Consider the following 455,734-nt stretch of genomic DNA (forward strand, 5'->3'; position numbering starts at 1 on the left):
GTTAAAAGCAAATAACTATATAAACTAAAGAAACCAGGCCAGCTGGGACCACCAGTGGAGGGCAGCCTACAGGGAAGGAGTGTCCCGGTGTGTTGCCACCTCTTACCTTATGAATACAACCACACTTCACTGCAAACTATAACTGTGGAGCCCTCCTATGCCCAGTGCATCAAACAAACCAAACCAAGCATGAGGGTCCCCAACCACAAGTGCCTAGCCCATCCACCAAATGGTTCCCAGCTGCCTAAAGGAAACAATTCAAACAAAAGAAAACCAAGTCAACTTACAAAACTAAAGCAAAAGAAGCAAAACTGATTAAAAGAAACACTACAATAAAATTATGCCAATAAAACAGCAGCAGGTGGATATATAAAAAAAAAAAACAGAAAACACAATTAGTAAAACTACAACATTAGTTTTTCATTTCAAGTTCCTGTTTCTACTGACCACCCTGAAAGTAAAACCAATCCCGGAGGGGGAATACAGAGGGCAGCCAGTCACCACCACCAACGCAGAATCAACCAGCAGACAAAAGAAAATCGGCAGGTGTCTTTTATAGGTACCTGCTGATTAGCAGGGAGGGGCCAACCTGAGCCACATGACACTCATGTGCGCTCACCACCACAATAACATCATCGTCTAATTTGCTTAAGTAACACAGTACATATATTCGTAATAGATGATGCAGTGGAAAAGCAAAAATGACATTGCAGCATCCTAAATATGGAACAGAAAAAAATCTCATCAGTTCTTTGTTTCTAGGGTTAGTTTTAATAGTTTTTAATTAGGAGTGAACAACATTTTATAGCAGTTCTAGGTTTTTAAAATGTCTCCATTCAGACTCTTCATTAATAGACATTATTATCTGATGGTAAGACAGGGTGGGATCAGTTAGAGGCAACTTTGCACATTTCATCTTAAGTCTGCACCTGGAGCAGAGGTGATCATTTTGTGCTCTAAATGTAGCTATAGGAGCTAGACCTGCTAGACAAGACCGGTGTTTTCGGATGGGAGACGGACACGTGCAGCACTGCTGTTCATTGAGAATTTGTCAAAAGTTATGTGCTTTTACGTCAGTCTCTGAAATATTTTAATTACACCAAAACACTTACCAGATTAGTCATTAGTAACTTTTAAAAATGAAATAGTCAGTGAGGGGTCTAAATACTCATTAAATATAGTGACACAATCTCTAAGGTGGCACTGAACTGAAAGAAACTGTGATCACATTAAGGAAATAAAAGCTTCCCAATAAAATAAGGGGCATTACAGAAAAATTAATAAATGTCCGTAAATAATTAATAAATACATTAATAAACAAATAAATAATAAATAACATGATTCATTCATTCATGAAAAAACTAAAGCAAAAACAGAATAGAGTATTTTAGTTTTAGTACTTTAGTACTTTAGCACAACTCCTACATGCGTTTCAGAGTCATATAAGCTAAACTTGACAGTGTACAATGTATCTATTCAAGTGTGCTGGAGAGGAGGGTCTGTTGGATCGCTGAATCTCGGATTGATGAGGAGCAGTGTGGTTTTCGTCCCGGTTGAGTAACAGTGGACTAGTTCTATACCCTCTTTGGGGATGACATGGACGTTTATTACCCAACCAGTCTGCATGTGCTTTGTGGACTTGGAGAAGGTGTTTGACAGTTTCCCCTGGGAACTCTTGTGGGGGGTACTACAAGATTATGGGATACCAGACCTCCTTGTACGGGCAGTCTGGTCCCTGTACGACAGGTGTCAGAGCTTGGTCCACGTTGCCAGCAGTGAGTCGAAGTAGTTTCCAGTGAGGGTTGGACTAAGACAAGGCTTCCATTTATCACCGATTCTTTTCATAACTTTTTTTGACAAAATTTCTAGGTGCAGCCGTGGTTTTGAGGGGATCCGGTTTGGTGACCTCAGGACTGGGTCCTGATTATACCCCAGATAAGGGGCAGAAAATGGATGGATGGATGGATGGGACTTTGTATTATTGTTCGGTTACTATCCCAATATTAATTTGAAATCTGTAGTCTAAGAGAATCTTAGACAAAAACAAATCTAACACATTTAATGCACAGTGTGCGTTAACATTTCTTGTACAATTCTTATGCTATTATAACTGTTGGTGTGACAGATACAGAATACTGTAAAGAACATTTTAAAGGCAATATTGTAGCGATGTTAATGGGATGAAGTTGAATGCAGACAAGAGTTCTCTCTTATGTGCTGTACCCTTTATTAACATTCACAGAACCACCTACATGCATTGAAGAACAGAGTCTCATTAACGACATTAGCAGTCTCACTCACGGTACAACCTGAACAAAGTCAGCAAGGCATGCTGGGAAAACTCCACCCACCAATGCTCAACATGCTACATAGCCCCCCCCCCCCCCCCCCCCCCCCCCCCCCCCCCCCGGAAGGCTCCAAGTGCTGGGAAAGATCCTGTGGCTGGTCCTCTGGCTTGGGTACACTGTCAGATGGGGCTCGGGGTTGGTAAGGGGCCAGTCTGTCTCGGTGGAGAACCACCATCCGGTTCCTTTTTATTAACTGAACTCTATACACCACATCCGACAGCCTCTCAACAACAGTGCATGGTCCAACCCAGTGGCTCATCAGTTTAGGAGACAGGCCTCTTTTCCTCTCTGGACAGTAGACCCAGACATGTTCCCCTGGAGCAAAATCCTCTCCTCTACAGCGAGTGTCATAGGCTCGTTTCTGTTTCAATCCAGCCTCAGCAAGTGCCTGCCTGGTTAGATCATGTACTTTTTTGAGTCGTCCTTGGAGCTGATAAAGGTAGTCCAAACCAGGTTTGTCTACCACCTCTGGTTCTGGAGGTGCACCAAACACTAAATCCACAGGGGTACGAAGCTCACGTCCAAACATAAGGACTGCTGGGGTGCACTTTGTAGACTCCTGGACAGCCGTCCTATATGCCCACAGGACCAGAGGCAGGTGCAGGTCCCAGTCTTGTTGATTTTGGCTGGTCAGAATGGCAAGTTGGGTGGTTAGAGTGCGATTAAACCGCTCAACCAGTCCATCACTTTGGGGATGTAATGGTGTTGTACGGGTTTTCTTGATGCCCAGGCGTTGACAAACCTCACTGAAAACCTGGGCCTCAAAGTTCCGTCCCTGGTCACTGTGCAGTTCCTCTGGAACACCAAAGCGACAGAACATTTCATTCACCAGGTATTCAGCGGTAGTGATGGCACTCTGATCAGGGACAGCGTAGGCCTCAGGCCACTTGGTAAAATAGTCCATGGCTACCAATATGTAGCGGTTACCCCGCTCTGTGGCTGGAAAGGGCCCTAGAACATCAACAGCCATTGGGGCCCCCACCTGATACTGCTGCAATGGGGCGTGTGAGCGCCTAGTTGGGCCCTTCCGGGCAGAGCAGATGTCACAACAATGTACATAACGCTCCACATCTTGATGGCATCCTGGCCAGTGAAATCGGGATCGAAGGCGCTGAAGAGTTTTGGTAACTCCAAAATGGCCAGCCCCTACGGCGCCATGGACAAGTTGGAGAAATCCTGGCCTGAGACTGCATGGCACCAAAAGCTGGAAGACTTCTCTGTGTCCCTCAGGTGTCTCCCAGCGGTGATAGAGTAAGCCACCAAGGCTGACAAGGCTCGACCACTGTGAGTATAGAGCCTTGGTTTCTGTGTCCAACATTGAAACTGCTGGCCATGCAGGTTGTTGGCCTCTTTCCATCTACCCTTGGATGCGGCTGAGGACAGAGTCATCACTCTGGTACTGCTGTAGCTGCACTGAACCAATGTCCTAAAAAATGTGGGTAACCGATGGTGCCGAGCAACCACCTATATCACTTTTCTGAGGGTTGTCATTCTCCGTTGTGTTGTCACGCAGGGCTGCCGCCACTGGAGTCACTGTGTCCCGCTCTTCTGCATACTGGCAGTGTCGACACTCCGCCTCACAGGGTCGTCGAGACAATGCATCTGCATTGAGATGATGGCGACCAGCTCGGTGGTGGATTTCAAAATCATAGTCCTGAAGTGTCTCAAGCCACTGAGCCAGCTGCACTTCAGGTTCTTTAAAGTTGAGAAGCCAGGTGAGAGAAGCATGGTCAGTGCGTAAGAGGAACTTTTTTCCATAGATGTAAGGGCGGAAGTGACGAAGGGCTAGGACAACAGCCAGCAGCTCCCGACGGGTGACACAATAGTTCCTCTCTGGGCGGCTGAGGGCACGACTGAAGTATGCAATGACCTTCTCTCCCAGTTCCCCCTTCTGTGACAGTACTGCTCCGACAGCCACACTGCTGGCATCTGTGTCTATGATGAAAGGCTGCTGGAAGTCAGGGTAGGCCAAGACAGGAGCCTGAATAAGTGCCAACCGGAGCTTGGAGAAAGCTTGGGCACAGTCTGCACTCCACTTGAACACCTTTCCTTTCTGGGTCAGTTGATGAAGGGGACTGGCAATGTTTGCAAAGTCTCTGATGAACCGCCGGTAGTAGGATGCTAATCCTAGGAAGCTCTGCAGTTCACTGACACTGCGAGGAACTGGCCAGTCTCTAACAGCAGCTACTTTTGCCGGGTCAGTGACCACCCCTGCTGCACTGACAACATGACCAAGAAAAGATGTCTCTCGACGGAACAGATGACACTTCTTGGGGTTGAGACGGAGACCAGCTTGGCGGATGGCAAGGAAAACATCTCGCAAGTTGCCCAGTGCATGCTGGAAGTCAGTAGCATGGACAAGAAGGTCGTCTAAGTAGACCACACAGTGGCTACGTGGAATGTCAGCCAAGACCCTTTACATGAGACGTTCAAATGTGGCTGGGGAATTGCAAAGTCCGAAAGGCATCACTTTGCATTGCCATAATCCTTGGCCAAAGGAAAAGGCGGTCTTGGGGCGCGCATCTGGTGCAAGCTCCACTTGCCAGTAGCCACTCCTTTGGTCAAGGGAACTGAACCAGCAGGAACCAGCAATGTAGTCAAGGGCATCATCAACCCGGGGCAAGGGGTAAGAGTCTTTGCTTGTGACTTGGTTTAGGAGACGATAGTCAACACAAAACCGCCAGGTTCCGTCCTTCTTCCTGATCAGGACCACTGGGGCTGCCCAGGGGCTCGTCGAAGACTCATTAATTCCTGCTTCCAGCATCTCTTTGATTTTCTGCTCTGCTGCAGCCCGTTTGGCAAATGGCAGACGACGGGGGTGGAGGAGAATGGGATGGGCCTTACCCGTGTCAATTTCATGTTGGACAAAACTGGTGTGGGCGCAGTCTTCATCTCTTGCAGCAAAGATGTCAGAAAACAGGTCCAGCAGCTCTCGTAGCTGGTATTTCTGATCTGTCTCCAGACCCTCACAGCTTCGTTGGTATAGGTCATTGATGGCTTGCCTAGTTTCAGCAGAAGGGAATTTAGATGGTTGTAATGGTGCAGAGAACTCACCCTCTTTGGCAGAATGTGTCGGCATGGAGGGCCCTTCGGTTGACTGAAGCACTGTAGAACCCCGGGCGGCTACTGATTGGGAAGGTGAGGGATTCTCATCAATAGGGGGCATCAATGTGGTGAACACCTCAGTCGCTGGTGAAGGAGTGGAGGAGCCCTGAGCAGGTAATGAAGTGAGTCGTAGTGCATCTTCTCCTGAAGGGTATAGGGCAATGATGTCTGAACCGAGACAGAGTGTAGCCCCAGGTACATCAACTACTGCTCTCAACCTGACTAATAAATCCAGCCCAATAATGCAGGGATCTTGTATGTTGGCCAGCCAGAATTTGTGGTCAACGCTGTGGCCAGCAACAGTCACTGGGATGGTCCTTTCTGCAAGCAGTTTTGCTCGTGCCCCAGTAACAGTGATGATGCGCAGTTTGGTGTACCCCCAACCTTGGGGCTTTGGGCCAGTGGTTTCAGGCAGAGTACCAGGGCGGATTAATGAGATGGTGGACCCAGTGTCCACCAAGGCTTTGCATTGCGTACCATTGATGTTGCAGTCCACATACAGTCCATATGCTTGGCCCAGTCGGCCGAGCCTTAATGGTAAGGATTGGGAGGTGGGTGCAGTCATGGGTAGCAGTTCTCCCACTGTACTACCCCAGTCTAGTTTAAAGGGGCCTGTGGAACTGGGTTTCTTGGAGCTGGTGCTGGGCAGTAACGTGCAATGTGGCCCAGTTCTCCACACCGATAGCACCCCTCCCTGGACCACCGTCCACCTCTCCTTGCTCCCCATCGTGATGACTTCAGAGGTGTTTGCATAACTTGATGAATTATTTCTTCATCGTCACCATCTTCATAACCCGCTTGTCGAACTCTATGCCTGTCATTGGGAGTGTGCTCAGTTGCACCCAAAACATGTTCAACACGTTTAGCTTCACTCAAGGCATCAGTCAAAGTCTTTGGAGCACAGAGGCAAATATCCTCTTGGAGCCTGTCTGGGTGGAGGCCCTGGATAAAAGCTTGGAGGGCCAGTTCTTCTTGAGCAGCAGCACTGAAGGTGGGGTACCCCTGTCGTGCATGAAGCCGAAGATCTGCAGTGAACGCACCGAGGCTCTCACCTCCGAGGCTCTATGCCTGTCATTGGGAGTGTGCTCAGTTTCACCCAAAACATGTTCAACACGTTTAGCTTCACTCAAGGCATCAGTCAAAGTCTTTGGAGCACAGAGGCGAATATCCTCTTGGAGCCTGTCCGGGTGGAGGCCCTGGATAAAAGCTTGGAGGGCCAGCTCTTCTTGAGCAGAAGCACTGAAGGTGGGGTACCCCTGTCGTGCATGAAGCCGAAGATCTGCAGTGAATGCACTGAGGCTCTCACCTCCTCTCCTCCGACAGTTAAACAGCTTACTCCGGACATCATCAGCATAAGTCTGGCGGCCAAAACGTTGTTGTAGTTCTCTCTCTACAGCCTGCCAATTGAGCCGTTCCTGTGGCTGGAGGTCAACAAGAATCTGCAGGGCTTTACCTTCCAGGGCAAGGGCAACATGAACCGCTGTCTCTTCTGCAGACCAGTTGTTTAACTGTGCTACCAGCTGCACTTGGATGAGATAGGTTTCCAGGGGCTCCTCTCCATTATAATGAGGCAGCTTCATTGTTTTCTGTCCAGTGGCATTGAAAGGGGTGTGGCCACATGCTGAGGCCATGGGTGGGGTCATGCTCAGTGCTGACTGAAAGGAAGAAGCAGGACCGTGCATGACATTGGACATGCAGGGTCTACTACCCACTGTTTCCACGTACTTATCGGTTCCTTCAGCTGGACTTCCTCCCAGGGGTGTCTTCATCGTCGGCCTGTCTTTATTCTTCTTGGGTCCTTCTGCTGGACTTCCTCCCAGGGGAGTCTTCTTCATCATCCTGTCCATTTTCTTGGGACGAGCCCCCTCCAGAGAATGCAGCCGTGTGATCAGGTCTTCAACTTGTCCCAAAATGGATGCCTTCTTTATCCCATTTCTGACACCAATGTAGCAATGCTAATGGGATGAAGTTGAATGCAGACAAGATTTCTCTATACGTGCTGTACCATTTAATAACATTCACAGAACCACCTACATGCATTGAAGAACAGAGTCTCATAAGCAGTTTCACTCACGGTACAACCTGAACAAAGTTAGCAAGGCATGCTGGGAAAACTCCACCCACCAATGCTCAACATGCTACAATATAAAGGATGACTGAACAGGTCCTTTCTGAGTGGATGGGAACAGTAATGTGAAAAAAAGTACACTCTGATTCACTGATGAGGTTTTATCTACCAGAACATAACAGAGAATTATCTGTTCATCATGATGTTTTAACTTGGTAAACTACAACCACATATAAAAAAAATGACAAAATACAGAATTATCATTTATGTGACAAAACCTAAACTAAAGTGACGAAGCAGTTTGTGAAACAATGACAGCATTTTATGATTCAATAGTAGAATCACATTTAGCTCCTATAACTTTGATTTACTTTCTTTTGTTTAACAGTCTCTCATACATCCCTGTGAAAGAAACTGGCCCAGTTTTTACAGCATCTCTTCTATTTTTTAAGGTTTGCTGAGTTTCTTTCATGAACTGCAGCTCTTTAAGGACCCACCACATAATTAGATTGAAAGCTGAACTTTGCTGGGGCATGGTTGTGCCTTGACTCTTCTTTTTCAGCCTTCTTTTTCAGTTGATTTGCAAATGTGCTTGAGATCATTGACCTGATGCTCTGCACACATTTTAGCTTTTGGAGAGACAACCTTGCATTTTACTCAAAAATAATTTAGGAGAAGAGCTCATATTTGAGTCATTGACAACAAGTACCCATCCTGAGGCAGCAAAACAAGCCCAAATTATCACTCATCCATCACTGTGCATGACAGTCGACAGTTGATGAGTGTAAACACTGTTAAGATTTCTGCAAGATGCGGTGTTGTGCATTGTATTTCCACTTTGTGTTAAAAACACCTGAATGTCCTAGACAGGCAAACTACCTTAAATTCTGATTAGTTGATTAAATGCCTATAAATAGCACCATTTTGCTATTAACCTAGTAATGTCAAGGTTTGTGGAGGTGTGGGGACCCAAATGCAAGACAGAAAGGCAGGAGGCAGACCCGATGCAAGAACAAGGTTTAATTCTCAAACTAACTAAACAGAAGATAGGATGGAAAACTAAACATGTGGTGACAGACAAACAAAACACAATGAACCAGCACTGAGAACAGAAACCAGGGGCTATAAATGCAGACAGAACAGAACACAGGTATGTTGAATGGAATGAGTTCAAGTGAACTTAATGAACAGGAAACAAGGCTAAGCAGAAATCACAACTTCAAATTAAAACAGGAAATAAGAACCAAAGACACACAAAGTCCAAACCACGGCACACCTTATATCAAAGATGACAGATCCAAGAGATGAGAAAGCAGTGTGAACCCATTCTTTGTCTCCTATTGTGGAGGGATTTCATTATCACTTGTTGCTCTAGTTTGCAGTGAACAGTGTAGCCCCTCATAAATCACTGTCTTTGCAAATACAATTGTAGAAGCAATGTGTCACTGGGGTTATTGTTGTAAAAAGTGTAGTTTACATTTTGCATTAATTTCTTTGATATGATCAAGTCAAAGAACAAATGCTTCCATCATCATTTATCATCTTTTAGTTTAATAATGTAATATGGTCAAATTAGAATGTATGTATCGGCTGTGAATTAAACATGAGCTGTAATTTGAGCAGGAAATGGAGCCTGATTTGCCAAGGTATGTGGTGACATCCAAATGTACGACTAAATGACTCACCAAAGCAGGTTTGAGAAATAGCTGTAAAAACACATTAAATATGCATAGTAGAGGGGATATTATTAGATCGCAGATGTTCTATTCAGTCTACACAAAGGTAACCTGCTGTATCCACCAGAGAACCAACGCTCATACCAACCCTGCACAGTCAGAGTTGCTTTGCAAACTGCCCGAGGAAAAGCTGCAGAAATACGAGCACTGATGGGATGTGAAGGCGTCTTTCTGAAAATTATTTATGGGTCCTTCAGCTTCAGTATGTTTGATCCAACAATTCCCTGAGAGATTTATTCAGTTATAGATTCTCTTTTTTGTTGGGAGAGAAGACAAACTATTGATAATCAATCATGATGAGCACAACTTGCTTTTAACAGATATTTTGGATCATCAAGACAATTGTAAGAAAATTACTAATGATAATAATTAGGCATGCAGTTTTACCCAAAGTTTAGACTGCAACCATCCAGTGTATTACAGATGTGAATACTTTTCCTCTCCTCACAGCAGATGTTGCACTTACACAGTAGAATACCTTTAATTCAATCCAAATCCAGCACACAATTTGACACATTGTACAGGTGTAAAAGATAAATTAGAAACTTGAGTATTACTCGGATTATGTGAAAAAAGCAGTTTATAACTCAAGTAGAAAAAAACTGTGTGACTTTGAATTTCTAATCTCATTCCCTGAATTTTAATAGCAGTAGAGATTAAAGGTTTGGAAGTAATTATTCTTCTTTATTTTGCCTGTAATAAGTGCCATTCAACATTTCAGTGACTAATATCCATTTAGAATGTGTTATATCATGAGTGTCTTAATCGGTAAATGGATGGTAATAATTGTAATCTAATTCAGTTTCACAATGGGTTATGAAACCTAATCTAATGCATCTTTGACTTGGGATATCACTGATTCAGTGTAAGCAGATGTGAAAATATGACCACATAGAAAAACAAACATTAAATTAGTGAAACTGCCAGAAGATTTGTGATTATCTGTAAAACAGACAAAAAACATAAATGTACGAAGACTGGGTGGATGTGATGGAGCAGCACAGAAACTTGCTTCTTCAGTTCTTCGGTGCTCATTTAACTTTTTACCCTTTTAACTATTGTTAAAGCATCATATTCCTTGTTCCACCTGAATGAACCTTGCAGCAAACCCCGCTGAGTAGCAGTGTGGATATGAGTCAGACATGACTCTAAATGTAAGAAAAAAACAAGTTTCCAAAGTAACAAATGGTGCCACTGCTTGTCAGCCATGTCTGAAAAGGTTGCGTGAAGCTTCATGAACAACTGTTTAAAACAGTTTGTGATCGCTGAATAAAAGAAAAACAAAACTGAAGTTAACTCAAGAAAAATAAAAACAAACTTTTCAGATGAAAAAACAGTATAAAAGACTGTTTCTGTTGTGTTTTAGCAAAGGATTATACTGTAATATAAAGGAGATAAGAAGAGTTTGACAAAAGGTACAGAACCTTGTGACGACTGACAGAGAAAGTAGAGAAAACAGCATTGTTCTGCTTGAGGTCAAAGTAGATGAAATTTCTTCATCTTCTATCACCCCCTAGAGCACATATCAACTCAGCTACAGTACTTTATTTTGTCACATAGAGTATCTGCTCCCTGTTATGTAGGGGATTCAGTGGAATGAAACTTCCTTCCTGAATTTATTTTATGGGATATGAAGGGCAGCAACACACAAGCCACCAATTTCACTCTGATAGATCCTAGTTCATTTCCCACCTCAACTACATCTATCCTACTATCCCCACTCTGGTCTGAAGCACCTTCAAAAAAACTTCTACCAATCAGAACAAGCAGCTTTGTATCAGTAATAAGTTTTTAAAGAGAAGTGACTCCAGTGATCTTCTGCAATAAGATCACAAACACAATTTGCCAGATAAAGATCTGATTACCAGCTACTGTGCAAGCAAATAAGTTAGGCAACATCTCTGTATTTGCCATCTCATGAACAGCCGTTAGAGAGCTAATCTTGTGTTAGCTCAGTACTTGGCACCCAGATTCACAAGCCTGACTAATGTGAACATCCTCAGCTGCAGAGTGTCCACTGTTAAAACACAATGTGACAGCTCAAATGTTAACATCTTACAAATAAACAGCATGAAAGTGGCTGAAACCCTGATATACCTGTCAGATCTAGTAACTCTGCACCTGCAACAGAACCATGCCCTTAAAGCCGCAACTAAATACTCCTTTTATGTGTTGACCCTTCCCTTCAATGGGGGAATAACAGAGAGGTGTTACTGATGTAGTTAACAGGTGGTGACGCAACTATTGAATGTCAGCTATCTTATCATCAAGGAAGATCAGCAGTTCTTTTCAGCATATACCACATTCACAGGGGAAACAAGCCCATGACACAGCTGCACTGATCCCAAAAGCCGTCACGAGTAAAACTGTGAAATGAAAAAGAGGGGTTGTCTAATTAAATAAAGGTTTTGCCTGACAAGCAAGGGCAGAAACGAGCCAAATGGCTTGAGGTTGTTAGGCACCTTTGTTGACTGTGTTGGCAGGTGGTTTGGGTCTCCTACTCCCTGACCAATGAGCCGGGCCAGCGAAAATGAAAAGCTAACAGCAGTGGAGGGAAATTCATGACAAAAAAAAATCGCTTCTCTTAATACAGATTACATCAATGCTGTTAGTTATTGGAGCCCCAATATAAAAAATGTCAGCCAGACTCCTGTCTCACACCTTGTCACTGACAGATAGACCTACTCTTTATATCTGAGGTGATGAAGGTGGATAAGAACTGGCAGCAGTTTCAATGAGATACTCTCCAGACAGCTGGGCTCATTTTGAAAAGCTGAGAGGAATCACAGCTTTGGAGAAGAGTTTGAATGTTTTCAGTGGAGATGAAACCTCAAAGCAGAAGGAGTCCAGCACGCTGTGCGCTTGCAACACATTGCCCTTCAAAATTCAGCACCAAGATGTTCATAGCATCGCTCACAGGAATTGACAACGGTGATAAGACCACGTCACATCAAAAATGCACTCTTGGACACATTTTGTACAGTGAAGTATGATGCATGGAAATGAAGTGAGAAGTATCTGCTGGCAGTAATTAAATGTAATTAAAACAGCCACATGCTGAATACTAAAATACTTCTTGGCTTCAACCAAAAAGTGCTTGATTATCTTTGCATGTATTTGTGCATGGAATACAAATACTCATGGCATGAGCAGATGTTAGACATCACCAGTGTAACCAGAGGAATCATGCACAATAATGCACTTTGTTTAATGAGATTGATTAAAGATGCAAGTACAAAATGTAATCACGTTGGAAAAGCCAAATGTTGGAAAATGTGAATGCTTTTATACACAGATCAAATTTACTGTGTTGTGATTTGTAGACTGTTGGAAATCTCATTTTATAAAGCCATTTCTTGTGGATCATACTGGTTCAGTAGAGAATTCTCTATCTTTTTTATTTCTTTTAAGTTTTGTGCTGAACTCATAAGCATGCAGTATTTATCACTTGCGTTCAGTAGCAGTAGTGTCACAACTCCTGCCTTTGAAAGTAGAAGAATATTATCCTACCGTGTGCATGCTGAATCCCTTTTTCATTTATTGACATGCATTTTTTCTTTTGTTCGTAAACAGTCACAGATTTATTACTACATTCTGAGTGCAATTTTCAGTTTTTATTTGTAGACAACAATGACTATGCCATACCACCGACACAAGCCATCTGTTATCCTGTTGCTAAATGGAAGTTAATGAACATTTGGCGCAGACTGGATCTGAGCCCATTCAGTGATGTGGGTTCATACGGGGAACATGTGGAAAGTCAGTGTAACATGTACCTGCAGTAGTTCTCTGTGTAATGGAGTCATGATCATTGCTATTCTTCTCATAAATCTTAATCAGGTAACTAAGACACAATTACCTAGTCTAACAAGTACAGAATGTATGCAGGTGTGTGTACAATGGAATAATGATTCATGGAGAAGTGTTAATGTTGATGAGATGACGGTGAAGGCAATGATGATTATGACTATAGCACATGTTTAGTGTATGAATCAAAAACTAGCACATTGAAAACTGAAACAGCTTGTTGCACAATGTTCACTTTGACTTGTTATTGAAAGTGGGAGCTATTAGTATGGCAGGAAAATTCCATCTCCTAAATTTTAGGAACCCCCTAAAAACTTTTATTTAAATTTGAAGAAGTAAAAAGATTTTCCCTGCACCTGGGACGAATACATAAATGAAATGACAGACATATTTTTTGTTTTGGACTTAACTTTCCAAAAAACAAACAGTTATAGTGCATGACACACACGAAGCCAAATTGAAACAGACTATTTGTTACTTTACCAAGAAAATGGTCAAAGATTTAAATTTGGGATTTTAAGCTTGATATTTGACCAGACTCAACAATTCAAAAACAGCTGGTGCTCTATAAAAAAATATTTAAAAAAGGAATCAGAAAAAAGAAAACCTGTTACAGGTTAGCTACTGAAATACTATCATATATTTAAAAAAATGTAGTAACATTTAGTTTTTCATAATGTGCAGTTTTTTAAAATACATACAGTTTAGTGTGACAGGATGATGTTCTACATGACTCCCCACACACAATCTCAAATTTAACACTACCAATTATGTTTTTATGACTGTTTATTGAGTAAGTTTTTTAGAGAATTGTTTTATTTTTATGTAATTTCCGTGTTGAAGCAATGAAGCAATGAAAGTGTGTTTTAGCAGAGGCAAGGTAAGATAAATGAAACAGTAAAAGAAAAGTTAGCCAAGCTCAACATCTCAGTTATGTTTGCTTCTCAGTTTGGATTTATGTTATGTTTGCAGACTGTCATCCAACAGGCTTTGGCCAAAGACAATATTCTCACAAAACAGGCATCAAGTGAAACAAAATAAGAATGGCCACAGGACACACATCTGATCGATCCTTTCGGGACAGAACTTCCATTTTACTACATAAAATTGTGTTCCTACTACAATCTAAAATCTACACAAGTTAACATATTTTCAGCAAAATACACCTTTAAAATAAATGACACATTATGATAAATCCATAATACAAAATAGAAAATACGAAGCAAACACAATGTAGGCAGTTAAAGTATAATAAACACAGACAGGAAATTCAATTTCAAATCACTGCCTGAGCCTTCTGCAAGACCTTTGTCAATAAAATAAACCATTTCAGCTCATCAGCTGTGATTGTATTGACCCTTTTATCCAAACAAAAATGACTCTTACTGCTGCTTAACCTCAGAGGCAAAGTGCCTCCTACGAGATGAAAAGCAGCTGCCATCCCACATACACTAGAGCAAAAAATTACACTCTCACAAATATATGCGGAAGCAGTGATATGCAGCAGCATTGGCTCTGTTCTGCAGATAACACTCAGTGGCTTTGTATTCATTAGTACTTCTCCACATTATTTTTGACCTGCTGTAACATCAGGGTTTGAGTGAACAGGCATGGCCTCTGATCCTTCGGGTACTTGATTGTAACTCCAACTTCAACTGCTGTGCTGCTGCTATAGTATGCTGTACAAGCCGCAACTCGGACTGAGAGCATGTGAGTAGGCAGCTGTGGTTACATAAATTTCTTTAGCAGGCACCCACCATTTACTTTATTTTTTGTATCTATAATGCGCAGAAGACATAACGTTTTAGACTTATGCTTTGTACTATAGTAGACTCTCAGGACATTGTGTTTTATATCTATTGGTTCAATCCAGTTGATGGGAAATATGCCAAATTTGTCATAAACATGGCTACATTAGTCATGCTAACCAAGCACATGAATCACTAGGATTCAGGGAAATGTGAAGAAACAATATAATAAATCATGGTCAGCAGCATTATCCTGCTAGACTTTCTATCCAACTAATGGATTTTTGGTGGATTATCCTTTTGTGCATTTAGCTTTTCAACTCTATGGAAACTCCCTCTCTAAAAGCACAGGGAATTCCAGTGGTGCTGGCTGGTATGGATGTGCCTTTGTAATCTCCCCAGGGTGCACCGCAACAACTTCTGTGCTTCACACCTCACAAGCACAAAGTGATTTGCCTCATCTCATCATTCTGTCCTTGGCAGCAATAATAAGCTGTCTAAATGTATTTTTATGAGACCATGGACAAAAGGCAGTCATTATTCATGAGTTGTTGTCAGAAACAAAACCGTATTTTTTACAGTGCTTGTGTCTGCATCTCCAGCAACGTGCAGCTGATTCCAAAAAAGATCATTTTCAGGTTTCACATACACGACCAGTCAAACGTTTGGACACACTTTCTCATTGGATTTAATGGGAAAGTGGGTCCAAACTTTTGACACGGACTGTACGTTGAATAAATAATATTCAATTCATCTCTCCATTTCCATGTTGTAAAGTATTGTAAGAGGAGTGAATTGTGGCCATAATGCATCCCTCTAAGGCACTTCAACATTTGCAATTATGCAAATCCGTCATTATGTTAATGACCTTGAAAACAGAGTACCACTCAGTTTTACTCCTCCACCCTAAAAGTGTGTTAAATTTTCAACCACTGCCTTTGTGATCAGCTCCAATGCTGCTGCAGAAGCTCCTGTAGCCTGGTCTTGTGACAGAAAGAAGCAACCTGATCTACTGTATGAAAAGGAGTCAAAAATAAGCAACTGAGTTCTGAAAATAAATTGCCCAAAGTCAGCTCAATCCAAACAATTTGATTAACCTCAGGCATTAATATTGAACTGATGTGATTGGGTTTGGTATTAAGAATTAATTGGTATTTTTAAAATATATTGTTAAGGTTAGGAAAACATTGTCACTGTCTTCGCCAAAACTGATCCTATAGGATAAACACATTAAACATGCTGAAAACACAAACCGCATCTCCTAGTCACAACACAAAATGTTGTGCTGAATAGAATGAACATTTTGTTCTCATAGATGCAACTGCATACTTATTCTTCTACATGAAAATGTCATTATTTTCAAAGACCAAGCTGTTATTTCTCATCTTATTCATTATCATAACAGACAGCATGTGCCAATATGGCTTGGAAGGGCACAGATTTAGTGTGTTTTGTGTTGTTTTTTTTTTTGGTTTTGTTTTTGATGGTTTCTTATTTGTATTTTTTTTTTATTTTTGTTTATTTCTACCAATAATGTCCTTTTTTAGGTTGCATGTAGCATTTTTAGTATATTCAGTACACCTTTTCTCACCAGTAGTATGTGTTTGAATCTACTCTCCAGCACCATTCTCTGGTTTTTCACTCATAATGATTTTTTTGTTTGTTTTTGCGAGGACAAACCATTGCATTATTGAATGTCTTCTGGTCCCTGATCCCCTAATTTTCATCTCTCCCTGTAATGCATGCTTTTCATTCTGACAGCTGTATACGTTTGCCCCCTGATGTGGTTGAACAACATCTCACATGAATTGGTTCTTTTCTGGCATAGTCAGGCCCTTAGGCTGAACTGAGTTTCATTCTTGTAAGACTTTTGTTTGCTCTTTCAAGGCCTTTCATTGCAGCTCTCTTCCTTCAAAGAAGGAGAAGGAAGAAAGAAAAAAAGAATAAGAATCAGAGTCCATTTTCTCCATGTTATTTTCCCAGTCTCAGACCTCCTCCGCAAAGTCATTCTTTTTGGGTCAATTCTTTTCTCGTGGTTGACAGTATCGGGCCACATGAATGTTGTGAGACCTGGAACAGGCTGCATCATGACAGATAGGACTCCCACTTCCCTAATATCCAACCACGGGCAACACCATCTCTGTCTGTGCTTAATGGAAAACCTGTGTTTTGTTAGCAAACTGACCGTCATGGTCCTGAAAAACAATGAACGCTCCTCACTACACTCTGCAATCATGTGCGCATGATATGGTTTTGATGCAGGCTGCCCTTTGGCAACGGTCAACACAACTGTTCACTCACTTACTCCCGATGTTTACATTAAAGTAAAATAATATTAAACTTGAAACTGATCACTCCCTTGGGAATAGCAATTCCACTCAAGCTGCAGTAGAGCTGCGACCCACACAGGGAATAAATTATGTAGAACAGTATATCCAATTTTGCTGAGAATTGTCTGTGTGAGACTGCCTGACATGAAGGGGTTTGGAAAGCCCTCAAGCTCTTATTGGTCTGGTAATACAAAGCAATATGTTTGAACTGTTTTAAGATAATTTGATATTTGCTTGGGTTGCAGAATGTTCACTTGATGACTCTATTTCATTCAGCTACATTGTTAAAACAGGCATATTTTGTTTCAAGAGGGTCCCAAATTAAGTGTAGCTCTCAAAGAAGATTTTGATGAGGCAGATCCCAAGAGTGGGACTCAAGAGTCCTTGATCAAAGCTGCATAGACCCACCCACACATTCACGTTAGACTTTCAGAATTCCTTTTTTAAACTGGAGAATCGTACACACCACACACAGACTACATTAGAGGGTCCTGTGAAGGAATAAAATATCCAGTCTTCAAAAAGAATCAGGTATTATGATCCCTGCTGAACTAATCTGCAGCTGATTCTTGTGCTTTGATTTGAACATGTGGTTCGACATAGAGATGCTTGTTAATTCATTTTGACTTTCTGTAATAATGTTCTCTTAATTAAGCTTGAATTTTTGTGTTGTTTCGCATTTGATGTTGTTGTTTTCTTTTCTGGCTTTACTTTAAAAAAAAAAAAAAAAAAAAGCCAATGGCAGTCAGTTATGAAGATGAGCCTACTGCACAGGTTACAGAAGAACGATCTGTGATTTCCAGCTGCAGACGACATCTGAAAGTCTCTGAGGACCATCGGCTATGCTTTAAACTGTGCATGCTTTTGGATTGGAGCTTTGGGATTTGTGACTATGGATTATTTTCACCCTTTTCCTCCATATGCCACAGTCACAGGCGGAGCTAGACTTTTATTAATGTGGTGCCCAGAGGGTCGGTCATGTCTGACCACAATGACTTGTGTGGCCAGCTCTTTGCTGGGTGCTGGTGGGTTGCTGAAAGTGGGGCTGGTGTCGGTCTAAGCCTGATTTGTGTCCTTCCCTTTTACAAAAAAAAGTTTATAGAGTTTAATAAAGTTTAATCCCAGCTTGAATGTGAAACTCTTGATTATTTGGATGGATGTCTGAAAATGAAAAATGAAAACGATTCTGGTGCTACAGTACAACTAGATCAGCACTGCTACTTAGACAAAATCTCTTCTAGAAATATGCAGCCAAATGTCTTTCAAAATTTGTAAATGGTGAATAGCAGGCAAACCAGTTTAAAATTAACCTCAAATGGGTGTAAAGGCCCTGTTTTATCCATATATGGAAAAACATGTTCCCTTATCTTCCAGTGACCTGTCAATCACCCGAGGAGGCTCCTTGGGGGTTTAATCAAATTTTAGAAGTGGTCAGCGGCGCTCTGGCCACCCAGCTACTATACTGGCCGTGGGATTAACAAGCAAACTTCAAATGTTAAATTTTTCTTCAACTGAGGATGTTTTGTGGAAACATAACCACAGTCAGTAAAACTATGTGAAGAGACTCGAGTGGACCGGTAAGTCTGTGTAGAGTGATTTTTTTAAAACTTTTAAATTATGAGCAATAAGTGAGTTGATACAATAGCTCAATATTATGGTGGTGAATTTTAAGGTAGAGTTATGAACTTCATTTAATGGTTTGGGTATAAAACTGACAGCAGAGCCATTAATAATATCCCCATCCTAAGTTACAGAGGGCTGCTTCTACAATTCTTTTTATGTTGAATAGTAAAACTCCAGATTTATTTCTAAAAAGAAAGAGAATGTGGCTTTGAACACAACAAAAATATAGACACTCAAAGCTTTGCATGTTTGGAATCAATTTGTATTTGAGAGTTTGAGAAGGATGTTAAAATGTTCATTATAACTTTGGTTTCAAGCCAGAAAACAGAACATTGAGCAGCAAGTCATGTTTTGCTACCATCTTTTTAATGTCTCATGCACAGCAATCACAGTTTGTTTTTTTTTCCCAAAATTGTAAAAGCTAGCTCATGATTATGGAGTTTAAATGTCAGATATCTGACATGAATTAATCTCATATAAAGTTTTTTTTATTTATTTATGAGAAATGTGTCTGATTTAATTTTCATCTGTTCCACATTTTAAGTGCAAATAATCAGTTCAGATTGAGACTGGCAAGTATAATTACCTCATGATTAATCAATAGAGGAAGCAACCCAATTCTCAACAGCTATTCGGAGACAGAAGTGGACATAAATTACTGACACTAAGGTACAATATCCCACATCAACATTTTAAGAGATTAAATTAAAATATTCAGGAAGTCAGCCCAGTGAGACTTTTTACAATAACTTTCAAAAGCAGAATTAGACATTTTTTTAACACAAGCAAGCGACTGGTAACAAAGTATATTAAATTTTACCATTAAAGCCTCTATCAGTGTTAAAGCTGAGCTCAACTTCAACATTGTTTTGCTCCTACTTGTCACTCTAATTGCCATTTTATCTAAATGGATCTCTTGACAGACTTGGAAAATGTCAGTTACCCCCCACAATTAATTAGGCTTTACAAGAATACCAAGGGGAATTTAGTTTAATTAACTCACACAAATTATTCAAATGTTTAGAGTTAATTTATTTTTGACATATCTACATTATTTGATGTTACTTTGTTTACTATAAGTTAACTTATAAATTGTGTTTATTGTTGTCATTTTAAAGCTGATTGAAGCTGACATTTCAGCATTCTGCTTTAAATTCCCATGGATTATCAAGTGATTAGGCGTAAAGACCACACACAACACCATTAATGTATAATTACACAGCATGATTATAATCATCTGCTTATTTATGGAGTGCTTGAGTTTAATGGAAAAGTGACTTGCCATAATCCAGTTAAATCTGAGAAGCTTTCTGAATATCTCATCTGATATTATGTAGTGGAGGGGCTTTGCAATTAAATAAATTTAAGCTACAGCAAAAAAAGAAAAAAAAAAAAACTCATGAAACATCTTGCTTATAATTGTAGAGAAGGACCGCATTTATCTAATTATTAACTGTCCTGTCTTCTTAAAGCAGAATCAGGTGTGCTTGTAATATTTGAACTCCTTTTTCAGTCTTTATTTCAATTTGAATAATAATAATAACAATAAAAAGGATTCAGAATAAAAACAAAAACAACATTTTTTACATTTCAGATCATTGTAGCTCATATCTTCCACATTGTAAGCACATGCATGTAAATGCACATGTAGCATAGCTCTTGGTGTTCAGTTTACAGAGGTGTCACTCACATGAGCTTGCTCCAGATGTTTTTCCGTAGGCCATGATGTATATGTGTATGTGGTGTGTGTCCTCTCTTGAGAGTGTCACAGTGGGAACACTAGTAGGGCAGAGGTTCATGGTGTGATGGAGTGTGACGTAAGAGCACGATGCTTTCAAGGACCTGAAGCAATGCACTGTATTAGAAAAGGTCGCATGTGTGTGTGTTTCCTCAAAGGTCTTACTTTCTTTTTAGAAATATTGACTTATTTATGGTCAAAAGATACATAGCAAAAGATGTAAAAAAATAAAAGAAAAAAAAAAGAAACATATTACTGTTGGCAAGTCAATACACAACAATACACCCCCTGGCAATATTATAATATAAAACGTTTACATAATGATTTACAGTTATGTAAGTAGATAATGCACCAGAAATTGTATACAATATATTTATTATGTAGTGCATTAACCTAAAGAGTGAATTGCCATTTTTAGCTTTTATTAAACATACCACAAGAGGTACATAAAAGAGTGGTTTTGAATACATCTCAGATATACTACAGTTTTCATCCATGTGTCTTTGTTTTCTTTCTTTCTTTTTGGAAGTAGGTTTCATGAATCATGTCACACACTGCAGCATTTTAACCAATGCTAATTCTTAATGTCTGTTCTTAGTTAGACTTTCACACTTAATAGAGATGACAGATGAATTATACACAATACATTATAATGCAAAAATGAAGTAAAAAAAACTATGTGGCTCATCATGGTACAGTATCTTTATAGTTAATTATTAGAACCCGGTGTCTCTGCTATCCCAGGACTAACCACATGTTAAACAGACTTTGCCTTATGGTGGCATCTGAGCGAGAGAGCCAGACAGAGAACTATACTTTCCCGAAGGAGCTAAAAATAAACCTGTCAGATGAAAGCTGATGTTTTAGTCAGCACAAGGATTACAGTTTAAAACCAAATTTCAGTAGCTTCTTTCAGACATACATTTCTTTACTTTTCCACGGAAAAGCATCATGCATAAGCTCTCTGTTATTTTTTGGACACCAACAACACTTTCAGGTTAGGGGAATACATACAGAAAAATAAATGACATGCCTATTTGCTCTCAGACATAAGCCCTTAAAGGTCTGACTTAACTCTTGAACAACAGCTATTTTAACTGTGGATGTTTGCATAGACGAGGGGTGTCCAGTTCAAGTCCTGAAGGCCCAAAATCCCTCAGGTTTTCAACGTATCCCTGCTCAAACACGCCTGATTCAAATTAATGAGTCACTGTGCAGAGTTTAATTGGCTGTTGCATCCACATAATTTAAGTCGGATACGTTTAAGCCGGGAAACACTGAAAATCTGCAGCACAACAGCTCTTATAGATCGACTTTGGCAAACACATTAGAAAGTTAAAGTCCAGTACAACCACCAGGCACCGGCTCAGAAACATCTGTTACTTCAACAGATTCCCATTCAAGTAACACCCAGTTTTCCATCAGTCATTTTGTCATTAGCTGGATTAACTTCTTCTGATGAGACTCTGATGGTCCTTCTGGGATTTCTGTTAACTGAAACATATTTGTCCTCAAAAATGCATCGTTTTTGTGTAATTACAATTCAAAGAACACACTCCAGCTCCACCCTTAAATTTTGTTACTTCTGGCTCCGTGCCAGACTCATCGCGATAAATGGCAGTTTGCAAATCAACAGCTGACATTGTGATATTTGCTTTTTTACTTAATCATTTTCAGACCCATTGGCATCTGTTGTCTGCAACATTTTTCACTTAATTTGGTACATAATCAGTGGTACTTATAGAAAGGCATATTATGTGCAGATGTTTGTAAATGGGCAGAAAAGGATTTGCATTTATAGGAAAAAAAGAAATTTTCTTTTTCAAATATTCTGTCCAGGAATGCAAAGCACAAATCTGCATCCGATTTGTTGCAGATGCAAATTTTGTGCTTTTCTTTATACATCTATTAGATTGGATGGTGACGAATCAAATTGTCCAAAAAGACAGGAGACAGCTTCTTGTTCTCCCACGCTGCTGCAAGATTTAAATGAGCTGGAAATAAGAAGCGGCTGGAAAAATGGAAAGTCTGCTGCCTCTGCAACTCAAACCCATGTAAGCAAAAGAAAATGGATGGATGGATGGAGACTATTTGGTGAATTTACACACAAACACATATAATGTAATTATTAGAGAGCAAAACTTTTATAATTTGAATATAGTTGAATAGTAAATGCAAGAAATCCTAATCTTTAACAAATACAAACAATCAGAAACAGAGATTGGTATATAAAAGATTGGAAAGTAAGGAATCAAATGAACTTTTTAAAAATCTTCATGTGTGCAGAACTACAAAGTGGAGTCAGTGGACTAAATTGTCTGATGTTCTTTAATCTCCTTGTCTTTGTCATCGGAGCTTGTGGTGAAATGCAAAATGTGAAACGTAGTTTTGTTGCGAGATATCAAACATCAACCTTGTGATGGACGTATGATTACATCAAACATTAATGTGATCACATAGCCAGACCCTATATTGAAAATTATCATTGCAGCAAAACATAATGTAAGATGCATGAAAGAAACAAACTCATTACACAAAATTGATTTCTAAGTTCTTTTTGAGTTTGTATTATTAGGTTGCTTTTTTTTTTTTTTTTTTTTTTTTTTTTTTTTTTGCACCACTGCAATAATTTGATGAGATGTTTTATTGTTTTTATTTCTGTTCAAAGAAAACCATTAAGAAAAACTATCCATGACCAGTGGTTTTTTATTCTTTTTTTTTTTTTTTTTTTCTTGGAGAGGGAGTGTTTTTGTTTGTTTACAAAACTGTATCAGTTTTGACTGGCAAATGTGAATGTTGATGACGGCAAGTTTTTGGAAAATTTTGACACTTTGTATTATCAGCAACAGTACACTTCAGTGTAACGCCACAGTTCCAGTCTGGTGTGAAAGGCAACACAGCATGTCTGTCATGGGTCTCCATCACTGTCAGTAAGTCTGAATGATGGTGCACGGAGCATTTATGTAATGTGTGAATAAATGAAAGCTGTCAGTTTAACAGAGTGATAAAATCCTTAATAATTTATATTAATTCCATCTCAGGGCTGAAAAGAGCTTTCCTGTATGCAGAGGCACAGCTTTGAAAATGTAGCTAATGTTACCAATTACCAGTTCTATGAATATTTTGACAAAGTGGACATTTATGTGCAGTTTTCTTTTCTAATAAATTTGAAAATAGGGAAGGGGTGGAGGTTCTAGATACTTCTGAAAGTATTATTATTCCACCTTGTCTTGGGGTTATTTTTAAAACAGTTTTGTTATTGAAACCAGACTTCATTCATTCAAGCTCATCTCCTGTGTGAGATTCCTCTTGCATCTACTATCTCTCCTCATGTTACCATGCCCTTGTCTGACTCAGGCAGCTATTTGCTTCATATCATGACAATCGTCATACAAGAGCAGTGTTTCTCAATTCCGGTCCTCAGGCCTCCCTGCCCTGTTTGTTTTAGACATGATCCTCCTCCAAAGCACCTGAGTCAGATTATTGAACTTCCTCATCAAGTTCTTTGTAGCCTGTTAATGAGCCCTTTGTGTCATTCAGGTGTTTTAAAGTAGGGTTGCCTATAAAACATGCAGCGTTGGGGGTCCTGAGGATTGGAAAAGAGAAACACTGCACTAGTGAGTGAGAACATAGAGCCAAACAATCTGGATAAATTTCAACTGGGGAAGTGGGCAAGAAAATAAATTAGTTGAGTTAGACACTGAAACCTTGGGAGGGAATTAACAAATATATTTTAATTCATAAGTCTAAACCAAATGTAATCTTGTTATAAACCTTAAATAAAATGGACCTAATTTAAATGGATAGACTTATGGGAAACATTGAACTTTTAAGCCTTTAATCTTTTCTAAATCCGCTTCATTACAGTGGTGTACACAGTTTTCTGGGCTTTATTTGTAACAATAAAGGACCAGGTTGCGCTGTCTTTGACTTTAAAAACTTCTCTCTGTCCTCCCCCCATCCACCCTACCCTTTGCTAAACTGGGATTAGTTTAGTCGTCTTTGGACCTTGAGACAAAACTTTATTACAGTTGAAATTGTGACTATGAGCTCCATCCAGTAAAGCTATTTGTCAGCCAAGGATGATGTGGCTTTCTCAGGGGACACCGCAGACAGTATGAGGCCTCAGACAGTGAGCTGTAACTAGCTGAAACCAAGAGAGGTGTGTGTGTTGGGGGGGGGGGGGGGGGGGGGGGGGGGGGGGGGGGGGTTGGATATGGTAATGAGAAAATCTCCTGGGTAGGATGCAGTTTCCAAATGACGGACCACTTTAGTGTATGAGCCACTAAAACTGACACCAAGGCATGAAGTGTGCTCAGATGGAAAACATGTCTTCTGTATCAAGAATTGACAAAAGAGGACAGACTAGAAACTTTCCTTCCATAAATGATACTTTTCTGCCACAGTTACATCCTGATAAGCACATAAAGATGCTTTATGTTGCTGTAAAGCATAATGTACAGCACACAGCATTTAATGAATACCATATTTTGACATTCATTTCAAGGTACCAGAGGGTAAATAAATTTAAAAGTGTCCAAGTTTGTTGCCTGCAATCCTCCTCCTGATTAAATTTGCCGACTCAACGCTATTTTGGTTTCTGTGTAAGCATTCAACTGTGGAGATCCTCAATCACATCAAAATATATTTTGTAGAGCACCTTTGATACAAGAAGCAGCAGAAAATGCTTTACATAGACAGTATTAAAACAAGAAATACATACGGACACACATAATCATTAACACAAACATACTGAACACACTCCACTCCCCAATCCTATGTTGCTTGGCAAAACTCTGGAGTAATCTTCTGTTTCTTTAACCAACAAAAAAAAAAGGAAAAAAAGAAAAAAAAGAATCAACATCTTGCATGGCACACAATTGATAGACTGTGTTAAAGTTTGTTTGTTTTTTTTTTAGCTTTGATTATGTTGCTTTTTCCTACTGTATCTTATTCAAACAGTTGTTTACCCCCCTAAAATTTCCCAAGACTCCAGAATCTCTTCAGCATTGTTATGCTCTGTATAGTTAAAAACTTTGTTTACAAGTAAGCACTTTTCAATCTACAATTTTGCATAAATTGGGTTTTTTATGCCCAATTCTGGCACCTTCACCTATTGCCAACTTTCTGTTGGTTACAGAAGTTTCCAGATTTGTATGTATTTACTTTTCTGTGAACTTTTTTGTTCTTACTTATTTCTGCCTTTCTTGTCTACTTGTGTATTCTACAGTATAATGTACACTCAAGTAAATGATACAAATGGTACTTTCCCTAACACAATTGATCGAAATAAATTTTATGACCAGGCAGCTCCAGATAATGCACAGGGTGTGCAAATGTTGCATTCTTTGACAGTATTGTGTAACGTAGTCCTTCAAGACATTCATTAATTCATTATCCTAACCGCTTAGTCCGATGAAGGGTCACGGGGAAAATAGAGCCTATCCCAGCTGTCTTTGGACAAAAGACAGGGTACACCCTGGGCAGCTCGCGAGTGCATTGCAGGGCTTCTTCAAGACATACTATGTCTATATAGTTCCTGACAGCACTGGCCAATGGAATTCTTTTATATTTTCTTCATCAATGAAGGTTCACTTGATATAGAACACTACCATGGAAAACCAAAGGAATTTCTGTGATAAGTCATGAATATTTCATTGTGATTAGCCATTTAGATTGAATATCTAATTAAATCTTTGTGTCCTTGGGGAATATACACAATGATTTTGCAATTAATTTGATACTTGAAGGCAATGAGCTGATAAGCTTGGCGCGAACCCACAGAAACAACTTGTGATCAACACTCATTTTTGTATATCTACTTTGGGAGTCCAGGGAAGAACATTTGCTTGAAAGAGAAATGTGCAGCCACAGTAGAGGCCTCCATAAAACACTTATGAGACAGCAGACATGAATAAAACATACAGGAATGATTCAAGGGTCAAGCAACTAGTAAATGTGGGTGTAGCTATGTGTCATGAGATGTAAATATTGTCACACATTTTACAGTTCAGAGCGGCTAAGATAGTTGGACTACGGCAGGCTGGATATGATTTAACCTGCCAATCATATATTAAAGATGTAGAGCTTTAAAAAGAAAAACAAGATGGACATGTAAGAAATGATGAAGCCCTTCGTTGAATATCTTTTAATTGTGGAACAACTTTCTTCGTGAAAGAAGAGGGTACCAGGCCAAACAACATTATTTAACTTAGCTATCTGCTCCTTTTGTAGATATAAGCATCTTTGTCATGCGATTTGAAAATAAGTTTTCTTCAATTTGTTTTGAACATTTGTGTGAAGGTTTTTTCTGAGTGATGAACCAAATATTTACCATGACTTTGTCCCAGCTAGTAATGAATTAGAAACATTGAGGATTTCATGTTAATCAACACAGGTGACAAGTCATGTGTGCATAATGTAAAAGGTATTTTTATTTAATCATGTTTGTGCAAATGCATAGTGAATTCTCATGCTTGTCTAAATCTTTAAAAGTAGTTTGTATCCAGTAGAAGAGAACTGAATGCAAAACAAGAACTGTGCATTGACCTCACCTGAGCCTTAGAACAGCTGGACTCTCACAAACAAAGAAGACAACCAGTCAAACAAGAAGATGGCCATCATCAAACTGGCTTTGGGTGAATGATTCCTCTGCTTTGTAACTTGTCCTGCTTGTTCACTTGTGATCGACCCTTTAAATACCCCAGGAAGCTTATGAACAGTCACTCAGAGATTGTGTGACTGCTCTATCTAAATGCAAGTTGTAATGACGCTTAGTCTGATTTCAACTCATCTAGACTCTTGGTAAATAAATTAATCTACAATACCGATGATTTAATTTTCTTTTGTAAAGATGTTAAAAAAAAGACCAATCAGCTCTCAAAAGACATTTAAAAGCAGATGATTATTAGAGTAACACTACAAACGTTTCTGACCCTAAACCTCTATGCCTCTGACACATTTTGATGGCACACTGACATTTATTATGCAAATTCCTGGGGTCATCATTTATCTGCAGTGTCATAAGGCAGAAAAGAGCCACTTCACAACTTCTTTACCCAGCATGGGGCATCAACTGTCAGTGATGTCTTGCTTTATGACACTGTGTGACAAGCCAGCAACTGCATATCAGTATTCTGGCTGTTTTGAATCCACATCCTGGCTGACTCAGCAAAAAAGCAGGATATCATTGGAAGTAGCAAGGACAGGAAAGGGATATTGTGAAAGGGCAAGAGTCAACATTATAATGTTTTAACTGACAAGACAATGCTCAGACAAACCATATAATCAAAAACAAATGCTGTAGTCAAGGGGTTTTAACGTGTGAAAAATGGCGGTCATTCAGTCATGTGCCTTTAAATGTCCATAGTCATTTCATTCAGACTTGCATCGACATATATAATAATCATCATCTTCTGACCTTTTGAGTTAACTAGTCATCATTTACAGGTGTATTTACTGCATCGATATGTGGCTGATGGCATAAAAATTCACATTTAGAGTAGTTGGGGCCATAGGATAAAATGACTTCCTCATTTCTGTCTCATTCCAGTTGTTTTTCTATAATTTCCTCAATGGACCAGTCCTACAAGAACACATTTAATACTTTTGTCTGTGCACATGTCCAGATAAAGCCCTAAATCGCAAGCTAGAGATCATAGTCATCCATAAATAATAACAGATGTAACTCTGAACCACATATATCTTTTAAACTTAAGCATGTATTTTAAGTCTTAACTGTAACCATTTGTTCATGAGAGTGGCATAGGAAATGAAGATATTTTAATTAAAAGCCAAACAAAAAAAATGATCAAGACCTTAGTGACTGGAATAGGAGTCAGTAGTGTAACACTGCCCTCCACTTCTCCGCCCCATAAGCCACCAAATCAACAGTGTTTAAAGTTTGCATTGTCATGAGACATGTAGATAGCGAGACCATTTCTTCTTCACACAATATTTTCCTGATAAGATGTGTGTCCATTTAAAATCTATAGGAGGAGACTCCTTGCTGCTGATTCTGCCCGATGATTCCACGTCGTACTTTCATCACTATTACTGGGCTTTCCTCTTGCAGGGCTGAACAGTACATGATATTACTTAGGTTTGAGTGAAACTGATTGATAGTAGCTGCTTACCAGACAGGAAAACAACTCATTTGTCCTTATGTGAGAGAGGATCATGTCAGCGTACACACACACACACAATTCGGTTTTCCTGCTGCTCAGTGAAGAGGTTGTGTGTTCTTTTAGGCTGCTGTCTGTAGCTCTGGGAGAGGAAGACAAGCATGTTGATACAACTGCAAACTGATCTCTAATTTTATACTAATTTATAGTGCCAATTAGTATCTAAGTACTGACTCTTTTTTTTTTTAACAGATCAAAATAATCTTTCACCTCATAGTCAAAAACATAATCAATAAGACTGAAGAAATTTATGTTTTTTCTCCTCTTGAGGTATCCTGCATGAGTTGCATCCTTATCTTTGCCAACATCCTGCACCATTTATGTGCAGTTTGTTTGGAATGGAACAGTGGAAACATTAAAGAAATTAATGAATGAATACAATTTTTACCCCAGAAACCCGAGATTGATATATGTTGCATTATCCCAGAGAGAACACTGCTATTTTAGGTCATGAGAGAGAAAATCACACAGTGAACCAAAAACTCGACAGCGCCTGAGGCACAACGTACTCAATAAGGGTTTAAAAACAGCTGTTTAGAGTTGTGTTTTATGTTTGCAGCTTGAACTTTGGCTCAATTATCTGTCAACCGTGGAAAGTGTTGCCATTTGACCCAAACCAGCACTTTCTCTGTGTTTCGATCCTTTTATTTACACATTAAGCACAGAAAGATGTGGAAAAACATCAATCAGAAAACTAGACAGTATCATGCAAACATAAGATAAAAACAGGAAAAGCAATAGCTTATTGCATTTAGTTTCTGATATTATATACAATTCAATGAAAAAAAGGTGTGTGACATAAAAATAATATACCGGTAATATTTGAGACACTAAAACAGCCAAGCTTCTCTTACTGCAAATGTTGGCAATGAGTTAAACAACAATCTAAAGTGTTGGTTGTAAGCATGTAATAACACCTTAATCAGTTGAAACATCCCAACTCATTTTAAAATAGGTAAACTAATTCATTTTAACATGAATGCAATTAAATAAAAAAAACAAAAACAAATGAACTGTGTTCAGTGCACCCAGTATGATAAGATATTCTCAAAGTTAGCATGATTTTTGTTTACGCTGTCATTTAATCAGATAATTAGATTTTTTTTTTAACAATGTGAAAAAAAATTAAAGATTATTAAAATAATTATTGATAATGATTACAATCAGAGGGATCACTACAGTTCTAGAGAAGTATTAAAAAACAGTCTTTAAGAGCCCCAAATGAAACCAAAAACTGCCAACCAAAAATTATTGGCACTTGAGGAAGAGCTTAGTTACTCAGAAAAAGATATACAAGCGTGTGTCCAGCTTATGCACTACTTAACAGAAAGTGTAACCTATACAAAAATGTGTGATACACATAAGGAAAGCTGCTTGTTGCTTGCTGCTTTTTAAGGTTATACTATATCATGCATTGGGACTTTAAAGGGGTGCTATTATGGTATTTCGAGTTTTCTGAGCTTTCTACAGTGTTACAGTGTTGAATCCTCATCAGACATGTGAACAGCACTGTTTTTTATCACCTAAACACATGTTTGAGTTTGAGTTTGAGTTCCAGCACTCTCTCCGTTCGGTTTCCAAAAAAAAAACAAAAAAAAACAAAAAACAAACGTATCGTTTTAGAGAGTTTTTTCTATTATCCGGGGGATACGGATTGGTGATTGGTTACCTTCTACTGGTTAACAAGGGCATGTACAAATACATCAGGCGGGTGGAAAACGTGGGATAAAGTTATTTCCAACGATGGCTGATGAGTTTACCAAAGAGACATCCTGCTGCATTCGTTGCTGTGGGTTGCTGTTTTCCACTTTGTTTTCAGGGTCTGATTCAGGTTCCAACATGTAGGGCTGTATGCTATGTGTTGACATTGTATTTTGTTTTTTTTTATTGAGTTCATATGAGCCTGACCCTTCTGTTTATGAGATGTTACAATGACGGCGAAAGCAGGTGCAGTGCGCGCTCCCGATGTAGTGCGGTGGCGGGAGGCGGGGCTTAATGCGGAAGAGTCTCAATCCACTCGTTTTGCCCGCAGGCTGATCTGACAGCCTACAGAGAGGGTCGGTCTGAAGTAAATAAAGCGATTTGTGACAATAACTCGATCAATCCCAGCCCTTCTGGTCTCAGAAATAAAAAATAAATTAGCCCGAAATGCACATAATAGTTCCACTTTAATATTAGGAATTTTGTTGAATAATTATGTTTTGATACGTCAACTGGGCGTACTGCTATATTCTGATGATAACCACAAGTCTCTCATTGCATACTTCTGAAGCTTTTTGCCTCTTTCTCTCTGTCTAATGCTCAATATTTATTGTAGCAAATCACTCAGCAGCAATCTTCATCCTCTCTTACTCACTCCTCCTCTATTAATATTTACTTCCATAAGTAAAGTCCACATGAATATTATCTTTGTCACACACATGGCGAAGCACAATGGAACGCTCTACTGTATTTGAGTGCTGTCTTTCTATGGGTTTAGAGGAGTCTCTGCAACTGTGAGTAACTAAGTTCAGCGAGAGCCTGCTAGTGAAGTTATGAGACCACTGGAAAGGCTTTGGAAATGACCTACATGTGATTATAAAACACTAAATCCAGAGAGAGCTGCATTAATTATGAAGCAGGTTGTGTGAAAAGTCAAACACTGATACATGAGCAAGAATTCTATTGGAGCACGAAGCCGACCCTTCTGTTATCTTTTACACATTTTCTTCTCTCAGTTTTAAGCTTTATATTAGATTTATTGAACCACTTGGGGATAGGAGTAAAATTGTCTCTCAAACTGGCTACTTGCAAGATTTCCAATGAATTGCTCTATTTTCAGCAAAGACAGTCTATAAAAGAGACACAGAACCCAGGCTAGAAGAGTAAAGCCAAAGTGGAAGTGTGTTACTTTTGCAATCTTTGCCGCAGCCAGAAGAAGGTTATTTTTGTTTGTTTAGTATATTAGATTACCATAATGAGTAGATTTGAATACATGGATATGGTGATACTGTCATGTTGGCATGCCAAGTGTTCTCAAATGATAATTATGTAAAAGTTTAGGTATGGTATGAAACAAACCAGTGGGGGATATTACAGTGGTTATATCCATAGTTTACACATAAAGATTTTCAGTTGAACCACTGACATCCACCCCCCCAGTCTGCAGGGATTGCTGCCTGCAACTGCACTGAAAGTACTGAATGTTTGCTAAGATCATTGTGTAATTTCCCTGTGAATAGAATTGGAAAGAAAGGCTGTGTTTGCTATGAGAACAGACAAGGTAATGATAGCTAAGCTTTCTGAAATATAGAAAAACAGGAAAAAGTGCAGCACAGCCAAAGAGTTCCAAACAATCCCTCAGCTGGAGAAGGATTTTCACAACTTATAAGTCGACACAGGAGTATGCATTTAAATTTAACAACTGTGTTATGAATAAAATCCAAAACAGTCTATAAATGGATGTGGATTATACTTCTGCAACCATAAAGCATCCTAATGTCTTTAGGTCTGTGCATGAAGACATTGAAATGCCTGCTCCCCTCTTCTCATTGTTGCTTTGTGTGAGCACTCAGTAAAAAGATGGATGAATCACAAATGAGACATTCATTAGAAATTTGCCTTTACGACAACAGTCCATCATGAAGATAGGAGGGAATGCATCACTGATTTATTACAGGCTTTGTTAGGAAAATAAACATTTGGGGATAAATTCAGTTAAAGTATTTCCCTAATGCAGAGAGTTCCTGTGGTGCAGGAAGAGTAAATGTAATAAGCTGCTTTGGTAAGGATGGCATAGAGGAAAAATTGCCACAAAAAAAATTAAGTTGTTAAATTTGAAAACATGAAATCATGAAAGTGGTGGGTCTTCAGAGTTACAGGAACTGGTATGACTAGTGTTGATGCTGCCCATTAATAAGAAATTAGGCCCAAACGTCCAGTGGGTAGCTGCGCACTACCCCACAGAGCAGCCCAGGTCTGAGCCCAAGGGAGGGTTGTCTCATTCATCATTAACTGCAGCTTAAGGTGAATGAAGACACAGACACCAGAGAGATGAAGGGCTGTGGAAACGATGTGGGAGAGGAAAGGTGACAGATGAAAGCAGGAATGGAGGAAGATTACTGGGGGGGGTTGAAAGCAGCTCAAGCTGAGAGAACATGATGATGAGAAGGATAAAGAAAAAAAATCAGGGTCTAGGGAGAAGACTGAAAGGAAACCATGAATTAAACCAGGGTTAAGGCTGGGAAGGTGGTGGGTGAAGGAGAAAATAAAAATATTCCTGAACGCACAATTGCACATACAGTAACATGATATCAGCTTTTCCAAATGATAAGGATTATGATGACATGCTTTCCTCTCATCACTGTGATTGCTGTGTGCTGTGTGATTAAAAATGTAAAGCCCTTCATGAACAGGTCAGTGTTAATAGTAGTAACGGTAACGCCATATCAGCAGGAGGAGCAAAGATGTCACATTTATTAGCTGATGGCAGATTTGTGGTGAAGTGAGGAGAAGCTCATCAGGCCGTTTTGTGTCGAGCAGAACAATACTTCAAGCTTTATACAGTGTTAAATGGTGTATACTGTGTTATATAGTATATACTGTTGTTAAAAGCAGAGTTGAGCCATCAGAAGAACAACTGTGGATGGCTATACCTGGTATAATCTTTTAATCCAGAAAACTGCCAATATTACTCCCAGTGAGCTGTCAGCAGTCACCGGCTGTGGTCGTACATATTTTGTCAGTCGGGGTTCAGATGTAGTTTGTGTTGCTAGTAAACTTCCTCCTCCTCTTGTTTTGTCTCTTTCCAAGTCTTTGTCTCACTCCTTCTCTGTCTCCCTCTCTGTTTTAATGCATAAGTTGACAAAATCGACAAACTGCAGCAGCTGCAGTGAAGTAAGCCTCAGAGTAAATGGTGTATTCCACTTAAATGGGCTGCCTGTTATTGATTTCCACTGAAATGTGAATTCAGAGCATATACTGTATAAACTGTATGCTTTTAGAGGGCCTAATTAATTCCCTTTTTCCCTGATCCCATTTTGATGAGTTTCCCATAATGCAGTGCTGTTTGGCAAACAGGTGTCTAGGGGAGGGACCAGACCAAGCACGGCTCATAGACCCCTATGATGACGACTAACCTGGGCATGAATGTTCCCTTGCCCGGACGCGGGTTACCGGGACCCCCCTCTGGAGCCAGGCCTGGAGGCGGGGTACGAGAGCGAGCGTCTGGTGGCCGGGCCTTCGCCCATGGGGCCCGGTCGGGCTCAGCCCGAAAGGGTTACATGGGCCCCACCTCCCGTGGGCTCACCATCTGCGGGAGGAGCCGTAGGGGTCGGGTGCAATGTGAGCTGGGCGGCAGCAAGGGGCAGGGACCCTGGCGGTCCGATCCCCGGCTGCAGAAGCTGGCTCTAGGGACGTGGAACGTCACCTTTCTGGTGGGGAAGGAGCCTGAGCTTGTGCGCGAGGTTGAGCGGTTCCGACTAGATATAGTTGGACTCACCTCGACGCATGGCTTGGGCTCTGGAACCAGTACCCTCGAGAGGGGCTGGACCTTCTTCCACTCTGGAGTTGCTCATGGTGAGAGGCGCTGAGCAGGTGTGGGCATTCTCATCAGCCCCCAGCTTGGTGCCTGCACGTTGGGGTTTACCCCGGTGGATGAAAGGGTAGTTTCCCTCCGCCTCCGGGTGGGGGGGACGGGTCCTGACTGTTGTCTGTGCTTATGCACCGAACGGCAGTTCAGAGTACCCACCCTTTCTGGAGTCCTTGGAGGGAGTGCTGGAGGGTGCTCCTTCTGGGGACTCCATTGTTCTGCTGAGAGACTTCAATGCTCACGTGGGCAATGACAGTAAGACCTGGAGGGGAGTGATTGGGAGGCATGGTCCCCCCCCCTTTGAACCCAAATGGTGTTTTGTTATTGGACTTCTGTGCTCGTCATGGATTGTCTATAACGAACACCATGTTCCAGCATAAGAGTGTCCATATGTACACCTGGCATCAGGATTCCCTGGGCCGCAGTTCAATGATCGACTTTGTAGTCGTATCGTCGGACCTGCGGCCACATGCCTTGGACACTCGGGTGAAGAGGGGGGCGGAGCTGTCAACTGATCACCACCTGGTGGTGAGTTGGCTCAGATGGTGGGGGAGGAAGCCGGTCAGAGCTGGCAGGCCCAACCGTGTTGTGAGGGTCTGCTGGGAACGTCTGGCTGAGTCCCCTGTCAGAGCGAGCTTCAACTCCCACCTTCAGCAGAGCTTCGAATATGTCCCGAGTGAGGCGGGGGACATTGAGTCCGAATGGGCTGTGTTCCGTGCCTCTATTGCCGAGGCGGCCAGCCGGAGCTGTGGCTGTAAGGTAGTTGGTGCCTGTCGTGGCGGTAATCCCAGGACTCGTTGGTGGACACCAGCAGTGAGGGATGCCGTCAAGCTGAAGAAGGAGTCCTATCGAGCCTTCTTGGCCTGTGGGACTCTGGAGGCAGCTGATGGGTACCGACGGGCTAAGCGGCATGCGGCTTCGGCTGTTGCCGAGGCAAAAATTCGGGCATGGGAGGAGTTTGGCGAGGCCATGGAGAAAGACTTCCGGACGGCTTCGAGGAGATTCTGGTCCACCATCCGGCGGCTCAGGAGGGGGAAGCAGTGCTCCATCAATACTGTGTACAGTGGAGGTGGGGAGCTGCTGACCTCAACTCGGGACGTTGTGGGTCGGTGGAGGGAATACTTCGAAGACCTCCTCAATCCTACCAACACGTCTTCCCATGAGGGAGCAGAGCTGGTGGACTCAGGGGTGGACTCTCCTATCTCTGGGGCTGAAGTCGCTGAGGTGGTCAAAAAGCTCCTTGGCGGCAAGGCCCCGGGGGTGGATGAGATCCGCCCGGAGTTCCTTAAGGCTCTGGATGCTGTGGGGCTGTCCTGGCTGACACGCCTCTGCAGCATCGCGTGGACATTGGGGGCAGTACCGCTGGATTGGCAGACTGGGGTGGTGGTCCCCCTTTTTAAGAAGGGGGACCGGAGGGTGTGTTCCAATTACAGGGGAATCACACTCCTCAGCCTCCCTGGTAAGGTCTATTCAGGGGTCCTGGAGAGGAGGGTCCGCCGGATAGTCGAATCCCGGATTGAGGAGGAGCAGTGTGGTTTTCGTCCTGGTCGCGGAACAGTGGACCAGCTCTATACCCTCTCTGGGGTCCTGGAGGGGGCATGGGAGTTTGCCCAACCAGTCTACATGTGCTTTGTGGACCTGGAGAAGGCATTCGACCGTGTCCCCCGGGGGCTCCTGTGGGGGGTACTCCGGGAGTATGGGGTACCGGACCCCCTTGTACGAGCTGTCCGGTCCCTGTACGACAGGTGTCAGAGCTTGGTCCGCATTGCCGGTAGTAAGTCGGATCCGTTTCCGGTGAGGGTTGGACTTCGCCAAGGCTGCCCTTTATCACCGATTCTGTTCATAACTTATATGGACAGAATTTCTAGGCGCAGCCGAGGTATTGAGGGGATCCGACTTGGTGGCCTCAGGATTGGGTCCCTGCTTTTTGAGGATGACGTGGTCCTGTTGGCTTCATCTGGTTGTGATCTCCAGCTCTCGCTTGAGTGATTCGCGGCCGAGTGTGAAGCGGCTGGGATGAGAATCAGCACCTCCAAATCTGAGACCATGGTCCTCAGCTGGAATAGGGTGGATTGCCCTCTCCGGGTCGGGGGTCAGGTCCTGCCTCAAGTGGAGGAGTTTAAATATCTCGGGGTCTTGTTCACGAGTGAGGTAAGGATGGAGCGCGAGATCGACAGACGGATCGGTGCGGCGTCTGCAGTAATGCGGGCTCTGCGCCGGTCTGTCGTGGTGAAGAAGGAGCTGAGCCAGAAGGTGAAGCTCTCGATTTACCAGTCGATCTACGTTCCTACCCTCACCTATGGTCATGAGCTGTGGGTCGTGACCGAAAGAACGAGATCTCGTATACAGGCGGCTGAAATGAGTTTCCTCCGCAGGGTGGCCGGGCTCTCCCTTAGAGATAGGGTGAGGAGCTCGGTCATCCGGGAGGGGGTCAGAGTAGAGCCGCTGCTCCTTCGCATCGAGAGGAACCAGTTGAGGTGGCTCGGGCATCTGGTCAGGATGCCTCCTGGACGCCTCCCTGGTGAGGTGTTCCAGGCACGTCCCTCTGGGAGGAGACCCCGGGGAAGACCCAGGACACGCTGGAGGGATTACATCTCTCGGCTGGCCTGGGAACGCCTCGGGATCCCCCCCGCAGAGTTGGCAAATGTGGCTGGGGAGAGGGAAGTCTGGGCTTCCCTGCTTAGGCTGCTGCCCCCGCGACCCGACCCCGGATAAGCGGCAGAAGATGGATGGATGGATGGATGGATGGCAGTGCTGTTTTGGCAGATAACTTCTGGCACCCTCTCTGTAGGTTTCCATGCGTACCTGCAGGATCAGTACTAATGCCGTGTGCAAAGATGCAGATGGAAATGACATGGAAAAGGTCAGTTATGTACAACAGGTTTGTCAGTTAATGATCTACAAGGTGGTCATACACTTATTTATGCAAGTTTTTTTAATTATCTATCTATTAACATATCTATTGTAGAAAAAGTGCCCCCCTGTGTTTGTGCCTAAGCAAAAGAACTTTTACTCTCTTTGAGTGTGTCTTGTCTTCGTTGTTAAAGAGGAGAAGATTGCATGCACCCTGGTTGAAAACAAATCAACGGATTATTAATCAGCATAGAATGCTTTAATGATTTAGACTGAGATGTTAATCACTAATCATGTACTCTTCTTCAACTTTAGTTTTTCTTTCTTTAAATTTATTTATTTATTTTGTTTTTCTGCTTCGGGAGCACTGAGGAAAGCAGACAGGTTTAGGACCAAACCCGTATAGACTTTTGAAGGGAGAGGATGTTGGTGCTGATGTGTTTCTATGTGTCCAAGTTTTGTTTTTTGTTTCTATCTTTCTTCATGTTGAATTTTAATATATCCTTTGATATTAAATTGGATCAGGTGCCATTTGTAATTACTGTGTGACAGGGGGATAATACATGAACAAACTCATACAGACACATGCAAAAAAAAGAAATGATAAAAGCATCAAGCAGACACACAGATCCGCATGTGTGCACTCACGCACCTGTTTTAGCAGGTCAAGACACAGCTGTTTTATGAGCTGTAGCCCATTGTAGCTTTCAAAATACTACAAATACATCAATGTGTGTTTCAGAGGTTTCTTAGCAAAATGTCTGAACTTTCAAAAAGATCAAAACCCATCACTATTCAGAGTGCATGTCATAGACATCATCAACTCTTCTCCCAGTAACGACTATCTAAGGCTACCTGACACATCTTAATCTTCTGCATAATGAAAAGAGGATAAGTTCATGTGAATATCAGCCTTGGTGTGACAGCGGTGATCAATAACTAAATATTGCACCTTCTCATTACGCACTACCTGGTTTGCTGATGACAAGACATCTTTCTGGAGTGTTTGATGACATTCAAATTTCTTCCCATTAATAACTTCTATAAAGAATGCTTTTATCTGACTTTTGTGGAGAAATGAAACAAGAGAAACACATCGATGAAAGTGAACGTTGGAAAAGCCTTTTAAAAACATCTTCCTGAACTGAACAAATTTTTTGCCAATACTGTATGTCAGATGTCAGCGCTGTCATGAGTTTGAACATGTAAGATAAAGTAAATGCCACTGATATTTATGCCATACCTTGCATCTAAAGAATTGAGGGATTTTTTTTTTCTGCAGCATATAAGCACTGTTGCTGCAGTTTTACTCAAGTGAAGTTTCCCCTGGTAGAGGACTTCTAGTTGAGAGCATCTGTAGTCTCTAGTTAAGAGTCTCTTGTGTCCCTCCATCACACAGTTAATGTAGGGAAGTAATGAATCAGGAAACTATGAATTCAAGGATGCTTGGTTGCAATGTTGAATCATTATTGAGGCCTGTCTGATTAATGGTAATGAGCCTCCTCACAGCAACACTTCTCTCTCTTCTCAGGTTTTGGACAAGAAGTGCATTTTCAGCAAGAAACAATGACAGCCCAGCAACCCAAACCATATGCCACACAGTAAATGAGATTACATCTCATTATAAATAGATTCATCTGCTTTGAATACAGTCCAACTCCCCCTACCCTGGGACTTTCAGTTACCAAATTACTGGGGAGGCAGTGCTATGGAAGTGAAGCTCTTTTCAAACTCTGATGCACATGTTGCCTGTCGTGTTCTGTATTATTTATCTTTTTAGCAGACACGGTATAAAACCTGAAATAAATAAGCAAATCAGCTGTTTACAAACTGAACATCTTTATGACTCTTTTCCTCTGTTGTGCCACGATGGTGGAATGATCTCCCAAACTCTGTCCGATCTGCAGAGTCCCTGTCTACTTTGAAAAGCAAGCTTAAGACTCAGCTCTTCAAGGAACACTTAAACATTTAGTATAGCTATATTTGTTGGAAAATTAGAGAACTTTGCCCAGTTTTTTGCAAGAAACATTATGGTATTAATTCTTTGTATTATAACATAGGTGGTATTATGGGGTGGGAAGGGAGTAAACAACAATAACAACAACAAAAAAAGCCTGTAGCACTTCATGGAAGGACCTGCGTCCAACTGGACAGTCCACTAGCATCTTCCTACGATGTCCTCTACTGTTTGATTTCATGCTTGTGTTGTTCTCACTCATATGTAAGTCGTTTTGGATAAAAGCGTCTGCTAAATGACTGTAGAATAGAATAAAGGCTAGTTCTTTTTCCATTTATAAAAGACCACAGCTTCATGATTAATTACACTATTTCAATTGAATTTTAATAACTTGATATGAAGTTTTGAAATAAGCAATAGATCTAATCAGCGGTAGTTGAGGCTTCCACTCAGTCAGAAAAATAATGAAACAGCTGAATTACAGCTGATTGCTTACGTGCAGGTAAATAATTAAAAATGGTTATTTTGCATGTCTTAATCTACTGTTTCCACGAATGACCTCTGAAATTGGAAAAGCTTTGAATTTATCCAATCTATAATAACAACGTTCCTTTGCATATTGCTTACCTTTCAAGCCAGTTCTACTTTTACAAACATTTAGGCTTTGTTCCATCCTATTGGTATGGTTTATGGACAGGTTCAAGTAAAATTCCCATGTGTTGGGCTGAGAGCAAGTCGTCAAGATACAGGCATAGAGCTGCATGAAGAAAATAAAGAGGAAATTAAAAGATTGCTGGGTCAGTTGATAGAAAACTGGCACATAAAAATGGGGTTCAGGATAACAATAAGATAAGAGGAAATAAAGCAGTGATAAGGAGGGTGAGAAGCAGGAGAAGGAAAATAAGTGTGAAAAGAGGAGAAGAAAGAGGTTAAGTGGAGGAATACTTTTTGTTTTCAACCCCTGAAAATGTGTGATTAAATCCGACACATGAACATGTCTTTTCTGATGTGACTCAGATGTAATGTAATGTCTTTTTTTTCAGGATTCAAAACTAAGACAAAATGTCAACACTGCGATTTGTAGAAATCACACACACCAATGTCTCATTTTCATTTCATTTAATGAATAACAAATATCACCAGCCATGATTAATTTCTTTGTTCCTGGAGCTAATTTAGACGTATCTGGCTCTCTTTTCATCCATTGATTGGATTGGATTGGAATTATCTATAACAGCAATTAATTTATTCTGTTCACGTGGCGCTGCTTTATTGCATATGTTGAAAATAAGCCAGATGAGAGCAGGAACCCTGAGCTCTTATACCAGCAGGGCCAGGGGTAGTTTACTCTGTTTTCTTAATTAGACACTTCCAAATCCTCCACTCTCCTGTCGGCTATGTTTGACACAACCTGCTGATTGCTAACATGCACGGGTGTGATAAAGTATATTTGCTGTAGGATAAGGGGATTAGGATGCACTCCATGCACACATCCAAACCTGAGGGATGTGCAGGGGTAAGGGCAGGAAATATTTATGTGCGTGAGGACAGAAGATAAGGAGTTGTACATGGTACGTTAAGTAATTCTGCATCAATAGGATATTGAACCAGATGTCTCTGATGAGATTGGGGGAACACTCCTATCACTTTGGACACAGACTATTAGCAGAAACTAATTTAAAACAGATAGTTGCCATTCTCCAATATCCTTAATGCCCTTGAATGATGGCTTTACTCTCTGATTAATCACAGTCTAAATTCTGACAGTTTAAAATAGTTAAACACAGTAATTTAAGGTTACTGGAGCGTCCAGCAAGTCTAGCAATGTATGCACTTCCAAACAGCTTGTCCATATTACAGCGAGGAGAAACGTCACATTCAAACCAAGTCAGTATTGCTTTTCCCTCAGGTTTCAGAGATGGCTACAAATAGACCCAGTCCCCACTGAACCACAGTGACCTAGACACACCTGAGACAGCCCTCAGCCAATCAGCAGACAGACTGCAAGTCACAGACGAGGAAAAAATAGGTCACATGCAGCTGTTATGCCCCATCTATCTATCTATCTATCTATCCATCTATCTATCTATCTATCTATCTATCTATCTATCTATCTATCTATCTATCTATCTATCTATCTATCTATCTATACGTAAACTCAACAGTAATGCAGAGTAGATTCATGTCAAAGAGTAAGCTGGAATTTTACCGATGGATTTTGACTTTGACAATGTCCTCTCCATTTCACTCAGAAGCCTAACACTGAAATAGAATCATTCTCCCTGGCCAGTATTCCCACTTGAGTCCCCCATATCGACTGTAATGTATTCATTAGTCCACAGATCATTCGTGGCAGGGTTATGTTCCACCATATTAACTATGTAAAGAAAATAATAAGCAATGCATATGCAGCAGGAGAAAAGCAATCTCAAAGCATAGCTTTAAAAAAATCTAATAAAACAAGTCTGCACATAAAAATTCACATTAGAGCAGCCACATGTGCACACACTTGCATAATTCATTTATCTACACTTTATGCACATAAACACACATGCATGTATCGAGGACTCACACATGTAAACACAATTTAGTCATGTCCACAGTATGCATTGCAATCCTATGTTGCACTCTCAGATGACAGATGCCTGTTTTTTTGTTTTGTTTTGGGTTTTTTTTGTTTGTGTTGCCTTGGTCACTAAATAAGCACTGGCCTATTCTCCATTTCCTGGCCTAAAAGTGACAGTGTGATCAGTGCCAAGCTTCTCACCAGCCACCACCTTAGACCATTATTTTGTCTGCTGCTACCCGTAATAGCCCTTAGGATGTCTCCTCTACTACTAAAGGACAGCCAGCTCTCTCTGAGTTACAGCAGATCTTGTCAAAGTCACTCCCTGCATTACCAAACCAGGTGAGTAGCTATAACCTCAGTGACAGGAAACTGTCTTACATCAGATGGCTTCTTTTTTTTTTTTTAATCTTTGCTGTGTGTGTCTGCGTGCCCTGCATGTGAGAGGCAAGGGATGACTGTATCTCTTTTCATTCCAATTGACCGTCTTAAAAGTGTAACAGAGTTGGTGTCGACAGCACTATTTTTGTCGCTTTCTTTTCTTGTTGCGTCTCACAGACCCTTTTGCTTCATGCCTAGAGCACTGCAGATAGAAGTAAAGACATCTATAAATAACGTAGATGAAAAGTGGAAGGAAGAGACGTGATAACATGTGTTGACCCTCAGATTTTATGCAATGGCAAATGTACAGTAAAAATGAATCATTAATTATGAAAATGTGTAGAAATACAAGTTTCTCTTGTTTTGACAAAGCAATAGAATATAGTAGGTTATACTTTAACTCATCAGCAACAATGCTGAGCTTTAGGTTTATAAATATCCTGATCACAGCTGTAGTTTTGTGTAAATTATCAGCAGTGTCCCTCATAAGATTCTGTTTTGCATTTTGCCTGCAGAATTGGAGTTTTATTCTCCTTTCGTTGATGACTTTGTTAATAAAAGGCTAGGAGGCAACAACTGCCCTGATTAGTGTTGTGCACCCTTATTAACCTTCAGTGATTACTTCTCATCATCACCATTAAGATGCACAGAAGTTCCAAGGACTTGAACAATCATCCAAGAAGATTCCCAACCCCTAACACAACAAAACAAGAAGACACTCAACCTCAAATAAAAGTGAGTTGCCATTTATTAATGCACAAGATTAAAAATCCAAAGCTTGAGTCTTGCTGTGCTTTCCCTGTTTGACTGATTTATGTAGCTGAATATCTGAAATGCTCCAATGCTTTACATGTGTCTTACATAAATATAAGCAATGGTTTTAACCGGAATGGCAACCGAGCTCTCCTAACTAATCTCACTTAGAAGCTTTAGAGAAGAGTCACAAAGATTGGGGAAGGAGACAAATGCAGAAACATGAATCTGTTTTTCCCATCATCGCACTAGAAATTTGTTTTACAAAAATCAGTAAAGTAAGTGAATAACTAAGTAGATTTTTATTTATGCACCTTTCAAGATAAAAGTCACAAAGTGCTTCACCTTTAAAAACATGTGAACAAATTAAACTAAGCAAACACAATATTAAAAAGATGTATTTTTAGCTGCTTTGTAAAAGAGATCACTGGCTCCGAGGATCTCAGGCTGAGAGGAAAGGGAATCCACAGAGAGTGAGCCACTGCTGCGAAGACTCTGCCACCTTTAGTTTTAAGCTCCGTTTGTATAAAAGCCAGCAGACCCTGGTCAGCAGATCTCAGAGACCTGCTGGGAACACAGGGCTGTAAAAGGTCTCTAATACAACCAGGTGTCGGGCTCCAAAAGTCAAAACAAAATTTTTGAATGCATTCAGTGAATGATGGGGAGCCAGTGCAGTTGGATTAGTAGTGGGGAGACAGGAGTGAATTTTGAGAATTTATTAGCATGGCTGAATGCATAAGAGGATGTTTTTATTGAGAATCAAAGAAAATAATCAAATGACTTCAGTTTAGAACAGAGGTCTCCAACCCTAGTCCTTGTGAGCTACCATCTGCAGGTTTTAGTGTTTCCATTGTACAACACATTTGATTCAAATGAAAAGGTTCTCCAAAAACTTGTTGTCACCTTCTGCACTTGCCTGTTAATAAGGCATTGGTTTGGGTCTGGTGTGTCACAGCGGGGATGGTATCATCAGGACCAGAGTTGGAGACCCCTGGTTTAGAGTGATGTGTAATATTTTGAGACCAAAAACATTTATTTAGCCTATATCTTACAAAGAACTGTAGAAACCTTACTTGGAGAAAAATCCTGAATGAACTAAACATACACACAGTTACAGCACACAACAATACCTCATATATCATTTATCTGAGGTTATACAAAGCTCTTGTCCTTTCAAAAGTGAATCATAATAAACTATGGTGTGAATAAACATTCATTTCTCACACAAAAAAATATTCCCTCTGAAACAAATTTATGTAGTAAACTTTATGAAGATCTAAAAGTGTTTGAAACATGGACAATAATTCAAGCTATTGGGCCAATGTGGCCATTTGAACAGGCTCATTGTTAGCATGGCAGATGCAGCTGGTATTTTATAGGCTTACTTGTTGCAGAGCAGAGTCCAAGCTCCAGCTTTGTATGTCTTTATGTGAACTGAACAACAATAAAGATCTCTGTATAATAGAATAATCTGAAGGGAAAAATTGGATTATGACATTCATGTGTACGGCCAATGAGCATAGACTGATGCCAGAAAAATTATTCATTCATTCCTGATCCTGAAATGCAATTTGAGCCTGATAAATCCTAACAATGTCATATTGGAACATGCCCTTGCCATCAGGAAAGAAAAAACCCATTGATGGAATCACCTGCTCATTTGGTATGTTCAGGTAGTAGGCTGACCTCATTCTTTGGACACATGATTTCACCAATAATTTAAGTGATTGCCTATCATTCATGGTTGTTTCCACCCACAATTTTTCCCTGAAGATAATGGGTCCCTGCTGCCCTTCCAGTCATTAATAACATTGGACAGTTCTTGACTCTATTTTAGTAGTTTCTGCACTCTCCTTACATGCTGTCTCTCCTTGATGCATTCCAGTGATATGACCTTTCTTAAACGGAACAACATCTCTTCCACAACTAAAGTGGAAAAGATGTGTTCCTTGACATGGTTGTTATGAGAAGCTATCATTGCATCAGTTGGGGTTAAATAACTTGTTCCAGCTGAAAGATAATCGCCCATGCAGTATTTATCCAATAGTAGGTTCATAACCATTTTCATAGTTAAATCATCAGTTAAATCATTTAAAAGTGGTAACTTTTGTGAAGCCAGGCAGTGTATTTCAGTTCATGTTTTAAATTCATTAAGATGTCCTCATCAAATTCTCAATGCAGTGCATGTAGTACTCCAGGTGTAAAACTACATTTATTGGTTCAAACATTTTAATGCAAAGATTTACAATGAATAGCACTATAATTTTTTCGCAGGAATAAAAGGTCTAGTCTTGTTTGGTGTTTATTATTCTTGTGAAGAGTTTATTGTAATTTTTTATTCTAAGTTATTAAATTAGTTTCTTCAAAATTATGTATTTCCATTCATTCATTCATTTTCCTAACCACTTGATCCAATTCATGGTTGTGGGGAAGCTGGAGCCTATCCCAGCAGTCTTAGTGCTTAAAAAATATTTTATAATATATTATATATAATATATATCATATACAATTTTTTTAAAAAGGCAAACCTCACGGATGACCTCACCCTTGGAAAATGTTCTAAAAGAAACATTACTCTGAGTGATATACTTGATACAGTAGGTGTGTGTTCCTGGCAGATTTTCTCTGAGAGCAAATGTTTAGGACAGCAACAACCTCATCATACTCCTTATTGCTCTACCCCGAGGCACAAAGTGATGGAAGTGAAAATTGGGAGTAGAGCCACAGGTGTGTTTCAGGGCTTTTCTCCCAGCATGCCCAGCAGAGACTGAAAATGATTCACAAGCCTTTTTGCTCCATGGTCTTGGCTCTTATATAATACAAATATGAGCCAAGTGCAATTAAGTCATTACCGTTTCATTCTGTAGATAGATTTTGTTTTGACTTAATCTGTTTCACACCTCCAACTTAGAGTCACCTCACTTGACTGACACGTCCACTTTGCTACCACTTCGCTGCTTCCTGTGTTAACCATGTAATACAGTCAAATTAAAGCTGTATGGAGCCCGTTTAGGGAACAATGTTCTCCCAGTTTTAATTCAAGCATCAGTAAACAAAAGTGTGATATTTTACAGGGTTAGAATGGGTGCAGAATCTGCTGTCGCAGTCTTTTTGTGGGTTGGAAAAGAGCCAAAAGCACATCTATAACCTCCCCTGTTACCTCTGTCTGCCTTCCCGAACTGCAGAGAACACGGCTAGCAAGTCAGTGTTTGACACACCAAAGATAAACTTCACCACAGACAGTAAATAAATCCCCTAAGAAAGATTTCAGTCACCTAATGGGGATTAGGCAAACTAAGAAGGCAGGTTGTTGAGAATTTATGAATAATTGAACTCAAGGAAGACAGCAAACAAACAATTGCTCAACAAGGGAAATGTCAAAACAAAAACCTCTGAGTTACTCATGAAGAAAATACTTACTTGGGGAATGGGGGTTATACATATAAATACACAGTTTGTTTGACTGAATGTTCTCTGAATGTGTGCAACAGTGAGTGTGTGCACATATTGCTGCCTTGAGATGGTCATCACATTTAAGAGTCAGCAAAGGCATAAAGGTAACAACAGTGAATGCCACAGGGAAAGGAGATTAACTGTCACCTTAACCTCAGCTTTTGTAGCAGCAAACTCAGCTCATTAGATTCAGAGCTGTTTACTCTTTGGGGTTCAGGTATTGATCCACACAAACTGTATCAGGTTGGGAAAAGTGTTATCTGCTTCACCGCTTGCTGTATCCCAAAACAGTCTCACTGTGGTTTGTGAAACTGACACAGAATATAATTTTTTTAGTTTAAGTTCTGCAGGTTTTCTGTTTGTTGCCGCATAAACATCTCTTATGGGAGTACAGTGTGACAGTATTAGCTAAAACTGTCATGAAAATAGTGTTTTCATCTGCGTATTTTGTCTAAAATGCAATAGTTTTGATTTTTCTTTCTTTTGAATCTTATTATTATTTTGATGTTTTTAAGTTTAGGCATCTGATCCAAGTGGTTATTGATAGCACAAAGAGCTCGTTGCAAGGTTTTCTCTATATATTTTCAAGCTTATTTGCACTGTTAAAACAACATGTCACCACAATGCTTAAAAGAAGAGGCATACAAATTTAATTTCTATGCCGAAAGAAATATTTCCAATAGCTCTAAAGTTGTATGTCACCAACCTGGCCATTGTTAATGCAAATAGATTTTAGTACAGATATCAAAGTACTTTGTGTACTTTGTGTTTTATATATATATATATATATATATATATATACATACATATATATATATATGTATACATATATACATATATTTATATATATATATATATATATATATATATATATATATATATATATATATATATATATATATATATATATATATATATATATACATATATATACATATATATATATATATACATATACATATATATATATATATATATATATATATATATATATATATATATATACATATATATATACATATATATATATATATATATACATATACATATATGTATATGTATATGTATATATATATATATATATATATATATATATATATATCTGTATGTTGAACACAGCATTGCTGTAGTTGTTTCAAACAGCAATAGTTTGTATTTACCAACCCCCAATGTACTTTAAACATTGACTATAAAGTAAAACTATTAGCAACTCTGCCTCAGGTAACAATAAGGGAGTATGAAAGTACCTTTACCATTGTAGATCTTGAAAGCAGATTTTTTTTCTGCTTCACTTGGTATTTTCCAACAGTTCCCACATCTGCAGAGACACTTGAGTACACAAACTTATATAAGGCCGGGACCTGAAAGAAGACATGACACATATTTTTATATTGTTGATACAATGCCAGCCTACATAAGTACATCTGGATTTGGAGTTTTGCCATACTCAGCAACGTGATGCCAAGTTAGTCGTCTGAGCTTCCAGAGTAGTATAACACAGAAGAGTGCCAGTTCACAAGTCACCAAGATCTCATACCCTGTGACTCATCGAGTCTCCAGGAATTTACCGAATCAGAAAATACTTTAACAACATCCTCTTGTTTTCATGGAAATACTTCCTCAAGAAAAAACAATCTCTTCCTCATTCTGAAATTATTACAAAAGTTATGATGAGAGCGACACTAACTGGGACACACTCCTCCATACATAGCAGGTCTACTTCAGGATTGTGGTTTTCATTTCTTGCATAAAATTGATTGTCTAATAGGCTACTTATGCTTTGCTTGCATGAAACAGATCTCCTTATATAACTTATTAGAAATCTTGTCTTGCTTCCCTTAATAACTAACTTTTAAGTTATTGTGAATTGGAGTTTAGGGTCACAAACAGCATCAGATGCCAGCAATTGTGATATGTGAAGAATTTGTAAGCCATTGGGATTGCACTAGTAGTTATGCGATAAAATAATTACTACAGTGGAGACAAAATGATCTGATTCATTAATTTTTCTCCATTTATTCAAATGGCAACAAAACCAACTGTCAGCCAGCACATGCATGCACCTGTCTATAAACCAACAAACACGGCATTTCAGGGTCAGATCATGACATGAAGACATGTATTTTAGTGTGTTTGCATAAAGTGTATCCAACTATACCAAAACCAAATGCTGTAAAAGATGGACCTTGGTTCAGACAGTGGTGTACACTTTCAGTTATTCTAATTAATGCGGCATCTCTCTGCTTGTAATCATTTTCCTTTGTTGTAATCAATTGCTGCCTTTACAAAACTGTTACGCAAGCCTGTTCACTCCCTTGGTCCTCAACATTGTACTGTTAAAACAAATAGCTTGTTTAACAGTGAGAAGTTTGAATTTAATGTCACAACAGCATTTACAGATAATTACTGAGGGCAGTTGACCATGAAATACAACCCACCTTGTTATCAGGTGACATTTGAATCACTGGAATCTCTCAGAGACTTGTGGTTTGAAAAAGGCCAGTCACTGTGTGTTATGTTCCAGTGAGATTATGTGTTTGAACAAAGAAATGTGTGTATGTGCCTGTTTTCATCACCTCTCCTTGTGACAGCCAGTTTGAGAGCATGGAGTGGATATATTTTTCACAAGGTGAAGCCATTTTGGCCATTTTTTGTTTTACCAAGGGGCCAGTTTACAGTCAGGGACTTGATTGAGTCAAAAAGAAGAAAAAAAGATTCCTCTAAAGATAGCCATACAAGGGCAAAGACGCATAAACAAGTGTGTCAGAGTTTGTGTGGGGGAATGAATGTGTGGAGCTGTACGTCTAAATAATAATGACTTGCAATATGTCATTTTCAAACAAGGGCCTATAAAACCTTACAGGGTGACTTTATGGTGGGTAATATAGTGTGTGAAGAAGTATTAATTTTTCATACTGCACACATGTGTTTCCATGACTAAAATGAGATAACTGGAAGTGTCGAAGCCTGCCTCTGAGCTGTGACCCTATTGATATTCCATTGGATTATGTATCAGAGGGATAGGATCCCTGTTGACTCAATTAGGACTGCATATTGCTCTGCAAAGCATTGACTAATGTGAGGACACAGACATTTACTCTGTTTGAGTCTGAATATAAATTAGCATATACGCAAATAAATTATTCTCCTTCCATTTATTGCATGAGTTTTAGCACTCAAGGCTATGCCACAAACTTCAGGCATGATTAACGCACTGCAGTAAATGGCTGGAAAAAAAAAAAAAAAAAAGGAAAATAGATCAGCTTCCATAAATAACTCAGAGTAATGATAACCAAAGCTTAAGAATGACAATTTTTGTGTATCACTTAGTGGAATTACATAGACTGTACATGAGGCTTACAGTGTATTTAGGTGTAAAATGTAAAGTATGGGGTGACAAAGCAGATGCTTTTTCAGCCTGTTTTCATCACAGCTCATAATGTTGCTGTCTGAGCCACACTTAACTGTTTTTAGAGCTGAAAATGATCCTAGAGCTATTCCACTGGAACCCCACCTCATGTAGAGATGACTACCACACTCTGGTTGGACACTGACCATCTGAAAGTGATTCTTCCAGATAATCTAAAGGGCATAAATATACTGTAGTTCAACAGGCCAATGAAAGACAATATAATTCGATAATGTAATAAAATTTTAAATTTTTTACAGCTTTCTGAGTTATTGTATAAAAACTGTCTCTTCATTTGTGCAGTTTTTTTGTGAAACGTGAAATATTGTAAATCTCGATTATCTAGTGGATTTCTCAGGTGGAAATTGATTTGGGGAAATCAGAGTCAATGAGTCAGCTCAATGAAACCAAGTCATTGATTTAACATGATTGCCCCCTAATTTTGTCTTTGCTTCCCATATATAAAGTCCTTAAAAAAAGTATTACTTTAAGTTCCAGTTGCCAGTAGGAGCATAATGAAAGACATTAACAAGTTCCTAATGGAATAAGTTTCTATGATTCTACATTTAGGCATGTTGTTCAAATTGTTGAGAGGGACACCTGAGCATGAACAGGAAAACAAGGAAATAAACATGCATGTAAATAACCATGAGTCGCACTCAAACCTTGGACAGGTGTTGTAAAAATGACAGTTTATGCAAGCAGAGCTCACCATCACATAAGCTTCTGTGCTTTTCTATCTATCCTCACTTGTTTAGATGAGTTTTGGTAGGTTTTGTATAATCTGTCTTTAATCAGGGCAAACAAGGTCTTACCTGAAATAAAATTCAAATTCAAAATTCACTTACCTACCTTAAATTTTGATATAATTGTTTTTGTTTGTGAAAACAGTCAGATTAATCATCCCCTTTTTGGACATCAACTTTTTTTAGACCCCAACCTCTGCTGCAAACTAATTTTAAGTCAGAAAATAACAATCCTTTTTTGGAGATATTAATAATAAGACAAGAGAAAAACAAACAAATAAATAATATGGAAATGGAGGCTTTTGAACAATGTGTATTGACATGTGCACTGTTTGATTTCCCTTTTCATTTGCTCAGGCAGAGGATGCAGCAGGGGGGTTCATTAAAATAGCTTTCTACACTAATATCACAATTTCTATGCAAAATATAGAAGCGAATGAGAGTGTAGTTGCTGAATGATTGTACTTATATCAGATGAGTTTGCTCACTTCCACATTAAGAGCAGAGGGATATCAGCACAGATTATGACCAAGGGTTGTATAACAAGACAAGTAAATATAAGGAACTCAGCTAATACGTGACAACGTGACAACATGCATGATTAAATGAGAAATAGAAAACTTGATTGCAGTAGATTACATATTTAAAATAAGACATAACCTTCATGAGCAGCTCAGGCAAAAAAGTTTATGTTATTCTATTTGAACAATTACAAACATCACCTATAATTCAAAGTAAATGTATTGCTCTTTATATGCCACTTTTGTTGGCACTGATGTCATTAAAATGTTTCATTAAATATCTGCATCATTGTTTTGCTTTTGATACCCTTCAGTACTGTCTTTATTCTTTGTGGCACAGATTGTGGCAGCTAGCATAGATATACTAGCTGCAAATTGTCAGCAGTATATATATATATATATATATATATATATATATATATATATATATATATATATATATATATATATATATATATATATATATATATATATATATATATATATATATATATATATATAAACACAAAGTACACAAAGTACTTTGATATCTGTACTAAAATCTATTTGCATTAACAATGGCCAGGTTGGTGACATACAACTTTAGAGCTATTGGAAATATTTCTTTCGGCATAGAAATTAAATTTGTATGCCTCTTCTTTTAAGCATTGTGGTGACATGTTGTTTTAACAGTGCAAATAAGCTTGAAAATATATAGAGAAAACCTTGCAACGAGCTCTTTGTGCTATCAATAACCACTTGGATCAGATGCCTAAACTTAAAAACATCAAAATAATAATAAGATTCAAAAGAAAGAAAAATCAAAACTATTGCATTTTAGACAAAATACGCAGATGAAAACACTATTTTCATGACAGTTTTAGCTAATACTGTCACACTGTACTCCCATAAGAGATGTTTATGCGGCAACAAACAGAAAACCTGCAGAACTTAAACTAAAAAAATTATATTCTGTGTCAGTTTCACAAACCACAGTGAGACTGTTTTGGGATACAGCAAGCGGTGAAGCAGATAACACTTTTCCCAACCTGATACAGTTTGTGTGGATCAATACCTGAACCCCAAAGAGTAAACAGCTCTGAATCTAATGAGCTGAGTTTGCTGCTACAAACGTGACAACATGCATGATTAAATGAGAAATAGAAAACTTGATTGCAGTAGATTACATATTTAAAATAAGACATAACCTTCATGAGCAGCTCAGGCAAAAAAGTTTATGTTATTCTATTTGAACAATTACAAACATCACCTATAATTCAAAGTAAATGTATTGCTCTTTATATGCCACTTTTGTTGGCACTGATGTCATTAAAATGTTTCATTAAATATCTGCATCATTGTTTTGCTTTTGATACCCTTCAGTACTGTCTTTGTGGCACAGATTGTGGTAGCTAGCATAGATATACTAGCTGCAAATTGTCAGCAGTATATATATATATATATATATATATATATATATATATATATATATATAATATATATATATATATATATATATATATATATACATATATATATATATACATATATATATATACATATACATATATACACATATACATATATACATATATACACATATACATATATACATATATACACATATACATATATATACACATATATATATATATATATCGCTTGAGCGATTCGCGGCCGAGTGTGAAGCGGCTGGGATGAGAATCAGCACCTCAAAATCTGAGACCATGGTCCTCAGCCGGAATAGGGTGGATTGCCCTCTCCGGGTCGGGAGTCAGGTCCTGACGGATCGGTGCAGCGTCTGCAGTAATGCGGGCTCTGCGCCGGTCTGTCGTGGTGAAGAAGGAGCTGAGCCAGAAGGTGAAGTCGATCTACGTTCCTACCCTCACCTATGGTCATGAGCTGTGGGTCGTGACCGAAAGAACGAGATCTCGTATACAGGCGGCTGAAATGAGTTTCCTCCGCAGGGTGGCCGGGCTCTCCCTTAGAGATAGGGTGAGGAGCTCGGTCATCCGGGAGGGGCTCAGAGTAGAGCCGCTGCTCCTTCGCATCGAGAGGAACCAGTTGAGGTGGCTCGGGCATCTGGTCAGGATGCCTCCTGGACGCCTCCCTGGTGAGGTGTTCCAGGCACGTCCCTCTGGGAGGAGACCCCGGGGAAGACCCAGGACACGCTGGAGGGATTATATCTCTCGGCTGGCCTGGGAACGCCTCGGGATCCCCCCGCAGAGTTGGCAAATGTGGCTGGGGAGAGGGAAGTCTGGGCTTCCCTGCTTAGGCTGCTGCCCCCGCGACCTGACCCCGGATAAGCGGCAGAAGATGGATGGATGGATGGATGGATGGATGGATGGATATACACATATACATATATATATATATATATATATATATATATATATATATATATATATATATATATATATATATATATATATATATATATATATATATATATATATATATATATAGGTAGGGTTAGGGTTACCTATATATATATATAAATATATATATATTTAATCATATATATATATTTATATATATATATATTTATTTATATATATATTTTTAATCATATATATATATTTATATATATATTTATATATATATATATATATATATATATATATATATATATATATATATATATATATATATATATATACATATATATATACATATATACATATATATACATATATATAAATATATATGATTAAAATACCTTTCCACCTCACCCAAAACACACATATTTCTTTGGATTGAAATTAACTGAATATGGTGTCCAGTGTCATGTTCAAGAAACCAGTTAGAGATGATTTGAGTCTCAAAGCATGGTGTACTATTGTGTTGGATGGCGCCAAAAGAGCAACACTGTGGTCAAAAGGGATGGACATGGTTCGTAACGGCACTCGTGTAAACCTGTGGCATTTGGTACTCAGTGCCCCAAAGTATGCCAAAGAAATTTCTCAAATTCTGACATTATTTCATTAATTCATTCATTCATTTATTATCCTAACCGCTTCGTCCAATGAAGAGTCGTGGGGAAGCTGGAGCCGATCCCAGCAGTCTTTGGGCGAAATGCAGACCTTATTATTTATCACAGAAAGTTGTGAGTCAAGACAAGGCTTTTCCAATGTGTTGTTGTCCAATTTAGCTGTTCATGGTAAGTGTAGGTTCAGTTTCCTGTTTTTACTGACATGAGAAGCAACTAGAGTGGACTATTGTAACTGTACCCTGTAGCCCACCTGCTTTAAGGTGCAACATGTGCATTTACAGATGGCATTTGGCACATCATGACTAAAACAACTGGTTTCTTAAATTACCATTGCCTTTCTATCATCTGGAACCAGATCTGTCCATTCTCCTCTGATATGAACTATATTTTCTCTTTATTGGACCATTTTGCGTAAACTCTAAATATAGCTAAACGTAAAATCACAGTAGATCAGCAGTTTTCTGAAATTCTCAAATCAGCTTGTCTGGCACCAACAACCATTCGACGTTTTTTTTTTTTTTTTTTTTTTTTTGTGTGTGTGTCTTGTCCAGCATTTAGGCAAGTAGAATGATCGTCTGGATGCTGTGTTCTGCTAAGCAAATGTACTTTTCCAAGGGAAGCTTTTTAGATATAATGAGCCCTTTGACTTTCTGAATTTTTATTTTATTTCTATATTTATTTTGCGTTATTGTTTGAATTGTAGAGTTTGTACTGCTGGACCGGAGAGGACAGAAGAAAGACAGAAAGAGAAAGAAGAGAAAACACCTCAAAGAAAAGTCAAAGAGATAAAGAGAGAGGGGGAAAAAACCCCTTCCACGTTAAAATGTATTTAAATCTCTTATGGTCTCCATTGTGATGCTCGGTTTGAAATTCAGTAAGTCTTCTTGGCCATGTCTACGTCCTTACATGCATTCAGCTGATGCCACGAGATTAGATGAAACTATTTGTATTAATAAACAAGCTAAACAAAAAAACATTGAGCATACAAAAAAAAAGTGGCCAGTGATTGCCGTATCTTATTTTTCATTCATTCTTACGTTTTGAAGCAAATTAAAACTATTCAGGACATTACGTAACACTGGGTGTAATTTGAAAGGAATTTGATTCCTCAGACATTAGCATTTCAAACCAGTTGTATGCAGAGATGTCAGATACATTTACATCCATATCTGCTGCTGATCAGATTTGCACTTTACAAAAACTTAATCATATAAAATTATCATTAGGATTTGTAATATTTTTTATATTTTATTGCGTATCTGTTGCCCCCAAGTGGACAAAGTTTGTTACATTTATTCACGTTTTGCTGAAGACAAAGGTTTTGGGGTTTTTGTTTTTTTTGTTTTTTTTTCAGGGGGCCATAAATTCTTAGCTGAGCCCCTGTTGCAATGCATTATATGAATGATTCGATTGTCCCTGTTTTAATATAGACATGTGAAATAATTTGGGCATGCCGTGCAGCTCAACAGCTTGTTGGTGAAAAGGAACTAAAGCCGATTGCTTTACTCCGTTTTTCTGCACATTACTCTAAGTCTTTATCCAGGTTCCCATAACTGCAGTTTGGTTAACAATCCATCCACCCTCACGGAGAGAGGGAGGACGAGAGAGAGAGAGAGAAAGAGCGCTCCTCCTCCTCCGTCTCTTCCTACCACTCATCCCGACAAGCGGAGGTAACGCGGTCCTCACAGCGGAGTCCTGCCGTCATTTCTCCATGCGCATCATGGAAACTGAATTTAAACAGCTGTGGTATGTCGCTCACCGGTACTTTTCCACTTTGCCCTCAGCTTTGTTTAATGTTTTTTATTTCACTCGCTAAATAACTACTTTCCTGCTATTTCTTTTCCTTAGACAGGCTTTTTGGAAATAAAAACCAAACCGTCGACTTGAAACTAAACTGCGCTGGAAGACGGTCGTGTCTCTTTGGATGGAGAATTTTGGATCGGTGAGTTCAAATCTAATTCACTGATATTTATCTGTGAAAAGCTCCAAACAACAGCTGTTATTAACCTGTTCCGTGTCGGTTCAGGCGTATTGCGCCTTCAGGCTCAGAAGCCGGTTTGTCATTACAACATTTTGACATGATTTAAGTCTCGGGATCTTGCAGTTTCACTCAGTTCTGTCGTTATTGCTCATATTTATTATGTGGTTGCATTAAGATTTAGCACAGAGGCACTTCTTTTTGTTGTTTGCTTGTTCCTTTTTTTTTCTCTCCTTGTTTGGAACTCAACAGGTTTTAATCTTTGTGTTGGCCTACCTCTTTAGGAGACCCGCAAGAAAGCCAAAGTTTTAAAGCAAGATAAAACAAACAATATAAGCTGTTTGTACTTGTTTGCTTCAGTTTTCCAGCTGTGAGATGCAGTGCTAGCTGTCTCTTTTACTGCAACTCCATCATAACTGAAGTGAGGACTTTAACCTTGGTGTTATTTGGGGGGTGCTTATTGAATTCATTTCTCTTATAGATGCTTTTTCTATCCATGATAGATCATTCCTTTGCAGAGGGATTTCTAAGGTTAATTTAACAATCATTGTTGCATTTGTTCTCCGTTTTCCACTGCCTTACGTTTAGTAAGCTTTTTTTTTTTTAAATCAATATTACCATTAAGCCTAAATGTTGTTAAATGATCATCTTTTTATTCTGCTTTCTCATCAACAGACCTCCTTCTCCTCCACTGTCTTTAGTGAAACAACATATTCCTTTGCAAACTCCCTCCCTCTCTTCCCTTCAGATGGTGAATGAGCTAAAGTCAAGCTGGTTGTGAAGGTGCTGGACTTGTTCCCCCCTACGCCCCGAGCCGGACACAGCATGGCGGCGGGAGTAGCGGCATGGCTTCCCTTTGCCAGGGCAGCCGCCATCGGCTGGATGCCTGTGGCCAATTTGCCCATGCCAGTAGCACCCACTGAAAAGAACAAGAGGCAGGATGAGCTCATCATTCTTAATGTCAGTGGACGGCGCTTCCAGACCTGGCGGAACACACTAGATCGCTATCCAGACACGCTGCTTGGTAGCTCGGAAAAGGAGTTCTTCTACAATGAGGAGACCAAAGAGTACTTCTTTGACCGGGACCCTGATGTGTTCCGTAGCGTCCTCAACTTCTACCGTACAGGCAAGCTCCATTATCCACGATACGAGTGCATCTCCTCTTATGATGAGGAGCTGGCTTTTTTTGGCATTGTCCCAGAGATCATTGGAGACTGCTGCTATGAAGAGTACAAGGACAGGAAGAGGGAGAATGCAGAGCGTCTGATGGATGACCAGGAGGACAATAAAGATGCTAAGCTGCCCAATATGACTTTCAGGGAGACCATGTGGCGGGCTTTTGAAAACCCTCACACTTCTACCATGGCCCTGGTCTTCTACTACGTCACCGGCTTCTTCATTGCTGTCTCTGTCATCACCAATGTGGTAGAGACGGTGCCCTGTGGTTCAGCACCCAACCATAAGGAAGTGCCCTGTGGTGAACGCTACACTGTGGCCTTTTTCTGCATGGACACAGCCTGTGTTATGATCTTCACCGTGGAGTACCTGATGCGCCTGTTTGCAGCACCCAACCGCTACCGCTTCATGAGATCCGTCATGAGCATCATCGATGTAGTGGCCATCTTACCTTACTACATTGGACTTGTGATGACGGACAACGAGGATGTGAGCGGCGCTTTTGTGACACTCCGAGTTTTCCGGGTGTTCCGTATCTTTAAGTTCTCCCGTCACTCGCAGGGCCTGCGCATCCTGGGCTACACCCTGAAGAGCTGTGCCTCGGAACTGGGCTTTCTGCTCTTCTCCCTCACAATGGCCATAATTATCTTTGCTACCGTCATGTTCTACGCAGAGAAGGGTTCAAGCTCCAGCAAATTCACCAGCATCCCAGCCTCCTTCTGGTACACCATCGTTACTATGACAACACTGGGGTAAGAGCAGAGCAGACACATCTTTTATCTGGTTGTGACTTGCACATTGTGAGTGTGTGTTTGTAGAAGGGCACGCCTGCGTATGAGTTTATGATTCTGTAAGTGTGTATTTGTCTATTTGCAGTATAATTTGACTTCAAAAGTGTGACTCTGAGAGCTAAAAACCTGCAATCGCTTCTGAAGTCAGGTCCAACTTCTTCTAAATATCCTCTACAAACTTTACACTTTACAAGTAACTACATAGAAAAAGCATCTTTAAGCACTCTGTGCTTACTGTGTATCTTCTGCCTGTATTCTTTGGGGAAGAGCAGCCATCAAGATGCTCTCTCAGTAATGACAGTCACTGCTCACCCTTCATACATCACTGATAAGAGGTACAGAGAGAAATGTAGAAAAAAAATACAATGTTGAAAGCATTTTAGTGAAGCAAAACATTAGAGGGGAAATAGAGAAACGGATCGTACCTCCTCAACTTGCCATGTTGTTAGCACTAACTTTCAGAATGAACTGCGACTGTATTCTGCATGCAGAGAGCACTGTGTTCCCACTCAACTCACTAACAAAGAGTGAGCTAGGAAAAAAATTTTGCTGCCCTTGACGTACCTTTAGGTACAAAGGCTGTGATGATCGTCAAAATGTTCCTTATTTTCATAGGCAAACAACAGATTCAATTACTTGCCTTTGAGATCAAGATAAAAGATAATTATTGTTATTAAGACAGTTTTTAAAAGCAAACATGTTTCCATGACTCACTGAAATGGCTAATTAACCTGTAGCCTTGGGCTGTTGTTATTGTATCCTGTTGCAAAGCTTTGAATTGGCATTGATTGCATTTTTCAGGGTGAACATTTGGAGCATTTTAAGACATTAATTTTTGTCTGCTACCCTATTTTTCTTAATTTTTATGTCATAGTGTGTTTTTATGATAATGAAAGGAGACCACACATTCTACATTAATATTATCATAAACACACATACACACACACTGACACACAGTTATGTGATGTGGCACTATTAGGCCTAATGGTAATATGTTTTGTGACTGTCCCCTGTTGTGTGTTTGTGTGAGTCAGACTGAGAAGCTGATGAATTGCAGCATCCTGCTAAATGTCAGAGTCATTGAGGCCATAAACGGCTCTGAGCTCATTGCAGTGACATACTTGGCACTCGGTCATCATGCCCTGCCATTCACAACCTGCCCAGAAGATCTGGTGTTGTGCTGATATTTGATTCTGGATCAGTTTTGTGGTGTGCATAGATACACGTAGTCATTGAACTGTGGACATTTTCACCTCTGTTGGTTCATTTGATGAATTTCCAGCACCTCCTTTAACTTTTACATTCCTCTCCCATCGTCTGGCATGGAACCTGTCTCTTCACACTTGAGATATTAAACAGTTTCCTATTGATCATGAAGAAAAATCAGAGTGTGTGCGTGCGTGTGTTAAAGGTAGTTGTTAAGCTTCATCAATAAAGCAGGGGCCAGAAGAGAGTGTCGAAGTGACTAATGATGTGTCCCCCTGCATCTGCTGACTAATGTAAACCTTCCTGACATTCCGGTCTCTGCTCACAGTTTATGTCAGAAACAGACATATAGAAACACACACATACGTTTCTCTTTCTTCATTCAAACTCTTCATGTATAAACTCACATTAACAAATATCAGTGTACATTTTCTCTACAGGCATGTTTTATGGCATCGTTGCCATTTCATGCTTGCATATAACGTTTGCTTTCATATTCAGAAGAATTATCTTTGTATAAAGTTTTGTCATTCTTCTCTTCTTCCTCTTCATTCTGAAATCTGTGAAGACGTATCTCAGCTGTCTTCTATGCAATAATTTAAACGAATTTAACTAAATAAGATGAAAGAAAGTTCCCAGTGACAATGTTTTCCTTGACTTTTTGTCTTCCTGTTTGGATGCCTCTGGGCTCATATTTGTGCTGTTGAGTGTCTTCGCCTTTGTTTTTTTGTCATGGAGACACATTTAATTCACTGCTGACTTCAGTTTTTTAGCATTTACATTTGTGCTGCATTCTGAAAACTACCTTTGTTTGTGTTTTAGTTTTATTGTGCTTACATTAGCGCAGTCACACACCACTCTGCGCTCCATCTCTGTTTTGCCTGCTTTGGCTTTGTGAGTGTTTAGTGTATCTGCCAGTAATCTAACCTCAGTCATGCAGGATCCATAATCCCTCTTGCACAATGAGCAATGAAGTATCAGGTGAATGGCATTTTGAAATGCTGCTCGGCTTTGTTTTTCTGGAAACTAAAGCTTCTTTAATGACATCTGTGTGTCAGAAGAGAAAAGAAATAGGAGAGTGACAAAATTGGGAATGGAGTAAAGAAGTAAAAATTGAATCATTTTTATCCAAACCTGTGTTCAGCCAGACAGTTTGCAGGAATTACAGTTTGATTGGAATCAGCTATGAGTGAATAAAATGGAAGCAAGTCTTTGGGTTTTGAAACCAGAAATCAAAAGGTTTTCTTCATGAGTATTGGACAGAAGGATATTTAACCACCCAAGTGAGTTTGGAAACCACCAAATACCATCCACAGAACACTCATTTGAGAGCAAGACTCAAGTGTTTTGGTTAAATCCTGCAAACACATGGTTTGGATAAAGAGACATTTGAAGTGCAGGACCTGTAAAGTATGTTCTTCTCTGGGTTGTTGAACAAACATTCTAGACCAGGCCTATTCAAATGGCGGCCCGCGGGCCGCCTTTTTGTGGCCCACCCCCACTGACCCTGTATCCGTCCACCCGCAATCTAAAAAAAAAAACGATTAAAAAAAAAAAATCACTTTTTTGTGCGAGTTTCAAAATTCCCACACTGGTACTGCACCTGAACGCACCATTCTGTGTATCCTAGCAACAGCTATCCCAGAATAGTCTGTCACTCAAGGCCGCGAAAAGTAAGATGTCAGGTAACAAACGTAAAATTGATGCTGAAAATAGGCGATTTAATACTACCTGGACAGACAAATATCTGTTTATTTTACCTGAGAGACTTAATGCTAAGCCACTGTGTTTAATATGCCACGAAAGCCTGTCTGTATTGAAAGAATACAATATTCGAAGACACCACACAGAAAAGCATCAAACTTTTGCGGCTCATTTTCCCGAAGGTACACAGGAGAGGGCTAGCAAAGTGCAAGGTCTGCTAGCATCATACAACAGGAGCTGCTCCACCATCGCAAGGGCATGTACTGCACAAGAAAAAGCAACTGTGGCCTCCCTACGCGTGTCATGGATTTTAGCAAGGAAAAAACGGCCCTTCGTTGACTCTGAAACTGTTAAAGACTGCATGCTTGCCGTGATCGAAGAGGTGATCAATGACGAAAAAGTTAAGGCCAGTGTGACTTCTGCAATAAAAAGTGTGCCTCTGTCAGACACCACAAACATACGCAGAATGGAAATACTAGCAACGGATGTGTTTGAATTACTGCTCAAAGATCTGAAAAAGGCCCCTGCCATGTCTATTGCAGTAGATGAGTCCACAGACAGAAGCGATACAGCACAATTATGTGTGTATGTGCGCTTTTTTGATTCTGAGCAAGGATGTTTTAGAGAGGAACTGCTCTGCCTGCTGCCGCTGAAAGGACAAACAACTGGTGAAATATTTTTTGATAAAATCTCTCAATTCTTTCAAGACAATGATTTGGACATGAAACGTGTGTGCATGCTTGTTACTGATGGAGCCTCGTCTATGTCAGGGAGAGTGAATGGACTGGCAGCCTGCTGGTCAGCTGTTGCTCCGGGAATGACATCCTTACACTGCATAGTGCACCAGACAGTACTGTGCGCAAAACTGAGCAGACACTTCAAAACAATAATGGACAATGTCATGGCGACAATAAACTTTATTCGTGCAACGTCAAGCCTCCAACACCGCCTCTTTCGCCAGCTGCTTTCCGATATGTCAGCAGAACATCACGACCTGCTCCTACATAACGATGTGAGGTGGCTCTCCAAAGGTAACTCCCTGGAGCGTTTCTGTGAGCTTGGGAAGGAAATAAAAGTATTCCTATGCGAGAGCAATCAAAAGAAAGCCGAGGCGTACCTGAACCGCATAATGGACAGCAGCTTTATGGCAGATGTGTGTTTTTTATCTGATTTATTCAAACACTTGAACCACCTTAATCTGGGACTACAGGGCAGAGATAAAACTGTCATTGACCTTGTGGAGCAAACGAGAGCATTTCAAGTGAAGCTGAACCTGTTCGCCGCGGACCTCAGTACGGGAAGGATGCTGCATTTTCCTACGCTCCGTAAATGCATCCCAGTTCCAAAAGTGACTGCGGCGATGACAGACTTAATTGCGAAGCTGAATGACAACTTCGCCACTCGTCTGGATGGCCTTGTGCTCCCCACGGAAGCAATGCACTTTACCAAAGACCCATTCTCTGTCACTGTTGAAGAAACTTTGTCCATCAGAGCAAAGCAAGTGGTGTCTTCCATTGACCAAGGACAGTTCCTTCTCTCGCGGACATGCAGTCATCCCTCACAATGCCGCAAGAGCTGCGTACTCATGGCCCTACCAAGTTTTGGAGTCAGGTTAATGTGCACCAATTCCCAAACCTCAAGAACCTAGCCGTGACTGTTCTGAGCATGTTTGGATCTACTTATGTTTGCGAGTCAAGCTTTTCCCATATGAACGCAATAAAAACCAGCCTGCGCGGCTCTCTGACTGACTCCAATCTGCACTACTGCCTGCGCATTGCACTTACCTCTTACGAGCCAAATGTTACAGCTATTGTTCAAAATAAAAAATGCCACTTCTCACACTAAAGGTGTAACGTTGAAATAAAAGTTAAAAAGTAATAGCCAATTAATGTTCACTTGATAAATAAAGGCTATGTACTGTATCTCACTTGGTTAACAGTTCTGCTATTATTCAAAACAAGAAACGCCACTTCTCACACTAAAAGTGTAAGGTTGAAATAAAACGTTAAAAAGTAAATGTTCACTTGGTAAATATGTATCTTACTTAGATACTAGTTCTGCAATTGTTACATTAATGCAGATTAATAAAACAAAATGTTTAATTGTGGTTTGTTATTATTTTTTATTACTAAGACAATTGTTTTTGTTACTGTAGTTGTAAATGTGTATTAAAAAGTGTGCGGTGTAGACTTCGAAATGTCCAGAGCTAGAGCCTCGCATTAGAGGTCTAATTTGACCCATTTATAAGCAAAATATTAAGTAGTTTTAGTCCTATTTTTTTAAATTATTTTTTTGGTTCTTTTAGCTAGGTTCCCGACCCCTGGCCCAGAAGGATCTCATGGTTTTGAAATGTGGCCCAGTAGAAAAAGTAATTGAATAGGCCTGTTCTAGACCTTGTTGGGTGATACTACCTTTCAGCAATTTCTGTACTCAGTGTCACATCTTTGGAAACTGGAAGAGGGATAAAGCTTTTTTAATGAATCCAGGAGAAATGCAGGAATAATGAACCTAATAAATTTTTTATTTAAAATATTAAATAATTTTATAGAATGTACAAGCGTGAAGAAAAGCCTAATTATTATATTGTATAATAGGACAAAATGCGTTCTACTGATGGATTATGTAATGACATAAAAATTTGTCTTAGAGTTTCAGTGACTCACTTATATATAATGTCATCAAAGTTGTCATTGCTATCATGAAGAGCCAAAGGGAAAAGAAAATAGAATATTCTGTGGTAATACTGTATATTGTAGTAACAATATATTTTTTTTCAGTCCTTTGGAGAATCTCAGTCATATGAAGACACTGTATTTGGAATTACCTATTGTGTTTTTTTTTCCCCCCAAAGTACATCATACTCATCAAAATGCTAATTCAGTACATGAGACTGAGAAACTCTCCCAGTACTCATATCTTATCTAACTTTTTCTCTGACTTGTGAAACTAATTTTCTCCACACATAAAATAGAATGTGCATTATCTATTTAATTGACAGACACCCACTGCCCTCTCTCTAATGCCCTTAAACTGTGTTCACTTTGCAAAAAAATGTACCTCCTTTTGAATTAGTATTTTATGCAATTACGGAGGACACCACCTCCCCACAATCTCTGCAGGTTTCCACCATTCCTTATCACCTTAAAAGTGGGAGTGTTTCCCATGCTTATTTTAAACTAATTTAAGTCATATACTGTGCTTTTCTTAGATCCAAGGAATCATCCTTGGATATGTGTTTCCTGAATGCCACACGTCTTATGTCTTGTCAATGGAACGTTATGATATCAAGGATACTTTAAGATCCTCTCTTTTTTTTTAGGTGGATCATTGTCATGGCCTATGTCCAACCGATAAGACTCCTCCCTCCATCATCCTGATTTAAGGATGAGGTCTTTGCTTGCTCAAAATTTCAGAAATTTTTCAGTGTTATGGAAAAGAATTTGTAGCTACTGAGAAGTTTCATACATGGTCAAGTGGAATCTTAGAGAAAGAGCCTCTGATGGCAAGAAAGAGGTAGCTAACCTCACACTAGAGTAGTAAATGCTAGTAGCTGTGGCAGATAATATTATGTTTTTACCCTTTAGAGGCCTGTCATCTTTTTCCAGACAGAAAATTATGCCCGCTGTGAATATGATTGACACAGCTGTATACGTAATTCCACATGAATGACTTCAGCCTCCCAAATAAGTCAAAATTCATTTTAATATCCTGAAAAACTGAAGCTGTTTTCACGTGTCCATGGCGCATGCCGACATCAAATTAAGTCGTTTCAGTCCAAATTAATAAGGATTTTAACTGAATAAATATCATCACTATATTGTAATTTCACATATTACCTTTGTTGACAAAAGACTATTGACAAAAATAGAAATGTGGGCTGTAGCAGAGCTTGAGATATTTTAACGTATTTCCTCATTGAGATAGTCTTCACAGCTTATCCCAGGAAGCTAGCTGAAACTGCACTGCTTTTATTATAAAAGTTGGAATACTGGATATCTCCATTTAATTTGACCATGGACATGTGACAGCTGACTTGACGAAAGTCTGTTCATCAAAAAGTGGAGAGGACAAACGTGTGGAAGCTGACATAGGCATAAGTACAAAAAAGAACAAAGATAAGCGAGGTATTCTGTCCAACTTTCATTCAGTTTTTTTTTTTTTACCCATAAAGGAATGATTATATTATATGTAAATCCTTACCTTTGGATGTTCTTTTTTTTGTCCTTGCAGAAGAACTGTGCCCTGACATCTGGTATTTCTTGGTCAGTAATGTGGATGTGAACAAGTTTTTGTTCAGTCAAATGCAGAGAAGAAAACCAAACATTTCTCTTTTTTGCTGTTAGTTTGTATTTTTAACAACATCATTTACATGTAAACATTTCAAAAGTCATAAGGTGTTTGCTCTCTTATAATTTCCGCAACAACATGGTAGGGAGAACAGTCTGTAAATGTCTGAAAAGAAAAGACATGTTCCATTTGCTGTTGTGGCTGTTTTCTTATAGCAAAACATGTCACCTGCTTTGTGTGTCATCTTTGTGGTCTCATTATGGTTTCCTAATTGATGAACCCTAGACGAGTGCTGGAGTTGTTGGTTATGTTGCAGTCATTAGCATAGCTGTGCCTGAGTGTGATTTAATATGCTTATCAGAAACCTTTTTGATCACTGTGCCTTGAGGATCAATGCGCTCCTGTCTGTCTCCATGACAACCACACACCTCTCACACACATTATTGTTGGGCATGGTGCAAAGGTTCACTGTGCATCATAGATTCAGGGTATGCGTGCCTGCTTTTGTGTCTGTGAATGTAGGTCTATATCCTTGTTTTCATTTTAAAACTGTTTATCCATGGTTTCCAAGTCTTTCCCGCCAAATTTGTGGTTGAAGCTTTGTTTTTAAGCCAACTGCTTGTGCGAACAATTATCAATGCAAACGAGTGAGTATTGATCCAGGCAGCAGACAAACGTGATGGCCGCTGTTAGGGCTACTAATTAGGATGTCTGAGGAGAGTATGACTGAATGTGATGTCATTGACCTGTTATCTTGGAGTTAAGAAGGCAGTTATCTGTTTGCATCTTTTTTCTTTTTAAGGTCAAGATTAGTGGTGACTTGACCTACACTCAAAGATTTATTTGGAGTTTGATTAATGAGGATCATCAGTGCAAAACATGAATACACTATGGGGCTCGGTGTGTGAATGATTTAAGCTTTTATTCCTTTGCTTCTTCCAACCAATATGGAAGAAAAACAAGATGATGGCATTCAGATTTTTGGATTTCTACAAACCAGTTAAAGCATTCCCATATGTACACTGATCCTAATCAACCACCATCCCCTTAATATGTTTAATTCCATCATTTTAATTGAGACTAATTTAAGAATAATACTGTATAATAATTCATTAAAATGAAAAAAGTGATCATCATTTCTTTTTAAGAGATTAATTCATGGAAATGATGTTTGGCGATATTCCAGGCAACATTTGCATTTATAGTGTTAGACAGGCATCTTTGCATCTTTACCGCATGATAACAGAGTTTTAGTTTTAATCCTGAAGCATTCATTCATTCATTCATTCATTTTCCAAACCGCTTATTCCAATTCAGGGTCGCGGGGAAGCTGGAGCCTATCCCAGCTGGCTTTGGGCGACAGGCAGGGTACACCCTGGACAGCCCGCCAGTCCATCGCAGGGCCACACACAGAGAGACGAACAACCACACTCACTCCTAGGGGCAATTTAGAGTGACCAATTAACCTATCATGCATGTCTTTGGATGGTGGGAGGAAGCCGGAGTACCCGGAGAGAACCCACGCATACACGGGGAGAACATGCAAACTCCACACAGAAAGGCCACTGACCAAACCAGCCAAGAATCGAACCAGTGACTTTCTTGCTGTGAGGCCACAGCGCTAACCACTGCGCCAATCATGAAGCAATTATTTAAATTTTAAAGATTTCAGCAGAAAAATCAACAACTTCTCATGATTAGTAAAATAACAAGGTATTTACTATCAGGACAAAATTTAAACCAGGGGTTAATCTGCAGCTACTGTAGTAATGATTAGAGAGAGTCAGTCCTTGAATTTCTCCTCGGGGATAAATAAAGTATCTTTGATTTGATTTGATTTGATTCTGTGGGTCAAAAAAAGACCATGTTATTACTCAGTTTCTTCAGCCAGCAATGTTTTTTTTAATCACAGTACAACACGTCATTGACCAACTGATGCATATTATGAATTATGTAAATAAACATAATAAGTAAATCATTTTCTTCTTGGCATGGTTCAAAGGTTTTGCAGTGCTGCTTTTCTAACATGTCGTGCATTTTTGCTTCCCCGTAGGAAAGCAAGCAGCTGTTATGGAAGAAAAAGCATTTGGCAGGAAGCCAGCCCAGTCTGTAAACTTTAGATAACAGTTAGGCAACTGGAAAAGCTTTATAGCTTAATTTCATACATTTGGTCTTGTCATGAATTACAGATTAATTACTTCTCTTTACCTATACTGGTAAAAGTAGATGGAACACAATGTTGCAACACAACATAAAAACATAATAATTGTGGAATTAAAATTTCATGATTTTATCCTTATTTCCAAAAGGGGAAAAAAAAACATTTCTGCTTAATCTTTGTTCTCTAAAGTTGACTTTAAAGTGAACACTGCCCGTGTATTAAAGGGCTCTAGTTGCACATACACTCATCTCTGGCCTGAAGATGGTTTCTATGACAACAATGACCACTGTTTGATCTCCCTCATATTGCAATAAATCCTTATCTGAGAAATGTACACACACTTATATTCGAACAAAATATCTACAAAATGAATATAAACTTTGACTCCTCCAGCTGTTATTCTGTCTCTGGTTATTTTCAGCTCTCGTTCAGTCTTTTTCTCAGTATAAAAACACAGAGTTTGCTCCATGTTACACCCTCTAACTCAGTCTTCTTAGTTCTTTTACCTTATTCATTGAAATATCACTTATGTTTTACCTCACTAAAATTAAGTTTTTATGTTAGGGCCACACTCCTGATTTAAAAAAATAAATAAATAAATAAAATATATATATATATATATATATATATATATATATATATATATATATATATATATATATATATATATATATATATATATATATGTAATATTAATCCCATAGCCAATGGCCTAAAAGTTTATCCAGTTCCTTGTAGGCTGAGTGTTATTAAGTGCTTTATATTTGAGTTTCAGCAACTTACAAAGATTCTGTGTCCATAGGATTCTTGGCCCTATCCTGGATTATACTTGGAAAAACAAACCTGGTCCGTAATTTCACAATATCTGAAATTTGAACCCCAAAGATAACCTCAAAAATAAATCAGTAGATAACTCTTTCTGAATTACTTAGAACCAAGTCAACCTGTCAAAAGAAGCAATGCACCATTTTGTTCGATATCTACTGTTTGTATCTTCGTGTTTAAGATCGCAGAAATCAATACCAGAACCAAGAGTGCATTAAAAAATTAAATGATCACTTTCAGTTCTGCTAGATCCTTTTTCAGACTCTCCTGTCATGTTGGATTATATTTCATCCTCTTCCCATGCAGAGATCTGGATGGTCGCCCATTTTTTCAACAGTAACATTGAGTGCCAAGCCTTTCAAGCTTTTGAGAAAATATATTTACCTGGCCACCTGTCAACCAAGCATGGAAGGATTGTTGGAGGACTTGGGCCAATGTGACTGTGAAGGGTAATTCACTGGGATGGTCTTTCAGTGAGGTTCTTCAAATATGTCCATTGTTTTCCACACATTATCGTCACTGACGTGCCAGGGATGCAAATGCTGCCCCGTCATAGGACATTGTGTCCCAGCTAACTTAATCTCTACTAACTGGGAATAAGTGATTGGAGTGGTGCTCAAGGTGTGAAGGCAAGAAGACTGTACGTGAGACATGTGAATATTTCATTATAGAAACTGTCTCCTTCCCATCTGTCTCCCTTTTACCGTCTGTCACAGCTGATTGCCTTCAGCCATGGTCCCTCCAAGCCTACTACACTTGTGCAGCAGTCCAATTCAATTACCAGCAGGATCTCAGTAAGGGGCCTCAAAATGAGTTGGTGATTATCAGTTTCCAGGGTGTGTAGTAGCATCCTGAACAGCTGATGACTGCTACCCACACATGCTCCAAAAACGGCATCTAATCTTTTCCTGCAAATATCCTGCAAAGTCACTTTTTAGGTAAACTGGTGATATGACTCTTGTAATGGTCACGGAGTTTGTCCAGAACCTAAATAACTCTTGGATGGATTACTATTCAAAGTTTGTGGTCCTGAGAAGGTTAACTGCAGTCACTTTCATTTTGATTTGTTGATGGACATGGTGATAATTACACATATGATATGCGGTTTATGAAGAAGGTGCTGGTTACAAATGTGGATATTTTGACAATTATTGCAAGAAAAAAAAACACATCAACAAGATTATTTTGTTACTTTGTGTTTTCATTTTATATTTGATAAAATAAAACAATGAGCCTTAAAGTGCATGCGCCAGCTAAATGGGTTTAGATGTGAGTTCACCTCCCGCATTAATAAAGGTTGATCGAAGACAACAGTAACCTTGTCACTCACTCAACCACTGTTGCCACTGGAGAAGCCCCTGATTTAGTTGGCAGTGAGCAAACGCCCAAATCTAAACAATTATGGATTAGACAGTATTGTGTCTACTGCATAGATGTGCTCATTACGTGGCTGGATAATAGGGGCTGAAGGGAATGCGAGGGATATTTCTCTAAATATGTAGGCCAAGTTTTAGAAATAAATGGCATCTAAATTTCCCTGTAGAGAATGTGATAAACTGTGTCTGAATAAAGTAATTTCCCCAGATTTACAGCCACTCTTTTTGAACAGGTAGATGTCATTGTTCCATTTTTATGCCTTCACTCTGTCTTTTGCTGACTTATACGCATTTGTTCTCACTCACGCATCCTCTGTCTAGCTGTGTTTGTATCTTTCTGAGCATAGCGTAATTCATAAACTACTTTGTGCCGATTATCCAGGGTGACAAAAAGCAATTGTTCTGCTACACTAAATCTGTGGGGATTAATGCTTGTCTCTGGAGCTCTTCCCTCTGCTTTAGCATTTATCTGCCTATGTGTGTGAGGGCTGTCCTCTCCACCCAGTCAGACTTGACAGAGGATCATCCTACTGGATTTAATGTCATGACATTTGATTTGAGGCAGTTTATAAAAATAAGTAAATAAGTGAGAAATAAACTCCTCAGTTAATATATGAAAACTGTGTTTGTCCCTTCTAGTCTGTGTTGTCCGTCTTATGTCAGTGTGTGAATACAAGATATGTCCTTCACAAACTAGTCTCTTTTTTTATCCAGATGTCTTTGGGGGATTACCCATGCCGGGGGATTAATCTAGCTGTGTGCCGTCTGACAGCACCAAGCATTGGGAAGAGCACAAAAGTCAAGTCATGCATAAAACCATTAATAGATTTCAGTAAGCCTTTTCCCTTGAAAGGTTGACTGGTGGTTATATTAATTCAATTTCCAAACTCTTCTTCTGAGTAACCCATCATTTACCTCTATTCTCAGTGAAGAGCAAGGCCATGGTCCACTGCTGCTCAGTAAGAACTATCCACACAGGCTTTATTTCACACAAGACACTCTGTATTATGCTTTAATCTTATTAGCGTTGAATTAACACTGCATTAATAACCTGTTCAAAACTTAGAGCTTTGTAAGTCCATCCACTTTCCAGCTGATGTGATAAACAGTCTCAGAAAAGATTACCATGTTAACTTCAGACATTTTCTTCTGAACACACAAGACAGAAAAAACTTGAACTCTTCAGGAAAGATGGTCTGTAACTTTACTATGGAATGTAAGAATAATACTCGTCAAACTTATCAAAAAGGGACATGTGGACATGAGCTCACCTGAGTGAGCCAATTGATTTTGTTTCCCTGCAGAGGCTTGGTTGATAAGACACTACCTCCACATCCAGTGACAAAATATGCAATATACTTGGCTGTCTCTAGAAATAGGATAATGTCATAAGAGACATGTGATTGTAAGCTAAAGGATACCAACTTTAAGTGTCAGCTCCAGAGCACTTTGCGGATACATATTTGTTAATGGTTATATGATGTAATGGTATGAACTAAATCTCCTTGTTTTATTGAGAAGCTGATCTGCAATATGCAAAAGTGTCTCAAGCTCAAAGTTCATCCAGATATTTTTTTCCATTTTAATTCCTGGGGTGCTTCTTCAAATCCAGTTTTTGTTCATTTACATAGGCTAAGAAATATGGTTTTAATGTAAGCCCCATTTAAGTTTATCTTGTTTTGTTGATCAGCTCTTCTACATTTTTCCTTTATAGAAATATAGCTCCCATTTCCTCGCCCCACTTTTTTCTCTCTCTCCCTCAATCCATCATATTTTATTTTCTCTCTACCTACAAAGTGATATAGAAGTTATGAAAACAAATGTGAAAAAGTCTTAAGACTTCAGCTTGTTGTTGTGCAGTGCAGTGCCCTACAGTCCATGAAAAGCCTTTAGATACTCAGCTCTCAGATTTTTTTTCTCTCCCTCCCCCTCTTTTCAACTCTCATACAATGACTTTGAACCTGCTTTGCTGCAGTGCCCAGGCATCTACTCATAGCAGTCTATATTACAATTAATTTATAAGCGTTAGGGCTCTTTGCTTAGTCGCTTCAGGCATGTTCAGGCGCACAGTGGGGGAATCTCATCTCCCAGCATGTTAGTGAGGTGAGAGAAAATTATCTTCTCTTCATTATTGATATTACAAAAGCAAAGAAGGTAGAGGAGATAGATGGAGTAAAAGTATAAATAAAACCTATTTGTCTGATCTTTGCCTCTAAAAAAAAAAAAGATACCTTACACAGAAGTGCAGACGAACAACCTAAACACATTTTTCTCAGATGGTTGTCACCTCCTAAAAAGTACTCTTGGTAATGAGTAAAAAGCACCGAGAGGAGCCTTTACTTAAGTATGGTTAACATAAAAATTTCCTTCTTAGATCAAGAAATTCACTGCTAATTATGTAGTGGGAAATGAGATAGCCATGCATAATAACACTAACCACAAAAGACAAATTTATCATTTTGTTGGCCCCAACAGGATAGGTTTCATGTTTAGTTAGGCATGATAAATGTAGTAAATGTTGACAGGTTACTGAGATCTAACTGTTGCTACTGCTGCTACCAAATGTTAACAGCAGATCCAAATAATGTGGCTGGATAAGAGGCACAGTAACGCATCACCTGGGTCAATTAATCCACATTATGACAGCAAATAGTTTCACTATGTGCTGTTATCCAGAGCTCCACTTATGCTGGCTTAAACAACAAATTTTATCTGACTGACAAACTTAACTAATCGTCAACCAGTCATTGTTGGCTAATTATTCATACTCACAAACCCTCACATGAGCACGTGTTCTTAGTCATTAAGCAACATAAAAATAGGTCAGGCTTTACACATATTTTCCCCAGTGGGTTAAATTTTGCCGCCAAGAAAGTCTCTTTAAATATTTTAAAGGTGAAACAGACATGGTCAAATATGGCTCGATAGATTTTGATTTCCCAAAATAATGTGATTTTACTTATTTATTTCTCTTATTTAAATCTTCTTTGTTCTGGCTAATAGTTAACAAGATGTTTGAACCAGTGAAGCTGCTGAAGGAATTATTGTCTTTCACTTTTACACTTTGGTGCGTTTGAGGCAATAAGTGGCTACTGTACTGCATTTTCTCCAAGTAAGATAATGTTGGCTTGATATTACAATCAGTTTTCATTCATTCATTCATTCATTCATTCATTCATTGTCTTTAACTGTTCTGGGTCACGGGGGCCGAAGCCTATTCCAGCAATTAGCAGACAAGAGGCAGGGTACATCCCAGACAGGTTGCCAGTTCGACGCAGGGCCTACACATTCGTTGCTAGTGAGGATTTAGTGGCCAGTTAACCTAACATGCATGTCTGTGGATGGTGGGAGGAAGTGCCCAACAGAACCCACACATGCACTGGGAGAATGTGAAAACTCCACAGTCTGATGTCTGATGCGATAACCACACCTCTGTGCTCCCCCTTGATTTTACAAATCTCTGAAATTTGAAGAGATGGGCCACCAAGAGTAGATGTGCTGTTCAGAGATGCAATTTTACATACTTTATAATTTGTAAATGTAAGGCCTGAATTCCTTTTGAGGTTACAGGTTTCCATTCTCCTTGCAGCGTTCATTTGGTTTATCAATGACTCCTGGTCCGCTGCTTGAGTAATCAGCTGATCTCACCCCCACCACCCCCAGATCATTTGTACTATGTCCTAAAGAAAGCTGTTAGCTGCTAACTAGGGGCATGTCTTAATAGCTCCCTCATGACTTAATAATATAATTTGGTAATTGTACAATTTTACATGAAGAATATGAAGATAACACTGTATATATGAGGCTAAAGGAAGACTATTTCCTATGATATGAAGGACAAATTGACATTTCTAAGAATAACTCACATTATACCAAGAGCCAATCATACAAGAACATAAAAAATAAAAAGAGGTATTTAAGTTTGCTGACATTTTCTACCTACTGACACTATCTTCAGGATGATTATTTCATCCCAGCAGCATAAGTATTTATTTATACCACAGGATACATTCATTGATTCATTCATTCATTTTCCTAACCGCTTAATCCAATTCAGGGTCGCGGGGAAGCTGGAGCCTATCCCAGCAGTCTTGGGGCAAAAGGCAGGGTATACCCTGGACAGCTTGCCAGTCCATCGCAGGGCCCCACAGGATACATATGTATCTGATATGTATGGCCACAGTTTTCCTGAGACAAAATAATCCATATGAAACTGGTTTCATTTCCACTGGGTCTTATAATGATATATATATAAATAGGAGCATACAGAATGTCTAGAGGCTTTATTTAGTCATTTGGTATATGAACCAAGCTAACAATGCAATACTAAAACAGAAAAAGTAGAAAACATATTTTTTTCCTGTATCTGCATGTAAAAAAAATATTATCCAGTATTCATTTTCTGCAAGATATTTATTTTATTACCCCCTTTATTTACAATGAGACATTACATTGTCTTGTTAACTCAACTAAAACGCATCAGCTGTCATGGAGGAGTAATTGTACAATACAGAGAACACCTTATCAGTGTTGCATTGTGATGATAGCCAGCCTAATGAGCGGATATAGATCAGGGTTGGATGATGGATGTCTTGGTCAGGTGCTTTGGAGTGTAATAAATTATTCTGGGCCAGGTGGGCCAGGTTGGTAGCAGGTGGCTGGGAGAGGAGCATCAGCTTTTCAATGGTTCTCCATAACTATTCACACTGTGACCAGACAGCTCTGGACACACTCCCCACATAGTTTCCATGAGCTATACGAGATTCATGCAAAATATGATGAATATCATATTGTCACTGAACCAAACACTCAGACTTTTCAGGGTAAAGAACAACCTGGGGTTTGACTGATAGACGGGAACACATTACACAGCTGGAGTATTATGGAGACAGTGTTTCAATGACTTGGTATCTGACTCTACCATGTGGAAGCTGTGACTGTCAAACAGATGCAGATTAGGCCTGTGCCACTATAATTAGCAGAGGTTGGACTTTGAATCACACCTGTCTCGTCTTTTATTACCTTTTTTATTTTCACAGCTTTTCAGCCAGAGCAGAATTATTTCTTACATGATTTGTAATCAGTCGTCAGTAGTTATCAGTGCAGCCTAATTGCCTTTCTATTAAAAGTGCTGAAGAACAAATTGCTCCCAAGATAAGGTTAGAGAGGGCAGTTATTTTGATGTTAGATCAAGAAAAGGAGTGTTGTACTAAAGCAAACAGGCAAAAGATAGTTAGCGAGCAAAGTGAAGTTTTAAGGAGGAAGGCGCAGTGATAGAGCAGTATATCGCTGTGTGTTTTTTCTTTCCCTGTAGAGCAACTCTTAGCCGTAAACTTGGCCTATGATCTCGTTTCCAGCTGTGAGGTCATTGATGTGTGTTCTTTACAGAGGCCATGCTGGGAAATGGTAACAGATTTGAGCCAAACCCCCTTGGACAAAAAAATGATGCCAAAAAACCTGGCCAAGTATTTTTTAGATACCACAGATGGCTGATATTGAGCATTCACTGTTCCAAATATGTGCACTGCATGTGTTTTTCTTTTTCTTTTTTTTTCTCTTTTGCATGTGTGTGTGTGCCTTTGTTGGCGTTTGCCTGTATGGTATACAGAGATTGACATGTGTGCATATGGATACAATGCAAATGAACACCACAACTTTTAACCACAGCAGTGCTATGGGAACATTGCTCTACCTGTCAGAAACTGTAACCATTAGAACCAGCATCAGGTCAAGATTCAACAGCTGGTTCTTGACCTGGAACTGCAGATGCAAAGCTAATGACATCCACAGCAGCTCTTGGGAAACTTCATGTTTATTTATGTGGTGTATAAAGCATAGCATGTGTTATACCTGCTAATAATGAGCATGCTAGCCTTGTTAGTGTCCCTGTTTACATTTTGGTCAAAGTTTAGCCTTGAGTCTTGAGTATAGTCTGACAGGACTGGTAGTTTGGCTTGTAGTGTATTCCGTCGCTCAGAGAAGGAATTGTCGACTGGTGATGACGCTGCGTTGAATATTATGGTTGCAATAATACCATAGCTACAATGCAGACTGATACAACACTTGTGTGAATAGTGTAATCCCCCACCAGTCCTGTTTTCCATGACATCTATCAGAGAAAGATTTAGAAAGACGAAGACAAAACTGGACAAGAACTGGTCGCCACTGGAAACAGATGCAATCATAATGAGACCAATGTGAGTGGATGTTTTCAATTCATCAGACCATTTATGAAGGAATCATCAGATAAATGGTTTGGTAAGTGGAGGCCAGTCACAGCACAGGGTGATTGATATGATATCCATACAATTCAGATTTTTTCAATTGATGTAATTTAATCCATTCGTGGTTTGTGTCTGGTTTTTGTCCAAAACCAAATCATTTTGGGATTAACAAGTGAGTCAATGGCTTTATGGATATAATCCTGATTTCATTTCATCATGATATGTTTTTTTTCTGTCTTTCCACACTCAATTCAATTTCAGTACATTCAATTTACTTGGATTTATGGCAGCTTTCAGCACCTTTGCCTCCTGGCAATGAAAAAAAGTATTGGGGGCAACGGTTATCTTAAGTCACTCATCTGAAAAATGGGCAGGGATTGTTATATTAGTTATGGTGATTTTTATCTGCACAGAAATGGAATTTAAGGATACCACGTTTTTTTAGAATTTCATGGTTTAGGTTCAAAAGGAAAAGTATACAGAATCTGTGTATCACAGTCTGCCAAAGTCAGTTATTCACTGGTTTGAACACCTATTGGCATATATCACACATGCAGGCTAAAAATAGAAACAATCCACACTCCCATCATCAACTCCTCCCTCTCCTCTACCTTCCCTCCCTTCTTTTATCTTCTTCTCAACACATCTTTCTCCTTCTGTCCTCTCCTCACACCCTTCACAGTCACACAGCTCACACACCACAGTGAAAAATATACATTTGATGCATATGCAAGCAGCTATGATTCCATGTTTCTTGTAGTTGAAAACCCCACAAATTTGAAACCTGAGCACTTATTTTAGAGGTTGTATTTTTAAGCATGTCATCTTTTGCTCTGCTGTTTGTTTCCGTGGTAACCACAGGCTGTAAATGAGAATCGTGTGTTGAACACATAATTGTAAAACATGCACATGTTCAGAGATGCAGCAACGGAGATTCCCACTAAGAGGATCAGTGATGGTGTTAGATCACTCTCCTCCATTTTCACTGTATCCCAATTCCAAATTTGCTCCTTGAGTGTCTCCATCTGTTTCCACATCACAGTGGTTCGCTCTTTGCTCATTCTCTCCGTAATCACAGCTGCATGTGTTTTACTACAAAGGTGACCGCATACGAAAGTCTTAAGTGTGTAGTTGTGTACTTTATTCCCTTCTTCCTTTCTTTTTTTCTTCAGGAGCAAAGAGAAGTCAATCAAACTATTTCTCATTCTATACAGCAAATTCAGTTAATACACAGTGACTCACTCCGTGTGCGCCTGTCTCCATCAGACACCTGTTGTGACTCTAATTGTATGGTGTGACTGTTTTTTACAATCAGATTGTCATCCACATGGCTGAAACACAAGCAGGGAGCAGCTGTTACCCAAATAACTCTTGGTGATGTTTGTCTGCCAGCTTTGGGTCTGTGTATATGTACAACAAATTTGACTTCTTCTGTGGCCCATTAGTTCTTAGCTCTCAATTCATTTTCTTGATATCTTTCTCTTGTGTCTCGTCTTGTCTCTGTCTTTATAGAGGAGTGTATGTGTACATTTATGTGTGTGATTGCCTCCCTGCTGGCTCCTCTGCTGATGATTGCACCGACCATTTTCCTCTACGGGTCTCCCTGGATGACAAATTCACACATCCGTTATCAGCTTCCTATTTCCACAAAATCAATAATCCCTTCTTAGTTTTCAGTGCATATGTGGGAGAGTGTAGCTGCAGTTTTCTTACTGAACATGCAGTCATTGCTTTGAGCTTCCTGGTTATATACATTTACTGAATATCAGTCAAGCTTAAGACCTATTGGTGCTTGCCGAAGAAGATGTATATGCAGACGACCAGACACTTTTGTCCGTCTCCTGGGTTTTTACCCACATATTTGTTATGTTTTCAAGGAGGTTTTGAAGATCCTAAAGCAGCAAAAACAGCAATACCACAGGAAACCGTAAGAGCAATGTTGGGAGGTACAGCGAACATGTGACTAACAAAGAGATGAACTGAAAGAAGAAGAAAGTGATGGCAGCCTTTGATGAAAGGCTGTGTGTTGGCTGTTTGCAAATAACTTTATAGCTGGGCACTGTCACTTCCAACCAGTGTCTGAAACTTAGACTGTATAAAAGATGGACAGAAACTCTGTGACGTCCACCACACTTTTCTGAAAAGTTGAAGTGAAGCTCATAGGTTAGTTCCCACCGTTACAATCTTGGCAGCAGCGTCACATGTGCCATCTAGCGTAGGGGTGGACATTTATCAAACTCTGACCTGCTTGTAGTCAAGAGCTAACTGAGCTACCTAGAGCTAACCAGCTAGCAAAGGTAGCTGGGTTAAAACTAAGTCACGCTGTTAGCTTGCTGAAAACTGCAGTCGTGCTACACTCTGCCCTCTTCGCAGGCTGTAAACATGTTTATTTCTGCTGTGAATTTGGCCTTTTCGACCTGGGATTCAGTGGGAATTTGTTCTGTTTTGGAGCCAGCCCCTAGCAGATGAGAGGTGAACTCCAATTTTTGGCATTTACACAAAGGCTTCACTTTTACCCACTGCAGGTTGCAACTTGGTCTGAAGCTGATGTCAGAACATAGAAGTAAACTCTGAATTCAGCACTGCCCACTATTTTACACGACACATTGGAAGTATGGAGGGTGGCAATGTGTGACAAAAATTGAAACAAATGCACTTCTAATGTTTGTAAGGGAGCATTAAATGTGCCTTAATGCTGAATGTAAAATTGTAACAGGACTAAGTCAGGAGTAGGGAAGAGCCTTAATGTTAACTAACAGACTTAGCTGAGACAGCCACTGACAAGATTTTATCTAAACATTTTTTTTTTAGCCAGTAAACATAACACTTCAAATATCTGCATAGTTATAAAACGTATGCACAGAAAATATGCACTGGGTGTTTAAAACCAGTAAAAAGCCTAGAGATTGAAATTCTCATAGTACTAATAACAGCGTAACACACTCATCTATCATTGCCCAGTCTTTGATTCTGTGCTGCAACCATCTGTTAATCATTAGCTAAAAGGACAAAGAAACTGAAATGGTGAGTGCACTGGTGGTGAAAAAGGGACACGGTTATGTACAACAATCCTCATAGCCAATGCAACCTTAAAATAGTGTCCGTTTAAGCATACCCTACCACCACTGCTCTCTTGGCTCACTGTGTGATTTAATTGGTGCTGGGGCAAAAGATCCCAAAGATCAGATAATTTAATGATTTCATACATATTTATGAAGTCTCCACCATTTAGAGGATTCACAGAACTTGCTTTTTAGAGCAGTTCTAGTTGGATGAGCTAAAATGTTGTTGGACTCTGGCACCTTGTAAAGCAACTACACAATAATTTACACAACAAAAACTATCTTTAAGAGATCTTTAGTCTGATTTTAAATAACACTGTCTTTAAAGTGGGATCACTGAATTTTGGCAGATTTAGGCCGTTGTTACATCCATCTTGCATCCCATATCTCATCTGTCTTTTTTTTTTTATTTCTCCTTTAGTTGACTGGAATAAATAAATACCAAATTCAGTTTGGAAATCTTATTAAAGAGTGACTTGGCCAAGAATGCAGCACACTGAGAAGTTTATAATATACTACAAAACAAACAAACACAGTGTCACGGTGGCAGTGGAGATGTGGTGTGGACCCAAATGCAGGGATGAGGGAAAACAGGATGCAGGTCAAAGATAGATTTATTCCAAAACAAGATGAGGGCAGAACTAACAAAATGAACCAACAACCACAAACTGAAACAGAGGGGTATAAATACACTGGAAAACCAAACAAGAAACAGGTGAAACAAATCTAGTAAATGAACCCAGGTGAACTACAACAGAAATTCCATGAAGCTAAACAAGAACCAAGAGAACTAAACAGGAAAAACTACAAAATAAAACAGGAAACCAGAAACCAAGGCACAGAACGAAACCACATCATGACACACAGATCAACTATCAAAATGCACAAAGTAAATGGAAAGTAGAAGCCAACATTAGGTAAATGAAATAAAAAGAAATTTAAAATCTGTGACATTGACCGAGGGGATTTTCTTCTCAAGGCGCTAGCATGAACTAAAACTGCCCTAGAGGTTTTGTTCATTTCAAATCAACTTGGAAAGAGCAGCATATTTAAAAACTTTTTCCCCAGGTCTGGTCTCATTCTAGGGACCACAATCTGTAACCAGAATGAGAACAAAGGCTGTATTGAGTCTGGTTTAAAGACATGTAGGTAGAGAGATGCATAAATGAACCAGGCCAGGGATAGTTTTATATATCGTAATCCGCCACTGTATGGATGGGTGGGGCGCAGGGGGTGTTCCACTGGAAACTTTGTGTCATTATTTGTAAGATTGTAAGGCTTTTTTCCATTATCAAAAATGTTTCTAAAAATTACTTTCCGAAAAGAAAAACCACCTGTCATTGTGAAAGTCTGCCTATGAAGGGGGACGGCAGTAGCATATAAAATGCAGTATATGTGCAATGTGTAAAATGTCAGTGTGCCATGAAAACAAGTTAAACTAACAATAACTATGTAAAAAACAAAAAACATTCTTTAGAAGTTATGAATAGACTGAAGTGTCCATCTTTCTGGTATTTGTTTTTTACTTAGTATTCTTAGATTAGGACAGAAACATAATTGGCATCACACATAAAAATGTTGTTTATATACTTCAAATTTAATTTTCAGTTATACTCACTGCTCCCTGAAAGTCTAAGTCACTGTACCTTGAGCTTCATCTTTGCGCTACATGTGAATCCAAACAAAGAAAACACTGAATGTGCCACAAAGTTACAGCAAGCTGTAGTTGGTCCAACCATACTGTTTAAAGTTTTTACATACAAAAAGTTTTTTCAAGACAGTCATCATTAGGTCTGTTTTTTAGGAACATCTTTTTCATGATAGTTCGGGGTCTGTGCTGCTGAAGAAATTTCTCTATCAACTTTGGAGTTTTTTATGATTTATTATGTGTTGCCATGGCAACAGAAGAGTTATTTGCCAGTGGGATCAACTGATTTAAGCTTTCCAAAGGCAAGATAATCAGCGAATTAACACATCAAATCCCAAAGAAATTGAAAATAAAGTGAAGATACAGGGCAGGAACAAGGCAGAATGAAAAACGGAGTCAATTTCAACTTTTTTTGTCCAACTTTTATGATGGGTCACGTGAGATTGCTAGCTAACATAACGGACAAGCTAATGCAAGCAAATGGACATGCCATCCTTTACATGTCACTGTAAACAAGAAAATCTACACAATGGACATCAAACTGTTAGCTCTAAAATAGCAATGCTGGTGATTGTGTCTACATTCATCCCAAAAATATTCACACAAGGGTGAAAAATGCGTTCTCTGTGTCTCCTTGCTTCATTTTGATATCTCCTTGCGACAATAACCGCAGCTATGTGTTTGCGTTTACATGCACAGACTGTGTGCATTTGGTCTCTCTTAGAAATTAGTTAAATGTAGGTTGAGTTTCTATTAGCAAAATTGCTTTTAGGTTTAATAGATCACAAGCAAAATTGGGGCGAATGTCCCATATTGCATATTCATTGTTACAGACATACTAATTGGATGCAGGTCATTATTTTGCACCTCTGAAAAATGCAATCCTTAGTGCACACTTTTAGCAAATCAGTTTGTACTTTTTTTTTTTTTTTTTTTTTTGCATGTGCAGTGACTTTGCACACACTTGTACACACAAACCTTTAGTAGATCTCTTTGCCTGTTCAGTAAGAGCCTTATTCAACTTCCGAGCATAGAGTAAAGGAGATCATTTCTGCCAGCAGTCATCACCCTGCAGGATAATGCAACATCTTCTTCATTATTTCACATAATTTACTATAGTTGTTGTGTTTAGAAAATTAAAATAAAATGAAAACCAATGTGTCCTAAAACATTAATCATTTCCGTCTGGGATAAATAATGTATTTTGTTTATTTTATTTAAATTGTTTTGATTACATTCATCTGTTCATATACAGTGGCACCATTATTTGAGCTGCTACCAGTTAATAAAAGCTTTGTTTGTCATCACTCGCTGTAGCTTCAGGCAATATTTTGGAAAGAATGATATTCAAGGTATAGCTGTAGTGAAACTACAAGGCCAAACATAATAATAAATAATTAACAGATGTCTGCAGTTAAAGCTGTAGCAGGTAATGGCCTCTCACCATTTAAAGGATCCTCGACTAATCTAGAACCAGTTTATTACTGGATCACAATATCCATCTCTTGACTCTCTTAACTCTTGACTGATAAAGTCTTTTTTTTTATTGACAGGTTTAGAGTGAAAGTTTATGAGCAAAACATAAAGTGCAGCTGCAAATCTTTACGACCTCATGTTCAGATCAGATGTTGGGCACTTTGCTTTGTTTAAAAAATTTTGTTCTATTTTTGGTTGGAATGCTCCCGTGTACCGCGTCTTTGTCATGACTTTTGAGCCGGGTCATGACAACAGGAATAATTCACTTCACGACAACAATGTTGAGGAAGACAGGGTGCCAAGGATGACTGGCTCAGGGTGAACATTAGCTTCTCAATGTGGCACCAAAGACTGATTACTACTAATATTTAGAAACTCTTCAGTTGGTATAGTAAGTGAAAGCATCACTGATCCCAGCTGTTTGCTGCTGGGTAAAGTCATTTGCTTTGAAAGCAAATTGATGAAGAGAAAAGTTATTTAAAATGAAAAGAATATTTTTTTTCCTGTATGTGTTATATGTGTAGCGCCATAGTCAGGGATTACAATTTTGACATCAACTTAGTAATACAAAAAAACCGAATAAGGACTAATGAAAAGAGTGCATGAACTGTGCCTGCCCTGTGAACATATTGCATGCTTTGTGAGTGATGCATTAGCACACAGGACATTTTCCCCCCGTTTCTTCCTCTCTTTCCATTTGATTCTTCAATCTTCTGCCCCGTAACCGACCTGTTCTCATTCAAACCTTTTCTGCTGGTTCATTCATGCTAGTTTCATACCAGCTCTGTTAACTTATGCCCCCCTCCTCACACACACACTAACACACATACTTCACTTTCCTCCCATTCTGCCATCACTCTTCTTTTTGAAAGGGCACCTGTGTTATTTACCAAAATGAGATGAGGTTGAAGGCCTCTCTGTCGGGAAAAGGGTGTAAGAAAAAGCAAGGAGGAGAAGGATGAAGGGGCAGACAGGATTAGACAAGGCTGTATAATGACCTAGAGACAGTCTGTGTAATCAGTCTGTCTGTCTCTTTGCTCTGCTGGTACCCCTGGTACCTGGGTCACAAGAACAGTGTTTGATTGGTGCGAGGTTGTCAAGGCACAGTCATTTGGAGGGCCGGCATTGGCAGAGTGGTGGCTGAAAGCAACCTGCTGACAAAACCTACGAGATTGATGAGCGCTGACTTTCACCTCTTTGACTCCTTTCTATGAGTCCTTGTCCTGATGAAGCAATGGGAGGTGGTAACAGCTATTTTTAGATTATGGGTTTTTCTTCAGTGTTGAAAATATGCCGTAAACGAGATAAATTGCAGAGTAAAGAGCAGAATGGAAAAGATAAGATAAAAAAAAAAAAAAAACAGTTTCAGAGCAAACATGTGCTTTTGACTCATAAGGTGGATTACTCATAAGCTACTTGTCACTCATAACGAGCAGACTGTTATATATATTTAATTTTAGAACATTGTAGCTTTGTATCGCTCTTTTCCCTCTCTTGGCTTCATGATTCTTGGACATAAAAGATGCTGACTGTTGTAGGTGGGAGAGTTGTGTAAGTGAGGAGGCGCAGAGAGAGATGATAGGTCAAGTAGCCCTGATTATGTAAAAAGAGTCAGAGAGGGTTGGAAGCACATGCTTCTGTGTCTCCTCTGAGTATTTAAAGGCATCTTTTCTTTTCAAATGTCCTCCAACTCGGCACTTGACCATGCATGCGTTTTTGTGCCTGTACATGTTGCATCATTTAGTTAATCTTTTAGATGAGTTCATGTGAATAAGATGAGCTGTCTGAGCCCTGAGGTGGAAGCAATGCTGAACATCAGCCCTGACAGCAGTTCACCCCCCAGGGACTATAAGATGTCAGACACATACGGACACACTTTTTTTTTTTTTTTACATCTGTCATTGAGATTTTTTGCTTAAACTCACGCAGTTCTCATTCATTTCCAACTGTGTTTATACTAGATATTTTGTATATAGATTCACACACATACACACACACACACACACATTAACGGCACTGTATACTATATACCCATTATATATCATGAATATGTAGAGATAAAATGTTCATCAGCAGTCTTGGGTTCTAATCTTAGCAGCACTAAAGCTTGTGTTTGTATTTCAGGAAGATTAAGTCTTTCTGCCCACAATGGTGTTTTGTTTTTTTTTCTGTGACCCCATATGATGTTTCTACATCTAAGTAGCGAAGTCAGCAGTGTTGAGCAGGTGCGTGTCATAAGGTTGCCTATGACTGCATGGTCAGAGTGATGCAGCACAGTGAAGGTACACTCTGTAAGTTAACACAAACAGAATTAAATATTGTTCTAAATCTTGTTTGGAGTTATTTTGTTCTAAAAAAAAAAAGGTTGGCAAAACTTTAATCAAACTTCATTTCTCTAACCATAAACTGTGTTTTGTTGACCTAAAATACAGTAAAACTTTTTAATTCTTCTCCATTTTCATTTGTCTTACAATCTCAACTTTTTAAATTTGGGGTTGTTGTGTAAGTGTGCGTGTAACGATGAGTACATATGTAAACCCCATTTCTCATTACCCTTTCCACATCTGTGTAAACTTCATTCCCCTGTGGCGTTGTGCCCTGCTGGGAGCACAGATACAGAATGTAAAGGAAGAGAAATTACCTTCTCTAAAATCTGCTGTTTTACTTTCCTCCTACATCAGTGAACACTAGACATCTGGTCTGAGTAGAGAATTAACGCGAATTACCAAAATGGCATTCATATTCACAATATGGTTTCTTTTACATGAATGTTTTCAGATTTCCATTGCTTGCATGGATATGTGGGTGTGAGTCTTAGTCAGACCATGGGTGGGAAGTTGGATATGTTTGTGTGTGTGTGTGTGTGTGTGTGTGTGTGTGTGTGTGTGTGTGTGTGTGTGTGTGTGTGTGTGTGTGTGTGTGTATCTTTTGACAGGTGGCAGTAGGGAAAATATAAGTTGCCAGTTTACATGCCTGTTTATCCACCTTTTCTTGACTTTGAGCCTGTGTTTAAGAGTGCTCCAACAGAGCTTAGTGGAGGAATAAACCCATTTGGTTTTTAAAGAAAGCCAGGAGATAAGCACAAAAAAACAAAAAAGGGAAATGGTATTGAGAGAAAAGAAGGATACATGCACTTGACTGATTGACCATTAAAGAGGAATGTTGATGGATAACTATTTGATCAATTGTGAGTCGTCCAGTCTGTCTCAAAATGATAAGTTGAATGGACAAATAGAGGTCGACAGCTTAAGGTGCAGAAATGTCATGAAAGAAGAGATCAACTATGATTTCCCTGGAGGATGTAGCTGGACGGGTGAAGAAGAGATTATGGATGAGGCAGACAGTAAATGGAAAATGAAAAGATTCAATTAAATGTTTTGTGGTTGAACATGTTTTAGCTGGTTACCCAAGGGGTATAGTTTGTATTTAAAGTATTCAGTGGCAGTTTTTGAGCAACGTATTGACCCTCACTGTCAAATTGTCACCTTGGCAATGTTTCTTTTAATCTTCAAAGTGTCATTGAAGACTGAAAAATAGAAGCTTTTATTCTTAAAAAACAGTTTTACAATTGGTTTTCTAGCCGGACACTATTCTGTTCCAGCCAGGAGAGGTAGCTTAGCATCGTGCAAAGTTTGATCATCTGCTGTTTTATATATTATGTCTTAATTGAAGGGCCAACCATTGTGACTTCCAGGCCGCCTGGTCATCTTTATGCCGACCTGGGATAGCCATCTTCTGCCCAAATGTTTTTTAAAGGGAGTCTATAACAAGAATTAGTAGTCTTTTCTCAGCTGTAAATAAGACAAAAGGCTTATGAACATTGAACTGATTCTATATATGGACCTCCTTGGCAGCAACTGGAACTCTCTGACTCTATATTGTGGACTGTGTGTGTAGCCACTGGCTGGATTGATAGGTCTCTGTAGCTTTCTAACATTCACTCTTCATCTGTTTGTCTTTTTACCCTTCATATCAGAGATAGATGAATGGCATGCCTGAGGTTGAGAGTATAGCAGCAGGGGCATGAAATGATAGACCTTGGTTACCTCAGGAGCACACACATTAGGGGGTCTGAGCAATGTAATAGCAACAGGGAAATAGCTTCATTCATCTGCTAGCACCCTTTAGCAAATCATAAATGGCTTTGAATTATCCATTGTAAATCACCAGATTAACTTTTTTTATAAATGAGTCTCGCAACAAATACATTTTTCTAGTAAAATCATCTAAGCTATATTTATAATAGTACAAAATTCTTATATTTGAATGAAGGCTGAAATATTTACAGTGTAATATTTCTTGTAGGAAGCTTCACAGATTTTTTTTATGAACAAGTGGCATTGTGATTTAGGGCTGGGCGATTACTCAGATTTTAATCTCAATTATGTTCTGGGTTTTCAACAATCATAAAGATAAAAGGGTGCAAATTTTGCAGTTTCCTCTCCTGCTGTCTTCAGCTGCCAATCGAGCATCACTGGCATTGCAGCGCTGTGCAGTAAACTCCTCCCACAGCTGCTTTGGTTTCAGCCACTGTTGCCAATTTGGCGACTTTCCAAACCCCCTTGGCGACTTTTTTTTTTTTTTTTTTTTTTTTGTTCAAAGCGACTAGCGATAAATCTAGCAACTTTTACCGGAATTATTAGAGACTTTTCTGGTGTTTTGGCGACTGACTACTGTAACGAATGAGCAGCGGGAGCCTCTCCCCATCCTAAAGCACCAGGCGGCCAGTCTCAGTGGGCTCCGGCTGCAGGTGCAATGTAGAATAATTGCAGTTGGTTGTGGAAGTTCACTACAACGTAGGTTATACCATGATCAGTGACAACTGGCTGCATTATTTTTGTATAAATACGCACGTATCGGTGAGTTAAATCACTATAATATCCCTCTGTCATGGGGATGTCACCAAAGCAACGCGTTAATCAACTGGTTCAGATCAGCTGTCTTTTTACAGGTGAATCAGAAAAATGTGCTGTAGCCTGACAGCTGTTGTTTAACATAAAAACCACATCCGGGCCAACGTGAAATAATTCATATAATTCAGTATATTTAGAAAATGTAAAAAAGAAATGCAATTTTGTTTTAAAATGTTTACTGTGTGGGACCATGATAAAAGCGGATTAAACAACTCAGAACCGTGCATTAGATGGTTATAATGCCCAACACCGAGCCGAGAACACCACGACGCACAGCATTGTTTAATCCTTACTTAGAATTATCTATTCAGTTTACTTCAGTATTTGCACTTTGTCAGGAGAAAGCTTCATGTTGTTTGTTTGTTTTCTAAAATTTGTGGAATCCTAAAGGCATTGTTTAAAAGCCACGGTTTAATGTTAACAATATCCATGTTGTTAAAGATAATGGATAATCATGTTAAATAATCAAGATCTCAATTTCAGTCAAAATAATTGTGATTATTATTTTTGGCATAATCGAGCAGCCCTATCATGACTTCAGTTTATTTACATTAGAAACATGAGCTCTTACTGGTTTAGTCGAGGGAAATTTTTACAGAAGGTAAATCCAGCTTAGGCACAATGAGTACCAAATGAGTTATGATTTGTAACCCAAAGTTAAAGGAAGTAAGCGGGTGCAGATTTTGAGAGAGATGTGTAAGAAGGGAGGAAGGAACAAGTGTTTTTGATAGATGGGTTTTGAGTCAAGCTTTCCATTTTCTTCCCTGTGGAAAACAGTGAGAATGTGTCCAAAGCTGCTTGATCTTAGATTAGATGACTGTGGTCTCACACTGGGTATCCTGGCACAGCATAGCACTCCACACATGCCTGCAAACCACACATAAAATTTGTGAACACAGATTGTTCCCTATTGTGAAAATAAGCCTGAAATACGAACTGTCAAAACATTAAGTAAAATCTGTAAACAATGAATTGGCACCTTTTTTAAAAAAAATTCTTTTAGTGTGGAGGGCTTTAAAAGTTTAATTCAGAATCTTATTTGTCTGCATTGTCAGTATCTTTACTCAAGTTTGCTTTTACTCCCAGTTATGAATGTACAGCGAAGCTGGTTTTTCATATTTATTTTTAATTTGCAATTTACTTCTTAGCATATTGTTTAGCTCTTTCAGTGACAATTTCAGTGATCATCGCTCTCTACTCAGTAATGGGTATGGCTCTGGCAAGTGTTGCAGAGACAGATGGATAGCAGATCTGACATTGTCCTGGGAGGTCTGAACCACTGACTTTTAGCAGTGGGGTTCATGAGAGGGAGAGGATTGGATCACCCCAGGTGGGAGTCAGAAGAAAACAGGAAAGGCTAGCTTCATGCTAAGACACATAATGAACCACATTGTGGTGCCTGTCTCTTAGGTCACAGGGTGCAAGTATAGTAAGAAAAGATGAGGAGTGGAGGGTAAAAAGAGAGGTTTCGATTGATGAAAAATAAATTAAAGTTAACAACATTTCTGGTATTTTGCCACAAATCCAGTTTAACCAGCTTAACATGCTGTGCTTTTAACTTATTTGTGAACTTTAGAGGGTGTGTCTGTTTTGCCGATGTTTTGACATTAAGGCAAACATTGGAGGAGTCATTGTCAAGCAACCCAAATCAATTTAAATATGTATTTTACGACCTTTTTGCTGCCTGATAGACAAAGAGAACTCTGCATCAGTTTTCTTTGGCAGAGTGTATTCTGCACAATATAACAATTTCCAGTAAATAAATATGTCTTAAATACTGGATTGAGAAACATGCAGAGTCTGCATGAATAAAATGAATTTGCAAAGAACAAGGGAGGGATGATTTGTTGGCAAAAAAAGATGTCATGTGAAAATATTTTGACTGTAGAAAGGATATTGAACAAAAAGTCATCATTTGTTTGCAGCCTGTCATAAATGTTACCACAATGTGAAGTAATGGCACATTTTGGTTTGATCGTTTAAATTGACCAGACATTGCGCTGTATGATTGCACAGTAATGAAGGCTGTGCTGTAAGACGGGACTGATGCAAGGGTATCTGTCATGGTGAGTTGTCTCAACATGCTTCTCAGAAGAGTGGTTGCACCTTTTGAAAACTACAGAGTTTACATTAAAAAATTCAGAGCAAAATGTCTTTTTTTTCTTCTTCTTTTGTTTGTTTTCAACTTCTTCTGGCTGTGGAACAAACCAAATTTATTTAGTCTTTCAGAATATATTGATTTAGGTACTTTTCTTGTTTTCTAGAATTGCTTATTCCAAAAAAAACCGAAAAAAAGAAAACATTGTCGTTGTACCTGATAACACAAAAAATATTGAAAATAAACACTTTAACCTCTAATGTTTAGAGATCCCCACTGTTTTTTACGTTTTAAAATGTTTCTTAGTGATGAAAAGTTAAGTGAGTCAATACCGTTGATGTGAAACAACAATGCTTTTTTAAAGTTTGCGTTCACTTATATTTCCTAACCAACCTGATGTTACATTAACCTGATCTTGGTTTAATAGAATTATAAAACTGTTTTGTTTCCCAAGACAGCCACAAAAGATGAAAAGAGAGAACGAAAGAAGAGCATGATGAAGGGAGGGAGAGGGGAGTTTTGCAGAGCACACACTGTCACAGACTAATGTAGGGCCCAGTGATATGGGGTAATCTGTCAATGCTAACAGATTGTGTGATTGGGTAAATAGGGCTTGTTGTGGTGGCTGGCTGGTTGTCTGCAACCTTTGTTCCCTCTCCGCTCTCTTTATTCATGGCCTGTAGAATAATGAATATGATGAATTATCCAGAATCTGCTGCCCATGGTTGTGCTTCGCAGCGGAGCAGCTGGACACGGTCATCTCTATCACTGGCTTTCTCTTGCACACACCAAAATGCTTACACACACCCACACACATGAACCTGACAAATTAACCCAGTAGCCATAGGGCTCACAGAGAATGCTTCTGACACATGTGGGATTTTTATCTTTTTATTTGTCCAATTGGTATTCAGGGCTTTTGGTTATGCGTGTGTGTGTGTGTGTGTGTGTGTGTGTGTGTGTGTGTGTGTGTGTGTGTGTGTGTGTGTGTGTGTGTGTGCCTGTTTATATGTCTGTCTATGGATTGTTTTTCTCTTTTAATGGCCTTTTACTTTTTACTTCCAGAAATCCCTCTACCTCCTCTCTGTTTCATCAGTTGGACAGATTATGTATAAATGAGGAACATGAATGACTAATAAGTTCATTTGTATGAGTACAGGGAAATAATTTGGAACTGAATACTTTTCATTTGAAACAGGATGGCATAGCTAGGTTTCCAAGCTCTTTTGTACTGCAGTCATTTGTGTTTTAGTTATTGTGGTACAAAGAACATCTCATCCTTTCTTTCATTATTGTATTCACAAAGTGTTTCACTCCTGTAAACAGAAGTCATTTCTATTCCTGAAAGATGGAAATACTGATATGTGAGGGGAAGCACTTTGGTTGCTATATGCAGTGATAATGTGTGAATTACTTGTTTTGTCTCATTACTGGTTGTTGGGTGAATGGGAAGCATGTTAAGTGTCCTTGAAATGTGTGTTTTCATAGACAAAAAAAAAAATCTTTTCTCATAATCAAATCTAGTAGGTCTTTTGGGGAATATGTTTCTTCCATTTTGTCTGTCATTGTCATTAACTTGTATTTGTTTTCTTAAAGAAACATTAGTTGTACATTATAAAATTCAAAAGATGATTTTCTAGCCTTCAATTCCACAAACATGCTTTTTCTAACTTTTCCAGAATGAATTCTTTGGATTAAAAGGAGAAGAATCAATCAGAAAAATATCTAGGGTGACTTTAATAGATCTTCTTTGGAAGTTTTCCTCAAACTTGAGTTTTTGCTAATGGGCTCACAAAGAAACCGACACCAGGGAACCATGTCAGACGAGGCATTATAGGAAATCTAATTTTAGTTTTCACGTGATATTTTGCTAAATACCTCAGGATTCTTCTTCCTTTGCATCTATAAGTGTCATTGCGTAAACTTACTAGACTGATTATTGATTGTACCGCTGAAAATATTTTACTTCAAAGACTTACATAGTCTTATTTTCCTTCATTAAAGTTGTTGAGTTTTCACTGGAAACATCTAATTCTATGATCACGGTTTCTGTTCAGGAACATATATGACAGAAAACCTGAATTACATAATGGCCACATCCTTTTAACTTTACATGTGTCTCATGAAGGTTTCTCAGCAATGGATACTTGTGAACTCAACTTCTCTGAGCAAAATAAGTCCATCCCATCATGATACTGTGCTTTGTGAAAAAAACATCATCACTGACCTGAAAGATTATACTTTACACAAAACCACAATCTTGTGACCAAGCAGTTTTTCCTAAACATAACTGCATGGTTTTACTTTCTAAAGCTAAACACTTTTGTTGCCTACACATTGCCAAAACAAGAACAAAGAGTCAAAATGCATCATCACACAGTCCAGTTGAATACATAAGTGATTTGGGCAAAATTCTGTGAAATTATCATGTAACTGAGTGGTTACTGAGTGTAGCTGGTCTTTTTGCAAACCAGAGTGGTTTTAAAACCAAAAATAATATTTAACTCTAATGAATGGGCTGTGCATTCATGGAATAAATGTTGTTCTAAGCTCATATTGCAATAACCTAATCAGAGACAGTTAATTAAAGTTTTAAATAGAACCTTTATTAGAGCAGCAGATGGAAGATGTTTATATGTTTTTAATGTCAGGTATAACAGTGGACGTAGCGAAATGTTAAACTCTTCAACCAGCAAACAGATACAGTAGTAGATCTTATAATCACAGAGTAACAGTGTTCTTCGCAGCTTTGATCCAGTCATCTGATTTGTTACTTCTTAAAGGTTTCTTGGTCTGTTTTACTTTTTTTGCCTCACTCAGATTTTCCTACTTTTGTTAAAGGACTCACAACTTGCACGTACCACTGTTGACAGACACACAGTCCCACATTATCACTTCCCCCATGACACCCATTTTTATCATATTTAGCAAAGCATCTTTGCTTTCTGACTCTCAGGTTAAACTACAAAATCATAATTGTAAATAATAAAAGCATCTCCTGTTTCGCTTGGTTTTATGACACATGCTCGGACGTTGACAAATGACTTGGGGAATATCAGTTTGTTTAAGTGTTTTTGTTGAATGGATTTATTCTCCGTCTCTGTGCAGATTGCCTTTTTAATTGTGAGTCAGCAGAAGTCCCGATTCAGCACTTTTAACCAGGGAACAACCAGCTTGTGTGGAAGTGTGTCACGTCGGGAGAGCGTTGCAAGAATCGGGAATAGGCATCTCCCGTCATCCCAAGGCAATTTATCACTATGTCTCCTCGTCTAATGTGAGCATAGTTAAACAGGAGGACTTGATGGTGGCTGCGTTTTTAATATCAGAGTCGATCAATAAAAAAGGCTGCTTTACTTAATAGCTTTGGCCCAGGGGGCTGTTTGGCCCTGTTTAGGTTACTTTCCGCTTTCTTGTGTAAACATAAATTAGCTGTAATTGAACAAACAGTCGCATTTGCACGGCTGAACGTGTGCCACGGAGGGCTTTACACCAGCCAGCTCTGACTTGTGATCAACCCACTTTTTTTTTTTCTTGTTACTCACAATCTTACTGTCACTTTCTGTTTTGCTGTCATTATTTCAAACCTCCACCATACTTTTCTGCATTTCTCTTTCATTATAATTAAGTAGGCATTCTAGTTAATTACCTGCCTGCTTTAGCATAATGGCTTTACTCACATGCAGTTGTTTAATGGAAACAGAGACAGCCATTAACCTTCAGTGTCTTCATTTCATTCACTGCATCTTTCTTTAACTAATTCACTTTGTTACATGTGCCTACTTTTACTACTGTGTTGCTGTGCACTCTCACATCAGCTATTTTTATAGCATTTTATGTTTGATTTGACAAATATTTACATTTATGTTTAATTTAACCAAATCCTTCAGCTTTGATCGATTAAAAGGACTGAATCCCTCCATTCTCCAGTCAAACCATTGGGCCAAGTTTTATTTTCATGGTCTTAGAATTAATCATTGTCCTCCTGCTGTGTGTTGATGACTCCTTGTTATTGTGTGTGCCTGTTCTTGTCTGCCTGCGTCGTACTGTATTTGTCTCTCTAAGTGCCCACTGTTGTCAGTATAACACAGGGTCGGCAGTACCCAGGTGTGGATGTGTAATTATCAGTGCAGAGAGCTTGTCCCTATTCATTTTTAATGAGCAATGAGGCTGTGTTGCCTCCATTAATAGAGAATTAGACCGTCCATCAGCTGCCACGGCACATAAAAGACTGCTCTCTGTATTTGGAGTGTAGAACGTGCTGCAAGAGGTGGTTAATGATGTGGTGTGGCTCCCTCTTAGTGCTAACAGTTACTCAGAGCACTGGAGATGAACAGAAAGAAGTAAAGGAGGAAGAGGAGAAGGAAGGGAAAGAAGGATGGGAGGGACAGCACAAGGGAGCCCTTCAGCACTCACAACACTGTCAGTGTGAGGCAATGAGGCTTAACTACAAGTGCTGTGGTTTCAGTGGGATTCATTAGCATGAGACTGCAGTGTAGAACTTGATAGTGTCATAGTAACACATCTGTGCATGCATCTGTGTGTGTATGTGTACTAAAGAAGAACGTTGGATATCACGATCTTTGATTACACCATTCAGTTTAATTGCGCACTGAATAAACTTGGATATTTTGGGTTTTTTTTTCCGTTGTACTGAGGATATCAAGCAAGAAGAATTTCATGTTTCATTCGAACCATTTTTCCCTACAAAAAAGTCTTAATGTGTGCAACATTCGTATCATTTTGGTAGTTTTCCATTAGAAAATTTCTACTCATCCCCTCTTAGAGACATGTCAGGACTACATGTGGTCAAGGTTAGTACCTCTGCTTTCTTCTTCCACACCAGTGTGTGCAAAATATAGTAGTGCACTGTCTTGCTAAAAAATGCATAAACATCCCTGGAAAGATGTTGTCTTGAAGGCAGCATATGTTGCTCTAAAATCTCAATGAACTTTTACCCATTGATGCTGCTATCACAGAAGAACGAAGAAGCTTTGCTAGAGGCACTTAATATCCTAAACTATAATAGAGCCTGACTTTAACAGTCTAAATAGTCCTTTTCTTCTTTGAGCTGAAGTACCCAGGGTCTAATTCTCCCCCAAAAAGAGCTAGAATGATCATTTATGCATGTTTCTACAGTGGCATTGAGCCAAGAGAACAGAGATTTTAACCAAAGAAAACATACAACATTATTCTTAGGTAATAATCATGATTTCGCATTGCAATGTTGGACAAAGTAAATTCTTGCCAATTCCAAGAGGCACAATCATGCAATGATTGCATGGAGATATCCATCAAAGAGCTGTGGCTAGTAATGCAGAATTGAACCTAACTGTGTTTTTGTTACAGAAAAATATGTGTCAAGTTGTGCTATCATTTATCTGATGTTGAAATGAGATGCTGAGACAAATACTGCTTCATTTCATCAATGACATGGACAAACCCAGAGATGTGTTGTTTTTAAAATAAAACTGTAATTGGATTGCTGTTATAATGTTAACTCAATCATAAAGTAGATTTGAAAGTTCTTGAGCGCTGTCTTTTGTCGTGCTATTCTCTCATGAATGTGCATCTGCCACAAAGCAGCTGGCCCCAACTTGCCTCCTTCCTCCCTGTAATGTTGATCTAGAACTGCCACTGAATGAAACATAGAAAATAAATATATAAAAAAAAAAAAAAAAAGACTTATCAGTGATCATACTGATATTTGGCAGCCGTTCTAAACATCACTATGAAATTTGATAAGAGTGAAAAGATAAATGTTCATTGCTCATATCTACAATGCATATTTCTGTGGCCAGTAAACTGCCTGGCCTGTTTGGTGCTGTGTCCTGTCGGAGCTTCTCCCATATCTGGGAATTTTCAGTGAGGTAGCAAGTTATTACTATAATATTGAATTGTGTCTCTTCTTTGGGTCAGTAATGAAAAATGAATAGTTTATCTGCTGAGCTCCTGCAACAGATAGTGTTAATGCAACGCTATTGCCATAGTGCACATGCATTCACATGCATGTTTCCTGTGCAGCGTGGTCATCATGGATTTATAAGAGAATGGCAAACCAAAGCATCCAAATTAGGCAGACTTCTGTCTTTGTGATAATTTAACCTGTATTAACCCAACCACTGGGAATGGTCAATCATCAGTAATGTCACTTTGATGAGGTTGACACCAGACCTTCAACAGGTTTGATCCCTGTGTTGTGACTGTCTGTGATTGGTAGGGAGGAACTAGTGAACCCTCACCTCAATTTCCAGGAAAATGACAATGACAAAGATTGTATACAGTGGCAGGGAGGACAGAAGCTGTATAACACCTTGGTAATCGAATTTAGTCACCACAACAGCAGGTTGTGTGCAGACTGCTCCTGTTGCAGGTTGATGTGATGTATTGTGCATCACTCTTTCTGTCCCTGAAAGAATCAGGATTTATAACGAGCCTGTTGCAAGGCACTGACTTGTACATGGAATGCGTTGACCATGCTGTTGATGAAAAAGCAACGATATATGTGGCAAATGGACTTGTACTTCTATAGCGCTTTTCTAGTCATACAGACCACTCAAGGCACTTTACACATTCACACACATACACACACTCATACCCTGATAGGCACATCAGGGGGCAGTTTGGGGTTCAGTGTCTTGCCCTAGGACACTTTGGCATTTCAGGGGAAGCCTGGAATTGATCCCCCAACTTACCAGTTGAAGAACAACTGCTCTTCCTCCTGAGCTACAGCACCCCCAGCCACTATTTGTCCACCTGTGCTTTTTGACATAAGGTGTCTTATGGTGCATCATCTCTAAACACGTCTACTCTGCCACGTCCAGATTTAACATGTGTCACTGCATGTTCCTTAGCCTTTAAAGAGAACCTCGTGTGTTGCATTGACCCCTATAATGTATGTTAGTGTGTGGCACAAAGGCTGTTGTATTTTTCCAAAGGTTGCTCAGTATGTCATGTACAAGCTTATATCAAATTTCACCAGCTTGGTTCAATTTATGAGACAAACTCAATCATTAATTCATTTTCTATACTAAGTAGTCCATTTCCGGGTTGTGGGGAAGCTGAAGCCTATCCCAGCCATTAGCAGGTGAGATGCAGGGTACACACTGGACAGGTTGCCAGTCCATCACAGACATTACAAACTGCTAACACATATTTATGTTAATAACTTGTGTTTATAAATCATAAGAAGGACATGCATTTTAAACCTGTTGTTTAGTGTATGGTAGCATCCACATGATCAGACAGAAACTTCAACCCATGAACAATTAAATATGATGCCCATGTCAATCTTTATTCCATTTTAAGTATTTTGTAACATCTAAACCAGAGCAAGAACATTGATTCTAACTCTAACCGTGTGTATTTAACTCCTTATAATCCCAATGTATCTGAAGCTGCAGATTAATGCCTACTTTCTCCTAACAAACACTGTTAACCATACCAGCAACGATGAAGCAAGATGTAATGTACTGAACGTCCACATCTTCATGTAGCAGGAAGTCTATTTGTATGAAAATGAGTTTGAGGAGTGTAGTCATTGTCCAGTTTTTCACCCTTTTGGTGTAAAACTGCTAAATATTTTGCTGTGAACCAAGGCACCTATCACAAATTCTATGGTGAGATTGTTCTGAATTGCTCGAAGTTCCTTCAAAATCCTTTTAGCAGTGCACCAGCTGTTGTGTGTCTTGCACTTTTGACCTTGTAAGCTGAACATAAAGTGGTGCAATCTTTTATAAACCTTACTTAAATGAAGAACTATTTCCCCCTCTACTAAAAACACTGAGAGCCTTGATTCTATACCACACTGTGATTTTTGTGTACTGTTACACCTGCTCATATGAAAGTCTAGAGTGTGCCTGTATGGATTCGTTTGTGTGGGAATTTAGAAGTCCTTTGTGCCACTTTGACACTGCCACATAAGTCTCCGTGGATTTGCCATGCCTGTACTCTTTGTGTACATTCTAATTACAGGCAGCTGAGACCACCGAGAACAGCCACAACATGTTGACGCACTAAGATCAAATAACACACCCAAAGACCCACACTTGGATAGACCTTACATAATACTTTGTCTTTTTATGAACTGCATGAAATTCCTGCCCCATAACTGACTCAGTTGGGAGTAGAGAAACTTGTGTTTTTAGGCCTCATTTCTGAAATTAACACTGATTGTTACTTTCCAAAAACAAGGTTAAGGAATTTAAACCAGAACAGACTGTTGTCCCGATTTACCTTTTGCCTTCCCAACTGCTTTTCAAAGAAGATTTGAAGCTTAAATGAGCCCATATAATCTCAAAATGTATTTTTAAGGCACACTTTACTGTCAGTGAAGTCTTTTTTACCATTTTCCCCACATTGCATGTCATAAACATGTGTGATGCAGCCTTATATCTTTAGGCTGTCACACAGACACAACACACTCTCTGAGGTGGCAGACAGACAGATCAATAACGGCTCTTAAAATAGTTCTATACAAGAACAAATCATAAGTGGAAATGTCTCATAGCAGCTTCAGCACCAGCTGAATCTACAACATTCAACCTGAGTTCTAATGTGCATGACATTAAGCTTCAGGGCATGAATACATTAATGTTTTGTGGACTGATGTGGGTTTTTAAGCACTGTGGGAGAATATCATATCAGGACATAGTTGAATTTTTTAAATGTATTTTAAATGTAGTATTGAGAACTGTTTCCCACTTGTAACAGCCAGTGTTCTCATTTACAGCTTTTTCCCTGTCTTGGTAAATTTACTGCATTACATTGCCCCAGAAAGTCAGAAAATCTGTAAACATGTGTATTTGTGTGTGGCCTCTATGCTCCATTGACTCAGAGTCCAGTCTTTTCTGAGAGCCTACATTAATGGACACAAAGAGCAATCAGGCCTGGCAAACGTGCCAGTGGCTAAGCACAACAGGACTGCCTCTTAGAGTGGATTTGCTTTATTGTGTTCTGCCTCATATAAATGGATATTTTGAGAGATTCAGAGAGGAAGAAAATGATTGTCAGTGTAATCATAATTTGCTGGATGACTAAGGAATTTTAGTTATATATGTACCATTAGTTTTACATGTACCATGTAAAAATTTTATTTAGCTGAAGAACACAGGAAATACAATTTATAGGAAAATTGTATGATCAGTAGATTAACTGCTGAAAAGTGAGGGTGTTAAGATTGGGTATAGGAACATCTTACAAATGTTTAGTCTACCTGCTGGGGACTACAGATAAAAAACTAGCTTTTGGCAAATTCTGGCTTATTTAATCATGTGTTTTATGAAATTGCATTGTCGACTTTAAAAAAAAACAAAAACAACATAAGCTTAAACTGAAACTTAAATTGATTAAGGATATTGCATGGCTCTCCGCTTTGTGCCAAGTTTAAAAAAGAATCAATAAAGCAATATAAGACAAACATTTCACAATGCAAAATGAAAAACTTTACTTTTGAATCCTCAGGCTACACACCCTGTAGAGCCATCAAGCCACCAAGATCTGTAAAACCTCATAGGGTAAGAAGTATTTTGAAAAATGATTTTCACTGAACAAAGTCTACACCTGGATTCTAAAATGTAACCTGGAACTGCATTACACAATGAGGAAGTCAAATACAGTATCAACTATGCTCAGAGACAAACAGTTCTCTGGACATCTTGTGGTCATATGGGTACTTTTCGTGACATTATTGCTTGACATTAAGCATCAACATTTGCTTGACTTATGTTCATGCATTTAAGTCTCTTAGTTGAATATGTATGAAGTGGAAAATCCGACAACCACATACTGTTGCTTCTTGTAAACCTCCAAACTTCAATTCTCCCAAAAATTACAAAGTAAAAACTTACATTTTTCTTTACATTTTTTAGCATGTTGCTGGTTTTAAATCTGTAGTTATTCATATTTTCTGATTGCAATGTGTCAGTGAAGACGCTGAAATGTATGCATTAATTTTCATTTTACATATCTGTTACATAAATATTGAATGAAACTAACAAAGACAGGTGTAAGTTGTTGTTTTGAAAACTTTTCAACCATTCTCTCCAAAGCATACTTAAGCAACTGGAGGAACTGGAGATTGACTGTTTCAGGCTTTATACACTTCTGTAGACTTTTAATTTTTAAGCTTGGTGTTCAGACATAGACTTGTGGCCCATAATGATTCAACTGGTTTACCAGACCAATTTATCATAGCACCCTTAACTAAAGATAAATTTCAATTGCTTTCTATTTTTCCCAGTTTAAAAGAAATAATCGCAAGAATTTATTAAATTAATGTAATTGCAAAAAGTGTGTGTGTAAAAGTTGTGAAGTTACTACAAACGTTTTGAAGAACTTGCTGAAGTTTGCAGATCAGACTGTTTTATTGATGTGTATTCCTTTATTTTTATGACCTTTTGACCAATCAGATGCCTTTCTGGTGGTTCTGCACGAGTGACATTTTAAACAACTCAGTTCCTTTGAGCCTTTGAACAGTGAATTATACATGATTTTCCAAGCAAACCTTTCTGGTTTCTTGGTTAATGACTTTGATTTATCCTCAACATGCAAACACATTGGCCACAGCCTGGCAAAGAATTAATTTGCTTCGAGAAACTATGATGAAATTACTGGGCTTGAAATGTCCACAGCACAAAACTGGAAAGATTTTCCATCAACATGTTGTTTCATAGGCTGTGACATGACCTAAGATTAGCTCTGAAGGAATACAGTAAACATATTGATCATGGCTTTCTCATTAAATTGAGAATTATATCCAATGTCTGTCAAAACCAATGTATAAAAAAAACCCATCTGACTGAAAGCATTGTAGATTTCAGAAAGAATGAAAATATAATTCCATGCCAGTAAAGAATTTATTTACCTCTTAACTTACCAGCTTTGTAATGTTATAGTTTGAATCAGACTGAAGTACAAAGCTTTGAACATTTGAATAAAGAGGAAAGCATACATACACACTGGCTGTAGTGATGAAAAAAGTCAAGCAAATTTAGCAACTTTAATCTATTTTATTAAAATGCCCAAATCAGAGATTTCACACTGACACACACCAGTAAATGCGAGCACAATAGGGCTTCTAGAAAGTCAGTAAGCAGCGGATGTGCATCTGCATAAAACAAAGAAATTTTCCAGCCATTCAATAAAGCTATTTTTATTTGCCCAATGTGATTACAAATCTTGTTTTTCAAATGGTCCAATAAGTGTGTATACACTCACAACTGGTAAAATGCACACACTAACAAAGACATACACAATTCTCTCATTCAACTGAGCCATTTCTGAAACCTGGACTAATATTTGAATGGATTATTGGCCTTTGTGCTTATCGTCTGCACCATATTGCCAGACTAAAACCTTATTACCAGCCTACTGAATAGGGAAAAAGGTTTTCTAGAAGCACACAGACTCACAAGCTGGTTTTACTAAGACACACAAGCATTTGTTCAATATACAACAAAAGCAGACATTTTTATGCTAAAATATGCCACTGCATGGTAGTTAAAAGCAGAGTTTACAAAGCTAGCCAAAAGTCTGAGCAGGTTTGCATCATTTTCTCTGAAAGCTACTGTAATGATTCATTTTAATTATATTTTTCCATGTGGGGAAAATATATATAACTGTGGGAAGTGTTGATGATTTTGATGATTTTGAATGGAGGTAATATTGGTTCTTCTGAAATTTTGGAGTGTAAGAGCATTTTGTGAAATGTATATAAAGTAACCTGATAAAGACTTATTTTGGCTGAAAAAGGCCTGTGGCTTTGCTCCATCTTACTGTGATCTCATCTGGTCTCCTCCTAGTGCTCCTCTGTTATTGATCAGCTGTCCCTTGCTCTGTTGTATATCTGTCCATGTGTCTAGGGTCAACTTCAGTCCTTCACCTCTGTGTGTTTTTGGCACTCTGCAAGGTAAACGGTCGAGTATAAGTATAGGGAGAGGGTGGAGGTGTTACCACTGGGCTTCAGTGAGTAATGACTGGTCTTATCGCTGGAAAATCTGGTAGGCTCTGCTGTGACAGAGATGAACAAGCTCTGTGTCCACTCTTTAACTTCAACACCATTCTTCTGTTCATGCCCCTCCCCTCCTCTTCCCTCTTCTTTGTTTTTGATACAGAGATTGAAAACACTTATTCCGCTCCCTTTATTGCTCCTACCTCTTTAGAGCTGTGCTTCAAAGCCTTCCAGTTTAGATTTTGTCCCCATCCCTTGTGTTGCAGCAGTAAGAGTTCCCATAGCAACTTTCCTAGAGATAGAGGACAGCTTTTAAGAGGAGAAGAGGACAGGCAAAATAAGAAAAAGAATAGAAAAAAGTGTAATCATATGCTGAATTTTTTCAAATTTTGAATTTTAAAGTTTTCTAATATGATCAAATGAGCTCAAAAGGCTTTACGACAACAATATGGAATGGACCTGTCACCAGGTTTAGAACAGAGTTAGTGTTTCAGTGTTTTCTAGACTCAGAGATTGGTGTTGGATGTCAAGATCAGCTACAAGTGCCTGTATATTGACACACTGGGTGAAGTACTGAACTATTTTTAATAGAAATTGCAATAAGCAAATTGCAAAGGGTGTAATTATATACATGACATGGGACACCTGGAGCATGTACAGTTTTACAGATTCACTCACTTTAGACGAAGGTCCTGTCATCTTTCTTGTGCAACAGTAAGATCCTCTTTCTGAGTTTAAACAAAATGTCCAGCCAGAATTCTTCTTTATCTGAACCTTAAATTTGTTTACTTCTGATTTGAGCTGTGTTTGATTTTCCATACTCATGTGTTATCCACTCTCACAGAAGGAGAGGAAGAGGAGGCAGCAGAGAAAGCCTGTTACATACTCCACGAGAAGCAAGAACTGAGTTCTTGCTCTCGAGGCTGCAAGAACAAGAAAAAACTTCTTTTTCGTCAGGTCCATACATACTCCACGAGAAGCACGTCTGCAGCGGGGAGGGATCACTGCAGGGGGCGATGTCTGCTTTATGTGCAATGAACCCGGTTGTTACATCCGCCAAGGAGATTGTTTTTCCCGGCGTCTTAGTGCTGAAGAGTAGGGCCCGACCGATATGGATTTTTTGATACAGATACCAATACCGATATAAAGACTTTAGAGCAGGCCGATTGCCGATAAATCCATCCACCCAAAAAAAATTCAAAAATATTACTCAGAGCTAAAACGCTACATTCTAAACTCAATCTTAAATTCATGTCTACCTGTTAGACACCATAAACTATCTGAATTATTCATTGATTTAAAAAAATGTAAATACGGTTTTCTTATTCCAAAGTGCCTACATACCGTCACTGTTTTATCAGCTGATCTCTTACCTTCTTCATCATATTTGACAGATAAACCAAAGTGTTCCCACACAGGGGATTTAAATGAACTGGGGCCTTCAAGTTCCTCCACTCACCATGACCACGCAGCGCTTGTGTGGAACGATTATGCACGCAGCTTTCTTTTTTTTTTTTTTTTTTCATATCAATCCGCGGATCCCGTGTGTGCCGAACCGTAGATACTGATCCGAACAAATCGCGGATCAATGATGATCCATTGCACCACTAATAATAATACGTGTTCAGAAGTTGTGTAAATGGCACGCAGCCACCAACTTTCACACACGTTCACGAGGCTAAATATTAAGCACGGCATTCCTTGCTGCAAAACGTCAAGTTTTCCTCAATCTTATGACTTTCCTGCACAGACGGATCCAGCCGCGTACAAAATCCGTCCTGCCGTAGACGAAGTTGCTCGTTAAATATGAAGCCGTAAAAGCACTCAGAGAGCGAAAACCTCCACCAAGCACAATATTAAAGAGTCCTTTAAAAGACTCCTGGATCGTGGATCCTGGAATGGTGATCCACATCACCACCAAAATGAAATCAGTTCTTCTTTTTTACATTTCCAACAACTCCAGAAAATTTCATGAAAATCCATTTATAATGTTTTTATTTATCTTGAAACAGACAAACAGATAGATGACGGTAAAAACATAACCTCCTTGGCAGAGGAATGAACTGGGTTCATTGCACACAAAAGCAGACATTGCCACCCACAGTGATCCCTCCCTGCTGCAGATGTGCTTCTTGTGGAATATGAATGGCTAAAAAGATTTTTTTTTTCTTGTTCTTGCAGCCTCGAGAACAAGAATACAGTTCTTGCTTCTCGTGGAGTATGTAACAAGCTTCAATTGGCGTTTATGCAAAACTGCAGTAAAAGTTTGAGTTACAGGCCCTCCTGTTATCCTCTGATGGATTGTGCATCTCCTGACAGACTTCAGTCCAGCATCTGAAAATCCTGACGAAGTAAACAATGGTTTAACTGAATGGAGTTGCGGTAAGTGCTCTTTGAGTTCAGGGTTATGATAATGAGTTGACGTTAATAAAAACCAAAGAACATTTGATTCATTTTAAGCCGTGACATGACTCAGGCTGAATCATGGTAGATTCAGCTTTTTCAGCTGTATCTCTGTGAAAACACAAGTGTTTCCATCTTCACCTCCCTGGCAAAGATTAACAAAACCAGGATTCCTTAATTATTCTCAGGTATTTGAAGCCATGTATTTACCGATGTGTTCTCCTGGTAGAGTGTGCCTACCTGCATGTGCATACATGTCAGTGCTACTGCAGAATGAACTGTGTGTGCTAAACAGAAGTCATGTAGGCCTAAAAAGAAATGAGGTGCTGTGGTGTAAATAAGATAAATAACATCATACTGTTTTTTTTAATGCAATGACAAAGTGTAGACCTGTCCAAGGGAAATTCTAAGTTTAAGGCTTTGTGTTTTTTGGCCACAGGTCTCATCTTGCAGTTTGTAAGTGAAGCCACTCACGTCTCAACTTTGCATCCTTGTTAGAATATAAAGCAGATCATATTTTGGTGTTGGGTGACAGTCCTCCATCTTGTATAGAAATTATATTAATGGATGAACACTGCAAAGAATTAAAAAAAATTAAATTGCAAACTAAATTGCAATCAAATCAAATCAAAGATACTTTATTCATCCCCAAGGGGAGATTCAGAGTTCAAGCCAGCTCGTCCAAGGTTTGACATGTAACATTAATGACAAAAGAGTAATACAGAACCAAGCTTAAGCTTAGGCCTTGCAGCCAGTTTACCAGGGCTGCCTTATAACAGATAAGAACAGAGATACATTAGGATCATAGTGGGGTCGAGGAAAAAAGGTCGTGCAACTCGGGGCCGCGCCAGAATGACGCAGTCCGAACATACAAAGAAAAAAAACCTCATACACTGAAGCACAAACTAAAACAAGACATATAAAGTCCAGGGAGGGGGTGAGTCATGTGTGAGGGGACTGGGGAGTGGTTGAGGAGGGGGACAGAGCGTCTATGAACATGTCTTCTTTCGTTCTCGGGGGGGGTTGCGCCGACCCAAGGCCGTTGGGAAGCCAAATATGATTGTTGTTTGGGTTCCAGGCGAGGAAAAAAATTTGCCCTCGGCCTTGAAGTCCATAGCCGATCTCAGGCAGGCAGCTCCAGACAGCCGAATGGAGGGGTCAATTTCCACCGATTCTAGCAGACATCTTCTCCATGTTGTTGTCGATTCTGCAGACCAGCTCCGGGACCCCAGCCAAATGACCAGTATGGACCAGACTGGCATCCTGCTCACGGTCGAGTCCGATCAACGCAAGAGTCTGTGCACTACTAGCCTGGCACATACCGTTACAGAATTCTGGCAGCCTGCCAGTTGTTGCCAGAATCTCACGGGTCTTGAGGTAGATCAGGACTCCACCAGCGCCAATCAGCAGAATCCCGATCACCAATAATCCAAAGATGTAAACGTCCTCAGAGGACACAACCGCCAGACACATCGGTCTCCACCTGGCCCATGAGTCCTGAACGTATCCAGTCAATCACAATGTTAGTAAAAAAAAAAAATAAAAAAAAATCACAATTTGAATTTTTCCTGATACTCCTCAGGACTAACTTGTTTCCAGTTTACCTCTGCCTTCATTCCTCTTCCTGGCAGCTAATGAAAAACCTGTTTGTAATATGTCACATTTGCTCTCTGTGATATACATAGCAGGGATTATATGAGGACATGACTGGCAAGCATGGATATATGTGGGTCCATGTGTCTGCATGTGTGGGAGTGAGACAAGAGAATTGACAAGTGGGTAGGACTGAGAAGGTACACTCATCAGGAAGGATTCAGAAACCAGGGGAAGGACAGGGGCATAAAAATCGGTGGCATGTGTTCAAACATCAGGCACATCTAGCAGAAAACACAGAGAGACATTCAGTGGGTCTTGGTGTTCAAATGTCAGGCCCCAGGTTATTTATAGCCACTCTAATTAAACCATGCACCATGCTTCTCTGGATGTCTCTCTTTCTGTTTCTTTCTTCTTTTATTTTAATTTTCCCATGACCCCCTTTCTTACTCTTTGGTTGTCCCATTTCTTTCCATCTTTCTAAACTCATTTTCACTCACACTTTCCCTCACTCTTCTTATTTCTTCATCTTGAGTTTCCATCACGCTATCCTCCACAGGCCAGTCATTAGTGTGGAAATCCTATAAATCCTGTTTGATTGGGATCCTCCACTGTCTTTTATGGGAGTCTCAGGATAAACATAGACAGACTTAATCTACTGAGATTAAACTGTCTCGCCCCGTCAGCCTGGTGATGGGAACAAACACAAACACAAAGTAGCACTTGCGTAGTTTTTTAAAGACTCGATTGTCAGCTGGCCTGCTTCTGGGAAACTGTTGCCATAGTAACTCCAGATGTAGCATCTGAGGGTCTTGTTGCATTGTGTTTTAAGCTCCATGCCTTCTTCACTTGTCACACATGATGAGGTGATTGTAACTGATTAAATCCCCGTCAGATGGGTCAAAGATTTTCAACCAGACCAATTCTGGTCTTTATGCTGTCACTATATCCACCTTTCTGTCCTGTCTAATCTGAAATCTGCACAGCAAACAGACTTTGATTCTGAAAACTGATAAATTACATCAGCTAGAGCACACAGCAGTGGCATAGCTGGGTTTCCACAGTGTATGAGTGTTTTTTCATTGCTGCATTTGCTTTCCACAATCAGCAAACATAAAAATCTATTATTATGTGGATTACAGAAACTCTTTCTTATCCTGGTTTACTGAAGCTACTGTGAACCACTTTTGAACATCAATCACCAAAGATTTAAACCAAATTTGATCCCAAAAATTGCAGGAGGTATACTGGTAAGCAGCATTAGTCCATTTTGTACTGAATGTCTCACAGCTTAATCCCACCAAGCTCCAGCAATCTGATGACTGCAAGTCATGCAAAAGTATATTGGTTCTTACTGTAAAATACTTTAAATATTAGACACACACCAACCAAAATCTGACTGACTGCTTCTGTGTTCATTGCTCATTTGCCCCTTATACAACCACTGCAGTCTGGAGCATATTAATTACTCATCGCACCTCAGCCACACTGTATACACTGTATTTTCTGATGCAGAAAATTGACCTGTAAACCAGAGATTATAGCTAAACCTACAGCTAATTAAAATGACTGTTTCCTGTGTCACCCAAAGATTTCTATGAGCAAGTGACTGACTTATGAAAAGCTTTGCCATGCTTTCCTTCTTATCACTCATCAATAGACGATTTTTATGCCCTATTTGTCATTTTAATCATCATAACTTAGATGGCATGTATTTATGGGGGCTAGAAGCAGTATTTTGTCAATCAACCTTGTGTTTGTTATGCAAAAATGCTGATATGTACATTTAACTATTGTTGTCAATGTTTTCTCATAACCACACATGCTTTATTCTGTTCACACAGATCAATGTGGAAAGCTGTTATAACAAACCAGGGTGTAAAAATAGAACAGCACTGTGCCATGTCTCCTGCTGTTCAAATGCAAGCATTTGTGTATGCTTTGGTATTGTATGCATACTTGTGTGTGATCCTTCAAACCTTAGTCTGTGTATCTCTCATGTCCATTGTGAGTCTTGTCTCCTCAGACATGTAAAAACCTGTTGCAGTTCCCCTTAGGTGTCTGGCATGGGGATGAAAAGTCAAATGTTCTTGTTGTCCTTTCGTCCCTGTGTAGCTCTGCCTTGTTTACACTGTAATCTGTCGTTGCTTTCCACTCATGCTTTCTTTGTGCTTTGCTACCACATTACAGTAACTTGCGCAGAAATAAAATGCTCTCTAATGGAACTGCTGACAAATACTGCAATTAGCCCAATCCAGAGGGAGTAGTAGCTCTCTATGCATCCCCAATAATACCCGAGTGGAGGCAGGAAATAGTCTGATTTCATTTCTGTTCTCATTTTGCTTTGCATACAAGGCACTCAGTTAATGCTCTCTACAATCTGCTTTATGTCCAAAACTGGCATCTTGTCTTACGCAGCCTCATTACTGGGTTTCATAGGCAGTTGTACTCTGTCACAGAGAAATGCAATTTATACCCTCATGGTCATCAGCACAGCCATCTAGTGCTTAGCTTACAATTGCCGAGGGCAGGGTGCTGTTTCATATGCAGAGCCAGAGTCAATCAAAGGATCGATAAGTTCAGGGTACTAAATTATTCTGGATGTTTTCACAACCATAAACCGGCATGATGTATCAGCAACTTCAATAGACATTTTTTGACAAAGCCATACTTTCTTAGCCTGTGCCAGCTGTGGCTGTTTAGAAAGGGATGAAAGAAAAATGAGAGATGGGAGTGAAAAGGTGACAAGAGATTACTTTTTTTGCTCAGCAGGAACATGTTTTGAACTAATCCTACATGGTCTTCTTTTGCAACGTGGGATTATGTTTATATATGTTAACGCATGGCCTCCTTTTTTTAATGCTCTGACTCACTGGTGTAGCTGCCATAAAAATGATTGGTTAGCGTGCTGATACTTTTTTTTTCTTTATACAAACGATATTGCAAGTTTCCAGTGACACGTTAGTGGCTGTACATTAAAACGCTTAAATTAATCAGCAATGTAAGGCATTAAGTATAGTTATTCTTTAACTGCTGTTTACTTGATGTTGTCCTGTGTTCCTCTCTCAGCTTAGACCCCAGCATCATTACGGCCAACTCTGAAGTCACCACAGTAACCTTTTATTGGCAATTCAGTCTCAGTTGAACAGTTTCCATGCACTTGTTGAAAATAATGACTTATGACTCACATCTGAATCCTCACAGGGCTCACAATGAAGAGAAGTGAGAGAACTGATATAGTTTGTCTCAGTACTTGGGGTCCACAGCTAACAGGAAGGTAGGCGGAGGAGAAAGGCCTCCAAAGGGACAAAATGAGACACTGAATGGGATTCAATCTGTCCTGATAAAGACACTAAGACTCATGGAAACTGAACTGTTTTTAGAGTGGGCAAGGTTGCTGAAGGGGCTGCTAGGGTGACTCATGCAAGACACTAATAATGTGGCTTTAAATACAGTTTGATAAGGCACAAAAAGACATGTTAATGACAGTTACATTCTTATTGTGATGCACCGACAATTCACTTTTTTTTAAACATTAAAGATGCTATCTAAGTTCAATTTATTATTTAAAACAACTTTATTGTAATGATATTTAAAGACATGCTCCTCCCCTGCACCCGTTTCTGTACCACTTTTGACAACATCTGACTGACCCTAGGACCAAGCACAGAACCTGGTGGGCTATGGCCTTTTTTGTCATCGCCCCTGCTCTTTGAACTCTCTTCCATGATACATGGTAGACACCACAGACGCAGACACCTTCACATCCACATCTGTTTTGCTCCACTTTTATCACATGAACAACTTTTAATTAATCTTTTTTTATTGTCTTTTAATTGTTGTAACTCTGCTTTGTTATTAACTGATCTCATTTTAGTCTAAATTTGTATTACTTGTTTGTCTTGTTCCCTTATTTATCTTGTGAAGCGTGTTTGACTTCTAGAACAGCGCTATGTAAATAAAATGGATCATTATTATTACTATTATTAATATACATGTCAAACATGAAGTATTTTAGGTGTCAGCTTAAACTAGTTGAGCTGAGACATCCCTGTATGGAGTTTTTATTTTCATCTGGATGTCCTGTGGGTAATAACAGCCCAAACTCTGTTCCTACAGGGCAGTCATTCTCTGCTTTTGCCATTATTCTGGAACACAGTGAAATCATTTGTTGTTCCTGTGATGTATTTCCAAACTGTACATCATCATCCATCATCTGGCCAACGGCCCAGGGCACCGGCCACAGATTTTGTACCAGTCCTTGACTGCATTGTAGCAGCTGTTGTTTGATTCTTAAACGTTAAGATAATTATAAGACAGAATCTATTCACAAGACACAAGTTATACTGTTTCACTAAAGTATTGCATGTAGAATATGAAGACTCTCTTTTGTCTTATTATGTTATCGCATTCATATTATATTTTGCGAGGGAAAATGAATTTAAAGTATTAGTTTTTTTTACTTACTTTTGTGGCGTTGGGCCGAAACTGGAAATTCATGCTAGCCAGAAAGTGAATTGTTGTGACAAAAATAACATCCTGAAGGCAAGTTCTCTGAACTTCAGATCCAGGTTTTGTTTCAGAGATGTTTTACATCATTTTACCATTTTTTTTTCTACTGTTGTTTTTCCATTTTCACCACAGATATTACTGTGAATCATCACTGTATTGATTTATTGAACAGATTCCATATAAAAGCTCTGGGAGATTGCTTCTGGCTTTGTCAACCTGAAATAGTTTTACCACTGTTTTTTGTTTTTATTTCCTTTTTCTTTTCTTTTTTTTTTTTTGTGGCTTCCACTCAGTTTTTGTTTTGGTGCTTAGTTTCTATGATTGAGGTATTTTTTTTCTTTTTTTCTTCACCAATTCAATCAAATCAGCTCTCACTGTGTTCTATTAAAATAACACTTAAACACTATACCTGGGATAATCTTTTAAATCAGAATGAAAAAGAATAAAGATGCAAGACAAAGAGAAAAGGGAAGTGAAGGGGGGGTTACAGAGAAGTATTTAGATTATACTGCGTTATGTAATCTCCAGAGGAGTGGTTTTGTTTGTGTTAGTTTTGCATGCTTGCAGTGCCATGGATCAAACAGACATGCAGAGCCTAATTGGGTTCGGAAAAGAATTTCATTTATGTGAGTCTGTGCGTGCTGATGCATGCGCGTACATGTGGCGTTTTACACACCCCCATCCTCCCTCTGTTTCATACTTTGTTCAACTGAAATGGTTTCATTGGCTTTACTATTTTTCAGATTAAGTACTGCCACAGAATGAATACAGACAATAATTTACTTTCACAGTCTTCATCCGTTGCGTAATTCATGACGGTTCCTTTCACAATGCAAAACAAGGGCTGATTATTCCTGCTATTGCTGTATAGATCTTAAAAATGAAGCTTGTCCTTACAATATCTACAGAATTATTTTATACTTTTGAACATATTGAACTGATACAGCTACATTGCACTCATAAAAAAAATAAGTTTGATCTTATTCTAAACCGCAAAGCTTTAGAAAAACGAAGGCCAGCAAAACTAATAACATAAATTGAAACACTTTTTATGCTTTTTTCCCCATTTTATTTATTCTAATAAGTAATATATATCTCATGGAGCATGCTGGTAAAAGTAAGTGTAGAGATGTTTAATAACTCAATATTTGTTTGTTGTGTCACATATTATGACACATTTGGAAATGTGTGGAATATTTGGAATAACAGGAGAACATTGTTATCAAATGCTTGTATTGGCCTTGGGATGAAGTCCATTAATAGTCCATTAATAGCTACAAAATCTTTTGGGACTATGAGGAACGTTTCAGACTTGATGGGGCACATCCAAATCAAGCTGGATAGAGATTACTTGGTGCATACTTGCATCATGATGTTGGGATGGCAAGCCCAAACATGGGTGTACCGAGAAGAGTGAAGGACACAGCAGAGAGGTGAACAACCCCCAGCTCTACACCCCACCAGACCCAATGCTCTACATCACCCAAGATCTCCAAAGGATGTCTCTATCCCAGTCCGGACACCAGCAACCACTATCTATCAAGAAACACAGGGCTCCCCCTCTCCTTCCCCTCCTAAGTCCCCTCTTAAATCATCAGTTCTGGCAGAGCAGAGCACAGTAAGATGTGTAGGATGTTAGCAGAGCAGCGGCCAGATTTTAAACAAAGATAACATGTCATGATGTGTTCAGGGTCCTTGTTGTAGTAGACCTACTACTAACAGCTGTTCTGAGAGCAAGCTGGGACTTAGAAATATTCTTCTATTAGTTAGAAAAAGGAAGGAATCAAAAACAGTCACCTTGTGGGATCAGTCAGTCAAATCTTTAGTTTGACTATTGTTAACTCAGAATATTACATATCTGACCAATAAGTCACTTAATGACGTCATCATTTCTAACTGTTTAGATTTTCAACCATATTGGACGGAAAGAAAGTTGAAAGATGACACTTAATGAAAGCGGTGTGAAGCTTTGACACTGATATGTGACAGCACAAATTATTATCTAATGACTTTTTTCCAAGCAGACACACATACAGAAAAAACAAGTTATATGGATTTTGGAATGGCTGCACTATAACTGCACTATTTACTGTCTCTAGTTTACAACTGTTGAAGAAGTTGTGATCACAGAGGTTGATTCATTGTTTTTCACACATAGATTGTTAATGATGACCCAGGGTGTTTAAAAAACAGACAGGAGAAGTGAAACTTTCTAAGAGTCGTTTGTCTTGACTAATTATGTTTAAGGGGAAGGTCAACTCAGAAAGCAAGTAGTTTGTGCAGGTCATGCTTTTTTTTAGCTGTAGCATGTTTTACAGCAAATTTAAAAACTTGTTTTAATTAAATACTTTAAAAACAACAGATTTTTTCTGACAATCAGAGAAATTAGCAATACTTTCTTTTACAGTACTTGCTTCTGGGCACAGTCAATTTAGTTATAGTTGTTATGTTTCCACACACTTGAAGTTTCCCTTGTTTCACCATCCATGGCAAACCTTGAGCCTTTTAATTGGGTTGGTTGTTTTTTACTTATTTTTTCTCCTTAAACAATTTGTGGCTAAATTAACTATTCATCTAATTAAGCGCAGCAGTACACTGTTTACCATACTATGTCAGTCTGACACCAACAGAAAGTAACTTAGCCTCTCCTACAAGCCACAGAAAGTATTCAAGATCTTCTTTTCTTTTTTTATTTTCAGTCATTTTTATTTTTCAGATTTTCTGTTGTGTTGGTAGTGGAGGAGTTTGGTAAAGATTAAAATATGAATAGCCATTAAATGTTAAATTATCATTCTTGTCCCTGAATGAGGCATAAAACAGTGATTCCAGGTTTTGGACTGTAAAAAACTGTTTTTTAAAAAGTTAAATCTGTTGTCACTGTATAATGTACATAAAGTGTATCAAAATATTTCAAGCAGCAAATTTTATCGTGCAAGGATTGTGGCTATATCACCTCTAAAAATGTCGAAATCTCTTTGAAATAGGGTAGAGACTTTTTTTGCAAAAAAATACATCATTAGGAAAAAGAGACATCTTTGGTGGGGTAAAAAAAGAAAAAAAAAAAAGACACTGACTTCAAAATATGACAGTGTATGCTGATTCCCACAAGAAAACATGTCAGTTTGCTCACACAATTGCAGTCCAAGCACAAACTCCTCCTCCACAGAAATCAAGGTCAGATTGCAATGGTCTCTCTTCAGTTAATACAGCTTATGAAAAAAGGCAAAAGAAAAAAAAAATGGAGCTCAAAACTGACTCTGGCTCAGACACACAGACAAAGGGCTGGACAGCAATACGGGACACTGAGCAGAGAAAGCTGTACATGTCCGCAGGCCCTTGCCCTACACTGGGCAGCATGAGTAGAGGATAAAAACATGGTTGCAGTTGTCTCAGGAGGAGAGATGAATGCATTATTAAACAAAACTTTGACAGCAGTGTGGGCTCTAACTTAGAGTATCTGACTAAGGAACATAACACACACTCGGCATCTCTTTTAAATCAATAGATTTCACACATTCAATTAGCCCAGCACAGTTGTTTGCCTAATTAGATCAGGTGATTTAATTTTATGGGGTTGAAGATTTGACTGAATAACAGTGAATGTTTCTGCATTTGTATAGTTTACTGCAGGGATTTATTTTATTGCATTGTCTTCCAAGCATGGCCTGAATGCAACCATTTAAGCAGTTGTATACTTGGGCCTATTTTGAATTTGGTGTTTTTATTGAACATACTATAAAAAATGAGTTTACTATGTTTTTTTAAAAGTTAATTCAGCATGCTACTTCCAAGTGTCAATGTGCAGCGCATATATCAGGCTAGGTGTCACAACTCAACAGATGGTACTGCAAAGTGAAGCAGTGTCTTCATAGTTAATTTTTTTAAATTTGGTATTGCTTGTCCTATGCACATATAAAGTAATTGAATAACATTAATGAAAAATGATAGCTGCCCATTAACCACTCACTACGTGTAAAAAAATTTGAGCAAATCTCTGCTATCTGAAAGTCTTCATGTAACTGTGCAGAAGCTTCCATGTAAAACACTGTAGTTGCATAAGCTTTGTTTCAATGTGTCCTTGTATCTGTAAAGAACGCACACTTTCATAATTCTTACGTTCCCTTTCTTTGCTTTATGCGACATTTTTCATCTGTGCACTTGTATTTACATGTGCTTACACATTTGTCTATGCTGCCTTTGATAATTGCTAATATGGTATCTCACTGGAGATGTCCCACCAGGGGTATATGCTTTGTAAGATGGAAGGGCACTGCGGGTTAATTGTCTGAGGACCAAAAGGCTAAATATAGCTCATTGCACAGAGGTGCGACTCATCGGGCCTGAAAGGAGGTCAGTGTGTTTGCATTTCTTCTGAGGTGGGCATCATGTGCGCACAAAACTGTGTTATGGCCTTTTTAGTGCACCTGTTTGTATTTCTGTGCATGTTCAACAGCCTCCCATGCATCTGTTTTCAGGCTGGCTTTTGTGCAGGACAATTTGTGATACAGGCAGCGTGTTTGACCTTGTAGTTTCCCTAAATCATTGCTCCTTCCCTGTCTTTTTAACGAGAGAAAGGAGTCAGTGGAATTACTAAATTTTAACATTTTTTACCATCAGTCCATTAAATTGAAAAGGCGTTAAACCCTTCAAAGCCCATCCTAAATAAAATCGGACCGAAACTTTTTTTTTTTTTTTTTTTTACTTTAAATCCTTATTTGGCCTTTTTTCAGGATGTTAAAAATACATTTTAAAAAATTATTTTTGTCTGTTTACTGTTTAGTACAATGCAATATATCTAAATTGTTATAGTGTATCCACTAGGGGCAGAAAACAAGGGCCAAATTGGGTAAACAAGGTTTTGAGCAAAGTTTTTACCATAAAGTGACGCAAAAGGGCTCAGAAACTGTAATCATAAAATATATTACATATTGTATTAAAGGGCTGAAAAGGACTGGGTAATTACAGGTCTTTTATTTAGGTGTAGGAAAAAAAGAGTGGCATTGGTAGTGAGATGAGGAGGAATTCTCTTTGTTCCGTACTTCAAAGGGCACTGTAGTCACCCACAGCCTTTCAGTCATGCCTCATTTGAGGCATCGTGTTTGAACATAAAAGCATGACTTTGCTCTGTGAATAAAGGTTCCAGTGAAGAAGTTAAGTTGTGACAGAGGATGTGAGGGGAAGTAACACAGTTTTTCAGGTGATAATGAATTATAACGAAGTGAGAGCAGGAGATGTGAATGACGACAGCACCGCTGCAGTGTTGCACACATCGCTGTCTTGAGAATGACAAATGCAGAAAGTGAGGCTTTCTGTGTAAGCGTCTGTGCACATGTGTGTGTATGGCCACAGGTAGTTGGGAAACTCCAAGCTGTAACCCTCATGGGAACAGAGCCATCTCCTCAGGGGTTTAAACGTTGCTATCTCCAACACAAGAAATGGTCCCTGCAGGTGCAATCCCTGAGGTTCACCTGTTATCTCACTCTCTGCAGGACCCCAGAGCCTTCTCTTGTCTTCTTACGGCATTATGGGTGTCATGCCGGTTTTTTTTTTTTTTTTTGTAGTTTGTTACAGACATGAAATTTGTATTATGGGTTTATCTGCTGGATATCACATGTACTTTTTTAAGGACATGTGAAAAGGAAAAAGTCCAACTCTAACTTTATAAATACATAATATTGCACACATATTTAGCATACTGCTTTAAATAAATGTATTTGTTTTTAATAAAACGTACACAGCTGGCAGGCCATTTAATGATGGTTACATGAATTTGAAAGAGACAGCTTGTAAAGCTGAACCTTATTTGAAACCATTAGCATTAGTTTTCTTGCTGTGATCAACATCTGTGTAGGATAAGGTCTAATATAGATGTGAAGGTATATTGAATACCATTTTAGGTTCACATGAGTCTGTGTAATTTCCTCTGCTTTTCTTTTTGTGTTTATTTCTTCATACTGCTGTGATGGTGTTTGGTATTTGTCCCTCTTGCTTTTTCACCAATTGAATCCCCCTGCATTTTTTAATCTCGCTTTTATTCTCTTGTTTGTACAGTATATAGATGAATGACATAATGGGTTGGCAGTTGTGCAAAAGTTGTGAAACACTTAGGTTTTATTCTGCTTGATTCACATTATTGTCACATTGTTCCCTAATAGCTGTGAGGCAACACATAACTTGAGCTATGGCAACATGATGCAGAGCAAAACCACTCTCTCACTAGCAGGAAAAAAAGCTAGGATGAATTATTCATCGCATTTTATCTTTTCTGTGTCACATCAGGTGCTACAAATTGTGCTGTAAATGTAAGCCAAGCCAAGTGAATCATCTGAGAAGAAGCATGAAGACATTGCAGAAACAAATGAATCTATAAGGAGTATTAACAAGACAAGGAAAAGTCTCTCATCTATTTCATTTCATATAGCTTAGATTTGTATCATTCACTGTTTCCCCTATCCATAGTCCTTGATGGATTTTTTTTTGTTGTTGTTGTTGTTGTTGTTTTACTTTGATGTGTATGTCATGAAAACAGCAGGACAAGTTGCAGTCAAGAGGGAAGTTAAGTCAACTGCTGGTCTTCCTAATATCGTCAGAGCAATAGATTTTACACTTGCTAAAAGCATCTTTGCCAGATCTGTTTCCCTCACGTCAACCTCAAGCAAAATCAATGTCCATGTCAGCTGCAACTATAGGAACCACCAACTAAATGTGTTCTCCTACTTTGCAGGAGGATCACAAAAACATTTAATCAGAGCTGATCTGGGGGCTGCATCTCCACCAACAATCTGCGAATGATGCATGGCTCGTTGATAGATACATATTTTTTAATAATTAACAATTTTTTAGAGTACTTTCTTTGTATTGTTATGATTAGTTTAATTAAGAAATAAAGATTTTTCCCTGCTCTTGGTTAAAAACACTGGATCATTTTCCGACTCACCAGGAGATATAATTTCATCCGATGCATGCACACACTCGCTCTCTTCACCATCTTGTGCAATGCAGACATCTTAAGAGCATGCTAGATGTTAGAACACAGCAAGTGGCATTTGGCTTGACAACCATGGAAGGAATGTAAAGAAAGAATAAAATTTTCTTTATGGTTTATCACTTTGCCTTTACTCACAAGGATATACATCCTGACATGCGCAACTAAGTTCAGGAGCAGTTCATTGCCTTACTGTACATAAAACTCCATTGTTAAGATTTTATTCTTATCATTGGATCATTTATATTCACCTTAATTTATAGGATGAAGAAGTTTTAGTGCAATCACTCTCGTGAATTTTGCATTTTTCTCATCTTTGTATGCACACAGCCATTCAGTCTCATGCCCTTTTATGGTCATTTCCAGCCTTTTTGGGGACAGCTGTCATGTCATTCATCTGTCAGTTCCAAGAGAAGACAGATACAAACAATTTTACTATCCATAAACTAGTTTGGGAATTTCACAGTTTCTGATGGAACTTCTTACAAACAACTTAAGAAAGGATTTTTTTAAGAAGATGGGGGTGAGTGAGGGCCAACATCTTTATCTGTCTTTTCGCCATCACTCATCGATGCACAAAGATAAACAGCAAAGAGATAATGGAAACTAACTGGACTGCAAATTATATTGAAACACACATACAGAATAGCAGAGCAGCAAACCAGGAGATTAGTTATTTTTATTAGACCAATAATAGCTAGTAAATTTCTGAAAAAAGTATATCAACTCAGTTTTTTCAGAGGACATGTGAAAAGAAAAAAATCATAATTAAAAACTTAGACAGACATTTTTTCCTGTCACAGCATTTCTGTTTAACTAGTTATCACATTGCTAGCTCACTATCTATCCCTAGTTAATGCTAGTTAGTGCTAGTGAACATGTCACTGAACTTTGCTGCTCTAGGAGATCTACTTTTTTGTTATTTTGGCACAGTAAAAATGTCACATGATCTAGCCATGTCTGCATGATCACAGATCCAAAGATAACGGTGATGAGACTGCATTAACTAGTTGGTCAACTTTAGCTTTTTAAGTTACCAGATTTTTTTTTAAAAATAAATAAGGTTGTATAGATGATCAGATCATTTTCACACCACCAACAGTTCACTTGGAGGTCTCCAGTCAGCTTCACTGGAACCTTCATATCTAAAACTTCCTTAGATTTTGTTTGATGTTCAAAAACCATATAAAACCAGTTATGTAATGGTTTGATTTTAATAAGATAAAATATTTATCCAATCATAAAACTGGGATGGACAGGTGCTGTGTTTCTTCACTTGACTCTAAGCTTCACGGAGGATATGGGAAATTTTTCTTTTCTTATGCCAAAAAAGGATCATTTGACAGACACTGTTTACACAGCTAGGAGAGTGCAGACAGCCTGTTAAAGCCATTTTGCTGAGTTTTGTTTGGGTGCTTCTGGTCTGCATCAGTCCCTCTCAGCATCAAGCCAACATAACACGCACGTAGAGCAGACATTATGTCCACATTAACAGAGGATGCATGTTGCTTTAATGTCGTGCTTAAAGTAAATGAAAAAAAAGCTATTTTTAAAACTTTTTACTCTAAACTGATTTTATTTTACTAAATCAATTTTGTTATAGTAGTGCATTATTTACAAGCTGCATTACTTCACTGAAATGAGATTTTGAAACTAAAATCTCCTCGCATTGTTTCCATCCATACTTTTTTTTATGGGTTTTGGCACATGACATGAAGTGCAAATGTGTGATTTGTTTACCTTAATGTGGTAATTGCAGATGATGTCATCCTCATTGAGACACTGCTGTTGCTCTCCCACGCACCATCCATGCTGTGTTCAAACAAAAACAAAAAAGAGAGAAAAGAATGGAAATATACTCCCTCGTATGTTAAAGACTTATCTTGCCTGTTTACATTGACATGATTTATTCCAGACCTTATCTTCATACAACCCTAAATAAAGGGTGCTTCCCACTAGTTAAGTCTCTTTGTAGCAGTTTTCATGCTCAAACCCAGTGTTATCTAGATGATGTGTGTTGAGCGCGTTTTTTCATTTTTCTGCTGCAACTGAACCATCCTGCATCTCTGTCCTTTGATGTTATTGTCTTTCCCTCCTCCTTAATTTCCTGCTTTGTCTGTTTGTGCTCTTTCTTTGCCGCAAGCCTACGTACACCCTACACACACCTCCCATCAGCTCCTTGAGCTCCACATGAAACGCCACACTGCTGCTCTGCATCCAGCTGCTGCTTTGGACTCCAAGCAGCAGGCTGACAGTCAGTGAAGCCTTACAAGGCTATTCTCAGCTGCTGCAGTTGTTATTGCTGATGACCCACTAGACCTGTACTGTGGTATACTGATGTAGTTCGATATGCAGCGTGGGCCATGTAGGCGTCACAACACTTGTTTAAACAATCACTCTGGCTCACTGGAACTCACCCTGTGTGCTGAATATAGCTCTCTAGCGCCGTCTTTTACTGCCTTCACACTGCGTAACTACTCCGTCTTGTAACATTGTACATTTCAGTCTTTTTTTGCATTATAGCTTAGATATTACTTGTATTGTACTCTTTCTTTTCAGCACTGCCACTCTGCTGTTCTCTTTTTTTGTTTTGGTTAGTAAATCACAAGGATTCATTCTAATATTAATGTAGAAGAGCTACAGACTTAAATCTCTTGAGTCCCAAACTTCTCTCTTTTCATAGTCTTTTTTTTTTCTCCCAGAAGTCATATTTGTTTCTTCCACTACTCCTCTAAGCAAAAAGGGGCAACAAAAAAAAAGCTTCTTGGAAGCACCACGGAAGTAATGAATATTTAGTTTGTGTCTTCTTATCCTAAGGAAGGTTGAGATGGGGCTTAAATGAATATGACCATCACAGCACCAAGCTTGCTACAGCTTAAAACACACTGGAGGGGTGAGACAGCTTGAAGGCAGAACAGATTAAATGAGCCAAGAGTAACTGGAGCCCTGGAGGCACCACATTTTGCCCCAATTAATTGTGTTTGTCAGTGCATGAAAGTCCAAGGCCGGTACTATGGCTGTAGGATCTGGACAGATTGGTGTGGTCATTCTCTCCCTATTGCCGCCATTCCCTTCCAGGCTTCCGTACTCCCTCACCAACATGTTTCAGCACCTGGCCTAAAGCTTCAGGTACTTTGTGTTTAGTTTTTGGTAGTTTAGGCCTGCACCAGTTGACATTGTGGTAAATTTAAAATAAACTGCTCTCAGTAAGTTGATTACATTTAGGCCCATTACGAGTGTTTTGGAACAAGGCTGTTAATGGAACACAGCTTTTGGCTGTGAGGGACCTGAGGGGCTGGGTTATTGTGAATGTAATTGTGCGGAACTAAACAATGGAACATCATCCACACACACAGCCTGTGGTCAGGTCCGTGCAGCCCTCAGATGTGTTTGTGAGTCTGTGTATTTCTCTGTACCTGTTTGGCAGGTTTTGCATGCATATCTATGGAGCTGGCCGGTGAGAAAATCATTCTCAAGCAGACACAGTGATAAGGTTTCAAGCAGGAAGACCAGGCGGTCTGTTGGCTCAGCCACAGAGGTACCGACTGCCATATTTTGGCTGATGTTAGTGCTTTGGATTGAGGGGGGCTGGACGTATAATTTGGCTAATAGAAAGGTCAGTGCACATGGTTAGATTTCAGACCATACCATTGTTTTAGCCAACCTCAAATGAGCCCATGGAATCACAGCTATAAAAGCAATTTTAATGTGACATGAAAAAATATTTCTGAAAATTTTAACCCAAATCTTCCTTCGAGGAGAAGATGTGAGTTGATGCATGTGTTCATCTTCCTTCACTGTACTGTATCTAAGAATGCTAATTGCAGATCCAAAGCAACTCTCTTGCCCGCAGCCATGTAGCAAAGATGCTAACTTAGCCTGAGTATTTGGCCAAAGGCTGTTTCTGTGCCCCAGGCGTACACACGAACAGCTTTGTGCATATACCAGCCTTGCCTACAATGCACGTGGAAGCACACACTCCTATAAACATTCTCTTAAAAAAATACACAAGGGAAGACTTCAACTTCCATTGCATCAAATTATAAGAAACATTATTATGGAAATGCGATAATAGTCTTCCCCAGTTACAAACTTGGATCTTCTCTCCTGCAGGCCTGCAGGCTTTGAAATGGAAAAGCTTTCAGCTCAACTGCAAGTGTTTACAGAGAGTGAAATGTCCCGCCATGCTTTTTGTTTTGAAGCTGGTGAACAAATGAATGGGTTCCACTGAACATTATTACTCTCTCATGTTTCACGTGTTTCAGGACTGTTCCTTCATGGAGTAAATAACAGTCGCTAATACCTTAAGGTAAATGTTAGGCAAAAGCCTCTACATACAGAAAGGACTGCTTGATCTTCTATTGTTAAGTCAAACCTGTCATAAGCTGTTTAGCCTGTGCCAGAGCGTCTACTAAACAAGAATTTGAATAAAAGTTTTGCTCTCTTTTGACTCCACTGAGTTAGCAGATGATCAAGAGGTGTTAAATAAGAAATAATTATTTTCTAAAGATTAGCCAAAACTCTTAGTGTAACATTTCTGTTATTGTTAGCAAAGATAGTTCTTAATAGCAGCTTAAAGAGGTTTAACTAGTGTATATATGTAAAAGAAAATCAGAACATCTTGTCCAACTCCCTGCTGCTCTCTGTTCTTCCAGCACAAAGATACCAACATATAGGAAAACCAGATTTAATTTTGTCATCAAACAGACATATTTCTAAAGAGACACCACTGATGTGTATCTGAGTTTTTTGCATTTGGCTGGAAGTGCATTTCACGCCGCTGCTTTTCTGCGTGTATCTGTGCAAGCAAGGCTTAGTATTGTATATTCTTTCCCCAGCATTTCTGAATTGTTATGACAGAGCAATTGGACTCAACATACACAGTTCAGTGGAAGGAATGTCTGGATGTGAAACTGCACTGTAGCCAGTGTGTTTCAATCTGCAATTATGTATAAGTAATGGCATCTGTGTTTCTATCTGTGTGGGTTTGGTGTGTGTGCATTTTTCTTTGCCACCATGCATATGCTAAACACAGGGGAACCAGACCTGCTGCGAGCATTAGCAGTACTAAAAATAACATGCTGTTTCTCCTCTGTACTCTGTATTAGTGTTGATGAGGCTTTGGGGAAGGGTGAAAAAAGTGTGTAACAAGCACGCCTGCATAGCATGCGGGGGGGGCATGTTTTTAGAGCTGTTATCTCTGTAGAGGGGTCGAATCTTGGAAATGATTTTTTTTCCTTTTTTTTTTCTGTAAAAAATACACAGTGTGAAACTTGCCACTCATGTTTGCATACTCCATGAATATGAATATTGTATCTTTTATTAACCATCTTTGCTAGATTTGAACAACCTGTAGCTACTTTGACCAGCTCAGAAATACTGTGAAGGATCATTTTATTCTAAATTGATGATATTTCATTATGGTATCTGCTTGAGTGGCATGAAGGATATTTCACATTTCCAGTTACATGTTCCAGTTACATGTTCCAGTTACAGAGGTCAGAACAGCTCAGACCCACATTCCATCCCTCTATGCCACATTGACATTTGGGACCATCCAGTCTTAATTTCATCCAAATCCTTCAAAACACAGAACATTTCTCAGGATTTACTTCATATCAGAATTGTCTTTTTTTTATTTTGTAGGTAGCCTTTCTGTGCTTCACTAGATAATAGTAATAAATGCCCGACATCAACGAGAAATGAATCACTAATTTTCCTATTTCTTTAAATGGATTTTAAGTGGCCTATGATGGTATAAATGTTGTCATCACACTGTACAAATGAAATGGAAAAAAGATCTGTAACAAGTAATATTTATTTATTTACAGTTTTACTGAATTAAAAGTAAGCCAGCTAAGTAAATAACTCTTAAAGAACCTTAAGTAAACTAAATCACCAGACTGCCTCATTTGAGACTGATCCATTTGATCATTAATTATTCGGAATGGACAGATACCCGTTACCAGTATTAGATGTCGGTCTGATACTTTGTGTGTATATTTGTACTTGTAATTTATAAAAGTATTCTGATACTTCTCATCCTGATCCCAACAGGAAAAAGCAAAGCTTGTCAAAATGAAAATGGTAATACAAAGAGATTAATAATCATATTTATGAATGGATTTTATCATTGTCCTGTTATTGAGGCTTCTATGAGTCTGAATTTGGAATTAGAGAAGCTGAGAAGTAAAAGAGATGATTTGGGGCATATAGGTGCCTTCTGACAGCTATGCACCGAATCTGTGAAAAGCCTCTTTATCCTCCTTACAGTTCTCCTTACAGATTCTGACAGTTTTCAAGTCGTACGTTTTGGGGATGGCTGCACAATGACCCATTTGATTTAACACATTTAGTCGTCTCATCTGACATTCTGATACACATTTCTTTCCACTAAACTGTAATAAGATCTATTAGTACTCAAATCAGTAGTCAGTACTGGCATTACCTCAAATCTAAGTACTTGTACTCGGTTTGAAAAAAAGTATTGGCACATCTCTATTAGTTATCATTATTGATTCCATAATTTGTGATTACTTTATTGTTACAATTGGAGTCATTTTCTATACATACATAATTAAAATATGGTATATTATTTAGTAGTTTAATTTATATTTTTTTTAAAAAAGCCATTATTTGGTTTGTATGAATCCTTTTTCTTTTGATTTCTTTAGGAATTATAAGATTTTTTCTCAGCCTACCGTGCTACACTTCTCGTAGATCTCACTTATAATAGCAATTGTGCTTTAGAATATTTATCTAAATCACATCATTTGTATGTATGTCAAATTCACTGGAACTGCAAGTCTTGTTCCTGCTGAATACAGCTTTTGTTCGCTTACAGTCAAATTCGTATTTTCAAACCATTCTCTTTCTGCCTCTCTTTTTTTTATTTTATCTTAGTTTTGCTTTCTCAGTCATCAGCAAGATCAACAAAGTCATTTTTGTGTCTGCCATTCTGAGAAAAAAGAGGGGTGGAAAAAAATGAGATGTCACATATCCTACAACAGACGAAGATACAATACATTTTAATAAAATAAAAGGAAGCCCAAATAATCATCAAATTTTTTTTTCCAAATTTCCAGTAGATTTTTCCTAACAGCAGAAAAAAATTATGAATCCAACCCTTTAAGACAGCAGAGTGAGGCCTTGAAGGTCTCAAAGCAAACAAAGTCTTTGCAGTGCTGACTTTGTGTTTCAACATCCAAATGTTTGATCCAATGCCACAAAACCTATGTTCTAAAACTATAAATAGGTTCATAAAAACATGCATCTAAGGATTTGCCGGCAGGGAGATTTTTCTTTCTTAAAACGATAAAATTTAATATTATAAGTATACAACTGCTTACTTATGACAGCTCGTTTAGTATGGGACGGTGGTTTTAAAGTGATTGTTTTGTTAGATTGTGCCATTTATATCGCCAAAACAAAACCACAAACTGCTTGGACTTTTGTTAGACATTTTAGTTATACTTTTTATCGCAATTAAATCAAATAATATGAGAAATAGTAAAACCTCAGCACTTTTCCTGAGAATAACTAGTTTTAGGTGTTTTGAGGAGTTTGTGTCCCATCTGTTTAATTTTGTGGGTTTTGTAGAGAATAAATTAGGTAGGGCAGAAACTCAATTAATACTAAAAATGGAGAGAAATCATTCAGAAATATGTTCATATTACATTTTTAACAATCTCTTTGTAAATGCTGTTTTATAACTGATTAGTGTAATTGAATATAATGACTATAATCAAATTTTTCATAATTAAATCAACAGAAATTTTAAAGTGTACATCAGTTTAGGAAGTTTATTGTGACCACACAACAGTTTTTCCTGCTGGATGCCATTTAACGTGGAAGATTAAATGAAAAGAGGAGGAGAAGCGCACCAGATGTAAAGTAAGGAAACGTCCATTCTTAACTTGTCAAGGGGAGAATGGGCTGGTAAGAGGCCAGAGATTGGCTGGCACACCACCTGCTTGGGTTGCATATGCTGCAATGATTGGAGCAAAAGGCTAGAACAGCCAGATGGAGAGGGCAGAGAACAGGGCAGAGCAAGCAGAAGAGGGGACCAGGTACGCCGGCTGTCATGCAATCTGTACAAGCCTCAGTTGCAGGTGTTTTGAGAGATTTAAATACTTCTGGGAGGACCTGCATTGGCCTTGGAGAATACAAGACAGTCGTGGATGAGGCAGTGGAAAAAAGCTTGGAATGTGTGCAAGTCTGCCAGCATCTGTTTTGTCCATAGTGTTATTGCAGGTTTGATAGCATATGTTTCCACCTCTTACGTAAACTTATTGTCCATGCTTTTCTTTTAAAAGAAGTGCAAGATGGCAATGTACTTTCAAAATATAAATAAAGAAAGAAAAGTTTCAGCTATCCAAGAAAAGTGTCAGAAAAAGTAGGGTGATATATTGGACAAGAGCATGCTAGACTGTGTCTGGCTTTGGAAGCGTGTGTGTGAATTTGAACAGAGGCCAAACACAAATCCCAGCCAAAGAAGGAAGACTTTAATAGAGAGTACATCTTAAAGCGAGGTGAGAGAGCAGCTCATCTGCCCACAGAGAGTGGAAGAGGTTAATGCAATCCCTTTAAGTGGACATAGAGTCTCTCAAGAGGCAATCAAGAGTGTAAAAGACTAAATAAGCCATCTAGTAAAGCCCACTGTGGGCTTAACCTTGTGTTTATTTCATCATAAACAGACACATTCTGCATGAAATTTTCCTGGATTGGATATCACTTCCTCGATAGTTTAAGTCTTGTAATAATTATGAAAATTGTGATGTTTGAGCATGCACTGTCGACAGAGTTGCCCTTCCTCCTTTTCATCCTCCCAAATAAAATTGCTATGCACATGCAGTCCTCAAACATCCATATTGTCTACCCTGAAAGACATCAGTGTTGTTATGCTACTCACCATTTTTCCAGGTTTGTTGGCGAATAGAGAAATCATAAGAAACCTTAACATGACTGCCTTATTTTAAAGCAGTTTTGTAAATGTAGTATTTATGTTAAACTTATAGGTGTGGAAAAGACAGTCAGCTGCACATGCTGTTTTGTTGTTGTTGTTAGAAATGGCTCTCTGATGGATTAGAATCACCAGCATTATCTCTGATGTGTGATGAGATTTGTGATGCATGGGTTAACACATGTTCCATCCTCTTCAGGTGATCCCATTTGAATACAAAGGATTTAAAACACCCTCATGTCCTGTTGTGTGTCATATTCATGGTTTTGCATGCATGGTGCTTTATCCTTGTGACTAACTTATTTAAACACTACACAGGTAGGTGTAAAGCATATTGAACTCTAATGTAAAAGCTGGTTTCTGTCACAAAGAGCCTGTTTTCTCTTCTTTTATTCATTGCCATGGTAACTAATTGGCTTATGGTGCTTGTTAACAGCCATCCTTTGCATATTGGCCCTTGCTCACACTGTGGAATACAGAACTCTTTCTGTCCTGCGGGTTAATCCTCAGCAGTCCAGCAGCGCTTCGCTCTTTTTCAGCCATGCTTACTTTGAAGATTATTTTCACATGTGACCTTGAAGAAAAACTGACCTTTCTGAAATTAAAATTTTACAGTGCCTGTGTGTAGCCTGCCCTATTTTTTGCTCTTCCAGCCACCCATTACTCTGCTACAGAATCGATATGTGAAATCTAAGTTGTTCAGCTCAAACACCCGCTCCTCGTCCTCATCAGAAGACTTCATCTGATGCTCTGGTCGCTGTTTTGACATTTCAGTGTTTTCATGTGAATTTCTCTAAAATAACTTAGAACCAAGGAATCCTTAGAGTATGGAAAAACTGGATGATATAAGTATGGAAAGAAAATTTGGACTTTCACAGTCTCCTTAATTTTTCCTCTCTAGTTGTTCTTCAAATTTTGAAAATCCAAGATTTCTTAAAAAAAAAAAAAAAAAAAAAAAGATTAACTGGGCAAACAAGCAACAGGATTCTTCATGTTTTCTCATCAGAGCAGTAAAAACATTTTCCACTGTGTGATAGCATGTGGGCTAGAGCAAGCAGGATGGTGTTGAAAGCAAGGTAAAAATTGTGAGATGTGACTGAACACACACTCCTACACAGAGAGGTCTATTTATCCCTTGTTTGTCACATGCTGATAAGCAGATTTGCCCCAAGGTGTCTTATAACTGTACTAAATTTAACATGACTATAATATTAAAAAAAATGTTGACGTGTAAATATAGGCCTCCTCATACTTTGACCAAACTACAAAGTAAGTCAGTAACTAATGGCTTTTAAAATAACATATTTGACTTTTGCAGTAGCGCAATGTTTGCCTGTTAAAGCAAGAGAAAAAGAGTTCCGTTTTTTAAAGACATTTAAAGCATTTAAGCAATACAGTGATACGTCACATACATTGGATGGACAGTGCTGCTGTTTGTGGTTCCTGACAACACAGACAATAGTGTTTGTTGTTAGAGGGCCCAAATACTACAGATTAACCTCCTACTAGAAAAATGTTCCTACAACTTGTGCAGAATCATAAAACAGAGTCATAAAACACCCGTAATGACTAAGAAGTGGTCTGTAGATGTCACTGTATTGTGGCTGCTGTTACTTTGGCATATTTTATTTTATTTTATTGTTTTTATTATTTATTTATTTTCCCAATTAATGCTCATAGAGGAAACTTACAAGGAGGGAATCCTGATATACAGTAAATCAAGGTAGTGGTTATTATATTTTCCTTGGATACAAAATGTTCTTGCTTAACTGTTTCTAAAGTATTTCTTCTTAAATCACATTTCATATGGTGGATTTATCCTGGTTTCATTTTACAGTGAACAGTATATAGTACTTGCATACATTCTTTTAAGAATCATAAAAGGATGTTTATCACTGGCCTGATGAGCTTTTGTTTGTGATCTTATACCAAAAATATTCTCAAAGAGAAAGTCTGAAAATTTGAACCTGGAAGAGAGGGGACTTTGAAAGGAAACAAGTGTAGGAACTGTGTATTTCTCTGTGTCATAGATCTGTCATTATATGTGGAGTTTGTTTTATGTGTATTCATGTGGAATAAACACTCATCAGATGATAACGCTAGCTCCAGTTCTAACATAGCGTTAGTTAGCGCTGTCGTTAGTGTGCTGTATCCACAGGTGCTGTAAAACAAAACCAGTCCTCATTACATCTCAGGATAACATGACCAGCTAATTAACCCATCAAAACCTAATCTGGCAACCCAACACGGCACGCACACCCACATGACTATGTGCTACCAATGGCCAACATGGTTAAAGATCAAATAGCTGTGCACGATTCACACATTAACCTAAATCTCTATTCTGATTTGCTAACAAGGACCAGTCACTGGAGAGTAGAGTTGCAGTGTGGGATGAGCCCTGCCTGGATATAGGCTTACAGCACAAGCTAGGATGTAACTTGGCCCAACACTAAAGGGCCAGCATTTCAGTTCAAACTTAGCATGGGGGAAATTCCAGGAATGAATTAGTGATGTGTTTGAAAACCCCAGACAAGTGGAAAATGGAGACTGGTAGCTCAGCATTGCAACATGGTGAACATTAGGTGAGTACATGAAAGCCTGGTTAGGTAGATTTCACAACAGGTGTGCTGTATAGTGCATATTTGCTAAAATGCACTGCAGATACAGAATATTGCCACTGACGGTCAACAGGTTTTTTTTCACCCACACGGCCAAACAAAAACACCTGCATACTCATTGTCTCCACCTGTCTGTGCTGCCTTGTTCAACTCAGTTATCTGCCCAGCTGGCACATATACACTTAAAGGCAAATGCACATACACACAAGTGACAAATTCCAATAAAGCTCAAAGCAGTTTTCCAGTGTGTGCACAGACAGTCTGACATTTGGTCTATGCCCTGGGGGGTTTCTGCACATCCATTCCACCCCAGCAAAGAAGCATGTCACTGGGCCTCTTTTCTCCCACAGGTAGCCTACCTGGAGTCTGCCTGTTATCTCTCTGCCTCCTGTGCCTGAAGCTTTCCCTTGATTGCCCAGGGTGCTCCCTCTGTTAAATCACACATGCACTCACACATACACACAACAAACACACATGCCAGTCTCGCCCAGCAGTGAAATAGGACAGGAGGCTGGGTTGGAGACACCTCTCCTGAGTCTCAGTGGTGCCCTAGTTTCTCCTGCAACCTACTTTCCTCCACTCACACTGGCATCCAGACATCTACCTTCATCCACAAATACTGATCCATGCAGACAGGCTGACCGTTAACTACTGCCACTGTTGGTTTAGACTCACTCTTCTTCCATGAGATGCACCGAAATGATAGGCCGGTGACTGGAACAGGAGGATTTTTAGCTAGATCAGTCATAACCAGTGACCAACTGTATCTCAGATCTAGTTATGTGCCCGTCAAATTTTGCCTAGCAGCTTTCAATGGATAGTTCACATCATACATACACTAGCACAGCAATATAGAAAGCAATCATATATGCTGTAAGGGATCTCTATCCAACATAAGTTTGAAAGGCACAAAGTTCATGAATTTTATATTTTAGTTCATTTGTGACACTAGATTAGTGGGCCTATACATAGAGCCAGAACTGTATAGTAACTTTTTTGAGCCTGATGTTTATAGTGTGCTGTACATTCTAGACAGTAAGTAAATTATATTAAAACAGTAATTACACCACTGATTCACTGTAGTAGGATTTTACAAAGATGTCTGTGAGGTTAAAAAAGGCCATTACCAGCCATTTTCAATTAGATTTTAATATTAAAACTTCCATTTGAATGAAAGGAGGTCTTGTAATCTGGTGCAGTTCAAACCATTATTTAAGTTGTTTAATAGTTATTCAAAAGTCAAAATTTCCTTTTGAACATAAAGTTGAATCTCCACATAATTGGCACAAAGAAGAAAATAAGCACTCCTGCATTCAAATTATTCCTGTGTCGAAAGCTTTTGAGCAAATGTTTATTTGAGCCATTCTTGATTTTCATGGACCAACATGACAAGTTGGGATTGCATGTTGTTATCTCAGCTCTTCTTACCGAACAGTACATTGACCAGTCTAAAGTGGATTTAGAAGCACCAGGCAGCTGCAGTTAGCTGCATTGACCGTATCTCCATCAGACTTGGTCATAGATCAGTTCAGTCGATGCTGCTGCTGTTGCGCCAGACACTGATGAGAGGAGCCATGTTGGCTATGTTCACAGTCAATAAGTCAGGCGTTGTAAAACAGTGTTTGATAAACTCGGCCTGTTGCCAGCCAATATTGTGGGGAGAGACAGAAAACTTTGATTCACACAAGGATGAGGAGCAAATTGTGTGCATCACCTCCTGTATCCACTTTTGGTGCCAGAGTAAGGTCATCTATTTTTTAAGTCTTCTGTTCTATGAAATATCATTTTACTACATTTTTAACTCTGCAAATATTTTTGAGGTTGAGAGCTGAAGTTGTGGCTCTCCATGCACTGTATGTATTACACTTACATCAAATAGGTTGAATGCTTACCCCTGATAAGTTGATGCTAAACTCTAATAGATCTGCCCCTGCTGCTACAAATGTATTTTGCCACCACATATGGGTAATGTAGCCCCGCTCTAATGTAACCTGCCGCAGATGTTAATGTAACCCTTTTAACTGTGGTGACATGGTGCTCTGTATGCTGCTCAGTATTGCAGCACTAGCAAGGTCCCCATGACAACAGGCTACATCAAAGAACTGGGTGTATGAGCTGGCCTTGGTATTGTAATAAAGGACAGATGAGAAAGTTTGTTTTCAGAGGGAGAGTTCTTAAAATTATTGACAAATACATCAGTATGGTTTAAAGAAAATATTATTTTGACTTCGTTGAAAAAGAATCATCAATGAATACCATTTGCTTTATACAGCTCAGACTAACCTAGTTGATTTGTGTCATTGCTTGGGTAAGCAACAGTTTAGGAAAGGCAAGTTTATTTGTATAGCACAGTTAATGTACAAGATAATTCAAAGTGATTCACATAAAGCATTAAAAGCATTACAGATGGTGCAAAGAAAACCAAAAGGTTGAAAAGAAACAGCAAAAATCACATTAAAGTCATAAAAAAATTAAATTTAAATTATGAAAAGTAAATAAGTTAAAAGCTACCATGCATATGTCTTGCATGGAAAAGGAATGGTTTCACCTGGATTTTCTTCATTTGGTGAAAGTTTAATCGCCACTGACCATTTTTTCCACTCGCCCACCAGAGCCTTTGAATTCAAAAGCTCAGTTCGGGTTTAAATTCTCTGAACATTTTATAGATGTATTCTGGGCCTAAACCATTCTTGGATTTATAAATGATCAGCACGGTTTTAAAAATCTGTTGTGTGACTGACTGAAAACCAGACTAAAGATTTTCAAACTGGTGTGATGTGTTCAGACCTCTTAGTCCTGGTTAGAACTCTAGCAGCAGTGTTTTGGATGAGCTGCAGATGTTTTATGCTCTTTTTAGAAAGCCATGTTAAGACCATTACAGTAATCCATTCTACTGGAGATGAACACAGCAATGAGTTTCTCCTGGTCTTTCAGGGAAACTAAACCCTTAATGCTGTTATTATCCAGAAAAAGTCTGCAAACACTGTATATGTATAGCATGAAGAATTGCTTCAACTGCCTCATGGGAGTAAGGGCACAAACAGTTGACCAGAGCTTGATTAATTTCCATCACCTTTTGAGAAAAAGTTCACTAGTTCAATACCTAAGTCAATTATTCCAGACCTGCAGCTCCATTGGGCATCTTATATTGACTTTGTTGGCACATTTGGCTACCTTTTGACGTCCTGATATTGAATTAGATTGTAAAAATCTGCCAGTAGCTTTGTAGTGGAAAGCTGAGGCAGGGCAAAGGAAAAATAATTGTATCACCATTGAGTTTTAAGTTATTGTGTTGTAGTCACATGCAGTGCAAGTCATGAAAAATAGCAGCACCCACTGACAGTAAGTACTTTTCATGTGGGGCGGAGCAGATACACACAGAAACACTCGTGCAAATGAATGCAAACAAAAACGTAGAGGCACACAACAATGTTGGCCCTCTATGTGCTTCACAAGCACACAAATTACACAAATACACACACTCAGACTCCACAACAGAAGGAAATGATCCTACCAAGTTAAACAAATGCAATCACTGTGACCTGAATGGGAGGCAGAGCAGATCTGACATCTTGAAATATACTTTACAATAATCTCTCTTTCTATCAGTTTATCTCCATTCCCTCCCTCTGTCTCATTTGGTGATTCTTTCTGTGGGGGTCACGCTCCAGTCCCACTTTCCTTTTGTTTCCCCCTCACTGTAGACTCTTTTACACATTTGCATTCCTCTTCACTTCCATTCCTCTAATACATTTTTTATCATCTCTTTCTGATCCATCTTCTCTGGGAAGAATCTGCACTGGGACTAGTCAGTCAGTCACCTTGCTCTCATGACTGGGTTTCATGGGAAGTGAAGATGACCCGTGAACTCCTAGGTTCTGACCTTTCTCTTTCATGCCTTGTAGTTCCAGCCTTATCTCTTCACGCAGCGTTGCTTCTTTTCGTCTATGAATATCAGCACCATCATGGATAAAAACGCAATAAGGCCATAGAAAGACTGCAGTGATCTGGGAACACGTTGAACTGAACGATTTAAAAGAGATGATTGATTCGTTTCTCTTCTAGGCTGTGTTTTGGTAATGTTTTGGCCTGAAAAATCCCTGAATTCTATTTTGTTGCTGTCTAGCAAAGAAATCCGTCTCTAAATTCAAACATTTCTCTTGAGATTCATGTGTCAGCCATGGGTGGTTAGTTCTTGTTTGAAGCTTAATTGAACCACATATCAAGGTAATTGTGCCTCAGCTCCTCAGCCTCCCTCCTCTTCACCTCAGCCACACTGATACACTGTTCAGCATACCCAAGGGCACAGAGATAAAGGGGTTCCACTTTCAATTATCAACAGACATTACTGGTTTTATCCATACGGGCACTTCTGCCATCCCTCTGAGACTTTAAGTATTTTTCCACTCGTAGTGATACGCCTGTTATCAAAAAAGTTTACATAACCACACACACCAAAAATTACCATTTCTCATTAATATGCATGCCTTACACAAACGTGTTAATGGCAGTGCTGTTTTTAGTTGGCAGAATGCAGGCAGTCAGTACAAAGCTTTGGGGACTGTTTCTATCTCTGATGTAATTCATATTTAAAAGTTCTCATGCTCAATTCTTTTCATGAAGGCCTCTGAACTTCCTGTGTTTTCTTGAAAGTGGATTCACTGAAGCGTTCTGTTGATAGCAGTCTGGAATATGCTTATTACAATGACTGGCATACACACTTCTATCACACAAACGAGCAAAACTCGCAGGGCTCAATTGTTTATCACCATCTTGATAAATAAGTGGACTCCCAGTGTTTAATAGGAGTCGCCTAGCAAACAGCATTGTGAAGGATATTTACACACATGGGATTAACTGGCTACTTAAAAGATCAGTTGGGAAAATAAAGAAAGCTGCGTGTTGGTGCACAGATGGAGCTGCAGTGGAGAAAACGTTGACAATCACTAGCTGCTGATTGCTATAATAACCTGTAATCAATGCGAATGACTTCACATCATGTTTATGTTTAACCTTGAATTGTCTCTGAAGGAAAAACAGCTGCAAACATCACACTTGTATTGACTTCTTATTTGCAGAAGGATTTAAGAATTCTTTTCCAGCTGCCTGATACCTGATTTTTGAAAAAAAAAAAAATAAAATAATTTTATTACCACAACTTGTTTATCTATAAGAATTATCTGCGAACAACCTGCCAGTTACCACTGGGAACTGTGTGTAGATTATTTTTTAAAGTGTCCATGATGTTTTCTGGCCTATCTGTTGTGTTAAATTGATGAAGTGCCATCTAAATCATCACTCTCACTCTAGTGGTCTTCTAAGCTACCTGGGCACTAAAACATTTGCACTGCCTAGATTTTCCTGTGTGGTCAAATTCTTCAAGAAGCGCTTGAACACTGGAATTTGTGTCCATGAGAACTACAGCATATGGGCTAAATATTGCCTCAAGAAATGAGGCAAAGCTTTATTACGTGGCAGAGATGTGGCAGAGGCTACATCCTTGCCGGAGGCAGCATTTGTCTGTCTGTCTGTTAGCAAGTTTTCAAAAGGACGACAGAACAAATCTTTGTGATATTTTTGGGTCTTGGTCAAACTTAGATTCCATCCCATTTTTGGAGCGATCCAAATCACCGCCTGGATCCAGGATAATTTTGAACAGGAAAGAAGATAAGAAATTACAAAAAACAAATAAAGATCATATATATATATATATATATATATATATATATATATATATATATATATATATATATATATATATATATATATATATATATATATATACAGCTGTAAGTTTTGCAGCATTAATTTTCACCTTGTTGAAGCAGCCATGTTCACTACTCTTATTCAAACATACCTGCCACATAGGTTTTCACCATAACCACATATTGTATTGACACACACGCTGAAGTACAGTCACAATGTCAAAACATCACCAGCTATGTCACAGGGTCTAAACATATAGTGAAAATAAACCACAAAGTCTACACCATGTCAAGTCAATCCATTCCAAGTCACAATGGTGTATTCCAACTGTGTGTGTGTTAAAGAGAGATGGTGGCCATCCCTCAGTGAGATTCAGTGTGAGATTGGTTGTGAAATGAGTGATGATAATGACCTTTCTTCTGCCTGCAGTGCAGAATGAGACTGATTCCCTTTACTTTATCAATTTATCTGTGTGTTTCTTTCTCCCAGTCCCATCTCACCACTTGATAAATGTAAATGAGAATATAGGCTATATGTCTGCCCCACAGAAAGCCCTGGGAAAAATCAGATTTGCTTCGGTTTGTGTCCTTAGTATGTTCAAAAAAGGAAAATAGAAAAAGAAAACTCACCTTTACAATATGAAGCAATGTTGTATTTAACTTGATCTGATAAAGTCTAAATACCATGAGATGATTTAGTGTTTCTTTTGACATCAAGGCTAAAATATTACATTGTATTGCTGTACATCTTTTACTGTAGGGCACACATGCTTCAATATTAACACCCAAAGCATATTGTGGCCTTTTATATCATTTGATATTGCGGCGAAAGTATTTTAATATCCACAAATAGCAATGTAGATATTTAATTAAAATTTGGTAAAATGTCCTGTAATTCAGGTTGGATGTGAGCTGCTGTAGCTGAAATACTGAAAAAGTGTCCCTATTACATATAATATACGCAGCCATAAGTCTGTCAAATTATCGCAAGACAGTGGTTCATTGTACTATCTTCCACTCCCTGATGACCTACTGAAAGGACAATGAACTCAGTAGATTACTGCAGCTTTTTCTTTCTCCTGAAAAAAACACAGGTGTTTAGAGACTTTATAGAAGTTATCAGGGTATCCATAGCGACAGCTGCCTGCAACTTTTTTTTTCTTGCATTTTCACAGAGTAGGTTTTAGGTTTAGGCTGTTGGCATTGTTCCCACCTTTCACAATACACATGTTTGATTAGTGCAGTTGTAGATAACAAGGTCATGTCTGCAGCTATTCACACAAGGGCTGCTGCTTCCTGTGAGTTTAAGCCTGTAGTTGTTGCTTTAAAAAACTTCACTGTTTGATAGTTTAAAGTGGAACTATTATGTGCATTTCAGGCTAATTTATTTTTATTTCTGAGACCAGAAGGGCTGGGATTGATCGAGTTATTGTCACAAATCGCTTTATTTACTTCAGACCCTCTCCGTAGGCTGTCAGATCAGCCTGTGGGCAAAACGAGTGGATTGAGACTTTTCAGCATTAAGCCCCGCCTCCCGCCACCGCGCTACATCTTGAGCGCGCACCGCAACTGCTTTCGCCGTCATTGTAACATCTCATAAACAGAAGGATTAGGCTAATATGAACTCAATAAAAAAAACTAAATACAATGTCAACACATAGCATACAGCCCTACATGTTAGAACCTGAATCAGACCCTGAAAACAAAGTGGAAAACAGCAACCCACAGCAACGAATGCAGCAGGATGTCTCTCTTTGGTAAACTCACCAGCCATCGTTGGAATTAACTTTATCCGACGTTTTCCACCCGCCTGATGTATTTGTACATGCCCTTGTCAACCAGTAGAAGGTAACCAATCACCGAACCTTATCCCCCGAGACGTCACAAGGATTTCCAAGTAGAAAAAACTCTCTAAAGCGACGCGTTTTTCGTTGCCATGGAAACCGAACGGAGAGCGTACTGGAACTCAAACTCAAACTCAAACATGCGTTTAGGTGATAAAAAAAAAAACAGTGTCGTTCACATGTCTGATGAGGATTCAACACCGTAACACTGTAGAAAGCTCAGAAAACTCAAAATACCATAATAGCACCCCTTTAAGCTACATTCTTTTAGTTATGCTTTGTTGAGGCTCACATTTCAAGATTGCTATCAGACAGGCAGTGAAATCATTACTGCGCCACACTGTCTGATTAAACACTTTGTAACATTTTCCTATGACTAAAAGCTTTGACACAATCTAGTTAGCCATCTTTGTGTCAAATCATTTCTGTCTCAGCATACTCTCATGCTCTCATCTTCTCTGTGTCTAGCCATATGTCTCACTACCTGGTATTCTTCCTCCTCCTTATTTTGGGCTTTCCTTCGGTGACATTTGTGGGGGTGATTATAGATGTTTGGCTCATCCATGAAGAACCATATGTCATCAGAGTTACTTCCATTTGACTGACAGGCCATGAAATGTCATACGGCAGTACAGATGGATGGATGGTAGAGAGTTATTGGCCTGGAGAGACAATCTTTCACTCTGTTGCACTTAAAAGAGCTAAGTTTCATTGTTCAGTGACATCCTTCCCCTGAAAAAATGGAACTGTTTTATCACTATATTTCTATCAGACGTCATTTGTGTCCTTTGTAGGAGGACAAGCATTTGTTTGGAACAAGAAGTTTAATATCAATATATTCTTAATTGATACATAAGTGTTGACTGTTTTAATTGTATGAAAGAAGTAAGATGATGTTATGATACACACAGTACGTGGAACAGCACAGACTCAAACAGAAAGGTATTTGTTTACTTTGGACTGGATTATTGTTTGCTATTGGGTTATTAGACACTAAGTCATCCAGACATCCCAGCTGATGATGTGAATTTGCTATGCCGCATCAGCATAGACTTCTCTGGGTTCAGAAATTAGTTATCGAAATTAACATTTTAAATTTGGACCAGAATAGCAAGACATGTAAACAGAGTTGCAAATCAAGGTCCAGACTGACGCCAGTTTTAATAGCTGTCCATGGTGCTGAAACCTCAAGTAGGCCTCTAACAGGAAAACATGTCTCCCTCCTTTAGCTGTTTATTTCTTCATGAGATTGTTAGTAAACTTTCAGTTGTTTTTCATTTCTCCATCGGAAGTTACAGTATGTTCACAAGATGAAAGAACACAAGTATGATCAGAAAAAAATTAGCTCATTTATGCTCATTCATAAACAGTAGGAATGCTGCTTGTCCACATGTGAAATTCCAGAAAATGAACAAAACCCAAATTCCCAGATGAGATTAGGTGCAGAGAGAAGTGTCAAGCTGCTTTGACGTGCATCAAGATGTTGCCAGTGTGGGCTGGCACTGGAAACAAAAGCTGTGGGCGTGTTGATGCATGTGATAAACTGCCATTAAATGCCTCTCTGCTAAGTAATTGTACAAGAACAACAATATGTTCAAAAAGAGCTTAATTTTATCCTTTTCTATTACCTTTTGTTTTCTTAATGTTCTCTATCAATTATATTTATATGATAAGTTTTATAATTAATTTTACAATCATCTTAATGGATCCCTTTGAAAAAGTCCTGAAATATTGAAAACACTGATTATGATATTACATATATTTTATCATGCTAATTTTGTGTGTAATCATTGATGAGTCTTTCATCTTTGGAGCTTATTTTTGTCAGCTTAATGACTTGTTCTTTAACATCAGATCTAGCAACAATCCCACTCTTGCCTGAGATTATGTCACTCTAGTGAGAAAAGGTGCAACAATCTTAAACTTTAGGACTTCATTGGACAGCTAAGCAATGGAGTTCTAGATTACAAATTAAAAGTGCCATTTTAAGGCTGCGCATCCTCAAGCAGTGTTATGTTTTTTGTTTGGTAGGTTGGTTGTTGGTTTTTTGTTTTTTTTTGGGGGGGGGTGGTTGCTTTTGCAGCAAATTTGCTCTCTCCTTCTCTTTTTGTTTTTTTTAAACCTTGATGACCCTTTGGAAGAAAACTTTTTATTGCTTGGTCGTTACTCCTTAGTGGTTATGTGATTCTACGATGCATCTATCTGGAAAGCAGTTTTAGTTTTTTCAGTTAAGACCTTCATTTTAATTCCTGATTTTCTACATTCCATTATTACTTTTTTTTTCTTTTTTTTTTTGCTGCAAGTATGTGTGATATGGAGTAGTATGATTCTGCCGAGATTAGATTCTAACTGTGAGGTCAGTAGTTCAACTCACAGCATGTCTACATGCCAGATAGTCTTCAGGCAAAACACTGAACCCACATGGTTCTTTATATGGTCATTGGTGTGTGAATGTAGACAAAAAAAAAAAAAAAAAGAAAGAAACCATTCGAAGTTTTTTATGTCATTTTTATCGTGGGTTTTTTTTTTTTTTTTTTTTGTCTTGTCCAGCATTTAAGAATGCAGAATGATGGTCTGGATGCTGTGTTCTGCTGAGCAAATTTTCTTTGCCAAGGGAAGCTTTATAGATATAATGATCCCCTTGACTTTCTGAATTTTTATTTTATTTCTATATTTATTTTGTATTATTGTTTGAATTGTAGAGTTTGTACTGCTGGACCGGAGAGGACAGACAAAAGACAGAAAGAGAAAGAAGAAAAAACACTTCATAAGAAAAGTGAAAGAGATAAAGGGAGAGGAAAGGGAGAAAAAGAAAAAAAAAAGAAAAAAGAAAAAACAACCTACAGATGTATACTTATACACACATACATACACACACATACATATTCATACACATACACACATATATATACACACATATATACACACACCTATATGCACACACACACATAAATACGTACAAACATATACGCACTCGCCAGTATTAAGACATATACTTACACATACTTTAGATCATAGTAACTAAACTTTGAATCTAAAAAGTTAAAGAAATGAGAAACAAACAGAAATGAGAAAACTAGCTGCTGTTAGTGAATAAAACTGCGTGACGACTCGGTGACTGTGTCACATGCAGAACATGCAGAGTGGAACGTGTTCCGGGAAAGGTGATCATGCCAGTGTGACCCCTCCCACACAAAGGCAAGAGGCACGCCAGGAGTACCCCCGAGACCCGGGCCATCGGCAGCCACCCCCAGGCGCAGACCCCAACCGCCCCACCCCGGAGCCAGCCATGCACCGACCCAGGAGGAGGCATAGGGGGGTCCCAGCCAGAGTCCCCCGCAGTCAGGGGGAACAGGCCCAAGCAGGCCCGGACCAGCGAGGACCACCGGCCACCCAGGGCAGACAGAGCGCGGGCCCCACGGCCCCAAGAGCCCGGAAGCAACCCCCCACCCCCGCAGGCAGAGGGCCCAGCCCACACCGACGGAGGGCCGGGATCCCCAGACTGCCACCGAGCGGCAGCCAGGCCGCACCCCAGTGCACCCATGCATGCACACACACACCCACACGCACACGCGCGCACACACACACACACACACACACACGTGCCCACCCACACACGCACACACACACACATGCACACACATGCGCGCACACACACACACACACGTGCCATCACCCACTCACACACACACTCACACATCCACACTTCCTCCTTAAGCACACCCTATCCACCCATTCTCTTGCACACACTCAAACTCACACTCTCCTACCCCGTGCCCCCACTCACATACTCCCCTATACACACATACACACCTCATAACACAACCCACACACAAGCTCCCCCTATATACACCTATATACACCTCAACATGCACCCCCTACTAAGACCCCATTCACATACTCCCTTCTTTATACTCACACACCCCATCACACACACATCCCTGCTCCCTCTATATTCACCCATTCTGCCATACACACATACCCCACTCTACACACACACACACCTCCCTACACCCCTCTATCCACATTCACACTCCTCACTGTACACCCGCCCCATCACTCCCCCGTACCACCAACATACCCTCACATACACACCCCCACCCATCTGCATACACCCCCCCCTCCCCCTATCCCAGTGGCCACCCACTTTCCTAAATTCTTTCACCCTGATTCCTCCCCTTACTCCCTCTACTCTTACATTCCATTCACCACTTCATTCCTTTGCTCATGCACGCCCTCATCTTTCCTTCCCAATGTGTCCCATGTGAGATACCCCTGGGGGAGCAGGGGACAGGAAGGCCCCGATCAGGGCCCCACAACTACCCCCCACCCCTGCCAACGCCCCCCCACCACCCCATTTTTATAGTTTCTATAGATTTTTTTGACTTGTCTTCTTGGGCATTAAAGCAGCAGAATGATGGTCTGGCTACTGTGATGTTTTTTCCTAATTGAAATAAAGAAAAAATGATGAGCCCAAAAGGTTTTGTACATTTTTTCTTTGTTTTTAGTTTAGGAATTGTGAGAATCGCAATTTAAATCAAATCGGTACCCAAAAAATCTGCATCGAATCGGGACAAAAGCATGTTGTCACAGCCCTAATACTGTATATATACCTATGTATACACGGGTGTGACTCAAATGAACATTAAATAATTATAGAGGCTTTCTATGAATTCATTTCAATTAATCTCATTTATTCACAGAGCTATAGTTTCCTCGAAAACTTTTTTTTTTAGTGGACAACTGAATCAAATAATAAGCATAGACAATAATCTTTTAAACTCAAGCTCCAGCAATAGCTGGGAAAATGCCTTTAATTGCATTTACATTCAAACCAGTAGAAAAAGAAATACAACATATTCCTGGCGATAACTGAAAAAAAAAAACTAAAGTTAAAGTGTGGTTGAAGTGTTTTAACTAACAGCTTTGCTGATCTCTAGTTAAGAGTCTACAACATGCTACAGTCATATTAACTTTTTAAATGTTTTCATCCTCTATCCTCATTTATAGGCATTAATATCTGAGCAAGGACAGGATTCTGCATGGAGTATGGTCATGTAGCAGAGGTGGACGTTTCCTGATCTGACTGCTGCTGGGTTCAAAGTGCAACTGAATGTTTCCTAAAGATTTATCTAATTTAGTAATTATTAAATGCAAAACAGTTTATTTTTTGCATTCTCCTTATCGTGACTTACTGTTTAAATAAATCAGATTTTCTTGATGAGTGTTTTTTCTTCCTTTCTCCATTATTACAGCAGTTGTGTTTCTTCTATGTTGCTGGTTTTATCAGTTGATATGTGGACCCTGCCTTCGTGACCTGCCATCATCACAGTGCTCCGTATCTGTTTCTGTTAGGACTAGTCCTTATGCATACCTTCAAAAGAGCACTCTGTCCCACTCAGTAAACCCTTCTAGACTTTGTTAATATAACCTGCAGAGATCTGGCACTCTGATGATGGGATGTGACAACTCTGACCAAGAACTGACCTGCCCACCTGACCTGACTGTGTGCAAGTGGGATTTGCGCATCCACCCAGGAACTATGCATAAAAACCCATCGTTCAGTATTTTTGAGCACATGTATGGCTCCAAGAGAGCAAAACAGAAGCACATGGAGAGAAATAAAACAAAAAAACGTTTTGTCTGTACTAGATCTGCTGTGAAATTCTCACTCTGTCTAGCATACTTCCTCTTATTGTTTATCCATCTTCTTCCTCTGCGAGAGACATTTATCTTCACATCGTCTTGCACAGTAAGGAGCTGCCCCCTGCATTTAAAGGGGAAGAAATAACACACAACCTCTTTTATCACATGCAAACACACACATAGGCATATCTTTTTTCTACTTATTAAAGCTTTTTTTTCTCCTTAATGTCAAGCCAAGCTTCATTCCTATGCCATTTTTAATGACTCAGAGATGGTATCATCAGAGACAGGCCAGCTTGTCTAAATGGGAGTGGCAAATTGACTGTAGTATTAGCAGAGAAGGGGTCTCTGTTGGACCCTCTGATAGGATCCCATTAAAGAAAGCTTGCAGATGAATATGATTAGCTTTTCATTCCTCCTAATGGAAACATCTTCTAAAGAGAGGAGGAGAGGAAACGTTTTCAAGTGATGGAGCCTTGCTTCCACTGATGGGATTGTTATTGCCTAATTTGGGTAGAAAGGCCATTAAAGTTCTTGGAAGCGGCGATGAATGTTCTCTGTAAAGTATGCTCTCATTTATGGCAGTGGACCAGTGGGTCTCTGTGTGTGGGCAGCGCTTCACTTTGTTGACATGAACACCATCCTCCTCTTACATGGCTTCATATTGGGTTTACTTTCGCCGAAATCTGTGACTAATGACCATGCGGTTTCATCTCCTGTTTCATCTCCTCTAAAATAAACTGAGTGTGTGTTTGTTGTTTATGTGTGCAAGTGTGTCACCGTTCAGCATTTTTAGCATCTCCAACAAATGGTAGCAGAAGTGCTTCATTAGATTCTAAAACGACTATCAGGAGCAAACTTCTTAAGCAGATTACTGTTCATTTTTGGAGTGCCTCTTGGGTATTGTTCGCCAAGTCTTCAAATACCAGGCAGCACCATTGTGTGTGATTTGTCATGGTGGACCAATTTGATAAGTGCTGTCTGGCGACATGTTTTGGGATAATAGCACTGGAAGTACTTTCAAAGTATTGGCAGTGCCAATCTTGCTTTTTAATAACATTTCTTCACGGGGAAATCACACCTTCATTTTGTTAAATGCTGCTGTCAAACATGTTGCATAAACAAGGCAGTCGGTAATTCAGACATGGATATCATCAAGCATTCTGTCAAGCTTTTTAATTCCATCTTTTATCATGCCATAACTTGTTATTTTAAGGTTTTCTTGCAGGATTCTTGTGATACGAGTGATTGAAGATGGGCAGCTCCACATGCACACTGGTCTTTGTATGAATGCTGTCCAGCAGCAGTAAGATCTGCCCCCTGCCAACTCTATAGGCGACTTAATATACCAAATGCATCTGGGAACCATTGCCAAACAGAACTCTATCCTTATGTTTTCAGTGACCTTGTGAATATATAAGTAAATTATTATCTCTATGTTTTTCTAAGTAGTAAAGTACAATGCAAAATCATTGATCTGCCCTTCATTTCTTGGTATGATGTCAGGAAAGGAGATATTTGGGCATCAGTTTATTAAAACATGCAAATAAAAATGGAATAACAGCACATAAGCCATGTGACCATCTTTATGCTTCAATACAACCTGAACCTTCTTTTCATCTTTTAATGTCTTGAAGTAGTCTCCAGGAACAGTGTTCCAGGCTTTTTTGAGGGACATTTTAAAGCTTTTCTTTGGAAGTTGACTGCCTTTTGTCCTTTTCTCTGTCAAGATGATCCCACACTGCTTAAGTTATTTTGAGGTCCTGACTCAAAGGGAGGACTCATAAGATCTTTTGCCATTGATTTTCAGTCCAGTTCTCGTTTAATTTGGCATTCCTCATCCTTTTTTTCCTTATTCCCTTTCTTAAGAAAGGTTTTCTTGACAGTCACTTTTCCACAGAGACCATTTCTTCAGTAAATACAGATGGATCAACTGAGGGGTCAAATACATCCCTCGGGTCATGTGTCACATATATGTGGATTTTTTTTTTAAATTTCTGAAGGACATCTCTTTAGAGACTACTTATCTGCTTGCTACCTTTTTCTTCACACCAAACAATTCTTATTTTATCCTATTGTCTGTCTTTTTTTTTTTTTCTCCAAAAAGTGGAATTAAACTATAAATGTTTATAAAATATTCTGTTGGTCCTTTATATTCTTTTTTTTTAACTTTTTCCTCATATGCACAACCTAATTCTCAGCATAAATCCCATCTTAAACAGACAGTATTTAAGTCTATTATACCAAATATGGGTATATTTCCATTACAATATGAAAGCACCTTATTGTGACTTCTCTGTAATGTCGCATTTATTTGATGTATTCACTCTACAGCTGGCTGGAAGCAGCGTATCACTCAGTTTTCTCTGTTTCTGACACCTTGAGTTGCTCTTTTGCTGGGGCTAATGTGACGAGACACAGAAGAGACAGATTCTCGAGCAACATTCTGTTGCTGTCTTTCTGGCTTTGCCTCTGCGACTTCGTCTTTCAGTCTGTCAGCGAAACCAAAGTGCTTCCTTGAATCATTATCTCACTCATCCATGTGAAAAGCTGTAATATGAAGACATCAAAATATGCACCACATTTGCCACTGGCTATGTAGAATCCTTTTCATGATAAAAAAAAAAAAAATTTAAAAAAAAAAACTATATAGGGATAAATTTACAGGAAATGTCATTTGCAACTATGAGGAGAGTTTTTAACTGAATTATAGGCTCATCATACAGCAAACTATGAAACCAAACGATGTCCTTTTCACAGTCAGACTTTGTATCATTTTAGCATATGCAGTGTTATGTTCCAAGTTTAAAGAATATTTGTTCCAGGTTTATTTGTAAGCTAAAGTTGGGTCTAATAAATTCGGTTGGACTTCTTGTTTAGAAGGAAAGCAAGAACAAATTGCCTGCTCTTTCTTTCTCATGAATAAGAAATGAACACCATTAAAAATAAAGGTTGCTTTACCAACTTAACTTGTGCCCTTTTAGCTTTTACATTTCTTTTCCCTCTGTCTCCGGCCTTTTTTCTCTCCCACTGGTACATGCACCCTGGCTTCTTCCTTGGGAATAGAAAAGAATGTAATGTAGTTATTGTAATTGTGTTGTCTGTCTTGAGCTCAGGAAAAATTGCTTTTGACTTGCAAATATTTCAAACATAATTGGGATAAATGACTTTTGGGAAATGTCCCTGGCATTCAGTGTCCTCCTCGTTCTCCTCTGTAAAGGTTAATAGTATCTGCTCTGAGTGAGCGAGTCAGTGGACATAACTGTGTCATTTGGTTACAGAGGAGGCTTGCTTGGAGTCTCCCCATTTTCCTCTTCTGGTGCGGAGGAGGTTACAGTAGGTTAGATATTTTTCTACTGGGTATACGTGCTGCATAGGGAAGTCTAAAAATGAAAATGAAAGTGTGAATGTGCAGCAAATTGAAACCAGTAATGCTGAAGGACAGAGCCTAAGGCTTTGCTAAATCTACTCTCCTTCTCGTCCTCTACAGGTACGGAGACATGGTTCCTAAAACCATTGCAGGGAAGATCTTTGGCTCAATCTGCTCTCTGAGTGGGGTGTTGGTAATTGCCCTTCCTGTCCCTGTCATCGTGTCCAACTTTAGTCGCATTTATCACCAGAACCAGAGAGCAGACAAGCGACGGGCACAGAAAGTACAGGTAAACACATTTTTATTTCCCTCAGATGGGCCTTAGAGGGTTGGACCTACAGATTTGCAGCCCAGAGGGGAGCTGTGAAGTCTCTACCCCAGAAAGAAAGGAACTCCACAGGGTTCAGGTCTTCCCTGAGATTAATGTTTGTAAAATGTGCAGCCTAATGGTCACATTAACTATTAACCTCTAGTAACCACCATTTTCAGTATCACCACCTTAAACATACCATCTCCATTAAGCTGCACAGTAAGACCTTACATTTCTTTTTCTACTTTGTACTGAAACTGTTTCAGAGGTGTACTGACCTGTAAAATATATGTATGTTTGTGTTGAAGTTTTTCAGTGTAGTTAAAGTAGATGATCTCAAGCTTTTTCAAGCCAATGACCTCTAGAGGAAATAACATAACTCAGAAGGAGCATACTGTGAAGCTGAAATATCTTCTATATTAACATATTTATGTCACTGTTTTCATTTTATTATTCTGTAATTTCAACATTTTGTAATTTCACAATAATGTCAGAGGTATACATGCAAATGCACCCTGTGCTTCATCTCTGTAGTTTTGTATGTTGAAGTTTCACTCACACAGATGATTTTCACAGGGATACTCATGTTACAGAAAGAATCCATATTCTTTGTAAGACACCTGCTGGAATCTCACTTACACCCACCCACAGGACAGCTGCTACTCCACCTTATCAGTAAGGCCACTTGAAGCTGCTGCAGCTGAGGAAAGGGGATCACTCACACAGTCCCAGAGTCCCAAGTGCCTTTGTTCTGTTCAGAGAAATATAAGCTGAAGCGCTGGTTCTCTTCATTGTGCTCAGAGGCGTTGACTTCTTTCTCTCCATCCACAGACAGGTTGATGATGAAGAAATCCATTAGCTGGGAGAGACATGCCTGCTACCCCCTGATCCTTTTTTTTTTTTTAGATAAATGCTGGTAGCCTGACTTTCAGGGTTGATCTGAAACTACCTCAGATAGTTGAATATGTCTGCCAGATGGGCTTATTTCAACAGCCTGAGAGGTCTCGCTGCATAGTTTGAACATCCTCTGTAAAACTTTCCCTCAGGACAGCCATTGTGCTTCAAAGTGAAGCAGTGCAAAGAAACGTGACTGTAATGTTCATGACTTTGTAAAACTCACTTTGTTTATAACATACTGAGTTTCTGGCTCTATATTTTTGAGTTGAAGTTCTGCTAGGTGCCTTCCTCACCCTTTGTACCTACTAGCACACTGTGTGTGTATTGTATTAGGGATAATGCCCTTGCTTGGCTAGCCTCATGAGTTGATGGCTGCCAAGTAAAAACCACCAAACTCCCACACAGTATGGTGTCTCTTCACTCTTCTCAATTAAACCAGTCTCAGAAGTGACTGTGGGATTTTTTTTTTATTATTATTCTTATGAATGCCACTCCAGATAGCTTTACTGAGGAGTTGGAATTACTGTGTTATATCTTTTTTTGACCAGCTCAGAAATAGAACATTAGTACCATGGTGCTGTGATATATTTTATAGCTCTTTGTTTCTGAGTAACAGCACTTAACCAGGTGTCATGCACATGCAGAAGTGGGAATGAATTTTGTATCCATCATTAAGCTTTGCCAAACATTGATGGCTGATCTACATTTTTTATGCATATAAAGTCATTGCTTCAACTATCGACAAAGAGAATAATAGATTACAAAACCTCAGATGAGTTTCAACACTCAGGTTGTCACATAAAATATAAAAAAAATTGTGTCACCCAGCTACTCTATACGTCTCTCTCCCCAGCAATGTTTTCCTGCTCATCCTAAGGCTTTCTTAGGCATTCCGATGCTTCATAAGCTGATCCATCTATCAAGTTCTGAGTCTACCTCAGAGCCAGCTCTGAAATGGGTTTACTCTGAACACTTCCAATGGATGGTGTGTTGGAGGAAACAAATAAAATGCCCAAACCACCTCAACTGACTTCTTTCAAAGCAAAGAAGTTCCAACACATGCTCCATGTATCACACCATCTCTAAAGCCAGAGTTATACTCCTACATCATCTGGTACGATAGGGCTTGCATAGCTAATGCAGGTGAAGTGTGCTCTTTCACTCAAGCATAATAATGACAAGTTAAGAGCCCATTTCAGCAGTGTCAACTATGTCAACCCTGTACACCCCTTCAGTGTTAATCCAGCTAAGGTAGAGTCCAAAAACACTGTTGGGAAAACTCATATGTCCGTGTGCCCTTGTTTTTGCTACTTCACAGAACTAATATTTATGAAATCATAAGGTTGGAGCACAAATTGACGTGAAAATTAAGCCTCATGATTATTTATATATGGATTATCTACATTTATTATTTGATGATCGTCAAATGGAAAGGATCAACATTAGCCAAGAGGATTTTTTTACCTGACAACCTAAAGCCCAATGCGTTGGAAGGGGATTTATTTATACTAATGAAGCCAGTAGATACACTTTACAAATAATCACAAACTTACAGCAGATTTAAACATTTGAACAAAATTTGACAGTCAGTGGGTTCTGTGATTCCTTTCAGTCAAATCTGATAAAACCACTCGGAAATACATTTCCAGAGACAGATTAGCAGTTCTGTGTATTTGGGTTGTCAATATTATTACTGGGGGGGGGGGGCTTAAAATAAAAAGTAAGATTTTGAACTCTATCAGAACCTTTTAAGCTAAAGTAATGAGCTTTTGTTCTGCCCTATAGACAACGACCTTCACTTCACAAATTTTTTTGTATGCTTAAGAAAAACGCTTTAAATCCACAAACTAAATGTTTTATTTACTCTATTCTTATCCACAAAGAACAAACCTAAAACCTCTAATAGCCTGTCAAAGAAGTAAATATCAGCAATTTCCCATCCTCACATTGTTTTCTTGTTAATCTATACTTGGGAGATTTTATCAGGAATGAAAATATAAGTGCATATTTTTAATGGGTTTGAATAAACTTTAGTTTAAACAGTGTGAGATTTGTAGTTCCACCTTCCACCGGGTAAATAGCCCAACCTTTGAGCCTTTATTAAAATCGTTTTGCACTGTGTCCGTGAGCCAACTGGGTAGCAGCATCAGCTGGCTCACGTACAAAACTGGGCCGGTAATCATAGTTTGAGGGCAAGCCTGACAGTTTTTGTTCTCTTGAGATAGATAGTGTTTGCTTGGAGCTAGTGGACATGCACACACTGACACATATTTTCAGAGTCCATTCCTCTCTCTCATCACTGTCATTCACACCTCCTCTACCAAGGCTTTTTTCACTCCTTCGGCTTATTTCTTTCACCTCTTTTCTCATCTCTGCTGCTCTGCCTCCACCCATTTACCACAGAACCCCTCCCCACTTTGCTTTCTGTCTCTCCCTCGCTGTGATTAATGCCATCCATCTTGGAGCACATTCTCTGGTTGCAGTTTAAATCTGTTTAAAGTCTTACAACTGTGGCCTGAATGCTGCCCAGTCTTAACTAACCGTAACCTTGTCTGCCGAGCAAGACTCTTTTGTAAAACTGCCAACTGTGCCGGGAGGAGCACAGACTGAGGGATCCGAAGGAGGGTTGGAAAGTTGGAGGAATTGTCTTGATGGAAAACAAGTTCAAATCAGATGAGAGGTGTAGGTGGAAGTAAAAGAGAATTTAAAACGTGGTGACGAAAAAGGCCAGGGGGAAAGAGAGAGCAGAGGAGGAAGGAGAGAGCTAAGAGAGGGGAAAAAAGCTGGAGGCAAAGTGTGTCCTAATGCTGTGCTCTTTCCTTAAATAGCTATCACCCAGATGAGGTGTTGTTTGAAAGGAAGGTGTATGTCTGTCTGCCTGTTGTGTGTATGTATATTTGTTGAGTCAGAATCCCTGTTCGCATCTGTGCTTGTGTTTGACCCTACCATGCTTCCTGTCAGCTCAGTCTTGACCTTGAACTGTCTCATGCTAACATGTCTTATCTGAGATGCAGTGTGGTGCAGTGTCTCTAACACGACTCTGTACCACACCTTCAGAAGTACCCACCAATGGACCAGTGTAGCATGACAGAGCTGTTCTCATTAACCTGCACTAAATGACTCTCATCAAGCAGCTGAATGTGTCTTTGGCTTGCCTGAGGTGAGGTCAGTGATTTGCCTGAAGCACCAGTATATCCAATGGATTGCTTTTCTGCCACTCGCAACAGCATGACTAAAACGCCTTATCATTTCTGTCATGGTAATATCCCTCCTGGATGCCTTGATCCTCAAGAGAGTTATTACGATGGCAAATCAAGGTGTAAGTGCCATGGATGATGATGCATTTGCAAATGTGATACTATAGAGTGTTTAGGAGATGCAATCTGTGCCACCTTAAGCTTTAATTATCCAGCAGAATTAAGTGCTGCTTAATATTTACGCTGTGTTCCTGAGACCAATGGAGTGTGTCCTGTTTTTCATATTACCCCTTGGTGGAAGATGTGAAGGAAATGTTTTCATTTTAGATCTAAATTTTTTTTTCATTTACATCAATAAATTTTTTTAAATCCATAAAAGTGTTTTTGTTGTAAATCCTTAACTGCTTCCCTGTATCCAATATAATACTCAAAGAGAGTGTGTTATTGTGACTGGCACTTAATTGCAGAACAAAAGCTCTAGTATGCAACAATAATATTTTGACTGTATCAAATGAACGCAAATCATTGCTTTGTCAACAGTGCATTATTAGCACAGTTCAAATACTATGTCCTTTTCATATATAATTATTGTCAATAATAAAATACAGTATATAGGGTATGTCCTTAAACCTCTGCCTTCATGATGGCTATATTTGTGATTACAGATCTCAATATTTATGATACTCATACTGGTTAAGTGGTATGATAATCATGTTCTAAATTTGCCATACTGCCCTGCTTTTCATGTTATGACAAAACACACTGCAAAACTAAATGTAGTTTCACATAGTTCAGTGTGTTAGAATTTTTTTTTTCAAAAGATATTAACCCGGTTTTACTGTGTGTTCAGCGCCGATGAGCATGATAAAGCTCAAAAATTAAATGTAACCTGATAAACATAAACCTGCTGATATTTTCATTGGATCCTATCATCATCTGTGTTCTTGATTCTTAATTCTGAAGCAACTGAGATGGATTGTTCTGACCTTTTTAACACATTTGGCTCATTAAATGTTACATCACTTTAATGTGTAAAACTGTATTCTGCTAGATAAGATGGTAACCTCAGCGTATGATAGAGTCATTATCATTGCATGGTCTGCTCTTTCACTCCTAATGACAGCTGTGATTTTTAATGGTGCTGCAGAACTATGAATTACTCAGGCACGCCATATTCTTCAACACCCCATTACTACCGTCTGCAGAACATGTAGTGTTCTTTAATGCTCAATAACCTAAATGACATATGAACTTTTCTGTCATTAAACCAAACATTTGCAAGTGTCACTGGTCATTTACCTTAGCAAAACGTCATTTGCTTAGCATTTACTGCCAGGAAGTGGTTATGTTTCAGAGAAAAATCCATTTTTCTTCAGGTCATTTCTTAGAATAAGGCTATGTTTTTACTGAGAGTATAATAGGAGAGCCATTTTAGATTTGCTAAAATGACAAGAAGAGAGCAGATGGGGTAAAAGGGAGGAGGAATTGTTGAGTAGACAAAGCACAGCAATAGTCCCTCAGCATTTTGCAGCTGCCTCCTTCTCCCTCCCATCTCCTTCTTTTTCTCCCCCCCTCCCCATTTACATCCATCTTCATTCAAGTCTAATTGTTAGCTGTGTGCTGGGCTCCCATTACAATTAGCCATCCATCTGGGTGGTGGTGGAGAGACAACCCCTGATCTATCTCACCACACAAAGGAAAGATACATGAGGTTGCCACCAGTTGCTGTGTGTGACAAGAGGGAGAACACAGCAAAGACAGACACACATTCTCTCCTCTGCTTCTCTGCATTGTGCTGTGAAAGCTTTTGTTTCTTGAGAGATGGATCAATAACTTTTAGTCTGTCTTTGTTGCTATTTGTTAAGTGATCTGAAGCAATGTAAATTGCACTACAGAGATTTTTTGCATAAAGTCAATGAGATTTTGAGGTAAAACCGATATACTTGAAAAGTAAAATTTTTAATGGAGAATCACAAAGAATAAGTGATTGTGGCTGAATAAAAAAGAGAAGAGCAGGAGGTAAACTTTTTACATTTAAAAACTATGGTTCTCACCTGGATCTCTGGCTTTTCAAATAATACTGCATTATTCTATGTACAAGGATTAATGCAAAGCCATTAACCCTTTAACTCACAAGTCCAGAGAAAACTGTTTCTCTGCGTTTTTCTGTTTGTTTTAGAAAAGAATATATATAGAATAAATACTTTTTCGCAAATGGTTCAAGATGTTAAAAAGAAGAAGTTAATAATAATGTAACAACAGTGAAATGGGTGAAATTTGTTACAAAAAAGAATGCTTACTGACTTACAAACATAATAAATGTACCATAACAGGTAATGGTACATTTAGTAACACATCTGTGATTAATCTGTGATTACTCTGGAGTTAACTCAGGAAAGTCATGTAGTTAATCATGATTTGATATTTTGAAAGACTCAAACATGTACATATGTGTCATTTATCTCACATCAATAAAATCCTTTTAGAGTTTGTGACTTCTGTAAGAACATTTTTGTTCCAAAGCATATATCAATCTGGCACAACTGAACAATTTTAGCAACAACTTTATTAAATCAATATTTAAAATCCATAGATTTGTTCAGTGATTTGATACTCTATCCACCACCATATTCCTTAATGAAAAATATTAGCACTAGAAATTATGAATTAAACACTTGTTGAAGTTTTCTTTAACAATTTAGAAAGAATGTAATCTAGAGAACCACAGTATATTTTATATTACACACTATTTGAGTTGTTGCATCTGTGAAAATTTGAGCCAACATCTGTTTTTTTCTGCTCCATCTTTTTTCTCAGTTTGACTGGAAATATGTGTCACCACTAATCATTTCCAAACATATTGAATGCACAAAATTTTCAGTTATGCATTACTTTGGCTTGAAGCTGACATAGCAGAAAAACAAAAACAAGTCCTCCCCCCTTGCTCTCTCACCATCCTCTAAATGCTGTGACTGTAGTTACTCCCAACTCTCAGAGGGTTGAAGGAAAAGTGGAGATGACCTCTGGCTGATAGCGCTTTTCTTTTCCAGACAATCAATAAAGTTGTCTGTGAGTTCCAAGAAGATAGACCAAAAAAAGGACAGAGGGATGTTGATAGGACGCTTCGTTGGGGATGTGGTCAAGAGATACAACTTAATAAATAAAATCTCAGGATCACAGTAACTAGCAGAGAAAGGTGTGCTTTCATCTATAAAGAGCAGGTAATCCAGGCTTAGAAAAGGCTGTTTATCTCTTGAGTGGTGTTAGTCTGAGGTTAAGCTGTCTTTACTACAGATATCTGCTGGCCAAGGGTGTCAGAGGACTTTATTTCCTCTAAATCAATTTTCCTATTGTCCAGAGTTTCCTGCCTTCCCCCAGATGGATTTTCTAACAGTGCCTTTTCCCAAGTTTCTCCTGTATTTTCCCTCTGGCTCTTATGTTGTTTGTGTCCATTTTTTTTTATTTATTATTTAACTTTTTTCTCAAGCCTTTATGTTTGTGTTATCATACCGCAACATACCTTAAAGGAAGTATCTGACTTATTTCCTTGTGGCGGAACTGTCAGCCTGTATAAAAGCAACTCTTAAGATGAGTGGCAGGTGCCAAACAAAATAAGTCTCATCCATGGTTATTTCTGTGTGGGTGTAGGGGGTGTGCTTCCTCATCAGATGGTCTCTTCTTTCACTTGTATGCTTTCAAGGCAGGCCTGAGGCAGAACCTAATCTGGTCTCATAGCTTGATTGCTCTACTTTTCATTCAGCCAGCTTCCATGCAGGCAGCCTTGCACTGCTGTAATTCACAAGGTGCCATGAATTTTTTAACTTTTACTTCAACTAAAACATGAACTTCTAACAAAACTTCCTGGCTGTGCTCAGAGGAATATGGCACCAGAGTTAAGTGAATCTGTAGCCTTTTTTTATCATTTGAGGACATGCCAGGTTAGATCGCTCATCTGGCAGCAAATTCTGTTAAAATGAAGCATTTGTGCTGGCTTGCATCCTGTAACTATAAGCTTTAAACACTGATTGATCCTGAATTGCAGCTCCATGGCAGGAAAAGGGGGAATAAAAAATAAAACATTTGTTTGGATCATGTAATAGTCTGCTGGGTGTGTGGAAACATCTAGACTGTTTCGCTCAGTTATACCGAGCATCACTGTTGTAATTGGCTGGCAGTTGTTAAAGTATTTTTAGTTAACTATTTATTTATTTAGCTACTGCTTTTTTTTCAAACTTGCTTGCTTGCTTGCTTTTCAAAATAAACTGTAATTGAAGTGCATTTTTATCTGGCACACATATCATAAAGCTTGCGTTAGAGAGATGAATGTAGTCTTTCTTGGAACTTCCTGCACTATCAGTAAAAAATGTCTGCAGAGATGAGTCTCATGCTAAGCCTAGCCTTGTTAAATATTGCACCAAACAACCATTCATAGAGGAAAAACTGGCTGCTGAGGTCAGTATTCAGGCTAATTAGCTGGGCAACCGCAGCACAGACAACAGCATGTAAGTATAACTGGTTTGTTTTTAAGCTGACGCTGTTCTTACTCTTAAGTACCACTGTTATCAATACAGCAACACACACTTTGTCCATTGCTTTTAAACTGTAATGCAAGGTTGTTTACTTGGTCCCCAGCTGGTGCACAGCCCACCAGCTGACACCAATTAAACACAGACACTGGCATGACCCTCCAGGCAAAAGGCAAGAAGAAAAGGACATTTCTAATTTTCTCCCAAAAACATTCTGTCTTACATTAATTAACAAAAAAAAGGATACACCTTCATCCTGAATTATTTTTGACAGCATCCTGAAGCATTTTGAGCTATATTGACAAAGTTTCCATGAAAAGTTTAAACATTGCCAGCTGCCCTATGCAGATTTAGAAAGCAGGTTTTCGTGAATTTGTGATGTAAAATAACCTTTTAGTGAGGAAAAAAATCGGATTCAGTTGTAAAATTTCAGTGCTTCAAGACACTGCACAGCCCAGAGTGACTGCAGTTCATGAAGTATATTGGTTGTCTTTCATTTATAGAATGGTTGGTTATTGTGTAGTGTTTATGTGATGTTCAGCAAGATACTGAACCACACATTTCCCCCAGTGTTTCTCACTTTGGTTAAAGCATCAGCTAAGTAAATGTAATTTGTTGGTAAAGTTTCAAGGATATAGACTAAAGAATGCTGGCAGACTGCTTAAAGGGTTGCTATTATGGTATTTGGAGTTTTCTGAGCTTTCTACAGTGTTACAGTGTTGAATCCTCATCAGACATGTGAACGGCACTGTTTTTTATCACCTAAACGCATGTTTGAGTTTGAGTTTGAGTTCCAGTACGCTCTCCGTTCGGTTTCCATGGCAACGAAAAACGCATCGTTTTAGAGAGTTTTTTCTACTTGGAAATCCTTGTGACGTCCCGGGGGATAAGGTTTGGTGATTGGTTACCTTCAACTGGTTAACAAGGGCATGTGCAAATACATCAGGCGGGTGGAAAACGTGAGATAAAGTTATTTCCAACGATGGCTTTACCAAAGAGAGACATCCTGCTGCATTCGTTGCTGTGGGTTGCTGTTTTCCACTTCGTTTTCAGGGTCTGATTCAGGTTCCAACATGTAGGGCTGTATGCTATGTGTTGACATAGTATTTTGTTTTTTTTATTGAGTTCATATGAGCCTAATCCTTCTGTTTATGAGATGTTACAATGACGGCGAAAGCAGTTGCGGTGCGCGCTCCCGATGTAGCGCGGTGGCGGGAGGCGGGGCTTAATGCGGAAGAGTCTCAATCCACTCATTTTGCCCACAGGCTGATCTGACAGCCTACGGAGAAGGTCGGTCTGAAGTAAATAAAGCGATTTGTGACAATAACTCGATCAATCCCAGCCCTTCTGGTCTCAGAAATAAAAATAAATTAGCCTGAAATGCACAAAATAGTTCCACTTTAACAGGAATTAAAGACAAATCTGCAGTTTTTACACGACAATGAAATTATTTTGAGACTGAGCACAAACTGCGCGGATTAAAGTATGAATTTAGGATCCATACCCTTTGTATGTAAGTAATGAAGCAGGTTAAGGTCTTCATGAGGGCGCTACACTCCCTGGTTCTTTTGTGTGTCACATTTGTATAGATGCTATTTCTCCATTTGTGTAATAGCATCGCCTCAAGCTGATGTGCAGAGCTGGGTGGAACTCTTAACATTTAGGTCAGTGAAAGAGAAGCTTTTTTGCAGCTACATTTCCAAGAAACACAAGGATCTACTCATCAAATGACACGGCAAACAGGTCTTTAGAGTATGCCAAGCTGAATTTATGTAAACATAGCATGCAATAATGATGCAAATCGATAAGAAATATGAGAATATTTTTGTCTCCAGCTCACAAATACCCCATCCAGGTCCACAGGTGGTTTAAATAAGGGGTTATAAAATATTGGAATGTCCATTGAACAAATACGTTGCTTAGGGGTGCAGTTAGCACTGTTGCCTCACAGCAGGAGAGTTCTTGGTTAATACCTTGACTGGAGCTTTTCTGTGTTGCGTGTTCTTGTGCTTCATGTATCAATTATCTCTGGACACTGTGGTTTCACCCCCACAGTCCTTAATATATATACTAGTTTAATTAGTGGTTTTGAATAGAACCTTGGTATTGGTGTGAGCATCAGGGGTTCTTTGTCTTGTTCTTTTCTGTGTTGGCCCTGTGGTGGACTGGTGACCTTCCAAGGTATGCCCTGCGTCACAACCAGACCTGGATTCAGCAAGTACAGAAATTGTATTTATTTAGTGTATTTTCTGATAAATTTTTCTAATTAAATATTTGAAAAAAAAATTTATATTGACTTTGCTTACCCATCAATGCAGAACTTGAAAACAGCCAGGTACAGTCATATTTTTTTCATGTCAGAAGCATCAAGGTTTTGCCATGAGGAGTTATTTATTGCTTTTATATGAGGGACATACATATTAAATGATCTTTTATAAAATAGTGCTTCAGGGAATATAAAGTGAAACACTTTTCAAAGTGCTTTATACATTATTTTTTATTTGATTTGATACAATATACATCATGAAGAATTATTTGACAGTTTAAGCCCCAGTATCTTTATGTCTTAAGAGGGGGATCCGTATGATCGCCTGTGCTGCAGTGCACAGCTCACAAGATATTTTTTGTCCATTTAACTAGTGATTGACACTCTGTACATATATAAGTGTTGGTAAAAGCCCTTTGTGCTGTTGATGCTTCAGCAACAATTCAGGCTCAATATGTCATGTTGCAGTTATGCCTCAGTGCACACATGGACCTCAGACACCCTGAAAATCTATCAGAAAAATGCAAAAGAAAGATTTGGACTACCAGGAAATGTTCTTCGCATTGCCTTAACTACATTTTTAGTGCCTGGCAACCCTTGCAAGTCACATGATGTTTGCATTGAGCCAAGGGGGAAAGTCCTGTTGGTTAAGCATTAAGAAGAACTTTCCCAAAGGCTTGCTTGAATGCTGCAGCACAAATGTACATGATTTGTGAGGGCTCAAAGAGAGTGAGAGAGACTTTTCAAGAAGAGCAGTAGAGATGAGATAATGATACTGGAGAATAGGCAACTCCAGTATGCACCATTTCAAGTGAGCTGCTATAAGTGCATTCCTGTTTATCTGTCCTCCCTCACTTCAAATTACCAGAATCAGAGCATGAACTATTTTGCAGGTCAGCAAACATTACCATGTTTTAAATGAAACTCAAGTGAGGGGGGTGTTGCTTGAATTACCATTAATTACCATACTCTTACTGATGCAGGTATTTCATACTTCCACTTTACAGTGTATGGTTTGCACTGTGTTTTGCATGTATATGTATGTAAATTTGCCTATGAAGACAGGGGTGGATGCATAAATACATGGAAATAAGCAAACATACCTCCATATCATCAATTAGCCCACAGTGGTGCAGAAGCCCCTTTATAAACATGCTGTTTCTATCCTCATCTTTTACACAGCTCTACCAGTTTCTCTTCAATGGATCAATGATTCTCTTTAAAATGCAGAAGAGAAAGCAACCAAACACAGACTGGGAGGTTGCACCAAGCTTAACACCTAATTCAACATTGACAGAAAAATGTCTGGCTTTTTAGAGAGTGACTTGGATTATACTATCCTATGAAAGCAGCTACGCAAGTAAACTGAAACGTTTATTGAGTTCAGCTTTTTACAAAAGCCTGTATACACCTGCAAGCATGTATTCATAAAATGCATGCACCTTTGGAAGGCACGGTATGTTTGGCAAAAAACATTCAACTAGTAAAGGATCACATCACTATGTTAAAGCCAACCATGAATATTAAATTCAACCTAAGTTCTTCCATGCATTTCTTTTCTTGCAACTCATCTCTGTTGCTGAATGCTTTGAACAAGAGCTTTGACAACCTGAGAGGAGAAAGTGCACTAGCCATGATATACCGTTCAGACGGTATATCATACATTTAAGCCGACACTGTCACAGTGGAGTTAAGCAGGAGAGCAGCTATGGCAATGGACACCCATATGATTTATTTTTCTAAAGAAAAAAAAACAACAAAGAAGAAGAAGAAGAAAGCTAACATGGCCCCAATAGATTAAATCCAGTGTTTTAAATTATACAAGTTACAGAATGACACTTAGCGCCACCACTCTAAGCTGCCACTCGAACTGATTTTCAACCCAAGGAATGTGTTATTGTGCAGTCTCCATAAATCATTCATAAGTATATCTGGAGATCAGAGTGAATTTATCACAGGAGATCAGAGTGAATGCTTTAGTAGTCCATGTTATGATCCATAAGATCACAACCGAAAATATCAAGAATGCTGGAGCTCAAATCAGTGCAGTGCCAGGATGAGCTCTAATCATCCTATTATATGGATACAGTACTCACTCACTAACAGGTGATTTCTTTGCTTTATTTCTTTTTGCAGAAAGCTCGCTTGGCCAGGATACGAATATCCAAAACCGGAAGCTCCAGTGCCTTCCTCCACAACAAGCGCAACGGCCTGTTCAACGAAGCTCTCGAACTCACAGTAAGCATGGCTTTATTATCCTGCAGAATACCCACGGCACACTTACTTTTGTACAATTTCTTAACTATTAAGACAAGAAGCCTGACCTTTGATATGACAGATCCACTGCATACATGCCTCACTTGTCCATCCATTAATTATCCCAGCATCCCATCAGAGCAGCTAACTGTGATCTCGCTTGGTAAGCGGCACAGTTAATGTGAGCATCTCTGAGCCCCAGCTGAGGAACAGGCTCGAGGCAAGGCAGCAGGAAATGTAAACACAACTCAAGGATGTTCGCTGCTGCCTCACCAAAATGTTGTGGTTCACAAACACCATAGTGGCCCAGGGGCTGACACAACGCAAAAACAAGAGCTTTCTCCACATTCTCACTCTTTTTCTGTGTCTCCATTGCTTTATCTCTCCTCAGCAGCAGTGGGGAGGACACATTCAGAATGGCAACACTGAGATTCAAGCTATGACTGAATAATGCAGGGAATTTACAGCAATGCCTGAAGATGAAAAAAAAAAAAAAAACTTTTCAGAGTTTTATTGTAGTTATTTGTAGTTTTAATGCCCCTTCAGGATTTTATTGATTATGAGCAAGTGGTCATGTACACAGCACAGTTAGTAACAATGGATAAAGCTCCTTTGATGAAGCTTTCCTAAGAATTTTGGGTCATTTTATAACAGTAAGAGAAGCAGAAAGTTTCTAAAGTTATCTACCAACTGGAATTTTACTTTATTAACATTTTTTACAGTCAGAAAATATATACTGTATGGACTTTTTGTTTACAGTAGGCTACTTAATTTGCTAACAGATGTACTTTTATTTAAGTGTGGATACTCTATTACATAAATAATTTAGAGCGAGGAAGCATCACTCCTGGCTATGGGGATTATACCACTTTTCAAGCTAACTTTTTACTTGAACAAAAACAAGCAGAGTTGGAGTCCTGCAGCGACTGACTGCTCATGTTGAGAGTCAGCAGTTTATAAAATGATTTTAGAAAATATACACTCATCACTTGCAACTTGAAAACAACTAACAGGTGAATGGGATAGAATTTATACTATTGTACTATTGATCAGGGGAAACCATGAGCTCTGATATCGTATACATCAGGCGTGTCCAAAGTCGGTTCTCGAGGGCCGCTATCCCACAGGTTTTCTATGTTTTATGTTTCGACACGGCTGACTTACATTAAATATATTGAACAGCCTATAAGGTTCAGCACAATGACTCATTAGTTTAAGTCAAGTGCGTTGGAGCTGGGATACCTGTAAAACCTGCAGGATTGTGGCCCTCGAGGACCGGAGCTGGGCACCCCTAATATAGATGTTACTTTACCATACACTGCTAATCTGAACATAACTCCAAACTAGTCACACCCCATCAGTGTTTGTTAACGGCCACCATTGTTAAGCCTCTGGACCGAGCCCAATCCACAAAGGGCCCGCTCTTTAGCTCACTGAATTTTGAAGATCTGCAGCTAATATCTCAATGGCAGAAGCACAAGAAGCCCTCAGAGGTCTTGAATTTGTATTCATTTCAGATTTTTCTCACCAGTATAAGTATTCTATTAATGAGATCATATCACTGATCATTGTGTACAATTTTAACTAAACATTCATTTCTCCCAAATGTTCAATTGCAAGGAGGGTAATAATAATATGACCGGCACCATGCAGGGCAACAGTGTGTTTTGTTACCGGGCAGATAAAATTGTTTCCACTCTACAGTATGGTGGCCACCTGTGTGGTGAGCCATTGCCGCCTCCAGACAGATTGCTGATACAGGCTTGCAATTGCATGGATAGAGAAAGCCAGAAATATCTCCGTCCTAAACACCTGTGTTCTTCTGCTATTTTAGCAACACATAAGCAGCATGAACACAGCTGAGTAGAGGAAAACTGAGTCATCAGCTCGGGAATGTACCCTCTCAGCAAAGAAGTCTCTGCTTACATCCCCGCCACACACTTAACAAACAGAAAATTGCTACTACAAATCTTCCAAACATGGCATTTTGCTTGCCTCTCGACACTGCTGTGCAGCATACAGGATGAGGGCAGTACTTTTTGGCTTTGTGTATATTTATATAAACTGCTCAACTATGGATTCTTTTGGGGAAGACTGATGCAACCCACTGAAAGTGTTAAAGTTGAAACACAGCTGTAATTCTGACATGAACACTGATGACATTTTGCAAAAGACAAAAGAAGCAGCAAGCCGACAATACTTTTGCAGACTGTTTCGCAAATTTTCTGTTTTTTGTGTCTTTTCTCGATTTTAGGTACATTGAGATTTATGACTTAGACATATATCCCATTTGTTTTATTAGTTCCTGTACGTCAATATTTGATTTTTTTCATCATAAAGCCCTTAACTCTCCCTGAAGGTAGAACCACTTACCTGAAAAAAATAGAAGCAAATGAACTGGAGACATTCATCCACTCACCTGTTTTGTATACTGCTAATTCCAATACAGGGTCACAACAGTTAATTTTGTTGGTTGTTGTTTTTCTATCTATTACTTGTTTCTTTACTTCTCCTCCTCACTTTCTCTAAACTGCTTCCACTGCGGTAAAAATTGAACCACAGCAGAACTAGAAGCTACGCCCACTTGTTTAAGCGAGTTCACACACACAAACACACTAAAGGATACGGAATATGGAAAACAAGTCATTAGCGAGTGGCTTCTTCCAAACCTTAGCAACAGCAAGCAAAGAGGCAAAATGTCACAATGCAAATTTTTATATGAACTGTATATTGAATATCTATTAGGTGTGAGCTGTGCTGAAGTCCCCCTCCCCCTCACAGATCAGTGCACTGGCTCCACTGATGTTAGACGAAATCCCTCTTAGGTTCGGAATAGTAAATGTTCTCCGTGTCTGACTGGCACGGTTGCAGTCCTGACGGCTGTCTGTTCTCTGCTCCGAACTACGAACACGAGTAAAACTCTACCTGTCTGGTTTCCTTTTGTCTCCTTTCAAATCAAGCAGCTTCCAAACAAGATGAACCTTTCAGATACTGAGACAGCAGCTGGCAGCACACTTCCCACATCACATAAGCATCTTCCTGAAAGAGAATGGAGTATTACATTCACTTCATGTGTGTGTATTTGTGTGTTTGTGTGTTTGCTTCAGAGTTCCACTGAGGATGAGCAACGTTTAAACAAGTCTACCTCTCTTTTGGAGAGCCAGCATCACCACCTGCTGCACTGTCTGGAGAAAACCACTGTGAGTTCACACTTCTATGGCTTTTTATCTGTTTCAGCCAATAACCCTGTTTCCACTGAGCGATTCAGTTTGAGGTGGCACAGTTTGAAAGTTTTAGAACGGTTCAGTCAGTTCAGGTGAGCTTCCCACTGCAAGTTGTGCATGCAGAGTTTTTTGTTTTTTGTTTATTTTTCAGAAACACATGAAAAGCCCCAAAAGCATGAGTTCTACAATGGTGACTTAATAGTAGTGTGAAAGTCCAAATTGCACCACCATCCAGGCATTTCTCTGTTGTTGTAGCTCATTCATTCATTCATTTTCCAAACCGCTTATTCCAATTCAGGGTTGCGGGGAAGCTGGAGCCTATCCCAGCTGGCTTTGGGTGACAGGCAGGGTACATCCTGGACAGCTCGCCAGTCCATCGCAGGGCCACACAGAGAGACAAACAACCACTCATGCTCACACTCACTCCTAGGGGCAATTTTAGAGTGACCAATTAACCTATCATGCATGTCTTTGGATGGTGGGAGGAAGCCGGAGTACCTGGAGAGAACCCACACATACACGGGGAGAACATGCAAACTCCACACAGAAAGGCCACCAAACCAGCCAAGGATCAAACCAGCGACCTTCTTGCTGTGAGGCCACAGTGCTAACCACTGCGCCACCGTGCAGCCGTCGTTGTAGCTTATTCGGTGAAAAGAACTGACACTGTAGATGTGTAAAAACCGACAACACAGTGGCCAATGTAAAGGAGCGTCTAGATTTATACAATGAGGTGAACTGTAGTAAACAATTCTCTTCTAAAACAGCTTCATGTTGGTGCCTGTTTAGGAGCGATTTAAGTCCAGTATTTCAATCTACTCAATTTTGTTCTTACAATCTGCTGTCGGGAACAGCTGAGTTAAGAAGTAATTCTCTGTGGGCTCGTCGCCATGAGCAACCGCTTTTCTAGTTTTGTGATTTCTTATTTTATTGAAAAGTATTGACACCAACTGCTTTAAGAAAGTCTTATACTGGGAAACGGTATCTGTTGTATACTCCAACCCACAAGCAAATGGCTGAGCCATTCATCCTAAACCAGTGTTTCTCAATCCAGGTCCACAGGACCCCGTGCCCTGCATGTTGTATGGGTAAACCTACTTTAAAACATCTGAATGATCTAAAGGGCTTGTTAACAGGCTGCAAAGAACTTGGGGCCTCAGGTCAGCTGACCTGCTGCTCCTGGACGTACCGAGGTCCACATGGAAGCTCAGAGGGGACAGCTTTTTCTGTTGCCGGTCCTAAACTGTTGAGTGAGCTTCCCCTCCACATTAGACAAGCTTCCTCACTGTCCGACTTTAAAGCTTATCTTAAGACCCATTTTTATTCCGTGGCTTTTAACCCAGTGTAAGTCTGCTTCTGGTCAGTGTGCTAGGTTTTGGTTTTAATTTTGGTTTTATTGATTTTATTTATTATTTATTCTTTTTTTTATTCCTTGTATGATCTATTGTTTTATTGTGTTATTTATACATCTTATAATTTTTTGGCTGATGTACAGCACTTTGTCCCAACTTTGGTTGTTTTAAAGGGCTTTATAAATAAAGTTGAGTTGAGTTGAGTTGAGTTGAGTTGAGTTGAGTTGGTGAGGAAGTTCAGTAATCTGACTCAAATATTTTGGAGGAGGAACATGTCTAAAATGTGCAGGGCAGGGGAGCTCTGAGGACCTAGATTGGGAAACACTGATCTAAAATTAGTCAAAACATTCTGAGAGCAGTTGTTGACTCACAAAATCAAGTGGAAACTAAAGGCATGCTCAGTACTTGGTCACAAATACAAACATTTAAATCTAAGACCTGAATTGTGATTCTGTCTTTGCTTTGAAGAACCATGAGTTTGTGGACGAGCAGTATTACCAGCAGAGCTACCTGGAGTCAGGGCTGCAGAATTATCCATCTCGAAGCCCCTCCCTCTCCAGCCAAGATGGCGTGACAGGCACATGCTGCACCCGCCGAAGCAAGAAGCACCACACACCTTTACCAAACGCCAGTGCCCCTGCACACATGCAGCCTTTGACACACTCGCACACACACCAACAAGGCTTGCAGGAGCTCAGCACCATCCACATCCAACCCCTCAGCACCAGGTGAGATCAGGATTCCCAAAGTTCTTTTTTCACTTCTTTTTTTTCAGTATCTCAGTTGGAAATGTAATCTTTTAACTTGTCAGCTCTGTCCAGATGTAGGGTAATGGCCAAAATTTTGCAACTCTATCATTTTGTATCATTAACGTAATTGCCCATCACATAACTAATGATGACCAGTGGCTAATTTACTCTCAGATTGCCCTGATAATATTTAGTGATCTGTGATTATGATCAAAGTTGTTTGAATTCACTGTTTTCTCCCACAAAACCACTTCATTAGTAGTAAAAAGCTGCAGAAAAGAACTTTTCCTTAACTGCAGCTGGTCTGGGAAATATCCAGTCCCCTGAAGCTTCAAATCCCTTTTAGCATTTTTTTCTGGCATTATCTTAATCCATGATTGTCTTTAATTTTTCCTGCAGCCGCTCCAGTTTGAATATGCGCGTAGATGAGCCTCTGAATTGCCAGAGCAGCCAGATCACCACAGCAATCATCAGCATCCCCACACCACCGGTGACAACTCCTGAGGGCGACGCTCATCTTCCCGCCGGCCCCATTCATCAAAATGTTGTGAAGGTGTCCGCACTGTGAAGACTATAGTGCAGGGGCATCACATAGAAAGACAGATAAAGACTCTGAGAAAGACTGAGAGATGGAAGAGGACTCAGAATGATGGAAGAGTCCTTAGCAGAGCCTGCCCTCTGCTGGTCGTGTCCTGCAATGGCATGGACTTTGTACAGTTGGAAGATGGCTTCCAGATAACCTGTCGTAATACTAGTGGTTGGCATACACGCGTTTGTATGCAAGTGTGAACGAAAGGGTGGACAAGATTAAAAGCGAGTTATTTAAGATTAGAAAGTGAGTGAGTGTGTGCCTCTAAGTGTTAGAGGTGGGTTCCCAGAGTAAGTTGTGTGTCACTGTGCACAAAGCACCTTTTTTTATTATTTATGCTTCAGTTTCACCTTTTTTTTTTCAAGCTGGAGTTATAAGGGAAAATAAAGAAAATACTCAAAGGGAATGAAAAAAAAATAAAAACACAATCAAAACTTTTCCCCCCAACCGATTCATTCTGCCCTTATATGCAGTTATTTTTATCCACTTACCTGTTGATAGATTGATATGCCACCAGTCCTTTCAAGTTGAATATCATCCCACCTCATTAAAAATTCTTGAATATGAAAAGCCGTAGGTGTCTCCGTGATGCCATTTCCAATGAGTTTGGTATTTGTAAATGAGTGTATGTGAATTTTTGCTATACAGCAAAATTGTGACGTTTATGAAAGGAAGTGTGTGCATGTGTGTGTGGGGATGCGTGTTTCTCGAAGTTGATCTAAAGTTGTGTTTCAGTTCTCATGAAAGGCTCTATGGTTCAGTGTATGGTATATAGCTGCCACTCCGAAAGGTTCATTGCAATATTTCTGTCCAAAATTCTCAGCTGCAAAGAGTTTATACGGTATGTGCCTGTTTTGCCAGAGTGAAAAGAGATGTATATGTTCTCTTTTTTTACTTACTCTTACTTTTTTTCTTAACCTGCCCCCTATTCCCTTTTGGCTCTTTAATCCCAACTGAGCTCAAATAACTTCTAAATTCTTTTCAAAGTAAAATCAAAGTTTATTTTAAATCCATACTTCTATTATTCAAAAGCACAAGGTGTTTGCTGAGAATTTCTGACACAAATCTGCCCTGAGCTTGTGATCCTTGTGAATATTGTTAATAGAATATTTTGTAATATTTGACCATCGTTTGGCAGACCCAGTGAAGCCGTCCTCTCGTTCTCACTCTCCTCTCTACATCCTTCTCTTTCTTGTTGTTGTCCTGTTGTATCCCCACCTTCTGTGTGAACAACAGTATGCTTTCAGTAGTCTTTATAGCTGTTTTTACCTCCCCAAACTCAGCAGGCATTTTTCAGAGTTGTTGAGTATGTGTACTCTGTGTGGTTAGGAAACTTGGTGTTTGTACTTTTTGTCCTCCTTGGTGTTACAAATGACTTCTTTCTTTTTCTTTTCCTATCATTTTTATTTTCAACTTTTTCTTCCAGAGACTAAATTGCAGGGAAGTCTGTTGTAAATGTGACTACAGAGACACAGAGGATACTGTACGAAACATCTACACAGTTCTCTGTTATTAAAACTGCGTTGTTCTGTTTGTTACCTCCCAATACCTGAAGCATTTACTTCCCATCAAAGTCAACCTTTGTAACTATTGATGATGACATTTTATTCCAACCCAAAGCTGCTCTTTTGGCCTTTTTGTTTTTTTTAATCTTGAATGTCATTTTGGCGTGAGCGGGCTAAAGGACAGGTAGGTCTGCCATGGTGTTGGTGAGACCACAACTAGATAGATGTTCACTAGAGCAGAAAGGAGCGCCGACAGTGGAAGCAGACTAACCACAAACTTATGCTCTGTGTAGAAGAAACATATTGGGGAGCAAGAGCACATAGACTAGCCACAGATGCACCAGTGTCTGCCATTTCAAAAGCAATACTGGAATTCGTGTTATATTATGTATGCTTACCTGTAGCTGATGTTATACTGTTTTCTTTTTTTTCATGCACAAATGGACTGTTTGAAATTGTTAAAAAAGCGGCAAATGTATCATGAACTTACAGAAATATGTGTATTGAATTAGCTTAAAATGGAGCCATCTGGAAAGCGTAACTAGTTTTACATATGCATTTGGGAAAAGACATATTATACATTATTTATATATATATATATATATATATATATATATATATATATATATATATATATATATATATATATATATATATATATATATATACACATTATCTGTCAAAACTTAGGTTGCTAGTCCCAAACCCAGAGAAAACTAATTATTCTAAGAGCCAGAGCAGGATGTGTTTTACCTCTAATGTTCCTAGTAGTGGCCTCGTACTATTGCTGGTAACTTAGTACTGTACAAAGTGACAACAACTGCCTAGATCCAGTTTTAGTGTTTAGTCAAATTGTGCGCAAATTAATATGGATTTTATAAAGAAAAATAAGAAAAGCACAGGCAAGCAAAGCTTTTTCAGTGTATTTTTTAAAACTAGTTGAATACATTGACTTCATATTCACAGCATAAAGTCCGACATTTGAAATTTACAGAAATCCACTTGCTTGACATGGTTGGTGTTGGCAGAAGTGAGGCTCCCTGTTTTTCATTGCTAAGGACAATGATGATTAGGTTCCTGCCTCCCTGTTTTACAGCAGGTTGTTTTGTGTCAGCTGCCCTTTCAAGTGACACAGTTTTAAATATTATGTACACATATATTCTGCTCAAAGTGTCAAAGAATTGCATTTTTCTTTACAAACAGCAACAGGTCTGTGATTGTGTTTGTCTCTCTGTTATGAACTTTTTTTTTTTTTTTTTTTTTGACCGTCTTCTCTCTGGGCTCACAGATTTCCTTTCACTCTTTGCTTTGCCCTCTGTGCCACCTGTCGTTGTTGAGACTACTGCTGTGCGTATCTTGTCAGGTGTTGGATATTATTTATGACCTTGTCTTGTGTCCCAACTGTGAAACGCCTGATAAAACATCTATATCTGCCACAAATAGTCTGTGGACTCATCTCTTTGCCTTGAAATGCCTCTATGTAATCAGGTGTGTAAATACAAGGTAGAAGCTTGTTCATACTTAGCTTCTGGGCTGTTTTCGTTTCCAAAAGTGCAGTGTTTGTGGTGACCCAAATGTTCATATCCAAGTAGTGAATCCTCTGGCTAATCCCTTTATGATGAATCCTACGATGCAGGAGAGGGTCTTGCAGAGTTCAAAGCAAAACTTCATGGTGACAAGATATCTCCAGCTCCATTAGCAACTCAAGGAAAAAACAGAACTAAGAATGGTGCAAGCTGTCCTATTTTTTCCAAATACAAATTCATTCTCAGCTACAAATGAATGACAAACCAAATCGCAATTTCTTTTCTATTTTTCAATATTGTGTGAAAAAAAGCTCAGCACATCCTGGCCCGAGATGACAGCATTAGCTGAAATACAACCACGGGTGAAGCATGAACATGGTGTTTATATACCTAAAGTCCAGATTTCTTGTGTTTTTTCCTGCTTCCGAGCATCAAAAGACATTGCTGAGATCGAGTATTCACTTTGGATGCAACCACATAGAAAGGAGGGCGATTGCTTGGAAACACTCCATGCTGATGTTCATCGGTGAGCATCTGGACACAGCTGCACCATACGGTGTTCAACCTGACACTTTGGGTTTCCTCTTGTAATGCAGAAAAGACACGGAGCACATAAAGGTCATTAATGGAAACAGAGCTGTCCAGAAGGCTGTTTTGTTCAAATCTGTAGACAACTGGTTCTGCATCATATGTAACACTCACAAGTTGCTCTACAAGACCTCTAAGGACTCTGCTGCTTAGAATAAGAAAAAAATCCATGAAAATTTCATTGGATCTACAAATTGTAAACTCCCATACTTTCACAAGTCAATCCTTTCATCTATTGCTGCAAATATTGCATCCTAACAAGTCTCCTCACCAGTGTTGTGCTGACTGAGTGCTAAACAGTATTTACCTTTGCTTCATGAGTTTTACTGCCAGCTTAAATCCTACAGTTACCATTTGTCATGTCCAGCACAAACAGGGTGATTGGGTTGATATAGTTTGTAATCAGGAGCATGACCACATCATACTCTACTAAACACGCAGAACAGTCTGTGCTTTATCAGAACAAAAGTTTAAAGTGATGACTGGCAGTATTGTATATAGCCTAATGTGAAATTAACACAAACAAAGCATAGTAATAAATCAAAACATTGCAGAGAGCAGAGTTCTAAACCATTTAAACATGTAAAACAAACCAAAAACATGACCCAAAAAAATGTTTTTTCTGAAGTTTTGTGAATTTTTGGTCATATTCTGCATCTCAAGGACCCTGAACTTATGTCAACAAAAGAAAGCTTTGCAACAAAGTAAACAATAAATGTGAATTTCTAGTAATTTATTAGAAAAAAAATGACACCATACACTGGATTTGTTGAAAACTACTTGTGTATAAGTTCCACATCAGTACAACATGTCAAACCTTTCCCCAAGTGCAAACACTCCCCTGTCCGGCTGCACTTCTTTTCTTTCATGCAGGTTACAATTGGATGGGAACTCTGGTGGAGTGAACATTTTCCTGTAGAAAATACATACAACTGGAAACACTGATTTACATTGTAGACAGATCAATACTTCATCAGCTCTTCCATGTAGACTGCATTCATGCGATAAGCTGCCATCCAGTTGTGAGCAACATTGTAGTAGCTTTGGTACCCACGCTCTTGAAAACTGGACATTGAGGTGTAGTAATCACTCCAGGCTCTGTAATAGTCCCTCCAGTATGTTTCCGAGCTCCAGTCTTCCTCCAGCTCTATGCCAGCCTCCTCATTCCCTTTTCTCTTTGGCCTTCCTTTCGTCTCCTTTTTATCCTCTTTTTTTATCCTTTTGGATGCACCTCTGGAAGTCCACGCTGCAGGGGCCCGATGTGTTGCCCTGCTTGCTTCGGCGCTTGGTTCAGATTCAGTACTTCCATGTTGAGACAAAACCCTTCCATTTGTTGCACTTGTATTCTGGTCATGTATTCTGGGTGCGGAGGGTTTGTGTGAAGTGGGTTTTTCAGTCTGAGGCCCAGTGACTCCTCTGTACTCAGCTCCTGCAGTCTGATTCGATTCTCCGGGAGTCACATCTTCCTCCATATCAGACTGGGAGCTACAAGAACCAGAAACTGACCTCTGAGGGGAAATGTCCAACTTTAACCTTTCATTATATTGAGTTATTGGTTGCACAACATCATCATCATCAAGTATAACAGACTCCCTGTATCTGCTCTGATCACTGGGACCACCATCTTCTTTGCCTGCAAACAACCGGATGACCTCCACTGATCTCCCTAAACCAGTAGTGATGAAGTTTTGGAAGTCCTGCTCAGCCTCCTCTAAAGGAACAAACCTCGACCTGCAAATTTTGAAAGAGCTGAGGGGAGGGATCTTCGGCAGGGCGTCATGCAGCTCTTTTAGAGTCTGTGTTGCTTGAGAAGGACTTTGTGGCAGCACAGCATCCCTTTGGGAAGATGTTTGCCTTGCATTTTCCTCAGCATGCGGTCCTCTCCTCTGTGATTGGCGAGTCTTATCAGGCTTTTTTTGACTGCTGTTCTCTCCAGCTCGATCACAGATGGGATCACACACAGGTACACCAGTCTTTGTTTGCCTCTTCTTTTCAGTTCTGGGTCTGCGCTGGGAAACGGGGTCTGGAGCAGAGGCATCGGCGCAGACATCCCAGTCACATGGCTCATCCATTAGCGAGGGCTCTAAGGTGGCTAAACGACATCAGACAGGGATTATTTTTCTTGATTAACATTAAATCGTAGGCTTGACATGCAAAGACAAATAAACACACACTGCTTGTCGGCAGGACTTACAAGGCAGTGCAGTCAAACTGAGGCCACATTTTTGAGCAATGGCCATCATCTTGTTCTCCTCCTCACCATGGCAACAGTAGGTCACAGCCAGCCCCTGAGTGCCTACAGACAAAATGTAATTGTCACATGGAACTATATGACCACATAAGGGGTGTACAAGTTGTGTGTAACAGGATGGCAGATGTGCGCGCACACACACACACACACACACACACACACACACACACACACACACACACACACACACACACGCGCGCTTAATGACAGTGTCTGCTAGGTTTAACAACCTTCCCACTACAATACAGCTCAGGATAATCATAATTTAATGAGGACTAACAACCTGTTGACCTTGTTTAGTGTTTTAGAAACTACCAGAGCTAATCTGTAAAGTAGTGTTAATGCAGTCAAAACAAATCAGGCATTCCTATTTGGTGAAGCAAATTATATTCAGAGCAACATACTTCAGCAGTCACCTGGAGCGTCTTACTGAGTCGTGCTCACAATAATAAACAAACAACAATAAGAAACCTTTTTTTAATGGCTTTGATTACTGGAGACTTACCAAAACGCCCAGCCCGTCCAATCCTGTGCATGTAGGTTTCCCAGTCCTGCGGCACATCCAAGTTTATCACCAGGTTCACCTTCTCTGCATCTATACCCCTGGAGGTCTGTTACAAAAAGAACCATGGAAAAAATGCTTATGTGCAAAAGGAAATCATTGTTAGTCTGTAGAAAATAGAGTAGATATGAAACCTTCATTTATACAAGTAGCCCCTTCGAGACACGCAGTCTCAAATGGAAAGCAAAAGGAAAGCGATGCAATGGAAGACAAGTCTCACCAGGTCAGTAGAGATGAGCACTCTGCATTGGTACTGCTTAAGTTTTGACATCGCCTCCAGTCTCTGGTCCTGACTCAGACCACCTGTACAGATCACACAGTGCCTCCTTAAATCGGATCTCATCTACTCTCTTAAGGCAGCAAACAATACAAAACCAGTCTGAAAGCTCCTACAAAATAAAAGGCTTTTTTTTCCCCCAATCTTAAAATGTCAGACACTATACGCACACTTTAACAGTCAAGTATCCATGTTACCACTTCTGCTTTCTCGTGCTTTCCCGTATTTATGATAAGCTAACTGGCAGCTGTTCAAATCACACTTTATTTCCAAAGCGTTATTCATGCCAGGGGCAACACAAAGATCTTCACATGATAAAACCAAGTCATGAATATTAAAATAAAGCAAGCATTCACGCTCCAGAATGAGCAATTAACTATTCAACTTAGCATTATACATTTTAATGTTTTAAAGTTACCTGATATGCAAACAGCAGGTAGACTTTTAGAAGACAGGATGTCCGCCAGGTGCTGGGCCCTGTGGGGATAAAACGCATTCATTTCCAAATTTAATAAAATCTTTTATTTTGTTTTTCCACTTATAGGAAGTTAGTCACCAGCAGCTGTGAAGAAGAGAGCAAACATTTAAGCTTGTACCTTGTGTGCATGTTGGAAAACACTAAAGCCTGGTTGAACGGGATTTTACTGAACAGCTCAAGTAAGTGCTGCACCTTCTCCTCAAACACCTTGTGAGGTAGCGGATGGGACTGCACCAGCTTGTAATACTGCTTCAGCCCTGGCATCAGGAACACAAGGGAAACGCGCATGAAATCATGTGGCTGTGTGGTTTAATTACAAGAAGCATCAAGTCAAAGAGTCAGGTGCTTGAGCTGAAGCTTGTAATCCATGAACATGTGTCTTACCTTTCAGGCCCATATCACTCGGATTGAGTCTGACAAAAGTGGGCTCATTCATGTAGCGAGTAAGGTGCTGAGCAAGGGATTCTGGGTAGGTGGCAGAGAGTGCAAGCATCTGTTTGTTGACCGGCAGAGAGGAAAATATCCAGCTGAGGAGGAGCAGGGACATGAGTGAATGTGGGTTTGTAAAAAATGCACAAATATGAAATATTAGAGCACAGTTTTGCCTCCCTTACTTTATCTGTTCCTGGAAGCTGCCCTCCTCTAGTAGCTTGTCTGCTTCATCCAGAACAAACAGTCTGATGCTGTTAGTGGACAACATACCCAGCTCGATGAGCTGCTTGATACGACCTGCACACACAAGCAGGAACAATGGTGCCAAACAAAAACAACAGAGTGATTATCACATGTACAGGCTATGTGTCAATGTCCTCTTCTTACCAGGTGAACCCACAGCTATGTGACACTTCTTCAGATGAGCTTTGTCTTGACTCACAGGCCTGCCCCCGATGAAAACGTGGCACTCCAGGCCTTCCATGGCGCAGCCAATGGCCATCACAACTGAGTGGATTTGCACCGCTATCTCACGTGTGGGAGCCAAAACAAGAACCTACAAGACAAAAAAAAAATTTTTTTAAAGGATTTTTTGTGACCAACATTCAATGGGAGATGATTAAAGAAGGGCAGGTGCTGGATTATGGCTGATCAGTAAGACCTCATAGCTAATAAGATTAAAGCGCATAATAAAAAGAGCAGATGTACTTCGTCTTTGCCTGTATTTCATCTTTAATTTTGACAGTAAGCCGCTTGAACTCATCAGATTAGGAACACCAAAACCAAAGTGATTACTGTTGACTGTCTGTTTGTGGTCAAATAAAACACGGCATTTAATTATTAGATCCATACACAGAAATAAAATCACTGCGATCAAAAGCATTGGGAAAGAAAGTATCAAGCCAGATGTAGAGTCAGAATAAGGAAGTTATTAGTTTTTATTTTGGCATAAATGGTCAGGGGAAGGGTTGGGTTTTGTGCTTGTGTAGGTAACGTGCGTGTTTTGTTTTGTTTTTTTTATGTTGTTAAGTACTTTGACATGCTTTTGTAGGGAAAGTTCTATACAAAAAGTTTGATTTGATATTGAAATTTCACGCTTATGTGAATCTGTTCACCTGAGTAGCCGAATTCTCCAGGATGAGAGAGTCAAGGGCGATGGTGCAGAACACGCACGTCTTTCCTGTGCCAGACTTGGCTTGCACAATCAAATCTGAAACAAGAGATGGACGATGAGAGCTGCACAGGAAGCCAGAACAAAAAACAATCACGGTTTTGTTGCCTAAAATGAAATACTCTTGGGTGCAATCAATCAAAGCTTTATCTCAAGCATGCTGTGATTAAACACTAATTGCTTCACTGCTGCAGACCACACAGGCAACCAACAAGTTGCAAAAACCTTATATCTAGATATTTTCAGATCACAATTTCTACACAAGGACAGTCGAATTATTCTACGCATAAGAATGAGTAACTGGGTTGGTATTAGTGTTGCTTATGCAGACAGTTTTTAGTTTAATTAAAAAGGTTTTGAAAACTCAGGAGCAGGGACACTTCTGCACAAATGTCACTAAATATAGTACTGTGGACAGAAATTATTGCAACTCTTGTCCTGAAAAGTACAGGGTTTTTTTGTTGTTGTTTTGTTTGTTTGTTTGTTGTTTTTTTTATTATTAAAGAAGGTAGCAGAACAAGTGTATGTGAAAGACAGAAAAAAAAGGAAAAGGCATTATTTACACAGGCCTTTACACAGAACTGTCATGTGCTAAAGAGTGGTTGTTAGGAGGATTAACTAAGTAACCCTTATCTTCTTGCAATCAACAATACGTAGTCTGAATCAGGTTCCGGTGTCGTTTATGATGGTCCTCAAGAGTCCAAAGCGTCAATGCTTCCTTCCAGAAGAAGGAAGGGCCATGGTGGCAAAGATTGTCTAAAAGAGGCTGTGTGAGGCTCTGTGTGGTGATGATACTTTCAAGACCTCACTGCCATCACTACAGGAGGCTGGAACAAGAACTTAAGTCGAACTTTCCCTTGCCTGAGAGTCAAACATTGAATAATCACAATTCTGATTCACAAATTAACTAAACTTCCAATGCACTGAGCCTGAAAAGTACAGCTCAAACAAATGAGATCATTTCCGGCTTTTTTTTCCCCCCCACGTTTTTTAACGAGAACTCACACAAACATGAATCTTTGAGTCTGATTTTATCCGTGTTTTGGTCCAGCAAAATGACAACAGCCATGCAACCAGTCAACCAGTCAGAACAATGTACAAATATCTGTAACATCCATCCTTCTTGACCAACACACGTGTCAGCAGACCCACTCAGATCTCAGACCCACCGAGTCCACAGCGGCCCAGCGGGATCGCTTTCAGCTGAATCGGGGACGGTTTCTGGAAACCAGCGGCAGACAGTCCGTCCAACACGACCGGCGACAGCAGCAGCGAGCTGAAGTCGATCCCTTCCGACAAAAGCACATCGTCGGTCCGTTTGCGTGTCTCGATGTTGTGGGCTGCTTTCTTCGTGGAGGCAGCCATGTTTACACGACTGTGTATCGTTGGTATCAAACTACCGGAAACTTGAAGCTTCAAGAACAGAGATAAACCTTTGTCTCTGCTGCCTCCTGGTGGCATGGAGCGGAATTAAGAGGTCTGTTTAAAAATAGATTAAAAGCTATAAAGTATGATATAGTTCTAGTCCACAGTGACAGTCAAGCTGCGGTCTTACACATTTTTTAAATCTGTTTATTCTTTAGACATACATGATAATTTGTAAATAGATCTGTAGAACCACTGATGCTCATTGTCTATACCATCAACCTGGACTGGAGGGAGGTTGGCTACAACTGGAAAGGAGCACCCTTCTGGATGAAGGCCTGCCAGGCCCAAATGGTTACCATTCAAGTCCTAAAAAGTATTAAGTTGTCTATTCTTAACTTGAGGAACTTTAATGAAATGCAAGTTGATACATGAATTTATATTTTACAAGAAAAACATGTCCACTTATATTGCATGCTAATGTGGCCTAGAAAATTCAGATGAACTTTTACATAAATATTAGAAACAAAGTACCTGTATTTTGTATTACAGGTACTTTGTATTATCCTCAACATTTTATTTAATCTGCATATTGGTATACAGTCGCAGAGAATTTTTTAGTTCACCCTGGTCCCAAATAAATGTTCCTTTCGTTTGTTGTACCAGGCATTAACAATGAACATGGAGTGCTGGTAAACAAGGGTGGTCAATAATTTTTTTCTGTGACTGTATTGTGTCCTCACTTATAATTTATTTTATGTAATTAATCCATATTACCAATCTGAAATTATTCTGCAGATCATCTCTATGTTTTTATGCTTTGTACCTCTCAAGAGACATGTGAGCATTAAGTAGTGCTCATTATCTGCTACAGAAAAAAATTTAGCTGAAGATACTGAAAGCCATATCTTACTACTGATTTTTCTGCCCTGTGAGTCATAGTCAGCAGTAAACCCAGCAATCATGGAAAGTGCAGTCTAAGAGGATATAGTTATTGTCCTCTCAATCCGGATCTATGGATTTGATCTGCCTGAATTAAAATTCTGCTTGTTAAAGTGATCCTATTTCCGTTTTCTCTCAAGTTGTTCCAGAGCATCCAACATGCAGCATCATCAGAGAGAAGAAGAGTTTTTAGTTGATATGATTCTTTTCATTCTTATTCTTTTAAATTAAGCACCAGCGTGTTTCCCTTTTTGTGATTGTATCAACCAGTGAACAATTTTAAAGTTGATCTATCAATGGACTACTACTGCATTTTTTGCTGATTTTTTGTTGAATCATCCATCAATCTCTCTGGCTTTCACACACTTAATTTTACCCAACTCGATCAAGGCACAGCAGAATGGATTGTGTTACACTTCGTGAAAATTCCTCTTCTAACAACTCCACCCAGGCAGAGCTCTTGTCTCGGAGGGGTTATACAATACTGGCCATTATCATGGGTGTGTTTTCCGTGGTGGGGATATTTCTTAATGTCCTGGTAATCGTGGTGACGGCCAGAAACAGAAAACTAAGGCAGCCAGTCAGCTATGCCCTGGTGAACCTTGCTGTTTGTGACCTGGGCTGTGCTGTGTTTGGAGGCCTGCCCACCACACTGAACAGCGCTATGGGATACTTCAGCCTAGGACGTTTGGGATGTGTGTTGGGAGGCTTTGCTGTCACCTTTTTTGGTGAGTCTACGTTTTTTGGAGTTGTTTTTTCTTCATATCGTTTTCTTTCCTGTCATCTAAGAAAATAAATTTGATCCATCTCTCATAGCTCACAATCATTATGTTATTTTTATTATAGAAAAACTTTCATCCTTGCTTCCAGTTTATAGTTAACAGAAGACATAGCCAGATGTTGGAAAACAAGAACTCTAAAGCCAAATAACACAACTAAGCGGAAGGCTTTGCAGAAACATTGAAGAAGGGATGAAAACTAATCACAAATACAAAGAATATAAGACAAGCTCACAGATCATATATTCTGCTGTTATAAAATGCTGTTATTAATGAGCATAAATAGTGTCTCACAGAATACTTTATTGAATACTTAATAATGAATATCACACCTTTCATCTCATTTAACTGACAATTTTCTCAGTTTTCTCAACAAAAACAGCTTCTGTTACATTCCTGGTAAAGTCAATTGACTGAACTAATCAGAAATGTTGGCATTATCTGGGAAACATTACTTAATTTTGTAAAATAACATAACCAATCTCCTGGAGATGGTTGACTACTGAAAGATACAGTCATGGAAAAAATATTAGACCACTGGGCAATAAAAATGAACATGAAATTTTGGTAAACAAGGGTAGTCTAGTATTTTTTCATGAATGTATATCAAGATTAGAAGTTTCATATCTCAAGCTAACTGAAATTTGTTCATGCATTCATCTAATCCACATTACAGTTATTTACTGTTTCATAGGATGATTCAAAATATTAGAATAAGTTGGTTTTATTCTGAATGCAGCAGACAAAATTGTTACATGAATTTTGATATAGGCCTTTTACTGCAGAAGTTTCCTGACTGACTTTACACAATCAATTTCCAAATTCTCTGTTAAACGTCATTAAGCTTCCAGTAGTTTGTAGCTTCCTTGTTTACTCCTTGTGTGGATTCTTTTCAGGGAGGTCTTCTAGACCTGCTCAGAACCGGATCCAAGAACTGTAATGGTGCCTTTATTACAGTAGTTTTCCTCCATATTCCTTGGTTCCACTGAACCATCAAGCCCTTTCTTCATCGTTTTATATCAATGAAGTTGAATAAAACAGAATGTATTCTTACCTTTTTCTTTCTTTTTTTCCAGGTATAGCCAGTCTGTGCACAGTAGCCGTCATTTCTGTTGAACGCTACATCGTAGTGTGTTACCCCATGGGTGGTGTCATGTTTCAGACCAGGTGTGATTTCACAAAAACAGTTTTAAAAATTCCTTTATCAGCATGTCTGATAGCACGTTTGCTGTTCTCAGGCATGCCGTTGCAGGAGTGGTTCTGTCCTGGGTCTGGTCATTTGTGTGGAACACCCCCCCTCTGTTTGGATGGGGGAGTTTTGAACAAGAGGGTGTCAAAATATCCTGTGCTCCTCACTGGTACAGCCGTGATATTGGGAACATGTCCTACATCATCATTTACTTCTCCCTTTGCTTTGCTGTGCCCTTCTTCACCATCATAGTGTCCTACTCGCGACTTTTATGGACCCTCCGCCAGGTGAGCAAAGCAGACACCCAATCTTCAGTTTTCACGTATGCATTGATGTTATAATAAAATCTTCTAGCTGGTGTCTTAGGTCACTAAGCTGCAGGTATCTGAAGGCGGAAGCACTTACCGTATGGAGGTGCAGGTTGCACGCATGGTGGTGGTGATGGTATTGGCCTTCCTGGTCACCTGGTTGCCTTATGCTGCAATGGCCCTTGCTGTCATCATGGACCCAAGTCTTTATGTGGACCCTGTAATTGCTACCATACCTGTTTATTTTGCTAAAAGCAGTACTGTCTACAACCCCATCATATATATTTTCATGAACAGACAGGTAATCCCTCAACAAGCACATACATAAAGAAAAAGAATATTAATTCAGACATATTCCCTGTATTTGCAAAGTAACTAATCATAATCATTTGTACATGTTTTCAGTTTCGAGGCTATGCTGTTTCTACTCTTCTGTGTAAATGGAATCATTGGTCCTCAGAGCCACAAATATCTGAGGGTGAGGACACCAGCGTAACATTTAACAAGAGCAAAAAAGTCTCACTGAAAGAACCTTTAAAAGAGTGAATGTGAGTACAAATGCCCGTGGTCTCATTTGTAAGGCAGCTCAAGCTTATCTGATCTACTGTACAACATCAGCCAACCTCTGCAAAGGACAGAAATCTTTTCACAAATCTAAATAAACTGTTTGATCCTGATCTAGATGCCATATGGCATTTTACATTTGGATTAGTGAAACCACAAGACAACATTTAGAAGAACAGGACGGAGAGTTCAGTTCTGTTAAGTTTATTTATTTGTTTATTTGGCAGAGACAGTACAAGAATACATAGACACCTAGGTGGCCAATGGCGTGTACATAAGGCTTATAGCCCCAGGCTAATTTACGGCCCCTGTCCCTGATTAGGCTCTTCTAGGTGCAGTTAAAAAAAACAAAACAAAAGAAAAACACAAGGTTAATGAAAAAATATATCATAAAGTAGTATACATAAAAGGAAAAAAAAATAAGAGAGAGAAAAAAAAAAGGACAACATGACATCTGGCCATTTCACACCCCGAGTCCATACAAAGTTCAGTGTTCACACTTTTGGCTGCTCTTTAACCAGAGCTTCAGCTTTAATGTAAACAGTCTCAGGTCTGATTGAGACTTTAGCTCCATTTTCAGTCTTCTTTCAGGTGTCAGGCCTCGTTGCTCTTCATACTGGGACTTTTCTCGCCGTTTTCTTTTCACAGCAAAGTATTGTGGTCATTACCAATCAGTTGCAGTTGTGGTTTTCAAATATACCCAGCATGACCTAATTCTGTTTAAAAATGTGATACTGTGTTAGTGAAAACAGTGAAACCTGTTCATAAACTTTTAAGAATATAATGTGGCATTTCTGACATTGGTCTTTTTATGATGTGCAACAGAAAGGGAACATGTTCTTAAATATTTTAGTGTGGAACTTTTTTTTTTTCTCTCTTCTGTCTTGTCTTACTATCACATCAATCTACCTTCAAATATGCAGATGCAGGTTTATGGAATTATTTTGTTGTGGAAGATGGATACAACTTTTTTCTTCCTGTGTATTTGTGGAAGTATCTGAATATGCAACAGTGTCTTCACCATGATTAATGATGTTTTGAATGTTTTCAAGTGAAAATGAAGTTGTCTGTAACTATTTTTACATGATTATTCTCATAATGAGATCGCATTGTTTAAATACTTGATACCTGATAATTATTTACTTTTTTGATGGTCAGAGACTACATATAAGATGTAGCCACGTAGATAATCATTTTAATTTGATGCTTTTACAATTAATCTGACAACAGAATGAGTAATAATCAAAATTCTAAAAAACGTTTGCATTTTTCCACCAAAACCCATGTTTGCTTTCATAAAAAGTACTATTTTGATGATATCAAAGTTTCTTATATTATTCTTGATGTTTTTGTACCGTTTTCAATCAAATCAAGGGTTAAATAACTGCAACATAACTCATTTCCATTTGTACTTACTATTTACTTAGCATCTCTACTGTAGAGTGTGATATATTGATTTTCTAGATGACATGTGCAGGCTGAGTGGGTGAATAAACACAAAGGCAATAATCCTATTTGCATGGCTTTTTATTGATTACAGAAATATTGCTATGACTTTCAATAAAGAAAAAAAACAAAAAAACAAAAGCCAGAATGTGAATAGCTGTATCAAACCTGTACACTTTGTATATACAGAGTGAGGAATCATCTATGTACATGCTACATACTGTCACACTCTGGGAAAATAAGTAGTCCTTTGGACAGGCACAGGCACAGGATCAGTTCACTCTCTCTGAATCCTTCTTAGATAAAGATGATGCAGAAATCATCCAATGTCTGTGCCTGAAGTACAGGAAATTCAAACTACACTCGCAGGCCATCTCACAGATACAGTACATGTTGACTTATCAGCTGATTGGTGTGTGAAACAGTTGTGTGCTTAAACCCCTGGTGCTTGGAGGACTGACTTCGACCCTCATGTTTCTGGCAGCCTGTAATTACAACAGCATGAAGGAACAGTTTGTCTGCGTGTTTAAAGATGTCATGGCCCAGTTAGACAAGCCACACATCACAACCTCTGCATTTCTGCTGAAGTCGAGTCAGATTACCTTATATGGTCCCTGTCAGCACATAACACTTAACAGTGTATTTTCATTGTCTGTGTGTTATTTTTGGTACCATCTCTATGTACTAATGAGGTGTAAAATCATGTGATAAGGTCAAGTCCCATGCAAAAAATGAAAGAAGGTAATCCTTTTCCCACAGCAGCTATTTCACATACCAATTAAAAAACTTGTGTTAATACAGAAACATGCTTGAAGACATGACATGAAAGGACACAGGTATGGTAGTCTCTGAACAGCAACATTATGATCAAATAACAGAGAATGGATGATAAGCTGATGCTAAGAAATTCCTCTTCTTTACATAAAATTTAAAGCAGATTTGCAAAGGTTTTACAGCACTTTGCTCTACTGGGGGACACACGGGCATCAATCTGCACCTCAATGAATCCACAAAACGACACAAGCAATAAGTCCTGAGCTCAAGGAATGTGCAACACGTCCCCAGCCACGTTACCCACTATTACGACTGAGAACAGCATCCTGGATTTATCATTGCTTCTGACAAAGTTAAACTTATGATCATATATACAGATTTATTTAAAAAAAAAAAAAAAAGAAGAAAAAGAGTTTTGTTTTGTTTTGTTTTTTTAAAATGCACATAGTTTGACAGAAAATTGTATTTGAAATAATCTACCTATTAAGAGGTAAAATCAGGTGCAAAGAGAAAAGTTCAACATCAACACCTGTACGTCAGAGAAAAAAAAAAAAAAAAAAAAAAAAAAAATCAAGAAAACATCTCAGTCAAGGCAAAAGAGGAGGGAGGTGTCTAAGAATAAGCAGGTGAGGATTTGTACATGTCCTTTACCTCTCCATCCTTCCGTGTTATCCTTCTCACGTACAGACAGACAGCATCTTGCAGTGTTGTGTTCTTTACAGCATAATGGAACAGTAACGAATCTTTTTATTGTTTACTGGTACGAGGACTGCAGAGTTTGTTTCATTTTAATTGCAAAGTAGTGAAGTAGTGCAACATGGTTAGCAAGTAGTTATTTACTTTTGGTTTGTCAATTTGATGCTTCTTCATCAGTGTACTTTATATCCTACTCTGCTGAAGGGAGTGAAGAGGTAATGACAGCCGCCCGACCTCTGCTGGACAATAAGGTGCAAAAGTTTATCTCTGTAAACTCCAATGATAAACACACTCATTAATTTCAAGTGAACCCATCAGTGTGAATGGGCATTTAAGATAGTGATAAAAAAAAGGATAGAGAGTAAGAGAAAAAGATATAGGGAGAGATCATGTAATAAAGGGTCAAGAGGTTAGGCAAAAGTTTCAGGACTGAGGTGCAATACTTGGTTTGGATTCAGGCTGAGGTGTTATGAAAGCAGTCTATGTATGTACAATAGTCTGAAACAGAAAAAGACAAAAGAGAGCAACAAGGTGTACTCCTTTCTCTCTTTGCCTTTGATTTGTGTTCACTTTTACACCATCTTCCATACAGCTCACTGATACAGCAAGTTCAGCTCACATCCCACTGCTGCCCTCATCTGGGCAGCAGTGGTAGCAGCAGCAAGGAGAATTATCTGTTCTCCCACTTTTCTTCCAGCATCACACGTTTTTTTATGTTTTTTTTTTTTTTTTCATTGTTGATCTTTAGGGTTGATCTGAGTCTTTATTTTATACTTTAAATCTTCAGCTTTTAGTTTTGTCGTTTTCCTGTTATGAGTGAGTGCATGTGTTTTTTTTTTGTTTTTTTTTTAAATCACCTCTCTTGAGTGTGTGTCTTTATGTGGCAGGGTTCGCCTCACTCCTTCAGTCTTTTTTGTGTGGCAGGATCAGTGAATGTATGTCTGACAAGACAACTCCATGTCTCGCTTTCGTGTTGTCGCCCCCGCCAGCACTAAAACAACACACTCTGCCTCCTGCTCTTCCCCTGGGCTAAGAGACACAGACAGACAGGCAGACAGACATGGGAGAGAAAAGAGCATGTGAAATAATGATTTTTTTTTTTTTTTTGACAAACAGACTGAGACATACCTCCAAATTTCACTACATGTCAGTTATACAAATCATACACTATAGGGCCAAAAATACTGCAGAAACACTCCTATTAATACACTGATTAAATAAACAGCTGCTAAATAAATGAATCATCTGGTCATTCTTGGAAATATGACAAATCAAGTGGAAAATCCCTTTTGGAATAATTTTGTGCCCATCAAAAGTACTTAGTAATACTTAGGAAATTAGTATTTCCTAAAAAGTTATATACACTTCATTTTAAAACATGGCATTTTTTCTTTTTCTTTTTGTGAATAATAAAAACAATTTTACCGCCAAAGTCACAATCTACTAACAATCAATTACAGTGTTGCATCTTTATTAAAAATAAATTAATTTAAAATTTTTTTTTTAAATTTATTTAACTTTTAATTTATTTTATATTTATTAAATATTTTAAATAATATGTATTTCATTAAATATTTATTTATTTATTTATTTAATAATTTATTTATTTAAAATAAATAAAATTGAGAGTAAACAATTACTGAACATTGTCATAGCAAAACCATGGGTGCTAGTCCTCTTCCATCCTCTTTTAAAGCTTCTCCACAACATAATAAAACTTGGAAGGAGGGATGAGAAGTGAAAAGGTCTTGGATGGATGGATACTTTTGGCCATATAGTGCGTTAGCAAAATGATCACAGCAAAGAAAACACTCGTCAAACATATTCATCTGTGTATTGTAATCAACCGTACCATAAACTTCATCGGAGTAAAAGAGTAGCACGCGTGTATCCATGCTAATAACACAAAAGAAAGCAAACCCACTCTATGTGAAACCCTCACTTACAGATCACTGAAAAGGTTACATCTCTCGCTGAAGAAATCGAAACAGGACTGCAAATGAAAACAGTTGAATGACCTCCTGTTCTCTGATCACTCATCTATTTTTATGATTGTTGTGTTGCCACACTGAACCCTGAGCTGAACTCTGGGAGTGTCTCATTTAGAGAATAACAGGATTAAATAACTGATAGCTGAGATGATCATTTTGGGTACATGGCTTGAACTACAGCACAAGAGTTTTACATCCCATATTTGAAAAAGATGAAAATTTGAACAGGTGCTGAACAATATGTTGTCTTAGTTCAGGGAACACAAAGAGAAATGTGATGGCATTTAATGAACTGTAACCATACGTAGTGTTACATCAAGGTCCTGACAGAGAAGAAGGAAGGGCAAGAAATAAGAACAGAAAGAAAGGCTGGACAAAGGAGTGACAGAGTGAAAGAGACAGTATTTACCAGAATGGTAGGGGCCACTCAGCCAGTGGAAGTGGAGGAGAGATTTTGACTCTGAGCCCTGGGATTGGCTGCCTCTCTCTGGAAGTACTGCGAGGGTGCGGAGCCTAGCTTATGTGCCATCGCTTTTTAGGTAAGGGAAAGGGAAAGGTTGGGAATATTGAGGTGTTACGGAAGAATTGGAGGCAGGTACACAAGAGAGATTCAACAAAGGATTAGGGAGAAGATGAACAGAGCAGAAGAAGAAAGCATGGGTACCAAAGAGAAGGGACAGTTTATCAGAGCATGATAGATGTGGGACAAAAGGCAGGAATAAAAATACACGCATACACAGACTCAGACTATGATACAACACAGAAATGCTGAAGTAAATCGAAGCCAATGTTGGAGGCAGAACAAGTCTGCAGAGTCAATGTATGTAAAGGCAGACAAAGATAAAACTCCACTGGGAACAAAAAAAAGACTAAATTGTTTTTATTAAGTCCTATTCTGACATGAAAAGCTTGTAGTGACCCCATGGCTGCACTTCAAGTTAAGGTAATGCTAATGCTAGAATGACACTGAATAAATATTGTCAACGCTTCCAGTAAATCTTAGTTTCGTATTTAAATATGCAAAAGACTAAATTTAAATCATTCAGTTAAACAGATATCTAGTCCAAAGCACTGAATTTAATTGTAGATAAAAAGCAAAAGAATGAACAAAGTTTTCACAATTCTTTTTAAAGGGGAAACAAATGAGTGAACATTATTATACCGCTTGTCATATAAAAAAAAGTCAGGAAATAAACTAAGTTATCAAATTTTATAAAATGGGTTATAGTTTTCTAGGTTCTTGCTTCTGTGCACAGATAAGCTTTTCTAGTTGCTGGATCAACCATGCGTGGTAAAGCATCAATAAAAACAGTTTAGAATGAAAGAAAACTTCATGTCAGTTGTTTTGGAGCAGGAGCTAAAGTCATGGTCGGGTAAAACAAGCAGACGATGATAGTGGGAGCTACAGCTTTGGTTTTAAATAGTTTCAAAGCGCATGGCTGTATGCTTTGTTAATACCAAGACTGCGAGTTCTGTGTATGTGGAAGAAGAATGATCCTGATGTTAAAGTTGGAAACAGTTTGTGACATGGCCACACTGTGTTAATGAGAAACAACAATTAAAGCCAACACTTACAGAAACAAAGAGAGTGAAAAGAGGAAGACAGGGATCAAGTCCTATCTTATGTTCTTTTTGTATAAAGGATTTCTCCATTTCTCTGTGTTCTCCTTTCTCTGTTTTTTGTCTTCTCTTTTTTAAACTTATCCTGAAAGACTTACTTGACTCGGGATGGACTGATGATCTCTTCCCCGGATCTTTCTGAAGTTGAATGCCTTTTACAGAGAAAATTGATGCAGCTGGAAAAAAAAATCATTAAAGAAAATGCCTGGTAAGACAGAGTTTGTACATTAAACATGAATATTTAATTCATGATATATGTACTCACTGTCAGCCAGTGTTTGAACCTGCTCCCCTAGACTCCTAAAATATGAGTGCCTAAGAGCATCCTCAGCTGAAACGCGTTTCTTTGCTTCAAACTGGAGAATAATAGAGACAAGACTGTTAGTTTTATTACATTAGGTCTGTTTACCTTATATGATCTCAAACTCGTGAATAATCTATGTAATTTACCTGTAAGAGCACTGAGAGCAGGTCATGACCATCGTTGTCTATTCTGTGACATAAAACAACAAAAGTCAGTGAATAAGAAGGGTGCCAGTGAGGTCAAATGCTGATATAAGCTACAGTATAAAAAAAAAAACTCAGTGTTGTTGCTGGCCCTGGCTGTGAGAACACGCCCAGTCTTGACTACCTGGGCGCGTGATTGACAAGAGGCTCTGCGTGGTAGCGGGGAAAATTAAAAGTCTTAAACTCTTCACTCGTGGTGATACCAGGCCAAGTCTCTTCTGTCGGGGTACCTGTTGAAGACACAGGGGATCAGCTAACATACACAGAGTGAAAACAGGGAAAAGCATATAACAAATGCTGATTTGCCAAAGTCCTACCAAGGATTCTGAAAATGAGGTGAAGCTCATCCTCCACAGTCGACCCAGGGAAGAGAGGTCTGCCTGTAATCATTTCATAAAAGATACAGCCTACACCCCTGGACAAAAACAGAAACAAGGGAGGCATGCATTAGCACAGAGAAACAGGCTGATTCTAGCAAAATGACATGATCAACAGAACATTAGGTGAACTAAAACTGCTCAACACATAGCATAGATTAAAATCTTGTAAATAAATGCCTTAGAAACCCCAATATGAGTATATTGCAGTATGCTGGGATTCTCCGACAGAACAATTAAATGTGGTTTATGGAAAACAGTAAACACAAAATTTTTATTGCGTTTGTCGTTGCATCTCAGTAAAGACTATCAGAGTTGTATAATGATCTACTGAAGAGGTTGGATCTAGAGGGAAGTTTGGGCTACTACAAAGAAATCATAAGTGCAGTGGTAGTTATTATGACTTCCACTGTATTTGTTTTGCTCACCACATGTCAATGGGCGTGGAGTACTCAGTGGAGCCAAGCAGCACGTCTGGAGGTCGGTACCATAATGTCACAACTTCATTTGAGTAGGTCTTTGTAGGGACAGATTTGGCACGAGCCAAACCTGAATTTAAAGGGGAAAACAAAAGAATAAATAAATAAAAATCTAATTAAAATGTAGCTTAAGCTATTGTTGGAATAAAATGCGAACAGAGAATATATTTAACATAATTTATTCAAGAACTTGAAAATAAAAGAAATAATCTAGACTAAATTCTTATAACTGAATGGTAACTCGGAAGTGCCATTGTGTCATTCTTAATATTTACCAGAAGGGGGCAGTATTGGGTGGTTGGTTACTTTATACTAGTTTCCTGTTGGGCTTATGGTGCAGCCTGGCCTAAAGGCGTCACTAGCTAGGCTTTCAAACTCTGCCATTTGACAGTACATCTGTAAATTTTAAGAAATTACTTTCACCAACGTATGACATAAACTAAGCAGTAAAACCAAGAGGATTTTATCACTAAATCTACAGCAATTATAAAGGAAAATTGTTGTTCCACAAGAATAAACAACCATAAATATTTTCTTGTTCAAACATGGGAATTGTTCAGTCAGTTGTAATTTACCAAAGTCTGCCAGTTTAAGCTCTCCTTTTTCATTGATGAGCAAGTTCTGGGGCTTAAGGTCTCTGTGGAGAACCTTCCTTCTGTGGCAGTATGCAAGACCTCTTAAGAGCTGGAATAAGAAAATCTGAAAAGGCAAGAAAACAAGTATGGCTCACAAATTCAGAAAAAAGTGACATAAATGCAACATAGTGATTAAAGCATACATGCATCTAACATTTTCAACGGTATTACCTTGACATTGTGAACACTCATTATGCTTCCACAGTCATCCATGTACTGTTTGAGGTCTTTTTCCTGATAAAAGAGAGAAAATAAAGTGTATTTTGTCTTGTCCTGCGTATGCAGACTGCAGTATATCACACACTCTATTCACCTGATAAACATTTAAGTGAGACTTACCAGGTACTCAAACACAAGAGTCAGGCACTTATCAGTGTGGATAATGTCATGGAGAGTGACAATATTGGCGTGTTTCAAGTCTTTTAGGAGAGACACTAAAGGGGGACACATATCAAACACAATCAGCCACACAGAGGTACTTGAAGTCTTACGATTTAAACCTGTGAATAGCAGCTCAGTACCTTCTCGGATGGCTGTGCAGGGCGCACCTTCCTCATGCTCCAGGCGGATCTCTTTCAAAGCTACTAAATTATCTGTTAACTTGCTTCGGCCTTTGAACACCGTGGCATAGGTGCCCTGCGGACATGGTGAAGAGGTGAATATATTTAAAAAAACAAACAAAAAAAACAAAATTAAAAAAAAAAAAACAGAGCAAACTTAATACTGGCTTCCTTCTTTTCTGATCTCACCTCGCCAAGTTTGTCCAGTTTGATGTAAGTCTCAAGTTTCCCAAAGCCAATCTCAGACTACATTTTAAGAGACAGAAAAAAAAGACAGCAAGACGTTAGTAGTGACATCCATGATAACTATCACCAAGGCAGTTTTGGATTTGTTTTCAGTGTGGCCTGTTTGTAGCCAAGGCTGAGACGCTCCATTAGATTTCAGTTTATGACCTCTTGAATCAAATCGTCCAGGTCAGGGTGGTTAAAAAAAGAAGAAAAAAGTCCCACTACACATGTGGCCTTCAACTGCACGAGTATGAGTCAGTAAGGCCTAAATTATCCTGTGTGTTAGTGCTGAAATGTTTGCTTGGCCTCTCCAATATCCAGCATCTGCAGTATTTTACATCGGTTTTCCTTAAACACATTAACTTGAGGTTACTGGAACAATTTATTTCTTCCTTCCACTCCTTAAGGGTTTCATAATATTTAGCATGGCTTCTTTGTCAAGGGAACTACACAACTTTAATATAAATGCACTGAACCTAAGAGGTTTAAAAACAATACATATCACATTTCTACATAATGTGTTGCCTTTGTCAGATATCTCAGGAAGTAAATGTAACAACAGCTTATAGTCCTGGCTATACATATTTATCCCTAAACACTTCTAAATATATCCACAGAACAAGCTTTACATGGATGCACAGGGTAAAGTCTGAATTAATTCTGACTTCAGTTAATACACAGCACAGGCTTTATAATATATGTGGCCTCCGGGTTTCAAAGTCATGAATTATAAATGGATGTAGCTACGTCAAGCTGCGGTGCCCACAGGCCTGTCAGGGTGTATCCCTCTGTCTGTCACTTGTCTTCCTCTGTGTTTCTCTTTCTATGTCAACATTGGTATAACCATGTTTTAAACTGCATTCATCCTTCTTAACCCACCCATCTTTCTCTATCTTGAGTCCTGACACTCATACACGAAAGCCAGGGAGGCGCATGTATATGTGGCTATGAGGCGGATATGAGGGGGAGGGTATCCACTGACCAAGTTAGCTGTTGAAGCATGTGATCTCTTTAAAGGCAAGCCTAAAAACTAACATCAGAGCAGGCTCAGGTCCAAGATGACACGGTAGCACACTGAAACAAATTACCATTTGGAAGGTAATGCAAACATTTCAAAGGAATTATTAACAAAAAATAAACTTATTCATGCATTTTAATAGCTGCATATTGTGAATTTGATGGTGTTGGTCATATTCAAAATCAGTCACAAAAACATAGATGTGTTTGAGCATTTTGCCGAGACTGTGTACATTGATTGGTATTTAACCTGCATATAAATAGGCTACTTAAGCACAACAAAACCTTGTTTTTCTGTATTTGTGACACTGACACAAAGCATTAAAACAAGTTTTAAAGCTTCAACAGCCCTTGATACGAGTGAGATCCAATGATTAGAACCTGGTTGGAGACTACAAATATATCTGGCCCCCAAATTTTCAGACCCCAGAAATATCTGCAACAAGCACACACTAACAAATATGTTGTCAAGAAGCTGTCACATGGTACTGCTGAGCTATGCTGAACTGTGCTGCTCTTTTGGAGTTGGTCTTATGAGCAAAACACACCCACGCAAACAAAAAAAAAACAAAACGCATACATTATTGCCATTTCTTTCACACAAACTTCCTTCCAAAACGAAAAAAAATAAAAATCTAAAATCTTCTTGATTTCTCGAAGCATCTTTAAAAACAAAGGATGGCTAAGGTCTTTGTATCCAAACCACTTTCTGCTCATAGTATACGATCTAACTACCTTGCGGTCCCTTTTTGCTTGTGCGCATTTGTGAGTGTATGCATTTGCGTATGCTTTCGATGGCAATGGGTTCATTTCATTCCCAATGCTCCAGTGAGCTTACTCAGCAGAACTAGGTCAGACTGTGTTAGTGATGAAAATGAAAGAGACGTGAAACTAAATAATAATAGTTTGTGTTTTGTCTGAGTCTGTGCAGGGACAGAAGGGTCGTGTCGTGGTCTACATGTAAACATCTGATCTGCAGTGATTAAAAACATGCAAGCTCATTACTTTGATGACATTGCAGTGCAGTTATATTGTCTTTATGTTCTACCTGAAGGAAAGCTTGACAGAGAGAGAGAGAGAGAGAGAGGGTGAATGCAGAGTATTGCGTAGGTGAGAGAAAATGAAAACCCTCTGCAAAGAGAAGTGGCTGCAAGCAATGAGAGAAGGGAGGAAATAAAAACAACTGTATTAAGACAACGCTGTCCAAAGAGCTGAAATAAAAATCTTGCACTTCTTGTCACCTTTTCATGTAAAATGTTTTTTTTGTTATTTGATTTTATCATTTAAAATGATTTGATAGAATACTTTGAGTGTCGTTACACTCAGTTTCTTAATTCACACTTTGCAAAACAACTCTGACTACTGCAATCAACAAAAATACTCAGATCACTCTGCTGATGTGGAGTGTATCAGTGATGGACAAGAAGCTGAGAACAGGCTACCGGTCAATCATTTTGTGGCATGGTGCAGATGGGACATCGTTGGATCCAAATCTAACATAAGTGAAAGTGCGATGTTGGATAATCTCATAGTTTAACTACACTTTAAATCAATACTAAGACACAAACATGTCTATACATCACGATTAAAGTAACTTCAGTATCCCAGAGGTGCATTTAATCAGAAACAGTAGCAGCTCTTTCGAAATCTGATTCCCTACACACCAACAGTGACTACATTACAGAACAAGTTAGCATTGCATAACATGATCAAGTGTTTGACTTTGAGATAAAATGTCATCTTATTCTAGGGTACCATGGAACACTGAAACTCATTGAACTGCAGTGAATAATTGATTATCAATGGGCAACAGCCATGACAGAAAACTGATACCAACCAGCTTCACTTGCATTACACAAGAGATAACTTTGTGATCAAAATACATGGTCTCAAATACAAGAATCTGCTACGGGACACCAAACACATGTTCAGTGTTACAGTTTCAGCTGACTAACATACCGATCGTCCAAAGATCATTGTACCATTGTGCCCAGGAACATCTTTAAGCTGGAATCATTTTAAACTTTTTCAGATGCAGCTTCGGGAGATAAAACAGACCTACAGGATGAATGAACATGACGCTGCAGGCAAATTAATTCAAACACACAAGCTGGGAGTAAGTTAAAAGCAAGCCTAGAAAACAAATGTGTCTAGTGTAGTGCATTGTTACCTTTAGTCCCCGCGCCATTTATTTTTGCTTACATTTGTTGTTCAATTAGTTTAGTACTTTTTAAGTTGTAACATAAGGCTATTTAAGCCCTGATCCCTTCTGTGTCTCTTTCCTTTCTCTCATCATTGCTCTCCAACTAACTTTACGGTGTTCTGGGGTGTAATCCTAGTCAGAAGAGGAGCTGTGGCAGATGAGTCTGACACTGCTGCTGAATTATTGATAGATCTATTACATCACATACATACAACAACCCCAAAGATACAGACAGGTATGCAGACTCAAGAAAATGTCGACTCTGCTCCCATTTAGACTGCAAACAACTCCAGTGATGATCATCTTCCTCTGCTCCACCTTTTTGTCTCATAAACTTTTTTTTAAATATATTTTCTGCAAAAATCTCCTTTAAAGCTTCTTTCCTTTCATCTGCGTGAAACTCCTGCAGAAAAGCTGCGTCATTAAATAGCTTCAAGCAGAGAGCTTGAGGCAGGGCACCGGCCCTGTTTGATTATTACAGCAAATGTGCTCGTTGGAGGGCAAATCTTGTAGGTTTTCCAATGGAATATTGAGACTTTCTGTGGTTTAGAGAAAAGAGCATTCATGCAGCGAAGGGCATGCATGAAATAAGAAGCAATGCACTCTAGCTTTATTCAGTCAGGCATGAAGGAAAGCTTGGAAATCAAAGTGATGGCAGAAACAAAATACAAACTTGAATACCTGACAATCAACTAAAAGATCAGGAGTGCTTCAGGAGCAAAGAGGCAAACAGTAAAGGGATATCTTGCATATTCATGAACAGTCGCCTATTTTTTCCCAGCATACCCCTCTTTATCCATCCAGCAGGGAGCCCCTCCCCTCTTCAACACCCCTCCCTGTTTACCCATAATGCCCTTGTTCTGGATACATAATACAGAATTTATCATTCATCCCCCTGCTGAGCCATTGTATGTTCTATAGCTTTGCTCAGTGTGTGTTTCATACAGGACTATGTCTCCGTGCCTGCTCTGTATGTTTGTGTCAGATGATATAATGGCCTTAGTCAACCATTTTAGCAGTGTACAATGCCCGTGATGGTTCATCTTACTTTTGTTTCCAAACAAAGAAGCTTCAAATAAAACAGCACACATCCCGATTAACTTGACAAAAAGTATACATACAGATGGTAAGCATGGACCAAAGTTCTCAGTTTTATTTTCCTTGATTATAGTGTATGTACACAGATGGAAATACACATGCATGCGCACACACACACACACACACACACACACACACTCACACCACTGAGTACTGACCAAAGATGCGCGTCGTAACCTGCGGCTCATGGGTTTGTCAAAGGGTGGGCTGTTCATGGCAAACTTCTCCAAGTAGCCCTCGGGGAGCCTGATATCAGCTGGCAAAGACAGACGCTTGTTTATGTCCTGAGAAGGAAGCATACAGAGGGAGCCAGAAGAGATTCATGAGTTGATGAGACTTCAGCTGTAACCTGTGACCCTGTAACAGAGGGAGGGGCTTCCAAAACATTTTCAATGCAACAGTCCGTATACATACATTACACCATGAAGACTAACATATAAGAAGGTGAACGCTTTGGAAAAACCAGGATCTCTAAATTAGTTACTCATGAGATGAGATGTGGCATTATTGTGTTGTACTCTTAGTCAATTAATGTCTATAAAAATGCCTATAAAAAAGTTGATCTCCTTAAAAAAAAAAAAAAATGTCTTTAATGATGGGAGAGTCATGGCCAAAAATTCACCTGCAAAACAATTTTGTAAACCACATTTTCAAATGTTTCACATTATTTTCTACTTTTTTTTTTTTTGCAAATTGTACAACTGTTGTTTCTATAAAAGCTAGAAAATTTCTATTCCAAATTATAAACCAGTGTAACTTTTTCTTTTTTTTTTAAAAAAAAAAAAAGCACAATGAAAGAAAAGTTTTAATAAATAAAACTAAAATATAAATGGCAAAAAGTTTGATTTTTTTTTTTAAATCACTACAAGATCGAAAGAATCCAGTATATCTGAACTCAAAAGAGAAATGCTCAAAATCAACACCAAATGGCTTTTATCTTTGGGCCCTCGGTCAGCATTGCTTTAACAAGAGATGATTCTGTAGGGAAAATCATTGCATTTACACTTCTAAAAGTCATCATCAGTTAAAATAGTTCAGACAGTCATTTGAAGAATATTTACAAAGCTCTATTTTGCTGAATATGGTAAAATTGACTTTTAAACTCAATTCCCTTCAGTTCCTTCATGTTTTATTAATATAATATGGAAGTGCTGAGTGAATTTCTACCCTAGAGCCTACAGGTGGATGCACAGTTGGTGGAGGCACTGAAAAGACAGCGTGTGTTTCATACAGGACTATGCCTCTGTGCCTGCAGTATGTAGCAGATAGCTACAGCTGCAGCAACAGCATGGAAGTGTTAGAAAGTTCAATAGGAATTTTGCAGCTAAACTGAACCACCCAGATTGTAGGGTATTTTTGTTAGAAGGTGTGAGGCAGATTGGGTGTGAAGCACCACAAAAGCAAATAAATGTTCTACCAAAATTAACAAAAAAAAAAAAACAAACAAAAAAAAAAACCAGATATGTGTTTAGAATGCAGAAGAGTATGTATGTAGAAGAGATTATTCAACACGGTAGTGAACATGTATTGATATTTTTTTTAAACATGTTGCTGGCAGAACAAGAACACACCGTATTCTTCCAGAACATTAAATTGCCTTAGTTTTCTGGTGTTAAACTTTTTTTGTAATCAATTCTAACTACTATTATAATTTAAATATCAGCGTCCCTGTAAGATCTCTTAGAAGACACCCCTTTTGTGTGACTTTTGCCTCAGATGATCACTTTCTGGCCATTTTTATTCAATTAAATATCAGGTTATTGGGGTGATGTAGTCATAGGTTCTATCATGTAACTCACTCCTCAATAACTGCTTTAACTCCCTGTTTTCCAAAATGTATTGCTCTCATTTGTTAACTATATGTAGAACATGCTCACTGGCAAGGTGCCAATCACAGTTGGTTACCAACAGCCTCACCGTGCGAGTTCATGATGCAAGTGTGTAAATTGAAATGTATGATCAGAAGTGAGCATTAGTGGCAGGGTAGAATAGTGTTTGTGTGCCTAGAGATGAAAGGTAGAGGGATTTTACGCCAGTGGGTTTTATCTGAGCCGACTGACTAGCAGAGCAACACGCAGCATTACATATAATCATAACCTTTAGTGTAGTCATTCAATATAACGTTCATAAAACACTGACATGTAGTGAATATGTAAGGCAATAACCTCTACAATGCATAGGCGCATGTTAAAAAAAAACATGTAAAAGCCACAGAGTTGACCAAGCACATTACACATTTGTAAGACCCTTTAAGTATTTGCATTATATAAGAGCACAAAAGAGATTGCATTGTAATATGAGAGTAATAACACACTACAGCATGACTCCTGATGATCCAAACAAAAACCTTGTACAAGCATACTATCTGTGTTCTTTTCCAAAAGATTAACAATGGTCACAAGTTCACAAAGATACTGACACTCATGTCCTCTCATTCACTGGTGGAGATTAAAAAAAGACCCACACACAAATACACACGTGCCCCCCCCCGTACTTACAATGCAAAACAGCTCTAGTAGCTCCCTCATTGTCCTCCTTAAATTTTCTATGCACTCACACACACATGTGCTTACAATGGTGCATCTCTCTGACCTGATACATGACTGCACACATGCACACTGATGGAGAGATAAAGAGAGAGAGAGAGGGCTGGCACTGTGGTAGAGTGCCATCCACATGCTCAAAAAGAGGAGGAGAATAGCAGAGGAGGTGGGGGGGGGAGCAGGAGTAGAGGAGAGAGGAATGGACAGATTCCTGAGGGGAAAACGGCAGATGGGGGGAAGGGGTGAACTAAGGGGGGCGGATGAAAGAAAACATTGCTTTTATCTTCATTCCTACCATAATTTCGTCCTTCATCTTCTCCTTCATCCCCTTCCCTAGCACCTCCACAGCTTTTAACTGGATTTCCCATGTCTTTGTCAAACCAAGTCTTATTCCCACATCCATAATTACTCTGTCACCCCAGCATGTTCCTCTCCCACACTGCCCTTCCATCCCCTTCTTTTCCTCCCTCAGTGGTAAACATGCTCTAAATTAGTCCCTTCCACAGCTCACAGCAGACAGAAGCCGTGTATCCAGAGGCATTTCCAGTATTCCTGCTGTGCTCATCACTTTGCAAAAAAGACACACGCAGTCTGGCCGAGACATAAGCACATACTCGGGGATGATTTACAGCAAAAAAAATCATTACACTGCAATATGACATAGCTGTTAACTCATACCAAACAGGTGAGAATGGTAAACATGCTAAACAAGTCTGTTTGCTTAACTGCTTTTTTTTTTATTATAAATTTTAAACCTCAGTCTTATTTCCATGTTTATCAATTTTCAAATTTTCTCATTATATAATAATAGCTGTCATCTTGTAAGTCTGTGAGTGAATATTACAAATATTCAACCAAAATAAAGTGTCTGACTAAATCTCAAACAAATCTATTCAGCATTCAAAGTCTTTGTCAACAACACATCTCCATCCTGTCTGCATCTTGAATGATTAACAATGACTTCATCAGTGAGGACAACTAATATTGCGCTTGTTTTAACAACACCTTTGTTTTTCCATTGACTGCCAAGGAACAGTGCTGGACATCCAAATTTGTACCTCATTGTGACGCTAAGATGTTATAATCATTTATTTTTTTGTGCAAATCTAAAAACCAGAGTACAGTTTGGTTGACTTATTTTAACATTACTTCTACACAGCCACGTGGCTTAGCTCTTCTACTTTATGCTACAGCCTGATGTGCTGTGTCATTATAGGCTACATCAACACACTCCACACTTGTAGCTGGTGTGCATTGTAAGCTGAGCACTGCATGTTGTGTTGCTCAAAGACAATGTTTCTGTGTATAAAAAGGTAAGCATGTTGCTAAAATAAGCAGTATCCCATCTGTGTAGAAAGGACATGTTCTAATTTTTAGAGCAAATTTAAGATTTAGACTCAAGCGGATATATGGTCCATCCCTCTTTTTTCTCTCACTGTAAATTATTGTCAATGTTTGAGCTTCAACTTATTCATAGAACAAGAGGTACAATCAGTAACTTCTATTTTCAGTTGCCATCACATGAAAAAAACTTAGTGACAAAGACACCCACCTATCATCTTCTTATTATGAAGCTACATAAAGAATGGGGTATTTTGCAGAGTGCAGTGGTGTGAAAGTATACTGAATATAGTGCTGTTTATACTTTGCCTTAGGAGTAATTCAGGGGTGTCCAAAGTCGACCCTCAAGGGCCACAGTCCTGCGGGTTTTCTATATACCCCTGCTCTGACACACCTGACTCAAATTGAATGGATCCGGCAGCCTACAAAGCTCTGCACAATGACTCATTAATTTAAGTCAGATGTGCTGGAGCAGGGATATATTAAAAACCTGTGGGATTGTAGCCCTCTAGGACACATTGTCAGTGGACACACAAGGTGTCCACTGACAATGTGTCCTGATGAACTCTTCATAAAAATATTAGAGGCCAACAGCTAATGCTACATTATTTTTGACATTGTACAAATAAGGTGGATGGGGGCACTTAACTGTGTGAAGTCACATTATGGATCCTTGGCACCTCAGTGATTTGGTGCTGGATATCAATTATCTATCAACAAGTTAAAGCTGGGGTAGGTAATCTTGCTCAGGTAATCTTTGTCGTCTTGGTGAAGTGGTTCCTCATCCTTATAGTAGTCTATACATTTTGTAATCATGAACAACAGGAAATCTAGTTAGACCCCCTCAGTTTACTGTAAATCTGTAAAAACTCTGACCAATCAAAACGTTCGGACAAAAATGGAGCTGTTTGTTTCTTATATCTCGTAAGCTTCTTCTCCCCCCTCCTGCAGCGCATACCTGATAGCCAGACCCTGCATATAAATAACATGTCAGGATGAAAATACAAAGTAGTGAAGAAGAAACCGGGAAGGCAAACATGGCTGAGAAAGTGCAGGAAGGATTCCCCCGGCTCAGTTTATTTGCCTCCTCCTACTAAACAGCTGGGAAAGAGAAAATTGTTATTGGAAAAAGGTGCAAATAAAACAGCCTTGGATCATGCAAGGAGCAAAACCAGAAAAAGAAGAGCCAAAACAGGGTGCCACTTTCAAATTTTGCTAGCTCCCTGTTGATTTATAAGCTTATTTCATTTATTAGTCAGACTTTGGCAATCTGATACACTTTCTAGTTGTGTTTACTAAATCTATTTATATTTTGCAGCAGGATGGCAATGAAGTGAATGTTGTTCGGTAGTCCTTGGCATCACTACCAAATCTAGATGAGTAATGGCTCCAGGTGTGCTTTTATCAGAACCTAAACTTGTGTTTGTAACAAGTCTCAGCTTCCAGTACCTCATTCGAGATGCGCCGGTGGTGATTGTTCCTCATGCGGACTCTAACTGGACTCTGGACCTCATCAGAAGACGTCCCAGAAGCTTGATCACTTTCCCCATCTGAACCCATCTTAACATTTTCATGGACGATGCCTGTAACACAAAAAACACAGGAATTACTACGACATACTAGTGGTGAGAAACTGGGATTTCATACGATGTTCACATCCTCTGTTACTGTCTCTATGAGGGGGTCCAAATAGTTAGTCTGACTTAGATTTTATTCATTCCTCTATAAAAGGATGGTCTCAATCTCCAAATGATGGATAGTGCCACCAGCCATGTAAGGGGAGTCAACCAAGTGTGTATAAAATGCCAGTGGTAAGATGAGGAGGTTAGAGATCAATATAACCGCGTGCAATGAGAGCTTTCCCATCTCTGCCTGCCAACCCCCCACCCCCCTCACCCACACACACCTTCATCCGACCCAGAATCCATCTGATTAATGAGTCACGGAGTAGCTGACAGGACTGCCTCCTTCGGTACTCTGTGTTTGTGTGCGTGTGTGCGTGTGTGTGTGTGTGTGTGTGTGTGTGTGTGTATGTAAGTCAGAGGGAAAGGCTGGAATAGTCTCTGGCGTTCAGCTCTTGAGTCCAGGTCATGTTCAGCACAGTACTAGTGTGTTTATATATGTGTGTGTGTGAGGGCATGTCAGCCTTGTGTTTGATTACAAAGCTTTTCTGTTCGTAACGAAGTTGAAACTGAATCTACCACCATCTCCTGTAGTGTTTACATTTTCAACAGCCACCATGTGGAGGACGAGAGGCAGACAGAGGGAAGATTAGGAGATTGTGTAGTGGATGGTTTTGGTGAACAGTGGTGATTAAGCAGAAAGAAAAATAAGTCCCTTGAGTCACTGACACATACATTTTGAAATGTAACAATTGTGGGGCAGATGATGGGTAAAATTATTTCTTATAGAACAATGTGTGTCAGCTGCAGAGCAACTGAGGCTTATTAAAGGGTCCTTTGTTTTAACATCTCATTCATTCAGTAATGGTTAGAGTTGGAGAAAGACCCAATGAGAGAAGGACTTCGACTACGGAAATAAAGATACAGTTAAATAGCTTTAGACAGGTTTTTTTTTTATCATTATTAACATCATCATCATTGTCATCATCACCACCATCATCTTCATTATTATTTCCAGTTTATCTAGTATATTGCCAATGCAAGCTGAAATTCTATGCCTCTACTAAAGAAGTCTTTATTTAGTATGTTAAGTAGATCAGACTTTAAGCTGTATTTATGTTGTTCTAATGGTATTAAAAATAATTTATTTTCAAATAAATCATTAAAAAATGAATCTATAAAAGACATGTATATGTAATGAAACTGCCAAGCGTTTTGTTTACACTTACAGATTAAAATTATTTTACAATGATCACACCACTACTGTGAAGCCAAGCTGAACAACCTCCTGTCAATAAATCTCCTTTTCTTTATTATGGGACAACATGATCTTTCAAAACAAAATTTTAAAAAATGTACCTTTTCATTTGGGGCAAGTCAAAACTGTTATTAACTGTCTTGTAACAACAAGGGTGCTGAATTTGTACATTTACACCTCTTTGATTCTATGCTACAGAAGGAAATATGGAAAATGATTTAAATATGCCAGACTGATGTACATCCAGTGAAATAAAACACAACCACATGAATGTGGGTAATGAAAGTGCCTTGCTAAGAAAACCAAGCAGTTGGTTGTCATATACCAGGAATCGTCCCTCACAACCCAGGTGGTGAAACTTTAAACTGTTGGTAACCGACACCCGAGTCAGTGGAAACTGATCCAGGATATCTACATACCGACAGATGCATACACAAGTCCATACGGTTGTTATAGATAAGTATCCCCTACTACTATTACATCACAAGTCTTTCTCTGTCTCTGAGAGGTCCTGATCTTGTCTGTTTGCGTAAACAGTCAAATAGATGTGGGTAGGTGGTTGAGACAGGACGCCCTTAGCAGGGAAGAAAATTCCATCACCTGCGACCAAAAAGCAGGTTTCTTTAAGCAGGTTTATAAAACACAGGTAAACCCATTAATACAAAACCTTTAGGTCCTTCCCTCCAGCTAATAGTGTGTTTAGCCTTAACCTACTGAGGGCTACTACAAACCCTGAACTGATGTAACTACTACTACCTCCACGGGTGCAAGCCTGTAAGCTATAACACTATAAGGGCATGGCATTACGCGGGGTTACAGGCTATATTATAATACAGCTTCTATTCTGACACTGACAGGCTAGTTTGTGTTTTTAAACAATGGACATTAGCCCCACACAGCTGGACTGAGGATGCTGCCATCTGTCATAAAAGTCTGTAAAACATATTCTGTTTATGCACAAAGTGTTACAGTGACTTATAGAGCCTCAATATGAAATGTTACACATGTTAAATGTGTAATCTTACAGAGAAAGTGAACTGTGTCCTCTCTTGCAGCCTGAAGTGCAGCATCATCGGTGATATTTAGCATGTGTTTCTAATCAATATCAACCGAAGCTGAAGTCAATAAAAACACATGACAAATTCAGACTTGTTTGACAGGGGAATAAGTACCATTTCCTCTCTAAGCAACGCCTTTCCAGAACACTTTTCTCCTCAGAATATACCCACAGTCCCACTCAAAGAGACGTCCTAATAATACAAAACAGGATATTTTAGTCTCCTGCAGGTTTCATCTGTTCCATTTCAATAGATGACAAAGAGCATACAGGAAATGTCACAAGCCACTGCTGCTTCCCTGTATGGAGCCAGGCTGGCCTAGTTAGGGTTGCTGACTCCCTGCTATCAGGGTGGGCTACTTTTAAGACTACACTTACATTGCCAAGCTCTGTGTGTACTCTACTTAGCTAAGGAATAATCTCCAGCATGATAGAGTGGCTTCAAAAATAAGGAACAAGTTAGTAAAAATGATGTTATAAAAAAGAAAAAAGCCCAAGATTTGATTCAAAGAGCAGCAGGAATATTAGGATTTCTTTTTATAAGCCTTCCCTTGCCATGGTCAAGCAGTAAAATTCAGCTGGCTGCTTAAGGTTCCACTAGAAATTTTACCACCAGTCCACATCTGCATTACCCAATGTCATGATCTCAGGCTGAGGTTGTGAACTGAATCTTGGAACTTATCCTGCTTGTTTTAAGGTCACAAGTTCACAAACTTTTAACACAAGACAGCATAATATATCAATTTGACCTGCCAAGTAAAATTGGTTAAAATAAAATAGAAATAAAATTGGTTCAAAAGAAATTCACAGAAAAAATGACTTTCTAGAAGATTTCATGGGAATCCTGTAGGTGTCCACAGACATTGCTCTGGACCAACACAAAGCACCACTCTTCTTTAAATCAACCCCATAAAGGATATCTTTCTTTTATATTCATTTAATGTAGAGTTTGTCATTTTTAACACAAGACAACTTGTTGGGACTTATTTATTCAAATGGAATAAAACCTTATTTAATACAAACATCTGCATTTCATGTCTGGCAGAAAGAAATCAGTGCAAATTATTGCTCATGTTGCTCTAATCAAGCTACACCTATGGCTTTAAGCCGGACAATATCGAACAATGTTTTACCTGAATCTGAACAACATATACATTCTCAGCAAAGTCTTAAATGAAAAAATTGAATATCAGAATGCCGATGAAGACAACAATAAGACTCACCAATCCTGTTTCCCGGAGGACGGCATGAGTCCAGCATTCGAAGCATACGGAAAGGTGACAGCCTGAGCGGGGTGTCTCTCTCCCCCATTCTCATTCCCTCACCCATTCTAGCCTCCCCCACCTTCGAGTCTCCCACCCTGGGAGCACGAGCAGAGCAGCCTTGAGGGTTGTCTGACATATCCATTGTTGTAGAGGCTCGAAAGCACTAATATGTAAAAGTGTAAGAAGAAATAGAAATAACAAAAAACATTCCCGGCCTTCTCAAGAGGTTGAGGTCATTTCAGTTTAGTTTTCAGTCAATTGGTCTGGGTACCACCCAGATTTTAGAAACTGTAGAAAATTAGAGGTCCAAGCTTTCCGTGTGAGAAAAATCCAGTCCAGTGTAGTGCCAGAGGAGTCCCAAGCAGAGGAGAACAGGTCTTACATTGCAAGAACAGTGCAGACAGCATAAGCACACTAATCACAAAGCAACAACTCCCTTGGCTGCTACTCCACTTTAACACTATCTCTCTTTCTGTGTTTTTCTGGAGATACTTCCTCCCTCCACCTCGCCTCCTTTTCTCTCTGCAGTCACTCTGCTTGCTGACTAAGGAAGGTCAAACACCGTGCAGATAGGCAAAATGCTGCAGAGACAGACAAATGCATGGAAACTTGAAGCTCTCAGAATAACAGGTGTCCTGTCTTCATCGGTGGCTTCGGGCACAAGCACGCAAAGACTCACAAAGCCCCTTACTTACAGCTCCCAGCAGGAAAAACTCTTTCATCTCTCAGGTGCTCAACTATCTGACCTCTCTGACTACAAGAATTTTTTGTTTACTTTTCTGCCTATCTGCATTCCAGTTTCCTTATTTTCCTTGATGTTTTTCTCCTTTTCTGTCAAATGTCTTCCTTTGCCCTCCTTGTTGTTCCACTCTTATTCAACGCACCACTCTATTCAGGCTGTTGTGCTGCTTTCTTCCTTCCACTCCCCTCTCTCGACTGCCTCCTTGCCTGTGGCGCCCCTATCAGTGCTTTCAGTGTCGTTAGTCCTCCTGCTCCCTCCCTTCACCTTGCTATTACTCTCCTCCCCTTCTCATGTGATAGCAGTCTTTTTCTCTCCTCCCCCTCCTGTTTCCATCTCTCCCTTCCTTGTTCTGGGTCCAGAGATGGTATTGAATATCAGCGCAGGCTTTCTAGTCATGAGTCGATGGCAACATTTTCTGCATGATCAGCCTCCTTCTCCATGTGTCCATTCGCCTTTTCTCTCATGTTCACTCCCTCATCTCCACCCTCCGCATCCTTGTTCTTATCACTTTCTAAGGCAGAAAATTAAACCCTGAAGCTTCTGATAGATGCCTCTTGCATCCCAGCTCCTATTCCTCTCTCACTGTCCTTCCTCATGGGCATGACACAGGCTGTTATTTATGCTCAGCACGAGCACACCAAACACACATGCACTTCCTTTCACACGTGTCACATCACATTCAAAAACTGTACATCCTTACAATGATGGCAAATATAGATAGCGCTGTCTGACACACCTATAGGGCATGTAGACTATATATTCCATATGCAAATTTCAGACAAGCAGAACGTACGAGTATGAATAGCTAATGACTGTGGTTTTACTATTTTAGGCTGTTTTGTGAAGACCTCAGAAGTTGGACAGCTGTTATATCTATAATACTACAGTGCAGTTACCCAGGCACTGCAGGAAGTAAAGCAAACTTATGCATTTTACGTTACTTTTACAGAACATCTAGAGTATCAGACGATGACTTCTTTACACTTCAGCTTACTCTGCCATTTTTCCAGACAACGTGACTGCAGGACACTAACAAGGAAAACACAGCATAACAATACATCCATCTGATGCAAATATTATTCATATGTGATGATGTAGTACATGTGTGACAGTGGCTATAGAAACTGTGATTGTTTTTTCCCCAAATAGGACACATTTTTATGGATTACACCACTAAAATTGAACAAACTTTAGCTGAATTTAACGCCACTAAAATTTAACAAATTTTAGTGGCGTTAAATTCAGCTCGTCCTCAATCACTACATCTACTGGATAAGACAGTACTTTATGCAAAAAAACAACTGTTGCCTTTAGTTGATCTGATTATAATTGTTTTGTATGTAATTTCTTAAGTCTATATTGTTGTAAGCACTTTGAAGAAAAAAAAATAAAATCATAAGATACTATTAAAGTTCTCCCACAAGACAGAAATAATGTTGTAAGTAGAAGAAATTGTGTCCAACTGAAGTATATTTATTGTCAGTTTTGTGAATACACACAATCGATGAACTGTTGTGGCAAAACCATGAATAAAGTGAGGTTCACTGTGAGCTAAATTTAAGCTTATCTGCCAAATTTATATTTCATAAAATGACAAAGCTCTCCTGTAAGCAGCAAAACATTCATTCCATACAAATACAAGTACGACATCCATGCAGTCTAACAATTAAGAAGCGGTGTTTCAACTGTGACGGACTATCTACAATGTACCTAATATACGAGTTCACCTCCTCATCCACTCATTTAATTGGCATTGAGTCGGCACGTGCACCTTTCAGAGTTATATCACACCCAACACCCAGATCCTGATGCTGTGCATCAACCATACCAGTGTTCCCCGTAGAGACTACTGTAAAAGGGGCTGTGAGAAGTTTGGTTGTGTGTTTGTGTCTTGCAAAGTGTGAAACTTTGGACAGAAATGATTACTATTGGTCAGGATGTCAACATGCTCTTTGACATATTGGCTGGTCTGATTGCACTGCAAAATATGTTTGTTTTTTTTTTTGTTTTTCTAAAGCATAAAATAGCTGTGTATTTTTGGAGAAATGTGCAGCCACTGCCAGAACATTCTGTTCTTATCCATACTGTTGTTTTATGGAACAATGGTACTGGCCCGTGCAGAAACTAATAACTTTTATTTACAGAAATCTGGACAGCCTGGATATATGGAAAGCCATTACATCCAACACATCAAGATGTGAACAAGATAAAGTCATAAATGGCTGCGCCTTTCTCATAATGCCACAGATGTACACTTTAAAGAGTTGATCCATAAATATGTAAAACTACTGGGATATGAATTCAACATCCGTCATAATGTCAAATAGCAGGATGTCTTGTGAATATTAACTAAAAAAAATACACTCATGTAGAAAGGCTCACACACCCTACTTGTCAATAAGGATGAACTTAACTTCAGGGCTACTTATAAAAACATCAATCTATCCATAATCCTGATTTATTTGAACTTTGTCAATACGAGGCGCAAGTGGAATAATGTGTATTTAGTACATCATGAAAGCATCTTTAAGGTGTCTGCATGTGAAAGGTATACTTGAAGAAACACGACAGGACAATAGCCTGCAGAGTTCACTTTTATTAAAAACCTGCATGATATAAATTCAGGATCGTAGCTTTTTTAATCCAAATTGTATCAAAGTGCTGATCATTTGCATTGAACTGTCAAACAGGTTTATGTCAAAAGATGAATCTTTGAGCCTCATGCTGCTAAAACATCCAAGGACAAAAGCTCATCACTCAGCCCTTCACTCGTCACTGTCTCCGTGTCGCTTTATATTCAGAGGCGCAACTCTATACATCAAAGAATTCCCTCTTGCTTTACAGCCATTCCACACAGCTTTTGGCTTACCTCAAGGTCTCATTCACTGTCACTTTTCATTGCCATCTTTTTCTTAAGCATCTCTATCGTCAAATCTGTTTGGCTGAATTTAAGTTTCCAATTGTGGAAACACTGTGTTCTCACATTGAGAAAAACATAGAACAATGCCCCAGTCGTGCCATACACTAATGACACAATAAAAATCAAAGAGCATTTGCCATCCCCAAGGAAAACGCAGGCAAGAAGATACACACTCACATGGCTGAGGGGTGGGGTGGGGATTCAGACTGCAGTAATTACCTCTCAACCTTTTTATCTGCATCTGAGGAATCTTATTATTTAATTATGGGGGCTAAAATGCCTACTGTATCTGTTTATGCCAATCCTCAACATCCCCACAGTCTCACCCTTGGCCAAGAGTTCTGAAAATTACCAGCATTTGTTTGTAACATCTTGCTTAAGCCTCAAGCACAAGCTTGTGAAACAGCAAGCCACCCAGACATACATAAAAAGCTTGCAGGACCAACCACATAAAAGGAGTCCACTCCATTGTTCTTATTAAATCCAATCCATGAGCAAGCAAATGGCAGAATGGATGGGGGTGAGGGAATGGGCTACAGCTATTAATGCAATGTTAATGCATTGCATTAAATCCCTGGCACAGACAAGGTCTCTCATTGTGTACAGTATAGAAGGAGAGAGGAGCTTACCATCTTTTATCTTCACCCCATTCCGGTTTTATCTGGGGGTTAAATTTAGTATTTTTATGTATGTAGAGAGAAAGAGATAAGACAGAGGACAGAAAAAAACTAAAAGAGACATCTGTGGCGGTATCAAAAATAGCAACTTGCAAGGGGTTTTGAGAAGAGACAGCAGTTTTTAGCTGTATTTTGGGGCTTTTTTCCCACCTAATTCTCCAAAGTGTATACTGGCACACAAAAATAAAGGGAGAGGTTTCAGTGTGAAGCAAAAGAGTAAAATGAAGTGCTCATCTCTGTAAGTATAGTGTGGTGGTTGTGGGTGTTGGCCCGGCTAGCAACAGATGAAACACATCCCCTCCAACACATATTACCGAGAGTTTCAGCCTATTAACACAGATTCAAAGTGTTTTAAAGTGAGCACTCATATATGGATAAAGAGAGCAAGGTAGGAAAACACAGAAGGGGGAAAGTGAGAGACAAAAAAAGGGTGGGTAATCTCCTTAGGACAGCAGGAAAGAGAGATTGCATCATGTCGCTCTATTAAAGGGTGCAACGTGCTCTGACTGCCGAGTGGCACACAGTGAGTCAGCGAGACCAACCAGTAAGAAACACACACACACACACACACACAGCATACCTCTTAAGATTTCAAACTACATTTCATCCAGATTTTAATAATAGATTAGCATCTATTTTAGGTTTTGTGACAAGTTATGGGTCTTTTCTGAAATCAGAGGCTGCTTTGGATTTCCAAGATACCAATGGACTAACTGTGTGTTTGCTTAAGATTAATACATTCACATACATTTACCTACTACTTGTATGTCTTCATGACCATAAGATTAGCCAGTTTCAGTTTAAGATAAGATAAGCCTTTATTTGTCCCACAGTGGGGGAAATTCCAGTTTAAATTCCAGTTCAAATCTTTCCTTAGCTCAAATAATAATACTAACCATCAAAAATTAGCTTCTGACTGCATTTCTTAGTGTAAGTACCCAAGGTTTGCAATGGGGATCAAAACTGAAGAATCATATCAGCACGAGTACTGACAGTGTTCACACAATACTCTATTTTTCCACAGGGATCATTGATGTTTTATCCAAACACATGACATAATATTCCCTGCTTGCAGGATTGCAATGAGCGCTAAGCTGCTGATAAATTTTCAACAGTTGCAAGGAATCTCAGTATGGTGTATCTGCAATCCACTTAGGGATGCATTGCAGAAAGTCAATGTGACTGTGGAATACTCTCCTAGAGTTTCACTTTGTCAGTCACTCCCTCCCTTCTTCCATGCTTTTTATGTCTTCCTCTCTTTCACCCAACCCACATAAATCAATCTTTTGCTGTTTTATAAGCTTTATTTCATCCTAAACCCATCTCAGGCACCATCATCTTCAGTTCCTCTACTTCCATCTATCCTTGACTTTCCTATCCCCAGCATATCCTGCCCTACTGCTCCTGATATAAACCATCTTGCAACACTGGGAAATGAGATTACTGGGATCTATGTAGCCACAGACAACATTACATAATGCAGGCAGAAGGAAAAAGTGATTGTGTGAGCATGTGAGTGTTGCTGGGAGCATGTGCTTGTATGTGTGTTTGTGTATGTTGGATTAAGGTCATCAGAGTTTTATCCTTCCACATTTGTAGCAAATGTTGGTTGGGTACTTAAGTTGTGTTCATAAATATGGTTTTAGACTCTGTGAAAAACCTCTTAGATACACAAACAAAAAGCCTTCCTTTTGGGAAGAAAACATTTACATCAATGTGAGTTTTTCACCCACAGGTGGCAGTATTGTTCAGAACCCTCCAAAAGTATCCACATGTAAATAGGTCTAAACATTGTATTCACACACACACACACACACACACACACACACACACACATGCAAAGACACAAGTAAATATTAGAAATAAATAAATATAAGCATATCAAGTTACACATTTATCATACTGAAGACAAAAATAAGATGTGAAAATGGTAACAACACTGGTGACAACTACATCTCTGAATTATAGTGAATAACAGAAATGTGCTGCCGGTGATCAAGCTTTTTTTTAACTCATAAGTGAGCTCAAGGTGAGAAATGCTGAGTAACAAGGTTTTAAAAAAAAACAAAAAACAAAAAAAAACAAACAAAACATACCTATACCATATGATCCTTGTCGTATTCCTAAAAAGCTTTATTTGAAGCCATTCACACCAGATGCAACCACGTAATCCCGATGTTTAGTTTAGGCTTCATGCAGTTTTATTTACAATTTTAAAGCTTTCTAGAAGAGTTTTATGATATTGATTTAAGGCAACATTTTTTTTAGATAATTATTTAATTTCATTCAAATCTCCTGATAGGTCAGCTACAATACTCCATTTTAAATATTTTTCCACATTAGTGGGTTTCACATTAAACACATTACTTCTGCAACAATTAGGCCAAGTTTCTTTTGGTTTGACAGAAGCTACTGATTTCATTACACAATATTTTTTGCCATTACCATTATATAATTTTAGAGAAGTGTGGCAGACAAATGAGTGTGTCAGTTGTCAATCAATTGTCACAGAAAAATGATGCTGCAATTGAATAGGCCAAAAAATTGCAAGACAGAATCTTTTTCATTCCTATGTGAGGGTTACATGATTGTTCATGGACCAGATTCACATGAAAAAGTTTAAGCTGTCTCAGTTGTTATTAACCTCATCTGTTGCGATGCCTTCCAAGGTTCCTTGCGTTGCATCAAAGGTGCCAACAACGGAAATACATGACTGTTTGTCACCAAGTCACTCTAAGAGCATTATGCATCTGGATAAATTAATCTTAACTTTTACCAAACAACATTACAAAGTCAAGTGGGCCTGTCATGGTACACATTAATGTGAAATTAAATATTCAAGTTCTTGATATGCTCATGGGTATACAATAGGTATACAAATGTCTGTGTTTGCTGATATATGTGTGTATAATGTGTGTGTGTGTGTGTGTGTGTGTGTGTGTGTGTGTGTGTGTGTGTGTGTGTGTGTGTGTGTGTGTGTGTGTGTGTGTGTGTGTGTGTGTTATATACCCAGAGATCCAGTCCTGTGCAGGCTCAAGAAGGCTCTGTCTCTTTCCAGCCCCCCACCAGGCTCTCTGCGCAGGGCAGTGCGGCCAAGATGACCGGCATATTGACGCAGGAAGGAGGGAGCACTATGGGAGGCAGGAGGGTGCGCAGAGCACACCACCATGGGCACTGAGATGCACAACGTACACAGACAGCCAGGAAGGAGGGGAAAGAAGACAAAGGGAGAAAAAGAAGACAGAAAGAGAAAAGAGAGTCCAAGAAGGCAAACAGAGAAGAGAGATGAGCAGCAAGTGGATGGAAAGAAAAAGAGGAAAGAATAAAAAAGAAACAAGAGGACAGGTAACAAGGACAAGGGAAGGAAAAAGAGGGTTTAGGCATTAACAAGAAGCAGAGGATAAGGAATAGGGATAAAAATAAAAGATGACAAGAAGAGGAAAAAGATGACACAAAGTTACACAAACACCAGACACAGAGAGGTAGCAGAAAGGTAGGAACACTACAATATAGTATTAATACAAGGCTGGGCATGCATAGTTGTTGTTTTCATGTTAGTAGAAGACACAGCTGAGGTACAGCGATGGAGATTGAAATGGAAAGAGGAAGAGGTATGAGCCAGGCACCGTGAAGAATATATGTTGAGTCATAAGTGATAGAGAGTGTTTGCAGAGAACATGAGAAAGATGGGCATGCACAGAGAAACAACCCCACACTAAAAAAAAAAAACAGGTCACAGAGAGTGATCAGCTGCAAAAGATATTTAGCTGAATCTAGCCTCTGATGAAAGTCATAATCTCCTGCTACACTGATTTTATACATCAGGATCCTACAACTACAATCTTTAAAAATTGAACATATAAGTGATGGTTCATGCAGGCATACAGTGCCACACACTGTATGCCGGCATGAATCATCACTTATATTTTCAATTCACTAACACAAATTAATCTGTTTTTGTAGAATGTAAAAGCTCACAAGACCACACTCCTATCTTTCAAATAATCCCCTATTTACTCAACATTGCACTTTAAATTCCACTGTGATGATGAAGGATTAGGGTTTAGTGTTCTCATAAATTCCTCACATGATTCTCCTCTAGTCTCGCTTTCAGATAAACCAGTTTAAACCCTCCAAGAATTTACTGGAAGAATTTACAGAGAGGAATTCAGTGGTAGCATTTCATTAGCACCGTAAAAATTGAGAGAATTGTTTCTGTGCGATTCAAGAAAGTCGGACAAAATTATGTATGGGTGCTTGTAAGCAGATGAGATGGAGAAGCAATAAGGCAAATGAAGATGGTGATGTAGAGCAGTTGTTAAAGTTTAATGTCCTTGTCCTTATCCTCTACATCACTTCCTTCATCCCACTTCCTCTTTCACTCACTGCCTGTTCTCTCTGGAAATGGCCTGACACAGCATGAGCTACTAAAGACTAAAGACATGGATGTAAAAATAGAAGGAATTGGGAAGGAACAAAATAATCAAATAGAGGTATGGATGCTGGAATAGCAACAAGAAAAATATAACCACTCCTCATATCCAAAACATAATGCTGCAACCCCACAATGATGTGCTATATTTTTTTCTTAGACAAAGCAAGTGTATATGGCAAGTTCAGCAATCGTCACTTCTGATTTGATCACTGTTTACTGCCAAAAAAAAAAAAGTTTCATTGTCATGTTGTGAGGAGTCAGATTTGTCCAAGGTTGGACCTGTAATCCAGGAAGATGACCAGTAGAACTGTTTAGACTTTGCTACTTTGCTCGTTAAACAGTAATGTGAATGAACTACTGGCAAACGGGGAAAACAGACACTCTCTGCAGTCTCTTCATGAGCTGTTTTCCTTCACATGGTTAGAAAAAGTAATGTTTTTAGGAATGATTTATAAGGATTAAGGAAGACGAAAGTGTTGCGATGAAAATCCAGCCACACTAAAACAAAGTTGTGATGTGGATCTGCAGTAGTAAAACTAGATGTTCACAGAATATTTCACATAAAGCCAGTTAAATATTTTGGCAAATATTTTCATAGATATTCAAAGATCAAATATATTCTCATCACATAGTTTGACTGAGGCCATAGTATGTTTTATTAGTATGGTAAGATATAGTATAAAATACTACAAGAGCATCGTGGTAGGTTATATAAAAGAGTGAAGAAGAAAAAAATCACTAATCTAAAAGATGCCACAGGTTGTACACGCTCCCCTTCCTGTTCTCCTATTTTCATGTGAATACAATTAGAGCAAAGAAAAAAAGATGTTGCAGCTGCTGGGAGTCAAGGGATGACATAATCTCTCTTCCTTTAGTAAAGGATGCTCCAGTGGCTCCGAAGCTAAATGAGTTACCAAAAGAAGCATTGAACTTCTCTTATCAGGGCTGCCACTTTCAATGCATCTGGGTCATTTCACCCAGTTAGGAGTCTTTCGACAACTGAGTTTAAGTAACAGGAGTGTTGAGAATAAATTATTATGCATTCAGATGCATTCCCAACTTATTCTGCTTTTTAGTTTAGAGGATGAATGAGAGAAAGAAGGTAAACAGTGATGTTAATTGGGATGAAACTGATGATAAAGTGAATGTGGTGACAGATAAGATGGTTCCAGTGGATTCAAAAGGTTAACTAATTATTTTTAAGTATCGGTTTTGTCTTTGCACATCTGTATGCCTCATGTTATGAAATTTGACATGCACATTTTATGGAAACATAAAATAAAAAAAATAAATAAAAAAAAAAAAACACAAAATGTAAGATTTTTAGGTGCAACTTGCATTCATAAATAAATAATCTATTCCAACACAATACAAATGAAGAAGAAACCAAAGTAAAGTGAGCAGTACAAAAATTTGCTGACATGATTTTGTATGTGTTGAGCATCCTCTTGGTTTCAAGTATATAAGTATATAAAGAAAAGATCATATAAATCAATGCATCTTTTTAAATAAAAAAGTCTCAAAATAAAGCAGTTAGGTCTCAAACCATGCAACCAATTGCTCTTTAATAACTGTATGGTAAGACACTAGCTATAACTAATCACTGAGTAATTCCCAAGATACTTATGGATGTGACATGATTACATTTTATTACAATGGTATCATATGCTTGTTCTAAGCTTCTACTCTTACCCTCTCATATCATTAAATGCTGCAGTATGCTGACATTAAAAGGACTACAAAATCTTTGTCAAAATCTTTATGGGTATAAAATTACAATAAAACAATATTTAAATATTGTAAATATTTTTATTTTAGTTTCCCACCTTTGAGGGTTTCAAACTGAAAAATGGACTGAGGCTTTTTGTTTGGCCAGTACTGCCTTTTCTGTCCAGCTTAGAATCTTTTCAGAGCGATTTTAACAGACTTTTCCTTCTTAAAGGCTTCTACTTCTCTACGATTCTTGGTCTGCCATGTTCTTCTGGCTGTTATGGGTAGTAATGTGTTATTAGTCATAATGCTGCTACTTTTGCAGGTAACTACTACTGTAACGCATTAATCTTTAATAAAATAACTCAGTGTTATTCAATAGTGTTTTTTTTCCATTACTAGCTAAATTAATCAGTTTTGGCCAGCAGATGTGTGAATCTTCCTGCGCGCAGCAGTGATGCAGCATGACTGTGAAGTCCACTTGTTGGGCTTGTATTTCAATGAGGTTTCTCGTAAGTATCGCCGGTCGCAGGTTTCTGGGTTTGTTTTCTCAAGTGTAGTTGCTTACTTGGGCTTCCTCTGCTCCCTTTGTGGAGCAGATTCTCTTATAGCTGTCCACAATAAGGCAACAACACCTGGATGCTGTATGGGAAATGTGAACATAAGTCCTTTTTTTCAGAAACTAATGCCCACAGCCTTGTTTCCTTGGCTGTCCAAACCGGCACGCACCTACCTACACACCCCAACACAACTTCTCTTAACAAAGAGCAGAGTGGGTAGTAATGCCCACAAATAACAAAGGAAATATGTCAATTAAAATATAATAAATTAGCAATTGTTTTAAGTTAAACAATGCCCATAGGATACATTTTTGAGCAGCCTTCATATTAATTTTTATTTTTATGCATTTATTCAAATCATCTGCTGACCTGACTTTAATTGTTTGAGTTAGTATTATTTTTCGTACAACATCCAGCAAGTTTATTTTTTCGTAAACATAATGGGATTCCGAGTTGCTTTTTGGTGAGTTATACAAGTAACTCTTTTGATTATCCAGACTTTAGCTATCTAAAATTGCTTTTGTAGCATTACCTGGCCTTACTTACTAACTGCAGTATGATGTTGCACAAAAAGCTGCTTGAAAGCAAAACGTGTGCAACAAAAATCATGTGAAACTTTTTTTTTCTTAGAATTTTTAATAAAGTATTTAATCTTTTTATTTTATGCTTTCTGGTCAGTTCAAATCAGCTCATCTTTAAATCTGATTTCATTTTATTTGCTCAAACTGTAGCATGCCATTATGTTGTTATAATGAATTTGATATAATATCTACATTAAGTCATATCAACACATATATATTCATGCATTTTTTTCATATGCATTTGTATGCATGTAAAAAGAATTCAGTTGTTGTGTAAAATCAGTCCCTTCACACATCCTGTATGCCTGACATTGCTAAGTGCTAATGTACTTGTGTATACGTATGTGAGTGCACATGTCTCACCGTTGTCTCTGGCTGTGGATGGCTCATCCAAAGCCATCTGTTCTGCTAGTTCGGACAAAGAGTCATCGACGGGCCGAGCGCTGCGTAGAGACATGGACAGCCTCCGTTTGATTATCTTCATCCTGTCCATTTTCTCGACTCCACCACCGGAGCCCACAGGCCTAAGTAGGGGCGACAAGAGGACACAAACAACATTATCATTATAATTAAAAGCACAATGAATACCTTTTATTATTCCTATCAACAACCAAATCCACGCCACCTTGTTAGTGTTTATTGTACAGTGAAACTACTGCACTGCAGCCCCTGCGCATTTTCTAAAGTTCTTTGGGTTCCCGATGATTGTGTTTGCTCACCCAGCGTGTGTTCTCATTGTTATGTATCCCAAGTGCAAACACTGCAGAATAAAATGACAAAGAATGTGAGACTGACAAACCCACAGAGGCAGAGAGAACGAGAGGGAATGAGAACAACAAAACCAAAATACATAGGAAAAAAAAAGGACAAATAAATAAATGACTGACTGTGCAGCTCCGCTGAGAATGTAGACAAGAGCAGCTTTCCTGGATGAGTTGTGATTGACACACAGTGATGCTGACTGTTTCATCAACTATCCGCTAAATCTATGTGATATGAACCATAGTCTGAAGTGATTCTTACCAACAGATGATGTTGATAAAACACTTCATTTAGCTGTAGTTCCTAAACGGACCATTTATTCATGTGCCAACCAAAAAAAAAAAAAACAAACCTATGATTTAAAGTTGGCTTCCAACACTTTACGGTGTACCATACGTGTAGCTGCAAGGCCATCAAAGCGTCCCATGCTTAAAATAAACAGTACAAGTGCTCTGTATGTTCAGTGATGTCCTGACTATGTGATATGCGCTTGTACTTAGCATCTCTAAGCTTTCAAAGTTGTACGCCTCAGCAGTCATCTAATATCTGCTTTTTAAGGATATACAATATACATCTTTGTATTTTCATGTTCGGAAGTCACTTTGTCGTATTCCATTACTCCCCACTTTAAGGCCTGAAGGAAGACACAGCTATGGCATGGAGTATTTCTGTCTTCATTCCACTTTGTGCTCCTTCTATCCAACCCATAAGGGCTCCAGCGCTAACATGCACAAGCACACACATCCAAATATGCACAAATCCACTTTGCACAGGGTGCCCTCCTCTTTGTTTCCATCCTTGGAAGCTTCAACAAAAGCCATTCATCCTTTGGGGCTTTCAGTTTTTTAGGCCTATTAGAGACAACCGAAGAAATGCAAACATGCTCACGCAGGACAACCGGCTTTTCTTCACCAGGGGATGCAAGTATCTATTGCTAACAACACTGCCCCTGCCAGCTTATGCGAGTGTTTTTAGAGCTTCTTTTAATTTCATATCATCCATAACATCCATTATCATGAAACAGACCTTCCTTCCCCCCTTCATTTGCATATTTTCCCAGAGTTCATCAGGACTGGGTTGTCCTCATGCAAACTGGCAGCTATCACCCGCAAATTTTCAGGAATAAATTAGTGACATTATGGAAAACAGCGAGGATATAATTCTCCGCTTATAATCCAGTTCATTCATAGCAGCATTATCATCGGCTCACATACGATCTCCTATCCAGGCATGCACACACGCAGACACTCAGGCACACAATAATCTCTCATTTCACAGTCTTCATCTTATCGAAGTTCAACTAGCACCAGTAATGGGAATTTTATCTCCTGGTGGGCAACAGAAGAAATTATTTTAGAAAATGACAGCATAGTTCATGTACTGTATATAGCTGGTATTTTAATATTATGTATATCATAATATTAAATTATAAATAATATTTCTGGAAATATTTATTCTGCAACTTTATTTATTTTCATACTTTTTTAATGTCATGAATACCAACAAACTTTTTAAATCTTAGAAACAAAGCTGTACTATTACCTCTAAGAGTAATTTTAAGGGCTAAGCAGCAAAATGTGATACTTTCACACTTATGATTTCAGAGACTATCAATGGATCTATGTCAGGGAATCTCATACAAGCTCCGGAAAGAATGAAGCATAATGAATGTGCACTACATATTGAGTCTTGTCTGGTGCAGATGGACGTTGGAGGGAAAAGAACTTGGCAGAGGCACAGCAGTGAGTGGGACAAGAGATGTGGCTCAAGACTGCAACATGTGCAAGCCACACTCACCAGACACCTGGCAAATCAGATGACTATAATACATAGCTCCCACTAAACAGAGGAGAGCACAACAGATGACTGAGGCTGCACTAATTTCCAAAAATGTTAGTGCTGGTTTAACTGCAGTTGGAAGCAAAACAACACACTGGCAATCACAGGCAATATAATATGATCTGTGTGACAAAAACAAAACACACAAGAGCAAAGGTCAATAGGGTTAGTGACACAAAAGAGTAAAGGAATAAAACTTCTTCTGTAGTTGGACAAAGCCGTTCATCTGTGTCTGTTAACATGCGAGTGTGTGTTTGCATATATGCACGTTTGGGGTGGTGGCATGGATGTTTTAGCTTGGCGGTGAGGAGAACGGACACACCCCGGAGAAGGGCAGAGGAGGAGAGCAGTCTCACTTATTCAAGACACACACCATTTGGGTTGCTAGGTTACAGACATAGGCTGGAAGAGCAGATTCAGCTTCCGAGATGAGGAGGAGAAAAAGTGTCAGAGAGCTGAGAAATCCCAATTCACATTTCTCAAAACTTGCCCCTCGTGCAGACACACTCAAAAAGGCTGGGTGTCATCCTTCCAGTTCTGAGGACCCCACAGACAACTGCATCACACATTCCTTGCCAAGCAGCCTCCAGGATGTCTCTGCCAATTATTCCTCTTTAGGACGCAAAAGAATGAATGAACCTTAGGTATGTGTGTGTGCTATACACACTAGCCCTAAAAGACAGTCACATTGCAGACATACTGATATATTTCAAAAGATTGTAAGTCCAAGGTCATATTTTGTTTCAGCCATACTGTCTTACATCTTTCACCTCTGTTTCTTTCCTTTTCATTACAAAGAAGAATTCTTCTGCAATTTACTGACACATGGATCATACGCATGCCTGCACACACATGTAATGTGGCAGAGTGGAACGGGCACTCAGTGGCACTCCAAACTCTGCTTTTGCTAAGCGGCCTGAGGATGCATGAGTAATGCACAAATCTGCCCAACTACAGAATCCCACACACAAATATGCACATACCAAGATAATCCAAACAATAACTCATTCTTTATATTTATTTATAAACCTGATGCTTTATTCTCAGCTTCTCTTCCATCAGTTAACCTACATCTTAAGAGTTAGCATGAATAAGTAAGCAGAAGTGCTGTCGTCCCAACAGATGACATCCAGCATAAAGAATAAGAAAATAAAAAAGCACAGGTGTGAACCTCTGCCGAGCAGCTCATTTCCACACACATTTTGATTTCAACCTTGGGTCCTACGTTGATTTTACATTTAGCCACTATAGACATCATACAAAAAATTCATAAGATATTTGGGGTTTTTTTCTGTTCTGGGTCATAGTATCCAGAATTTTGCTGGGAGACCTATCTTTCATGTCTCATAAAACCTGTCGAGAACTTTTCCTGTATTTTGTGGCCAAGAACACTGACCATTACATGCATATATAGTGAAAATCTATATCTTGATATTATAAAGAATAATCCAGGATCTGAATGGTGATCCAGATTACTCCCTTTTCTTTTCCCTTTTTTCTCCTTCAAAATGTTGGTACCTACCAGTTGATTTTGATTTTTCTTTACCTAGTGTTGACATTTTTTTTTTTTTTGTTTATTTAGCAACGTCATTGGAATACTTCTTAAGAATGTATCAGAAATGGCTGACTTTGCTAATCTGTCCACAGCAGGTCCACAGTAAAAAAAAAACAAAAAAAAAAAACTTTAATAATTACTAGCAAGTCCAGACTTAATCTAAGGTCTAAACAAAGGAAACTAAAGCTTCAATGAAATGAATGAAATAGAAAAAAATACAGAACTGTCATTTTCTTTCTTTTATTTTTTGTTAAAGAGACAAAATATTATTTTAGATGTTGGTCATGCAACATGAGATTACGGGGAGTGTTCAGTGTGTGTGTGTGTGTGTGTGAACGATTAAGTGTGTCCATATGTATTCCTTGTTTTAATATATGTAAAGAACTTTTCACAGCTTCATGTATGAAAGGTACCATACAAATAAATGTTGATTTTATTTGTTTTATTAGATTAGATTTTTTTTTATTTGATTTTATTTTATTATCAATGGTGAAAGTATGAATATAAGAACTTTAAATCTCTGCGATGACCATTTGTGAATAAAAAAAAATGGACCATTCCAAGTTGCATTCATAAGGAAACTGTCACTGCACAAAAACTGCAACCAGAAGTGCAAAGGTCGTGGAATCTTTCATTTTAAAGAACTAGAAAATAAGAAATTGCTGCGAAGACACTGAATTACAGCGTAGGGAAGATTGTTACTGTTTTATTTATTTTGTATTGATCTCTTTGATGCTAGTTGGGCAATGCAATCGTGGTTCATCACAAGGACGAAAGAACTGAGGGATGCGCATGACTTTCAATCTGGCATCCTACAGTGAGATTGGTATAAATAATTTAGCGTTAAATGATACTCCCAATACGCAGCCATGAAATTAAATTCTCCGAGACGTGGCGACTGCATAAATATACCACCTATATATGTTTTTCTGTGGATTGTGCACGAGGTTATCGACAGCACTGCAGCCCTGCAGCAGTGGACTAGCTGTCACATTTTGAGCACAAGTCCTGACGACATCCATGTAGTCCGAGATGACCTGAGGCAGCGCGCACATAAAGTGCAAAAGCAGCCGGATGATGAATCCCACGGGACACAAACCAAACACGCGGCGCCGCACGCACGCCAGGCCGGACTGAGGCAGATTCCTCTACCTTACAGGCCTTTTGCGCTTTCGGTCAGCTCCTCTCTCCGCGTGTTTTCCTGACGCTCGTATCCGGGAAGAAGAGAATCCGGAAGGGGGAGCGAAAAAGTTGCACAGCCGTCCGACCGGTTCAGGAACTCTGTGGTAATAGGTGTGTGTTTGAGGGGGTGGTGGGGATCTGCTGATACACATTTACAAGCGTTGGGACGCGAACATCGTTGTGAAATTACAAGCCGGATTGCTGTGTGGACTTCGATGCAAATCGCCATGTACCGACTCAATCTACCCTGGTGGGACTTTCATTGCGACGGAGATTTTTCCCGAAAAGTGTCAAAGTATTCATATTAGTTCAGCATAAACGCGCGTAGAAGAGACATAGAATACCTTTGTTTCCTCAATACGAAAAAAAAATAAGTACACCTGCAATGTCAAGTGGTAGGACAACACTGATTTCGGTGCTTGTTAGGAAAAATTGTGATTACAGAATCAAAACGAAGAGTGAAAACAGTTCGATCATAAACAAAACATGCCACTACAACCGACCTGCTGGTGTTCCTGCTGCTGGAGACTATTGTTCCACTTGTGTATGGTAATCCGGCCAGCACGCTGGGATGAAGCCACTGCGACAAGTTCTTTCAACAACTTTGCCGTAAAATACAGGAGAATGTCTTTACCTGTCGGGAGAATTCTTATTCCAGTGTTGCACGACGTGTCGCAGTGTCCCGTCGCCTGACAAAGGGCATTGCTGGCCTGTAATAAATCATTTTCTATGTCAACTTTCGCTTATAGACTGCGCCGTCCCGTCCGGTGATGATCAGCCATATCGCTGCTGCTGTGTGGATCCCAAGTGGAAGCTGTGGCGTGATCCCGGAAAACACCGCAAGGGGTGTGTACGTGTGTGTGTGCGCGCGCACGTGAGTGTACGCGTGCATCAGACCCTTTAACATCCACCCCCACTTTCAAAAGCCCCTCTTGGTGTAAAAAGTGAGGTCAGATAGAATATTTCGGGGGAACACCATCGCCAGGGAAATTAGCCTTCATTAACTAAGCTGAATTCCTTTTTAAATAAGCACCTCAGGGAGAACTCCTGTGAATAATGCATGGAGATGATGGAAATTAAGCAGCATGATCAACCATAAACACACACACACACACACACACACACACACACACACACACACACACACACACACACACACACACACACACACACACAATACAATAGTTGCCAAGTTTGTGTAGAAGCAACTTTTGATTCAAAAGTTAGTGTTTTCTCAGGATGACGCTTTACTGGTCAGCAAAGTGTGTGTGTGTGTGTGTGTGTGTGTGTGTGTGTGTGTGTGTGTGTGTGTGTGTGTGTGTGTGTGTGTGGACAAATATAAACTATGGAAGATTGTACCTTTTTTTAACAAGTAACTTGATTTTTACACAAGCAGCTTTATATGTTTTGAGGACAAAAAAGAAAGGGGTGGAGGGGGTGAAATAGAAAGCTGTTGTTATAGGGATTACCTGAATACCTCAATTAATGCGAATCACGGTTGACACAGTTGGAAAGTTCTCTGGTCTCTGCTGATCTTCGCCACCCTGTGGTTGATTTTGGTGGCAGAAGCTTGATTTCACTTTGGCCAAATTAATTGAAGCAAATCCAAGAGAGACTGTCCAATATGCGAGAAAAAAAAAAAAAGATCTTTGGTTGTTGATATTGCACTAAACTGTGATCTGGGTTTTTTAAAAACTGAATAAGTTGATGTTTCAACATCAAACTGGATGATACATCCATTTTTGATAGTCAGCAGATGCAAAGTATGGGCCTTAGAGGGAATACAAAACATGTATGTATAAATAAGAAGGGCACCGAAACAAATAAATCCAGACACATTGAATTCCAGACACTTTGAGTTTTAATGGGCACATTTAAGGGATAATTAAAAGTCAGGGATGATCCCAGTTTTCTTTTTAAAATATACATTTGTAGAATGCACATGCATTTGTAAAGTGCAAAACTATTTTGGTAAGGAGCTTTAATCAGGAAGTGATAAAAGCTTAAATGTCTAATTTAAGTGTGTAAAGTATATGCTACACTGATAAATCATGAATATAGAAGACTACAGTAGAGTCAAGGAATGGCAATTCATTTATCTCAAACAAGTTGAAACAACAGCTAACAAAAGAGGTGATTATACCACATTTCAATAACTTGTGTGACTCAGTCTTATGATGTCAAAATTGTAACAGTATATTCATTTATTTGTTTTTTGTTATGTCTTCTGCAGTTAATCACCTTGTTAAAGTACAGCGTGTTAACATAAAAAAGTTGTACACATGAAGTAAAGACTTGAGAAAAAGTCAAATTAAGCTCACCTGTATAGGCTATAGTGCATTCTGAATGCATTCTAACATCATACAAAAGGGGCAAATATCTATAGGTTTATGTGAATAGTTAGTCCTCTTAATGTTTTCCTTTTTCGATTTCACTGAATTTGAATCTGAGTGACGATTTCTTCTTTTTCACAGTTGCCACAATATATGCTCAATAAAAAAAAGTCCATTTGTAAACTGTTTTGCTTGATTTCACAAATTATGTTTTCCCATTTTACATATGTTTGACCTCCAATATTTTGTCCAAAAAATTTTCTGGTTTTTTTTTAAAAAACAAACAGATTGTGAAAGGAAGGGAAACGTATAAGAGGAATGTTCCAGTTATTCCAGTTTGTTATATCTACAAATTCAAAATAAACCTTTAATATGTTGCACATAACAAGGTAATCATTAACGTTATAATTGGCATTGACCGCTAGAGGCCGCTAGCGGTTTACTGCAGCTCCTTAACAGCACAGCGGCCTCTGTGATCGAGACTCGTCAGCTCGCCTATCTTGTTGTTGGACAGGTTCAGTGCATCAACCAGTTAGCCAATATGAGATTAAGGGACTTTAAGTAATGATGACAAATATATTCATGAAAGAAAACTATTGTAGGTGCATTTGCACAATCGCACAAAGCTACTCCTTTTCTTTGGTTAAAAGCTGCAGAGGCGTCAACGTCGTTTTCTGTCAAAACAACTCCAGGTTAGCGGCGGAGTTTGCTTCGTAGCTAGCTGGATAGCTAAGGTTTGCTAACGCTAAGCTTTCAAATATGATGCTGAATTAATTTGGTGGATTTGTGCACTTACTTTGCTTTTTAACTTTTATTTTTCAACTGATTTATAAGCGTGTGGTGTAACTATGGAAAACGCTCAGGAAGATTTTTTAGAGGAGGAAGAATTCCTCAGCAGCGACAAACCAACAGCATCACCTTACAATTCCCCTTTTCGATCCACTCGACTGCACATCCAGAGAAGCAATGTCTGCTCTCGGGCTTATTTTGTTGTGGTCATGGTATTTTTCCATGTGTACATCTTGAATGTTATCGCCCTGCTCCTTTACGTGCACTACAACAACGGCCCCGGGGATTTAGTCGGTGGGGACGGGGGCTCCTCTTCACCAGTCACCGACCGCAGAAACACTTTACCCCAACCTGCCCCAACGTCAACAGATCTACACGTGGAGGAGCACATCCAAACATTCAGTCTACCTCGCATTGAGGGCATAAGGGTAAGGTAATAGTGTAAAGTTAGCAGGATTAAATGTAACTTGTTTCCCTGTCTGATGAGGGAAAGAGTCCTTAATTGCTGTCAAGTGCTGCATGGCTAATTGTATAGCTACTAGGGCTGCAGGTATAGCTATAGGGCTGAGATTATTTGCTTTTGTCTCGATTCGATTCGTATTAAATTGTGATTACCACCATTCTTCGATATTGCTGATTTTTGTAGATTTAAAAACAAAAAAATGAATAAAACTTTTTTTTTGCTCGTCATTTTTTCCATTTCAGTTAGGAAAAAACAGCACAGTAGCCAGACCATCATTCTGCTGCTATAATGCCCAAGAAGACAAGTAAAAAGAACAAAAAAATGCCCAAAATTTTATAATGGATTATTTTTATTTAATTGGAAAAAAAGATGTTTTAAACAATAAAAATCTATTATAAAATTGTGAAGCAAAAAATCCAAATGTTCAAATTTTCAATTCGATTTTCCCACCCCAAATAGCTACACGTTTAATAATGAAACAGTCACTATCCTAAAGATTATGCTTAGGTATTCTAGTTTTATGCTTGAAGTGTATGCCCAAGAAAGAGACACACATAACCACTTACAATGGCATGCCGAAAAAAATGAACAAAATATACAAAATGACCACAATTAAGACACAAAGCCTGATAGTGCTGTAAAAACGTGTCACCAAAATGGAGAGTGACCAAAACTGTATGCAAACGGGAACAACAAAATGTTTGGACATTTCAGGCAAACACTAATAAAGCCTTCCCTACACTTACAGGTTGGCCATGTTCAGCAGGTGTCCCTTGTACCAGATAAAACACATGAGATGAAGACACTCAGCCTAAAACCTCTGCTATTTGGTAAGTACATGTAATCTTTGTGTAGGAGCTGATTAGTGACAGGGTGGCATTTTATTTGCATGTATGGTAACAGATGTTCCTTATTGATCTCACATATTCAGTCAAATCAGGGCACGTTTATGTCTTAGCCATTTTCAGCCCAAAATTAAAGGCTGTTCCATTGTTTTACTGCACAGCAACAAATGCAGAGATATTTCAAATGTTTGTACACCTCTGACCCCTTTTTTTTTTTAGAAAATAAAAGCAGGGCATCAGATGTTTATAATGCCTGCAAAATGAATGATGCACCTGAAAGGTTCATTGCTTTCATTAATGTGGATGTCCAAGCCATCTAAATTATTTTCAGAATTTTTTAAAAAGTTATAACATTTTTTTTTTTTTTTTTAAGCTTTAAGAGGCAAAGTGTGTCCTGTCATAACCCTGCAACACAAACTGTAAGGGCTATACAAAGTAGCCACCCTCTTTACCTGCTTTTACATTTTCACTAGTGGGACTTTGAACTGGTCCCACCTTTTATCCAAAATGTCAGTGACAGTGACCCATAAAATGGAATTTGTGTGAGTTCCTCTAGACAGCTGTGTTATTTTTGTGGGGGGAAAAAAAGCCTAAATAAAACTAATACGGCACTGTCACAAACTTTGGTAAAAGCTGTGTCAAAATGTTAAATTGGTTTATTTTGTAAAAACAAAACAAGACAAAGGGATTTTATTCAGGAATGAGGTCATACACATTTTTGGTGTGTGTTTTCTTCTGTTTTGTATTTTTTAATTAGTTGTTGACTTAATGAAATGACAAGCAAATCAGCAGATTCATTTAACTAATATGACTTTGTGATTTCAGTTCTACCAAAATAATTAAGAAAATACAAGTTTCATATAAAACATTTGACTAATGAAAATTTGACTGGAACCTTATTTAAAACAGAATTAAAATCATTGTCAAAGCCATACAAATACAAACCAGCAATATTAAGTTAAAATTTGCAAATACCTTATGTACATTTTCTATTAAACAAACTTTATTTCTTTTACCTCAGTGTCCAAAATGGCACATTGATTATTGATGTGCTGTTTTGTGACCAGCTCACAGCATACTATTTCCTACATCATAACTTATTTGGAAATGAATAGGAAAGAAAATGGAACAAGCAATATTTACAGTTGGAGCCCTATAGTTAAGCCCTAGATCCTTTTCTCTAACCGTGTGTTGCACAATGCAGTCACTGAGAACGATCTCACTTAACGCATTAGTTCCTGCATCTGTGACGTTTCCATTTGCGTGCAGCTGCCATTAGATTCTTGTCCTGTCTTTGCCAGATGTAAACCTTGTTGACCACTAGATGCTCCCCCTGCACTGTGCCAGTCACTAGAAAGGTGCCGCCTCGTGGATGTTGCCGTGTCATGTTCCTTACACAGGTTGCATCCCTCTCCAGCCACAGCTCAATGCGGGAACGAATTTGCCCACCTAATAGGGGCCCGTGCTTCAGGACATCCAGTTTGCCAGCCAGTGAGAACTGAGAGAGAGTTATTGGACTGTACTTGAGCCTTGTCAGGCGCACTTTCACGACTGGGAAGACAGTAAAGGAACAAAATTCTTGAGCAGTATGTATTTATGGAACAGTTTACTTTGGTTAGATAATTACAAAGAAGCACAGCTGTAAAAATGGGTCATCAGTGTAGGAATGCTGGTACTAACCAAAATCACTCCTACAAAAGGTATCCAGTGCATCTTTTGAAGAAGAGGCGTCTTCCAGTTCGCAGTCTCGACAGCTTGCCTGAGGTACTAAGCAGTCAAACCACCAATTACTAATTTAGTTTAATGACACCAAATCAGGCATGTGTGTCTGTTGTCTCTCACCTCTGCGCCCCCCTGTGTGAACAGTGGTGTTGGTGATGGAAGAGATGCACATGAGATGATCTGCGGGATACTGGTCACACCTCAGAATTTCAGGCCAGGGGTAGCCATAGCAATTCATGATTGGTGCACAGCGATCCCGTACAGATTCACACAAACTTCTGCAGGGTGATATAAACCTGATGAAGTAATGACGAATGAGAGATATTAGATGCAATGATTGCACAGTGGTGAATAACATTTGGAGTTTGTAAAATCAGGGCCTTTTCACTGAAACTTGCATCACTTTGCAAACCTGTCAAAATGGTGTTATTCCTTGATAACCATATACCTTTGTGACATCATCATTATTCTAAAAAATTTTTTTTAGATTAGTGTTGATAAAACTGGACCATACATCATTCTCTTTTTCAGTAAAACATCTTTTATCGAGACCCTGTCTGCAACAATAGTGCATCATGAAGTGAATTTCTAAAATGACAACTTTTGAAAACCACAATTCCTACAAGAAGTCTATTTGGTTGAGAAGTATTAGGTCGTTTTGTGTAAACTTACCGGTCGAGGCAGATAGGAGCAAAAAGAGAGCAGAGGAAGATGCGGGCGTCTGGGTGGCACTCTCTGGCAAGCAGCGGCAGCCAGCTGGCACTCTGTTGCACAGCTTCAGCTGAAGACTCATGGCCCAACAGGTTGGGCATCCTCATGGTATCATAGCCGATGTTTTGGCACAAGGCCATGCCAGACGGGATAGGCACACAGCGAGAAGCACTGCGGGGCTCCCATAATCCACCATCACTGGTTGAAAGTGTGGACCTGAAGTTAGTTGAAGTACCAAGCTCCCCCCATCCTTCACCACCATCGGATGCTGCAATTCCTAGTTTAGAAATGTGAGTATTTTCCAAACCCATTTCACTGCTGCCCACTGTACTTGTCCTGCCTCGAACCCTACCTTCCGCTCTCAGACGTCCCTCCAACCCTGCCATACCAGGACTTGGCACTGAAGTGTTGCTAGGCCTAGCCAGCAGAAAGAAAAATAGCAAAGCAGCTGAGTGGGGTGACATTCTGATTGTAAAATGAAGAATTGTTGTTTGAGACGGAGGTTGGAAAGTTGGAGAAATCCTGAAGTAAAGATGATCTGTGTGACAGTGGAGGAGAGGATGGAAGATTAGGTGTATTTATAGTGGGCGGTCAACAGACTTGCATAGGAAGGGGAAAGGGGAGGTGTAGAGTGGAAGGGTGAAGGGGTGGGGTACAAATGGTAGTGTTAAGAAATAGGCATTTACATTTGTTTATTTGTAGATTTGGGTTTTTCTTTTACATGGCTTAAGATTTATTATGTGGATGAATTGGTATTTTTAGGATTATGGGCTGTCTGTCATTTTTTCTTTTTGTCCTCAGCTTGAATTGAAGACGATACAAGTCCTCATATAGTAAAACCACCCATCCACCCTTTCCATCCCACATTTTCTCCCAACCCACAGTTAACTGCAGTGTCCTGCTCTGAACTCTTTGCTTTTTCGATTTAATTTTCATCCACCCATGCTGCAAAATTTTCCTTTCAGAATCAGCTCTTGTTGTTGTTGAATAAACCCTTAACTTATGAGACTTCAGTTACTGGTTGTAGCAAAGGCATTTGATTATTTATTAACAGGATAATGTCATTATTGGCGACAGAACCCTAAGTTTCAGAAGAAATTAATCAAAATTAATTTTGAAATAGTGTGTTTGGGGCCTATGTACAGTCTCTGCTTGGGCATTTGTATGTGTGTGAACATGTGCATAGGATACAAACAAAATTTGTGTTGTCCTGCTGGGTAGACATGGCCTGATTCCTGTTCTGACAAGCAGGTCACTTCCTTTCCGGGGGAGAAAGACGGACACTGGTGGGAGGGAGAAGAGGAAGGATCAGTCCCTCTTCATTCATATCAGTTATCCAGATTAATGAGACTTGACTGGACAATGGGGATTAACCAAGGGTACAGTGTAAAAGACACGGGTGACAAACAAGGCCTCTACTGTACAAGCAGCCAACCTCCTGGAGGCCTTTTATTAGAGAGGGAAATGACTGAGAGACATGGATGGATTGCCATAGGATAATAGGGAAATCATGGAGCCGTAATTTGTATTTTCACATTCAGATGGGAAAAAGTTGGATTATCCTAGTGTGTGCAGGAAAGTGCAGATAAATATTGTGGAGGAGATTTTGAGATGCAAAGGTACAGTGGAAGATTGTAAGGTGTATTAGTCCAGCATTACCAGTAGGCTTATAATGATAGCATACGTAACAGATTCTTTTTGCAATGCTTTGAGTTATTTAATATATGCAGTTCTTGACTTGGGCTTCACTGATCCTTTATGGAAGAAGTCCAGTGATGTCAGTCATTACTTCCTAAGGGACAGGCAGTCAATGTGGAGTGAATCAATGTGGAGTGACAGAGAGGAATGGCTTGCACTCATTAGACACACAGTTTATACACAAGCATTTCTGTGCTTGAACAAACAGCAGTGAGTACAGCTATTAAGATAAAATGAACAGTTTTTGCATCAGTTTCTTTCGTTGACAGTTAAGTGATGAATTTTTAAAGCCCTTTTCATTGTTTCTGTTGTGTGCACAAAATGTAGAATTACTATAAGATATATATTCCATTTTCACATTTTTTATAATGTGAAGCTATCATTAAATATTATGATGTAAGTCTTGCTTTTATTAGGATCCTTTGAGCAGACTCTTACAATTACAACTGAGAGGTTTTGTTAAGCATGCCAAATAAATGAGTTAACTCGTCTGACAGATTAAGCCACTTCTGACAGAGATCTGTCTAATCCACTTAATGCTAGTCTGTCAATCTGCAATGCAGATGTGCTGTAAAGCTCCATTTGATTTACATGTCTGCTAAACTTGTGTTACTTCTCAGACATTTTTCTGAAATAAATTTCTGTGAGAATAGACATTAATATTTTATCGCTACCAGTTTGTCATTAAAAAGTATTTTGTATTTGTTTGTTTGCTTTCTGTCACTTCGTAGCTTTGTTGTTAACAGCCATGTGCCATGAAAAGGTGTGGATGTGTGAGACATTATGCAAAACGTCTGTGAACACTCAGAATATCTAGTGCATTTTACATGTTTTTGATCAGCCTTACCTAATCTATAAACAAGCCTTTTTAATCTATAATAAAAGGGTTGACCCTCACTTTCATCGTGTATTGAGTACAGTTGTGACTAAGATGACACATGGAGAAATTGTAAACTCCAACAACCTCTGATTGAATTTGTAATGAAAAAACTGGATTTGAACAGTAGACATCATCTACTGCCCAAATGTGGGTGAGAGTGAGCACATTAACTAAATGTCTCTTCCTTTTAAGTGTTGAGTTGCCAAACTTGTAACGCATCATGCTGTTGTTTCATTCTCTGGACAGAGATCCCTGGTTTCCTGTCAGAAGAGGAATGCCGGGTGGTGGTGCAGCTGGCTCAGCTCAAGGGTTTGATGGATAGCCAGACAACAGCCTCCAGCCGAGGACAAGAGGAGTCAAACCAGCCGTTACTTTCTCTCAGCACAGAAGAAGTCTTCAGTCTGTTAGATCTGAACCAAGATGGGCTGCTTCAGAAGGAAGAGGTGACAGCAAATAAACAATGGGCATCCATCCATAGTCCATATATAGCTGCATGTTTCCATAATGAACCTCATGAACTGTTAGAATGTTGTTTAGTTTCTGGTGAAATGGGAAAAATATTGCTGTCTTTTCTTCAGCTTGTGAGTCATTCACGTTCTCGAGATGGAACTTGGTTGAGTCCAGACAGTCTACGGCAGATACTTGCAGGTCTTGAAGGCTGTCCAACAGGTCTGTCTTCCTGTTCATTTGTGTCTGTACACTTGGGAATGTTCCGTATTATTCCATTCAGTAAGCAACATCATTTAAAAAGCAAAAGCTTAGATTTAAAACTTAATTTTCTGTATCTGTTATTCACAACCAGTAACGCAGAAAAGTCAAAACCTTTCAGTCTGAATGCATGATGTAGTCACAAGATAAATTATTAAGATTAAAATGTTCCCCTGTCAGTTTTCTGTTCTTTTAGTTACATTTCTAACAAATAAATCGACCAGAATAGCGTTCTTCACCATAAATCACCATAAATTGCTGACTGCTGACCGTGGTTGCGTGCAAGTCTTTTTGAGTGGCAAAGCAGGAAGAGGGGTGACACCGTTTTGACCTGATGCCATTGTGCCAGGCGTTCTACACATCCCGATCCGGACGTGCCTTGTCCTATCTCATTAAAACCTGATTATTCTGTAACCCCTTTCCTTAATTTCCCCCCGGATACCCTGTATCCCACAACTCCCTCTTCTATGCTCTTTGGATTACCCACCCCCTCTCCGGCCACTTTGACTGTGGCACCCCAGAGCTATTGTTGCGTCTGGGGCGCGGTCTCCCAGGGGAACTAATGGGGGGCATGGCAATTTTAGCTCAAAGTAACAGCACATGACTGAACAAAGAGGGAAGAAACGGAGGAAGGGAGTGTAGAGAAAGCAGCTGCTGTAGATTAATGTTCACAAAACAAGAATTTGAGATTACATTCTACCATATTAGTATCAGCCTGTTTTTTGTTTTTTTTCCTTCTTCTGTGTGCCTGGCAGGGATGCTGACACTGGGAGACTTTAGGCGTGCTTATGATGTATCCCAACGTCCTGGGCAGCATCACAGTGGGAAGCTTCATAGTCATTTCAAACAGAGAAACAAGCACACATGGCTTTATCAAGGACCGGGATCTCACCATGTGCTGCAAACACTCAGGAACAGGTCACTGCCTGTACAATCCTCATGCTCTTAGTTGCTGCAAAACTTGTATTAAGATAGACAATGTTTTTTTTGTCTTTTGTCTTGAACTCAGGGTGGTCAGTTTGACACGTCTGCCCTCTGCACTGGTTGAAGTAAGTGAACCGTTGCAAGTAATTCGCTATGAGCACGGACACTACAGCAATGCCCATTATGACAGCAGCCCTTCCGACTCAGAGACCATGTGTGCACACACAAGGCTGGCAGGGAACACATCTGCTCTCACAGAAGTCTCTTGCAGGTATGCATGATAGATGTACATATATTGTTTTTACTGCTCTGTGACTGTACTATATTTACTATTCAAATTTGGATAATTACCACATTTTTTTTAACAGACAGGATGAGTTAAATGTGTCCAACTCTTCATTTATCTTCTCAGTTGGCAACTTTGGCTCAGTGATCACAATTTCATAATTCAGGTTCCTTAATGTTTTGTATTGTTTTTATTTTAGTTGTTATATGAAAAGATGTTTAGCATAGTGTATCACATTTTTAAAAAATTATTTATTTTAGCAAACATTTCTTGCAACAATGATAACTGCCAACTTTTAAAAAAGCCACAGTGATACACCCATGCCATCCGATACTTCGTACTTCGTTTTTTAGGCGCGGTACAGCTGGACTAAAAAGTGGTGGAAAGGCTTTATAAGTTTGGATTTCCTGTGACAAAAAGCTGGTATTTACTGCAGCCATGAAAACTATGGAAAACAAATTTTGCCAGTGTAGTAAGCCTGTAGTAATTGTAATAAGTCTCTCTTGCTGATTTTCTCCTCCGGTGTCTTAATCACTGTGCATTGGCTCACTGGACAAACGTGTTCTTATTGGTGAAACTTTGTGCTATTTGTCCCTTATCGGCAGCTGTACTTTCAAGATGGCAGACTGCCATGACCCTTTCCTAACAACTTACCTTTTGTATGTATAAAAATATCTAAAAATTCTTCACTAATGAGAATCTGCAGAGGGCCTAATACACCAATGACAATACCTAAATCAATGCAGACATCAGTTTTGGCCAGTAAATGTCCTTTTGAATGTGATTGTGTTACCATGTAATTGAACATTACACATTGCAGCTTTGTGGATTTGGTGAAACATTTTTGTGATTCATCCCTTATTAATTTCCTGTTGTTTTTTTATTTCAGGTATCTGACTGTCTCATTCTACCTCAACTCTGTCGAGGCTGCTGGTGAAACCACTTTCCCTGTGGCAGATAATCGGACCTATGAAGAGCAGGTGAGTTTACTTTTATAACCCATGATCAAAAAAGTAACAGAACCCCCACAGCCAGTTTTTGTGTGTTTGTGTTTTTAATGCTACGGTTCTGAATAAACATTTTCCATGGGGTGCATTAGAGCCCAGATACAAGTTGTGAACTGTTTTGTGTGTTTTAGGCACTGGTCCAGGATGGGGTTGATTTGACAGACACCCAGCAGACGTGTGGACGAGGGAATCTGAGATTGAAACCAGCTGCTGGGACGGCCCTTCTCTGGTACAACCATCTTTCTGACGGAAGAGGTATAAATAGAAAGTGTTAATTATATCATATGCACATGTAAACAATTCTGTATGAGGATCTGTCTCAAAATTATATAAAGCAATTATATAAAGCAATGTCATATTAATGCTTATACCATGCTTATTAATTGTAACATCAACCATGAACTGTAACACAAAACTGTCTGACCTCCTTATAAGTTGTTTTGGCCGATAGGCCAATTCAAATGATGAAGATGAGGAGTCCAGTTTTATGCTGGTTGACTCCTTTTCCGTTTATTGTTTCATCCTCATTTTCAAGTTTTCCTTAGCTTAAAAAATATCTGGAAATTATTTATTTATTCATTTGGCATCGTAAAAATACTAAAACATACAAAAAATTGTATCAAATTAGACTACCTGTCATTGTAATTGATTATATCGGTTTTGGCATGGTCAGGTAGAACTATTTCAGCTGTCAAAATGCCAAATATTGAAGTACTTGGTAAAGTTTCCTCATCAAGTCTGACTTTAAGTCTGATAAAACCTCAATGGGTCATGGACATTGCAACAGTGCCAACACTGCTCTGTTAGAACTACGATGCTCACCTCACTGTAGCGGCTACAGCAGTCCCTATTCCTCATGTATTAATCTGGTTCTTTTTCTTTCACAGGTTGGATGGGTGAGTTAGATGAGTATTCCCTGCATGGCGACTGCCCAGTCAGGCAAGGTGTGAAGTGGGTGGCCAACAGCTGGGTGAATGTGGACCCAAATCACCAGCAGCAGGCCCGCTATCAGAGACTGGTTGCAAAAAGGCAGCATGTTAAACCTGCCGTGGAGGACTATTATCAGCCTGTTTCACACAGTGACCTCCACCAAGATCTATAGCCAGGCATTTTATTGACTCAACAAAGTAACCCTGCTTTAGCAAATGAGTTCTCTCATTAGTGAATCTAGTGGCTGATATTTCCACAATGTCAGATGTTCTAGATAAAATTAAATTTGCACATAATATAACATATCACCTCCTGTTAACAATAATTTATCAGTTTTGATCTAAACTTGAGGGTGGATGAATCAATTTCTTTTAATATTCATAAATAACAAATGTTTTACAGAATGAATTCCAGTCTTTTGAAAATGCACCTTAAAAATGCATTATGTAACCTTCTGACCATAAAACTCAGTGTTCCGGACTTGTTCGATGACACTGTGACATCTATCATGTGCATTTCTGAAGCTATTGCCTCCCTGCAGCATCCTGAGGCTGAGAAACTGTATTCTACAACTTTTTCATCTGGGACTTTACTGACTGCGTGACTTTACAGCAGAGTTTTGCTTCACACTAGAAAAAGCACTGGCTTTTTTTAAATGCACACATCACTGAACAGCAAAAAAACACAAGAAGATTAAAAGAGAGAAAGGGACTAAACAAAAGACAAGGGGTGCGTGGCGGGGAATATGGCAAAAGTTCTATAGCATGTCTTTAAAAACAGAGAAGTTGAAAGTAATAGACATATGAGAGCTGGATGGTGGCTTGTTAAGGATGCAGTCATATGGAAGGGAAACTATTACATTTACACCTGATTTACAAGCCTTCCATTTAGATTTACCAGGTATTTGTCCCTGTTGCAGGTCACATTTATTTATCAGTATGAAATTAAAGCCTTTTGTTAAAAGCCATCTTACAATAGTCACATGTGAATGTGTTTCTAAGAGAACTTTTTGCGAGACCTTTTTTTTGTCAGCGCTGTCTTGTCAGTCAGTTTTGTTTCCAAAGTAAATAACCATTTATCAATTAAGTGTGAGATATTATGTAACTGCAAATGCGGTCCTTCAGGTGAAATTCATTTAGGTCTTTAGTATTCAAACTTGTGTTTCTTATCCTTACAACATATGTATTTATTGTCTGAGACTATTTATTTAAGTGTTATTTATTGCCACTTGCTGATAATTTAATTTAAAGTTATGTATATTTATAAGAGCCTGACACTGCGCTGAATCTGTTACTGTGTGTTATTGTACTTGCATGTTTTGACATGCTTTGAAATATACTGTATAAAGCTCTGTTTTATTAGTGGCGTTATTTTTATTTGATGCCATTTCTACACTGACCACTAGATGTCGCCCAACACCAATTATAGCGCCACAATCCGATCCTGAAATAAACCTTTTTTCTCATCAAAATTGCATTTATTCACATGCAAACGTAATAAAACCAATTATCCCCAAATCCCTTATTGATGTTTAAGACATGAGTACCAAAACGTTTTAGGTATAAGGTTTCTCTCATTGTGCTTGCAGGTAATTAAAGGCCAGTAATGGGCACATAATTTTAGATTATTATTAATGACATAAAAAACTGACTCGAAAGCACAGTTCAATTGCATTATGTCCAGATATCACTAATTTAACATTTACAAAAGGTTCATTTTGATGGGATTGATTGTGTTTGTGACTGCTGACAAATATTTTATCTGTTATCCATTATAATATGTGGCGGACATGCACAGCAAGACTCATGCCTACATTAACTCCTATCTGCATTGTCGTGACTGTATGTGGCCTACTGCAAGAGAGATAATAAATAGAAACAATAAAATAACTCCCATATCTCTGTCAGAGATTAATCTATAGTTTTCTGATTTGAAGAGCATTGTGTTGTCATCAGGGCTGTCCTCATCTTAAGCTGCTGTACAACTGGAGTGAAATTTTTAGGTGTTTTTTGTAGGGTTTTGTTAAACAAAATGAAATTTCAAGAAGAAATGCTGTTTTTCAACTCAATATTTATCTGGTTTTTGCCATTCGTTACTCTTTCAATGAAGATTTTGCACTGTGGTTCTTAAAATGAAACATGTTGAAAATAAAAACCGTTCTTGTCAACCTTTTTCAGCTTTTACAGTTTTAAAAATATTTATTCGTGTAATGTCAACCTATTTATGGTTAAATTGATCTCATAGCTCATCAAGAATTAAGGGAAGGTAGAAGTTGGAAAAAACAAACTAATTTATCTACTTTTGGTTAAACAAAGCACCCAAGTTCAAATAGCTCCAGCAAACACTTGGAAGATGTAATTTATTACACATTGGTTATTAGTATTGTGATGAAGTGCTGGGATGTTTAGTATTACCAGAATAATTATAATAAGGAGTCACAGTTAACAGCTGCCTTGTGTCTTTTAGTCTTGCATAAGGGATTGTCGTCAGAAGGAACACAGGCACTCTGTGAAGAGCTTTATTCAATAGTGCTTATGAATAGGAAGAGTCTTACTCAATGCACAGTCACAAATATCTACATTTCAGGAAATCAGACTGACGTTACTGTAACTGTTCAGAAGGTCAAGGCATGTTCAGCACACAAGATACAGACAAGTTAGATAGGCTGAATAATAGACAGGAAGCTTCATTTCTCCTATCTACATTTTACATGCAAAGATTAAAAGTTGAGCATAATAAGATACAATTTAAAAAATGTTTTATCTTTACAGTATACTGTTGTCTTTCTGGATGTACCTGTGAAATCCATAACTAATGGACATATAAAAGAACATTTCCAATGCAGATACATCTAAACATATTCATTTGGCCATTGTCTGAAAGTAGAAATAGTAAATAACGTAGATGTAAAAACATGCAATTTCTCCTATAATGTCAGTCATGTTTTAAAAAATGAACTTGAATGAAGAATAGGTTATGACTTCAATCAGAACATTTACATTTTGTAAGACCAGACATACAGTTACCTACATTTTCAAATAGTCTACATTTATCTCTTAGAATTTACATTACAGTGGGGATTTTCATATGGGACTTTATCTTGTTATGGTGTGATATTTACAGTTGCACTGATGGTTAGATTGCCTAGATTATCAGGCACATACTAATAACTCAGTCAGTGACGCATGGATATTTAAAACAAATTAACAGAGCAAATCAGAAGTCTCCAGACACTGCTTTGGGCACCTATCTGCAATGATTTGAGTGATTTCAGGTCAAGGACGTACGCAGTTTTATAAACCCATACTTGTGATTTCTCATTCTGCCTGAGTGGTGCTGCTGATGCTGCGCACGCTGCGCCGAGCTCGTGTCAGCCAATCACGCCAGCCAGCAGCAGGAGGGGGCGGAGGGAGGAGGGGGGAACGTCAGTCACAGCTAACGGACCGTTGAGCAGAGCGGGTCGCATTCTTCGGTCGTCGAACCGCAGCATCTCGTACTGGGTCATGGATTTCTGACTACACTGTCGACTCAAACAAGCCAAAATTACTCTTTCACCTAAGGCGTAGTATCTATTTTTATTTAACGGTTATCCATGAGATTCTTCAGGCTTACCTTCAAGTGCTTCGTCGACTGCTTTTGAATCTCCTCTGTCCACGGCTGAACTGACTGCGGAGCTTTGTGATATTTTCCATCTCTTGGCTGAGCTGAGGGGTTCCGACATACGATATTTAAAAAAGAAAAGAAAAAAACTGCGAATGTTTTTTTTTCACTTGTCAAGGAAGATATATTGATAGAAAAAAAACACAATAACAACTGGAGCAGTTTATATTGTTGCTACATCTCTGCCTCGCTGAGCCCACTGCCCCCTTTAGCCAGACATTCTTCAAAACTTCGGCTGCCCCCCGCCCCCGTGCAAACAAAAACAACCTGCCTGCTCTTTAATATCAACTATTTTTCTTGCGCTACCCACCAGTATGTCACCAGAGTTGGAGGAGAACAGCCAAGGTGAGTCTAACGTAGCACCACAACACATGATTGAAACACACACACACACACAGAGAAACTGGCATGCTGGTGACTGAAGCGTTCCTGTCCACCGTGGATTAAAAAAAGTACCACACCAGCTGCACTCAACCTGCTTGAGCTTTATTGCTTGTTACATCATGCATTCACTCTGAGATACAATATATAATAATTACAAATATAACAATGAATAGCATTACAATAGACTCTGAAAAGCCTTGACTAATTTCCAAGCTATTGTTAAACAGATGTCACTAATTTCTAATACAGAAAATACTTATCCAAACAAATGGTCTGAAGTGTCTTCAGAGCACCTTTATTCAGGTTAAGGTTTATCATTTTTAATAGGGTGACTCTTAACAGCCTTCTAAAGTAGATATAAGGACAAAATATGTAGATACACCCCATTTTTGTTACAGGGCATTTGGTGTCTCATTCATTTTTGAATGCCAAATGAATTATTTTGATGATCAAGAAATAATCACACCTGTCCAGCTGTTCCTCACACATATTAACTGTAACCTCTGATATCCTCTTATTAAGTTGCTCAATACATTCTTACATCCGTTCCTCAGTTTCTTCCCCTTGTCTGCTCACACACTTCCTCAAACTGCACTGATCTGGATTCATCTGCCTCTCTTCACATTTATTAGTGCCTGGCATTGATATTATGGAATGCCTCCAATGAACTTACATGGCATTGCATTTATATTAATGCCAGGCACTAATAAATGTGAAGAGAGGCAGATGAATCCAGATCAGTGCAGTTTGAGGAAGTGTGTGAGCAGACAAGGGGAAGAAACTGAGGAACGGATGTAAGAATGTATTGAGCAACTTAATAAGAGGATATCAGAGGTTACAGTTAATATGTGTGAGGAACAGATTTGTTGAAATGTGAAATGAAGGAAATGAAAGCTTTGTGAGGAAGAAAGGGTCTCTATATAGCTTTAGGCTCTTTGCTGTGTTGTGCTGCAGCACACAAATCACTGTGTCTGTGAGACGGAGACAGAGAGAATGAAAATCGGGGGAGGGCTCAGTGATGATGCTATATTCCAACGCAATGTGGGCAGTTTTCACAGATATGAAGAAAGAAAATCTTTTGAATGTTTACAGTGAGATATATCTCACAGAATAAATGATACCTAATTATGATATCACTATTCTTTGTAGGGAATGTAAGGCACAGTCTCTGTGATAAAAGAGCCTGTTTTTTTCTGTCTTGAGTGCTGACGTATGATGTGTCATGATTTTGTCTGCTGTGTATGTGACAGGAATTTAGAGGATTTACTCGGGCACTCTGACTTATACTTTATGTTTTGTATGTTTGTTTATTTTTTTTATTTATTTACTTTGTTTGTTTATTTCCTCACCTTTTCTCTTCTTCTTTTTCACTCTATACATCACTCTTTCCAGGTGATATCAGTATCTCCCAGTTGGAAGCAGGGATCCTGTCCGAGGAGGAGGGTGGGGGGTCAGCTCGTCCCTTGGTACCCGTGCCTACTGCGGGTCCAGGGTGTGATGAAGGTGGAGGATCTGGCCCACCGCAGATTCAGGACGGGGCTCCAACTTCAACTGGAAATGGTGCTGTTTCAGGTCCATTCGTGGAAAGACAAACCTGGACCAGACAGATGGACTTCATCATGTCCTGCGTGGGTTTCGCTGTTGGTCTAGGCAATGTGTGGCGGTTCCCATACCTTTGCTACAAGAATGGAGGAGGTGAGCCTCACAGGCACTGTGTGTTCACTGCACCTGAGTGTTTTAATTGCTCTAAATTGACATATTTATAAATAAACATATTTATAAACAGATTTTTTAATGTATAAAAAGTCACCATGACAGTACAATTTGGTTTTTCGACTAATATTAAATTTAAATCATATGATACAATATGAAGAACCATGACTCAAGATATTATAGCATGATATATCTTTCTCTAATAGGGAAAATGGTATATGCCTATTGGAAAAAAATATTAGCCATGAAAGGCCAATCTTGCCATCTATGTTGCATTTTTATGACATAATTGTGTCATATGCAGTAACCCTAATTATTCTCTTTTTTAAGTCAAATTATCTTTCTGATTGTAAATATTTAAGCTGTTGTAAAAAAGAAAGAAGCAATTTTTTTTTAATATCTTTAACCCACACACTGTTAATAACTGTTAGCACTGTACTCCAAGCTAGAGGTCTGCATTGGCGTGGGGTCCAGCAGAATCCAACACAAATTGTATTGGACAAGAGCAAGTTTAGAGGAATAAACACTGGGTCCCAAATTTATTTTCATTAAAATGAATAAAAATGGCAAAAATAACTACAAATAGTGTATCTTGTAAATCCACTATACAGCTAAAAAAAAAACATCTCTCCTTGGACGGCAGCTTTCTTTCCTTTTTCATTCAGTCTGTCATTCACAAATTTGTGCCGAGCTCTACAACTGCAGGTAAAATACTAATTTTACCTAAAACAAGACACCATACTCATGTTTATCATATGAATTGGTTATTTTTTTTAGCATCTGTTCGGGATGCATCTTAGAAATGACTTTACAGAGAGAAGAGCACTGTAAATAAAGACAATTATTATTAAAGATTATCATACATTTCCTAATCCATTAAGCCCCTAACTGCCTATGTGGTGTTTATGGAACATGCAGTGCTTCCAGTGAACCTGCTTACTTTGCAGTCACAGCCACCTGTGTTTTCTTAATGAGGATGACTGCCTGATCAGTTCATTGTGTAATTAATAATGACTTTGCTATAAATTATTTTCATTATATTTTTTAGCCACTGAAAGAGACACACCTCTCAGGCATATTTACTAAGATTGTCATCCATATAATTAAAGATGCACAACATTATCAATTTGGGTATCAGAAAGGAATATTGATTATCGGCCATTCCACCAATATAATTAACAGGCACTGGGGAAACATAAGCCATGTCTGCTTTAATACCAGAGTTCCCAGACCTTTGAAAAGTTTCACCAGGCTAAAGTTCTCTGTTAAGAATGTTTTTACTGAGTGCACTGAAGGAAATTATATCTGTCATGAAATATAATCTTGTACGTTATTTGTGTTTTTAGATCTCTGATACTAGAATGATTTCACACAGCAGCTGAGCCTCCAGTAGAGTGAAAAAAAAAAAAAACTTTGACACTAGCAGCATGTGAGTTAAAGCCGTGCCCTGTGCTACAGGAGGAGATGAGACATGATCTGTGCTGGCTGTGACTCTAAATAGTTGTTTTTAGCTTCATAGTAGCTTTACGATGGACTGGCGAGCTGTCCAGGGTGTACCCTGTCTTTCGCCGAAGGCTGCTGGAATAGACTCTAGCTTTCCTGGGACCCTTCCTCGGACTAAGCGGTTAGGATAATGGCTGGCTAGCTTCATAGTAAATAGTGTACATTGTCACGACAGTATAAATATTATGTCTTGTCTCCACTTCCACGTGTGCCTGTGCACATGGTGGCAGCTTGCATGTGGTTGACATGTCAGTGATGCAAAGAGAATTCAATACAGTTTTACTTCTTAAACTCCACTGTGTGCTCCTCTACAGAAAGCCCTTTGAGTCATCTGGGTTGCAGGGCACTTTTAATGATGTGGACATTTTTTCCTGCAAGGTCTACTATGATGTAAAATACAGCATTGATCCATCTCTGCATACTGCCCTTTAAAGAACACTTCCACATAATCTGATCCAGAACGACAAGAGTCTAAAAACAGAACAGCGCAAAATCCTGTGCGGTCAAGATGACCACCTGTAGAGGAGGAAGAGGTGATCATATGTCCTTCTGTGAGGTGCAACTAAAAACCCTAGAATAAGTAACTGGAATCAAGGATTAATTTCGCATTTGTCCAGCTGGACTTCTCTGCGTGGATATTAAGAAGTTGGTGTTCATGGAAGTCTTTAAGCACACTATTCTATTAGGCCTTTTCCCTACAACCTTTCATCACTGTTTTCTTGGATTTTATTGCATTAACAATTGTGTCATATGCAAACAAAATTTTCCAAGTACCTACATATTAGTAGATGCAGCAATTGCTGTGGAGTCATCTGCTTTTCCTGGTTTGTTATCAATCGCATTAACAACTTTGGGAGCTTGCAAATTTTATTATGTAGTTGACTTCTCCTTTTCTCCTGCCAGTGTCTGTTGATGAACAATCCCACTATCTTAGCTGGAATTCAAGCCAGGTCTTAAAGACTTAACTTATCTACAAGAGAAATTAACTCTAATTGTGTTAAAAGCTGACCTTAAATGAGTAAAACAAATGTTAACCTTTGTAGCAATCCTAAGTTATGATAAAACTTTCAAGATTAAAAAAGAGAGCTACTGGTACTTGAAGTATTTACTGCTACTTACACGGTATGCATTTTTAACTAACAGAAGTTCATCTACGTGTGGATTCATTGGAACTTTTTTAGGTTAATATATAACTTAGATAGTGTGTTATGCAACAATTAAGGCAGCATGATGAGGCATGATACTGGAAGAACAGTGTGCGTGGCTATGAACACGTATCCAAAAGCTGTGTCTCCCCACGTGGTGCTTTTTATTTATTATCGTCAGCAGTTGCTTGAGACACAGAGCTCAAGTTGCCTTGCAGCGTTCTTCATGCTCCCATTGGTATAAGAGGTAATTTAAGCAGCATTACAGCTCCTTTTAGTCTATGCCTACTTTTTCTACAGTTACCTCAACGGATGTACCTGACAGCCAAGTTTGGTTCAAACTTTCCTTATCACTGCCCTACCCACTTTTCAGATTTATACAGTGTTCAGCTGAATTGAAACTGTATCTGTGTGGGCTTTACTTCAGCCCTCCCTCTTCCTCTCCCTCATGTGTATGTGTCTTGTGACCAGCAACTCTGATACCCACCTTCTGGTATCATATAACAATGGCCTGCCTCACACAGTCCACCCCCTGTGCGCTTGCCAGGACTCATGAGGCACACAGAGGTGCTCTCTACAACCCTCCTCCTGTCCCGATAAGGAGACATTTGGATATGTCATACAATAACCGTCCTATGACTGCGCCTTTCCCTTCTCGCTCTCAGTGTGAGCATAGTCTCATTGACTACAGTAGTTACGTCCTTGACCAACCCTGGGTACACCTTGTAACTCGGGAAAGGTATCAGATAAGAGCTTGGGCTGTTAAGTAACACCTGTTTGAAATTGGAAGAAGTATGCTCTTCACTGAAAACAGTAACAGATAAACTTACAGTAAAATTGTGGACTTATTGCTCTGCAGAATATCTGTTTTTCTGCAACCCCATTGCTCCCAATATGCCATGTCTGCTTATGATTAAAGGGGATTTAGTTAAGCCTTTTAAGAACAATGTTCCTTGATGATCTGGCCAATATGTTGGGATATGTCAGCACAGGGTTTTTCTCTATTTTCTATCCCTTCCTTTCTTTCTTCTTGCATCTCTCCTGCTCTCCCACCCCTTTCTCCTTCAGACTCACGCGCTCACAAATGTGTCCTTATAAGGCTATAGCCCTCTGCTCTTAGTGAACAACATACAGAATGATGATCAGAGTGAGGCATAAATTGTCAAATAACGGCATTGTCGCACAGCCCATCAGGTTAATGTCATGGTGGGTCTGTTTTTTATTTTGATGTCAAAGCTCTTCTACCACAGTTTTGTCCCATTTTTCTAACTGTGTCTCCTGCCATGTATCTATCTTTCCCTCTTTTCTTCTTGGCCTCTTTCTGCTCTGCGTCATAGCTGGTCATGTGACTCCCTCCCATCTGCGCACTGCGGTGGCATCACTCAGTTATATTATAAATTCCATTTAGTGAGTAATATGCCTCTGATTTTTAGGTAATTTTCCCCTGATTGCTGTAAGCTTTTGTACAATATGAGAATTAAAAGGAATTCATTTATAGACACCTTGACATACAAACAGTGTAAAACTTTGAATATGACAGTCTCTCTTTTTCTATTTGAGTCCATTGTCTTCTACTTGTCTTTGTTTGCTAGTCCTGACTAGGCAGCTTTCAAGTTCAAGGCCTCTACTGCATCACCAAATATGTCCAAATGCTTGCAGGATGGGAGACATTGTTGCTATATTGCAGACAGAATTGCACTATGACTCTTATCTAAAGCCTTGCCTGCCCTCCTGGCTGGGTTCTTCTCTTCTGCCCAGTATTGCTTCACCCACCTTTTGTTTTTGTTTGTTGTGACAAGGGCTTTAGCAAAAACAGCCATGGAGGTGTCCAAGTGGCTTGAGTCCATAAAACCTGCAAATCATCAGCATTATTGTCTGTTCAGTATTACTTTTGTGATGCAGCTTCAGCAAACATATAAAAAGTCTGTCAGTCTCTCTTCTCTCTAATTATTTACGAATGTTTCTAAAGGAATATAGACAAATTAAAGTACGTAATAAATGTATTTAAAATAATTTATAAATGAAGCCTACATGTCTAAGGTTTATCCAGTCATGCTTTAAAATGCTGAGGGAAAGATGTTACTTCTAAGTAACATTTTTTCTAAGAATAAACACCAGGTCCTGAATTTATTTTCATTATAGGTACATTTTAGAAGAAAGACACAGTTGCTGAAAACCACAGATTCTTGGTAAAATATTCTTTCTGCACAGAAATCTTAAGTAAGATTATTTTAAGTAATTCTTGTATGTTGCAGATGTTTGTAAGCTCCTGTTCAAATGTAATATTTCTATATTATTTTCTCTCTTCTTTTTATAGCTGGAGATATTTTGGTATATTTTTGTTAATCAGATTTATATTTAAAACAATGTATTTAAAATATTTGATAAATAAAACCTACATGTCCAAGTTATATGTGGTCACGCTTTTTGCTTGTTGAGGAAAGTATCTTTTTTTCCTCTGAGTTATTACAACTGTGTTAGTGTCTAGATTTGAAATATGGACATGGGCATATTTCCCAGTATGAAACAATGTTTCTACCTGCCTGTCACTTCAGATAGCATGTGGTGAATGCGTGTGTTGGGTGTTACAGGTGTTTTCCTGATTCCTTACTTGCTGATTGTGTTCATCGGGGGTATTCCAGTCTTCTTCCTGGAAATTGCACTGGGCCAATTCATGAAGCAGGGAGGGGTCTCTGCCTGGAACATTGCACCCCTCTTCAAAGGTATTCATTACTCTTGTTATATTAAGAAGATATTAGAGATATTTAAGTTTGTTTCTCGTGTTTAGTTTGTGAACAGCATTTCTAAATTCCTACCTCTCTTTGAAAGGTCTGGGTCTGGCTTCTATGGTGATAGTATTCTTCTGCAACACCTACTACATAATGATCCTGGTGTGGGGCCTCTACTTTCTCTTCCATTCTTTCACTAACCCACTGCCCTGGGCCACCTGTGGGCATCCCTGGAACACTCCCAATTGCACGCAGGACTTCCGACGCATCTGCCACAACCAAAGTGCTGCACAGCCTGTCTTGCCGTCATCTGCTGCCACCCCTTCCAAACTCCTCTCCACCATGTCCCCAATGAACCTGTCCTCATCCCAGCTCCTCCTCAATGGCAGCTGCATAGAGGCTGAGGGCATGCGCTCCCCAGTCATTGAGTTCTGGGAGTAAGTTACCCCTTTACTTGACCCGGGTGTCTGTGCTATTTAAAACACAGTTCATCACCTATAAAGTGTAGAACTATTTACGACTAAACAGAACCCTTTTTTCTTGTGGTGCAACTAGGGTGTGTCCAGGCTTTCAAGTCACAGCTATTAACTTGTTTTACTTTTGTCATGATGCATGGTGCATTGGAAAACATTCAGGTTTTCAAATCTAATTTGTTCACCTATTTATTTCTTCACCTAGACGTAAAGTGCTTCGTCTGTCTGGAGGGCTGCATGAACCTGGTGTCATAAGCTATGAGATGGTGCTGTGTCTTATAGCTACTTGGGTCATTGTTTACTTCTGCATGTGGAAAGGAGTTAAATCTACTGGCAAGGTAAAGTATTAATAGCAGCACAATTCCTAATACATCATATCACATGTCAGTGTTTGGGTTTATGGAGTACAGATAAATATTTAGAATTTACTAGTACACTGTGTCCTCATGCAGTGTTAACTAATATTTACTTAGTTTTATTCAGAGGTTGAAATAATTAAAGCATTCTGCCCTTTGACCCCAAATCAGCTTTACTATAGTCAGGATCATTGTCTAGACTAAAACTATATAAATACAACGTACAGTGAGGACACGTGTTTTCCTAGAATGTCTGCTTATTTCTTTAGCTTTTTTTCAGTCAGGCCATAATCTTTTACTGATCCCTGAATCTTTGTTACATAATACTCTATATAAGCAAATTCTATCTGAAAATACAAGATTTTTTTCCCTCTTAATTTTTTTCCTTAGATCTCTTTGCTCTGATAAAGTTGATACATTGATATGATAAACACATCCTCTTTATGTAGCATGTGGAAATGGCTGTGTTTGCATTCTTTTGTCCCCAGAGTTGCCAAAGCTCATAAGAGTGGAGGGAAAAAATAATGAAAGAGATTGAACCAGCCATTCATAAGCTGATTAGTAACTCTCCTCCATGCAAATGCATGAAATCTGGAAAAGGACCTTTCTGCCCATGTTTCATTTAGATCAAGACAAACACGTGCTTTTTCCACCACTTTTCTCACACTGTATTCATGGAGCTAGAAACTGATGCTTTTACTAGGTACAGTCAGTGGCTTTCTTAGCATAACCTGACAAAGACTATCTTCTGAAATGGTCTGCCATAAACCCCTGCTATTGCAGGAGGTTTACAAATTGTCTGGCTCTCCATTTGCAGGCTACCTTTTCTTCAAAGTAACATGACAGGCCCCATTACACATCAACAGGAAGGACCTAATGGGCTTCTACTTATGACTTGAATATTTACAAAGCAGGTAATTGCTTAATCAAAGTGATAAGAACCATACTTGAAGACTTATAATTAGGTGCTGTATAAATTGATCATAGCCAATAATCACTTAACTTATCCAGCTTGCTTTCATTATATAATCACATATTATAATTGACTTTCTATATGTAATGTTAGGGGTTAAATGCTAGTTGCAGAGTTTTCTTTGTTCATTTAATGCAGTGTGGCACGCTATTCAAAACTTCATATTCCCACCAAAGTGTATCCTATTAATTGGTCCAGTAGTATTTAGAATTTATTTTTATAGCTTTCTTTTTTATCTCTTTGTAGGTTGTGTACTTCACTGCTCTGTTCCCCTACCTGGTCCTGGTTGTTCTCTTGGCTCATGGAGTCACTCTGCCGGGAGCTTTGGATGGCATTGTTTACTATCTTAAACCAGACTGGTCTAAACTTGGAGAAGCACAGGTTTGGCGTTTGCATAAGCTTGTCTCCGGGTGTCTGCATGTTTTTCTTAAGCGGTCTGTTAAGGTGTTGTGACAAGTTTGTACTACAGTGCCCAAGTAACATAGATAAAATGGTGTTAAACAGTACTCACACATTTCTTGTAATGACTAGGTGTGGATTGATGCCGGCACTCAGATTTTTTTCTCCTATGCCATCGGACTGGGCGCCCTTACTGCACTGGGCAGCTACAACCGCTTCAATAACAACTGTTACCAGTGAGTTTATATACACAGCAGCAACACACTGAATACTGCTGCATGTGGAAGTGAATTTAGTTATTATCAAATAAACCAGAAATACTGTCTATATGAATTGTCAAGATTTTAGTCATCTTCCATAACTCACACACTGAAAGAAGAAACAGTCTATTGATCAAGTTATTGATAGAAAATTCTGTTTATTTTATCCTTAATAAAGACTCTCATTTGAGTATTGAATGTCCTGTTCCAAGTTCTCAATTATGCTCTGAATACCTCATTAGACTTAGTGCACTGTATGGTTGTCCAAAGCTAATTTGATCAAAGGCCTAAATGCTTTCTAGCCATTTGTAGTATTTTCTTTTTAGGACAATATCAAAGGCAGTTGGTCTCAGGGACCACCTCGATTTCTGCATCTTATGTTCTTAATCTGTTCTTCTTATTATTGTTTTTCTGTTACATTTGTATGTTTATTTCATTTGTTAACCTCGCCCAAACTGACACATATAAACTGATCAGTACATGTATGAGGAAGTTACCTGATTCCATGGCAGGAGTAAGGATTTTGTTTTAGAGACATTTCAGCACTTGACTCCATATTTGAAATACTCATAATAAAGGGAGGTCTCATAAATATCTTGCTCTCAGGCATCTTCTCTCTCATGACCTAAATTGGAAGTTATATAATATGTTCACAGTCTGAGATATGTCAACTCTTTCTAACACACTAGAGTAGACCAAGACAGATAACAATATGTTGATATAAACTTTTCATAGATTTCAATAGGAAACAAATTTAGGACTTGATTTTGGGAGTCAGATCAATTGTTTATAAACCACATGGCATAATTTATCCATCTTGACTGTGTAGTTTCAGGAATCAAAATACCAGTCTGTTCATTTGTGAATACTTTCATCTAGAGGGAAATATAAAAATTACAGCTCAAAAGGACCATAAAATGTCATGCTAGCGATCTTCACATGACTACTGCTACTGTACTTACCTGTTTTAACATCGAGATTTAGCTTTGGCTAAAATGCTGTAGTGTGTGACATAATTCATGAAACATACTTGTCCCTATCAAATAAATATATTAAACAAGGGCAGCTAGAGTAAAAAAAAGATTTAGCTGGTGATTATAACCTTTTTTTTTTTAACTCTAAATTTATAGTATCTACAATTTATTCTTCATGGCAGACAACTCTTGGCTAGTGTGGCCAGCTTTACATATAGCAGTAATGCTGATGACTGTTGGTTTCAACATACTCTACATGTGAAGCTTTAGTGTAACAACATCTACATTTAAAGCATATTGTGCCAAAATCAGCTTTTGATTAAACGGAATAAAAAAAACAACAACACTTCCACATTGATAACTGCAGAGCAAGAACAGCAAAGCAATCACAAAGTCCAATCAAACTGTTTTTAATTAATGTATTCTTGTATAATGACTCAAGAGTCAACCCAGAGGTTTCAGAGTCTGGAGAAGAAACGTCTTCCTCCATAGACTCTAGAATTAGATCACAAACACCTCCCATTAGTAAAAAAGATACATGCTTACAGGCTGCTCTCTCGTTACCATCCAACTACAAAGACAGCTGCAGCTTTTAGAGAAATTGCTATTGATCCTCAATTTGCCATCCCAGTCCATCTTGTCTGTGCCTTTGTTTTGTCTTGAGTGTATTACAAAGCTCCTGCTAGGTCATATTGTTATGCTTTTTTTTCTTCTAGTTGTGTTTATCTTTATTTTTATTTCTTATTTTTTTATTTATTTGTAGGGATGCATTTGTGCTGGCTCTCATTAACAGTGGAACCAGTTTCTTTGCGGGCTTTGTGGTGTTTTCTGTGCTGGGTTTCATGGCTGCAGAACAAGGAGTTGACATCAGTAAGGTGGCTGAGAGTGGTAAGACAGAATCACTATTTTTTGGCCACCTAACATCCAAATGAAATCACTTAAGTATTAAAGGTGAGACTCATTTGCTCCTGATATTTTGTTCTCTTGTGTGCAGGCCCAGGCCTGGCTTTTATAGCTTACCCCAAGGCTGTGACTCTGATGCCTCTAGCACCGCTCTGGGCAGCGCTGTTCTTCTTTATGTTGCTCATACTGGGCCTGGACAGTCAGGTAATACAAAGATTCACTTTTTGCTTTGGGATAGGACTTTATCCTAAAGGTGTTTGGTGATTTGTGCTAATATCACATATTACTCATCTCTAAATAAGGGTGTCCTATTTATTCTGGATCATTCGTCATTTCTTGAATGCTTAGCTAATTTGCATTCCTTTCTGTTTTTCTGACTCACATCCTTTCACACAAATGTGATACAAACAGCCTAAATACATCACATCCAGTTTTAGCATTGCATTTCTTAGCACCCTGTTTGTTGTGTGTCTGTTTTAACCAGTGCATACATCCATTGTTTAACAGCCCAGGGATTTGTCAATGACCTTCTGTCTGATTCACACAGAGAGCGTCTGTCTACTCTCTAATCCATTCATTTACTCTCACTTTCCGTTCTCTGCCTCATTTCTTTCCCATCTAGCATTCACTTTCCTTGTCTTTTTTTTCTCCTAGCTATAGCCACATTGCCTAACATTATGCTGGCATTTCAGCTAAATGATGTTAACATAGCTCAGTTGTGCAGCTGTTATTCTCGTAACTTAATCTGAAGGCCAAAATATTTTCCTGCATAGATCAACTAAACATTCTTACATAAGCTGAATGAAGAAGGCTTTGGGTAACCACCAAAATCTCAGCTATGCGTCAGGCACTTTTCTGTTAAATGTGTCATGTAGTAGACATGCCGATTATTTGAGAGGGCGGGCTATTGAGTAATCTCTGGATTGATTCGGCAGCCAGCCCTGCACTGAGACAAAGAACTGTGTGTACTGGAACACTAAATAGCTTTTATGAACTTCCTTATTTTAAATTTCTTTACTGTATACAATACTTATGACTTTAAGCTAAACTTTTTCCAAGCACCATTTTCTAAGCAAGTAAAGCACCTATAACATGCATTTTCACATAGAATCAGATTTTTTATTAATGTTATTACACTCCTTTACTTTTGTGTCTTCTTGTTGTTGGTATTTGCATTCATTTGCTGTCTTTTGTTCACTCTCCTGCTCAGTTTGTAGGCGTAGAGGGTTTAATAACAGGAATCATGGACATGTTACCTCCTAAGTCTGCCCTGAGCTCCTTGCGACGAGAGGTAGTTGCTGCAATCTGCTGCGTCATCTGCTTCCTTATTGACATGTCCATGGTCACTGAGGTAAGGTGACAATTTAAGGTGACAATTGGTTTTATACTTCAAACTTTGGTAGGCAGCAGGTATTTGTGTATTATAATTCAGCAACCTTCTTGGCTGACTACATAAAAAACATAATTAAACTTCATTCAAATGTTTGTTTGAAAAAAAAATTGATTTGTTTGCCAAAGATGATTATTTAAACAGTAAACCACTGCTTGAATTGAATTTGGTGATAGCCTTGACAGGCCAGGCTGGAAACAGGTCACACATTAAGTATTAACAGGATAATGTTGATGCTTACTGTTTTCACTGTTTCTGTCAGGGAGGGATGTATGTATTTCAGCTGTTCGACTACTACTCTGCCAGTGGCATCACTCTACTGTGGCAGGCTTTCTGGGAGTGTGTTGTCATTGCATGGGTCTATGGTGAGTTAATGCCTCACAATTATAATGCAGTCAATACAAACCTGCAGATTTAGCTAATTATCACAACATCTTTGTTGCATACATTTCAGGTGCAGACCGTTTCATGGACGATGTGGCGCGTATGATTGGCTATCAGCCCCTACCCTACATGAAGTGGTGCTGGTCTTACATCACACCGTTTATCTGTGTGGTATGTATTGTTTTGTAAGCTTCTCAGTAAGCTTTATCTGGCATGTAGAAAGCTAATTAGATTTGTTTTATGTGTTTAGGGAGTGTTCTTCTTCCATGTGGTGAATTACAAGCCCCTCACCTACAACACAGTGTATACATACCCCATATGGGGAGAAATACTTGGCTGGATCCTGGCTCTGTCTTCTATGCTCTGCATTCCTGTCACCGTTCTCTACAAACTACTTTGTTGCAAAGGATCTTTACGGGAGGTCAGTTTTTCTGAAGTTGTGCACGCCCTTGTGCGGGGTTCTGCTGGTAATTGTTGCTGAATAAGAAGTAATGCGTCTCCTTGGATATTGTTCTATTTCTTATCTATAAATTGGTTTGTTGATTTCATCACTACTAATTAAAAAAGGCTCATTAGTGAAAATAGTGCATTTGGCAATAAAATGTCATTAAGATTTTGTTGTTTCCTTTGCAGCGTTGGCAGCACCTAACCACCCCTGTTTGGGGTAGACATCACCTGGAGTACCTTGCCCCAGAGAGTGAGGCCATTTTGCTGCCCCCTGCAGGAACCAAGAGCACACTTCTCTTTGAGAGTGTCATCTGATGAGATGAACTTTGACATCAACACATGCATACACAAAATCATGCACCCTACATCGGCATAGTAAGACCTATTAGTTACACACCCTAAAATTTGAAAGCTTTGAAAAAGCCCTGGACAAATGGACCAAAGATTACACTGGAGAAGAACTGAAACACACCTGCACCCATTCAGTCATACTCCCTGCTCAGTTTTATGACTCTACCTCGCTCCTTGTCCCATTGCTTTTGATCCCCTCCCTTTGTGCTGTCTGGTCGTGTCTTGTCTAGTGAGTGTAATGTGTCCACTGTCGTTGCCATGTTTTCCCTTTCCGCATTTTTCCGTAAGTATTTTAACAGTCACACCTGTCCCAAGCCATCTTGTTCTGGAAACCTAAAAGATTCTGGTTAAAGTCATTCAAACAGAAGACCTCTTATCTCCTGCTGATATTCCATTGTCTGGGTGTTCATGTGTGTAACCGCACGGATGCCTGTGTGTGCCTATGTATCTGTAGGTGTGTATGGGCATGTGCATGTGTTTAGTGAGAAATGTGGGTTGAACTGTGGCAGTGTTATCTTGATTTACATACGACGCAGCCCTTGGCCTGTGATTTCTGCCAACTGTGCTCTCTGAATTAAGTGTACAAATGTAACTTCCATTGTAAAAACAAGAAATGTTATCACAATGAGACAATGCATTACAACTTCCAGCAGTGTATTATAAACTAACTTAAGTATTCTGTGTATTGTAGGTCTGTGAATTAGTGTTAATATTTGAAGGGAGTGCTGATAAAATTTCCACACCAGGAAAAGGAGAAAAACATCTGTCTGAACTGTGTAGCAAGCAGGAGACTGGGTTCTGGGGAGGGGAAAGAGAAGCAATAAATGACCCAATGAAGAAGTGTTTTTAAGTCTTTATGTACATGGTTTCATTTTCTACAAATGATAAGACAAACAGTGGATGTCTGTAGAAAAAGCTTGCTTCAATCACAAGAGATATCCGCAATGCTTTAATCAATTATCTTGATGGTTCACTCCTGTGGCATGATGTCCCTGATGAGTCATCTTAATCACATTTTGCAGTCATGACATAATTTTTAATGAGGGCACTTCTTTTTACATGTTGTTTGAGGACACATAAATGCACTTTTCAGGCTTTAAAAAAACTCAGAGAAGCTATCATTTGTTAAGCTAGCAAATTGAACACAAAAAACTTTGCCACTACTAAACACTGTTTATCTTCTGAAAGCTAAAACAGCAGATGATGCTGAATCCCAAAAATAGAAGGAAACTCAAGACATCAGGGGACTCTGAATGATGACTATAAATATACCAGCATTTTGTTGAAAGGTGCAATGCTATTTAAATCCAGCCACTGCTACATCTTATCTGCCGTGCAGCTTATTCCTACAGGACTTTGGAGCAAATGAAGAGCAATAAAAACCCTCCTGGAGTGACTGGTGTGGCCTTATAGATGAATATGTTCATATAGGACAGAAATGTGATTTTATTGATTAACTTTGCCCTATATTGGACTGTTGACTTGTCCAGCTTTTACCCTGCCTCTCATCTGATAGCAGCTGGGACAGGCTTCAGCGCCCTTATGACCCTAAATTGGATTATGGGCATATAGAAAGTGAATGACTGACTCACTCAGGGAGACATTTGCATTTTTTTTTTGTCTCCAAGAGGGAAGACTGATGGAACAGATGCATATGGGCCTGAGTGTTCAAAACAAAAAGCTCACACATAAGAATTTCCTCTTGTACCCAGCCTTTCACTTACTCTCTACTGTCTCATGCAGCTATAAATACAGACTCCTGTTAGTCCTGTGCTACATTCTCCCACTCAACCCCCGCCCCTTCCCTGTCTCTCACACACACCACAGAGCGAGATAGCTGCAATGACGTATTTCTGGCCATCTCATTAGACCATATCATAAAAAGCCTGTTGCCACAGCAACGGCTCCCTGTATTCCCATGGCAGTCAGCCGCCATGTTAAGGTGGTGCATTTTCCCTCACTGAAAGAGGAGGAGACATTGGTGACCAATAGTGTGCAATGGTGTAGTCTGCTGGCTGAAAGGAGGAGGAGGGAAGATAGCTTGATTCAAAACATTGTGACCCCTGTTGGTCACATGTGGGTATCACAAGGAACATCCTGGGAAAGGAAAAATAGATTAATGACTTAGTGTATGAAGAATGAATACATCACAGCAGTGATGAGAGAATAGTAGATTTAAGATATGAAGAATGTCAATAATATCCACTTACAAGCTTGACGTCTGTTAGCTTGTGTTTTTGGAGAATGTGAAGTACAGCATCATGAACTGAGACAAACAGCTTGCTTTTCGGGATCGACTCTGAGAAGAAGTTTGCCTTTTCCAGTTGCTCCACCACACAGACTACAAGATGGTCGCACATACAAACACACAAGTGTGTATGATTACAATAAGGAAGGCATTTTGTGGTTTTATTTCATGATTATGTTGTTATCAGCTTCATTTCATTATTTGTGTTTAACCTTAAAGTCAGATTGGAAACAATCTGGCGCCACTGAGGCTGAAACCTTGAAGCATTCATTATCAAACCCTACAGTGATTTCATTCTCTGTCTCTGTTTTGTCTGATGTGTCCCTCACCTTGACAGCCAGATAGATAGATGTCGAGTCCGACATCTCCAAAGTCCCTGAAAATCTGGAACAACAAAAAGAAACTTCATTGTTTTGTGCTCCTCCTTTAAAGAATCCCAGATGACTTAGACAAAAATGGTTCATACTATTTTAATAAATGAGAATTCATTTAATTAAATTCACTGAGACCTACATTTTTTAGGGTCTTCACAGTGACTGTGTCCACAAAGCTGGTTGTAGAAATGTCCAGGATGATGCTGTGGGTGTCTGATCTGCAGGTCATTCCTTTCTCTTTATCGCTGTGATGCGGAGCTTTGGTTACATCTTCATAAAAATGGTCGTCTGAATTTGATTCTGAGTCCGAATTGGCCATGTCAGGCTGGTAAGCCAAGTTTACTTGGCCTTTGCCAGGGCCGAATGTTGCTGTGCCATTTTTGCTGCTCATCTCCCTTGTTGCTGAAGAAACTTTCCCTTCATTCAGCTCTAAATCCTTCATGGTAGTTGTGTCATTTGACAGCTGGATTTTTTTCTGGCAAAAGAAAAAAAAAAAACTTTCAGAAACATAACAGATTATCTTCAGAACAGATCATGACGGTGTCATTTCAGAATTAGCAGAACTTAGTGTCTTTGTAATATCATACTTGTTTCTTTGCCTCGTGTCTGGCTTTCCTCTCTTCTTTCTGTTGTTTACGCTTCTGCTTAGCCTCGCACTTCTTCTTTGCCTTTTGCAGCTTTCCGAGATCAACGCCACTCTGTACAAAAAGGTCAAGCATTTACAATCAAGATAGAGAGGAGAGGAGGTAGTGAGACCAGAAAGTAATTGAGGTGGTTGTAAACAGTGGGCAGGTTTTAGAGACACAAAAATACACACCTTCTCCTGAAGGACATCTAAGAACATCTCAGCATTTGTGTAGTAGATGGTTTCTGATGAGCGAAAGATTTTAATTCCTGGAATTTCTTTAGCCTGTAGGGAGAAATTTACAAACAAAATTGTATATTGTCTCGTTTATCCTTAAACTATAGGGATGGCAGCTTGTCTCATCTTCCTATTTATGCAAACCCCATTCCAATAAAAGTGGGGATGTTGTGTATAACAATTTATAAAACCTTTAAATTAATATTTGATTCATAATAAAACATGGAGACAAAATTGAATCTTTAAATGTGACATTCAGCAACATGTCTCAAAAAAGTGGCAAGCGAGGCGACAAAAAGTGTAAGCAGTAATACTACATGGAAAAGTTGGACAAACAGGTTGTTCCTAATTACGTAATGAGTCAGTAACATGCTTGGAGAAGAAAAAATAACCTTAGGTTGGCAGAGTTTCAGTTAATTATGTTCCTCAACAAAAACTAAATGAAGTCTGAATTTTTAAAAACCAACAGCCCAAAAGATTCAGCAATGGTGACATATATGTTCACAAGGGAAATGCATAAATATCAGCATTTGATTACTTTGATCAGGCAGTGACACATTAAAAGCACATGTAGGTCTGTCATGGAAATGACTTTATGTACTTATGAGCACTTCCACAAATCTGTGAGATTTTAGGGTTAGGGTTTGAGTTATACAGTATGTATTCTTTAAAAAATTAAACATAAGAACAATGTGCAATGCTTCCTTATGTGAAGGCCTTGATTATTTTTGTAAGATTATTGTAAGCCATATTCTACAACTATGTTAGTGATTTATAGTGACAGTAACAGTGATTTGGTGGACAGGCAGGTCCAGTCCAAATCATTTTGAAAAAACTTGGTAGATCTTTAAATACAAAGGCCCAGAAATGTTCAGGAGCTATAGTCCTCTTCCAGAGATGAATGAGACAACATTTCTCTCCCATAGAACTGGCAGCTGGTCTGCTTATTACAAGATATTTAGGAACTGAAAAGGGGATGCTACACCCTGCCATGACTTTTTGAGGTTTCTATTACACTCAACAAATGGGAATGTTCCATGTAGTATTGATAGAAATAAAGAAATCCCACGTATCTGGGACTGATGGGAAAATTCTGGATAGCCTGACTGGCAGCCTGGTTAAGCTTTCTATTTGGTTAATGGTTATCATTATGACAGTACCATGAAGGGTTTTTCTGATATTAACTTTTATACCCCATTGCATTATATACATTAAAAGTGTATTAGCATGCTAGGATTTGGTAAATAACGCCCAAAATAAGCATACAGTTAAAGTAAAGTGAGACAAATGGCTTTAGATAGTCATTTAGTGCTTGAATTCTAAGAAGCCAAATGTGAAAAAAAAATGAAGAAATTACATGACTAAATACAAAAAAAATCTGTTTTTACAGTTGTCGACTTAGCTTTAAAATGGCTTGTGGCTGCATAAGAATTTGAGGGATATTCTTACCTCCTTGTAGATGTCTGTGTCCAAATACAAGTCAGTGCCTGGTACATTGCCCAAGATAGAATAGCGGGGTCTGAAAAGTATCAAAATATCATCATGTCTATAAGAAGTGCCCGGCAGTTCTGTGAAAAGCTAAATACTGAGTGATAATGTCACGTCACTGATTCATAATAAGAGGTGTGTAGTTACAGTTGTGTTCTGAAGATGACTGTAAGCATAGAGAAGCCGACGGCGACAGCCAGACCCAGGTCCAGGTTGAGCAGGATGGTGCTCAGGAACGTTACCACCCACACCAGCTACAGGGCAATAAAGCATTCTGACAGTTAGTGGACAGATGCAGTGAAATGTAAACAATATTCAACTAAACAATGGGAAACTGCTAAAGCAGAATAAGTCTCACCAAGTCAACTTTGTTGGTTTTCCACAGTGCATGCATATCTGTTAATTGCTTAAACATTCCTTTCAAATTCACAAACACTATTGTGGATAAGACGGCCTGTGGAATAAAGACATGGATGAGCTCACACATACTCATACAACTATGAGTTATTGGTAGGAAATGGCTTAAAATTACAGCAAATTACCTTGGGAAGATCCTCAAAGAGGGAACCAATTTTCAAAACTGTGATTAGGACAATGACAGAGGAGATAATACCAGCAACCTGAAAACCACAGAGAAACAGTAAAAACAAAATCCAGTATTAGATTTAATCTATTAAACTTCTGCAAACATTTTAGGGAAAACTGGAATGCTTTCATTCTTATACTTGGCAGTACCTAAATCTTTAGCAGCCCCCGCATTTGTGCTTCAAAATCAGCACAAATGTAGTTGATCACATCCATATTTTTCTTACTTGTGTCTTGCCTCCTGTGCTCTCCTGGACAAGACTCCGAGACAAAGAAGAAGTCACTGAGTAACACTGGAAAATTCCACCAACACTGTTACTTAGACCCAAAGCAACCAGCTCCTGGAAGAAACAGCAAGACAAACACATTATGACTACATGTAAAGATTAGATGTTACTCTTTGAAACTGAAAACATTTCCTGTTACTACTTTCATCAATAAAGCCTTCGATTAGATCTCATTCATACATTGCTTTCATTTTATTTTATTCTATTTTATTTAGTGGTTATCATTGTGACTTGGTCAACACAATGAGTTACAACATACAGAGAGCAGTTGCAGAGCATGTTCAATACACTTGATTGCATAAAGCTTGTTGGGTATTAATGATTCAGTGGGCCTGCTCTCACAGCCTTTGAGTGCTCCCAGTCCAACTCTCTGCATTAAAGGGTCCAAGTTACAAGACTCATACACACTGGAGTGTTGTAATATGTACAATGTTGACAGAGAAAAAATCTGTATGGCTAAACATAAGAGGAAATACAGGTCATTGGACGTAATTTTTATTTGCACAAATCTATTTTCCTGAAATTAATAATTTGTTCAATAGACTAATTACATTATTCAATTTATTCTAAAAAGAAAGGTAGACATTGCACCTTAAGCCCAAGTCATGGGGTTAAGGTGTCTGCTGAGAAATGCAGACACTTATTCTTCCTTGATCCTGTTGTCTTGTTTTAAAAAAATGATTATGATTATTTTATCCTAATTTTCCCAAGTGATCTAATTAGTTTTATCTTATAAATCTTATATTATATATATCTTATATATACTATTTCTAAAATGAGTGTACACACATCTGTAAAAATGGCCACACATTTCATTAGTATTAGTATAAAAATCTGTTATTAGTAATTAGTGTTTCTGTAGTCGAGGTGAGAGTTGATTACAGATAACCTGAGTCACTTTTGCTGTGAAGTGACTGTCGTCACCAGCTGTGAGCAATTAAAGTCTAATTTTATGACTAAATTTGGACTCATCCCTGCTTATTGTGGTTCATTCAAGATGAATATCAACAGTTTAAAACAACCGCATGTTTGAGTGTAAGTGTGTTCTCTCACCTGGTTGCTATCCACCTTGTAGCCATGTTTGAGAGCAAATGTTTTGCCCAGGGAAATGTTGATGGCATATCCGACAATGGCCACAGCAAAGGCATCTCCTATAACATCTAAGAACAAATTGACATCTGGGGCACGAGGGGCCTTGAGCCTGAGACAGGGACAAAAAAAAGAAGAATGATTTAAGTTTTATCACTGACACACAAACACACAACCTGGAGTCTTTGATATTTGGAACTTGTTGACTTGCACCTTCGGGCAAAAAAAAAAAAAAAAAAAGAAAAACTTTTTCAGATAACAATAATCTGTTGGAAAATTAAATAAAACTCCAAACTATTCTGTTCCATCTGTTCAGTAAGATATTTCAACTACATCGTTGTTTCCAAAGATTTTTTGGTCTTAAAACGTCAACATTGTGATTCCATTTGGTTTTGTATGTTTGTCTCTGTGTCTTTTTCATTGTGCTACTACTTCTTATCGAGAGCTCTGTAAATGACATTTTCTTAAACTCACAAAGATGAACTCACCCGCTGGGAATCTCTCCAACCACATCAATGTCGTAAGTACCACGGAGGTCACAAAAGTGGGTGATAATGGTTGCTACTATAATCTGTTTGGATAAAGTCAGTGTTAGTTTGGTACAACCACATGGAGAGAAAAAATGCTTTACACACACACACACACACACACACACACACACACACACACGCACACACACACACACACACACACACACACACTGTACGAAGCCCCCAACCCACCTTTTGTTGTTTTAAAAAGTTTAAACAATAATAATAAAATTTAAAAAAAAAACAACTGCATAAGTGTGCTAACTGCGCCCCCTGCTGGTCTATTTAATGATTACACCTAGAGTCAGAAAAAAGAACTGGGGGAAAGTCAAGTACTTACAACTACAAGCTCTATGGGGATCGGCAAAGGCAGCTTCTTTTTGTAGCACTCATTGAGCTCTTTGACCACAATGAGAACACTAAGTGCCACCAGACTGACCACCAGCTCTGGCACATTAGTCTGAGGCAGCAGTTTGCAGATATTAACCAGAGTCTGAAAAGAAAGAAAAGAAGGAGAAAAGACAGCATCACTGGAAAGAACACTGGGAATGAAATTCATGTTGCAGACTGTGTGTGTATATGCCTTGGCCCCTATAATACAGGTGTCATTTTTGATCCTCTATCTCTTTAGATCAGTTCAAGTTGCCTCCTTTCCACATAACCTGTGCAGCTTTATGTCTTCTGCCAGTGTTTAACTTTCTGTACATTGATCAGTTACTATTGGAGCTACTTAACAAAAAAAAAAAAACACAAGGTTATCAATGTGAGCTGACAAACGCAAACTAATTTAACAGCATAGCAGGCCTTGTTCCTCATTGATTGGCCATGCAGCACCCTGACTAGCTTATTGCCTAGGAGGTACAGCTCTTCAGACAAGTGGTAAATAAAATGTTGTCCATTTAAAAATGAGTCACAGTCTACCGCTAATTGTTGCAACTTAATGTAATATGAATCAGTCTTGTAGCTTTTAACGGCTGTGTGGTAGGAGAGAATTTTAACAGATGGCACAGTTAAAAGTCCATATAATGCAAGCAGTGGTGAAAATTAAAATGAGTCTTGCAAACAACATTTGATTGCTTAGTGCTGTGTATGCTATGGACCATGTAGGCATAATTACTTCTATTGTTTGAAATGATTTTCTTTGAAACTTTAAGAGCATGCACAATGTCCTAATTAGTAAAGGTGAAAATACGCCTTTGCTACAAGTTAGATTAGAACAACTGCCAGTAATCATATTCAGGTTTATAAGACCTTTGAGTGTAAAACAATGTGCTGTCTGTATAATTCTTGGAAGTATTGTTGTTGTTGAACACATTAAGCCAATCAAAAATGTAACTAAACTCAAATCGGACTGTTTAGTTATGCATCATTGAAGAGCTAAATGAAAATATTTAATTCTACTCAACTATATTTATTCACAAATCACTCAAAGATGTGATCGAAATTGCAGCATTTTTGGTCATTCAATTGTGACCAAAATACTTAGTTCTCTTTTTAGAAACAGGAATCTATAATCTTTCATGAATGGAGTTTGTCTGTTTGTTTATAAAGTCATGATCAACTTTTAATCAAGCAGCAACCAAAGTATCCCATATCCCTTTTAAAGAGCATCAGAGGAACCTCAGGCTCAAGTCTGTGCTGGTTAGCTGAGCAGAAAAGTACTTTGTGATAAGGAAATCTGCTAAACAAAGGTCATGGGCTCTTTAATAACAGAGAAGTCTCCATGTGTCTCAACTTGCAAACACTGTGTTTTCAGAGGAAAAAATCTTTTAGAAATATGGTGCAGGTTACAGGATTGATTTAAATTAATCTTTAATGATTGAAGCAAAAACAACACCTGCTCCACTGACCACACTCTTCTACATAAAATAAATAAATCTAAAAATCACTTACTATGAGTACCTGAAGACTGAGTTTAAATGTAGGATGAGGCATGACATACTCACATAAATAAGCGACAGAGGACCAGAGAAACGATCTGGGGTGACTCCAAATAGGTACTTTAGCTGAGAGACACACACGTGACATGCTGATCCTGTCATGTAGCCTCGAACAAGTGGTTCAGAGAGATACGTAACCACAAAACCAAACTTCACTATGCCTAACACGATCTGCAGATAGAAAATTAAAGAGGGAATTACTTAAAAGTGGGAAAAGGTGACTTAAAAAATGAGAAATTCATTGAAAGTTTGCGGTATTTCAAATAACATAAATTAAAAGAAACACACACCTGAAAGATTCCTGTCAGGACTGTGAGGGCGCAAGCTATTTGTACTCTGTATGCATCTCTTTTGTCAATGTCTACAATTCCTGTCCCATTAGTAACATTTCTTAGAAAGTCACTGTCTGGTGCCAGCCTTTCTGTCACACTTCCAACCATGATGCTCACCACGGCAAACGTTCCTGAACACACATAACACAGGCATATGTACACACACTTCCAGGCACAAACACAAAAAGAGGAATAGGTTTATTGCCCATTGGTCACTCACATGTTTTAACTCACCTATAGAGATGTGCTTGGAAGTACCAAAGATGGAGTAGATCAGCACTGGGTAGAGGGAGGTGTAAAGGCCATACACTGGACGTAAGGAAGCCAGTAGAGCATATGCCATACCTGATGAAACAACATAATTGAGACAGTCTGTCTTATTCTATGTCCATACTGTATGTGTGTGTGTGCATGTGTGTGTCCATAGTGTAAATTTACATTTATATATTTATCTATATTTAATTCTTGGTATTATGTTTGGAGAGGTTTTTTTTTTTTTTTTAAATCTATTTTTCTGTCATGTCACTTGCTGCAGCTACATGTCAATTTCCCTGATGGGGACAAGTAGTCATTCTTCTTTTTAATGAGGTATACATTAAAGGATTGATGTCACTGCAACAAATGACAAAGAATAAAGGACTTTATTAATGTCGCTATTTGTATTTCAATATGTGCATCTAGTCTGCCTAAATGCCGAGTTGTACCTTAAAAATGAAACCTTTTCTAAGTTTACATGGTGTGTGAATAAACTCTGGACCACACTTTGTGCAGACATCCATAGATACAAACCCTGTGGCAGATGCATGATGCCCACACTGCATCCAGATATCAGGTCACCTAAAGCATTTTCTCTGAAAGAGTAGCGAGGCAACCATCTGAGAATGGGAATCCAACTAAAAAGTATTTGCTTCAGCCTGGGCACTGAACACCTGCAGCAGAAAAACACAAACAATCAGGCTGCAGGGTTTTATTGTTACTCTTTATTTTTGCTCAAATAAGAGAACGCTGTACATACAGATAATTTTTGTCTTTCACAACATACTTTTTAATGCATTTCATGTGCAAGGAGAAAAAACAAGACATGTGAACTCTATCATCTGTAACTGCTTTATCAGCTGGCCTTGGGAAGCTGCAACAGATAGCACCAGCGTATACACTACTGTTCACTTTTTAAACTTGTCATAATAAACAAATATTTGGAGAATTTTCCCAGAAAGAGTTAAAAGCACATTTCTACAGTACCAGTTCAAAGTTTGAACCCACTTTCCTATTATATTTAATAAGAAATGTGTGTCCAAACTTTGAACTGGTAGTGTCAAAATCCAAGCTGTTATGTTTAGGTCATTTTTAACAAGCTCAGTAAGAAGTTTGAACTAAAACCACAAATACAGACTAGTAAATACTGCTAAAACTGTTCCAAAGCACTAACATCTGAAAATGGTCTTTTTTGGTCAGTGTTTTCTCATTAGCCTCCATCCACTGCATCCTCTAATCTCTGCTTTTACCTCAGTGACTCTTTCACACGTTCGCTCAGAGTTGGTTTGGTGAACCACGTCCCTTTTTGTGCCACTTCATCCAGACGTGTCTCATCAAGAGCCTCCCTATGGACAACATACTCTCCAGATGAAAAGTCCGTGTCCTTCATGTCCTTGTCGTTTTGAACAAATTCAACAAATGCCTGGACAGCTGCTGTCTGTTTAAGCTCCCACTGTCTGCTCGAGGTCCCTGTCAGTAAGAGAGATAGTTAGAGGTGACACCACTGTGTACTTCTGTTCTGGCTGTCTGTCCTTGTTTCTTTTTGAAGTGTGGGAGTGACTGTTCCTTTCCTGTCCTTATAAGAGACACCACCACTCCACACGTTTCTGACCTGCATGCACACACCTAAGGTAACATGTTCGTGTGCGCATGCAAGTGTGTTGGCTTGTATGATTAACCCTCTAAGGGCCAAAGTCATAAAATTGCGACAAGCCCCAGGTCATATCTCCAGAAAGAGAGCTAAAAATCTGTTACCACTTTTCACTGCTAGATGGCAGACATGCAAATCTTAGAAGGAACACAACTGGTGTTCGAGGGTGGGACGGTGGGGGGTCAAATAAAAGTTTATTAGGAAAACGTGTTTGAAAGTCCCAATATGAAGCCAACGAGGAAACGCTCGTAGTCGGTGATGCAGAGTGGAATACAGAGAAAGCAGCAACATATGGAGGAACTGTCCTCCTGAGGATGAGGAGTGGTCATCAAGCAACAGTGAAAGTGATGCTTCTGTTAGAAATCACTGCGAATTGGTCATAAACAACAACAGAAATCCATTTTTGAAGTTTCTGGATGTGGCTGGAGAAGCCAGTGGGGAAAAGGTGACACTGAAATAACTGTTGGAGTTGCTCCAACAGCTTTAAATAGTGATGGTGATGATGACTTGGTGGTGTACTTTGAAAAATTAGGAAGGGCGTCACAGGTGGATCAGAAAACTCAATAAGACTACTAAGCATTTTTGAAAACTGATATATACATAATTACTTAACCTAGTGGATATACAGTACATATCAGGATTGGGATTTGATTAAAGAATAAGTCTAATTAATGAAAGTAATCTATTAATCTTGATTAACCACATTTTAATGGCATAACAATATTTGCCTTCATAAGCAACATCATTAAACCAGTGATTTTATTGGAGTGTCCAGTCGGGCAACAGCTCAAACCTATTTCTATTCCCTTCTCAAAATAGTTGTAACATGAAAGGGTTTTGTATATTGAATAGCCTAATCAGCATCTGTCTATATGTTAATGCCATGCCACTTTGGTCTTATTCACCTGAAGTCATAGTGCAATAAGTTCTTCTGCAGGAACTATTATTATACATGTTATTAGGTTATTATAAATGTTCTTTTCTGTTCTAATCGAACTAGATAAAGACTTTAACCATATTTACACTGCAAGGAACGCTTGTGATGTTTAAACTGATTTGCTGCTAAATACTAAATATGAATTGGATGAAAAGAAATGCAATGTTTTTACTTCAATTTAAATGTAAGAAGTGATTAAGAGCAATAGTTGCATGTCATTTAGCCCAGCTCACCCACCTATACTCACAGATCTATCTATCTATCTATCTATCTATCTATCTATCTATCTATCTATCTATCTATCTATCTATCTATCTATCCATCTATCTATCTATCTATCTATCTATCTATCTATCTATCTATCTATCTATCTATCTATCTATCTATCTATCTATCTATCTATCTATCTATCTATCTATCTATCTATCTATCTATCTATCTTTCTATCTATCTATCTATCTATCTATCTATCTATCTATCTATCTATCTATCTATCTATCTATCTATCTATCTATCTATAAAACAAGCAAAAGTGACATAAAGAAGACACACTGCATCACTATAACTGTACAGCATTTATACCATCTATTTATACTGAATGCACTTATACACATCATGACTTAGTTCTTGTACTTATTGTTCTGGTGCTCTCTTTTAGAAAGTTACACCACAGCGGGATTTTTATTTGTGCAGCTGTTGCTCGACTGAAAAATCTTATCTTTATGGTCTCTTAACATTGCTTCTTCAGGTACACGAAGCAATGATATCTCTATTGTTGGAAAGAAAGTCGAGACTAGTTTGCTACTGCGGAAATCCAGTTTGTTTTTGTAAACTATTTCACGTATGAAATCAACTGTAAACTTTTGCATTTGTGTTGTCTTCTTTTAACTGTGACAAGAGAAGCGTAAGTGGAAACTGTGGAAGAACAAATGAAAGAACCTCAGTTCAACAAAAGGGACAGGCTTTTCAAAACCAGCTGAATTTTTCTGTTCCTGGTTGGTGTGTTTTGTTTAATTACTTCAAGAAAAAGGTAGAAATAATCCACTGATTTCTGATGATAATTTATAGGAATGGATTAGATTTCTACAGCGCTTTTCAAGGCATATATAGGTGAACTGTGTTGCCCACAGACAACATCAAATTGACTGGGGTTTGATAAAGGATTCAAACCATCAACCATCCTGTTACTGATGAACCCTCTCTACCGGAGTCACTGCCGAGAATGAACTCAGCATGTAGTTAAGATTCTGCAAATCACTTCTAGTAGTGCACTGTTGAATTTTAGGGGAATTTAGGATCATTACCTGATTGTCTTAAATGCTCTTCTAGCATCTTTGGTCTTTTGAAAAACACTTTGATGTTTATTTTTTGAATTTTCTCATAAACTCAATAAATGTTTTTTGTTTGTTTGTTTGTTTGTTTGTTTTACTACTGAAATATAACATAATCAACATGATCTTCATAGTGTCTCTTGAAATCTTTGTCTCCGAAAGTATTCTTCTGCTATTATTTCTGGCATTAGCTATTTGAATGTATGACATTAGAGAATAGTAATCACTTGTTGTAGAACATAACTCACTGTTTCTGACTGTTGGGTTTAAGCAGTCAGATTAGTTGTAATGCCCTACAATTTTGCTCAACCGGGAGCTTCTGATTGTGATTCTGAACTTTTTCTTTTACCTTTTTTAAACAATTCAAAGTAAAAACTTAAAAAAATTTTTTTTTTTTGCTTAAGATTACAAAAAACTTTTGGAGATCAGTTCATCTCCCTCTCAGTTAACATTTATAACATTGTTTCCAGTCTGCTGTAATGAAATCTCAGAAACAAGATAAGAGGTGGAACAGGCTCATTAAAATTCTCAAACCTCATTTAAATTTCATGAGAATTCTTATAGAGGAGATACAAATCTCTTCTTTATGTATTTGATACTAAAGGGGTCCAAAGTATAATTAGCATCAGAACTTAGAATACAAAAGCTCATTTACCTTTGGACCATGTGACCATATAACACAAATTCATCAGTCACACTGCTGACACAACTTTTTTTAAATAATCTTTGTGAAATTCGTGTTGAGCTAGTTAACGTTTAATCGGGTCTTTGTCAAAACAGCTTTTCTTATTGATTGGGGTTAGGTACGCCATAAAATTCAAGACAAGCAAGTTTTTGCAGAATGCAAGAATCTTAAGAGACATAACTGTTTAGATAAAGAGAAAAATGTTTTAAAACAATTTAATACATTACCAAACAGCTCCATCAAAACCAGCCAAATAATGGGAAATCTGAGCATTTGTCAATAGTTTTCTGCAACTAATGACAAAATATATATTTTGATAATAGCATAGCAGCATTGTTCATGCTGACCTGTAGGAATTATCAAAAATAAAATAAAGAAAGAAAGAAAAAAATTAATTCAATTCAATTCATTTCAACTGAGAAAACACCTTATTGATCCAACAAGAAGATTTAAACGAACAATTTGTGTGCAGATGATTTATGTTTCAATTTACAAACAAAATAAATACAGGGGGAAAAAAATCAATAATAAAAGGAAAAAGACTGAACTGAAATAAAGTACAATTAAATATTGAATAATAAATAATATAACATAAATATAATTACAGAAATGAGTCTGATTAAAAACAAATAAATAAATACAATAAATAGTTCAACAGAAAATGAACAAACATCATGAAGGCCATAAGTGGTTTGTTGCAAATTTGTAAAAACAGACATCAAAGTGTTAAAAATACAATTTAAAACTTTAAACAAATGAAATAACAATAAAAAAAAAAAAACAGTAAAAGATTAGTATTCATTTGAAAATGCACTTCAGATGTAATTTCATTTTTACATCTTTAGTATCATTCTTTCATCTGATGCAGCAAAGCATATCAGTAACACGTGCTTGACAGAACACACGCTGCACAATAGACTTTCTTTATGGTTTTGCAATGTCATGATTGGTTTCATGTCATCCTCAGAAGTTTAATAATGTTTTTATTGACAAGGATTGTTAAAAGCAGAGGGCAAAATGCCCATAACCTTGACAAAGTTAAATATGAATAAATGGTTTATCAATAAAAGTGAACACAGAATCTGTTTTAAGGATCAGCAGGTATCAGCTGAACATTAATAATTATCTACCTTCTAAATGTGATGTAAGTATATACGTGCATCTGTGTATGGACACATGGATGTATGATACTGGTTGGGAGTTTGGGTACCTTTTCCCCAGTCTGATTGGAGGGTGTGTCCAGGCTTTTGACTGGTGAATAAAAAAAGTTTAGACTTCTTCCCAATCATTTTGGAACATGACATAAAATTACAAGTCTTGGAAAGAAATTTGTTGCGTTATCCTGCACTGGCCAAACAAACCTCTGCCTCAAGTCCATAGCATTCGTGTACACAAACTCACTCGCAGAAGAACAACTCACTTTTGTGACAAAAATAGCTAACAGTAATGGATGAGTGTTGCAGGAAGCCTTCTTCCACATATTAACTTTGGTCCCTGCAACACACATGTTAAATGCTGTTTAAAACTGGAACATTGTGATGACTAAGCAAAGCTGAAAGGATAACTAGTATGAACTGTGTGGATCCAAGCATGTTTGCTGCACGGTTTGATGTTGATCTTTAAACTCATTTAAAGTTTTTGGTCAAGCAGGAGGGAATTTTCCACGATGAGGTTGTGTTCAGAAACTGTAGACAGAAGTCAGTCAGGTTTTCATAGATGTTATTGAAGTTCATGAAATGCTTCTGGTAAATCCTGTTACAAATACAGTTTTTGTTTCTTATTTAATTCAACAAAAAAAAGTGGTTGAACCAACGTTTAATTCTGTTCTCAAAATATTTATTGATCAGAGTCCATCAGTTAATGACAAAGCGGCAACTGCACCACAGAGGTGTTAATAAAGTAACCTACGTATGATTTTTTTGCATAGAATAACACCCAGAATAACTGAGCTGAGAAAGCACAAACAATTGTAAACTAACTCCCCGTTATCTTATGTGCCATTAACTGAGTGTTCAGGCTAGAGGATGCTGCCACACACCTCAGTGCTTTCATTAACTCTTATCACAGAGCAAATAGTAAGATAAGTTGGAATGAAGAGGTGAAGTGTCATTTGTGGTATGTGTTAAATAATAACCTTTTAGGAGTCATAGCTTTTTTTAGAGGTAGCTGAAGTGACTTTGTTTAAAAAAAAAAAAAAAAAGATTTTTTTTTTCTATTAAAAAAAAAACATAAATTAGGTTTGAAACAGTTTCATATTATGTTGACAAAGCAAAAAACAAAACAAACTAACTAAATGGTAATTATTTAACGCACACAAGCGGCTACACCCAAACCATTCAGTTTGTACAATAGAACAGATTTAAAAGGTTTAAGCTACCATTTACAACCATTTACAATACAACTTTCACATTTTTAGTGTCCAGAGACAGCAGCTTTCATTGTTATCAAACAGATGAAGTTTGGAACCACAATCACACTTCCTATCTGCTTACAAATCCTGAGTAATCAGGGACAAAGCATTTTTATTAATGAGATCCAAAGTTCCTTTGTCGAGACTGGAAAACCTCAAAACAGAGTGAGCACTTTATCAATCAGGGTTTTATTGGTGGAGAGTAGACGATCTTAGGCAGAGAAGTCATTCTTCACTGAAAGGCACGTGGCAGCCTGCGTGGCATTTGCCAGGAACCATCTGCACGATTCTCAAATCACAATGTGCAAAATCAGTTTCTCTGATAAAGCTTGTCAGATATATATAGCACTTTGTATTACAGCTCCCATTCGCATGTGGAGGAAAAATAGGACCTTATTGAGACAACACTGAGACAAAAGTTTACATTTCAAGAGGCAGCAATATGCCTCATATGAAAGGAAAGTTGCCTTAAGGATAACTAAAATAAAAAAAAAAGTGCAGTCAGCAGCTGGATATACTATAGATGATCTCTTAGAGGTCTGAAACTGACTGAGAATTGATATTGCCCATCCAACCAAAGTGAACATCAGCACATATGCCAATAAGAAAGGTAGAAACCTGCAATGGACAGCTTTGTTGTTCTTGTAGGAGTCATTTTCAAGAAGATTAGACACGACCGAAGTTGTCAAATGGAGCTTTAACCATGTAATAAGAGACACATTTATACATGTAAACTGAGGTAAACACTTGGTCAAAGGTCCAGATGAAGAGGCAGTCTCCGAGCCGGCAAGTCAATAGCACTTCAACTGATGCAAGTGAGTACATTTTAGCTTTGGAGACCAGTTCATGTACATGCATACTAAACATGTGTCATTGATTAATCTGCACTGCCAATAAACTGCCTATAAACTTTGCTCCTGTGATTGTGCAATATAACATTCTTGACTGTGCACAAAAACATTGTTAGACAGTAATAAGCCTGACAGAACACAATGGAAATTCATGCCACCTCCAATAACCTAACCAATACATGGACACACCTCCTGTCATATTCACGTGTGTGAGCATGAAACAAAAATCAAAGGAATAACATGTCCAGTGAACTGACTTGCCTCATGTTTAGACACACCTGAATGTTCAAGGCATTTTTGTATATTTACTTTCTACCATGTTATTTGAGACATTTGTATATTAAAGAAGTTTAAAACAGCTACACATGCACTGTAATGTCACAATATTAATTTTTGTTTAAATCATTTTGAGGTAAAAGCTTGGTTTGTAGTTATTAATCTAATTATCTATTTAGTTTTTAAAAGACAAATCATTAATGTAAATTTAATCTTTAATATTTATATGATGGCAGGGGAATTAGTAGCTGCAGGTATTATCATAGTAGATTAATGTTCTCTATTCTCTTAAAAATATTCTTACAGAAGAAAAATGCTTGGAAGCGTGATTAAAATCTAACAAAACAGATGGAAATGTGGAAAAAACAGCAGATTGTTCCTGTTTTCCAGCTGACATTTCAATCTGAATCAGATGGCTTTGATACAAATATGACTCTTCTGCTGTCTAATGACATGAGTGGGGAAGTGCCTTTAGCGCTTGATGTTTTCATATTAAATCTACATTGATTTTATCAAAACAAATGTACAGCATAAATAGTACATTTCAAACTAAAATTAAGTGTAACAAGGTTGGATCAAAGGACTGACAGCACATTTACTTCCAGAAACCTGAACAGACCGACAGCTCCACTGGAACTTGCAGATCTATTTTAAACTTATTTGACTTGTGAGCATGCAATAACCTGCAGGTCTTACTAGCAGCAAATAGTACAGAACACAGGACAGATCTGCCAGCACATAAAAATAAACCAGCCTGTCATGTGGCTTAAGATATCAAAAGAAAAGTAATGTAATCATAAACCCCTGGATCTCGCCCTGGGATGACTTTTGGACACCAAAGGTATGGTAACTGCTTCATTTCTTGTGCTTTGCTGAAGTCATGCTAACGTGCTATTTACTGGATTGTCTGTGCATGCCTCTGAGGTGACCGGTGTATGTTTAGCTCATAAAGTGACATTCATTTTCAACTTTACCTCCCAGAAGAGAAATCCCTTTAAGTGCACAATATGCATGTATTTATTTAAAAGGCACAATTTTAGATTTTAATTAATGAACAGAGAAATGTAAATGTGCCAGAATTAGCCAGTGGGTACTTTCCATCTGTAGTCTGTGGCAAATCAAGAAAATATAGAAACTGTATACAAATGATCCAACAAGAGTTGAGAGGTGTAGCAGTGTAGAGAATGTGGATGTAAACCCACTTATATGGAATTTAAAGAGCTCCTGTTTGCTGATTGTTGCTAAACCTGACTGCTACTTTATGCTATGGCATGAATATCAAAAAATAAAAATGGGTAGATCATGATCCTGTGTGTTTACCTACAGCTTCCCACTTATGTAGAAGAAAACAAAGTCTTCAGTGAGTTAAATTGTAATGGGTCGTGCAGGGAAGGACAATCGGCAAATCAACAGAGGAAAACAAAATTAAACAAACTGACCTAACAAGACAAATAAAGGGAAACTTAAATAGTAGCTCATCAGCCAAACTAAAACAGACAAAGGGCATGACACACAAAAATATAACTAAATGAATAAATGAAAAGCCGAAATTCACCCTTTTATTGATGCACATGGTCTGATCCACCTGCTGGTTCACAGCCAAGGGACTGAAACATATATATATATATATATATATATATATATATAAATTTTTATTTATTTATTTATTTATTTTTTATTTATCATGCATTTTTTCCCCCCCTTATTTGTTTGGCATCACCACACAGTGTGTCTTCACAAAGTGACAGCAGTTCTGCAGACATCCGGAAGAAGCTCCATGGAGGCTGAGGTTGAGCTCTCTGCTCAGGGAGAGCATGGCTCACTTTTGCTCAGGCAGTTGGAGAGGATGAGAGCAGCCATGGAGCTCACTGATGTGGTTTTGCTGGCAGAAGGGAATTCCTTCCCTTGCCACAAAGTAGTTTTGTCTGCGTTCAGCCCTTACTTCCAGGTAAAATGACCATGCAGGATGATCCAAAGCTGTGGTTTGCAAAAGTATTAAAAGCAGAGGCGTTGACATTGTTGTGCAAAACTGTTTTTGATAAGTTCTGATGTGCAGGCAATGTTTACATGTGGTCTGAGAGAGACCCGAGGGGGAGAAGTGTCTCTCAGAGACACTACTGCTCAAAGCCTGGAGCTGCTCCTGAACTACATGTACCGTGCTGAACTCCCCCTTTCCAACACCAACATCCAGGGGGTGGCTGCTGCTGCCTTTCTGCTCCATGTAGATGGAGCATTTAGGTGGGAAAGTCATTTTTCCAACAACCAATAAATCTATAGAGGCATTTTTAAGAGGAAATGACTGTTTTCTATCTTGTTGATGATTTAAGATTGTGCCAGAGTCACATGGAAGCTTGTATGGATCCATCAAATTGTGTTGGTCTTTACCACTGGGCCAGAGACCTTGGGGCTACTGATCTGGCTGACTGTGCTTTGCGATATCTCTGTCAACATTTTGCACAGGTGGGATATTTCATGGTGAATATGATATCCTTTTAGCTGGAGCCATTAACAGTCATTCCCACTGAAAAAATAAAAACATTTGCTGCGATAGTAAATAACACTGTTTACCCAGAACTGTGAAGTAGAAAATAAAGACAAGGAAAAACTTTTGCACCTCAGTAATTTCCCCAGTCCAGTGTTTTACATATTTTCACTTGATCCATCTAAGCAACTGCCCTGTGTTAATTCTTCCTATTCTTCCTTCTTCTCTCGCCCAATTTTTTTACTGTGGCTCCTGAATCTCTGAAGGTTTGTGCAGAAGAAGAAATTCTTGAGTTGGATGCCAAAAGCCTTGGGGATCTGCTGGGTTCAGATGACCTGAACATATCACAAGAGGAGGTTGTGCTGGAGCTGGTGTTGCTCTGGGTGGAGAAGCACAGGGATGACCCTCAGAGTGAAGGTCAAGCTGTGGAGCTGCTCAGACGTGTGAGGCTGGAGCTTGTGGACCCTGGATTTCTCCGGAAAGCAAGGAGGAGGAATCCGGTGAGACAGGACAAGAGTCACAAAAATCAAGACTCCTTGGCTCATTTTGTCAATAGATGAGTAGATGGATCTTCTTGCATATGGATTTTCTTTGTAGGTGCTGCTACGGGATGCTGAGTGCTTTGGGATGATTGATGCTGCTCTCCAGGTCTCAGGTCTCTGTGAGACATTGGCTCCGCCTCGCCCACCTCTTCGATATGGCATGGAGACTACTGACTTGCTGCTGTGTTTGGGTGGAGTGAATATGGAGGATGTGCCTTCTCGACGGGGGGGTCTTGCCGATCTAAGTTTCTGCTATGCACCCCGTGGTAGAAAGTCTTACTATATCCCCTCTCCACTGAAAGGATGTGGAGGTATGGGGCAGATCACAGCAGGAGCAGTGACCCGAGACAACAACCTACTGGTGGCTGTAGAGCTAGAGGATCAACACAGGATAAAGAGAGTAGATTTCTATAGGTGTGTATAGATCTTTAAAAAAAATTCTATTTATTTCTAACAATCCTGTTCTAACAATGTGTTGCCTGTTTATGTTTCAGGTACAATCACTCAGAGGAGAATGGCTGGGCAGAGTTGTGCTCAGCCCCTTATAGGGACATGTATGCATTAGGGCTATTAGGGGATGCTCTTTATTTGATAGGTGGTCAAATGAAAGTGCGTAATCACTATGTGATCACTAACAGCGTGGAGAGATGGTCACTGAAGAGAGGAGGCAGCTGGCTCAGCTTCGCTCCTCTACCACTTCCTTTGGCCTGCCACTGTGCTGTGAGCCTGAAGGAGTTTCTGTATGTGCTAGGGGGCTGGACCCCACAGGTACTAAACTGAGTTTTGATTTGTATTTATTTATTTATTTGGGATTTGGGTGGTATTTAAAGCACTGTAGAGAAATGACCTTCACCAAGAGTGTACTGGTTCATTATTTTATTAATCCCTACCAGCAGTTCCTAAATGCTCTACAGTGGCAACAATAGTTTGTGATTCCTGCTGAAATCTATTATGCTGGTGGGCAAGTTCAGGCCAGCCTAAAGCAGATAAATACCATGTTTCTCTGTGGTTCAGCTGTATTATTTGGTGGATTTCATTTGTGGCCCTAAGCAGTCTTGAGAAATAGTAATTCCCTGTCTAAATATATTAATACCATAATTACAAATGTAAACAATCGATAACAATATGAGTGGTCCAAGTGAAATCCCATTGCTGCAATCAAAGCTGCTGCATATTAAATTGATGTGGGTTTAGAGAGACAAAACTTTGGCACCCTTTACAGACAGAATTAAATAGAAAAAACATTTGTAAAAAAATATAAATAAATCCACAAATAACAGTTTATTCTACTGAGGGACCTATAAATATATGATGAAATGGTCCTTGTAGCATATTATGCTTCCTTTAATTTCGTTATTATCTTTTTACTTTCTCATCGTTTTCTTCCCCTACATCTCCCTCATCTGACAGAATCAGCCGGATGATGAGCCTGACAAGCTGAGTAACAGAGTGTTTCAGTTTGATCCTGGCAAAGACAGGTGGACAGAATGTGCCAGGATGAAGTACTCAAGGTACCGCTGTGGTACAGCTGTCCTCAATGGAGAAATCTACATACTAGGTCAGGTTGCCATATTACTAGATACAATATTAGGTTTTCTGCACATGAATATAGAATAACCTTTGTATTTTCCAGGTGGTATAGGATGTGATGGTGAGGACCATGGACAGTCACGTCGCTGTCTGAGCTCTGTTGAGATCTACAATCCAGTAACAGACACCTGGAGGGCTGGACCAACGCTTCCCACATCTATACTCTCCCTTCGAACGAACGCCTCCAACACAGGAGTGGTAGAGGGAAAGCTCTACATCTGTGGATACTATAAGGGGGCCGGTCAGTGTCAATGTTATTCAGCTGCTTTTTGTGCATCAGCAAATATAATTCCACCACATAGGCGTGAAGATGATGTTTGCTGGCTTAAATTCCCTCTGTTGCACAAGTATTTTGTTTGCAGTCGAGACAGGTAAAATAGGTTAACTGATAAGTCAGGGTTTGGGGAAATCAGACATTGGTCAGCAATCAGTGACCCACTATCTTTACAGGTCGACACGAGATCATCACCAAGGAGATTTTGGAGTTGGACCCTGCAGACAATGTGTGGACAGTGGTAGAGCGACGGGCAGCCATGCATGACGGCTATGATATTTGTCTGGTTGCTAACCTCAATCCTAGAGACCTTTTCACACCCTAAAGGACCTTCTTGTTACTTTGAATGGCAGTTCGATATGCGAAGAATGAAAAGTGCATTCTCTAAATGTGACAAAACTTTATCTTAACTTTATCAGCTGGTTTTAAGTTGTCTTAGAAACAAGGTCAATATACGAGTGAAATCTGTTGGATGCAGTTTTGCACTGTGGGCCAGTTCACAGTTTTCTGCAGAAAAAGACTGATTTATCATAAGTACACCGACTAAATGATCATTTTTTGCCAAGATGACAAATTAATTTCCACAAACACTAATCACTGAATTTGATCTTTATATAAGTAATTTGCCTGGGCAATGTTCACAACCTCTCCAAACAGGTTAAGGATCATTATGTCTGGATAATTTCATCAACTTGCTTTTTTTTTTTTTTTTTTTTTTTTTTTATGTAAAGTCATGTAAAAAAGAAAGTACACCTTCTTCAATGTCAAAGTTTTTGTGTCTTTACATCATAAAAACCTAGAAGCTGCTTTTGCCAGGTCATATAATGTGAGGGAAATCTTATTGGTTGCAGTATTGTTCTGTGGATCAGTTTATGGTTTAGCACAGAAAAAGACTTCCTTACCTCAAATAAAACCAACCAAATTATTATTCCTTGCAAACGCGCCTCATCAGTTTCACAACTTCCAGAAGCAGTTTAAGGTTGACTATGTTCGGAAAATTTCATCTGCTTTAATCACCTGATATTTACTGTATATGTTTGCAAGGTCATTGGGAAAAGAAAGTATATCTTCTTTCAAGTCTACTGGTTTATGTATTTTGACATAATAAAAACATAAAATCCGCTCTTATGTTTCACAACAGTGTAATCAAGAATTCAGCACTCTTGGAGGAAAACATAATAAATCTTTGACTTCATGGCATGAAAGAAGACAGCTAATTTCTCAATGTCTTTCAGATTGGGATTTTGTGTTCCTAATGTGAATATATGGGAAGTATGTAAATTTGTCTGAATTTAAGACAACTATAGCAGTTGTGGGAGTGGTGTACCGAAATGTGGGAAACTCTTCACATTTTCAAAAAGGATGCTTCCAGTTTGGCTGCTGCAGGTTCAGATTCAACAATTATGCTGCAAAAAAAAAGAAGAGGAAAAAAAATCACACAGCAGTGGCTGCTTTTTTTTAAAATTATTTTTTAGTTCAGTTATTTGATGAGGCATCATTTAATGTGTGAATATTCTCTGATAGAAGGTTAATGATCCCTGTTTGATACAACAATGCTCTGTAAGATATCCAGGGTTGAGGATGTTTGTTTTACATTTAAGATTTTAGTTGGAAATATTGATCCTTTGATCATTTTTATGCTTTTATTGATTTATGCTTTGAAGGAGATAAAGGTTGCTCTTTTTTGTAAGCTGATACAATTCACAGAGATGTTAATAAAACCGTTCAGTCAAAGAAACAAAGAGAAAGTCCAGCTCCATTTTCTTTGATTATTTAAACATCTATTCAGGTGGATTAATTCTACATTGAATTATTATCAAAACTGCTCAAACCTAATGCCACTCAGATTCATTTCAACTGGTTACGGTTAGTGTATGGAAACATGGCTTTAAAAACAAAAGTAGCAAAACAAACAATAACAAAAACAGCAACAACAAAAAGTAAACTTAAAGGATGTGTTTGGAATTGGATTATTCAAACTCCACCTTCCTGTGGGTTGTAGCAAGTAGCAAGAGGCTACTTAAATAGATTTTTATTTATTTATTTATTTATTTTATTTAGTTATATTGATACGAACAGCTCAGCAACACCAAAACAAGTGAATTTCACCCCCAGGAAATTAGAGTTAGACCCCAGGTTTGAGCAATGCATGGAAAAAGATTGATTTTCATATAAAAATAGATTTTTATTAACAATATTACCTAAAAAAAATGTGTGCTATTCAACCTACAGATAATAATAGTGTCCACATAGCTTTTCAATCACAAACTGATTGAAAATGACATAAAATGACCACAAGATAGCACCATTGTTCAGATCTTGGAGAAGATTTTCCTTTTTTTTTCTTTTTTTTTTTTTTTTTTTTGTTAAATTCTGGGTTCTCAAACTCTTGTCCAGGTGTGGCCAACTCTGGTCCACAAGAACTGCAGTCCTGCAAGTGTTGGAGGTTTCCCTGCTGCAACACACCTAACACACATCAGACCTAATTTGCAGACCTGAGCAGCGCTTGACAAAAATCTGCACAAATCTGTTAATTACTCATTGATCTGAGTCAGGTGTGTTGCAGCGGGGAAACTCCCAGGACCACGGCTCTCGAGGACCAGCATGGACCACCCCGGGACTAGTATGTGAAAGTTGCTGTCTTGCAGTTTAAAGGTGCCTCCCTTTTTCAGCACACTTTATTAATGAAAAAAAAATCCAACAGCTCTCGAGAACGTGAGTTTAAGACGCATGTTTTAACTGGTCTTAAATCATGCAGCAAACCAAGTTTGTGTTGAAACTGGAAGTGTTTTAGCAAAACATTGCAAAACCTAAAGAGCTGCTGAACTAAACTGAAAGCAAAAGAAGAAAAATAAAAGTTTAGCCTCTATAATGACTTTGGCCTAATATAGGAAAAGTAGGATATTCAGAGCATTAACAAACTAACACACCAGTATGTTCAGTTGTATGTCATGAAATACATACCCAAAGCAAGTAGATATATATGGCAAACAAAATCACCTTTCAAACACGTGCTTATATTTAACCTGATCTTCAGTCTCATTTTCTCACTAAACTCATTGTGGTGCACTGAGAAGTCCCACCATGACATGACTGTAATGTAATACTGTGTTTTAAAATGAACACATTTGCTGCAAATATTTCTGTATCATTACATTGCTCATATTTTAACGGAGGACTTTAGACAGAACAATGATGGTGTGACAACTTCTGGTACTGCTTTATGCATGCTCTAAACAAATTCACAGACCTGTGGTCAAAGCAGGAAGCAATAAAAGATTTCCCTACTCTGTTTTCTAACTGCCAGAGCCCAAGTAAGCAGCCTTTAATGAGCTAAATCTGTCTGCTTTGTTCATTCATTGGTATTCATCCACATGTGAGAGAGCACAACAAAAATGCCTCTTGGCCAACAAAACTTCATCATTAACCCCTTCCTGGGTTGGTTTAGTAATTACTACAGAATAGATATTTGGAATACCTCTACATCTCTGGTCTTTGGCCTTAAAGTCAATGACATTTCTTAGTTATCGTTGTGTGACCATTAATCTCTGTTTAGTGTCACAAGCTCCTTAAAACAACTTGGAGCTTTCAGTAAAATGTCTCCTTTTCTGCCCTTTCCACTGAGTTTTTTTTCTTTTGCATAAGTAGCCTGCATGATCTTTAATAAAAACAATGTGTGGGGTTGATACAGTTCACTGTTTATGGAGTGAAAAGTAGCTCAAACGTAGCTTAAGGTCTCAATTCCTTGAGTTCTCCATTTCTATTAATGACAAAGCCCAAAATAGTCTCCTGTGGCTTTTTCTTGTCACTCAGCAAAGAACAGCCAGAAAACATTCAGATTTATATAGTTTATTCCCAGTCTTTAAAAAGTAAGAACTATTTAAACACCATCAACAGTTATTTGCTCACAGTATTGAAATGACTTAAAACAGAAAATATCTACTGTGTACACCACCTTAAAACTACACAGCAGCCCAGGTGTCTCATGACGAAAAGCAGTGCAACTGATATACTATGTTGGTGCAATTGATATGCTATTCACACAGTGTGTGTTAGTGCAAAAGAGCAAACAGAGCACTGTACAACACTGTGAGGCATAAATATACTTAATAACATCTTGTGAAAAAGATAATGTTTGACTTCAGTTCATACTTAAGTTCCTTATTTAGCATTTACAAGTGGTTTATACAAAGGTTTGTCATTTTCTTTGATGTAGTTGGAAACAGATGGGATTATTAATGAATCTGTCAACAACTTTCGTCACTGTTGTGAGAACTTACAATGTGTGAATATTAAGGACTGTGCTGCAAGAGGAAAGTATTTTTTTTAAAAATGCTACTATAAGACCAAATGTCTTCATTTTAAAGTCTCATTTTACAACCGCATGACAGTGTGCTTGCTTGAAACCATTTATTGATGTATAACTATATATAAGGCTCATGAAGAAAGTGATGCTACAAAGTATTACAGAGGTTTAGTTTAGCTGAATTTCTACTGCAACAAAGAAGCTTGTAGTCCTTCACGCCAAACACATCAAATTTAAACTGCAATTCCATATAATCATTAACAGAGCAGTTGAAGTTGAACACATCGACATAAATAATAAACTATGTTAATGCACAACTGCAGAAGACAAGACAATAGTGCAACAATATTGTCTAATATTAAAGCACCAAACTACTATTAAATAATACAAATATAAAAAACATAGCATTTCATTTGAGAATTTGGAATTTTACATAACTCCTGTCATGTTTTCTGCCTGAAAGATGTATTGTAATTCCTTTTAATAAGCCGGTTTCAGTTGCACTTTGTCATTAATCTACACCCAGTGTTGAGCTCTTTTTTTCCCAACTTTCCAAGCTACAGTTGTCTGTTTTTTTTTATCCGAAAAGAATGAGGGGGATGCAACAGTGAGAAATGATGCAAAAAATCATATTTCAGAAGATGACATTTTAGCAGATCACAGCAGTGTGACAAAGATATTCAACGCTTCTCTGAGCAAAGATCTGCTGAATCTGAATAAGAGGATTTATTGTTTAGGTGAAGTTGGAAGGTGTCCACTAAACAGAGTTTTCCGTCATACTGGCAGATGTCTTTAAGTTGCCTTTAGGTTCCTCTTGCCACTCTTTGTATTGGTATGCATTCAGAAAACAGTTAAACAGTCCTAAGCCAGAGTTTAAATTACTAATCAGTACAAACAAATGTGAAGAAATGATGCTTACTATGAATGTTCAGTGAACTTGAAACGAGTCAGTGTTTACCAGATGACAGGCACTGATTATCACATACAAGTGAATTTTAAAAAAAAACTGGCATTTAACCCAGTTTTTTTTGCCAAACTTAATTTTTTGCCAGAGATATTCCTCATACTAGAATTTCCTTATGTCCTTCTGCCTTCTTCCACCCTGTCTGTCTCAGCGTCCTGAGGCTCCAACTGCTCCTCAGAGCTGCAAGTGCCGTGCTGCATCTCCTGGGAGAAAATCCTGCGACGTGACTGGGTGGTGAGATCCAACAGATCAAACGAATCAGAGGAGAAGAGGCTGTCCTCGCTCACCACACTGGAAGGACGGCTGCGACGACCCTCTGTGTCCCCACTGGCCTGTAAGAGCTGCTGCAGAGCATCGGGGAGAATTGCAGGGATGGAAGAGGAGGTCAGAGTAGGGTTATCAGGAAGATCCAGACTGCGAGAGAACTTTCCGTTACGTTTTAGAATACCTTTCCGTCTCCTTACTGCTTCTGTGCACATGGTGGGACTATCATCTGCTGATGGAAGATAAATACGCTGCTTGTGGGAGTCTGACAACCCTGCATCGCCATCTTTTGTTCCTACTCCTGAGCCTCTTCTTTCAGAGGATGATGTATAACTTGACTCCCCCACATAAAAGTTCTTTAATATCCCCTTCTTGGGCATCTTGGATGAAGGCTGCCTGAACATGGAAGGAGGTGTTTGGCTTGTTGATAAGACATCATGATGTGTGTGAGTAAGTGTGCGTGACCTATAAGGCTGTGGAACAGTGGTACACAGTTCAGAGGAAGAGCTCTCCTTAGGAGGGCTGTGGAAGACAGAATCTAAACTCCTCTGGTGTTTTAGGATGCCCTTGGGTTTCCTTCTTTCAGTGGTGGAAGTGGAGGAAATTGCAGCAGAAGATGCAGCTGTTGGAAAAACACTACAAGCTCCCAGTGCAGTCTGGGGAATTGTATTCTCTTTGCGTGACTTCCTGAGGCTTGAAATCCCTCCACGTACTCTTCCTCCTCCTCCTCCTCCTCCACAGTCATTTTTTAGAGGAAAGCTGAAGTTAAAAGAGTCTGAGGTGAGCTGAGAAGAACGGGGGGAGTCTGAAGACAGGCACCCTGGGTCGATGGTCAACTTGCCGGCAGCAGTGACCTGATTCTGCCAATCGATGTAGCGAGCAAGAAGAGGGGAAGGGCATTCATGGTGTGGAGATGAATGACAGTCACACACACTCTCTTCATAGCCCCAGTTTACCCACCAGTGATTGGCTACATCTTCTATGGTGGCCCTCTCGTCCACACGCACTGTTAACAACCAGTCAATGAGAGCACAAGCATCTGGAGGGAACAAAGTCAGCAGTTACTAAAGCAGATAGACTGACAAACACAGTTTAGTTACCACTTCAAGCAATGATGTGTGACTGAAAAAAAACATGAATATTGACATGGACATTGTAAGGATTTACCTGAGGGGGGGTTGGGCCTCCGATAGCGGCCTTGGATGATCTGCTCTGTAAGCTTAGCATGACTAGCCCCATCAAATGGCATGCTGCTGTAAAGCAGCGCATACAGAAGCACGCCTAGAGCCCAGCAGTCAACCTAACATAAAAACACAAACATAATGATAATTGCTTATTAAATACTTTTTATTGTCTGCTATTCTATTTTCCATTTTCAGCATAAAACAAATAAAAATGTAATAACAACAGAATGGAGGTCTTGGTACCGCACATACCAGAAGGAAAATTTTAGGTTAAAATTTCTAATTTCAAGGTATTTCATTGAGTGCCCTATAAAGGGTTAAGATAGTTTTGTATTAAATCACCACTTATTCATCATATTTCATACTGTAAATGCAGATGAATGGACTAAATAACGTTTTATGTTGAACTACCCACCCCCCTCCCTTTTTTTAAAAAAAAAAAAAAAAGAAGGCAAACAAACAAACAAGTAAACATCAAAAAAGGGTTTTAATCTATCATTCACAATAATTAAACACAGATTTCAAGCCTCTGTGTCAACTTACCTCCGGGCCCTGGTATGGAAGCCCCTTTACTATCTCTGGGGCTGCATAGAGTGGACTTCCACAATAGGTCTGCAGCAGAGTACCCATCTGGAAATTATTTGAAAGGCCAAAATCAGCCAGCTGCAGAGAAAAAGAGCATATAAATCAACACACTTTGAAGGCAGATTACATTGAGTTCCTTATTTTTTCTACAATGTACACACAATCTACTCTGGGAAGTCAAGTCCAGTGTGTCCAGAGTGTGTGTATTTGTGAATCACATGTATGTGCAAAGTGAAAAAGTAAGTTTGAGTCACAGATAAACAAATTACCAATCACACCACAGAACACATATCTCACTACATACTGGTGTTTGTATCAAACGAAGACTGATTAAATTACATGACATAACAGACAAATTGGGGGATGATGAACCTTTCATAAAATCCGTTCAGCTATTCTTCTCCACATGCAATCTGGATTCCTTTTCAATGACTTTCTTCTGCAAACTTGCAGTCATGTGGAGAAAACAAAACAACCAAAAGCCATTTCTCTTGCAGGAGCCAAAAATAGGTATAGCCTACTGAGCTATTGCCAGTGTGCGTGTGAGAAAGCAAAGAGGGGGCCAAAATGATCAGGTGGCTAGAGCTTACGTAACGGAACAATCACTCACTCGAGAAGTGAGGAGTCGGACATATTGTGCCTTGTCTTTATCTAAAGAGATTATTAACATGCACACTAGCTCACTATCAGAACCTCTGGTGTTAAAAATATTCAGTATGACAGCTTTATTTCCATGACAAACAGAAACAGAGCTTTCACATGCATGACAGTAGATACACAACCCACCTCAAGCTTCTTGTTTATTCTCTGCTGATAACTATATGTAACATGAACATGTTGCTGTGTGTGCAGCACATTAAACTTCTATTAAATCATTGGGCCAAAAGTTCAATTTTCACTTAACTTTAAGCTTTTGTAACTGCACATGTGTATAACCTATTTTGCGTAGTGTTTCTCCTAATATAGGTTATGTTTAGAATATCAATAGATGTGCTATATAATGCAAATCCCTTTGCATTACTTTGTGCATGACCAAGATTTTACATAACATGTCCCACTGTTTCTGTCAAGATTAGATGTGCAGACATAACACAGAATGCATAACACAGAAATTTGATCATTTCCTGCAGCAGATGATGTAAACAGGCAGTGTGGTGAACCTGTGGTGATGAGGTAGGCAATGAATGAGAAGCTGCTGAGTGATCCACACATAATGTTTTGTTTTGATGGTCACACAGAGCATACATATATAACTTTCCGTCTGGCACCAGTGTTAAGATCCCCTTCAGAATTCCCTGCATTCCCCTTTGGCCATGCACAGCTCCCATATAAGGGCAGTAGTATCCAGACAGGGCAAAAAATATCCCCCAGGTTATTTTATAAGTCCTTGTACTGTGTTTGCTCAGGTTCAGTGTGCATAGTTTAAATAATATTATCATTTCTGCGGGCGGAAAATGCTGCAGTGTGTGTTCTGAACGTGCACTTTGCAGTTTGTTTAAGAGGTGTGAAAGTATTCCAGAGCTCGCTCAGTGGATCTTTATTTCAACAGTGGGAAACAACTGCTTCCTCAAACTAATCAACCACTGTGTCAAAAGTGTGCTTATTTTTGTGTTCAAAAACAAAAGTGTGGGCAAGAATGTAAATATTGATGCTGAATCAGAGCGCATAATGTGTTACATACCTCTCTAGCAATCATGCTTTTGACATTAAACATATGTGTTTAAGCACAGCAGTAAATCGTTTGTGAAAGAAAACTTTTTTTATCTTTCCAAAATATGCAAATGTTCTCATGAGCGGGCATACGACTCTCACCTTTACGTTCAAATCTTGATCCAATAGGATGTTCTCCAGTTTGAGGTCTCGATGCACCACTCCATTCTACAAGATGAATACACACCATGAAGTTTTCCAAGTTATCAGAGAGAGGAAAGTCTTTGTTTGACATAAGTTAGCTTATAATTTGATCCCCTCGTGGTATTAAAGTAACACAACTAAACGTTGGCAGATTTTAGCAAACTGGTGCCCTGTAACACAGGCCAAGTCATCAGCCATCTTGTATCCTGTCTTTTCTTTGGGCTCTCTCCAGACAGTAAAAGTCAAACCAATATTTACTCATGTCTTATCTTTTGTTCTTTCATTTTCTCTCTTTCTTTCTCTCAGTGTCTTAGTGTGTTAATATCCAGTTCCTGGCGTGTGACGCGGTGCTGTGGAGCAGCTGTCACATGATGCCCTGGACTGCTAAAAAAAAAAAAAAAAAAAAAAGTTGCAAAGTGCAGCTTCTCTGCACTGGGACACTGTGTGGCAACAATGGCTCCACAAAAAGGGCATAAGAAAAGTCAGTGTGCAATCCAAACAGGTTAGAAGCACAGACTTTTATAGTCAGAAAATTATGTAGTGTTGCTTTAAGCACCTGGATTTCAATGAAAGGCAGCTGTAGAGCCTGCTGAAGCAGAGCCAGAAAACACTTAACATGCAGCAGGAAGAAAACTATGTTGCCGGATCAAGGGTTTTTCACTGATGCCCAGTGGGCCATAATTCTTAAGGAGAGACAAAGCTCCAATAGATAAGGGCATCTAGGAAGTTCTGAGATCCAGAGAAGCTTTTAACAAGGCTGCCACATAGAGCTTCTTTCAATAACTATATCCTTCTTAGTGCACATTGGTGTAAAGAATGAGGCTGCTGACATCGTTTTCAAGGAACATACATAAACAGATAAATAAATATGTATTTAATCAGTTCATGATGTTTATTCTTTTCTTTTAAAGGGCCTGGCCAAGGCAGGATTTGGACAATAGCAGATCAGTTTATTTCTACTCTTGAAGCTTTGAAAATCTCTCTGCGTGCCTTACATAGCTCTGAGCCACATTCAATAATTCATTCATGCCAGAACATTCATGTCTATTTTTGTACAGCGTTCAAGGGCAGTGGGAGCACAAGACCCCTCCTGCCTGGACACTACAAAGCTGCAAGAGATGAATGATAATCTGAGACCAGTGTGTGGGATTCGTGAAGAATCCAAACAAACAGAATCCTCTGTATCACATCAAACTCAGCCGGCCCAGCTCTTCATTGCTACTGTGTATTAATAGGATTTATGTATTTTCCTGATAATTCCTGTTTGTTGGAACGGGGGTTTATTTTATGTACAAAACAACTATTAAGAAAAAAGAAACAAAGAATAATGAGCTCCTTTGCAAATGTTTACAGTCATTTAGAAGTAGGAAGCTAAATATGTTGGCGTGTGTGACTGTGAAGAACAGTCAGTTTAATGCGCTCTTAACCCAGAAAGATCAGAAAACTAAAGTCAAGTTTTTCAGCAGTATAACGATTAGGATTTAGTGGATTTAGCAGTACAGTATTTGCTTATTCCAAATTCAATGTTCAGCATGTGCTGCCCTAATTTGGACTGAGCTCCTGTGGCATGTGTGAGCTACCTTATGGCAGTAGTGCACGGCAGATGTGATTTTTCTGAAGATGCTTCTGGCTTCCGTCTCTGGCAGTTGTCTCCTCTCCTGTATGTAATCGTACAGCTCTCCTCTGCTGGCATACTCCATCACTATCACAATCTTATCCCGGCTCTCAAACACTGTCAACACAACACACACAGGGAGCAATCACAGTTCAGCCTTATCCAGAAATATGTTTATGTTAGTGAATACCTCAATTCTGCACTAAATAAAACACTAGGGGTGTTATATTGATTGTTAGAGAACATAAAATTTATTCAAGGGACATCATTTTGAATGGTTTGAGTTGAGGTTTTTTTGTTGTTTTTTTTTTTTTGAGCAGGAAAATCAGCTTTTTCCCAAATCTTTGTTTAATCCTGAACGAAAACAGAAATTGCTCACACCATTACTTGCACCATTAGTGTGAACTAATATCAACTCTTGATACCAAGCAACAAACTTTTAGTTGGTAAGTTTCATTACAAACTCATGAAAAGCCTAAACTAAACTACAACTGAGCTAGTATAGTAATAAATGTGCAAATCTTTGAAAATGATTCAAAACATCCACTAGAATTTATTTAGTCTTGTTCATTTCCACAAAAAGTAAATAAAACTTGCTGGAAAAACTTTTTTCTGATACAGATTAGGGGGTGTAAGTATTTTGGTAGTGCCGATAGAGATGACACAAAATAAAGAGTGCTTGGGATCATAGCAGGGAACATGTCGCCCATTTAGAGTCACTTCTATGATTTTAATTATTCAGGGACAAATATCCTGCTTTATGGACCAGAGAAGGACGCAATATCAAGCTTTAGACACATATGGTATGCTTCGATGGATTAAGTCACTGCTGGTCTTCAAATAAGATTAGTAAGCTTTACCATTGTTACTCCTGATCCGTGAGCATTGTTGTATACAGCGCAGTAAGCACTGTGACTTCAGGGGATATGCATCCATATGAATGAAGAATGCATCCCTTTACTCATGAATCTGCTTTTAAATAATTCATCTGCTGATCAGACTGCAGGATAATTCATTATGGCATTTCGGACTTGCTCAAGATTGTTTTGGTTTTGTTCTCTTACCCTCATGGAAGCGTATGATGTTAGGGTGCCTGAGTGAGGAGGTGATCTCAATCTCTCTCTGGATGTGAATTCTGTCCAGGTTGTCCGTGATGCGCTCCTTACGAATTGACTTGATTGCCACCTGGAAGCATGCAGTTGAGCATGAACATGTTAGACAGTTAGCTATCAACTCACACATAAGTTAATCAATCTTGTGATTCAATTTGGATAGTAAACAATAAAAAAAAAACTGTTGATCTCTTTTGAGACAGCTCATCTTGCACAGCTAGAAAATAAAAATTAGGTCATTAGGAGAGAGCTTTGATATAATAAAGCTTTACATGCCCATTATCAGACCAGATACAGTACCAATAGAGACACAGAGTCAACAGCTGATACATTTAACTTTCTCCCACAACCTGATTCATTACAAGGAAAAAATGTCAATTTGATAAACAGGTAAAGTACTGTATTAACTACACACTTAAAGATATTACAGTCACAAACTTATATGCAAATGAAATCTCTGGATATTAGAAGTGATTATGAGGCTTTTAAAGCTGGTCTCCTGTGATGCGAGCAAGCTCAGAGACAGAAGGTTGACAGCTGCACTGTTAACACAGCTTCATTTAATCCCAGGCACTCACTGTACCCAAATGTAACCCCTGACCCCTGAAGACACACACAGGCACGAGCGCCTAAACCTCTTTGCACAGAGAAACTGTCTCACAAATAGCACCATACAAGACAAAAGTAAACAAATATCTAGGTGTTCAGTTTAAAATATGTTGGACTTAAGTGAACAATGGACAATGAGAGAACAAGCGATGTAGTGCGTCAGCTCAGTGCAGAACTTATTAGGGAGGCGGAAATCCAAACATAGAACTGATCAGTCTGCTGCATAATCTTGTCAGGCCCTGAAGGGTTGGGCTGAGTTTTCCTAAAGGTCATAACTGCAGCGTTCTCAGCTGCTGGAAAAACATCTACAAGACACTGAAAGACACAGTTCACACGCTCTGTCAACTGCACTGGTTATGCAACACAACCCAAGAACACCAGTGAACTCCTGGGGCTGGCCTGACCTTATTTAACTGATGGAAATGTTACTGAGTCTATTTTTTTTCTTTTTTAGGTCTGTATCTTTTCTATATTCACATAGCAGCCCTACGTTTTCCCACATCATCAGACACTTTAAGCTAACGTGGCATCTCCTTCAGGCCAAGGTGCAGCAGGAGCTGGGTATTGGTTTGTATCTAATATATTCTGTATTTATCAGGAAAAAGGATATGAAGCTTGAAAAATATTATGAAAAAAAGTCATAGACAAGGCCAATACAGTTAGAATTCTATTGGGGCCATCTGGATCAGCACAATTTCTATTGTTTTGGGGGTTTTTTTCATCTCTGTAAGATGAAATTTAATGAAAATCTTGGCCAGGTCATTTTTGTGTAAACCATCAGATTAATAACCAAACAGCGCTGAACAAACTCTTCTTCCAAAAATTAGCTGTAGGAAAGAGGAGGGGTAATGCCAAAGGAATGTAACAGAACACGTTAAAGGAAGGGATTAGATATGCATAAGTATGTGGTTCTGGGCAAAAAGCTGTGTATTTTGTCATCACGCTAAAAGGATATTCACCCCACCCCCCCAAACTTAAATCATCAGTGCATGAGCAGCAGAGCACAAAGAAGAAAGACACATTCTGGGCAGTACTCACCCTTCAGGGCACTAAGAACATTGTTTTAATGCGGCACATGCATGCAGAGGAATTTTGGCTGTGTGTGTACTTATATGATCTCACTCTGCTGTGCCCAAATATCTAAAGTATTCTTCTTACAAACAATACCTTATTGTTCATCCAAATAATGTGCTGTGTGTGAAATATACTGCTGCTTGTTGAAATATGAGCAGCAATGTGCATGAGTCATGTAAACATAACCAGATATTTTTTAACAGTACTGGAGAACATGTGAAAAAGAGCCTACAGACCACTTTTTTTTTTTATCATAAAGCCAACACAGTTGTACAGTATGTATTGAAAGATGACCAGTCAAACAAAGCAGAAAATTTATATTCTTAATTAATTAATGTGACCATAATTAATTTATTTTGTTTTATATTTATGTTATTTCATATTTATTTTATTACTTCCTGTTCATATTCATTGAAATGTGCAAGGTATTTGATGTGTCTCGCTAATAACTGTTTCCTATTTACATATATCTTTGGTGGCCAGGCTATTCCAAGGTAAGGTCATATATGAAAATTTATGACCTCATGTGGATCAGGAAGTAGTTCTCTATAAAATGTGACTACAATAAAGGTTTATGGTTGCACTGCTCATCTTCTTTGACGTTTGATGAGGAGATTTTTTGCATATCATAGTGTATGTGCTACACGGCATAGGTGAGCAATAGCAGAACAGAATGGACCACTGCCATGGCAGTTTAGTAAAGGAAAAACATGAGCACACTATGCATAAGCAATAAGTTTATTCAGTCAGAACAACTTGGAAATAACATTCCCCTCTTCAGTCCTCACACCTTTTCAGAGTTTGTCTGGGAAATTTTTCAAACAAGACAAGCAAAAAAAGGGATTGAACTAGAAAAAATGCATATTTATCAATGCCACACTGAGCAACCACATCCAGCTGTATGAACTGAACACCAGCCAGGAGGACACTAGTGATTTCTGAAGTCCAGACTCGTGCTGTGAGGCACTTATTTTTCATCCATTAAGGTTGCTGGTTGCCAGACTGTGTTACATCAAAAAGGTTCAGGCAACCTCTCTGCAGCTGCAGTGCAGCTTCACAAACAGAGTAATTCAAGAACAATGTTCACAGTTTGAAAAAAGGTGAATCTTACAGATGAGATTTCCTTCTTAAACTGGATTAATCCCACAGGCATTAAGGACTTTCTTTTAAGGAGCAGAAAAAATATACGTTTTGTCTTAAAGCTGGGGTAGGTAATGCTTGGGAACTAGCAAGATCTGAAAGCGGCACCCTGTTTTGGCTCTCACCCCTCTGGTTTTGCTCCTTACGCGATCCAAGGCTCTTTTTCCTTACCTCTGCCAAGGAAGTTATCGTTTTACCAGCGTTTATCTGTTTGTGTTCAAGATAACTCAAAAAGTTATGGTTGGATTTTAATTAAACTGTTTTGGAGTTGTTGGAAATGTGAAAAGGAAGAACAGATTTAATTTTTGGTGGTGATCCGGATCATCGTTTGGATCCAGGATTTTTTTTTTTTTTTAAAAACCATGGCGGAGGTTTGTGTTCTCCGAGTGCTTTTTTTTTTTAGTTCACCATTTTTTCCACCAATGATTTTCTCCTTCTCGGCTGTTTAGCGGGAGAAGGCAAATAAACTGAGCCGGGTCGGAGAAATCGTCTCTGCATTTTGTCAGCCACAAAGAAGCTTACGAAATATAAGAAATAAACAGCTTCAATTCAGCCCGAAAGTTTTTATTGGTCAGAATTATTACAGATCTACAGTAAACTGAGGGGTCTAGCTATATTTCTTACTGTTCATGATTAAAAAATGTACAGACTACTATCAGGACGAGGAACCACTTCACCAAGAGTAAAAAAAATGTCTCTGAGCAAGATTAACTACCTCAGCTTTCAGAGGTAAAACAGATTTAATAACAAACTGCTGTTTCAAATGTAGCAACACACATTAAAAGATGCATACATCTCCAGAAGTTATGTAATGGTAAAAAAAAAAACAAAAAAAAAAAAAACAACAGCACAATGCACGGAACTTTGTTATTTTTATCAACATGGTTCAGCTTTATAGAAGAATAAAACTTTCAGAGGCAGCACAGTCAGGACCCTGCATTTATCATCCTGTCTTTTCACTTCGTCCAGTGCATTAGTTATGCTCATCTCTTACTCTGGAGCTACTTTAATTTACCTCTTTGCAGTAAAACCAATGCTATTGCTTCCTCTTCCCTTTGCTCTAAAACTCTCTCCTCCTCTTCCTCCTCCCAAACCTCAGACAACAGGCCCCTGAGTGTTGTTTCCAAAAATAATGTCCATTTTGTTTAAAAGAATCCCTGGTATGTGCTGGCTAATGGCTCAAGGAATGCAGCATTTTCCCCTTGTCCTACCAACCCCCCTGACCTTGCACTCAAACATTTAATTCTTAGCTGTCTCTTTTTTCTTTTATCAGTAATGTTACCTGTACTTTTACACTCAATGTCTGATTTAGTTTTTGAACATATTTTAACCTTAAGAGTTTTTTGGATCAACAAATAGAAAAGCAGTGAAAGTCTCACTTGAACAATCTGATTTTCAAAAAGATTATCCCCTTTACCATGTGTTTACTAAAAGATCAAATGTTTAATTCAAGGCTGATGAGGCCTCTCTGTCTTTATATTCAGATGACAGGAGAGGGAGGGATTAAGGCCTGACATAAACCCACGATTATTAAAACTAATCTGTCACCACACTGTTTTTAACCCAGATATTCATATAGGACAGTTTTACTTTTGACTCTTGCACATGCTTGTGTTTGCCTGTATGTCTCACTGGGTTTTTGCTAAAAGGGGTCAGACTCTTGGTGAAGGAGATCCATTGTAATGAATTTATCATTTTCTTTAAGTGCTGAGTGAGTCAGACCAAAGGAATCTCAGCCTGGCAGGAAGCAAGAAATGGGTCTAGGATCTCTCTCTCTCTCTCTCTCTCTCTCACACACACACACACACACACACACACACACACACACACACACACACACACACACACACACACACACACACACACAGACCCTCATGCCACCAAGGAAGACATCTTCACCTTCACATCAGTATTTCATGTAACAGACAGGTTCCTGACAGCTTGCCAGAAAATTAAAAGCAAAAGCAACGTATCGCAATGTCTATAAAACATAAATTGTTGCACGAGGGAGCATATTTAAGGAAATTCAGGAAACTGGGTTTAAACTACCACAAAAAGCAATATTCCTTATCCAACCGATAGACAAGACCACATCAAGACTCACCGTTCTCAGAGTTGCTCTTTCTGCCGCTTTCTTCACTTTCCCGTAGGTTCCTCTCCCCAGAGTCTCCATCACCTCATAACGGTGTTTCAAGTTGTGTTTGTGCTGGTGCTTCTTCACTTCCTCTGGTGCCGCCGTGGAAGACAATGCCCGACCCGTCGCCCCCATGTCGGCGTTTTTCTGTCGCTTGTCTGCGCTACAGGGGTGACGGCCGTCCATCCTCCTCGGTAGCTGCTCACCGCCATGGTGGCTGCTGCACGCCGCGTCCTGCAGACACCCGAGCTCGGAACGCTGACTGGGATTCATTGCGCCTCTGCTGTCTGCCTGACGCCGGCCCATCCTTTGCACTGTGAGCACCTGTCACAAGCAGCCTGCACCAGGGCACAGTCCCCCAATTACCTGGAGTTCTGAGCAAAAAACTACAGCAGGACCTACTAATCACCCATACAAAATGTTTCTTAAAGCGTTTAAATGAACTCCCGGGGGAGATCCATGCATTCATGAGTTGTGCTCTTCGCTCCGTATCTCTTTCTCTTTGCTCTCCACTTCAAAACACAGCAACAGGAGCCTCGAGAACCACATGGTCTGGAGCTTTGGGTGGAGCCTCGTCCAGTTCGCAGCATCCAGGCAAGACATGCCCACTTGGGATCGTTTTACACCGGTCATACTTAGCGGAATGAGAAGCACAAGAGAGGAAAGAATGCATGCTTGGAATGCATGAAGCACCTGATCAGACTAACCCTGTTTCCACCACTTACGTCAAATATGTTTATGGATGCTTTGTCCTAGGGTGGGTTTACTAAAAACAATTCAGTAAAATAGGATTTTAAAGAATATAGTAGGATGGAGAAACTTTGAAGACAAGACTGGTTTTATTTAGAATCTCTTGGGAAAACTACAAATTACCACACAAAATATTCCCTTTAAAAAAATGTGGTAGGCTGCTATGACATAGACCTACACCTCTGCACATGCACAGTGCCTGTTCTGAATTACCTCTCAAAACATCAAGATTCAATTGTTTAGCTGAGATCAAGTTTGCATAAAATGTCCCCCATTTTGAGGTAATGCATGTTGATTTTATCTGTTCAGTTTTTAAGTTAGTCTCCAAACAACTAGCTTGAATGCAAGAAAAAAATATTAGGGTCTTGCTCTGTGCTGTCATACAAAACAAGACTAAAAACAAAGAAAGGTATGAATGTGCGGCGCGTTCTTTATTAGTGCCTTCTTTATGTCTGTAAAGGATCATGTAAGCCGGATAATGCTGTTCAAAAACCACTTTTCCCATCAAAGCAGACCTGTGTCTCACCAGGTGAGTTAAAAGACCATTTATTTTATGGTCCTGGAAGTAGATTAAGCTGTAACAGACCTTGGGGCTTGACCCCTGTGGTGGTCAGGATGTGACGGATTTGTAACAGCACTGAATCCCAAAACTGGTCTAAGTAAGAAACCGGTCTGATTAAATAAACTTCAACAAAACTCTGTATGTCGTCACCTTCAGACCCCTCGGTGGTTTGTGGATATGCATGTTCCTGCAGGAGCAGGTTTTAGTTTAGATGCTCTTTTGGATTTCCAGGGTGTAGGAAAGCATCTTTATGCTTTGTTAGCATTATTTTTCATGTTAGTTTGAATGACATCCATGCCTTCAAGTGTGCAGAAAAATGCTCACAAATTGCTTTTACAATTTTATTTTTCAACAAGAAAACTCAAAACATTCTGTTACACCTCTGCTGGTGTTTAGGTGTTAAAGTCTTGAAACAGAAAAGCAATCAGCGATCTTGAAGCATGAAGCATGATGAATGAATGAATAAATCTCTACAGCTGGTTTTTAGGACAGTGTTTTCATTCACGTAAAATCAGGTTTTCTTTTAAAAACTGCACACCAATAGCAAGGTAGCAGACATTACAGCAGTTAGGCTATACAACATCATACAACAAATTGGAAATAAGATGGTTTAAAAATTTAATATTTTAAACTGAAGCTCTAAAAAAGCCCGCTGCATACTAATAAAGAGCTTAGCAATTCAGTTAGACAAAAGGGAAATGTTAAAGTATGCAATAGGTGACACATTGTGTATATGCTTATAAAAACAAATGAAAACCAAATAACTAGAACCAGATATTATTGAAATAATAGCAAATGTGAATGGCCATTTATTGAACTATGCTGAATGATTGAAAGGAAATTGCATAAGTATAAGTATATAAAAAAAAAAATACTCAGCTGACATTTTTTCCTTATTTGCACACATCAGGATTTGAAACCATAACCTCCTCTTTTGAAGCACACTGACTTTACCTACTACACCACTAGGACTCACACTTGCATCTAGGAAAAAAGCGTTGAAATTTTTTTCAATTATCATGGGAATGTCTTTTTTTTTTTTTTGCAAAAACATGTGCAAGGTTTAACCACAGTCCAGTAAAGATGTGAAAGACTTTGTTCAATGTGAAATTTTTTTTAAATGTGTTTGAGATTTATCAAAGTGTTGAAATGTTGCAGGGAGCATTTTTGGAACAAATCCTTTATATTTAACTGAGACATTTGCAAATAAATTCCTTTGCTTCTTAGAGTGCGCAGCTGAGACCGATAGTTCACTTTGAGCAGCCTGCAGAAGTGCACACCATCACACAAGCAACAGCCAACAACAATGGAGCTATTTGTTAAATGCTGCATTTGAACCAGTGCCTTATATGTGTACCTTCGTACCAGTGCACAAAATGGACCAATCGCTGAGCTGAATTCCGTTTCGTCCAATCACAGGAACGGATTTCAATACATTGACAAAAACTTGAATAACTTAAAAAGTTTGAATGTTACAAAGACCAAAAGTCGTAGAACATATCTCCTGAATGAGCGGAAGAGTTTGATACTTGAATGGTTGAAGTGAGACAAACGGTGTAGGAGGAGTAGCGTTTCAAAAATTTTGCAAGAAAAGACAATGGAGGTCGGGACCAAGACAAACTGGACACGACAAACTGGTTCAGAGCTCCGAATCCCCGTTGAAGCTGTTTTCAGCTCATTATGCCAAAACCAACCAATCGCTGTGCTGAATTTCAAGCCGCATTTGGTTTGAAAGACTTTCATCCAATCACAAGGCTGAATTAGTTTTTTACAAAATGCAAAATATCTCAAAAACTGCAAAGATTTGAAATGACAAAAGTCGTAGCACACATCTTCCGAAGGAGCAGCAGGGTTTGAGATGTGAACGATTGAAGTGACCTGAACAGCACAGGAGGAGTAGCACGGCAAAGTTTGGCGGAATAATAGTAAAAATGGCCGAACAGGATCTCAATAATGTGAATGCCCCCATGGGGCCCCCATGGGCATTCACATTAATTACGGTTAATAAGAAGGTTGAAGAGAAACTAATCTTTCTGCAACACATTGGGCTGTGAGTCGGGCCTCAGCATCACGATCCCAACAGTCTGTCAGGAGCTCCATCAGCACAGATCCCTGAGAAAAATCAACAATCAGTTTCAATGAAGCATTCAGTCAGTACGTTTATATGTTCATAACTGCAAACCAGGCAATACAGAAAGACTAAAGGTCTGGTCCAGGGATGGCCAACTCCAGTCCTCTAAAGCTGCAGTCCTGCAAGTGTTGGGAGTTTTCCTGCTGCAATGCACCTGACTCAAATAAATGGTTGATGAACAGACGTGTGCAGAGCATGACGTCAAGCTCTGCACAAGTCTGATAATTAAGTCTGTTGTGTGTCAGTTGTGTGTGTTGCAGCAACTCTCAACTCGTGCAGGACTGTGGCGATCCCACATGGAATTTTGTCGTCCCACATCTAGTTAGTACCTGTGGTAGCAGATACCAGTAGTGAGGTATGGAGGGTCTTTTGTCCATCTCAGACACATAAAGGATTAGTCTCTCCTGTGTTACATTGCCTTCGAGCTCAAGCTCATAAGGTAACATATGCTGTGGAACAATGCCACCTGCAGATGGAAAAAATTACACAATTTATTAAATAATGTAGATTTTGATTTGTTTGTAAAAATGTTCTTTGTTTGCAGAATTAGAAACAAGCCATAGTGAATATGAAGTGGCACTGCACCCTTTAATACTAGTGCAGTAATACTTTTACAGTCCAACAGGCTGGTCTGCTTCAATCTGCTTTAAACCTTCTGCATTTCAAAGATCCTGAGAACCATAAAAAGCAAGTATCAGGCAGAAGTTTTAAGCTCAGTGATACTACACTAAACAGCATACAGACTTATAATGCATTCTCCATGACATTCAACCACCAGTAAACCACCAACAGTTACTATATTTTTAATATCCACAAATGTGGCTGAACAGATAGATAGATAGATAGATAGATAGATAGATAGATAGATAGATAGATAGGGAATTTAAATTCCTATTCGTGTTTAGACAAGACATTAGATTTACAAAATCCCTTGTGTCATGTTCTGTGAGTATAGGTAGGTGAGCTGGGCTAAATGACATGCAAATGAGGAAATTCAACCATTTGGCTCAAGTGTTTTGGAGAAGGGATGCATTTGGAAGTTGCAGGATGGTCCAGGGCCGGACTTGGGCGCAACTATTGCTCTTAATCACTTCTTACATTTAAATTGAAGTAAAAACATTGCATTTCTTTTCATCCAATTCATATTTAGTATTTAGCAGCAAATCAGCTTAAACATCACAAAGCGTTCCTTGCAGTATAAACATTGTTAAAGTCTTTATCTAGTTTGATTAGAACAGAAAAGAACATTTATAATAATCTAATAACATGTATAATAATAGTTCCTGCAGAAGAACTTATTGCACTATGACTTCATGTGAATAAGACCAAAGTGGCATGGCATTAACATATAGACAGATGCTGATTAGGCTATTCAATATACAAAACCCTTTCATGTTACAACTATTTTAAGAAGAGAATAGAAATAGGTTTGAGCTGTTACTGTGGGTGGCGCTGTTGCTCCATTTGACAACAATCATATTTCCTTTAAAAATGTGTTAATGGTTTTATGGCTTCTAGAAATCTGAAGGAAAAAAAACAGATTTGCATTTTTTAACTAGCACTGAATAGGTAATCATCCTTTGAATTAATTATGTGTATTCCATGTCTTTTACTATATATTACTCTGGCTTCAGCAGCAGATATCATGCCAGATGTGTGGCTTTTTTACTTCCAAGGTGTGAACAACAAAATGAGGTTAGGATCCTTTGTCAAATCTGGCTCTTTGTATGTGGGAGAAAGGATGTCTGGATTGGTAGCCAGTTCTCTTGACCTCTGACTGGTCAAGCTTATTTTCTGTTGAAAACCTGTGGAGAGTCATCACTAATATATATCTTCATGCTAATCCGGGTCGAAGATCAAAATAAATTACCTCTTAAAACTGTTTTTCCTTCACAAGCTTTAGAGAAACAGAAGTAAGAGGGGAATGAGAGAAGTTAAATTCTTTTTAAGGAAGGTGTCTGGTATTTTCCTCTTTGAACAGGACTTCCATGAACCTGCAAATGACCTGCTTCTTATCATGTAATCAGTCCCTTTATACACATGCTCCAGGTTTTTCTTTAGTCAATGGTCATGAAGGATGACAAAGTGGTCCCAGCTACCATACATTACTGGCCACAACCTGAATCATCCAACTTTAAAGTGACCGCCAGCATTCTGTACATAGTAGAATTTTTTTTATAAACCTTTCTGAAAGGCCTAACCACTCTGAAAGTGGTAGCAGTGAGTGTACAATTGCTCTGACAATGAGAGCTCTAACACCACAGTCAGTTACGGTCTGACAGTGGTTGCAGCCACTCTTAGCAGTGGTTGCAACCAAAGCCTCTATAGGACCTTGGCATTCCTCTAAATTATGTTGCCTTTTGTTCATATTACATCATCATAATGTTACAAAAAGAAAAATGCCCACTCCGTTGCACCTCTTTTAGCATGTCTTGAAGACATCAAAGCCCGGTTGGCTCTAAACATCTTACATCTTAACAGGAAAAACTGAAGAGATGGTGTCTGGTTCCCAGTGGAGCTCGTGAACCTCCACCTGTTGATTTGGGCCCTTTGGTAGGCTTTTTAAAGCCAACAGTATCAAACTTGGATTTTAAGATGAACAGTCTGGATCGGCAAATCAGCTCTGTAGTGAAGTCCAGCTTTTTCCACATTAGATAGCTGGTTGAAATCAAACCTTTTCTTGCATAATAACACTTTGAAACAGTAATCCATGCCTTCATTACATCTCGACTGGATTACTGTAGTGCTCTTTATTTTGGGGTGATCCAGTCCTCCCTTGCACATCTCCAGCTGGTAAAAAAACGCAGCTGCACGCCTCCTTACTGGAGTACTTAAGAGGGAGCACATATACCTATTCTGGCCTCCCTCCATTGGCTGCCAGTGCACTACAGAATTTATTTAATTTTTTTTACTTTTTTTTTTAAATATTTCAGTGGTCTGGCCTCTCCTTACCTCTCTGAGCTTCTTGACCCCCACACTCCTGGTTGGTGCCTCAGGTCAACCGACCTGCTGCTCCTGGATGTACCGAGGTGCAAACGGAAGCTCAGAGGGGACGGAGCTTTTTCAGTTGCTGGTCCCAAACTGTGGAATTAGCTCCCCCTTCACATTAGACAAGCTTCCTCACTGTCCACTTTCAAAACTTATCTTAAAACCCCTTTTTATTCCTTGGCCTTTAACCCAGTGTGAGGCTGCTTCGGGTCAACTTTAATTCAATTCAATTTTGTTTGTATAGCGCCACTTACCAACAATGTTGTCACAGGGCACTTTACATACACATAATTTCAAGCCAATTCATACATAGCCTATAATAGAAACCTAGAAACCAACTGATTGCATCGAATCATGACTTTGATGCAATCCCCCATCCTGAGCATTATATCTGAGGTTACTAGGTCAGTGTCCCATAGTTTGGTTTTAGTTATTGGTGTTACTTACAATTTATTCATTTTATTTTATTGTTCTAATTCGTTGTATGACTGATTGTTGTGTTATTTATTTTTCTTTTAATTGTTTAATTCTGTTGTTATTTTGGTTGATTGAGTACAGAACTTTGATTCACCTCTGGTTGTTTTAAAGGACTTTATAAATAAAGTTGAGAAGCCTACTCAGGGATACAACACTATTAAAGAAAAACATGCTACTGCTGACAGTAGAAAAGGATTCAGTCAGGCATTTTCTTAACTGCTTTGTCCAATTAATAAGGGTTGCGAGGAAGCTGGAGCCTTTCCCAGCAATCATTGGGTGAGAAGCAGGGAACACCCTGGACAGGTCGCCAGACCCTCACAGCAGTAAAAGATTTCATTTGCTAATTTTAGCAAGTGTGGCTAATTTTTAAAACCTTCAACACGTGGAGAAAATTTACCCTTTTTTTTTTAAATTCCTCATTGTTTCTACTTGATCCATTCACAATTTAGTTAATAAAAGACACCAAACTATAGTGAACCGTTGTTTGTGCCTCTAAGTATGCAAAAGACCTCTGTAATGAATATACATCTCCTGTAATCTATAAGAGTGAGCTGTTCTCCTGTGTGCAAAGTCCTGATTCAGATCCCGTGTGGATCTTTGTGACAGTGCTCCTGATGCTTAAGTCTTAAAAACTTAAGTTTGAATTTTCTCATCGAGATTTATGATTAACTTCTTTTTTTCCATAATATGACTTCTGTTCTGAATTTATCTGTATACTTATTTGGCTACAACATTTTCTTACAGATTGAAACAGGGCATTAACATTGCAAATGCATAATTTGATTTAATATGTTGTTGTTAGTGAAGCACAAAAAAGCAACATTTCATGGGGTGTGGAGGTAACACCACTGATGTTTGGTTTGATTTGGTTAAAATACAGATGTCAATTGCTGCTCAATGTAAATATTAATTCAGATAAAACCTGTGCATGCAACAAATAAAACAAACCTCCTCTCATTTACATAATAGAAAAGTTTATCGCTTGGCTGAGATTATCTCTGCCTGGGTACACCTTTATGATTCTGACAGCCACACATTGGGTCTTTAAATCAAGACTTTTAATATGATTTCAATAATTTCCCCATGCAGCTCACACCGATTTGTGATAAATAGATTTACTGTGCAAATCTCTTCAAATATGCAAGTGAAACCTTTGAAAGCCAAGGCATTAATTACCAGTAACTTCAACATTCAGAGAGATCTGAAGTGGCTGTATGTGGTTTTAAACATCTCAAAAGTCAACATTTAATGCTGCAATAACTTGATGGCATTGGTGTTGAGAAAGATATTTTTGTTTCTAATCAAGGGTGACTTACCCTCAAATAAATCAGAGCAGCGCTTCCAGATTTCCCACAATACCAGACTTAAAGCATAGATGTCCCCCTGCAAGAGGAAAAAGCTGCTGTTGAGGTTTACAGAGCCTTCCAGGATCTCAGGGGACATGTAGTTCAGAGTGCCAAGCTGCTCTTGACCCTAAGGAAATTTGAATGGGTTTGTTCAGTAAATTAGATTTTTCAGCAATTAAAGTCTCAAACTATTCATGGAGACATATTACTGGCTAAAAAAGAAGTAATTTGTGTTAATGGCATACTGTACACAATCTTTCTCCCTACTGGATTCTCAGTAAATGAAATGGTGCTCCCAAAACATTACCTGCTTTTTGTTCCCTCCAGAATGTCTCACTGTCATGTTTTTACTTTGCTGTTGCCATAAGTCACATCCTGAACAAGATTGGAGGACGGTGGAGCAACCAAAGTCACACAGAGCACATGTGCCATCTCTTCTGACCAGCACATTGGAGCTGCTAAGGTCTCTGTGGGCCACAGGGGGTTTGTATACATCTGTGACAGAGAGACAAACACATGTACAGAGATGTTGATTAGTCAACATATTGTTCACATTATACATGTTATCATCAAATCTGGCCTAAAAAATATTACATAATTATGAATATTTGCATATGTGATGTTTTTATTGTGTTTTTACCACTTATTGAACTTTGGTAATTCAGAGTTTTTTCAGACTAACATGTTGAAATTTTGTTACAATATACACAGAAGCATAACATTTTACTACAATGACCACACACTGTTTAGTGTCTGACCAGTACCATTGCTGTGGAGGTCAGAGTGGAGATAAGAAAGTCCCTGTGATAACGACTGGCACAACTTCAGTGACTGCATCCAGCTGGTGGTGTGTTTACACAGAAAGGAATGGAGAGAACCCTGAAATTAAAGGAACATTGAAAATTGATGTCTAAAGCATTTGACTACACAGAAATCAGTATCTATACTTATACACTATTAGCTCAACTATCACTGGGGGAAAAAAATCATTATGAAAACAACAAACTGAGAACAAATACTACGAATGACGAATGACCAATTAAATCAGATTCTATCCTAATCCGAATTAAGAAAATTTAAGTCAATTAATTAAAAAAAATTTAAAATGTTATTTGTTGGAACAGAAATAAATTCACATTCAACTGTTCCAAAAAGAAAATAAAAATGGTTTCAATTCTTTATAATTCATGGCACTGAAACTGATATTTTTATAAGAATATATACCATAATACTAGAATACAGATAAGAATATTCAATATTATTTGTTCTTTGTGGTTTTGCTACGTTTGATCTCCCAGATAATGGAGAAAAGTTCAATTGTTTATTCTAAAATAGCTAAACATGACCATAGAAGACCACTGAGTGTTGCGCAAGAGCAGCTCAGCCAAAACAGACCCACAGGAAAACTCTGGTAATGTTGACTCTAGTCTTATCTCTCCCTTTGTGGGGGGTATATGTCTAATCATTGGGAAAAAAATGCAAGTTCACTTTCTCCATCCTGCACTGAATCCCCATGAGGCAGAGCCAGCAACCTTTCATCTTTTAATTTCTGTGATTTAACTCATCAAGCAAAGTTCTGTGCTGAAGATGCTGTAATGCAGGATAGTTGACACAGTAAATGGTAGCCTACAACATCTCTTTCACTCAGGCATGGAGGATTTTTTGCAAATAGTCATGCAAGCACTAAGAGAAGTTAGAGGAACCTGACTCTTTCTCATCTATAAGTTATGCATTCATATTCCAATTTTATATAAAATCTTTAAGGAATATTTTCTTCACTCACATATTTAGCATACTCCATTACAATGAACCAGCCATTATCATCTGGTTTCCTCCCAGTGCCCAGGAAGTGAACAATCCCATCATGCTTCATCATCGGTAGTTCATAAATATCCTTCTCTGTGGTAAATTTTTGCTTCCAGTTAGAAGTGTACACTTTCACAGCCACCTCAGATCCTTTGTATTTCCCTTGAAAAACTTTTGCAAAATGTCCTTGGCCTACAACCTGTATTACATAAAGTCATATTTGTGTCAAGAACCACACATGGATTACAATACAGTATGAATAATTTAGATAGTGAGACTTACCTGCTGTAGTTCAACGTCACTAATGTCATTCTCTGAAGTTTTTGCTTTACATGAACATAACGGTTTAATGCTGTAATCATGGCAGGAGGGTGGTGGATTCTCCTCTAAAATAAAGTTAGATCACAATCATTCATATTATTCAGTAAAGGTTTTACTCATATAAAACTAGCCTCACAAAATATCCACTAAAATGTTACAAGATAGTGCAAGAGGTAAAAGGGAGTTGTGTGACAGAGATAAAGAGCAAGGCCAGTGAGGCAGAGAAAATGAAAGCATTTCAAGGTTAAGCAGATATCATGAGAAAGTGGAAACACTTGCTAATAAGTTTTTAAATTAGAAATCTAAAACATGGATTGCATAATATATTTTTTCTATTATAAAATTACAACAATACTATATGAATTGCTTTTGAGTCATAAAGTTTATCAATTTCCACCTGGACAGTAAATACCCAAACTGGGTGAGACTAATCAAAACTATAAACATTAAAAATAACCAAACTATATAGACTGACTGAACTCTATTTAATTAATGATGAAAAACAACACATTATAATCACTAACGTTTTTAAAAAAAATATATATATATAATTTTGATTAATTTTCTGTTGTATGATTGATAAAATCAAAGTACAAAAACACTTGGAGAGTCAATTCTTGTAATATGATATCAATCATCAGTTAAATTGAGAGGACTCTTATCTTTTGCATGCTAAACTCACTAAGTTTATAGAATAAATCCTGAGAGAATTTGTGTAATGTAATGCAAATGTAAATAAACATTCATCAAAAACAAACCTTCATCTTGGTTCTTTGCTTCGACTGGGGAATAAGGAGAAAAAACAATATACAACAACAATGAATGTATAGCAGGTTATTCGTGACATACAGCGCCGAACATCGTGCATTCAGTCAACGCTAACAGGTCTAAAATCTAAGTATTGCTCCTAAGAAATTGTGACAATTGCTCATTAACAATTCTGATTTATAATCTAATAAATCCTTTACAAAATTCCTACAAACCAACTGAATAAAAGGAAAACATGGTGTCGCTAATGCTGCATAGAAAAATGACTTACTTTTGACTTTATGGATAACTCCCCATGTCATAGCAATAATTATGAAGCCAGTGACAAGAAAAATGAACACCACAACCATTTTCAGGGTTTTATCTAAAAGAAATAACACGAATTGTATTTTAATTGGAAAGTAAAATAGAGCTGCTTTGCTTGGGGGAGATGTTGTTTAAAGTGGTCATATTTTCTTGAAAGAAAGACAAAAAGAAAGAAAGAAAGAAAGAAAGAAATGTTCCAAAACAACTTAGTAGACCAATTCCTGTCATTATACCTGTAGAATAGGGGCCAGTCTGTGGAGACTGCTCTGATTCTGCAGTCCTCGTAATGTTACTGTTACAGAGATCTGTGTTGCACAAACACCTAATGAAGACATTTTTGAGATACTGTAGTTTCGTGCAAGTTGCATCTGGGCAAGACATCTGTACCATATGGCAAGCTGCAATTAAAAAGAAAATTAATACCCCGACAGCACCCCAAAGAAAAAATTATATCACATACTGAATATAATCTAACAAAAAAAACAGCTCACTAATCTACATAACAGAAAAAACATGGATATTAACTAACCAAATGTTTTTAACTAACTTTGAATCAAAAGTCCCTTCAAATTTGGTAGTTAATTGAAATACTGCTGTGATATTAAATTTATAATCCAGAGGCCCCCAACCAGACCTGAAGCTTTCTTACCAAGAGTATCAACTTTTGGTTGGCCGTTTTTGATCATGTAAATACCCAAACAGCAGTTGGTATTTTCACAGAGCTGCACAGGTCCACTCACATTGCCAGCAGCAATGTATCTGTTGTTCCTTTTGTGGGTCACTTGGAAAGCACACTTTCTCTTTGGAATTAAAGACTGGTGGGAGAAGCATGTAGAAATGCTTTCTAAGAGGAAGAGGAAGACGATGTGTTAAAGCAGTGCTCATTTGTGATAAAAGACTATGAGTTTAAATTAGCCACATCTTTCTCTGTGAAAACATTAGATTATCTGAAAAAATGATAACACTGTACATAAAACACACATTTCTTGCATGTAAATCAAATCAAAACTGATTAATTATCAGAAAATGTATTTTTGGATAGCAGAGATTGTGTAAAATGAATTTTTTACAGTGATTGAAAATCAATATTGGATGTCTTCTTTCACCACAAAATGTTTCAAAGCGTGGGTTATCTTGCTTCTTCACTTTCTGTCCACAAATTGATCAAGTTGGATCTTGCTATAATCTGCAGGAAGGTGGAATTGGACAGTCTACCACTGCATGCATCCTTTTTGTTTAAGTTGTTGGTTTTTCTTGAAAGCCCTGCCTACATACCTTGACTATTACTAGAAGTGAGTGGAATTAGATTAAGGCAGTCTGATGATTTAACTTAAAATTAATCCACTGAATAGATGTCAGTGTTTTCCCTTCCAATATACTCCCAGCAAGACTCATCGCTCCCACTAGAGGGTTATACAAACAAAGCCTCTCTAACACAATGACTAAAAACAATACAACATTGGAAAATATTAATGACTGTGTTGACTGTGACGAAGAATCACGTGCAGTCATCGCGGTGGACTAATTATTCGTTAATGGACAGCTTTACCGTGACAAGAATACCACCCCCTGGCTCGACTAACCTCAAGTAATATCTATCACTCATGCAGCTAATCCTTGTTAAATTTACATGTTAATCTGCCATAATTATGGTCAACCAGAACTGTATATTTACTGTATACTTACAACAAATTTGCTGTTTTTGCAGTTTCTTTTTTGCCTTTTTTTTTTTCTTCTCTTTTTCCCTCCCTTTTAGGGCTTTTGTTTTTGCTCTTTTGTTGGTGCTATTTCTTTCTTTTTTTATGTGTAGTTATAGTTGTTTGTTTTTCTCACTCCTTTCCTTTCTAGCTGCTCTTTCATTCTATAATGCCATGCTAACAATAATATGTAGGGTACACACGTACATCCACATGACACAGACACAAAATGAAATGCACACAATATACCTACAACACAGAGCACATTTACTCACATCAACGCTCACCCCCAACTCACACACACACTTAAAGCATGTGGAGAGATATATAGGAACATTGTACACACAGATGAACCTATATACACACACAATCTACATGCACCAAATACATATATATATATATACATATATATAAATATATATATATATATATATATATATATATATATATATATATATATATATATATATATATATATATATGTATATATATATATATATATATATATATATATATATATATATATATATATATATATATATATATATATATATATATATATATATATATATATATATGTATATATACATGTGTGTGTGTGTGCATATATACATATGTAGGTGGGTATGTGTGTGTATATACGTGTATGCATTGATCTCTTTCTCTTGTTTTCTCTGTTTTCTTTTCTGTTCTCTTTCTGTCCCTTTTCTATCCTCTCCGGTCTGGTCCAGCAGCATAAACTCTGTAAGACGAACAATTATCCAAAAGAAATAAAAAAATAAAAAAAGAATCCAGAAATACAAGGGGATCATTATATCTATCAAAGCTCCCCTTGGCAAAATAAATTTGCTCGACAGAACACAGCATTCAGAACATCAGTCTGCTTGCTTAAATGAAAGACAAGACAAATAAAAAAAATTTAAAAAAATCCACTGAACAGATGTCAGCGTTTGCCCTTCCATTATACTCCTAGCAAGACTCACCGCTCCCACTAGATGGTTATACAAACAAAGCCTATCTAACACAAAGACTAAAAACAATAAAACAATACAACATTGTAAATTATTAATGACTAAATCAACAACAGAAAACACTGAAAAACTCAAGACTTAGTTAGTTACTCACCTACAGCTAGAACCAGCAGCCACTGCAGCATGATTGCTAAATCTGAACCTAAACAGGCAAGCTGGAAGTATCTTTTCTGGAAATGTGAGGACTTTCCCACATTTCCATACACCACTCCCACACCTGCTCTTATTGTCTTAAATTCAGATAAATTCATAAAGTCCCAGCATTTTCATATTAGGATTAACGTCAATGTATCCCAAAATCCCTATCTGAAAGAAGTGTGGAAATTAGCTGCATTCTTTCCCTCCACAAAGTTAAACATTTGTTATGGTTTAGTTCCAGGAGTGCTGAATACTTGATAACATTACTGTGCAACACAAGTGTAACCGTCCTGAATGTTTCGACTTGTGAATAATCTTTTTCTGTGTGAAAGATGTTCTTTAGATTATTCAGAAATTACTTAATAGACCTTTTTGGGTTGACTGTTACTTCTCTAAAGTGATTGCTGATGTTTTTCCTCCTTAACTCCTTATTGTGTTTACACACACATAAATGCTCCATACTAGCGTACTGTCAAAATTGCTGCTTTAAGACAGGAGCACAAACTTTCTGATAATCATTAAATCAACTTAATTTTTTTAGTTACACGCAGGGCATACAATGAAATTATGGGTTCTATTCATAAACCATCACGGTGAGTCCCTATGTAGACTTTATCAGCAACATCAGCTGCCCAACTATTTCCCTCTACCGGTCAGCTGCTGTCAGCTATATAAAGCTACAGAGATGAAAAATCAGCATCTCAAAATCCAAAACCATGGTCCTCAGCAGGTAAAGGGTGCATATAGTGTCCTCGTCAGGTTGGAAATGAGGTCCTACTTCAAGTGAAAAAGTTCATGTATTGTTTGTGAGTGAGAAAAGGGTGAAGCAGAAGATTAATAAGCGGATCAGTGTGGTGTTGGCAGTGATGTGCATGCTGCGGTGGTCTGTGATAATGAAAAATGAGCTAAACCAAAAGGTAAAGCTATCAATTTACAGGTCAGGTATGTTCCTACACTCACCTATTGCCGTAAGCTTTGGGTAGTTAGATTTTAGATCACAACTAGAAAAGCACTCTTCTTGCATAAGAGCATATGTAAATGCCCTTTTATGCTGCATGATTGCTCTGCAATTGCATAACCATTTGGAGAAGCAGCACAACTATCCAACTTAATTTGTTATGGTAACATATCAGGATTTGAACCCACAAACAGCTTAACAAGAGCTAGTTTCTTTAACCACTACACCAGCACAGCTCTACACTGTACTGTGGCAAAATCATCTAAATTTTAACTTTATTTTTTATTTTTTAAACACTTTCTGCAGTGTGGAATCGGCAAAAGAGCTTAAGATTTAAATGTGTAAAGTTACACACAAGATCTATTATATATAGATCAGCATAAGGAGAAGAAGTACAACCATCTGATATAATTTATGAAGATCAAGCATCTGGATTAGAACGTGTGACCTTCTGAATAAAAAGCAATTCATCTTACCACTATGCCACAACAGATCTTCCTCACACCCTAGCAGGAGGGCTAATATTTTTTTGCCATTGGAATGGGACTGCCTTTGCCACGAGTGTATACTCAGCAGAATTGCAAAAAGATGTGAAAGGTTGAACTGCTGTAAAGAAGCCAAAGATTATTTTAAATAGTTTGTAAATACATACAACTAAGCTGTAAGAACTAAGTTTGTTTTCTTGTTTTTTTTTTACCTTGAAGTAACCCCTCATATTAATTGCACAACTTTTGAGGACAGACATTGCACAGGATGTATCTTATTTGTACGGACAGCCCACACTTTAACTGCACAGTTTGCAGCCAAAACCGAAGCCAAAGTCAAAGCTCTTTAATCAGATCAGTCCACAGCACTCTGTGTGCATACCTGACATACCATCATAGTGTACAATGTTCAAGACTGGATTTGAACCCTTGCCTTGTATACCAATGTGTACCTGTGTATCGGTGCAGAAAATGGAGCAGTCACTGAGCTGAATTCTGTTTCATCCAATCACAGGAACGGATTTGAAAAAAATTCACAAAAACTTGAATCATTTGAAAAGTTTACATGTTACACAGACCAGAAGTCATAGCACATATCTCCCGAATGGGCTGAAGAGTTTGATATTTAAATGGTTGTAGTGAGGCTAAAGGTGTAGGAGGAGTAGCGTTTCAAACATTTTGCAGGAAAGACAACAGATGAAAACTCGATGAACCAGACACTACAAACTGGTGCAGAGCTCTGAAACCCTGTTGAAGCCGTTTTCAGCTCCTTATGCAAAAACTGACAAATTGCTGTGCTGAATTTTTGCAAGGTCCAATCAGCATTTGGTTGGAAGGACTTCCATTCAATCACAAGGCTGAATAATTTTTACAAAATGCTAAATATCTCAAAAACTACAAATGTTTGAAATTACAAAAGTCATAGCACACATCTCCTGAAGGACCTACAGGGTTGAAGATCTGAATGGTTGAAGTGACTTGAACTGTGCAGGAGGAGTACCATGCCAAAAATTGGCAGAATAATGATAACTAGAAACAGCTGTTATTGAAATAATAGCAACTGTGAATGCCCATTCATTGAACTATGCTGAATGAATGAAAAGAAATTGCACAAGTATAAGAAATTGAAAAAAAGCACAACCAACATTTTTTCTAATTGCCCCACATCAGGATAGAACCCATTAACTTCTGTATTGAAGCACACTGACTTACTCACTACACCACTATTACTGTTAGTTGCACCTTGGAAAAAGCGTTGAAATTTTTTTCCACCGTGAAATTTTGGGATGGGAAGGCCTTTTTATGCTCCATGGACATTCACATTAAAGGGGTGCTATTATGGTATTTCGAGCTTTCTGAGCTTTCTACAGTGTTACAGTGTTAAATCCTCATCAGACATGTGAACGGCAGCGTTTTTTATCACCTAAAAGCACGTTTGAGTTTGAGTTTGAGTTCCAGCACGCCCTCCGTTCGGTTTCCATGGCGACGAAAAACTCGTCGTTTTAGAGAGTTTTTTCTTCTTGGAAATCCTTGTGACGTCCCAGGGGATAAGGATCGGTGATTGGTTACCTTCAACTGTTTAACAAGGGCATGTACAAATACATCAGGCGGGTGGAAAATGTCGGATAAAGTTATTTCCAACGATGGCTGGTGAGTTTACCAAAGAGAGACATCCTGCTGCATTCGTTGCTGTGGGTTGCTGTTTTCCACTTTGTTTTCAGGGTCTGATTCAGGTTCCAACATGTAGGGCTGTTTGCTATGTGTTGACATTGTATTTTATTTATTTTTTTATTGAGTTCATATTAGCCTAATCCTTCTGTTAATGAGACGTTATGACGGCGAAAGGGTTAGGGTCAGGTGCGGCGCGCCCTCCCGATGTAGTGCAGTGGCGGGAGGCGGGGCTTAATGCGGAAGAGTCTCAATCCACTCGTTTTGCCCACAGGCTGATCTGACAGCCTACAGAGAGGGTCGGTCTGAAGTAAATAAAGCGATTTGTAACAATGACTCAATCAATCCCAGCCCTTCTGGTCTCAGAAATAAAAATAAAATAGTCTGAAATGCACATAATTGTTCCACTTTAAATATAAGCTCTCCATGGAGCTGGTTCTATTATTCTAGACAGAAAGTCAGTTCACCAGTCTTGTCTTGTAGCGGTCCACCACCAGCTACTCTTTCTGTCTTTTATCATTTTTAGTGTCAGATATAATCTAATGGAAAGCATTAGAAATGTGAAAGAGATATCAGTGACTTACCTGAAATTGTTGTGCTTACATTTTCATTTGTACTGTATTTATTGCAAATTTCAGTGACTGTGTTTTATGATTTATGTTTTATGATTCTTAAAGATGCTTTACATAACTTTACAATCTTAAAACTTTGCATTTCAGACTCATGGTAAGATGACAGCTAATAGGAGCATTTCTGGAGCCGAGCCACCTTCCATGGTTGATAAATCACACTATTGTACTCAGGCCTACTGTATATAGTGCTCATGAAGTGCTTTAACTAAACGGTACATTCACCCAGTTGCACACACTGTTTTACCCCAATAAACACGTAGGGGGCTATGCAGGGTGTTCTGATTCTTTCTACATTAAGTCTGTCTTTCCAAGACAGCTGCATGCATGCAACATCACATTCTACTGCAATAAGCAGGAAGCAAGCAAATAAATTATCCACAAATATTTATTAACTCAGACAAAACATATATTGAGGAAAGTATTGCATACAGAGGGATTATTCCCCCAATTTGATTTTGTGAGTCTCAGAGTGTTCACAGGGGTTTTGTGAGGGATTATGGGTCACAAATCAGGTGTGGTCCGGTGTTCACATAATCTCACTTGCTGTTACAGAGGTCTGTATTGCACAAACACCTGATGAAGACATTTTTGAGATACTGTAGTTTTGTGCAAGTTCCATCTGGGCAAGACTTCTGTACCATATGACAAGCTTGACAAGTTATGACAAGTTCACATAATCTCATCTAGCCACATAGTCCAAAGACATCTCTGTGAATTTGATTTATGTGACTCAGAAAAAAAACAAGGTGTGTGCGTGCGCACTTGTTTAGTGTGGTTCCAACTAAAGCTGAACTTCTTGAAAACCTGTACTTCCCTAACAGCACATCCACGTTCCTCATGTTTAGATTTAGTGTTTTACTCCATTTCATTGAACAGTCTAAAAATATTTGGATCTCTTGATTAAGTGTCAAACTCCCGTCCTCGAGTGCCGGTAACCCGCAGGTTTTTGTTGTCTTCATCCTCCAACACACCCAACCAAAATTCATAAATAGGTTGACGAGAAGCTGCTGGATCCATTTGATTTGAATCAGCTGTGTTGGTAGAGAGAAACAACAAAAACCTGCCGGATGCTGGCCCTCCAGGACTGGAGTTTGACACCCCGGATCTGGACAATAAATACCTAAACTGGGTGAGACTAATCAAAACTATAAACATTAAAAGTAAACAAACTATATAGACTTACTTAACACTTGACTTACTTGCACATTTGTTTAGGGTGGTTCCAACTAAACCTGAACTTCTTGAAAAACCTGTACTTCCCTAACAGCACATCCACGTTCCTCATGTTTAGATTTAGTGTTTTACTCCATTTCATTGAACAGTCTAAAAATATTTGGATCTCTTGATTAAGTGTCAAACTCCCGTCCTCGAGGGCCGGTATCCCGCAGGCTTTTGTTGTCTTCATCCTCCAACACACCCAACCAAAATTCATAAATAGGTTGACGAGAAGCTGCTGGATCCATTTGATTTGAATCAGCTGTGTTGGTAGAGAGAAACAACAAAAACCTGCCGGATGCCGGCCCTCCAGGACTGGAGTTTGACACCCCGGATCTGGACAATAAATACCTAAACTGGGTGAGACTAATCAAAACTATAAACATTAAAAGTAAACAAACTATATAGACTTACTTAACACTTGACTTACTTGCGCATTTGTTTAGGGTGGTTCCAACTAAACCTGAACTTCTTGAAAAACCTGTACTTCCCTAACAGCACATCCACGTTCCTCATGTTTAGATTTAGTGTTTTACTCCATTTCATTGAACAGTCTAAAAATATTTGGATCTCTTGATTAAGTGTCAAACTCCCGTCCTCGAGGGCCGGTATCCCGCAGGCTTTTGTTGTCTTCATCCTCCAACACACCCAACCAAAATTCATAAATAGGTTGACGAGAAGCTGCTGGATCCATTTGATTTGAATCAGCTGTGTTGGTAGAGAGAAACAACAAAAACCTGCCGGATGCTGGCCCTCCAGGACTGGAGTTTGACACCCCGGATCTGGACAATAAATACCTAAACTGGGTGAGACTAATCAAAACTATAAACATTAAAAGTAAACAAACTATATAGACTTACTTAACACTTGACTTACTTGCACATTTGTTTAGGGTGGTTCCAACTAAACCTGAACTTCTACAGAAACCTGTACTCTCCTAACAGCACATCAGTGTTCCTCATTTCATTGAACCGTCTAAAAATATTTGGATCTTAACCAAGTCATTTCTGCGTTCTGCTCTTTGTTATGAAAGAAGTAAATGGACCTACTGGATGATTTATTGTCAAGTCCAGGAATTCCCCAAATGTAACAGTGGGAGTTTTTCTTGTACAATGGCAGACCCACATCGTCTTGTTTACATTACTTTCTCTATAAATTTTCATAATGTCTATGGACGCAATGTCGTGCAATTGACAATTTAAGAGTAGGCTTCCAAATAAGGCATAAGTGGGCGATGTTATATTTGATAGGTGTGTCCTCATTATAAAGTCTGATGTTCTTCCAATCCTGAGCACCTTTTTGCACTTGTCTCCTTTGATGAGCTGTTTTATACAAGGTAAAAGAAAAATTGACGATGCAAATTATTTAATTCATCCTTGCCAAATAAGCACTGAAAATGTTAAATTAGAAGCTGATCTGTGTTTTGACAGTTTTAAAACAACAAAAGCAAGGATATTGCAGTTGGAGAACATCTTATGCAAGTGGATAAAAAACATTAGTTTCAGAGACAAAAAGAGCTTCAAGAAGAGAAAAATAGAGGTTTGTTTTCTTGTTTCTCTTTTCTTTATTCATCATTTTCATTACTTGCAAAAGTATGTTGTGCTGATGGTCATGAAAGATTCTAGAAGTTGAGTTTACTGGTTAAACACCAGTTTGACTCTGAAATACAAAATTTCAGAAAAAAGACTGATTTATTTGTTTTCTTCTTCTCATCAGATTAAAGCAGCACTAGGTTGACCTCAAGAATTGAAGAACAAGTGATTATTTGAAAACGACTATCAAGTAAGTATAACCAAGTTTAATGAAGTTTTCTTTTCCCATCTACTTTATTTATTAATGATCTATGATACTCCTTTTATTTTGTTTGTTTAGGTAACAAAATAACACCATGGAACAGGATAAGGAAGTTGGCAAGGTAATAAAAGATCAATGTAATCATGCAACATTTTGACAGCTGCAGTTATGTGCAATTTAAAACCATACAATAACAAAGATACCGAAGACATTGTTTGTAACTGCACAGTTACAAATACAACATGCCAAGTCACATTTGTTTGTCAAGCTGTTGCTAGACAAGTGAAAGAGACAAATGCATAAAAAGAAAAAGAAAGGAAACTGCAGCACTAAAGTAGAAACATGTGATTAGGCATGTCTAATTTTGTTGTTTATCTTATGCTTCCAGATATTTAATGATTCCATCCATGGCCACATAGAGTTACACCCACTTCTTGTAAAAATCATCGACACACCTCAGTTTCAGAGACTACGAAACATCAAGCAGCTTGGGGGGGCCTATTTTGTCTTCCCTGGAGCATCTCACAACCGCTTTGAACATTCAATTGGGTATGTCCTCGTAATTTCTGAAAGAAATACTAAATGCATCTAATGTGTGTGTGTACGTGTGTTTGTGTTTGTGCATCCTTGTGCGCATGTGCATCCGTGTGTTCATCCATGTGTGCATGCATTTTTTTATATAGGGTGGCGCACTTAGCAGGAGAATTAGTAAAATCTTTGAAGTCGGAGCAGCCAGAACTCAAACTTGATGAGAGAGACATCCTTTGTGTGCAAATTGCAGGTCTTTGCCATGACCTTGGTAAGTTTTACACATTTCCTCCTCTTTTATCTGCTAACTTGGTTGTGTTATTTTTTACATTTTCAACATTCTGGACACTTTTTGATGTAAGATTTTTATCCAGTCTACACTGAATTTAAATTTAAACTTTATTTTCATTTATTTGTATATCCATAAAGCTGTTCTTTTACTTCAGCATACACTTATGACAATTTACATTTTTATGTATTGATGATACAAAAGCTGCAAAATGCAGCATCAGGACATTAACACATATAGAGATGTGTTAGTGTCCTGACATGTGAACCAACTTTCAAAATGTTATCAAATATTATCACAAAGTTTATATCAAAAGCAGGTTTGTTTTAACACTTCAGTTTAACAAACTAATCTGAAGGTCACCCAAATTTACCAGTGTGCTATGTTGTATTTCCTCATATGTAGGACATGGGCCCTTTTCTCATCTGTTTGATATGATGTTCATCCCCGCAGCCAGCACAGGAACAGAGGGTAAAAAGTGGAAGGTAGGGGAAAATTAAAGCACCACTGAGGCAGTTATTAAACCTCAATCCAATCCAAATCAATGTGTTTTTCAGAATATTTTATATTCTGGTAATGATCCAGTAATTGCCAAAACAGAAGAAATAATTGTCAAGTAATCAGAAAATAATGATATATAGAACTAATGGTTATTTATTTCCTCATCACTGGAAATTAATCATTAGTTAATGTATCTAGGTTATGGGTAAATTATCATCTACTGATTAACTATTAATTCTTAACCATTTTCCTTTAAGGGGAAAAGGTTAACATGTCAGATATCTTATATTCATTTGAGTTGTGTCCATAAAAATTCCTCTCATAATATATTGATAAATATGTGTATCTTGCAGCATGAGGATGCCTCTCTTGAAATGTTTGATCACCTGGTGAAAGTCAATCAACTGGAGGATGATATGAGAAATTGTAAGCTGAAGCCGGAAGAAGACCTGGACTTTATCAAGGAATTAATTCTTGGAGAGCCTCTGGGCGATGCTTCAGATTCTGTATGAGGCTGTTGAATTCAAATCAATTTCATTGTAAAAGTTCAATGTCTAATGTTTACATGTGCAGTCATCTTCACAGTGGCCGTACAAAGGTCGAAAAAAGGAGAAGTCTTTCCTATATGAAATTGTGGCCAACAAACAAAATGGAATTGATGTGGACAAGATGGACTACTTTGCCAGGTGCAGCCTAAAATAAAGCACTTACTAGCATAGAAAGAAAAACTACTTCTGTATGTGTTATTGTTATCTGAATAGTTACATAATGCAGCATAATGGTTACATCATACTGACACATTGCATGACTCTGTTTTATCTCAGGGACTGTCATCATCTCGGCATGCAGAACAACTTTGACCATAGGCGATTCTTCATGTTTGCCAGGGTGTGCGAGTATGAAAATCAGAGACACATCTGCTCCAGAGACAAGGTCTTTACTCCTGCTTTTCAATCTATGTATAAACCAATGGATTTATATGAAAAGCACTTGTTTAACAATAGGCAACTCTCTTAATAGGAGGTGGGTAATCTGTATGACATGTTCCACACAAGGAACCTTCTCCACAGAAGAGCCTACCAGCACAAAGTGAACAAGAACATAGAAATAATGTGAGTAGCCTTTTCATGTTGATACTATGCAGAAAAATCTTCCTATAAAAAAAGAAAGGGGAAAAAAAGGATTTTCTTTCTGTATCCAGGATCAAGGATGCCCTCTTAAAAGCAGATCCCTACATTGAGATCCAAGGATCTAAGAAGAAGTTTCATCTCCGTGAAGCCATACATGACATGGAAGCCTACACCAAGCTGACAGGTCAGCAATGTAACTGCAAGATAGAGGCAGCAGGAGGCCCTTAAAAAGTGAAGTCACTGATATTATCATTGGAAAATAAAATTCGGAGGAAATAAGAATGAAAATTTGATAATGTGAAAAACATATTTCTAAAATAACTAGGTTCACAAAGTTCATGATTAAAATATTTGTATCAGAAATACTCCCCTGGTATTACAGCTTCATAATTATCAGAATTTCATGGTATATGACGATCATCATTATTTAACCTTTAACTGCAAATGGTACCGCTGAAACTGAACTGCTCATACTCATAACTATCCACTTACCAACCCAACTAAGAAATTATCGGCTTTCTAATGACTTCAGAAAAATAACTATACTTAATTATACTCTAGCTGCTCTGGCTATCCTTATATGAACATTTGAACAAGACCTGCCAATTCAACCTCAAACAGACTAACAAATAAATGATTTTTCAGATTCAGATTCCATCATTTCACCTTCAGCTGTGCCCTGCTTTGTTTCCTTTAAATATTCACAACCCTGACTTGTTAACCAAGCAAATATACCAGTTTACACCAAACTGATAAAGGAAACAAAAAAGAGCAATGTATAATGTATAAAAATACTCGTGAAATTTGACACCTGATTTATTTTGATTGAACTGACCTATTATATTTCTGTTTGCCTTAAAGATCAAGTGTTAGAAAAAATAATCAACCCAGACTTGCATCAAAAAGAGATGGAGCCAGCAAATGAGATCCTGCAGAGGATCTTCTCTCGAGATCTGTACAAGTTTCTGGGTAAAGCCAAGGTGTGTTGTGACATCTTTACCCGCCAGTATAATGTCTGTGCTCGACTTGTGACAGGCCACCAATTTACAGCTGGGAGCAGCGGAATGATTTTTTTTCTATTTCCAGAAAAACACAGACTATTTTGTATAATTTATTCTGGCACACACCTTTGTGACATCTTTTTTGTGTAACTATTCAGAAGAGAAGAATGGAACCAAAAATGAATCAAAAACCTCAGGATCAGGTATGAGATTTTATTAACAAAGACTGGAGTCTGGGAAGCAGAAGCTGGTTCTTTAGTTGAATGCTATTGATCCTTCCTGAAGATATCCACAAAGAATGCAGCTGAAGATGATAGGGGGGTTAGTAGAGTAGCGCACAAGGTCATTGATTCCAATGAGAAAGGAAGTCCAGAAAGAACAAAAGTAATCTTCTCACTAGAGATGAATCAGGTCCACAATCAAATTCCAAAATGCGATCCAAGATCTAAAACACAGAGAACCATAAGCAGGAGGAATTAGGGAAATGCTAGGGCAGGCAAGTACTCAAAATTAAAGAAAGGGGGAAAGAATCCACAGAGAACGGGAATTTTGATTGATCAGGACTGGAGACAAACAGAGAACTCTTATGATCAACAGTCCTAGGCTTGCTGCTTGAGTAGGGAGTGGCACATGTGGGAGGAAAACAAATCCGGTAAGGTGCTGCGAAAAAACAACAGATGAAAACCATGACATTTTTTAACTTTGACAAAGACATTTAATGTTTTTTCAATATGAAAAAAACATTGTGCATAAACGGTTTAGAAAAGTTCAAATCTCATAAAAAAAAATTTTTTAAAAAAGAATAAAAAAATACATGAGTTTGAACTGGTCATCCTTGTCCACATAGAAATAATAATTACTTGACCAAATTTGAAAAATGACTGTGTGCAATAAAAGATTACATTGTAATTTTATACTGTATGTCCCAGAATATGATCTGAGCCTTTAACATTTTTTCTTAGAAATGCTTTGATTAGGCATTTTCTAAGAAGCAAAACAGAATATATTTTGCACTCTCAACCATTACTATACTCTGGCTGTGTGTTATGTCTGAATAACTAATGTATGCATTCCCCTTGGCAGAAAAGAGATGAACAGCCAGGAGAGCAAATGGGAGCGAAAATAGAACAGGTAAGAAGAACAGATAATGAGGCAAAATAACAATAAAAGCATTGCTTCTGTGTCCTTGTTATGTGTTTTATTAATTGTTTTAACACAAAAGCTGTTGTGTCACTTTTGTTGCACTTGTGCAATGACAACAAAGTTGACTGATTGATTTTTTTTTTTTATGGTCCCCATTTCAAAGGCTATACTTGACAGCTTGAAAAAAGAATTGTCAGAGAAGAAAGACCCAGAGAAGAAAGACAACTTTGAAGTTGTTGTAAGTTTTTAGTCCTATGACTTAAAACACTTTATTTTAAATCTTTGACTTTGTTAATCAGGACAACTTGTTTTTTCTTTTCTTTTTTAATACAGTTTATAAGTATTTAACATATAATTTAGAAATTGACATTTTATTGTATAATCCCAAAGTTAATTACATTTTTAAAATGACCATATATTAAGTTTATTTGGATTTTACAACCCAATGCAAGTCTTTATTAGGTCATAATCTAAACTTTTGCAATAACTCCTCAATGAATACCATTACTAGCCTAATAACATTAAGGAGTGTCAAAAAAGCCAAACATTTTTCCTCAAAATTGGTTGCAGACATGATGCTTGAAACTCCCCCATGTAGTACATATGGTGGTGAAGATTGGATTGTTATTGGTTAAAGTGGATGTGGCTTACTTCAGTTTATCAAAACTTGTGAAGAAAAGGCCACATCCCAGAGAAATAAATACATTTTACTGACGTTCGCTTAATTACAACATATGTCCAGTTTAGAAATATTTCTCTTAAAATATTTTCAAAATATCTAAATCAGTAAAAATCATAATCTCTATAAGTGTTCATCGTCATGCTGCCAAACACACATAAACTGCTACATACATGCCTGGTATATAAGATATGTTTCAGATGTTTAGATGAGTAAAATTATGAGTCTGCAAATACGTTCATTGTTTGAACACCAAAGGAAAACTACAGAATTATGGGATTATTTTTCCTTGATATTTTTACAAATACAGTGATTTCAATATATTTCATTTGTTTAGTAAAATTATATCTACTATTGGCTAACACATTTATTAAATATGAATAAAGGATTTTCTCCAACATGTGCTCTTTAGGTTGTCACTTTCGACTATGGGATGAAAGGCGAGGATCCCATCAACAAAACCTACTTCTACAGCAAGAGTGACCGGGAAAAAGCATTCCCGTTGTCCAGAGCTGAGGTTTGATACTACAGCAAAAATATTATATGAGCTAATATTGGCATTTCTTTGCACGAGCTTTTTGTTACATTTGTGTATTTCTTTGTGAAACAACCTTGACAAGATTATATTTCATATATTTTTATTGCTGTCAATGCTGCCAGGTGTCCAAGCTTCTGCCAGAATGCTTTTATGAGCAGATCATCATGGTCTACTGGAAGACCAATGAAGGGGTTGAAGCAGCTACGAATCGCTATAAAACATGGTGTAGAAACAATGGTTTTGAGGTAATATTTAAGAATGAGATGTTAAATAAAGTTTAAGGTGCAGTATACAGTGTACCAGTCAATAGTTTGGACACACTTTCCCATTAAAACCAATGGGAAAGTGTTTCCAAACTTTTGGCTGGTAGTGTATAATTAATTAAAGTCATTTAGAGAGTTACAAGCACAGCGAGGTTTGACATTGTCAGAGCTAAAATACCACATTACAGTCCTAGTGATGTCAGACCTGATTGTTGGGTGACTGAATGACTATTTTCATTTTGATTAATGTAGTTATTCCCTTGACTAGTTAACCAGTTTCTTGGTCTGCAACTGTAAATGTTTTTAGAAGTGTATTTAAAACTCTGGTGGCATCTTCCCGTATTTTCCCAAATTTCCCCACAATCCAAAATTCCAAAACAGGTCAGTGTCCTGCAGATATTAGATGTTTCTCTTTTGCAACACACTCGATTCAAATGAATGGGTCTTAATGAGGCAAATACAGAACTTGATAAAAAGCTGTTGGACCATTTCATTTGAGTCAGGTGCATTGCAGCAGGGAAGAATGAAAAACCTGTAGGACACTGGTCCAAGAAATGGACTAGTGCTGCACATGATCCCTAATGCAAAATGATGAAACAATCTACCCATGGGTAGCTGTAGCTCAGGAAGAAGAGCAGTTGTTTTCCAACTGGAAAGTTGGGAGAGCAATTCCTGGCTTCCCCTGATTACGTGCCGAAGTGTCCTTGGGAAAGACACTGAACCCTAAGTTGCTCCCCGATGTGTCATCATATAAGTTGCTTTGGATGTAAGCTTCTGCTAAATGACTATGAGAATAGAATAGAATAGAACTCAAATAGATTATGTTTTAATCTGTAGTAAACTCTATCCCCTGCTGGAGACAAAATAGAACTGCATGTCTCACTAAAAGTTTCTCTTGCTCAGTTAATTGTTGGTGCTATCTTTATTTCAGCACACGGCAGACTGAGTAAAGCCAGGAGAATACCAATGAAGGAAAGGATGTCACAGATGAAGAATAAAAAGAGATGCAGCAAACAGCTATGCTTTGGTTCATTATCATGAAGATTGAAAAGTGCCTCACACCTGGTTTTTCCTGAAGGAAGTTCAGATTATTTTGTTCTGACATCCAATGCACATGCTTCTTTATATATTATGTTTTTACTATTATTGCTATTGTTATTAATTATATTATTTAGTCCTGCTTCATACCATGTTTGTACCATAACATCCAATCATGTTAATCTGTTGTGAACTATAAACTTTGCTAATTTATGTCTTATTACTGTTATTGGATATTTTTAAGAGGTTGTAATGGCTTGGGTTCTTTTACTCAATTTTTGCATTCTGTAAGCTATTAATTGTGACTTAGTCGCTGTTTGTGATTATGTTATTGATGGAATATATTTGTGTGTTTTGGAGTAATTCTAACTATTGAATGAGTCTTTTGATTTGCACTTTAAATCAACTTGGAATAGGAATTTAATCTTTTTTTTTTTTTTTTAAATAATCACTTGTATGATTGTATTTGACATCGCAAATTTCTTTGTCGTTATATCTAAAAGCTGATTGTGACTAAGACAAATTTGGTGTATTGCTGTCAGGTGTTGTTGTGTTTAGCTCATTTTTATGTGAAAGTCCACAGTACTTCTGTGGGTATTGGGCTTTGTAGTGGAAATTAGACACATAGCGTATTTTTACTGTTTTAATGTTACTCATTTATTATTCTTTTATGTGGTGCAATATAAATTCTGCATGGTTTAAAGTTGTTTAGAAAGCTTGCATTAGTAAGTTTATTCAAAAACTGAATGTTCTGTTCCAAGGCCTGTTTCAGCTCTGACTTTGTTTATTATCATCTTCTGGCAGTTGTTTTGACTAGTGCTGCCGGTTCAAGGTTGTTTGTGTGTGCCTAAAGAACGCTGTAACACCTTAAGCTGCAGGCAGAGCTCTTGAGACCTCTAGCTTGCAACAACTGTGCATTGTCAATAAACTGGACAGAACACAGTTGATTTCTAGATTTATTTTTCATCAGATAAATTCCATGGCATCTTTTTATGGTGGCCCTCATGGTGATGGCCTGGGTGGTCTTGGTTGGGGGTAGCCCTTTGTGTAGAGGCTCCCTGAGAATATCGTTTCCTTATCTGGTGCACATCTGGCACAAATGCACCTGGCCATTCATCTTCTTTTAACTGTTACAGGGCAAATAGGGCATGGGTGAGGGTGGTTGTGGGTGGGTGAAAGGGGATGTGTGTTAGTGTTTTATCTATTTTGATGTAAATTGTTTTATAATGTAAAGCACTTTGTATTGTTTTTAAGCACGAAAAGTGCTATAGAAAAAAAGTTTGATTTGATTTGATTTGATTTGATTAATAGCAAGCCAGTAAAAGTGCGTGCCTGGTGGTTAAAAAAAAAAATCAAATTGTCCCTTGAAAATAAAGTTATTTTTATCTTTACTTTATGTGCATGTGAAGTTCAGCTCTGCTAAAATGTATGAATGCTGAAAATATAAAATGATCTAGAGTTCATCCACTTAGCATATTTCTACCACATGATGGCCCTGTTGTTCTCTTTTTCACACTATCCATGATCTATTTTGTAGTCTTATCAGGTATAGATGGCACTGTTGTTATTCATTTTGCAGCTGGAGATAGACAGTTGCAGTCAAAATTATTCAACCCTCACTGCAAATTAGTTTTATTGGCAAAATGCACAAAGTAGCTGCTGTTTGCAATGAACAAATCAATGTTTTAAATAGTTCAGTACAACTAATATAAGTTGTTTCTCAAAATTCAACAGAAAATGCCACTTTCAGTAACTATTGCAGATTATACAACCCCTTTATGAAACATGTTTAGAACTTAGTCAAGCATTATTTTGCAAGTGCAAGTGTGTAATGCATATCCAGACACCAGCTTCTGACAGCCTCTCTGTGGAGTCTTAGCCCATTTCTCGTGGGCAAAGGTCTCAAGTTCACAAATGTTCTGGGTTTGTGTGCAGCAACTGCCTTTTCCAAATCCCATCAAATATTTAAATGGGATTCAAGTCAAGCAACTGTGATGGTCATTCTAAAATCTTCCAGGACTTCTTTTGAAACTAAGCCTCCCATCATTGTCCTGTTTGAAGATCCAAGGACACCCAAGCTTCATTTTCCTCACCGACAGGATCACATTTTGTCTCAGGATTTTCTAATACTTGATTGAAGCCATCTTGCCCTCCACACATTGTAGGTTTACTGTGCCAAAGGAAGCAAAGCAGTCACAGAGCATCTCTGATTCACCACCAGACTTCACTGTTGGCAAGTTGTTTTTTCACTTAATGCTTCATTCTTCCTCCACCAGACATAACACTGATCCATACACCCAAAAAGTTCCAGCTTTGTTTCATTGCCTCACAGAACAGCATCCCAAAAGCCTCTTTGCTTATTTATGTAGTGCTTATTGGAGACAACATTTCTTGTGCTTTGGGTCAGTGGTTTTGTGCATGTTGGAGTTTGAGCAGGGAACCTCTCCGTGTGCACCTCACTGTGGAAACTGAAACCTAAGTGCCTGCGACCACCAAGTCTTGCTGCTGGTCTTTTGCAGTCAGTTGGAGGTTTTCCGTCATCTGCCTCCTTGTGAATCTGATACAGCTATTTAAAGTTTAAACACAACATACAATTGTCATTCATTCATTCATTTTCCTAACCGCTTAATCCAATTCAGGGTCACGGGGAAGCTGAAGCCTATCCCAGCAGTTTTAGGGCGAAAGGCGGGGTACATCTTTTCTGTGTGGAGTTTGCACATTCTCCCTGTGTATGCGTGGGTTCTCTCCGGGTACTCCGGCTTCCTCCCAACATACAATTGTCCCTGAAATAAAAGCACCATTGTGTGAATTTGTGGTGCAGAAGAAAAACTGAAATAAATTTATAATACATATTTCCCAATTACTTTTAATTCAATGAATCAGAGACAGCCACATTGTTAAGAGTTCTGTGACAATGCTTTTTAAAAAAAAAAAAAAAGAAAGAAAAAAAAGAAAAAGGCATGGCAACACAAAAGATAAGTTACAAATTCCCCTAATCTTACTTTTAAGTCGGTATTTGATAACATTCCTTCTTGTAATACAATAATTCTATACAATGGAGCGTCCGTCAGTGTTGATATCTTCCTGCACACTAATAATTAACCTGGGGGTGAAAACTAGTATTTCAGAAGTAAATAGTTTCAAAATGCCAAACCTGTGTGATTTAAAGACCTTGACTAACAAATGTGAAGAGTTCTACGTCACCGGGTCACATGATGTCATCCGGGTCATGCTGTCAGAGTTTTTGTTGCATTTGTTGGTGATTGGAAATTTGGATTTTACTAATACTTTCCAGCAAAAAATGAAAAACAGACTGCTGTGTTGACAACTTAGTCTCGGGATTAACTTTCAAGTTTTAAGTAATATCCGAATGGATGACTTACATGTCAAGCACAAACGCTTTTGCAAGTCTTAAGCAACGTTTAAAGTGCCTTTTGCAAAAAAGCCCATTTGTTTTTCCTATAAACAGCATAATAGTTGAACAGTGTTTTTATCAAAGGCATGGCAAGGCATATCTGGAGATAGACGCTTTTTCTATCATTTTAAGGTGCGGACAACGAAAAGAAATATTATAAAAGTCACATTTCCGATGTACAGGGAATGTATCATTATTCTCCACATTTTGCTCCACCCACCACGTCATCCATGTAGTAAAGTACATCAACAACATCGGAAGCAAAGTTTTAAATTTACCAAATTACGTTGCAACAAAGGCTTCTGTAAACAGCTATTTCAAGTGCATTGGAAAAAGATTTTGTACTGACAAAAATATTAGTAGATGGTGAAAATGACCAGAAGTCTGATGGAGGCGTTATGGATCATTTAGTTTAGATATGTACCAAAACACCAAAACACATTAGTGCTTAATCCATAGACGTTTAATCGCAAATATTCATATTAATCTGTTTATCGGACTTTAAAGTGACCATTAAATTTGTATTGTAGAATATTTTAAATGTAGTAAAGCAGAATTTAATTTACAATCAGCAAATTATCTTAAAATCACATTCAGTTGTGCCACCATACTAAAACGGGAGTTGTTGGCTTTTATTTTGAAAAGTACGAATCGGAAATCTTATTTGTTTATATATCCCACGTGATTCACCCGGGGAAAAGACAAAACCCGGGTATTTCTAGCCGCCTGAACCTATTCTGTTCAGGATTCAGTGATCAGCTGTTTTCACTCGACGAGGAAAACACTCTCTACTTTCTGTTTTCGTGTCTTTAATTTGCGAGCTGGCGTCTAACCGACTGCTTGTTAGCTGGATATGTCGAGCCGAAAGCGGTCAAGAGGTGAAGATCTGAGCTCCAGTGACCGCTTCCAAACGCCGGAGAAGAAGGTGTCTGTGGTCCGGCTGCCGGACACGGACTTTACAGGATGGGGAGTGGAAGACACTTGTCAATACCTGCGAAGAGAAGGGCTTTCAGAGTGGGAAAATACATTTAGAGGTGGGTTGTGTGGCTTAAGGGCAGAGCTTATACCCAAACGCTGCTAGCTGCCAACCTGACGTCTTGGTTTGCTTATGATGACATTTTTGCTAACATCAGCTATTTGTTCTGTTTCTGAAGAACAAAACATCACCGGTGTCGGCCTACGGTACCTCAATGATGCAAAATTGGAGAAAATTGGCATAGAGTAAGTGTGTTAATGTGTCCTAAATTTGCTGATCCTTTGGAATATGAAGGGAGAATGGGAAATTTTGATCTTAGAGTACCTGTAAGTGCTCTGTGATATGATGCTTCACACATTAATGTATCATCTTTTCTAAATTTTAGACGTCTCGGTGATCGTCTGCAGATCTTGCACAGTCTCAGGAAGTTGTGGTTGTTAGAAGCTGAGCCCAACAAGGTCAGGACTTCCTCACAGTGCTACATGCTCAAGGCTGTACAGATAGGCTGCAAGTAGTGTGAAATGACCCCACGATTTTTGAAGAAAATACTCTTTGTTCACAGAACAACACCCCCCCAAAAAAGGTCAATGGGCTGTAAAGTATAGATAGACTAGTTCCCACATCCCAGAAAGAATGTTTTAATGAATTTAATAGGAATATTTTAGGAGTATTTTCTGAAACAATATTTATGGTAATATATTTGTTAAGTTTGCTTCCACTTGTTGTTTATTTTTGTCTGTTTGCTTTTCTTATTGTTCATTTCAAGATAATTTTCAATACGTGTTTCGTTTTCAGCCTTTTTATTTGTCCTGTTTACTCCCAGGTGTTCAACGATCCTATCCACGGGCACGTGGAGTTACACCCACTCCTCATCAAAATCATAGACACACCTCAGTTCCAGAGACTGCGAAACATCAAGCAGCTTGGAGGGACATACTTTGTTTTTCCTGGGGCATCCCACAACCGCTTTGAACACAGCATTGGGTTAGATGCACTATGTATTATACAGCACTGTTTAGTGGCTAAATTCATTTCAGACTGTAAGACCTGTCGAAACACATGACTCACAATGATGTTTATTGATGGGGTGTGTATTTATTCGTATTTTGTTTGCAATTTTGCTTTGTGTTGGTAGGGTGGGTTTCTTGGCTGGACAACTTGTTCAAGCTTTGAATCAGAGGCAGCCAGAACTCCTCATCTCTCGCAGAGATATTCTCTGTGTCCAGATTGCTGGACTCTGTCATGACCTGGGTGAGTAATGTCCTGGAAAAAGTGCACTTCATTTGGAGACCAACAGTGTTCTTTGTAGCTGCTGGTGTATTTTTAGTTCTATACCTTGATTTTTTTTTTATTTTTTTTTTAAAGTCCCCTCTAATGTGAAAATTTAGCATGAACATCACTCTCCTCAATGCTGCTAGACTACAAAAATTGTTTGTAGCAGAATATGTGAGTCTCTAGTGTAACACTTTTTTAAACTAACTTTTAGACATTAAGGGGTTGGTTAAGAAAAAAAGAAAATTCACTTAACATAATTTAATATTTACAATACAACAAGCTTATCAACTGAGGCAACAAAATGCCAGCAACATCCATGTTTTGTACATGTTTGTTAAAGCACTCTTGTGTGTTTGAAAACAAAGTGTATAGAATAGTTATTTGGTGGCTAAAATACATTTTAAATATATTTTGTTCCCAACCTTATAGAAATTGTAACCTCACACAATTCTCATGACAAAGAAACCCAACTGTCTTCTCAAAATCTGATAAAACTTTAGCATTAGTACTTAGATTCCTTGCATGTTTAGGGTTTCATACACAAAGTTATTGGGTGTGAAAATGAAATGAAAATGTCATAATGTTCAGAATGAGCACACAGCTGCTATCTTGAAGCAGAGTTCATGCATATTAACAGTGTCCTACCCTTTTCAGGACATGGGCCCTTTTCCCATATGTTTGACGGGATGTTTATTCCCAAAGCACGTCCAGACCATATCTGGAAGGTAAGAAAGTCATTTAGCTTTCAAGGTCGGTTATTGGATGAGTGCCTTTAGGCATTCAACCTATTCTCTTTCTGTTTCTCTTTAAACTGTAATTTTCTGTTCTTTTCCTTATGTTCTTTGGAAGTTACTACTTCTATATACTAGTACTATATGCCAATCAAAACATTAAAAATGTCAAAATGTTCAGCTTTTTTGTTTTTTTTGTAGATTTCTGATGTGGGTTTTTTATTTCGAATTGTTTATGTATTAAGAATCTTGTTAAACTTAAGTATAAAGTGCCCAATTTACACTATAAGTGATGAGACATGCAGTATCTGTGAGCTCAGTACTCACATCCTTTGCAATAACACTCAGTCACTGCAAACGGCACATAAAGGTTTAATGCAAAATGTTTCTTTAGCATCCCAGACCACATTAATTCAGCATAATGCATTCATAAATTTTTTTTCTTATCAACATGCAGTCTCTTCTAGTTTCAATATTTTCCCAGATTGTTTCTTTATTCATAACATGCCCTGCTTTGCAAAGACAAGTCAGTTTTGTTTATTTGGCCAAAGGTCTTTTATTACATTATTTCCAAAGATTGAGATTCCCGCGACCCTGAATTGGATTAAGCGGTTCAGAAAATGAATATATGTAATTTCTCTCATTTCAGTCTTTAGAGAAACTGCTTTAGCAAAACATTTCCTGCTGTGTTTTAAAACCGAGGGAACAAGTGAAAAAATCTGGCTGGCAGATAATAAGTATGTCTGGAAATGAAAATGGCCTTTGGGGGACGGCTGTTTGTGATGAGTAACTGGAAAAAAGTTATTTCGGTATTGTGGAAGTTTGTGACTTATGAGCCCCAACTGAGAACAACCACAAAAATACTGAATGGATGTTAAACTTAAGTGAAAAATTTCCAGCATATTTCTCAGATAAATCTCATAAACATTTACATTTTATTTCTTTTCTGTCTTTGAGATGCATCACAGTTAACACATTTCTTGCTAACAGGAAGCTTTTGTTGACTGTTAAAGTTATCGCATGCCAGAGCTTCAGTACAAAGTAGTTAGTCATTTGGTTTGATAAGACGGTTAAGGCTGACATGGTGGTTGCAGTTTCCAGGATAATAACAATTGATAAGAACCACTAAACACACATTTATAATATAAGTCATGCCAAACTTGAGCAATAAGATTCTCCTTGTCTTTAGCCTGACATGAGCTTTGTTCCTGTTTCATTTACTAATTTAATATCTTTCAGCATGAGAAGGCCTCTTTGGACATGTTTGACTACCTGGTGGATAGCAACGGCCTGAAGCCAGTGATGGAGGAACATGGTCTGGTGCTGCCTCAGGATCTGGAATTTATTAAGGAGCAGATTGCTGGACCACACGATACTAATACACCTCAAGGCCAAAAGGTAGTCATCATTTCTGTCTTGTAAGAAAACTGTCAAAAGCCTCCTGTTTAAGTGGCACACAAAATCCCTTACAAGCTGTAACAGTGGACATTTTAAACAGAATTATTCTTGTCAAAAACAGGAGCACCTCTTGAATTCACTTAATGTACCACTTTCATATTTTTTAATCTTGATTGCATTAATGATAAAAATGATAAGTGATTAAGTATTTTCTAACCAAAACATTTATTGGTAATGTTAAAAGAATTTGTTGTTGTTGTTGTTGAACACAATATAATCTGAACAAAAGAACAACTTGTGTTCAACATAAAAATAATTAATAATAAAAATAACAAAGTGTGTGTCCAAGTTGTGTCTCTTCTGATGAGCTGCATACATTGTATTTTCAGGTTTTCACTTAAATTGGTAAACAATAATGTAGTAGGGACAGATGGTACTATTGGTATCATTACTACAATATTGAAGTTAATTCTAACTGTATGTATCAGTTATCTGTGTGTAGATGATCAACTTTGGCAAGAAGTGAAAGCATTTATGTTTAGTGAACAATAAATTACCAAACTATTATGATGAAACATCCTTTTTGAAAAAAGATAAATGCAGCATACTTCTGTATCTTTATTTGTCATCATATTCCATGATTACTACATTGGAATAATTAAAGTGCAACAATGTTAAAGTGGAATGTCAGAAAACCATCTTCATCAATATGTAACTTTATTCTTACTGTGAAAACACTTGAGAGCAGTTGGAAAGGCAAAGTACAATAATCTAGCATGTATAAACATAATTTATTTGCTAATAAGATTTTATACTCACTGTTTTTTTTTTTATTCATAGTGGCCATATAAGGGCCGTCCTAAAGACAAATCATTCCTCTATGAAATTGTGGCAAACAAAAGGAATGGCATTGATGTGGATAAGTGGGACTACTTTGCAAGGTAGGGATTTGTTTGCATTGTTGTTCTTTTCACAAAATGTTTTTTTTAATTAATTAGCCATATTTCCGCATGTTTCTATTGTCTGTTATTTCAGGGATTGTTACCACTTAGGCATTCAGAACAACTTTGACTACCAACGTTTCCTAAAATTTGCCAGAGTATGTGAGGTGGATGGGCAGAAGCACATTTGCACAAGAGACAAGGTGCCAGTTTTGTTTAATTATACCTATTTTTCTTAAGCAACATTATGTTTAATTGAAAACTAATGACTGGAATTAGTTTATTACTTTAAACAGGAGGTTGGAAATCTTTATGACATGTTCCACACAAGGAACTGTCTGCACAGACGAGCTTACCAGCACAAAGTGGGAAACATCATAGAAACTATGTAAGTAGTTCATCACTGCCAGAGCAGGGTGGCTGTGGTTGCTGTGTTGCATGCAAGGAGACGATCTCAGAAAGGATAAGTGATATAAATGTTTCTCCAGGATTACAGAAGCCTTCTTAAAAGCAGATTCGCACATCCAGATCAGAGGCTCTGGAGAAAAAATGTTCACACTGTCCACAGCCATAGATGACATGGTGGCTTACACCAAGCTGACAGGTTAGTAAATCTGCACTCTGAACTTCTACCTTGTGTATACATAACATGAAGACAGAGATGCAGATCTTTTTACCTTTTTTCATCTCTAAATTCTTGTCTTCATTTTATCAAAGGGAACAAAAACTTTTATTAACGACATTAATATAATATGATAATAATTATAATATATTAATATGACTAGTGAATCACTTTAGCTGCTAGTTCTTTTTTTTTTAAAAAGAAAAGCTCTGCAGAAATATATATTATTGTCAACGTTCTGATGTAAGGAAAACACAAACCTCATTCTAGACTTTTCTGGATATTTACTGTGGAACCACATTGCCATATAGGGAATAAATTCTGCTGTGGTACACACTATGAACACATTTTACAAACGTTTGATTAAAATAGCCTTTTATTTTGTTTGTTTGTCTGTTTGTTTTACCCACTTTACTTAAATGGTAATAATATCTTAGTTTTAATATCAGTTTAGCAATTCATGATAATACTGGTTTCTTAGCTGATTTTTAAAATGTGCTTTTTTTTTTCTTTTCTTTTTTTTTTTTTAACAGATCGTATTGTATTTTTAAGTACTGAAATGCATCATGGCATTTGCATGAAATTTAGCCCAAAAGGAAGACTGCAGAACAGCTTCTTCCCCAGAGCAGCCACAGAAACACAGAAAGCAGGGTCTGGGACAGTGCAATAACAATGCAATGATCACAAAAGCTGCAGATCAGTGCATTTAAAAAAAAAAAAAAAAAAAAAAAAAGTGTTAACACATAGGTAAAAACACATCACAGTTATACAACACTTTTTTTGTTTTTGTTTTTCCAAACATTGAATTTACTCAATACTCACAGAACACAGCACCAGGGATGGAAGTGGAGCTCTCTGACTGACTGTTTTTTGGTTTTTTTTTGTCTTGTCCAGCATTTAAGCAAGCAGATTGATTATCTGGATGCTGTATTCTGCTGAGCAAATTTCCATTGGCATGGGGAAGGGGACTGACTCATAACAGTCTAAACTCAGCCTTGAGCTTCTTAGAATAGATAAAACCACTGTTTAAGGGGCCGTCCACACGGCGCCAAATTGCAGTAAAATCACAAATTTAATTTAGCAATCTGTCCTTTCATCCACACGAAACCGGGGATAAGCCTCCATGAAGCCTTTCCCTGAGTTTTCACCATCATTTTTACACTTGAACTGGCTTTGCTGCTGTGTTGACATAGCCTAAGGTTACAATGACCATATTTGTCTCTGTTCTCTCTTTTAGATCATGTGTTTGAACAAATACTCAACTCCTCCTCTTCAGAGCTTGCTGAGGCGAGGCAAATTCTACACAACATTGTTTGTCGAAACCTCTACAAGTGTTTGGGACAAACCCAGCCAGACAAAGCTGTGAATGTCACCCAAGTATGTTTGTTTTTTAAAGTTTCTGTGTAATTCACACCCTAAGTTGTTTGATTTCGGACATTGTTAAACTGGACTTAAAGAAAGAGGACTGGGTGTTCAGACTAGATATCTTTAAGCAACATGTTTAAATAATGCAAACTTATGTTAAACCCGGGAGATTGTTCTTCATTTCTATGTGAATTTTTGGGCTGTAATAAGACATCAAGTCTTCAAATTAAGCAGAGTGATTTTTTTTTTATTGATAAAATAATTAGGCAATTATCAAAAATGTTGTCACCCAATAATAGGTTGTCCTTTACATCAAACAACTATCACAATGGATCCAGTGTTTTTTGTGGAATACCTTTTGATTTGATAGAGCTACTGAATTAACTTAATGTCGCTTGGATGTGACTTTGCTACTTTTCACTGTCTAATAGGAGACTATTCACAGCTGGGAGGCAGAGTTGGCTCAATCCATCCCTCAGAGTGGCAATCAGGATGTTAGTCTGCAGCCAGAAGACTTTGTTGTCAATGTAAACTTTTTTTTTTTTTACGATATAAAATACAATATATTGATTCATAAAGTTTTGCCTTTTAAATTTATGGCTTATTTAACTTATAAATCAAACTTTTCCACTTTCAGGTCATTGTTATGGATTATGGGATGAAGGAAAAGAACCCCATAAACAATGTGCGTTTCTACTGCAAGAATGACCCAACCAAAGCCATCCAGATACGTAAAAACCAGGTCAGAAGTAAAGCAAAGATTACAGAAATCACATTTTTGTTATTTAACTTTTTCTACAAATAGGAACAGGTTAAAAGTGTTGCACTTTTCTTTCCATAATCTACCAAGTTTTTCCAGTGGTGTTGGAATGACAACATCTACTTGGTAGGCATTATTAGACAATGAAAAATGATGGATAAAGCATAGTTTATAACAAAAAGTTGTTCTCTTTTGGTTTGTCACTCTGAAGAGGTCACCTCAGCAAATCATTGCACAGGGGAATTGGCACAAGTCTTACACCGGATGCCCTTAGCTCATAATAAAATAAATGGGGGAAGAAAGATGGGTATGACAGTTAATGTTGGCAAACAAAAACACTATAATACAGTTTATCTGTCCTGTGTTCACTTCCCTGCTAGTTGAAGAGTTTTGTAGCTAATTTTTGGCCTCTTCCCCTGTCAAATAAATTGTGATATCAACTAGCTTTTGACATTTTCCCATTGGAATTTCAGCTGGTATGTTTTGGAACAGATGTAATCATCTGGGGAACACATTCTTTTTCATTGCTTTTGCCAATTATCATAATCCAGAAACGGGCATTGGATAACTCATTGATTGGCAAATAGTCATTTTTAAAATTTGGGATTTATGGGTGTTAAATTTATATCCTAAAAATAATAATCTGTACAAAAAATACACATTTCCTAAGTTTTTGAGCAATTCTGGTAGGGAAGTAGATGGGTGGCCCAAATTTTTCTAAATATAATCTGCAATGCTATTTTATGTTCTCCATGAGAACATGAATCAAAAGCCAGTAAAAGCCTGATCACTTTTTTGTCTTATCCACAGACTTATATCTTCTATAAACATGGCAAATAGGGGGGTTGTACTGCATGTACAAAGGTTACAGCACCTTACAGTAACCAGCCCAGGTTTTAGTCCCAGCCTGGGACTGTTTGCTGCATGTCATTGCACACTATCCAGTTCCTGTTGATCTACAGTAGATTAAGACCATTAGAGCCCCAAAATTCTTTTAAAAAAAAAAAAAAAGACTTTAACAAATTTCTCATATAATGCGCTTTACCATCCGAATAAAATAATCATAAAACTGGAATTCAATTCAGCTTTATTTTTATAGTGCCACTTCACAACAATGTTGTCTCAGGGCACTTTGCAGACACATCATTTCAAGCCAGTTCATACATAGCCTATAATAGAAACCAACTGATTGCATCGAATCTTGACTTTGATCCAATCCCCCATCCTGAGCATGCATAAGGCGACAATCGGAAGGAAAACTCCCTTTGAACAGGAAGACAAACCTCCAGCAGAACCCGGCTCAGGGAGGGCAGCCATCTGCTTCGACTGGTTTGGGTGGAGAGGACAGGAAAGACAGGAATGTGTTGTGGGAAACCCATACCCAAAAAAAGGGCTCAAGGGTGGGGAGTCTAGATAAAGCAGAAAAGTTTAACACAGTTTAATTAATGTAAGCCAATAAAACTGACCAAAAATTTCAATTGTGATTGGGGAAGCTGTTCAGAAGCCTGATCAGACAGAACTCTGAAGAGGTTCTTTCTGAAAAGGAAATGTGGACTCCTTATAAACCAGAGTCAGACAGATGTCAATGATGGTGGTAAAAGCTGTTCCCTTGAAACACTTGATATATGATTATATCTGAGGCCTGTATCAGACCCTGTCTGGCACCTTTGATCTGAAACAATCCCTCTCCAGATGTATAGCAGACTCAAACCTCTTCAATAAAACAATACCTACCATCATCCTTTACGACACTGTTGTTGTGACCAGGAGGGCATGCAGATGTTTTTACGACATACAGGTGGATAACATAGATAAGATGAAGGAGTCCTGCTAATGAGATAGTCAGCATCAGCTGACCTCAAGGATGACCTGATAGTGAGACTTTTAAGATAAGTATTGACATATACCATCAGAAATTTCAAGCGTAAATGTCTCTAATACCTACGATATAAGGACTAATCAGCTGAGTCGAATGTTTTCTCTGCATTTAACCTTAAAAGAACAGCCTCTAGTTTATATTTGTTGATGTGCTTAATTAAGTATAAACTTTTCCTCATGTTTTCCTGTTTTTGCCTCTGTCTGATGAAGCCTGTTTGACCTGACTGGGAGTGTTGTTTCTTAATGCTTTGCTGGATTAGATGTGAAAATTTGTAATGCTGGTTCAAATTCCATTTTTAATATTAATATGCTGAAGATAATTTTTCTAAATGTGAAGACTTTGCATGTTGGCAGCCTCTCTTTAATTTAAAATTCAAAATCAACTCTTTAATTTATTTTTTGTCTTGTTTATCAGGTGTCTAAACTTCTTCCAGAGCACTTTGCTGAGCAGCTGGTTCGGGTCTACTGCAAGAAGACAGACGAGAAGAGTCTCGAAGCTGCAAAGAAGCACTTTGTTCAGTGGTGCATGAACAAGAACTTCTCAAAACCTCAGGTACTGATTACATGCAAGTATTTAAAGAATTACAACAATTAAGTAGTTTTTTTTAGCTTGGCAAGAGCACAGGCCAGTAAGTGGTACTGATTTGTCAATTAAAACTAATAATGTGTTTATTGTAATGTGTGAAGGAACAATGTGAAAGAGTGCTTCACCTGCCACCATCAAAATACAATATATATTATGTACGATGATGATGATGACACTAGTCTTTCATCTGACATGATTATGTTGCATCATAACTACGTGTTTGAATAAATTACATAGCTAACAAGAAGCCTGTGATAGCATGAACCATTTCAGTTGCATTCACAGTTCTTGCTGACAAAATAAGGACTCAAAGGAATAAAAATAATTGTAACTGAGTTTTAGTTTTTAAATGCATTGCTGTGCAGTAGTGACATTAATCCCCCAATCTTCTTGGTGTTGAGCAAACTAGAAACATTCATTATTAGCTATATGTGAATATTTAAGGCAAATAACAACTGTGGGAAATTAGTTGCTTCCCTGACTATAACTATTCTGGATCGTTGAGTGGAATCCCGCAGCAGGTGATTGATCAGAATCACGCAGATGTCTTGGTCGATGTCTTTATTTGAGGCACAGTTAACATCCACTGGCACAGCCGTCTGGTGACTCAGTTGTTCTGAATGAATGAAATGAACCCACAGAAAATCAGAACTAAAGTAATAAACATACAAAGTTTAAACTATATAGGTATCATAGGTAAACTATATTGGCTAACATGTTACTACTACTATGTTAACCTGAAATGAATCTAAGCTTAAAATAATTACTGACAGAGCAATAAAATGACTGCAACTAAGATTAGAGGCAGAAAGAGACTTAATAAACAAAGAATTCTGGTGTCAGCATTATTAATGAGGCAACACTGTCACCTACTGCTCACAAGGCACATGCAAGATGTCTATTCTGCTTGCCAAGTTGCTGCATCGCATTCATTTCAGCTTTATATAAATTGTCTACCAAAACCTTGGTTATGTTACCATTGCAAGAATGTAGGACACAACATTAATGTTGGAAAGATACATACAAACCAGAAGAGTAATAAGCTTAGCTGCTTTACAAAGGTTCACCAGAAACAGGCTTAATTAGCTTAACAAGTATTTCATTCAAGCAAAATAATAATTTCACTCTAAAGGTAACAAACAGTCTCTCACCCACTTGCACTAGACGCACGTCCACCAGATGACAGCTGCGGTGAAAAAGTAAAGCCTCGAAAAACGGCGACACTACAGAAAAGCAACTTGTTACTGAACAGAACGGTGCACTATTTAAGAGGCATAATGCAGACATGCTCTGATTGGCTAGCTGGTGGGTGCAGCGCACGTGGAGAGAGAGTGTTAGGCTGCCTTTGCAGTCTGATCCTAAAGGGCCTTTTTAACAACAGAAAACCACAAATATCTTAAAATAAGCTGTAAATCATGATTAAGAAGTACATGTCACCTAGTGCAAAGGATTCTCACACTGGAAGTCACCAGATGATTGCAAATAAAATATATAGCATATATTTTGATAAATACATTTAGGATTTTTACCAGGGCTGTAAACCATTAATGCAGAGATAAATCTTTTAAATTAGCAACTGAACATATTAACACATAAACAGCAAGTTAGTACACATAGCATATTAAAAATATGAATTAGGCAGTATCTTTAAGACAGAAGCAGATTTTTGGCACGAAGTAAATTCACCAAAAACCACTTAATCCTTTTAATTGGGGGTGGGGAAAATTGAATTTAAAAATCAAAAATCTGTATTTTTTTGCTTCACAATCTCAAAATTGATTTTTTTTTTTTTTTTGTTGAAAAAGTTTTTTTCAAATAAATTAAAAATAATCCATTATAAATTTTTGGTCATTTTTATTGTTTTAGTTTATCTTTTTATTTGTCTTCTTGGGCATTATAGCAGCAGAATGATGGTTTGCCTACTGTGTTGTTTTTTCCTCATTGAAATCAAGAAAAATGACGAGCAAAAGAAAAGGTTTTATACATTTATTTTGTCTTTAATCTACAAAAATTAGCGATATCGAAGAATTGTGAGAATAGAAATTTAAATCAAATCAGCACCCAAAAAAATTGGAATCGAATCGGGACAAAAGCATATCGTCACAGCCCTACTTTTTATTATGAAAATTCTGATGGTTTTCCAGCCTTACATGCAGAGGAAGGCTGCTGGACTATTTGATATATCATGAAACATCGTGGCTTAAAAAGTGTGAAAACCACTGACCCAGTGTATTGGACTTTCAGGAACTATCGCAGAGCTCCAGTCAAACTTGCAGAGTTAAGAAAACTATTGTGGTGTAATGGTCTCTGTCAGCAAAGACATGTTTGTCTTGGTGTGCGCTTCTCTCTCGATACCAACATCTGTTGTATTTTCATTTACATGTAGGATGGAGACATAATAGCACCTGAGCTGACGCCTCTGAAGCCCAGCTGGTGCAACAACAATGATGGAGAGGATGGCAAAGAGAGCAGTTCCAAAGACAATAACTGTGCTCGTGTGAATGGAGACAACAAGGTCAAAACTCGGCTGTTTTAGTGAAAAGGGGATAGAGAAGCATTCATATCACTTAAAGACAGAAAAGATGAGTGTTAATAGAAAAAACATATTTTTCTACAAGGTGAGTGTGTTGATGAGTAAGTGTATGGTGATTCTTTTCTGGAAAGGTTTGTTTTACAGAAATCAGGTTTTTGTCAACATTATACACATTGACATTTAAATAAGATTTTATTTTAAACCAAATTTTAGGTTTAATTATGCAGGTCAAAACCTTTATTATGTTCCATAGAATATGTCAGACACGATATGCATCGGAAAGCACAAATTTCAGTCTGTTGTGTTTTTAAACACATGCAGCTAATATGTTTCAGCTCTGTTTTTATTCAGCTTTAAAGATATTAAATTACTGTCTGACTATCAAAGAACACCTTCACTCTGCTGCATTTAGAGTGTGAATCTCATTCTGAGTGTTTTACTTCTGGGATTATTTTGAGATTTGGCTAATCTGCGATTGTATTTATTTTCCTTTGGGCTTTTGGTTGAGTGTGTTTTGAAGTGCTTTATGTATTGTTTACTCAGCAGGTTCAGTATTACATTTGTCTTGCAGGTCTGTGCAACATTTAGAATGGTATTTAAGATACCTTTTCAACATGTTTTGTTCCCAAAATATTGAATAACCTCATGAAACCATTGCTTAATATGTCTTGATGGGGAAAAAAAAAATCACATTTCAAAGCATGACATGTGAATGTAAATTCATTAAAAGTTTTGAGTTGGAGATCTCGGCACATTCATTCATTCATTCTTTTATTTTCATCCTGAATTTATAGCAATATATGGAAAACTATTTAAAAGGAAAAATTCTTTGATCCAACCAAGGTTTCCAAAGGATTGAAGATAATGTGGTCAATATTATCAGCAACAGATCTTAAAGAGGATCAAAACTGAACAATCTCTTTCTCCACGCAGCTTTCTCTAGGCTGTTTGGAGTTTGGAGAAATGAGACTGTAAGCTGTTAAATATGATGTTTTCATTAATAAAATTTTATAAACTGTGGAGTAAGTACTTTCTCTGAAGCCTTACATTACAGGGGAGTTTAGGGATTGGTCTCTGGCTGTATTTAATAGAGAGAAAAAAGGGGGGCATTTCGCACTTCCTCAGACTTGTTGCCCTTCCACTAACAACCAAATTTTCTACCTTTTGGTTTCAAATGTGATTGATCATAGTGGCATAATTATGTGTTACTGGTCTTTAATGGGATGATTTAGTGAAAATTGGAGAGGCAATGATCATTACACAATTGCAGTAGTCCCTCTGACCTGCGTGGTGGATGTAGAATTAAAGACATTGCCAAGTTTAATTGTATTGTCAGAATTGATAATGCAAGAGTATCTCTTCGCATAAATAGGAAAAAGGATGATCAACAGTGGCAAAGAGTTAGACTAGAATATGACAAGTTTCATCTATATGAATTTAAAAAATAAGGGTGAGATCATCTTTGAGTTTCTAATGAGGCCTAATAAAGTCGTGGATCTCCCAAGTTTTATCCAGCTGGATGCAGTAGAAGCAGGTACTTCTCAGCAGAAGGATTTCTTTATAGAGTACGGGGCTGGATCTCACCAATTTTACTAGTTTTTATTATTTGCATCAGTCGCAACAAGAATAAGTTTTAATCAGTATGTCACAGTGCAAACCACAACTACAGAGTAAAAAGAAAACACAACAAACTGAAAATGATCATTTAAAAGAATACAATTGCATTTTTTTAAAAACATGGCAAACAATAACAAATTAAAAACATAATTGAAAAAATACAAATTAAAAATGGTTGAAGCCTCGGGGGGGGGGGGATTTCTGTGTAGAGTTTGCATGTTCTTTCTAGGTACTGGGCTTCCTCCCATATTCCAGAGACATGCATGAATGTTATATTAATTGACTACTCTAAATTCTCATTAGGAATGAATGTGAGTGTGAATGCTTGTCAGTCCCATGTTGGCCCAGTGATGGACTGGTGACCAGGCTGTACCCTGCCTCTTGCCCAGTAATTGCCGGGATGGGCTCAAGGTTCCTATGATCCTGAATTGGACTAATGGGTTAAGAGAATAGATGGATGGATGTTCTCTTTGCAACAACAAAGGGGACAGCAATGGATTGCCAAGTTTCAGTAGTGGCTCAGTTGTTGGGAAAAAGCACTGTGCCTTTTATTTACTTTTTACAACAGGATGTGAAGCACTTAAATATCCTTGAAAAGAAACATCTAATCCGCTTTAAAAATTTATTTTTGCATCTCACTTCAACATGAGCCAATGTATCTTTTATCGTACAAGAGATTGAACTGTCTGTGTTCCATGTAGCATTGGATTTTTTCCAGTGTCCTTGAGGCGTGTCCTTTTGTCTTTTTGATCCAGTAGCAATTTTGATAGGGGCCGTTTCTTTGGGTTTTTTGACATATTTGAATGGAAAACAGCAGTCACACACTACACCCAGTTTTACTGTTTGACTCAGTGTAGCTTGACATTCAATTGCTGTCTTTTCAAGCTTTGGCCTCCTCGTGCTCAAGGGTGGTTGGGTTACAGCAGGGTCATTAGATACAAGAATTAGGTCATTCATGATAAAGCCATGCTTAAGAGCATGATTTGGGGTGATCCGTTTTTGTGGGTTTATATGCAGCATCTTCTTGAGAAGATCAATAAAGGCTTTTGTCTCCACAGGGTCATCAGGTACATCGTGCAGTTTTGGCAACTCATCAAGAGAATTTATTGTGTTGTAAATGCCTAAATGCTTTTCATTAAATCCTGCTCTTTTATAGTATTCCTGTGGTGACTTTAGCCTCCACGTGTGGCCATAAAAATCTTTGGTTGAAGTAAAGAAGTCTTCTGCATAAAATCCTTTCTCAATTTGATGCTTCTGGGGCATCCCTTGCAAATGTACAATGGCACGAATGACTTCATATTCACAAAACCCAGAATACAGATTCCGACCAATAAACAATCCAGCTAAAACACAGCCAAGAGACCACATGTCGATACTTTCATCCATTATGTTGCCTAAAATGACTTCTGGAGCCCTATAACCGAGAGGCTGAAACCGAGCTCCCTTTCGCAATTCAGATTTCTTAACAGCTAAACCAAAATCTATCAGTTTTATTTGATAGGGCTGCAACTCGTGGTTCACAAGCATAATGTTGTCTAGCTTTATGTCAGTATGAATAACTCCCTTGTTCTTCAGAGCATCCAAAGCCACCAGCATCTGCTGAGCAATGGGTCTAATCTCAGAGACAGTCAGTGGCCTGATATTCCTCTCACACATAAAATCAAATAAGGTCTGCTCTAGTGATTCAAAAGCAAAGCAAATGCTACCCTTGTATTTGAAACTTTCAATAAACCTGACCAAATTGTTACTGTCCGGGTCGAGCTGTCCAAGTTTCTTTAACATTTGATGCTCTTTTTTCGCTATTTTTCGATATTTGCTCTTCACCATTTTTACTGCCACAACCTCCTGCGTGTCCAACTTTGTACACTTAAACACTTTTCCATAAACGCCTGCATTTAGGGGATTTTCGATCCGATAACCGCTGGATGCGGTGGGGATAACGCAAGTCATGGTGTCCAAAGATTTCCTTGTTTTCTACGCTCGTTTCTTCGTTCGGTTAAAATTGTTGAATGTAGACCAAGTTTCGCATCCCGGGAGATGTCGGAGCCTAAAAGAATCCTGCTGATGGAATTATCCTCTTATCATAAAAGACGCTTTAAATACGTCATCTTCCCTTTGATTCCAAAGGATGACGTGAGAGGGCGTGACGTCATGGATAGCGACGGCGCAACCTGTGCGGCGCGCCTGCGCCTCCCAGCCCCAACCGTGGCATTCTCCTGTCAGATCGAAGTGATTGACAGGACAGGTAGCCATCAATCAAGAGTCAACGATAAATCCTCCTTGTAGGGCTGAAAAACTTAAATGGGGAAGAAGGGGAAAAAACGTAGAAAGAAATATAGTTAAAAGGATAAAAGGGGTTTGTCATCAGTTTTATAATTATTTGTAATCTAATTTAGGAGGTACAATATGTATGCTCAAAAAACAGATTTAGTGTGATTATTAAAAGGTGTCCTAAAATATAATGAATATTTCACATTATCTGTACTATCATGCTTTAGGACTAACTGACTGGAGTAAATGGCAAAAAAAATTACTTGGGGATAATAATGAGGTTGATTTATAAAGTCTACATATTTATAGGTCAATAGATTTATGAATAACAAAAATTATTCAAGTGAAAAACAAATATTCAACCTGATGTTGATTATATGGATCATTTAGGTAGTAGATTATTGCTTTGAATGGATTATTCCTAACTCATCTGACTAATTCTAGTCTCCCTCTTGGCAACAGTAGAATTATCTTATTTAAAAATGTTGATGTCCTTTTTTTAAATCACTCATACTCCAATTAATCTAACATGCATGTCAGACTGCACATGTTGTAGTAGTACCAGCTTGTCAAGCTGGCGTCTCTTGGGCCTGACGGGCGCGTTAACAGTAATTGAAAAAGTGTCCTCACCTGGCCTGGTAGTCTGTTCATGATCCCCAACTTTATTTATAGCAGCTTATACAAAGCCCTCAGCACACTCCAGTTGACTCTTTGGCTTCAAGCAAACTGAGTCCCATGGAAAGGTGAAAAGGTTGGTCTAGGACCCCAAACTGAACTTTTGTTCAGTGGGGCTAATGCAAGAGGTCTTTTTATTTTTTTTTTACCATTACTGTGGGGTTAGTGTTTGTGTGTCTGTGTGAGCAGGTGTATTGGTGTTGTTGTTGCTTTTAGTTGGGCTGGTTCCCCACCAGTAGAGCTGCCCTTTTTTAAATATTTCTTTCAGAGTACCCAGACAAGTTACCAGGTTTGGTGAGGGAAGAAAATTACTTTTTATCTAAATAAAATCACTTATATTTGGATGATACGCCCCTGCTTGTATTTAAATAATCAAATATTACCTCCAGTTACACTCCCATGTTGTTGTTTTTTTTTTTAATTTACGCACGTTTGGAGGCTTCTTTTGCAAAGAAGGTATAGAAAAAATATTCATCCTTTTTTAGTATTCAAATCTCTTAAATTCAGTTTACAAATATTTGTTTTCGTGTGGTTGTATCAAGTGATTTCAGAATTGGTCTTGCAAAGGCAGAGTCAAATCCAGGTCATTTTTCATGCTATGCTCAAGATAAGGTGCTCGTTAGTTGTGCCATTGCCAGTGAGATTATTTCACACACTTGTCAGCCATCTATCTGTATTAATACAGTACATCTGTAAAGTGTTCTGTCAAATCCTGAAAATTCAGAAAGATTTATATTTCATCATAATATTTAGCTCAACTTCTAATACAGCACTTTATTAAATGCATATGAACAATCCTGAAACACTGAAAGTCATGTTGTTAGTGAGGGGATTGCCAGTTCTCGGGAAGCTATAATCACAGCAGCTTTTGATTTCCATCAATGGCTAAATCTTTGCAAATTCACAAAAAAAAACCTGCACTACTAAATCACATACAAAGACTCTGCATGATGACTTTACATTCTGACTGAGTGCTGAAACCTTTAACCTTGTGTGGCATATATTTTCCATGTAGTTTTTAGTACAATACTATTTAGGAAACACAAAGTACCTCCACCGGTAGTACTAGACCAGGTACAGGGGGCACTAATTTAGTCACACTGTCAGGTAGAAACACAACAGAGGTCTTACAGATGGTAATACTTATGAAGAAAGATTTTGCAACAGATTATTTTCCAAAACTTAGTTGTTTTTTTTTAAAGAATATCACTGATTTAGAAAAGAAAATCATCAGATCTGAAAAGGGTCCATCACAGTATTCCCTGGAATGCTTTTTCATTTATGCTTCAAGTGTCTTTTAGAATCTCATCTGTGAGATGAGACATATCCGGTGGACAGGTTTCCAGGAAAGGCTCTCATTCAGGCAGCAGCCTTCTGTTTGTTGTGCCTGGCAAACCACTCATCACTTTTATCTTGAGCCATTGCCTAAAACCAGGTGAAAAGCATTAAGAACATAAGGGAATAACCAACACATAATGTAAATTTACTAAAAACATTTAGTTGAAGAAATGACAACCTTATCAAGCAGTTCATTTCCTTGTGGGTCCACAGTGGATAACTGTCTAAACGCCTCATCTCCCACAAAACAGATCTCATGGTTGTCCTAAAATCAACATTTTACTGTTAGTACAGTAGTTTTCAGCTGGATTTTTCCCCCCCACACAATTAAAGGCTCATTTCAACAATACACTTACTGGATCTGCTAAGATAACAACTTCCACTGTGGCCTTTCCAGGTGTGTCCAGGCTGACTAATGGAGTGAGAATTTTCTGATTTTCCTTCTTCATCAAGGCTTCAAGGTTTGGCAACTAAGAAATTTGAATTATATATGTTCATACATAAAATAATATTTCCTCATATCAAATAACAAGAGACAAGCCACAAAAAAAACAAAAACAAAAACATTTTACTTGTTCTCGTGGACATGAAAATGCAATTCTCCCAAATGCTGTTCCATGGTCGACCACCCCTCCGATTTCCTGTAGCTCTAGTTTACACTACACAGAAACAACAAACTTAATACTTTGGATAAATACAGAATAAAATACATTATTAAAGCACCAGAACGGAACATTACAATTTACCATTAACTAATCTTAATTTTTCAAACTATATTAAAAAAATAAAATAAAATAAAATACTGATCATTTATATTTGTCTAACCTGAGAGTCTGCAAATCCCAACAGTGCTAACTTCTTTTCTTCATTTTTTTCTATCACTCTCATTCCTAAGAGTGTAGCCCAGTAGTGAATTGACTTCTGGAGGTCTGACACCCCAAGGCGAACCATCTGCACGGGGTCTGGGGACAAATAATCACAGCTTATAGGAAGGTCATTATAGTAGAAGAATAATTGTGCGATTAGATTCCACCTGTGTAAATAAGTATGCAAGTCTGTTAAAATTCCACTGCTCAAAAAGTAAAAGGGAACACAAAGATATGACCATGTAACTCCAAGTGTCCATCTTGGTTTTTATTAGCAGTTAACACATTATTTGGTCCATTTCCAGCACCAACTGCAACTAATTGTGAGGGCACTGACATTTTGTCAACACCATCACAACTAGAGGTAATATGAGCTGGTTCATCCAAGGTGGCACATCAATGCTTGCTGTGGCAAAAAGGTTTGCTGTGTCTCCAAGCACAGTCTCGATAGCATGGAGGAGATACCAGGAGACAGGCAAGTGTACCAGGACAAACTAAGAGGGCAGTAGGGGGACAACAACCCAGCTGCAGGATTTTGATATGTTGCTTTGTGGCAGGAGGAGCACTGCTAGAGCCAAACAAAATTACTTCCACCATGTTTCTGCTCAAACTGTCAGAAAAATACTTCATGAGGGTGCTTTGAAAGTCCAATATGCTCACAACACTGTGCAGTCAGACTGGCATGTGACCAGTTTGGCAGCTTGTTGGTGATGATCTGGAGAAGCATATACTTGGAGGGCCACACAGACCTCCAGAGATACCCTGACTGCCATTAGGTACCAGGATGAAATCCATACACCCATTGTCAGGTCATACGCTGCTGCGGTGGGACTTGGGTTTCTCCTTATGCATGACTATGCTTGTCCTCATGTGGCTGCAGTGTTACAGTAGTTCCTGCCTGATAAAGGATGCTATGAACTGGCCTGCTCATTCACCATACTGAATCCAATCAAGCACTTCTGGAACATTCATTCAGACCTCCATTGTTAATGATTTGATCTCCAATGAAACTTATGTTTTGTTCTCAACACATTCCACTGTGTAATAACGATTTTTAGTTATTTTCATTCATCAAGATCTAAGATGTGTTTCCTTTGTTCAGTGTATTACACGACTGTTAAGTTTGAAGCAATGCATATTTCATTTTTAACTAAAGTAAACTGGACAAACTGCCATTAAATATTTACCATGAGGAGGCTGTTCTTTGTCCACCAGGTAGAAAGGATATCCTCCTGGAGCCTGGGTCAGATACAGATCCTCCTCAACCTCAGTTAGAGGCCACCCAAGCCGTTTGGCGTTGTTCACAGCTTGGCTAGACTGCAGGGTGAGACCCTACCAGAAAAGCAGAGGAACTACTGCAACTGTACACTGCATAATAGTGCATAACTGTAAGGACTGTACATTGCCTGTGTATATAATTTTCCTTTGTCCAGTGTCCAGATCGTAGGCTGTATTTGTCCAGATTGACAGTCACTCACCAAGAAATCATTGCCCAGTTTATACTCTCCCACTCCATAATTGTACGTCAGCTCGGCAACAAAATATTCATCCTCTGGACCATAGCCAACCATCGTCTTGCTCCACTTTCCATCGTATGGACTAAAATATACAACATAAAAGAAGGGTTAGCATTAGCATTTGTATTCTAGCAGGTCTGTACACCTAGAGCAAAGTTCAGCTATAATGTGTCTTGATTCATTATCTACCCATTGCAAGTAGCTTTACAGCCTTCCTCGAACTCTTCATGTCGTAAAACCTGAAATGAATTAAATAATCGCTCACTGTAACAATGTATGTGAATAAATTGAAGAATCACACTCATTGAACATGGAAATTAACTACACTTGCATTGCTTATATTTTCTTCATCGCCATCAAAAGTTATCTTTAACAAACACTTAGGTAGGATTATCTTGCCTATTCAGTACCTTCATACCCAGAACATCCCGGTAAAACCTGGCTGTTTTGGCACGGTCACCAACTTTAAAAACAAAGTGCAACGCTCTCCTTAAAGCCATTTTTACTGACAGATAATAAACCTCTGCGTGGATGTGATTGAGAATCCTAGATCGATTTTTCTGTTTTCTTCCTTTACAGCTGGTGTCATTGAGTAGCGTTACCGCCCCCTTTAGGTTTTTCCTGTCCACTGCAACTACAGTCATTATGATGGAAGCCCATTTCTGCCACTTGAAATAGTTGATTTAAAATGTAAGGGTCGCAGGGGAGCTGGAGCCTATCCCAGCAGTGCTTTACCTCATCTCATTAGAAATCCATTTTATGTGCCAACTGTGACATTTGCAAATTAGCAACTATTTTAATGTGATAGTGAGTGATTTTCTCTTAAACTGAAAGTTAGTACAGCCCACCCTGACTGTCAGTTCTAAAAACAGTTCTAGTGTGGACAATAAATGACTCAACCACGTACACTGTTTTCCTTTTACAGAATACACAGTATATTAAAATGACAGTCGTGTCCTGTCATTGTTCTTGTTTAACACCAGAGGGCATCATATACTCAGGTGTCAAATTTGTGACCTCTTGCTGAAGCACTGTGGAAATTTAGAGAAAATTGTTGTCTTTTTATGTTTGTTTGTGAGTACTTGAAAAAGTGTGACTTATTAGCAAATCCTTTAATGACCAAAAATACTTGAAAACAAACAACAACTAACAAGTTTTCATTACCCAGCAAGTTATGCTACTATAATTCACTGAATTATAGTAGCATAACTTATAGCATAACTTATATGAATTATAGTAGATAGTGGATTTTGCTCTGGTCTAGCCAAAGCGCGCGCGCACACACACACACACACTTCCACATTCTGTGGCACTTCAGCAATCAAGGCATATCCACCACACACTTGCACTGTGCACCAGAAGGACCAAGGCCAACTGCCTGCTAGTATTTTTATAATCTTCATCCTCCCTGACCTGTTGCGCCCCTCCTGGCGCCAGTGGTCTCAGAACCCCCCCTCCCACCTCCCAATACACACACTCACACTTGCATACACACATGCTCCTGTACACTCAGCAGTGCCTCCACGGATAATTGAGACCAGCTGTTGCAAGGTGCCTCTTCCTTTGACCCTGCACCCCTCCTTCACCCTGCTGCTGCTAGTGGTGCACTTGCCTCTCTGGCAGAAAGTTAATCCAAAGCCCCCTTTCCCTCCCTTGCTTTTCTCTGTCCTGACTCACACCCACCCCTCTCCCACATGCCTCTTAGTGTGTTCACAATCAGTTGTGCTGATTGATAAATTGGTGCTTTTTCTAGTCCACTCTTGTTGACATCTCACAAGTCTAGGTTTAAACTATTTTATTAGTGAAGTCATGGGAAAATCAGCTCCCTGCTTGTCTTCAGCTACCACATCCTGACCCCTAAATACACTTCAAAGATCTAAACAATGCATGCAATCACTTCCTTGTTGAGTTCTGGATAGGTGGATTGTATTTAAATATGTCATTGACCTCTGAGGTCGTACAAAGCTGCTGTTGTTGAGATCATACTGAGTCATTTTTAAGTTGGCAGGAAGCTCAAAGGTGACAATTCACTTCTCTGCCTTGAACTGTTGCAGTTTGTTCCAAAGTGTATTCCTACATCTTTCTCTACATAGGAAGGCCAGCGTCGACTGTGAGATCCTGCACTGTAGCTGGAATGTGTGGAGTTTGGGAGCGGAATGGAGGAGGTGCAGATGAAGGGGAGGTGGGGAGGGAGGGTAGGGACAGGCATGTCAGACTCTCTTTTCCAGCTGGTCCTGAGGGGTCAAACTTTGTGTGGATGTGTGCATGTCATGGCCTCTCATTAGGGGGTGAGACGCTGCGGCTCCAGACCCCCATGGTAGGATTGGTGGGTGAGTCTGCAGTGATCCAGCCACTTTGATGCCCCTGACCCCCCTACACCCCCACCAAGAGGTTAATGAGCCTCCTGTGAGCTCTGAATACATGCTGGTATTATGTGTGTTGCACAGTAAGATTTGAGATGGCAGAACCCTCCACAGCTCTGATTTGTCTTACTGTTGTTCCCTTGTGTTGGTTGGATCAGATGACCCAACTGTGCATGTTTGGTTGTACAGAACTATGAAACACCTAAAACAGCACCTGCTACGGTGAATTTGTTCATGTCCATGTTCATAAAACACTCATGAAAAATGATACTTCAAGCACAACTTTGAAGTTACTTATATATCAGTAAATTGTATATATAATAATGTCTCAAAGGGTTGTAATATAATTGATGATGACGCAAATTCTGATTCACTGCCTTAATCATCAATAATTTCTCATGATAACTACAGGTCTTTCTCAGACATTTCTCCATTTCTGTGTCTGAGTAACCCCTGAAAACTGACCCTTGCACTCCTTCACATAGCTGAGCACGCACTGAGATGTGTTGTTTAGGACAAGACAGAGCAAGTTTCAGCCTGCAAAGAAGGCCGAAACAGGTGCTTGAGTTTTCTTTCTTTTTATTGTCTACTCTCTTTCCCAATTTTTTTCTTCTCTCCACACCTGTTGAGGTGTGAGCACTCATGCTGGCTCATCAGAGCAGCTCAGCCAAGCCTGAGGTCTGCCTGAACTATGGGGGTCTGATTTACTTAACTTGTGTATTTATCTGCTTTGCTTCCACACCCCTCTGCTTCCCTGAATATCAGGCGTTAACTCTGGGTTGATTGGTTGTGTCTTTTATCTGGCCAAACCAAACATGGTTAGGAAGCAGTGTAGAGTTTGTTGTTGTGTGAAAAAGCTCCTATTATTTAAGTTAAAAGGTTACTCTTGGTGAAAAACTGCATGGAAAACAATCTGTAGCATAACACCTGTGTCATCTGGTCAGAGCTGAATGATGGAGGTTTCTTACAATAGCAACTAAGGAGACCCTAAAATCTCTTGTGATTTGATTCATGTCTAGCTGATGACTCCAGTGGGGTTTGATGGTCTCTGTCCCCTGGTGGCACACCTTACTGGGCCAGCAGTAAGCCCCAAACCCCCTGTATGTTCCCACAATAGGAGGTCAAGATTTACCCAGCTGTTAGGGATCTGTGTGTGCATGTTTGTGTTTGTGTGTAGAGGAAGAGAGAGGGAAAGTTTACTCTACATTCATGGTTTAACAGATGAGGATCACACTCTACTGAAACCTATCATATCAATATGGATTTCCACATCAGTTTGTGATTGAAAAATCAATGACAGTCAGTCAGAATATGAGCCTTAAACAAGCTGGTATGCGCTGGGTTGTCAAAAACACATTTGGTCATTTATCTTTTTTCTTTCAATGTCCACTGAAAGAGACATTGATTGGTTAATCAGTATGACTAGATAGTATGACACAGCTATGTCAGCACTCTCCAGATAATGCTTAGTTAATACCATTGAAGAGGTTATGTGTTGTAGTATTTGTTTTATAATTCCAATTGCAATTACGTTTTTCTATATACTCAAATTATTGGGAGAAGTTGCTGTAATTTCAACAGCTATTCAATCCAGCCTGTCTTAAGATAACTATTTTCTACCTGAAAATTTCTCTGTCTTCCTTCACAGTTGCACCATTTTTTCAACAGCTGTTTTGTGTCATTGGAAAGAAGAAGTCTCAATTAAAAATGCCATAAGCTAATAAGTGAACTAATATATAACACAACAGGTAAATGAAGTAGATGTAGATTTCTTTTATTTCATTGCGGCACTCTTTTGTTTGACATCTATATTCATGTAAGCATTGCTTCATATTATCAAGATGAATTCCTAAAACAGATTTATTGAAAATACTATGAAAAAATATTTTTGTAAACTGATTTTTACTCTTAATTTATAGGATAAAATTAAACTTTAAATGACGCAATGACCCAGATTCACAGATTACAGCAACTTTTTTTTTTTTTATCCCAAACAGCAAATTCATCTGCTACTCACCCACATTCTTTTTGTTTAATGTGATATTTTAAAACAAAACTGTGTCATTGTTTTACTTTATAAACGTTTTTAATGTTCTGTTGTAGCAAATACAGTCGAGGATTTGAAAATGATCTTTTTTTTAGAATAAATTTGCAATCAAATCTGATTCTCAGAAGTAGCATCATTATGTTACAAGTGGTTTTTGGCACACCTGGAAAGGCTTTGTAGGAGGTTTCTAGTTCTATACGGCATTTGTGTGTTTTTGGGGTGGCACTAGGGGGTAGTCATATGGGATTCCTGTCAGCATTCTCCATAGGGGTGATGTTTTCTTTGGCTTTCAAAAACACAGGATCTTTAGTAATGATTTCAGTATGTTGGTGAGTTTTTATTTTGTTTTTTGTTTGAATAAATCTTGCTTTATTCTGTAAAAATGTATCAGATTGTTCTGATATCTTCCATCAGTGTGCAGGAACCAGTGGTGTGACTTAAAGTTTGTCATTTGACTGTGAATGTGGCTTACATTATTGTTGGTGCATGTTTTGGCACTTGCATGCCTCCATGTTTTCCTCTCATCTGTTCAGGCCCTCTAGCTGGTAATCTGAGCATAGAGATTAGAAAGAAAAACAGCAGAGAAGAATGTCTTTGGTTTAGCCAGCTAGGAATTTACAATGGCCTTCAGGCTGCTTTGAACTCTCCCTCCCTTTCGCTCTGACTCTCTCTTGAATAAAGATAAACATACACAAATACACTTAAAGGAAAATTAATTTTTTAGTAACATGGTTCCTATTTATCAAGGCTGTCAATCATTTTTATCAGTTGAAGTAATATTCCCGAGCACAAATCACAAGTTAAGATACACTGCCTGGCCAAAAAAGGTTGCCACCTGGATTTAACTAAGCAAATAGGTATGAGCTTCCTATTGGATAATTACTGAATAGGATAATTATCTTTCAGATGGCAACAAATTATTTAACATCACGTAATTCAAACAAGTAGCTTTTAATTGCTTAAACAACTATATGGAAAGAGACATGTGGAAAAGATGTTAGTCTATTTAAGAGAAGCCAATCATTACCATGTATCAACAGAGAAAACATCCAAGGAGATTGAATGAAATACTAAAAAATAAGTCAAGAACTTCATTGCCACATTAAAAACTGGATAGATGGTGGGAAGCCATCATTTTCCAGTAAGAAATGTGGTTGGAAAAATATCCTGAATAATGATGATCAGCAATCACCTGAAAGTTTGATGAAATCAAATAAAAGAAAAATGGAACTCAGGACTATGTTTAAGAGTGACGGTAATAACATTTCCACTCACACAATGTCAATGGAACTCAAACAGTTTGGTAAGTCGATCACATCTCGGTTCCACAAAATGATGTGCTCAAATCAAAGAGTGAAGTCAGCTGACTACATGAATATTCTGAACAACCAGATTATTCCATCACTGGATTTTTTTCTTAGCTGATATCATGGGCATATTGCAGGATGACAATGCCAGGATCGTGAAAAAGTGGTTCAGGTAGGATGATAAGGTCACAATGAGACATAATTTTTAGACATGTATTGGGCCCCACAGAGTCCAGACCTGCGTGTCATTGAGAATCTTTGGGATGTGCTGGAGAAGGCTTTGCACAGTGGTCAGACTCTCCAATCATCAAGACAAGATCATGTTGAAATATAATACAACTCTGGATGAACATAAATCTTGTGACTTTGCAGAAGCCTTTCAAGACTTCTGCCATGTTCAAAGCAAAAGCTGCTCCAGCAAAATATGAGCATGTGTTCTCGATTGCAAATAAAAACTTTGCCACAGGTCAACTTGGAGTGCTTTAGGTCATAACAACACAGATTCTTTAAATCAGTGTAAGACACAATATAACCTTTCAATGCTTATTAAATGAGTAGAACTGATAAATCAAGAAAATAACATGCTTCAGGTGAAGAATTTTAAGCTATCCTGATTTTTCCTCATGTAACTACTTTGGATAATAAAATAAGGGAAAATAATTTAAGTTGTTAATCACTTATTTCAGGATGTATTTTGTGATATCTGTCTGCACATCTGCATTTAGGTTCATTTAAGTTATTGTTTTTAATGGAAGTGATAATGAAAGCTTTGAAACAAAAGGTATTTTGCTGTTTGCTGAAAATATGTTTTGATTCGTTGCCATCTGTTGTTTCCAGAGACATAAAGGTCTGGAGCAGCTTTCCGACAGCTTGCAGCGATGTCACTGAGCGGGCATAGCTGGATCCTTCAATGGAGTTCTAGTTTCAGAGGGACAGCTGCATCGATTCTCAAGACAAACTGGCACCCCCCCCACCCCACCCACACACACACACACACACACACACACACACACAGTCACAGCTCAGCAACCTGCCGTCCTCCCACACAAACTTCAGCCTGTCTGTTAGGGTGAAGAAAGAGGAGAGGTGCACAGGTCTTTTCACAGACAGGGGACAGGTGTTAAGGACAGGAGGTGCCGTGTGGCCTGGGGGTGTGGTCAGGTGGTGACACACCTGTCCACGGTTGCACAAGAGGGTCCAGTTACACACTCACGCACACTCTTGCACATCAGCCTGGCCATGTGTTCTTACATGCAACATTAGACCATCTACCCTCTCATGCTCTGGAAGTCAAAACAAGGCAAGCATGATTCTCGGTACACCAAAGAAAACAGTTAACTCAGCTCTGCTGCAGAATAAGGTGTTCACAATGCAAATGATGAGAGGGCACATGAACTGATCAGCAGTGCCTGCACAGCTATGGGAGGCACTGATAACTTCCTATGGAAAATTACTCCCAAAGGTTCAACGGCATATCAAAAAATGGCTTCTATTTAGGTTTTCATCAGCATGAAGAAAGCAACTTTTGTATTTGTCTTCAACCAATCAGAATGAAAGATTTTTTGTGCATCCCTGCATAAATTTAGTTGCTGTGCTTCTTTTGATGACAGAGATAGAACAAATAAACTCAGCAAGACCGTTATCATGTTGAGACAATAAAATGTTCATTTGATAATGCAGCAGATTCAGAAATGCCTATTCTATATACAGCCAACAGCTAATGTTGCTTCGAGCAGACATGAACGGGCTACTGAGATCTCATGTCTTTCAATCTCAAAATATTTTTTCAGATTTTTTAAACTAAGTCTCCAGGCTTTTGCTTTCTTTGCAAATAATCATATGTTTTTCAACTCTGGAGTCAAGAAAATGTTTCAGAAATTTTCCATACTGTAAGAGCCAGAGAAATTTTTTTAACTACCAAGTATCTGACAGCTCCAAACTCTTTTGAATACATTTTGAATAATCTCTTATAAAAAAGAAATAACTGAATAAAGTTAACATTACGTTTCCTGATGTATACAACATAACTGTATCCCCCTGTGAGGAGTGTAAGTGGATACCAGTGTGTGTGGCACATGCAGTGTTTCTGTAAAACCATGGAGATGGGGGAGATATGCGTCTGGCCCCGGGTGTGGATTTCAGGCAGGTGCATTTGCTTGCCCTGCAGCTCCTCGAGGGACAGGATAGGATGGGACAAGACGGTGGGAGGAGAGGGAAGGCAATCTGTGCTCTCACAACACAACCTCTAGATCCCCTCTCAAAGCCTGTTCTGCCCCCCCCTCTCCTCCGCAACTCCTCCCTCACTCCTTACCGTATCTTGAGTGGAATGCTTGAGGACAATAGGACTGTCCTGGTCCTTCGGTTGCTGCTCCCCCTAGGCCCACACAGGCCCTGACAAGAGGACAAAAGTGCACCTTGCACTTCTCAGCAGTACCAGCGGCACCCTGGAGGCAAATACCTGAATACCTGTGGTTAAAAAAAAAGTGGGGGGTAGAAAGAATGACACAACATGAGGTGAGAGAAGAGAGGAAAAAATCGAGCAAAAAGCTCTGGAGACTGCCCTCAGCTGCTGCCAAGAGTAATAAGGACTCTTCGAGGAGTCAAACTAAAACTCAGAATCACCTCTCTCATTCTTCCTCTGGTAATTCACCATTATGCTCTAGTTTTTTGTTTTTTTTAAACCTCTTCTAGGTATAAAAGATTGAATGTCTTCTCCATCCTTCACTTTCTGTTAATACTCTATTGTCCCTTGTCACGACTTGCTGGCCTCTGCCAAAACTTTGTTTGTGAATGGTTTATGCAATCAGGCCTGATGCTCCCTGATTTGCACCAGATTTACTCCTAGTTGGTTCAGATCTGAAATAATTAATGGCTTCCCTTGCAATTCTTTTCAACATGTGCAAGAGAGCACTAATCTAACTGATCACCATTAACATATAGTTATGCGGGCTTCCTTCTGAGTGATAAAGTTATAAAGGTGCTTCAACATGCGCTCATCAGTGCTTGAGTAAATCTGAAAATTGGGAAGTGGGAATAAAACTCACACCAAACAGCTTGGAACTCCGATGCCAAAATACTTGTGCTAAAAATTTGTGATGATAAAATAGCTTCATTGATCACGACATAAACCACATTTCCTGAATGTTTCACCCCAGGTAAATAGGTTGTTTTTCTTTTCATTTGCATTGTATACTTTTAGTTGTATAAACAATAACTGTAACAGATGGCAGGACACTGCAGCAACAGAATCTGAGATGTATTCTGATGAATGTTGACATAGATCACCAGCAAATATGTGTCTCCAAATCAGCTCACTGTGTAACAGAACAAAACATAACATAATGTGAAAATCATCTAAATCCTATGCATAACTGGTGACAGTACAATAAAAATGTGTAAGATTTTGAAATTAACCCCTTGTAATAGACCAACAGCTTTTCATTTCACACTGACCTATTTCAGACAATGTCAGACCTACAGAAGGAAACACTTATTTTCTGGGTATTAACTGGTCAATTTAAACTGTGAAGAGAGACAGGAAAACAGGCTGAGAGTTTATTGTTGTTGTTACCCTTTCAGCTTGTCCCTTTGAAGGGGTCGCCACAACGAATCATTGCTCGGATGAATTGGCACATTTTTTACGCTGTTTTACCCTTTCAGATGCAACCCTCTGTATTTAGGCTTAGGACCAGCCATCAGAGAACAATCCTCCTCAGGGCTGCAGCAGAATAGAGGAGCCCGACTCGAACCACTGACCACCAGTTATATATATACATACTGGGCTGAGAAATTATATATATATATATATATATATATATATATATATATATATATATATATATATATATATATTATTTCTCAGCCCAGTGCATGCTTACAGTATGTAGGAAAGTTGGGATCACCATTTCACTGAATCCCAAAGTTGGGATCTGGGATCAACAAATTTAAAAACATCTGCTGCAGACAAAGTCTCTCATTTATTTACCCTCGTGTCCCTTTATGGTTCATCTTCTACCCTCTGACCCTGTGGGACAGAAGCTCTGTGTTTAAGAGAAAAGCACCAGCCACATAACAATGTCACACACATGCACACTATTGATGGGGACAGCAGGAGTGCGGAGGTGGGCAGGAAATGGCGTGTACTCCCTCTCAAAGCCCATATCCTGTCCTTGGGTATAACTGGTTTTTGTGGAGAGATCTGAGCACTTTGTGTGCACGTGCCACACAGTAATGTACATTCCTGGGGGTTTTGATGATGATGAACATTTTTAAAGGGAGCAATCAGCAGTGTTGCAAGCTCCTGTTTTAACAAACAGTATCTCCTTTTTCCTGACACAGTGCCTTGATAAGCAGATGTTTTGCACATTGATTGTTAGTGAAACATCTAGAGTGAGCATATCTCACTGCCCTCACAGCACATGTCATTGATCAAGTCTGCATTGCAACATGTGGCATTCCTCAGTAAATTCAACTCCCTACTGATTTGATTAATGGCCTGCAAACAGAAACACTCATTCTTCTGTAGACACCCACCAAGTCACCCACCCACTTCTTCCTCCAATGTCCAGTCTCTTCTCTCTTGTTTCATTCCTCCTCCCATTATCCTTAATTCACCCTCCCCACCAAACCTCAGTCCACTAGTTTGTCCATATTAGCTTTCTAATGTTTTTTTACTGGAAGGCAGTGGAGGCTGAAGCGAATCTGAAACTTTTTTTTTTTAAAGAACAAAGCTGGAGGAGATTCCACTGAGACAGCTCCACTGGAGGATGTTGGCACTGAGGCTTTGGGCAATTGTGTAAGAGCTCTGCAGCTTGTAAGAGGGTTTGAAACTTTAACCCAGTGACTTAACCCTCCTGGCTTGAATCTGATCCCCCAGTGAATCAACTCTGCAATCCCTGACAGTTTTGATTTCAACAACACACTCTCCTCTCCATAGTTTGGATCACAGTGAACCCCACCAGAGAGATTGCAACCCTTAACACACTCATGCAGCAATGTATGAACAAAAAATTGTAGCTGCACCCAGAGCTTTGTGTCAGTGCCTGTTTGGACGGGTTTGTGTTTGTACAATCCTGATCAGCCGCTTCCTGTGTCTTAAACATTACATTATACATTACATTATATGCACTTTAACTGGAGCAGCAGAGGAAAGAAACTTCGGGTTCAGCTTGCATAATTATTACTTTAATTCATAAGTAAACTGCAGTGACCGCAGACAAAAACAGCCCCCTCTCTGTTAGATGGCGGTATTGTATGTCTGTCACTAATGGCTCAGGAATGTCAAATTAGTCAGGGGGTGCATGCATGACACTGTGAACATTAAAATACTTTGAGGGGACCAATATGATACCAACACAAACTGAAAAAGAAAGGTGACAGGCCGAGTGATCTCATTGCCTCACAGCTATAGAGTGATGGACTGCCTCCTACACACTGTAAACCAGAAAAATGTCCCCTCAGCGAGATGTCAGCGTTGAATTTCAAAATGGCCAAGGCATCTAAGAAATCACACTATTTAGAGGCAAATTGTGAATGCAGAGTTTAAATATCCCAAGGGTGAAAAAATGGATATTATTTACCTTCATAACATTATTTGACATGTTTCATGTCTTTGTGACTACCAAATGTGTCACTGACAGCATTCAAGGGGAGTTCAGGCCTAATGACTCATTACCTGTGTAGGCGTGCAGAAGCTGAAACAACTCATCTCTCATTTAACAAGAGCCTCAAGAAGTAGGCACAAATGAAAAATCCCCCCTGATCAAAGTCAGCTTCTTCATTCAGTAGATCTGTGTTTGCATGTGTGCACCCTGTGGGGTGCTGTTTACATTGGGCAAGCTAAGTCATGCAATCTGATCTCCAGCTTTTTGAGTACCTCCTCAAACCCCCCTCACACACACACATGTGCATTGCCACAGTTCTCAAGACAGAAAGCTATTGGAGGAAACACTATGTTACCTCACTAAGACATGCTGGCGTCAGTGTGTAAGTGTGGGTCAGGGGGACAGTGGGGATTGGAGACATTGCTTCCATATGTGCACCCGAGATGTTGAGCTCATTTGAATGAGAGCTCAAAAATTTAATTGAGTTTCACCATTATGCATGCAGACTGGACAGGCTGGATGCATTATTTGTTGGTCTTGAGAGGAGTTTCCTACCAGTCTGGGGTCACTCCTACTGCAGGAAATGGGTCGGTGGCACTTTCACACTAATTTCACACTCACTTTCCTCTGCAAAACTTGCATTATTGGCCTTTTTCTTGGTCAACATCTTCCTCCCATTTGGTTTCCTGCCTCCATTACCCTCACCTTCACTCCACCCGCGTTTCCTCCCTCCCTTTCCTCTTCGGCATTTATTATCCATGTGTCCTGACACCCTGGCAGGTGTGTGCAGGTGTTCCCCTTATCACTCAACATCATACAAACCTATCCCCACTAACCCTAACACACATCAACCCATACAACAGTGCACAGCTCTATCTTCCCATTCAATAACTGTCATGCCAGTCCTAATGAACTTTGTACATCAATACAATGCCTGTTGAAAGACAACTCAACATTGAAAGCACATGAAAAACAAGCTTCTATTTTTTTTAGCAATGCTTTTATTTACAAATGGCAGGAAAAATACAGTACATCGTTTTGAAAGCATGTTCAACAAAGTGTTTCATAAAAACAGCAGATGCAAACTTTTACAAAAAAAAAAAAAGCATGTTCAAATGTAATTTAGACTCTAAAAAGACAAATATCAGCGAAGGCAATATGTGTTCTTTGGTCAAGCTCAAGTGGACGTTTTATGTCTGAGAACACACGAGTGTCTGTGCCATGAGGAGGGGCAACCAGAGGAGTGTGTGTGTCACCTGTCATCGAGGTCGCAGCTAACACGTCTCTCAGCGCCCTGCCTCCACGGTGCACCATGCACAGACAGCTGTCTCAACACCCACACATCATGTATGTATAGTATAGTGAGGAATGACATCCCCACATACACACAAACACACCCAAGCAGCTGCAAAGTGGCCAGAGTCCCGGACCGGCCGGCACCAATGGGAGTTTCCTGGGAATTAGCTGCATGTCCAGCTGCCATCAAATCACACACACATGCAGTTTACAGGAAGAAGCTGAAAATATCAACGTGACCATCATTTTATCAAACTGAATTAAGAAGTTAAGGCACTTAAAAGATTACTTCGGAAGAGCAGAGCTGCAAATTTAGTGTCATTATCTCCCAAAACTCTGCTCTTATCAGAGGGGATAGAATAAACAAGCAGTTCCAACTGGATCACAAGCAGCAGTCCAGGGAATGTGAGTCTATGAGGCAGGACAGCATGCTGAGGCGGCATGTTTGTGAAGCAGGGACATGCGACTGAAGGTCCGTGAACATGAGCCGCACTGGTACTTCTTCACCTCAGAGTGAGTCTGCAGGTGGGCTCGCAGGTTGGAGCGATCAGCAAAGGCCCGGTTACAGTGTTGACAAGCAAAGGGACGCTCACCTTGTTGGGAAAAAAAAGAAAATTGTCAACACCAGCAAATCACTTAACATATAAAGAGGCCAAAATGTTTGTCTTCTGGTCATTGTTTTTCAAATGATCTACAGATAAGCAACAAAAGAGCAGGAACACCCTAACTTGCAGGCTGTCTTTTTTCATGCAGAGCAACTGTGAGGCTTAGATTAGATTGTGTCCTGCTGAGCAATAACATTTGTTCTAACCCCACATCAATGAATATCAATGAGCACAAGGTGCAAGCAGCTGTTATATTAACGAGCCAAGAGTGTGGAAATCAATACTCTGACATAAGACTGTTAAAATTTACCTGTGTGCGTGCGAATGTGTCCTCTGAGGAGCCACGGCCTGGAGAAAGCCTTGCCGCAAGTGGGGCACACACATGGCAAAGTGTGTGAGCGAATGTGCATCTTGAGGGCTCCTAAGCTGGTGTACTCCTTGGGACAGTGTTTACAGTGAAAGGCTGGACGGGAAGAAACCTCTGAGGGCAGGGAGGTTGTCTGCTGTGCTGGGACATGAGGGGGAATCTGATGGTGGGACAGCTGATGATGGGAGAGAGCTGAGAGGTTTGAGAAACGCTTACTGCAGTGCAGACAATGGTAGATGTGCTGGATTACATCTGGGCTGGGGGGATCTGAGGTACGCCCTCCATCCTCTTCTTCATCACCACTGCTGCTGCTTGAGGGAGAGCTGCTGAGGTCCAGAGGGCCCAGTGGTGAAGGAGGCAGAGACACTGGGGTGACAGGGGAAAGCGGTGCAGGCAGGGTGTCAGTGTTGGTGAAAAATGGGGCAGTGGGTTGGCATGTTAGTGCAGAGCGGATGTTCTGTGTTGGAAGTTCAGCCCGAGGAAAGCTTTCAGGGACAAAAGCTGGCAATAGAGAGGAAATGAAGTCAGGTGGCTTTTCAGTCAAATTAAGAGATAATCTAATGAAGAAGTAAACTTGTTTTCATTCTTGGTATCACGTTACAGCCTGTATTCAATCACACGCCTGGCCATCAAGCTTTCTCATCAACACATTCTCTAAGTGAATAGACACACTTTCTTTATGGAAGCAGCTTTAAAGAAGAGTGTGGTCACATCTGCCACATGGATCTGCAACATGTCTGTGGGTCATTTGATGAAGCAATCCTGACTGGTTCACTATGCATGTAAAATAAAATCACAAATATATCTAAATGTGTTTTTTTTTTTTTTAAATTAAATTAAAAGAAAAAAATAAAAAAACAACAACAACACACACAATCTTACCAGTTTGGCTCTCAAGTTGACTCTCCCTGTAATGAGGTTTCCTACTGGAAAAATACTTTTTGACAAGAAATGATCTCGGCATGATGAGTTCAGATTTCTTTTTTAAAAACACACACACATGCACACAAAAAGAACAAACAAACAAAAAAGAAACAACTTATTTCCAAGACCGACTACGTTCTTATCCAAAACCGTCTGCTAAAACTGCGGGCTTCAATCAGATGGACAAAATACTTTAAAGCGCAAAAAACAACCTACGTTATTGAACCATCCTGTAAAAGTTGTCTCCTCATATAGCGGGGAGAAGAAGCGGGGTGGGTGGGCAGATCTCCGCCCAAAGACACACCCCGCGCCTCAAGCCGCAACCATCCCCTCTCACCACAGGTGCCAAATGTGCCAAAAGCTGTTGCAAAGCGCACACCTAATTGTACATTTCATGGCTCTTATGCCTCTCTTTTCTACAACCACTTTTGAATTTAAGCGGTAAAATATATATTTAATCATGTATTTTATTTATTTTTAAAGTTTTGCTCAAGGCGAGAAGCTGATTGTGTAGCGGCCACACCAAACAGATCTTCACATACTTCAATTACAAACTAAACACCATTAGAACTTGCTTCAATAAGAAGGGGCGTCCTCTGCCGTCTCATGCTGCAAATAAGCTCTGATAGGTGGTGTGTTATCTAACAAAAAAAAGAAAAAGAAAGAAATACAACAAAGAAAATGGCATTAAGAGAGGAAGTCTGAACGATCACTTTTTCTTTTCTCAGCAATAATAGAGTCGGATAAGACTTCACACTGTGCATACTAGTTTAAGTGAATTTTCTACTCAATACAAATATGCGTAAATAGTAGGTCGGGTTTTAAAAGACCCTGATGTGAAGAAGAAGTGGGTTTTCGTGACGAGACAAATGACTTATTCAGCCCCTAAAGAACTAAATTCTCTGTTCATCCTGACTGCATCTCTCCTCTCTGCGGGGAAGAAGTCTAAATAAAAGTGACACTGTTCTCCAACTCGCTCCCAGCATGGAAGGAGGTCAAATCAAATGAGCCGTCTGGAACAAAATAATGATTTAAAAGCCTTAAGGTGACGTGAAATGCAGCCACTCCGACAGGAAATTAGCATGACGTAATGTCTTGTCTGATGTTTAAAAATGGGGCAACTTAGTAGCGACACAAATTCAAATCTGACCACTACAAAATATATAATATAAATAATGCTTTTTAAAATATCCTGTTATTGTTTGTAGCCTACAATGAATCTTGCAATAAATAAAAACCGTACCTTTTCATGTAACCTGCTTCTAAATTAATTATGATGATGCTCAGACCCAGCTGGTGTGAACATCAGGTGCCAGCCATCAGACAGGAATGTCCCAGTCTGCAGTGGTGCTGTTTAGCATGGCAACGTGACTCAGATACTCATCACTGTGAATGCTGCTGGGTGATAGGACTATATGCACCTGTCTAAAGGCGCCATTGTCGCGGAATGCCCAAAAGTTCACACATCGTTAGAGGGCTTGTTGGCGCTGACGCCACGTAGACTAAGGGTCACGAGGGCAAGACAGCAGTAAAAACAAAAGGCAAATAGCAAAGACACACGTGAAAGTAATCTGCTTCTGCTGTTGTGGATGATTCTGAACCTTTTCTGACATGAGAAGAAATGTGTGTTCTATCTGTGTGTGTGTTTCTGTTTCCACCCTTAATATCCCCACACAAAATGCAGAAATGATAACACCCACCTGACATCACTAGGTCTCAACACAGTCAGTAAGAGTGAAAACAGCTGATTACACACTGCTGAATTTGCTCTTCAGGGAAGAGCAGTCTGTCTGTAGCGCAGACTGCAGACAACTTGTGTTACAACAGGTTGGAGTGACCCCATAACACACTGAGGACATGAAGACATTAAGATTTTTCTGCAAAGAACAGATGTTCTCTGTTCTGTGATCCCAGGTACCCAGGTGTTGTTCCCACAGAGGATTGCTTTGTCCACCAACAGTGCCGCACAATACTGCCACTGGGGGATGCTGTCTAACAACTGGTGAATATTTACTGAGACTGGCAACAAATCAGAACAATGTGAATATCTGGAGCAGATCATATAGTCTTTTTTTTTTAACCCATGAATGGATTTTAGTTGGAAAAAAAAAACTGACCACCAATTAAAATGAGCTATTCTGTGAAACTGCATTCATGGTCAGCTAGAAACAAGAAAAACCACAAATGTACACAGAGAAAAAGCACAAACATACATACCAGTATAGCAGGGTTATGTTTTCATTGTATTTCTGAGAATGCTTCTATATTTGGTACCAACAAAAGATGACGGAAATCGTGTCCAGCCCAGGGGCAGCCAAGTTTGGTTCTCCAGAGCCGCAGTTCTGCAGGTTTTAGATATTTCCCTGCTAACACATCTGAAATAAACTGAATGAATCTAACACCTAATCATGTTCTGTTCATTGACTCATTTATTCGAATCAGGTGTGTTGAGACATGAAAAGATCTAAAACTTGCAGTTCTGTGGCTCTTGAGAGCCAAATCTGACATATGTAAAACATTTTACAGAGTCATTCTTGAAAAGACATAATACAGGCAACATTTAAGGAAAATAAACAGATTTGTTTAAAAAAATCTGAACGTTTCTGATCTCTGAATTCCAGGCCTCATTGAAAGAATAGTTGATGCGGCACCTCCTCTCTGTGCTGGACGTAGCATCCATGGTCTTGTCTCTGCTGAAGGAAACATCCACTGAAACCTCCCTATATTCAGTGTTGATGAGGTCACTACACCTTATTCTTTTGCTGGGAGTCTCCTTACTGATTTCCTCCAGTTTGTTGCAGGAGGCATCAGTGGGGGAGCTGAAGTTACAGCTCTCACAAATTCTGTTACTGCCGTGATTCTGCTGAACAAATCTTGTGTTGCTCTCCAAAAACTTTCAAAATTAACTTTCAAAATTAACTATATGAGAAGCAAAAGTATGGGATTGTCTGTCTGTGGCATTTAATTTGAGAATGAAATCAAAATCAGGTGTTTTTCAGTCTGTGAAATGTATTTGGAGTCTTTTTTCCAACACGGACACATGCACTACATATGGAACAAATAAATTTAATTGGATACTTTACTTGTTAATAAATTGTATTTTTTCAATTCCAATAAACACCTATATGTTTAAATGTTAAAAGGGAAGGATAAAGGTAGTTTTATTGCAAATTTGATATCTGTAGTGGGATGATTGGTGGCAAAGTCCTGTCCACTTGCTAATCTGGAAGAGTAGCAGAAGTGTAATGCATCAGTACAAACTGAATTTTAACAGAAAGGCTATATTTTATTTACATTAATTTTCAGTATCAATTAGAACTGCGATTAGAATTTATATTAATTATATAGAAATATCTTTCAGTTTTTGATTGATCATGGCATTTTTCACAGTTTGAACACATAACTCAAGTAGCTCAAGATGTTTTACTCATACTGTCACACAGGTGTCAAAGGTGTCTTTGAAAACTGATGCAGAGTTTTCAAAGAAATAGTATTAAATGCACCTGCAGTGGTTTTCAGCTCCAGTGTCTGGAGTAAGTGCTCTATAAGAGATGCTTTTGCATCAGATTTTGTTTCCAAGATTCAGTGACTGTAGCTACTGAAGAAGTTTGCTGAGCGTGCTGATGACGCCACCTTCACTGGCCTTTATCGCCATAGGGATGAGTCAGCCTGCAGGAGTTTGACAAACCATATGGTGTCCTGATGCAGCATGAACAACCTAGAGCTCAACGCCCTCAGGACAGTGGAGATTATAGTGGGCCCAGTCCATCATCTGCAACATTATGAGTTTCACCTCCCAGTAAAGCTGATGGTGAACGTCTATACAGCCATCATTGAATCCATCTTCACCTTCTCCATACCAGTCTGGTTTACTGCAACCATGGCCAGGGATTACAGCTAATTCCATTCATCTTGGACACAGGACGAGTATCTTTGACAGAAGGTACCGCTCCATCAGGACCAGGACCTCACGCCACCATAACACTTTTTACTTGCAGCTTTCAGCCTGATGAATAATGTCTCAATTCCAGCCAAGTGACTCAGTTATGATAAACTCAGTCAACATTTTCCTCTTTTTTAGAAAACCTGGAGAGACTTGATACTGTATCTAGATTATATAAATACCTTGTAAAGCTTAAAGAACTCCTAACCCTGCTCTGGTTTCCACTTTGGTTTGTTGTATTTTAAATCAGATTTTCTGAACTTCACCTAGAAGACAACTATTACTAACATTATGGTGTTTATAGAGATAATTCATTTTGATAATATTTTGTGAGTTTTTACTCATTCCCCAAGACTAGACAAACCAATTAGGTAATCCACAGAAATAAAATTGATATAACAAATTGTTTGGAAATGTTTACAGTTATGTTCAAGAACTGCAAATGGAGGAGATCACATCAAGCTTTTTGTACCTCCAGAGAAAATTTCCATGAATGGATTTATTCCTACAGTATGTCATGTATGGCAAATGACAGAACAACTAATCTGATGAGAAGTAGCATCCTCACAAACAAACTAGTATTACTGCTCAATTCTGGCAAAGTTTTACATTTTAAAAAGCCACTGATAGCTTTTGAACAGTCAGGTGCATTGTTTTTATTCACTCTATTCATATGGCAGGTAATGGCCACTTGGGTGCATTTACATATAGTGTTTATGCAGGTTGTTACTTCACCCAATTCTGAAGCACAGCAGCACCACCAAGTAGGCTATTCAAGTCCTCTTTGTATTTGTGATGATTCAAAGGTTATAGCAGATCTCCGGAAGTGCTGATCTGAAAGAAAAAGATGCTGGGATTAGTAGCCTTTGACAAATGTGCTCCCTCCAAATTGTAAGTGCAAAGTTAGTGCATGTATTTATTTTCTTACCTCCCTGATGGGCCAGCGTCTTATTTGGGTATAGTGTGGCATTCAACTCATTTAAAAACCAGTTTTAAAAGACTTAGAGGTTATTTGTAACGGAAACCAGGTTTTCAAACATTTTCACTACTGCATGGATGTTTTCTTGTTTTTACATGCAGACTGTGATGTGTTTGTGTGTGAGTGTTGAATTACAGTTCAGAGGTCCACTGGTCCACCAGGAGGAAGATAAGATTATCCCAGAGGAATGCAAAGACAGTCTTATGGACAAAAACACTCCTACACATGCTCTGTAGTTTGTGCACATTCTCTCAAGTCCCTCCACTTTCACAAACACACGTTTTAGTGTGTTCCATTATGAGGACATAGCTCACATGTGAGATTAAGTGAAAGATCATGTTAATAGCAATAAATGACCCCACAGTGTTTTTTATTTTTTATGTTTTTGCAATGCTGAAACATTTGTTTAGATATATATATATATATATATATATATATATATATATATATATATATATATATATATATATATATATTCTAAATGTAAAAAGTTGCTGGCATAAAAGTAAATAGACCAGAGATAACATCCCGTTAAAATGTACATTACTATCTTTCACAGCTGAAACAGCATCAAAGGTTAGGTCACATTTCCTTTTCTTTTACTGTTAAAGGGTAAGAAAGTGTATGAGTAAAGCAACTCACCAAATCTACGTATGGTTTCTACAGATCTATTAGCAAGTGACAATTATCAGCACTCCTTGTTGCACATGTTACAGAATGGCCTCAGCAAACAGTACTGAACAAACACTCTAATAGCTGACAGATAGAAACATCTTCTATTTTAATGTCAGTTGGTGAAATTTAATGTTGGCTCTTAACACTATATGGAAATCTAAGAAAGACTGTGTGTTTGTGCACCTTTTATTTTTGTAAACTCTTATGTCACAGATATACTGCACACGTGCATCCCTACACAGGCAAGCAGGAATGGAGTTTACCCAGATGTGTATAAATGTGTTTGTGTGTCCACTCCACCCTTATCTGGATTGCAGGAAGACACCACAATCCACTCATATAGACAAGCCTTGCTGTAATCAATATGTAATTCATATGTAATGTAATTCAATGACTTAAAATGTCATTGAATTTTTTTTTTTTTTTAAAAACATACTTCAGTTTAAATAAATATTCTCAGTGCAGTTGTTAGCAATAATTATACATAAAATATGCATGTTATACATACATTGAAAATTAAACGGGCTGAATTAATATGACAAAAAACAATATTTTATTCAAATACCATTTATATCTAAAACTCCATTATGTCATAATCGCAGTATCTTTAAGTACTATTATTTTTCTACTGAATCTCCACTCAATAATTTAAATTAGGCTTAATATTTTTTTTAAAAACATTTCCAATATCTCATCAACAATGTGGTCCAAGCACGCCACATTTTTGTTTGACTCAAATAAGTAGAACAAACTGGGAAATAGTGCCACCTACTGTTCACTTTATGAACTGATTTGCAGAAAAAAACTCTGATTGACCAGAAGGGGGCGACAGAAGACCAGTAATGGTTAATGGTTGCTAAGTCAGCGCCAAAGTCTTGTTCCGTGGCTTTCTGACATTAGACTTAGACTTAGACTTAGACAGACTTTATTCATCCACAAGGGAAATTCTGTTGATGAATAAAGTCTGTCTAAAAGTAACATCTGCAGAGTAGATGGTGTCTTTCTCAGAACAGTTGGTGCAAGTCTAGTGGATAACCGGCAAATTACGTCACATACTAAATAATTTGAGGTTATTTCTCAAAGGCAAGTGAAATTGTCAGGGCCATCAAAAGGACAAGTCTTGTCAACATTCAGTGCAAACTAGATTTTCAAATGGCTTAGTCATGTTTTCATTGTGACAGACTAATATGTAAGTGTGTTTGAACACAAAAAAAAGTCAGATCTCGGAGACAGTACCTTAAAATACCCTAGATTGCACTGGTAGTAAATTTTGGATATACAGTCATTTGAAAATCATGGTAAAGTTACACTTTATTGTTGTCCGTGTGGGAAAGTAAGGAAACCGAATACATATTTCTTTCATGTTTTCCGCTCTTTGCCATCTTACATTTACTTGTTGACAGCACGATGAAAAAAAAAAAAAAAAAAAAAAGCTACTAAAACATACTCTGCAGTCACTTATATACAACAAAAATAAGCTAAGTACCAACCCTCAGGTACAAGCTGTAAAAAAAATATGGTACTGTAACAATACATACACATCACTGTACTATAAATACTGATCCCATTAAACACTCCAGTGCATCAAGTCTGAAGTCTGTCTGGCTAGTCACATAGTTATTTCCATCAACATCACTTTCAATATCATTCCTTGTGATGTAGTGAGGATGGTGTCTCCTCGTGTGGCAAGTCTCACTGTATCCTTTGATAAACTCTAACTCTTTTGTCTGTTATGATTCAAACAATTAAACGAGGACTATTGATTTGATAGGAATTGACTATTCTGCTATTGTAATCAATTTTGACTGACAAAAGCAAATGATAATGTCCTGAAATAGCAGAAAATTGTATTAAAGCAAATGCTGCATGTCCAAAAGCATTAAGTTGATCAATACAGTTACAAATGCTTCTCTAATGGACACAAATGACGCATTGTGGAGTTTGAACTAATCATTGTGAGATGTTGTATTAAATCTATTGTGAGAAACGCACAAAAGTGACTGAAAAAAACTGTAAAATCACATTTTACATCAGGTTAAATGTATGTATGTATGTATGTACGTACATACATAAGATAGATAGATAGATAGATAGATAGAGAGAGAGAGCGAGAGAGAGAGAACACATCATATGCTGTGATAAACATGTTATAGATGTTATATATAATGTTATTAATAATAGCAAAATATTTTTAATGTAAGAAGTCAAAACAAGTTCATATAAACAACCTGAATACATATTATCACATGCATTGATTCAGACTTAGCTGTAAAACTAAGAAATACAACCTATTTGGGCAAGAAAGTTTAGGAAGAATGTGCAAAGAGCAAAAATGACACATATGGAAGACGCATTAACAAGAAAAACTGAAAGATATTCATCACTGATTTGGGTGAATTCAGGATGATTCCAGCACACTTGTCCAATTTTTTTAAAATTATTTCTTCCCATTTTATTTTTAAAGAAAAACTTTGTTGTATTTTCAGGGAAATTGTATTTGTTTGTACTTCACTGCAGAGCCTTTCTTGGAAAACCAAGTAAATTTAGCCAAATTCTTTACAATGTCAGCTTTGATCCCTGACATTTAAGCTTTCTGGCTCTTTCAGTGCTGACTGCAGACAACCTGCAGGAATAATTTTTTCATAAATAGGTTTGTTCCCTAAATCCCTTGTTAAGCATTGACATGACTGAATTTAGAGTATTTTTCAGCTAAATGATCCAAAATGGCAGAAGGCATAAAATGTGCTTCATTCCCTCAAAATAAATATAAATAAAAAACACTTTGCACAGAAATGCAACCACATGTTTTAAAAAGTAGCTAACTTTTTTCTAGCTTGAGTGTTACCGTACTCTAAGATTTGAATAATTTATATGACGAAAAGGTTGTTGTTAAAACGCATTTTCACATGTTGGAAATAATTTATTCTTTTGTTTGTTTTGTTGCTGTGTTTGGGGAGGCAAGTTACAAAATTACAAATAGAATGTCCTGCTGGAAAACAGATCTAAACTTAGTTCCTAAAAGCAGATGACATTAATCCACATCAGTCTTATTTTTTTCTGATGCTGGTTTTTATTGAGCTCTTGTGCGTGTGCGTGTGTGCGTGTGTGTGTGTGTGTGTGTGTGGTGTGTGTGTGTGTGTGTGTGTGTGTGTGTGTGTGTGTGTGTGTGTGTGTGTGTGTGTGTGTGTGTGTGTGTGTGTGTGTGTTGCTCTTGATAAGATTTTTGCCTAAATCCAAAACTCCAGGTTTTCTGTCAGTCTTCTCATTGCTTTCTTTTATTTTATTCAAACATCTTTATTGGATTCTTTTCAAAATATTGTTAAGGAGGTTTGTTAAAGACATATCAATACAAATCAAAGAAAAAAAACAAACAAATGTTTACCATTCTGATATTAAGGTTTTGTGTTTTGGGACTCTGGACATTTATTAGATGGATGAAACAATAACAAAAATGTGAAGAGTTCAGAAAGACAGCAAAGTTTAACATAGATTAATGGTTAAAAAAGACCGTCAGTTCTTACCTCAGCGTTTTAATGGAACTTAAATACCATTGTTTGTTTCATCAAGGAGATGTTCTCCTTTATGATTAAAGTAGGAGGTCCAGAATGAATAAATAAAGATATGTTACACACAAACAAAATTGACTAATAAAGATGCATATGAATGAAGAACTGTGAGAATCCAGTGATGTTTCATTTTCACTTTATTTGTTCATTAGAAACTTCACTTGCAAAGAAGACAGACAGTGCTGCAAACACCATAACGTTTTAGAAACTGATCTTTATTTAGTCTTTTAACAAAATTTCACAAAAATATTGACAATTTTTAGGGGGAGATATTTACCATTTATTGCCATGTGATATGTCAAAATTATGAAAGGGCAATATTGTGCTTCCTGCAATCTATTAGGGGGGAGAAGACAAGTGACAGATTGTTTTTAACTGGATTTTGAGCAAAGTTTTTAGCATAAAGTGATTTTTTTTTTTTTAAAGTTTAAAAAGAAAAACTGAATGCTTCATAGGGCTAAAATAGACAAACAAATAATAAAAAAGTAGCCCATGTATGGTTATTTATAAATAAATAAATACATTTTACAAAGCAGAAGAAAAATAATACTTTGTCGTGTCACATTTTGCAGGATATGGTTCTTTCAGGTAGTAAAACAGAACACAGTAACATCCTTACACTGAGATTTTAAGAGATTCTTCATGATAAAACTGCTCGAGTCTCTTCAAGTTGGATGGGTTCTCCTGCTGCACAGCGGTAATGCTTTTGGTTCTCTACTTGTTTGGCGTTTAAAATTGCCATTCCACATTTTGCAAACTAATTTATGTTTTTTCTGTAAGAATAAAACAAACACATGCAAACAAAGTTTCTAAGTACACGTGGAATAAATCTGATCCAGATCAACATATACATTTTTTATACGATGCTCAAATAATTTATCAAGAAAAATAAGTTAGTGTTAAACTATTTTAAAAATAGTTTATTATAGTCTATCTTACATAACACAAAAATAAACAAAATAATATTCACATAATAGGAACAATTGTAAACTGGGTGTCAATGAATTGTCAGGGTTTTTACAAATCTTAAAATAATTATCATATGTGCTTGTTAATGTCTACTTATTGTAGCCATTGAACTTTGAGCATAAATACAAAGTTTTTCTGGATTTCTATTGTAAGGGTAAGACAGAGTATAAATGTAAAGCTTTACTTCTTTTATACCAGAAGCGCTGAAGGGTTTGGACTTGACTGCTTTGCATTTATGCATGTGAAAATTGACCTTTGTGGTGAAGAGTGAAAGGGATTCCTGTTAGGAGCTGACGAATGCGGAAGTGAGACAGTAGCGAGACCAGAAATGTCAGAGAAAAGGACAAGAGTCTTGTGTATTTAACAGCTACTGATACCAAAAAAAATCTTTCGTATTAATTTTATGTAACTTTGCGGACAATCAATTTAATGAAAATTACAAATAAAGCATACACCGCATCACCTGTTTGTCCCAGCTTTGCAACATATACGGTCTACGGTTGCAAATGACGACCTCATGAATATTCAAATGATAACTGCATCATACTATTTGTAATTTCTGCTACATTAAATGACAAACTGTGTTGTCAAAAAGAGGGAATGTTGTCAAAGGAAAAAACTTGGAGATGCCGGGGATTGAACCCGGGGCCTCATACATGCAAAGCATGCGCTCTACCACTGAGCTACATCCCCAACCGATGCGGGTATCAACGAGGGTGTCCTAATGAATGTCTATTTTGGCCTTTCTGAAAGGATATGTAATTAATCTATTTTTGTTCCGACTTGGGGCCAGGTTCTGTAATATTATCTCATAAAGATCACGGACTTTACCTAGTTTCTTTATTCTAGCCAGGCTCCACTTTTTTTCCAGAATGATTGATACACGACATATATTTTAAAATTAGATTTTAAAATAGCTACACGATTTTTAGCCAATTAACTAAACTCCGTATGAGTGGAAAAAACAAGGTAAAGTAAGTGCTTCAGTTTTATTTGTTTTGATCAAAATTCCTTCTTAGTGCTAAAAAGCAAAGCAAAGCAAAGAATAAAATTGATGGGGATGAAAACGGCAGAGGGCTTTAATACATTACTTTGAGCCTGAAACTTATTTCTTTTCACCCAAGGTGCTGTAATCCTCCATGAAATCTAGTTCTTGTTTAGTTCACTTAATGTCCTCGAGGGGGGGCACGAATGAGGGTCTACCGTCCCTTCTGGAAAGCACAGCCTGTCCTCACTTGAGCTGTGTTTATCAGTGCGTGCACCCTTGCCAAGGACACTGCCTCTAGACCCTGTCTGCTCTGGCCTTGTATGGACAGACCCATGGGATGCACACATGGCATGAAGGTTTGAGTAGAGCTGAAGAAAATGTCTGTAGTACCACATATTTGGGCCAAACGTGGGAGAAGAGACTGATATCAGCTCTACTGTTGTGTGAGTTTGGTGACAGACAGCCATCATCATGTCTTTGCTGAGTAATAAGGAATACTAGAGGAGTGTTATGTGTTGGTGGGAGTTATGTGGGAACTGTGTTGCATGCATAGACAAGCCGCATGCAATATGAGACATGGCAATCTAAGGCCTCAGACATCCAAATGGGAAAGTGGACTGTATCAAAAGAGATGGCTCTGACTTTGTTTTAAGGGTTTCAAATATTTCTGTATTTACATTTTAATTTTCTAAAAACTTTGTTTTCTTTTTTATTGTTGTTGTTGTTGGTCTTTGTTTTCTTCTCATTTGACATGCCACCCTTGCATAGACAAAGCGCAAAAGTATAAGGACCCTGATGGAAATGTTCACCCTTTCATTTAGTTTGTTACTAAAAACAGGCAAACAAGTCAAATTTTCCCCAGAATCTCATCCCTCAAATAGACAACTCATTCCTTATAAGGTGTGTGTTATTTTTTTTTTCTTGTAGCATGAGGTAGCTCTACAACAGATGCATCTCATATCTTCAGGGGCTGCTGTCTTATCACTACCAAACAGTCATCAATGCATGGGAAGAGAGGCGTGAGAGAAAAAAAAGATGCACAGACAGTCCATAGAGAGGAGTTGGAGCAGCATTTAAATGATGGTAGTTAATTAAAAGTATAGTGATTTCACAGAATTTATATATATATATATATATATATATATATATATATATATATATATATATATATGCTACAAGAAAAAAAAATAACACACATGATGGCTCAGGGTCACCCAAGCTAGCGCCAACTATAAACTTTCTCAAAAATGGAATGCTTTAAGTCTAATTTAAAAGTAGAAAGGGATAGAGAAGAGGAAGCCGATAGAGGGAGCAGATAGGGAGAGCAGGTGAAAACAAGAAAGGGAGCAGATGAACTTCACCTCTCATTCCGGTTTTAGAAATTGGAAACTGCAAGTACATCTGCAGTCTAGGTGCAAAGCATTCTTGGGAAAATGTGGAACTATGAGATCTCCAAGACATAACAGAACTTGTTAAATATAATTTAAAAAAAACTAGTAAATTTGAAGAAATATAATCTGATCAGAACTCTTGCTGCATCAATGTACATCTCCAGGAGGCTTTTCAGGGAATTGTTGGAAAGCTCAATAGTACGGATCATCCAATCCATCCATCCATCAGTAACATTTATTTCCTGCTGTTCTGTCTAATATATAGATTGATAGGCAACAAGTGAGACCTCTGTTCTGTCAACTTGTCTTCACCTGCAAACAGAATAAGTGTTTTTATAATTGCATGCCTCACTTACTCACATGACTTAGCAGTGTCTGCCACAGCAAGGGCAGGTTCAACAATAGCTGTATGTCTAAGATCATAAACATGAAGAAAAGGAAGACACTGCTTTAACCTTTCACCTAGTTCTCCAACCAGCTTTGGGAAACTGTGGGAATCATTTGAAGTCAGTCAATTTCAGTAAATGCTGCAGCACAGATAAAAGAATTGGGAATAAGAGGAAGACTGAAAACAATAATCCATACTGTGCCTGGGTGGTTTTTTTAAGGTATTGAAACCCCAGTTATTTGTAAAACAGGTTGCGACTATTTTGATATATCTCTTGTATAATATGAGGTACTTACTGAAATGACAGTACAACATGACAGAGCAAGTTCCACCAGTCCTGTTACTTCTCCCGATTAGCTAGATGCCATAAACATTAACAGACACACAAATGAACAAACTGTTCTTGCTAAATGTTTGTGTTGTATGTGCCATTGAGTGTCATCATCACTGTAGGGTGAATGTGTGTACTTGTGTATTGAGTTGCCTAGCACCTGGTAACTGTATAGGCCGAAACCTTATCATCCTGACTTTAGAAAGCTCATAATGGACGCTTGCTATTGACTCCTACAAGTGTGGATAATAACAATGTCACAGTCTATATAGAAAAAATAGACATATTTAGATGTTGTGAATTTGTTTACAGGGGAACTTTCCTTTTATGTACCAAAACCATCATCACTATTGTCATCACGTCCAGATATTCCAGTTTTACCATAAAATACTAAGGAGTATTAAACACTACAGATGGACTTTAAAGTTAAATAGAAGTGTGTTGCAAAACGTCTTTCGATCAAGTGCAACATGCACTCTAAATAGGCAAACATTTGTTTAAGCGAGCCAATAATTAAAACACCCTTTTTTACTCCTGGTATATAATTCATGAACGATTGATATAATCATGATAGTGCCTTTTCAACACAGTTGAACAGGCACCGGACGGTGGCACAGTGTAATATTGTCTACTGACAATAAAGAAAACTCTACCTTCATAGTACAGAGCAATAATTTACACAACCTGTCTGGGTAATATAAACTACTAGATTTTATAACTACTTCACTAAAAATTTCACTCTCTTTATTCCATGGCGGCATGCAGGTGTATACACATATGTGGACATAATCACATTATGCCAGTACAAGGAAGCTGTGAACACTTTGCAGATTATGCAAAATGTTTTATGGATTTTCTAAAGAAAAAAAATAATTATCCTTCACCTTGAAAAACGTCCAAGTACATAAGCTCATGCTTGGTTATGTGAGCAGTCACCAGTTTGCATAATCTGCAACAATAAAAAGCAATGGAAACTCTCAAAGCTTTTCTGACTGTGGGGATCAGAAGTGACCACCAGGGGTTTTAATACCCCTATAAGGCTCATTGGCTACTCAAATGGTGCATTCGGATAGCACAAATATGATTGGCTGGCACAGGTTTAGAAGCACATTTAGGTCCACCCCATCAAGGCAGAATGAAAATGATGATGTTGAAGGGGAGGAGGATGAGATATATTTACATAGAAAATTTAAAGTGACATCACCAACATCATTGGACAGGGAGACCTTGCCTTCTTTCATAAATGTCTAATGATGTATTTGAATATCTAAGACTAGTGTTTGTTTTTGTAAATTACCCCTTTGCTGTCAAAAAAGGAGCATATGCAAAAAAAAAGAAAAAAAAAAGACATGCCTCAGTGTTTTATTCTAGCTGTGTCGTTCAGCACTCAGTAAGAATCGTAAGAATACTATAATTAAAGTTGTACAATCTAATACTGTAGTTCTGCATATCAATAAACATGCATTTTCAAATGTTACTGATGTATTTATTGCATATGTTCTGTCCATGGTTATAACTTGCTTCAGGTTGCTGTACATGTAATGATACATCTTCTGCTTTTTCTGTTTTGAATTAATTTAATCATGCATCATGTTGACAATTTAATATCCCTGCTATCAACAGTTCTTCATCCTGTTTTTTTTGTTTGTTTTTTTTTTTTTTTGTAGATGGAAATATATGAGCAGACTCTGGGTCAGTTTACCAACCCCCATGCACTGCTCTTTTCACAGCAAAGCTGTTGAGTGTAGGAGCTGGTCGGGGATCAGTCACCATTTCCATCTGGGTGCAGGTTGACAGCTCATCCTGCCCAGCCCCCACCCTGTTACCTAGAGGACGAGCCACTGGCAGGGTGTAATATTCTGATTGGTTGGTTTATATGAAGTGGGCGGGTTGAAGGGCGGAGTTTGGGAATGTTGTGATCTCACAATCAGCTGTTTTGTACGTTCTACATACTGATCCGAGGATCAGCTGGAGGCAGCAATAAACACAAGGAAATCTGCAGCGGGGAAAATAGAGGAAAGGAGAAAAAAGCTGCAGATGTTATGATCTGAAAAACATCAGTGTAACATTTTTACACGAAGCCCTTCTTCTAAGAAGAAAGCCTTTTATTTTTGTATAATAGTGTTTTAACTACCTCACCTAAAGGCTATCTAAAGCTATGCTTTAAGAGTTGTCGTTTCTACTGTGTGTAAGATCTCGTTTACAACTTGAATTCTATTTCAAAGGCAGGTAAGTTGCTCTTCATTCGTCTATAAATCTATTTGTTGTTGTTTTTGGTCTAACTGCTTTACAGAGAAATCAAACTACATATTTGACAACGACCCTCCTGCATTCTTCATATGTTTATCCTCTGAAAACTGCCGAATAACCATCCATCACCCTACAGGTTATCATAAACCCAAAGAATATGAACAGGATTACATTGCTTTGTCTGCAAGTGACCTATTACACATCGTAGACTGTCTCTGGTTGTTTGTTTTTTACTGGCTGGTGATGTTCTATTATTAGGACACGAACCGATCTGAAAGCAGTACCGCAGTCCAAATAAAACAGGCTTAAGTAGGCGGATTGGACGTCCTATATTTCGAAAAATGACTTCAGCCTGGATACGCCAACAGCCGTTGTTTTGCAAATTGCACCAAATGCTGATGTGGACTCGATGGCGGATGTTGGTGTTTTGTGAGGCTGCTGAACCTTTCGGGAGACGGTTTTCCCTTTTTCTTTTCAGAATTACGGATGTCACCATGTATATTATCCGTTACAATGTTATTACTATTAAAATATTTCGTCGATGTCTTTCGTGCAGTGTCGTTGAGCCACAACTGTCATTGCTTTGACCCTTCAGCTGCAGAGCTTATACGGATAATTCATGTTTAACCTGGATAACTTACACTGATAGTCGTGTTTCACCCGGGTGTCCACAAGCTGAGGTCGAATTACAGGATTTTGTACAAAAAATCTATTATATCTGTGCGTTTAAAATGTAAACAATGCTGTTGACAGATTAATTGTTTCGAAAGGGTTTTAACAAATCAAGATTTAGCGACAAACATATTGTCATGATCCCAGTGTAAGAAAATGCAGCCAACAATGACAAAAGAACCATTTAGGTTCCAGATATTTGGTCGTATTATCTATCTTTCTATGTTGGATGTATAGACCTTCTCTATTTTTTTTTTTTACTCGGGTTGAAAAACAGGCTCGAGCCTCTCCGTCAGCGTCCGTGAGGCTACGTCACAGTCCTCTTGTTTTTATTTCGTGGAACCCCGCCCACCCTGCTTTTTTTTTCTCTCTTCCTACTTCTCAAACAGATCACCGCCCAAAGAAAAACTCTCACTTAAAAATCTTCACCAGCTTACATTTTATTTTATATAACCTTTATTTATTCTATTTTATACACAGGGTTGTATTCAAATCAAAGTGCAGATAAAGCCTTTAATGCTCCCTAAATAGCATTTGATAAATAAGACTTTTTCTCTGCTGCATTGTGTCTGTTTGTCTAATGGTGTGTATTTGTGTGTGTGCTTCATTCTTGCATTTCAAGATTCTTTTAAATTGACATATTTTCTGTCCAGATGTTAGAAAGGCATCTTTGAATACAGAAAACATATTTTATAGGTGAACTAAACAGGCTAGAATGTCCTATTTAAATCCAAGTATGAATTGAAAAACAAGCTGGAGGTGAAGGCAAGAATATTGTAAAAGAGAGAGAATCTTGGATGGTAAGAAATACAGTAAAACAAAAGAAAGAAAGAGGAAAAAAGCTAACAGCTTTAAAACAAAAATATCAAATTACAGAGGAATTTCCCAAACTAAATCATGACATCACAGCAATACTCTCTATGTAGTCATCAGCGGTTCAACCCCTTTTTTAATAAAAGTAAAACAGTTGTGGGGGTAATATGCAAAGAATAGACTGTAGATGACCAAAAAAGACTGCCTGAAATAGTCATACAAGTATAATCTTGACTGCCAGATCACCGCTTTTCAGATGAACTCACTTTTAGTTACAGGCAGCATTTAGTTGGATGATTTTATATGATGTCCCTAAACAACCCAAAGAAGACATTAGGGTTTTCTTTCCTTCAATGTTGTTTCATTCTAGTGTCACTAGCTCTGTTTTGATCTGTGAGATGACTGAATTAGCATTTACAATCAACAAACCTATAAAATCAGTTATCATTGAAGCCCTGCATTTGCTCCTTGCTGAGTGTGCGTCTGTGTGTTGTGTGGTTGTCTGTTTGAGCTTGTCCAAAACAGCCAAAAGCCTGCTCCCAAAAAAGGTTGCTTAGCTGATTCTTTTTGTCATGGTCTCATGACTTAAATTTTTGTGAGCTCAGGAATGGCTCAGGCAGATATTAGTGTTGAGAGCAGACCACATCACATCTGTTCATATTGCCAATCCAGGCCACATGGACGTTGCTTCTTTTATTATCAGACACATAACATCCATGCACATAATCCTTAATAATAATAATAATATTTTTTAATTATAAGAAAATTCCAAAATAATTTATGTAATTATAATTATATGATTACATTTAAAATTAACATTTCATCATCCAAACATATATTTTGTTATGACTGTTGACATCATGTAAAAACCCTTTTACATTGTTAAACTGTTACATGTACTTTCATTAACACTTATTTCTGTCTTTTCTTCATCCCCTGTTTTATTTAGTGATCTAATATCTAAGCTTTTGGGGGAAATTTGGCTGTATATATGTTAATGTTAAACCAATTAACACTTCTGAAACTAGTGCACTGAAAGACTTCCAGGTTGTGAACATATTTAGCAAAAGATCTGAGATATTAAAAGTTTGTCAATGATTTGGAGAGAAAATTCGTGTTGTACTTGAACTCTTAACTAATTCCTTCTCATTTTAAAATGACATAATTTTGTTCTTATATAGGTCAGGCACTTTTCTGAAGCTGGTGCCACAGTGTCTCTGGCTTTTTCTGCATTTTAGTATGTGCACAGTCACTGTGCTTGATGCTGCAAAAGTCTTTCTCTTTGTGTCCTGTCACCTCCTCCTCTTCCTCCTCTCTAGTCTCTCCATCTGTCCTGGGACTGTGCTGATTGGTTATCCAGCTCTAAAGGGGGAAGGGGGAATTTTCATTGTCAACCAGCTTCTTCCTTGTTGATTAATTTCTTTCATCATAAGTCACTCTACCTTCATAGTCTCATTTATTATGACATGCTCACTATTCCTCCACCAGTGTAATTTACAGTGTAGGTGATCACTACCTGATTGCCAACATATAGCAAAATAAATACTTTTATACAAACAATTGGAGCATGAAGGCATACAAGCTTTTCATTTAGTCTCGATAACGTGTTGAAAAGAACACATTTTTTTCTTTTTCCCAGAGACCTGACCACAGTAATTATTTAAATCTAGATATTTATTACAAATCAGTAAGTCTAGAGCATTTGCATCATGATTCCATCTTGAACTTGATCTTCCAAGTCTTCTGTTTTCCATACTACGACTGGAAATAATGCATAGAAAGTCCACTAAATATGCATGAGCTACTCTGAATACAAACAGAAACAAAAAGGTCCCGATACCTAAATGATGTTCCTTGTAACAGATTCTAATCTGCATCATACGCCTATCTATTTATGAAGTTGCGTAACTCACCCAAGCTCATCATAAGACTCCCAGAAAAGATTGATTTGCAAGTTCTTTCATGCTGATCTTCTGTTTTCAGCACCACAATGTGCCAACATATCACATTTTCATAACAGACATGTTTGAGGTCAGTTAGAAAGTTTTAAACTGATGTAATGTGTCTTGAGAAAGAAAGTTCTTGCTAGAGATATTGCTCACACTTTAACTACACTTGTATAAACTGTTGCAAGTTCACTTCTGTTTTTGAACACATTACCAGTGAGAAACCTTGTCTTTTTCATTACAACTAATCCATTTATTCTTTCTCTCTTCTTCTCTACAGGCCTTTGTTCCAAACCAAGTGAAACCTTACATTTGCACTACAGAGGCCCACTCAGTTCTGTTTGTAAAACCCTAGAACAAGCAAGAGGCTTCAAGTGGAAACAAGAAACTTAAAAAATATAGTCAAAGAATAGCTTAAATAAACAACTGATACATTTTAAAAAAAAATCAAAAGGCAGCTATAGCTTTTTCTTTGTGTACAACTGAAAATACCACAGTCATCAACACTTCACAATACAAGCAGCAATGTTTCAGCGTCTTAGCAACCTGCTATTTGGAGAGGTAGAGGAGATAGCAGCTGAACTGAAGGGACCCAATCCATGTGTGACGGAGGCAGACGAGGAGGGATGGATGCTTGTCAACCTGCCTGGTGAGTCAGAGAATAGAGGACGGGATTGGACTGGTCACTTTGTCTTTTTAACTTTACACCACTGTGGAAAATTGTTCACTTGTGTATTATTCTGTAACAAAACAGCTGCATTTTCTAATGCATGTCTATAATTCTGACTAACATTCAAGTGGTAGAGGCAAAGATGGGGATGATGGAGTGGAGTGAAGAATCAGTCTGAGTGTGGTACAGCTACACTGGTGCTCATCCATACAGTTGCCATGCCAAAAGTGCTGTCCATCAAATGGCGGAAGCACAAAAATATCTGTGCACATTCATCTCCTTTCACTTTGTTTATGATGCAATCATGACAAAGACACTTACTGAGTGTGAGAATTTGTTCGGGATTCCAACCAAACAGCAGAACGTAAACGTTCCTCCCAGCTGAATCAAGACAAACATGTCTCTGACATAATCACAACCTGAGAGGGTCAGCACAACTAATGATGTGACTCTTATGTTTTGTGTTTTCCCCTTTTTCTTCCCTTCCAATTTTTTAAAAATACCCTGACATTCCCCTTATTGGTATGTGTGCGCGTGCGTATGTGATCCCTTAAAAATGACCCTTTTCATCCTGCATGGCTCCTTGAAAAATACGCTCCATTCGCAAAAACAATTTGCAACTTTCCCCTCCCATCTGGAACATGTCTTTACTGGTCTTCCCTTCCCTGATCTCATCCCTGCCATGCACTCAAAAGAGTATGACTGCATGATGCAGGTGCAGGATGAGACAGGACTTCCACTGATGACACAATCATTCCCAGACAGTAACCTGTCAGATAACCAAAATTCAAACACAAGGACTGAGTGTGTAGACCCCATATCCCACCTTCCTCACAAGCGTCGGAAGACACATAAAAATCGGGCACAGGGTGGAGTAGCACCATCAGACCCCCTATCTTCCCCAAGCATTAGTCCATCACACATGGGTGGCACTACATCTGTGAGCCTGCCGAGACGGGCCAGACTGTCCACGCCCTCCTCCACCCCGTCAATGTCCCCAGGCTCTGGGAGTGAGTGTGGGGGCCGTGGGGGTACCAGTAGGTCAGGCTCAGAGAGAGGCTGCATGGATGAGAGCTGGTTTGTCACCCCTCCCCCCTGTTTCACTGCAGAGGGAGCTACAGCAGAGGCCAGCCCGATGGAAGACCTGCTTATAGAGCACCCCAGCATGTCTGTGTACGTTTCCCCAAACAACCTGTCCATGGTCTCCAACAGCAACCTGTCCATGGTGGGAGAGGAAAGCATTGCCAGTATGGCAAGCAGTGTGAGGTGAGATATATATTTATGGATGCTGCACTCAACCTTTACCTGTTTCACCTCACTTTTCTATGTTTTTACCGTTTTTTTTCCTCATCTTTTGCAGCAGAGTGGCTGAACAGCCTGCTGTCCCTGCTGCTCGCAGCACTATGTCCAGCAGGGTGAGCCATGGAGCTGCTGCCCAGGCTGGAGCTTTGGCCAAGGTCACCCAAGTGGCCAGGGTCCAGCGTTGCAAAGCTCGTATGGAGCGGCGCCATCTGAGCCGCAACCACATCCATCGCCAAAACCGCACAAGGGATCAGGTCCCTCGCCATGCAGTGCATGCCAGAAACACCTTCCTTCACCAGCCCAGCAAGCGTAACTTCTGCCACTAAACCAACAAGCAACCAGGGGGCTTTGTTTACTTTGAGGGCATTAGTATGCATAGTCAACTCAAGACACACATGGTTAAATACGTTCACCAACAGCATTTTTTGCTTTAATTTCTGCATATTATATTAAATTTCAGATAGACAACAGTAGATCAGCAGGTCCATTTGTTTAAACACAAACTGACTCCATCTGGTAGTTTTTGACCTATTTGGCTGTAATGAACTAGTTGCTCTCAGTGAATCAGTGTAGATCTTTATTGTAGCCTCCTTATTGTCCACTGCATTCTTTAAAAAAAAAGACAGACAAAAAAAATTTTAAAAAGCTACATGATTGTTTTTTCATATAATACATTGAAAGGATATGTCAAAAAACAAAACAAAAAAGACAAACCAAAAAAAAGAAAAAACAAAAAGTTGACTTATGTTCATTTACTTTTGCTCTTCCTTAAGTCGTGTTATTCTTAAATTCACTCAACCAATAAAGCTCATAACTTGGAGATGCTTAAGCAAAACTTACTCTTACAAGATTTTTCTGGTGGAAACCATGCAAAACAGAGACAAGTTAAGCCTTAGAGTTATTTTACAGCAAAAACTATTCATCATGTCTTCAAAGCTTTACATTTATGGGTATTTTATCAAAATTAGTTTCATTAGAAGAGGTGGTAAAGGATACTTTGTATGGAAAGAGTGAGAGGAAAGTCACTGGACATTTGTTTCTCTGCAGGTTAGTCTTCCAGCCTGAAAGAAAAAGAAACGCAGAGCAGCCTCTTTTAGCAGAGCAGATTAAATGTTGTCATATTTCCCTCTTTTGTATCGCGAAGGAAAAGAGCAAGTTGAAGATGGTGAGAGAATGTGCAAAACAGATTAAAGAGTAAAAAAAAATGGTATGAATTAGGCCAGGTTAGTAGTTAAAGCAGCATGGGTAACAGGAAATGGTTAGAGGAAAATGGGTTGTAGCCCCCTGAGCAACTCTATTGAGTGGGTTCCTTTAAAATCTACAAGGACTAAGAACACTCTGAGAGGATGTAGGGTTTGCCTTTGGGTTACAGGGTGTGGTAGCTTATGGTAAGTGAGAATCAGGATGGATGGCAACTCTTTATTTTGTTTTGTTGCATTGTTTTCTACTTAATTTGTCTGGTAAAAAAAAAAAAAAAAAAAAAAAAAAGTAGCTTTGTTTACAGTCTCTTTTTTTGCAAAGTTCCACCAAGCCAGTCAGATGAAGAGCTTAGGCTCCTTAAGTGGAAAAAAAAACCTCTTCCCTGTAAATTATTCTAAGCAAAATGAGGATGATTCATACTGTGGTCTGTCACATACCCAGCAGACGTCTGTCAAGTTTATCCACAGTGTGTGCTGTGATTCTGTGTAATCCATGTGAAAACCAAATTGGTATGATCGATTGATACTATTCATTTACAGGAAATAACTCTTAGGAGAAAGGGGAGAACGGATCTCCTCAATGCCTCATAAAAAGCATCTTACCCCAATTCAATGCGTTCAACAACTATCATCTTACTCATGGACATGCAACACATTGCTAACATCAACTCTATGACTGTCTCTTTATGGTTAGTCCATCTAGCTCTGACAGAGACTTAACACTCTTGCTTACTGATATGTATTCAGCAACAATAGTAAACAATGGTGCTGATAAGTATACTAATGTTTGTAAATTATTTGAGACATGGATGTAAGTTTGCACTGTCATATATTTTGTGAGTCAAAGTTTTAGCAGTGTGCTGTGAGCTTGTTTTTCTTTGTTTCTTTTTTTCTTTGGTGATGTTCTTTATTTTTGTCTTGATTCTGATTGTGTGTGATGAGCACTGATATGTTAAATGCTAGAATCTCCGTTGGAAAAAAAAAACAAGCAACAATGTTGGTTATATATTTCTCCTGTAAATATTCCATAACAATTTATAACGCTCTGTTAGATGTCAAAAGCCTCTCAGGTCATGAGTCCGCAGCATTGTGTCCAAATGGACTGATGAGAATCCACTCTCTGCCTCACCTCTGTGCTCATTTACAAACCAGGAGGGCATTTCAATGGCCAAAAGTTGTGACTTTACTCCAACTTGAGTCTCATGATGATGAGATGCAGCGTAAACAGCATTAAACCCAGAGTTGATGTGCCATAGGCAACACTGCCCTCCAGAGGGTCCATTTAGCACAGCACCTGCTGCATCAGCGCCGGTCAAGCTAGTATACAAAACCATTGTTAAAATTCATCACTGTTGGTGTGCTCAATAGAAAGGTTTTCTCTGGGTTAATTTTGGATTGTCTTGTTTGGACTGTTTTGATTATCTGAATGAGTGAGATTTATTAATTTCCCTTGAATTATATAACCTATGATTATTTTTTTTTCATTCTGCCAGTAAACTCATCAATGAAAATACCTTGTTTAAAATTTTAATTTATGATAGAACTATAAATATTATCTTGTGTATTTGGTTTGAAAGATGGCTTATAATGGCTTATCCTGTTGTATTCTCAAACGCAGAGGTGTGTATCTGAGGTGATATATCTAGCATGCATACACAGAAAATGTAGTAGTCTGTTTAAGCGTCAACACTCTTTCGGAGCTTATTAATCAAAGTGATTGTGCCTCAGAGGTAGACTTTTGTTTATCTGTTGGGAAAAAAAAGGTATGTAAAAAGCAATTACAGGGTAAAAATGAAAGCTCAAAAGTGGATGTATGTGTGTGCAAAATCACCTGGTACTTCTGCTGCTGAAAATCTGTTCTGTTTTAGTCGCCCCCCCCCCCCCACACTTTCCTTTCTCACCACCATTCTAAAGTGTAACATATTTTCAGTATGTTGTATTAGATTAGTGAAAGATGTCACTTTGAGAGTGGATGTTATCCAAATCTGGGGAGATGGGCTGGTTGCCCACCTCTGTGATGTGAGGAATGTGGACAAGGATTAAATGAGGCAGGAGACAAATACTTTTTATATAAGAAAAGAAATATGATGTATTATTAAAAAATAAATACAATAGAAATGCTTGTATTTTCCAATAGAGTTATTAGAAGAATCGTTCAACATTAGGTTGTTTTAAACAAAAGGCATTGAATGTCTGGGGAGTTTGCTATGTTTTATGTTGTGCCCTGAAATGATGGCAGCTTAAAAACTCGTGGGTTTTTACCCATGTCACATCTCAATTAGTAAACCCCTACCCCATCAAATGAAATATATAGACGTATAAAATTTGGTGTATCTGATATCTATGGTGATTGTGCCTTTTGCTATTTCTGCATGGATTTTGTGATGTACTGATTTTTCCATCCCCAAAGTGGACAATTGCCCACTGACAGGCAAGACCTATGCAAAAGTCAACGAATGGGTTTTCCAGCATCCATTCAGAAAACACAGGTACCCGCCAAAAAACAAAGAAAAGAAAAAGAAAAAAAAGAAGAAAAGAGAACCAGCTGAACAATAACACCAACAATAAATACTCAGGTTGACACCTGAATCTTGTGTCATTATTTGAGTCTGGAATTGCAATAACTGATTGCAAAAGCTATGGCTGATAGTAGGAAAAGTGCTCATCAAAGGATAAATAGACACCTATTATGCAACAGAATAAAGTTAGATAGTGTTTTGTTAATATATATGCAAATGTTTTGATAATGCTCATTCAATAAAGGATCGATTTAACAATATTTCTTATGAAGAGCGAATCTAAGCAAATTACAGTTGGTAAATGTGATATAATCCATTTTATTGCCCAGTTTTCAGTGTCAGACAGGCATATTCAGACTGAACAGAATTTATCAAGAAGATCCTGTCGAGGATATTCATTTCAACCCTGGTCATTGGAACAGAGTGTAACAGTAATAACTCCTCAAATGTATTATATCTGTGAGCATACTCTTGGAACAGACAGTCAGACTGATGCAAACAATGTACTTAATGTACTACACTAATATTGCCACATAAGTATGTAATTTTACACTTTTAGGGTGACTTTTAACATCAGGACTGCAGATGAAAAATAGCCTTCTGGCTAACTCTGGCATATTGACAGAAAAGTTTCTTAATATGCACTGTCCCGTATTAAATAAATAAATAAACAATCAATTATTGATTTTTCTCCCCTGTCTGGAGGTTTTGGAAGGGAGACCTCTCACTCAGAGAGCATCAAACAAGATTTAGTGACAAAATAAATGTTAGTGGGACTGAATGAAAAGTAAAAGAATCTCACACTGTTCAGTCATTTAATACATGTTATCACCTTCCACCAGTGTCTATGCTGGATATGAAGGTGTTAGCAGGTTTAGGTATGCAGTGAGTAAAAAAGTTAAGCAATGTGGCATGGACAGACAGGTGTGGCAACAAAGTGCAAATGTTGTTTGAGGACTGAATCTGGGTGGGTTGCTGTTATGCGCAGCAGTGACTTTACTGAAGTTTACACAGTTAATAACGTCTGTGTTGGATTTACCATGTCAGCAGCAGAAACCCTAAGTTTTTATTGCCTACTTCTGACCTTTCTTGTAGAAAAAAAAAAAAGCTTTTCATTTGTATGTTGTCTCTTGCGATTGTTTTAATCTTCCCCCAGCTTTTTGAGGACTGAAAGAGAAAACAATAAGACTTTTGGGGAGGGACAGAGGGTTTTAACTTAAACAGGTTTCAGTGCACCTGCTATGACCTGTTTATCTACACCATCTTGTTCTCCCAGGGACTAGAGGAGAGCAACTTGAGTCTGTGCGGGCGTTTCCTTACCGGCCATTCAGATAATAATTAGAGAGTGGGGGGGGATGACCCGAAACCAGTCTTTACTAAATTTAGTGAACCTTCAAGGCCCCACAGATTTTCCTGAAGTAAGTTTTATAATGGTTCTTAGAGATTGTCTTGTAAATTGTGATTGAACGATATTTCTATGGCATACATAACAGACAACCTTCCTGAGGGGTCACAGACAAATCTGTACTAAAAACTGAGTTTAAATGTCTGCTATGTGTCTGACTAGTAACTCGTCCTACCGGTTGGCGAGATGCAGCTAGCTTCCGTGCTCTGCGGCTGTGCGTGATTCATTAGCCCTAATGACAGTAAGATCCGTCCCTCCTCATCGCCTGCTCCATTAAAAAGAACAGAAACAAACAGATAACACCGCCAAGCATACCATTTTTATTTGGCTACATGTATTTCACCTGCACGGTAAGTAACATTATCGCAGCTTTAATTTGTTGGAAGTCTAAATTAACAGAGATTCGTTAGCTTGTAGCAGAGCCGTGAATAAACAAGACGCAAAGCAGCTTCTCGGTATCTGACTCCGTCTTCGGTTTAACCGGTAACAATGCTGTGGTTGCTTGTATTAACAAAATAACAACAACAAAAAAATGTATGTTGCCCTTAGGTAGATGCAAGAAGTCATTGTATGGCATGCCGATATTTTTTATTTGGGTTATGCTTCCTTTTAAGAGAATAAGCTAATGGCTCTGCCGCGGACATTCCTGGTCTAAAACTAGATCATCTGCATTGTTTGTCTTCCGCAGGTGGCAGAATATGCAACATCATCGGAGCTGCACATCCATGTCTTGGACTGTCATTATGTCTTTGTAAAAATCAACCACTGCAGTGATATTAAGGATGCCTTTATGACATGAAAACTACAAATCCCTGCGGAACAGCAAACTTGGTGGTCCATAAAAGGATGGTACATATATTTTCCTTTTCTGGTTAACATTAGTTATAAATTGACTCACTCTCTCAGAAACACATTCTTGGAAATATGCATATTCTGGGCTAACTCCTACCACATCGCACCGGTTTAGATAATTGTGTGCCTACAGGATTAACAGTAGTCATGAACAATCCTCCAGAAATTGTATCAGGATTCCCGAGTGGAGGTGTAGTGGACAAAGATGCAAATCCAGAGACAACTTTGGGGAGTGCATACTCTCCAGTGGACTACATGAGTATCACCAGCTTCCCCAGGCTGCCAGAAGATGATGTGATGTCTGGGGAAAACACCCTGAAATCTCGCAAGGATGATGACAATGTCCTCAGTGAGCAGGATACAGGTCAGTCAGCCATTACAGATTTTAATCAAAAACATCCTTTTGCAAACACTGTGCTGTTGTGTGCATAGATTCCAGTTATACAGAATTTATAAAAGGACTTTCTGAACAAATGAACTAAAATATTGTTGGTACTTTGTTTCCTCACTTGTGTAAACTGTTTTGGTTTGTACTTCGTACATGTCAGATCCAGATCTGTTTCTGAAGTCAGCTCGCCTCCAGCGTCTCCCTTCGTCAGCTTCAGACTTGGCCAGCCATGACATTGCATCGCTTCGGGAGACTAGCACAGACCCCTTTAACGGAGACTGCGCCTGTCAACGAGATGGACTGACAGTCATTATCACAGCCTGTCTTACCTTTGCTACAGGGGTTACTGTAGCTCTCATCATGCAGATCTACTTTGGAGATCCACAAGTAAGGGTGGATGTGTGCCTTTTGCTTACTATTACTTAAACGTGTTGCAGTCGTTTGTTTCTCTCATATGTGTAATATTGGGTGGGTCCAGATGGTTGTTCTTCTCAAATAAACCATTCTGTATTAAGGATACTGAATTTGCTGCTTCTTTTTTTTATTTTCGTTGTTTCTTTTGGTGCTTTACAGTTTTGTTTTTTCTTTAAAGATCTTCAACCAAGGAGCAGTTGTTACAGATGTTGCTCAGTGCACGTCTCTTGGCTTCGACATTTTGGGGAAGCAGGGTTCCAGTGTTGATGCTGCCATTGCTGCAGCCCTCTGTTTGGGAATCATCCATCCCCACACCTCTGGTATCGGAGGGTGAGTTAGAAAACTAACATTATTTAACCCTGTTTAACACTTAAATACTTTGAATTGCTTCACTGTGCAAAAAAAAAAAAAGAGAGAGAAAAAAAAGGCGGAAATGTGCTCTTGATGTTCAGAGGTGGTGTTATGTTGGTGCATGACATCCGAAAGAATGAGACAAGGGTCATTGACTTCAGAGAGACTGCACCTTCAGCCATCCACGAAGACATGCTGCTGACAAATCTCGATCAGAATGTAAGGAATTTCCATTTTCTTTTACCTGTGAGAAACTTTCACTTGTGAGTTTGTGTAATTGTTTTGTAATATGCTTAATGTGCACATTGTTAATGTTTTGCTTCTCAGGTTGGCTTGCTTGTGGGGGTTCCAGGCCTGCTCAGTGGGATGCATCAGGCACACCAGCTCTACGGCAGGTACTGTAATGATCACTCAATACCACTCTTTAATTTATAAGCTATTAATAGTAGCAGTTTTTTCACCTTTACATTCTTCTTTTATGTTGCTGAAATTCACTGTCACACTCCTCTCAACTTAGTTTACCAAATAAATAAAGCTGAATATATAAGTTTATCTAAAGGTTTTGTAACCCTAGAAAAGCAAGAGCTGACATTTTGATCCTCAATAAGACTTAAAGTGAGCGCTTACAGTCACACACGCTACTACCTGTTTTGTCTCAGGCAGAGCTGATGCTTCTTGTTGTGCTTGTGTAATTACTGTAATGCTGGGTTATTATCATACATATCATATTTCAGTTGTTAAGAGGCATTTTATACAGCTCTGTAAATTTCTTTGTTGATCAGTTAAATGAAATTAATTGTAAAATATCATTGATTCGTGTTTCAACTGAGATTGACTTATATAATCTTTCATTTCATTAGGATGCCATGGAAGAATGTGGTTACCATGACAGCAGATGTGGCCAGAAATGGATTTAATGTGACTCATGACTTTGGTAAGTACAGAGTACTATCTTGCAAATTACTGGGGGAAGTGACTGTCTTTAATGTCACTTCTCCTGCAGACAGTAATAATAGTTTTATCACCCAGCCCCCATGCTAACAAACAATGTGAGTTAAAGTATTACAAATTTTTAGCTCTCATTTGTCTCTCCACAGCTGAAGCCCTTTCTAAAGTTAAGGACCAAAACGTGTCGGATGCATTTCGGGATTTGTTCCTCCCTAATGGCCAGGCTCCCCTTCCTGGACTGTTTACTCGACGGCTTGATTTAGCAGCCATTTTGGATGCTGTTGCTAATAAAGGGATCTCAGAGTTCTACACTGGGAATGTGGCGCAGGAAATGGCGGCTGCAGTAAGGAAGAATCTTCTGGTTATATAAGTTCTCATGAATTCTGCATGGCCTCCACTGAGAATCACTGTGACCCATAAAGTACTCAGGTTTTGAAGGATTTTGTGATTTATTAAGTCCCGAAGGTCATATTGTGACATAATAATAATGTGTTGATGCTTGTTTCCTGTTAAGAAAAATGTAATACTTATATGTTCCTGTTTGGGTTAGTTCTTTGTGCCAAAACAGCTTGAGCACTGATGGCTTTTGTTTGTACATAACTAATAATATACCGTTAAGTACAAACAATGGATAAACCTGTTTCTTTCTGCAAAGCTAGCCCCACCCATACTCATCTAGGACTGGGTTTATTAGTTTGTACACATAAAACCCCTTTAGCTCAAGTCATGTTTCATGTTGCACTTCAAAGATGGAAATGCTCAGACATAGTGTTGACTGAAAAGTTCAACCTTAACATTTCTTGTACCATTGTCATTAATAGGTCCAAGCAAGAGGTGGTGTGCTCACAGAGGATGACTTTGGAAACTACAGCACAGTAATCCAAAAGCCAGCAGAGATCATTTATCAGGGTAAGGTCAGCATGACTTGGCCTGTGCTGGATCACTTTTCCAGTATTGCTCTGTGCTTTCATTTTAGTTTGAAAAGTAGAACAGATAAGAATTTATGTTTGTTATAGTTGTTTTATAGAAGAGGAAGAAGCCTTTAATGGCATTGTATTGGTGGTAAAGTAACACAAAATCACTGTTGGTCGTATTTAACGGCCTACATTGGCCATAAATGTCATGTTAAATCCTATGTCATTATTCCTTACATTGTTTTATTGATCTGCCTGAAACTTAAATTCGTCTTACCATTTATGTTTTATTGATTTATTTTATATTATATCTCTATTTTACACTTGTAAATTTTCAATACATAGTACTGTTGGTGGAAAAAATAGTTTAAAAATGTCATAATAACAATACCTTTTATAAAAAGAACTGAAAAAGCAAATAATTCTTCAGTCTTTGACCAGTCTTTTGGTGTGTCTAAAGGACATCATGTGATGGCAGCCCCAGCCCCACATGCAGGTGTGGCTTTGATCACTGCACTTAATATCCTTGAAGGCTACAACATTACAAGCCAGTCGCCCAGGAACAGCACCTACCACTGGATTGCAGAGGTAGTATAACTACTGTTTTGCCACTGTATGGCCTTAAAGGAATATTTACTCGATCTAACTTACAGCAGTCAGTGCATTTTCCGTTTGGAGAATTGAAGTTGAGGAATTATGAACAAAATTATGACAAAAAGAAAGGTCTATGCAGAACGGGGACAAAAAGAGTACATTTTCTGCTTTTAAAACAACATAACTCAAATGTGTGCATGTAACAAAAACAGGTAAATTACTGAAAAAAGTATCTGTTATGCTTTTATTCTCTCTAAATGAGCCATTTATATATACTTGCCATAGGTCTGCATACATGGCAGCTGCTCTATGTGTGCAACCAATTTTACTATTGTGTCTATGAATGGATAAAAAAAACTGTGTGAAGCGAGAACCCTCTGAGCTTTAAAACTGCTGTACCGTGATAAAAAATGCATTATAAGGTACCTAAAAGAGAGAGTAAACATGCTCAATTTAGAAGTGGTTATCTGTGGAGCAGTCATCCCTGCACCTGAGACCACTGGATCCACTCACTTTGGCCACTGACGGCCATCGTCCATTCACAGCTCTGCTTGGCATTTAAAAATAATGTAATAATCAATTTCCATCTTTTCCACTAGATGTTGGTAATCCTTGCCATTCTATACACATATGCAATAGCTGCTCTTCCAGACGTTTCATTGTCTCATTGTATTTATTTCAGGATAATAACTGCAGAATTGTCAATCAGTACTGAGCAGTAATAGTATATATTTATTTGGTACTGTTATTGCAATGATGCAGATACTCCTGTATATTCTGTAAATCGAGATAAAGTAAATAACGGATGAAACAGTGATGTGGTGTAAAACTCATAAAGTGTAGCATTCAGTGAACTGCTACAAAATCATTGAAGTTTGTTGTTTTAGATGGTGACACACTTACTCTACTGGTGTCCCTATTCTGAGTAGCCTTTTATTCAGCTCCACTCCTCTCTGCTTCTCCAAACTGAAAGCACTATGACCAAAGACACTGACTGCTCATAAGTAATTTACATAACCTCATTTAAAATAACAAAACCATTATTTTTGCAGTCTGTGTCCATGTGTTAATTTTCAATAATCTCCTAGGCGGTGAAGATTGCTCTGGCTCTGGCTAGTGGGCTTGGAGATCCCATGTATGACTCCTCTGTTCCAGAGATTGTTGCCAAGATGTTAAGGTAGAAATCGCTCCTCTAATAACTAACATTATTACATATTTAATGCATAAATCCATTACGGTTTAATAAGATAAGGTAATTAAACTTTGGTGCTTGGTATTCTCATATCCTAGTAAATCTCAGGCGTCCCTGCTCCGCCAGATGATCAGTGATTCTCAGGCTTTCCCTGTCAGCCATTACACAACATCATTTACCTTGGAAGATGGTGCAGCAGCTGCCCAGGTCACAGTCATGGGTCCAGATGACCACATCGTGTCAGTCATGAGGTATTTCATATTTTAAATGAAGTTGTGTATCAAAAATATATAAACATATTTATTGTTATAATTGAAAATCTAAACATATTTTAAATGATTTTGTTTGGTTTAGTTCCCTAAACAAACCATTCGGCAGTGGGATAGTGACTCCTTCTGGAATTCTTTTGAATAGCCAGATTCTGGACTTCTCATGGCCAAATAAAACCCTGAGCTCGTCACCTAACCCTGTAATTACTACCTTCATCTTTAATTTGTTATTAGATTATTTCTTCATGGATTTTCTGCACCTTCCCATGCTTCTCAATTTTGTTTTCTGTAGCATAATGGACTTCAGCCTGGGAAGAGACCCATGTCCTTCCTTATGCCAACAGCAGTAAGGCCAGCTGTGGGGTTATGTGGCACTTATGTGGCTGTTGGATCTTCCAATGGAGAGAGAGCTCTCAGTGGCATCACACAGGTTATTTGAGTCCCCACATTACCATTTTGTTCTCTTACAGTTAAATTGTTTTTGTTGTAGTCTTCCTGAATGTTTTTTTTTCATGGTGTTTTGTTGAAGTATATATCATGCTGTGATCCTGCACAGGTTCTGATGAATGTTCTGTCTTCGCGTAAAAACATGAGCGACAGTTTGGCATATGGGAGACTTCACCCACAGCTGCAGCCCAACACTCTTCTGGTGGACTGTGAGTTCTTCCTACTTTTGATTTATTATGAAGTTTAGTCCAAAATTAAAAGAGAGATTTCTTTTTTTCCGTTTTTTGTTACCTTTACCAACAAAGTTATGTCTTTGCTCCAGTTTATCTGGGAGGATTTTTGTGATTAAAGAATGGGTCTTGGTCTGACTTAAATTTCATTCAGTTTTGATCTGGAAACAATTGTGTACACAGGGAAATTGAAAAGGATTCTTCCCAAAATGGGTGAAATTGGTCTGTGCTCTCGGAGTGCTTTTCTGGTGTGTTTTTTTTTTTTTTTTTTTTCTTTTGGACATGTCTTGTCCAGTACCACCCAGGAAATGGGTGTCAGAAGACCATATTGCACTCACCTCCTCCCACTAATAAATTATTGTGAAGTATGTGTTGTTTGCAGTTAAAATTGAGGGGCAATAACCACACCATCATGGAGAGACACATTTAATTTTTAATGTCTAAAAAGCTATTTCTAAAGTAGAGTTTTGTCACATCAGAAAAATTTGCTTTGCCAGGTATGTAGATTTGGGTCTCTCCGGTATTAAATAATTTATTTTGCACATCTTTTCACATGTTTTCAGGAGTTCTTGTTTTGGCATGTATAATAAGTTCAGAACCAAAATGTTCCTACCATAGCTCTAACTACCAAGCCCAGTTCCTGTTTCCTTTAACCTCACCGATAAAGACCAATCCATTAGCCCCTTGACTCTGTGCTTACCCTACCATCACATTGCTTTGTGTATACAATGCAAAACAGGTAGGCAGTATGCCAAAAAAAACAAAAACCCAGGTGCCAGGTGTGCGGTTACCATAACACAGTAAAATCTCTTGACTGAAACAGTATTACTCTGCAGCGAGGAGATTAAAATCTGTAGTACAGAAGTGGAGCTCTAAAGAGCAAAATCAACCTCTATTCAAAATGATTTTACATCTGAAATAAACAAATATTCATAAAAGCATACTCTGGCGGCTGCACCTGCTTTGAAAACTAGAAGCAAGTGTTGCATTTGAATGATGTGTGACAAAAACTTTTGAAAAAATTTATTCAGTTCACCGTATATTTTCATTGTCAGGGAATTCTTCTATCCTTGCAACATTTTTCTGTCTTCTTCTCTCTCTTCTATAGCTGAGTTTTCAGAGGACGACGTGGTGCTGCTGCAAGCCAAAGGACACAAAATTGAGAGGATGGATATTCTTTCATTGGTGGAAGGCACACGGAGAACTAACGACCTGATCATTGGGGTGAAGGACCCTCGTAGTGCGGATGCTTCTGCCCTTACTATGTCTAACATGCCTTAGTACAGCCGTCCTTGTAATACTTGCATAAGACTGGAGTGGTAAGACAAAGAAGTTGTCAAGAAGGGAAAAAAAGAAGGAAGCTATTGATCAACTAATGCACCAAGCGTATACACTCATCAAGCAGTAACAGCCAAAGTGCAAAATTTCCCAAGCTGGGATTAATAAAGTACTTCTATCTATCTACTTAAAAGAAAAAAGTTTTAGACGGATATAAAGCTTTCTCTTAGATTTGAGCTGAAATTTGATGAGGATTGCCTTAGGTTATTGATCTCCTTACACTAAATACCTAAACGTTTCTTCACATTACATGCCATGTATATCGTACCTTCATATCGTACCTTTGTTCGCTGAAACCTTCCAATCAGTGTATGAAATGTTTAAAGTGTCTGTTCATAAATTTCTTCAAAATCTGCTGCTAATATTGAGCCAAGTAAGACACAGAAAAAATAAGGCATGTTCTTAAATTAATGTGACGCATTCCACTTTCTTTTTAAAGGGAAATGAACTCTGAGCAGGGTTTTATTTGGTTGATATGAAGAAAAACTCTTCGCATTATTATGAATGGCTGCTCATTACAACGGTTTGTAGGTGGGGGATATTTATGATAGTTGTAAAATGACTGTAAAGTCAGAAATTATTGGATCAGTTGCTTGGGATTAAATGTTTTCTTTGCAAGAATAGGTGTTCATAAAAATAACAAAAAAACAGATCTTGGACCAGGAAAGTCATAAACAACACATGCATGGTGTGCAGTGTATCTGAACCACTTTTTAAACTTCCACTTCAATTCACCACTGCTTTTAAACACATAAGTTCAAATATTTACACCAGGAATTAAGTCTTGCATCATGCTACATGAACACAACTGTCCTAAACTGAACACATTTACCCCTCTGCTCTTTTCATGATGTGTAAATGTAATTAAATGTTGTTTGGTAAAACTGCTGAAACTCTAAATATTGCAGTCAATTAGTGACTCGTTGGGACCACATTTACACTTACATGTTATTGACACTGAACATTACAAATGGAAATGTGAAAAGACCTTCACACCTTAGCATAGTTTTGTCAGAAGCATGATTTTAGTGTGTATTTAAACATATTTAGATACACATTAAAAATGATGAGAAATATATTTTTGGAAATTTAAGTTGCTGCATGATTTTGTTCTGAGCTTTTGAATGAGATCTCTTTTTTTTTAGAGCAGGTTATACTTGTTAGAATGGATATAACTGGATCCTATCAAACTGAAGGTAATGTCTATTTTTATATGAACATGCTGGCTGCATATATTATTTGTGTTGATTGTAAATTCAGTCAACACATTTTAGAAACCAATGTTATGTTTTTTGTTTTTATGTAACTTATGTTCAATATTTAAAGTAAAAACAAACAGCTTGTTTAGAACTTTGCACTCACACAAAAATGCCAATCTTGACTGATCAAACAACTTAGTTACTTTATTGTCTCCTTTTTCGGAACCAGTGCAATATGACTGTTGATGCTTGTCCTCTTTTAGAGTACTAAAGGGAAATGTTTGCACAGCACCTGATGTTTGATCCCATTGTGCATTTATATCTGATTTTCAGAAAAAATCGTAACTACTCAAACCAAGAAAATAAAATACCTTCACATATTCAAAGATTACAGTTTCTCATTGATTTTTCATACATGTTGTTTTTGGCTGCATGTTTAAAGTTGGGTTTGTGTTACATTGGTACAAAAAGTACAGACATTTTTGGTTGATTGATTGTTTTTCCCCTTTAGTTGTACCAATTGCTATTGTAATATGCATTGCTGGACAGCCTGATCATTCACCTTTACAATGAAATATAACTTGTAAGGATCATGAACTTGTTGAAGAAGCAAAACGGCTAAACTTGTGTTTCGTGCCTCTCTAAAATCTGTTGAAATCCCCCGTAATATTCTGTTAGTATTCACTTTTTCTTTTAGTATTGCCAGATGCATACAAGTTACAGAATATGACTGGCACCTAATTTGTACTGGAGTAAATATTGATCCCAAATCTCTGGTTTCTGGACCTAATGCTATCCTCCAGGATAACAACACCCCCTTGCAGAATCAAGACCATTACAGGGTACTTCCACACATTGGAAACAGAAAAGATGGAAAGACTGCTGTCTAGAGTTCAACCAAATGGAAGATTGGTGAATCAGTTTGGTATAGTGGAAGAACCATACACTGGTATAACAGCCTGGCACCACCTCCTCATGCTGGTCACCAGCTTGGTCACACACTGCTGTAGGCTGGAATCCCATTCTTCATGCAGTCTTTGTCATAAGCGAGCTAATGTGGTTGTGTGCAGTGAGGATTATTTTATCCCCACTCTGGCACAAACGGCATACCCAAGCTGATCCCACAAGTGTTCAATGGGGAGTACAGGCAAACCATTCCTCTTCTCCCCTCCAAAATGCTGGAGGTAGTCTCTGATTAAACCTGCTCTGTGGGGACGAGTTTAGTCATCTTTGAAGACACATTTCAGTCCAAGACTGTGAAGTTAATGGGATTGTTGCTATTTGTAGAATCTTGTCTTGATATCCCTCAGTGAGTTTTCCTAAAATGATGACAGACCTTGTTTTTCCAGAAAGAGAGATGCCAGCCTGTACTATCACAGTGCCTCCACTAAAGGCTACAACATTCGCCTGTTACTATTGTAATCAGCATGGTGTTCCTCTGGACCCTCTGACCTTGAATCCAACTGATATGTCACATGAAGGTCACATGTGCTGCTTCCTAGGTAACTGATTGTCAGTAGCTGGGGTATCACAAGCTCAAAACAAGAGTCCATAGAGGGAAAAAAAGCTGTTAGACATTGGCAGACAAGGTTTGGCAAGTTTTTCATCAAAGTCACCCACATACTCAAATCTACTGCTCATCATACAATGCACCATTGTCTTTACAATGTAACACAGTTAAAAAAAATAGATTTTCCAACTATTTACGTTTTATTGCCAAGAAGCATTGTTTTAAAGTTATGAATTCTTGTAAGGAGTTACTTTTGAGGGGCAGAGCTTTGGCCTTTTAAATATAAGTTTTCTTTTGAAAACCACCACCGGAAGTTGCTTTTCGCCCTGTTGAACTGTTGGTGAGGTTCATGTTTTGTTAGCCAGTCTAGCAGTAGATGTCGACTGGTACAATATATTTTCTGATGATTACATGTGGTAAGACTTTTTAATTTCTCATGCGTCGCTTACTGATAATATGAAAGATGTTAAAATGAATGCTTGGCAAAGCTAGAAGACAGTACCTGAATGCATTCGTGATGAATTACCCTCTGTGCTGTCTAGCTAACGAAGCTAACATTTGCTAACGGGAGCGTTCATAGAAGCCAACAGGAACCGCTTTGGCGTTTATTTTGTCCTCTTTCACTGTGCTGCCACGAACGAAGAAATCTCATATTTAGTCATTGCTTACACGGGCATTGACAATGAATGTGCACAATAATATAGGAAACTGGGATAAGAGTGTTGACTTTGCAGATTTTGTTCGCTGTATGTTAGCTTACATCTGCGCGGAGGCCCGTGGTTCTGCTTGGGCCGATCATTTTAAACTAGCTCTCCATCGTCTTTGACTCTGGATTTATACTCTTGCTAGTCCGACTGACGTTCATGAAGTCATACTAAATCTTTTTAAGAATCTTACCACTCTCATAAAACTTGTATTGAACCATTGAACACAGATGTGTTAACTGTATTTCACTATCCTAATCTTGTGTGTAATTGAAGAAGTTTTACTCAACATAAATAAAGAATATGTTGCGTTTTGGTCGCTCCCACTGAATTTTATGTTTAATATATTACATAGTTATTCAACATCTGCTCTATATCTATATCATGACCCTCCAGGATATTAAAGTTGCAGTTTCCTTGTAGCTATGATGAGATGATGTTGTAATTTGTTTAATATAATTTGTGATTTCAGCGTAAAACTGTTCGGACGCCACTCTTAGAACGAGTGGAGGATGACACACCGACATACCCTACAGGAGATGTCCCAGAAGATGGAGTATATAGAGCCTGATAATGAATCGGACGGGGATTCTGGCGTTGGAGAGGACGCAGGAGAGGATGCTGACAGCTGCCATAGAAACAGTGTAACAAAAGAATATGAAGTCAAGGAACAAGATGGTTTTGAAGTAAATGATGGGAAGGAGGAAGATTCTACAGTTTTCGTTGCTTTCCATGGGAATATAGATGATGAAGACTTCACACAAAAACTTGAGACTATCCTCAGTGGCATACCTAATGTGCTTGATATGGGTTAGTTAATATATTTATGCTAAAAAAAAAAAAAAAAAGTTTGCTTTTTTTCAGCTTATGTGGTGAAAAAACTCCCTAGTGTAGTTGCATTCCGACCACATTTGTTATTATATATTGATCCATGAAAATATTCTTCCCTTGTTATTATTATTGTGTAGTTATATATGACGTAGTATCTTAATGCTGCTAATACTTCTGCATTCATTAGATAATATGAAAAATATCTATATGCTTCCAATATGTTTTTTATCATAGTAATTGCTTAAAAGGTTGCACTCGCCTGTCTGTTTTGCCTTTCCTAATCTGTAGGCTGTCATTCCTCTGGAGTCTGTTTGCAGGATGAGAATTTTACTATAGCTTAAAATAACTTAATTTTTATAGTCACTGTTTGTCATGAATTTATTTGTAAATGATCTGAAAAACACAGCCCTTCATTTATTTTTTATTAAGCATAAACCAAGCATAAATAAAATGGCAGATAGTCATCTCTCTGCATTAAATATGCTCCCTTTTAGGTTCCGAGAGACTGCAGCCCCAGTGTGTGGAACCCTGGAACAGTGTACGAGTTACATTCAACATTCCTCGGGATGCTGCTGAGAGACTCAGACTGTTGGCCCAGAACAATCAGCAGCAGCTTAGAGATCTGGGAATTCTTTCTGTGCAGATCGAAGGTAACAAAATCATTTTCACATTAAATTTGCTGGACTTCAAAGCAGAATTTTAGTAGAAATTATTTTGTACTAACATTGACTTATTTTTATTTCTTCTGATCTATAGGGGAAGGAGCCATCAATGTGGCTGTTGGACCAAATAGAGGACAAGAAGTTAGAGTTAATGGACCAGTTGGTGCACCTGGTCCAATGAGAATGGATGGTGGGTTTCCAGGTCAGCCTGGTCCAGGTATTGGTTCCTTCAATTGCTTTGGATAGCAGTAGATATCAGATTCAAACCAAAATATATAATGTTTCCTTTTTTGTATTGTTAGCATTCACTGCTATTGATTATAATTTTCCTTTATTCTTTTTGTATTAGTAATTTGATCAACATTGCTGTTCACTTATGATATGTATTTGTTTCTACAAGGAGGGGTAAGAATGGCAAATCCGTCAATGGTTCCTCCTGGGCCTGCCATGGTAGGTCAGACTATTTTACCAGGAAGCAGTGGACAGATCCATCCTCGTATTCAGAGACCATCTTCACAACAAGGTTAGGATTAATTGTTTATTTAACTTTTACAGAAATGTTTTCAAATAAATAGTTTTGGGATTTTGAAAATATAAGTTTAGACACAATAGTAATGGAAAACTTCTTTACTAATAGATGTGATGGATCCAATGATGTCAGGGATGTCCATTCAGCAACAGCAGCAGCTTCAACAACAACAGGCTGCTTCTCACGGCTCAGGTCCCATGCCTCCTCAAGCTGCCCACCATATGCAGGCTCTGCAGGCTGGTAGACCACTCAACCAGGCTGCACTTCAGCAGCTCCAACAACAGCATCACCAACAGCAACAGGCCCAGCAGCAAGCTCAGCTTCAACTTGGACCTAGGCCTCCATTCAACACTTCTGGCCAGATGGCTGTGCCTCCTGGCTGGAATCAGGTATCCTCTGGTGTTCTGCAGCCACAGACACCCCAAGGAGGCCCTCCCTGGAGAAAACCTCCGCTCCAAGCACAGATGGTTCAGCGCCCACCCTCCCTAGCTACAGTTCAGACACCCAATCATCCTCCACCCCCATATCCATTTGGCAGCCAGCAGACTGGGCAGGCATTCAGTGCTATGGGGCAAGGACAGTTGCAACAGCAACAGCAAGCAGGGATGGGTCAGTTTGCTGCTCCCCAGCCTAAAAGTCAACAGGTTGGCCCTGGTGGCGTTACAGGACCACCAAGACCCCCACCACCCTTACCACCATCTTCTGGACCACCGGGCAACCTCACTGCCAAGTCCCCTGGATCATCCTCTTCTCCATTTCAGCAAGGTTCACCAGGGACACCTCCCATGATGGCTCAGAGACCTACTACTCCACAAGGATTCCCCCAAGGCGTTGGTTCTCCAGGAAGAGCTGCCCTTAGCCAACAGAGTAACATGCAACAGGGATTCATGGGAATGCCCCAGCATGGACAACCTGGGACCCAAGTTCACCCAGGCAAGTAACTGTTAGACTGAAATGCTCATCAAGCAATATCCAAAATAACACAATCAGTAACCTCTAATTGCAGGCATGGCAAAGCGTCCCATGGGCTTTCAAGCCCAAAACTTTGTCCAGGGTCAGGTGAGTGCTGGCACTCCAGGAGCTCCCGGTGGTGGACCACCTCAGCAGTTACAGAGTAACCAAGCCATGAGTCACACAGGTAAAATATCACACTAGAGTGTACTTGAAGCTATGTCTTGGAAGAAACACATTGATCACAATTGTGTCAGGCAATTTTCATGACATTTCTTCGATCCCATTAATGAATATTCTGGAATTTTTAAGTGTTTTTTTTTTTTTTTCTTCTAATGTCTTAGGGTATAAATTTATAGATGGACACAAAACTTTGTTGTTAGGCATATAGTAAGTGAGAACACTGTCATCATTATCTTTTAAATTGGCAATCCTGTACACAGGAAATTAGTCTGTATTTTTAGTGACAGGTCCAGGTGGTTTCTTCAGACAACATAGACATTTGGTTAGAGTTTAACCTTTTATGATGTACTATTCCAGTTGGATCATCTAGTTCCACCTTTCTTTTAATCAGTTGGGTGACATGACATTAATAAAGAAGACTGCACATAGATTTTGATAAGATAAAATAGACATTAACTTGTAACATTAAATAATTTTATATGCGAGGGGTATATATCACAGTTTTTGTTGGTTGAGTGAGACATCTGAATTAGATTCCCATTCCTATTTATTTTGAATTTTAAAAAAGGACCGAGAGAAGAGGTGGAAAAAAATGAACTTCAAAGCACAATGTGCAGACAGAAGTGTTTACTTGTATTTGTAACACCAGTCACTACATCAGCAGTCCCAGTCCTTTAAAATTAGCCTGAACATTAAAAGGGTCCTGAAAGAACAAAAAAAAAAAGCTCTGCTAAACCCATTTTTTCATTGTAATTGATTTATATTTAAGATATTCCTCACGTGATGATGTTGCCTGCTCTATCTCTGACACATTTAGTTTGCATTTGCTGAGCAAACTGAAACACTCCAAGTTCATAACCCAACACACCAACATTACAGACTCGTTAAATTGGATAGCCTCTTTGGGACTGGAGTAGTTGGTTGATTGTTGCTGAAGTACAAAATCTTCACTTAAAATGACATTTTTATATGTTTATCATATCCAATGAAAGAATGAGTCCATGAGCATTTTCATCTCAAAACCATAATGTGTCAATGAGAGTGGAAATAGCCAGGCTGGTCGGTTGTTTTTTTTTATTTATTTCACATTGTATTTACAGTGAAAACAAAGGAGACAAGTCTTATCATTTTACAAACAATGATCAATGTAACAAAAATGGGGAGAACAAAAAAAACCTTTTGCCTGAAATGGAGTAGGAAGAAGAGAATTTATTTAATCCCACCCCATTTCTACATCCAAATTACTTAAAATAACTTCACTGATACATGCAACAACAATTTTTTGCTGCAACTTTAGGCTGAATTTATATTAATCAGATAAGATCTATGATATGGAGAACAAAAAAATACATTTATTATTCACATATAGTAACTCAGGCATTAAATTCTAGTGCCATTAAAATAGGCAACATAATTATTACAATAACAACTATTTTATACCAACAGTGGTTTAAGGAACAAGCGATAACGGCAACAGTAATACATATATAATATGTCATTTAGATTTATATGAAATAAATCATGTCAACTTGCAATATGTAATTTGATTATTAAGATTAGGAATAAGTGCATATAACATGAAAAACCCGAATTAGCAGAAGAGTTAAGGGTTTGTGAATGAAAGAGTTATTGTAATAGCCATGAGTTTTGATGCCAAATGCAATGTAAGGCGAAAACCCATTTCACATGATTGCATTAATTCATTAATTTGAAAAGTGAAAACGTTTTAATCTTTCCATTGTGGGTGTTTTATTTTCCACTTTAAAACCAAATCTAATTGCTTTTATTGGTGAGTCTGTAATAATAATAAAAAAAAAAAAGGACTTCCAAGTATTTTCTTAATCTTCCCTTTTCTATTTTACATTAGGAGCCCAGCCATCAGCCCCAACACCAAACTCAATGCAGGGACCACCACATGCCCAGCCCAATGTTATGGGTGTGCAAAGTAGCATGGCAGGTCCACCTCCTGGTACAACAGCTGGACCTAGTATGGGCCAGCAGCAGCCTGGCCTCCAGACCCAGATGATGGGCCTCCAGCATCAGGCCCAGCCTGTGTCCTCCTCCCCCAGCCAGATGGTTCAAGGCCAGGGTGGAGGTCAGACTGTCCTTTCAAGGCCCATCAATCAAGGGCAGAGAGGAGGGATGACCCCGCCTAAGCAGATGATGCCACAGCAAGGCCAGGGGGTGATGCATGGGCAGGGTCAGATGGTTGGAGGCCAAGGGCACCAGGCCATGCTCCTGCAGCAGCAACAGCAACAAAGCTCAATGATGGAACAAATGGTTGCCAACCAGATGCAGGGAAACAAGCAGCCATTTGGAGGCAAGATTCCAGCAGGGGTTATGCCCGCTCAGATGATGCGTGGTCCTTCACCAAATGTCCCAGGGAATCTGGCTCAGTTCCAAGGCCCGGTTGGTCCACAGCAGATGACTCCACAACAGCAACAACAAATGGCTCAACTTCAGCAACAGCAGTTACAGCAACAGCATCAGTTGCAGCAACAGCAGCTACAACAACAACAACAGCAGCAGCAACACCAACAGATGAACCAACAGCAGCCCCAGCAGGTTCCAGTTACTGGTAATCCTAATCAAGCCATGGGTATGCATGGGCAGCAGATGAGACTTCCTGCTGGACATCCTCTCATCCATCAACAGCTACAGCAGCAACAGTTGCAGCAGCAACAGCAGAAACAACAACAAGCCATGTTACAACAGCAGCAGCAGCAGGCAGCTCAGCAGCACCAACATGCCATAGGAGATTCAAACAGTGGGACAGGAGACATGGGAGTCCAGCAAATGGTCCCTGATATGCAGGCACAGCAGCAGCAAGGCATGATGGGAGGCCCTCAGCACATGCAAATTGGAAATGGACACTTTGCAAACCATGGCATGAACTTTAACTCTCAGTTTCCTGGTCAGATGCCAATTGGAGGACCCTGTGTACAGACAGGTGGCTTTCCCGCTAGTAAAGATGTTACACTGACAAGCCCACTGTTGGTTAATCTTCTACAAAGTGATATTTCAGCTAGTCAGTTTGGACCAGGAGGAAAACAGGGTGCAGGTGGAGGAAATCCGGCCAAGCCTAAAAAAAAGAAACCAGCACGGAAGAAGAAACCCAAAGAGGGTGATGGACAACAGCAAGTAGAGGGACTAGGGTAACAATTTGTGTTTGTTTATAGTATTGTTTTAGTTGTGGTCAATGATTCAGCGTCAATGCCTTTTGATAATTTCTCTAGTTATAAATAAACTTATCCTCTTTTCTTAGTGGTCTTGATGCGGCTGCTGGCATGGAGGATTCTGAATTGCCAAATATAGGTGGAGAGCAAGGTTTGGGATTGGACAGCACAGGCCAGAAACTCCCTGATTTTGCTAACAGGCCTGCAGGTAAATTATCTTTATCTTTAAACTCATCATATGGAACATGAAAATTCAAGTGATCTATTCATTACATGTATGCTTTTTTGTGTTTTTGTGTGTGTATGTGTTTTAAACACATATGGACCCTTTTGTGCTATTGCCTAGGGTTTCCTGGTCAGCCTGGAGAGCAGAGAGTACTTCAGCAGGTACCCATGCAATTTATGCAGCAGCAACAACAACAACAACAACAGCAACAGCAGCAGCAGCAGCAGCAACAACAACAACAACAACAGCAACAACAACAAATGCAGCACATGCAACAGCAGCAAATGCAGCAACAACAAATGCAGCATCAGCAGCAAATGCAACATCAAATGCAACAACAACAACAACAACAACAAATGCAACAACAGCAGCAACAGTTACAACAACAACAAATACAGCAGCAGCAACAGATGATGCAGATGCAGGGTCTCCAGAATACTCAGGGGCAGCAGGGTATGACAGCACCACCTTCTTCAAGTCAAGGCCAACCCCAGATGCACCCTCACCAGCTGCAGCAGCAACAACAATCTCAGCAGCCACACCTGCAACAACAGGTACTGTCAATATGTACATTAACAACAGCATTTGGTATTGGGAAACATGTCTTCTATTCATACTTACTTCTGGTCTCCACTTTAAATTCTTGCAACAACAACAGCAGATGATGATGATGCTTAAGATGCAGCAGGAGCAGACAAAGAATCGCATGCCCATTCCACCAGGGCAGCTTCCTCCTCGTAGTATAAGCAATCCAACAGAGGTTCAAAGACATCCTGTCTCTCAGCAAAGTAATATGCCTGTAATGATCAGCCTTCAAGGACATGGAGGTGTTCCACCATCACCTGACAAAACCAGAGGGATGCCTCTGATGGTGAACCCACAGGTGAGAGCAAAACATTGAGATATATTTGAAAAGTGCTGAGATTAACATTCTGTGCTCAAATTTAAACTTATGAAGCCACTGTCATTTATTTTCTTGGGATAAAATTTTACACTTTTTTTTTTCTCTGCCTTTACTAGCTTGCAGGGGCTGCACGGAGAATGTCTCATCCTGATGTAGGGCAGGGTCCCCAAGGAGCTGGAACTGAAGAGGCCCCTGCAGGTGCTCACTCAAAGCAAGAAAGGCCTGGTAGTACAGAAACTGGAGTGTCGCCTGGAAATGGAACCCAACAGATTGTGACCAGTCAAGCTTCCAATGCTAACATGATGAAACAAGGCCCATCTCCAGCACAAATGCCCCAACACCCTGGAGCCAGCCCCCAGCAGCAGTTACCCCCTCAGCCTCAACAAGCCGGCCACATGTCCGGTCTCCATTTTCCTAATGTCCCTACAACTTCACAGAGCTCGAGGCCTAAAACCCCCAATAGAGCCAGCCCCAGGCCATATCACCATCCCCTCACCCCAACTAACCGTCCACCCAGTACTGAGCCCTCAGAAATTAATCTTTCACCTGAGAGACTAAATGCCTCTATTGCAGGGTTGTTTCCTCCGAAAATTAACATTCCTCTGCCTCCAAGACAGCCAAACCTTAACAGGGGATTTGATCAGCAAGGTCTGAATCCAACAACTCTGAAAGCCATCGGACAGGCCCCTCCTAGCCTTACTTTAACAGGCAACAATAACAATGGGAATACAGGTGGAAATAACACTAACAATGGTCAGCAGCCTTTCTCTTCTGGTGTTGGTGTTGGGGCTTCAGGTGCTAAACAGGACAAACAGCCTGCAGGGCAGAGTAAGAGGGCAAGCCCTAGCAATAGTCGAAGGTCAAGTCCAGCATCTAGTCGCAAGTCAGCCACTCCAAGTCCAGGAAGACAAAAAGGGGCAAAAATGACTATTACCTGCCCTCCCCACCAGCAGCAGTTGGTAAACCCCCAAGGACAAACAATGATGTTAAGTCCTTCATCAGTACCTCCGAGTCCAGTATCTCTGCCTTCACAAGTGAGTGGAAGCACAGAGACTCAACAGACCCAGGGTTCCCTCCATGGGATTCATGGTAACTCTGCTGATGGACTCAGGGAAAATCAGGGGATTGTTACTGCAGAGCAGCGACAAATTCCTCAATCTCACCCACAGGGACAGCCTTTGAGGGAGTTAACAGCCCCCCGAATGGCAAGTCCTCGTCTGCCTGCACCTCAGCACCCTAAATCTGAGTTGGAAACACAGGGCAGCACAGTTGATAGGCAACCAACACACCCAGTATCTGTGCAAGATGCAGAGGTCTCGCCAGCTCTCAGAGCAGCCCCAACCTCCCTCAATCAATTACTGGATAACACAGCTGTTTCAAACATGCCACTTCGGCCCCCACAGAGTAATACTGTTGTAATGGGGAAAGACAGTCCAAAGTCTGCTTTAGATCCAGACAGATCACTTCACAGTAATTCCCAGTCTACAGATAGGTCAATGTCTGGTGTCACTACTACTACTACTACAGTAACTGAAACAGAAGCTAAACTCAAACCTGCTGCCCCAATACCTGCTAGCAGTCCCACCTCACAGTCTATTTCACTTTCCAGCTCACACCCTTCCAATAATGTTAACTCTAATACTACTGTTAATCTTAACCAAAACCCCACCTGTAGCAGTGTTAATCCCAGTCCAAATATAAATTTAACTTCAACGCTTTCCAGCTCAGTCAGTGCGAACACTAATGCTCCTTCAGCTGTAAGCTCCAATACAGTCACTTCCAGTCAAAATAGTTCTTCCTCAGCTATTACTGCCATTTCAAGTTCCAGTCCTGCTGTTAATCCAGCCACCTCAGTTGTTAAGGCAAGCCCTAGCCCTAAACCTGTCACAAGTGTACACTCAGTCATTCAGATCCCTGCATCTTCAACCGCCATTTCCCCCAACCAGATCACAGTGTTTGTCACCTCAAACCCCATCACTTCTGCCCCCACTTCACAGCCACCCACATCTATGGTCTCCACAATGGTGGCTATTCCTAACAAGAATGCTAGACCTCAGGACATCCGGCAACAGAGTCCTGGCCCCCGATCTCAGTTTATCACCACCGCCCCTGTATTTATCAACCCAGTTTTCCAGGTACCAGGTACGTCTGTGGCACCCAATACATCAGTGGTATCTCAGTCCGTCACCATGGTGGGGCCTATCCAGGTGTCTGCTGCAAACTTTCAGCTTTCTGCTGCCCCAAGCTTTACACAGGCCACAGGAACCAATATGAGCAGTGCACAGCCGACTAGAGGTGCCGTTGGACAGATACAGATAACTGCTAGTATGGCCTCATCAACTCCTGTCGGTACCATCTTGACTCCTCAGCAAATAAACCCAGGAAGCATCAAAACAGAAACTGTAAGTGACACAAATTCCTCTCAGAAATCTGCTGTCCCACTTCAGCAGCCATCTTCCCATCCAAGCCCTTCAACATCATCTCCCTTTCAGCCACCTCTGGCCTCTCCACCTCCCTGTTCTAGTCCTGCTACTATTAACACCATCCGAAAGAGCCCAGTTTCTCCATCTCCCACTACTCAAGTAAAAACTAAGCCTGCACCATCTACAGTATCTGTTACTGGCACAGGTGACTGTCACCAAAGCATTGTTGAAAGGCCTCCACAAGGGCACGCTGGGGTTGTTCCACCACAGGTCTTCATTGCTCCAGCTGCTCCGACCATTCAGACTGAAGCCCATGCTCCTCATACAACTGCTCTTGGTTCAAACATCACGCTGTCTGTAGTTCCCTCTCCAGCTCCTAGTCAAGTTACTGGTCTTACTCAGATTGTTGGTCAAGCTCCAGTGGTTTTACCAGCTTCAAACTCGAGCCCAACACAAGCTGTAAATACTCAAGCCCATGTTGTAACTGTTAATACTACCACTGGGGTCTCCTCCACAACTCTGCTCTCTTCAGTCCTTCCTGTACAAAGTCCTGTTCCATCTATTGTTCCAATTGTTGCTGCACCCGGACCTGTTGAAGTTTCCCACAGCGCACCATCTTCAGTTGCTAACACTGGCATAGTTCCACCAGGTCAATCTGACACTTCAGCTGCAGAGCCTGCCTTGCTGTCAGCAGCATCACCAGCTGAATCCACACAGACTGCTCCAGGTAAACAATCATAAATTGTAACTGCATCAGTGGCTATATATATATATATATATATGGGTCATTGTCCTTTTATAAGGTCAATTTCCTAAGCACCAAATGTAACATGAATTTGTGTCACGGCTGCAAGCTTGGTAAATTTTTACATGTCTGATGCCACTTGTTATATAAGTTGATATTATATCAGTGAAGGAAAGCACTCTGTAGAAAAACAACATTTATGCTAGACATATATTTTCAAAGCCAGTCCACATGGGTTTTAAACTTAACAGTCAGGGATGCATGTTTTATTTTTGAGGTTTAGAACTACCCTTAGTTTGTATTTGTCATCTTTCTTCAGCAACTGTTCAACAAGAAGCGTCACGGGAAGCCGTTGTTGAAAAAACTGGTAAGTGGCCTTATACTTTTCTAGAATTGTTTAAAAAAAATGTCCTCTCTTACATAAAGAAGCATTTCGATGGAATTCCTCTTGTATCTGGTTGACAGAAATTGTTCTTTTTATGTGTGTTCAGGTGAAGAGGTCTCATCTGGTTCTGAGCAAGGGTAAGATTTCTACCACTTTTTAAGATTTTGTTGTTGCTGTACTAATTAGCCATTTGATTGAAGGGAGGTAGTGTTTTAGAGTGGTTCCTTACAGCTGATCTTTAAAAGGCTTATCCGATCCTAATACTCATGATTTCGAAGAAGAAATGCTTAGACATTTACGCATTTGGTGGGCCATGGGGGTTCATGGTGAATGGAGGCTTCAGCACTTGGTATGTATGATTAGCATGTTATATGAACACACAACTGCATGTCTAAAATTGTTAATGAAAAAAATCTCAAAAACCCAAATAAGTGGATTTACCAACAAAACATAACCTCTTGCTGTTCTTCATATCTGTACCACTTTCCCTGGGGATTGTAATAATATGGTGGGGGTAAAGCTATGTTTGTTCAGCACAGTTTATAGTTTACCGCTGTTTTTCCACTTCTATCACAGATGGGCAAAGAAAAGAAAGACGCCCATCAACTTAGTCCCAAGGTATGTATTTTAACATGTTTGTGCTGAAAAGACACAAGCAGTGATCATGTCGACATAGTGGATGCTGTTGGGATGAAGACGGACAGTATCTGTGGTAGACGAGGAAAAACAGCAGAGTTCTGATTGGTATTTTGTCTTTCAGTGAGTAGAGCAGAGTTAATTAACACCCTTGCTTGTGTAGTAACGTGTGCATGTCTTGTCCCTCCTTCCTTGTCGCTTGTTGTTCTTTTTTTCTGGTTCTCCCAGCGCTGCAGTGGAGAAGCCCAAGGGGCCAAGCAGACGCAGCTCCAGAGCTGAGAAAGAGGTGGAGGAGGAGCCAGTAGCTGACAGTGGCGTCAGGAAGAGATCAGCCAGGCCTACAACCAGTACTGCTGTAAAAGGTAATTCAAGTGACTTTAAAAGAATGATTATTGGAAAAGTGTGTTCTGTACTGACACATTTTGAGATTGTTCATTCAGCTTTTTGTTTAGGAAAATAGACTGAACAGCCTTTTTTTCCCCATAGCTTAACATTGTGCCATTTTAAAACATGCCTTTAAAGAAGAAGAAGAAAAAAGTTCCTTTTACATTTTCTTTTCCTTTCACATGTATAAGAGAAAAAAAAACAACTACCAAATCCTTTTTTGTACAAATGAGTCTACAGTACATGCAAAGGTTGAAGAGCTGTTGCACCTGGTTGATTGGCAGAAAACATGACCACAACAAGTGAGCTAAGGGCAGAAAGATTAAAGGGGGTTTAAAACTCCTAAGATAATTGAATGAAGTCTTTGTTTCCAGTTTGCTTTGTTTAACACCTGATGTAAATGCAATATGGGAAGTTTGCAAAAAAGAAATCTACAGATTGGCTAAACTGTTAGTGGTTGGCTCAAGAGCACAAAGTAAGCTAATGCTTGAAAATATGAATGCTTGACTAGTTGTCAATTAAATTTCTTGCAAGAAAATTTTCATTTTAATTCATAATAATAAATATGTTTTTGCTCTAGTAAAGTTTGTTCTTGAATAAATTAGAGCTGTAATAAAAGCAAGAGCAGCAGCAAAGTACTCTGATTTTTTTTCATCTTCAGTTCAGCCTGTAAATAAAATTTTGTCTTACATTAAGTATAATTGCTAATGCTAAATGGACAGCTTCTAAGTGTGGTGTTTCTGCAGTTTGTATAATTTTTCAGTCTTTCTTACATCTGAGTGACTTTTATAATCTTTTACAGAAACTGGAGCAAGTCCCACCCAAGCCAAAAGAAGGAAGTCTAAATAGGCACAAGTGTAGTTTTGATTACCTGTGAACCATACTGTAAATTTTTTTTGTTTCCCCACTGTAAATGAATTGATATAGGCTTCTCTTGGCCAAATATTGAATTTTCATTAGATGAAGAAACCATGTACAGATTGTTTTAAAAGGAATGAAGCTACTGTTCTGTCTGTGCTGATATTTCAGATTGTAGTTAGAATGTGTGCATACAGTTTGTGTGAATGTGCTTTTATATTAAATGCTGGAATAATCCTGTGAAGACTTATTATGAAGCTCATCATGACTGTATAATTATACTGTAAAATGGAATTAAATTTTTCTACAGTTTTTGTTCTGTGAAATTGTTGATTCTTTTGTAAGCCTTGTCATTTTAAAAAAATCAGCTAAGATGGGTTGTTACCAAAGCTATTAACCCTTGCTTTTATACATATCTAAATTTAAAAAAAAAATATATCTGTGCTCTATTAAAACAACTGCTGTAATGACCAATGACAGACTTCAAATAGTATTTTGATACTGATTCATTTGGGGACCACGCACAGCGTTGTCCTGGATGAGCATGCGCAGTCTGTAAATGTTGGGACTCCATTCCGGGCTGTCAGTGAGGGTTCCCTGAACCTTGTATCCTGAGCAATCGCATCCTGAACTGTCTCTTTTTGATAAGTTTTCCCGATTTAAAAACAAAAACTACCTGGCCATGAGTGGAGATCATGGACGCGGAGACTCTCAGGTAGCTCTAAACCAATAGGCACCATTTTTATGATAGTTTCTATTAATCCGCAACAACTGACATAACACGAGTAATAACCTTTATGTTTTAAAATAACTAAAGAAAACGTCAGCCAACATTGGAAGTTGCGCTGTTTATTTAGCTGCAGAAGCAACTCTAATTATGTCGCTTGTTGGTTTTTTATTTTAAATCATTTTAGTCAAATAGCGTCTTTGTTGTGTGTACTTGTATGCCAATTGAAACTTGAACAGCCGAGCAACCGGCATTTTAAAAATTGAAATATTGAAAACCTTTTTTCTTTTAATTTTCAGGTCAACTGTGGATCTAAAGGAAGCGGTATGTCTTTTGAGGAGGATTTTGCATATATCTATTTTAACCGTAATCGTGTCTACCTGTCTACTGTTAGTTTTTAAAGGACAGAAATGGCGTCCCAGAGACTAAGTCCCTTCTCTTCCACTCTCTTGCGGCTATTGTTCAAAAAGAGCATCTGAAATACACACTTATCACCATCGGTTTTTAAAACTAACGGGCTATTCTAAAAGAGCCTGGCTTTGACTTAATTTTGCATGTTTTTATTTAATAATATGAACGTGCAATTACAGAAAATTTTGGAGCTGAAAGTGGCCGAAATGGGGCTGAGGACTTAGTCTCTGCGCCATTTTCTTTTTCAGTGTGTAGCATCCAGGGCGCCGCTCAGTCAGCCAACTGTCCGCCGTGATATGGAGGCTCTAGCTGGATGCTTATCGCCTCTTCGTACCCGTATTTTAACACCATCTTTACCTACGACTCTATCACTATTATACTGACAAAGATTTGCTCTGCCAGCTGGGAATGCACAGGAGTTTAAAACTTTACATCCCACCAAAGAAAGTTGCACTATATTATTGAGCGCATGTGATGTTTTTGATCTAGTTATAGCCTCCTCCAGAGCGTCTCTTAAACTTAGAAAGTTAAGCACACTTTCTGCGAATTGCGTGATTTGCTGCTTAATTTGAAGGAAGCCAAAGCCCTTTGTGGGGACTTGTTTTGTTCTATTTGGTATGTTCTGCGTCAACATGGCAGATAATAACGTTATTACATTGGCATGAAAACAGGTGAATGCAGGTCTAGAAGGAAACCTTTTAGGACACATGTTAGTGGCTATATCAATGTGTACAATTTTTTTTTCTTAAATAATACTTAAAAAAAAAAAAAAAAAAAGGCTTATTTTTATGTAAAGCTGTTTGAATATTACAAGGCAAGAATGTCAAAGTAATATTTGAAGGCGATGATATAACCTACAATAAGCTCGTGGAAATGCTGTTGGGCTGTTTGGTAAAATAGCTGTACTGTGAAGTAAACCCTTGTAATATTCCTCCACTTAGCCAGGCTACATGTTTTGTGTTTAACATTAAATATATGCATCTGATTTGCTTTTCCATCTCTTAAAATATAAGTGTTTCCAATGTGACAAGCTTCTAAGAGGAAAATATTTTACGCTCCACTCGACTACATTAATTTGGCCAATGTAGCATTTACTTTTCATGGCTGATAAGTATTCTGTTCTTATAAGATAAGACAAGCCGCTTAAATACTCTGCAATCTTAGATGTTTACCATACCACAAAAGCAAAGTTAGATCTTGCTCCACATTTAATAGTAAAAAGAGTAAAATTCTGCCATTACATTTATTTGTCAGATGTAATGATCCAGTAATAAAGCTCCGTAGATGGGGTATGTCTCAGATGTGTATTATATTTAGTTGGCATGGCAAAATTTTTGTGTTTTATCAGTTTTAGATTTTTTCCTGCTTTCTCTTTTTTTTTCAGAGGCAATACCTTCATGTTATGTGTGCCTCTTTTGTTACTTGTCTAAGTGTGTGCTGCAGTGTGCCTTATTAGGCATTGATCTTCAACAATGCATCTTTGCAAAGCTTTTACACTTTTTTTCATGTTGAAAAAGTTCAAAGGCACACTGATGCTTTTATTCTTATGTGTATAATGACTCACAAGTTGTGGAATGAAAAAAGAAAGTTATTATGTATCCTGAGTTTGTTCTAGCAACCGTGTTTCTAATCCAGTTAAAATGTGCCGTCTTAAAAAGAGACTTTTTTTCAGTGCTCACAAATTAATTTCTTCATTTTGTTACAGATACTCACAAATATAAAGACAAGCACAAAGAAAAGGAACCTAGACACAAAGATCACAAAAAAGACAAAGAACGTGATAAATTCAGGCACAGCAACAGGTATGATTTATGTTTTGTCCTCCCCTACCCAAAGCCCCCCACCCCCTCCTCCACCCTACCCCATAGGTGAAGGTATTACTTGAAAAAATGAATGTTGATTTATTAAAGTTGCCTACAGCTACATGATCAGTTTTAATTGTCAGCAGTGCTTTACTGATGCCTTCAGCTGTTAAAAGAGGAGGATGACCACAAAGCTCATTAATTTTTTTAGAAATTTTGTATTTAATAAACATGACAGAATCACAGAGGTAAATTCTATGTAGATGGGAATTAGTAAAACTCTTCTGTGTTAAACTGTTAAATGTGAATTACAATGACACCAAATCCACTCATATAAGTGACTTTTGCAAAGAATTAGTAATTTGAACCATTGTGGAGTATTTGCTATTTTACTTTTTGTCTTGTTGAATTTGGAAACAACTGGGGGCTGCAGTATATTTGCACATCCATAATGTTGGTCATTATTACAGGCTGTTTTGACAACATCCTTGTATGTTAAAAATGATAAAGTGGATGCTGCTGATGCTTGGTTTTTTTGTTGATGACATTCTTTGTGTCTGTGCACCGCGTCTGACCTCTTGCACTTGCTCCTTGACCTCTGTGGTCTCTGTGCTCCAGCGAACATAAGGAGTACTCTGAGAAGAAACACAAAGACAAAGAGAAGCTGAAGCACAGCAATGGCAGCTCAGATAAACACAAAGAAAAACACAAAGACAAGGACAAAGAGAAGAGGAGAGAGGACAAGGTTTGTTTGTCGAATGTCAGTGTGACTTTGGTAAAATTTCTAATCTCTAGGAAATAAAGTCTGTCTTATTTTGCTAGCTTGATTGAATTATTTTGTAAACTATTAAAAATTTTATTTTCTCATAGTTACAGAGTAAATATATCGTTACCAGGATAACTCACTGGCATATATTAATACATTCCAGTAACTTTTAGGGTTTTACCTAATTAGAAAACAAAACATTATAACTCTGACTTAAAGCCAAGATTAGTTTAGTATAAATATATTAATATCCATTAATATATCCATCAATTTCCCGTACCGGCAACATCCAGTTTAGGGTTTCAGGGGATGTTGGAGTCAGTTCCAGCTGCTATTAGGGTAGAGATGGGTACATCCTGGACAGGTCACCAGTCCAACATAGGGCCAATACAGAGACACAAGACAGTGAAAGTAGTCGATACACAGTTTTATGACGTGACATAATCCCTTTTTCTGGCAGATTCAATCATCCCATTCAGACAAGCCTAAAAAGGACAAAGAAAATGGATATGTAAGGTAAACACAATAACTTTGTAGCTGCCAATGTGAAAAATAGAGATGTCAAGCAGCATTGCTCTGACATACATTGTCATTAATGTAATTTTCTTACTAATATGCAGTTCAATGTCTATGTTTGACCCAGAGAGAAAAGTCCTGCTGCAATTAAGAGTGAGCCTGAAGAAGACAATGGCTTCTACCCATCTTCCCAGCACAGCAAGACCACCAAGCGAGAGTATGATGATGAAGAGTAGGTGTCACTCAAAAGTAACCAAAACTCCTGCATGTACATTTAAGGTTAGGTTGATTGTATTTTTGTAATCATGGATTCAGTAACATTTCAGCGTAATTGTTTACAGGTTTGAGTACAAACCCAAAAAAGTCAAGGTGGAGCATGACAAAAAGGCCAAAAAGAGGAAACATGATTACGGAGAGGACGAAGAAGATGAGGTACATTCAGCTTTAATACATTGTTGTGCTCTCCACGCTGGACATGGCTTTGTAATTAATAAGTTTATTTATGTGCCTTCATTGCATTAAAGGATATCAAACACAAAAAGAAGACAAAAGGCAAAAAAGCAACAGAGGGAAAGAAAGCCAAAAAAGAAGAAGAGGAGAAGTGGAAATGGTAACATCATCATTAATCCAAATTGTTTAACTTTGCAAAAAAATTGCAAACTGAAAACATTTAGATAATTTGTTATACATGACTGAGAAGCAGATGTATGTTTCTCTTCCCTAATGGGTTATGTTATGTTCTTGTATGTGGTTATTAGGTGGGAGGAGGAACGATATACTGATGGTTCAAAGTGGCGCTTTCTTGAACATAAGGGTCCAGTGTTTGCTCCTCCATATGAGCCTTTGCCTAGCAAAGTCAAATTTTACTATGATGGTGAGTTGTCTCTGAAAACGGTTAAACTAATTATTTTTTATTATATGGGTCATGCTTACGTTATTTATTTGTTACTTTTCTTAGGTAAGCCTATGAAACTTGGTGCTCCTGCTGAGGAGGTAGCTACATTTTTTGCCAAGATGTTAGATCATGAGTACACCACTAAGGATATATTTAGGAAGAATTTTTTTAAAGACTGGAGAAAGGTGAGGATAACGAGACATAAAATGTGTGCTAATGCTCTTAAGCTAAACGTGTGTGTTAAATTCCGAGGATTCATACTGGAATGTTTTGCCATCTCTTGTATTGTAGGAAATGACATCAGAGGAAAAGTCTGTCATTACTGACCTGAATAAGTGTAACTTCAGTGAAATGAGTGAATACTTCAAGGCCCAATCAGAGGCTCGCAAACAGATGTCAAAGGAGGAGAAACAGGTTGGTATTCATTCACTAACAGACTCTTGCAACCTTCAGAACTTTGCTGAGTACCTGATTTTTATTTTCACACACTTTAAAGAAAATCAAAGAGGAAAATGAGCGGCTGGTCCAGGAGTATGGTTTCTGTATCATGGACAACCACAAGGAGAGGATTGGAAACTTCCGTATTGAGCCGCCGGGCCTTTTCAGAGGACGAGGTGATCACCCAAAAATGGGAATGCTGAAGCGGCGCATCAGACCTGAAGACATCATTATCAACTGTAGCAAGTAGGGAAACTTTTACCACCACTATCAACATTATATCTTCCACAAATCATTATTTCAACTTGACTTTTAGCTGCCTAGGAAGCTGCCGAACCTGTCAAAAAGATGATCTTATGACTGTCGTTCTGAGGTCGACCACTAGGTGGCCCTGTCAAACTACTGTAGGTACAGTTACAAGAAGTGGCTTTGTTTCGATTGTTGTGTAAGTAATTCATTAAGGCTAATAGGGGAACGAGTATGTGGGGAAGCTTTCAGGTTGTCTGGAGGTTACTTTTAGGATTATACTTAACACTTTTTCCATCACTGTCTGTTTTCAATCATCTGTCTTTATCTGCTCTTCAATTTTCTAACTCTTGTGATTGCTGGAGTTATTTATAGACAGTAGGAATAATGTTCTTTTTTATCTCTGTCATCCCATGCCTGAGGGAAAGAAAGAAAGGTAAAGAGGGAGAGAGAGAGAAGGCTAATTTGAAGCAGTCATTGCCATCAAAGAGACCGAAGGGGAAGAATGTCTGTGGCATGTAGAGTATAGCAGACCGATCACTTCAACACACACATACACACACACACTCACACACCATTGGCACTGTGTCAAAGGTAGTCTTCCTGTCATAGTATGGTGTATCTGTGCAAACAATTACACAACCCAGGGAGGACGTGTTGATCCCCACATACTGGACACGTTCTCTACACTATTGTCTCAGAGTTGCAGTGTTTCCAGCATGAGGTAAATCCTGGTCCACAAGGGCAAAATGTAAAATTTGGCTGTTAAGTGTAGTCGCAACCTCAGTGGAGTCAGGCATCTGTGCACCAAAAGAAATACTCCTCTGTGCTTCAAAGCCATAAAGCCAAACATGTCAACATACTTTTCAGCTGTTTTTAGTAAACCTGCTTCTTTTGCCATCAGGGACTCGAAGCACCCTAAACCTCCACCAGGTACAAAATGGAAGGAGGTTCGTCATGACAACAAGGTGACCTGGTTAGCGTCATGGACAGAGAACATCCAGGGCTCCATCAAGTACATCATGTTAAACCCTAGTTCAAGGATCAAGGTGCCTGTCCATGTATATCTTCACGCTGCAGAGGTCTTTTGTGGCTGATATTATCAGTGCTTCCCTGATGGGAAAAGGAATAATTCGACATATGTATGTTTGTGCAGGGGGAGAAAGACTGGCAGAAATACGAGACTGCCCGGCGTTTGAAGAAGTGCGTAGATCGCATCCGGGCTCAGTATAGAGATGACTGGAAGTCGAAGGAGATGCGGATCAGACAGAGAGCTGTGGCACTGTATTTTATAGACAAGGTGTGCATAACAAGTGGGAACATGAAAAACACCCACTTATTCTGATATTACATTGGGTGTTCATCATCAGGTTAATGTAAAATGAACAGCTGAACTTAAAAGTTACTCTCCTTTCACACATTAATGCCAAACTAAGTGCATAGAATAAATGAGGACTTCCTTTGTAATAATGACCATAATGTGTGATGCTTTGTAGCTGGCACTGAGGGCAGGTAATGAAAAGGAGGAAGGTGAGACTGCGGACACTGTTGGCTGCTGCTCATTACGGGTGGAGCACATCAAACTGTACCCCAAGATGGATGACCAAGAGTATGTGGTAGAGTTTGACTTCTTGGGAAAAGACTCAATCCGCTACTACAACAAGATTCCAGTGGAGAAAAGGGTGAGATGCTTTTTCAAGAAAAAATGACAGGAATATGTCAATAAACAGAGAGGAAAGGTAGATGTATTACACAGCAATATTAATTATCACTTTTTATTGTTGTTTTTAAACTAATGCAGAGATCACTGTTAATGACATAAGTTTATACTCTGTGGAAGATGTTTGCACATTCAGGTGATCAGATGCAGAATGCTTTCCGTCAGTTCGGCCTCAGAGGGTGGTCTGTTTCCTGCTATTACTGCAGTGTGCTCAACCACACGCACACATTTATACACACACACAGCTCTGTTTTCAATTACAATGCCTCTAGTACGGCATTTACTCCATACTTTGCCACTTTAGATGTAGCAGTACCAACAAAAAAATATTTCACCCTCCAACTAATGAACCATTATGAACAGAAATAAATGACACACCCTTCTGGTGCATCTATGAACATTTGCAGCCTGATGAGTAAAATGGAAATTGTTTCATTACCACTGATTGTTGTTTATATATTGCCAGGTCTTTAAAAACCTCCAGTTATTTCTGGAAAACAAGCAAGCTGAAGACGATCTGTTTGACAGACTGAACGTAAGCCATTCTTTCTTTTGGATCTGCCTCCAAGGCTTCAGTTTTGACAGATAAAATGTGAATGGTCTACAATTAAATTAGTTTCATTTTGGAAAATTCTTGTGAACTCATCTGTTCTGGTCATCTGTTCCAACTTGGTCTTTTTGTTTCCGCATTCCCTGCAGACTTCAATTCTCAATAAGCACTTACAAGAACTGATGGATGGACTGACAGCCAAGGTTTTTCGTACCTACAATGCCTCAATCACTCTGCAGCAGCAGCTCAAGGAACTTACCTGTCGTAAGCATCAGCAGCTTCAATCAAAATAATCAAACATTTAACATGATTAACATCTGTAAGGAATTATAACATACAGGATTGTATCTCTATCAGTATTGAATTTCTTTAACCATAGACTGCACATAAAGATGTACTTGTTAACTTTTGTGTTGAGTTTTACAGTCAGGATGCTGTAACACCACGGTCATGTGGTTGTTTATATTAATACAATTATGTTAATATATTCTGACAATACAGATAATCTATGTGCAAATACTAATTTATTTTATAAGTACATATTTTATTGCACGTTTAAGTAGTTAGTTACATCAGTTGGATTTCTAATAGCAAATGTCTGAAACGTCCCCTCATACCTTGCTGTGTTGTTGGGTCAACAGCTGATGACAGCATCCCAGCCAAGATCCTGTCATACAACCGAGCCAATCGGGCAGTGGCCATTCTTTGTAACCACCAGAGAGCTCCACCAAAAACATTTGAGAAATCCATGCAGACTCTTCAAACCAAGGTCAATAATTGTGCTAGACTTTCTTTGGTTTTGGTTTCACAAAATTTAAGTTTGAAACTTTTTTTTTTTTTTGGTGGACATTTACTCTGTCATTGTTAAAGCAAAATGTATCCCTTCTCTCTGCTATCTGAACTATCTTATTTACTTAACATGTTTTTATTGTGATTGCAGATTGACGATAAACAAAACCAACTATCTGAGGCCAGGAAGCAGCTAAAAGCTGCCAAGGCTGATCACAAAGCTTCCCGTGATGAAAAGAGTAAAAAGTAAGAACAGCCAAGCACCATCAAAGTGTTGGATTTTTCCTTTCTTGCTTAACTGTCAGCATGGGAGGCAGTTAAACTGTTTCTGTTCACTCTTCAACAAAACATCAATACTATTTGAAGTATACATTTAGGATTAAAGTATTCCTTGTTACCTCTCTATTCTTTATGCTCCTGTCTCTATCCATCTGTCTTTGAGTTTCTTTCTGCCGTTTTTCTTTTTGTATATTCCTCTTTTTCTCTTGTGTTTCCTTTCACTTGCAGGGCTGTGGAGATGAAACGTAAAGCAGTACAGAGGATAGAAGAGCAGTTGATGAAGCTCCAGGTGCAAGCCACAGACAGAGAGGAGAATAAGCAGATTGCTTTGGGCACTTCCAAGCTTAACTACTTGGATCCACGCATCTCTGTTGCTTGGTATTTATGTTGCATTACACACTTCATTCAATGCGTTCTATGATTCTTTACCATTATGTGATGACAATTGTTAACTGAGGTTTAAAAAAGTTTAAATAGTAAGTGAGTAAACCACTGGCTGTCTCTGCGTGGCAGGGTGTACAGAGTGCACATCTACCTTGGTGACAGAAAGGCAGGAAATGGTCTTGCATTGTAGGAAAAGGAGCAGCAGAAGCAAAAAAGCTAATGGCTGCAGAAGGAAAATAAGAGGAAGAAAAGCGTGTGAGTGCGAGGAACAATGGGGTTTGTTTCTGAAAGCTAGGGAGCGTCCCCAAACGACACTTGTTCCATGTGGGAAGTCGGTGAAGAGCTGTCTGTGGCTGAATCCAGGGCCAGAGAAAGGGAGCAGTGGCCCGCCCTCACTAACTGATGCCCCACAGCTATTTCTGAAAACTTCATTCTCAAGCACAATGGAAACAGGAATGCTCCATGCTTTGCCTTGTTGTTGGGTGTAAGGGATGGGGCTCCCTTATGTGGGGTGGTGCATGGGAACCAGGCATACTGGATAATATATGTTAGTAGATGTGCAAAAGTGATGAAGACACAGTAGCACTAACTGCTAGACAGACCAGTGGTTACTTTCTTTGTTAAACAATGTGCATTCCAGCCAGTCTACTCTCATTAAATGAAATGTTTTTTTAATAAAGATGAGTTAAGCAAAAACTAAAAAGTGAAATAAACACAAGTGTTTTGTTTTTGCCCTGAACATGTCCATTTTCTCTCCTGTCCAGGTGTAAGAAATGGGACATTCCCATTGAGAAGATCTACAATAAAACCCAGAGAGAGAAGTTTGCCTGGGCAATTGACATGGCAGAGAAGGATTATGAGTTTTAACCATATTTAGCGTTTTACCTTTTCTACCCAGGCCTTTTGATTGTAAGGGTGGTTTATAGTGATGTCAAATTGTTCCACTGTGTGGTAACTGCAGGCCAGTGAAGGAGAATGCCAGGACTACTCTGAAGCTGTGATCACAGGTTAATAATTCTGCTGTAAATATTGATTGGTTGTGTACAAGAAAAACCAACAAAACTCTTCAAACAGTTCACCAAGCTGCCAAAAAAGGCATTTCTTTTAAAAACTTTATAGTACGTAGTATGTATGTAGCTGCAGCTATCTGACTGTAATCCAGAAACAATGAATGCATTAGTATTAAGCTGTGTCAGATGAAATGTTGTGAAATTTGTAAGCCCTCAGAGTTATTGAGAAGATCTATATTCTCGTAGAATAATGAATTAAGAAGTGTTTGCGTGGGAGACTGCAAGAAACAACGTGCGAGAGATTAAATGGATTGCAGTTGGTGTAGTTTCGGTGTGAGAGCTGGGTACCATAAGATGAGCCTGACAGAGTGATGACAAGGCGAATAAGTAAACCCTAGCACTATGGCCGTACATATTAACACAGAATGTCATCTTTAATCCATGTAGTTTAAGTTTGCTGTTTATTTCAGGGATGTATATATTTTTATTATGTTTTCATTCACTGTAATTTGTTTAGTAATTTTGACTCCTTTTTTAGTGTGCTGCAAGCATTGTTCAACAAATAGCTCTTTATTGCTTTTATGCAAGCTCCTTTGTGTCGGTTTCCTCAGTTTTACAATGAACGGGGCATAAAATTGATCTCAGTTACTTGTAATAACAGAAGCATATGTTTAATGTGCCAGAGATAGGAGAGACTGGTCCCTCAGACAAGGGGGGTATGGATTTTGCCAAAAAAAAATCACATCATGTATCATTGTAGTGTGTTGTTTTTGTATTGCAACAATAATAAAGACACCGTTACGAAACTGTCTTTGAAAAATTTCCTAATGTGAATGGATATTCAAACGTTTGTCATTAATATTTCTTGCTACTGGATCATTAATGGCACAATCTTATCCTGATTTGAAAGCTTGTTGTTTTGAGCTTTGTCATTTAAGAATAAAACATCAACCTTGTCTTGTTTGTCTTGTTGTTAAATGGAAGTAGAGGCAAACATCTGTACACTGAGTGAACTAAGAGAAGCACAATCTTGTCACAGTTAATCATCTGCAGTCAGGGGTCAGGCTCCAACAATCACAAATATCAGTATTATTCCTAACTCACATTCATCCCTGCTCATTTGAACTGAAACTACAGAATAAGTGATGGTTAGGTGAGTAATAAAGTTTCCTGTTACCGAACTTGTGGTTGGGTTTTAGAAAAAAGGTCTTCATCTTATGAGGCCGACAGTAGGTGCTTCTGTTGAAGCGTGAGTTACATAAAGTTGACAAATGATTCGCAATAAGCAGCAGGAAGTATAGTACATTTTCTCCAAAATAAGAGCACAGTCTTAGGTTGTGTAGAAGTTCTCAAACTTGACAATGCAAGTTGTAAAATGTAAATTAAAACCAGAATACATTGATCAGCAAATGTCATTATCTGATATTTCATACCTAAAATAACATTAGCAACACACTACTGGTGACACTGAGACATTTTACCACTTCATGGAAAATATTAACTCATTACTTGGGTTAACTGGCAACAGACCAGCAACATGACTGGGTATAAAAGGACCATTTCAGAACTGAACCATTCATTTGTAATCATCAGGAGAAGTTGACTAATTTTTGATAAGCTGCATCTGAAAGTTATGCACAACTTCCGAATAATGTTTCTGAATGTAAAATTGTGAAGACCCCACAATCTACAGTTTATTGTATCAACACAATAAGAAAATCAGGAGGAATCTCTGCGCGCAAGTTGCATATTTATATACTCCATTACTGCTGAAAAGTGCTCAGACCATGTGTGTCAAGCTCTAGTCCTCAAAGGCCATATTTCTGCAGGTTTTAGATCATTCCCTGCTTCAACACACCTGATCAAATTCAAATGGCTATCCTCAACAGTATGTTGTCAAGTTCAGCGCCAGCATGTTGACCCACTGATCGGATTCAAATGTGCTACAACTAAAAACATTAAAAACCTGCAGGATAGCAGCCCTAAAGGACAGACGCTGGAAATCCCTGACAGAGACTCACAGCATATTCCCATCCAGACAGCGTTTCTTTAAGTAGAGGCCAAACCGAGACAATGCCAAACCACATTCTTCATCCATCACAACAGCATGGCTTTGCAGAAAGAGTCTGATTGGTGCACACACATGCCTCCAGCAACTAGTCTCTTTACATTTAAAACATTTACAGTTATGAAGAGGAGATGCTACACAAAGTCATCATCCTATAACCACCAACATTTTTGGAATAGATGAAATATAAGCCAACTATGAAGAGATTCAAAAGTTAAGAAACATGACCTCAAAGAGACACAAACCAACCACACTTGAATTGTGATTACAAAATAAGCATAGGCAAGATACATTGTTGGAGAAACAAAATGTTTTAAAATAAACAGATGAAATATTAATTTCTATTAAGAAATCTAATCACGAGACACACCAACATTTGAAGAATCCATACTTAAAACTTTTCCTCTGTATTTTTATTTTTTTTATTTTTTTACAAAACATGAAACAATATCTTATATTGTGAAAATCTCTAGCGGAAGCTTGGTTTTTGACTCTGGCTCGGATGATGCTGTCCCTGGTAGGTTTGGGGGAGGGGGAGTGCCTGTGCTGGTTGGATCTGGGAGCAGACAAACTTGCGTAGTCTTGCCACGGTTCTTGCTGTCTGTCTGCCTATCTGCATGGACGGCTGGAGGGGGAAGAAGGAAACTGCTTGGATTATTATCTTGGGGACCGCAGCTCCTCGCGATGATTTAAATCACTGAAAACCGGGTACGGAGGGGAGAGGAGAAGGAGAAAGACGACTGGAGCCCGAGAGGAGAGAGGAGCAGCCGTCGGAGATGTGCGGTCGGGCCGAGATTGCAGCGGTAGGTGGTTAACAGCACAGCAGCTCCAGCGACGTGTTGTTTTTCCGTTTCATTTCCTTTGCACATAAAGGCAAATGAAGAAAGGGCAGGGTAGCTACTGTTACCTGTTCTTTTTCACGGATAAATCCAGCCATATTCTTCTTTCGGCCCAGCCAAATGCTAGCACACACCGGCCCCCGTCTCCACGCTGTGAAAACAGCCAGACGTTTCTTGTTCCTCTGGTGTCCTACTCTGCTGCCACTCGCCACCAGTTATATTCCTAAAAAAATGTGGGGGTTTATCCTGAGGAAACTTTTTTTCTCCAGCAGCAGGTTACGGGCCTGTTGGTCGTTTTACGGCTAGTGGATATCAGATTAAACATCCCTGCCGGTAGATTAAAGGTAAACTGATGTTGGAGAGGAAGTTATGTGCTGCGATAATCTTAATCAAAACGATCCAGACGGTTTTAGGTTGCAGCTGTCACTTATTTACGCCACTGGTAATGATATATTACCGTACTTTCCCTCTTATACTTTGCACTTGTTTTAAAAAACAAAAACAAAAAACAAAACCTATACCTCTGGCTTGATAGTCTTGTATGCTTTGTTTGTTGACATGTTTTGGCTATGATGATGCACATTTTGTTAATCAATGTAGTTCTGTTCAGATAGATGTATTTCAGGTAAATGATCTTGTAGTCGCACATTGTGCACTTTCACATTAACTGGTATACTTTATAATTTCGTATCAGTATAGCCCATCATTATATCTCATACTGTACTATCATGAACAAAACAATAAGTAATAAAAAATATAATTAAGTTTAATTCTTATACACTGAGTATTCCAAAATATGTATGTATGTATGTATATACATACATACATCAAGGAAATATAGTAAGTTGTGTTGTTTCATAAGAAATGATAACATAGATGTTCAAAACTCAGGTTTAAGGTTACTTTAATTCCAGTATCTCAGGCTTTTAGAAAACACACTTCTCTTCAATATATTTTAGACAGATGTAACTTTTGCATAGGAGTAATTTAACATGATCTGTTATTTATTTATATATATATATATATATATATATATATATATATATATATATATATATATATATATGAAAACTGCATAAGTTTTAGTAGTAAGCTGTTATATTTTCTCATTTGAAAGCATATTTGTTGCCCTGTAAACATTACCACTGTCTGCATGTTAAAGTCTTAAGTATTATTTAAGACATGTGTTTGTCTCCGTATACCTCTTTGTGGTGGTATAATGTATGTACAGCACTGACTAACTAGGTGTCCTAAGGAAACTGCTTCATGGAACCCCCTTCTCCTCCTCCTGTAGGTAACCCTGTCTAGGCCTGGACTGAGCAGATTGTTCTAAAAGGAAACGGATAACAAACGGGGGAAGTGAACATGGCTGGGACTTCTGGCTTCTTTTCCAATGGACCTGTTCTGTGGATGGATAATGACACAGAAATGAACAACCTGTACCGAGACCTGGAGCTGGGTACAGTACTGACTCTGTTTTATTCTAAGAAATCCCAGCGGCCAGAGAGAAGGACTTTTCAAGTAAAGCTAGAGACCAGGACTATTATATGGACTCGGAGCACAGATAAAATAGAAGGAGAGAGTAAGTAGAATGCAAGCGCACACACACTCACTCACACACATACATACGTGATGATGACTCTGAGCTGGTTTTCAATTGTTAGACATAATATATATGTGCCTGAACTGGTTGGTTTGCATACAGTAACTTCTGAGGACTTGCAAAAGACATTTCTGGGTCCTAGAATAGTACTATCTTATCTTAAACCACAAATTGCCCATTAAAAGGGAAATTAAATCATTAACACATTTATACACATGAATAGTGATGTTATGAAAGTTAATTGATTCTCTTATAACTTTTACAAGTGAGACATTTTTGAGAGACAAGCTGTAGTAATGTAGATATAAAAGTAAAACAGAAGCTTTCATTTTCCTTTCAGATTGGCAAGTCTCTTTTAATAGCAACAGAGGTTGAAGGTCCTGAATGTTGTGAAGCCTTTCAGATAACAAAGCTGATAGATCTGATGATATTACCTAAAGGAATAGTCTACTTGTTTGTCTGTTACAGTAACCTGTTGAAGTTGTTTTGAACAACTCTTTTTAAAAATATTTTGGCGCTGTGTAAAAGGACTCACCAATGTCCTTAATCGCAATGCTGAAACTAAAAAAATACTATTTGTTTTTTGAAAGTGATGTCAGCAGCACATTTATAAAAAAAAAAAAAAAAAAAAAAAGTTCAATCTAGGGCATGTTTAACATCATGTTGCATCAGCTCTTTGTACAAAACTGTCAGCTTTTTGGATTCAAGGAGAGCAATGGCTGTAATATGGAAAGTGTAACATTTTCCAGAGCATTTCATCCGATACCTTTATGTTGTAGTTTTCATTTCATAGTGGAGCAGATGTTTTCATTGTATGACAGGTCTGAGCTGTAGACTTTTAACACACAGACCATTTTAATAAGGGGTTGCTTTGTTGTACTGTCAGAAGAAAATAGCTGGGTATTGTTTTGCTGAAATAGGCAAGATTAGTTTTGAAAAGGACATATTATAAAACTTGTGGGTGGTGGTCAGATTGTTATCACAGTCTCTGGTGCTAAACTACCTTCTTACCTATATGTATTACAAAAGAGGACAGTAATGGCTTAACTTGGGCATCATTTTTGCAACAATATTGTATGACTGCTGTGTGAAAAGGGCTTGTGAGATTCTTTTTCAAATAAATACTGATCAAGAGAGGAGTTTATGCTAGTTTTACTCAGTGATCCTATTACAGGCTTAATGTCAGAGCTACAGTTTGGACTTATGTTACTAATGGCATTATAAGCCCACTGAAACACCTTAGTTCTCTCCCCTCTGACTAATTTTCAGAGATTTCTTTCTCCTTGGATCCTTGAGTTCTGACTTTGGTTATTAACTCTAAAGAGTCTGCTGTTGCAGGAACCATACCATAATCTTTGTTGTTCTCTCACACTGAGGAGCTCCTGGCTGAAGTTACATCTAATTGTACCTTAACAGATGTGCAGGTTACCCATGCCATGTGCGCTAATAACAGCTCACACTACTTTTTTTTCCCCCTTTTTGATCCAATCAAACATGACAGTAAAAGCTACATTAATTAGCCGTTCCAAAAGGGTTTTTTACCTCACCTCTGTGGCTATAGAGCAGGAGTATTCAGCTTGGTCCCATGAGTGGCGCAATCCTTCAGGTTTTTACTGTATCCTTGCTTCAACACACCGGACCCATCAAATGGATTCAACAGGCTGTATAGTTCTGGCTCATTAATTTGGGTTAATTGTGTTGAAGCAGGGAAACAGTGAAAACCTGCAGGACTGCAGCCCTCATGGGATCAAATTGAATAGCCCTGCTCTAGTGCTTGTTATTTTATACAGAGTAGAGTTTTAACTTGTGATTGTGAACATACATTCATTTTTCAGAGCCTTTACAATGATTTCCACTGCAGTGTTTCATTTCTTTGTAACATAGCTGATGGGATGAAGATCACAGCCATATATTCTTGGTTTTCACTTACATTTTCTTCCCAGAATCCCTGATATTTTTAGTGATATTATGAATGACATAATATAAAATCCACTAATGTTTAAACACTTCACTTGGGGGAAATCTTAAACACTTAAACTATTTTTTATGCAGTATTGCATCAAATTGCTCATCAGTTTTATAGAGATTTTTTTTTTTTTTTAAGTTTTCCTAAAAATTTATTAACTTTTCCCATCTTAAGTAATACTATTTTTAATAAACATTCAGGATACTGTCTGAACTTTTTTCAAGTATGTTTTAAAGGTTTTTTCCAAAATAACGGTCTCATTTTAGCATCGCAAAACAGATGTGAATGTTTCGTGTACAGCTACTGTTGTTCAGGGGTTAACAAATCACATGTCAAGTACAAGTATATTCAAGGTCAATGATGAAAAGAAAGTTTTCTTGCCCTCTTTTGTTCCATGGATAGGAATTTACTGTAACCTATAGTGTGTTTAGCTGAGGATAGACAACCCCACATTGAGTCGTTAAGCCGTCTCTCGGGTTGCAGGGTGCCTTGTGCACAGCTGCAGTATGCTCCGGATGCAGCAAAAAAAAAAAAAAAGCACACACACGCACACACAATAAAAAAAAGAGAAGGGGAGAGATAAGCGTGTTTCTTTTTTTTTATTTTTATTTTATTTACACAGTATCATCTTGTCTGCAGTGAATGGTTTCATACATCATGAGCTCATAGCTGCTATTTGATACTCCTGGAGAGGTGAAATTGGTTTACTGTTCATTAATGTACAGAAATAGAATACCGGGATTTTTGTTGGAAGTGTGTCATCAATTGGACTCATTCTGGTCTGGCATATTTATGTTTTTATCTTTGGCAGTAAAAGAATGAAGCCCTCCTACAGAGGAAAGTAGCAGCTCTCCAGTTTCTTTTAAAATATAGAATAATTTTTATATTTTACACTTTTCCTTTCATTGGCTTAAATTATGCACATTTTGTGTTCCAGCTTTTCCAACCAAAAAATGACATGTTATTGTCCAGGATGATGACTCTGTCTGTAGGATATAGTTTTTAGACATATATCGTGACCAGGGCACAGGAGAGGACTGACATTTATTTTTCAATTTAAAAATAATTTTTTAAGTATATAAATTTAAGAGTCTTGCACAATTAATCATTTAAGATTAATTGACATAAAACTACCCACAAATCATCTAGATGTATAGCAGGGGTTAGTATTTTATAGTACCTATGTAAAATCAAATATTAAGGTGATATAAATTTGATCCCATATGTTAAGCCAGTTGGTGGTTTGCTGAGCAACAGAACAAAGATTTTTTTGCTTAGATGGTGCATGAGAAATTTTGATTTTTAAAAGTAAAGGTATGTGGATAAGCACATCAGTCTGCTAAAATGCAACAGGTATGCATAAGGCTTGAATGTGCGTTTTATATAGAAGAGTTATCACAGATCGTCTCGTGTCTGTCTTCATCATGGTAAGCTTTTGCTTACTGACAACCGGACTTACAACATCAATCAGGACAAGTAATTAATGGGTTAACGTACAATTATTTGTTGCAGGCCTAATTTGATTTGACACTGAGCCCAGTAATCTGATGCGTGGTCAGGTTTATAGTTGTCAGTGAATTACCTGAACATTTGAATAAGGAGTTTTCTATTATTTCAATGAAAAAACTCTGCCTCTGCTGACATGCTGTTCAGTGAGCCCACATAGATCTGTGTTTGTGACTGTTATCTATTATAAACTGGGGATGGCTTGGAAACTGACTTGGGTAAATTACAAAAAAAAGAATGATAGTGTTTTGTGGTTGTTTTTTAAGCAGCATTCATTATAATGAAGTAGCATCCATTATAATGTACAGTATTAATTTATCAGAGGGAGTGTTTAGTCTAACTTCAATGTGTGATCAAAGAGGCTGATATGGATAAGTTGATGTGCAAATAGTTTAACATGGCAATGGGATTTTCTGTTTTAAACTGTAGTACATATATATTGTTCTGTTTAAAAAAAATTACACTGGCTTTTCATTTTTTATGAAGTGTGGTTCATAACTCACTGCCATGCAGATAATTTAAATAACTTAATTATGTATTATTATAAACAATCATTCTAAAAAAAAAAAAAAAACCCTATGTATTACATAGTAACCAACTTAGAAAAATAAACAGTTTACTTGTGTGCTCATGGTGTAATATACATTTTCTTCCTTTAAGAAGAGTGAAACTAATGAGCTGTATAAACTGATCATAGTTAACAGCTATGGTTATTGATCTGACATTTGTCTGTCGTGTTAAGTGTCAGTTTCCATAACTTGCCTTCAAATTACTTGTTAGTTTGTAAGCATTCCTCCATTTAAAAAGAACATTTTACCAAATTGGTTTGAATAATAGCAATGTTTTTCTTCCTCGTTTTCCCCAATAAAATGATTTTAAAGTTTCTAACCATGGTATTGAGAAAAAATAAGAAAACAAGCTGCAGCAACAACAAGAAAAACATCCAGTGGTTTATTCAGGTTGTTTTCAGGTAGTTCCAAAAACTTTGAGTATTTTTATTCTATCTTGGATTCAAATCCTCTCTGCTCAGAAAAAATGCAAAAAAGGTCTAATTTTTTTCTTTATGCTTTGAACTAAAACTTAAAAACAGTAAAATTTCTGTTTTCAAAATACATTATTTTTCAACTGAAACTCTTAAAATATCTCCTTGTTTCTCTTGGTACAATGTTTACCATTTGAACTACTTTGTTTCTTTAAATAAACTCCAAATAAATCTAATATAAAACCTTTATATTTATCAAAGAACTGTATCAAAAACCTCTTTTGTTCAGAAACTCTGCCACTTGGTAAATGTTTTTCTGCTTGATAATAATAATGTCAATAATGATACCATAATGTTTTCTGTTTATGAGCACAAGAAAATGTTTTTTGGGAGAAAGGAGGGGGAGCAAGAAGAGCATGTTGCAGGATACCTCCACTCATCTTTTTTTTGTTAGATCACACCTTTGGCTGTCTCTTTATTTCTTGTCTATCTGAGGCATCCTCATAATAGATTGAATCAAATTGCTTACAGATCAACTTGTCAAAGCTGCTTTGCTCTCAGCGGAAGTCTGCTGGCTAGCTGATGAAGTCAGTAGAGATATGATGGATGATTAGCAAGTTCTGCTTACCGAGAATGTGTGAGAAGATATCTTTTTTTTTTTTTTTTCTTTTTTTTTTTTTTTTTTACTTTAGTAAAGAACATACACCTTCAAGCGCACACGCAAGCGCCGATATGGTGTGCAGGCAACAAAAGTACAGGATGTGTGGTTTAGGGACAGGAAGAAGAGCAGGAGCTGAAAGAAACACCATATGTGTGTTTTGTGGGAGAGTTGCTGCTTTAGGTCCTCAACTGCAGCTTATTTAACACTGACAGAAACCTCTTTTGCTACATTACAGCCAATGCACATGTACAATTTCAGACAAGTGATTCATGACTAAATCAGACCAGAACTCTTTTACTGATTATTCCAGAGAAACCTGTCTTCCATTAAAAAAAAAAATAGGAGTGGCAAAATTTTATTTCGAATCCTATTCTTGTAGTCGATGCAGGTAGTAAGAAGCTAAATTAGGTTTATTTAGTTGTTAACATAATTATTGTTTATTTGTATCTGTCATCTGTATCTTTAATTGAAATACATTTGTATGTGGGTTGATTCATGTCCTCTGCCTCTCCTCCTCCATGCGGTCAGAGGGGATTTTCATACTTGCAATACTTAGTTGGTCTGTTTTATATAAAATCACTGAAAAAATTGGTAACATTTTGCATCCATGATATTAAATTAGAAAACACTTCCTGGGAGGTTTTAACTTAATAGGTTTATGGTTTAAACAAGAATATCTGCAAGTATGTTGTTGAAGACACACTTTACACATTTAAGACAATCTAACCTTGTGCTCTGTTAAATATTGTGAATGTACGATTTTCCAAAAAATAGTTATAAGATGATGAAGTATTTGATTCCATAGCCCACCTCCTGAGTGGACACTTCTGAAAGTAATAGCAACCGTCTGTTTTGCTTACTGTGGTATGTATGTCTGACTCAACAGTTGACATTCGGGAGATCAAGGAGATTCGTTCTGGTCAGAAGTCACGGGACTTTGAGCGCTATGTGGAGGACTCGGCATCACGGCTCGATCAGGCTCACTGCTTTGTCATTCTGTATGGCACAGAGTTTCGCCTCAAATCCCTCAGTCTGGCAGGTACCCAGAACAAAGGCTTGCATGTTCAGTAAAAGAAGACCATATGTAGTTGTTACTAGTGTGACAAAGCTCTTCCGGTTTTCACTGTATAGTTGTTTGTAGTTTTCTTTTTGTTTGTTTGTATTATTGTTGTTTTTTAAATAGTAATTCTTGTGTGTGGAAAAAAAATACTTTGTGTTACAATCAAAACATAATTTACTCATGTTTAATGACTGTTTAATGACTCAGCAACATCTGATGAGGAGCTGACCATGTGGGTGAAGGGGCTAAATTGGCTTGTGGCTGATACACTTAAGTCTCCCACACCACTTCAAATAGAGAGGTACAATTATAGCAAAATCTATCCTTTTTTTCTCGGTCCTTTTTTATTTGTTTACTTATTTTAAGTGTGTTGAATCTTCTAATCCTCATCTTCTAGGTGGTTACGCAAGCAGTTTTATGCACTCGATCGCAACAGAGAAGACAGGTAAACCACCTTAGATACATGTGATGAAATGAATCTCATTATTCAAAAGAAATATCACTGTTATGCATCTTTTGTGCCTCTTTTTCCCTTTGTACTACTGAGTGCAAGTAGACTTGCACCATCCGGCTAGTAGGTGTTTGTGAAAGAGCCCACTGGAGGTGTAGTGAAGGAACTGACCTTTCAACCAAACGTCAGCTGTTCTTCCTGCTGCAGGAAACAGACTGCAGAGAATGGAGATGTGCAGAGATGTTTGCCTGTTACATCCCTGTCATTGTTATGCTGTTAGGGTATTGTCATCTGGCCAAAATTCCAGGCTGTGTAAGACAAGTAAAGCCAAAACCACAAAAAAGTATATTTCTTTACAAAGTTTCAGCTTGCGTGTAAACTTAGAAACTGCATTTCTGGCATGATGTGATATGACAATGTTCACTTTTGTGAGTCTTTGCATGTATTGTATGGTTCTATCCATATTATTGTTTAACTTTTCTTCTCCACAAATGTTTATATGTATTTAGGATTTCCTGTAAGGATCTGAAGAACATGCTGAGCCAGGTCAACTACAGGGTGCCCAACATGAAGTTCCTCCGAGAGAAGCTTCCGGTAACTATCTCCTACTTATCATGTACCCACTTCCACTTCATATTCCTGCTCACTTCCCTTTAACCCGGCTGTTGTTAGAGGTTTTACGAGATTTACCAATAATTTTTAATATTTGTTTTCCCTCCCGGATCATTCTCTATATGTCTTAAAGGACTCGGAGCTAAGAAATGGAGATGTGTCCTTCAGCCAGCTTGCCCAGCTGTATCGTAGCCTCATGTTTGACGCTCAGAAAAATGTAAGTGCAGTCGTTTTATGTATCTACAGATAGTCTCAGCACTTTGATCCCACACTACCCTATTTGCATCTCTGCCAAGGCCCACTTCATCCCCCCATCTGTGTGTTCTCAAATGGCTACAAGATCAATATGGACCAGTTAAAACCCACCAAACCTCTCTAGTGGAGGCCATTAGGACACACTCGCATATACTGATGAGCAGACAGGCAGGCTGGGGTTAGATTAAATAGATGACCTCAGTGCTCTCCCTCCCACCTACAGGAAGTCTGTCACCATGTACATATCTGATACTGCACACAGTAAAAAATTATGAATTATTATGTGTATGGAAACGGCACAGAGTTCTTCAATTTGTTAACAAAAATTTCCTTTTTGATCATTCTTTCAGATGGAGATCCCATTTCTACAAAGGTAGGTCTACAGTGTACAGGGAAGTTTGGCGGACATCAATACTAACATGTACGGCATTATATTCATAGTACATAGGTAATAACATAATAACTATACATATTATCTGTATTCTATGAATAATATAGATAGCACTGTATAGAATCCCCTAGTCAGTCTGTTGTGGACTCATTAGTCTTGGCTTTCATCCATGTTACATGTAAGCAGTACACCTGTGTGTGTGTGTGTGTTTTTTTTTTTTAATTTTTGTAACAAATATTGTAATTTGGTTTACAATTTTAACTTTTAATTTACAGCTTTCACTCACAGTGTTTGCTCAGAAATGTATTGTGTGCAAAACACTGAAAACTGAAGGTTACATTTCTTCCACAAAAGATTTATAATTTGTAATTTGTACAACCCTAATTCCAATGAAGTTGGTTGAAAAACAAAACAAAAAAGAATAAAGTTATTTGCTAATCTTTTTTAACCTATGTTTAATTGAATCCACTACAAAGACAAGATAGTTATTGTTCAAACTGTTATATTTTATTATTCTTTTGCAAATATTTTATCCTTTTGAATTTGATTCATTCACATTCCCAAAAAAGCTGAGACAGGGACATAGTTTCCACTGTGTTCATAATCTTTTTAATAACACTACAGCATTTGGGAACTAAGGACAATAATTGTAGCATTCTAGTTGGAATTATGCACAGTTTCAGTTGTCTAAGAGTCTGGGGTTTCCCTTGTATTTTTCATCATGTATAATTGCATTTTCAATGGGAGACTGGTCTGAAGTGCAGGCAGGCCAGTTTAGTACTCTTACCATGAAGTCACACTTTTTTAGCATGTACAAAATGTGGCGGGCATTGTCTTGCTGAATTAAGCATGGACGTCTCTGAAAAAGACATTGATTGGATGAGACATATGGTCAGGGGTGCCCAGCTCTGGTCCTCGAGGGCCACAATCCTGCAAGTGTTCCATGTATCCCTGTTCCAACATACCTGACTCAAACTAATCACTTATTGTGCAGAACTTCATTGGCTGTTTGATCCATTTAATGGGAGCCAGGTGTGTTAGAACAGGAATACATCAAAAACCTACATGACAGCAGTACTTGAAGACCGACTTTGGGCATCCCTGACCCATACCATCACACTGGCTTTAGCACACTTCTATTTTTCAGTCCACCAGAAAGCAGTGTGAATAATATTACAATATTATTATAGCCTAAAATATTTACATGACTGTTCCACAAGACAACAGGAATTACGATTGGAGGTGTGAATGCTCTCAAATTGCGTTCAAAATAAATTGCACAATTGTAATTTTCTCATTGTAAAATTTTAAAAGATAACTTTGGTTTAAAAAAACAAAACAAACTGTGCTCAGGATCCTTGAACACAACGCTGCTAAATCACCCATTCAAGAACTCTGCATCTGTAACAAGTAGCTGACCCAGTGGGAATACACATGCGTGATAATGAAACTATTTCACCAATTTTGAAGCAGAACAAACTGTGACATCATGTAACATTTTCCAGTTACTATAAATTTCATTAAAGCTAAGATTTCTGATTACTGAGTTTCATTAATAAACCCTACAAAGATCAATTTATAGGCCATATTATGCGCATCAGAGTGGAACTCAGCCATGCATTATACAGAGGGCAACATGCTGTCTTGTAAATACGATAACATCAGACTTTCGAGGTTAATTTTTTAATGAAGGAAAAGGGAACCTTCAATGATTTCTTCTGTCGTCTGGCAGAATATTAAGACTTATGGGAGTGGTGGGGGCACATTAGGGGAGTTTACCCCAAACATAATATTGACATAGACTGTTTCTTTGGTAGTGAATGATTACCTACTAAAGCAAACTGCTACTTTCTTTCCCAGGTTTATTGATAGACCAGAACAAAGGATCTCCTTAGAGGACTTCAAGAGTTTCCTCCTTGAATCTCAAAAGGTTATCCATTAGCCACTAAAAACATTGCTGATTTTTCTTTACATCTCTACATCTTCTAATGCATTTATATGTGTTGGTTAATTAAGGACCTGTGGGCCACAGACAACAACAAGGTGCAAGAGTTTATGTTTGGATACCTGAAAGATCCCCTGAGAGAAGTGGAGCAGCCTTATTTCCAGCAAGATGAGGTATGTACTCCCTCCTCATCAGTCACTCTTACATTTTCTCCCTTTTTGTTCACCAATGGAAACCTTTAAATATGTTTTTATCTCTAAGTAAATATATGCAAGTTATGTTTTCCAGTGCCTCCCTATGCTGTTGGTGTGGGTAGATGATGCTCATTATTGACATGACATGGTCCTGTCTTAGAAAAGAAACTCAAAAAAACCAAACCACTTTCTCCTACACAGTCAAAAGAGCCTATTTACTCAGAGTCCGAGTGACGGTTATGCAGAAGAACACAGAAGTCACCATTAAGTTGTTTTTTACCATAAAAACTAGAAGGTGAGGAGTGAATCCTGAAAGGGCAGCAAGTGCCACCCTCTTATTTTGTAATAAACTTGGAGCTGATATTTTGTAAGCAGTCACAGATAGAAGTGATGCTGGATGGAAATAGATGAGTATTTCTTAGTGTAAATTGTAGAAGACACAAATTATTACATTTATGCAATATCAGATTGAATTAGAATCGAATGATAACTTCTCAGACATTGGAAGGAAATTTACCTTTTGTGCGAACACTACTTTATTTTTTAAGAAGCACACAATCACAGCTGACACTGAGGAAGCTGCATATGACTTCTGCTTTTATTTGTATCTTACTCTGTTATTTAATGTATTTCGTAACTCTTACGTTATCAAGCATCAAGGAGAGAGAGAAACAGTATTTCGGTTCATTTGCAAGTACGTTGAATTGAGGATAAAATTCTTTTGAATCTTTGAATAGTGTTGCAAGTCTGTCAGAGGACTATCACAGAGAGAGACGTGCATGTCTTTGCAGTGTAGGTGAAAAGTGGAGCACGGTGAAACCTTCACAAAGTTCTCTCTGAAAAGTCCCAGTTGAGGTTTGAACCAGATACAATAGTGCTAACCGCTGCCGCACTGTGCTACTATCATGTGTGCAAGGAGGATTATGTATGCATATTACAGTACAATCACTCATAGAATCTGATTTTGGTATGTAGGAGCTTTGTTACAGCAGTGAACTGAATCCACCAAAAATAATTTTATCCTTCTTATACCAACTCGTGTCATATTGTCATAGGTTATGGCTCTAATAATTTGGGAACCACTGGTTTACATGTAGATTAAGGTGGATTTATAGTGAAGTATTCACTCTTCCTATGATATATTATCTTGGTGTATACTTCCTTATGAACCCTCATTGTGTTTCAAGAGGAAATATGCAGCTATCCCTTGATTCTCCTGACTGATCATTTATTGCGGCGTCTATTATCAACATGACAGATGAGTTCCTGAGATATTTACCTGTGTTATGCTTCCCTTAAAACATGTAACTGTTCAACTTTACTACATTAGCGTCTACTTTTCCACATTCCTTATTAGACATTACTTTACTATTTCATTAATGAATTGGACTGTGAAGATGCTGAAAAGCTTTGCTTTTCATTAAATGTAATGTTTTGTTGTTTTGTTTTTTTTTTGTTTTTTTTTTGGAGGATATAAACATTTACAGCCATCTGGATGAATTCATTCTGGCACCGTGTCATATATCTTCTAAGATATCTTAGAGATCTTATATCTATTCTAAAAGTGTACCCTGTCAAGAAGAGGTTAGCAGAAATGTTTGCAGCGTGAACAGTAAAAGGTTCAATACACACCCTGTGGTTAACATAAAATGCTTAATGGCACAAACAAAAATATTGATGTGTATGCGGCATGTTGACTTTTGTTCTTGACTATTCAGTGTCATCATGCTCCCCCCCCATTTAGTATGGCACACACTGATGTATGCACCTAAAATTTCCCTTTGCCTGTGTTGTTTTGCATTGGTCATATTGTCAAGTTGGAAAAAAAATAAGATAACTGGAAGCATATTTGGAAATCATATTGGCACACACAGTAAAAGAAATTTGTCTCTATTGTCAGTGTTAAAGTCTGGATCCTTGTTTTATGCCCAGTTGTTCAGTGTTATAGTTTTGGTGCTAACATAGACTGTGGTCCTTGTGATCTAAGGCTGGGTTGGAGCTTGGCAGTGTCCTCCTCTGTCTTCAGTTTAAAGTATGCAATGACACTTCAAGTTACCCTCTGGTCAGCATTGCTTGCATTGGCTCCTACTGCAAGTTGTAGTCCTCAGAGTCAAGCATTTAAAATGGACTCTTATGAGGTAGAGTTGTGAATGAATGTTTTATTATTGCATTTAACTTGCATCCCCCTCCTCTTTCCTGTGTAGTTCCTGTCATACCTGTTTTCCAAAGAGAACACCATATGGGATTCCTCCCGAGACCAAGTGTGTCCTGAGAACATGAACAACCCCCTGTCCCACTATTGGATCTCCTCTTCACATAATACGTAAGGATAGTGGGGTGGAGGGCATTTATGCTCATATTTTTCTTTGCCAATTGTACTTTTGCCATGGGAAAACTGAAGCCTAGCATTCTTTCCTGAAATCTTTACCAAAACAAGGCTTTTGAACTGACTCGATCCATCAGATAAAAATATAATATTTACCAGTTATGTTCCAGAACAAGATTCAGGCTGGTATTTTGCAGGAAAATGTATTTTTCCTCCTATTGAAAAGTGTGTAAAAGAATGTGCAAATGATAACCTTTTGCACTAGATTTGAAACAATGCTTATTAGAGCAGTTAAAAGAAATTTTCCCATGCTGCATTGATTGGGTTTAAGTGAACTCACTGAGTAAGTGACATAGCCTTTGGGAAATTATGGTATTAGTGTGTTTATACTATCAGAGACATTGTGTGTTTGTTTGTTGTGCACCCCACTGACATGTCTATCCTGTTCGGAAAGAAACGTGTTTTTTGCTGTGTACATACTTTAAAGCTATGTGCTTATTTTAGCTACCTGACTGGAGACCAGTTTTCCAGTGAGTCGTCATTGGAGGCGTATGCTCGTTGCTTGAGGATGGGCTGCCGCTGTATTGAATGTGGGTAAACACACATCCACACACAATAGTTTTACCCACAAATGCTGAGTAGCAAGTTGATTTTCAACTTAATGATTAACTCTTTTATCCATCAGCCACCACACCCTCACTCACAAAAAAACACACACACATGCGTCCATTCAGCTACTGTTACACAACAGTAATGTGAATAGCATTTATGCCAAATCCTTGTCAAGCAGGTTTCTATTAATAGCATTAAGCCGATGATTGCATTTACCTATAAAAAAAAGTACACATACTAGTGAGTCAAACTGAAGTCTATTGAAACATCATTGTACCTTTGTTGCGTATCCTTATTTCATTCTTCCAGGTAGTATATCATATCAGATAATAATCATTTGTGTATGTTGTTTTTTCTAGTGGATTGCTGGGACGGTCCAGATGGAATGCCAGTCATCTACCATGGACACACCCTCACAACAAAAATCAAGTTTAATGATGTCTTAAACACCATCAAAGAGCATGCCTTTGTCACATCTGAGTGAGTTTCCATGACTTCAGACTTTTTGTGTCTTTTTATAGCCAGAAGTTTTGATGGAGATGATAAAGGCTGTGAAATGACTAACAGAAATGGCTCATGAAAACGTCAGAGGAAATGATGTGTAGAAACAACAATTACATAAAAGTTCAAGGTTACTTCATAAATACTTGTGGGTAGACTTGTGCGATAACATTTGGCATCGCACAACAAAACACACATTGAACCTGACAGGCAGGTACTTGATCAAGTGGTAACACAAATAAAAACAAAACAAGAAAGAAAATATTATTGCTTGTCTGAGTGAAGATGAACTAAAGTACAGATAAAGAAGACACATTAACTCATCAAGTACTAATCTGTGCTACTCATTCAGTTATCCCATCATCCTGTCCATTGAGGACCACTGCAGTATTGTGCAGCAGAGGAACATGGCCACCCACTTTAAGAAAGTATTTGGAGACATGCTGTTGACCAAGGCAGTGGATATTGCAGCAGATGGCCTGCCCTCACCCAACCAGCTGAAGAGGAAAATTCTCATCAAGGTCAGGGGTCATTTTTATTCTTACTGCATAAGGACGATACGATACACATCAAAGTGTTTTGACAGAATGTTATATTTTTGACTGTATTTTCCCCTCATTGTTGTCTTTACCCTTCTTTTCCTACTATCTGCAACAGCATAAGAAGCTTGCAGAAGGCAGTGCATACGAGGAGGTGTCTACCTCTACACCCTACTCGGAGAATGACATCAGCAACTCCATCAAAAATGGCATCCTTTACCTGGAAGATCCAATCAACCATGTATGCTTGTTCAGTGTGTATGAAAAATATTTATAGCCTCGTGAAAGAATATTAAAACTCTGGGTGATCAACAAATTTCAGTTCATTTGCCAAACCCATTTAATCTTCTGTGTGTATAAATGGTTAACATTTCTAACATTTTTAACAAACTACCTTTTTCTTATTGCATTCTCCTACTCTCATCCCCACAGGAGTGGTACCCTCATTTCTTTGTTCTGACCAGCAGTAAGATCTACTACTCAGAAGAAACCTCCAGTAACCAGGGTAATGATGAGGAGGAGGAGCACAGAGAGGTTAGTAGGTTCGATCAGCTACTCAAATGCACAGATGTTTTTAGATTTGTACATGACATTGTAGCTGCTTTTCATTCTCTGGTTAAGTAAAGCAGCTTACCGGCAGTTTAGCTGTAATGTTTAAGGGTTAACAGGATGATCTAAGGATAAAAGGTGAAAACAGGTCTAAAGAGTTGGTCTAGTTTAATTTGAATAGAGTTGAAGGACTTGGATAAAGAGTTGACTTTTCTCTCCTTTTCTTTTTCAATTCCCCAGGTGTCCAATGGTATGGACCAGCATGTGACAGAGAAGTGGTTCCATGGAAAGCTTGGCGCTGGGCGAGATGGGAGGCAGATTGCAGAGAGGCTGCTGTCAGAGTACTGCCTTGAGACTGGAGCTCCTGATGGCTCCTTTCTAGTCCGGGAGAGTGAAACTTTTGTTGGAGACTACACATTGTCTTTCTGGTGGGTTTTTGCAATCAGAATATATGCACATCCTCCAGATGAACCTCAGCTGTTTGTTGTCATAGTCTGAAGACTTAAATCAGCTGCTTATAAAATACTGTTTCCAATGTTTTGTTTGTATTTTTTTGGACTTTATAACCCATCTTTATAACAGGCGTTCAGGCCGGGTGCAGCACTGTCGTATCCATTCTCGCCAGGAAGCAGGGAGCCCCAAGTTCTACCTGACTGACAACTTGGTGTTCGATACACTCTTTGCTCTGATCAACCACTACCAGCAGGTGGCGCTTCGGTGCAACGAGTTTGAAATGAAACTGACTGAGCCTGTGCCTCAGACTAACGCCCACGAAAGCAAAGAGTGAGTCTGCCAGCATGTTACAGATTGTAGAGATTTTAATTGATTAAGAACTAAGAGTTTCAGTGCTTGACTCTTTGGTGAGGGTTTAATCTCTGAATAACACCAGATACTATCAGTTTACATTTTAGAGCTGTCTTTTACATTGTTTCCTTCAAAATATCAGTCTCATTTAAGACAAACAAAAAGTGTTTGCCCTGTCACTTATTTTCTCTTTTGTTGTTTATCTTAGGTGGTACCATGCCAGCCTGTCTAGGAGTAATGCAGAAAACATGCTGATGAGGGTTCCTCGTGATGGGGCTTTTCTCGTCAGGAAACGGACAGAGCCCAACTCTTTTGCCATTTCATTTAGGTAACTAATTCATGCTACTTACCATTTTAGCTGATACTTATATTTATCTTAATTCTATTCTATTTTAAGTCACCAGGGTTTGTGCAAAGTGGGCTCAATCTCAGAGATCCACGTAATACATCTCAGTTATAAGCCTTAACATGGCTGCCTCTGATGATTTTTTTATAGGGCTGAGGGTAAAATAAAACACTGCCGAGTGCAGCAGGAGGGTCAGACTGTGGTGCTGGGCACCTCAGAGTTTGACAGCCTTGTAGATCTCATCAGTTATTATGAAAAGCACCCTCTATATCGAAAAATGAAGCTGCGTTATCCCATCAATGAGGACACACTGGAAAAGATCGGCACTGCTGTGAGTACTACCCTGTGCAGTTTATATCATGGTTACCAAATGTTACAAATAAACATCAAATTTTAGCCATTAATAATTTAGTCAGAAATCCTCTGTAGCCTGGTGAAAAGACCTGCTAACACAGTGTGTTGTTGTCCAACAGGAGCCAGACTACGGTTCACTGTACGAGGGCAGGAATCCTGGCTTTTATGTGGAGGCTAATCAGATGCCAACTTTTAAGGTGAGTGCGCAGCATTGAGAAATTAAAATAAACCTGAATTTTACACTGTAACGTGAGCTTGAATGTGTCAGCTGTGAATATGTGTGTCTCTTCTTTTCAGTGCACAGTGAGAGCAATGTATGAGTACAAAGCCCAGAGAGATGATGAGCTCTCCTTTACAAAGAATGCCATCATCTCTAATGTAGACAAACAAGAAGGAGGATGGTGAGTGTACCTCACAGGAAATCATAATTGATAAACATTTAATCTGATTATATATTTTCTGGTAAAAGGGAGCCAGGGCATGTTATAAGTGAATAAATAGGGGTGACAGTGTTTGGATTTTTAAGAATCTCTCCAATACAAACTCACTGTGTTCCACCTTTTTCTTAGGTGGAAAGGTGACTGTGGAGGGAAGAAGCAGATGTGGTTTCCAGCAAACTACGTGGAGGAGATCAGTCCATCAGCAGCAGAGCCTGACAGAAATGTAAGGATCAAACCCAGAAAATTAAGAGAGACACACACACACACACAAGTATATTTATGATTACACCTGCTACCTCCACTGGGAACTTAGGCCTAATCACTCAGCAAGACTGATAACTTCACTTTACTTCATTTTAATTTATTTTTTTGTATATTAGGAAATGACAGAAAACAGCCCCCTTGGAGATCTGCTGAGAGGAAGCGTGGACTTGTCTTCCTGTCAGATCGGTAAGTGGCCCTTCCACTTCCTGTTCAGCGTTTTCTGCAGGGCTGCAGAGCAACTAGCCACATTTCTCGAGGGCTTGATTTCAAGCTGTCAAATGCACTTGCATAGCAAAGGGACTCAGTAATCACTTTCTATAGATCAATTTTGGCTTTCATAAGCCTTTTTTTAAAAAAAAATATAATGAATATTTTATTATGACATTACTTCTCTTGCAGTTCTATATCTGGTATTTTATTGACAATCCAGTCAATACACACACACACACATTAGTAACAGCACATGCAATCGCGCATTGTTGGTCGAATGGAGTTCATACCCAAGTCTGTATGGGAGTTTAAGTGGCTCAGTGGCCTCATCTAGTGGCAGTGTGGACAAAGTTCTAATTATAACTTTAAGATCACTTTATTCCAAGGGATCCTTCATATGACCTCTTACAGAATAATATGAATGGAAACCTTTTTTTTCCCTCACTGAGAAAGTGATGATGGTAAACTTCTGAGGGAGGTGGCTGTTTTTGTTGCAATCATAACAATTTGCTCTAACTGCTACAGTATTAGTTTGCCTTTATTTATTTGCTTTTTTTTATCTCTTCTTTTCAGTTGTGTGCCCAAATGGAAAAGGCAGTAGACCTCATGTTTTCTCCCTGATTCCAAGTATGCGAATAGGCCCAGTGCTGGATGTGGCAGCCAACAGCGCCGAAGAACTTAAGGAATGGTTGGTCAAGATTCGTGAAGTCACCATGACCTCAGAGGCAAAGGTAAATATACATACGTCTTTTGTCTGACAGGGAATGCACTGCAATGTGTGTTCAAAGGAAGTTGGGAACTTTTTAACCTTACAGTAATCATGAAGTGTATGAGGAAACAATGACAGAGCAGTGTGTATACTGTTACTGTGGAGATTCTTTGTTGCACGCTGTACCTGGAGGCACTCTGTTTGTTGACATGTAACAAACAACATAGCAGAGATTGCTGATAAAGCTTTGTATTTGTGTCTGGCTTTATTTTATGAAGTAATGTGTGTTACTGTGAGTGGTGCCCATTTGTGTTGTTATGTGACCAGCTTGAAGAAGGAAAGATGATGGAAAGGAGAAAGAAGATTGCACTGGAATTATCAGACCTGGTCATCTACTGTAGACCTGTGCCATTTGATGAAGAAAGTAAGGATTATATGCACTTGCTACACTTCTGTTTTATAAACATGAAAATTTAATTCATTCTGTTGCAACAAAACAAATGGGGAATACGCAGAATGGCTGTTGAGGATTTAACCATGTTTTCTCCTCGTGTAGAGATTGGCACGGAGCGGGCTTGCTTCCGTGACATGTCATCCTTCCCTGAGACCAAGGCAGAGAAGTATGTTAACAAGATCAAGGGGAAAAAATTTCTGCAGTACAACCGACTCCAGCTGTCCAGGATCTACCCCAGAGGCCAGCGATTAGACTCCTCCAACTATGACCCATTGCCTATGTGGCTTTGTGGGTCCCAGCTAGTTGCGCTTAACTTCCAGACAGCAGGTATGTAACTTATTCCAGCATAGATGAGGTATCTTTTCATTCTTTACATTCATGCTACTTTCCTTATCTCTTCCTTCCACATCCATATGCAGACAAACCCATGCAGATGAACCAGGCCCTTTTCATGCTGAATGGAAGGAGTGGTTATGTTCTTCAGCCACCCATCATGAGGGACGACAGCTTTGATCCTTTTGACAGACATACACTACGAGGGATTGAACAAGTCACTTTAGTGATAGAGGTACGTGAAAAAGGGGTTTGAGGGAATCAGTTACACAGGTACAAATGTTTTCACATCCTAACAAATCTCACAAATGTTCCCTTTACTATAACTCCAGATGTAATCCGACCTTGTGGATGTAGTGATATCCTTGTTTCATTTAAGGGTAATGCATATTTCAAGCATAGGCAAAAAAAAAAAAGTCGGGGGGGGGGGGGTTTAAAGGTGTTTCAAAATATGTTTGTGACCGGTGTTTTCAGCCACTGCAATATTTTCCCCCCACTACCTACAAACACCTCTCTACTGAGCTTCCTTTGAGCTTTTCATCTGTGGTTTTTATCACACCATCTGCATTTGAGAGGTTTGATTGTGGTATTTTTATTTCGTTTTTCTCTTCACCTCCTAGAAACCCATTGACTTTTCTGACAAGAAGCTACATGATGCACATCAGGTGCATTTGGTAAACTGCAATATTAATTACTTTGGAAAGTGTAGTATTGCACATAATCACACACTCACTCACTAATCCCCAGTGCCTATTTACTGACTTATATATTGAGGCCTCTGTAGTGGACTTCTTAATGATTATAATGAAAGTATTCTTTCGGGTACTACATGGGGTGTTTTTTCAGCAAGGTGAATGGACTGTTGGAGCACATGTAAAACATCAGGCCAATACTGGTGTTTCATTTCATGATGTGACCAGTCCATTTGTCCCCTCAAAATATATATGTATCATATTTGATACGCTTTTCACTACACACCACTTACTTTCAGCTTGCTTTCAAGAAAAGAATTTAAAGAAAAGTAATGTGTTATTTTATACTATACACTTGTAATGCTACTATATGGACTGTAATTGTGATATTGATTCTGTTTCTTTTATTTATTTTTTTGCCAAATAGAAATGGATTGGATATTGTTGAATTTATGATAGTTTTGGTTAGCTTAATCATCAGCCTTTTCTCTTCAGTGCAGTGCATTATAGTTTATATTTGTCAGGTTAGTGACCTTTAGTGCACTGTTTCTAAGGTGCGTTGTGGAATACTTTTTTTTAGTCCATTTTATAAGGTATCTAAAATCCTACAAAATTTTTGAGTAGGTTCAAGTACACTTTGTAGATTCAAACATATTTATCTGATTGAATGCAGGAATATTTGATAATAAAGGAAAGTTACAAATTTTTTAGGCTACTGTATTTTTTAGACACATAAATCCTTCATTGCTTGCTTACTCTTTTCTACAACAATGCTTTATGTAGGTTGAGAGTGATGATTTCCATATGTGTAGTTTTATTAAATAAAGGAAGTATGGATTACTGAATTATTATTCCTGTTGTCTAAAGGTCTTAGGTGCTCGGCACCTTCCAAAGCATGGAAGAGGCATTGTTTCACCTCTCATTGAAATTGAAGTATGCGGAGCAGAGTACGACAGTGCGAAGCAAAAAACAGAGTCAGCAGGTGAGTGCTGCTTTGGTTTTTATCACGCGTTTCTCTGGGAGTAAAACTACTACACCAGCACCGTAGAAACAAGTTGCTGTTTACTGGATACATTGCTCCTATAAGTTCCTTTTTGGTCTGAGAATAACAGGAAGATTTACAAACAAGTAAGCAATGCCAGGGAATACAGAGGGAAAACATTGCCTAGTGGAGACAAAAAAAAACAACCTGTTATTCAGGCTTTAATCAGAGAAGAATCCTTAAAACAAAAAGCCTAATAGAGCGCTTAGTAATTACTTTTGATTTTTATGCAGTCACATAATACTTAGTGTTCTTTACACTGCTGGTAGCTAGGATTAAGTTGTGTAACTACAGGATTAATACTATTGAAATGTGTTAATTTTCTTATTTTTCTTTCGTTCTTTTTTGTTGTTGTCACATGCAGCTGATAATGGTTTGAACCCCACATGGCAAAGAAAATCCTACCAGTTCACAGTGTGCAACTCTGCCTTTGCCTTCCTGCGATTTGTGGTTTATGAAATAGACATGTTTAATGACCAAAACTTCCTCGCTCAGGCCACATTCCCCATTCAGAGTCTAAAGACTGGTAAGTGTTCAAAGACATGCTTTTTTTTTTTCCTCTTGCTCTCTCTTTAACTTTGTAGTGCTCTAATGAAAGTGTTTTGCTTCTGTCCTTTGTAAATCCCCAGGTTATCGGTCTGTACCTCTGAAGAACAGCTACAATGAGGATCTAGAGTTGACTTCTTTGTTAGTTCACATTGATGTCGTCAGAGGCAGGGTGAGCTTTGTTTCTGTACTGGCCTTGTTCAGAACCTGCTGCATGCTGTCTGCATGATCAGCAAACTTAGAAAAGATTTAATGCACCCAAAGCAGCAAACCTTGACATGTAGGCAGTAATTAATGTTTTTATTAAAACACATGCACACTATGTCTTTTAAACCTCTTAGTTACTCTAAGTTAATTTGCAGCCAACAAGTTCATTAACAGGCATTCTTATGCTTTTTTCTTTTAAGAGTACGTACACATTATGTATTAATAAGCTAGGCTCTTTCTCTGTTCTAAGGCTTATCAAGTAAAATCTGTGGTTACATTTAGAGGTATTACTTCTCTTATCTCAGATTGTTTTTGCAAGGTAAGTCTGGACAGTATTCACAGAATACTAGTCACACAGTTACTAGTCAACACATATACCACAAAGAAGCAGATTGTTAGCGTGAAAATGTGTTCTCATAACTGGAAATGCTCATCTTCAACTGAGTGAGTTGACTGGGTAAACACTTCAGTAAGTCTACTCCAAATGATTTTGATAGGCAGTGCCTAAAAATGTTGGACGTGCATTGCATGTGTGAAAATGATCCCAGACAGACATATTATAGAAGATCTAAATGCAGCTGCATGTTTAAAGACATTTTCCCTGCGTCTTTGTTTTACTGTGACACCATGATGTGCATGGAGTCTGTGGGGTCAAACTGAGTGAATGGACTCTCATTTTTCCTTTTAGGATGAAAATGGTGAAGTTCTGAGCCCATTCCCTGTGGTCGGGTCCACATCATTGCCATCATTAGCCCAAGTAGGGCGGGAACGTTTTGGGGAACTAAGCTCAGTGTCTTCAACTTCCTCCAGCATGTCTCCTCTTCCCCAGTCGCCAGGTCAGGCCATGGCCTACAGAGGAAGGGAGGGCTCATTTGAGTCCCGCTACCAGTCAACCATTGATGACTTCAGGGTGTCCCAGGAGCCTCTATTGGACCACATTGACCCACAGAACAGAAGGTAAGTGTGTGTTGTGTGGGTATGAGGGGTTGTACATGCCCATGCAGTGACTTTAGAGAGTGTAGAAGAGACCAGACATCCTTTTGTCTTTGTCTTGACTTCAGGATGTTGCGGAGGACCAGAGTGGGTGGAGAGAACCGCGTCTAAGTCCAAGCCAATCAGGATTCATTCCTGTCCAAGCCCCACTGAGCGCCCCCCCCGCCAAAAAAAATAAATAAATCCTTCCCCCATCCAGTACTGATGATGTCACTGACTGCTGTGAACACAGTTTCCATGGAAACACCCACCACCGCTTTGGCCTACATTTCAGGCAGCTCTCCCTCCCTCCATTTTTTCAAACACCCCTTCTACCCCTCCCTCCCTGTCCGCCTGATGAGAAGGAGGGGCTCGGACACTGAAAGGGGTGGGGGTAACTGAGAGGAAGCTGTCGGTGGCAGACAGGAAGAAGACATGACATTTGCAGCAGAACAAAAAGCAAAGACTCAGAGAGTTGCAGCCCTGGACTGTGTTTTATGGCGCAGATTGTAATCGCTTGTGTTCTCGTGCACAATAACTGTTTAGTGTGGAGACTAAGAGGAGGAAAAGAAGGAGTTAAGAGGACACATCAGTTTGAAACTGTTTCCAGTCAAGTTTCTTTACTCTTTTTGGCATATATGAACCTATATATTTATTCCTGCTGTGCTGTTTGGCCAGGGAACAGCAGCAGCAGCCAACCTGCTCTCAAAGAGCTCCTGTCTCCATGGTTTTAATTATTGTAATTATTTAAACCTTTAAACATTCATAATGTGACCTTTTTTTTCCCCCCGTTTGTGTAAAACATGAGGGCTCTCTACAGCTATTTTTGACGTTTCTCTTCTCTGCTTGAGGAGGACTTGATGTGCCTCCAGGTTAACTTGTACCTTAAACTTAGTGATATTACATAGGTGTCTTTTTTTTTTTTTTTTTTATAAATATTTTATTTCTGTAAAGGCAGGGAGAAATCATTGCCTTTTTGTGTTGAAAGCAGTAAGAGCAAACAGCATCTGCACTTTTTATTTTACATTCCAAATAATTGCACATCATTCCATTGTTCTGCATTGCTTACTTACAAAAACCTCTGCTGGTCCAACCCCTCAACGATCAGTCAGCACCTCACTGTGTGATAATGCAGGACCAGCGATATGTTACGTATGTTACATCTCAGAAAAGACTGTCATCTAATTTTGACTCATTGTGTTTCGGAATTTTGTTTTTGCTTGCATCAATTACCAACTTGCTTGTGATAACATAATGGTCTCGCCACTTGCAGGGATGGTTCACACAGGGCTCAGGGCTGCATTAATTATCAGCAATCTGCTCAGCAGTTTGAACGTCACTTGTAACCACAGATCAGTTTGTGGAGCATGAATACAGAATATCTGCACATATTTGGTTCAGGAAACATCACAAATGTTTCTTTTTTGCATCATTGCCATAAATAATGAAATCAAAAATTGACGGAGATTGTAATACAATTTTGACTTAACTATACTGCCCGGTGTTCAGAGGAGTTTTGCCATTGTCTTGTATATTTTTCATTAACATTCTAAGTCTTATTCACATTGTCTTGCCACTTTGTGCAGTGTTCACAAAAGTTATTCCCATAATTTACAAAGTAGGCTGGCAGTGAATGGGAACTTCAGTTGTTGGTCTACTTGAGAAAAATCATGTAATGTCAACAGATGTGTGGACATTGTTTCAAAGCCCTTCGATTACTTGTTTTACTACAGCTGGTTTCTTTTTTAATTTGTCAGTAATTGCAAAGAAACAGTTTTGCTGATGAGCAGTCAGGTTTTGGATAACAAGTTCAGAGAAATCGTGTAATGTATTACCACACTGTGAGGGACCTTTTTGTTTTTACTACCATAACAAGCTGCTTCCCAGATACATTTAGGAATTTTGAGTTAAACTACTATAACAGTAAATTGCCATTGAACTTATCGGACAAGAAATGTGCAAAAATTGTAGACCTTTTATAAACGCACTAGCTAATAGCTTTGTTCGAATGCAAATTCCAACATTTTGTATTTTTCCAGTCAATTTTAGGCACTTCTAATCTCCATGCAAGTTTGTCTTTACAATATTGTCACGACTTCAATTGATTTTGGTGCCAATAAAAGAGCAGGGAGGTGCAAGTTCCTGCATTTGTCGTGTGGTTTGAGAGGACGAGGCAGTTCAAGCGTGAAACTTTGTATCTGTGTTCTGTGGTTGATGGATGATACTTGTGGTCAGCGCCATAGTGTTATCTTTACAGTCATGAATTCAGAACTGTTTTCCATGCTTGACTTTATATTCCATGAAGACTATATAATGTAACTTCAATATTCTTAGTGTTTGACCACTGAGACACACTTAAGCCATAAGTTATCATTTAAAGTAAAAGCAGGGTCAGGAGTTACTATTTAGTGTCTCTTGAGCATTTAGTTGCGTTTGCACTGAAATTTTTAATCCCAAAGCTCCTCATGTTGCATTTATTTTTCCTCTACTGGTTGACAAATGGTCTTTGGAGAGCCCACCCTCTTGTGCCACAGTGCTCTTTTTTGCTGGCCTGTCTACAAATCCTTGTGCCTCCATCTGCATCCACATCATATTAAAGCCACATTTTTCCACATGCACAGCCGTAGTGCAACCACACAGTTTGTTCTCCCTTGTTGAGGCTCCTTCTCTATCTACATTGTGTGAGAATGTAAAGAGCCATGTTTAAATGGGATGTCCCTGAAGCCACTGCTTACTTTGTACCTGTCAGAGGGGGAACTATGCGTCTACTAATTTGTAATGAAGTCTAATCAACCAGAATAACTAACAAAAAAAAAACGGACGCACTGGATGGGTGCACAGAGCTCTTAACTGTCATTTCTGCTTTTTCTCCCCCTCTTCTACAATGTTTTTTTTTGCTAGTGATAGTCTCATTTACATTGGCCTTCCTGTAATGTGCCTAAACTATATGGAAAGTAGTATTTGTTTTAATTTTGCCTTTCATATGAAACATATTCAAGCCTGAAAGTAAATAAAGTACTCACTGCTTTATACAACTGTCTTCTTTTCCTTCAATTGCTCATGCATTACAGTAAGGTGCAAATATGTATGCTACTTTTTTTTTTAAAACCTAACATGCAGCACCACAGGAAATGACTAGCTATTGTCAAAGATGTGTGAACAGCTGCTTGAGGTTGACTACAATATTTTGTGGCACAAAAGAATCATTGTAGGATTTAACAAAGGATTTTAGACTAAAACTGATACTTCATAACATTAACAGTTTATGTTCTAGGATGCTTTGATGATTTAAAACAAATTAAGCTTTTATCCCGGACTCAATATTTCTGGTACAAGTGCACATTTGGCTGAAATCTCACGGTCACTGCACAACGGGGCACACAACCCACCTCTTCAGTCATTACCCGTACTGCTTAGTCCAATTTAGGTTCATGGGGGAGCTGGAGCTGATCCCAGCAGTCTTTGGGCAAGAGGCTGGGTACACCATTGCAGTGCCAACACAAAGAGACATACAACCACACACACTCGAAACAGTAACCTATGGGCTTTTTATATTACTCTAAACTGTTCAAGCCTATCCCCAGCCAAGGACTGAACCAGCGACGTTATTGCTGTGAGGCCACAGTGCGAACCACCATGCAGCCCCACACAACCCACCTGAATCTGCAATTAGTCAAGACCAGAAATGCATAACATTCTGTTTATTCTGCAAATACATCTGTAAAAATTGTACATCAAGCCTAAATATGGAACTTTTCGTAAAGTTCAGTTCTTTTACAGACAAATTTATTCAATTAGAAAGTTCCATAAAAACAAATGTACATTTGGATAATGTAAAGAAGCACTTGAAGCTACCACACAAACCATATTCCATACAGTCTACAATAATGAGTCTTTTTCTGTTTCAGACACCACAGGGTGCTTGCCCTCTTTGGGTAAAATAATTCTAGATGTCTTCACATACCAAACACTTTCAAGACTATGAAGCTATAGATGACATTTGAGATTAAAGAGGTGATGTCCACAACTTGGCTTGCACATTTAAAATAAACTGCAAGTATAAAAAGCAAAAGTGTGGAGAAAAAAAAAAAAAAAGAAAAAATTAATGTCCACCTAAGGCCTCAGCAAGCACCCTGTAGCATGACTTGTGCAGTTTCTCACATCCCCTCAAAAAGAGATAATTATCACCGGTCTCAACACAGCAGACTCTTGTACAGCATCGACAGTCCAACATCGACCCCCCCATAAGATCAGGCTTCAGTCCCAATCACACAGTCAAACTCTTTTTGTTCACCATCCTTTGTCCCATCACAGAGGGCAGTAGGAGCAAACATGGCAGCATGCCGCCATCTTAACCTCCCTCCCTCTCCATCCCCACCCTGTACATCAGTCTCTACTGGAGATGTCTTCCTGAAGGGGAATGGCAAAGGGAGAATATTGGAGATGTTGTCAGTGTAGAAAAGGTCAACAAAAAATAGGTGGGAACGGAGTGGATGTGGGGAGGTCTTAAGTGTCCATCTCACGTAGCAGGAGAGGTCGTGCCTACCTCTGAGGGTGGGAGTTTGGAGAACAGAGGGAGGGAAGGAGGAAGTGAAGCATGAGTGGGTGGGGATAGATTCAAGATCCATTTCCATCCAGTGATCCTGTTACAAAACACATCTGCTGGATTTTAGTCAGACTCCAGAACAAAGACCACCTGCGTTGTAAAAGCCACCTCCCCACACAAAGGCCTCTTCAATCAGTTTCTATTGAAGGGAAAAAAACAAAACAAAACATCATTCTTCCAAAACTAAAAATATTTATAGTTATGATTATTATATACTGTATGGTTCCTAAACATACTCATAATTACACAGTTTTGTGTTAGCTGTTTCTATCTTTACACTTCTGCACCACCTAACAGACCAATAGACTTTTCAACACCCAGCATCTTTGCATTGAAAAAAATTAAAACAGCCAAGCTTTTTACTTGTAAGATCCTGAATAAAATCATTATCTCAAAAGAGTATCACAAATTAAAATGAAATACAACATACAAATTTTTTTTTTTATTTGGCGCTTCTTTTGTTCATGTTTTCCTACACACAGTCCTAAAGTGGACTTTGCTACTTTATGTCAAGGAAAATCCCACCTTAGGACTGAAAATTACCTTTAGTAGCATTTACTGTCTTGTCAGCGTTGATTTCCTCTGCTTCTGTTGCAACGCTGCACACTGACGGCTCCATTTTCTCCTCTGCCCCGCCTCCTGGCTGCGGCTCCAAAGGGGAGGGTCCCATCGTCTGTTGCTCTGCTCCCATGCCTGGTACGGCGGATTTCGCTCCTGTCGTATGAGCAGCAGTTTGTTTGGTTTTGAGCCGAGCCGTTTTGGTAGAAAACCAGTGTCGCACCAGGTCTGCAGTCAATCCGCTCTGATCAGCTAGTTCCTGCAGCTGGGAGGGGGGGGGCAAGTTCTTAGGTCATTTTAGATGCACAAGCAGGAGACTAATCAGTTGAATTTCAGGATATCTACAGGAGAGGTGGAACATATGAACAAGTCCTACTTATTCAATTTGGGAGCAGATTTGATTGAACTTTCTTCCAAACTACGAAGGAGAATTTTGATCTGTGGGTGCATCTGGACATTTGGGTGTTTATATTTACACACACAGTTTCATTTCCGTATTCATACCAATATAAGGAGTACAATAAATACAGTAACTCCTTCTCCAAATTCCCATGTTGCATTGTTAAATTATGTTTTCTGCAGTTTAACTAACAAAAGAAAATCTCATGAATACTGAAAAAAATATTTCATATTTGTCATTCGGTAACATTGCAACTAATGTACTTGACTCAATATTTTTTCTTTTGTGATTCATCATTCTTTTATATCAGTCAGGTCAATCTCAAGGTTGACATTATATAGCAGTAAAAACTAATGATGTATTAATGTAATTCTCTCAACCAGAGGGAGTTGAAGTGAGTGATGCATGACAATGATACTATGAAGGATAATACTGGTAAATATTAATTTAATACTTCTTCCAAGATTTGTGGATACTCAAAATATCCACAAATACAAAACAGAAGATGGTTTACCTGGACAGAAAATAATATAATCCAGCCACACAGTGGGAAACAATGGTCACCTCCACATTACTTTGTTAAAATACATTTAATATTTACTTATGGCACATTAGTACTTTTAGTTTCAAACTATACATTTTATGATCACACTATCTGTGAGATATTAATATTTTCATTTCAGTCATCAACACTGCCCCCATTTCGCATTTCCTCTGTGCTGTTTGAAACTTTAATCTCTGTATGCAGAAGCAGTTTATGGGATCTCATTTATAACCGACTTCCAAATTAGCCCAGTGAGAAATATAGAAGGTCATCTGATACAAAAATCTGCCTCTGATCAAATCACAACTAGCTTGGATAGTAATCTGTATGGTACATTTGGAACTTAATGCTTCTCTGGCAGCATTATAAAACCATGAACAGATGTTTCACGTAAAGAATGAAGTAAAGTCTTTCTGCTGAGTATTTTCTTTGAATGTCATTCCCTATTATCAAACAGCTGAGTACAAAGCTCTGACATTTATGAAAAACCGTTAAAGGTTTGACTATTAAATTCTAACAGACATCAGTTTCATAGTAACTACAAGGAGCTCTGATGACTTATTGATTGATCCATTCCCCATTAGTTGTCAGCATGCATGCAAAGATATGTGGATGGAATGTTCACATTTCCAAGATGTGGCTCATCTTAGCTCTCAAAAATTTTAATTAAATAGGTAATTTTGTGTGATACTAAAGTTATTTCTTTACTTGGAGAGCCCCAAGATCAAATCTATAAATTTAGACTTTAGACCATTTTGAAAATAAGGAGTTATCTGTTAGGTGGATGAGTCTGTGTGACATCTATTGACCTGTCCCTGAATGCATTTTGATGCAATTAAGAAGTGCAAATCTTTTTTCCTTTTTAAACAAAAAAAATCTGTTAAGTATGTGGTTTCATTCATTTGTACCTAAACTGACTAAATATTCCCTGTCTCAGAAAAAAAGAGCTTAGAATATGGATAGTTTAAGATCTAACAGAAACACTGTGAGCAAATACTTTCAGTGTACATTCTCCCTTACAAAGACTTAAAGTCAGTTTGAATTAAAGGACTTAAGGAAAAGGTGTCAGCACTTGTTTTCATCAGTACCTGTGACTCTTCCGGCCCTCCATGGATGTCGAGGTGAGCCTTGAGGATCTCTTTATTCTCGTGCTTCAGTTCCTCCTCCAAAGCCATGTTCTGGTACTCCTCCAACCACTTCAGCTGCCCATTCTTCTGCACATAACGACAATCTCCAAACCAGCGCACTACCTCAGGTCTGGGCAGCCCAGTGCCCGAGATCAGCTCATCATACTGACCAGCGCTAGGCCACTGGGTCCGGGCATAGACTTGTTTAAGTAGATGTAGCTGCTCTGCTGTTTTTTTGCCTCGAATGGTTGTATTTTTAGGGGATTGCGATGCTTTAGGGGTTGTTGTGGAGGACTGAGATGGTTTGGAGGTGGAAGAGGAGTTGGGAACAACGAAGGAAGTAGGTGAGTTGCTTGATTGAGAGGGAGTAGTTGGATTATCCAACCCTTCTCCCTCCGGTTTGCCACTGGCTTCTGTCACCTTCAGCATCTTTAAATTGATTTTAATAGGGTTGACTTTTGGCTCTCCAAAACCATCATCTTTCTGTCTTTCTTCTCCATCAACTTCCATGTCCTCCTCATCATCTTTGAACACCCGATCTGCCTCCTCCCTCTTCTTCTCTGCAACCACTCTCTTTCTCCTGTCAGTGAACCAGCCATGGATCTCCCTTCTGGTCATCTTGGTCTCAGATCGCAGCCTGTCCACCTCTTCTCCTGATGGATCTGCATTCTCAGTGAAGCTTGCCTCAAGGGCCTTCACCTAAACAAACATAATATATTAATGGATATAATTGATAATGAGCAGGAATGAATTACAAGTAAACTCAAAAAGAAAATTAATTAGAAACAATTTTCCTGAAAGACTCATGTTAATCTCAGACACTAACATCTAAAAACACATGCAGTATGCGATTCCAATGGCTGATCATATACATAGAGGCTCACCTGGTGGGGTTCTCTCTCCTTATAGCGGACGGCTGTGAAATCCAATGAAGGTTGTTTGGGGAGACGCCGGGAAGGTGTGGTAGGAGAGGTGGGAGTTTGCGTTGCAGATGGGCTCAGAAGAGCGTTAGGGGAGCTGTGCTGAGGTGTTTTAGCAACAGTGTTGCTGCGACTTTCTGACAGATCCACGGGGGTGCTACCACTGCTGGTGGTAGCACTACTTACAGGTGTGCTTGGACCACTCCCAGGTCCAGAGACACTGCTGGGCTTATTTTGACTTCCTGTGCTGGAACGTGTCCCCTTTTGGTTGCGAAAGTGGTAGCGCCGATCACTGAACCACTTGCGGACCTCTCGTACAGTGAGGCCAGTCAGAGTAATAAGGCGGTCTACTTCTTCCTGGTCAGGAAATTGGTTCACTTGAAAGCTGTCCTTCAGGGCACTGAGCTGCTCCTGAGACTTCTTACCCTTGTAAAAGTTGGGGTCCAGGAATGTGTTGACAGGTGTCCGGGAGCCAAGTGTATTGCCAGTCGGAGTTGAAGGAGATGGGGAGGAAGATTTGGAGGCGGGGGATGAAGCTTCCTCCATTTTGATGGTTGGAGAGTCTCTGGCAGAAGTATCAACATCATCTGTATTTGTGCTAGTCGTGTCATCCAGGTTGTCATTGGAATGTTTCCTCTTGTGTCCATCACCCGAATTGCTGCTGGTAACGGCTTTGCTGTCCATAGTTACCTTGCTGTCACTCTGCGTAATGCTGGCGTTGTTTGCCTTGCTGACAACAATGCTTTTAGAACTGATGCAGCTGCTATCATTACTATTGCTCTTGTCACTGGAGTCAGCATTGGCACTACTGTGCTTACCATTGACACTGCTCACCTTAGCATTGCTATGGCTACTGTTTCCAAGACTGAGATTGATGACACCAGATTGACTACTACTTATTATGCTAGTGCCCCCTCCCCCACTTTTACTATTACTGCTACTAATGATGTTGCTTCCTGTACTACTGCTTCCCACTGTACCCACCACCATGCTGATGCCTTTGTCTGCCACCAGAGCTGCAGCAGGTCGGGCCTGCATCATTGGCCGTGCTGCTGCCTGAGGCTTAGGTGTGACAGCCAGGGCCACTGGAGCACTGCTGACCTGAATACCATTGGCCACCACAGGCTGTGTGACGATTACCCCTCCTTGGCTGACAAGAGATCCCTGCAGAAACTGAGGGATCCCTGTGGGCCCCAGTGAGGCAGGCAGGACTGTAATAGTGTGTTGAGCAGGGCTGTGGTGACTCTGAGTCCGGGTCTGTGAGGTGGTAGGTGCCGTCTGAATGATGGTGTTGAACATCTTCCTCCTAGCTTCCTCTATCTCTTCTGGAGACCAGCTGATACCTTGTTTTAGTCTCTGAGCTGTGAACCAGATCTTGATCTGCTCTTCAGGGAACTTGGTGACCACAGTCAAGTAGCAGAGCTCAGCCTTAGTAGGGTATGGAAACTTGCTGAAGGAGGTCTTCAGGAAGGAGGAGTCATCCATGGAGGCACTGTAGGTCGGAATGCTGCTCAAAGGAATCATTACCTATTAAATGAAGATGTAAACATGATTGCTGGAGATTACAACAGGTTACTGGATTATAATTTCCATAATACTGGGACACAAAACAAACAATTACCTTTGGGAGATTTTTTGAGGATGAATGTGGGGAAGCTGAGGAAATATTTGAGGAGGCTGTGACTGGTGCAGAGTGGGAAACGCTTCTGTTTTGAGCTACTGAAACCACCTAAAGGATTTTTAAAAATGAAAATTATGTGAGCGAATTTGATAAAAAATAACAGATTAAAGAAAGCAACACAATAAGACCTTATTTACCTGTGTGATGGGCGTCTTCAACATTGGTAATGCTGCAGAGCCGTTGACAATTTGGATTGCTGAGGGCAATGTGGCCTTAGATGTTCCATTGTGGACAATTGTAGGGACATGTGTGACAGTCACTGCAGCAGTTTCCTTTCTTTCTGTATCTCTTGATGCAGAGATAGTGTGTGAGTCTGAGGATGGTTCTTCAGAGACCAAGTGAGACACAACAATCCGTTTAGACTCTGATTTGCCCTTCAGCATCCTCATGATTGGGGTTTTGGTGATAGAAATCTCACTATCCTTGCTCGTCTCTACCCCACTCACCAGATTCTGCTCCACCACCATCCTTCTGTCCCTCTTCCTCAGCTGCAGAGTGGTATTCAATGTGCTGGGGTGAACTCTGGCATTGTGCAGGGCCAGGCCTTCAAACTTAGCTGCAGAAACGCTACAACTGATGCAAACAAATCTGGGGTCTGCACGGAAGTCCGGATGCCCAGAGTAAACATGATCCAAGAATAAGTTAAGGTCATGGGTTTCATAATCACAAGGCTTGCAGGTATAAGTGCCAGCGCCGTCCTTATCAGCATCCCTTGTCTCTGGTTTGGAAGACTCACCAGGGTCTAGAGGGCTAGGTCTGTCACTTCCAGCAATCCTGGACTGACGTAGAAGAACAGGAGAGTGCAGCTCAACCTCTTCTATGGGGCAGATAACCTTGCTGGGGATCATACAAGGCGTAGAAGACTTCCTCTTGCTGGCCATGGTGTGACCACAGGGTGGAAAGGGCTGGTCAAATGGCTGAGAGTGGGGTGTGACAGAGAAGGTGGGTTATTTGTTTACTATAAACCAGGCATGGGGGAGGGACGACAGCAGGGTGTTCCCATAGGTCCAAGTAGCTTTTGCTGCAGTTTTAATGGAAATCCTAAAAACAAAACAAAACAAAACAACATGTTTGAGTTCAGTCAGCATCAGACAGGACATGATACACCTGTAAATTTTTTCCGGCAATTTCAGGTGACAAACAAGGAGATGTGTAAACTGCACGCAGAACAAAAGACATTTTTCTTAGTAACATAAAGCAAATGCTAGTTTTCTCCCAGATGAATAAAAGTCCTGCGCAGATGGGTGATTCCAGGTAAACTGAACTTCACAGGTAATACTGACCGATTGTGAAAACGCCTTTAAAATGACTCATTTCAATATGAAATGCAAAGACGTAAAAATGTGTCTTCTCCTCAGCTTCTCTGCCACATTAAACTCATGGCAATCACTTTTATGAGGGCATTCAAACAAGCTCAGTCTGCTTCTCTACAGGCTTTTTGGGAAAGCTCCTGTCCTCCCCCCTTTTCTTTCCCCTCCCCCATAAATCTGCCTCACTTCCCTTCATTCAGACACACCCACACAGAGATAGCACACTGTATGTATACACACACACACATATATATATATATATATATATACACATATATATACATATATATATATACATATACACATATATATATACATATACACATATATATATATACATATACACATATATATATATACATATACACATATATATATACATATACACATATACACATATACATATACACATATACATACATATACACATACATATACACATACACATACATATACACACACACATACATATACATACACACATACACATATATACATATATATACACATATATACGTATATATACACATATATACGTATATATACACATATATACGTATATATACATATGTATATATATACGTATATATATATACGTATATATATACGTATATATATACGTATATATATACGTATATATATATATATACGTATATATATACGTATATATATATACGTATATACGTATATATATACATATACGTATATATACACATATATACGTATATATATACATATATATACGTATATATATACATATATATACGTATATATATACATATATATACGTATATATATACATATATATACGTATATATATACATATATATACGTATATATATACATATATATACGTATATATATACATATATATACGTATATATATACATATATATACGTATATATATATATGTGTATATATATATGTATACGTATATATATATACGTATATATATACGTATATATATATACGTATATATATATATATACGTATATATATATATATACGTATATATATATGTATATATATATACGTATATATATATATATACGTATATATATATATATACGTATATATATATACGTATATATATACGTATATATATATACGTATACATATATATATACACATATATATATATATACGTATATATATATGTATACATATATATATACATATATATATATACATATACATATATATATACATATATATATACGTATACATATATACGTATACATATATATATACATATATATATACGTATACATATATATATACATATATATATACGTATATATATATATATACACATATATATACGTATATATATATATACACATATATATATT

General features: G+C 38.6%; 21 protein-coding genes across 28 annotated transcripts in view; 12 read left to right on the forward strand and 9 right to left on the reverse strand.

The window, feature by feature from the left end:
* Nucleotides 1–56,668: 56,668 nt before the first annotated feature.
* Nucleotides 56,669–163,723, forward strand: kcnd3 (potassium voltage-gated channel, Shal-related subfamily, member 3; the record flags this gene model as incomplete). Its single annotated transcript, XM_079239248.1, has 6 exons — nt 56,669–57,771; nt 144,499–144,661; nt 157,711–157,812; nt 160,941–161,030; nt 162,875–163,134; nt 163,555–163,723. 6 exons carry the CDS (start codon nt 56,669–56,671, stop codon nt 163,721–163,723), a joined length of 1,887 nt encoding a protein of 628 aa, XP_079095374.1.
* A 4,485-nt stretch (nt 163,724–168,208) lies between these two features.
* On the reverse strand, nt 168,209–173,899 carry ddx20 (DEAD (Asp-Glu-Ala-Asp) box polypeptide 20; the record flags this gene model as incomplete). The annotated part of the gene is made up of 11 exons (XM_079238749.1): nt 168,209–169,455; nt 169,558–169,659; nt 170,120–170,225; nt 170,397–170,479; nt 170,872–170,930; nt 171,050–171,188; nt 171,316–171,458; nt 171,546–171,660; nt 171,751–171,919; nt 172,479–172,573; nt 173,704–173,899. 11 exons carry the CDS (start codon nt 173,897–173,899, stop codon nt 168,326–168,328), a joined length of 2,337 nt encoding a protein of 778 aa, XP_079094875.1. The 3' UTR covers nt 168,209–168,325.
* A 1,342-nt stretch (nt 173,900–175,241) lies between these two features.
* On the forward strand, nt 175,242–179,547 carry parapinopsina (parapinopsin a; the record flags this gene model as incomplete). The annotated part of the gene is made up of 6 exons (XM_079238519.1): nt 175,242–175,569; nt 176,697–176,787; nt 176,859–177,096; nt 177,176–177,418; nt 177,523–177,595; nt 179,429–179,547. The coding sequence occupies 6 exons, from the start codon at nt 175,242–175,244 to the stop codon at nt 179,545–179,547; spliced, it is 1,092 nt and encodes a 363-aa protein (XP_079094645.1).
* Nucleotides 179,191–218,116, reverse strand: LOC306754849 (cyclin-dependent kinase 17-like). Of its 5 annotated transcripts, XR_013771276.1 has the most exons (19): nt 217,865–218,116; nt 212,387–212,547; nt 207,747–207,911; nt 196,646–196,779; nt 191,471–191,596; nt 186,956–187,012; nt 186,728–186,842; nt 186,546–186,640; nt 186,378–186,440; nt 186,147–186,270; nt 185,521–185,641; nt 185,033–185,130; nt 184,840–184,945; nt 184,659–184,701; nt 184,474–184,564; nt 184,307–184,384; nt 182,998–183,119; nt 182,544–182,590; nt 179,191–181,626 (listed from the first exon to the last, which is right to left on the reverse strand). XR_013771276.1 is itself a non-coding variant. In XM_079238943.1 (18 exons), the coding sequence occupies exons 2-17, from the start codon at nt 212,514–212,516 to the stop codon at nt 183,016–183,018; spliced, it is 1,650 nt and encodes a 549-aa protein (XP_079095069.1). In that variant the 5' UTR covers nt 212,517–212,547; nt 217,865–218,116; the 3' UTR covers nt 179,191–181,626; nt 182,998–183,015. The 5 variants fall into 5 exon arrangements, 4 of the variants coding, with proteins under 4 accessions (XP_079095069.1, XP_079095068.1, XP_079095071.1 ...); XM_079238943.1 differs by lacking the exon at nt 182,544–182,590; XM_079238942.1 differs by lacking the exon at nt 179,191–181,626 and having other exon boundaries at nt 182,303–184,384.
* A 2,106-nt stretch (nt 218,117–220,222) lies between these two features.
* LOC306755453 (transmembrane prolyl 4-hydroxylase-like) lies at nt 220,223–232,730 on the forward strand. Its single transcript, XM_079239837.1, has 9 exons — nt 220,223–220,911; nt 221,695–221,776; nt 227,049–227,245; nt 227,381–227,471; nt 228,266–228,428; nt 228,520–228,705; nt 229,610–229,700; nt 229,859–229,982; nt 230,615–232,730. The coding sequence occupies exons 1-9, from the start codon at nt 220,543–220,545 to the stop codon at nt 230,827–230,829; spliced, it is 1,518 nt and encodes a 505-aa protein (XP_079095963.1). The 5' UTR covers nt 220,223–220,542; the 3' UTR covers nt 230,830–232,730.
* Nucleotides 223,023–224,436, reverse strand: LOC306755454 (secreted frizzled-related protein 5; the record flags this gene model as incomplete). The annotated part of the gene is made up of 4 exons (XM_079239838.1): nt 224,186–224,436; nt 223,634–223,809; nt 223,472–223,558; nt 223,023–223,342 (listed from the first exon to the last, which is right to left on the reverse strand). The coding sequence occupies exons 1-4, from the start codon at nt 224,362–224,364 to the stop codon at nt 223,023–223,025; spliced, it is 762 nt and encodes a 253-aa protein (XP_079095964.1). The 5' UTR covers nt 224,365–224,436.
* Nucleotides 232,731–234,084: 1,354 nt separating the features above from the next.
* On the forward strand, nt 234,085–249,524 carry LOC306755496 (sodium- and chloride-dependent creatine transporter 1). The gene is made up of 14 exons (XM_079239897.1): nt 234,085–234,662; nt 236,094–236,396; nt 241,654–241,785; nt 241,892–242,228; nt 242,470–242,602; nt 243,840–243,974; nt 244,125–244,228; nt 245,990–246,114; nt 246,221–246,333; nt 247,340–247,480; nt 247,782–247,884; nt 247,974–248,074; nt 248,154–248,324; nt 248,537–249,524. The coding sequence occupies exons 1-14, from the start codon at nt 234,632–234,634 to the stop codon at nt 248,663–248,665; spliced, it is 2,058 nt and encodes a 685-aa protein (XP_079096023.1). The 5' UTR covers nt 234,085–234,631; the 3' UTR covers nt 248,666–249,524.
* Nucleotides 249,525–250,601: 1,077 nt separating this feature from the next.
* slc26a6l2 (solute carrier family 26 member 6, like 2) lies at nt 250,602–260,088 on the reverse strand. Its single transcript, XM_079239895.1, has 19 exons — nt 259,942–260,088; nt 259,226–259,365; nt 258,671–258,781; nt 258,395–258,567; nt 258,111–258,275; nt 256,505–256,657; nt 256,123–256,205; nt 255,599–255,746; nt 254,486–254,599; nt 254,216–254,293; nt 254,032–254,127; nt 253,821–253,927; nt 253,635–253,704; nt 252,141–252,233; nt 251,911–252,021; nt 251,463–251,798; nt 251,279–251,333; nt 250,912–251,042; nt 250,602–250,798 (listed from the first exon to the last, which is right to left on the reverse strand). Exons 1-19 carry the CDS (start codon nt 260,079–260,081, stop codon nt 250,772–250,774), a joined length of 2,331 nt encoding a protein of 776 aa, XP_079096021.1. The 5' UTR covers nt 260,082–260,088; the 3' UTR covers nt 250,602–250,771.
* A 7,445-nt stretch (nt 260,089–267,533) lies between these two features.
* Nucleotides 267,534–273,449, forward strand: LOC306754808 (kelch repeat and BTB domain-containing protein 12-like). Its single transcript, XM_079238896.1, has 10 exons — nt 267,534–267,673; nt 268,560–268,780; nt 268,889–269,070; nt 269,160–269,292; nt 269,581–269,814; nt 269,912–270,270; nt 270,351–270,624; nt 271,267–271,414; nt 271,490–271,687; nt 271,897–273,449. The coding sequence occupies exons 2-10, from the start codon at nt 268,610–268,612 to the stop codon at nt 272,043–272,045; spliced, it is 1,848 nt and encodes a 615-aa protein (XP_079095022.1). The 5' UTR covers nt 267,534–267,673; nt 268,560–268,609; the 3' UTR covers nt 272,046–273,449.
* Nucleotides 273,450–275,591: 2,142 nt separating this feature from the next.
* On the reverse strand, nt 275,592–289,054 carry LOC306755046 (NUAK family SNF1-like kinase 1). The gene is made up of 7 exons (XM_079239273.1): nt 288,532–289,054; nt 283,557–283,677; nt 282,458–282,609; nt 280,836–280,901; nt 278,982–279,101; nt 278,422–278,554; nt 275,592–278,293 (listed from the first exon to the last, which is right to left on the reverse strand). Exons 1-7 carry the CDS (start codon nt 288,865–288,867, stop codon nt 277,104–277,106), a joined length of 2,118 nt encoding a protein of 705 aa, XP_079095399.1. The 5' UTR covers nt 288,868–289,054; the 3' UTR covers nt 275,592–277,103.
* Nucleotides 289,055–291,874: 2,820 nt separating this feature from the next.
* On the reverse strand, nt 291,875–302,869 carry LOC306754502 (bone morphogenetic protein receptor type-2-like; the record flags this gene model as incomplete). Its single annotated transcript, XM_079238521.1, has 9 exons — nt 291,875–291,985; nt 292,334–292,470; nt 296,786–296,942; nt 297,153–297,310; nt 297,580–297,694; nt 298,599–298,820; nt 298,904–299,007; nt 300,666–300,860; nt 302,839–302,869. 9 exons carry the CDS (start codon nt 302,867–302,869, stop codon nt 291,875–291,877), a joined length of 1,230 nt encoding a protein of 409 aa, XP_079094647.1.
* Nucleotides 302,870–309,728: 6,859 nt separating this feature from the next.
* On the forward strand, nt 309,729–316,652 carry LOC306754503 (deoxynucleoside triphosphate triphosphohydrolase SAMHD1-like; the record flags this gene model as incomplete). Its single annotated transcript, XM_079238522.1, has 15 exons — nt 309,729–309,755; nt 310,023–310,183; nt 310,318–310,433; nt 310,857–310,936; nt 311,306–311,458; nt 311,526–311,638; nt 311,777–311,885; nt 311,973–312,064; nt 312,154–312,266; nt 312,944–313,062; nt 314,167–314,214; nt 314,390–314,464; nt 315,318–315,422; nt 315,566–315,688; nt 316,638–316,652. 15 exons carry the CDS (start codon nt 309,729–309,731, stop codon nt 316,650–316,652), a joined length of 1,449 nt encoding a protein of 482 aa, XP_079094648.1.
* Nucleotides 316,653–320,865: 4,213 nt separating this feature from the next.
* Nucleotides 320,866–333,864, forward strand: LOC306754608 (deoxynucleoside triphosphate triphosphohydrolase SAMHD1-like). The gene is made up of 16 exons (XM_079238628.1): nt 320,866–321,193; nt 321,314–321,380; nt 321,521–321,593; nt 321,959–322,119; nt 322,271–322,386; nt 323,065–323,135; nt 324,381–324,539; nt 325,380–325,480; nt 325,575–325,683; nt 325,777–325,868; nt 325,969–326,084; nt 327,340–327,479; nt 327,899–327,994; nt 328,105–328,209; nt 330,521–330,658; nt 333,078–333,864. The coding sequence occupies exons 1-16, from the start codon at nt 321,013–321,015 to the stop codon at nt 333,225–333,227; spliced, it is 1,875 nt and encodes a 624-aa protein (XP_079094754.1). The 5' UTR covers nt 320,866–321,012; the 3' UTR covers nt 333,228–333,864.
* A 4,594-nt stretch (nt 333,865–338,458) lies between these two features.
* Nucleotides 338,459–342,028, reverse strand: glod4 (glyoxalase domain containing 4). Its single transcript, XM_079239180.1, has 9 exons — nt 341,919–342,028; nt 341,698–341,747; nt 341,470–341,590; nt 341,179–341,323; nt 339,951–340,087; nt 339,698–339,784; nt 339,482–339,595; nt 339,304–339,390; nt 338,459–339,212 (listed from the first exon to the last, which is right to left on the reverse strand). Exons 1-9 carry the CDS (start codon nt 342,006–342,008, stop codon nt 339,147–339,149), a joined length of 897 nt encoding a protein of 298 aa, XP_079095306.1. The 5' UTR covers nt 342,009–342,028; the 3' UTR covers nt 338,459–339,146.
* A 12,507-nt stretch (nt 342,029–354,535) lies between these two features.
* Nucleotides 354,536–356,094, reverse strand: snai1b (snail family zinc finger 1b; the record flags this gene model as incomplete). Its single annotated transcript, XM_079238764.1, has 3 exons — nt 355,979–356,094; nt 355,040–355,597; nt 354,536–354,717 (listed from the first exon to the last, which is right to left on the reverse strand). Exons 1-3 carry the CDS (start codon nt 356,058–356,060, stop codon nt 354,536–354,538), a joined length of 822 nt encoding a protein of 273 aa, XP_079094890.1. The 5' UTR covers nt 356,061–356,094.
* Nucleotides 356,095–371,214: 15,120 nt separating this feature from the next.
* Nucleotides 371,215–380,764, forward strand: tp53inp2b (tumor protein p53 inducible nuclear protein 2b). 3 transcript variants are annotated; one of them, XM_079239438.1, is made up of 4 exons: nt 371,215–371,479; nt 375,212–375,580; nt 376,297–376,867; nt 376,962–380,764. In XM_079239438.1, exons 2-4 carry the CDS (start codon nt 375,457–375,459, stop codon nt 377,227–377,229), a joined length of 963 nt encoding a protein of 320 aa, XP_079095564.1. In that variant the 5' UTR covers nt 371,215–371,479; nt 375,212–375,456; the 3' UTR covers nt 377,230–380,764. The 3 variants fall into 3 exon arrangements, with proteins under 3 accessions (XP_079095564.1, XP_079095565.1, XP_079095566.1); XM_079239439.1 differs by having other exon boundaries at nt 371,215–371,475; XM_079239440.1 differs by having other exon boundaries at nt 376,711–376,867; nt 376,962–380,754.
* A 2,261-nt stretch (nt 380,765–383,025) lies between these two features.
* Nucleotides 383,026–390,739, forward strand: ggt7 (gamma-glutamyltransferase 7; the record flags this gene model as incomplete). The annotated part of the gene is made up of 15 exons (XM_079238636.1): nt 383,026–383,242; nt 383,427–383,653; nt 383,859–384,010; nt 384,133–384,250; nt 384,359–384,426; nt 384,892–384,965; nt 385,129–385,322; nt 385,801–385,888; nt 386,354–386,481; nt 387,576–387,664; nt 387,778–387,930; nt 388,034–388,148; nt 388,241–388,378; nt 388,505–388,604; nt 389,734–390,739. 15 exons carry the CDS (start codon nt 383,026–383,028, stop codon nt 389,904–389,906), a joined length of 2,034 nt encoding a protein of 677 aa, XP_079094762.1. The 3' UTR covers nt 389,907–390,739.
* A 2,257-nt stretch (nt 390,740–392,996) lies between these two features.
* Nucleotides 392,997–406,570, forward strand: ncoa6 (nuclear receptor coactivator 6). Of its 2 annotated transcripts, XM_079239544.1 has the most exons (17): nt 392,997–393,088; nt 393,849–394,186; nt 394,702–394,857; nt 394,964–395,086; nt 395,270–395,392; nt 395,507–396,331; nt 396,405–396,536; nt 398,400–399,687; nt 399,798–399,916; nt 400,055–400,488; nt 400,593–400,817; nt 400,955–403,988; nt 404,326–404,373; nt 404,498–404,528; nt 404,968–405,009; nt 405,256–405,389; nt 406,214–406,570. In XM_079239544.1, the coding sequence occupies exons 2-17, from the start codon at nt 393,889–393,891 to the stop codon at nt 406,258–406,260; spliced, it is 7,059 nt and encodes a 2,352-aa protein (XP_079095670.1). In that variant the 5' UTR covers nt 392,997–393,088; nt 393,849–393,888; the 3' UTR covers nt 406,261–406,570. The 2 variants fall into 2 exon arrangements, with proteins under 2 accessions (XP_079095670.1, XP_079095671.1); XM_079239545.1 differs by lacking the exon at nt 404,968–405,009.
* A 275-nt stretch (nt 406,571–406,845) lies between these two features.
* top1b (DNA topoisomerase Ib) lies at nt 406,846–417,594 on the forward strand. The gene is made up of 21 exons (XM_079238704.1): nt 406,846–406,984; nt 407,296–407,320; nt 409,113–409,209; nt 409,828–409,954; nt 410,436–410,491; nt 410,619–410,723; nt 410,833–410,923; nt 411,016–411,101; nt 411,250–411,365; nt 411,450–411,571; nt 411,678–411,800; nt 411,883–412,070; nt 412,975–413,119; nt 413,227–413,370; nt 413,567–413,752; nt 414,257–414,325; nt 414,490–414,604; nt 414,982–415,109; nt 415,281–415,375; nt 415,637–415,786; nt 416,557–417,594. The coding sequence occupies exons 1-21, from the start codon at nt 406,952–406,954 to the stop codon at nt 416,657–416,659; spliced, it is 2,304 nt and encodes a 767-aa protein (XP_079094830.1). The 5' UTR covers nt 406,846–406,951; the 3' UTR covers nt 416,660–417,594.
* Nucleotides 417,595–419,489: 1,895 nt separating this feature from the next.
* plcg1 (phospholipase C, gamma 1) lies at nt 419,490–446,255 on the forward strand. Its single transcript, XM_079239000.1, has 33 exons — nt 419,490–419,673; nt 421,004–421,291; nt 427,314–427,466; nt 427,695–427,788; nt 427,885–427,932; nt 428,448–428,532; nt 428,684–428,767; nt 429,156–429,178; nt 431,057–431,126; nt 431,213–431,314; nt 433,540–433,658; nt 434,166–434,251; nt 434,633–434,753; nt 435,127–435,295; nt 435,432–435,554; nt 435,746–435,847; nt 436,103–436,290; nt 436,445–436,645; nt 436,875–436,994; nt 437,163–437,343; nt 437,486–437,563; nt 437,664–437,767; nt 437,936–438,029; nt 438,187–438,256; nt 438,854–439,011; nt 439,317–439,413; nt 439,546–439,770; nt 439,863–440,011; nt 441,336–441,450; nt 441,875–442,036; nt 442,140–442,228; nt 442,952–443,220; nt 443,325–446,255. Exons 2-33 carry the CDS (start codon nt 421,075–421,077, stop codon nt 443,365–443,367), a joined length of 3,939 nt encoding a protein of 1,312 aa, XP_079095126.1. The 5' UTR covers nt 419,490–419,673; nt 421,004–421,074; the 3' UTR covers nt 443,368–446,255.
* Nucleotides 446,256–447,095: 840 nt separating this feature from the next.
* Nucleotides 447,096–455,734, reverse strand: part of zhx3b (zinc fingers and homeoboxes 3b) — an 11,792-nt gene continuing 3,153 nt past the window's right edge. The window contains exons 2-7 of the mRNA XM_079239933.1: nt 453,209–454,112; nt 453,012–453,119; nt 451,355–452,917; nt 450,432–451,169; nt 448,385–448,664; nt 447,096–447,980 (exon numbers count right to left, since the gene is read on the reverse strand). Coding sequence (XP_079096059.1) covers nt 447,970–447,980; nt 448,385–448,664; nt 450,432–451,169; nt 451,355–452,917; nt 453,012–453,119; nt 453,209–453,952 — 3,444 coding nt within the window. The 5' untranslated portion in view covers nt 453,953–454,112 and the 3' untranslated portion in view covers nt 447,096–447,969. The remainder of the gene's footprint in view (nt 447,981–448,384; nt 448,665–450,431; nt 451,170–451,354; nt 452,918–453,011; nt 453,120–453,208; nt 454,113–455,734) is intronic.

The sequence above is a fragment of the Telmatherina bonti genome (genome assembly GCF_933228915.1).
Source record: "Telmatherina bonti genome assembly, chromosome: 4".
NCBI lineage: Eukaryota > Metazoa > Chordata > Actinopteri > Atheriniformes > Telmatherinidae > Telmatherina > Telmatherina bonti.

Excerpts from the sequence above, each read along its gene's own strand:
- tp53inp2b (XM_079239438.1), top strand. The coding sequence starts at position 375,457 with ATGTTTCAGCGTCTTAGCAACCTGCTATTTGGAGAGGTAGAGGAGATA. Across the intron at positions 375,581-376,296 it reads GATGCTTGTCAACCTGCCTG|AGTATGACTGCATGATGCAG; the intron begins GTGAGTCAGAGA and ends TGCACTCAAAAG. Across the intron at positions 376,868-376,961 it reads AGTATGGCAAGCAGTGTGAG|CAGAGTGGCTGAACAGCCTG; the intron begins GTGAGATATATA and ends CATCTTTTGCAG.
- LOC306755453 (XM_079239837.1), top strand. The coding sequence starts at position 220,543 with ATGGAAAACGCTCAGGAAGATTTTTTAGAGGAGGAAGAATTCCTCAGC. Across the intron at positions 227,246-227,380 it reads GGCTGCTTCAGAAGGAAGAG|CTTGTGAGTCATTCACGTTC; the intron begins GTGACAGCAAAT and ends TCTTTTCTTCAG. Across the intron at positions 228,429-228,519 it reads CTGCAAACACTCAGGAACAG|GGTGGTCAGTTTGACACGTC; the intron begins GTCACTGCCTGT and ends TCTTGAACTCAG.
- glod4 (XM_079239180.1), bottom strand. The coding sequence starts at position 342,008 with ATGGCTTTAAGGAGAGCGTTGCACTTTGTTTTTAAAGTTGGTGACCGT. Across the intron at positions 341,591-341,697 it reads TGTAAAGCTACTTGCAATGG|TCCATACGATGGAAAGTGGA; the intron begins GTAGATAATGAA and ends TGTATATTTTAG. Across the intron at positions 341,324-341,469 it reads AACTGGGCAATGATTTCTTG|GGTCTCACCCTGCAGTCTAG; the intron begins GTGAGTGACTGT and ends CTTTTCTGGTAG.
- plcg1 (XM_079239000.1), top strand. The coding sequence starts at position 421,075 with ATGGCTGGGACTTCTGGCTTCTTTTCCAATGGACCTGTTCTGTGGATG. Across the intron at positions 431,315-433,539 it reads CTTATTTCCAGCAAGATGAG|TTCCTGTCATACCTGTTTTC; the intron begins GTATGTACTCCC and ends TTTCCTGTGTAG. Across the intron at positions 436,291-436,444 it reads GACTACACATTGTCTTTCTG|GCGTTCAGGCCGGGTGCAGC; the intron begins GTGGGTTTTTGC and ends TCTTTATAACAG.
- LOC306754849 (XM_079238942.1), bottom strand. The coding sequence starts at position 212,516 with ATGGACAGGATGAAGATAATCAAACGGAGGCTGTCCATGTCTCTACGC. Across the intron at positions 196,780-207,746 it reads GCACAGGACTGGATCTCTGG|GCATCGTCCATGAAAATGTT; the intron begins GTATATAACACA and ends TTTGTGTTACAG. Across the intron at positions 187,013-191,470 it reads GGTTACGACGCGCATCTTTG|TCTGAGATTGGCTTTGGGAA; the intron begins GTCAGTACTCAG and ends CTTAAAATGTAG.
- LOC306754808 (XM_079238896.1), top strand. The coding sequence starts at position 268,610 with ATGGAGGCTGAGGTTGAGCTCTCTGCTCAGGGAGAGCATGGCTCACTT. Across the intron at positions 268,781-268,888 it reads CGTTCAGCCCTTACTTCCAG|GCAATGTTTACATGTGGTCT; the intron begins GTAAAATGACCA and ends TCTGATGTGCAG. Across the intron at positions 269,815-269,911 it reads AAGCAAGGAGGAGGAATCCG|GTGCTGCTACGGGATGCTGA; the intron begins GTGAGACAGGAC and ends TTTTCTTTGTAG.
- top1b (XM_079238704.1), top strand. The coding sequence starts at position 406,952 with ATGAGTGGAGATCATGGACGCGGAGACTCTCAG. Across the intron at positions 411,366-411,449 it reads AGTCAAATTTTACTATGATG|GTAAGCCTATGAAACTTGGT; the intron begins GTGAGTTGTCTC and ends TACTTTTCTTAG. Across the intron at positions 413,753-414,256 it reads AGATTCCAGTGGAGAAAAGG|GTCTTTAAAAACCTCCAGTT; the intron begins GTGAGATGCTTT and ends ATATATTGCCAG.
- LOC306754608 (XM_079238628.1), top strand. The coding sequence starts at position 321,013 with ATGTCGAGCCGAAAGCGGTCAAGAGGTGAAGATCTGAGCTCCAGTGAC. Across the intron at positions 322,120-322,270 it reads CGCTTTGAACACAGCATTGG|GGTGGGTTTCTTGGCTGGAC; the intron begins GTTAGATGCACT and ends TTGTGTTGGTAG. Across the intron at positions 330,659-333,077 it reads AGAACTTCTCAAAACCTCAG|GATGGAGACATAATAGCACC; the intron begins GTACTGATTACA and ends ATTTACATGTAG.
- ncoa6 (XM_079239544.1), top strand. The coding sequence starts at position 393,889 with ATGACACACCGACATACCCTACAGGAGATGTCCCAGAAGATGGAGTAT. Across the intron at positions 395,087-395,269 it reads TCCAGGTCAGCCTGGTCCAG|GAGGGGTAAGAATGGCAAAT; the intron begins GTATTGGTTCCT and ends TGTTTCTACAAG. Across the intron at positions 405,390-406,213 it reads AACCAGTACTGCTGTAAAAG|AAACTGGAGCAAGTCCCACC; the intron begins GTAATTCAAGTG and ends AATCTTTTACAG.
- LOC306755046 (XM_079239273.1), bottom strand. The coding sequence starts at position 288,867 with ATGGGCCGGCGTCAGGCAGACAGCAGAGGCGCAATGAATCCCAGTCAG. Across the intron at positions 280,902-282,457 it reads CCGTGCACTACTGCCATAAG|AATGGAGTGGTGCATCGAGA; the intron begins GTAGCTCACACA and ends TTCATCTTGTAG. Across the intron at positions 279,102-280,835 it reads ATCAAGATTTGAACGTAAAG|CTGGCTGATTTTGGCCTTTC; the intron begins GTGAGAGTCGTA and ends TTTTCTCTGCAG.
- slc26a6l2 (XM_079239895.1), bottom strand. The coding sequence starts at position 260,081 with ATGAAGGACACGGACTTTTCATCTGGAGAGTATGTTGTCCATAGGGAG. Across the intron at positions 255,747-256,122 it reads GTTGGAGAGATTCCCAGCGG|GCTCAAGGCCCCTCGTGCCC; the intron begins GTGAGTTCATCT and ends TCCCTGTCTCAG. Across the intron at positions 254,294-254,485 it reads GCACAGGAGGCAAGACACAA|GTTGCTGGTATTATCTCCTC; the intron begins GTAAGAAAAATA and ends TGTGGTTTTCAG.
- LOC306755496 (XM_079239897.1), top strand. The coding sequence starts at position 234,632 with ATGTCACCAGAGTTGGAGGAGAACAGCCAAG. Across the intron at positions 247,481-247,781 it reads ACATGTCCATGGTCACTGAG|GGAGGGATGTATGTATTTCA; the intron begins GTAAGGTGACAA and ends TGTTTCTGTCAG. Across the intron at positions 248,075-248,153 it reads TCACACCGTTTATCTGTGTG|GGAGTGTTCTTCTTCCATGT; the intron begins GTATGTATTGTT and ends TTATGTGTTTAG.